This window comes from Pieris rapae, chromosome 19 (assembly GCF_905147795.1).
Source record: "Pieris rapae chromosome 19, ilPieRapa1.1, whole genome shotgun sequence".
Taxonomy (NCBI): domain Eukaryota; kingdom Metazoa; phylum Arthropoda; class Insecta; order Lepidoptera; family Pieridae; genus Pieris; species Pieris rapae.
In genome coordinates, this window is record NC_059527.1 from 8,069,658 (window position 1) to 8,642,610 (window position 572,953).

Here is a 572,953-nt window from a genome sequence, read left to right on the forward strand (position 1 = left end):
CGCCAGGGGGCGTCGTCTGCGCGCATACGCGCTTAGGCGCCGACCCGGCGGCGTCCTCGTCTGAGTCCGGCGGCGGCGGGCGGCGTAGAGCTTGATGCGCTCGTTTCACTTTAACGAGCGCATCGTGTTCGTCGCTCGAGAGCGGCGAAGTTAGGAGGCCCTCGTTTAAAAGGCGCCTGCGCGTCTGCGATAGGTACTCGCACATTGCGCGCGCGAGTCCGTCCGTTGCGAACCGGCCTATGAGTGTCTGCGCAACAAACAGCGCATCCGACTCATAGCCGGCACGGGGCGACACGGGCTGCGCCTGCGCCCGACCATACAGCGCGCCGTGCTTATATAGCCTGAAAACCAGTTTAGTCCAGTATACCCCACTGCTACACGTCACTTGACTTTTTACAGCTTATTCGGCCTCTCCTGACGACGGTGCGTCCTCGCCCGTGTGATGATAGGCAGGTTGGCATGTTGAAACTTGACCTGCTGATGACTCTTGTATCACGTGCGGTGGTTGTGGTGAAGGACTATCGTTATCATCAGCGCCACCTAAAAATTACATGATTTTTGTTATTATAACGTTAAATTAACATAACTTCATCGAAAGTAAGAGCGCATCCATTACTCTCGACACAACATTAGTTCATTTTTTTTTTTTTTACATAGCAAGAGCGTCTCCATTGCTATCAACAGTAAGAGTGACTCCATTACTGTACATCACACTAAGCAAGAGCGACTCCATTGCTTTAACAGTAAGAGCGACTCCATTACTGTACATCACACTAAGCAAGAGCGAATCCATTGCTATTGATAGTAAGAGCGACTCCATTACTATCACACAAGACTCCCGCAGGTCTTTACCAAAATAGGTACTACCTATATGATAAGCAGTCCTAATAAAATTACAGTTCTCACAAACATTTATCAACATACATAAGTTTTGAAAAGGCAAGTAAAAATTACTTACTCTCAAAGAATGCGGCACACACATCAGGGGTCCATTCCCTGCGCCAGGGCAACATGTATTCCGCGGCAGCTTTACCATAAGAACCAGCGACTAATTTTAGTTCATATCTGTCCTGCGACAACGTCGCTAAAACCACATATGGTCCGCGCATACAGGAGTCTAGCTTACCAGCAGCTTGGCACAAATACAAAATCGCCGCCATTGAAATGCACACCCTTGCGAGTCAACCTCGCAATGCACGATGTCTTCATATCTTGACCATTGCTAATGACTCGGCATAGATACTCGATCTCCGTAGTCTGAAAGTTACATTTTTTTTTAAATTAATGGAAAAGCCTGTCTGGGTCCCTTACCCTTACCCCCATCTCTGACACATCATGTAATGTACCTAAACCCTCTTCTATTGTTTTACTAGGTAATAATACGTCATATACACAATTACAACACACAAGGGCTCTGCCTGAATCTATGTAAAATCGTAACGTATTTGATATAATTCGTTGATATACAACCTGTGCATTGCCTAATTCTTATAGCATCTTTATGTACTCATAGTGACCCTCAGGTGTTACGAATCTCGGAGTGGTGTCGATGTTTTTTATTTAATTTTATCTGGTGAAAGCCAGTAGCCATATCAAGGTAAATATAATAGGTAGCTTTACCTAGCCAAACAATATGGTCCTCAATTAACGGAAGCGGGTATTTTAAGTGTCTTTGAGTTTTAAGTTTAAAGTCGACACAAAGCCTATCTGAATCGCTTTTTTTCTTTACAAATCTCTATCTCTAATTATTTATTGATTTAACACATCTTTTATGATATCTCTAACGCGTAATTTTTCATCATACGACATTTTATAAGGGCGGTAAACTATAACTAATTTAGCCTACCGCTCGACTCGGAACGCTGTCGAACAAAACAGTCCTCCGTTTTATGTCCTACCTTCTTACAAAATGTGCAAATAATTTTGATATTAGAAAACTGCCTTTTTTCTAAACTTGAATTGTTTGTAGATTGAGTCTCTGGTGCGGTTTCATACTTAGTTTTTTTAGGACACAAAATTTGTATATGACCAATTTCCCTACATGAATCATGAACAGTTAATATTAGACTGAAAATTATCTCGTTTTCAGAAATTATCTCGCAAATTTGGCCTTTTAACGTGATTTTGTATTATAGAGCGCGGTTCTAGGGGCTTGGTATATAATGAGAGGAATTTAACTAAGCCTTCCGATGATAAATTAGCACAAGTCGCGGCGGCGCGAACTTGTGGGTCCTTAATACCCCAAATAACTACTGCGACAATTAACTCTTCACTCATTCCTCGTACAACACGCAATACGTGAGATAACTATCAGAGTCTGTTGTCATTACGTCGAATAAAATATTTGCTAAGTCTACTCGCTACGGAAAAAGCTATTTAAATTCTCTCAACTATGATCATTACTAAGCCACTCATTTAGCCACACTTTAGCATCCCCTTTCAAACAATATCCAATCAGAGATACACACTCACGGTCATCCCAATAATTAGACAACCGCGCAGTCTTCCTGCTCACACCATATATCGAAATATTTGAAAGACGGATCAAAATTAGAAATATAAATGGAGTTAGATCTTACCAGAATTGTGCTCAACGCACTTACTAGTTTGTCGGTCACCTGATTAAGTACCAGATCAGTGCTTGACTCGCATGCGCTGCTTGAACTTGGCACCGGAGCGTTCTCAGTACCATTGTGCGAACCGTCAGTACCAGGTGGTAACGAGTGTCACTTAAGGAAGAAAGCAGCAAATCCGATGGTGTTGCGCATGTCGGTGCAAAGGGCCGATCCCCTCGCGGTGGTGTTGCTGAGCACTGTTGTGGTGACACCACTGGTGGACATAGCTCAGTCGCTTGCGTCGGTTGACGGTTTAATATCGACTGTAACGTTTCTTCAAGCCCAGAGACGGGTACACCGTCTTTTTTTTACGTGTTCACCGCCTACCCTCCATTATTTTTATTAAACGTATATCACTCGCGTTTCAAACTGACTAAAATAAAACCACGTGGGCGTTAATTTAAACTAATCAGAAATGAGAACGAATCCCACTACTGAAGTAAGAAATTAACAAATAAAATTACTAAAAATAACCAAATTAAATTACACGAAATTAACCACAATTTCAACAACAATAGTAACGTCCTATATCTAGTGCGAGCGTCGAAGAAGTGCGCCCGACCATACAGCGCGCCGTGCTTATATAGCCTGAAAACCAGTTTAGTCCAGTATACCCCACTGCTACACGTCACTTGACTTTTTACAGCTTATTGTATATAAAATTCTCGTGTCATGGTAATTAGCATATCGGCTAATTTTTCTAATCACACAAGAACTAATATTCATACTCCTAAGTGTTAAGGGTGGCCCACGCCCAAAATGTTATATTTAATTTGTTAGACAAATTTTTTCGCTTTTATTTTTCTAAAATACATATAACCCTTAAATTTCACCCCTCTACGATCAAACCCTAGTATTTATTATGGTGTAAAGTTATCAGCTAATATATATTATTTGTACGGGATGTCTGCACTAAGACACCTAGTATAACAGACAGATTTTAGTTAACAGTAGCTAGTAGTCTCACCACGATTATTATTTGTGAAATTTAAGAAATTTGAGAATCCTGAACAATGTCTAAGGCAAAACTGGATCGTGGCCTACTTGGGGCATGAGAAATATACATCAGCATCTGTTATACATCGACGATCAGGTATTTCATCTCTATTTTTCATGTAGTCGACCTAGACTGTAGTCGTCATGAACAAATAAAAACAAGATTTATCTAAATGTGATATGCAGTAACGACTTGTTTGGACTGAAAAATATTCGTTTAACAAAAGGAAATTGCCTATTTTTTTCATGAAAATTGTTCATGATTCTGATTGTGATTTGTATATTTTCTCTCGGATTATGAGGGAAATGGAAAACATCCTCGTTTTATTGCCCTAATCTTGATGTTTACCGTTTCTTGTAAAATACATCTTTCATTCCGGTCGTGTCGGCAAAATTAAATTATAACGGAAAGTGTAGCTTATATCTAAATTAGGGTGAGTTGTTTTTATTTGATAGCCTCTCTGAATTAGTAATTTTAATACGATAACTTTGAAGGCAAACTCGGATATACAAACATAAGCATTAATTAAATGGAAAATATACTTTCGTAATTTAATTGTTTGAATCTTTTAAATTTTCATTTTATATGAGGCGGGAAGAGTAGGAAACATTTACGCATATATTTTAGTTTGAAGTCCAAAATATGACAATAATTTATTATTCGTTAAAACCTAAATAAATCAATGAAGTATACAATAATTACATGGTAATAATAAAAGACAAATCAAACAAATTTATAAAGGTAAATTAATGAAATCTCCATTGATTAAATACAATATTATTACGTAAAAACGAATGTTGTATATGTTGATATATCTTTAAATTGTGTAATATAATTTAACTAGCGACCCGCCCCGGCTTCGCACGGGTGCAATGCTGATACTAAATACACTACAGAAAATCTGTGAACGTTGTATATAAAAATGTGGGTTATCCATAAGAGATAGACATATACCATCACGGACTTTTCTGTAGATCTTTTCAATGTGTACAATACTTAGTACATTATTTTGATAAAACTCGTAGGGTTCAGCCTGCGTTTGCAATGTAAGCGGAAAAAATGAAATTATTTACGACATCACATTAGAAACCTCAAAAATAACAGTACTTCTCCTACTATTAAATCCTACTATTTAATGGATGTTATTATACGTATAAACCTTTCTCTTGAATCATTTTATCTATTAAAAAAAACAGATTTAAGATTTAAGCATACAAAGGGACATAGGGACAGAGAAAGCGATTTTGTTTTATACTATGTAGTGATTAAATATTATCATAATAAATACTTAATATTATGATAATATTTTAAATATAATAGAAACATTGGTCAGTTGAGCGAGGAAAACATCAGCTAAACCTTTAACTAGCACCTCACTTGAACCCGACGGAGAATCTCTTCTCCAAAGGAAACAAATCATTGCTGGAGGAAAGACTTATATTTGAGCTGTTTTTGATTAAGATTTATTTATTTTTTATTAGATGACAAAACATAGCTACCATATGGCAATATTGTCATTTAGAGTATCCATGGGCGGCGGTATCACTTATCATCAGGTGAGCCTCCTGCCCGTTTGCCCCCTGTTCTATAAAAAAAACTTCGATTTAAAACAACGACTAGCACTCAGTCGACGTACTTTTTAAACAAATATTTCCCAACACGTAAAACACTATTCAATAGCCGTCTGGGGTTTTAGGCCACTTGACAACACATCCTTGGCTGCTTACATATCAGTCAGCTTGTACAGGGGGAGCTGAAAAGAGTCTCATTTGCTTGAGAGCCTCTCACAAAGCGGTATTTGAGGTTGCATTTCGCACAATTGTGTGTTTAAATTTTTTTAACTTTTCTTTAAATTAAATTTTCTTTAAGAAAAACGCTAACTTTGAATGCTGTTTAGCGAGAAATGCTGTAAAACAATTGAAATATAACAATTGAATTTTATATAAATGTAAATATGATAATAATTACAGTTTTTAATATAAATTTTTAATAGAACAATTTTTTAACACGATGTCAGTAACTTTAAATATATCAATTATTAATTCAATCTTTTTTATAAATGTAAATATAATTCTAATGTGAGTGTGTATGTCAGTGAACTTGAGTTTTTGAGTTTTTTAAGCGTTTCGATGGTTTTGGATGGTTTACATTCACAAATCCGCCCAACAGATGTCGCTGCACTTGGTTTCAAAGTTATCCTTTGTGTGTGTTCGTTATCAAACTCCTAAACGGCTGGTAATGTTGACATTTTGTGTGTGTTGAAGTGGAGCCCACTATACAAAGTGGGCCAATAAATTAGATAACATTTTAAAAAATCTTATAAAAAAAACCATTTGAAAGCTTTTTAATTGGAATTTATTTTTTAAAGATAATATAATCTAAATGGCCACCGTTTCGACTTTTGCACTCTTCTAACATATTATATCTGTATAATATAGTGATGAAATTAAATAAGAGCACATAAAATTTCAAGACGTTCCGTGTTCCAATTTTCTCCGCACTCAATCATAGAGAAATAAAAACTCGCTGCTGAAACTCAAGGTGCAAATTCTCGAGAAAAAGGAAATTTAACCCGGTGCCGATAAACTAATTCAAACTTAATATAAAAAATTTCCCGTTTAAGTGTAGTTTGAAAATGCATTTAAGAAATTGTTATAGTGATATAATAAATGCATACAAACACTGAATGTTAAGAAATCAGCTAAGATTTCCATTAATAGTTTTGTAATAAACTATATAGTTTAGTTAATATTAGGTACTTACATTTGAAATTGGCGTTTTGTATGGGAGGTACAAAAAGTTGAATATTTTTAAATATAATATATTTAATTAATCAAAGTATGAACCATTATTTTCTATGCACTTTTGCCATCTCATAGGTAGTTCATTGATCCCTTATAATATAAATTACATTAAAACCTAATATTTATAAGCGTAAGTAAAATATTTTACTTGCGCTACGTACGTAAGTTTTTACTATCATTAACTGTAATTGTACATTCTTGTTTCCGATAATGCCTCTCAGTGTCACTTAGATTTTCGAACTCATCTATTGATGTAACTTAAATGACGTTGTGGTTTATGACATTTTCTTTTGAATTATTGTATGTAAAGGGAGGATAAAACTTGCTGAGTTTCTTGCCCGTTCTTCTCAGAACAAGACCTCCTGGTAGTCTTGCGAACGGATGGCGTAGTTTTGCTCTTTCGCGAATTTTGTAAACGTTTTTGACATTCATAAGCGTGCCTTAAGTCGCATCTAAACTGAATAAATAAATTTTGATTGATTGATTGATGTCCAGTTCGTTTTTTATTAATCCAGCGTCGCTGTCCTTAAGAGCGCGGCGTGCGGTGCGGCGCCGCACCGCAATTACTTCGGGTAACGGCGTCGTCCATTCCCCAACGTTGCACGTTGAATGAACAACGTCGTTGCCCGCAATCAACGCAAGCTATGATTTTGTGGCCAAACACGTCGCTCATGTACGCAACTTTCTATTGTTTAATGTTCTGCGTAGGTTTTTTCTACATTCTAACACTATTAAGAATCGTCTCGTTAGAGACCGTCTTCCAGGAAGCATGCGACTATAGCACCACATCAAATTCTTTCTATTATTGCTTTAATTGGATAGCCGTCACAGCAAAACTCTAATGGTCATATGACAACTGTACAAATAAAAAGACATATTCCTCTAAATGTACATAGTTCGTTTAACAATATTTCTTAAGTATTTTTAATAGAGGAAATAGGAAAAGCGAAAAGAATCACGTAAAACAAACTAAATCTAAAGCAATGTCGGCCGACTGTTACCTCTAGGGCTCTTTCGCTCCTCTCGGAGCAAAACTGAGATATAATACGAGAAAAATACGAGCTCGAGTGAGGGACAAGTGGGGCGTGGGAAGAAAAAATATACGCCAACTATGTTTGTTTCCAGTAAGTCTCTGAAAGTATATGAATCTAGCGAAAGATAAGACATTTTAGAATAGAGTTTTACTCAAGATTGTTGTTGACGATGCGTATATTATTTCAATTTAAATTAGAATGTTTCGTTGTGCTGTCAACATTAATTATGTTCTAGTCAAAATGAATTTATACAAATTTTTCTTATCTTCTTATAAATATAAATAATTTATTTTATATATAAATATAATAAAAACAGGCTTTATTCCAGCACATTACATTGCATTAAGTCCAAGTTATTATGTTTTCCACTGGTACAAGACCTCCGAAGTAGAAGACCTCCTCCAAAGTCATCCACTTGTCTCTCTTCTTCGTCATAATTTTCCAATAATATCGTCAAATATCGAAAACTCTATTCTACCTGAAGGAAATGTAGCTCAAATATTGGCGTTTTTTTTTCTGTTTCGTGTGAGGTGCAAACTTCTGTCTCTGGCAGAATGACCAGCACTGTGGAACAATTCCACAGCATAATGCTGTTCCAACTACACACACACATTACTCACTTAACATGTACCTTATTCTTCTTTCCATATTTTTACTTAATTTTCGATTTTGATTACTAGTGTTAGTATTTTGTGATCTTGTTATTGTCTTTTATTAACATAACTTTTACACATTAAAAAAAACACTTTTTTAATGGATTGAAGTTATGTAGTTATGTAAACTTATAATTTCTTAAACGTTTATTTTGGACATATATACTGAATGGAACTAAGATTTTTCATTTGTTTCTTTTCGTATTACATATTTCCTAGTATCGCTATTTAAGTGGCATGGTATAAAAAGCAACTGGCTAGATTGTAATTCGAAATTCAAAAAACGAGTAACTATATTAAATCATCAACATAAATCAGCGTAGAACAGATCGTAACAAAGCTAATATTCCCAGGTCGGGGGAGACAAATAGCCAATATAAACAAGTGTAGACAATATTTCATACGTGTTAGCTGTGTTTGGACTTTGTGTCGGCGACAATTGCCGCTATGATCAATATTATCACCCATGTGTGTATTCAACGTTTTATTTAGTGGCTTTTGATTTTATTTCACGACGTTTGAATTGCTTAATTGATATACGTTTAATGAAGCCCATTATTAATTAGTTATTTTTCTAATGAATCGCCATGGCACGTGTTGTTCAAGCCATAAATTGATACTACTAAACTTGTTTCCAGTTGTTGTCATGTATGTGTAGCCTAGCTATAGTTTTATTTTTAACACAATATTTCTCTTTCACAGTCTTCAGCAATCAATTTTAGTAAAGAGTTGGGGTAATCAAAATGAAAGTCAAAAATCATTTATTCATATACTTAAAAAATAAATATGACATTGAATGCTTCTATTTTTACATTTACTGCAAGTTCTCAAATCAAGGACAAAAAATGGAAGAGAAGAATTGGAAATAAACTTTTTGCCACTCTTTTTAATCGCCATGTTTTTTCTATTACCCAACGTTTGTAGAGAGCTGCAACCATTATACCATGTTCCATATGACATATTAAGTATAAATAATAATAATAATAAGTCTTTATTCATTTAAGTTGGTACATCTTTCTTTTCATAGTGTAAGATTTGGGTACCCTTTTAAGTAAATATACCTGTGTTAGGGTTCCCAGCTCTGCCATAGCAAAGTTAATTACTTAAAATAATTTAACCAATTAATTACCTTCCCTGATTATTAATGAATAATAAAATAAATTAAAAGCAAAGATTTGTCCTCTACCAGTAGAAGGCGTGGTGAAATAGGAGCACGCACTTACATTCTCGGGGGCGGCGGTATCACTTAACATCAGGTGGGACTCCTGCCCTTTTGTAAAAAAAAACACGCAAATACATATAATATAATTTGTAAATACACAGATTTCAGTAAAATAATAATGATATACAGTTTTATAGTAAAGTAAATCATTTATATTCTGTAAAAACAAGCCCGTAAGTCTAAATGGTTATCAATTATATATTCGGAAAATCTAAATAGAAACGAAGCTATCTACGCCAAAAGTTTTTGCTCGTAACGCTGACATTCAAACGAATGACTATAAAAGCCTACTAAATATCTCAACAAAAGTCACAAATAAATCGTTTAATTTTCGTTTTTACTGCTGGTTTTATGTCGTTTCAAGGGACACTGGAGTGCCCAGAGGTCAGAACGGTCGGATGTACCCCGGAAATTTAACCCTCACGTCGCGTTAAATACTTTATGATCCCGGCAAAATGTCACATTACTTAAATTCATCTTTGTATGATGTTTTAACGATCGGGGATTTGGGTGTAATTTAATAATGTCATACAAATGTATTTCAGTATAACGGCGATTTGTTGGACAATGGAGATTAAGGTATAACATAGCATCGTATTGGTGAGTTCATAGGTATTCAAAAGTTAATTAAAACTTTTAATATATTTTGATTTTGAACATTCAAAAAAACAATAGTCAAATAATCTTAGAAGCACCACTTTGTGGAACCAGCTGCCCACTGAAGTATTTCCAAACCAATTCGACTTAGGGTCCTTCAAGAAAAGAGCGTACCAATTCTTAAAAGACCGGCGAGCTCGCGAGCCCTCTGTCATTGAGAGTGTCCATGGGTATCACTTAATATCAGGTGAGCCTCCTGCCCGTTTGCCCCCTGTTCTATAAAAAAGCATTCAGCAAGCAGTAGCAAGCATAACGGTCTGTTAAACTATTATTCATACATTTAGGTCCGTACTGATGCCTCATTACGTCATTACAGGTAGCTTTTAAGAATAAAAGACTTTAAAAATGTTCCCATTTTCCTTTTAAAATCTGTGCGATTTTTATTTGATTGTAAATCCATTCTTGTTTTCATTTAAGTCGAGAACAATATTTCATAAATCGCCTACCAACGTCAGATGATTTCCATTGTATATATTTAAGAGATGGCATATGGGAATAGTAAGATAATTAAATTAACAACAAATTATTTAGGTTGATCAGCCATATATAAAAAATGTGAGGACGATATAAAAAAGGTAGTGGGTCCAATGCGGATTTAGTGATTCCCAAGTTAAAAAAATAATTACAAGAGGCCTTTGTAGTTAGACAAGCCTTTAATAAGAGAGATTGTATTGTATTGTAATTTTTATGTATTGTGTTATTAGTGTTTCTTTTATTAGTATTATAAGTACTGCAACGAAGTGTGAATAAATAAAAATAACCAACATCACTTTCAAGTTACAAAGAAACACCCTCATTGCCCAAATGTGATTTGATTAGGTTGAGAGAGTGTTAACAAATTACTGCAACATAAATTGTGTTTTGTGAAACAACAATCAAATGTCTGTCCATAAAAATGAATATTTCACATAGTCCAGCGATCGGCAGGACGCGTCATGTTCGCGGTCAAAGAAACACCTCGAAATATATTTTAACAAAACAATTCGCGAGCTTTTTTCCGTGCAGCAATACCCGTAAAATGGTTTTACAGGCTTCATCAAAGTTTTGCACCTTTTTTCAAAGCCCTTTTGAAAAAGCTAAATTAGCCAACCTCTACTAGTAGATAGGATTATTCTATGTCCTCCATTTATATTTGCTTATACGGTGAAGAAATCAGCATTAAAAATCCATTTAATATAATATGCACACATGATTCTCTACGAATTCTCCTGTCTATGATATGCTGACAACCAATTATAACATATTTCGGGCATACAATACGTAGAGACGATGAGATCTTGCAGTGAAAGATCGCGTGGCGGTTCACAAATTAGGTACACCAATCAAGAGTAATCGTCCTTGAAACTGCCTTCTGTAACACGAGAGGACAACACAGACGCTTCCTTACTTACAATGACGCTCAGATATGAAGCGTGATCTACCGACCGAAGAGAGAGAAAGAGAGTAGATTCTATAAGATATTGTATACAAAATTTTTGTTGAAAAATAACTGTAAAAGATTAAATAGAACACCAATATGCACCAATGTAAGTCTGCAGATATTTTAATTAAGCATCACTAATTGAACGACTGAACCAAATTAATGAGTGAATGAGGCAAGTGAACGAGATTAGAACTGAACGATAACTATCGACGACTTAACAAGTTCAGTCAAATGCTAGATTTCAATAGCATTGAATGGCTTTCGAAAAATAGAATATGGTTAGACCAGATAATTTTCTATGGAGAACAATGAAAGTTTGAGTTTATTATCATGAGTCTAAAATATAAAAAAGCCTTGTTTTATTTCCATATTCATAATTCACATTTGAAATCAAATATATTTATTTTGGAATTTAAAGATTCAGGTATCACTTATTCCACGTCATTGAATTTGAATCAGTAGACATTCCTACTCATCGACAAACAAGATAGAGAGTGTTGTTATTTTTATTCTTAGTACCTACTACTTATAGCGAAATGTAAGCCAGTCACCTGTGGATATGAACCCCTCCGCTCCTCGCTCTCCGTTCTTTTTTCTGACGTTCAAAGTGTACTCATAAGATTATTTTAACTTTGACCATCGTTTTAGCCTGCCCACTCTTCTTTACCTGGGTGGATCCATTTTGCCGTCTATAACGACCATCGTTGTCCAGTTTTTTATAGAACAAAGGTGAAACGGGCAGGAGGCTTACCTAATTTTGAGTGATACCGCCGCCCATGAACACTCTCGATGCTGGAGGGCTCGCGAGGGCGTTGCCGGCCTTTTAAGAATTTGTACGCTTTTCTTGAAGGACCCTATGGTATTTATTTTAAGGTATTGTATTACACGACCAAACCATTGATATTTTAATTTCAGGGTAAAAAGAAAGGTAAAAAGTACCTTTAATATTGGCAGCATTTTCACACTGTATTGCGATACTTATTCGTTGAGCGAGACAAGCACCACCTTTGTGGTTACCGGTACTATCTACAAGACGCCAACTTTAATATTTAATTAGCGTCTGTGCACTTGAACCTCAACAAAATCGAAGTTAAAGAAAAGTATAGTTACAGTAAAAATTAACATTAGCTCAGAATTTTAAAAGACGTAACCATTCTATATGTATATTCTATCTATAATAAATTAAATAGGTTGCTTAACATCTACCCTCTCACCGCCTACAACCTTAAAACCATAATAAAAGAATGGCTTATGATCACGCCTTATGCAGTGTTAGAGCTGCTTCTGAGACCCACGATGTAAATACACTTTACTCATTCACTCACTCACTCATTCACTCACTCACACATTTACACCTACACACTTACTTATGCACTCACTCGGGTGTGATGATAACGGTTCAAAAAAGAAAAATAAAAAGGAAACGAATTGGTTAAATAATGATATTCCCAAATCTTACACTATGAAAAGAGAGTTAGTACCTACTTAAAATGAAGAAAGACTTTTTATTTATTTATTTATTCTATTGACAGTCTTGAATTACGATTCATAATAATCTCTGTAAACGGATAAGTAACCATCACGAGAGTATCAACGCCAAAACGAAGCAATATTAATTACGAAAGTAATATAAATTCCAAAACAAAGACAGAAATTAATATTAGTTAGAGCAGTTGAATAAAAGCAGATTAAATTTTATTCATAAATAACAATTTCAAAATCACAAAGTGCCCAAGGGAATGGAAACATTGTTAAGTTTTAACAGATGAAAAGGGTTCATTTGTACCTGGGAAACTTATATGAACGAAAGTGCATTATGAGGTTGCTTTTCACATATACAGCGTAAATTCAATACTGAAGGAATGGCGCGTTAAAGACCTGCTATCTTATGAATAGAAACTGTATCGTAAAAAAATTAATCGATCGAATAGTTTCGTCAAATAGGAGTTATACGTTAAATCGAAGTTATCTAAAATATTTTTTTCGTGTTGAATGACGCTAAAATTTATCAACGGCCATCGAGATATACAAAACGTCACCCATATCAACTGTGCATTTTATTGACTACTATGGGATAGTAGTCTGCAATTCGGTCATTCACAATTGGTTTTTTTATGTAATAGACTCATCTGATGTTAAGTGATAGGCCGCTCATGGACACATTGCCAGAAGACTCGCAGGTGCGTTGCTGGCCTTTAAGAATTGGTACACTCTTTTCTTGAAGGACTCTAAGTCTAATTGGTTCGTAGTAACTACAATGGGCAGCTGAAGTATGTTCGCTTGAATCGCCTTGAGAAACTCTCAGTTGTGAAACTACTAACATTGAGGTGAGATGTATAAAGATGGTCTTTTGTTTTTTGTTTAAAGGTTATCGTCGTAGAGAAAACCGCATGTCTTTGTAAGAGACAAATTATATTAACTTCCGCAATAGACCTGCATACAGTTGTTGTGATAATGTATTAGAATTCATCATTAACAGAATTTAACAAATTAAAAAGGCACAAAGTTGTTTAATAAACTTTCAAAACTTAATACCACAACATGAAATTCAACAATCACCGTTTTGGACTCGTTCCAATATTTCTTCTGACAGAACCTACAGTATATTCCTTTCATGTATTTTCAGAAACTTAATGGTTAGAGTTAATTTTTGAATAGTTTAAAATATAGGCATATTCAAAATTGGAATGAAAGAATGTTAGACAAATTTATTTACGGCTTATTTTGATGTGGAATTACCGACTTTTTTGAAGCTATGTTTTATATATGTGATATCATATAACTACTACGCTACATACTACTACTATCTAATTTTTTTTGTTATAGGAGGTAAACGGGATCACCAGACGCTAAATGATGCAGCCGCCAATGTACACTCGCTGTACCATGAGGTTCACAATCGGGCTGCCGGCCTTTTAAGTTTTGGTACGCTCAATTCTTGACTTTTATAACAATATACTTTGAAAACACCAAGTGTTTCCAAAAACTAAACGAAGATTGACGAAATTTTAATAGTTAGGTAGTGATTTTTTTTCAATTTGATAAATATGTATAAAAAATAATAATAATTTCGTTTTAAGAAATTTGAATGATTTGTAGACGAATGTCAAAATCTACTTCAAATTGTCCAGCATGGCATGTAGGTACATTTATTTATTACTAAAGGACACGATCTTTTGAATATCTGATGCCTAAGTATTTTATTACGAATCATACCAAGACAGTAAAACAATTTAGAAAAACAATTACTTGTTGAAGTTAATGATTGGCTCGCAATTAATCATAAACCAAATTTAGCTTAAGTCTACAAACATTTCAACAAATAATTTCCACGTCCTTTTAGCTAATAGACATTAAAGTCGTCATAAAAGTAGATCAAACAGACATTCAAACTCAATATAATTACGTCTTTCAAAGTTTAAGTGTTTTCGTCAAGGAAATCTCTGTGCAGACTATAATATTATGGAATAATTATTACCATTTATTACTCTCATAATTATTTGAATGTTCCCGAATCGAATATCATAAATAAAACATTTAATAGATAACAAAAGTAATTTAAAAAATTACTCTCCTTAAAGCGGGCAGTGTAAGTTTACAAACAATGTAGCGTGTAGGCTCTGAATATGATATTGGCCCATTCGGTGTCGAGACCCTTGGTCCGTGGGGTCCTAGAGCGATAATGCTTTTTAGGGAATTATCAAAATGGCTAGTCGACATCACAGGAGAACGAAGAGCTAGCAGCAACCTCGCACCAAGAATTAGTCTAGCTATTCAAAGGGGGAACGCTGCCGGTATCTTCGGAACCTTACCTAAAGGGACTCCTTTTAATAATATATTTTAATTATTAAATTTTAATGTTAGTTATTAGGTATATTTTTTATGTATTATGTTATTTCTTTTGAATAAATTACCTACTTGTATTCAGAAAAAAAAATTACAGTTTAAAACTTCAATGTGGTGTTCACATTAACAGTTTCATCAGAGTTTATAACGTAAATGTAAGACAGTATGCGTTCTGTCCCGCTCTAACGCGTATCGGCCGTACCCTTATTACGAAATCGTGTGTTAGGTTTTTTTCGTTACGGAATTTCTTGATTAGGTCGCCGTGCTCCAAGCCCGCGGTAAAATCTATGCAATAGCTTAAAAAACTATAGTTTTATTTAAAAAAAACAACTTAGCGATGAAAGAGTCTTAGTTACACGCTTTAGTATTTATGATTAAGATTGAATTAATAGTGAGTAAATTAGTAAATAACTATAAGCAACGGAAATTTGTGTAACTGAGTGTGTTATGTGTTGTGTAAGGGTCGCTATCACTACGTTCAATTAATTATAATTAGTAACATACAAGGCTCGTTGGAATAAGGAATAAAATCATGGCTTCTCTATGGAGTGGTCGGGTATTCCGACTGCGGAAGATTTGCTCTCGTTTAAAAGACTGACAATACAAAACACTAGAAGTTAAGCTTAAATAAGAAGAAGAAGAATACTAAATATGACATATACACACACACAATATGACATTGTCTTATTACAATTATAAACTCAGAAATCAAGTATAATAATAGTATATAAGATGGAAATATAACTTATTTTTAATGTTTTATATATTGGCCAGTTAGATTTGTTATAAACAGATTCTTATACAATGGCGTATATTTTGGGGCAGTTTCAAAGTTTCGAACGGCGACGTGCTTCATAAACTTCTATACACGTTTGGTGCGACACAGCCGTCGATGTTCCACTTTCCAGAAGTTTCGAATACAACATATGACGTCATATATTTTTGAATTTCACAGGAAAAACATTGTATTTTAATCACTACACCCTCTGGCCTACACACTCTGTCTTCTTGGCCGATGAGTAGGGATGCCTACAGGTTCGAATTGATAGACGTGGAATAAGTGATACCTAGATGATCTTATGCTCCAAAATAAACGTATTTTGAGATGAACTCAATAAGGTGTTTTATTATTATTATTATTAGTCACGTTTGGATCACAACAATGGACACTTTGGTGCCACTATATTTCTTGGAATAGAATTGGAAATTCTGGGCTAGTAATATTTACATAAAGGGTTTGGGAATCTTTGTGTAACGCATTGTCCTCAACATACCAACTATACATTTACATTACAACAGTGTTAGTTGTGAATTGTAATTTTACTAACAGAGTTATAAGTATAAATATTAAACATTTATTATTTATTTACTTACAGCCCATGCATGGCCAAACTCAGACTAAAAAAATAATAAATAACATAAAATACAATTAAGCTATCAATAAAATTGTCAGTATGATGCTATCCTCTAATATATGGCCTTATAATTGTGTAAATTAAATGATTTTATATAATTTTTTAGTAATTTTGAACTCTAAATTGCTCGTATGGTAAAAGAAAACGTAAAAAAACTGGTCTGAACCGGACATGATGGTTCTTTTAATTATAAAACATTATTATTTGGTTGCCTTTTATTTATTCCTGAGATACCAGATATTACGCCCTTGATTTGAGAACTGGCAGTAAATGTAAAATTAGAATCATTTAATATTTATTTTTTTGATGTTCATAAGTGTACAATATGTTACCTATATGAAAAAATAAATTTTGACTTTGACTTTGACTTTACCGAGCTACAAGAAAAACAAAAGTAATGATAAAATATAAGCAACATAGTATGTTATAACATAAAAATTAGAATTAGCATAAAAGAAGAACACAGTTCTCAGAAAGAATTCTCGCAAGTTTTGCGGACTTTATAAACTATCAATGAAATTTCTGCATGACTGATCGTTAAACTTTACAGGCATCTTGGCTGTTTAAAAATCTGCTGTTTAAGTTTTTGATTGAGTTTTTTAGATTTTCATTACGATTATTTTAGTTTGAACTATTTACGAATATTTTAGTGCCCTATTTATTACTAGTTTTATAATAAATTTATCATCCATACTTTGTATATATAATTGTAATTTTTGGATTTATTTTGAGAGCTATAACAATGGATCAGGGTTGATTACAACATATAAATGAAAACAAATGTATCGGCTTGTTGGTAATCCAATTGTGATCGATCTAATCCAAGTCTGGGATAAGGAAACAAAATACTATAATTGGCTTTAGAAAAGTGATAGATAGGTATTATGTTACATTAATTCCATTACCAAGGGATGATCTGGAGGAATTATTTATATATAAGTTGAATGCAATTTATGAAAAAAATGTTATAGTTCATCTAGACATATACGATGAAATTGTGATATAAAATATAGTTCAGAAAGATAGTTAATAATCACCGTAGCATAAGGCGGCAATGTAAATTTGTTGTACAATTTTTCGAATGTCGTTTTGATTGTATTTTAAAGATAAAGAGAAAGTTAAGCGCGAAACTTTTCGGTTATGGAAATATTTACATAAATGAAATATCATGTTTTACCCAAATTTTATGTCAATCTTATTCAAATGGAAGATGAAAATTTTGGTCACTTGTCCCTATATATTCTTTATTACTCAAGATGTCATATGGAACATGTTGTAGTGGTTGCAGCTCCTTACAAACATTGTGTAAAAAAAACTTGGCGGTTAAAAAGAGTGGCGGAGAGTTTAATGCCAGTTCTTCTCTTCCGTTCTACGCCCTTGATTTGAGAACTGGCAGTAAATGTAAAATGAGAATCATTTTATATTTCTTTTCTTTTTTTGACGTTCATAAGTATACATTATGTTACCTAAATGAATAAATTATTTTTGACTTGTGACTTTTGACTTGGGTTTTTATGGGCATCGAATTACCAAAATCCGGTAATATCCAGCCAAAACAAGTTTGTTATTTATTTTTAAATACACCAGTTAATATTAACTGAAAATATGCCTGCTTTTTTAGTCATGCACGCTGCAAAGTTTCGTGTTTATTTGAAGTGCGAATTCAACGCACCGTGCACTTTATAAAAATATAGTTACCACAAACTGAACTCGCTCAACTGCTAACTATAACGATGAAGTTTGAAAATAAATATATACGATTTTTTGTTGATTTTAGATTCGATAACCCATCGTATAAAAAATTAATTAATTGTTTTGTTTCTCCACGTATGTAGGTACGACACTTATATAAAATACCGTTTAGATACCGCTTCGGCAATCGAACCAGGTGGAACCATTCAAAGAGAACACTTCTTTGTAGTTCTTTTATTTAAAAACTTAATGATGTGGCAGCCGATTTTAAATTATATATTAAAAATATATAATTTATATATTAATAATAGTTTATATATTTAAATTATATTTTTAAAATTGGTTACATATCAAACAAGTGTTTAAATATAAGTATTTAAATTTAACGAGCTATACAACATACCTTAGAGCTTTAGTTGCTTGTGTAACAAAGACAGGCTCAATTTACACAAGCAATCTGAAAAGAAAAAGTACAATTTAATATATGTATATATTAAAGTGACATAGTGACATTATTTAAGACTTCAATAGTTTTTCCGTATATGGGGACGTGGGTCTACGGTGAAAAAACAAACAAAATTTCTCGATTTACACTATAAACATTATTTATATCATACTACAAAGACCTTCAAAAAGTCTCAAAGAATGAGATATGAAACGTATAATAGATATTTAGGAATGTAATCTTGCGTCATTTGCGAATGTAATTCGTTAAGTATTTTTATGAATAGTTTTAAAGTTAAAACTTTTATTACATCGCCTCAAACTTTTTGGTCTGTATGGCGCATTTCGCGTGACGGTCGACCGCGGAGTAGGGATAAAGTGAAAGGCGCTCGTCATAGCAGCCAAGGCCAATATGGCGGCGCACATAGTTCGCAGCAGCTGGCCGTGTAGTGTATAGACTATTATTATTCATTTGTTCTCCACGTTATTTTAATATGTGTATATAATCTAAATAATTGTTAAGTATTATGTATGTACTCTCTAAGACACAGAATCCAATAAAAATATTAGTTGGAGACTTAGTCTACTTTTATTAGTCCCATTATCATTCCAATTTTCCAAGTATAAAATTGAGATTGATAAAGCAATTTTATACCTTTAATGGAATATTATTTTAAATTTTTTTTAGTTAAATGTCTATAATGTGAAAAAAGTTTCACTTTTACCGTGGTTTCATAAAACACAACACTTTTTCTATTCTTGCAAAATCTTTTTTTTATTAATATGGGATTACGAAAATCCATTATATATTTCGTTATATGTATGAATCATGTTACTGTTATTTTCATACTGAACAAGAAAATAGTAATGTTAACCTAAAGAATACGGAGTGCTGTAGGATAAAATTAACGATTTCTAGACCCTTGTCCGTTCTTTTGTAATTTCTTATCCTTCGAAACTATGCTGAACTTCATCCAGACAAATCTCAAGCAATTTATAATCGACTTCAGAAACTCGTTTGAGAATTTATTCTACATTTATTAATGAGAACTCGAATACTAAGACAAGTCTTTAATTATTTAGCATTTTGTAGATACTAAAAGCTATTTTAGAATATGCATTGAATAGTAATTAGCTTTACCCATAGCTGGTAATTGGTGCTATGATGATAATTTGTATTAAATACAGGGTGATTCAAGACTATAAGTGACTAAGGAAATTGTCATAAATATAGGTAGTATATTTTTCTGAAATAATACTTTATTTTATTTTGAAAAGTCGTTATGCATCCTATGTTTATTTATCTGGGAATCGAACCAAATCAAATATGCAAAAACACCATATTTCCAATCAAAAGAATTGACTAAATATAGTGTCTTAAGTAAGCATTTTAAAGAAAGGAATACTTTTTTAAATACTTTTTAATTATTTATGTAATTTTTCTTATGTTGACAATTGCAAGTAGATCATATAAGATGGTGGCATATTAACGCCATATATTGCCGCGAATGTGGTAATTTCGATTTTCCTTATTTCACAATATTGACATGTGGTATCCCTACTTTTCTAGTATTATTATCTGTGGATCCAATAAATAATATAATAGAGTGTATTTAAATTTGTAGTATATACACTTATAAAGTTGGCACCAAACAACAATTAACTATAAAAATCATTTCGATGCGTCTGACGTATTGAAGTCTATAAATATATTGACAAAGGCGTTTTCACGCTGCCTTTGTGTACTTCAACAAATAATATATAAGCAATATTTATATACAACTATAACAGTTCAAACATAGATTAAATTTTAATATCTTTAAAGCACTGTAGAAACAGTGTAGAAAAATATGAGATTTTACTCTAAGACATCTTAATAAATAAGCAAAGATCAGCACAAAGTGTCAAGAAACTGTTATATCATTTTAATGAGGCAGACTAGAGACATTCCTTGCATAAAACAATACAAGTTGTGACCTAGATAACTGGTCATATTCTAAAACATTCCAGGATTAATTTTGAGCAGTACTTTTTACTGGGTGAGCGGAAATTCGCTTGATCTGCCTGGCTTTAAGTGACACGCTCTTTTCTTGATGTTTTTTTATAGAGCAAGGGGCAAACGGGCAGGAGGCTCACCTGATGTTAAGTGATACCACCGTCCATGGACACTCTCAATGCCAGAGGGCTCGCGAGTGCGTTGCCGACCTTTTAATAATTGAAAAGGGTGTAACACTGAAAAAGAAGTTTAAGGTTTGGTTTGTGAAATGAGGCAGGTGATTTTTACACAAAAGATATTTATTTAGAGTTTGTGTGAAGTACATTTCTTTTAACCTAACATTGTGTACATCTAAAATACAAAATATACCGATTTGAAAATTTATATTTCGGTTTTTTCAATTTTTTGTCTCGTGCCTACAAAAGATTAAAAACCATTATATAGAAATAAGGTCCTTAATTATTTGAAGAATGTTGTGGTTTTTAAATTAATGAACAATAAAATTAATTAAAATAACGAAACTTAACAATGAAAGCCCGATAGACTTGTAATGTTAATTAGTTCATAAATGATCTAATCCATACGAACTAAGGTTTATTACTCCATTTTACGAAGTAACTACCCTCCTTTCAGAAAAATTAAAAAGTAGAAGACAGTTTTTTTCAAATGTCAGCATTTTGAAAGCTTTTTTATTTCTGATTTATCTTTTTTATTTTGATGCCTGTTAACTATTTTTATATGTTAACAGTCTTGTCTTGTGAATCTTAACATCCGTTAGTGACTTATATAAACCGTCAATCTATAAGGGATCAGAATATTCGTAACAGCAACTGTATTTCCTTCATTAATCTAGCGTCTGGCCCGAGGCATCGGTTAATCTGAAACGTCAAACCACAGCTCAGCGCCAGATTGACAGCTGAATCTGCCTGAATTTCAGCTAAAATTCTAACACAATGCAATTCTTTAAAAAAAAATTACTGCTTTCTTTCGCTTTGGTGTTAATTGGGTTTACCATACAAGCTATATAAATTGTTAATTTGTTTGATATAGAAATTATTACATAGTGAAACATATCTTTAGAGATTTTTAGTATGTGTATAAGTTTATGTCAATACGTAATTATTTAAACTTGGACAATACATAGTACTTTAGATTCACAGCAAAAAGATGTTTTACTTGATGCATATTTCAATGAATAATTTTGTATGCGAATTGCAAATTGTAAATTTGTTCAATATAGAAATAATTACATAGTGAAATAAATCTTTAGAGATTTTTTTAGTATATGTTTAGGTTTATGTCAATACATGATTATGTAAACTTAAACAATACATAGTACTTTAGATTCACAGCAAAAATATGGTTTACTTGATGCATATTTCAATTAATAATTTTGTTTGCGAATTCAACTCAAACTCATAAACTTTATTAAATTGGGAACTAAGTACACTTACGAACGTCCATTGAAAATTTGTTTTGTTTAACTTACATAGCAACATATTCAAAGTTTTATCAAACGCAAATTTTTTGCTTGTAATCCCATGAACAAAAAGTTCGCACTAATCACACTATTACGATCAATTTGCAATTATATATATATTATGTAAAATCTAAGGATAGCAAATAGTGAGTTTATTATTGTCCTTTGTTGATAGACTATGTTTAAAAGGTCTTGGGGTCAGCGGTAACGGACGAAGCGGGAGCCAACAAAAGCGAACGTCTCATATTTCCGCGACATGGAATCATTTCGACTTTTACCCTATTATGAATCTTATTACCAAATAATAAAGTCTAAAGTTGCGTACTAAGCAGGTTTTCTTGAATCGACCCTAATTTGACTAAATCTTCAGCTGCTGAATGTAGCTAATAACAAAGTTGAACTGAAATTGAAACGTCTTCGCATTTTCTGCATTTTTAAGAAGGATTATTATTTTGTGTCGTGTAAAATGTAGTTTGAAATCTAGATCTTAAGTAAGTATTTTTCCTTGAACTGTGATCACTTCGTTTTAGCTTTCAAGAAATCGAGTTGTAAGCAAAAAGATTGTAAGATCTAGGATTTAAATAAATCGGTATATAAAAATTATATTATTTTTTATATACCGATTTATTTAAATCCTAGATCTTACAATCTTTTTGCGTTGTCACCATCTTATTCCTTGCAATCACTGTGCAAGGAATAAGGTGTATGTATTGAATGTGTTGAAATTGATTGGTTTCTTTCGATGGTCCTATACACAGAGAACTTTCAAAGAAGTTGGAAAGGCTTTCTTGTAGACTTTGTATCAAGCGTATAAGGCCATACTAACTCCGCAATAGTTAACACAACTCTTTGCGGCTATTACTTTGTACGAAATATTTAAGCATTCAATGTGTTAGTAAGTTCTGAACATTTTAATCATATTATCCAAATGATAATGTCCACTGTAAATCACTTTAAATCGTCCATTAAAAACATCACAATGCACTGTGTTGCAACTAAAAATGTGGCTTCTATACCAATGCACTAAATTGCAAGAGGTAACTGTATACAAATACAAGCAGATACTTCAAGTAGGAGATTCTACTGAAATTAAGCATACCTAGGTTTTGACGTAATCCTTAAAAGTCTATATTCGATAATTGACTAAACGCAACTCCTGCGACGCGGATATAACTATTCTACCAATAAGATGGTTTTCTCGGAAGTTACTGCATACAATTAATGTTTATTCAAATATTGCTTTCTAGATGTTAGCTATCTTTTGATAGCCTTGCCGTCTACAGTTTGTATTGCCCGAATTTCGTAAGCAACATAAAATTGTTTTAAATTTTTTACTAAAAAATAAAGAAGTATGAAGAAAAACTGATGGAGAAAATTACTATGATTAAGGTAGTCAAAGGATCTAAAACAGTCTAAATTCCAACTCCTCGCATCTATACTAATATCCAAACCAAGTGGGTCAATTATGTATACATAGATGTATATTAAATTTAATTAACAACAGCCAAGCATTCAATAAACAAGAAAGTTTGAGATGAAGTCTTTGTTAAAGTCGAGTGCAAGGACAAGCACAAACGCCTAGTTTCCTGTTTCTAGTTCAACTTCTTGCATACATAAATTCAACGTTATTCCAATTTACTAATAAACAAATAAAACAAACAAACAAAAATCATTTATTCATGTAGGTAACATAATGTATACTTATGAACGTCAAAAAAAGAAAATATTATTATTATTACATTAAATGATCTAATTTTACATTTACTGCCAGTTCTAAAATCAAAGGCGTAGAACGGAAGAGAAGAACTGGCAATAAACTCTCCGCCACTCTTTTTAATCGCCATGTTTTTGCTTTTACATAACGTTTGTATAAAATTAAAAAAAATATGTTCCATATGACATCTTGAGTAATTAAAAATAATAAAATAAATTCAAAACAAAGATTTGTCCTCTATCAGCAAGATGAGAAAGAAGAGGCATGGTGAAATAGTAGCACGCACTTACATACTCGTGGGAACAACACGCAAATACGTCGTAGAAAAAACTAATATCACCGCATACACGAATTCAAGTACGACCAGTCACCACAAGTAGCACGCATTCACGAGTATGACGCATGGCGAGCTATCGGCCCCCCGTCATTTTTTAGGGAGACAGACCCGACGCATGGCACACGAAGCGGGGTCATAGTAGCGATGCCGTCCACGTGGATCCGTTCTAGCGTCCCGTTCATTTTTTTAAACTGTTGCCACCCCTAGCTCTGTGATCCGAGTATTGGGCAACCAATGTGCTGTATGCCGACCACTTGGATTTATTTACTTTAAAATTCGCGATAAAAAGTTTTTGGTTTCCGACTAATACTTTGTATCAATTGTTTAAGCATTCCATGTGTTAATAAATTGGCGAAGCGAAATTGAACAGAAGAACGAAGGAACGAAGAGGGAAGAATGTACCCATGGTTTTAGCTTCAGATCTGTTTCGTGATCATGTCGAATTACACATATACATGTCTACTATGTAATTAGCCACATGTGACACACACCAAGGCGTGTCATCGCATCATCATCATTTTATTATTTTTCATACAGAACAGGACAGACGTTTGGCAACAAACTCATCTGATGTTAAATAAGAATCAGACTATTGAAGAGCAGAGGTTTTTACAAGAAACGACGATCCAAAGGAAACTCCAGCGTAAGCAATTAGCACCGAACACCTTCAGGTCTGAAAGAGTGACGCTCAAACAACTATCAAACACTACTCACACTTAAATTCTTTAATAAAACCCCAGAGACTCTTATTTCTGCCATTTAATAAATTAAAGAAATAGGTATATCAAAGAAAAGGTGTAATAAGGCTTATTATAAAGTTAACGATTATCTAGTTGTTAAAAGGGCTTGGGACTGTGCTAGACTACTACTTTTTATTAATTTGCGATATTTGTTTTTAAATGAGCGGTTTTTTGATGATTTGTTTTTTTTAAGAGTACCGAGAGTATTTTACGCCGGCTTTATCTCGCGGCCTACACCCTCTGTCTTCTTTGCCGATGAGTAGGGATATCTACAGATTTAAATTTAATGACGTTGAATAAGTGACACCTGTATCTTATGTTCCATTAAAAACATGTTTATTTATTTATTTACTCCTATCAATACCAACGCTGACAATCAAAACTGCTTACAGGCAGACTTCACAATAGTTTATGCCCAGCATAATTAAACAGAATATAATTATAGAACAACGCTGAAATTACCTCGAATTCCATACAAAGCCTTGTAAACGATAGCGGTGCATTTGATATCGTAATGATCTCAATTATGATACAATGTTCGCAGTGATGGCATATAGATAGTATAAATGTATTAATAATATTCTTTAAAGTAAATATCCTATCCTATAAATTATGGAAGAAACTTAGTTGATTGTTCTCTCTGAGTCCTTGACTCTTAGGCCGTGGGTTCAAGTGCACCGGTAACCTCAGAGCTTGTGCTTTCCTCACTCAACATATAAATAACATATCACAATACAGCGAGGAAATGCTGCCGGCGTTAAAGGTACTCTGACAGAGGACCAATAGTTTTATTTTAATAGTTAAATTATTTTTATTATTACTATGTTGAAGAACTATTGTTTCTGTATTTAACTTTATGTTAACAATAAACCTTGTGTTACCATAGTACATACAAACTTATTGAATACAGCGAGTTGACATGAGGCAAATTGGAGATAGGCCCTAGTTGGTGCGTACTTATGTATGTAGGTAGGTATAAAAGTATAACAAAAACGTTACTATACGCACGTAAATTTAAAACTAAAATTTTCCTTCAATTTCCTTCAAAATTTAACAAATAGAAGTCACTTCTTCATGTTATAGGTATCTATTTTTTAATGTTAGTATTACATTATAATTAAACTCCTGGCCACAATTTCCAAATACAATACTTATGTAAATCATTTGTTAAAAACATCTTTATTCTTTAAATAGCCTAGGACTTCACACCAAGTTTATGCAAATACGACTAAGTCTATCATTAATTCGTATTATGCAAATGCTAGTATCAATACCTAATACCGGGGTTATCGTTAGTTTATTACTTGCTCACCTTGTATTAACAAGGAGATACATTCAAGTATTATAGTCATCCCTCACACGAAAATCTCCTCAAAACTAAGTAATATTCTTACAATTACAAATATTATATTTACATATTTTTCTTTCGAATATTAATTAATATTATTACAATTATAATATAATAGCTAACATAAATAAATATTACCCTAAATATTATTAAAACGATTTCTTTTAGGCAAGGTTCCGTAGATACTGGCAGCGTTTCCCCTTTGAATAGCTAGATCAAATCTTAGTCCGAGGTGTTGCCAGCTCTTCAGTCTCATGTGATGTCGACTAATCTTTTTACTATTTCCTTAAAAAGCCCTATGACCTCACAGACCAAGGGCCTCGACACCGAATGTGACAAAATCATATTCCACTGAATACCCTTGTATTTGCATGCTATAGCTTTTTGAGCCGCTTCACAAGCCACACCCGCTGTGTTGGTGGTTATGTATTTAGTATTAATTATTATTATTAGTTTTATTCCATGTAGATTGAATAGTTTGTCTGAACAGATTGCATCCCATACAAGCACCTTGCCCATTTTCATTATCTATCAAATCTGTTATTGATTAGTATCAGCTAGTAATGTGCTTATATATGATTTTCATAATGTAAGTATGTATTGATATGGACTACGTATTATATTACATTCACAAAGCCGTAATCAAAGCTGTTTACAATATGTAATTAATTCAACTAATTTAATAATATATCGCGTCTATTGTTAATGTATTTCCGAAAAAATAAAAGTTGACACTAGCTTTAAATAGAAGATTTTAAATTTAGAGTAATAAACAATATTTTGCATTCACTCAGACGACATAAAATCAGTGGCGCTACAACCTATTTAGGTCTTGGCCTCAGATTTCTGAATCTGTTTCATGATCATTTTAAATCTAATAGGCAAGTAGGTGATCAGCCTCCAGTGCCTGACACACGTCCTCGACTTTTTGGGTCTTCGTCTCGTCGTCGTTCGAAAAATGTTAAATGCGCACATAGCAAGTACCTAAGTCCATTGGTGCACAGCCGGGATCGAAGCTACGACCTCGGGTATGAGAGTCGCACGCTGAAGCCACTATGCCAACACTGCTCAACTCAGCCGACACATTTATTAAAAATATTTTTAGGATAAAGAGGAAAGGGACGTCAGCCTCAGATAAGGATATATGAACTAAATTATGGATGTTACCTCTAAAAATACAACAAATACGCGGACTTAAATATCAAACGAACATGTTTATTGTACTTACATTGACACGTAAAAGTTAAATACAAAATGGAGTTCTCAGAACTAACAATAATCTAATTCTTAGAAAGCCTCGGAAAATATTCTTTATACAATAAAATCCCTAAGTACGATACGTTTTTCTATTTTTAAATAAAAGTACAATATTCAGTCATAATCATAAATTAAATTCTTATCCCGTATACATAAAACAATTAAGAAATTATCGTTTAATTTATTTTTTTTGGTAATTCAAAATTAATCAATAGAAAAAGAAATAATGTGTTATACTTTTTTGTGCGTTTTGAAGTCGGATTCTTTTTATTTTTTTGGTTGTAGTAATAAACAAGCTACTTTACCAACACGTTATATTATGTTCGATACTACGATCTATGTTCTGAAGAAAACGTTGTATTCGAAAAATAAATAAAAACATTACAATATAATTTTATTTACAATAAAGTATAAATGTATGTATTAACATTTATTAACATGTATTAACAATTTTCTTAGCTTACAAAGTAATAAATTAAATTTGTTTTGATTTCCATTTTAATTATTTCAGTTCGAGTTTAACATTTTTAACCCATTCAAAAAAAAGTGTACAACGCCGCTAAAGAAGTTTTCACTTCAAAAGTGAAAAGTCAAAAGTAAAACTTCTTTGTAAACCAATTAAAATACCCAAGAGATGATCATGTACCAGTATATGATCACTCCATGTTTTTCTATATCTTTATTCACACAGTTTACATACTGTATACGTGCAAATGATAATATACATAAATAAATAAAAAACGCTCCTACACAAGATGTTATGCGACAAAATTGCCAACTAAAATTCTAATATGTAACTTCTACATGAATACAATATTAACCAATAGCGTGTATTTTTTCTCAATCACCCTTTCTCACTCTCTCTCAATGGGTCTCAATCGCTCTCTCTCTTTTCTTCGACAAAAACGCTGCACATATCCGTGACGTTGCATCCGTAGAAAAATGCGCCTAAAGAAGTGTAACTTCAAAAACATTTATAAGATACAATTTTAACATATTATTTCTTGATTGGGCGACCCGAAGCCCGTTATCCGTTACCTTTCTGATTTAATTTCGCATATAGTGTAATATAGGTCCCTAAAGAACCAGAGGTATCCGTTCTATTACAAGACCCTTTCTGAGATCATTTCGCAGCTGAGCCAAATAATTTGTGTCCATGGTTTATCAGTTGTAGATCATTGGTCTATAGACAGAGAAGTTATAAAACTTGTTTAAAATACACGTGGATTTCCAAATACATTATTATTTTATAGAACAGGGGGCAAACGGGCAGGAGGCTCACCTGATGTTAAGTGATACCGCCGCCCATGGACACTGTCGATGCTAGAGGGCTCGCGAGTGTATTGCCGGCCTTTTAAGAATTTTTACGCTCTTTTCTTGAAGGACCCTAAGTCGAATTTAAACATTCAAACAGTTTACTCAGTGCCATAAAAGAAAAACACCGTCACAACGCCAGGCCTCAAAACTAATCTTCGCGTCAATTAACTTTTCGTTTTTTGGCTACAAGATAGTACTCTTTCCACTTGACCGTATATAACTAAAATCGGTTCGAATCGTCGATAGCCAATCTATTTCCGAACGGTTTGATCTGTTGGCGTCGCATAGAGATGTACTCTGTATCTTCTACCATATTTGACATGTTCAGACGAGATGTTCGGATTATAAGGCAGAATACGTTACTCCACCCATATAAACTGAGCGTCATTTAAATATTTTTTCGCCATACATCACTATGTGGAAATAGATTCTGTCTGACGTCAAACCATATTCGACTTGGGATCCTTCAAGAAAAGAGCAATTCTTAAAAGGCCGCACTCGCGAGCCTTCTGTCTTTGAGATTGTCCAGTTCTATATATAAAAAGGTTTAATCACGATGTCTTTTTCATAATTATACTAAGAGCACGTAGAAGTAAAACACGTTTCTTCATTCCGCGATTAACGCCTCCTCTTTTCACTTTTTTATAAACAAATGTTATGACTGCGAAGTCTTCGAATAACGATTTTGTAACTCCCGGGTGGTGGTTGACTTATCAAAGCTTGCAACATGTTTAAACTAGTTGAAATATAACTTTCATTGCAGTTATCCGAAATGTTGAAAGTTATTTCGTAAACAATTTTTGCGAAGTTTATAATGATAACAGTTTCACTGACTTTTACCGTGGAATTTTAGTTGATACATTTGTTAATTGCTTATTTGAATGTATACATATATTTCGTTTTCTTGTTATCTTGTAATCAAAAACTGTAATAATTGTACTAATTATAAAGTTACGCGCCTTCAAATAACAAACAAAAAGGTATGTTCACACAAAAAACTATACATAAGATAAACATTTATCAGCATTACTATGCGGATGCATTTTAGAAATATAGCTCCTCGTTGTACATATATCACTTTGCTTTTACATAAGAGGTCCATTACATATTAGTGTTATCAAAGGCTCTATAGATGTTTGATCAAGCCACTGTTTGCAAGCGTCTACCTTTGAAGTGCCCTCAGTCTTAAGTAATATGCTTTGTATACAGCGCTGGCTTACAAGATTATGCTATGTGTCATAAAATTATGAATAATTTAGTATTTTCATTTACGTACGTAAAGTTAAACAGGTGTAATGAAACAACATACTGCTTTAAAGCTATGTGCAGTGCGGCCTAATGTGTGTGTGGAGAAAGAATTTTCAATAGTTCCTACAATCTATGGAATGGGCTTTTCCCCATGAAACATGGGCGTCTCCTATGAGACTCAGACTACTACTTGGGCGGCCGTGAGTAAAACGGCTCAAGGGCAAGACGGAAGCCCACTAGAGTAAGCAAAGTAGGAAGTAAGGGACCATGTCTTCCCTGGTGAACGTTTTATATCCTAGCCTGAATTTGCTTTGTCGCCCGTGCTTTTTATCGTCTCAATCCGTCAAGACGTTGCGATTAGATGCCCAGGTCTCTTTCTGGTCGATCGGAGCATGAAGGTCGTCATCGACGAAGCATGTTCCGACCTTAAACCCATGAACGCGGGGTCCAACAAGGCTTTGTTCTATCCCCGACCCTGTTTCTTCTGCATATCAATGACATGTTGCAACTTAGCAACATTCGTTGCTATGCGAGTGACAGCACTGGGGATACTCTTTACACTGGCCGGGCAAATTCAAATGTCAAAACGTTGTATACATCCTTCGGTTGGAATGACTTTGATAGCACTTGTTGGGATATAAAGTCATTGACTCTTGACTTCGAACCCAGCTATGGAACAAATGGAATGTTTTATATGCTCGCATTTAAGACTTGTTCGAAGAGTAAAGTAAGCATCGTGAGAAAACTGGCTTGTATTAAGTGAGGTTGAACGCAGTTAAATCCCGGAACATTTACAGATATGAGGACCTTCAGACATGAGTTATGGTGCAAAGTAAAGTTATCGTGTAGACGTAAAAATATAAATATCAAATGGTAATATAATTTGTCAGTCTCCAGCTGACAATATCTTCTGTACTGAACTTGAAAATTCAAGTTTTATACTAGATCCTTAATATAATGTTCACGTTTTGTTGTACTGGCCACTTTGAACTGAAATATCTACTCTTTGGTTAAGATTTCAAAACTAATTTTCTTAAAGTGAATAGCTATACTAGCTTTAGTAGTGCATATGTTTTTCGAAAACCATTATTAATTTCATTTTCTTGTTCTTTTTCTTTGTTTGCGTCACTCAATTTATAAAATGGAAAACTACAAAGAAATAGCAGCGTTATTAACGAGTACCAGTTTCACCGTGGCAAAAATGCTGTAGAAACGGCTCGAAGGATTAATGATATGTATGGCGGCGCAAAAAAAAACACGACCATTTTTGTATACGTTTCGTTCTGGTAATAGTGCAGAAAAAGCATCGTGGACGCCTGGAGACCAAAGTTGATAACACAGAATCGAAGGCTAATATGGAAGCGGATTCATTGCAAAATGCTATTTTGATTCCCGTCCTAATGTTTTTTTTTAGTAAAAGGATGTACCTCCTACATATAAGATTTCAAAAGTGCATAAATAGCAATGGTACATATTTTGATTAATTAAATATGTAATTTCAATGAAAGAAAAAAGTACTTTATGTTTCTCCCATACAAAACGCCAATTTCATAAGGATCTATATATCCTTAAAGATATATAAGAATAAATAATATATTAAGGTCACTATATTAAATATACTCGAGTAAAAAAAAACATTTTTATATAGTTCTTCTTCTAACGATATCTATGTAAAGATGGATAAATGGACAGTAGATGATATAACATTATGCATAATCAATTTACGAACTTCGACGAAACCACTGCGGTTGGATTCGACTCGACTTCTATGATTTACATGGAAATTGACTCTGAATATATGCATAACGCCTCTATTTCAGTGCAATAAAGTTGAATATCGAGTGGTTATGACATTGTCAATTATGGAGATGATATAGGTCTTATGCTAGTGGCATAAAGTTTAGAGTTCTATTTAGATTGTTCTAATACTGACCCAGCAATAAACGCGTGACTCTGTGGTTTAGAGTATTGACAAATTGTATGATATACAAACAAAACATGCTAGTTGGGTTAATTAGAATATTACAATTTGGTAACTGTTACATAGAAGTGAATGATTATAAGAAAAAATATTTATATGGTTTAACTATTCGTAATAGTAATAATAATTAAATAATATAAAAAATCAAAATTCCGCGCGTTTTTTTAGGCAGTTTTTGCCGCGCACCACCACTTTGTGGAACCAGCTGCCGACTGAAGTATTTCCGAACCAATTCAACTTAGGGTCCTTCAATAAAAGAGCGTACCAATTCTTAAAAGACCGGCAACGCACTCGCGAGCCCTCTGGCATTGAGAGTGTCCATGGGCGGCGGTATCACTTAACTATATTACGGTAAAACTAGCCACGTGGCACCTTTTGGTAAAGAATTTTTTTTGCTATTAGGTATTAGGTATTAATATTTTTTTTGGTATTTTTGATCATTCATTTAAAATAAATAAAATAAAAAGCCGATAATTTAATTGTAATATTTTCTAACATAACTTAGACTACTTATCAATATTAATAATAATCTTTATTTTAATTTCTTAGTTCAAATTTTGCTCTTGTTCGGCAAGTATCAGATATGGTAAAGGCATTCAAATCAAATCAAAATATCTTTATTCGTATAGGTACATGTACATTTATGAACGTCAAGAAAAACAAATGAAATTAATTGTAATTAAATTAACTCAAGCTCGAAATAATTGTATTCATATAGGCAACCATGTACACTTATGAACGTCTACAGGAAAAAATGTGGAATTGATTCTAAATTTACATTTAATTTAGTGAAGGGCGTAGAATGGGCAAGAAACTCTTCCACTACTCGTTTTAACCACCAAATTTTGAGCCAGACAATTTGTTTGAACTCGATCAAATCAATCCCAAGGATTTTTTTTGTTATTAATATATATATATTTTTTGTAATAATATTTATTTTTTTACTTTCTTCCCTAACTAGGATTGCCTGGAAGAGATCACTTGTTACAGTTAGGCCATCCGTTGAATTTATAATTTGTATGTACATCAAGTATCTGTCACGTCCATTTGTTTACGAAACTCTTCAAGGACTAAACATTTTGAAACTCTCAAATGAAGTATATCTTGAAATAATACAAAGAGTACTCAAATGGAATATCTCCAAATCACATAAAAAGTAAAGCAGGTCAGTAGATACAGACAGACAAATTACCCCAATCCGTCGTCTGAGATAGCCTGTGACGTCACTGGATATTATTATTTCGCCTCGTTTCGACGACTGATTGACGCAATCTATCAGATCTATCCCGTTGATTTCAAGTTCATTAGGCGGAATATTTTACTTAGAAAAGGGTACAACTGTATGAATATCAAAAAAAATGTGTTTATTCATTTTAAGTATATTTGTATTACAATATCTAAGATTTGGGGACCCTTTTAAGTAATGTGTGTTCCCAGCTTAAAATATATTCATAAGTAATTTAATTACAGCTTATATTATATTTAATTTATTTTTGTTTTTTTAAACTGTTATCAACACGCCTGAGTGCATGAGTGTGTATATGAGTGCAAATGTGTGAGTGAGTGAATAAAGTGTGTAACTAACACTAACACTGCATAGGGTGTGTTCATAAGCCAGTCATTTAGTCGTACATTTCGATTTTAGACAGTGTGCGGGTAAATATTTTACAGCCTATTTAATTAATTTGTTTGAATATGTAACACAATAGTGTTGGCCTAGTGGCTTAAGTGTGTGAACCTCTTCCTTGAAATTATTCCTTCTTTATCAACGTATGGGAGAAATTTTGTAAAAAAACGTCACGTTTTTTGGTTACGCGCCATGTTGCTTTTTTTATCGAAGTTTAGTATAGTGACGTAAAGAATATAATGTAATATAGGATTATAATAACAACAATATATTAGTTTTGAAGCTTATTTTGAAATAAGAATAACAATATATTAATTTGAAAGTGATAAAGGACTTGTTTAAATTTAAGTGAATTTACAAGAAAAGTGAGAGTGATTATACATTTCGTTTTATAAATTCAACACGTATGAGCATGATTTTAATATTTATTTGAGAATAACCTTACTTTTTGATTGTAAGTATCGGTGAATGTATATAAATCTGTTAAAATTAGCAACTATTAATAAATATGACTTAAAAAAATTGTTTTTCTTAAGGCTTAAGCCTCATCTACCCCATTTTCGTGAAGTTGCATATTTGTAGTAGAAAAATGATATGTCGTAAAGAAGTTTCACTTCTTACCTGTGTACTCTGGTACACACACATATTTTTATTTTCTTTCAACGCCAAATCCTACAGTGAAGGCAAACATCGTCAGTAAAACCAAAAATCGGTGACATGAATCACAGAAGACATTACATGACATGACAAAGAAGCCTGATCATTTTCGATGATTAAGCGCAATTTAGGCCACATTCCAATTAGTTTGATAGCCATTGCCTTTTTATTATGAATTAAGATTTCAGAACTACGAGAGATTCGATCATTAAATACATACATGCATTCTAAAACTAATCTGAAACTAAAATCGTACTGGTGAACTTTATGGGATTTTGTTTAGTTTAAGGGTCATATTTTAGCTATGAAGGTAGACTTAAGTGATATGAATTGACATCGCACCAGCAGAAACTCGCAAGCGCGCTGCCGGCATTTCTTGAAGGACCCTAATTGGAATTGGTTCGGAATTACATCAGTGGGAAGCTAGTTCCACATAGTGCTGTTGTGTGGCAGAAATTGCCTTAAGAATCGCTTAGTTAGCTAGTAACCCTTAGTTGTTCAACGATGCACATCATAGTTATACGGATTGTATTTTGTACTCTACTAAATTCGTTTTTATTACATATATAAACAACTATAAACTAAATAACTATTAAAGTGAACCATGGGTAAACTTGACCGATTTATTTATTGATAAACACATTTACATTTTAATTTTTTTTCATTAAATTAAATATTTATTCTATACTTAACAAAGTTATATTTTTAAAACCGATTTATGTGTTTTCAGTATCCTTGGCACACTTGAAATTACAAATCTTTGAAGAAATATAACGAGTACATCTTTAGCTCTATCAATTGCTTGTTGATTCATTTCCTTTCAATAAATAGCACTCGACAAATCCGTGAAAGTACCGCATCTGTCTGTATCTCAAGATCTCTTAGGAGTATCTACAGTATAACAAGATCTCTGAAGAGATAACGTATTTATATCTATTACCCCAATAAGAATAAATTTATGTTAAGTAAGTAACAGCTGTGTTTAGTAAATGTAGATTCGTTACAAAGGTTTTTCATGAGCCTTTCTTTAACTTCGAAGAATGGCGTTTTGTGAACTTTGAGTACGCACGGTACATACACCCAAATTTAAAATAATATCCGTCATAATCGCCATCATTTTTGGAGGTTAGAGAGTACCAGTCCAAGTGAAATACATTTAATAAATGAATAAAAATAAAAAGCCTTTTATTTCTTACAGCAGAGCAAGAAGTTGGATTAATTAAGTTTACTTACATGCTAGTGTTAGTTTTGTTAGTTATTAAATTTGTATCCTAAATTTAGTAGTGTTAAAATACATATATTATAATATATTTTAGGCTAACACTGGAGTTTGTTCAAATGTATTGTTCATCGTTTTCTACCCACAATATGTGCGAAAAAGTTAATTCCCAATCTTCTTGTAAAACAAGAGTAGCTGGCGCGACTTTAACATTTCATTGCAGAGATACGCACTATAATCGAAGAGTTCTTTATATATAACATGACTCCAAATCATTTATATTATGCAAACTGCCTACGCGCACATAATCAGTAGTAAATAAGAAATATATGTAATTTAATTACTAACTTATACATTGTATAAAAATAAATTTATGAGGCTAAAAGTATACTATATCAGATGACAGTAAAAATACTAGACTTGTTTTAGGGTAGATTTTAATCATATTCGATGCGAGAATCGAAAAAAATAAGTTAAATTTGAATATAAAACCAACCGTTGTTCAATAAAGGTATATTGATAAGGCAGTTTTACAAATTCGACCCGCATTTTAAGCGAAATGGCCGTGACATAACTACGTTAAGTCATAAATGTTTGCAGAAAATAATTTTGTAACAAAATTACCTGTAGTGGAATAATTTAAGTTTTAAAGAACGTATTTTTTTTTCGTGGGGAAATGCGTTACTCATAACCTCCCGCGGCACGGTTGCCATAGCCTTGTATGTATCCACGTACGCGATCAGCCGTTAAAACTTAGTTAAAGCTAAACGTAAAATATTCTTAGTCTATGCCAATCCATGAATACAGAAATTTTGTCTGAAACTAATAAGAGAGAATATAATTAAATATTTAATTAAACATTTAGGCAAGGTTCCGTTTAGACCTTACAATCTTGTATTAGGAATAAAATTACTGCCCCACTCTTTGTATTAAAGATTTCAATATTTTCGTTGTCGATTAACGCTTGGTTAAGTAATTAAGGATAAAGCTTTCGCAGGATTTTTGGCTTAACGGAAAAAATGTATAATGAAGTGGGAAAATTAAAACTTAATTACAAATATAATTTTTTTAATTCAATTTATTTTCTTCTTAATTAATTCTAATAAAAGCAGTTTTATTAGGAACACAAATGAAAATTGCGTAGTTTACCAGCTTTTTATATATGCTTGCTGATCCGCCGAACATCGTTTCGTGTAACCGTCTAATAATATCTTGCTAACTTTAGTTAAACTTAACATATTTCATTAAGGGCATTCATACATTTTTGCAAATACTGAAATGATTTATTGCTTGTCATTGCGAAAGTAGAATGGTAGTTTTACACATCAGGCCTCTCAGCGTCAATAATGCGATACTGCATGTTAAAGCATGTTCAGCATCTGATAAACAAAAAATTTTGATGTGGTAACACAAGTCTTCGATCATGATCAAAGCCTGGTTATGCACCTCCTTATTCACCTCAAAATTGGAATTTTTTGAACTTACAGGAATTCAATGTAAAATGATACGTAGTTTTGTCAAAATTTGACACCACATGATGTCATTCCATAACTTATCTGATATTTTATTACTTATTCTGCTATTCGGAGTGGAGAATAATCCACTAAGAAGAGATAACTGACATCGGTCTAGCCGATATTGAGTTATAACTGGTGTAACTAACACGACTTTGTTTTACATTCTTAGATATAAATTTATTTTTATTATACTGTCGACATTTGAGTTTTGTCAACAATTAAAATTGCTAACGCCATTGGCATAGAGTAGAGGGTCTCCTCGTATATAAGTATACTTTTGTACATTAAAGGAAAACTGTACAAAAGTATATTCAATAAGCGTGTATCTATGAATGTCGATGAAGGAAGTAAAAGAGGTAACATTGCAAGTTCCATTGGGAAGCCACAAGATATAACATAATATATAAATTAGATTCAGATGTCACTTATGTACTCATGTACATTGATGTTCTAAATGCAATATTGACATCGCTTCGAGGAATGTATTTGGAATTGTAACGGACAGGTCGTACCAATATATGTTGTGTGTGAAATGTATTGCAATATACAATGTGTATGATAATCATAAAATACACTCTATATAACGACACTCAAGGGACTTTGTAATATTTGACGTTAAAAAGAGTTGTTGCTAAATGGAATGAATAAATCTGAATAAACAACAATTCGTAATTGAACTGTCTTGCGTCTGATATTTTCGCCTGAATTCTATTCCTGCACCATTACTTTCCAATGTTAAGGCATCATGATAAAGCATGTGAAAGCTATCCCATTTGCAATCAAAAGAACGAATTTCTTAGAAATTTGCTTGATTTTTAATTAAATTGGAGTACTAATTCTTTTCTGGCAAAGTGAGTATCCATGTATGAATTAGCATCAGATGAGCCTCTTGTCCGTTTGCCTCTGCTATAATATATTTTAATCAAACATGTAAACTGATAAGAACCAATGTGTGGCCTAGATAAAAGATGCATAATGTTTATACTATAGCCCAAGTAACAACAGAATATCCTTCTTATAATCGGATGGACGGTCCGAAAAAACGGTTCGGGTGGTTCGGGTGCCCTGCAGCAGATTGCACATTCTAACCATTGTGTTTAGTGGAGCGTGAAACCCTAGGTTACTTAGTGGGGCTAAAAAATTAATCCGCTCTTAGCAGCGTTTTAGATCTCTACGTGAAGAAATATACATGATTATTCCATATACGTACGTATACAAAATAATTTCATCCGCTAGCCGTGACAATTCCCAATTGTTTAAATAAGCTCCTTGAAAGCTTTTTATATTTCACACTGACGACTGACTTTTTAATCATAACTTAAACACAAAACATGCGTCCCATTTTCCTAAAAGGTGTTTACGTCCATTGTGACGCGTTTAAAACGAAGCCTGCAATTACTGCAACAGTCACCGATAGCAAACAAAGCCTTGAAGCTTTTGTGAGCTCTAAGTTTTTTTGTTTGTCGTACTTGTATGCTAAGTACCGGTAAACTATTTCCTGACCATTATGTTCTTAAACATATTTATACAATTGCAACATATAACATATTTTCCTTTGAACAGTGATAGAAACATCGTAAGGAAACCCGCTTGCATTAGACACAAAAACTACTACTACTACTACTGACTACATGTATCACAGGTGGTTGATCACCTTCATGCCTATTAGATAAAAAAATGAGAAGAAATCTGAGGCCCAGAATTATTTGTTTACATTTTTTCCTAATGGCAAAAGTTTGATGTTAAGGACACACCATGATAATTTTGTTTTATTCTCTCTCTACTCTCTCTTTTACTGTACTCGTACAAGAAAAATATATTGGCCTAAAGCAAAGCTGTCAGTTCGAGGAGACTCCTACCAGATATGGGTATATATCAATAAAAGATAGTAAGCAAATAAAACCCTGTTTCTAAATTAAACCATATTATAAATAAAATAACATTTTCAAGAGATATTTTCAATCTCGGTCATTATACGTTCCTAATTTACTGCAAGCTCCAGTTTCTAAGAGATTACCGTGTACTAACAATATAACTAGCATATTAAAAGTTGCTACAAGCTGAGATAAAATTTCAAAGCATTGAGCTGCGGTAACTCCTAACTGTATGAGCTTAAAGTTTAAACTTTATTTTCATTAAATACAGGATGTATCGTGTGAAAACGGGCTTAGGAAACTTTAGCGTCACCAAATGCATGTTCTATTTAGATTTTAATTTTAATACGTTATTTAAGCGATTTTAACGAAACATTAACAAACTGTATGAAGTGTAGCTTGTTGTGTAATGTGTTAACCCAAAATTAAAGGTTTACAATTCGATTAATGTAATATAGATATATATTATATATAATCCTACATTTCATTTCCTTAATAATTGAATAAAATACCCTTTGACTTAAAGATTTAAGTTGACGGTAACCTCAGAGCTGGTGGGTTCCTCGCTAATAAATGAGCATCATAACACAGCGAGGATATGCTAACGGATAACTTAAAAAAAAATATTTTTAAATAATTTCTAGTTCTCGGTTAGGTTAGGTTAGATATCTCTGTCGTCTGTTGACGTGCACTGCTGGAAATGAGCCTCTCCCCTAAATATCCAGTTCCCTACGCTTTCCATCCAACGCCATCCCTCCACCCGCACCAGGTCATCTCTCCACCTAGCAGGGAGGCCGTCCAACGCTTTGCCGACTTTCCTAAGCCCTCCATACCAGGCTTTTTATGACCCATCAGCCAGCCACTCTTCGGGCAGTGTGCCTTAAGTTTAAGTATTGTGTTTTCATAAAAATATCCCAATGAGCTTACACTAACTGTTATTCGGAAAACATTTGTTAATAATCTATCTGAAAGGTCAAGTCAAATTGCAGTCCTGTAGTTTTAAAGAATGTCGAAAATTTAATGGTTACAAAAATGTACTTAAACGAATACATCAACCAATAGTGTGTAATTTTACTCGATCTTCCTTTCTCACTCTCTCAAGCGGCCTCAATCACTCTCTCCCTTTTCTTCTACAAAAACGCTGCACATCTTCGTGACGTTTCATCCGTAAAAAATTTACCCTTATGTGCCTAAATAAGTTTCATAAATAAATCTGTCAATAGACAGGTTTGAGTAAACTACTTATTCTCAGAAACGAAACAGTTTTTACTCTCCATGGCATTAATACACTCATATTTCTAAAATTCAGTACACTACAAAATCCGTCACTGAAACTTATAGAAGCGCAAATACAATTGTCACAGTACCGACGGACAAAGGACTGGGATCAATGAACCGTGATGTTATTGGCCGTGCTCGTTTTGTGACGTCATCTGTGACGGATGCATTCAATTGGCAAGGGACCTGAATGCTGTTGATATAACTGTTAGTAATTGATGCAAATTTTTGTAAGTACGATTGTGCAAAGAAATTTTAGTACTTTATAGGCAAGAACAGGGTGCCGTTGGTGCACCAATGGACTTTCTATGTCCATATGCAACACACACTCCTGCTGTGGACGAAAACATAGCTTTTTTACAAGTGTCTTTTAAGGTCTAAGCATACACATGAACTCGGAGAGTTCAGAGATCGTCACTATATCACCTGGAGCCGTTCTGTATTGTTTGTATGAAACTCTCTACTGCAATGGGATTTTGGACTGTGTCCCATAATACTACCTTCAGTCACTATTAAAGGGACAATCTGTTCTAGTATTCTATTTTGCGAAAACTTCGTGAGGAAACTGGAAAAGTTGAAGGTGTGCATCGTGACTCATTTTTAGTTAGTGAGGTGCCGGCCTTTGAGGGAGGACTCTCTAACTTTGAATAGTTGATGGTCATATTATTATGAGAAATATTAGCTCTCGGGGAGGAACCCCACCGGAAGTGAATTCCACGTCTAACCTTACGATATTACAAATAAACATTTCAAACTTACTGACTATATGTATATATAAGTAAAATACGTACGAATAAAATTGATCTAAATCACCAATTATTCGGCCATTATACACATTACCGGCCATCAGATGTGAACTTGCTGAAATGGCAATAAAAGCGACATTTATTATTTCATGGAGATCGTTTGTCTTCGAAAAGGATTTGTGCCATCAATACGCTCCCTATTCTATGTTTATTACAATGCATATAACTTTGTATAAAGATGAAACATTTTGGTAGGTATACTCAAAAACTTGACCGCATAAAAAATTCAAATTTAGAATTTCATCCATCAGTAACAGGCTATATTTATTTATAAATTATTCAAAAATCGAAATGTCAGTTCGCCACAGCTGTCAAGAATCTTATTTAATTCAAAAATCGAATTCACCTATTTTACTTGTAGAATTTTCACTTGTAAATGTCTTACAATTTTGCGAATTACAATACTTTAAAAATCTACTATTGTTCATCGTCATAATACTGTATTCTTTTGTTTAAAAACCTGTTTAGCAAAGTGTACAAAAATATACATATATAGATATATGTAATCACTCTTTAACCCGAATAACGCAACATAAACCTATGTTTTTTTACTATTTTACTGTTTTATAATAATGTATGAATAAATTATTATTTATCTTAAACTTATAATATAATTCGACCCTTTACCATTTAAGTGTATTTCAAATATGATTATTTTTTTGTTACTGAATTATGTACTTTATCAGTAAGTAAGAATCATTCTAGTCTTTCTGATTCTGTTTAAAACATTTGTTACACATAGGGAAAACCAAAAGAGAATGTAAATTTCTATAGTATACATTTTATCTAGGAAGTATGACATAACAATGAACCACTTCCTCATGTAAACATCATCACACACTTTTACTGCCCAACTTGAGCAAGACAAGAGTGCGATAATTCTTATAGCTCTAGGGTTACCAGACTTTACTTTTTAAACTGACTGCAAGCCGACGCGTAATTTTTGCCTTCAAGAAATTAGACTAATATGATCATTTAATACATTAAATATTGTTCAATATATTTAAAGTTGGTTTAATGTTTTAAACATAAATTTGTAAAATTTCAATTAATTAGTGATAAACAAATAAATTAGGTCACATTATCCTTTTGATTAACTTTTGATCAATATTTATACAATATGTTTTGTCAATATTTCAAATTTTATATGAATATTTTCAAAATTGACAACCCTATATATTCGGGACATTGTCTTAACGCGTTAAGAGAGACATAAAACCGTGATACGTTATAATTTATTGCCACAATAAAGCGGCTGAATCGCGATCTTTGTGAGCGAATAATAAAATGTTAAGCGCATTTTGGGCTGAACGAGTTAATTTTATTTGCGTTCGGTTTATTGCTTGTGGGTGCTGCATGGAAAAACAACCTCCAAAGAGGGTTAAGAAATACTTACGCACTTTGATAAATAAAATCAAAGCCTTATTGATTCGACAGTTAAGGACAAATATTGTTTTATGGATATATTTTAAATTTCTATATTAAATCTAGCAAAAATTTAATTCATTTTTTTATTAATGGCCTTGCCATTGTGTACATGTGTGCGTGCATTAGTGTATACACGTAAGAAGTGAAACTTCCTTGTTTTTCGAATAATAACCTTCTATGTGCAACTTTACAGAAATTGGTTAAATAAAGTTAAATTAGAGAATTTCTAAATTAAATTAAAAAATGAAATATACAATCTGAAATATAATAAACATATATTTTGTAAATGAATTAACAAATTTTTACTGAATTAGAATAGGAATTTCCTTAATCGTAATAGAATTATTACTTTCATTGTTATCGTTATTATATATTTTTGTTATTAATGGCTTCGAATCACTTCGAATCAAGCGTGGTAGTGACAAGAGTAACTGAAAAATGTGACGCGTAACCGATAAATGTGACGGTAAATATTTTTCCAACGCCGATAAAGAAGTTTCACTTCAAAAATAACACATTGACACTACAACCTTTTTGGATTTGAGCCTCAAATTTCTGTATGCGTTTCATGATCTTATATAGTAGAAAAGTAGATCATCAGCCTCATACTTACATACAAATCTGTCCTCTTTATAATAAACACCTATTACGTATTAAAAAAAAAAAATGAGCGGCGCTATAACTTCTTTATGTCTTGGCCTCAGATTTATGAATCTGTTTCATGATCATTTTCATCATCAGCCTCCAGTGCCTGGACACATTTTTATCAAAATTATTAATGTTTAAAGAACTTTATTTCTCATTACAAAAACAAAAATATTTTATTTACATGTGAAACTTAATATTAATTAATATGTATAATAAGTCGTCATAAGCCGTCTTAATTTTAGTTAACTGTGTTCATTCTAACATGCATCTTTACTGCCTTTTTGAATTTGTCAATCACTCCAATACTGCGAATTTTAGATGGTAATTGATTAAATAATTGTACACCCTCTTACCGCATAGATTTCTTTAAATAATTTGTGTGCGGCTTCGGTAAGATAAGCAAATTCGCTCGACGAGTATTGCGTGTCGTTGTGTATTTGATTTTGAAATAATTATTAATCGATAAAAACCTAAAAATGAAAATTACATTCGTCTCGTTATTTCCGAACAAAATTTTTTTCTTATACCAAGTGTGAATTGCCCACATGTTGTTTTTGTGAGGACACGGCTAACCAAAATCTCTAATAATAATTTCTCGTGAAACACAAAACACTCACATCAATAACATCAAAGCCACAATTTGCCACAAAGAAAATTTCCTGTTTCTCGGTTACATATTTCGTAAGAGTATTTCTGTGTTACTCTAAATAGGGTTAGTGAATTCTTTTGATCCAATTTATATATATTTTACGTCTTATCACTGTTTTATGTCCCTGTTATGTTACTAACTGAGATAAATACACAATTATTTATTTGGAAATATCAAAAAGTTTAGTTGACATCACAGGAGAACGAAGAGCTGGCAGCTACCTCGCACAAAGAATTAGTCTAGCTATTCAAAGGGAACGCTGACAGTATCTTCGTAACTTTGCCTGAAGGGACTGCTTTTATTAATATATTTTAATAATTTAATTTTAAGTTATTTATAATTAAATTATTAAAATATATTAATAAAAATAATTATTAATTATTAATAGTTTTACTATTAATCTTTTAATGTGTAAGATTTTTGTTCATTAAATAAATATATTCCTTCATTATTTAACTAATGTTTAAAAATCTTGTAAATTCTATTTTAAAAGAGTAAGTGTGGAGTTTCTTTCCCATTTTTCTCCACCCGAAACTATCTTTTGGAAGGGGCAACTAGAATCATCTTTATATTTTAATGCACGTTAAAAAATCCATTTTAGGTGAAATTGGTTCTAATTGGAGTAGCAGCGACTTTCATGTTGGCTTTTTAGTAGCAAATTAAAGTTACGCGATGATGATTCTGAGCTCACATTATGATAAGTGATAACGCCTGTCATGGACGCACATGGCCAAGAGAAATAAGTTCGTGGCGGGCCTTTTAATAAAGGAACTGTTACTAAATATATATATAATTTTTAAAAATGCTGTTTTTCTACTAATTAATTGAATATATGTTGACAACACATATATTCAATTAATTAGTAGAAAAACAAATGACGGTTTTACTGTATTTTTTTACTATTATAAAATATGTAGTAAGAACGAAATTCATGGCTGACCGAAATCAAATACCGCAACTACGTATTCCTCAGTAGGTAATTTCTAAAACCTAAATAGTTTAAGCGTGATACGTGAAAGCCAATTCACAATTGTGTAACGTCGAGAACAGCTGTCCAAGGTATTTCAGCAAGCGATACAGGAAGTGCCGGCGACAATAGCTATTGATGGAAATAGGTTTTAAGCTTTGCATATACGAGAGTCTAAGCGATATTCAAATATTGCGTCCTAGTCCGGTTACCTATAGGGTATTTATAGGCAATCTACTTACTACTGTGATGTGTTGCACGTTATTGTTTTACCAAAGACAAAGTAGCTAAAAAGATAATAATAATATATATTATTTATATTTATAAATTTATATCCAACACCGAAATATATGGTACTAGCGGCCTGACCCGGCTTCGCACGGGTGGATTTTTTTTAAATCTTAGATATATAATAGATAGATACTGATAAATTCTTTAATATTGTGGATAATTTTTGTTCATTGTTGGGTACCTTAATTTATTTTCTTGTAATTAAAATAGCCTATATTATTAGTATATGATAGTAGTGTGTGTAGTATACAAAAGGCGAAAGAATTTTTTAAATCAGTCCCAGTACTTTTTGAGCCAATTGATTACAAACATACAAATCTTTCCTCTTTTTAATATTACTATAGATGTACCATATTCTTTACTTGCATATAACGATAAAAATTGATAAATAAAGAACGAAAACAAATTCAAAAAGTTTGGTAAGTGGCAGTGATTAATGCTCGCAGAATTTTCTCGCTATATTGCGATTCTAATTTTTTATCAAGAATATAACCAGCTCTGGGGTCACCTGTACTACCAGGTGCATGCTTAATTATTAATTTAAGTAGCCCTTGTGTACTTGAACCTCACGGCCCAGATTCTCTACACCAAAGGGATTCTCTACACAAATATCAACGCTACGTACTTCAATGCCACATGGAGTAAAAATGGGCATTACTAAGCGAAGGCAATGCGAAATCATGCTCCCTTTTGCCACCAACCTTGTGCGGTCTTAAATTGACGTGTGACCTAATAAATTTTGTGAACCAGCATTAACAAAGAGACTTCAATAAATTAAATTTTTCATGTAACTCTTAATTTAAAAAAATAGGAAATGTGATTCATAAAAATAAATACGTTTCATAAATAATTTTTACACTAAAAAGCCGTCATTAATATTGCTATGACCTAATTACTAACTCAACCAAGTAGACAAAAAAGTATTATTTATTGCGACATTTAAGCTAATATCCTGAAAACTAACCAACTGATAACAGTTTTTTTTTTTCATTTTACGAGGTCAATTCACCAATGGAGCATGAAGATATGAATTTTAGACATTTATGTGTCAATTAAAACAGTATTCTTTTGCATAATTCTTCCTTAATGCACTCCACATTTCTGAGGTCGTATAAGTGGTGCCGCAGAACTTCCTCCACTCTCCTTTCATCATCAAGCCTCTGTAACTGGATGATGGTAAGACCTGTATGGGCCTATACTTGATCGGTCCAACAAGTAGGGTCCACCTTGATCTGGTGCCTTACACTCTGGCAGTCACGATGAGTTTTTATAAACTTTTATGATATCTGCGTGTGATAGGTATAGCCATAAAAACTCAGGATGGGTAACAAAGTGCCGTAAGACGACTTTCACATGTAACCGTCTTCGTATGGAGACGTTTTTATCCTAAGCATCCGCCTTCAACGTCACATTTCTAGAGAATCTATTTTCTCCTTTCAGATGTCTGTATTGTCCAGGACTCAGAACCATAAAGGAAAATTCAGCAATTTCTTCTTTTGATTGTACACTTATTTTTTTATACAGAATTCATTTATGTATAATAATTTTAATTTATACGTATTTTTGGATATGACAAAAATGGTGTTTTTTCTGAAATTTAAGTAATTTAGAGAAAAATCTTAGCAAATATGTACACAGGTTATGCTTATTTATTTATTTACAGCGTATGTATGGCCAAATTTGAACTAAAATAGTGCTTTCATTATATCGCATAAATAAGCACAAGTATTTTCCTTAGACAATTTATAGATCATTGTATATTCTCATTCCTACTCGCTCTGTCTCTACTTTCAAACATCATACTCATCTCTATGCGTGTAGGGTTACCATGTATTTTATTTTTTTCAGTCTACTCTATTAATAGTATTTAGGAAAGTGTTTCTATCTCTTATAATTTCTAGTATACAGGTTCGTTACTAAAATTATAATAATTAAGGTCTTGGCCTCAGATGTATGTATCAGTTTATACGTAAGTAGGTGATCAGTGTCTTGTGCCTGAAATGCACAGCTGACTTTTTTAGTCTAAGCCAAGCCAGTTTCATCAAGATGTTTTTCTTCACCGTTCGAGCGAATATAAATATAAAAAGAAAATGCGGCTACCTCTGGAGTGAGAGTACAAGACTGCTCTAAACACTAAAAAGATAGTTTTACTTAAAATAAACTAATTTGTGTTGCGCAGCTCGCAAAGGACGCCCCGGCGACATTGGTAATGTAATTGTAATCTTATTAACGGTATTCATTGGTGAAATAGGGCGCAGCTGCCTGCGAGACCCGTTCTTTGCTTTACCATATATTATTTCAATTTATTTTTAGTGAATATAAGTATGTACAATATTTGTGTGCGCACATACTCAATTTTTATGTGTCACATACAAAATAGTTTATGGTTTGTTTTGATATGTAGTGTAGTTTTTTAGACAATTTCACCTTGATATTATTAATAATATAAAGAGATAAATTTAATGCTAAAATAAACGGTGAATGAAAATCTCATGTTCCTAGATACATTAATGGTGCGATTGATCATTTAATATAATGAAAGTAAGAGATTAATATTTAATAGTAACAGATTATGGTCACCCTACATACGTGTTACTTAATTCCGTTTCAAACTACTCTTTGGCGTTTTGTTTCGTTTCAATTGTTCGGTTAACTCGTGCAATAGAATTAACAGTTTCAGTGGTGACCTGGGTTTATAACGTTGTTTCAGATAAAATTTCCGGATATCCGGTCAAAGGTTTTATAATAATATTAAAATCGGTTTTTGTTCATTTTCCTGAGTTGGAACTTGGTATAAGTCATCGGTTTGCGTACGGTTTCCCGAGCTTTACATATAGTTCATTGGACATGCAACTATCATCGTTGGTTATAGGTTCGAAACTTGGCTGAGCACCAAATTACTTTCTGCCTGCGCAATTAACACGTATGGTATTAAGTAAAAGGAAAATATGTGAAGAAAAAAAAGAGTGTGTGTACTTATGTACACGCGTTAGAAGTTATACTTCCTTGGCGTATGGAAAAAAATAAACTAAAATGCAGTAGTGATTAACGATAAATATTAAAATTAATAAAAAAGATTTTATTTAAATAAATAAATTATTAGTAAATACTATCACCGTAGTATATGAAATTGATTTAAAAACACCAATATAATATTTATTTATTCACACTGTTGAATTTTACAGTTACGAAACACGAGTTCTAAATATAAAAATACTAGATATACAACTTGAACATAGTTATCGATTTCCAAGCCACCTAGACCTAATTGTACGATGTCGAATTAAGGTGATCGCGCCGAAAGAAGTATAACTTCAAAAATCTGGTCTGATCATCTACTTGCCTCTTTAAAAAGTAACGATCGCGAATCGTACAGAAATCTGAAGCCCAGGCCTATAAGGTACCGCCACTGGTTCTTATTAGTTTTTGCACGTGTTATAAAACACGTGCAAAAATTAATTCTACCGTAGAAATCTAATGAAGTTTATCAAACGGAATTTGTTAAATTTGATAATCAAATCATGTTAAATCCAAAATTATCTTCAAAAGGACATTGAATTTCCCCGGACGAAAGGTAAATATTGAGACAAATTTCATTAATACTTTTGTTAAAATTGTCGATCCCATACAATATCTATAATAACGATGAGATTTATTACACGGAATTTTCCCTTTAAAATTGTTTGTTAAAAGGATAGCTTATCGCGTTATTCAAACGTTACTAATTCAAATAACATTGAAATTCTAGTTTGATACCATTTAGAGGTTTTCTATTAATTAATTAGTATGAATATTTTCCTGTTTATATTTGAATAGCCTCCATAGAATTGAGATCAAGCTTTTGACATAACCAATTAATAAAATCTACAACGATTTCATTATATGGAAAGAAAAGAAATTGATTATTTTAAGACGAAATAAAATTGGGTTTTAATTGACAAATTTGGCTTGGGTTTGTATGTCTTGGTGAACCCCTAGAGCTCATCTTAAAGATGTGGATGGCTAGGGTTTTTTAGGGGTGGGTAGGAGCCTGCTATCTTTCTGAATAGCAGAGGGCTTTAAGAGCAACCTACGTCAATCTTGATACGGGTCTGCGTAAGCGCATTTTCAACTTAATAAAAAGAGTCTTAAAAAGTGAATTAGCCATATAACCGTGGTGCTTTAGTAACTTACACTAGTTTTTCGATTGAAATGTTAAAGAAGCCGGGAAGTATTTTTAGGCTATGCTCTTTCTAAGGACTTTCTTTCTATTTGCGCATTTAACATTTGCTCGAACGGTGAAGGCAAACATCGTGAGGAAACCGACATGTCTTAGACCCAAAAAGTCGACGACTTGTGTCAGGTCGAAACTGGTTAAATCCTTTAGTTAGCCTCAATAATTAGAAACAATGTAATTATCTTAAATGTTATTATTAAGTTCTATTATATTACTAGAACTAAAAGTCTTTTGTACGTACTTACGGTCCACTTATTTGCTATTTTTAATGTCTGAATCGCGTTCTTACAACTTATTTACTGATATTTATAAAATTATTAATATATTTTACAAAAAAATTCCAACTTCCCGTAACTTTGTTTATCAAGCTCCTGAGGTTTTTGTTGTTTGTTTTTTTTTAAAGTTGAGGTTGCTTCTTGCATTTTTTCCCTTGCTAGATTGCATATGTTATAATATATTTGAAAAATATTGCCTTTTATCGCTTTGATTACTGGTTTTTATATGAATAATATCAATTACTATAAAGTCTTTCATATTTCATATAATACTTTGATTTTAATTAGTTTTGTAAATATCGACTAATCTAGTGATGTGTATAAAATTTGCAATATCATATTTTCTTGTATAATGTTATACATACGCGTTTTTTTAGATCTTATAAATTACTAAACTAATTAAATAAATCTTATATAAATAATTATAATACAGTCCCATATATTAAAATAGATTATGAATAAAAATATCCATACAAATATTTTCCGCATACTACCAAAAAATAGGTCACTCAAATTAATTGCACTTACCCATGTTTTAAATTATCAATGTAAGTATCGGAATTCATTAAAATAATACACTTTCAAACCGCAAATGAACCGCAGTGAACTATTTCTGCTGTTAATAATGCTCTTCCGGGTCAATAAATCCAACTGAATATATCGATTTCATTTTTTAATAATATGCATATGTCATATTGTGTGTGATTTTAAACAAAGCATTGGTAGTTGTTGTCGTACTAGTAATAGATTTGTGTAAACCCTTTTCTATATTACGGATTGATTTTAGTAAGAATAGGATTTGTACCGTGTGGCCGTTGATGCACAAGTTTATGTTAAAACAATAAGTCAGATAGATGTAGATACACCATTGTCAGTGGAATATGGAGAATTATATTAGTTTGAGAACAATTAGAGGGTTTAGATTGATAACCTATCTTACTTGCCTTACAATAATAGGCATTCAAAGCTCAAAACACTACAGAAATATAAAATTCAGGACGTAATTCCAAACAAACATAATTAGCAAAAAATCGAATCCAAAACAATCAGAGTAAAACAAAGTTGTCAGTCAATTGAAATATGTGACGATCGAAAAATACTTTAGAACATTAAAATTTATGAAACTTAAATGTATTTTGAAAAGTATTAATAGATCTTAGCTTATCTTATCTTATCTTAGCCTCTAGAAGTTATTTCAATATTACGAAATAACTTTCTCTAATGGAACGCTTTTTGGAAAGTGTCGGTAGATTTTATTTACTTAGAAAAGCAAAAGGTACAAACTCAGACCATACATATATTGTAACGAATAATATTACCAATGTTGTCGGGGCGTAACACGAATAAGTATGATTGTAATTTGTATATTTTTAGTAAAAAGGTAAGAGGTAAAAATAATACGTGGGCTCAATCGAGAAAAAAACATACATATAAAGTATATAATTGTATTTTCCTAGGCTGCTAACATTTAACAATTTCTCTGACTAATTACCTTGGTAATAGTAATAAAAAAAGATACAATGCAAGATGAGACGGACGGTAAACTGTTTGGCGGAACAAAAATGAAGTAAGCTAATTTTTATTCAAACTCGTAAAATAATCAATATTTAATAAAATCGAGTAGCACCCAGCCAACTAAATGAGCTCTAATTCAATTATTTTTTTGCTCCATGAGTGAATAAAAACCAAATTAGGCAAAAATTAGAGGTGACTTTTATGTATCTATGAATTTATATTGTATTATTTTTTTTATTTTTTTTATTTATTTACACTTCGTTGCTAAAGAAATACAAATAACACAGTATATATAAATTACAAGGGATGCAACGGGCGGCCTTATCGCTAACAAGCGATCTCTTCCAGGCAACCCTAGTAAGAATAGAAATAAATAAAGAAAAATGATGGGTGCAAGAAGTGCAGAAGTTATATAAAAAACAAAATAAATTTATATTAAAATATAGATCCTTAATCTTTAAGTAACTATATATATTATAATAACTAACTAAAACTAATCTTACAAAATCAAGAAAATAGAGAATTTACAAAACGAACAGGAGATTCAAGAATTACACAGGTCACGATTGATCAGGATAGGATAAGGTTAGGAAATATTTGTATAGAAGGGTTTTAAAAGACGATATTATGTTTTTAAATAGAGTCAATTACTAAATTTATCAAGAAAGGATCGATGCCTTTGGTATGTGTTGTTACGGAAAATTCTTAGAATACCGTCTCCTAAGTTGGAGATTACCAATTCGAAACAATTATTATATCGTAACTCAAACTTAAATAACTGACCAGGAGCGTTCACCACTAAGCAATGAGACGATGACTAGAACATTTTAATAGTCCCATAGGTAAGTTTTGCAGTAGCATAATCGTGAGCTTTTAATTCTCAATAGAAACATCATAATGAAAGTTTCCAATACATTAGTATTCCACACAACAGTGTGAAATATTTTCAACAATACAATTCGCGGTAACTGCATTTTATATAAGTTTTATATTGTTCTGTATGCTACACGTACGCTGTATGGCGACTGTTTTGTGGCCGCATTGATCCTTTGTTATAAAATCTATAGAAGATATTAATTTTACAATAAACGAATAAAAAAAACCTCCTACAATTTATCTGCTCATAGTCAGAAGACTGATTGCACGATGCGCTCTTAAAAAAAACTATAAACTAATAAAATACTTGTTTCTTATTAATCTCTAATCTAATTATGATGGTTTATACATTATACTATGCTTGGCAATGTTTGTAGATATATATCTAGTGCACATGGACATTCTCACTAGCGGTACGCTCTTTTCTTGAAGGACCCTTCCATTCGTTTTAGTTCGAAGGGGAAGCTGGTTCCATATAGTAGAGGTATTAGCTAACTCCGTCTACATTTATTTATTTTAAGGAATCTTCATTGAACCGGGCTAGTGATGAGGAGACAGTTGGTCAATCCAGCTACCGCTGGATCGACAGGATCTGCTGCAGATGAAAGAAAATACGCCAGACATGGAGTGCTGGAAGTTAGAATCACGCCAGTGGAGTGATTGATGAGTGATTGAAAGACTAACATGAACAAAAACTAAAATGATCAATATACAATATCCCGGTAAATTGCTTATAATAAAAATTCAATGAAAAAAAGAATTTGAAAGCGAGTAAATTTGCGTACGTAATTAAAAAAAGTGTCTCAGATCTTCGGAGCATCATTTATCATTCAAACGAATTGATTGGAGTGAACGATTATATCGCACGAACGAGAGTGATTCGGTTCTTCGTTCAATTGGAAGTGTCTGATTTATGGATATTTCATACACTTACGATTGTAACTTTTGCTTTTAAAGAAGATTAAAATTATATACTAAAGAAATATTGGTATGTAAAGAGCGAGTTCTAAATCATTTTGTTAAAGAAAAGGTTTTCAATTTTTAAAACATTAAAGACTAAACTTATTTACTTTTATTGGTTTTTTCAAATATGTCGTCGATGTTTAGTTTAGCACATAGCAAATAAAGTTCATAGGTAAAATCTTACCAACAACTAACAATACTGTAAATAAACACATACAAAGAAATACATAAAATAAATAATAATACATATGTAGGCCCAAGTAGTAGTTTTAAAATACATTTTGTTATCTTAAAAATAAATAAAACCTGGATTATCTCCAATTTACATCTCCGCCATTCAGCCGTTCACGTAAAATATTTTTAAAATGTAAGCAAAGAATTTAAAAAGCTTTAGAAAATGTAAAGTTTTGTTTAAGTCGAGTGCAGTCCTACAATCAACCCTTAAGCTTGGACGTGTTCCAAGTTTTCTCGACCTATATGCACAGTCCACGTCATAATGTAATTGATACCATAGAGTACTGTAAAGCACTGGTACTCTGCAACTACCAATAACAATCTCCACTTTATTTTTTTTTTATAGAACAGGGGGCAAACGGGCAGGAGGTTCACCTGATGTTAAGTGATACCGCCGCCCATGGACACTCTAAATGCCAGAGGGCTCGCGAGTGCGTTGCCGGCCTTTTAAGAATTGGTACGCTCTTTTCTTGAAGGACCCTAAGTCGAATTGGTTCGGAAATACTTCAGTCGGCAGCTGGTTCCACAAAGTGGTGGTGCGCGGCAAAAACTTTAATTGAGGTTTTGTACCACGTCGTCGCACGGTTAATTCACAAAGACAGATGAAGCTTCTTGGTAGAAATGTTCGGGATCTCTAAACTCTCTCAAAAAGTTATTCTTATTACACTGCTTCTTTGTCCTTAGTCCAAATAATTACACTACACACATAATACATTGTTTTTAAAATACATGTGTGTACTTATGTACACGCGTTAGAAGTAATACTTCTTTGGTGTAACAAGAAAAAAATCTTTTCAATAATTTCGTCTTTCACCTTATTATATATACGTTTGGAAAAAACACACTACTAATAGAAAAAACTAAATGTTGACTATAGCTACTTCAGCATGATGATTTTAAAACATTACTCTCAAAAATTTCCCTAACGCGCCAAAAGTATAACTTCAAAAACGCTTACCTACCTCCAAAATTTAGTAAAGAGTATTAAATAACAACATTTATTTTGTATATTTACTTTATATTTGTAAGGGAATAAAATGTTTTAAGTGTTAATTTTATTAAAATAAAACCTACACGTAACAATCAAATATACAGTATTTAGAGTTGTCTTAACCTACATAGAAATAATAACTATAACTAACAAAACAAATATAAAACAAATTTAAAAAGTTTGGTCCCTGTTGCGGTGTTTAACGCTGGCAGTTATTTCTTTCTCCACTGTATTGCGATACTTATACGTTGAGCAAGCATCATCTCTGGGGTCATCGGTTCTATCTACCAGGCTAACTTTAATCTGTTATTAGTACCTGTTTTCTTGATAGTCCCAAGAGTATCTACTCCAAAGCGAAAAAAATCAAAGTTAAGTTTTTTTAAAGTCTTAATTGGATATTTTATATAAACGGGTATAATAACCTTTCTTTTTTCTTTATTATTACGAATGATAATTTAAAAATATATTTATTAATGTTAGATTCCCTAAGAGCTTTAAGAAGATTGGAAATTTCTATATTTAGTGTCACAAAATAGTCCATCATTTTCAAGTAGCTTCTCCCGAAGATTCATTTTCCATTAGGATTTCGGAGGCTTATTGACGACTTGAGTACTGTTTGGAGGCTGACATGGCTGTTTAACAAGTTGACAGGCATATAATATAATTTTGAAAATATTATTAAAAAGTGTATCTTTTACAAATATTGGGACTGAAATATTGCAGCTTTCCTTGCGTAAATCAATTATCTCGCTAAAATGTGGGAGTCTTAATTGGATATTCGAGTATCCTGTGCGTTAACTTCATTTTATCTGAAATAAATCTTTATATACATAAATCTTTTGTGCGTGTGTAGTAATTTAGGAGCCATTATGAAATATGTGATTGTTCAAGTGGATTCCAGAATGGTTTAGATTTACAATTCAATGATTTTTTTAGTTTAATTTAATTTTAGATACACTACAGAGCAACGCCTATCAGCTCCGCGAGATTTAAATTCATATACTATATTATATATTATTTGAAAATATATTACATATAATATACTATATTTTACATTATTTGAAATATGTATACGTTTAACAAAGTTGCATTATAAATGGGATTTGTCGTAAAAAAAATCGCTGTAATTTACATATAGCTTTGTTATTAAACACATTTATTTATTTATTTATTTATTTTTATTTATTTGATAAACACACATACATTTAAATATAAATCACTCATAATATATAAAACCACTTCCTGTTGTAAATTCCAACAAAAATATATGAACACACACAAAACAAAATACTTATAATAATTCAAAATCATGAATAACACGCTACCTAAGCTCCACGCTTCAAGCTTAAAACACTTCTTAGTTCCAAAACTTAGTATAAAATATAATTTATGCGTTCTTCTGTATCCGCAACTCGGAGTTTCTTTGACCTATATCTTTAACACTACACGAATTTACATTCACCTCTTTGTCCTGAATCCCAAAACTTAATAAAGATTCCTTCTGTTTGCATTAAACAGTCCCGGTGTGTTTCTGAATTTCCAGTGCTTCTTATGAAATTTTAGTGTAACTTAAGAATTTAATAAGTGTTTTTGTATACATTGTTATCGGATAAAGTTTTTAACTAAATATGAAATTACTTTTTTTTTTATAGAACCGGGGGCAAACGGGCAGGAGGCTCACCTGATGTTAAGTGATACCGCCGCCCATGGACACTCTCAATGCCAGAGGGCTCGCGAGTGCGTTGCCGACCTTTTAAGAATTGGTACGCTCTTTTCTTGAAAGAAATTAATTAATTTTACTTTTGAAATAGCAATAAAAATATGGAATTACAACGATGATAGCTGCTGCTTGAGTATTATTGTATTTTACTTTTAATCAGTATCATTGTTATTCAAATGCTGACAGCAACTGAATAATAACAGAAAATAATTATTTACATTTGATAAGCCTATAAATGTAAAATCCAGGCAGGCGAGTGCGTTGCCGGCCTTTTAAGAATTGATACGCTATTCTTTTGACAGACCCTAAATTCAATTAGAATTAGAGAGAATTCAATAATAAAATCATCAAAAGTAGAGTTGCAAAATGCTTACAGCATAATATTATTGTAATAAAATGTTGGTTTTGTTTAAGGTTACATTGTCATGGGAAAATTACTTTCCAATAGCACAGACAATTTTTTTGTTTGTATTAAAATCTCGCACTTAGCTTAAACGGCAGCTTTACGATGCATTGTCTGAATGTTTTTTACATTCTTCTTTTTTGACGTGATTACGTCTTATAAGCGATTGACTTGCGACGAATTTATCTTGCTAGTTGTTAATCGAACATAGCACATTATTTAAGCGAAAAAATTGGAATTTACTGGAATATACAACTTGAACATAGTTATCGATTTTCATACCACCTACACCTAACTTTACGATGTCGAATTCAGATGTGTGCGCGCGCATCGTAAAAATTCAATATCATCATTTTTCTCCATCGCGCCAAAAGAGGTATAAGTTCAATTCATAAAAGTATACAATTTTTCAAGGGTTACTATTTCCGTTATCACGAAATATTATAGTCCGTTTACCGACTTTACGTGCAAAAAAATTAATGGAAATTACTGGAATTTTCTGTTGGTCTGAAGGGTCTTTACAGTTCCGCAGAGATTTCCGCGACTAGCGCAAGGGTAAATAGTACTGTGTTGTAAATGCAATAAACGCCATCTAGTGGTTGATATGAAAATTAAATAATTCCTTACACAATATAATGTTAAGTAATCCTTTAAAGGACTTTAACTTATTAATTGTATTCTTATTTTATTAACTAAACTGGATTTAAGAGGAATTGATAATTGAAATAGTACAATTGCTTTATTATTATGTACCACAGGAAAAAAAATAACAAAATACGATATACAAAAAAATTCGATTTCGTATTTCAATTTAATATTCCACAAATCCCTTCAAGTATTCCTTAAACATAATCAAAAACATTCCAAACAGTAAAGAATTGGAATATCAAACACATAAAGAATAAGAAATGTATTCATACTTTGAGTTTTAAAGTTATTCCATACATCAAGAAAGATTCTTGGTAGAGTAACTTTGTTTGCGGATTGTACGTATACATATATTTCTTATTTCACTGGTTTTTTATACGAAATCTCTCAAGCGATAAGTATGAAAAAACGTTTAAAAAATAAATTAGCTAGTTCTGTTCTGCGTATTCACCTGCATTCAATTGGTATAATTGATAAACAACATTTTCTTATATAGGCCTCATATTCTGCCTTACCTATTATAAAGAGTAGCGGATGGTTTATTACCAGTTCTTCTCTTCCGTTCTACGCTCTTGATTTGAGAACCCATTTCATATATTTTTGACCTTCGTAAGTGTACATTGAATACTTATATGACTAAATGATTTTGAATTTGGAGTTTTTTATTTGTCCACTATTTTGACATATTAAAGTTCTCTCACAAACTTCAGTCTGATTCTGTTGATAAAAATAATTATTTGAGTGTTTTTTTTACTTTCATACACATAAACCTAATCTTCAGAATAACGGATGTTGCAAACAAAAAAAAAATCCAATTTGGAGTAGTCGTTCGGTATTTCTTGTGTAAAATGTTGGGAAAATGTCGAAGCAATACCGATATTTTAATAGATTCTATTTTTCAAATGACGAATCCAATAAAAACTTCAATATCGGTCAAGCCTTTCACAAGTAATAATTAACTCCACTAGAATTTGTTATACATAGAAAACGAAGTCCTTAATTAAAAATATGTATACAAATTATGAAAACATCGACAGAATTTGCCGAAAAACTTCTCGTAGAACGAATAGTTGAAGGTGTATCCAATTTAATCATTCAGAGCTTATTATGTTAGGTAAAGGGTTGATCAATCTTAACAATTTAAATTTTTGTTTCGTCTTTTTTGTGGGACTGTAATTTATATACATTGTCACGAAGACGGTGAAAATATTTTTAGATTTTCTTTTGAAAAAGTTTTTTTGTTGCTTTATCCTTAATTCTTCACATATTTTAGAACAAGTTAATTAATTTATAGATTTTTAAAAACATTTCAGTTGTAGTTTGCTTATATATAATTATTAACTTCCAGTTTATTTTTATTAACTTTATCGGACATAAAGGCGAACTTTTATATGTTTACATAACTGATCCTGCATATTGAATATGATTTTCATAGCTTCAACAACAAAACAAAATATTTGTATACAATGTTGGTATATAATGTAAATTATGTACGCCTCAGGGCTTATAATCGAAAATACATGAACTACGATTTAAAAAATAATTTTCAGTAAAGTTCATTATTACAATGATAATTTTGTCACTTGGTTTTGGCTGTCTTTAAAATATTCATATATTATATTTATCGGCGACAACTTCAAACCACCTTCTAATTTATCTAGAGAGCAAATATTAGGATTTAGATTGCTATTGAGTTATTGCAATCGAGGTGAAAAATGTTTTTATATTTATAAAATATAAGCAGACTCGGCCAAGCGTTGGTGTGGCAAAGGTTTTTGTTATATTATTACATAGTAGTAAACTATTCAAGGGAAACGGTAGGAGAACTTATGTGAAACGTTGTACTTTTAACACAGCGCCATCTGTTATAATTGTATCAAATAATAAACAGATACTTGCAATAAAATAATATTGCGGGTATAAATTGAGATGTAAGCTATCCTTCTCATCTTTAAAGTTAGATCAAACAGCACACAGTGTGCAAATTTGATTGATATCGGTTTAGTAGTTTTGGAGTCAAAAACGTGACACGTGATTTGTGATGAATATGGATGAAATACATAAATACATAACCAATCAAACAAAAACCCATTCAGAATGTCCTCTAAAAATTCGGAAAGAAAATAGCATAATCGTAACAAAAACAGACAGACAAACAGTTATGATATTGTGAGCGGTTTTAAACCATTTCAGTATAAGTTTGTTGTTTTCGGATTCTCAGTAAAAGCTTAGAACTGGGGCGTGCTTCAACTCCTCTGACATTTTCAAGGAAAACAGTCCAAGACAAGTTTCAGAGCACCCAGTTATAAGTTTTGTCTAAACTCTGTACTATCATAAACACCTATAAATTTAATGGCGTATATCCAACACGTTTTCATTATAAGACACTTCATTAAATACAATCTGTTCAAACGACGTCAAAGGGACTAGTCATATTTGGTCGTAAAAACTGATAGTCATAAATGTCGTACAAAAACTATATATAGATAGATAAAATAAAATACGTTTATTTTGGAACATAAGAACATCAAGGTATCACTTATTCCACGTCATTAAATTCGAACCTGTAGGCATCCCTACTCATCGGCAAAGAAGACAGCGGGTGTAGGCCGAGAGAAAAAGCCGGCGTAAAAAACTCTCGGTACTCCTTTAGAAAGAATTTCAGAAAGGCCGGGAATGCACCCACTAAAAATGGGTGTCTGTTTGCACCCATATTATTAAAAAAAAATCAGCCGATGACGTTGTTATTAAGTGCCTAATACAATAGAATTCAGCCGGGACCTTTGACTTCGGTCAATATAATCGGTATGTTGTTATAAACGATGTCATCGTAAATGGTTTTGACTGTATTACGATAAGTTTTACTTGTTATTTCAGGCATTGCTATGTGAATTTATAGTACGTGTTTCTTTAAGAATATTTTTTTACCTATGTTCTTAGATGTTACTAGTGTCATTACCAGGGTGGTATAACCTTTTTATTTCTAGGTCTCAGAATTCTGAGTTTCTTTCATTAGCCAGCTCTACGGTTTCCTCACGATGCGATCACCGAGCTAATGTTAAATACGAACATACAAAGTTTATTGGTGCACAGTCGGGTTGAGCTTACGACCTCAGCGATAAGAGTGAGAGAGATTTTTTTTAAAATATTAATTCAATCTAGCACTCTGACAGACTCAGGCTATTTAGTATGTTTCACTCTAACGCGTACCGGCTACACCGGCCGCACTTACTCTACGTCACCGATCTCGTCAGAGAGATGTGAATAGAAAGTATGTATTCTGTCCCACTCTAACGCACCTACGTTTCTTCACTGATCATGCTAAACGTCTAACGCAGTCAATATACGTTAGCGTTCGACAGGACTTTCATTACGTCTTCGTGTGTTAGGTTTATTTTCGTTACGGAATTTTTTGATTCAGTCGCCGCACTCAATGCAATAAAGCCTGCAATAAAATCTATGCAAGATCTAAATACCAAAACGTCGAGAATCCGGGTGGGAAGGTGTCGATTTTCGTATCACCCTATCCATATGACATTATTATCGGATTAGGTAAAAAACCCGCACACATTAAAGCATCACACAAGTAAAAAAGCCGCTTATCTGATATAAGGTTTTATCAATACGTCTTTTCACGAAGACTTTAATTTAGACGGCTTTAAAAACTTCCACTTTTTACGTTGCCATTTTCTTTTGTTCTTCCTAAGCGATTTGCATTTAAACTAGTTTTTATCAGTGGGTAGATTCGACATTTTAAATTTTAGGATTTTTAAATGTCTCAACTTAACACTTTTATCGAGTTTTATTTATCATTGGTGGGTTAATTAAACTGTCCAACATATTATGACGATAAAAATTAATTTCAACTTAACACCTTATGAATATATAATATTTATTTATTTATGGAAAGCTATCATAAATATTTACCACATTACTCTGATGAAGTTTGATTTTAAAAACTAAAGTTTAGTATATCGACAATATGATATAGTACATAACGTTTACATGACTGTATAGATCTACTATGACAAAAAATACACTTCCTTGTTACTTCCCTGTATTCCTATTACTAGACTTGTAGTCATTTGTTTCACATTTCTCACAACGACAGACTTGTTCATGCTTAAAAGTAGTGTTAAGAAGAGCCATAGTGCTAAATATACCTGCATTATGAACGCATCCCACATACACACCCTCGCGTACTTACCCTATCTTACACACCATCACACAATACACCCATAAATTGAACTTAAGTTTAAAGACATTTATTTTCATAATAGATAATAGTCACTTACATGAGAACACTTATAGGCTTAAGATACAATTTATCACGTGGTGGTGGTGTTCCTTGGGTGGAATTTCATTATTTCTTTATATAAAACTTAGATATATTAATTTTTTTAACGATTATTTCTTTCCAAAGTTTCTTATAACATTACATCATAATCTTAAGTTAGGCGTACGAAACAAGTGAAATAAATAAATAAAAGCTTTCAAAATGTTTTTCAAATGCTTCTCAGTAATCTTTATATTAAAAATATATTTGTTTATAATGGATTTAGATTTTTCGTTGTTTTTTTCAACATATATTTTTACTAACAACTCAAATGTAAGATATAGAAGACAATATTTAAACCACAGTGGGCCCATTTAAACAACGAGGTGAATAATCTAGCAGAGGGGCAATCAATGAATCAGACTTAAAAATAAAATATATATATTCCATATGTATGACATTTTATAACCAAATTCATAGACAGGTCCCAGTGCAAAGCTGGGTCCAAAATAGAATCCTCTTATCCAAATCTATCGCTTTGCGTCGACAAATCTTGTTTAATTTGTCATAAAACGAGTGATAAATTGCCGTGACCTCACAAGCTCACTGACAACAACATCAAGTGGCCTGCATACGTTTCTAATATTGTACAAGCTTAACGGTCCGTTTTGTTAGTTTTATATTATTTAAATTAAACAGTTTTAAAGCTTAAGCAAATGAATGAATAGAAGAATAATATTTGGATTAATTGTGAATGTTAAATAAAATAAATGTACTAATTTTTTTATAGAACAGAGGGCAAACGGGCAGAAGGTTAATTAATTGTGTGTTAATGAGATAAGGTACATGTTTTATATTAGCGTATTCAAGTGCAGATGAAGTATATGAATGTATTGAAATTCTTGATTTGAAAATTGACATTGAAAATGTATTTTAAATAAGTTATTAAACGAACCAATTCTACTTAGGGTCGCGAGCCCTCTGGCATTCATATCACTTAACATCAGGTGAGCCTCCTGCCCGTCTGTCACCTGTTCTATAAAAAAAAGTTATTCTTTTTTATTTTGTACTGTAAAAGTGGATAATATTTAAAAACGAATTTTGGAATCAAGTGACCAACTGTCTCAAACGACATCCTTTGATCTGTTCCTACTGCCCGTCAGAGCTCAGTTTAATTATCAAAATAAACGTACAATCTGTGAAATTGAACAGCCCGTACCGTCCCAAGGGAAAGAGCTCAAAGGAAGTGGACATAAACCAGTATAAGTGAGGCGCAGGTGACGGAAATTCGTCTTTTATTCAATTTTAAATCATTTTCCAGACTGAAAGAAATAGTAATTTTCTCTGGTTTGTACATTTTTCAGGTTTTCTGGAATGAAGAATGATAATTTACCTGTCTTTACGAAGATTATTAATTATTTAAAGGTTTTAATGTACCTAAAACAAAAGAACACAACATTAATTTTATTTATCATAAAATTTGACAAGATTATGATTTAATTACTCTAGCCTCATGCATATGTTTTTTATTATTACATTTTATAGGTCGTTCGTTGTTGGATATTTTTATTAATTATAGATAATGACGGTATTTTCACAATGTTTTTCATGCTCAATAATATGTAGTTACTACTCGCTTCTGTAATCATAATATATTATGCCTAAACTAGTTTGCAAACACTTTATCAGGTTTATTTATTCATAAAAGAATATGATAAAATATTAAACAGCTATTCAATGCCTAAAGTATATAAATAATGTCTAAATTAAGAACCTTGATATCGTACATTTGCGCAAATTAATAATTTCTGTGAAAAAAAACCCGGCCAACATTTTAAACCCGATATTCTAAAATAATGAAAATAACGGTTAATTTCTATCTTTTTTAAAACCACTGTATTGCTATTAGTAAGTAAATAATGTGTAGGCGACGTGTGATGCTACGAAAATCGTAGCAAGTACCGTAGCAAAGCTTTGACGTAGCAAGCATAAGTATCCTTTTAGCCCTCAGCAACTACTTGTGTATGTGAAGTATTTTCAATGGCATCCTTTCCGAAAATAACAGAGTAACACACGTCACAATATATTATGAACCCAAGGACGTTGCCTCTTCAATACAAAGCAAACAAACTTGTCCATTATGATTGTATTCAAATGGCCTTTAACTTTATCACAAAGAGCCTCGGACCCGTGTAATGGATGAAATGAATTTGATAAAACGGAGTCTTTCTACTACTTTATTTGTAAACTAACATTCTTGTAATGTAGGGTAACCATGTGTTGAAAATCATCACAGTATTGAAGTTATACTTTTGGCGCGTTAGGAAAAAAATATGAGAGTATGTTTTTACGATGCGCTCGCACACCGCCACAAAAAACTGACACCCTGAAGTTAGGTACCAAGGTTTTTTTTTTCTTTATTACGCACACATATTAAATTTTATTAAAGTAAAGAATATCCTCACAATACCTACGACTTCTGAACTCAATTTTTATAGGTTTCTAGTAGTCACAACAGACGATGTCCTGTACCCATATCTTAAAAAATAATAATTAATAATTCTATACCGTTCTTGAATGTACTTTAACACACGCAAAATATTCATAACATACACATAGAAAATTAAAACTATATAAATGTTTATGAATTTCAATAGATTTTTTTATCCACTGTTTCACAGTCAAAGTTCTAAGCACGGGTAAAATAAAATTCCGAATAAATTAAACATAAAATGACATGAACGCTGTTACAAATTCCTAAAACAACGTCTGATGTAAAATAAACAGAAGAATGCCTTCAGGCAAGAAACGTACATCTCTCAAAACCCAGTAATATTTCATTAAAATATTTTAATAAATATTATCATACGCGTACATTTATTTTTGAAGTACTGGTTGGAATGTAACTTGCTCGACTTGCTCAAAGCCTGATGTTGACAAGTTACCCACAATGTCTCGACATTCGTATGGTGAATGTTTTGAGTTATTTTTTATACAGAATTCTTATTGAATAATTATGTAGCAGTAGTCGTATGACACTGTGTTCAACAGTCTAGAAAATCTTACATAAGACATAGTTTTCCGTGTGAATGAACAACCTTTTTGGCGGTGCGTATCTGTTTGATTATCAGTCATATCAGTAATTTCAAAAGAAAGAGGTTAGAAATTGATTGCTTATAAGTCCTAAGCAATCAATTTTTCTATGGCTTGGCCCGCATTTTTATAATTGTGTGGCGCCACTAACACGATCTTAACAAAGAGTATTTTTCTAGAACAGGGCAGGCAAACAGGCAGAAAGTTCACCCGACGTTGACTGATACCTGCTCGCGTGCATTCCCGGCCTTTTAAGTTTAGTTGAACTGGTTCAGAAATACTTCAGTAGACTTCCAAATGGTCGTGTGCGTGGTGTGCGACAAAAACTGCCTTAAAAACGAAACTATATCTCAACTATAGAGTTATATTGAGAAATTATGTAGAATACTTTGTTGATATGGACACCCGATCCAGCCAAGTTTTTCCATCAGCACAGACTCAGTTCCTAGTAAGGTGTTCCACAGTTTTATATTGAACGGAAACTTTTCCGAATAAAACAATTACCGAAGTCGAGCGTAGTTTGTTAACACGAACATTAACAGAAATGTTATATTGGGCTTCCTTTTGTATTAGCGCCAAGTTTGCCTGACTCTTTTGTCCTGCTACTTTTATTCAGGAGTGACAGGACTAACTTTCAACAAGTAAAACGAAATTAAAGTCGATTTAATTAGTGTTCGGTGAGAAGGTATCAAATAGCCACAAACACACTTATAAACTTATCCAATAATAAAAAAAGAGTGTGTGTACTTATGTACACGCGTTAGAAGTTAAGAAAAAAAGTAACTAATATGCAGAAGTGATTAACGATAAGTATTAAAATTACTCAAAAAGATTTTATTTAAATAAATAAATTATCAGTAAATAATATCACCGTCATAAATGAAATCGATTTAAAAACACCAAAAAAGTATATATTTATTCACACTGTTTAATTGTACTGGAAACACGTGTTCTATAATATACTAGAATATTCAACTTGAACATAGTTAAAGATTTCCATGCCTAACTTTACGATGTCGAATAAGGGTGTTGGTGTGCGGGCGCATCGTAAAAATTCACTCTTATCATTTTTCTCCAGTGCGCTAAAAGAAGTATAACTTCAAAAAAAAATCGTTTGGCATGTCAAGTTGTTATTTCTAACGCTGCACTAACTTGAGAAAAAATAAGTTTGGTTTTGGCTGATCAAAACAATAAGGCTCTTCTCGGCTCTCAAATAACGAAACTGTATGTGATTGTGATGGGAAAAAATTTAATCCCCGGCTGTTCACCAATGGACCTTCTTTCTATGTACATTTTACATTCACTCGAATGGTGAAGGAAGACATCGTGAGGAAACCGGCTTGGCTTAGACCCATAAAGTTACCTGCGCGTGTCAGGTTTAGGTGGCTCATCACCTTTCTGTCTGCTAGACTCACAAACGATCGTGAAACAGATACATAAATATGAGATCTCAAAAAGGTTGTTGCAAGACTGAGTTTTTTTTTTTAATTATCTACTAGTTACAATTTGAATATAATTTACGAAGCATATTCAGTCCGTCTGTAACGTCTGTAAGTTCAAGTTTTTGTACATAGCCTGTACTTAACATTTTTTTTAGTTTACTACCAGATTTAGTAACTGATAAATTGATAAGGTTATTTTTATTTAATAAGGCGAAATGTTAATGTTTCTACACATCTATACAATTTAGTCAAAATAGAATTAATTAATTAATATCCGTTAAAAAAGTTGTTTTTTTGGACCAAAATTATAACAGAATCGCAACCATGCGGTGAAAAATTGAAAATATTAAGACAGAGCAAGAGGACGCCAGACAATTAAAAGAGAATAGGAGGCATAACTTGGGCAAGCAGAGCTAACATCAGAAAAGAATGGAAACAGCTGGAAGAGGCCTATACATCACAGGACACGCAAATTACCAAAAACGGGTCATAATATGTTCTATTAGATAAAGTGAGGTAATGTAACTTAAATGAATAAAATAAATAAATTAGTAGCGCTAGAACCTCTTTAGGTCTTGGCCTCAGATTTCTGAATCTGTTTCATGATCATTTTTAAATCTATGAGGCAAGTAGGTGATCAGCCTCCAGTGCCTGACAAACGTCGTCGACTTTTTGGGTCTAAGACATGTCGGTTTCCTCACGATGTTTTCCTTCACCGTTCGAGCAAATGTTAAATGCGCACATAGAAAGAAAGTCCATTGGTGCACAGCTGGGGATCGAACCGACGACCTCAGGTATGAGAGTCACACGTTGAAGCCACTAGGCCAATACTGCTCCTAGTGTAACTTAAATAAGTTTTAATATATTATACTGGGTGTCAGCAATAAAAGTTTTATAAAGGAGTTTTTTCAAAAGAATCAATATTTTATACAAATGTCAAATTATCTAAATGTTGAAAGTAGAAGAAGTAATTGATATAACTAGGCCAGTAAACTTTTCGCTTAAAAGTTGAAGAAAATTACAGCAGGTAGTTTGTTTAACGATAATTGGTTTAATTGTTATTCATTTTTAACTACAGCACTTCGCTTAAGTATGATGTCTCCTTCAGGAACTCTTAAAAGGAATTAGGAAAAGCATTTAATCTACTAACTTCTTTTTAGAAAGTGCAGAATAAATGTAGTATCTTCTAAGCATATAAAATAAATAAATAAATCAGTAGCGCTACAACCTATTTAGGTCCTGGCCTCAGATTTCTGAATCAGTTTCATAATCATTTTTAAATCTAATAGGCAAGTAGGTGATCAACCTCCAGTGCTTGACAGACGTCGTCGACTTTTTGGTTCTAAGACATGACGGTTTCCTCACGATGTTTTCCTTCACCGTTCGAGCAAAAGTTAAATGCGCACATAGAAAGTCAATTGGTGCACAGCCGGATCTACGACCTCAGGTATGAGAGTTGCACGCTGAAGCCACTAGGCCAACACTGCTCTTATATTATAGTAATAGTATGTATAAAATAATATTTCTTATTAAAACTTCTAGGATACTATGATTTAAACCTAGATTCAATAGAAAGAAACTCCTTAAAATTTTATATATTCTCAAAGCTAATTAAAATAAAAAACACATTTTTCCCAGCGCTAAAACATTCATTACTAACGAATAATTTTATAAATGTATAAAATTCCTATACGTATACCAGATTTATTTTCTGCTAATATTAATTGAAATAGACTGTTTCTCTAATAATAATCGACAAGACACGCGATAAGTAATACTACATTGACGTTTAGTATACAACTATAACACTAAACGATAATGTTTTAAGATCAATCTTAAATTTGCTCGAATAAACCAAAACAAAAATACATTAAAAACTATAATAAAAGCTTTACAAAGTAAATTACTGTAATACCCTACAACTTCAGAGCTTCCGTAAATAGAGCAGTTTATACAAAGCTCTATAAAATAAGCTCACTCGGTGCATTAAAGGCTGTTAAATAAAACTGAATATTAAAATAGTTTACATGGACTATATTTTAATTCATTTCACAAACTCAATAAGCGTGTGAATATTTCAGTATATTTTATTATTGGAATTTAATTGTTTTATATTTTGTAGTGGCTTGACTTGATTAAGACCTCGCTTAATAGAAACTTAATGCTCTTTACTGCCATCTAGCGACGGAGCTAAATATAAGTTTTGGTTATTTGGTTGGTTGTTTTGTTTTGTTGTATTTGTATTTTCTGTTATTAATAAGTTATTAGTTAACTTTATTAATAATTAAAAGGCCGGCAACGCACTTGCTAGCCTTCTGGCAATGTGTGTGTGTCACTTATGTGAAGTCAAGATCAGATGAGGCTCCTGCCTGTTTGCCTCCTATTACACCTGTTTTTGTTTCACTATGAAGTTTTAAAAGTTTGTTGTGATTCATTATTTTATTATTCATATCATTTCTATACTAGACGTGTAAATTGGCAAATTTCATTAATTATTATTATATTATTATTTTAATAATTATAATTATTAATGTGTCATATTAATATTTATTATTAAATTATAATAAGATAATGACAAATTAGAGTTTACATTACCGGTGGTCCGGCTGAATTACTTGACATCTACATTTATACTATTACATATTTTTAATTATACTTTATACTTATGTTTTTGTTACAATGTGAAACAGGTTTTATTTTAACGCATTATAAACCACACAATATAAGTATAAATATTTAAAACAGCAAATTTTTGATTCGCCTAAAATAGTATAAGAATTTCAAATTCAACATTGCCAACAAAATTGTGAAAGCTTTAAAACAGTGAAGCACTAAATCCACGTTGACAGACACGCACACAGGAATGCTTTTAAAAATCCTAATCTTGTAAAGTTGCTTAGAATGGCACCGACTCCTGTCAACTTAGGCGTCTGACCCGTTTAGAAAAATATTATATTAAAGGAAAGTTTTAAAGGGAAAACAGAATTTTTAAACTTCAACTTAGATATTACTAAATTTCTGCTGTACTATAGATTTTAAAGATAGTCTAGAATAACTGATCTAAGACCAAGTATTTACGAAACTCGGTTATGTATCGTATACCTACAGATTACAACATAAATTACCAGCAAATCGATATATTATACAATATAACAACATAAATTATTCTAAATTAAAAAACTACTTTTACATGCATTTGTCGCGCTCCAAAACAACTGCTATCGTTACATTAATACAAACCACAGCGGTTTTCTGGTTTCGGTGACTAAAAAATTCTTTAAAAAATCTGGTTTCTTTTACTAATAATGGCTTTGTTTATTCCTTAATATTAAACATATGTTATAATCTATTAATCAATCAATCTTAGAACTTTGCTTTGTAAATCTGTGCTTTATGTTTCTGTTTCAATGTGTATTCCGTTTTGGCTTTTGTGTGTAATCTAATTGTTTGAATATTGTTTAGTGATTAGCTGTAGGAATATATTACATAAAATAAATAACTGGACAACAATATGTTTCTCGCACTTTTATAAGTATATTAAAATGCTTAGAAATTGCAACTCATACGTTCAACTGCAAACTGACAGAAGCAATTAACTATGAAAAATTTGCTTAATTATATGCAATCATTAACATAAAATATATGAGTTTATATAAACTCAATTAATTAAATAAAATTTAATTACTTGGTCGCCTCCCACCCTATAAACAAAATATTTATATATTTCGTTATTATTAAATGATTATTAACGACATAGTAAAGGTAACTAAAAAATGTTGGAAGGTGTTTTTTGAGATATTTATGGATTATTATATATATAGTATTAAGAGCCTTTGAGGGTATCTTTCTTAGATTTCTGCTTTTTCATTAAACATAATTTGAAGCAGGTAGATGGGTGTAAGTTCTGCCTACCTGTATCGTTTAACGCCTTTAATAATGTTAAAATGTAAAACACTTTTATCGATAATTTTTAATATATATTATGTCACCTCCTTTTGTTGAAAATTAGGTATTAAGAAATAATCAGTTTGCATTTTGGTATGTTCGTAAATATATTATAATTTAATTCAGTGGCGCTACTATCGTTTTTTTTCTAGTCCTCAGATTTCTGAATCTGTTTCATCATCATGATCAATTGTTAAACTAACAGGCAAGTAGGTGATAAGCCTCTACCTCGTCGACTTTTTGGTTCTAAGAAAAACAATTTCCTCACGATGTTTTCCAACGTTCCACCCACTGTTAAATACGCATATTAGTAAAAGTTAGCGCACATAGAAAGTCCATTGGTGCACAGCCGGGGATCGAACCTACGACCTCAGGAGTGAGAGTCGGACACTGAAGCCACTACGCCAGCACTGCTGCTAGTAGATGGTTTATACATAAATTTAAAAACGAATGTACATAAATTCCTGATTTAATTTAGTAATTACACTCAACACTTTCCATGGCGACGGAGTCGAAATAACATTTTTAAAACTGGGCATTAAAACGGGCCTATTTCGAGAATTAATTTATTCCGCAAACTGCACGCGAGTATGAATATCTGAAAACATTTTGTTAATGGAACCCGGTCGTGTTCATAGTTATTTTTTAAACCACATTTTGTAGTCAAATCAAATTAAATCCATTTCATCAAATTCAATTTTAGTTATAGAAATAGTTTCCAGTCTGTACAAATAAGGTTTGTATTTACTTTCTGTGAAGATACGGCTTAGAGAAGCGTAGTTTGTCAAATTAATTATTTTATTATATATTATTTATTTTATAATTTTACATATAACTAGCTGCCTCCACGAACTTTGTTTCTACTTTATACCTAGCTTTTTAGTACATACCAACATAGAACATTTTGACTAGTCCAGAGACTGTTCTGTTGGGTGCGTAATGAAAACTTTTTCGATTGTTTTCTGATTATTATTATTAAAAGTTATTTATCACCAAACATTTTAAACTTAATAATTTGACATTAATTACTACGACTGCCGTTTGATGCTTTAGTTGATTCGGTTTCGGTCGCAGAACGAATACAATTGTCACGAAACTTGTTAATCACAAATACGGGTTGATATAAATACAAGCATTGTTTGGTGCGGTGTTGTGTTTCAACATACTAAATTGAAAAGCTGAAATTCATTAAGTTAATATTTTTATTATTAATGTTACTATATTATTATTTATATATTAATATTCATTATTAGAAATTATTCGTAGTTGACCGTTAAAATCAAACCCTAAATATCATAATGTAAGATAAAATATTAAAAACATTATTTTTTATAAATATACGACCAACTCTTGCTATTCTCACTCCATCATCGAACATCATTTTGAATTCCAAACAAAATGCTGCATTTCTACAATTCGTAATCCACGCTCCAATAGCCTTGTATCATGAACCACCACTTACAATAAATTTCCTCCTAAATACACTTTGACCAATATTGTAGCGTTTTAAGACCCGAAAACTATTAGTTCTTAAAGGATTTCCTAGGAAACCTTCCATTCGATATGGCACGTCGATTTCGAAGATCGGATTAAGCCCGTAAGCTACGAATTCTATTCGACTGAAACCTGACATAGCTCGGGTTTTTGAAAGCATTTCTGAGTTCTAAACGGATTCAACTCAGTAAATATTACATTAATCATTTTTTAAACAAATAATTAAGAAATATCAAAAAGGCTAGTCGACATCACAGGTGACCGAAGAGCTGGCAGCTACCTCGTACAAAGAATTATTAGTCTAGCTATTCAAAGGGGGAACGCTGCCAGTATCTTCGGAACCTTGCCTTAATGGACTCCATTAATATATTTTAATTATTAAATTTTAAGGTTAGTTATTATTAGTAAATTAGAATTAATAACATATTTTTAATAGAATACATTGACCTATTTTATAATAATTAAGTAACTTTGATCCTTTTTAAAGAACTTTTGAGGTCGTATGTGGGAGCAAGTACACACTGAAATATTTCCGACTTCAATTCTTGAAAAGCCGGCAACGCACTTGCGAGCTTCTGGAAATGTGAGTGTCCATGAGCAGCGGAATATTTCCGAACCAATTCTTCAATTCTTGAAAGGCCGGCGACGCACTTGAGAGCCTTCTTGAAATGTGAGTGAGCGGCAGTATCACTTAATATCATGTGAGCCTTTTACCCGTTTGCGTCCTAACACAAAAACACTTGTATATTATATCAAAAGTAAAGAATTGTTTGGTTTATTATAGTCAGCAAAAAATTAATTAACTTTAGTGTCGGGCTTTCTACAATAAAAATATAAATAAGGGGAAAGATAAACATTTTGAAAATACTTTTTGTTACTTCTAACGCATGTATGTAAAACAAGCTTTTTAGATATTTCTTTAATCTAATATATATTTTAATCAGAATAAACTTCTTTAAACTTCTTGTATGTCGTGAGAAATCTGTCTAGAGTCAAGTTAAATCACTTGTCAACTTTTATGATTCAGATGTAAATGCGCTTTCAAAAGACGACCTCATATGTTTTACGAGCCAACTTTACAGAGTGGTGTACGTCTTTTCTTTGAAACTTACGAGTGTTAGTTTAAATTTTCGCGGTGCACTTCATAAGTTATTAACGCGGTTAAGACGTCTTTGAAAATTCTTGCAGAATACATACATACTAGAGCTAACGTACGTTACGTCAAATCTATAAACTACTAGACTCGGCCAAGCGTTGCTGTGGCTAAGGTTTTTTTTTATATTACATAGTAGTAAACTATTCTAGGGAAACTGTAGGAGAACTTATGTGAAAGGTACTTTTAATACAGCGCCATCTGTTAGAATTGTATCAAATAATAAACAAATAATTTGCAATAAAATAAAATTGCAACTATAATTAAAGATCTAAGCTATCCTATCTCTTAAGTTAGACCAGACTGCTCACGGTGTGCCAATTCATTTAAAAATCCCTTATGTAGTTTAGGAGTCCATCGCAGACAAACATCGTGACAGGAGATTTATATATATTAAGATTGTAATAGAAAATAAATGCTGGTCATATTTTGTTTCATTGTTTGTATTATAAACAGAATTCTCCTTAATCCGGCAACGCACTTGCGAGCCTTCTGGCATTGAAAGTGTCCATGGGCGACATATCACTTAACATCAATGAGCCTCCTATCCGCTTGCACTCTCTTCTAAATAAATTGTGTTATAAACTATATTTAAAGTATTTCATTATGAACACTTCGTTGCATTCAAGAAAAGTTTTTCTTTTATTTTTTTTTATAGAACAGGGGGCAAACGGGCAGGAGGCTCATCTTATGTTAAGTGATACCGCCGCCCAAGGACACTCTCAATGCCAGAGGGCTCGCACGTGCGTTGCCGGCCTTTTAGGAATTGGTACGCTCTATAAAAAAAAATTTTCTTGAATGCCACGAAGATTATGATTATGATTTTTTAGTAAATAACAAAATACAATAAATTATAAGGGATGCAACGGGCAGACTTATCGCTAAATAGCGATCTCTTCCAGGCAACCCTAGTTAGAGAAATACAAAAAGAAATCATACATTATAACCGTTAACGAAGATGGGACGTTTTGAACAATATAAAATGTAATATATGGGCAGGAAGAGGTTCCAAAGCAAATGTAGCCCGTTTTCAGGATTGGTTATACCCCTTAGAAATATTCTAGAGTGAACTTTAGAACTTTCTGGGCAAGAGACAAGGACGGCATGATACGCGGAAAGAGATGAAAGATCGGAATCTTCTTAAAGTCAGATTGAACATTCTAGAACGCTGAACGACAAGATACGATAGATAAAGGGATCACACGTTTAGAATTGTACGATAATATTACAACAGTTACTCCTGTCTAGAAAGTTCTCGAACATCGTTCAAGATTTTTCCCAACATGCCGGAACGCGACCAGTTAATTCAGTTTCGAGTTCGATTCCGACACATTATCATCGACGAAATAAAGTACAATACTGAAGATAATAATAGTGAAGACAAGTGTGTGTTTATAATATCTAAGCGTAATATGCGTTTTTAAGTGTTATAATTTTTTTTTAATATACGCTTGCAGAGATCTAAGGCATTTTCTATCCGATCTTCTAGCTCAAACAATATGAACTCCAACTCATCTGGAGTACATTTTATATTTTTCATAGGCCCTTTCTTTTAATAAACAATACAGTGATCCTTTATCGCCTAACAATCAATGAATATCGTGTTATGTGCCGTGCCATAAAAATCAGACTCGTCGTTTTCAAATTGTGCAATGTAATGTTACTTACCCATTAATATAATTAATTGATAATTATAGCTGCTTTTCATATTTGTCCGATATGGATTATAAATTCCTACATTATAATACAAGAAAAAAGTAATCAGCAGGATTATTAAACATTTAATAAATCTCCGTTACAAAGCATTCTTATTAAGCGATATTTAAAAATGTCGTATAAATTGAAAACGACATTTTATTAAAAACTGTCTGCCTCAGAGTCTCCTCATTCGGGACACGTTCAATTAATTTTGCGTATCGCAAAATCATTTCATAAAATGGATTTTATTTTTTGTGGGAATTACTTTAATAGGTCTTCTATTAAATAATTGTTAAATGTGACAAGGAGTTACCGAGTATAACTATTCATGTTATTTTATTTAAATATTGCGTTTTATTGTTAGTCATAACAGGATGATTTACGAAATATAACTCCTTGAAATATATGTATACATAAATGTCGGAATGATTCACTCTTTTCCAAATAAAAAATAAAATCAATAATTCAGTGGCACCCTTTTTATGTCTTGGCCTCAGATTTTTGATTCTGTTTCATGATCAACCAATCAAAATCATTAAATCTAACAGGCAAGTAGGTGATCAGCCTCCAGTGTCTGACCACACGTCGTCAACTTTTTGGGTCAAAGACATGTCGGTTTCCTCACGATGTTTTCCTTCACCGTTCGAGCAAATGTTAAATGCGTATATAGAAAGACAGTCCATTGATGCACAGCCGATAATCAAACCTACGACCTCAGGTATGTGAGTTACACGCTGAAGCCACTTCGCCAATATAATAATAACATGTTAAAATATATAACATTTACGTAACAAGGTTATACAAATTCCAATATAATCCAATTATGATCTATCACTGAAACATTCCATACAAATTTATAAAATTTTAAGCGATATTATTTCTATTTGACAAATGATCCCTTGTCGCTGAAGAATGCTCTCAAAGCCTTTTCGTCCTTTCCCTAACAATTTAACTTAGGGATGATGTAATACTTTGATCGCGTGACTGTTATTTTTTATACCCCATTAAACGACGAAGGTGAGATTTGAGAAGACTTACTTTCAAAATAATGTTTTTGGTTCACGCGTGTTTTTTAACTTCAAAGGAAGGTTAATTTTTCACTTGTTTATATAGTTTTCTGTAACAAAGTATATTACATCCTAATGAGTCTATGAAATCTATCACTTAGCATCAAGGGAGCCTCTTGCCCGTTTGCCCCCTGTTCTATAAAAAAAATGAAAAATACTCCTCAGATATTGTTAAAGTCATCTGAAAAAAACTTAGTGAGTAATAAGCAATCAAAAAGAAGACCGTAATAATACTTAAATAAAAATGCAGAAAATATTTCATGGCAATAAAACAGAAAAGGCGCTGTGAAAATACATTTCCACACGTACATTAAAAGAAGATGGAAAGCAACCGATAATTGCGTTTTCCTGGCTTTTCTTTGAAGGAAAATATTGACTCCAATCAAATCGTTCCCCACGCAAATTTATTCATTACCATACCAGTCTTGCACTCGATAAGGCGTGGGTTTGATGTCCCGAATGATCAATTGCGTCGCTCTTTGAAATTATATTTTATTTTGCAAATTGGCGTCGCATTAGGTTCTTTAGCCTTATCGAACTGTTATAAAACATCGATGTTTCATGTATTTTTTTAGATTATTCTTAAATGAATTTTGTTATTATTCTTAAACTTTTATTCCTGACATACAGTATAATATATATTAAAATTTGTTTATACACATAACCTAACTTAATCTATTACATCAAAATTGTGATCATCGTGTTCTGAGACACATAGGCCTCTTCTGCTTCCAATATTCTTGTCCAACTTGTATCTCCTATTCTCTTTATCGTCTGCCCATCACTTGCTCTGACTCCCTCTATTCTTTTTCCATATCGTGTTTATTCTATAATTTTTATCCATTTCTGGCTGCTATCTCTCATGATTTCGGTCCAGCGCCATTTCAATTGCCTTACTTTATTTATACCTTGTTCGTCATTCCTATTTCTGCTCTTGTGCGATGTATCAGTACTTCACCTACAAGTTTTTCCATTCCTCTTTGGCGTGTACTTTAATAGATGTTTCTGAGATAATGCCCAAGTCCAACAGCTGTATGTCACACCTGGTAAGACATATTTATATTTATGGCTTGAAATATCCAGTATCATAGATAATCCTGTTAGTTGATCAAGAGATGCCAATCAATATTTCCGTCACGGCAAGTATTGCTTGACTTGGCTCAATGGTTTGTGCTTATATTGTGACATATGCAGCATGTTGCAACTTCTATTATATAGGTTTAGGTTTAAAGACTTTATTTTTTCGAAAAAGGCAAAAATGATACTTACATGAGAAAAATACTTCAGGTAAACATAATATTGTAGTCGTTCTCAAATAATCACAAATCGTGCTTCTGTGCTCATACTTGTATACAAGTATTATATAAAGTATCTATTTTGAGGAATTACTTGATACGCGCAAATTGCGATTTGCAAATTGTTACGCAAATGGAGAAATTTCGACGAACACATCCAGTAAATAATTTCGTTTAATATGTAACAAATCATTTTTCCATTTACGTATAAAACGTATGAAATAACATTACTCGCTGTGAGACAAGTAATAAACATTTAAATTAATGTCTACGTTTTGTCAAATACTATATTAAATACGAAATATAAATGAAATATGTTCACAAACGGTATACGATATTGTATGATGAAAGATTTAATTTTCGTAATATGAAATTTTGTAATTGCGGTTGGTAATATGTATATTGTTTTAGTTTAATGATTTAGTCGATCCATCTAGTTAGTAAACACATCATTTATTTTTTACATCATATAACCAAATTAATTCACACAAAGAAAATAATTTTGTATTTGTTTCCATATATCATTTTTAACAACAAGTAACCTATGAAGTAAGTTATCAGTCTTTCTTACATTATCAGTCAAGAAGGATTATAATCAGGGTAATAGATAAATTACTGTAATAGATAATACTGTGGAGTAAACACTCTTGCCCTAAGTAGAAGGATATCTCCGCAATTCTCACCAACCTTACTTTTTTTATGAAATTTGACAAGCTTTAAGAACTAGCAGTTAATTTAGTGACAATTGATTTTATTTAACGTTTCTAGGTGCACAATTTAATCTTTTAAGTACGTACTTGAGTATATAATATCTGTTACTTAAGTCATTACTAAAGGTTAGAGAATAAGTTGACCACAGTACAATAATCTAAACGAAAGATAACAATCTTATGATTTTGCCTTCAATCAGTCATTTACTATTAGGGAGTCATTTTTCATCTGAGCTGTATTAATAATAATAATAATGATTTATTTGAAGTTTGTTTCACAGGAATAACTTATATCTAATTGCGCTAGTTATATAAACAAAATTAGTCAGGTTTATCTCACGCTGAACTAGGTGTGAACCTGTATTTCAGCATACAGCGCCTAACCCCTTAAATATATTAGACAAAAACTCTAACATGAAGTACCTGACTCATTGGCGAAACTTATATGTTATATTTTACAAGTAATTATATTGTATTAGTAATTATTTTGATAGCACAGTGGTGTGGCTTGTGGAATCAACTTTCGCAGTCCTAGACCTACACTAGCTTGGTTGTGCGATTTGATAAAACAATCAACACCACTTCAATTAACTAACAACTCTAAGCACAGCTTAAAATCATAAAGAAACATTTAATTATCCTCCCCTCAATTAAAAAGTTGTTTCCTGAAATTAAAAATGATTCTCTGTTGAACGTTTCTTTTAATTTCAGGGTCTTAATTAGCCGTCAATTATATAAAATTTGAAATCGACGGGTCTTAGAGGAAATGAGAGCAAATTAAAAACATACTGCCACAGTGAATGTGTAAGTAATTTTTAATTTCCCGTCTTTAAGATTGTCATTTCCAGTGTAAAATGCCTTTTTGATACCATTAGTTATTAAGAAGGTAATTCAGGCACTAATCCCAATGAAACGACTGAGCAATTATTGAGAAATTTAGTATGTGTCATGAATAAATTATGATGCTGAGTATTAATTAAGGTAAGTTTAGCCTCGAGCCAATCTATGTACCAAAAAACTAGAGATTTAAAAGTATAAATTACTTGAAACGTGTTACTTAAAAGTATTATTAGTAAGATTAGGAGTAATAAAAAATCATTAATAATATTTTCACAGTACCCTTCATATGTTGCATGTATTATCTACTAACTAAATAAGTATGAGGTTTACAAGATAATAATTTTTCGAGAATTACTTGAAATTCCTATCTAAAACCCGTAAAAAGACTTTATTTGATCCATTTTTGGTGTCTTTCCGGCTGTATATCCGGTATATCTTGAAACAAAAATGGACGACAGATGTCAGGAACAGAAGGCTGATAAGCTCTAAAAAATAAAACTGATCAAAGCTGTTGATAATATCTAACCCGAAGATGTTAGGATTGTCGCACCGAGGCTATGATTATTACTATCTTTTTTTTCTAAATATAATAATATATAAATAAAACGATCTTTGGTAAGTGGGTAAAGACAACTGTTATAGTTAATAAACACTAGATTTATTTCTACGTAAAACAAGTTGTAAGCTCATAACACAAAAAGCAATGTAAAAGAAAAATTCAGGCTCATCTTGCGAATGACGTTTCAAACGAGAAAATGCATTATTCTATTTTAATGACGCAGAAGATTCCTTACAAAACAATACTCAGATGCAGACTGTGACCTAGATGATATGAAAAGATTTCATATCTACATGTTACTGTCATAATTGCATAAAAAGGACTTATAGGAAATAAAAGAGAAGCTTATTGTGTTATATTGTCTTACGTTATCCTGATTTGACCTGGTTATATTGAAGTGAAATATTCTTTAGCGGCGTTGTAGACTTTTTTGGAATAGGTAAAAAAATTTAAACTCTCGTCAGGACACGTGACCTGATCGAATTCGTAAGAGACGTATTTAATGTAATATAAATTGTCATGTTTGTATACGATACCGCAATAAATAAATACATTTATATATCAATTAAAGCAATTCGTGCAAAATTATTCCCTAACCATTCTAAAATATCAAAAATGCACAAAGTTAATATTCAAGTTTTCACTTCTGCCGGTACTCCCGGAGTGCAACCCGTCCCGTTTTTTTATTTGCAAGTTCCGTTTAGGTTGTGTCTTTGACGCTCTAAGTCAATTGAACGAGATGAAACTATTATAATATAGTAATCATATCAGTATACAATCCTAGTTGGTTGTGCGACACAAATTTCGAAATGGATTATAATAAGAATTATTAATATTTACTTTTAAGACAGACAATATATAGTATTTACAATAATCGAATATATAACTCTATCTCTCTCATACATAGTATGCATAGAAAGACCGAGGACGTACTTATTAATAATTAAAAATTGATAAATGAAAAATTAAAACAAATTTAAAAAGATATTCCAATTCCAGGCAATGTACCTTTAATGCCGGCTACCTTTTCTTTCTTCTCAATGAATTTATATATAATAATTCATTAATTTGTTACAAAAAGTAATTTGGAAATGATGCAACTATTTGCGTCACAGATCTGATATAATAAAAAAAATTTATTGTATTATTTAGATATATACATACATACCAAGATACATACATACAGTAATGAACGACTCTAAATACATACATACATACATACACACACACAATACTGTTTCATGTGAAAACTGATTAACTTAAAAACCAACAAAGGAATTGAAGTCATTCTTAAAAAATGACTATTATTTAAATTCAAAGTAAAACATTATCTTGAGATAAACATTGGATGAATTCTTATAACAGTTTAAACTCGGCTAACTTGTAGCAACGTCCGGTAGATGTCTGTCAGTCTCATGTTATCTTGAGGCCACAAAAGTCCGAACAACTCGGGGACAACAAAAGCCAACTTTAATTTTTCTCGAGACGGAAACATCTTACATACAATTTTGAACTGTACGCCTGAAGTAATTCGAATGAAATTTGCATGTTCTGAAGAATGGTGAATCGACCCTAATTTGACTAAATCTTGAGCTGTTGAGTGTATAACAGAATTCGAATGAAATTGAAACGGACTTTTAATGGCATTATTGTGATTGAAATGATATAATACTAAGACTTATTCCATTTAGAAGATGTTCTTTGTTTTTTTTTTTTAATAAAGTAATAACGTCGAAATAACAAGTCTTAACCAGTGTTTTGAAATAGGAGTAACCCAATTCAAATTATTTATCCTTTCGAATGATTTTTCTGTTAGAAAATGCTTAACACAACTTGTGACTTACGTGATGTGATATGTTTGAATTTCGATTACATATTTTTTGTCTGGCCTTCGGATTTCTGTATCTACTTCAGGATCTTTTTTTTAAAGGCATGAACGTGATTATGATAATGTCTGAAGCGCACCCAATTACTTATTAATACAAAATTCCACCGTATCACCTCGACGTCCGCCGTACCACAACTGCGCGATTTTCAAGGCAGTTTTTGCCGCGCACCACCACTTCGTGCAATTAGCTGCCCACCGATTTATTTACGAACCAATTCGACTTAGGGTCCTTAAAAAAAAGGGAAACAATTATTATAAAGCCGGCAACGCACTCGCGAGCCCTCCGGCATTGAGAGTATCCATGGGCGGCGGTATCACCTAACATCCTTAGGTGAGCCGCCTGCCCGTTTGCCCCCTGTTCTGTAAAACAAATAAACTATCGACTTTGAGAGTCGGGGCTGCCGGCTTCATCACGATGTTTTCCTTTACCAAACGAGGGGATACTATAAGCTCATAAACAGAAAGCCAATTGAGATAAGAGTCGAGGCAATGCTGCTCGCTATGTATGCATAATATTATATATTTAACACTTATGATTTAGCTTTAAAATCCAGAACTGTTATTATTTCCTGATGTAATATGAAGTTGAAAGATAAAACAGTGCAATAGCTGAGCACTTCTGTAGCTCCCGTGGGAACAATCGCAAAGCCACTGAAAATTGCGCCATCTTTTATAAAATACGATATAAACTTCGTTGTAATCCCAATTCCCAATGAGAGATGGAGTGGAAATACGACGATTATCTAACTTTTGGAACATTTTTATAATAATAAATAAATTTTAAAACATATTATAATAACTATCAGGGATAAAACACTGTCTAGGACATGATGATGTAATTCAATTTTAAAACTGCTTTTTGTATAGAATACGGATTGTAACAAAACTTACATATTGTATTGAGCTTCAATTCATGATATAATTATAAATCAAATTAAATAAATTACTGGCGCTTTTGAAGTGTGGCCCTCAGATTTCAGTATCTTTTTCATCAACATTAGTCTATTAATCTAAAATTAATCAGCGACTGTGACTGCAACACGCCGACGATGTTTTGGGTCTAAGGTTCCCTTACGATGTTTTACTTCACCATTCGAGTTGTTAAATACATATATAGAAAGAAAGTCCATTTGTGAACAGGAATTAAACCTACAACCTCAGGGATAACGGTCGCATGAAGCAAAGCCTTATACCTTTTGCTTTATAGAACAGGGGGCAAACGGGCAGGAGGCTCACCTGATGTTAAGTGATACCGCCGCCCATGGACACTCAATATTATACTATCAACAAAAAGAATTGAAAACTATCGTCTAGAGAGTAAATAAAGATATTACTATAGAAATGCAATACTGTCATATCAAAGTATTGAAAAACTTGTTCCGTTTAATTCCAGTTAAGAGATTTCTTAAAGTTTTCCTATTCGAATTGGAGAAATATTTTCGATATTTTATTAAGAACATTTTATTACGCGCTGCAAACTTCAAAGCGATGTTGCTAGCTGTAAAATCTAGACTGTATAAAACTAAGGTATTAAAAATTTACAGTTGAGTTTGTCATAAAACCATATGTATTGTAAATTTCCGTACATATATAGTTTGCAGTACTAGTACATAACTTCGAAGGTATCACTTTGTCTAGCGCCTATCCTAAACTTAATCCGCTGTTTCCCTGGTATTTTTTTTGTGCTGAACAAAAACGTCTAGTATTTTTATTTATTTTTTGTATGATTTATGTTGACCTTAACTGTCACACATTTTAATAAATACAATACAGGCGCCTTCGTCGGTGAGGCGTTACAGGCTTTTTCATAACGCGTACTGTAAAATAATAATAAATTATTACCCTGTCACAATCTGGCTTCACCTGGTGAAGACGTTTGTAATATATATATTTGGAAAACATTTGGTATAGTATAGAGATGGTAAAGTATTGTCTATTCCCAAACTACAACAGCACTTTTACACTCTCTAACTCTTAACACTCTCTCTCTTCAGTCGGGGTAGTCTGAGCATCGAAGGAAACAGCTGAAGCGGATCTGTTTTCACCGGTTTATGTACAGCACCTCTCTTATGACAGTGCACTCTGTATAGTTTTGAGGACGATGAGTATTTCACTTATCGGTACATCTGGCTGGTGAATGATCAAGGAATTACTGCCTTCTGTGTTGCCATACACGTTTCAAATTTTATGATCTCCAAATTACAACTTTTCCACTGAACAGTAAAAACATCCCACTTCAAGTGTTAGCCCGTTCTTCTCAGAATATGGCCTCCTGGTAGGAGGCGGATCGGAAGATCGGAGAACGGATGGCGTAGTCTTGCTCTTTAGCGAATTTTGTAAATAATCTTGACATTTATAAGCACGCAAGACGCATCTAAACTGAATAAAGGTATTTTGATTTGAATTGATCCATGATTATCAAAACTAGGTATATACAATATTGAAGTTATATTTCTTTTGGCGCGTTAGGGAAAAATTACGAATGTAATTAAAAAAAAACTGCCAGATTTAAGTTAACATAGTCAACATTTTAAAATAAAAAATGTCCATTTCTTTAATTATGTCGAAATATTTTGTATGATATTTAAATAAACTTCATTTAACTAGATAATGCGTTATATAAAACTTTCAATGTATTTAACACATGTTTTTCGTTTTTATTAGTTTGTTTCCCAGAACGTAGAATAAATTTTGAAGAGATTTTTATCTTGTTACGCCAAAGCAGTATAACTTCTAACGCGTGTACTTAAGTACACATACAGGTTTTTTATTGTATGTATTGTGTAGTTCTATCGCATTAGTAGTAACTATTAGGATATTATAATTATGTGAAAATACATAAAGATTTACATAAAAAAAACAATAAATCTTATCTATCTCTCTATCTCATCTCATAGAAATATTGTGGAATAAAATAATTAATTTGAAATACGCTTAATCTCGTCTTATAGGGGTGAAGAATAAGGGCTGGTACAATCCTTCGCATGTCACACTAACTGAGCCAATAAGTGATTTAACAAATCGTAACTCCCCTAATGCGATTCCGACGACTGGAGAACGAGCGTCACAAAAGAATCTAGTTAAGGCGTCGTCAGTGTAATCTGTGATGGTAGGGTTGTCACAGCATAATTGAATAGAAAAATTCATATTAGATTAACAGCCACCCGTCTAATTGATAACTAAAGTTCTTAGTTTGAAACGATGCTAAACATGCAAATGTAAAAATCAAAGTCATTTCAATGGCATATACTGACGAAATCGCACTTTATTGATGTTTATCATAGAAATAAGGATTCTATTTATGAAATATTTTTCTAACCAAATATGAAAAGGCGGCGGTTTGGGTGTGGTTGCCAAGAATTGGGGCTGACGTTGCAAATGCAAGCATTGTGCCTCCCCCAGCATTGTAAAACAGAGCGAAATGGCCGATGTGAATGGACCTTGCTGTGCCGAGGTCAGTTCCACATCATTTGTGGCCGTAGAGGGCCGTGAGTGGCTGATAGCGTAGCGGGATGCAGACAAGGCAACGCTGTTACCTTGTCTTGACTCATACGATTGCTGGTGGTGCCGTGGGGTTTTTAATGGCGTTGAGCGTGAGGGTTAAGGTTGTAAGATCGAATCTCGTATTACCCAAATGGACTTTGTCTATTGTACACTGGGTTGTTCTGTGATAGTAGACAGTATTATATATTTTATCCCAGTATTATTTATTTTATCCCCTGACTGTCTACTAAGTAACCAGCTAACTTCAGCATATTACTTTTGTCTAAAGTATATGTATACATATATATAATCCTCCCTGCACACTTATTATTGAGTCAACCGGCAGCGATACAGCTTTGAAGTGAACTTTTCCAGGCATAACAAAGGACATTTTTTGGGAATACCATTCTTTTCAGCTTTAAATAAATGAAGATGGCATGGGAAACGAAAGGATGGGAAAATATGAAAGCTTTTCCAAATACAATATATACTTAAAATTATCAATCATGTTCTAGTTCTCCACACATTTTTTTTACCTGGAACAATGTATATACTATTATTTTATGTGTATATTATTTTCTTTAAGTTTATTGTGACAACCCTGAGCGTCGCTACCCACCTATTTAATAATGAAGGGGAGGATTCTGTCACTATTGTAACTATCGTTTTCCGTTACACTGTTTCGTACTTAAAAGATTATTGAATTGTCTTCGTTTTTCGACGTAAAATGTGTTTCGATTATTTTATTTCGTTCGGGTTCTTTCTTTTGTGCAGGGGAGACACACGACACTTTATTTATGTATTAGAAACTACTATTCGAATCCGTGAGGTCTGATGCACATGGCAGCCAAACAATATGTGAAGAATGCAGAGATAGTGTTGTGACTAAATAGTGAGTGTTATCGGTATAGGTAACTAGATATCTATTATTTAATGGTATATGCTGTTTAAAATAGTTTTAAATAAAAGTAGTTTTATTACTAATAAAATCAAATAAATAAGACTCAGGTATACGAGTATATGTAAATGTATAGTATATTGAGAGTGTAGCTAAGAGTTTTTATAAGCGTCTGTTTAATTTTTTTGGAACCTCAAAGTCATGACAAAATATGTAGTAAGGCCTCTATAGATTTGTAATCTCATTATATATTTAATATTATTTATAACGTTCACATAAAAATTTTCATTTACAGACGTATAAGCTATCTTGCCTAAATATTTAAGAACATATATTTTTCAAAACTTTATATAGAAATAGATAAATTTAACATTTTCATACATTAAATTTGTTTTTTTGTTAAAGCAAATCTACTTTATAAAACTTTTATTTACTACTAAGACTTTATTTATCCCAAATACCAAGAAATAGCTTTTTTTCAATTTCAATTTCTATTCTAAGAGAATACTTTAGATTATTAATAATAATATATATAAAATACCGTAATGTTTTTGTTAAAATCAACGATATTTCCTTCCCTTTCTCGTTTTTACTATTTAAGAAATAACTACAAAAGCCGAAGAAATGAAGGAATCAGCCACCCTCAATTTCTCAAAAAATAAAAGAGCTAATTTGTCCAATTGAACTAAAGTTTTTGGGGACACGGAAATCATTATTATTGTAAGAGAAAAAAGCGAATTTCTTTCTCTCCCGGGACAGAAGGCTTTTGTAGGCGTTAAATTAAAGAGACATCTATTGTTCGGAAAATTCTTTCAATTCGTCTCCATTAGGATGTTTTCTCGTTTGCTAATTGAATTAGTTATTGATTACTTTAACTTTTAGGAAAGTATATAATACAGGCAAACTTTAAATGTTATCAAAAACCCTTACTCAGAGAGTAATAATAAAAACAAATCGATTATTATTTTCGAAATAATAACTTTATTATTATTTTTACTTTTATTCAGATCAACTTTTTGGGTACACATATAAACATAAATTATATTAAACTAAGAATAAGAAAGTTAATAAAAAAAACTATTCTAGTATTTGTATCTTGCTGGTTTTTACACATCTGTTTGCCAGTCAGCAAAGGCCTCCTCCAACCTTTTCCATTCATACCTTTATGAAAGGTTCAATTTTTGAAATAAAAACAATAAAATAACCTAAGGCACATAAAAAGACGCAAATTAATTTTATTTCGCGTGAGTTTAATAAATCTGACACATCCACGAAATAATATAAACAAAGCTTGATATTTATAATTTACACAAATACTCAACAAACCGGCATGTCAATGTCACATTCGCTTAAATGGTATGATATTGGCATGAAGTACTGCATTCAAAAATAAAATATGAGTAATCTGTCCAAGTAATGTCGTAACATGGATATTATTTTGTTGGTCTCAATAAATGGACTATTCCTGAATATGGCAATTTATAGTTGTAACAGTGGGCGTTCAAAACACATATATTAAGACAAGTAGATGATTAGCTATAGATTAGCCTGGCCCAAGTCGTTGTTAAGAACAATGTCTCTGACATGCCAGTTTCCTCGTGATGTATGCCTTTATTTTAACAGCAGAAATCGCATTAAAAAAAATATTAACGCGAAGCCTTTACTCGCGGACTCAGGATTGATAATTTATTTATTAATAATATAATTTATAGCAAAATGTATAGTAAAAGAAAAGGAGTAGGTTACTTCTATAACTTTCTTTGCACTTTTGTTTTTTCTAAATATTTTTTAAGCATTGTTCACTATCCACATTGTAAAAAAATATGTCGTTTGTGTTTCAATAGTAAATCATTATTTGTTTATGAATAAAGTGCATTTACAACGCAGCTAAATTTGTGTAAATCTGTGACTCGTAACAATTATTTCAAAGTTGCTGATCTTTCACGCAGACTTCACGAAAACAAACTAAAGCAGTCCACACACAGTATATATATGTATATATATGAGTTGTTGAAGGAATTTCATTTAATTAAATCAAATCAAATCAAAAATCATTTATTCATATATTTAACACAATGTACACTTGTGAACGTCAAAAATAAATTTACATTTACTGCCAGCTCTCATATCAATATCGAGTAATAAATCATAATAAAATAAATTATAAACAAGATTTCTCCTCATCAGCAGGAGGCATGGTGAAATAGGAGCACGCACTTACATTCTCACTACATTTATATGCTTCCGATTTTTTATTTTATTTTTTGTGTATCATATATTTAGAATGGAAGAAGAAGATCCAATATTAACTGATACTGCCGCCCGTTTCGTGTTTATTCAGAATGCTTTTAATAATGCCCTTTGGTGTACATTATTATATGAAAAAATATAGCATTCTGGCTGGTGGTGATGACAGACTTCTGGTGGCTACAGATAAGTTTTTTTTTTCCATTCGAGAGATGAAACAGCAACAGAAAGCGACTGGAATGGAATGGCACAAAACCAATTTATGATACAAAAACTTGAGGGTATCTTTAACAACAACCTTAAATATATTATATATAAATAATAGATTTTTGTTATTCAAAATAATTATTAATTTGGAATTGACTGTCGTTGAGATAATAGTTAACAATTATAAAATTGTTTTAGAAGTTATTTAAATACTTAAAAATACATCGTATCCATAATGTATATACAATTGAAAACGTAAATATTTGTTATTTTTCTATGTAAAAATTAAAATAAAACTTTCAAATGTACGTAATGAAAAAATAAATTAAAATTAGAATACAGAGTACGCTTCCATATTTTTTTACTTTTGTCAGTAACAATTCTTTCGAGACATGTAAAAGCAATGAAGGAAAAAGGTTTGAAATATTTCCAAAATTTATGTCCATTTCCAATATAACTTTCTGCTTATTTTTTGTAGTTATAATAATTTAATAGTTATTATTTTATAACGACTCTAAATGACTATTAAGTGAGCTATACTGTGTTAAGCCTAAGCTAATAAATACCATTAATATATTTTGTTTAAAATTATTATTAATACTTATACCATAATATCATAAACAGTATTCACAAATCAGTTATTATATGCCAACTATATTCTTTTCGTAAAACATATATGTATTTCAAACAATTTAAAACATCTTAAATATCAAAGTAATGTTCAAATACCTTAACTAAACAAATTCATTACATTTACCTTATTTCCTCCACACATCCATAATAGTATCCAAAACAGATTTAGTAGCGCACGTAACTTTCGCATTCACAATTAGAATATTAGATCAACGCGACCATCCCAAGCAATGGCTAAAGGCAGACTGAACATTGAAACTAGTGTAAACTGTAAAGAAGTGTTCACACGTGAACACAAAAGCTTTGTAACTGTCGCCTTATGTAGGGGAAGTTGATAAGTGTTCAGCTTGCACTTTCGCAAGCAATTGCACTTTAAGTATTACAAATCACAAGGTTGCATTTGCATTTCACTTTGATAAAACGATGTCATCCTTTTTAAAACACAAAATGTATATAAGGTGATCTATCTTGATTCTTAATATAAAATTCAGTCATTTGATTGGGGAAAATACAATTCTCCGTGTGTTTCATTGGAAATTATATTTTAAAAACAAACAGATTTTTACGATGATGTCTTAGAGAATAAGTTGTCTCAGAGAATTATCTTTAAACATTATAATACACTTTATAAAGTTAACAAGCTATTTCATATACATCTATACATATTTTCTGATACATCCATTAATCCATGGATTTGGACAGCAATTAAATGTAAGACCTTGTACTACGTAGGTCTACGACGTAGGGGCCCCGTAGCTTGTTCTACACGCCTGGTTACTGGTTATGTAACGAGTAGCTACGAACATGATCTTAATTAACTAGTAACAATATAGAAAAATGATATTTCCTTATTGTTATATTAATTAACACTGCATGTGGCAAAGCGAAATTTATTTAAAAAAATAATGTTTGCTTTTATATTCGATAACTTTATAGACGAATGTTTTGTGAGTTTTAATGTTTATTTTCACTTTCATAATGTATTGCTTAACATAGTATGTTTTATTAAAGATGTAATTCTTATACAAACAATATACAAGTTCAATATAATCACGACAAAATAAAATAAACACTTGGTTTATTTTATTTTTGTCGTGATAAGACGTGAGTTATGTACTAGGTATATTTGTACTATTATTTCCCGTGATAACCATTCGTTTCGTTAACGTTTAGTTTGATTAACTTTTTATCTGTTTTTTTATATAGCAGGGGGAAAACGGACAGGAGGCTCACCTGATGTTAAGTTTATTTTTTGTACTTGCTTCGACAGTACATATACTAAAATTGGAACGATACAGAGATGATTAGCATGGCCCCTGCGCAAAATCGTTCCATATTTTGTTTTCCCTTGCTGAGGCCAAGGTCCATTCGTCATCATTCGTGGCCGCAGAGGACCGTGAGTCTTAACGGCTGATCGCGTGGCTGGATGCAGACAAGGCTAAGCGGTTACCGTGTCCTGCTTCGGGCGATTGTTGGTGGCTCCGTGGGGTTTTAGTGGGTATGCACAGTGGCGAGTCCCACTTAACCCTTCACAGGCAACCGTACCGCGGGAGGGTATGCATAACACATTTCCCCACGAAAAAAAAAATGTTAAGTTTTGATGTGAAACATCTATAGCCGCACGTAAAACCGATTTCTGGCGTGGCGACGCATGCCGTGACGACGCATGCCGTGGCGACGCATCGCCACGCTATATGATATACAGTCTAAATGCAGTAGTAAATTTCACATTAAAAATATTTAATGAAAATAATGTTTATTCAACAAATAGTCATCGTTATCTGGAAAAAAATCGTAATATTTTATTTTATCATTATGACATATTTAGTTTCTATCACAATCTGTTCTTTTCTGCATATTATTTTTACAAAATAATGTCGATGTTTCACATCTGCCAGGCGTCCCGTGACAGCTCTAATTTTTTAGTTAAGGTTTTAAAATTAACCCATATTCCGTATTTGACTTTTTCAAATACGAAGTCATCTATACTAATATTATAAAGAGGAAAGGTTTGATTTTTTGTTTGTTTGTATGAATTGAATAGGCTCCGAAACTACTTGGCAGATTTGAAAAATTCTTTCACTGTTGGAAAGCTACATCATTCCTGAGTGACATAGGCTATATTTCATTTTCAAAAAAAATAGGCATCCTTACTAAAATTACGATAACATTAACATTTGTTTATTATTTCATACAATTCTAACAGATGGCGCTGAGTTAAAGGTAGTTTAGTTTAGGTCCGTGTCGTGGTACCAACGTTTCACATAAGTTCTCCTACGGTTTCCCTTGATTAATTTACTACTATGTAATATAACAAAAACCTTAGCCACAGCAACGCTTGGCCGAGTCTGCTATACTATATAATAGAACAATTGTTTCAAGCGAATACAAATCAAAGACTCTCAAGCTTATTTCACAAGACCCTTTTAGGCCTACGAGTGAGCAATGCTTACTTAAATAAATTTAACGCGGGTGCCGAAATGTCTCCGGGCCGTGTGTTGCGTTAATTAATTCCAATCCTGATAAATAAGGGACTATTTGCTGACACAAGTCTGTTCCGTTTGAGCTGTTTGTTTTCTTTTGAAATAGAATTCTCAATGTCAGAAGTGAAAATTATGTTTATTTAGCTGTCACAAACTATGTATAGTATCTTCTATGTATATTTCTGTGTATAGTAAAACAAATGTTTGAATAACGCAACGTAATTAAAATGTCGAAATAGTATGCCGTCAAGAAAATTATGATAATAAAACTTCTAAATTCCGTTATGAATTTAATAAATATATTATTTGAGCCGTATCTAAGTATAAGACTCTGAGACAATAATAATAGAGGTTTAAGATAGGAATTTATAACTTCCAGGTACTTTTATTACAACGTTTCAGCTGCCCACTGAAGTATTTTCGAACCAATTTGAATTCAATCCAGGTCCTTAACGAAAAGAGCATACCAATTCCTAAAAGGCCGCCAACGCAGTCGCGAACCGTTAGACATTGTCCATAGGCGGCGGTATGATTAAACATCAGAAGAGTCCCCTGACCGTTTACTACAAAAAAAATATTAAAAAATATAATTAGAAAATTTAAATCCGATTAACATTCAAGACTGTTAGTGATTGGATGTTGGAAAACCATTTAATTATCATTAATACTTCAATTTATTATTTCATTATATTATTTAACATCGTATTTAATTCACAAAATGTGTCTAGGCAGTCGTAAATTGAAAAAATAATCAAATACTTAGCTCGCAATTCACTTAAGAAAGCCTTTGCAACATATACCTAATACTGTGTACACGTATAGTCAGTGATAATAGAAATATGTGTTAAAATAGGTTTAAGTCCTGCAAAGGATCTTATATTGCTAAGACCATCGGTTGCCCATAAATGGCACTGATCTCAGCCCATTTTAGGATTCAGAAGAGAAGTTTACTCACTTTTTACTGGAATAAATAAATAAATAAAATTTTTAAACAATTGTAGGGACACGAGTCTCCTTAGGAAAACTTCTTACTAATAAACCATTAAACTTTTTTTTATTAAAGTAAAATTGTTAGGACGTTATTAAATTTCGATCTTTACCACTATTCCATAAACAAATATAACTTATTACATACCCAATAAACCTTTTTGTTTTTCACATTTTTAAGATAAAGATGAGTAAAACAGTGTAAGTTGTAAAAAAGTGTAGTACTAAGTAATCATGGCTGTGCAACAGTGGACATCAGAATCTATCTTAGACCAAAAAAAGATAGCAGACAGCCTTTTCAGAAAACTAAATAATCATGAAATAGATACAGAATTCTAAAGCCAAAGTGTACTGGTTTACATACATACAATAAAATTTAAAAAGCAATGATTAAAATATGTCGCTTTTTTTTATATAGAATTCTTTATTCATTGCCATTTTATTAACCCAAAGAAATCCCCACTCATAAAAGGACTCAAAAAAGGCGACCGCTGGATTACTTTTTAAAATTGGAACGAGATGATTTACTGAACAAATCTTACGAAACTCGAACATGTTTTCCCTAATACTGATTTGTTTATTTTTCGCCGAAATAGAAAATGTTCCTCGTTTTATTGCTGTAGGTAATCTTAATCTTTGCCTTTATTTGTTAGATATTAAATCACAGGTATACAGGGATTATGACTGTTACAATACTAGGTATACTACCTAGTATAATACTCATAGTATCTGTATACTAGTCGAATATAATCCGATTAGTTTAGATGTTCATTTTAAGCATAGACATTTTTGTTATTAAAAATACAATATCTAATATCTTTCTTTAATAAATTACATTAAGTATTATTCATATAGGTAACATAATGTACACTTATGAACGTCAAAGCAGAAATATATATGTAGATATTAAAAGTTTATAATTTCACATTTACTGCCAGTTCTCAAAGGAGGAGAAGAAATACTTTATTGTTTTATACAATATCTGTAAGGAGTTCTAATCATTTTACCATGTTCCACATGGCATCTTAAGTTTTCCTGCTGCTATACCTCACTGTTATTTCACAAGTAAATAGCTGTTACTTATGATAAATGAGTATTTTTACTTGCTACTTATGCCATCCCTAACTTCTGTTTATAAAACACGACGTCTTTCTTTATTTCGCCGCGTCATGTCTCATAAAATAAAATAATTATGTTGGGAAAACACAAGGTACATAAAATTATTATCAGGGACATTTTATGAGCGTAAAAAGCTTACACGCGCATAAAACCAAATTAATTAAGAACCTTCATCCTATTAGTATTGTGAAGCGTGATATTGTTTGTAATATAATACTTCTCTGATACTTCCATATTTAGCTCACAAATTGTTCACTTGACTCGACTTTCTTAATTGTTTTTCGAATTTAGAACAATTATCTACTGTCATTTATTTTTCAGTTCAGTGTACTTTAATTAGTTTATTGTCATTTTTCTAAGTAATTTATATTCAAAATAAATGTCAAAGGAAGAAAAATACGAATCAATATATCTAAGAACGACAGTGATACTCAGTAAAACTGATATTGAGATCCAATTAAAGACACAACGCTAAAATTGAAGTTTTCAATACTTATAACATCGTATTACAAAGAAATGTCAATGTGATGTTCTTTCAATCTTCGTAGCGCGTAGTTTTTTTATTTATTTTTTAAACCTATTATACGTATAATCGGAATTGGACATTCACGTTGCAGAGTAAATAAAAAAATAAATAAATCAGTGTCGATACTACCTCTTTAGGCCTTGGCCTCAGATTTCTGAATCTGTTACATGATCATTTTTAAATCTCATAGGCAAGTAGGTGATCAGCCTCCAGTGCCTGACACATGTCGTCGACTTCTTGAGTCTAAAACATGTCTGTTTCCTCACGATGTTTTCCTTCACCGTTCGAGCAATTGTTAAATGCGCACATAGAAGGAAAATCCATTGGTGCACAGCCGGGGATCGAACCTACGACCTCAGGTAAGAGAGTCGCACGCTGTAGCCACTAGGCCAACACTGCTCATGTTGCAGAGTAATCCTGCTTTATTCTCCATTAGCGTTATAATCATTGATTGAAAATAGACAGTGATAGTAGTCTTTCATTCGAATTCATGATATTATTAAGCTAACAAGTCTCCTGTGTACTTTAATCAAATAAGGCTAGTTCAGAATAATTAATAAAGTTATAATAACCACTGGTTATTGAATACACAACCACAAGATTAATTTATGTCTGTCTTTGACTTTATTGACTACTATCGTCTAGACTGTATTTTGTTTGTGTTGAATAAATTATTAAGATTACAAGACTTCTATAATCTAATCTAAGGTTAATGAAAACGCGACTTCAAATTGAATTTAGTTTGCCGCTGGCTAATAAGCCGCTGGAACAATTGCTTTAGAGATTGTATTCTTAATGTAAAAATAGTTTAAAAGTCATGATAATATTCATATGTTTCAAATTGTATTCAATTATACATGTTGTTTAACATCGTATGTTTGTTCACATGGTAACCGGTCAGGTAAATTATTATTATATATAGAACAGGAGACGAACGCCCTGGATCATCTGATGTTTAGTGATCGAGAGTGCGTTGTCGGTGTTTCAAGAATTACTGCGCTCTTTTCCTAAAATAGCCTAAGACGAATTAATTCAAAAATACTGCAGTGGGTAGCTAGTGCTCTGAACGACAGATGTCGAATTGAGACGGGTGAATTTTGATATTCTGCCTTCCAGAATATTTGCTTAAATATTTGAGTCGATAAAAAATTAACGCCTTATTAGGTTACCAGGTGTTAGACAATTTTTTAGATATTTTAATTTTCGCAGCAACAGATTAACGTTATTACTAAGAAATTCTTCACAGAACTGTTGTTAATATATTTCTAATTGAAAATAGTATTTAAACCAATTACCAAAACTGACCAACTTTAATTTGGAAACTTAAATTGGAAGTTGGAAAGTTGACGCCACACGAGAGTTTCAGTCAGTGACCGCTTTATTTGCCAACTAAATACTACTCAAAATAGATCAAATACATTTAGTAGGCTGTTAGCTAAATCAATGAACATGACTTATCAGATTTTAGAAGTTGAATGTTGCTATGGTATAATTTATATTTATATACCAACTGGCTTTGGCATTTGGTATATAAATATAAAGTGAATGAAAAACAGTAGTATGTAGGCTACTGAACTCTGTAGTTTTGCTTGTGCATTAAAGTATAGATAAGTAATAAAACTACTTATAGCGTTATAAAGTATGGTGTTAGCGAGAGATGAGAAAGAAACCATGAGATAACCGATACGTTGTTTGATGCAACTCTCTTATGATTGGGTAAGTCGATATTATTACTTTTTTATTTGTTACATTAACATAGTGTAGGATTGCGTCTGTGAGCAAAACAAGAAGAAGCAACCAGAAGGTAACACGACTGTCAAACTAATAAAAATCAATTTTTGTGTATTATATATTTATTCAGCTTCTACTTATACATATTATAAGACAAAACACTAAGACAATACAGAAATCCAATCCACAGATTACAAAGATTCACAATATATTATATGAAACAAAGAACAAGCTAAATATTTTTATAAAATAAATGCAATGCTTTCAAGTTATTCACTTTGTAAACATTTTTTTATCAGTTCTAGTTGAAATTGGAAAGATCGAAAAGTTGTAATTGTTTACTTAATTTGGTAGAAGTTCATTTATTTTTATATCCAGTGCAAGATTAAAATACCATAAAAAAGTAATAAAAATTACTCAAGTATAAACTAAAAGTCCTCGGGCAACAGTTTGCCCGAGTTAGAATTTGACGGACGCCTGTTAAAAATTCTCCAACTTTCTCCATTCTCAGTCACGTATGCTTTTGGGAAAACTTTTTGTATGGGACTTTTTCTTTAGAAATATGAAATTATTATCGGTTTATTAGAACGAATTCTGTTTGGACGACAAATATTGAAGTTTTTCTTAAAATCATAGTGATCATATTATATTGAGTAAAGCTTTTTATCACCATCTCGGTGAAAAAGAAAGAAGAAGTAAAGTCTGTCATCTAGAGGGAAACAGGCAATAAAAGTGAATCCAATATAAAAAGAAATGTATAGACAATTTTTGAAACCGCACTGGAAGTGGTTACATTCATATATACCCTTGGTCTCCGACACTCGCCACCTTCACCATCTTCATAAAGCAATCGGTTGCCAGATCATTCTCCACAGCTTTCCAGGGATATCTAGACTGGCTAATGCGACTAGTCGGTGGACAGTTGCTCTCAGGCACACTTTTTCACACTCCAATCATCCTCTAATATCTGAAGACGCCAGCCTTCGGAGTCTTTCGGCTATGACGTCAGACTACATCTGACTCCATCAATTATGATTTATCTATCAGGTCTTTGATCTCCTCGTTTTACTAAGTCTCTAGTTTTCATTCTCATTTCTTGTCTGGAATTTGGAATATGACATTGAGTTTCGAAACGAATCACACTTTATAGAAATCTTCCCTTTAATAGAGACTATAAAAACGCCGTTTATGTTACATCCTCCCTCGCGAGAAGTTTAAGCCCGTTCGGGGCATATGCCCCGGGCATCGGGGACTTCGGGTAGTGTTCTTGTTCGCGCCCAGCTGGTAAAATAATATTTAAAATTTATAGTCATATTTTTTTTGTTCTATTTTTGGCAAACATTTTGCTATAGACTTATAAATAATTTAAAAAAAAATAATCGTTTGACTCCTCTAATTGGTCTACTGTACACATGTACATCTTAACTGTACACCAATCTGTCTCAAATAATATCACGATGCTAACAAATTTTACCTATTTTACCCAAAATCCTCTAAAATTCCTTAACATTTGGACATCATACGTCTTAACATTCCAAAGCAAACAAAATTCAAAACGGGTACTCCCCTTTGCCGCAAACCAGTTTCCTCCTTTGACATCTTACTGAATAATAAACAAGCTATCGTCACCATGAATCCTGAGTCTGAGGCAATCTAAATTGCAAATGTCGCAAAGAAAACACGACAATTAACTTGAGTGTTGGCCTTTCATTCGGATGTGAATATATACAATTCGTCTATGTTATAGAACTTGTAAGCTACTAGTTCGTAAACTGTATAGATGTACAGAGATGGTGTGGTTCTAACAAAAGCCTTTACAGAAAATATGTTATTTAGGCTTTGCGTGCCATGCGTCGGGTCTCTCTCTCTCTAAAATATGGCGGAGGCCGATAGCTGGCCATGCGTCATACTCGTGAATGCGTGCTACTTGTGGTCGTACTTGAATTCGTGTATGCGGTCATATTAGTTATTTCTACTATGTATTTGCGTGTTGTTACCACGAGAATGTAAGTGCGTGCTCCTATATATACCATGCCTTCTGCTGATACAGTACAAATCTTTGATTTTAATTTATTAACTACTTATTACTTAATACGTCATGGTGTAACGGTTGCAGCTCTTTATAAATATTGTCTAAAACAAAAAAACTTGCAGATTAAAAAGAGTGACGGAGAGTACAACAATAGGCAATATTGTTTAGTTCCTCTCTTCTGTTCTAAGCTCTTGATTTGAGAACTGGCGGTAAATGTAAAATAAGAAGCATTTCATATTTATTTATTTTTTGATGTTTATAAGTGTACATTTTGTTACCTATATGATTAAATGATATTCATTTTATATATTTATATCAAAGGGGGCCTCGTATTTCTTTTTCTGTTTCATAAGTGTCTTATCACCCATGTATTTCTATACCATACTTCGACAGAGTGTTATGTTAGAAATGTCCATTGGTACACAGCCGTGATTGGAACGCACTACCTTAGGATTGAGTCACACACTAAGACACTAGGCTCAAAGCTGACACGGTACGGATATAGCAAGGTTCCATTGAACATGTTCCGTTGATCATTTATTTATGGTTTATTGGTAATGGGGAATAAACGTTCGAAATCAAAATTAAGTAACCACAGGGTGCCACTGACTGGAGGTAAAAACTTAAACAACTTAAAAAAGTTACTGAGCAAGGTACCGTAATGACAAAATATTATATCCAAAAAATTTCAATGATGTTAATTAGCGGCTTCAAATGATGTTGGTATTTGACAATATCTGGTTGATTTGTTGCCGCATTTAATATTTTAATATCATATTCGCAAATTGTTTAATTCATTTTCGTATAAAGAGCATTTTACATTCTGCTGTTAAATATTGTGTTTGTCGAAATGTGATTTTGTTTATGTGTAATGATTTAAGTTCTCGTTTTATTTCAGAGTCAATTGAAAAAGTCACTTCTATTGCTATATACGTGTATATTTGGTATACGTTCATATATAATATCGCTTACGACGACATTCTTTAGAACAACAGCAAATCCTTTAAAGAAAACGGGCAGGAGGCTCACCTGATGTTAAGTGATATCGCCGCCCATGGAAACTCTCAATGTCAGAGGGCTCGCGAGTGCATTGCCGGCCTTTTAAAAATTGGTACGCTCTTTTCTTAAGGAACCTAAGTCAAATTGGTCCTGAAATACTTCAGTGGGCAGCTGGTTCCACAAAGTGAAATATTAAGTGATAATATTTCAATTGGATAAATTGCTATGTGTAATAACCGGAAAAATACCCCTTAAATAAATAAATATTATATATATTTAATAGTAACATGTAGTCTTCAGTCTGACTCTGATATGTCTAGATAGTCATTCGAACCCACGATCTCAGAGTCGAAAATCGCATACATTCACTGCTCTAATCGTTATGATATACGTGATATACTTATATCAAATTAATATGGCTTAACAATCGAATAGGCCGTACCGTCAAACTAATTAATACACCACGAATGACATGAATGATCAAATAATTTGATCCCAACTAGTTTATGCAAATTGTTCTACATTCCTCCATCATTCCTATCTGCTTATATTAATTAAACGATGTTATATAGATGATTTGGTTGTCGTCAAGTGCCTTTGTATATAGGCAATATTTTAGTGCTTTGTATGAAGAAATGCTAATTGTTTTTAAATATTTATTATTCGAAGAACAAATGTATTGTATGACCCAACTATATAACTTTAGTTGTATGTATGGTTTAGAACAAATTCTTTTAAAATTAAAGATATATGTTGCAGGAATTGCCGCAGGGACAACGCAACCCAACGCCGTGTTAATGAATACGTAACATATATTACATAACATATAATCTGTTCTTCGTTGAAGATGGAAGTACCTACCACATTTAAATATATGCTTTTAAATAATTATAAAGGTTAGAATAACTTTATTTCTCATATGAATTAATATAACATATAAATATAAACAAAACATTTCATGTTATTGGGCTCACAGCAATTAGAGTCTTTTACTTTTATTTACTTATCTGTAATGGATAATCTAAATACATACCATGCTGTCAACTACATAATGGAATATGTTTAGTAAATCTTTAGCCCGGGAATGGAACATTGGAAGATTTACTACAAAGGTTATTTTATTATGCGACTGCTTTAAGATACAGGGATGAATAGTAGTTCATAGCTACTAACCCTATAATACCACCAGCAATCACCCGAATAATGGAAACAGCGCAAGCCTGTGTGTGTCCTGCCATCATGTTCAAGCCAAGGCCTTTCACGACAAATTATGATAATGGATAAATCACGCCACATTGAGGAAGCTAGTAGTGGAGGTGAATGTTCTCAAATATTTATTAAATTGAGCATTGTTGGCCTAGTGGCTTCAGGGTGCGACTCTCATACCTGAGGTCGTACGTTCGATGTCGGCTGTGCACCAATGGACTTTCTTTCTATGTGTGCATTTAACATTTGCTCGAACGGTGAAGGAAAACATGGTGAGGAAACCGACATGTCTTAGACCCAAAAAGTCGACGATGTATGTCAGGCACTGGAGACTGATCACCAACTTGCCTATTAGATTAAAAAAAATTGATCATGAAAGACCTAAAATAGGTTGTAGCGCCACTGATTTTTTTTAATTTACTAAATTACTTAAATACCTAAAACTTTAGATAGTACTATAAATAATCGCATACAATGGAACTCCCAATAAATATATATGTTGGTTAAATTTTAATTGCGCAGAGGTTAAACATCCACAAGTTCTCAATTCTTAAACCATGATGGATCCATCGTATATATATTTTTACATAGCTCTCACAATACAGCTTCACAGTTATCCGGTCTCGAATATTCAGAATAAATTACAATTCGTGACGAAGCAGAAATCAGTTGAAATTTCGTCCAATTTTGAATAAAGATAATATTGGAAATTTGTACAACTTACAAAGGCTTGAATGAATAAATAAACCGTTTTAAAATTATGCTAGAAATGGTAAAATATCAGATTTCAGTTATATATTTAACATTGAAAGTTAAACAATTATTTATGTAAGGCCGGTCGTATGGAAATGTAGCGTAATTTAGGCGTGATGAAGGTATTTTATTAATCATTTTTTTATTTAAAACATACATTGTTTTCATTGCTTCTCGCGGATTATATGAGCCAGAACCGATCACATAAAAATTATTTAAGTTTGATGTATCTTTTTTGTAATGTTTCCTGCAGCTCTATTACTCATCTTGAGATTAAGCACTCCCAATATATTGCGGCCATTGTGGTTTATATCCGGTAAATATAATTTTTATTATATATTAAATGTACAGTGTTTTGCTTAATGTATATAATAATAACAATATCTTTGCAAATCATAAAAAATAAATACTGTATTTTTGTCGAATTTGTATAACTTCTATTCTTCTTAAAATTCAACTCTGATAGCCCTATATCGACTGCCCAGTCGAAAATGCCTTCAAAGATTTTATTGATACCCGTCCAAATGTAATTATTGAAGTACTATTGATATTAAGATGGCAAAAGTGCATATATTACAATGGTAATGGTAAAATTCTTCCATACAAAACGATTATTTATTTGTTTAATATTATGTAGAGATAGTTCATAAATAAACATTTCTTAATAGCGGGGCAAACTAAAAAAAAACAAAGATATGAGGGTAGTGTCCTTTGGCCAGACATTTTATATATTTTTTCCTCAACACTCGTAAAAATCGGTATTTATTTCATAATCTTTAGGGATGTATATAAAATATAATATAATACTAAGCATTGTTTAACAGCAAATCCATATCGCTTAGGCTATAATAGTTTAAAATCGGCTTAAAATATAATGTGCGGCTAATGCTAATGAAGTACCCGTGGTTTTAAATAGAGAGTTAGATAGGGCTTTACTGCGGTTTAGCTTTAAGTAAATTAAATAATTTTGAACAGCTATGGATCAATGCTATTGACTGTTCATGAAATGTATACTCGTGAGCCCTCTATCATCGAGAGTATCCATGGGCGGCGGTATCACTTAACATCAGATCAGCCTCCTGCCCGTTTGCCCCCTATTCTAAAAAAACTTTAAATGCCCATAAACCTAGGTATTATAAGATAACAGATGAAGTGCTCGTTTCTCAGATCCAGGTGGAGCGGTGCCATTGTAGCGGTGCCACCTACTCGGATCCGTGCAAGCATCTCGTTCATTTTTTTAAACCATTGCCATCCTTAGCTCTCGGATCTGAGTATTCGGCACTCAGACATGATAAATTCTCTGAGTTGAATTATTTCAATTGTCATGTGCGCAAGAGATATCATTGTGTTTAAGAAATTTCTCAATCATAGGTATGATAGCATATGACGAATGCTACAGCCACAGCATCCCGTTTAGACAGTCATCTTACAAACTACCACTGATGATTTATCGGTTCCAGCCGAGAAAAACTCGAAACTGTTTGCAGTCAAAAGCCAGCCACTAGACCAATGAAATTAAATATCAGTGTATATGAAATAGTTCCCATTGAAAAACCATACACGATTGAAGGTTAAAAATCCTTTTAATTAAGCAAAAAGTTGGTAATCTCGTATCGGATACTGTTTGAATAGAGGCCATTTCAATAGAGAAAAGATTTATCTAGCCCAAACCACAGATTGATCAATTGAATGGATCGTCCACAATTAGTGATCCCTTTCATTTTATCTCGCATTTGCTTTTCACTTCAATGGGTATATGAAAATATCAGTGTGCCAATGGGGTGGGTACTATACATTTACGTTTACGCACACATAGATAATATTTTCAAAGGTATGAGTTTTGTCTATCCAAGCCAGTTTCTTAGGCCTCTTGTCACGCTGAGATTACTTCGTCATATGCTTTGACCTCTCTCCTTATCATTTTCACCGTATTCCTCAAACCCTTTCTTTGTAGTAAAAAGGGTTTTAATCAATTTATAAAATTTGAATTCCTATGAAATATATATTAATCTGTTAGGGTGTACTTATATGTTATTACAAGCAATATTTAAGATAAGTGATTCGTGGAAACCTACTTTCTCCTAGAAGTCTCCCAAATTAAATTAGAAATACACTGCAAGTGTTTTAAAAGTTGAATCTAACTGAATCTTAGAAGTAAAGTTATTAATAATAATAACTTAAATATATAAAACCTTTATGCATAAAGTAATCATACATTCTGTAGAAATTAATTTTGTGGTGTTTAACAAGTAACTATGTACACTTATGAACGTCAATATTTAATAAATGTGGCGTCAGAAAAAGTTTATGATAAAATATTACTAATATAAATACACAATAAACGAACAAATAAGCTTAATACTAAAATATACTTTAAAAACTAAAACTATTAATAAAAAGAAGTAGCTATGAATATTATTTTGTATGTTTTAATAAAAAACAAAGTTAACTAATTAATTTAATTAAGCTTTTGCTAAATCTGAAAGGCAATTCAACCATTATATTTAAATAACTTCATACAATTAAAATAACTTATTAACCAAAAGAGTTCCCAGTTATAAGTTCTTATAATCTTTAATTTGTAAGAAGAATAAAAATATTTTATCAAAAAAGCTAAGAATTATGCACTGGGTATTGAAGACGAAATCGCTATCAAAAAAAGATCAATAAATATATTAACAAAATTGTGCACGCTGGGCAGTATGGCGGACAACGAGAAAGTTTTAAATTAAAAAAGTTAAACACGAAATAACATTGCAGCAGTTACATTCATTTTGATATCTACAGTTTTGGTATTTAATATTATATTGTGAGGGTCGGTGAGCAGTGTGGGTGTCCATGGGCGACAGGGCACTCCGCTAAAACGTTCAGTGAAATGCTCTAAAACTGCTGGACCGATTTGAATGAATTGAATATATTTGGGTAGCGCCCTGAATGGTTTAGATTTTCAACAAGCTGGCAGATGGCACTGCTGTTGGTATCTAGTATATTTTTCTAAACAGCAAATAAACAGATGACTTATACATACATTTTTTACGGCGGGACAGATTTTGATAAAATTTTTTGTGTTCAAGTGGGATATTATTTGTAAGACAGCAGACAGTACAGGACAGCGTCTGTTGGATCTACTAATATCTATATAAAATTTCAGAAGAGGTTTTGCTGTATAACGTATTCCTTCAAGAAGAGCGTACCGATTCTTAAAAGGCCGGCAGCGCGCTCGCGAGCCTTCTGGCAGCGCGAGTGTCTATGGGCGGCGGTGTCACTTAACATCAGGTGAGCCTCCTGCTCGTCTGCCTCCTGTAACATAAAAATGAAATTTAAAAAAATTGTTCTAATTAAAGCTTCCGTAACACAGGTCCCCGCATGACATAGTGCAGCGGGAACCAACAACTAGCTGCTTGGACTGTGGCGCAAATGATGACACTGCAGAGCATACGTTGGAGGATTGTCCACAGTGGTCTCAGTTGCGTCATAATCTTTGTTCTGTGGTGGGTTATAATCTTGCTTTACCTTGTGTTGTAAATAAAATGCTCGGCAGTGACGAGGTATGGAATGCAGTGGTATCCTTCTGTGAGCATGTAATGCTACAGAAGGAGTCAGCAGAACGAGAAAGGGAGCGCTTTAGGACGAATCCTAGGGGTAGAAGACGGGGAGGAAATAGGAGAAGATATGCCCATCTCTTACCTCCTATGTAGTGTATTGCACCGAAGCTTTTTGAATGTATTATGCCGTTGAGGTCCCGGTAGAATGCGATAGCGACCCCGGAGCCTCTGTAACGCGGCTTTGTAGGTATTTGTCGAGGTGTTTTTAGTGGGTATTGTTCACCCAGTCTCTGAATAGCAGAGATTTTGGTGTGGGTCGAGTCCCACATACCCCTGCAACTTCCTAGGGCAGGGGATGCGCAAATGCATTTCCACCTCGAATAACAAAAAAAAAAAAAAAAAAAAACACAGGTCCCCACTATCTAAGATATCCGAATCTCTATTAAAACTTATGTAATTTTTCTGTCACAAACTTTTAACGACATACCCCAAGCGATGTCGCTTAATAAGCTACTTACTTTTTCATAAAGTAAAATATTTAACGCAGAGTAGTATTTGCCTTGTGGCTTCAGCATGCGACTCTCATCCATGAGGTCGTAGGTTCGATTCCCGACACCAATGGACTTTCTTACTATGTGCGCATTTAACATTTTAACAGTTAGGAAAACGTGAGGAAACCGGCTTGTCTTAGACCCAAAAAGGCGAGGGTGTGCATCATTTACAAAAGGCTGAGTTATTTGCCTATAAGATTAACAAATGTTCATGAGACATATACAGATATCTGAGGCTCAGACCTAAAAAGGTTGTAGCGCCAATGTTTTTTACTGCACATGTTATAAAATTTTATTGGATAAAAATGAAATTATTATTTTTAAAGCTTTTTTACCTACCACGTTTCATTAATTGATCATCTTTTATTTTAGTGTGGGTGGGTGTTTTAAATGTTTTCTTAAAGAGTACTCCAAAACCGAGTTGAGGCCTGTCTACCTAAAGGGTGAAACTTAGCCGCATCGCGTTTACAGCATGAAGCAGCGGTCAAGAACTTTTACTATTTTCTTCCTTCATATGACCCTCACGGGTCCCTAACCCACAGCCATTTCAGGGTCCGCGTGTGACCCAATGCACTGCGCAAATTAGACAGAAGATTGAGAAGGTCTTCAATATTATGCACAAAAGTTGTACGTCCTTATTTCAAGCAATCTCTTCCAGGCAACCACTGTTGGGAAAAATAGAATACGGTTATAAAGGGTAACGGTACAAAAGTAGATAATCAATCATAAAAATACAACAAGAAGCAAGAGGACATTAATTACGAATAATTTTCGAAGTTTACTATACGATTATATAATACTAAATTAAAAACTTTTTCGTATATTTTGTGAAAGATTGATACATTGTCTAACTATGGCCAACGTTAGGGTAAACCAATATTTTATTAAAGAAGTATGACGTCACCACAAAACACGGACCATTAACAAGTATTACGTGCCAGTGCTACGGTTCGGGCGCGGGACGTTGTGACACCTCTGCGTGACACAGCAAACCGGGAAGTATTGTCTATATACCGCACAGAATAAAATATCTATTGGCTTGGATGTTGTGATAAAACGTACGGATTGCGTTCATCATTTTAAGTACAGAGAGCACCAAAACGCCGACAAATTATTTCATTTACAGCTAATTTTCTCCTCAAATAATAGATCAAACATGAATATATGGCTAAAGCCCCTTATCCCAGTAGATAACGCAATTACATGTATACGTATGTTAAAAATATAAAAAAGCGAGCGTTGTCAGTGCCAAAAGTTCCTCACAGCCATACATTTCACACAATACAATTAATTTCATTAAACCGACCCTTGTTAACGCGTCACTGCCTCTCACGACCAATATCCATTTTAATACTATACATACAATTTAGTATGTAGCTAGTATGCGGTGATTTGACTGAGTTATGCGTATTCATATATGAATGAATATTAATAGAAGTACACATTAACGTCGTGACGCAACTTTTAAAGCAACTTTTTGAAATATATGACGACCCTATCTGTCTATTATTTAAAACAAAGACGGATAAACTTTCCAATGATGATAATGTAATAAAAATATTTAAAAAATAAATAGAACAATGTATTAAAAATGTTTTATTTGTTAAAATAACTTAATAGGTAAAGAACTATCCTACCTAAAGTTTTCTTTAATCTTTACATAAAGTTTTCTTTAATTTAATAAATATGATTAAAACATGACAATAAATACCTAAATCGATTGCGATTAACACCAGATCATGTTTCTACACTATTGTGAGTTCTTATGTGGGCATAATTATATACTTCTTTCTTACGAGTGGTCGAATTTAGTACTGGTGTAAATAAATAAGAAGTGCAAGCATAGCTAGAGTCGCCATGTAATCTACCATGAAGTCATGGTTCAGGCTATATCAGACTTATGATGGCGGCTGGAATAACGCTGGTATGAACAGTTACGCCGACGTTATACTAGGTTTAAGTTATTCCGATTTTATTAGTAGAGTTTCTGTTTATTCTTAGGTTATTCTTGGTATAAATAGATCATATACTGATACATGATAATTTACCTTAGTAATAATCAATTTACAAAGAAGGTTCACTTCTGACATGTTTACTTTTTTTAAATTTAGCTCGGTAATCCTTACTCACAATAATAAAAAAACGTGGATTGAAACTTTCCGTCAACTTCTTGAGGACTAGAAAATGCCGCTTTTCTTACGTTTGTTTTTCTTCTTCAAACGAGTAACATTGAATGCGCAAACCATGTAACAAATAGAGAAACGCAGTAGATATAATAATGTATTATTTATCAAGACCGCATTATTCTAAATAATACAATACCCTAAAAAACTTTGACCCCAACGAAATCTTATTCAATAGATATTAAATGGCGACATTAATTTTATGACTAATAAATCAGACTTCCTGTCAACAACTTGTGGTTAGCTGGGACTTAAATTGAGCGTTAACATTATCATTTCAATATAAAATGTTCAACAAATTCATACAGCTTTTTGATGTATCGAACTCAGCGGGGCGTCGATACTATTTATATATTTGAAGTTTCTGTTTAGTGCAAAACAAGCCATTTATATTTTATAAGTAATACCTAGATTTAAAAAAATGTGTGCGTGTACTAGTTTACACACGTAAAAAGTGAAACTTCTGTATGATCTGATTTTTCGAAAAATTATCTACTTTACAGAAATTTGTTAAATTAGATTAAGGCTTTTATTATCCTACAGACGAATACAAATAATACAATCATACTATATATATAATAATAATTCATTTTACCCTATTACTAAAAATCTTAGTAGATTATTACAGATTTTCATTAATTGTAATAGAATTATTACTATTATTGTTATCGTTTTTATAAATTTTTGGTATTAATGACTTCGAATCTCTTCGATTAAAAAAAGATGGCGCGTAACTGAAAAATGCGACGGTAATTTTTTTTCCAATGCCGATAAAAGTTTCACTTCATAAAAACCGTTTTCAGTCTTTCATGATGATAGTATTCAAAAGTACGATGAAGTGAGACGATTGCTGAAGTGCTATTAGAAAGACTGCAGTTTTGAAAAAAATATCTGTAAAACAATTTTTTTTTAATGTAACAGGAGGCAACCGGCCAGCATGCAACCGGGCAGGAGGCTCACCTAATGAGTATTAAGCCCATGGACACTCACATTGCCAGAAGGCTCACAATTGCGTTGCGGGCTTTGAACAATTGGTACGGTGTCATTGAAGGACCATAAGTTAAATTGGTTCGAAACTGCTTCAGTAGGCAACTGTAACATAATTTTAAAATTGTCGCCTTTACACATCTGTGGTGTTCAGAATTGTTTAATATAATTTATAATATTGTCCTCGGAACTCAAGGATCTGAGCTCTAAGACAAGTTTTGCGCCCCAATTACATTAAATTTAATCTCAGTTGTTATAACGTCATTGCCTTATAATAAGTTAGAATTAAATCTAAATATATTTCACATTTCTGAGGCTATCCCCACACTGTATTAATATAGTTCACTGGTCGACAGGTCGCGTGGACACATAACGGTCCATTTCACACATTGTACTAGCGAATGAACACCAATACAATTGTGCGAACAATTACTGTTATACCATTTGGGATTTGAATAGGGTGCGGTGACTTATTTTGTACATAATATCTCCAGTGGGGTGGGGTTTATTCCATAGAAAAGCAGGTCTATTGACTATAAATAATGTATTTGTTTAAATCTTCGCGCCGTCTAGACACAAAGTATAATATAGCTTCCTTCCATTTGTTGTATTCTAGCCTGTCGATTCTGTTAAACCGTGATTTCAACTCGCAACTCATTTCACAAACCGCGCTCCCTTCGTCACTCACTTCATTTTTGGAATCTCAAGGCATTCTGTTAAGCAATTTCATTTTTCGTTTTTATGAGTGAAGGGAGTTGGTAGATCACGTCTTATTAAGTGAGTTGTTGTCTATGAGAATCGTGACAATTAACCCATTTTATTTATATATTATAATTATATTTATAAAACGAGTTAATTGTCAAAATTTTTATATAAACAAAATACATATTTACTATTTTATTCGATAAAAATAAAAAATTTAATACGTTAATCAATCATGTTTTGGGGGACCTAGATTAAATTTAAATTAGATAAATACACTTGTATAATGTAGTGTAAATATATAAAACATCTTGACAATTATAACCCATTACCTTATGAATATTGTATTATGTAGGTATTAAGATAATCTTGATATTGACTTTAGAGCCCATCTGGCAAAGGGGCCGCTTAAAGGTAAGTTATAAGTTTATTTATTAGAACATCTTAAGTTACATGTTTTATTTATAACTTCCAATGAAGAGTTTATATTTAGTATTTACTATAACCCTACAGGCGACAACTGACAAGCCGTGGTGTTTGTGGGGGCAGCCAACTAGAAGCAATCAATATTAAAAAGGTAGTCATTCCTGCTGACTCCAGCTTAGCACTAAACATACCTTTTATGGGCCTGAACCATTTGTTTCATTTATAAATAATTGTTTTAATGAAATAAATATATGGTTCAGGCCAAAGTGCATACTTTTCTTAGATTTTTGGGTTGACTCAAATCCAAATCAAAGTAAATCTAGGGCAAACCTTTATTAAGATATAGGGTTTTTATTCATACTATTGAATCAAATAGTATGTGCAAAATAGTGTAATAAGTGCCTTTGTTACCATAAAACTCTTAATAATATTTGGATTATTTATGAAACTAGTTTTTAAGAAACTTTACTTTGAATTACAATAGTATTCCATACATTCTTTTTAAACTTCACAAGATACGACACTACACTTGAGGTTATACTAATCAAAATAGTTTTAGTTATTGTGTGTTGTTTGTATTAATTACAATTAATAACTTGCATAAAACAATATGATTAAATTGCTATTGCTATGCAATATTATTGTGTATGTACGGTCATATACCACATCTCACTATTTACAATTTTAACTGATAACAATTGAATTACAGCCATCAGCGGTAGTCGTCAAGAACGATCCAGATAATGAACAATGATTGAAGAGAAGATATATTAAATTGAGATCAACAATTGATTTATATGAAAAATTGTATGACTGTGTTTAAGATAATTGTGTACTTCATAATATTTTTTTTATGTTTAATAATATTATATTAATAAAATGATTCATTAAATGCGTCATAAGGTATAGATTTTGGTTAAATTTTGACAAGTCTACAAGTCTAAGTTCTACAAGTCTTTGATTCTAAATTTGAATTTCACAAACAAATTAGATAAATTTTTATGTATGGTCGCTTGGTACGGAAAATTTCTATGATTTAAGCAGCCCCCCATAACTGTTATCTACTAAGAAAGTCACGCTGAAATAAAAGTCAGTAGCTACAACTCTGCAACCTTATCGTTATCGTTACAAGACGATGCACACGAATGCTATCTCACTTTGCAGGACATTCGTTTTAAAGAAAGCCAAGAGCTTTTTGTGATAACGACTTTAAGTAGAGTATTTTATTTATATAAGATGTACCACCAACAAACCAACCACTCGCTTATAATTTGTCTATTGAGAAATAAAGATCAAGAACAGATACAGAAATCCGAATTATCACTTTTGGTGGATTCTTCGTCACTCCAAATAGCCTGGTAAGTAACAAAATATCGGATGAGTTATCTAATAACAATAAATTAAGTAATTCATTTTACGAATGCAAACAGTATGTGGTGCCATCTGTTGAAAAACCTAAGATTGTACATCGAATTTTTGTCAGTTCACTAAAGGCCGATCTTGAGGTGAATTAGGAGAGATAACCAGGCTTTTATTTCTATCGAAACTCCGCAAAAACTGCCATTACTCTGGCAAGCAATAAAACATTTCTGTATTTGCATAAAAGTTGTAATAATGTTAATAATTAATACAACCATTAATATTAGGTAATGATTATGTAATGAAATTCTAAATTAAATTTAACTAAAGTTAACTCTATTTTATTCGACTGTTAGGTGGAAAGAAGTTAGCCGTTTCAGCTAGTATGTGGTAATTGTATGATATGTATTTTGAATTTGGAACATTATATTATTTTTATTACTCATGTTAGACTACCAGCATTATTTTTTTATTAAAGTGTAGTGTCACCATATGTAAACGTTTTCTTCTTGGATATCCAGAACTCCAACCATTAACTAAACATTAGTTTTTCTTATAAATGCTTAATGGTTTTAAAATATTGGAAATAGTGTTTCATACGTTGTCTAGACAGATTTGTATTATGAAATTAAAATTGTCGTCTAGACTGATATCTATTTGTTTATTCAGAGAACGCGCCGCAACTATGCAGTCCAGTTTCGATACAAGGACCTTTTACTAAAAAGAAAATTATCCATGCCATTGAATTTTAATCCAAATATCATTAATAATATATTTCGCATGGAAAATTTAAATTTCTTTGTGAATAATTAAATTCTGTATGTGTATTTTTGTGCATAAACCAAAAATACGAATGTATTAGTATCTAATGAAAAAAGTTCATTTATTACCATTAGTATTATTGCTAATTTACATCTCCCTCGACAAAGGCTTTTGAATGTGAAACTCAAAAACTTTATTCATACAGGTGTTAACGTAAAGATGTTAAATTGATTCTAAATTTACAATTACTTACATTTCGCATGTCAAAGACGTAATAATATACAAATTACAAAAGACGCAATAAGGCAAGAAGAACTGGCAAGAAACTTTCCACAGCTCTTTTAGTAATCTAATCGCTGTGTTATAAGTCGTATAAATTGTTTTTACTGGAGCATAACGATTCATTTACCTTTAACGAGAGCTTTGAATTTATTATTTAGCTTTAAATATTCTAAAATTTTCGAATTCAATTTCCATATAAGGAGTGGTTTATCTTCTGAAGTTGTACCATATCATCGGTCCTTTGCTATCCTAAAACATTCTATCGCGGAAATCTTTCTAATGTTACATAATATATAAAACTGTTTTGGCCATAAATAGTGATACATAAAAACTTTTCTTATTTTCAACTGTCTAATTATTTTTGAATTTGGCTCCCTTTAATTTTTCTTTCGATTTTAAGCTAATTCACATATTTTTTTCGTGTTAATTATAAAAGAATGATATGGTATTACATACCGGGTGCTAAAGAAAATAGGATTGCAGTGATAGCCTTGCACAAAGTGATAATGTCACTTCTAGCTTGGTATCAGTCGTATGTTCGTATTTTGTACATGCATTGTACATTTTACCGTACCGAACGTTAGTGTTATCTTGTTACAAGTATTAGGCAAAGCATGACGTCTATCCGTAGAATAGTATTAACAAAGTAAACTAAGGCCTAAAACTACATGTTGGTAACATAAGTCGCTAATACTGCTTGCTGCTGCTGCGAGCTGATGGTTTTTTCGAACAACATCTGCCGGATTTGTACACCCTTCTGTCCGCAATAGAAATAAAACTTCAAAAAGCGTTTACTATAGCGTAGTTAGATTGTACATCTGAGAACAAAACCTAAAGTGACACAAAAGATGAGCAACTATTGCCTTGATCGAACTGTGGTTGGCATATCTCAAATTGGACAGCAATTGAATATCGCCGCAGCTCTCCCTCATTACGGCGATGAAAGGGACCGCGGATCACTTTTAGCGGCATCTAGTGGCTGATGCAAGTGACGGGAAGGAAATTGCAGGCTTTCACGGTAGAAACAATATTCTACTGAATCGCTATTTCATAGTTAAAACTGTGAAACTGCATAGTAAGCAGACATATCCGTGTTTATGTATTTGTCAAAAAATTAAAAGAAACCGTATTACAATTGGACTTAAGTTTTTTATTTATATAATTTCGATGATAATATGTATTGTGAATATTTATTAATTTTTATAAGAAATAATTTATGTATATAAAATTAATTTCTGTTCACTTATAACTAGATGTAAACGTTGGAAAACATAAAAAAGTTAACAAAAATACTAAAAACCACAATTGAATTTTCCAATAAAAACTAGAAAATACTTATGTTTTTAAAACAAAATTGTCGCTTTGTTGTCATATAAAATATGTCTTCAAAATGTTGGTTTCTTAGCGCCGAGGTCCGATCTCCTAGTTCCGTTAAAAAAATTGTGTTAAGTTTTGTCACAAATATTTGTATGTGACACGAAGTTTACCGGGCCATCTCATCCAGTAATAAATACAATTTAGAACATTTAGGCTATTATTTTCGCAAATACAATCTGTCTCAAGTGTTAAATCTAAAATCTTATCGATTACCTGAGTCTATCTCAGCTCTTAATAAAAAGCTTGAGTATTCTGATTATTACAATGTCTACAATACCACGCGTTGTTATTAAATGTGAGACTCATGTTTAATCATTGTGATTTTTTTAGTATTCCACTATATAATGAAAGTAACTCTACAAACATATATAGACAGAAAGAGCGGGTCTCGCGGGGAATTGCGCCCCGGCTCGCCCATGAATATTGTTAATAAAAAATATTACCGATGTAGTCGGGGCGTAATTCCCGACGCGTTAAATAATATCAGTGAAATATAAAGTCCCTGGACACTATGGCAGGGGAGTAGAGTAAAAAAAAAAAAAAAAAAAAAAAAAAACATATACAGGGTGTCCCACGGCGATGCCACACGGAGGGAAAGTACCTTAAATATTAATGATAGGATATTTTACTGAAAGAAGACATCGTTTAATTTTTCATAATAAGTAGAACTGCATTCACGGATTTTTTTAAAAATCGCCTACCTCAACCGGGAATCGAACCCGCCAAATGTGACAGTAAATTTACATGTATTTTATAATAGCGTTTGAAAGGGCTACTAATAAGCATTATTTTTTCCTTAATAACCTAGCATATTAAATGAAACTAAAAACATAAAATTTTACATTTTATTTAAAAAAAAAAATCAAATGCTCAAAATGTGATCCGTTGTTGTTGTCTGTTGTATACAAATTCTCACTCTTTTAATAATTTCTCTTGAGATTTTAAGAAATGAGATTAATAATCTTCCTGATGCAGATCGACGAAATCTCATATTCCAGCAAGATGGGGCTCCGGCTCATTACAGTAGGAGAACAGCCGCGTTTCTTAATGAACATTTTCCTTCCTGGATCGGCACTTTTGGACAAATTAGATGGCCATCGAGATCCCCAGATCTAACACCACTTGATTTTTTTTATGGGGTTATGTAAAAGATTTAGTTTACAGGAACCGGTACAACAGTGTGCAGGAGTTACAAAATGAACTTAGATGTATTATTTTAAACATCCACCATGCAAAAATAAGTAAATCGACAAGGAGAGAAATTATTAAAAGAGTGAGAATTTGTATACAACAGACAACAACAACGGATCACATTTTGAGCATTTGGTAAATTATTATTTTTTAAATAAAATGTAAAATTTTATGTTTTTAGTTTCATTTAATATGCTAGGTTATTAAGGAAAAAATAATGCTTATGAGTAGCCCTTACAAACGCTATTATAAAATACATGAAATTTTACTGTCACATTTGGCGGGTTCGATTCCCGGTTGAGGTAGGCGATTTTCAAAAAATCCGTGAATGCAGTTCTACTTATTATTAAAAATTAAACGATGTCTTCTTTCAGTAAAATATCCTATCATTAACATTTAAGGTACTTTCCCTCCGTGTGGCATCGCCGTGGGACGCCCTGTATAGATACACGCATTCATAAATACACACACATAATTTTTCAATTTAATTTTAAAGACCTACAGCTTGAGCAAGAATCTCCAGCGAGTTATTTTTTGTGTTTTTAGCTTCTAGGTTAACACGCCTTTTGTGTTGGTAATGTATCTATCGCAGTAAAGTGGTTAAATCAGAGAGTTAATTGAATCGCTAGATAGTTAATTAAATATCGATATTCAATCAAGTCGTTAAAAGTTACTGATCAAAACGTTTAAGGGGTTTTCTAAATATTCCTAGGAACATGGAATTTCCGAGCTCTCAGTTCTTCACGATCACATCGAAATAATCATGCCGGAGTCGACAACATGTTTACAATTTCACTAAAGACCACAATTTTCAACAAAAAACCGCTCACAAAACCAACGTTTGCAAAAAGAATTACTCTATAAGTAATCAGCTGTTGTCGTATCCGCCATTTTGTTTTAAATTAATAATAATCAACATGCTGGCTTTTGGTCAGACAGATAGTTAAACGTTTTCGAAGCTGCTTTATGAAAATCAAAATGCTAGCGACTTGATTGGAATATCTTTACTTAACTGTCTAGAAATTCAATTAACTCTCTGATTTAACATATCTATGGTGAGTTAAAAGGTAGTATGGTTAAAGTGACCGTAATATATATTTTACACAAAATATGTCATTGCATTCAAGTTATTTGTTACAGTCGAATAAAGAGGGGTATAATAAACATGAAAGCTTAATTTCAGTGAAGTGGTCCGCAGGCACGGCTGGCTGTTGTCCAAACAGGTGATACTAACAACTTGACACTATTGTGCTTGTAAATGAGCTCTTGGCTGAGTAAAATGTTGAATTTCCATTCAGAAGTACGTTGTGATAATAAATCTTAGTGATCTTAGTAAGAAATGTGTATTATACTTGCTGTTCCTGGGTTGCTTGATGCTTTACATAACAGAGGATTTTATTTTGAAGCTATATTCACCACTCGCGATAACTAAAGAGGAATAATGAAATGTTAATTGCTATGTAACAAGTGAATGCAATGTAACTCTAGGGACTTAACTCTCATATTTTTGGAAATCGTCGCGCTTTTAAAACTAAGAAATCCCGAGTTAGCATAATGTACTTGGCTCGTACACTTAAAACAATAAGTTAGTAGTGGTTATGGTTAACTTTCATTACAAATAATATTTCTAATTCAAGTACCAGGAACAAAAAGTTTAATAACTAAGTGGAGAGATTAAAAATGTATTCACACAATATACGTTAAATTAAAACACAAATGTTTACAAAAGTCGGGGAACCTCGAATTACCAGGAAATTTTATGATCGTGTCGATTGACCGTTGATTTTTATTATTGGGATAATCATTGAGATTCTATGTATCCCCTTTAAGAACCATAATTTAAAGTGTCATTTTTAATGGGAATAATCTACATTAAATACTGTTAGTGATTTGAGAGCGGAATCCACTGTGAGAAGTAGTCCAACTGTATAGTGTAGAGTGAGATAGAGAATCGCAGGGCTGGATAATTATTTGTGTATTTTGACTTCGCACTTTACCCACATTACTAAGCCCGCTACTAACGATGTCCATATTGATGGAGTTACAATATTTGTCCGACAAATATATTTCCAAGTAATTATTTCTTGCTAAACAATGCTTACCAATTAGTACCCAATTATGCGAAAGTGATGCAATATATCCTCCGTACAATCCCTGGAATTACTAGCCTTATTTGTAACCAAACAGCAATAATTTTTTCTTTGTATTTCATTCATTTGTACGATAAGTTCTAGAATCGACTTTTAAATAAATTTATTCAAACGATAAAAGTTGACAGTAAAATGAAAAATGGCGTCGCCAAGTAAAGATTAGAGTAATAAAACACGACAGACGGTCCTTTCTTTATTCCGAAATCTGGATTAAGGAAAACATGTTGGAAAATTTTGTTTTTCCGAATTCCCACATAAATCATCTTGTCCAATTTAAAAGAAGTAATTTCGCGCTCCCCAAATTCAGCTTACCTTTTCAAAGGACTTTTTTGATGGATTCGTATGGGTTTTAATCGAATTACTGCGACTTTAACACGGCTTTATAAGACACATTTGAGTTAATATTTTTTTAATGATGAAATTTTCGCTTTTCTCTATTTTAACAAGTTAAGTATTCATACTTTTGAAAAACCTTGTATATTGTATTACTTACAGTTACTTGGGAGCCAAATAAAAGAGTAAGGGCCTGTTTCACAATGTCCGGATAAGTTCCAAATAAGCTATTTATTACTAATTGGTAGGATAAACAGTATTTTTGCGTTTCACGACTGTCAGATAGCGCTATTCGTCATGAAACGCGAAGTATCTTATTCGGAACTTTTATCTATCGAATAATTGATGTGTTGCATAGCTATTTGGTACTTTATTCATACATTGTGAAACAGGCCCTTAATGAATTATCAAAGATATGCCATCGACTTAATATCGAGCGATTGATCACTTAACATCAGGTTCCGTTTTAAACTTTTCGTTGGAGGCTTTGCTGGTTGGTGTTACATAAATGTAATTATTGTAGGAATCTCTATGTTATATATTTATTGATTTCGTCTTAATAAGTAAGTATAATGAAAGCTTAGCTCATAAAATAACGTAAAAAACAAGTTTTATATCGGTAATTTTTAAAGGACGTCAAAAAACGAAGGAGATAAATATATATTTGAGGTAATTTTATTAATTTAAACTGTTCTATCCAAGTTGCAAACGAAAATTTCATGTTGTTTTACGTTATAATACAAAACAAAAGAGCAAACGAGGCTTAGTGACGCCCAAAAAAGACGGTCATCGCAATCCATGGACAACAATTATGGAGGATGCTTTGCCGGCCTTTGAGGCAGAAGTGCACTCTACTCTTTTAATTACCTTATACATTTTTGGTTATATGAATGCCATGCATGCGGGGGCTGAATAGGCATCTCCTGGACGGGCGTGCCTACCCATAGGTCGCATTGCATTTAACATAAGGTGGGACTGTTTGGCGCCTGACTATTTATAAAAAAAAAGAAAAATATATATACCTCACATTTTATTTTATTAGAAAATTAATTCTTATGTCATCGGTCATAACTTCACAATAGAACGTTGGTATTTCATTATTCGTGTAATATAGGAAATTGCGGGTCACTGGAATTGGACGCGAGCCAGACTAAACACTGACCAACTGAAGAAATCCTTAGAATTTTAGGCTAAGATTTGATAGTGCTATTTAATTTAGAATTTTCGATCTACCAAAAAGATATTATGTGTGATGCGTTTCTTCACATATTAAGGGCCTGTTTCACAATGTCCGGATAACTTCCACATAGGCTATTTATTACTTATTGGTGTTTGTTGCGTTTCACGACTATCAGATTTCACTATTAGTCGTTACTAAACTATACTATACTATACATTTCAATAGTGCTTACGCTTTCACAAAATGAATGATAGCTTTTTATGACTAAGGGAGTAAGTCTTACCGTTGAAACTTTGTATGGGTTCCGTTAAATATCGTCTCGTTAGACGTAAAGTATAAAGGGGCTATTACAAAAGCTCATTGAGGGCATTAAGGCCAGGAAAATGGTCGTATTGTTATGCGATTAAGGACAGTATATACAAATTATGCTTCGTCAGCAGTTTATGTTCCGAAATTGTTTGCTATTTTTATACTATAAACTAGCAATGTCCTGCGGTTTTACTCGTAGATCGATTTCATGGTAGTGGAAAGAGTTTAATTGACTACTATTTTTTTTCCTTTCCAAATTATTAGATACACAATTATATTTATAATCTAATCAGTACAGATTTTACTTTACAACGAATGTATATTTTAAATTCGTAACATCATTTACGTAAAATGTTCGGGACATTTAACTACATTAGTTAATTTAAAAATACTTTACAGGTATTGAAAAATTTTTTGTATCTTGATTATTGTGAGTTGTTAAAAATAAAAATAAATTCAAAATGCAAAACCTTCTATAATAAAAGAGAACAGATAATAATTTCATGTTTTGGAGTTTTAATATTTAACAACATAACGAATACATCAACCAATAGCGTGCGTGTATTTTTGCTCGATCTCCCTTTCTCGATCTCTAAATCTTTCTCACTATGTATATCTCTTTCCCACCTCTCGATCCATGTTTATTTGTTTCATGCTACGTTTGCCATTTCTTCGACGAAAACGCTGCACATCTTCGTGACGCTATATATTATTACTAAAGAAGTTTCACTTCAAAAAATCCTAAAAATAATTCAATCTAATCATTCAACTTTAATTTCACGAAATACACACCAATAAAGAAATACTAGTACACGATTCGATACTTATTATATTATATAACATCGCAAACGGACAAACAAAAACTAGATGCCTCACAAATGGGTTTTAAAGTACCTTCTTTGTGGCTTTCTCATACACTTAATAGTTTATTTCGCCTTTATACCGGTACTATAAGAGCAGAGCAATATTTTTAGAAGATATTACTTGCAATTGCTTGCTTTGAGACCTTAAATACCTATTCTGAACTGTATTGTTTAAATAACATAAAACTTATGGCTATTAAAGAAAAATTATAGCCGTTAAAAAAAACTCTATTCAACAGTACTTTTTTTTAATTGCGGCAATAGATGGCGTTGATAAGCATTTTATTAGAATCTTAATATAATCAAAGTATCGGTCACTTTGATGTAGCAGTCTGATGACCGTTAAAAACACTGGAATTATCAAATTATGTGAATAATTCACATTTGTATCTGATAATGGAGAATTTACAAAAAAGTAGTTAAAAAAACCGAAAACATAAATTAATACATAATAATATTCCTTTATTCCTCAAATAATACCTATTGAATAAAATTATTTTTGTCTTATTTAATATCACAAGCATTGATAGTAAGTTTAATAGAAAATTAAGAAATCAAACGTTAAATAATTTATTTTTTATTTTTCACCCTGCCATTATTAGTCACAAAAAACACAGAGTTGTCAGTAAATTAAAAAGTTTAGTTACGAGCATCAGATTGTATTTTAGCAATGTCTTCTTTTTGTCCATTATAAACATTCTGTTGAGATCTAAAGTTATATAGCTGATATAACTATGATATCTTGGTAGTGTAAGTAAATAAGTAAACATCTGTTTTGTTCTAGATTATACACCGAGACTATACAATTTAAAATAAAGGTACCTTATTATTATTTTAGCACTCAAATTTTTTATTTATAGCGTAAAATATTAAACGTCTTATTTTCCCAGACATAACAAAGGAACGGGTCGTATATAGAAAATGAAAGCATAAAAACTGCGTCCCATTTTCCTAAAAGGTGTTTAAATCCATTGTGACGTGTTTAAAACGAAGCCTGCAATTACTGCAACAGTCACCGATAGCAAACAAAGACTTTTTGAAGCTTTTGTTTTGCACTTAAGGTTTTTGCTGTCCGTAATGGAAGGTAATTGACAGACTGAAAAGACGGTAAAATATTGAAGATGTAAATTAATACTTTCATAGAAAACTGAAGACTGGTACTTTCGGACAGGATTTCTTCGAATTGTTTTACCCTTACTGCTTTGACCATCTTTTTTGTACGAACACTACGTGGACGGCCAGATATTTTTCTGCCACAAACAGAGGAGGTCTCATTGTACCTATTAATAGCCCGATACATAAATATTTTTCTAATACCAAGCGTATGGAGAGTTTTAAAAATTGCATTTGGCTCCATACCTACTTTGTGTAATGCAATCACAGCGATTCGGTTCTCTTCATGAATCCACTGCATTTTAATATCGCAAAATATTATACAAAGTATTGGCGCCAAAATGAAAAAACTTAATGGACAATCATATAAAAATGACACATTCCAAATTCAAATGTAATATTTTGTTTATTTTTAGTTGTATCAGTATTTATGGCCAGACTAAGTATAATTTTCTAGGTGAATCAAATCCATAAATCCACAAATACATATTTTTCTATATAAATAAAATACAGAAAGTATTTCTCTATTGGTAACTAATATTCTTCAAAAGATTCCAAAGATAAAGCCTAAAACTAAAGTTACCCAGCGCTCTTTAGGTTCAAGTGCCTAAAGAGCTTTTCTCTCAAGAGCTCGATATTGCGATATCGAAACAGTAATATTTTATTTGTATTGGAATACAATGAGATATTATTAGTGTTTATTTTATACCAGGATAATGGTACTTGGGAATAAAATATCTCATTGACATTTTATTTGAATCAATACCATACTAATAATAATCATAAATATTTATAACCAACACACAAATATACAGTATTAAAAATATTCTTAACCATAGTAAAAATAATTATAACCCAGTTTCATCATCGGACGTCGAGGCAGAATACGAAATTCCACCCGTATCACCTCGACGTCCGCCGTTCCACAACTGTGCATTTTTCCAGGCAGTTTTTACCGCGCACCACCACTTTGTTGAACCAGCCTGCCCATTAAACTATTTCCGAACCAATGCGACTTAGGGTCCTTCAAGAAAAGAGCGTACAAATTCTTAAAAAGCCTACAGCGCACTTGCGAGCCCTCTAGCATCGAAAGAGTCCATGGGCGGCAGTACCACTTAAAATCAGGTGAGCCTCCTGCCCATTTGCCCACCGTTCTATAAAAAAAAACAATTGATTAACAGAAATACCGATGAACACAGCTGGTGCTTTCCTCGCTCGAGGAAATGCTACCAGCGTTAAAGGTACTGCCACAGAGACCAAACCTTTAAATTAGTTTGAAATTTATTTTTATTAATTTTCAATTGTTTTTATTATTAAAAAGTTAGGTCCAGGCAATGTACCTTTAACGTTCGCATCATTTATTCCTTCGTAATTCATTGAATATACAAAACATTAAAACTTCTTCTCGATCTCTTTCTTATTATAAATGATAACCCATATAACACATTAATATTATTATAAGCCATAAAAAATTAAGGTAGGTTATTTGGGTCACCTACCTTAGTTTAATTGAAAAGAACGCGTCCATAAAACACGACAAAATGTTTTGTGAAAAATCATTAAACGCGTATTACTTATGTAGAACGAAGTACATAGATGAAAGAAATTTTTGTTGTTTCAAACTTTACCTATACTAAGAGAAAAGTTAAGTTAAAAACGATTGCTGTTTAGCTTTTGTTATTTTAATTGTTTTACAACATAATACAATTGACATTATTTAATGAACAGGGCCCTCCAACTGGCGGCTTGTCGATTTATAGCGATCTCTTGCAGCCTTTATATATTTATAGTATATTTGTTTTGTATAATATTTGTATTATCTCTTCGTGTATGTCATGTTTGCCTATAAGTTCTAGTCACATTAAAATGTACATTGTTATTATTTTACCAATGTATCAGTGTGCTGAGCGTTTGCAGTATTTCATCAATAAAAAAAACTTTAAATTTGTTTAAAAAACAGACAGGAGCCTAACCGAATATTAAGTTATTCTAATATTTACCATTGGAAGCTACATAATTCCTAAGTAACATATGTGAAATGTACATATACTTCTAAAAACATTAATAGACGTAAAAGGCTAATCACGCGTCGCTAGCTAGCTTATATTATGTCGGAATAAATAGCACCTTAAATAATATCGGTCATGTTTTGTACCTAGTTAAGCCGAGGTCTCAATGTATTATATTACAGAACATTCGACCATGTGGCATGTGATTAATGAAGAACATTGATTAAGACATAGGGATGATTAGAATTTAGTCCCATTGACCGACAGTGTATTAGTATTACTAAGCTATATTGTTCATATTAATCTTATCATAAGCAGTTATGCTACTCAACTGATGCGTAAGTATATAATAATAATAATTAACCATCATTATTCTTTAAAACATGTTTCCGTATTTAGAAAAGACACAAACATAATTTTTTTACCGAGACTATAAAGAGAATAGGCCTCCTCTCTATATCTTGAATATTTTGCTCCCAATCACCCACCAACTTTTGTAAGTTTTTAAAACGAAGTTTATTGTGTGTAAGTGTAAATATGTCTTGGCGTACCATAAAATTGACTTCATCAGTGAATAAAATCGAGCATTTTAAAAGGTAACAAGTAATTATATGTATAACATTAGTCGTGATGCGAATGACTGGAGAGGACATAGTTTTGTCGTGTTTTTTGTCGAAAATATTTTAATTACATAGTTAATTGCTAACATTTGCAATATCATCTAATGTACAATATATTCCCTAAGACAATTTGATAAAAATTTTCTGTTTATAAAAATAATCCTAAGACTTATTAAATAAAGGGCAAAAATTCTTGAAACCTGTAATAGTCGATCATTTTTAACGAGTTTCAAAGGTTAAAAATAGTTTAAAGTTAAGGTATATACAATTACGGTAACCTATACTCTTCTACTCAGTAGCCCAGATCTCCTTCTTTCACTTTCACGTTCTCTATGTCACTGGTTTTGTTTATGCAAACTGCTCAGGACTTTTCTGTAACTATTTTAAAGCTTAAATTTACAATTAAGGATCTACATAACTTTGTCAGTTATCAAGATCTAAAGCCGATGATGACACTGAAGCAATCGCGTGTTACCGGTCTTTTGTTTACCGTTAGGTTAGGTAGGTGGACTCATTTTCCACAACTAGATAAATTATAGATAGTTAGCTAGCTAGCCTAGCTCCTTCCAGAAGCACAGAAGTCTTCTGGTCACTTTACAGGCTTCAGGGAATTAAAAGACAAAAACTTTTTTAAAGTACGAATATTCCACAACATTTATGTTTTAAAAAGTACCGTTAATATCGCCACCCACTATCCACCCCCATCGCCACAATCCATGGCAAAATTGGAATGACAGTGACAAGTAATCGACGTCATATTTTAAGATATGCACATACGAGCAAATATGCTTAAACTATGCCAGTTCTGTCGTAAACCAGTATTCATATAATTTAGACAACGTAGAGCTTAGTGCTTTAGCCATTATTAAATGTATGGTAATGCATGGCCCAATAGTTTCGACATACTAACAATATTATGGAAGTTCACTTCACTGGGCTCTGGAGAAATTGATTTGTGGTTGAGTGAGTGTAGGGCTACAACATTTTAAATATATTTTGTTAAGACTTAATATTTGGAGCCGTATTTATAAAATCCAGTCTCATCAAATCATTTATTCCACTTAATGTTAAGTAAAATATAAAGATTATTCTAGAAGAATGGGCAAGAAACTTACAATATTTGTATACATTAGTTAAATTATGTGTGAAGACAATGTACACCTAATATGAAACTACTATACAGGTCTATTATTGTGTTGTTGGTATACATGTTCCTCACTTATATTCGTACGTTAGGTGCCAATCCTCCAGCCACCCTTAATTATAATGTCTTTCATGACTATTATATACTTTTAAGTATTAACGAAAGGTTGACAACCCTTAAACTGTGGTCTCGGTGACGGAGGCATATTGCTCGTAGCTTTCTCATTTTGTAGAAACACTCTTGTAATAAATATAGAGGTTTCTATTTGTTTGTATGTTACTACAAATTATGCTTGTTTATTCAAAGGAATTTTGCGGGTCTAATTTCCACTTACTTGCTACGATTTTATGTACTGTTAATGCTATGAAGCTACGTCGTAGGCATACCACTGATTAGATAATATTGGGTCCAATAATATGGATATTATTCTTGTAAAATTCATAAAATAAAAGATTTTTTATTAAGTTATAGAATTATCATTTTTTGGTTTAATAATCCGAACTGTGAAAGTTATCCACAATAAAAATACACATTTATTGTTCACAATTTTTGTTCAATAATTGAACTCAGGTTATAAGTTCTTTATCATATATATCTACTAGCCTCATTAATATACTGTAATGAGTACTTCATGGATCTAAAGAAATTTTTGATGCCATCTATGACATTTATTAAAATTTACATTGACATAGGAGTTTGTCAGATGCAAATAGATTTTTTATTATAAATACGCTGCATTGCTTTCGTTGAGGTTTAACTTGTAAAAAGGAATTATCTCATAATTTATTATATCATTTTACTTGAACAACATGTCTAAACAAAATCGCACCCATTTATCTAGATAGAACCTCGCGAAGGAAAAAGTAAAGATAGGACATGAAAATGGCGGTTCGTAAATAGAACAAGTGGCGCTTCACGTGAGAGGCGAAACGTGTTTCCATTCTTACCGCATACTTCATAATATTTTTCTTATCTCTACAAAGAAAATGTTAATATAATTAATATATTTATTTACTTTGGACATCAATTTTCCGAACCAATTCGACTTAGGGTCCTACAAGAAATGAGCGTACCAATTCGTAAAAGGCTGGCAACGCACTCGCGAGCCCTCGGGCATTGAGAGTGTCCTCGGGCGGCGGTATCACTTAACATCAGGTGAGCCTCCTGCCAGTTTGCCCCTGTTCAATAAAAAAAAATCACTTTTAAATCAATTTATCTACAGCAGTGTGGGGGATTAAACTTGAGGTTCGTCCGATCGAATCACGGCAACACCAATGTTATTTTGTGTATATACTTGTTCGTTCGGTAAAGAAAAACCAAAGGGGAAGTTTTATATGTTTTCTCTAAAAATCGTCTCAGAGTAAATCTTGTCTTTGAAGTAAATCTTACCTTGTCCCGTCTAGTTAGTCTAGAAAATTTTTGTAAAAATATCAACGTGCTTTCATCAAATATAAGTAATAAATATAACGAGATAACATATACAATAATGATATTGTTTTTTGAAGAAAAAAGTTATTTAGTGGTAATGGTATCACCACACAACATCGCTGTTGTGTCAGTGGAACCCACTGAAGTATTTTCGACTTAGGGTCCTTCAAGAAAAGAGCGTATCAATCCTTAAAAGGCCGGAAGCGCGTTTTCGAGCCTTCGAAGAGTGTCCATGGGCGGCGGTATCACTTAACATCAGGTAAGCCTTCTACCCGTTATATTACATCAAAAAAATTGACTTAAGGTCCTTCAAGAAAAGAACGTACAAATTCTTATAGGCTGGCAACGTACTCGCGAGCCCTCTGGTATACAGATTATCTATGGGCGGCGTATATAATTACTAGGTCAAAATTTTCTATAAAAATAAAAACGAAAACCATAAATTACAAAATATTATGACTTTAGGTTCAAAAAAAATACGTTTATTTTGGAACATAAGATCATCAAGGTATCACTTATTCCACGTCAGTCGTATTGTAAATAAACTATTTAATACCGTTGCAAATTCTCACAAATCCTTTAATAAAAATACTACTATTTAGATTACCTCGAAAATCTGTATACAACTAAAAATATACCACATACTTATTCCTTTGTGAAAAAGCTTATATTTGATGTGGTGACTGTCTGTCGCGGTGATAAATTATATTCTATTGAATTTGACGGGACATTTTTACTTTCGTTCATATTTTTTATTATGTTTATTTTTACACAACACTATTTCTCGTTTTGTAAGTTGCTATAATTGTTTTATATGGAATAAAATAGTTGTATTTTACTTAAGAAATACGCAATGAAATATAAATCATTCGATTTTAATTTTAAAATATTATTTTTCCAGAATTATCATTGCATATTGTTCAGTTAAACGTGAAGTTTTTCAAATATCGCTCTAAAGTTAGCTATTCGATATTATTGCAACCAAACTCCGGTTTTCTCTTTCAAACAAACGTAACGAACCTCCTATGAATATTGAAATACTAAATATTTCAAAATTGAATTTTTAGAGTTCCATTCTCGGGATTTATCTTTGATACTTTACAAGGTTTGTTTTATTGACGATATAGGAAGAAACGTAGTCACAATATTTAGCTACTCATCAAAATTCAGTCTGTGTTGTGTTTGGAAGAGCTATTGTTCTGTTTAAAATTAAGATAATTAGTATTGCCTCTGCCTTCTAGATACTGGTTTGTATTCGAACAATACTCAATCAAATTGAGTCAACACTAATTTGATACGATTAGAAAATCTTAAGTCGTTTTAAAAATAAATAAATTTTACTAAACTAATGATTTCAAAACGAGAGCTTACTTTCCCATTTGTAAGTGATGTGTTTGAATTAAATTATGGCGCTGGGATTAATCGTATTTTATATCAATGAATACGCCCACGCCCACGCAATTTTTTAAATCTGTGTTAGTCTTAAAGAATTGCCAGGGCGCGGGCTAATGCAAACTACATCCCTACTATAAGCTACCCTGAAACTCCGACATGATTGACCCTAAATATTTATATTAAGTACTTTAATACTCCTACAGAACTTCTAAATTTTCCTGTCCTTGTAATCCCAGAGTTGTTAGAAACAAGTTTGTCTTTTTAACATTCACTGCTTCTAACACTTCTGTGAATAGGTGATTCGATTTTATAACTAAATTACTAACTAATGGTGATATTGATACGTCACAGCCAAATGCTTAATTAGCCGTTCAAGTTAGCCTAGCCTTGTAAATAATCAGTGCCTTTTAACTATCGGCCCGAAAGATATTCAGACTGGCTGGCCAATCCTTAGGCCATTCGTGCTATAGAGTTATCATGTGACATAAATAAAAAATATGAAACATCTGACATAAAAAATATTTCTCTAAAAATTTAATTGCTAAAGTCACATTATTATTGTCACTACACTTTTCCGTTGTTCTTGTAGTTTTTCATTAAACTTTGGTAAACCATCTAAGTTGTGTTTTGCCGACGATATATTGACAGTTTGAAGAGCTTCGACGCTAGCCGCTAGGTGGCAGAATGTGGAACTAAATTTTAATTAACAGTTAAGAGGTCATCGATCCAAGTCCTTGATGTTTGATCGACTAACTCAATATCTTTCAGGGCACTAATTTAAGTAATTCGTTGCGACATATATATAACATAACAGTCTTCCAATTTATCAAAATCGTGTTAATTATGCTGAAAGTTGTTTAAGTTTTTATTTAGATTTTGCGTAAGTATCTATGTAATTGATATTGATTATATAATTAATGTGTGTGATGTATGTTTAAAATAAATGTGGTTTTCAAAGTTGTAAATTAAATAAAAAATACTGCGGAACCAGTGAATTAAAAAAACATTGTTTGTCCGAATCGCGCTAGTTGGTGAATAAAATTTTACGTTTTTTAGAAATATTGGTGGACGTTGTAACCGTTTGTTAACTCAATTTAATATTGCTTTGGGGAGTAAAATTGTTATTGCAATAAAACAATCACGATAGAAACGTCTTATAAACGTGTTTTTGTTAGGAAAGTTATGTGTTAAAAGCCTCACTTGTTTTAGGCCTAAGATGTATCATAATCACAGAATGTAATTTAAAACACTTTTTTTCCTTCACTTATAGTGGTTGCCTGGAACAGATTGCTCGAAAACGATAAGGCCGCCACTCGCCAGTTGCCCTCCTTTTCATTTAAGTATGTTCAATTTTTATATTGTAATGTAACGAAGTGTTTATAAATAAAACAAAACACGAGCGACATGTTCCGTATAATTGCGATAGGAGGCTCTGAACCTTACATGCACTTATTTGCCCGTTCTGGCATGGCTTACATTGCGTACAATACAAGATATACATTATATATTATACATATCCAACTCTAACGGACACTCACATTGCCCGGAAAGCTCGCAAGTGAAGTATTGGTACGCTCTATTCTTGAAGGACCCTAAGTCGAATTGCTTCGGAAATACTTCAGTGGGCAGCTGGTTCCAAAAACCGTGGTGCGCGGAAAATCTAACCAAAGAAATGCTCATTTCTGAAACGACGGACGTCGAAGTGATACGGATGGTGTAAGAGAAAATAAATCAGACACCCACGTAGTTCTGGAATACGTGGCTCTGGATTCCCAACGAACAGCTTCGAAGCTGTGAAGAGGCTCTGTGACACCTGGAAAGTTCCCAGGAAACTTCTGGAAGTAGCTAACCTTAAGATACCTAATTGCAAGACATTGGTTTGATCCGTATCATTTAAACTAATACTTATTTAACATATTTTTGGTGCACCTTAAATAGTGACGGTATTTTAAACATTTAATATATTTTATTTAAAATTCACAAAATTCCATACGAAATCACATAAGCGTGCAGAAATTATCATTTCAGAAACAGTATATTTTTCGTATAAAATTCTGAATCTAAAAATCTAAATTGCAGTTTTAATTGTGCATCGATCACACCGATGCATGTCGGCGACATATTGTTTAAATAGAACAAACAAATTGTGTGAAATGTATTATTTCGCAAACAGTTATATATTCCCGCTATTTGTATTCCCTGATGTGTCGCAATATTTACCTGCATAGAATGTTTGCAATTTCATATAACTTCATGTTAATTATTGTCCCACAAAATATATAAGGTATATTGCAAATCGCAATACATGTATATATGATGATGTAGTTTCGCTTCAATTATATTTCTTTACATGTATATCTTTAACTGTGTCTAAGTAATGGCGGTTTTCTTAAAATATTTTATTATACAAGTCTTGATTGTGAACACATTAAAATGTTGGTGCACAGCCGGGGTTCCTCATGATCAAACATTTGTGAACAGTATTTTTGGCGAAGACAGGTCGACTTTTATATAGAAGAGGCAGGCAACAGCTGCCTCATGTTAAGTGATGCCGCTGCCTACTCTCAATGCCAAATGCGAAAATGTAAAATAAATTAAGCTTTGCTGCCCCAGATAGTATTCGGTTTTCTGGAATGAATGTTTCTTTACATTTTTCTATGTTATTTTTCTCTAAATAAACCTCGGTGTTTAAATCATGAGTTTTTAATTCACGGAAATCTATGTAGCCATTTCGGAGGAGTTTAATTACAAACACCGTGACACCAGAATTTTATATATTAGACATGCATACATACTATAACCGCAATATAAAATAGTACGCCCCAAGTTTTTCCGGAAAACGCTCTCGGATTTTTCCATTAGTTCACATTTTATGAGGTCTGAAATCAGGACCCGTGGGTCCGGGTCAATGACCTCGCGTCAAATACGTTGTCGTCAACGAAAATGTTTAATATCGTTTCACATACGTGACATGTTTTTTGAGCTTTCCAAATTAGTTCAGACAGTATATGGTATTTCATTACATTTTTATTGAGTGTAGCTTTGAAGAAATTTGATATAGAACATTAAAAATAATTACAAAGAGCTTGTCTATCTGACTATCTATATATTTTTTATAAAATATATTTTCTTTCGTGTATTCAATTAAAATTACCGACGGTCCACAGTCCGCTTCACAAGACATTATTTTGCGAACTAGCAAACTTTACTTGAACTTTGAACAAAGCTAATGAAACGGGTCCATACAATGACTGCCCCCAAGGTTTGTTTAAACAAAAACACACGACATTATGAACATGTCAAACGCCTAAGGTAATTTAAGGTAATTTTGTAATCTATGTGTATTATCATGGTTTTAAAAAAATATTAATATCAAACCATGGAATTATATTCATCCGATTCAATTCGACGTCTGTCGTTCCACAACTGAACGTTTCTTAAAGCAGCCGCGCACCACCACTATGTGCAACCAGCTGCCCGAAGCGTTTCCAACCCATTTCGACATAGTCCTTCAAAAAAAGAGAGTACCAATTCTTAAAACACACTTGCGAGCCAATTGCGAGGCAATGTGAGTGTCCATTGGCGGCGGAACCGTTTGCCTACAATTACATTAAAAAGAAAAAATCTGTAAAGTCGGCTTACTGACGATAGTTAAACGTGACAACGTCATAAGAAAATACTGATAGAATGGTTGCATTTTTCAAAAGAAAATTTTAATATTATTATTTTGTTTGATAGATAATTTGTATGGATATAGAGAAGGAGGTAAATGGAAATCACAATTGAACTGATCAAGTTACATTTTTTTGTACGCATTATTACAATTATATATATTTTTTGCCGATTGTACCTCTTTGTCACTCGTTCCGCTTGCCTTAAATGGAACGCCTCAGAATGAGGTAACGCCGCATGAGTCATGTTTTATCGTGCGTGCAGCCGGTTCCATATAACGTTTTTACGTCAAAAACATATTCTGTAATAATATTACACAACAAAACATATTTATAATGTTTTGTTTACACTCCAATTTATCATAATCATACGTTTCAACTAAAACAATCAATGTGTATAATAGAAAGCCTTAAAAATTGTGAAGGAATCGAATGCATCTGAGGCGAAAGCCTTTTACAAATATAGTATATAATACGCCAATGGATTATTATCATCTATTATATCAACAAATATCATAAAATTAATGCATTTAATTAATATTTAGGACAATACTAACACAATAATAACCTAATGAACTTGGTTTTATAATTATAAATTCTTCATATCTAATGAATAATAAATAATCTTTATTGGCATACGCTGGCTTTAATATTCACATAAATACAAGAGTTATATTAAAGAAAAGAATCCATATTTGTTACGCGTACGTGTTTCCACTTTATAGTCATGAAATTGGATGTGATTGAACTCTCACCTTGAACTTGACTTTCGACTTGAAGTCATAAACATCTTAAATAAAAGAAATAAACAAGTTTTTTATTTCATTTTACTTTAGTACAAGCATTAGTAGTTAATATATCATATTGATAAACAGATTTTAATTTTTGTGTGTTTGATGCTTATCTCACTTGTATGTGGTCCAAGTGTATAGTCGTGTATAGAAAAGAAAACCGAGAAAGCAAAATTATTGATATTACGTGGAAGGCGGCTACAAATGCTTAAGTTCAAATTGTCGAAATTATGAATCAAACACGTGAAATAATTTTTATGCAGCAAAATTAATTATTAGTACATACTTATGTATATGACATATAGATGGGACATCCGACATGTAGATTGTTGATTTTAATATCAATTCATCACTATATCCCCTTGATAATAAAAACAAAATCGTTTAACTAAGAACACGCTTACATATTTTTTATTTATTTATTTAAAAAATCAGTTGGTATTTAGCGATAACAAAGCATAAACACGATTCTGATCAAGATTGAAATGCATTGGAGTTGAGCCAACTTCACCTGGTATGTCCTAAATACTCCAAGGCCTCCAGATTCAAGTTATCCCAGAATTCCTCTGTATTCCTGTGTCATCTGGTGCGTTTCGTTTACAAAAGGGGAGATAAGTGTACTAACAAATGTTTGATTTGGTATTAATAAACCTTATTTTTTATTGTAATTGTTGACAATTATTACAATCTTAATATATACAAATTACGTGTCACGTTGTTTGTCCGATATGGACTCCTAAACTACCGAACCGATATCAAATTTACACACCGTGTGCAGTTTGATCTAACTTAAAAGATAGGATAGCTTGCATCTCAATTTATACCCGCAATATTATTTTATTGCACATATTTGTTTATTATTTGATACAATTCTAACAGATGGCGCTGTGTTAAAAGTACCAACATTTCATGTAAGCTATCTACCTTTCACATAAGTTCTCCTACCGTTTCCCTTGAATAGTTTACTCTATGTAATATAACAAACCTTAGCAACGCTTGGCCGAGTCTTCTAGTAAACTATAAATATAACATTCAAACTAGTGGCTTGCAAAATGAACGTCATTCGATATGTCAACGCCAAGTATTCCGATGCTGTCTATGGCTATAAAAAGAGTGGTGACGTGTGCCGGCCCTAAAAAAACTACAGGATCTAAAAAGAAAAGTTATTAATAAAAAGTCTAGATTTTATCACACCCAATTTTCACTTTTTGTTAATAAGCGTGCCCAACTTCCAGTTGACACAAGTCTTGAGCTTTGTGAATATTAACATGTTGAGGAAACTTTCCCTCTAAATGCTAGTTTAGTTCGACTACACAAGTGTAATCATATTCTAGTTTAGCACATGTAGATCTTCAGTGTTGCTACGAATTTAGTCAAATTCCATTTTCAAATCTTAACCCAACCTTAATAATTATAAAAAATAAATCAGTGGCAAACTGAATAACTGTAAAAATAAATCAGTCTTAGTTACTTTGTCGTTAGGTCAAGCTCGTTGCAGCTCCTTACAGACGCTGTGTAAAAAAAAAACTGGCAATTAAAAAAGGGGCGGAGAGTTTATTGCCAGTTCTCCTCTTCCGTTCTACGCCCTTGATTTGAGAACTGGCAGTAAATGTAAAATTAGAAGCATTAAATATATATTTCATTTTTTTGACGTTCATAAGTGTAGACTTTGAATTGAATTGAATTGGTCTGAGCCTCAGGTTTCTGTAACTGTTTCATGATTTGCGGATCTAATAGGCAGGTAATCAGCTTCCTGTACCTGACACACGCCATCGCCTTTTCAGGTCTAAGGCAATCAGGTTTTCTCACAAACTTTTGTTTTACCGATAGAGCAAATGTTAAATGGGCATATAGAATAAATTACATTGGTGCACAGCCGTGGATCGAACTAACGACCTCAGGAATGAGTGTCAAACGCTAAAGCCACTAGGCCAACATAATATGCTCATAACTAACGCACTATTTAAACTGTCTTAAGGTGGATAGAAAAAAATATATTATTGTAACTTATTACTAGTTTGCATCGGTTTATTCAAAGTACATGTTGTCTTATTTTTTTCTATAAATATAAAATATATCTATAAAAAAAATCTGGTCATCGATTACGTAAACTTATCAATCAGTTGAGAGTTTATTTTCAATAAATTCTAATTTATAGTTGAACATTAATATTTCTTGGGTAAATGGGACAGTAAATTTTAGTTACGCTGATAATCGAACCCTAGAGAAAGCCAAGTATATACATAATGGGTAAATAATATCGTATGCGTGAGAGAGCAGTGTTAGCCTGGTGCTTTAATCTACTCAGGTTCGATACCCGGCTGTGCAGAAATTGACTTTCTTTTAATTACGTGGAATAATTGAAACCTGTCTATCTTATGTTCTATTCTGTTCTGTTCTGTTCTATTCTGTTCTGTTCTGTTCTGTTATATTCTGTTCTGTTCTATTCTGTTCTGTTATATTCTGTTCCATTCTATTCTGTTCTATTCTATTCTGTTCGGTTCTGTACTATTCTGTTCTGTTCTATTTTGTTCTATTCCGTTCTATTCTATTCTATTCTGTTCTGTTCTATTCCGTTCTGTTCTATTCTGTTCTGTTCTGTTATGTTCTGTTCTTTTCTGTTCTGTTCTATTCTGTTCTACTCTATTCTATTCTGTTCTGATCTGTTCTGTTCTGTTCTGTTCTATTCTGTTCTATTCTATTCTGTTCTGTTCTGTTCTGTTCTGTTCTATTCTGTTCTGTTCTGTTCGGTTCTGTTCTGTTCTATTCTGTTCTGTTCTATTCTGTTCTACTCTATTCTATTCTATTCTGTTCTACTCTATTCTATTCTATTCTGTTCTGATCTGTTCTGTTCTATTCTGTTCTATTCTGTTCTCTTCTGTTCTTTTCTATTCTGTTATGTTCTATTCTGTTCTGTTCTATTCTGTTCTATTCTGTTCTGTTCTGCTCTGCTCTGCTCTGTTCTGTTCTGTTCTATTCTGTTCTATTCTATTCTATTCTATTTTATTTTATCTTATTTTATTTTCTTTTATTTTATAAAGTTAATTAAAGAAACAAATACATCGGAGTCAAAACAGTTATAGTTATTCTAACGAAACAGATTATTAGATTCTTTGAGTTACAGTTATACTACGTCTTTTCATAATCTAACTTACCATAATAAAAGCGTACCTCTCGGAATATTCTATAAGCCAACTAAGATGACAAGTGACATATTACTATTGCTTCGGTGGATTTTACTGAAGAAATATTTCGTTACGACATAACGAATGTTAGTATTTAGTTATACAAATCTGTAAACATGTATTTATATTATTCTGAAAACGCCTAAAGAACTAAATCGTATGAGTTTATATATATTTATATAATATTGATTGGCAGTCAATCAATATGATGATATATATAGATATATGATAGATAGATATATGATCAATCAATGTGATACCGCCGCCTATGGAACTCAATGGCAGAGGCATTGTAAGTGCGATGCCAGCCATTTAAGAAGAAGTACTCTCTTTTATTGAAGGACCTTAATTCGAATTGGTTCGGAAGTACATCAGTGAGCAGGTTGGCAAATAGCTTGGCTAGCTAGCTTGGCTTGGGATGATGATATACTACCACCTCCAAATAACTATTTTCTTTAGTAAATCAATACCTGTTACGGACAACGAACAATGTAATTAAGAAACAATGTAAACGAAGCTGCCAGCCACATGTTGTTCTATGAAACGGTCGGCGACTGCGCAGGTATCAGTAGGGATGGTCGGTCCCTTTTATCAGCGTATAGATTTAAGGCTTAGTTTTAAATTATTATTTGTAAACACTTTATATAGATTTACGCAGCCGTGCCGGACGTGAACTACGCCACTGTAGTATGATTCACAAAATGACGGTAGGACAAAATAAGTTTGCTTAGAATTATTAGTTTTAACAATCGATTATAAAATATTTAACAGATAATAATGATGTCAATTATAGGTACATCTAGCATTTATTTTTAATATTATAATTAGTTATAATAATTACATTTATATATTATGCGCATTTAACATTTGCTCGAACGGTGAAGAAAAACATCGTGAGGAAACCGACGTGTCTTAGACCCAAAAAGTCGACGACGTGTGTCAGGCACTGGAACCTACTTGCCTAGATTTAAAAATGATCATGAAACAGATTCAGGAATCTGAGGTCAAGACCTAAAGAGATTGTAGTTCGGAAATATTCATCTCCAAACCAATTAACATTATCTTGAAAGCATGAAATTTAATATTAAAATCTATGAAGACTCATCACACTAAATTGCATTTCAATTGCAGATCTGTTTGTACATTCATAATAACTTGAGTTCGTCAGGGGGCCAGCTTCGTTAGGCGAAGTGGCCAGTCGGATAAACTTGGCTTAAGATGAAGGCACTTCCTCACTGATTGATCGTCGGTTAAGCCAAAGATAGATTAGCTGTAAGTTACAGGATTTTGATAGGTCTGTTTTTATGAAACCTTTGCCTATCTCTCCTTATGCCTGAGATTGCTTTTACAGGTTGATTAATTCCTCTTGTGTCATTGTGTGGTAAATCCTTTAAAAATATAACATCGGTTCACTGAACAATATTGACCTTAATTACATTTGTAGGAATTTCTGACACGCACTGCTCTCGGGTATTATAAATACTAACGGTTTTACGTAATTATGCGAATTCAATTGAAAATTGGGCTATCATTAATTGAAGCAAGCAAGTTTCTGCGGGCAACAGACGGACATACGGCAACCGAAAGCTTAAGTTTAAGCTTAAGCTTTATTGTTAATAAAACCATATAAATATCAAACTCATTATAATTATCATATGTCAAAGAAACATAAATGTTACCTTGAAAGGTCATCAATCTTAAAACTACGTTAGTAAAAAAGAAAATCCGCTCGCTCTTGAATTTTAAGCTCTTCGTATTCTCAAAGCTCATTTACAATTTTGTCACAGAGTAAACAAGTTGTTAAAGAAATTGAAAGTGAATGAAAAGCGAAAATTATTTCGTCTGCGACTGATTTATAGATTTACAGCGAACTAGCTTTGTGCACGTATTTGCTCACAATTCAATCGGTTTGTCTTTCTATCATGCAAGAACGTAGACCATAGCTTAGCCGGAACTTGGCAGATCTGAGCAGAATGGAGCCATGGTACTGAAGGTCTGTTAAAAATGACCTATAAATCGACAGTTTGTCAGATACAAAAGAATGATCATCTACGGAGTAGGCAAATAGATATTAAGAAATAAATGATCACAAAATGGATAAAGAACTCTGAGGCCAGACTTGGAGGTTGTTGCACCACTGGTTTGTTTTCTTGTATGTTCATATTACGTCTATCTTTGTTTTAAAAAAAAAAATCTTTTTATAAGGTTATAAAAAGGTTTTATTGTTATGTTGAAGGAATTTTCAGTTAGCAAGTATAGACGACTGATCCATTATCTTTATCTTGATAAAATATATATATCATAATCTAGTTTATTGTCAACAATTGGCTGTTATTAATATTTCCAAGTGTACAGAAATACATTTTGTGTAATTTTCTGTACGGGATTTTGATAGGACCTACTAATTCAATTATATTCAATGTACAGACACACATTCTTTGACAGTATGTAAGTAAGTATTTGAAAGCTCAATGTAATAATAATGTCTTATCGTAAAACTTAAAATCACTTTCACGAATGTCACTAATCATTAAATTCGTCTTTAAGCTAAGTACCTTTTTAACTTGGATTTTATCTTAACAAAGTAATAAAGTTTTATCAAGCATTTATAGATAAGCTTTTTAAACTTTTTGAGGTACTATATATTACTTATAGCTTATCTCTAAAATCAGAATACACGGATTTGCCTCTGTCTGTCCTCATATTTTGTAAAACAGAAAAAAATAATTTTAAGCTGCAATAACAATATATTGGTTTTATTTTATGGTATATATAATATATTGTGTGTACGTAAACGACTTCTACATGCATAGACAGACCCACAAAACTGATGTTACAGTATTGTGTAGATTGTGGGATGTAAATGTTTACTTACATTCAAACACATATCTAAGTTTGAAAACTTATAAAAAATCATTTATTCGTATTTTATATAGTTTTTATAATTAAGATTAATTTAAATTAAGCTCACTGTTAAAAACTCTTTGTAATAAAGTTGCTTTAAAATATGCATTCTCTAACAAGGTTTAGTATAAACTGCGTAAAAGTCTCAGCACGTGCTCAGGTCCAGCCCTACAATCATCTCTTTGGATGTGTTCCAACATTTCTCCTTCACCCGACCAACGACCTACATATTGTGGTGACAATAGGGCTGTCAATTTACCCTTATTTATATAACCGAATCTTATTATCGACAATTTTAAGTTAAATATTTGTTATGAGTACGTTATTTATGTTAAGAATACAGAAATTTATTAATAAAGAATACAATTTGTGATACACTCCTTATTTTTTAGTTGTAATTCATCTGTCCGATCTTTGGTAAAGTTTTACATATCATTATTTTTTAAATATACCAACAGTATAAAATTTTCAGTTGCAATTATTTGTTGATGAAAAATTAGTGTATTAACGTATATCTGTAGTAATATTCTGTGTTAGAATTTTTATGGTTTTATATTAAAAATTGATTAAATACAAAAGTTAAAAATACAAACTGACGTGAGACTGATCTTGAATTAGATTTTTGTTATTCATGTGCACTTTTTACTTTTTGTTTTTCATGTATCCAGTATCAGTTTAGTTTATTTTTTGTTCCTGTTTAGTTTCATCTTAATAACTAAATGTAATAATATGTATTATTGCACTTCTTGCCTACCTTATGTAATTTAATAGAATTTTTTTTTTTTATTTAGTTATGCTCAATTTTTATATTTTAATGTAACGAATTGTTAATAAATAAAATAACAAACAAAAGCTACAAAAGTATATGGCAACCCTAATCTAGAAATCCTTCGCCTAGAGAAATGCACTAAATTATGTCAAAAACTACAGTGTCGAAGTGTGAACTTATGAGTAATTGAAGTTTAAAACGAAAATTTATGGTGTCAATGGATGCATATCATACTTTTGCTATCCCTAAACTAGTTTTAATCATTGTAACCTTGTATGTATATGTGAGAGAAGAAATAAAGATAATTATTATTATTATATTATTATCCTTGACTATGGCTTAACTGTAGGAGTCTTACAGGTGCAGATCCCCATAAAATAAAAGGCTAATTACCCATCATTAAACGGTTTTCACCTTTGGATACACAATAGGTAAATATTAATAATATATGCAAATATAAACGGTATTAAATTACATAAAGAACTACAACAACTCATTTCATTCTAATCAAACATAAAACAATTCTTTATATTGATATAAGAAAAAGTACGAAACATTTTCATATTATCAGAAACGCCGGAAGCCAAACTAGCCGTATTGAATATGAAAATGGAGCAAAAGAAAACATTTTATGAAAATATTCAATATGAATGACAAGGGTTCGAGCTATTATTACGTTGAAGATACTTATAACTTATATAAAACTTCTAACAATATTTATTGTTACTAAAGGCAACATATACATACAACATACAAAATTTAAATATGTGAATTTAAGACATTTATCAATAGTTTCTATTCAGCTGCTGCTTTGTTAAAGCAAGCAGTGGTGGCTTACACCCAAAGCCCATAACCTATCTCAATCCATTTTTTACTATCTAAGATATATGCCAATAACCAATCGACGGATTGAGCTTAGATAGGATATCGATCGACTGTCACGGTCTTGAAAACAATCTGAAATTGTGGACTAATTATTGGGTTCGGGCGTTAGCGGTTAAATTGTAACCCTGGTATTCATTTTTAAAGTGCGTATGTATCACTCGCTGGTGTGTGAAGGAAAACATGTCAAAATGTTTATCACAGAACGATTGATCTGTCTATGAAAATTATCAAAGAAACAGACCCCACTGCATGTAATTATTAGAAAAATATTTCCTACGTTTTTTCATCTTATATTGTGGTTATAGTGAAAAAATACGAAACTGAATGTTTATTAACAGATTTATAAGGAAAGGACTTATCAAACAAAACCAACATATATATCCTTAGTTACCAAACACACACAATAGTTATTAAGATACATCTTATTGTTATAGTGCCATCTCCTTGCGAAGGTTAGCGATCATAATGGCTTTTTTAATTTTGGATGCGCTCTGCACTATGACTTGGTGCCTTGACTAAACCATTGTCTCAAGTTTTTCAACCAGGACGTGCATCTACGGCCAGATCTTCTTCTACCTACCACTTTTCCTCGTATGATTAGTTGAAGGAGGTCGTATATGGAGTTACGTAAAGCGCGTTCGAAATACTCAAGTGTTCTTCTCCTAACCCTCATAAGCACTTTTTCCTTCTTCTTCATTATGCCCAGCATTGTTGTATTCCATATGCGTATTATTATGTAGAATAATACGCATATGGAAGACAGATATAAGTATTTTATATAAAAACTTCATGTAAAATTGCAAGAAACAGTAAATAATGAACATGTAGTGTTCTAACCAATTCAAACCCTCTAATTTCAGATACCTTAAGCCGCGCCAGCATTAATAGCAACAACTGGAGCGTTTAGTAAAATTTAAGCTATTAAGCGAAATCCGAGCTAAGTTTCGAGCCATAAACAAGGTGCGGTCGGTTCACCCGCGTGGATTTATCGTTGTCTCACACAATGCTTTCAGAACCAGTATCTGTTGACTTCCCACTTTGCTATTGACACACATTTATTGAAGAATGAAATTCGCACACAATCTGAAAACCTTTAATACAGCATTTCAAAAACTAACGTGTAAAAAACCCTTCTTATACATATTTTCAGAAATATATATTTGTAATGAATATTTCGTTCATTTGAATTTAGCGCGCTTTGCGTTTATAGTTGTCTGTGGAGGTTGGTAGGCGACGCATCGGAGTGACGCGCGATGGAATGGCGGATGACGTGCGATATATTCAGTGCATTTTATTGTTATAAAAAACTAATACAGAGATATAAAGGCTACAATTGAGGAGGTGATATTAGTAAACGTTAAATGGCGTTTCTTTGTATTTTCAGGTGAGATTTAAGAATAATTTTCACAGTTAATCAATAATTATGGTTATGTAAAAGCGTGATAAATAAAATTAAAAATTGTATTTTCAATGAACCAATTTGTGTTTTATTTTGCAAATCCCAATGATATATTTTATATTTTCGCACACTGATAGATTGGTACTAAAAAAATACATATAAACATATCTAAAAAAAAATTAAAGGATATGTAATTTCAATGTGTTATGGAAAATAAAAAGATTTAATAAAATTAAACAATAAAATAATAACTTCGCTTACCTATTCGACGAAACTGACATTTTATTATAACATAGTCACATGTCTATACGGGCCGTCCGTCTTTATAGATTTCTTCTTATTTAGTGATTCGGTTAAGGTACATAGTACATTAATTACATCATATAAATCTAATCAAAAATCATTTATTCATGTGTCATGATACACAGATAGAACATAATGTTAAATTAAATTCATTTAATATTTCTTTTTTTGACGTTCATAAGTGTACATTGTTACCTACATGAATAAATAAATTTTGAATTTGAATTGAATTGAATTTGTACACTTATGAACGTCAAAAAAATAAATGTACATTAAATGCTTCTAATTTCATATTTACTGCCAGTTCTTAAATCAAGGGCATAGAACGGAAGAGAAGAACTGGCAATAAACTCTCCACCACTCTTTTCAATCGCCAAGTTTTTTCTTTTACACACATCTTGATAACCCGGAAGTCCCCACATTATCAAAAGACAATAAAACAAAAACTTGTGAATGAAGCAATCTAAGTCAAATCAATTAATCTACAGTTAACTTGCGAAAGGACATTGAAGTTACAATTAAGTAGTTTAAAACACATAAAAGCTCGATAATTTAGAAAGTGACACTTCAGCCTTCTCTGAAACTTTCAGTTTGCGAGCTTCCCTACGACAACTTATGTTAAATAGGCGCCATAATGCAAACGTATTTGTGTGCGTAAAAGCTCAATTCTTAACTTTTATTTGCTTGGAATTGCAAAAATTTTTTTTTACTGCAAATCGTTTGAGGACTTGTACCTTAATTTTATTGTGAGACCATGACCAAAATACATCATAAACTCTGTATAACTACACTGAAGCGACTGGTATTTAAAGCGTTATAGGGAGTTGTTATATTATATAAAGAAAGGGAATAAAAATTACGAAACGAAAAATCTTCTTTATCCTCTGTAATTCTCACTGAATTTAAAATTTCTTCGTCATACTAATAAGTGGGATGATATCTATATGATAACGTTTAGATCATCCATGACTTATTAGTCATCGTGAACAACAGTCAAAAGAACAATTTTCTAAGAAAGAAAGATGTATGGGTTGCCGATGAGTAGGGATGCCTACAAGCTTGAATTGATTGACGTGGAATAAGTGATACCTAGAAGATCTTATGTTCCAAAATAAACGTATTTTATTTTTTTTATTTTATTTTACTCTTTTTAGAATTTGTAGATAAAAATAAGGGAAGTAGCGAGTCAACCCCAACACAAATGTCTCTGACTACTTACGGGAGTTGTCTCATACTCATTAACGAAAAAAAATTTAGAAACAATAAAAATATATATTTATTCATTATTTACACAAGTCCTTGACGCTACAACTTGTACCACTTTAATTAAAGCAAAGAAGTGAAAAACAATTACGAACATTCAACAAAAGTCAGGGTTAAAATTTCATCTCGCAAATTGGAGCCACAATAAGGGCATTTATTTCATACGAAAATTCATTCAATAATGGCCCGAACGGATCCTTTTTGACCTCTGATTGTTTAATTAAATTTTATTTTACGTCTATTTTAAGAGCAATCTTTATAAATGGGAAGATTAAGGGCTTTAACTTTCTTAGGCCGCGTCTTGTTGGGTTTGAAAGTATTCCTTACAAAAGTTGTATATTATTTTTGGTGATATATATCTTTATAATATACTATAATTTTACATTACTTAATTAGTATTGATATGAAGGATATATTGAAGTGAGTTTTTCTTTAGGTTTTTGATTTAAAATTTTATTGTTGCAATAGTTTTATTAAATAATTCTTAAGAGTTATGAAGATTAATTAAATCGAAGTCATCCGAGTGGCTTAAGCCGCACCCAATGGAATTTTCTTTCTATGTGCAATTAGCATCTGCTCTTACGATGAAGGCAATGACATGTGTCAGACACAGAAGGTATTTCTTTGTCTAAACAATAAAAATGATTGAAAAAAGATAAGAGAGAGATTACTGGACTACTTATTATAATAATAATTATTTATGAAAAATATATACGATACTCAAACATTCAATATATTCTATTTACGGAGTTTCTTAAAACGGGCTATTTATAATTTCTTGGAGTGCAAAAAGTATTGAGAGAAAAGCTTATAACAAATATTAAATGCCGGCAGCTAAGTTTCATCATCAGACGTCAAGGCAGAATGCAAAATACCAGCCGTATTAAATCTAAACAGCTGAGCGTTTTTTAAGATAGTTTTAGTCGCACACCACCACTGTGTGAAACCAGCCCAATAATGTATTTTTGAACCAAAGCGTATTGTTAAAAGGTCGGCAACGCACTAGCGAGGCTTCTGCCAATGTGATTGAGTGTGGTATCACTTAATATCGTGAGCCTAAATTAGAATTGTTTTCGGCATTTTAACGTGGTACCAAGTTTTAATAAATTTTGTTTTTATATGTCTTTGGATTAAAAGGATCTCACTAACTTATGGTTTAATTTAAGTATATAGTTCAATGAAATCGTGACATGCTTAGTTCGACAAATACTGGGAATTTACTAATGCCTATCGGAGTAATGTTTGTACTAGTTTATCAACGTCAGACACACGGACTGTTTGACGTATTCATTGTTCTAACTGTGCCATTTCGTAAAACACAAATTGAAATACGCGGTAAATATGTAACAAATCTACTAGACTCTGAGATTGTATTTCATTGAAATCTTGAATATATTGGTTAATTTATTTATTAATTTTATTTTTATTTTTTACATTAAGGTACAAAAACAGAAAACAGATTAATTATAACATACAGTAATTGTAATAAACAACATTTGAAAATCTGATATCCAATTATCTGTACACAGCATTTTACACTAAATATCAACCAGATAACATACATTCAACATATTAAACGCAACGATTTGTATATCAAAGGATTTGTAGAGTGGATTTCTTCCTTTTTAAGAGCTATAGCTAGTCTGCACTCTGTTTCGCGAGTGTGCGAAAAAGCGAAAGTGTTTATCGTGCAAATTTTCATATTTTGGCGATAAATTATGCTTCTTGCTTCGTATACGCGAAATATTAATTTACGTAGAACCCTCAAAAGTCCTGGAACGTTTTAATTTCCATCTTGGCCGCGTAAACTGTTAAATGGCTATGCCGCTTTATGCGAACGTCATTTATAAATGTCACGACAAAATTCGCTGAATCTTTTTTAATAATGATAAATATTGCTCCTATTTTATTTAAGTAACACAGTATGGCAATCTCCTTTGATGTTTCAATATAGAATGTAACATTATCAAATAAGCTTATATTTAAGATTATTATTTCTGCCTTATAACGCGTCAGCGTATTTACACCAATAGTTATACGACAATAATTATTAAATATTATTAATATGAAATTTGCATACTCATTTTTATATGGTTGAATGCGTGGTGTTTTTTTATAATTAATCTATATAATGTTCTTTACAATTAAACGATTTATTAATTTATAGGTTTGATGATGTATAGGTTTATCACTAAATGAGTAAATATTTTCTTTTGTCCATATGGACGGAAATAGGACTCTGGGTACAAAATCAAACACATCATAATTTATTTATTTTGTAACACAACAACTAACATAACTTATTATAGATATTCTATGGGAACACACAATTATACTAAAGATATAGCTAAAGATGAACATAATATGTACAAAAAGTTTTAAACATTTACAAAAAGAAAAATAAATAAAAATTATTTAATACACTACTATAATTAAAAAATGGGGGAGGCCATTGCCAGTGGGCACACAGAAACAGTTATCATATACAACAAAAAACAATAGCTATAACGTATATATTGATTCTGATATAAGGCTATAAATAAATAAATAAATAATTAATAAAATAATTCGGTTCTGTTGTGTGATGTTTTAAAAGTGTGGGTGCGTGAGGGTGTGATTGTGTTCCATTAAATATCCATAATTCAAAGTCACGGATTCCAAAATAAAGAGAACCTTTTAATAAGTAATTTAAAAAGTTGAAATAGAAAAACGAAGCAAACGGTACGCTTCCGTATTAATTAGCGATTGATTATGGAATTATCATGAAAAACTCATTCAGAACTCCAATGAAATGTACATTACTTCTCTCAACTCTTAATTAACTAATAATTGTGTATCGGGTGAATTTTTCTTTTACTAATTAAGTTCCGTGACTTATACAGTTAGACATTTTACAGTTAAACACAAATCGTAAATCACCACATTGTTTTTGATTGGAATAAAGAACGTTAGTGTTTACTCATAGTATATTGCAAATAATGTGAAGAATATAAAATAATATCAACTGTTTCGGATCGGTAGTATAAGGGTCATAAACACATTGCATTAATTTATAAAAAATACAACGAAATAGTAAATCAAATTATTACCTACCGCTACCATATTTCGGTCCTCATATTTCTGTATATATGTTCACTAGCGACCCGCCCCGGCTTCGCACGGGTGCAATGCTGATACTAAATACACTACAGAAAATCTGTGAACGTTGTATATAAAAATGTGGGTTATCCATAAGAGATAGACATATACCATCACGGACTTTTCTGTAGACCTTTTCAATGTGTACAATACTTAGTACATTATTTTGATAAAACTCGTAGGGTTCAGCCTGCGTTTGCAATGTAAGCGAGAAAAATTTAATTATTTACGACATCACATTAGAAACCTCAAAAATAACAGTACTTCTCCACTATTTAATGGATGTTATTATACATATAAACCTTCCTCTTGAATCACTCTATCTATCAAAAAAACCGCATCAAAATCCGTTGCGTAGTTTCAAAGATTTAAGCATACAAAGGGACATAGGAACAGAGAAAGCGACTTTGTTTTATAATTTGTAGTGATGATCAATAGGCAAGTGGCATCACCTGTACCTCGCACACGCCGTCAATTTTGTGGGACTAAGGATAGCCGATCCTCTCGTTTTTTTTCACAGCTCGAGCGAAAATAAATAAGCACATAGAATGTCCATTCGAGCACAGACGAGTCGCACGCTCAAGCTTAAGGAGTTGTTCGGATTTATACCTGCAGCTGAGTTTCATCATCGGACGTCAAGGCAGAATACGAAATTCCACCCGTATCCATCGTTCCACAACTTAGCATTTTTAAGGCAGTTTTTGCCACTTCCAGGTTCCCACTGAAGTATTTCCAAACAAATTCGACTTCTCCTTCAAGAAAAGAGCGTACCAATTCTTAAAAGGCCGGCAACGCAATCACAAGTCCCCTGGCATTGAGAGTATACATGGACGGCGGTATCACTTAACATCAGGTGAGCCTCTTGCCCTGTTTTATTAAAAAAAGGCCAGCACTTATTTAAAATAAGCAGTAGTCTTAAAATAAATTTTTCATATCGAGATACGATGTAAATTGGAGTTTAGAATTACAAGAATCCTTTTTAAGATCACGCCAACAAGATAGAAGCAAGAAGCTTGTCATAGGACGTTATATTCATTATAAGTTTTATCTTAGAAGCATGCCTCATTTTGTCTTTAAAATTGCGAGCGCTTCTAAATTATGACGGTATGAAACATGCCCTTTGTGCTTATACAGAATACAGAGCGCCTTAAAATTAAATTTAGCAATGCCGTGATGCAAAGTATTGTGGTGTAAAAGGCGAAAAATATTTTAGTTATGCTCCTTCAACGATAACATCGATTTTGTAAGCGGATATTATGGGATCATATTTAAGTTTGTGAGTTTTATCTTTGAAATTGTTTACCCTGAGGTACTTTTAATTCTCGGCCCATTGTTATACTTCAGTCATATACATACATGCCCTGTAACTTGCCGTAACTATATTTAAGACATTTAGGGTCTGTGTCACAATGTCCGGATAAGTTCCAAATAAGCTATTTCTTAGTTTGGTAAATAGTATTTCTGCGTTTCACTACTGTCAGATAGCGCTATTCGTCATGAAACGCGAAGTATCTTATATGGAACTTTTATCTTCCGAATAATTTATGTGTTGCATAGCTATTTGGTATTTATCCATACATTGTGAAACAAGCCCTTAATACGCTTCTGCCAAATATAGGTTAAGCCATAATTGAGATTTGTGAAGGGACACAAATGAATATGATTACTCGTCTTTCCAGTACAAGGTACCTTAAGTCATAAAACACTGTGTAAAGTACTTTCTTGTCTTGTATTACTTTGCATATACGGTATCCCATAAGTATTAGATATACATACGTTATAACTCTTAGGCCTACTAAAAAAGAAAGATGCAGAAGGCTGCAATCTTCAAAACACTGCACAAAATAACCCCTTAAACAGGGGTGAGAACAGTACTCCATGTGGGGTTGAATTTGTGCTTTAAAGGGTTACAAGCGGTGGCCCGGGGTAAAGTACCGTCTCGCCTTGTTAAGTAATGTATAAATGCGAGCAAGAGGCTCGCAAAACTTAACATCATTCGATATGTCAACGACCAGTATCCCGATACTAGCCTCAGCTTTAAGGAGAGTGTCATTGAACTATTCCTCCTCTACTCTGTGATTGAACTATTCCTAACTACTCCTGATGTTATCCACTTCAGCCCTACCAGATAGTTATTAGACTAGTCGAGGAGGTCCTCCTTTAAGGTCTTAAGAAAGCAGCACCATCCGTCCACCAATATCAATCAAACAGGCGTAGGAATCGGAAGCAAAGACCCGTAAATATTTGATATTATTTTTTTAGATTAGATGTACTTTTAGTACAGAATTCAGATCTAGTATAACGTGTATCCAATACATTAATATGATACGGGGATGACACAACTACAATAGAAAAAAAATCTTACTTTTCGAATCGTTGCGAAAAAGATACACAAATAAACTTGTTTAACTTCTCTCAATTCTAGTCGACAGTCAACACTATTATCTACACTACACTTCAGTATAAACGAGAGTCCTATTATTTGATTAAGCGAGTGAAAAATTAGTTCTGAAGCCGAGTGCACTGTTGCGGCTTCCGCACTCCATTCAGCTTATTTACTCTCTTAATTTCGCTATTTTCGCCCAACTTTCAGATTTATTTCCTTAAAATAGGTCAATTAAGGTACTGGTAATAAATCAAAAAGTTTGCGTTAAAAATCGTCTATATAGATCCTCACTGGCTTCTATAATATTCGAGGAATTGAAAAGCTCTTTATTTTTAGTGAAAATACACATTTGAGGGGTAGTTCTTTCAAACTTAACCACTCAACATAACACAAATTCCCTAAAGAACTTTGTCCCAAAGCGGCTTCCGGTAAGTGTAATCAGTGCACCATCATTGAACTCTTTTAAAAATAGATTGGATATTTTCTCCATATCTCAAAATACGTGCGCATCAGCTTATTAAGCTTCTAGTGTGTAAATACATAATAATAATAATATATTTAAAATTAATTGAATAAAATACATGACGAAATCGAATGAATCAGATCAGATAAATTTATCAAAAATGCTGACTTTACGTTTTACATATTATAATTCTGTGTTGGTATTCAGTACCATTAGCATTGTTCGCTTAATGGCTACAGCATGTGACTCTCATCTCTGGTCGTAGGTTCGATCCACGGCTGTGCAGCAATAGACTTTTTGTCGAAGTGCGCATTTAACATTCGCTCGAACGGTGAAGGAAAAAGAAAACCGGCTTCCTTTGGAAAAATCAACGGCGTGTGTCAGGCACAGGAGGCTGATCACCTACTTGCCTATTATATGTACAAATAATCATGAAACATATACAGAAATCTCAGGCCGATACCTAAAAAGGTTGTCACCGCTGATTTTATTAAATACAATTGTATTTATAATAATTATATTAAGGCGATAACTATCTGATAAATGTACTAGTGTTACTTATTAGTTCAAATAAAGTCATATCATGAAATTATTATTGAGTAGACTTTACATAGTAACATATAACCAACATAAGCCATCGGTTAATAAAGATTCAAGAAACTCATTCATGTTTGCTTCATTTGCTTCATTCAACTTCACCAAGCACAATAATTTATTCAAGGATTTTAATTTGATGCTCAATAGAATTCTTTTAGGTCACAATAAATTACATGTGATTTGGAAAACAAGGATAAATCGATATTATATTTACTTTACTTTTTCAGTAGCAGCGATTGAGTCGGAAATGCGCCGCCGTCTGAATAAGAATTAAGAATAGTGGGCGCCGATGAAATAGTAATAGCAATCGTTTAGTAATACAATAATACAGTATTTCTACAAAAATCCTTGTGAACGCATACATTTATTTCATCACTTGTACCCGTTGTGTGAAAATAAAGGTTCTTTTAGTTTAGTAACAGAAGGCAAGAGTATCAAACTCACCTGACGTTAAGTAACATGTCATATGTGATCAAACCTCCAAATGACGCCGAGTCACAGGTCGCACATTTAAGACCAAAAAAGAAAAAAAATACCAAAACTATTAAAATCAATAAACTTATTATTGTTATTGTAAAACTTCGGGTATCCATTGAGAAGTCCTATGTTACTTAAAATTCCGTTAAGAAACCTGCATTAGTTTAGGGTTCCTATGATGTATGATGTTGGCTTTAAGGCCCTTACAACTCGGCTGGTTTGCGAACGTAGCTCAGCCTGAGAGCAGAGTACCTTAAGGCGTGGTCTATTAATTAGTATTTTAGTATACCGATCTTAATACAAGCAAAACACCTATAGTAGAATTATAGTTTAGCTCCATCTAACGGCATGTCAGTTAACTATGACAACATTTTGTGTTGTTGTATGAAGCGTTTAGGTTCGACGCTTAAAAGATGTCGCTGTAACACATTGTCGCTATGTGACGACGAAAAGACTATAACATTAAACATACATATATAAATATAATGCAAATACATTATACAGCTAACAGCATTTCATATGATGTGGTGAAATATAAATAAATAAAAAACAGTTTATAAATTATTTACAGCTTCAAAACAATACTTACTCTTTTTTAACAATTAAGCAAAAACAGATTGCACCACGTTTACGACGAGCTTTTGTATTAACAAAGAAAATGTATTAATAATTTGATTGTTGTGTGGGAATGTGCAATGAACTAAAACTAGTAAGTAACATCATAAAAATTTATTTGTTATGATCATAATTACTCATGTACACAAAAACTGATTAATATACAATAATCGATGTGTAAGAACGATTGTTTTTTAAGTTTTATACATATAAAATACATCACATTATATTATATAAACAGTCTAGCTTCATTAAAAACTTAAATTTAAAGATAGTAGAAAAACTTGCCTACTACCATATATAAATTCAGCAGGTCTACCTCAAATATTAGAAAATCGAGGACAACATTCTGAAGTTATATAATTAATAACTTAAGTATTAATAAAATATTTTATTTATAATTAACAACCCTGAGCTTCTAATTAGCCTCCTATTTAACAGTCTAAAGAGTTTTTGATAGTAGAATAATACTTTAAATCAAATAATGTATTGTAAAATAAGTTCAGCAAGTAAAGCGTCACAAATCTGTAAATTTTTGATAATTGTAATGTTTAAAATTGCTGTAAATTAAACAGTCTCAATAAAAATCTCAAATCATATTATGTAATCTAAAATAAATGCAATTCTAGAAATATAAATCTACTAATCCTAATGAGATGCATCAGATGCCGCCCTCTGTATTGATTCCTCCATACTTCTTAAGTAATTATTTAGAGATTTTGAAGTATTTTGTAGTATACTTAGACCTAATCTGTACTTAAACTCAACCAATCGTTGTAAGAAGCCAAAAAATCCATTACTAGTCGATGCCGGTGGATATGTTAGGATTTCTGGATAGTCTGTTGGCTGTTTAGTTGTTTTAGTTACAGTAGACATGGTTGAAGTACTTTCCAGTTTTATCTCCGTTGTTGTATCTGCTTGTAAATTTTTCTCTGTATTTGTAATATCACTGTTTTTTTTCATATCAGCTTGAGAGCTTGAAGATGGTAAAATTTCATAAATTCTAAATGACTTCGTTGTAATTTCTATATCATTTGACATGTCTGTTGTTTTGTCTTTTGAGTCCTCAATAGGTATAGTTGAAACGCTTTCAACTAATTCCTCCATTTTGGCATTTTCAATTGTTTGTGGAATATGAGGTACATATCCAAGAGCCTCATCTATTTCATTACTTAAAAAAACTTCCTTTTCCTTTTTATTTGCAGCTTCTAAAATTTCTTCAATAGCGACACCTCTTTTCAAACGTAAGCTTCTACGTTTCCTATCTAGTTTTCTGGGTCCATGTTCTGGAACAACTGCAGGTGTATCAGAGTCGCTTAATTCTTTTGGAACATTGCCAACAACGAATTTGTTTTCTGCACTTTCGTTATCACTATTTGAATCTTCATTATATTTATTTTCTTCCGATTGTTCTGATTCATTATTAGAACCAAGGTACATAGATGTCTGAGAATATGTAACAGGACTAGTTGTTGTTTCTCCGTAAAACTGAGGATCATACGGATACACAGGTTTAAAATCTGTGTCCGCTGATGGTTTCACTCCATAAACAACCGAACCCGATGACTCACCGCCATAAGAAGTTGCATCTGACGGTCCAGTTTGAGGAGCGGCAAATATAGGTTCAACAGCTGGATAAGATGTAGTATATGCATGCCTTGTTTCATACTGAGGACGACGATGGTAATTTAAAGGCTCAGAATAAACAGCACCATGAGCAATACCAGTTTTTTGTTGTGGGTAATGCACGCCGTAATTAGGATCGTACTTGGTTACATGCCTATACCTGATATCTTGTTGTTCCTTTTTTGCCGGATAACGGGCGTTATAATTAGTCTGTGCCGCGTAAGGGTTTAATTTCTGTTTGGCATGTGCGGGCATACCTGCCAGCACTGTTCCCAACATTTCTTCTTCAGGTTGACCATTGCCTTCATTTGCATATTCTTCGGCATTATTTTTATAAATGTCGTCTTTTTTGTCAACTTCGAAAGTTCTCCTTACGGGAGTGGCAAAGGGATATAAGAAATAACTCGCAATACCTACTAAGCCAGCTAAACCAATTACGCCTACTCCAACAGAAGGCATGACCTCTCTAGAAAAGTAGTTGTAAATTTGACTTGTGAATGGCCCAGTGGCCTTTGTAGGTTTTTTAGATGTTTTTGTAGTTTTTGTTTTATTTGCCGTTTTTAATTCCGTAGATGAAGATGTTTGAGCTGGTTTTGGTTTTGAAACTTTACGTTTCTTTGTCTTGGTCTTTTTCTTAGTAGATCGCTTGGGCTTCTTTGTAGTACTAGGTGGTGTACTTACTTCTAACTCAATTTCTTGTTCTTTTGCTTCTAATGGTAGCAAAGCTGACTGAGTTGATACGGGAGCTAATGTAGTACTAGGTTTATGCTTTAGTTTATCCTTCTTTTTATTTGCTTTTGAAGGAACCTTTACGACAGGAATAATGGGAACCTGTTCTTTGTTGGTGATTTCTTTAATTTGTGATTCAGTAGTTGATATCGTAGTTGTTGTAGTGGTAGAGGCTACACGAGGTGGCGAATTCTTGTTTTTCTGAACATTCGTTAGAACTGTATCTTTAATTTTATTATAGACATTTTCATTAATTGCAGAACCGCTGGCCACCAAGTCTGATTTATTTGTGCTACCTATAATTGGTCTTTTAGGCACCGATGGTTTATTTTGAGGTCTTTTAGGTTTATTTTTCGTAGGCTTAGATTTCTTGTTTTCATCAATTTTAGTTGGTTCGGTAGCTAATGTGGAATTTTCTTTATTAACTGGGTTATTTAACAAAATCCAAGTTGATATTCCTTCATTGGTTGTGGATGATTCAGCATGAGGAGGGCTAACTCTATTTTCTAATTCCAACTCTTCCATTGATACAGGAACAGCAACTCCAGCGTGTGAATAATCATTAATCTCATCTCCGTCTTCATTTCTTGTACGAATTTTATTTTTTTGTACGACTTGAGTTTTTATTTTAGGGGGTATTCTCGTATCAGGTACGAGTGGCGTATCTAATGAATTATTAACAGCCGGTTCTAGTAATTGATCTGCAACTTTTTTAATAGAATCCTTTATGGCTGGAGACTTATTTTTCACTTCTCTTGGTGTACTTTCTAATGCAGCAATTGGAACTCCAATCGTTGGGGAATATGCATTTTGTACATCTGCTACAACCGGAGTTACCCTGAAATTATAAATTAGATGTATATAATACATATATGTCTCTCAATTGGAAACGGGCTGTCTTAATGTATGCGGTTGCGTTTATATCAAAATAAAACAAAAATAGTTTTTCAGTATTTTAATTAAATTCTGCTTAAATAACACTATAATACATAAAAATATAATATTATAAATATATAAATAATAAAATATATCTTAAATCTAAAACTGAATAAATTAATTACCTATATCTATTTTAATCACACAATATGTGTTGAAGAATTACTAATATCTTACAAATAAGATACATCCTAATAATTATATTTAATGGTTAAATAATATAATTATACCTAAATAAAGTACTTAGACTAACGGTAACAACATTTTACAATTAAACGAGTATTTTACACTACGATTGCCGTCAGTCACTTTTTTAATGCAAATAAAAATATTCTTTAAAGAAAACGAAACCAATATCATGGATTTTTTTAATTACTTATTTATTTTATATAATTGTCCTATTTCTAAATCCTAATTGTAGTAATTACTTTTTGTTGTATGTTATTATATATTTATATTTCTTTTTTTCCTTTTAACGCTTTGTTTTCTATTATTTAGTATTTCTCTAACAGTTGTCATCCATTGTTTGAGTTTATTAAACCAAGCCTGTCTATTACGGCTTACATTGTTTTGTACATTTAAATTTGTGGATCTAGAAAGCACACGCCGTTGCATCCAATTACTATAAGCTAAGTTTGAGTTCCACGTGTCATAATTATCAAGCCATCTCCTTTGAGGGCCATAGAAGCCAATATCTGGAGCTTGTCTAGCATAAGTTAATACCCACGGAGCGAATAATGCAGCAATCCCAGAAGTACTAGCAACTAGAAGTATGATAGGAGTCAGTATAAAGGAAAGAGCAGGAAAACTAAGAGGATTGATTGACGCCAGCCAACTAAAAGCACTTATAGCAGGGCGAAAGAAACTTATTATAGATGACAAACCAAATCCATCGTCTTCGTCATCTTTTGTTGGACGAGATAACGCAGATATAGGAGAACTCTGTTGTGCAAAATTTGTATATTCAGCAGATTCTGCTTGTATAGCGTCATTAGCTGCATTATAATTCGACAACTCTAGACTCTCAATGGCCTCACTTTCATCTTCTTCGTTTTCGTCTGAATAATTATTTGAAGATTCTTCACTTTCAGAGTTACCATCTGGTAATCCAAATATATCAGTTAATGTGCTATCTGTATCTTCTTCTGATTCTACAACAACGTTTTTGTTCACAACATTTGTATTAACAGCGATATTTAAATCAGGACAAGCTTCTTTGCCCTGACCCTGGAAAGTGTTGTTAAGTGTAAGAAAAATTGTTGGACAGTCATCAGAAGTTGCAGCATATTCTTCAGGTCTTATAACTATTCTATCCGTGTAACCTGTAGTTGGAGGAAACGTTGTGACTTCAAAGTTATTAGGATAATTTGGGTAATTATTGTAAGGGGGTTTAGTATACTTTATAGGTTTTACAGTGCTTGGTTTTTGTGTACTGTGAAAGTGATCATGCCAAGATGGAGGATAACCTACATTTGTTATAATAGGAGTAGGTGTGGGTTTACTATATATAAATGATGGTCTAGTTGAGGAAGCATATGGATGCTTATCAATAAATTGAAAGTTATTAGAATAAATATGGGTTTCTTCAGAGTATTGCGAATGAGGATAGTAATTTTGTGAGTATCGTTTATCTGATATGTGTGCATTTATATCGTCATTAATTTCTGTACTTGTATAATAATTGTGGATTAAGCTAGCGGACATATTATCTTCATCTTCTCGAGAAAACTCTAAATTATCATCTTTTACACTATCGGTCCATTTGGTTATAACTTTTTTAATTACTGGTTTTATTGTTTTTGCAGTGGAGGGGTTATTAACAGAATTAGATTTCACCCGATTTTGTTTTGTTTTAAATGTTTTGCGTAATAATCTATTAGTTCTATTGGTTTGAGTACCTCCTGGAAATTGATCTAGAATAAACGGTGCTATGTACTGTAAAAAACTCGTATTGTAAAAATTACCTGATTTATGTACTCTATCTAATACTCTAGAACTATCAACCCTAAATCTATACCTTAACGGTGACTCTGTCGTCTCAGCATAACTAATCGAAGTGGTTAACGATTCTTGAGGTCGCGAAAACACAAACGGACACACAAATACAACTAAAACTAAAGTTCTTTTAAAATCACTTTTTCGTCGCGTCATTGTTGACACTGCGCAATACCTGTAACAAAGAAAAAAATATAAGTTAATGGTTCCACTTACAATACAAAAATACGTTTACTACACGTTTAGTACCCAGTTTCAGGTTTTCAAAACTATTAAATAACATGTTTATGCCTTGTAACGTTTTTTTTTACAGAACAGGGGGCAAACGGGCAGGGGGCTCACCGGATGTTAAGTGATACCCATGGACACTCTGAATGCCAGAGGGCTCGCGAGTGCGTTGCCGGCCTTTTAAGAATTGTTAAAACGTTTTTGTTTTTTTAATGAATATCTAAGCTTCATACCGTTAGTTAAGCCTAGTCTCTTTTATAACAAGAAACATAATATACATTTCACATCCAACAGAGGTGAACTCGAGAATGACCCGTTGAGAAACAAGAAAAAACCGGAATAGGCATCAAAAACCTGCTCTCGTACAAATACCGTTACATGGTAATAAAATAACAAGCTGTGAGATTCCTAATGGAAAATGTAAATATGGGAAAATACAGAGATCCCTCAACATTTATCTATATAAATCATACTCTTCATAAAAATCTTTATTTTGCTCTCATAATTAATCAAAATCTTTTAATTGGTTTTATAGCTAAGACTTGTTAATGTATACATAAATTATAAATACTCTGATAGTTAAATGATACCCAGAAAAGGTTTGAATAAAAAAGCTTAGTTTTAAGAAAAAATTTAATGCATATTTAGTATTTTATAATAATTATAAGAATAGAACAAATGTTTTTAAATCCTACTTTAGCTAGTGTTTATAGAAAACTATTAGTACTATATGAAAAAAAAACAAAAACTAAGCAGGTATTCATTTTATCTCAGTTTTAATGCATACATTCCTGTGGTTATATCATATAGAAATACCCACTGATTCACACACTTTCTTTGTCACGACAACTTATTATTTTATCTGCATATTATTCTACGTGCAACGAATAGCAAATTCCTTTGTACATATTTCAATACATTTTCTTATTTTCCTAAGAAACTATTCAATAAATATTTTGAAGAGGAAATTGTGTTTTTGTACATCATATCTTAAGAACAGCATAACGGATTTTGATGCGGTTTTCATTAGTATGTAGTTATTCCAGAGTAAGGTACAAACTCTGTAATAAGTCTACAGTTATCTTAATCTTTAATATATATAAGTCTACAGTTATCTTAATCTTTAATATATATAAATCTCCTGTCACAATGTTTGTCCGAGATGGACTCCTAAACTACTTAACCGATTTTAACTTAAATTGGCACACCGTTAGCAGTCTGGTCCAACTTAAGAGATAGAATAGCTTATATCTCAATTTATACTCGCAATATTAGTTTATTGCAAGTATTTGTTTATTATTTGATTTTTTTGATTTACAATTCTAACAGATGGCGCTGTGATAAAAATACCAACGTTTCACATAAGTTCTCCTACCGTTTCCCTTGAATAGTTAACTACTATGTAATATAACAAAAACCTTAGGCACAGCAACGCTTGGCCGAGTCTGCTAGTAGACTATATAACTGTTTAATTGAAACTAATTCGCTGTTTTGCTGATGATTTTTTTCTGCTTTAAGTACCAAAAAATCTTGGTAATTTTATTCTTTTTTATTGTGTGTTTGTCTTTTCTTGTATATGTTTAGATAAATTGTCATACAGTTTATAAAGAAGATTTTATAAAATAATCAGTAGATTTCGTAATATGCATGATGTTGTAGACTTAATAAATAAATAAACTGTTTAGCTGAAGGCACTGCACAACACAGTGCGATTGTAAAGATACTGACTCCAAGTGGTTATTTTCTGTTAAAGAAACATATAACTAATATGTGGTTATGTTTGTCCGCTAATAGAAAAGGATGTAATGAGTGATGTGGCTCGAGTTCATTATTTTGGTGATGGAGCGGTAAAACATACCATACTTCCGTTAACCTCTTTTTTATTACTTAACATTAGAAGAGGTTTCTGCCTGTTTGCCTATCATTAAAATATAAAATGAGCGTAGCATACGTACGTACGTAGCGTACGTTTGTAGTAAAAGCGACATAAACGAAAGAAAAAGGGTGTCGGGTTTTTTGAGTTTGTTTTTTTCAAAAGGGTGTCAGTGTTCGCGCGCATCATAAAAAATTACTCTCATCATTTGTCATTGCCGCAAAAGAAGTATAATTTCATGTGTTTAATGATGTTCAGGTTTCATTAATATAGAGACAGACATGCTTATGATTATCTAAAATAATTTCACTTTTATAATATTATATTTGAATGGTTTATTTAAATTGTTTTGTCTAATGTACGTTACTTACATAAGCACTTGTAAAATGTTATGTAAAAAAAGACTAAAAATATATTTCTTCCCGATTCTTTGCAGAAGAAACATAAGATTTTTCTTATTTTCTATAAAGTTAATATCGATTAGAGCAACGTCACCATAGGTGAATGCCCTCTCGGCCATGACACAGAACTTCGTAAACACCGCATTACTGACCTAGATAACAACCCGTTTACTTTTCCGTTACTTTAAATCCTTATGGACCTCAATATTAATTTTTGGAGGTATATTTCATTCAGGATCTTTACTATACATTAAATGAAGGATAATGATATCTCATAGGGTTGAGTATCATTGCTATGCTACACGTATTGTAATTGAATAGTTTGCTATCTTAATAATTAAACCTTTAATTTAGTTTCTTTGTTAATGTTCCAGCCATTTTAGATTCATCGCTAGATGGCAAGCGGCAAGAAAATGGGACGGGCATCGATGTGGGATGCTACTTGTATGGACACGTTAGCCCCATCACACCTACCTCGGACAAGCAAAAAATCGCGGTAGAGCAGTCGGAAATTATAATCGGCTGAAATATAAAACTCTGCCCTTCAACTTCGATTTTCCTCCGATTATAGTTTTGGAGTAGAGACTTCGGCTGGTTGGGGTTTGGTAGATTGTACCGGTAATCCCAAAACTATTACCTCGCTCAACATAAGTTTTATAGTTTTTTTAGTTATAAGTTTCGCCAATGAGTCATGTACTTGATGCTAGAGTTTTTTGTCTAATATATTTAAGGGGTTAGGCGCTGTATGCTGAAATACAGGTTCACACCTAGTTAAGCGTCAGATAAACCTGACTAATTTTTGTTTATATAACTAGCGCAATTAGATGTAAGTTTTTCCTGTAAAACAAATTGAAATAAATTATTATTAGTATTAACTAATAAGTATCGCAATCCAGCCAGGATATGCTACTAGCATTTTCTGGCCAACGACTGCTACGGGGACCAAACTTTGTAAATTGGTTTTACTTTTATATTTATTATTCGGTTAAGAATAGTAAATACTATATAAGTATGTTGGGATTTGATATGATATTAAATAATGTAAAAATAAATAAAGTTCTATAAATTATGTATGATTTAACATGCGGTGGCTAATGGAACGGTGAAACCGTTGTATAGTCTATATTAATATTATTCAAATAAACCGCTAGTAACGAAGAAAACAGAAGCGTACTGAACTTCTCTAAAATCAATGTTTTCTGCATTATCTACTTTGTTCTAAATATGGTATTTAAAAAAAATAATATACGTTTAAGTATCATTTGTTTGGATTTTTTTTCTTAAATTGAAATCAAACAAATTAAATTTTCTTTTGAACTGCAATCATTCCATCAGTATTTTCTTATGACGTTGTCACGATTTTTTTCCAGGAATCAAACTCCCTCTGAACAGCTGAGTATATAGAATACATTTCTGTGACTAGCCCCTATAGTCTCTGATACAATTAACCTTTCGAAAGTTTCTTTGTTAAGGCCAAGAGTTCAAATAAGGATGTCACACAATAAAAGAAGGCTCATTAGCCTACTTTACTTTTCCTCAACGGTAATTTCGTATTCGAAATTTGAATATTCACCGATCATTTAAAAGAGATTTCTTCTAAGTGGTCACATTTAAATTGCTTTCCTTTAAATATATCTTTAATATTTTTTGGTCCAAATTCGCGGCGATAGGTGGCGTTAAACATAATAGTTGAAACTTATCATATTAACAAATTTTTAACGAGATTTAGTCTCTTGTTAATGAATGCGAAAAAGGCTACTGTATTCTTCAAAGAAGTTTGATTACTTATGTGCGTACTTTCTAAATGAGGGAGTCATGTCTTCCTTATAATTATGATATTTATAAAGAGTTATAAAACTCGACAACAACAAATTGGATTCACGTCACAAAGCTAAGTTTATAAGCAAATACCGTAGCTGAAGTAATAAGTATATGTTTTGATATCAGAAGATAATCAGAACAATAAACAAGAAATACAGAAAGTCTAGAATCCCTCCAAAAAGGAATAATACGTTTTGAAAAACATCCAAAGTTAGACGCGATCAACAAAAATCTACTAATGTCAATCAGTCAACCTACGTATATATTTTGAATATTATTTAGGGTGTGTATATAAGCTGATTTTTTTTTAAATCAACGTAGAACGTGTCGTTGAAACTATAAGTTAACCTATCATTCCCGCAGGCCAGAGTATTATGTTAATCACATAACAGAGCTGCGTGTATCGGAATGCGTTCGTGTTTCCACTCCATCACATACAGGTTTTCCAACATCGTATACGGGGTGATGTTTTATGTCAATTTTAATATTGGTTTACACGTGCGAACAAAACGAACGTTGACGCAGCGACTAGGTAGATCAAACAATTTGGTATTTATAAGTATTAATAATTAAATTGAGTAAAACTTTGGTCACATATTGACCGCTACCAACTCCTGGAATTAATTATACTGGGTAAAATCCAGGGTAAAAGGCGTGTAGGTAGATGGAAAAATAATTGCTTTGCCACGTTAGGGATGGGTATTGCGTCTGCAGAAGAGTTAATGTATATGGCATAGGTATGAGACTAACCGCAAACCTCCTGTAATAGAGAGGCACCGAAAGAGAAGATATTAAACTCATTTTCTTTTATAGAACAGGGGGCAAACAGGCAGGACGCTCCCTGATATTAAGTATACCTCCGCCCATGGACACTCAATGCCTGAGGGCTGGCCAGTGCGTTGCCGGCTTTTAAGAATTGGTACGCTTTTTTCTTGAAGGACCCTAAGTCGAATTGGTTCGATAATCCTTCAGTGGGCAGCTGGTTCCACAAAGCGGTGGTGTGTGGAAAAAATTGTCTTGAAAAACGCTCAGGACGGCGGCCTCGATGTACGATGATGAACTTAACTGAAGGTATTAATCCGAACAACTCCTCTAAACACTCCATGGTAATAATAATAATAAATAGAATATTATCTTCAGTTTATAAAATTTAATTTAAAGAACATTCAAACACAATAAAAAAAATAGGCTCTACAAAATTTTCTTTTTGTCGCAACTTCCGCTACGCGCTAGACTTAACAAACCAACATATAATTTTAACGCAACAGTATAGTTAAGTGACAGCTGCATTATTTCCTCCAAGAACTACAATTTACCACAAGTTACCATTAAACGTTGCCATCGCTCGTCTGTGACTGTTATAGTTACATAATTACTGTTATGTTTCAATCATTTTGTCCATATACGGTCCCATCTATATTTGCCGGCCTAATTTGGTCTAGTCCTATTTTTTTGGATTGTTTTTTTTATGTGATTTTAAATGTCATATGAATAACATGAAGTCTTAATGAGAATAACAATAAATCAGAATTGTTGACAAAACTTATGGTCTTAACCGTACTCTCCCACATTATACAGACATAGGCCTTTAATTCTATGTGACTGAACAGAAATTATCTTGATTCATGTGCATTTTACTTTTTTTATCTCCTTTTTTATTATTGTCTCTTTCACTTATGACAAATATTTTGGTTCCATTTTGGTTTGTCTAAGTAACTTATATAGTTTTGCGCTTCCTGCGCTAACCTTATCATACTATACATATTATGATACCTTACATATATCATATATCAGGTTTTTGCCTGGATATAAGGCCGCTAGTTGCCCTCCTTTGTATTTAATTATACCTACTATATTTCCGTATACTTGCGAAGTGTTTATAAATAAATAAAGGCAGCACGCAATTCATCCTCTGCGGTGCTTAAGCTCTTAAAAAACTTTATATAATTAATTTAAATAGTCCGATTTATTTTTGAAGTGATTCTTCTTACGGCGCATAAGGGGAAAATGTTTATGGAACGTCACGTAAATGTGCAGCGTTTTTATCGAAGAAAAGGGAGAGAGCAATAGAGAGAGTAAGAAAGGGAGATCGAGAAAAATACACGCTATTGGTTGATGTATTCGTTTAGTAGTAATTGTCATTAGCACATATACAGTGTATAAACAGTGTGAATATAGATATATTTGTATACTTGCTTACAGATTTTATAAAATTATACTGGTACATAATCACCGAGTCTTTTACCTTAGTAATAATTAATTTACAAAGAAGTTTCACTTGTGTACTGACATGTGTACTTTGTACGCACGCACTTCTTCTAAATTATATTCAAGATATTGGAGGCTTTGATACAGGCCTTTTAAATCTATGACAAATACTTTCTTCAAGCTCTAAATTGAGTGTATACAATTGTTGTTCTATTGTTTTAAAATTAAAGGTCAGGCAATAGTCCCGTTAAGCGTGACGAGCTAACGATAGAGGAATTTAGCACGAGTTCGTATTGAGGTTTATAGAATCTAAATCTTTAGTATTATAATAATAAAATTAAAGAATAAAGCAAACCTAAAGTTGGGAAAATATTAATTTAAAGGAATATTGTTTGTTCTAACATAACAGTCTGAGTTTAAAGAAATAAAATCAACATATAATTTTCTTTCTGTTGCTTTCCGGCACGAAATCTCCTACACAGTCTAATTATATTATTTTAACTAAAATGATCATTTGTCTCTTTCCTTCAGCTTAAAAACAATTTGACAAAGAGAGACGAAAGATTATTTTTCTTAAAACAGATAGTAATTATTATGAATTTTAATACGTATCTATGCTGGGTTTGATATCGAAGAAATGCAAATGTTTCTTTAAACGTCTCCATACACAATGCATAATAAATAAATAAATATCTTTGACAAATCAATGTGTCATAGTCAAGCGATTGACAGATGTCAAAAGCCTGAAGCAAAATACTAAATAAGAGGATCGTGTCTATGGTCAACACAATCAATGTATTAAATAACAATCCAAATAATACGTTTTTATCCTCTTTAGCTAAAGGTAATTCAGTTATGCAATGTTCAATTTACATTATTAAATATAACTGAATCTTATTCATGTTAATATAGGTCATATAATAATATGATCCAAAGTAAAATTGAATATCAGTTACGGAGCGAAAGTGACCTTAATTTCTCGAACTATCGGGAAATACTGCACCGATGGACATTGGAATTAATACTTTCACCTGCGTTTTATTGACATTGTATTGGCTATATATCGGCGTCCTTTAGCTTAAATACCTAATTTAAGCTTAAGGACGCCGATATAGGAAATCCAAAAAATTATGCCTTCTATATTCGAAATTCAAATCAATTTGTTTATGTTTTTTCTACGTACTGTATATTATAAAAATATTTCAGTTTTCATTGTTGAAACGTAGGCTTTTTTAAATCATAGTAATCAATACGAATAAAAGAATATTCATTTGATTTCGTGTAATATAATGTATCAGAAATAATCAAGCAATATTAATTAGTTATAACTGTTAATGATATAGCTCAACTTGCATCTACATATTTTTTTGCATTTTTAGATAATTTCGTCATATGTAGTAATTTTTTTTTATTTCCAGATTTTTGCTCGTTATGCGCGCATATACCTGTAGATTATAGGTTATGTCTTTCTCTAGAAAGTGTTATAGCTATTTTTGAATTAAATTTAAAATCAGTTTTCCACTTTGGAATAAATATATTATATCCGTATATTGATTTAATTACAGAATTTCTGAATGTAACTAAATGGAAGTGTATAAATATATTTAAATGTAATTATTTTCATAATATAGTATAATTATAAATATTCTAGTAGTACTTAGGTGGAGTACATTTTCTATTATTTTATAATTTAATGATTGTTGTAATGATTTCACATAGGAAATTCAAAACTGAATTTGAAACTTAAGAATAGTATTTTTGTTTATGATTTGACAACATTTAACTGACCCAACCTAACAATAAACAATGTAAAGAATTTTATTTTGATTTAATTAATCCTGCAGGCCTTTGTCATTCATTATCAGGATATAAACATTCACAAAATTATGAATTAAATATATTATTTATTACCAATTGTTTGTAAGAAAAATAATCGTTGAATATTCTCAAATTATAACCGCCTACATAAATAGATTTAAATAGAGAAGACTCCCATAGGATAAGATCCCGTTACTTACCGTTAAAATTGTTCACAACACACACGCGTCAACAACTGTGCCTACAGACAAACTGATCGTCGAACGACCATTTACCATTTACCAACGGTATACTGTACTACTTCTTATAACGCATACTTAGCTAAGTTAACTTTGTTTACTATTTATCAAATATTTAATCGTACAGCGTGTAGCAGTGTGCACTTATGAACAAATTTAAAAAAAATACATTTGAAGGATTAAAAAAAAAATGGCAAAGTGATGTCAGTCGTGTATGCAAGAACATATTATTATAGAAAATAGAATAAGTCGATTTATATGCCATTTATTGAGCTACATAAGTAGCCTTTAACTAATCAGACATTAATCTCAGATTCAGAGTGGAGACACCGTAGCTAAGCATATTAATAAGTTGTACCGTTGTCAAGTAATCATCGGTACGAATTAGTATTTATACAACTTAGCAATTATTTTAGCCACTGGAGCCTTCGGTCGTGCCAGTTAGTGTTCAGAAGATACTCCACCAGCCTTTAACGATGGTCTTTTAATCGTGGTCTCTCGCTGGACAATTAAAACGTACTGTATACTGTAATTCATTTCGGTAATCTATTTTGACTGCAACATCAGGACTTACGAATGAAGATATATTTAATTATTTATTTTCAGTTACAATAATTAAGGACTGACTTTTATAAGATATTTTCTGAAAATATATGAAAAAATATGCCTATAAAAATATGCCAGGTGAATTCTTTAAAATACATGAATACAATGTGATATGATGAACGTTAAAATATGCGACAAATAACTATTATATTTTTAGTTTATAACGCCATCTTGTGATAGACAAATAAACACTGACAATGTGCTTAAGTTCAATTTAACATTAGTGTTGATACCGAAATAGAGATGTCTCTGTCTGTCACAAACTTTTGTTAATTTATTTCCTTCTTGGAAATAAAAGCAGTTTGTTGGGTTTTTTAAATATTTTATTTTTTTGTGTTCTTGTTTCATTATGATTACTTAATATATTTTCACGCACGGAAAATGCTAAAATGAACCTTTTACCTAGTGTTGCGCTAGATGGCGCTTTACTATACTTTAAGTTTCTAATATGCTTTTAATTGATTATCGAAATTTTTACAAAATTTTAGTTACTTGTGATAAAGACTAATACTATGCCTGGAAATTTATTTGTTCTCTCACATTTTGATTTTCTTTATATTATAAAAGTTGTATTTAAGTTAATTGCTTTACGAACTCTATTCCAGAAAGGTATAGAAAGAAAATAAAGATATATAAATTTGTAAAGCGAAATTTTGAATACTAAATTTTACAAACAGTGTAACTTATGCCAATTACTTGTTCCATCAAAAAACATATCTACTGAGCTCATTGTTAGATACGGGTAAAAACTAAAAACTGCCTTCACGGGGGAAGGCGGGGATTCCTTTACTCTCGCACTACGCTCACTCCCGTGAGTTTCTGTCCTGCCACAGGCGATTGACGACCTAGCGGCACACACAGGAGACACCCTTCGGTTAGTTGCGGGGAAAGCCCATTAGAGCCGAGGTACGCTCTACAAAACTGTCCGAGCTGTCAAGACCCATCAGGTCAACAGCGAGAATCTATTTTAAAAAATTGCCACTGGGGCCTTTAGGTTGAAGGAACTGTTTATTTATTTATTAACACTTCGTTGAATTACATAAAAGGTAAAAAAAAATATATTAAACATAATTTAATGAAAAGCAACTGGCGGCCTTATCGCTTTAGAGCGATTTCTTCCAGACAACCACCATTGTTTACCATTCCTACTCCACAAACCATTACATCGGTTCCAGATGTATACGCATTAGAAGTTATATTTCTTTGGAGAAACAAGATAAAAATCTTTAAGAAAAATTTATTCGAATTAATATTAAAAAATTAACTTATATGTTGTATAGTTAGAACTTCAGGGTTTCAATGTGACGGTGTGCGTGCGCATCATAAAAATTTAAGCCCTCATTTTTCCCTAACGCGCCAAATGAAGTTAAGTTCAATAATGTCTTGTATTTATTATTATAAGATCTTTAAAAACGACTGGATTCCTAGCAATTTTCTTCTGGTCTATTAAAATAATCAATAATTTATCATCATAATTACAACCGTACAGATTAGATCAGTAGACGTAATCTGTGACTCGATTTGCCTCGCTTTCGTACTAAACGTGAGTCGGTGACAATTTCATGGTCTATTGAGAGAAAATATATTTTATATGCAGCGATTTAAGTCCCGTAAAACCTAAATGGGACTTGGTAGATTATAATGATAAATATGGTAAGTTGATAATAGAAAGCAAGGTAAATAAATACTTTTGTGCCTTTTGGAAAACAAATCACTTAACATCAGATGAGCCACCTGCCCGTTTGCCCCCTGTTCTATAAAAAATATATATTGTATATATTTTCCGGACAGGATATCATACAAGATAGGGCATAGCAAACGAGCCTAACGGATAACCAGATAAGGCAGTTACAGCAGCCTATGGACACCCATGTTAGTGGGTGCGTTGGAGACCATTGAAGGAGTACGCTTTTTGTATTGGTGAACGCCTTTGGAAGATTCACTTGGAGCCGATTCCAGTAAAGTTTGTGCAAGTGTTGAATGGAGGGCCAGCGTCATTTAATAGGAACTAGAACTTGTCTATTTATTTATGAGGGTTCATAAGCAGTCACCACGTTTGATTGCAGATTAGGAGGTCTCAAATTTGGGACCAAAAAATTATAGTGTATGTTGTACTTTCAGCTGTCGGAACTTAATCGTACTTCTGTTTTACTACTACTGTAATATAGATGTCTACGCAGTCTTGTCTCCTGCGACAAAAGCCAGTGTCAAAAGTCATTTAACCTATACCTTAGAAAATGTATAATTATTTACGTATGTTATAAATTTAAAAGAACAAAACTGTATGATATAATAAAAACCAATGACATAATCACTTTCATCACTTTCTTTGTGGCTATTTATATCTTTTGTTTTCTTGTTTATTTAAGGGCTTCATGGTTCAATAATATTGCTGATAAAGCATCACAAATCGGCCAATAGTCTTATATAATATACCACGACTAGCTTCCTCACAACTCGTCTGCGTTTTCGTATATTTTATATCTTTGCTGAAGAGATCGCAACCGAAGGAGGTTTATTTTAGAATTATGTATAAGCATTCAGCAGGTACCGCACTATCTATTGGAGAAAACCTTAAAACTAGTTTTTGAGTTTATTAAATTCAATATCAAATGAAAGTAGACCCAGTTTAGTTCTATGTATAATGATGTAAGAATTACCAACCAAAATAACGAAAGTATACTTTAAGGGCTCTGAAGTACTGAACTGTTCCTTAAATACTTGTTGCTATGAATAATTAAATTATGTTCGTAAACAATTTGTAAAAAGTGATGCTAGGAACGAAAATTCATATAAAATAGATATGGGTCCTGGCAAATCTATCTTCACTCTCTTCGTTGGAATGTCGTCCTATCGAGTTCATATTGAGAGTGAAGGGAGAGAATGTATTAAGACAATTTCATTAACCGATAACAAATAAGTGAGAATATTAAGGTATAATTTACATACTAGCTGGCCCGAAGTGAAGCTCTTACGAGTTCTTATAACTTACTTGCACATATACAATTATTCTTTTGTACACTGATAAGCAATCGACTTATTCGTGATATATTTTAACATACCTACGATACGTTTAGTTCAAAGAAATGTCGCAAGCTTTTATCAAAAGTATTTTGGTTTCAAATGTTCTATAATTTCAAACTAAGCCAGTTTACACGATTTTAAGTTTCGTGCCTAAGGTTATGTCCATATTCAAAAAAATTTTGCAATGATAAATTTTACCTACAACATTTATTTTGTCATCAAAACAATTAATGATTGCCTAAAATTATAAACAAATCATGATTATCACACGGAAATAATTCGTTAAACGTTGACCACCGAAATAGAAAATATAAACAAGAGCGTGAAAAACAATTGAAATACATTTAAAACTATTTGATCAACAAGTATATTAAATCGCAATAAACAGAAAACAAGGTGACATCGCCAAGAGTGGCATGAATGGTGGGAAAAATTTCTAGCCTCAATCATACACAAGCACTATTTTGTGTATTATAACGTCATTTGTCACTGCCATGAAATAAAATATTCAAAATACAGTATTATTAGTTATTTACAGTTTCATTTACACTTTGCACATAATTAATGATCTAATCAATCAATGAAAATCTAATATTCACGTGCGGGCCTATAATTTTGGCACTCAAGGCAATCCTTGTCCTTAACACACACATTTTCTTCATCAAAAGCGTTCCAGCCGTTTTGCAGTTGTATAACGAACACATTCACTGAAGATTTATACATACATATATATACCAGCGGTTTATTTGCTGTTTAGATAAATAACTGATTTGTGTATTTAAACCATCCAGGGCGCCACCCAAACACATAGGTTTAAGAGGAGTTCAGTTATATACACACATATAGAGATATACCCTCTTGTGTATTTTTATATTCCATTTAAATTCAGTAAAAAACAATTTACCGTGTAATATTTCTATGTCTAATAAAAATTTATCGCAAGCATATTTTTAATCAACCAAGTTAATAATCGTGATGGCATTATATTATAACAGTATCTATGTTATTAAACCGTATCAAAGCGTCATTGAACGAAAGATAGTTATTTACGATAAGTATGGAAGCGACAAAGGCGGAACGAATTCAAAGACATAATAACTTAATTGTGAAGTAGCAAGCCGATACTGATTTAACTCTCTGTAATGATTCGGACAAATCATTATTAGTCAGTGTAAAGGCCCATGTTAAGATTTCCCATTGTACTGAAACTAACATATCGACGGAAAATAATGTATTTTCTAATACTAAACCTAAACCTTTTTTAAATACATTCATGAGGAATAAATCATAGATAATCTGTGAGTGTCAAACGCACTACAAACAAAACAAAACTCTAATTTTAATAATATGTACAAAAAGGAAAAATTTAATTAAGTTTTTATAATCCTAGCATGTATAGTTTATGAAAAGCTTTTTGCGTCTGGTGAATAGTTCTTTTTTGTGACAGCTAAATACACTTTCTTATTATATTTATATGTATATTATATTTATATGACGGCGATAGCAGATGTCTATAAAGAAAAATAATCAGCGTAAGACACGCACAAATATTTCAATTTCAAATTCAAAAATAATTTATTCATGTAGGTTACATAATGTAAACTTATGAACGTCAAAAAAGTAAATATACATTGAATGCTTCTAATTTTACATTTACTGCCAGCTCTCAAAACAAGGGCGTAGAACGGAAGAGAAGATGGCAATAAACTCTCTGCCATTCTTTTTAATTGCCAACATTTTTTCTTTAACACAACGTTTATAAGGAGCTGCAACCATTACACCATGTTCCAAATGACATCTTTAGTAATAAATGAATTAAAAACAAAGATTAGTCATCTATATAGGTATATAGTCGAAATAGGACCACGCACTTACATTCTCGTGGGAACAACACGCAAATACATAGTAGAAACTAATAACACAACATACACGAATATAATCAAGTACTATTAGTCACCACGAGTAGCACCCGTTCACGAGTATGACGCATGGCCAGCCATCGGCCCCCTCGCCATATTTTAGGGAGAGAGACAATCCGAGGCATGGCCGCCGCCACATTTTTGCCATGACACGTTACAACTTAAGGTAATTTATTTATTTATTAACACTTCGTTGCATTACGTAAAAGGAAAAAAAAATAAACATAATTTGATGAAAAGCAACTGGCGGCCTTATCGCTTTGGAGCGATTTCTTCCAGGCAACCACTGTGAGTAAAGGAATAAAAAAAAACATGGATTAAATTACATAAGGTAGGCAAGAAGTGCAAAAATAGATATTACAAATACAATAAGAAAAAGGAAAAAACATACTTAACGGTAATGTCCAATTTCAAAAATATTTTATTACTTACCCGCCATCCGCTGGTTTATTGTTCACTGCATTTTCTTCATTTCCTTTCAAAAAGCCTAGATGACCTTTCATATACTCATTCCAATCATCCGCAAATTCTTAACGCTCAATAAATTTTTACTTTCAATTGCATATCTATAAATGGGCATTGTTTTTGCTCGCTAATCTTCATTTGGTGTGAGTGCAAATCGTATTGCGTAACAGTTCGTTGTTCTAAACATCGTTAGTTCATTGTTTAAATTCACATCAAGTTTTCTCTTCTCGATTTAGATTAGATGTTTATCCATTTCTCATATCAATCACAGTAATTTTAAGTTTAAAGGTTTGTTCATATTTCATAATCGGTTGCTTATTAATATTTTTTTGAATTTCCGGTTCTCCCTTTTTTGGAAAAGTAAAAGCGATGACATACAATATTTCTTATGGTGTAGAAACTCCAGCAATTTGTTCAACACGCTGTTCTTAACAACCTCCGGTGTCTGCAATCAAACAATTACATGTAATGTTTTACTTTCAATATATTGTGAATCTGATTGTATAATGCATTCTACGTAGACCAATACATGTGGTATTTTTCTTTAAAACAGTTTAAAGAATGAAAAAAAAAGATTATTTGATGCACTAACAAAAAAGGTAAAAATACAAATTAGTTACACATTAGAACTTTAGGTCGTAATTCTGTCACATAATGTCCTGTACAGTAAACGCAGACTTTTTATTTATTTATATTATCATTCGCATGTATACAGTGTGTAAACAGTTTGAAAATACAAATACATGGAGTGATTATATGGTACATGACCTATTGGTTTACCTTAGTAATAAATAATTAATTTACAATGAAGTTTCACTTCTGACACGTGTACTTTGTAGGCACGCACTTTTTATTATTATTAATGATAACTTAAATGGTATGTGTGATTTAAATAATTTAAAAAGTAATTTACAGGTTTAATGTCTGGAATGCGACGTATTTGGGTAAGGATTAATATTAAGGGCCTGTTTCACAATGTCCGGATAAGTTCCAAATAAGCTATTTGTTACTTATTTGTAGGATAAACAGTATTTTTGCGTTTCACGACTGTCAGATAGCGCTATTTGTCATGAAATGCCAAGTATCTTATTCGGAACTTTTGTCTTTCGAATAATTTATGTGTTGCATAGCTATTTGGCACTTTATCCATACATTGTGAAACAGGCCCTAACTGACATAATAGTATATATTTTAAACTGATAGTTAAGGTGCTAATATGTCAGCTGAGCACGTATATATATGAACTAACAATATAACATTTACTTCTATGTATGTAAAATTTTAGCTATAAAAATGTTGTATATAAAAAAGTTTCCGGTACGTTAAAAAAGTTGTTTATATCGGCTTAATGATCTGGACAACTCACTTTTCACAGAATGATGAATTACTAAGGATATTGTTAATGAAAATATAAATAATTGTTACCGGTACAAGTATTTCATTTTAATTAAACTTTATCAATGCGTATAGTTCACACGCTAACCAAATAATCGAATTCAGAATTGGAATTTATAAACACAAATTCATTTTGAGTATGCAAAGCTCAGTCCTGTACCTCTTCCCATGTTATTCCGGACTATCATCCCATCGGAAACGGTGTTTCATGGGATTCAAAATTCCAGACTTAGGCATTGTACCTATAGTATCTCATATTATGACTTCTACGGCTGAATAAAACCAGCCAAAACGGTGACTTTAAATCAATAATAGTAGGATATCATTTCCTTTTAACAATGATTTTATCAGTTTAGTTCGCGCAGCACGAGATCGATCTAAGGGTCGGGTTTCCATTAATTTTTCGTCAGTCCAGTTATAAACGATTGATTATATTTAACGTGACCAGATGTCCCGTTTTGAACGCGATTGTCCCGTCTTCCAATGGGTGTCCCGGTGTCTCCTATAATATGAACTGCGAGACGAAAAACCCCGTTTTCAGATAATTTGAGCTGAACATATAAAAACGTACCGAGAATTTCATTCTTATTTGAAATCGTCACCAGTTATATTAAAACAAATTTCTTTTTATGATAAATATAACTAAATATTTGGTACCTATATTTTGTGATTCGTAACTAATCAACTAACTTTTCTAAATAAAGAAAATTAAAAAAATGTCATTTCTCTGTCTCTCCTAATTTTTTGACCTAAATTAAAGCAATGTCCCATTTGGAGCGAAATAAAATAGTTATATATACTCTATATCCTACGACGATATGACTCAACAAATTTGAAGTGAGTAAAACCGCAGGGCGCAACTACTTAAATGTTTAATATATTCAGTACACACTTTCATTTGACTTTCTTAATACCAAATCGTTTTACATGGCTCGAGCATCCAGGACGGAAAATGCACGACTTATTTCTGATTGAGGTCAAATCTCAAATATAATCACGAAGCAACAACTCACGACATTTCTTAATATTTAGTCGATTTGTTGGTTACGGTTTGATATGGGTTTGATGAAGTCATTATGAGTTTTTTTATGGATACATATATTAAACAAAGCTTTCGTGGTCAGAGATGAAAGCTATAAAGCACTGGAAAGTCTGCGCCACGTGAATTCGTGTTTAAATCCGTTAAATGTATGTTTAATTTCGGTTTTATAGTTTTTTTTAATAATAGCAAAATTCTTCAAAAATAATAAAAACTAACCTAAGTAATCATTTGTTGATAATTAACAGCAACTTTTTTTATAAAAATGAGGTATATGACTGCGGTAATTACTGTTATATTTTTTTTATATGATTTTTTATATAATTATTGGATCTAAGTAAAACTTTTTTCTCTTCTATCTCTAGGAAGATATTCTACCTAAGTGGTCCAGACTTACGACCGGAAAGAAGATCGCTCATGCAATTACCTATTTCTGGTAGCTTGTGGAGGGGAAGTTCAGTCAGTTACACAAGAAATGGTAAATCTTGCCCTGATCGGGAATCGAACCCGATATCCCAGGCGTTCCATCTACAAGAGAGGCTTGGACCTACCACAATCTGTCTAAACAATACTTCAGCCGCAAGTAATTATAACTTTTAAATATATAAAATTTTATTGATTTCATTTTAAATTATCCAAAAAATAAACTTCAACTTTTTTTTGTGTTTGGCTTTCCAACTTTGTGATTTAAACTTTGATAAATAAATTTTTACGATTACGAACATTACTGCTTAATTGGACAATCTCATTTATTTTCTCCAACACCGTGTTATTAGTTAAGGCAGAAGTATTAATACCAATTATATATACTTTTAATTAAACATTAAGATCAATTTCGTGTAATGAATAAAATGAAAGGTTTTTTTTTATCTCGTCACTGTTAATTAATCTGTCAGCACTCAATAAGAGACTATAAAAACTAAAAACAGGGTGTGGTACAGTAATATAAACATTATTGTTATTAAATAATTAATTACACATTAGACATTTATAAGATACTAGCGGATCCGACAGACGTTGTCCTGTCTAGATACGTCTTTAATTAGAAAATTTCAAACTTTTTTTAATAAGCTAAAACATTCTGGACTATTTTGATGAAAATTATTATTCAAATGTTATGACAATATCTAACGATCCAGCACATGGTCTACAATAACACAATGATAACAAAACTTTTTTTTAATTTGATCGCAGCGCTAACTGTCGGGACAGACTAAAATTAAAATTCGAATATTATTTAAAATTTGACAGTGCGCCGTCTGTCGGATCCAATGTAAAACATTCCAAAATCAACAACTACTAATTAATTAAAAAAAACATTGTCCAGCGGACAAAATTGTGAATCTAAACCATTCTCGAATCTCCACGAACACACACAAAAAATTTCATCAAAATTGGTCCAGTCGTTTAGGAGGAGTTCAGTCACATACACACGCACACAAGAAATATATATATTAAGATAAGGATTGGACCAAGCACAGACCATACTGTTGTAATTTAAATTTATTAAAGAGTTTTTATACTATGACTTTTATGGCTTCAGCGTGCGACTCTCATACCTGAGGTCGTAGGTTCGATCCCGGGCTGTGCACCAATGGAGTTTCTTTCTATGTGCGCATTTAACCTTTGCTCGAACGATGAAGGAAAACATCGTGAGGAAACCGACATGTCTTATACCCAAAAATTAGACGTCGTGAGTCAGGCACTGGAGGCTGATGACCTACTTGCCTATTAGATTTAAAAATAATCATGAAACAGATTCAGAAATCTGAGGCCAGGACCTAAATAGGTTGTAGCGCCACTGATTTATTTATTTATATCTTCCAGGTTGCAGTCATACAAATCTGTAATATGCATTATCTATTAATTATATAGTCCATTGTTATCCCGTGAAAGTGAGTTGTTTCTAGGCCAGGCACTGCACTGCATACGAAGTGATTTATGTTATTCCGTCACTTAGAAATGTAAGCAAATCTTGAATCGAAAGTTATGTGCAGCAGGTATTAGTTTTCTGGTAACTAGGTTTATAAGAAGAAATACTTAAAATAATGAAATTATTAATTTCAATCGTCTTTTGTCTTATTGTCAATAAAATTAAAATTAACAATTGCACATTTACTTGTTTTGTAAAAGATGACTGACTTCTTTTCCATATTTCCATATAAACACCTAATTAATCAAAATGTACCCATAAATAACTCTTAACTTTAAGTAAAACTAAGATAATGGATGTTCTTTTAAGTAATTCAATTATTCCCATTTTATTTAAAAACTAATTAATTAAAAAAAATAACAAAAGCAAGAATACCTAAATAAAAATTTCTTCAAATATCCATAAAATATATTCAAAATGAACTAATAAGCATTGTATAATAAGTTCTCTAATGTGTTCAATAATAAATAATATAATATAAAGTTTTCATTAATTTATATACCAGCATTATGTTCCTATAGGAATTCGTAGCTAAGCCCAATCATAAAGATCAATAAAAAATTAACGTACTTTACAAAGTTGAAGAACTTTCTATGGGATTTTACTCATTAATTACCGCTTTGAGAGTTTTTTAATTGAATCATCAATTTTTAGTATAGTAATGATGTCTATTAGACGGTCGATTAAGAATTTACTATCATTGACATTTTTTAATTTATTTAACTCGACTGGCGTGTTTTCCAGTGATAAGATTTAATATAATTTAAGTTATTAAAACTGGCCCTTCCTTTACATACAGTGAGAAAGTTTTCCATTTCCGTTTTCCTATTCGGTGGTGAAAAGCAAACACGTGCTGCATCGTTGACAAAGCCATATTGACTTATAGTGATACTGTAATATCACAAAATGCGGTAAGTTTTTTTGCCATGCCATTGCTCTAAAGAGCTGTCAAATCTACTAAACCCTCAAGGCATTTGTCTTTGGATTCATTGACATTTAATAACTACATGATATATTTTACTATCTAGTCTGGTCCTCACAAGACAGAAAAGAGAGAGAAGATATAACTGTTTTTGTTTCACTATTGTAAATTTCGTCATGTTAGCGGCTTTTGGCGTACTCGCTACAAAGAACAAATTCCTAGACGACACCAACATCGTCTAATTTATACCTAATATTGTATAAGTGTAATCTGTTGTGGATGCATCCAATGTGTTTGTATTGTGTTTTATTTTTGACTTTGTTTTTATTATAAGGATGTATCTGTCTGGTTTCCCAATAAATAAATAAATAATATGCAACAGGTTTCAACAGGTATGTTTGGGACATATGCACCGAATGGCGGAGAGCTGAACTCCAATTTCCTAACTGAACTTACAATCTGGTAGCAAGAGAAAACTTGATTAGAAAAAACAGTTGTTCGAAGGTGAACGCAAGAAGCACGAAAGAGTGAGTTTTGATTTAAATCAAGTCAATATGATATATTATATGGATTTTCGCTCATTGAATTCATTCATTATTTAAGTATACATTTTACTCCATTTTTAAAACTAAACTACTTAGAACTACTTTCATAATATTTTGCGAATTTCTTTTGTCACGTCTGCAGTTAAAAGTCACAGTTAAATGATAACATAGTTATGTAAGCGCATAACTTGTCGCTGTCTAACAGTGTGAAAATTTTTTTATAAACGGGTTCAATAATGTTTCGACACTATATGTATGTGTGCGATTTTTTTGTATTAATGACAAATAATTCAGATTATCGCAAAAATTAAAACGTATTTATACTTAAAGTATTTATGAATACCTATGTAAAGTAGAAAAATTATTATTTATGCTGGACGGGAAGCAAATGAGCAGGCGGTAAAGGCCGCACAGACAGATTCTGTGCCAGGTTCCAGTGGGTAAAGTTTAAATAAAAAAGGTTCGATTGCACGGAAAACTATTTTTCTTTTAATTTTATTATTAAATAATTTTGTTTTCTCTATTAATATTTTTTATTTGTATGCTTCAGTTCAGTATATTCCAATTTTGTGTTTTTCATATTCCTCATCATATTTAAGTAAAAAGAAATGCTTGGAACATAGTAGTATATTAATAAGGCATAGTATGTAAACCGGGTCGTCTAAGTATGGCACACGACATAATAACTATCATTATATAGATTTAATCAGGCACCTACAAATTAATTTACGATTTCTAAATCATATCCAAAAAAGGATTTTATAATTTTGCACATTTAAAATTTGTTTTATAAGTAACATATAACTCTTAATTAGAGAGTAAACATTTAAAACAATGGATTATATGAAACAATGATAATAAATGTGAGCATAGTAATGTCTAATACTTACAAAAATTTTCTCACATTTCACTTCACATTCACTTTTTATAAACATATAATATATTTAACATAGTAAGCGACCGCACATCACTGTTTACTTTGTCATAATGATTGCTAGTTTGATACCACCATACAAGTGCATTTATTGTTTGCAAGCGATTAATAACTTTATATCAACGACGTAAAGTCCTTTTTCGTTTAGAGTTATATTTAATGATCGTTACACGGGCAATTACATTTGATGGCGATTTTTTGCGGATCAATTTGGGTCTAGTAGCAAACTGCTAGTAGCTGTAATGATAACTATCATTATTATTTCTCTTTTATAATTGTGTGATATGCTTGTGATCATGTTGAACAAGCAAAAAAAGCAAAGTTGATTCTGGTTCCAGTAGTGGATGGCGATACTCTTAGTAAAATTTTGAAGAAGGAATTTTGCAGACGGGTTGAGATATTTTAATACTCAGAGCCTCGGAAAACTTTGTAAACCCGTCCTGTACCTGGTATAACTGACATCCGAATATACATAACTATGAGAAACTCAGAATATAGTATTTTTACTATGCTATTGGTGCCTTAATAGAGATCGCAGCCTGAAGAAAATTCCCAACAATCAAAACCATAATAGAAGTAACTCTTGGGCCATATGCGTCAAGTACACATGCCGTAATTAAATATTTAAATCGGTCCTGGTAGTGACAGCTTTTCTTACTCTATGTAAGTTCGCACTATAAAGTACACAGACCAATTATTTTTATTTAATGTTTTATTTATGTTATTATTATCATCTCAACTTTAGATTATATTAGTATTATTATATATAGCATCTAAAAGTAATAAATTTATAGATAGTAAAGTTTTCTCGTGATGGATTTCTAAAAAAAATGGCTAAACGATTTATTTATTTATTTTTTTCTAAATTATTATCCCAACTAACCTAACCTTAAAATGTAACAACTAAAATATATTATTAAAAGTAGTCCCTTGAGGCAAGGTTCCGAAGATACTGGCAGCGTTCCCCCGTTGAATAGCTAGACTAATTCTTTTTCCGAGATAGTTGTCAGCGTCTGATAACATAACATTTTATATCTTAACCTACACGTTTTAAATCAAGAAAGTAACTAATAATTATTATAATCAGCGCGTGTATATGAGGTATAAGATTAGGACAAATTTATTATTTATTTGTATATACCTAGTGGTAGTGTAGTAGGTACCTACTTAGTGGTAGTAACGGTTTACTGACTTTGAAGAACGTCTTAAATACTGAGGAATATTCGACACGAATGTTTCTATTGATTTCCGCGTTCTCTTTTTAAATCAAAAGATTAAAAATATGGTTAAATTTAAGGGTAATCTCTATATTTTTAAAATAAAAAAACTGATTGGATGTTGCGGTCGATATCTTGTAACAACTGTTAGTGGCAATTTTAAACCTATAATCTAGGTCTAGATTTAAATAAAAAGGGAAAGCTACAATCAAAAGTATGTATAACAATTCAAGTCATGTCTTGAGTACTGTCAAAAAGGTTAAATCAGAGAGAACTTATGTTTTTTGAAAGTTGAGTTTGATTCACGTTCCGATATAAGATTAATAGATTCTACTTTATGATAGACTGGCTGTGTTTGCGATTTTAAATATGGTAATTCGGTATTTTTTTTTTAAATAACAAGCCCTAAGCATATATTTTCACAATAAATATATTATGTTAATTACATTATCGTGGTATGTTTATGATTTCAATTTTACTTAAGTTACTTTAACAAATTTTAACGAGTTAAATGAATTGGAACACTTAAATTTTGTTTCAATCACCCGTTACAGCACTTTAGCTTACCCGCTCTACGCCCTTGACTTGTGAACTGGTTGTATTTTGTAAATGTAAATTTACAATTAATTTCATTTTTTTTTGACGTTCATCAGTGTACATGTTTACCTATATGAATAAAGATATTTTTGAGTTGAGCAATGGATTAATTATTAATTAATATTTCTTGTTTTTTTCGCTATTCACCACACGGCCGACCATATTCATTATTTAGCAAAGTATCGTGCCGGTTAAATAAAATTTTCAACTTGTTGTTTATATTATTCACACCTTTCGAGTTACTACTTCACTTTAAAATGGAATTCACTGCCATCTAGCGAAGCTCTACATAAACAAGGAACAACAATGAATAAGGATAATAGTAGTTAATTTTACTGTAACTAGATGACGCGAATTAAAAAACTTCTAGGAATAACGTAGCGAATACGATATGACGACCCAATGAGATCTTTATAATACTCATTTACATAGCAGTCAAACATACAGTATTTACAAATTTCTTAACCTATATAGTACTAATAAAAATAATTTAATTTTTTTTTACAATAGTGGATTTGCCTTTGGGTAATAAAAGTTATCTAGTACAACAAACTGTCTTTTATTAAGTCCAGAGCAGAGAGAGATGTTACAACACTTCTAGAAAGGCGCGAAATTTACCATAGAATATACAGGATAAATTATAGACAACTTATATTTTAACACTCCTACCAAATTTAAGCCTTTCATCAGTTTTACATAGAAACAAAGGTTTTATATTGTACTATTACAATGAAAACTTAACTGAAGTTTACTTACAATGAAAACAATTTAATGTTCTACAATATAGTAAATAACTATTTAACACAAGTACAAATTAATTAACAAGTTTTGACATTCCAATATTATTTCTCATAAATATAAACTTTTCTTTGGACAAGGCTTTTGTAAACATATCAGCAAACTGACTGTTAGTGTGTACATAGTTTAGACTAATTATATTTTCGTAGTATTTTCCTTTTATAAAATTATACTTGATATCAATGTGTTTACACCCCTTATGAAATTCGCTGTTTTTAATTACATTTATTGCACTCTGATTGTCCATATTTATGCACACTGATTTTTGACTAAATTCACCTATATCACTGAGTAACTGTCTAAGGCATAGCTAAGCATACTTTCTTTGATTGCAACACAAGCAGCAATGAACTCTGCTTCTGCTGTGGAATGTGGATAGAGCCACAATAGGCTGACGTTGAGATGACCAAGTGATAGCTGCTCCACTTTTGAGGTAAACATAACCTGTTATTGAACGTCTCTGTTCCAGGTCATTAGCAAAATCTGAATCGCTGTATCCAGTTAAATCAATACTGTCAGAGTTAGATGTATAACATATTCCATAGCTTTTTGTCTCTTTCAGGTATTTAAATATTTTTTTTCAGATTCCAATGTGAGTCATCATAGAAATGTATGTATCGACTCACCTGATTCACAGCAAGCATTATATCAGGTCTACTCACTGTTGCGGCATGTATCAGTGATCCAACTGCTTCTCGATAAGGATAATTTTTCTTGGTTGCATTATCAGGCTTCTGCAACTTCACATTTGGGTCAGCAGGTACATAGTTGGGGTTGGCATCTTGCATGTTGAATATCCTTAACAACTGATTAATGTATTTAGTTTGATGAATAAGTATAAAGTTATTATTTTTCTCAATTTGCATCCCAACAAAATTTGTTACCTCAGAGAATACTTTTATTTCAAAGTTTATTTGTAATTCATGAATTACTTTCATCATTGCAGATTTATTTTTGCAGAACAGAAGTCCATCGTCGACATAAAGGCACAGGTAACATTTGAGATCATTTATTGTCCCAATATAAACGCATTGATCCGCATTGCTTTTCTCAAAACCAAACTGATTGAGAACTGAGCTAAATTTAGTGCTCCAGCATCTTGGTGTCTGTTTTAAACCATATAATGATTTTACAAGTTTACATACCATATTAGGCTTACATTCTAGTCCCTCAGTAGCTGTCATCAGAATGTTTTCTTTTAACTCTCCATACAGAAAAGCAGTAATTACATCAAATTGAATTATTTCATGTTTCCAATATTCAGACTAGGCACTTAATACTGCATGCCAGTTGTTTCTCCACTTGACACTTGAATTCTTTAAATTTTTCTAGTGCATCAGATTTCTTGTGAAGAAAATAAACAAACACTTTCTTTGAATAGTCATCAATTACACTCATAGCTGGGAAGACGAGATAAAGAAAGCAGCTGGTCTCAACTGGATCCAAGTGGCTCAGTCGAGAGAGGACTGGCTGTCCTTGGAGAAGGCCATTACCCATAGAGGATATATTATTGACTAAGCTTGCCATTGCAACAACCACATTGTTTTTATTGAATATCAAACAACCATTGTTCTTGAATTTTACCTGACCTCCATTTTTTATAATCTGTCTGACTGATAGCAGATTTGCTGCTAGTTCAGGTACATACAAAACATTTTGAAACAGAATTTTGTTGTACTGACCTTTATTATTGCACACATCCAATGTCAACTGAGGGGTAAAATTTACAATTCAGTACCTCGATTTTGAGGTCAGAGGACGTGAGGACAGAGCTACGTGCCAAAGGACAGGCATGAAATGCCTGTTCTTTGGTACAGCGGGTGGGGGCTGCTCTTCCTTCGCGCCGGAGCCGTTCAAAAGCCGACAGACAAGACCGGACCACGTGGATAGTGGGGTGCTCTGATTTTTGAATATAAAATTTAGAAAATAAAGTAAACACTTTATTGTAGTAAAAATTAGCTTTATAAGCTGTAGGAATAAAAAATTAATTCTTTATTATCATCGATTTTTAGTAAGAATTAGCTTTATTGTAGTAGGAATAAAAAAAAACAATTCTTTATTATCATCGATTTTTAGTAAGAATTAGCTTTATTGTAGTAGGAATAAAAAAAACAATTCTTTATTATCATCGATTTTTCATACTAAAAACAATCGATTAATTTTATGCAAAATGTCACATCTCTAGTAAATCTCTAGTAACCAATAGAAAAGTATTAATTGGATAACCAATAGAAAAGTTCGAAAGTTAAAATGGCGGATTGTTTACAAATTTGTACTGTTGCACAAAACATCAAAAAGTGTTTTTAAATATTTAATTAGTGTAAATTACAACTCAGATACCATAAATGACTCCAAATGTCACGGAAGTGTTCAAATCAAGGCCCCCGAGACCCTATCTAGGGGTCTGAATAAGCAAATTCAAGGTAAATAGAAAAGTTTACAATGGCGGATTGTTTACAAATTTCTAATATTGCACAAAATTTCGAAAAAATTTTTAAATATTTAATTTATTTTAAACTACAACTTAAGCAGCAAAAATTACTCCAAATCTCACGGAGGTTTTCGAATCAAGGTCCCCCGAGACTCCTACACACTCAGTTTAATCACAATCAAGGTATTGAATATAAGATCCAACCCCACTCGGCAGCAATATGTCCATATTTATTACATTTATAGCAACGAGGACCTCTTCCAGGATGTTTATTATTAGCCTTATTCTTGAGATTATAGTATGCAGCAAATGCAGATGTATCATTTTCACACACTTTGACATCTTGTAGAATTTTCGACTTAACAGAGTCTGCGCTTATTTTCATACCAGAGCTTTCAATTGCTATAATCATGGGCTTGTATGTTTCAGGTAGACCAGAGAGTAGTAGTGTACCGAGCCACTCTTCATCTACTTTAAAACCGATGTTACGGAGCTTGTGAGCTGTGGTCATAATTTTGCTCACATATTCCTCTACGTTTTGACATCCAGTAAGACTTGTCGTACATAGATCTCGAAGTAAGCCCACGCGGCGTGTTAGCCCCGAATCGTCAAATGACATTGCCAAGCAGTCCCACACTTCTTTTGCAGACTTTGCATCTTGTATGTGAACGTAGTTTACGGAGTCCACCAGCAAGATTATCTTTGATTTTGCTTTAAGGTCACGTTTCAAGGTCACCGGGTGTCAGGTTCACCGGGCTCATGTTCGATACAGTCCCACAAGTCCTCATGTTGGAGATATGTTTTAACTGCGAATCTCCATGTGGAATAGTTTTCCCGACCAGTAAGCTTTTCAATCATTACCAGAGGATTGCTTGACGACATTCTGATACGATATTTGTATAATGTTTAATGATATTTTGATCCGTAAAATCAACCGTAAAGTCACTTTTAGGTCATTTTTACCGGCGTGCTATAATTTTATTGTTCTTTTATTTTACGAATATTCACTATGCCTTTTCAAACTTTCACTCTTTTTATCAGGGCTATACTGGGCCCATAACCTGTTACAGTAGTGGATTTGCCTTTGGGTAATAAAAGTTATCAAGTACAACAAACTGTCTTTTATTATGTCACAGAGCAGAGAGAGCTGAGAGATGCTACAACACTTTAGAAAGGCGCGAAATTTACCATAGAATATACAGGATAAATTATAGACAACTTATATTTTAACAAAATTAATAAGAAGAAAATTTAAGAAAGTTTGGTCCCTGTGGCAGTATACCTTTATCGCCGCATTTATCCGCAACACTTATTCGTTGAGAGAGGAAAGCACCAGCTCTGGGGTCACCGGTACTGTCTACCAGGCGCTAATTCAGATTCTCTACTCCAAAGGGACCAAAATCGAAGTTGGAGGAAAGATTCTATGACAGTCTTTTTTATTCTCCGTCTGCTCAGCGGCCGCTCCCGATTTTGTGCTTGGCCGAGGGAGATGAGACAAGTAGCATCCCATAACAAAGGCCGTCTGACCTGCACTCTTTTGGCAGTGGTATCCTAGGCCACTTACTTCAAACCAATAGGGACACTTATGTGCTGTACATATGTGTGCTCCTAAGCGGAAGCTGATGGCAATTCAAAATGATGCAGGGTCCAAAAGGGTGCCAGGTTTGGTGATGTAGCTTTATAATTAACATTATTTGTCTCATATTGCTGATATTTTATTCTTTATCCATATATTTATTGGTCCATTACGTTTTTATTGCGCCCAGATCAGTGGTCACTCAATTACCCTGGAATCGGTTTACAGGTAGGATGTTTTTGTTGCCTAAACACATTATTATTATTAGACTAACCATAAAACAAATATCTACCCCAGGGCCCAGCTTATTATTACCCAACTTTGAAAGATAGTAGAAGCTCGTAATACCGCAAAAACAGAATCGGCAGCGCTTTTGCAATCTGTCCCATGCGGGGTAACTTCTAAATTCAATATTAATAAAAATATTTTTATATTCATGAAGTATATGTATGCCTTTACCTTTCGTATGTATGAATTGTATCATTCAAATGTGAGAACGTGCTTAATCATTAGATCTGAAGAAACAAAACTTTTATTTATCTCATCATGTTCCTCGTTAAATCACATAGTAATTGTACTTCCAGTGCCACTTGACTATTTCGATGTTTTTATTTTATTACAAACTGCCTCAGAAAAAATATTATGAACTTGCCCCATATATATATTAATTTATTTTGAAACAAAACAGTGTATCTGCATCTTTACAATAAAAATAAAACATAAAATAAACACATTGGATGTATCCACAAAAGGTTTCACTAATATAACTATGTATATGATACAAACAAAACCAAACATGACAACGACACATATACATGTAAGAGTTAGGACATTAACAGTTGTTTTAATTTTTTTTTTAATAAAGCAGTAGAGGAGTGCGAGAGAGGGTTAATGTTTTTGACAGAATCGGTATATTTAAAATTGGATATTCAACTACGATATTTAGGCTTATTTATTAAACTTTGGAGCGTGTCTAAAATTTCGTGAATCTCGAGACAGTTTCTCATTTAAGCTTTAAAATCAATATTCTAAGGGGATGGTAAATATAATTTATACATTAAAATAGGTCAGTCAGTATTAAAGTCGGAATAATTTATATAACATACTTTTATAGATCATCCATATTCATCTAATGTTAAGGCTACCTGACTCAGTCACTGATATAATTTAATCAGTGTGCAAACGTGCTGATTTGTAGCCACAGTGCTTGTGCTGTACAAAAAATATATCAATGGCGCCACGAACTCTCTCAGATTTCTGAATCTGTTTGATGATATTTTTTTTATATCTAATAGGCTAGTAGGTAGTCTCCTGTGCCTGACACACGCCGACTGTTTGCGTCCACGATATGTCAGTTTCCTCACGACGTTTTTCTTCAACGTATGGCCCAGTGTTAAATGGGCACACAGAAAGAATTTCCATTGGTGCACAGCCCGGGATCGAACCTACGACCTCAGGTATGAGAGTCGTACGCTGAAGCCACTAGGCCAACACTGCTCTTTTTAAATTTAATCGTGAATAAAATCATATCGTTGATAAATTCACTATCAAAACCAATTGTAACATCCATAAAACCATGTAATAAATCGATTTCATAACTCATTCCAGTTAATACTGAAATGAAAAATGGAAAAGTGGAGTCAATCCATTTTGAATATTAATTGGCTCTTAGCTGAAATACCTAGTGTTGACATGCAAGAGATTTTATTAATTGACTTCGGTACTATATTAAGGGAATCGAATATTTTTGTAAAAGGATTTTTTAATCCTCTTTGCCTCATTGATGTTTGATATTTTGCAGCTCCTGTGAGTAGGTATTAAACTCGTATCTGACAGTGCGTCTATACTGATGGCGTTAGAAGACAAAGCTAGTGCACTGGAGGCATTCAGACCAAAACACTGTTGCTTAAACGGCGGTGTTTTTTTAAAATATGATTCCAGCGTTTGGAAAGCAGAAAAAAAGTTACTTTTGTATTTTACCAATAAATGTTGGTTTTCATAGTTTACTCTTATATAAACAGTCTTACGTATTTTTTCATAATTATAATCAAATATCTATGTGTTATTATTATTTCAATGTAACATTTATAGAATGTAGACACAGATAATATAATGACAGGGTGTAAAAAGATACTACGTTATCCCAAAATATCTTTCAAATGTGAAATTGTTTTAGTATATTATAATTTGTTAATCCCTTACATTTCTCGTCAAGTTGTATGACATGTATTATGTTTACCGTACCCGTAGGGAAACTCATTGTTTTCATAATAAATTGTCTTTTTGTGAAAACATATAGCCTTTGTTAATCTGGGTTATCCTTTATCTAAATTTAACGGTCGGATAATTTCTATTGTTGTTTTTAATAACACACATTGCTATTAATTTTTAAAAAGCGCTATATACGAGTGTCACTGTCTAAATGTATGTAATATGTGAGTTTTGTCTAAATGGCTATATGTCTAATGTATATTTGCACTTCTTCTTACAGTAGTTGTCTGGAGATCGATCGAAATCGATAAGGCCGCCTATTGCTTTTCTTTTTATTAGGTCAATTGTATTCTATTTCTGTATACAATTACAAATAAATAAAATATAATAAACAGGAATACGAAGAATTTTGACATTGACAGCTTTGACATTTAGGTTATTCCTAACCTAACTTGTGAAACGTAAATGTTTTGGATTTTACACACACACATTTTTGTACACTTGATAGTGACTGGGATATTACAAAAATCTTAATTTTTAAATATCCTAAAACTCCGAAAAAAAAAAACGAAACCAAAACTCAAAAATAGTGCTATTTCTTTTTTAGGATTTATTTATTTGATTCTTGCAGGGAAAAATAAAATTCTTCTTATAACAAGTCACATTTTATGACTTTTTTTTTTTTATATAGAACAGGGGGCAAACGGGCAGAAGGCTCACCTGATGTTAAGTGATACCGCCGCCCATGGACACCCTCAATGCCAGAGGGCTCGCGAGTGCGTTGCCGGCCTTTTAAGAATTGGTACGCTCTTTTCTTTTCTTCTTTTTTTTACTTAGTCCAAAGAAATTAAATTTGCTGCGAATATAAAAATCAGTTATTATACAGTTTTCAGTACGAAGCAAACCTGGCGCAAACAATGGCAGACGACGCAAAGAGAGTCGGTAGGACTTTGAGCGAGGCTCAAGACCGAACGCGATGGAGACGCCCTCTGCCCCACCTAGGGGTTATAGGACATTAACTAACTATATACAGTTTTTATTTCATTCCCGGCATTCTCACTGTATAATCGCACCTACATACTAAAAATCAATCGGTGCACAGGAATCAAACAGACGACCTCTTGCTTAGTCAGAATCAAGCACCTAATACAAGTACTACTTAAATGCATATGATGTGTAAAGCAAAAATGAATAGCAAAATAGCTTAATTTACAACGAAATATCAACATTGCCGACAAAAGTCTATTTGTATTTTTGGAGTCCAATTTGTTCTCAGTACAAATAACGTATGCCAATGAAAGTGACCTCCAAAGGGTTGACATGAAAATATTGACCTGGAACTTGATAAATAGTGACAAATTCCGATCTGATAAGAATTTTATGGGCTCAGGAAAACTCTTTTTCTCACAGTTCTGTTAAGGGAAGATATGCCAAGTGATTTATTTCCGTTGATAGTTTTATAAAGATCTGTTTTTTTCTTTTGTTTTTAAATACAAAATAAATATTATAATAATAATTGAGGTGTCAGCATATAAGCTATGGTATAAAGCATACGTACATGCAACAGTTGAATAATATATTAATTTAGTCCAATAGTATTCTGTTATAAGTAAACCTATAATAAATATATACAAGATCCAAATGAACAAAAAACATCCCTTACTAGAAATCTATATAGTTATAGTAAAAATAATTAAAAATGTAATAACTTTTTTTAAACAAATTTAAAAAGTTTGGTCCATATGCCAGTGTACCATAAACACCAGTGTCAGCATTTACTAGTTGTATTGCGAAACTTCTTCGTTGAGAGAGGAAAGCACTAGATATGGGGTCTACGGTTCTATCAGGCGCCTGTGCACTTGAACCCCAAGGCCCAAGAGTCTCTCGTTTTATTACAGTATTTAATTGTAATAGAATTATTACTATAATTGTTATCATTATATATTTTTGTTATTAATGGCTTCGAGAAGTTTCACATCAAAAATATCCCTTACATCAGAACTACACTCACATAATAATATCATCGTTTACCAAATTGCATTCTGAGAGCCGCTGAAAACTTAATACAACTATTCATTGATTTCATCCGGGGGCCACATTGAAAAACGCACCTTATCACACAATATCACAGTTTAAATTATTATTATGGTACACGGAGCTGAAATGATTTATGCATCGGTCATGTCAAAATGGACTTTAGTGCTTTGACGATAAGATGTACATTTTTGGTGGAGGAAGCGCATTCCCGGGCGAATGAGACTGTATTCCCTCTCGAATAATCGATATTTGACGTCTGGCCCGGCAGGTGCCTGCAAGTAAGGTTGGTTAGTGTACTACGACTATTGAGCTCACGACTAATATATCCAAATCGAATCTTTGTTCATTTTAAGATTTCTTTTATTACAGGCATCAGTGCGTTGTATATTGATACTAAATATGTGTGTAGGTTTTTGACAACATTATTGCAGCGGCGAAGACAAAGAAAAGTAGACTGAGGGGCCAGTGGAATGCGGCGTAAAAAGATGGAAACGCCACACACCGATAGTACGTCTTATCACCTGTAATCGTGGGAGAAGACTACAAATAGAAGCAGTTGTAAGCTCTGCACAGAAGCTAAAGAATGGGCAAGGGAGACAGAGTGGTGTTTAGGGTATGGGTGCGGGAAGGACAGAAAATAAGAACAGACTATGGGTACTTGGATGGTGTGAACCATTCAATTGAATATTTTACAAACAGCCTTCGTATGTTCTACATGTTCTAGTCTTGATGTATATAATATGTATTTTTGTATTAGTAACTGTTATACATTAATCGCAAGTTCTTTTAATGCAAAATGTATGTATTTTTAATTAAAATTGAATATTATTTAATTGTGTTAAAACGATCGTGTGTCTAAATTGATATCTAATAAACAATTAATATATAAATTGTGCATATATTATGAATAAGCTCGTTATTGTAAACAGTATAGAGCTAGTCTCAAATTGGTGTTGCAATGTTTATTTTTACTGATGATATTTATTTATTAATTTACAGAAAATTATCCTTACATATTAAATAGTACTAGGCCAATACAACGTCGAGAAAAGAATATATTATATTGTCAACATGATGCTTAAAATCATACATCAAATAAACTAAGCGGAAAGCAATTTCTATGTTCTTTTTATCAAATAATTTGTATGTTTGGATTTATGCCGTATACAATCTTACAATTGGAATCGTAAAGACCAAGCACTTTACAATGAATTAAATTTAAACCATAGTGACTTTTAAGTCGTTTTAAAATCGCAAGCGTATCGAACGAACATTAGGAAAATGTAACAGGCACTCGCATGAATGAGCTGCGTTGCTCACTGTACCGTGCTGTATCTAATTGTGGAACACTGTACGGGATATCTGGAGCAGTAAAATTATTACCTAGGCTGTCTTCACGGTACGAATAAGATTTTTTAAATTTAGAATTCGTAATATTATCTATTCTTTTATATTTCGTTTTTAATGTACGAACAAAGAGGTTTAATTACGTAAGATGAAGAAGAAAAATCGTCATACATTCATATAATTTAAACAATAATTTGATTGATTGTAATGTTAAGGTTTTAAATGATGTAGTCAATAATTAATCCAATTATAAAAAAAATAATCTAGGTAATAATTTATGACACTTAAGTAATAATTTATCTTTTAACTAGAGACTTAAATTGGTTTGGCCTGAAAATCTTTTTGTTTGCTATCAGTCTCCCGCTAAGAATTAATAATGGCCCTTTTTCTCCCGTGTTAAAAATTGTTGGGCGTTTCCATTAAAACATTCTGAGGAAAAGATATGAGGCAGGTACTAAAAAAGAGTTTTAACTGATTTAATGACACTTTACATTTATTATAAATCACAGAATCAAGTACATACCGTTTTTTGAAAATGTTAACACTTCGGTTAATTAACATAACAAAAATTAAACATAAAATAAAAGGAAGAGCAACTGGCAGCCTGGAAAAAGTATTAAATTAAATAAGGTAAGCAGGAAGTGCAAAAATACGTATATTACATAGTACAGTTTTTAAGACCAACAGAAACAAAAAATGCAAGAAAAGGATACATGAAAGGATACATGAAAAGTGTATATGACTCACGATAATTTTAGATAATTTATGTATATTAAATAAAATCAAACGATTTAAAATTAATTTCGTAAATCTTTGTTGCTTCAAAATGAAAAAAAACCACAACACACATAACAAATATTGATCTCATCATCACCTTATGGCGGGAAATGAATGCGGAATTCAGGAAAAACAGTAAAAACCGGTTATAAAATTGCCGTATTGTAAATAGGCCGTAAAGGAAAATTGGCAAAGATAAAGCAATTGTACTTTGTAGATATGAAGTAGAGGCTCTTTAAATAGCTCTATAGTACAAAAAAATAATATGCAGTCCCCCCTTCATGGGTAAAGGCCTTCTCCAGTTTTTTTTCAAATAACTATCTCAAAGGCTTTATTTCTCCATTTAAAGCAAGTTATTTATTCCTAATTTAAATGGATTCTCTTAACAATGGGTCACATTAATTACATTTTCTTGAACCAGAATAATACTTGCGTCTCTTTCTTTTCTACAAAGTACTTAAACAATACTTCATAACACATAGTACTTGTTATGAAGTATTGTTTGGGTTAATACTTCCTGGCTCCTTTCAACATATCACTTTGATGGCTAAAATAGGTAGTCGCGTCGGCTTATTTCCTCATAAATATAAAAAAATCTTTTTATACACGATTGAATTATTTAAAGTCTCTCTTATGTATTTATTAGTAGTTCTGTTCGGTTTTGCCGATATTACAAAAATAACAATTTCGTACATTTTTCTTTAGGTTTCATTGCATCTGCAAATATGTTAATCTTTGATAGTTTCCCCCAGGCACTAGGCCCTATCCCCAAGCACTACTGAAATAAGAGGGTAGTTTACAACGCATGAGGGAAAACTTTACGTGTTCTTTGTGTTACCCTTTATTTGGGGAAGCAAAGTGCTGAAAAATAGGGTAAATTAATTGAAATTGCAAATATCTGGAAATGAGTATTGAAAATATAGAAAGTGTCTTTGTCTAAATAGACCATCATAACTGTCCTATCCCTTTATTGTGGGTAGGACTTCCATTCTTGATTTGGTAATTATAGGAATGCCTGACATCGTTATAAAATACCAATGTTAGAAATTGGATCAAATTTTAATATTAAATTAAATGTATTAAATGTTTGAAGGGATATATTTCGATAAACACAAATGCTATTAATATAATGTTTGCAATAATTAAATAATCGTCACATCCACAGGAACCAAACCTTTTAAATTTTTAATAATTATTATTATTAGGTATTACTCAGTAGGTTAGTAATACTTTTAAATATAAAAAATGTCTTCAATTAAAGTTTATATAACTTTGTAAGCGGTATAATTAGCAATAAGCTTATGTGATCTTGAGCCCGATATTAGCTGTGGCTGTTGAATAACACTATGTATTATCAAATGTCTTTTAAAAGCTTTATTGAGGTTGTCGATATACGGTATTCAGGTCGATGCCTGATGACAGAGTAATTGTAAATTAATTTAATTATTTAAATATCGAACCGTGAATCATCTTAAGTCTGTAATCAACGTTCAAAGAACCAATTAATCATTTAGAAAGTCACAATTGAATGATTCGTTTCCATTTAAAGCCAGCAATTACTAACATGGGGACAACTAATTAAGCAAAGGGTCCAAAGTTTATTTAAATTTTACTTTGATGCGTCCGGTCAGCTCATTGAATATGTATTTAGAAATAAACGATTTTCCGTTTCGTTATTGCTCTATTTTCTCAACGTGATTACTTTTGTGACGGATTAATTAAATGCATTAAATAATTAAGTACGGCTAGCGAGTTTTTTATTCAATACATCAACAACAACATCAACAGTACATCATCATGGTAGGGGAGCCCACGATGCTAAATGGGGATTTACTCGAGCGTCGTGGAGACCTATTGGGTTGCAAAGCTTAGATGATAAGAAGAAAAAAATGTTATATGATATATACCTTTTCATCGGTGGGGAAAGCGGCTATAGATGTTTAATTATGTAAAAAAAAACTGTTGCATGGACATACTCGAGCGCGTCAGATATTGATAGCATCAATGTCCTACCTATTTTTAATAATGTACGTATGTTAATCTGATGATTTGCATGGTGGGGGTGGTTGTACGTAAGGGTTAAAAATGAAAAAAAAAAAAATTTAATCGAGCGCGTCAGGTTTTCTAAGGGGGTGTTAAGTGCACCAAAACAAAAGCTCTCATTCCATAATCTGACGATTTCGATCTGACGCAAACTCGCAGCCATTATTATAATGTGCAAAAAAAATTCGCCATTTTGAAATACTCGAGCGCGTCAGCTTAAGATATATATGGTTCAGATTTATATTCTAAACGTACTGTCTCATAATCTGACGATTATCTAGAGGGATTTGCCTGATCTGACAAAAAAAATATTAGAAAAACGGTTCACCCTAAAAGCCATCCCTGCAATTCCATTCCTGGGCGCTTAAAATTGTACTTATGAGCTCGCTGAGTTCAAAGAAATAATATTTCTATGCGTTTGAGTTCTCCCAGCTCGAAAGTCTGATAGAAGTTTCATAGAACACTATTTTTGAAATTTTCAAACCCCAATAACTTTTGAATGGATCAAGCAATTTTCCCGCGGTTGACGGCGGTCGACGCATATTTTAAGCTAATTATTTAATTTAATCAAAAACGATAATCCGATATGAAATGTCGAAGTTATGTGATAGAAACACTTTTTTCAGTTTTCTTTCGTTCACGATATCTCTCGAACGAATCAACCGATTTTGACCAGTTTGGTGGCGATCGACGTCGTTTTTCAAGCTTAAAGGTAGATTAGTTTTTTGAAGTTGATGAATAAAGCCGTTTAAAATTTATTGCAAAAAAACACTTTCAAGAAAACAAATTGTTATTTTTATAGATTTTTCAAAATTTCTGAAAATCTATCGGTCCGAATCGGTTCAAATTCACATGAAATCTAATTTTGAGGGAAACGCGGAGAAGGAAATGTAGGCATCTCGCAGCTGCACGCGTTTGTCGCACGAACTTTATCGACGAAATTTTGTTATTTCGGCTTGCGGAAATCGTCAGATTATATATTTTTCAATATTCTTGAATTATTTCATTCAAAATAAAAAAAAAATTAGCTACGCTCGAGAATGTCAAGATGACGTTTTTTTTTACAACTTTGCTGCCCTCCCCTCTCTTTACATCACTCTCAAATTGTCAGATTAGTGGAATATACACTTTTTAGGATGTGATTAACTCACACTACCTTAATCTGACGCGCTCGAGAATGTCTGATGATCAATTTTTTTTTACTAATCTGATCCTGTATCCTTCACGGGCGGCCTTATATATGGGCCTCATATTTGGTGGAGGTACTTAACCGGGTACAAGATATCCCCCTGTATATTAATCTGCCGCGCTTGAGTAAATCCCGAAATCCCCTCTTGGGCTCCCCTACTATCAACAGCTAATTTCAAAAATGGTATTTGAAACTTTACGAGTTGCAATACACACTGTGAGTGATTTTTCTTTAATGAATTTTGATGTACCTATTGTAACTGTTAAAGTAAATATTTCACATTTACAATAGATTATTGATGTTTAACTATTTAAGAGTTAGTATTAAAATATAAAAGAAATCGACAGAAGAATAGCAAAAGTATAGTGGCACATAAAAAAATTGATAAAATTGTTATGGTTTATTATTAAATAAAACAAAATTAGTACATATTATTTGAATATTTATAAAAGAGGCCATAAACAAGCTAGCTAATATGATAAGATAATTTAAATATATTAAAGTAAATGAATATGGGTGCCAGGAGGATTACGATTTATACCATATATGTAGCAAAAAGCTAAGGAATACAGCTTTAATAAAAGCAACTAAGAAATAAGCAGGGCTGCAACAGCTGTATTGCAAGAGATACCAGACCCAGGTTCCTATAAGAAGATTGAAATAGTTTCTTAAGGCAATTTCTGCCGCGTACCATCATTATAGTGTGAAAAAGTATTCGACTTAAAAGGCTACTATTATTTTATATATATATATATATATATATATATATATTCATTTATTATCAGAAAACAAGGTTCCATAATTATTTGTTAGTAACAATTTACTTAATAGATATGTTAGTACAATACATTAAAATCACAATTATGATAATTCAGATTCAATTTCATGTCAATTATTCATTCATTAATAAAGATAAAGTAGTAAATATCATTAATTAAAAATTTATGTTCAACCATATCCCATATTTTAATTATAAATTAAAACTACTTAGCACAGCGGTTCGACGCCATAACATGAGATGAGATCCAATGCTTGAGAACTTGCAGAATGCTGCTCGCACTGCCACTCACACGGCACATCAGAGACGCCACTCGTTTACGAATTATAGATGGAAAATCATCTATTCGCGCTTCCGCAAACATGCCTGATGCGCTACAAAAACGCGGCAGCCCCAGCAGCATCCTGAAAGCATTATTATACTGTATGCGAAGAGCGCTGAATGCCCGTTGAGTATAGTCGGTCCACAAGCTGCATGTGTAAAAGCTCTGGCAATAGGCCCTAAATAGTGTAAGCTTGACATTTTTAGAGCATTTAGCAAACCTACGAATCAACATGTTACTCCTGACAGCCAGCGCCCTTCGCTCCCTTTCAACATCCATATCGTCACTCAGTGAATCAGTGACCCAGTGTCCCAGATACTTAAAACTAGAAACTACTTTGAGTACTCTGCCTCCAAGAGAGACAGGCGGTATTTGTTGTTGCTGTTTAGTTCCCGCCTTAAATATAAGCAACTCACTCTTAGCAGCGTTGTATCTGAGACCATGGGCCTCCGCATAACGCTCACAAATGCTCAAAAGTTTTCTTAGGGCACTGATTGATGGGCTCAACAACACCATATCATCAGCGTAGCTTATATTGTTGATGATCATCCCATCTATAGAGCATCCTACCATGGAGTCATTGAGCTCACCAATCAGCCTGTCCATATACAGATTGAAGAGCTTTGTTGACGTTATCCCCCCCTGTCTTACTCCACACTCCATTCTGTATGTTTGTGATAGTGATCCTGCCCACCGCACAACATTTTCTTGAGACCCATAATAATAATAGCCTTTATTCAGATAATCTACATTACATATTTTATACATTTAAACAAATTTTCATTTTAATCTAATTCAGGTGCATCTGTGTGCCCTTTTTTGGCAAAGGCCTCCTCCAAATCCCGCCATTCCTCTCTACACTGTGCCACTCTCTGCCATGTACCACCTGCCGTTTCTTTAATGTGGTCAATCCACCTTCTCAGTTGTCTCCCTCTTCTTGAGACCCATGCCAAAACTTAAACAATTCTATAAGCTCACAAGGTAAAGTTGTGTCTTCGTACAGCTTCTGCCATAGCTTTCCATAAGACACTAGGTCGAAGGCCTTGGACAGGTCAAGGAAACATGCATAAACAGGTGTTTTCCTGTCTGTATAATACCTGACAGTGTGCTTAAGACAAAGCACAGCTGTTTCAGTGGAAAGTCCTGTCTTAAAGCCAAACTGCGCATCATGGAGACAAAGATGTTTATTAAGGTGTTTGTCCAGCACACTATCCAGCACCCGAGCAACAATGGTGGCCAATGAAATGGGTCTGTAATTATTGATATCGGACATATCACCCGTACAATTTTTTACAATTGGCACCACCAAAGTTCTCATCATACTACTAGGTAAATATGTGTGCCGCAGACAGAAGTTGAAAAGCATGGAAAGCACTCGAGGCAAATGAACACCCGCATGCTGTAGATGTTCAATGCTAAGAGAGTCATGGCCCGGCGACCTGCCACGTGCCATACCTTTCACTGCAGCATCGACCTGACTACTAGTGAAGAGGACTTGACTTAAACTGACTTAAATTAGGTTATCACTGTAATTATAGTAATTCCTATCTTATAAGTGATTTCACCACATCCATCCACCCACCTTCGCCGTGGCCTACCAAGGCTTCTTTAACAAAAGTATAGCCAGTTTCAGCGAATAGTTCGTAGGTTCTACAGCCTCAAGGCTATTTGTTGGAGTGGCGGTTTTTAGGCTTAGTGGCTGAGTTGGTAACTACATATATATAATTTACGGCGAATTCTTTGGAGAACTAAAACGCAAAAAGAATTTAATGTTACTTTATTAATAACTGATTACTGTTATAACTATTATAATAAACTCTTTGTCTTGTAACTTTGTGTAGTACACAATAACTATATTTTAAATCTAGGCAATATTTTAAATGAAAGGTATGTCTGCAAGTACAAGTCACATTCCAGACTGAAATTGTTTTCAGCAATTCTTATTCAAGGGATAACAGATTCCTAAGTATGCCTCTGGAGAATTTCTAAAGGTGAATTTCAATTACAAACCCTCTTCGAAGAACAAACAAGAAATTACACCTTAATTACGATTTAATTGAACAAATAGTTTGATCAAAATATAATTTGTACCTAGACATGGTTTGGTGTATTAAAATTAGTTATAATTTTATTTCTGTAAAATATTAATTTAATTATGATATTACTAAACACTATTTTTCTAATTGGATTCTCAGTAGGAATTATTATAAAAATGGTTGAAGATTAAGACATATTTCTATGAGAGTGCATTTGGTATCTATAATAGGAAACTTGTTTGGGCAAAATAATTTGTTTTTATTCTAAATAGATACTCGTTTTCTTTACTCTGTTCGTTCATAATCAGAATAATAGCATTACCCTAAAACATGAAAAGTTTTGGACTCGAAAAGCCCATTATTTCTTGCAAAAACATAAAGCTTTGGAGTGTCCGAAAATTAAACAGAACTCAAACTCATTTCGCGTTAAGTCTCTGTATCAGAGACACCTGACTGGAACATCGCCGTAAAACGTAATTAATCAAAAAGTTTTTATTTGGGGGGGGGGGGGGGGTCGTTTTCCCCCACAGCGAAATACCACTCCGTTTAGGGGAATCGCTAATTTGAAACGAAACTTTGAACAATATTGCATTGGTTTGTTTGTTCAGACGAATTGTGATGGATAAGAAGCTTTAGATGTTAGAATAAAGTTTGCCACTCTAAACTTTCAGTTAATTAGATAAATATATTTTTTTATTATTTAAAAGATATCTTTAATAAGATATTTGACGTTGATTCTTGAAAATTTTCTTATTTATTAAGTAATCCATAAAATACGCAAAAATGAGTCGTTTTGAAAACTATTCTAGATATTTTTAGAGTGGGGTGCAGCAAAGTTAATACTTCTTTTAACCCATATGTTATAGGCACGATCAGCCTTCATATTCCTGGCACATGTCATTGATTTCTGTGTATAACGCAAGCCCGTTTCCTCGCGATGTTCAGCGTACAAGTGACTGATAATAGCTCACCTAGAAGGAATAATTCAATTCATCAGGCCTGATTAGAACTATCGACCTCGGGAATGATGTACTGTTGCGGCATGGCAACTTGAATTCAATTTACATATTCTGTTTTCATACTTCACATTATTTTTAATTTATCTAATCTATACTTTAAACGAAAGATAAGGAATACAGACAATCACATACCTGCAATTTGCTTGTTGACATAATCTACTATATATATATATAAATACCATTTTTAGTACTCTAAGATGTTTGCTATCCGGGAGAAGGCCTGCTCCAACTTTTTCAACCTATCCTAATTCCTATTTTATTTCTTGCCATCGTCATCCAATTTCTTTGAGCTACCCATTCGATCCCGTCGGCCCATCGCTCATCTGGTCTGCTCTTGCTTATTTTGGACCAGTTAATTTTACTTCCATCCAGGCTACTGTTTCAGACTATCTGTCATCTGTATCTGGTGACGAACCCTGCCCATCTTCATTTAAGTTGTAGGGCATGTTGCCTGCGATTACTACTCCGTTTGTCGCTAAAAATATTACTATAAAAATAATAATATACGTTATTGATTATACTGCAATCTATTATAATAAAAATTCTTATGGTAACTACGACTTATTTACTTACTATCAACTGTAATGTATGCAGTTTGGCTTAAGAAGCAAAGTAAGATTATCACAGAGCACAGCTTAGGTGATATTAATATTCGCAAGAGCGTCCGCAGGTGTATCCAAACTTACTGAATAACTTGACTATTGTCTTTGTATCACTGGCGTTATGCCAAACTGTTTTGATAAATATTATTATATTGTATACTCTGATTTTTCATTCCGAATTCTGACATTTCGTATGTGTTGGTACTGAAAAGCTTCTCCACCGAAAAGGCACAAATTTGACTTATAAGAGGGCAATAAAAATAAAATGCAACGTAAATCTAAATATTTACTTCCTTAAGTGAAGTTATATAAAGATAACAAACATTTTAATATCACTAACAATACATCGAAACAACTTAACTTATTCCTTTTTTTTATTCTTTAGCTGGCATCACTGCCTACTAATTGCAGGTTTCGTAAATATTTTTAATAAAATAACACGTTTTTTTTTACTTGTGCGCCAACACACAAATATACATGATTTACAATTCTTAACCTACGTAGTAATAATAATAGAATTTGATGAATAGAATATTAAAACTAATTTTAAAGGTTTAGTCACTGTGGCAGTGTAACTTTGATACTGGCAGCATTTTCTTGCTGTATTGCGATACTTATAAGCAATCACCGGTACCATACCAGACGCCAACTTAGATCTTTAATTAGTGTCAGTGCACTTGAACCGCTCAATATAGTTAATAAATTAAAAAAAAAAAAACAACAACCATTTGTTTCCGAATTAATACCGTCGGAAACATCTGACGTATAATCGTAGGGTAAAACACCAATTACCGGCCAGTCGGTGATTGACGTTCGCCCCGGAGCGAAAGTGCTTTGTCCGGGAAATATTTTTTTCGCAACCCTTTGTATTGCCGGCTATTAGGAAAAGTCTTGTCTTTGTTTCTTTAAAGATAACAAGAGTATTAGCGCATGTTTACGTGTACTTATTATCTTAATATATACATTTCTTGTGTGCGTGTGTATGTGACTGAACTCCTCCTAAACGACTGGACCGATTTAGACGAAATTTTTTGTGTGTGTTCAAGGGGATCTGGGAATGGTTTAGATTCACAATTTTGTCCGCTGGACAATGTTTTTTTAATTAATTTTTAATTTATTAGTTGTTGTTGATTTTGGAATGTTTTACATTGGATCCGACAGACGGCGCTACCATCGCAGTGTCAAATTTTAAATAATATTCGAATTTTAATTTTAGTCCGTCCCGAAATTTAAAAAAAGGTTTGTTATCATTGTGTTATATCGTGTGTGACCATGTGCTGGATCGTTAGATGTTGTCATAACATTTGAATAATAATTTTCATCAAAATGGCTTATTAAAAATTGAAATTTTGAAATTAAAGACGTGTAGACAGGACAATGTCTGTCGGATTCGCTAGTTTTATTATAAATCTTTAATATACTTTGGCGTTTTGTATGGGAGGAATAAAAAGATTTTTTTTTAATAGAATATATTTAATATATCATTAGTATCTATGCATTTTTTGTGGATTTTGGATATTGATGGATTTACAAATTTTGGAAATAAGAAAATTCTATATTAGATTCTGTTTCTTTAAAATAATCGTTTCACGTTAATATATCTATATATTGAAATATATATCAATTTGTTAAGCATAATGTAGCTATTATAGGTTTTCAATTCCAAAAACGATATAACAGTCGTTTCCAACATGTATGTAATCCGCAACCTACACTAAGGCACTTCCACTCAATAAAACAAAAGAAAACCAAAAGGATTGTTTCAAGTTACACGTCAAAACTCACTTACGTTGTTTTTCCTGTGTCCCAATGGATACCTACGTTACGGTGATTTTAACTGTCAAACTTCAGATGCGACTATCTTTGCCGGGCCCTTGGGAGTACTTCAACTGCTTTTGTAAATTATGGCGTATGGTAGAACGGTTTTATTTGTTTTAGAGACATTAGGGTTGCTGTCATTATAAGATTAAAAAGTTTTAAGCTAATGCATAGATTTTATCGCGGGCTTTAAATGGGGCGATGGAATCAAGAAATTTCGTAACGAAAACTATCCTAACAAACGATGACGTATCGGTCGGGCGTTATCGGGGACGTAGCGCAGGTGCGTTAAAGTGGGACAGAACGCATACTGCGCATTCACATCTCTCTGACACGATTGATGACGTAGCTGGTGCGCGTTAGAGTGAGACAGACTATATAGGCGTATTCTACTGAATCTGGTAGAATGGTAGAATGAATTAACATCAAAGAAAATAAAAAAAATAATGTTTGGGTAATGCATTCGATTTTTATATAGCAACTATTTATTAATTTTGGTAACACAATGTACACAATGAACCTGAAAAAAAGAAATATGAAAAAATATGGATTTACTGCCAGTTCTCAAATCAAGGGAATATAATGGAAGAGAAGAACTGGCAATAAACTCTTCGCCACTCTTCTTAATCGCCAAGTTTTTTTGTTTTACAATTTTTACATTGTGCGGGTATATTTGTGGGGTATGCTCACGGATACAAAACTGGGTTCAACATCTTCACAACGGAAAGTGTTATTCTTGTGCAACACTGGTTTAAACATAAAAATGTGAAATGCATCAATTCTTCGATTGAAACTGAAAGACAAAGTTAAAAACGGTGGAATATGCAGCCGTACAAACATATACATACATCGTTACACAAACAAAAGAGTCACATTGCCCGCATTTGTGATGATAGATGGATCAAAAAGACACTTACTTGGAATGGACCATTAGGACGAAAAAAGAAAAGAGGCCCACGAGAAACTTGAGAAGATAGAATAGAATAAAAGGAATTTTTATTTTTTTGTTTTATGCCAAATGTCAGAAACTAACCACAACACAGGGTTTTTATAACACCATTAATTATGTGTAATAATTTTTATGCCATCATAAGCAGTACATACTAAACAGTTGATTATGTACTGCTTTGTCTTTATGATAATGAAACCATAAAGACATATTTATCTCTACCGTTCGTAAGGATCCCAGTATGTATAACCAAAAATACGTCACAGATGAAACCACAATATCGTAGTCAAAACGTATAAACGGTAGAACGTATATTGGATTAATAGTAGTAGGGATTCACGGGTTCTGCCTCACTCGCTGCCTCAGTCAACCTAACCCCCCGTGCCGGGGACTGCCTCACTCGCTGCCTCAGTCAACCTAACCCCCCGTGTGTTTCTGGCTCAGCGGCAGTCCCCGCCAAAAAAAAAAAAAAAAAAAAAAAAAAAGTTTGGTCTCTTTCCCCACTAAACAGACCGTGCTGAGTCGATAGCACTCACTCCCGAAGCGATATTTCTCTCTGTTTCGAAGTTAGGTTTTGCTATACGTTGCAAATTAATCGATTTACTAATCACCTCATAATAAGAATGTAACGTCTCGTCCAAATCCTCATTTACTAATCACCGAGTCAGTTTCGTATCAATAATTAGCAAATTACCATGCGCATTTACCTGCAAATGCACCAGGACAGATGGGAAAAGGATTTACTGAACATTAAAAATATGATTTCCGTGTTTTATGTGTTTATTTGCATTATGTTACAATACAACTTTACTAGTGTCATGTCATTTCTTGGCGAGTCATACGAAAAATTTCTGAGGTAATCTTCCAAGCTGAAACCCCAGAACTTGTAGTACAAATATACTACACAATACTCCCCACAAAAGCCAGAATAGATGTCCTGAACGCTAGCTGTATTATAGCTCCATACCCGACAATTTCTTCTTAAAAAATCCGCTATTACTCTAATAGGTTTACGTCCAAATGAATCAAAATATTCTCCAACTTTTTCGTGGTTGATATGAATAGCTACCCAATGAGATCCTGGTTGTGAGTCAGGGTCGAGATTGCATATAATAAATGTGGGTAAGTGTACGTGCATTGGTAGGCGATTCGAGGGGTACACGCTATACTGGATGCTGGGATGTATTTTATGGAGACTCATTTGCAGGTTTAATGTATTCATTTTTACTCCAACGCGTTTGACCTTCTACTCTTTGTATTTAACAAAAACGGAAAGGACCCTTGAGAATCACGTTGTGCTTACTTAGCAATTTAATACTGTCTTCGAAAACTATCGGAAGTTTATCAGAGCGAATTCGCAAAAGCGACATTAAATCCATAACTGTTAGGATACTTGTATATTTAGAAATAAATAGATCTGCTTACGTTCAATATTTATTCATGATTTGACAAACTTACAATATTTAAAAAATTACACAAACACGGATAAAATCATTACATTACTTTTTGTACATACGTTATATGACTGTTGTATTATTAACAAGTTTGGTATAAAAAATAAAAACATTTTGATTACAATATACTATGATAAGAAATAACAATTATTTTAGTATTCAGAGAAACTTATTTTATATCAAAACATGACTTAAAATGAGTAGACATACTTTTATGATTGCATTAATTATGACAGATTCACATAATACTTTCTCTTTTCATAAAATACAAAAGTAGAAAAGTTGCAACGGAATGTAACAAAAATGGGATTCTGTAGTTGAAATATTATTATATTATCCCATACATTTTCAGATAATGAATCAGTCATACATAATAAAAACTTACAAAATGTGATGTATCCTAACTTTAGTGACAAAAAATAGCATTTTTTCTTTTAAACATTATGTTTGGCGGTTAAATAGAAGCAACATTTACTAATAAAATGTATTAAAATAGACAGAAATTATAATAACATAGGGTAGGAGAAAGTAAATTAGATATTTAATTATAAACTATAAATTCTTGTTAAACAATAAAAATATTAACAGGATTAATGAAGATCTAAAACAATAACAATACTTGTCTTTTTAGTAATAAAAAATCAAAATTGTTATACAATTATAAGAAGAAACTAAAAAAAAATTAAATACTATTACCTATTTTAACACCAACAATAAGATTTAAAATTTACATGTTGTCATTAATAAATATTTATCCTAACTATAATTTTTTCAGAACTTTACAATTACTTTTTTTACAATTTAAAGCTAGTCATTTGTCAGGTTATAATTTTTATGATACATTGAATTCCTAATTACCCTAAGACCATAACTTTGATTACACTACTTATTTATTAATATTATGATACATTTATATATGATACAATTATAAATCTTAAATAATCCATAATACTAGTATTGGAATCTGTAATTAATTATTAACCATAAATATATTTATGTTGTGTTGTATAGATCTCTCAAAATCCTATAAGTAATTAAAATGTCATAGAACATAGACAAATCGAAAAGTGTATGTAGATAAAACTCATGTGCATATTCTAAAATATTTTATCTGAATTTTTTGGAGTTTAAATTATGTAGGTACTGATTTCGAATAAGCCTCTTAGACCTTTAATGTGAATATTAGAAAAATAATAGCAATAGGTGAACAAACAGTCTACTAGTAATAAATAAGACGCAAATGTTGACGATTTGTTAACACAAAAATAATCACATAATCTGGAGTTCCTCTTAGAGTGGAATAATATAGTTTTATACACTTAATTAGTTCTTATAGTGTTTTAATGCCATCCACCAAATTAAAACTTACACAAACTACAAGGTACATACGCGAATGTAAATACAGATATTAGTTTTATAAACTGTTCTATTAAACTGGCATTATTACATGAGTTACGTTTAATTTTGACAAAACTTTTGCTGGAAGTATGTACGAAATTTGTCTAAGTAATTTACTTTTTGAGGGATTCGTTATTTACTGATAAAATTTCTTCCAAATATTTAGAAGAAATCTTTGTATTGTAGGTAGTAAAAAAACTTAATGTTTTGAAGCATATAAAAATAATACTAATTCTTTTGTGAAATCCTTCAGTGTATATATTTCAAATTATTTTAACTTTATTGAAAGGTGTATGTATTATATGTATAACAATCTAAAAATAATCAAAGAAATACAAACAATTATTTCATTTAGGTTTGAAGTGCCACAAGTATTAATCATCATTTTTTAAATATATTAGCAAACGAGCCTGCGGAACGTTATTTACTAACCTTTATATTTGCTAACTACGTCATATAAATATTGGTTTTTTATGTTATTTATTTCTGAAATAATAAAATTTGTTTTTTGTATTATGAACATACTATCATAATTGTACTTAGTGGGTATAAGAATTTGCGGGTTATCTATGCATATTTTAAGTAAATTTATTTGTAGTTTTCAATACATTAAAATCTGTTACATTTTTATAACATGATAACCGAGTTTATTTAAATCAATTAGTGAATAAAACTCATAGATGGAAAATTCAATAATATGTGATTAAAATGTACTACAGATTTTACTAAATACATGTTTAGTATATTTGTGTATTTACTTGTATATACTATATAGCTAAGGTTAATCCCTAAAATATATTTACTCATATAAAATAATAAACTACTCTCGTGTTTCGTCCTAAAGTTCTAGGAAACAACTATTTTTCTGTCTTGGCATAAAAATATTAGTTTTCCTTAACAGAAAATATATGTACAAAACAGGAGTAGAATTGTTAATCTAATTTTAATGAAGTTGGTCATAATTAAAGGAATGTATTTAATTTATATTTTCAGCCTGGGTAATACCTAGGAAGGCAAGAAAGGTGAAAATATTGATTCTCGAAAAGCTACCTCTAGACAATTACAAGATTTTAAAGTATATTATGCAGTTTTTGTGGAAGGTATTTGTCTTTTTTTAATTTTACTATAACATATAAAAATAAATCGAGTCGTCCCTTACTGGACGTTCCGCAGGCTCGTTTGCTAATATATTTAAAAAATGATGATTAATACTTGTGGCACTTCAAACCTAAATGAAATAATTGTTTGTATTTCTTTGATTATTTTTAGATTGTTATACATATAATACATACACCTTTCAATAAAGTTAAAATAATTTGAAATATATACACTGAAGGATTTCACAAAAGAATTAGTATTATTTTTATATGCTTCAAAACATTAAGTTTTTTTACTACCTACAATACAAAGATTTCTTCTAAATATTTGGAAGAAATTTTATCAGTAAATAACGAATCCCTCAAAAAGTAAATTACTTAGACAAATTTCGTACATACTTCCAGCAAAAGTTTTGTCAAAATTAAACGTAACTCATGTAATAATGCCAGTTTAATAGAACAGTTTATAAAACTAATATCTGTATTTACATTCGCGTATGTACCTTGTAGTTTGTGTAAGTTTTAATTTGGTGGATGGCATTAAAACACTATAAGAACTAATTAAGTGTATAAAACTATATTATTCCACTCTAAGAGGAACTCCAGATTATGTGATTATTTTTGTGTTAACAAATCGTCAACATTTGCGTCTTATTTATTACTAGTAGACTGTTTGTTCACCTATTGCTATTATTTTTCTAATATTCACATTAAAGGTCTAAGAGGCTTATTCGAAATCAGTACCTACATAATTTAAACTCCAAAAAATTCAGATAAAATATTTTAGAATATGCACATGAGTTTTATCTACATACACTTTTCGATTTGTCTATGTTCTATGACATTTTAATTACTTATAGGATTTTGAGAGATCTATACAACACAACATAAATATATTTATGGTTAATAATTAATTACAGATTCCAATACTAGTATTATGGATTATTTAAGATTTATAATTGTATCATATATAAATGTATCATAATATTAATAAATAAGTAGTGTAATCAAAGTTATGGTCTTAGGGTAATTAGGAATTCAATGTATCATAAAAATTATAACCTGACAAATGACTAGCTTTAAATTGTAAAAAAAGTAATTGTAAAGTTCTGAAAAAATTATAGTTAGGATAAATATTTATTAATGACAACATGTAAATTTTAAATCTTATTGTTGGTGTTAAAATAGGTAATAGTATTTAATTTTTTTTTAGTTTCTTCTTATAATTGTATAACAATTTTGATTTTTTATTACTAAAAAGACAAGTATTGTTATTGTTTTAGATCTTCATTAATCCTGTTAATATTTTTATTGTTTAACAAGAATTTATAGTTTATAATTAAATATCTAATTTACTTTCTCCTACCCTATGTTATTATAATTTCTGTCTATTTTAATACATTTTATTAGTAAATGTTGCTTCTATTTAACCGCCAAACATAATGTTTAAAAGAAAAAATGCTATTTTTTGTCACTAAAGTTAGGATACATCACATTTTGTAAGTTTTTATTATGTATGACTGATTCATTATCTGAAAATGTATGGGATAATATAATAATATTTCAACTACAGAATCCCATTTTTGTTACATTCCGTTGCAACTTTTCTACTTTTGTATTTTATGAAAAGAGAAAGTATTATGTGAATCTGTCATAATTAATGCAATCATAAAAGTATGTCTACTCATTTTAAGTCATGTTTTGATATAAAATAAGTTTCTCTGAATACTAAAATAATTGTTATTTCTTATCATAGTATATTGTAATCAAAATGTTTTTATTTTTTATACCAAACTTGTTAATAATACAACAGTCATATAACGTATGTACAAAAAGTAATGTAATGATTTTATCCGTGTTTGTGTAATTTTTTAAATATTGTAAGTTTGTCAAATCATGAATAAATATTGAACGTAAGCAGATCTATTTATTTCTAAATATACAAGTATCCTAACAGTTATGGATTTAATGTCGCTTTTGCGAATTCGCTCTGATAAACTTCCGATAGTTTTCGAAGACAGTATTAAATTGCTAAGTAAGCACAACGTGATTCTCAAGGGTCCTTTCCGTTTTTGTTAAATACAAAGAGTAGAAGGTCAAACGCGTTGGAGTAAAAATGAATACATTAAACCTGCAAATGAGTCTCCATAAAATACATCCCAGCATCCAGTATAGCGTGTACCCCTCGAATCGCCTACCAATGCACGTACACTTACCCACATTTATTATATGCAATCTCGACCCTGACTCACAACCAGGATCTCATTGGGTAGCTATTCATATCAACCACGAAAAAGTTGGAGAATATTTTGATTCATTTGGACGTAAACCTATTAGAGTAATAGCGGATTTTTTAAGAAGAAATTGTCGGGTATGGAGCTATAATACAGCTAGCGTTCAGGACATCTATTCTGGCTTTTGTGGGGAGTATTGTGTAGTATATTTGTACTACAAGTTCTGGGGTTTCAGCTTGGAAGATTACCTCAGAAATTTTTCGTATGACTCGCCAAGAAATGACATGACACTAGTAAAGTTGTATTGTAACATAATGCAAATAAACACATAAAACACGGAAATCATATTTTTAATGTTCAGTAAATCCTTTTCCCATCTGTCCTGGTGCATTTGCAGGTAAATGCGCATGGTAATTTGCTAATTATTGATACGAAACTGACTCGGTGATTAGTAAATGAGGATTTGGACGAGACGTTACATTCTTATTATGAGGTGATTAGTAAATCGATTAATTTGCAACGTATAGCAAAACCTAACTTCGAAACAGAGAGAAATATCGCTTCGGGAGTGAGCTATCGACTCAGCACGGTCTGTTTAGTGGGGAAAGAGACCAAACTTTTTTTTTTTTTTTTTTTAGGCGGGGACTGCCGCTGAGCCAGAAACACACGGGGGGTTAGGTTGACTGAGGCAGCGAGTGAGGCAGTCCCCGGCACGGGGGGTTAGGTTGACTGAGGCAGCGAGTGAGGCAGAACCCGTGAATCCCTACTACTATTAATACCGTTGTAATAACGCACATGTCGTTAATTTGGCATAATCAATAGACACAAAGATCATTTAACCAAAGCCAGATCAAAGGGAACCGTACCCAATAATTATATACTTCCAATACATGGAAGATACAATATGCCGACCGTCCTTGATAATTTGATATTAGCTCGCAAGTACAATATCGAAATCCTATTACGAAAGCTTATGGGGAAGTTCAGCCTATATCAGACGTTACATCCTTATTCTGTATAAGCTATTACTTGATAATTTAGTATGTGAATGAAAGGCAGCCTTGTCGAAAATAATCCAAACAGCCTCTACATTTAACACATTAGGTGCTCTTTTCTCGGATCGGTGCAAGCGTCCCGTTAATTTTTTTAAACCATTGCCATCACTAGCTCTCGGCAATGGCGTAGCAAAAGGGGGGTGGAGGGGGCGGTCCGCACCGGGTATCACCTTTTTGGGGTGACACTCACCCGGTCTATCAACTTAAAGAACAATGTACAAACAAAAAATATCGCTAGCATAATTTTTTTTTCAGAGATTCCTCCTCTAGCTCTATGCAGAATTTGAGGATTCACGCAAAAGATCCTGACGCTGTCGTGGGGGATTCCCGGTCCCATACTCATGATCTTTTAAGAAATGATCCATGTCCTTTATCATATAAAGTTTATTGCTTTTTACTTTCGATGGGGTGACACCAACAACATCCGCACCGGGTGATACCCACGCTAGCTACGCCACTGGCTCGGATCCGAGTATTCGGTACGCAATGTGCTGTATGCCAACCACTCGGATCAATTTTTTTTAATAAGAATAATAATAATTTCACACATATTTTCAAACATTCATATTTTCTTAATCAAAATTAGCCAAAAAAGTTTTGGTTTCCGGCTATTACTTTTAATCCATTGTTTAAGCATTCAATGTGTTAAAAGAAAGGAACAGGAGATGTCAAGTAAAAATTGTCTAGAATCAAATCTATGGTTTGCTGAAAAGATGAAGCAGACTAGTTCGGGACGAGCAGAATGGACAAAATAAGGGATGCCTATGGCAAAATACCTTACCATAATGGTTGGTAAAGAAAAAAACATTTTCACCAATATATAATTAATTATATTTATTATTTGAAAGAAAAAGATACAAAAATCTAGTCAACATTCGTAACATGCACAAAGTATTAACATATTGTATAGACCTAATTAGTTTAGTAAGTTTGTAATAGATTACTTAGCAATAATCTAAAAAAATAAGGATTATTGATCATACTGCTTTTGAGTTGATTTAAAAAAAGTAAAAGGTAAGTTAATTAAAAAAAATAAAAAATGATTTTTGATTCCAAATTCGAATTCATTGCTATTAATCTAAGACATTAACTATTCAATTTAAAATTGAAATAAACAAATCTGGAACAAGCTTATCAATTTTAGGAATCATATGTACTAATTGTACAACCAATAATATAATAAGTAAAAATATTATTCCCCAATAACGAAAGAAGTTTCAGAATAGGACGTTACTACAAAGTAACAGATAGCCCTTGCAAGACGATTTCAGACGTCTGGGTAGAAAACCTCCAAATCCCATATCCAATAGGCTTTGATATAATAGAAAATGTATTATCTGTGTGGGATTCAACACCAAGTTATCGATAGGAGTATCGTTAGTAGTTAGATAGAAAATCATCAGTGTTGTTAACAAGTCACATGCGTTCTTCTCAAGTGTTTTAAATATTCTATTGGTAAAATATGTCTGAAGTAGTTATAATAAAAAAATCATCTTTTTTAAATTACGGTCAAAACTGTTTACGACGACATCCGGTTATATTGACCGAAAACAAAGGTCCCGACTAATTTCGGTCATCGGCTGTTACGACATTGTGATGTGGCGGAAAAAGCTAAAGCCTGCAAATACAGTTCCACATAGAGCGCGGCCGGAAAAACTGCCGATTATTATTTTTATTAAGTTGCATTTATTAGATATATATATATATATATATATATATGTTTTAGCTTTTCTGGTTTCATTTTACTAACAGGCATTGTTATGCCTGTTAATTTATGGAGGTACTAGGTACCAACAAGGATACTTGCCCTTTAGGCAATTGCATCACGGCTTCCGTACAACTACCTATTTCCTTTTCTTTTCAGCTTCTTTTTCTAATCTAGACAACTCTTTCTCTTTCAAATGTTGCTCATAAGCCTCACGCATTTTTTGTGTTTCTTCTCCGTTAGCATTTTTGAATGTTTAGCAAAGGTCACATGCATCTTTTTTCGAAATGTGAAAATAAATATTTAAGTGTGCATTAAAAATGTGGTTAAAAGTTGATGACGAAGTAAATGGTAATTGGTCATTTTCGCGAAGATCTTTATAGTCTCGATAAAGATCTGCAATTGACTTTTCGCTTGGAATGAACTCTCTCGTTGTTTGTGCTCGAAGGTAATGAGATTCTATTCTGGAGATGGACTTGATGAAAGCCACCTCACTTTCTTTTATTTCATTATCTATGGTGGAGTGTTTCTCGTGCTTACCCCTCTGGTCATCTTCTATGAAACCGCCTCCTTGTCGTTTTGAAAGAGCTGTCCTAATGTACTTATTAGTCAGTTATGTTAAGGGTAGCTTCGAAAAAAGTCTTGCAAACTCTAATACGAATATCATAAACTTGAAAGAAAAATGCAGAATTGAGTGACCTTAAATTTTGGGTATTGCTGTATCTGTATTTAGGCTTTATATCTTATGCCTTACAATGAACTCTGTTTGCCTTTGAAGATCTCCTAGACCCCAAAATTTGTCGAACTAGGATTTGGCTAATATATTTACACTTATTTGAGATTTGCAATTCAATTTGTACTTATGCATGGGGGCTGGACTTGCAGGGAACTTACGTAAGTCTTTCCGGTATTTCGACGAGTTTTCTCAACATTTGTTGCCCAACCCGCAGGGTTTCTTGTCCTTTTCCTTCCCTTTTGAAGGCTTTTAGGATCAGAAGACTGGTTTATAATCAGTGGAGAGATGGAAACTTCAGCAAGTGGATTTTCTTTTAAGAGATTGACAGGATTCGGCATGGTAAAGTGGAGGTGTGAAGTCACGTGAGGTGGGTTGAAAAGCGGATCCGCATCCGAATCCTTTCATTCACTAACCTCGCGGTTAATCGGTGAAATATAGTACGATGGTTTCACCTGTGTGCTTGTTGATGGTGATGCTAATGTTGCTGGGTTCTTTTGTAACTCCATGGAGCCATTTTCCGATATTATTTGTTCTAGAAGAAGGTGTTGTTGAGTTCTCTGGGAGCGCCATCTCCGCATTGCTGCTTTAAGGGTCTTTCGTAGTAGCCTCCATCGCCTTTTATAAAAGTAAAAGGCCACGACCCTTTATAATCTTTAGTAAAAACTACAATGTCAATAAAATTCACGAATACTATACTAACTATTATAGATTGAAGTATTTAATTAAAGAATTAATATTTTTTCAAATCTAATTCTAAATACAAACGCAACTCTAAATAATGTCTTTAGCAAAAGAAACATAGCATTTATGGTTTTAGAATAAGAGTCAATTTAAATTTAACCAGCAATAACATACTAACTCAAATAGTTTAAATAATTTCACAAACACTAAACTATTTCTAATAAGTAAAATGAAAATTATTTAGTCAGGGTTAGTGGAAATAATTTGAAGCACGCCCAAGAAACAAAACTGTTCAATCACGAATATCAACTGAACTCAAAATAATTTACGCTTCATTACTTAGTTAACCACAAATAGAAAACTAAGTCGAAATAATTTAGTATTTGGGCATAGCTGACATGTTGTAATTGGTGTTGCGTTACTGTTGTTGGTAAGGGGTTTCTTGGTGCTAGTCAGAAAGACTGACTTACAGCGCCATCAACATTTTATTAATGGAGATTAGTAAACAGGTGTCTTTGAAGTTAGTGTAATTCTCAACGCAGATTCCGATAGGCGCGAAAACTTGATTTTGGATTATTTCGAGTTGTGCGACCCTTTATCTAGGTGTGCGAGATGTCTACAGGTCTTCAAAGTGACATATTACAAAATGAATCTTAAATAATAAAAAATAAGCATTGATTATAATATTCATACAAGTACACGCGGATAAATATTAATCTTCAACCGCGTCCTATTTAATAACATTAATACAAAGCAATCTCTTCCGATACATTTGGGGAAATCTCTATACGAAATAATTCAGATTGAATAAGGAATTTGATGACTCTATCAAAGCTTAACAGATCGCTCGACAAGTCGCCCGACCAGTTGAACACTTCCGAATTTAGTCAACAAATACCTATTTGCTGGAGCTTTGGAAGTTTGTCATTTCGTGTACATGACGGAGGGTTAGTTCCGATTCGTACTGCGCCTTTGTTTATATTAAATTGTTATAATTAAAGCACTTTAGTACAAGTAGTAATTACCCAGTGGTTTCACCCGTTACACGCTCATTACTGGCTGTAAAGTTATTTGTTTTTCTTTAAATGTAACGAAGTGTTAAGAAATAAATGTGTATATTTAAAGGAATTTTTCACTAACGTTGACTTATGAGACTGTATGTTACTAGATATGATGGTAAAATGAATGAAAAAATTTATAAAATTTCGGAACTATTTAGGAAGTATGTAAAATATTCTTTCGAAAACTATTTAATACATAAATGTACTAGGAAATGTGCACAATTCCTAGGTATTGTATGTAATTCAAATATCGTATTAGGAAATGTATGAAAACAACCTTACCTAACCTAAGCTAACAGAGATCTCCTGACCAGTCAAAAACCCGCATACCCATTGATATCTCAAATATTTACATTTCCGATTGCTATTTAGACGATTTCCTAGGGAATGTGCCTAGTATAATTTATTTTACACATTTCCGTGCGACTTTAGGAATTACCTACATTCCGAGGAAATGTATATAATGACGGATTACATACATTTCCGGTACCATATATATAGCGATACTTATGCCAGCTTACATAGTTTTTCTACAGCTTGTGTGCGAATTTTCTGAGGAATCTCTTGCTTTTACGCAGTAACTAATTTTAAAATAAATGACAAGCTAAGATCAAGTCCAAATACATATCTAGAAATCAATTTATGCGTAAGCTCCAACTGGAACAAAATGAAGGGTGTGAGAGGGAGGCTGTAGGAACGCGAACGATATTAATTATATTACACGGCTGCGATGGCGACAACTTTCCGCGGCTTTATTAACTCTCACTACCTTGTAATTGTGAAACGATCTATGTGCCTATATTCAGCACATTATCCTTTAAAAGTTAATTACTTAAGCCTTTTTTTTGTATAATGATTGATGCGGGCTGTTCGGGGTCTTTGTTGTATTTCCCCGATGGGAGTCGGTACGGAATAGATCTAAGGAACTAAATATGAAGCCTTGTTGTGTGTACAAAAAAACTTAAACGATTTTAAAACAAATGGTGACTTTCACCAGTATAATACGCGTAATAGAACTAATTTGAATGTGCGACCAACCAGGCTCCAGAAGATAAACCACTCGTTATATGGAAATTGTATTCGTTTTTACAACAAACTCCCAAGCGAAATTAGAGAACTATCACTAAATAAATTCAAAGCCCTTGTTAAAAGTAAATTAATTAATAAAGCCTTTTATAAATGTGATTAATACTTAAATGATCCTAATCCTTGGGATTGATTTGCTCCAGTTCAAACGATTTGTATTAAAAACTTGGCGATTGAAAAGAGTGGCGGAAAGTTTATTGCCAGTTATTTCGTCCGTTCTACGCGGTTGATTAAAGAACTGGCAGTGCATGTAAAATTAGAAGATTTTAATATGTATTTCTTTATTTAATGAGGTATTGAATTAGAATTTTACCTTCTTAAAGTAGTGATGGAGAATTCGGGTCAGTTGGTTGAACCAAATTAAGACAAACACTGGGACTCAAAAGGCAAGCCATGACAAGCTGAGAATATTTGAACTGAAACTTTTTTAGGCGCATAAGGGTAAACATTTTACGGATGTAACGTCACGAAGATGTGCAGCGATATTGTGGAAAAGGGAGAGAGCGATTTGTTAAAATATAAGTTGTCTATAATTTATCCTGTATATTCTATGGTAAATTTCGCGCCTTTCTAGAAGTGTTGTAACATCTCTCTCTGCTCTGTGACATAATAAAAGACAGTTTGTTGTACTAGATAACTTTTATTACCCAAAGGCAAATCCACTATTGTAACATACCGATTGAGAGAGAGTGGGAAAGGGAGGGTTGATGTATTCTTCTATTAGTTACTTATTAGAAATTTAGGTGGCAATTCTATCACATAACGTCTTGTTTAGTGACTTTTGTGTAACAGGGGGCAAACAGCCAGGAAACTCAACTCATGTTAAACCACCCATATATTGTGAGAGGGCTCGCAAGTGCGTTGCCGGTCCTTTACTTTTAACTTTTCCTTATAATGAGGTAAAATCGTAAATAGCTATTTGAATACAATTTGTTACTTGACGATCTTAACTTCCGTCTCCGCAAACACCAATACGGCTTTAATTAAAAAGTTGGGGCTCTTGTATTAAATAGGCGACTTTGGTTAATTTCACCCTCCCGAATTGCTTTTGAAAACACTTTCAACTTTGTATTACTTAATTATTCAGAACTGGAGACCAGCCCTGGTTTCGCACCTTTAATATATCTTTATGATTATTTGTATAGGCTTGCAATAAGCTATAAAAATAAAATATGAACCACCGACAAATATACATTTTTCAAAATAGATAGCAAGCCGCGATATTTCCTTGACTCAAAATTGTGACAAAAAGGCACAATTTTTTTTGTCGAAGAAAGGTTATTTGTTTGTCATTGTTTCTATATTTATTATTTAATTCTTTTAAGAGCGTACCAATTTTTAAAAGTCCGGCAACTCACTTGCGAGCCCTCTGGCATTGAGAGTGTCCATGGGCGGCGGTATCACTTTTGCCCCCTGTTCTATTAAAAAAAATACCTTTGACTTATATACCTTTAAGTGTTTACAAATAGTTCACCATACACGTTTAACAGCTGCCTTCGCGAACTACGTTTCTCCTAAATCAAATTTTACTTAGCCTACCTTTTAGTTCATACCAATATGGAACATTTTGCTATGCTTCCCCAGACTGTTCGGTTTTCTGGAAGGAAATATTTTTTAGGCGTTTCTGTGAATTTAAAAAACAAAAAATAATGTCAAAAAACAGCCTTAACGAATAGGGGGATAAAAATAGATGTTGTCTGATTCGCAGACCTACAGCCATGCACACAAAATTTCACGAAAATCAGTCGATCTATTTCCGAGGAGTTACAAATTACAAACACCATGACACGAGAACTTTATATATTAGATATTTGTGCGTTTAGGTACTCTCCGGGTACCGTACAACCCTTCCAAAGGCCCATGGAGGGGTTGAATTTCTATTGTATGCAGAGGGCATCGAACTATAGAAAGGAGTCTGTGTAGGTTTAGAATGTATCAATACGTTCTAGCCCAAGGATGGTAATTACAAAATATAGTAAGTCAATATTTTTTTCCACTTCTGATATAAAAAAACGTCATAGTAGTATTGGCCTAGTAGCTACAGCGCGCGACTCTCATCCTACAGGTTGTAGGTTCGATCTCTGGCTGTGTACCAATGGACTTTCTATGTATGCACACATTTACCATTCGCACGGTGCACGTTATGCCTATGACCTGGACTGGAAAATAGGACTGATCACCTACTTGCATATCAGAAAAAATAAATTATTACGAAACAGGTACAGAAATGCTTAGACGTAAGAGTAAAACCTCTTAGGGACAAAAGGTTTTTTTGGGTATTTCAATTTTTTTTATAATTTTCCAATTTTTCTTAAAATATTATGTCCCAGGAAAGTCTACGATTTCCAATAACTAAGACTACTCTCAATGCTACGTGCCTTACAAAAGGACAGCTATAGTACTTGACATACAACAGACTAAGTGATTTCCATTCTACCTTTAAGGTCGTGGAAATATAGAATACTAGATCGTCTTGTATTAGAAGTCAAAGTTGGTTATATCGTTCTATCGTCGGATAAGAAACTATAGAATTTAATCGTTTATTAAAAAAAAATAGTCTAGTAAATTATCTAGTTGATGAAAGGGTCTGAGACTATTGCTAGACAGGCTACTTCTAATTAATTTTTGTCTTAAAATAAGTGTTGTTAATGATATGCTTTTTTAAAATAGCACCGAGAGTTTTCTAGGCCGGCTTTTTTGTCTTTTACTTCGTTCACAGATTCAAATTTAATGACGTGGATTAAGTGATACTTGTATATTATTTTCCAAAAAGAACATATTTTATTTTATTTTTACAGTGAGTTTGAATCTAGGCTGTGAAAAGAATTAATGTTCCTATTAAACATTTGCATGGGTATGTTTGTAAAGGCTGTTGACTTGAATTGCAAGTCTTATAACCCCAGGTGGAGATTGCATTTAGTAATCCAGCCATATCGATCCTGGGTTGGTCACTAAATTTCACTCATTTCTTCGGTTCTGCAAAGATGCATAGTTGCAAGATATTTGGGGCGGCCACGTTTCATTTCACCTTGAGAAATTCAGCCGAGGGCTTTCGGTGTTTTATAGACCTGTCAATTGGGACATCGTTGCTCATGTTTAGAGATTCACTCGAATGAAAAATGGTTATAAAAACAATTACTCAATCCTGCTAATCTTTATAAACGGTCTAATGTTTTTAGTTTCTAAATTAGGAAAACGTCGTTGCTTCCATTTCTCTAATTCCCTATACCTTTGTCTCAATTCCTGTTCAATCGGGGGTTATACGCGATAACGCGCCCCCTCTGACGCAGCGAATCCCATTCCTTTCTATTGCCTGTTGCCTTCTATTTGTACCGGGCCTTTAACTTACCTTTTTCGTTCATATATCACTGCCTCATTTGATGCATAGTCATCAAGCTTTTATAGTGTTTACGCTGTACGGAAATATAGAACTTCATGCATGCACTTTAAATCTAAATACCTGCCTTTACCGTTTTTTATTGATTTATTTTCGTTTCATTGCGTAATATTCTAATTTTTACATAGATTATTATCTTTAAAAACACAAAAATGGATTATTTACAATATTCTACATAGTCATAATTAAAAAATGGATGAACAGAAAACTAGAATAAATATAATTTTATGTCCGTTTGTCATAGGGCAATTTATTTATGTGAGCGCTGAAAGCACCAGTTCTGATGCCACCAGCACCAGCGATGCTCACTTAAATCTTTAACGCCCTTGTACTTGATTCCCATGCCCCAAGAATTTCTACTCCAATCACATCAATAACAATGTTGTAGTAAAGACTCTATATTTCTCTCTTTAATTATTTTATTATTATTTATTATCCTACATTAAAATCTATATAAAAAGGGAACATTACAGATAAGAAGGGAAAATTCCTTTTATCTCAAATAGATAATATCCTGTCCTTAAATCGTGCCGAATCAAATTCATTCAAATCAAAAAACCCTTTGCAAATTACGGAAACGGAAATATTCGGGAGGCTCAGTAAAAATAATTCGTTTATGTGGACCGGTTAAATTAAGTGAATGCGTTTTAATTTACCCACATTAGGACACTGGGATGAGATAAAAAGCCTGTCTGCTCTTATCAGAGGCAAGGGTTTTTATCTTTGACTATATATTATTAATTATATGTATTATATAGTAATACTAGCTGACCTGGCAAACGTCGTTTTGCCATGTATATAATTTATAATAAAAAATAAGGGTTGAAAATTTAGGGTTGTATGCTGGTGATACAAAAAGTTGATAAAAAAATAAAAATTTATCTAAAAATTAAAAAAATATATTTAGGGGTCTACCCTTAACATTAAGGGGGATGATGAGATGTTGTCCGATTCTCAAACATACCCAATATGCACACAAAATTTCATGAGAATCGGTCAAGCCGTTTCGGAGGAGTTTAACCACAAACACCGCGACACAAGAATTTTATATAAAAGATGTGCTTTGTTACTTTCTCATGGTTCAGTGGATACTGTGTATATCTATATCTCTGCGAATATTTTTGTAATGATTAGCAAAAACAAAAAAGTATTTGATGATCATTACATAAATAAATCATAAGACTCTTGAGTAAGATTTGTCGATGTGAAACTGACTTCGTGAACCTATTGTTATTTAGATACTTATATAATACATGTCTTCTCCAGGAATGCACAGTTGTGCTGTTGTTGTGACTGTACAGATGAATCTTCGACTGTTCCATCAGTGGAATATTATAATGCCTTAAATACATCCATAAAACTTATAGCTTCCGTGGGTTTTGTGAAGATATAACCATACATATTATTACGAAATTAATTACACGCGTCTAAATAAATCACCACTTTTTTGCCGATAAGGTGGATAGAAAAAATAGAAGCGGTAATAGGAAGCGAATGGAGAAAGAAAGCAATGGACAGAGTCAGTTGGAAAAGGCTGGAGAAGGTGTTTAACCGTGAAGAGGCCGAACGTCGGTACTGAATTTAGCTATATCCTATTGTATAAACAGAATAAATAAAATAATGTTGCTTTTTTGTCATGATTGGAAATTAAACGGTCTTTATTATTATTATTAAAATCACCAGTGAACTGAAGTTGCTAATTCAAAAAGCTACTTACATAAAGCACAAACACAAATCACGTGAAACAGTAAAACGTTAAAGCCTTTCGTAGCATTTCCTACGAAAAAAACAAAACAGGTTATGATACGCCCAAAACATTCCCTCAGGAAAGCTCTCCATTTACCTGATCTTTCGCTATACCTCCGGGAACGTACATTTCAACCAAAAAACCTCCGACGGGACTCATAAAAAGCCTACATCCAATTTAGACAAGGGGTGAATATAGAAATGGTTATATTAGGTAGGCTTTAAGGGAATCGTTAGGCTAATTTGCCGGGACTGATTGCAAATATAATATGCTTTTAGAATTATAATTGGTCCACGCTCTTTGGATGAATTCATTGGATTAAATTTAAATTTTAATTACAGGTTTAACGTCGCGATTAAGAGTTTTTCTTTCGAGGTTTTTTATATTATTTTATTAATTTATGTTGTCAATCAGTGCTTCATTTATTTTATGCAAAAAGATTTTATCAATAAAAGTACTTCAAGTTTTCAGGGTTAGGCTGTCTGTAGTCTGTCTAGTAGGCTACCCAGCCTACTAGGGTTTTCTATTCTAAACTTCAAAATATATTAATTGTGCAAGCGATGGTTTTCTTTAACGGATCGGATGCATGGACTTTTCGAGCTCAAGACAGGAAAAGTATTGTTTCAATGAAGATGTGATGTTGAAGAAGCATGCTCCGCATACCATAGACCGCTAAAATAACCTATCAATCTTGGATCAACTCAGAGTTCCTACAAGACTCAATATGCAGACAACAACAGAAGAGTTTCTTACTTTGCTAAGCTAGTTGCGTTTGCAAAATAAAAGGCAAAGGCCGCGGGGCCGAACACTAAACTGCTGGTATGACCAAGTCATGACTCTCCACATAACAGCTACGCTGAGAGAAGCTACAGAATACAGTGGAGTGTAGACTAGCAGGGAACCTTACAGTTATACGACCTTTAGCACTGAAGACGACGAGGAGATATACAAAGTAAAATATATCATTAAGATTAACGTTCTTTTGTTTTAAAATAATTATGAGTTTGTTATAATTTCTCAATGATAACATTTAGACGTAGTATCACGTTCTATATAACTTTGTAACGGTGAATTTTTCTTGAAATCTCTACGGACTCTCTTTATATAAAAGCTTCATCAAAAGTTTCCTTACTTAGAGTAAGTACACAGGACTGAGTACATTTTATAATATTCTGGGGCCCCCAAATTATATTTATATTTAAAGACAAACTCAAATAAAATAGTAATAAGTACAAATATATTAGTATTGTGATTTAGATGGAACATTTTATTTGATTAGGATTATTCTAGTCATTTTATTTCAATGGTAGCATTAATGATATTTCAAATTTAGATATGTGGACCGTATACTTTTTTTAAAAATCTAATTACTAATTAATTTTTATAAATTTTTAAACGGAAAACAGAACAAGACGTATGCAAACGTTTCTTTCCTCATTGGACCATTGTAATACCTAATAACTGCAAATCTGTGATTAAGTCTTCTTTTATGTTCTAGTTAACTTATAATCGATGATATATAAGAAATAATCTCATCTTTATTCCCTGTCGCATACCGATTAGCACTAAAAGGAAGACTTTTTTTTAAATTTATTAGCTTTGTCCTCTCTCACTGGTTCTATAAAGTATTCGAAATGTCCATATCTAATCAATTCGTACAAGAATAATTATTATTTACTTGATTTAATACAATCAACATTCAATTCGCCCTACCGTCAAACTTGCACAAGATTTCTTGGGGCCTTAAGAATCGTAAATGAGTCTCTGCACATTCAGTTATTACAAGTATAATAGAGCCATTGAATCTCACTACTGGATATTGGAATTCAAATAAAGGCTAATGCAAATGAGACGACGAGGTGATAATGGTTGAGAGGGCAGATAAGGGGCAGGTTAAAACATTTAAATGATATTCCATTCTTTTGCCTTATAAAGGTTGGGTACATAGCTAGGTGATCGAATTTTGGCGGCTTTGTTTACGTGCCGTAATACCGTAAACCTAACAATATTTTTGCTTTAACTTATAGAAGTAGGTCATATTGCGTTTCGGATGTGATAAATTGGTTTTAATACTATAGTTACGTGTTTAGATTATTTCTAAACATGTTAAAAATATATACTAGTATAGTGAATGCTATTTGATTTTTTTTTTAAAAACGGGGGGCAAACGGGCAGGAGGCTCTCCTGATGTTAAGTGATACCGTCGCCCTTGGACACTCTCAATGCTAGAGGGCTCGCGGGCGCGTTGCCGGTCCTTTAAGACTTGGTACGCTCTTTTATAGAAGGACCCTAAGTCGAATTGGTTCGGAAATACTTCAGTGGGCAGCTGGTTCCACAGTGGTGGTGCGCGGCAAAAATTGGCTAGAAAAAACGTTCAGTTGTGGATGGGCGGACGTCGAGGTGATACGGGTGGAATTTCGTATTCTGCCTCGACGTAAAAGATTACATACTAGGTTAATAAATGAATATTAACTATAGTATATAAGATAATAATTCAGGCTATGTATAAAACTAGTTTCTCTTTAGACTACTTTGGTACAATTCCCATCTTGTAACTGAATTAATATTTTAAAATAAGTATTTGTAACGCGTCCTTTTTTTAATTTTATTCCTATAATTTTTATACCGAGTCTATAAATTTAAAGCCTAGGACAGTTTAGTGGCAACATTCCCAAGCCCAACCATTGTTTATTAGTTCTAAATAGGGTGTCAAGAGACGGAACAAGATTTAAGGGAAAACGAGGCGTTGCATTGTCACTGAATTAGCATAGAAATTATTTGAGTTGGGGTGATCATAATTAAATATTCAATCCAAGGGTTGTGGTTAATTTTTCCATTTAGATTTTGTGACAATTTACTGATATGTTGAAGGCAAATGTGAATAACGTCGTAGGATGATTCTCTTTTTATATCGAACTAATGATATTTCAGTGATGCAGATATAATATAAGTAGCCAATCATAGCAATGAGGGACTCATTGCAGCTTTGCAATGGACTTAAATGTGTGTGTATTCGTTAAGCACTCGCTCGCATGGTGAAGAAAAACATCTAGAGAAAAAGGCATACAAAGTCAACGACGGGTTAGGCACAGAATAATCTTGCTATTGGAATAAAACTGAAATAAGTTAATTTTTATTTTATTCGAAATAAATCATCAGGAAAAAGATAGAAATCTAAAGCCAAGTCCAAGGATTATTGTACCGCTGGTGGTTTACTATCTATTAGCAAAAAAAATGTATCTATCTATCTAAGCTATCTATGAGTGAGAATCCCAGATTCTATTTACATGCAATACAACGCAACACATATGTGTATTTTTTTTTGGTTTTGATTATATTTTTGTATGAGTAAATTGTAAATAAAAAATATTTGGATAAATTCCATGTTGGTTACGTAAAACACTACACAAAATTGGACCTGTAGTACTCTTCAATCATCAATTTGAACAACCAAACCGCGAACGTGAACTCGCCTCACTGCGATTGGGCGACTACGCATCATCGACCGACCGCTGCGTAAGTCTACGTGTGAATTTACGAGAGATTTATAGGGTTGTATGAATAAAGTTTGTAACTCAAATCCTATATAATATTTTCGATGGGCACTTTTTTAAAGTATGGGGGGGGGAGAACTAGCCTACGAAATGCCCAAAAGGGCAGCCCATGGACCCGTTTTAGAGGATATGCTCTTTTTTTAATTGAAGATCGTATCTCCCAGGGAAGAAGCTTAAAAGAGTCGATTCCACAGTGTGCTAGCAGACAAAAGAAAATCTGTCAAGTTTCTTTTGTGACCTGAGTAGAGACAGTAGTCGCTTTGTCTTCCTATCAATCATTAGAAATACATCGTTATATAACATTAGAAACACCCTTTAACATGATTTAATGTCGCATTCATTTGTTTCCATAAAAACTACTCTTATAATTAATACTGTCTGGATAGAGTTTATATATCCAAATAACGTATAGAAGTATGAAATAATACCCCTGCTAATATTGGAAAAGTAGGGCAAATTCAATATAAAACTCGCTGATTACACGTATTCATTATTGGAAAGTTATCTTAAAAGAATCTCATTAAGCCTCGGCAAGTTTGATGAAAGTTGTGCAACTATCGCGTACTGGCCTTTGATACGACCCACTATTTTGTGGATGAGTTTTACTTGTGTTATGGTACATGTTAAGAGCTTATCGTAAAATAGCTTGGTGGAAATATATTAAATAATCATGGTAATTATACGTCACTAAAGTATTTCCCAACCAATTCGACTTATGTCCAAGAAAAGAGCGTACCAATTCTTAAAAGGCCGATAACGCACTTGTGAGCACAGCATTTTAATGTCAAAATTTCTGTATCTGTTTCATCAATAGGCAAGTAGGTGATCAGCCTCTTGTGTCACGCTGTCGACTATTTGGGCCTAAGACAAGCCGGTTTCCTCAAGATGTTTTCCTTCATCGTTCGAGTCAATGTTTAGCACATATAAATAAAGTCCATTGGTCCACAGCCGGGATATGAACCTAAGGTATCATCTAAAACCTTACTGCCGATGTAAATTTATTAGAGCTAGTAAGTTCTACTTAGCAGACACCACCATAATTTATTAAGGAAATTTCATGTATAACGCTATTAAATCTCTTACATTTTAAGCCAAACATTAAACAAGATCAAAGCTCCACCCGGGACATCATTAAATGATCACACGAGAAACTACATGAGTATTTTTTCAAAGACATAAGGACTATTTTGGCGTTCTATCTTCACGTACATTACAAAAAGATATACACCATAATTAAATTTTAAGACATAGCAATCATATCAGTCAGTCATCATATCTTGAAATTTGTGTAATTTTTTTAGCGTTTAATATTTTAAGTTTATTTAGCGTTTAATTTTTTAATATTTTAAGCGTTTAAATTGACTAGCAAAGCTTTACCATTTTAGCAAAGAAAGGGAGAGAGTGCGCTATGATTATTTTAGATATCTTTATCAAACATATAGAATAGTGGGGGTAAACCTATGGGTCATCGCAGCTCTTGACACCCATTTTGTGGGTGCGATGCCGGCCTTTGAGAGAGAAGTATACTCTTTTTATTAGTCGGAGGTTGTCCCTAACGGGAGTAGATCATACTGTTCGCTGTTTCCCAAAAGAAAATTTCTTGTGAAGCGGAATCTGGAAGGCTCAGTCAAGGCGATGCGAATTAAATGTAAGATAATAGAAGGTAAAATTAAACTTAGTATTAAGTAACATCACAATTTTCAAGTTAAATTACAATGTGGAAGCAATAAAACATTCCCCATTAGAACAGTCGTTAGAACTCTTCATAACTCACAACTTTCGGGATCAACTGCTAATGACGTGAAACAAGCGTTAACAAGTTTCCATTCGCGTCACGTCGTGTCACGTAACCATCACGTATCCGTCACGTCAGCGTGACAAGTAAACACGTTGTTGCGATAAACTTATCCAGCTTATCCCATTGGATATATGAGATTAATCACAATTTTGTTATTCGTCTCTGCTAACTAGAATCCCTCTCCAAGCAATGCGTATATCAACAATATTTAATAAGATAATTCATATTTCACTTAGGCCTAGTATACGCCTACACCAATTATCCATACGTACTATGTATAAGTTTTTATGAAAACAGTTGGCCTCTCATGCAACTGTCATTCTGAGGTCATAGGTACGATTCTCGGGTGTCACTTATGCTCTTCTCTGTCGAACATATCCATAGACTAGATATGTCTACAGTCTTTGGATATGTTCGAGTCCTCACCAACGTTTTATATTTTTCTACCCGTGAATTCAAAGATTATATTCACAATAATCATCCACTAGTTAGTACTCAAATAGAAGTAGTAATTTGGACAAAAAATTTAGTGTATTTTACGCTAATTTAGTTTAACAACTGGGTACAGTAAATATACCGTTGCACTACATCGCAAAAATCAATTTTCCTCAAGCATGTAATGCCGTCTTAGGTACGCTTTTCCTCAGACGATTTCAGAAGCTAGTGTACTTCATATCTAATTTAAAATTTAATAAAAGCAGCTTAAACTAAACCGGTGCACTTATAAGATCAAAGACATAATATTGTATGTCTAGACACGCCACTTAAAATCAAGTATTTCAGGATAACAAGTAAACATTTAAAATTATTTTAATAAGAATTGCTATCGCTTTGAGGTGGATAGATAATTTAATTTCTTGTATAAACGAAATATAAAGACGTAGCTAAGGTAACTTTTGACGCAGACGGTTCGATTACTGACTAAAAACATTTGAATACGAAATTCCACCTGTATCACCTCGACGTCCGCCGTTCCTCAACTGCGCGTTTTACAAGCCAGTTTTTGCCGCGCACCACCACCTTGTGGAACCAGCTGCCCACTGAAGTATTTCCGAACCAATACGACTTAGGGTCCTTCAAGAAAAGAGCGTACAAATTCTCAACAGCAACGCACTCGCGAGCCTAGTTCTTTTATAGTTAATCTATCTAACTGTACCACTATCTTAGCAAAAAAACGATTTCATTTCATAAAAAATATATAAAAAAAATCCGAACGTGCAACCGCTGCTAGTATGTGTTATTATTACTGAAAAGTTCTAACTCCCTTCGGTTATACAAGAAAAGAGCGCTTACTTTAACTTCACTAGAAATGCGAGTAAAATTTCTATTTAGAATCAGCTGTCAGGTGTTCAACTTTGTACTTCTTTGTTGCGGACTGTGGCCAATAGCTGGAGTAGATACGGCGAAGGCATGTTTGAAAGATTTAGTAACTCGTTACATTGGAATAGATTTTGTGTAAACACCTTTTATGTGAGTATTGCGTACAATAATATTGCATTTTCGACTCATCTATTGTATTGTACACTGATTTACAATGGTCGCATTTTTCCTCATTATCGGCTTTTTTCTTATTTTGTTTGACGGTTATATGTTATGTACTAAGTTACTGTCGGAATAGAAAAAAAGTTAATACATAAGTAAATATTATTTTTTCCCAACACACAAACTTATATTATTTACAACATTTTTAACATACATAGTAATTAATTAATAATTATAAATTGATAAGTAGAAAATTAAAATAAATTTAAAAGTCAAGATAAATATATTTGTATGTGGTAAATACGATACGTTTCTGAAAGCTGGAATTAATAGTTTTTTTCATTAACGTTATCCTTGTTATATAGAGAAAAACTTTTGCGTGTAAAATTAAACTCAAAAACAAAATATTAAATAATCTTTCACCAATATAATGTACACAAAATATTCTAAACAACAAATGTCCACACTTGCGACACCTTATAGAAATACGAAATATAATCATTAACCAAACATTTCTAGGGCGGAAAGTTTTGGTTGTAATCATTATAATTGTCTTAACCTAAATAGTTATAATAAAAAGAAAATTAGGATACATTTAAAATGCCTGGTCCCTGTCAGTATTTCCTCGCTGTATTGCTATGTAAATATGTATATATTCGTTGACCAAGTGAAGCCGGTTCATCAGTCTATATACCAGAGAAGTTATTGTACTGCAAATACGGTATATTTTATTGATATGTTAAGAGTTTGACTTAATGGTAACATAGAAGGCAAAAGATCACAAGGCCGTTTACCAACCAGATGGACCGATCAAGTGAGAGACTCATCGTCTTCAAAGATGTACACTGTCATAAGGGAAGCGTTTGACTGAAACCGATGGAGGTCTGCTCTTGATGCTTCCCTGCTGACCACGACGCTCAGACATGAGCTGCCTATTAAAGAAAAAGAAGGTTTTAATAAACGAATCCTTTATGAACAGATTGTTTTAAAAATTTATAATTACGTTCAGCTAGTACAATAAACGCAGCATGTAGCTGCAACAAAGTGATTGTTTCAGTTAGTCGGCTGGCGGAGCTTTAATTCCTTCCCCAACGTATAACTTGTAAACTATTTCTATTTCACTGTCTACAAACTAATAAGCCGTTGTGTTTAAAAGTAAACTTATATCAACCTATAAATTATCACTCATATATAATTAAAATAATAAAGAGACGTATATATTTTTGATTGTTTAAATAATTTTATTTGTCTTAAAAAAAATGCATTTTATTTACAACTTAATATGCAAGTATATACGAGCAAGATCGTCATTAGCCGTCCTAAATTTAGTCTACTATGTTCACTCTAACTTTCATCTTTAATGCCTTTTTGAATTTGTTAAACGCGCTATTATTCATGGATGATCATGGTGATAATTAGCTTCATTATTTTTTATGTATTTTAACGAAAATTAATGTCTTAAACCATAAAAGTACTCAACTATGCTCTAATATTAGTTTACTGGTGATCGGTCTCGTTAAAACTCAAAACTTACCCTTCTGAAATTTCAAATTAAGTTTATCCCTTTAAACTATTTCCGTTTCCCGTTTAGACCATAGACTATATGTATAATAGATAAAATAGGCTGTTCAATAACTACCCGTCACTGTCCACAATCTAAAAATAGGACTAAAGGACGTATTGGAGACGCTCTTGAGACCTAATATGTTGCACATTTCATACTTACTCACATTCACCTACACACTTATTCATTCACTCACATGAAAAATTAAAAATAATATTGAAAAATAAGTAATGAAATAATATATACTTTATGGAATTTGCTGGGAATCTTTAGCGGTATTTTTTACTTAAAAGGTTCTTTCCAAGTCTTACACATTTTAATGAATTGTTGTCAAATGAATTAAACAATATTTATTTTTTCATATCGGTGTTATTACTTTATTTACTAATTCAGATGGCTTTGTTCTCTTATAATTTAATTTTCCTACCTTGCATACATAAGAAAAAATAGAAATGATAAAAAGGAATAAAAAAATAAACTGAACTGTAACAAGTGCACATGAATCACAATATCTAATTCAAGATCAGTCTCACGTCAGTAGTTACTGCGAAAGTTAGAGATACGATGTGGACAGGTAATGTGAAGAAATTTAAAGAAAGATAGAGAAGGAGCTATGCGAATAGGACCAGGAAGTGAATCCCATAGCCTAACTGCAGAGACCTTAAAGGATTCGCCAAGAATAGAGAAGTTCTAAGATTGGATTTCAAGGGTATAGTTTTCGGAAGAGCGTAAGCTATAGTTATGGGCTGCCAAAAATTTGAAATCATTTTTGAGATAGCAATGAGTTTTAGTTTTTTACTAGGTACCAAAGCACTGAGCAACATTTATAATAAATGAGCAATATATTTGTGACATCCAATCAAAGTTTCAAAATCACAATTATTCGAAACAGCAAATTTACCATTGATTAGATCCTAAATAAATACGGCACGGTCTGTTTGTTTTGAGGCTCTCTCGTTAATTACACGACTATAGTTCTGTTTGGTGATTGATCTATTGTCACAATGGACTGAAATAATGGGGGAAGTTCTGACCCCACATCTGATAGCTCTCACCAGAGTAGCATGGTATCATGGGTGATCCAGATATTACGTCAAACATTAGCAATGCAAATGCATTATTAATAAATTGTGATTTTTAATAGAAACAGCTAGCAAAATTTTAAGCTTAAAACGTTTGAAAAATCTTTTAAAATTCTAGTTAATAACCATCTCTATCACATTAGCTTTCTAAAACATGTGTGTGCACTTATGTACAGGTGTTAGAAGTTATACTTCTTTGGCGTGTCAAGATAAATATCTTTTCAAAAATGTTATTCTACATTTGTAGAAAAAAACTACATTAACGATAGAAAAATCTAATTTAATACATTGTGAGTATTTTAACGCATTATCTAGTTAAATCAAGTTCATTTAAATAACACAAAAAACTAAAATGTTGACTATGCTAACTTCAAGGTGTTGATTTTTATGACGGTGTGCGCGCATCGTAAAAATTTACTCTCATCATTTTTCCCTAACGCGCCAAAAGGAGTATAACCGTATTATCTATCCATTTATGTTTATGAAGTATAAGTAATATTCATGTACAAATTAAGAAACTTGTGCAGGAAGGATTCTGAATAGTTGCTCTAGCCTATAGGGAAGATTCTGGACCTGTTTAAATACTGACTGGGCCGAAGAAGTTGTGTATATCCTTAGCAGTCGAAATTACGTCGTTAGCGCATTTGGAAGTATGCCCTCAACATACTGAATGTAGCCGTAGAATTTTGGTATCGCTTCAAAATAATTTCAGAGGTCATTGTAAAAAATCGTGTGTACGGCAACGCACTCGCGAGGCCTCTAGCATTGAGAGTGTCCATGGGCGGCGGTGTCACTTAACATCAGGTGAGCCTCCTGCGCGTTCTATAAAAAAAAAAACATTTAGGTCTGGGTCTCAGATGTATTAATTTGATACATTGCAAACTGATCAGCCACCTGTACCTGACACTTCAATTTTTCGATTTACGGCCATGTTTCTTTTCCTTCACCATACGAGCGAAAGTAAAATGCGCACTTAGAAATGAAGCTATTGGATAGTGATTCGCTTTATCGTTCTATTCTCTATCTATGTTAGGTTATTAAACGCTATTTTATGTATTTCAAATATAACAATATATTAGACATCAAAGTCAATAATGTACTAAAGCATAAGCGGAAAGCACTTCAACCTTACGAAGCACCCTATTACGTTGTAATAAAAGCGAATTTTGCTTGAATAACAGATTTGTATTCGTTCAACGGAACCAATAAAGTGCCGACTAGAATACAAAGGACTTCACATAAAATTCAATGTAACATATAATGGTTCTTCTTGAAGTGGTCAATAGATTGTCTTCATATTGAATTCATTCTGACACCATTTTATTCTATAGAATTGAGTACAATCTTATCTAATCAAAAAGTCTTGGTCATCACAACGTAATCACAATTTGTATAGAAAATTTGAGTATTCTGATAAACGAGCTAAGTCTAGATATAGATTGGTTCCCTCACAATTAGAAATCAGTTTTTCTTTCCTTTTTATCTCTTCGTGTTTGATTATTTTTCCTATAACTGCTTGTCGCATTATATCTTGTAGTTTATTTTTCCTATACCAATATATGCTGAGCGTTGGAAACCTGGTCAAATCAAATTCACTGCGCGTTTTTCAAGGCAGTTTTTGTCGCGCATCACCACTTTGTGGAACCAGCTGCCCACTGCAGTATTTCCGAACCAATTCGACTTAGGGTCCTTCAAGAAAAGACCGTACCAATTCTTAAAAGGGCGGCAACGCACTTGCGAGCCCTCTGGCATTGAGTGTCCATGTCACTTAACAGCAGGTAAGCCTACTAATTGTTGATTAAACATTTTGATCAATTGTTTTTGATTCTCTGCTTTAAAATGTCAATAGATCTTAGAATTTTTATAATAAAAGGTCGACTGGAAGGACTGATAGCCATCTTAATTAAATAAGTATTTTAAGACGTAAAAATTGTATGTGTTGCATGGCCAAGCATTAACGAAAAACGAAGTTAATCTGTACATTATTTACATCTGCCATAGTTGTGGTATAAGACAGAGGAATACTACATCTAATCTTAATATATATATTTCTTGTGTGCGTGTGTATGTGACTGAACTCCTCCTAAACGACTGGACCGATTTAGACGAAATTTTTTGTGTGTGTTCAAGGGGATCTGGGAATGGTTTAGATTCACAATTTTGTCCGCTGGACAATGTTTTTTTAATTAATTTTCAATTTATTAGTTGTTGTTGATTTTGGAATGTTTTACATTGGATCCGACAGACGGCGCTACCATCGCAGTGTCAAATTTTAAATAATATTCGAATTTTAATTTTAGTCTGTCCCGAAATTTAAAAAAAGTTTTGTTATCATTGTGTTATATCGTGTGTGACCATGTGCTGGATCGTTAGATATTGTCATAACATTTGAATAATAATTTTCATCAAAATGGCTTATTAAAAATTGAAATTTTGAAATTAAAGACGTGTAGACAGGACAACGTCTGTCGGATCCGCTAGTTAAAATATAAATTCTCATGATCGGTTCAGTTCTTTTCTTTTCTTTCCAACCCGAAACAATTATTATTCAGTAGCTTTTACCTTTTTTAAATAGAATATATCAATAATAAATTACAACTGAATTTATTTTACCTTAAATACTATGGCCACAGAGAGAGAGAGAGAGAAAGTATTAGGGAATCTTTTAACATAATAAAACACTTATCAAGTGACACAATGTGCTTTATTCATAGACAAGGAGCATTATTCGCAAATTATGTACAAAGCCTTTCCGGGGCCTTCGAAACACTTAACAAAAATACATTTCCTCTAGAAACATCGATGGCCCCAGCAAAAGCACATTTAAACACAAATATTTGAAAGTGTAATACCGACATCATGGCAGTAAACATCTGTAAAGTGAAAATTTAGCACTTAAAATATATCTCACTCATTTATACCACTATCCCTGATTTTTCCACATTACATGACAATCATGAAAAACGAAAAACACTTTCCGATTATATAGCTTTAAATTTCCCAACATTTGAGAATTGATGGCCACTTTTTTGCAATATAATATAGCACAATTTGCGACCATAAAGTTTGTAAATATTAGGACAACTTACACTCTCCAATCCTCCAATCTCCTATTTGTAAATAAGCATGAAAAAACAGTATTCATTCAAAAGTTAATCGTAAAAGACATCATTATGCATGCTTTAGATGTCTTAAATTAAGATGCAAATAAGGGCTCTATCATACGCACAATAATCGCTGGAAAAGGGACAATAAGCTACTAAAAAGTTGTTCCTATGTTAAACAAACTTAACTTCAAACATAACATCTTATTCTAAAAAAACCCGTTAAAATAATGAAACCCCAAATGACGAAATGAAAATAAAAAAAACCCAATTAATTAATTAAATAGCTTTAGTTAACCGACTCGTTTTTAACTTTTACTAACCATGGTTTAAATTTCCAACGTTTAAAACAAACGGCTTACGTCGGTTCGAGCTGTTACCAACTAACATAATGAGAAATAAATCATTAAACTAATAATAAAATTATCGTTTGTTGTTGCCCAATTGAAAGTTCACATAAATTTGAAGGCACTTAGATAAAAAGGAACTTGAATGTCAATTTATAATATAATTGTTAAAGACTCAGATGGTTGCATGGGTTAAAAATATTTATCAAACTTATTTCATGACTTTCTCTGTTTAAAAGTTTGACAGTGTAGGGTTGTACGGCTAGGAACAGTATAAACTTCGATTGATATAAGTTTGCCTTAGTTTATCTTTAAATAAAGCTTTTTGACGGATTATTATGATCGATAACTCTATAGCGATTGTGTATATACAATATGTATTATACATACATAACACATGTGAAAAATTTAAATGAAACCCTTTTTAAGTAATAAACCTACATTTCTCTACATCAGCCCATGTCACAAATAATTCTTATTAATTTCCAGTTTTTAATTAACTGTAAGGTAAGTAAACCAACCAAAACGCACATTTTTCTATAGAAATAATGATTGATCATTATCAACAATAGAAACGAATTGTATGTTGGTTAATTTGGATATTGGTCCTTCGGTATGAAAGGGACATATTAAATGTACGTCTATATGGTTGTTTGCAGGTATTTCCAATACCAAAGAGTCCTCTAGAGGAAATTCAATCTGCAACAACGTCAAAGATACGCAAACACTGCAGTGTATGCTTTAGAAGCAAAAGGCTTTTACATTAATTAAAATCGGATGGCAATTCACTGAAATTATTAAGGCTACACCATACATTTACCGTTTAACGTAATGTTTGCACTTAAATTATAATGACATGTTGACAGATTTCTGAGCATTAGACAAGAATTTCGACCTCGCATTATTTAATGTGCAAAATCTTGATATGAACTTAAAAAAGTTTTTCTATTTTTTTAATAAGCTATATACCAATTAAGCCTAGGCACTTACGGCAAATGTGTTTTGGCATAAGTTACAAAAATCACCAATTATAATTTATAATAAACTGTACACGATATGAAAAAGGAACAATATTGTCCTATCTAGTTGTTATGGTTTTAACTTAACCTATATTAGTGACTTAAAAAGATACATTCGTACCGCAGTGATATTATATATGTATTGCAGTGCACGGGTTAATTTAAGGGTAATTCTGTATTCATAGTATTTCTTATACCGCCCTTGCATACAGTTATTGGTGCTTTATTAAATTAAACAAACAAAATTCCGTATCTTCAAAAATCCTATTAAAATAAACGATGAAAAGAAAATACAACCATAGCGAAATTTAAACAAAACTTATTCATACAATTACTAGGTACCACCCTATTATTTAAAAAAGAGCGCGAAATATATACTCCTCATAATAGTTCATTCATTTTGACAAAATAAAAATCTACGTTTTCATTTTCCTAACCAGGGGCCTCTTATGCTTTCGTTTCTCTATGAAAATGCTATTTATTATAAGTGTAAATTGATAATATCATTCCACAGTAAATGTGGTAAAATCAAATAGAGTGAAACGTGATCTTGGCGTGCTTTCAGTAAACTGCTGACGCAATACGAGAAGTATTGCTTTAGTTTGCTTAACTCCAGCGAATTTATTTTACAAAAGTTTCTACGAACGTGTATACTACAAATATAAGAAGCATTGGAAGTACGCCTTTAGAAAGAGGCTGATGATATTATTAGTATTACTTACATTAAAATCCAAGAATCATCGCAACAATTTACTATTTACGTCTTTCAGTATGACATTTAACAGTTGATATGTATTTGTGGGGTGAATGACCCCAAATTTATTTCTTAAACTTAAAATTCCTTTTTTGAATTTTTTATAACAACTCAGCCAAAACCCTTTCCCAATATTACTCATATACAAAAGCGACGTAAGTAGATAAATAAGAGAGTGGTACGCACTAAACTAAATAAAGAAACTTACAACTAAAACAACAATAAAAAAAGCAAATTAAATCTAGAAGGCCTAACATACTGACTTATTTGTCACAGCACGATTTGAATACAGTATCGTAGCTCTCAATAAACAACGAACAAACTGCTAAAATTATAAGATCGGCCTCTATCAACGCGTGAACGCAATGCTTAGCGATTTTTTAAAATCTAATTTGAGGTCCGATGTCAAAAGTGACTTCATGTTGAAAAAATAAAAGAAAATCTCACGGTACTAAGAGTCAGCCCTAATTGGCTTTTTATTTTTAGACCTTAATGTTACATTTGTCATAGGTAACACGAAACTTAGTCAAAATAAACGAACTTGCACCTCAATGTACTTATTGAAACTCTTAAAAGGAACAAGTCATAATATATTTAAAGTATATTTAAAGCTGCCTTTAAAACAACTCTGCTTGCAACTTAAATCATTCGTTCATTAGTACATAAATTCGTCATACACACGTTCGACAAATTTGTTCTATAAGTTACAATTATTTTACTATTACATTTATAGCATCTGCTATTTTTCTGGATTCAAAAAAATAACAGTGAAATATAACAGTGCTGCGCTTTTTATTCATAATTGAAATGTCAAAAAGGCCTTTTTAGAAATGAATTCATTCTGCTATAACAAAACAGTTATAGTCATGACTACTAAATTACAGGTAAAACTGTTCGCCAGATTGACTAAGTTAAATTTAGTTTTATAATCTATTTTGTGGAACTCATTTGTTTCGCTAGCCAGTGACTGTTACATTCCTCAATTTACGCCATATTTATCTTATAAGACAGTGAAATTAAGTTCATTTATGGCGATACAACATTTATTTCCCTAAACTATTTCTATTTGGTTCATGGTTCAATTCTGTTGTACAAAAACTAAATTTGACTAAGTCTGAAATTTAAGTCAGTGTACAACAGACTTTTATACATTAGCATTATCTGGCGTGCGTCTTTAAATATATGAAAATTGTGTTTACGTGTGTAAATATAATTATCGACTGCTACGAAAATTTTCATTACAAAGTCGTATCTCGAAAGATCAGTTTTATTAGATTATACATTACATTTGGTAAGAATATTTCAATACCAAAAATAATTAACAAAACCGAGTTGACGGGCAAAATTTATAAAAGCGTGTGTTTGTTAATAAGCTTGAATATTTGTATAAATTGAAAAACTAATCTAATTTCAATATTTAAAGACGCAGGGTTACAAAAATCGTATAAAATTTACCAAATACAGCTCAGTAGCAAACACAGCACCTTATATTGCATAAAGGTGGATGCCATAAAGAATAAATGCAATATGAGATATCGTACGTTGTCTTGTCTCACTGTTCGTGACACTGATGGCACGTTCCCTTTAGACGGGAACTGCCCAGTGCGGTAGAATTCTTCTAACATTTTGTCTTTTTCTATGAATCGATCGTAGAGCCAGTTCGTCATGGCTTCAGGGTCTGAGGGTACCTGTTGATTAAAATATTGTTAAATTATCAGATATTTCATATAGCAATCACGACCACCGCTTGTATTCTATGCGTAAAGGTAAGTAATTTTAGAATCGTACAAACACGATAAATAGCATAAAAATATCCATATTAGATAATATGTGTTATGGGCCATTACATATACTACTAATATGTAAATCATGTGTTTGATTTGTTGTCACACAGACACGGCTCACGCATATAACAACTATCAGCTATACTCTCAAATACTTAGGCACACACACCCCCACCCATACCTCGTATGTGATTACACCATGATTTAAGTGTTTAAACTTACCTCAGTACTAGGATACAATCTATAATGTATATGAGTGGAGCAGGCTTCACGGAAACCACACACCACGTCAATCAGATGCAGAGGAATACGATCTGGGTACGCGATCGTCACATCTAGGATCCACTCAATGCTGTCTCCAGATTTGGTATCCAGGATCTTAGTATTGTTGTGGTTAATGTTATTTTCTGAAATCGTATTTAAAAGTGTCTATTTATTTCGGGCATATCATATTGCATAGTTTGTGTAACTTGTGTCACGAGGTCGCACTACTCTGAATCGAATCGACTTCGAGAGGAAAAAAAACAATTTTTATTTCTGGGTGATCTACTAATTTTCATATAAATTATGCTCTGTAAAAGGCGAACATCCGTTCAGACGACACTTTTGGCTTTTAGGTAAGAAATTCATTTTTCCATGTTTCATGACAAATGTCTACTTTCTACAAATATAAAACAAGCGTGAGTTTTCATTTGTTTTAAACAGTTTCAAACACTGTATTCAATTAATCTAGAATGATTTAAAGTGTAAACAAAGATGTCGTAGTTTTAAACCACAGACAAGGTGAGGAAGCGATGTGAAATTATAAATCGAAGAGTGAATGAAATGGTGACTGTGAAGGTTTTATGTAGTATAGTAGTTATGGTATAGTTAATGCGATAAAAAAAATACTAAAGTATCCACACGAAATAGTAAACAAAATCTCGATTAAATTGTTAACCCCGAAAAGTATAGTTGATGTCCGAATCTAAACATTATTAGAAAAAGGTTTAAATTATATTTGATGAAGTTTCACAAATCACAAATCATTCTCCACTCTCTAATTAATCCCAACGATGTTCCAACGGTAATAGAAAATTGAAATGTCAAACTGGCATTTAATTTGAGTCTGTATTTTTGCATTACCGTTCTATAAAGGTTTTGTGGATCTTTATTATTTTAAATGTTAAAATTCGTGTTATTTTAAGTTAAATCTATTAGAATGACATATTACCTAAGTTAAAATAAAAAAAAACACTATATGACTGAAAACAAACACAATTAACCTTATACAAATATACCTCTATAATCTCTGACGTTTACACTAGGCCTAGCCTGTATCTTAAACGCTAGTTTCTTCCAGTAACATTAAGAAGTTGGTTAAAATGCTTGTCATTAGATGTTTATTTATTTTTGTTATTTATTGAACTAATGAATAATACATAGAACAAGAAAGTCGTTTTGAGTCGTGATAAAATTGTTTTTTATAGATTTCTTTGCACTAAGGGTTACTTAACTTAAAAAAAATAACTGTTTATGATAATAACTATACAAATTGATGTTACCTTTCTTATTATCACTCTTAGATGTACCAGCTTGTTCCCTGTGGGGTCCAACTTCTTCCATAATCACTTTCAAGGCTCCAGCACGAGGCAGAGATACATATTCTAGCTTAGGCAAATTGTTCTTCTCAGCGAACCTATAACAAATTCAAGTAAAATATTAGGATAATATAAATCCATTTTCACTGCTTAAGAATAAATTGAGCGTGACCGTTTTCTATTTCAGGCGAAATAACAAGTTCAAAGCCTTTTCTTTTCATTGTGGTCGGCAGTAATTCTTTGAAATATCTTGGTATTGTATTTCGACGCCAATTTCTTTGATTTTTCTATGTATAGTTCTTGTGTAATAATCTAAATATATAAAACCACTTATAACTCAAGACTGGATCGATGTTACTTCTCTTTTTTGGTGGATTCTTATCCGCTCGAATAGCAGAATAAGTAATAAAATATCGGATAAGTTATCGAATGTGTGCCATCTGTTGAATGAAATTGAAAACTACGCATAATTTTACATCAAATTCCTGTCAGGTCAAGAAATTCCGATCTTGTAAATGAATAAATGATAAATGAGTTACATCAAACATTTTGTATATAAAAAGTGCATTAACATGCGTTTTTGTCCAAGAAAAGGGAGAGAGCGATTGAGACAGATCATGAGAGAGAGAGAGAGAGAAAAGGAGATCGAGAAAAAATACACGCTATTGGTTGATGTATTTGTTTAGTTGTTACATATTAGAATTTAAGGTGGAAATTCTGTCGCTTAACACCATCATACAGTGTGGAAGCAGTGTGAATATGGATATACAAATACTTAGGCGAACATATACCTACATTGAATATGGATATACAAATACTTAGGCGAACATATACCTACATGATCATCTATTGGGAGTTTTATCTTTTGTACTTTATACGCACGCACTTTTTTTTAAAAAGTTATTATTTATATACAGTAGACGTAATTAAAAGAAACATTTCAATTTGTTGTCACAATGGTTTTAATTGGCTAGATGTGTCTTTCAAAGGAAACATAACAATACTTGTTTTGTTTTAAAGAAAGCTTTGTGAAATTTCTATTTCAAATGCTCAAAGCTATTTTCAGAGACATACTGATACATACTTCTCCTCATCACTTTTGTTTCAAAATGGAACAAAGCAACTGGTTCGCAATTAAAGAAATTACTAAAAAATTATGAATGCTGAACTGTTCATATTCTTTTTCTAGAACAGGGGATAAACGGACAGGAACTCATGTGTGATACGGCCTCTACGCCGAGCCTGACACTAAATGCCAGAGGGCTCGAGAGTGCGGTGCCAGCCTTTTAAGAATAGGACTACTCACTCACGCTATGAGTATAAATACTTTTAGACTTTAAGTTTTGCCAATGATTATAAATAATTTATTATTATGGCAATAAACATGACGGTTGCATGCCTATTTTTATGTTTTTTTATAATTATTAAATCTGAATCCTTTTCTTTGCAAAGAAAAGATTTATTATTATTAAAAATACTTTTACAAGGCTTAACATTATATTACACGTGTAGCTAATCACCTACTTGCCCTGAACAATGATTACAGATACAGCATCATGTCAATATAAAACATTTTATGGGTCAAGATAAATAGCACGCAATACCTTTGGCTAATCTCTCTCCTCTTGTGCAAGAAGCCACCCTCGGGAAACAGCACCATGAATTGTCGCCCCAAAGGTATGTAGTATTGGTGAATATGATTCCTCAGCTCCTCGAGAGACACCTCCCGTTTCGCCTTTCCCTGGAAATAATATGAAAAATAAGTAATTACAAAAATAAGTAAAAAAGGGAAAATGACTTCTGAATATATTATATATATGTAATTGAATAACTTTATTTTTAATTTTGGTTGGATTCCCGGCATTTTTTCGATTAAACGGATCGTTCCCCTTTTACGTTTACAGTATTTGCAAATAATCAAAGAACGTATCAATAAATTAACACTGATTAGCAGATTTCAGAAAAATCTAAATGATTTTAGTTATATAACTGGGCGTGCATCCTTAATATCATTATTTTGATTGCAAATTTATCATATCATAACAGGATGTTTTGATTGAATAGCAGCCATAAAAGTAAATCGCAACGTCTAGTTTTATAATTAACTAGCGGACCAGCCTAGCCAATCGACATCGTTTTTTCCAAAAGTTTTGGAATGTGACAGTTTTTTGTTGCAACTTATTTTATAGCCAGCGCAAAAAATCTCCTGAACAGAACTGTCACACTGATGATAGGGCGGTGTGTGAGGTTCAGCTCGGGTGACCAAAGTATCTCCACTTCTACGAACTTTGGCCACCCTTCTGTGACCCACAGAAAAGCCCCGACTGGGATGTCTGCTAGAGGGCTTCAATAATCTAAAGGGAAACCTAAACGTGACAAATCTTTAAAAAAGTACCTCAATGACATAACATAGAGATAGACGGGTCTCTTTGACGTTAGGAATTGACTTGTAATATAATATGAACTTAATTGAATATAGTTCAAATTGACTCTACATTTAAGATAGAAAACATTTGTATGGGAAAAAGAAAAGGGCTTTTAGAGTTATCCCGGAAGTTATTCTAATTTTTCTATATAAAAACCATCCTTGGAGTCCAACAAAAATTGAAAAAAAAAAAAAACAATTGGTAAAATTGGAGTTATGCGCTTACCAACACATTTTGTCGACGATTTATTTTTATATTGTAGATGTGCGCTAATATTATTTGTGATTAAATAAAAAGAATAGATATGAAGATTAAAATTTCTATGAATCATATCCTGACTAAGGGCCTGTTTCACAATGCATGGATAAAGTACCAAATAGCTATGCAACACATTAATTATTCGAAAGATAAAAGTTCCGAATAAGATACTTCGCGTTATCTGACAGTCGTGAAACGCAAAAATACTGTTTATCCTACCAATAAGTAATAAATAGCATATTTGCAACTTATCCGGGCATTGTGAAACAGGCCCTTAATAAAATGTTAAGACAGAATCGATCTCATATAACACCCTTATATTCCCACCCTAAAAGTAGCCGCAATATGGCAACTATTAATGTGTACGTCACGGGCCATGAACTCCGGTAATGGTTATTAGCACTCGATGAGAATGCACTTCGCGACCCTTTGTACCTACGTACTCAACATCAAAAGAATTCAAGTACAGTGTTATCACAGAAATCGCCAATCGTTCTAAGAATAGAGGCTTATAAATTGTACACTAATATTAATGTTAAACTAAAAAATATGTTTTGGCTTCTTTAAATTCTTTATGATGAGAAAGATTATTTATTTATTAACACTATGAGAACTGGCAACCACTGTGATGAAAAAATGTATTAAATTAGACAAAGTAAGCAAGAAGGGTAAAAATACATAATACATATAGTTTTTAAATAATCTAAAGAGGCACAAAAAACAATTTAAGATTATTATAGATAATACAGTAAGCCGTACTTCGTCGTCGTCGTCGTACGTGGCTTCAACGTACAACTCTCAACCATGATTTTCTTTCTGTACGCATTTGAACAGTAAAGGAAAACAACGCGAGGAACCCGGCTTGCCGTAGATCCAAAAAGTCGACTATATAATGATTTTGAGGCAATTATGGTATGCAAATTCGATTTGCATTTGTTTTTCCCCCGTAAGTCAGCCGAAACACGCAGTTTCCAAGAGTGTTGCTAAAGGTTCCTTTGGTATTGATAATTTGATACTTTAATGCTCAATGGTATATGACTCGTAGTTGTACAAACATTTAAATATCCAAAAAATTAACACAAAAAACAAATGAATAACGGGGCGTAATATACAAAACATTCCATATATTATTGTTTATTTGAATTTAGCTGCCCCAAAATAATTTACGAGTATAGTGGCTACAATTTTTTTTGCCGTTTTATATTCAAGGGTTCGTAATAAAGGTATTAAATCTCACAACGTTTCATGACAAAGATAATATTTTTATATACATCTCTTAAAATCCCGACTCCGCATTTTGCAGCGTGGGAAGTCAGTGTGGGCAGGATCACCTATAGATCATAGTATCCCCTTTCATCGAAACTATCTATACCTGTAATTGATATACGAGTATTAAACAACATATAGATGTAATCACATGTTACAGATAACACGTTAAAGATATTTCATTTTGTTTCAATTCATCAAACATTTCAAGGCCCCATTATCGTTGATATATATCAATATAATACTAGAGAATACAGGTGAACACAATCAAGCTTGGGCGCTGCGCAAACTTGCACCTAACCCAATTTGGCTATACTAATTGCAGAGGCAAACTTCATGCAGCGAGAAATCATATTACCGCATACCGTCATATTGTCTGACTAGCTGTACTCGCGTTAATTCAGTCGTAGCGCGATGTTATGCCGTAATAAACTAACCAACTGGTTTGATTACCCAGATGTTGATAGGCTACTGTGGATGCTTGACGTGTCTTGTAGCAGCCGAAGATATGGTATTACATATGCTGACCATGCTCGACCTGAATGGGCGTTTTTCGAACCTCGACTTGGGCCGTTGTGGGCTGGTCAATCGCTTGAAGGGCAGGACGGAAGTTCACTGGAGTGAGCGAAGTACGAATTAAAGGTTCACGTCATGCCCGATGGCGGCGTTCTTGCTTTTTTTATTTATATTTAATTAAGGACAATGAAATGTAAATTAGTGATATAAAAATGTTTTTTTTTCTGCCTGGATTTCATCTGTTTAGCACAATTTGATTTTATTGCGTTTCTACCGACCGCGACCTGCATTTTATAACATATTAAACAGAGTGAAAAATTAAATAGTGTACCGACTGCAGCGCCATCTACCGGGCTGATTTGTGGATCTAAATTCTCCTCCTTTATATCGTTCCAGCTGTTTAAGAGGAGTTCAGTGACACACGTACAGTAGAATAAAATATATGTAACCTATCCTATTTTTAAGTTAGATCCAACTGCACACGGTGGGCAAATTTGATTTAAAACGGTTAACTAGTTTAAGAGTACTAATTGTAATTGTGTGATGTGCGTAATTTATACATATTAAGATAAGTATATAGTACGACACAACGGTCTCGGTCAATCATTCGGTTTAAAAGCTGATTGTAGGGTACATCTCCAAATAAGAGGTCATTAAACCCGTGGGAACAATGGCAGGAAGATCGATTGCTTTCACAAGTTTTTCAAACTTTCACCGCGTTTCAAGGTAAGTGGTAAGTAATAAAGGTTGTCTCGCTCTCGGAACCTTCTGGGTAAAGAAATAGGCTAAAACTAGAATGGGAACTATTGAAGCATTTAAGTACATCATTGTGAATTAATTCTCTTTCCACTGGGCCATTCCAATTAAGGATCCTTTTGATTCCAAACGCGAGCAATGTGACCGGCACATTTGATGGTTAATATTTTGTATATTATTTAACTTTCTATATATTAAATTGCTTACAAGATTTACTAAAAGGGAGTCGTCATCCGCCGTCTTAATTCTGTAAGTACCCAACAAGTAGTTGCCCAACTATCTGATTCATAACTATACGTAAAATAATTTGCATTTATATATTTGTGTAACAAATAAGCTATACTCCGATATGGTAAATATTAAAACAACACAACATTAAACAGAATTAGGTTAAAATATTAATATAAAGACTAAATATTACCAAGAGTATAGAAACTGACATAAGGTTTACGACAGTTCACTCGACATATATACGTATTTTTCACTGAAAGAGTACGCATTTTCAATATCACAAGTCTAGTTTAATAAGGAAGAGTTGTTAGGTATAGCATTGTATTGGTTCTTGAGAGATTTCTTCGACGACAGACGTCAGATTAGTGAAGGGGCTGATGGCGTCGTACTCTTTGTGATCGAATTTATATACATACACTTATTATTAAACTTATATATATATATTATTATACTATATGATTGCGTGAATTTACTAGCTATACTTAAAGTGCGTGAGGCCACTGCTGGCAATGCTGTTTCACAAATACCACCCGATGACCCGTCGATACACAATTTTAAATTAAAACATACCTTATTTCGATATATCCTTAATAGCAAGAAAGGCACTCAAATGTCAGTAGTTAGGATATAAACAAATTATATTAGTTTAGGAACAAAAAAAGAGAACTGATAACGTACTGATACCTTGCCTTACAAAACCCACAAAACACACGAAAGATGTTTAAAATTGAGGACATAATATAACAAATAAAATTGGCAAAAAATGTTATAAAGAATAACGCGTCCAAAACAATCCAAGTTACAAAGCAGTATGGAAATCAATAATGTGACGATCGGCTGAGTGAAAATATTTTAGTTCACCCTCATCAAAATTTATGAAACTAAAATTATGTATTTTTAACAACGATATATGTCTACAGTTTGCACTGAAAACTGATAGACTTATTTAAAGTAAAAAATATAAAATCTGACCTATATTGATAAATTGATAGAAATAACTAACTTAATAAGCATTCAAATCATGCACATTGAATAAACAAAATAAAAAATAAATCATTGGCGCTACAACCTCTTTAGGTCTTGGCCTCAGATTTCTGAATCTGTTTCATGATTATTTTTCCATCTAATAGGCAAGTAGGTAATCAGCCTCCAGTGCCTGACACACGTCATCGACTTTTTGGGTGTAAGACATGTCGGGTTCCTCACGATGATTTTATTCACCGTTCGAGTAAATGTCAAATGCGCATATAGAAAGTCCATAGGTGCACAGCCGGGGATCGAACCTACGACCTCAGGTATGAGAGTCGCACGCTGAAGCCACTAGGCCAACACTGCTCTCAATCAAGATACAACGAAAACCACTGGATATTTATTTATAGGTTTAGAAAGCCTAGAAATGTATTTTATTGTGCCGCAAGTCAACAAGGGCCAATGAAACAAGATTACTTGATTACGGGGTCAAGCCTATTTGCCAACTTGATTGTATGATTTCTTTTACCTGCTTTTGGAAATATGAAGCCCCGATACAGAAGATCATTGTACTACCAAGTTAAATTATCGTTCTGGCCCTTTTTAGTTCTGAATCGCTTTGTGTCGTAACAAAATGAACACGAAAAAGATAAATCTGAGACTAAGAGTTGTAACACCACGGGTTAAACACATAGAAGCGGAAATATTCAGTTGAAAAAAGTATAATACAAAATATATGTATGTATAATATAACAATTACTTTTGTAATAAAATATTTTGTCAAGCAAGCAAAATGCAGGGTTTCTGTTAACGAAAGTTTTTTTTAATAAGGGTATTTCTTATGTTTAAATATACTTCGTTTAGTAACGAAATTTGTTACAAACTATTTTATCGCTGCACCCTGGAAATTAAAAATGTATCCAGTACATGATTTTCTGTCTTCAGTACAGGAAGCCCAATCAGAGTCTGAGTATCCAGTGATTTCTTCATCAACATTACTTTTGTATACAAGCTGTAGATACTTTGTACCTTGTAAGTATCGAAATAACCTCTTAACAGCATTCCAATGCTCTTCTGTATGAGAACTATTATATCGACATAATGTATGCACTGCATAGCATATATCTGGCCTTGTTCCTTGTGAGATGTATAATAAGCAGCCAGTGGCTTCCTGGTAAGGTATACTTTCAAATTTTTCAGAACTTGAAAACTTTATATTCGGTTCCATTGGAGTTCCTACTGAGTTACATTGTTCCATACCAAAACGTCTTAATGTATTTTCTATGTACCTAGTTTGATCAATGGCTATTCCTTCTGAACTGTATGAAATACAAAGTCCAATATAACAATAAGCAATTCCAAGCTCATTCATTTTGAAATTATTCTTCATTTTTACTTTTATATTGTTTGCTGACTCCTGACAGTTGTGAAACAACAAAATGTCATCAACATATATAGTTATAAACATAACATGTTCATTTTCATATTTATAGTAGACACAAGGATCTACATTCGATTTTGAAAATCCAATACTACTCAAAAAATTATCAAGCTTTTTGTTCCAAGTTCTACTGGCTTGCTTCAAACCATATATTGATTTATTCAATTTGCAAACTTCTTTTGTCCCATTATCATATCTGGATGGTTGTGACATGTATAGCTCCACATCTATGTCACCCTGTAAAAATGCTGTGACAGCATCCAGCTGTTCTATCTTGAGCTGATATTTAGCTGTTTTAATTTTAGCATTTAATTGATTCTCTACTAGTAGCTTAAAATCTTTAAACTTAATATTTTGTTGTCTGCAACTTTAATGTTTGTTACTTAAGCAGGTCCGTAGTCATAAAGCCAATCTCTCTTGTTTGTCATGTGCATTGCAGCTCCTGAATCAATGTACCAACATCCACTCTCTAGGCCTGGTGAGGCTGGAAACGCTGCAACATAGCTAGAAGAAGTATTAATAGTTTCAGACTTATTCTTTTGATTTGAGCTGTTTGAGGCACAAAATTTGGCTAAATGACCATGCCTATTGCACCTAAAGCACCTGGGACCTTTACTATTTGCTTTAGAACCTGAACATTTACTATTCTTTGCCTTGCCTTTGTAGAAATTTGAAAAAAAAACAGATGAGTTGTCCGGAGACTTTACATCCTGTAAAATCTTTGTTTTAACTAAATCAGCAGTGATGGACACACCTGAGCTTTCCATAGCCATAATCATAGGACTATATGACTCTGGTAACCCGGCTAATAATAATGTGCCGAGCCACTCATCATCTACAATGAATTTTATATTACGAAGCTTGTGTGCACATGTGATGATTTTGTTGACATAGTTCTCAACACTACCACAACTTTCCAGATCTGTTGTAATTAGTTCTCGCAGAAGACCTACCTTCCTCAACAAGCCGGAGTCATCAAAAGCCTTTCTCAGGTTATCCCATACCTCCTTAGCCGTGGTGGCATCCTGGATATGAACATAGTTCATAGGGTCAACTAGAAGGACTATTTTTGACCTTGCCTTCGTATCTTCGGTCTTCGTAAAAGCCATGCCCGATGTCTCGACACATTTCCACAAATCTTCATGCTCTAAAAAGGTTTTCACCGCGAAACTCCATGTAGGATAATTATCACGGCCCGCCAAACGATCAATTTGAGCAAAACGGGGGTCCGCCATTGTAAGCTGAAAAGTTAATGACGTCGCGACGTATCACGAAATCAATTTGCATCAACGTGATGCCTATCACTTTATAAATCCTACTTCCCTATTTCTATCCGGGCGTCTGGGCCCATAACCTGTTACAAACTATTTTAGAGTAGGAATTTAGTAAAGAGAAATAAATAAAACAGCTGAGTTAGACAATGGTGCGAACCGCTCAATATCTTGGAACAGACAGGGGCGATATATTTATTATAACAGACTACATTGACAGATACAGATTACATTGACTGATACAGACTACATAATATTAAGTGGATGCGTTCAGTTTAACAAAATTTAACTCATGTTAAATCGTTTAAAAACATAATGTTAATTAAATTAACGAACCAAAAATAAACAAACAAGCGACGTGTAACACGTCCGGTCTGCACAAGTGCCGATATGCAAATGAGAAGCATCGGATGCGCACGCACTTCATTCATGTTTTATTGGACAATACTTTTTATATAGAATATTCTCTTAGTATTTATGTTATGTCTCTTTATGTATTTATGAAATTGTCTCTTGCCAATTGTGTACCAACTGTCTACATATCTTCATATTCTAGCGGACAAACAAGCAACAAACCTAATATTACATCTTGTCTATGAACTCATGCAGTGACATTAATAAAATCGAAATATGTTGTAGGAAATTTATTTATTTATGTATGGAAACTTGTCAATGCTCGGTACCCTAATACATTGGTACAAGGAGAATAAAATACAATATTTAATGTTGTCACATGGTTGTCACCAGTAACAGGCAAACATAACAAAGACGAATATGAAAAAAAGGTCAATCGACTTCTTAGTCTTAAAAAATCCAATATAAAAAATTCCAACAGTTAAAATTATTAAATATCTTGTTCGCGTCTAAAGCCCCAAAGTGCGAAACGAGTGTGAAGAAGCGCACCTGCGCCGGAAGCGCGGTCGAGCGATGCGCACGCGTCGTTCCGGTTTATGAATCGTCAAATGCCACGTGGCAAAAACATTGTTGTATTTAAATATTTGTACATTGTATTATAATTTTTAATCCTGCCTATCACAGTGGCCGCAGGTGGCGAACTTATAAGTGCCTATATGTTACTGTAAAATACGTTTTTTATAAGAGATGCACTATCTAAGTAGTTTATTTAATCGAGCACATTACGTAACCGATTTTTTTTAGTCTGACAAATATTAGTTGGGCTAATAACTTCGTAGCCTAATATAAAAAAAAATATTTGCTATTATTTTTATAATACGATATGTGTTTAGCCTCTTTTATAGGCTTCAGTTTCGACGATTACCTCTTCATTAGCGAGAATTTAATATTTTCTGTGTGTCTGATCGCCAACATGCCTGGAAAAATAACAATAAAATAGCACAAATGTGTATTTTGACGTGCTTTATATTATCTTTATGTTAATAGTAATTATTATAATAGATATAATTAATAATAATATTCTTTAGAAATCTTCATAATATCCAAACAAATTCCGGGTAGAGTTAGCGAGAAAATAACCTCCAATAACCTAGCCTCCCTGATCGCAAAATTCCGGGATCAGACGCAGGAAATGAAGAGAAGTTTCTCTCCAATTGCCCTGGACCAACTTTGGCCCTGGGAAATTAACTCGCGCACTTTCGGGATAATCTTTATTTATCTTCGTGTCGTGTAATTAAGTTTTTTGAAGCGATCCCCTCTCGATGCTGTATTATTGGATCAAAGTTTTCTCCACTCGGCAATTTGGAGATGCCCGTCGTTATTTCTTATTCTTTGAAACGGAGTTATAGTTTTGTTAACTAAACAGTTGTGATAAAGCTACTATAACAGGTTGGTTACGACCCAGTTATTTTCTGAAAATATTTCACTAAAGCCGTTTTAATTAATAATTGAATAAAGTGATAACAATTATATAAGATAACATAACAAAATATACATAAAAAGGCTTTTGTATTAGTTATAATGTGTGCTGAACGGAAGGTTGCTTGAGTGTGTTAAACAATAGTTTTCACTCCAACGATTATCAATAGCTTTTGCGTTAACAGATGTTTAAAGTGCGAATATATAGAATATATTAATAATATAATGGATAAAATAGATGATAACTTCGATGACGATAAGATTACACAGTAATATGTAGATTAAAGTTGTTTCACGAAAAACGTAACTCATTGCATCTAAACACATCGTTTTGAACGCTTCAGAAGTCGTTGTCAGCATACAGTCTTGCTAAAACTTTTTAGAGCCTAACCGTTTAAGAGTATTTCAAATACACACACAGACAGAAAGTCCATTGATATACAGCCGTAATCGGAGCTACGTATAACATATATTATAGATTATTGAAATTTTGTTACATCAACGGCAATTTATTTATCGACTAAACATTTATTTTTGTCGTCTCAAAGGTTTTCCGGTTCATGGTATGGCCGCTTATAAATAAATGTTTATTATATTATGAAACCTTTTCTATTTTACCAACTTATAAATATCAAATATTTAATAGGGAGACTTCTCAAAACGTTACTAATAAAATTACTCTTTTAACTCATGTTACAAAGTCTACCTTCTATATATTACATAATATGTATATATATATATACTATATTTAAAGAACCTAGATTAGTTTTTAGAGTATTTCAGTAATGCAACATTACTTTTTACTTAAAATGTGGCATCTTTCACATTAAAAAATAATCTTAGCTTCAATTATGATTATCATGAGGTTATATTTTATACCAGGAACAGTATGTTTCCTTACTATGTTTACAAGTTTTATACAAGCTTTAATTAATTTTTGAGAGAAAAGTATTTTTAAATATACCAAACTTATAAATATAGCCCCAAACGTACACTTCAATCTTAGAATATAATTTTAACACTACCTTTTGAATGAATATTGCTAAACCTCTCTTGGGAAATAACACAATACTAGACACCTCCGCGGACTAATAACAGAAAAGACGACTGTATTTTAACTTGCCCTGACTTTACCTACAGTATTGATCCTTATACTTATTTTCGAATGGTTAGAAATTAGAATGTTCAACCTGGGATATATAAAGGTAAAAATACTAAATTAAATCATAAAATATACTATATTGTTTCATTACAAGCTAAAGTAGAGAACAATTTTTTTATTACTTTTTACTTAATTTCAGTATAATTATTAATTAATTATTTTTGGGAACTCGCAAGGCTCGCGCACTGCCGGCCTTTTAAGAATTAGTACGCCCTTTTTTTGACGGACCCTAAATCAAATTGGTTCCAAAATACTACATTCGGCAGCTGATTCCACATAGAGGTGATGCGTGGCAGAAAGGAAGAAACGCTCAGTTGTGGAACGACAGACGTCAAGGTCAATGGAATTTTCTAGACGATGATGAATCCCAGCTATAGGAATTAAATTTATTTATATCTAAATTCAGTATAAATACAGTAATAATTAAAATTACATTTAAATAAAAACATATCATACTGATTTCAATCTTACATTGGACATGTATTTATTTTCATTTAAAAGTATTCCCAAATTTGACACATTGCACACTTATATTGAATAAAAAATGATAACAACACACAACAACTATTAGTTAGCAACTTTCCCTGCAACCACATTGCTAATATATGATTGTAAATTAAGTATTTAAATATAAACTCCACCTCTTTGTGACATATGTCCCGTTGGTAAATTAATTGGCAATTACTATTTATCGATATCGTCCAACATTGAGAGCCAAGTAATTATCAATGAAGTAGGCTTTACAGGCCTCAATTATAATAATTGACAACTTTGTATTAATCAAGCGATTGGAGAACCGCAATGGGGAGGGTCAAACAGACCGACAGGACATATATGTCTACACGTTTATAGTTTTTGATACAGATACCAAATCAATCGTTTAATATAATAACATTTTATACGAGAGTGCAACAAAATACTCGCATTTGTATTCTCTGTGTTCTGCTTCTACTCTTTTGATCATATACACAATCTTACACACACATTATGACAGAAATAGAAGTAAATGTTACTGTTATGTTCACACTTTTAACGTATGATACACTAAAGATATTGTGAGTTATTTCATCTCTTGTGGAGTAAAGTGTAAAATATAATGACAGTCCTTAAAGCAGTAGATTTTTTTTTACATATAACAGGTGGCATTGCATGCATTGGCATGGTTTACGGGCAGAAGGCTGGTGTCGTCTGCCCATAAACACTCATATTGCCAGAAGGCTCTCAAGTGCGTTGCCGGCCTTTGAATACGCTCTTTTGAAGAACCCTAAGCGTAATTACTTCGGAAATACTTCAGCGCCATTAAGCCATTTTACCTCTGTAGAACTGGCAGTAAATGTATGTTACCTAAAATACTAATATATTATATTCATGTTTGACTCATCAAGGTGCATGAATTTTTTTTGGTTATTAAACCAAGAACTTCACAATCTTCCAAATCTCATACATTAAAACCTGCGATTAATTGAATAAAGTATTCGCCTGTCACATCTAGTATTAATAAGCTCCGCGCGGTTTCCGGCCCAATAATTGTGAGCGATAATTTAACTTCGAATAGATGATTGCCAAGTTTTCGAACAAACCACGCTCCGAGGCCCCCGAAGCGTAAAGTACTGAAAGTTCACGTTTAATCGAATTAGAATGTCATAATTTGCTCTTTGAGTTTGTATCCAAACTTATTTAATAACTATCTTGTGGTCGCGGCTTCCTCATAAAGGGGTTTGTAATTATCCAAGGTAACCTCTGTTTATTTGTTATATCTGATACGACCTTCAACTGTTTGATGCGGCGGAGAGTTTATTGCCAGTTCTTCTCTTCCGTTCTACGCTTTTTAAGAAATTGCAGTATATGTAAAATTAGAAGCATTTAATGTCTATTTCTTTTTTTGACGTTCATAAGTGTACATTATGTTACCTATATGAATAAATGATTTTTGACTTTGACTTTGAAAGAAAGAGTGTGCTCCTGAAAGGTACCCCCCCTAAAATACATATCCATGGCCTGCGACGATGCTCGCTTGTCCAAATAAAAACTGCTGTTATTAAACAATCTTTTTCAAAGGATTTTTAAAACAGAGAAGTTTTGGAATTATTAGCGATAGCTGTCAGTTATAAATCATGAAAGACTAGAATAAAAAATAGTTAATCATCGTTCTGAACGAACCTTCTACAGATGAAACAACTATATTTATGTTAAACAACTAATAATTCAATGAAACACATAACCTCTACACACCCTAAATGTTGATAGTATTATAAAGAAATCGGAAGCCGGATAGAGTAACCGGATACGGAAGTCCTATAAGTGACATAATTGTGTCAAACTACACGCACGATACGTTGTCAACTCTAAGCGAAATTATATATGCCGCCTTTATAAGACTAGTTTTAAGTACATATTTCGTCGTTGTATTTTTCTGTATTCATTTATGTAGTTTTTTTATAGATCAGGGGCAAACGGGCAGGAGGCTCACCTGGTGTTAAGTGTTACCGCCGCCCATGGACCCTCAATGTCAAAGGGCTCGTTCATTGCCGGAATTTTGAGAATTGGTACGCTCTTTTCTAACCTGAGTCGAATTGAGTTGGATTTTTTTAATAACCCAATTTTCCATGTCCATGAGCAACGGTATTACTTTACATCAGATGAGCCTCCGTTTGACACCTACAATAATTCTAAGGCAGGTTTGCTCACGATGTGCTTCAAATCAGACAGAAAATACATTGGTGAAAAATATAAAGCTCAAAACCACTTCATCTCTGATTGATAAGCACCATTCAAACGATTAAACAAAATATAAAATTTAATAAGTTTTGTCGTGTTTATTTGTCTGATAAGTTTTATGCAAAGGAGAAAGCGGAAAATTATTTTCTCCTGTTAAAAAACTTTACAATCTGAGTGAGCTTCACAAGAGGCCGTTGATAAAATTATCGAAGCAAAACAGATTATACTGCTGTCGGTACAAACATCGATTGGTAGGGATAGCAACATGATTATTGATTTTTTTACTTACAAAAATACATACAGTACTAAGGCAATACGATAATTTCAATCAAGGGCGTAGAACGGATGAGAAAAACTGGCAATAAACTCTCCACCACTCTTTTTAGTCTTTATTATTTTAATTTAATTTTATATTTAATCTATATTAATAGTTATTCCCAACTGGTGCAAGATTTCTGCAGTTTTGACCACTTGTGACTGACAATTTTCGTCAATTACATAAATCAGAGAGCACAGTTGTATTGCGGTACGATTTCAGGATCGCAAGCTTAACTGGACAACTTTGACCGATCAATCTGTCGGTATACGAGTTACTGTATTCTAGAAATAGCTGACTGTACACAAAACCGCGAGTTACGTGCCGATATCATGTCCGTAACCGGCGACCGCGGCTCGAAATTACGCGAATAATCCGCCGCATACATCAAACGGCTATTCCACATCGGCAGTACGGCATTATTTGCTAACCGATGTAATAATTATACTTCTAATTTGCGATTCAAATCAATCGTAAATTGTAAATGCGTTGATATATGTCTTACTAGCTGACCCGGCGAACTTTGTTCCGCCTTAATGGCAATAAATAAGCAGTTTGGGTTTTTTTATTGGAAAAAATACAAAAAAATTAAATACCTACATTAATCATTCATTATTATTTCTGTATTTTAGTACATAGGTTGCTCTTCACTTAAGTACCTTGTGATACACATTTTTTCATTTTTTGTTTTATTATCAGGCGCAAAAACAAACAACGCTGATGGTCTTCCGACCCGTGAACATGCCACGTATAATTGACCATGGGAAAAACATGAATGTTCTAGATTTAAACCACAAACTTTTAAGGATTGGCCTTGTGATTTGTTGATGGTCATGGCAAATGCAAGACGTATCGGAAATTGAAGTCTTTTAAATTCAAACGGCATATCGGTTGGGATCATCGGGATCCTCGGAATAAGAACTTCCTCACCTTTGAATTTTCCTATCATTATCGTAGCGTAAATTACATTGTTCTTCAATTTTCTAACCACCAAACGCATACCATTATGTAGTTCAGGTCATCTACATCTTTATTCTTTTTCTTCTTTTTTATCAGTAAGCAATGTAACTCTCATGTTTGTTGTCAGCTGCAGTTTCGTCACATAGCGCCATAGATTTGACGATTTGAGGCAAGCGTTTATTTCGTCGACAGCCGTAGATCTTGGAATTACTGGCAGTATTTGGCGGAAATCGCCAGACAGTAAAATCATTGCTCCTCCAAAACATCTCGATTCATTGCGTAAATCTTTTAATGTTCGGTTAAGTGCTTCCAATGCACGTATATGCGCCATTGTGCATTCGTCCCAGATGATGATTTTCGATGCCGCTAAAACTTTGGCCATTGCTGAGTGTTTTGCAATATTACACGTTGGTTCTCCAATAGTTTGAAGATTTAACGGTAATTTTAATTCTGAATGAGCCGTACGGCATCCTTCTAACAATGTGGCTGCTATTTCAGAAGAAGCAACTGCAACCGCTATGTTGGATCTCGCCCGAACAGTTGCTAAAACTAATGACATGAGGAATGTCTTGCCAGTTCCACCAAGGGCATCTAGGAAATATAAACCACCATTTTCATCATCGTTTGCCTTCATTAAAGTATCATAAACTTCCTTTTGTTGGTATTTCAACAGGGGTACATTCGTTTGAACTACTAAATCTAATTCCTGGTGATCATATTCACGTTCCCGTTCCAATACTCGATTAAATGCGTCATTCGACAACAACAACAAATAGAAACATTCATCATTCTTTGGATGAACTGTATACATACGACAATACCGAGTTTTATAGTTCTCTTCACTGTTTATACGAATGGGCAATAGCACTATCATTATAATTAAATTGTAAATTGTAAAAATAATTAAACGTATTTATTTAATAGAAATATTTTGAATATTGATTTCTTACAAATATCAAATTGTCATATATACGTCATTACACAGCTGTCATTATACGTCAATTACATAGCTATCATTTGCGTTTTATTATTCCAAGTCTGATTCTTATTTGTTATACCACTTTTTATAGTGACTGACGTTTCATGTCAAGTCCCACGGGAACGCTGTCGAACGGGATAAAAAGTATCCTATGTCCGTCTCCTGGCTCTAAGCTACCTCCATACCAATTTTCACTCAAATCTGTTCTTTCGTTCTTGAGTTATAAGTGGTGTAACTAACACGACTTTCTTTTATATATATAGATAAATGTTTTGACAGATTTTTTTCTAACTCAAACCTTTATTGCATTCCTTGGTAATATTTTACACATGATACGTTATAATTTATTACAATAAGGACCTTGGTTATCACAGCAATGTTGTGGAAGGACATGCTTCATCATTTCTATTCTTACAAGATACATTATTTATTTGCTTTGGCTTAACAACTTACATTATTAACATTATAATAAACTTAACTTTTATAAATGAAATTAAAGTCTATCGGTCAGATACTCTGAAACAGTGTAATAACACTTCCTATATAATAATTTCTTTGAAGATTTGGTAAACCTCCAGTCATTTGCTTCGCTCTATATATTTGTATTGAGGAGATCAACGGACATAGGTGGAACCAGTCGGCCTTTACGAGAAGGCCTCAGGGAGTAAAGGGCCTTTGTATCTTCCCCTATTTTAAATTTATCAGGATACTTACGAATTAATTTACATGCTTCAAGAAAAATGGGCGTACCAGTTCTTAAAAGGCCGGCAACGCACTCGCGAGTCCTCTGGCATTGCGAGTGTCCATGGGCGGCGGCTTAACATCAGGTGAGCCTACTGCCCGTTTGCCCCCTTATATATATATATATATATATATATATATATAGATGCTAGGTATAAATATATGCTAGGTAGGGTAGGAACTTTGTCTAAGATATTAGTCATATTATCTTTATGGTTATGATTCTACTGAACGGGTGTATGTCACTGAACTCCTCTTCAACGACTGGACCGATTTGAATGATGTTTGGGTGGCGCCTTGGATGGATTAGATTCACAAATCAGCATAGATGGCGCTGCCGTCGGTATCTAGATTATTTATCTTTACAGCTAATAAACAGCTGGTATATTTGTAAATCTTTTGTGCATGTGTTCGTAAAAAAAACTCCTAAACGGCTGGACAGATTTTGATTATTTTGTGTGTCGAGAATGTTTTACATTATTTGATAATTTTTTTATGTAAGACAACGTCTTTCGGATTTCGGCTAGAAAAGATTATATAATTTTAATAATCAGATTTATATTTTTATCTATTTCATTCTTTCATTTTTCTTTCCATATAAAAATACTAGTTTCTTTAATATCTTATATAAATATAATAATAAAAAAATCTAAATACATAATAAGTTCCAATTCAAAATCGATTAATGAATCCTACATAATTCGTAAGAAAACATTATAGTCTTTGCGAAGTTCCTAAAAACCGGTGAGACATTTCTCAAAGGACACACAAAAGAAACTCATCGACTCAACAATAACAAGAACCAAACCGAATACATGTCATTGTCTCTTCAATTACAACAGCCTTTGAGCCTATAAAAACCTTCGTTACACATCAAACAATTCAATAACCAACAAACCGAGACGCCAAATGGAAAATTCAACCAATGAAAGAAATTCCGCACGATGCACAACGACCGGTATAATTTGACCCGCGTGTTATATCCTCCCCGTCCACATTGTTCCTTATTTACACCACCGAACGGGTCAACATAACTGGTCGAATTTACCATATAGCAATTTATCAAACGAGGCGTATTGTTGCGTCCCCTCGCGTTACCTTTCCCCATTGCATTCTTTATTTCAGGCGATTGTGACCTCAGAATTAATGTGTATAGGGGTGATATTTCTTTGATTATTTCAAAATGAATTTTCTTATTAAAAATCTATAAATATCTTGAGCGCAGGTGATGTTTTCATTAAATATTTTCAGCATGTTTGTATCTTTGCATAAAAGTATTATGGCTTTTTCGTTTGATATTTTTTGGGGAAAACGCTTACAGTAAAATTTATTACCATTGCTGATAATTTGATATATTATATAATTTACATTTCGTAAAATTAATGAAAGGGTATAAATGTTATTTTAAAAAGGCCAACACACTCGCGAGGGCTCTGGCATTGTTAGTGTCCATGGGCGGAGGGTATTACTTAAAGGAGTCTGTGCCTGTTTGCTCCTGATTAAAAAAAATTATATTTAATATGCGCGTTACACGGGTGCGTTAGAGTGGGACAGGACGCATACTGCGTTTTCACATCTCTCTGACGAGATCAGTGACGTAGCGTAAGCGCGGCCGGTGCAGCGTTAGAGTGAGACAGACTATATATGAGTGTTAGTCTGAGTCTGGTATAGTGGAAGATAAAATAAAAAAAAATGAATAAATAAAAAATAATAATAATTGCATAAGTTGTTAAAAAATTCTATGCAACAGCTTTACTCTGGCAGGCCCCAAATACCACACGTTTTTTTATAATTATATTTCTTTTACCGTGGGATAAGATAAGAGATTTGAGATTTGATTTTATTATTAAATATATAGACAGACTTCTAGTATATTTTTTTAAACATAAACTAATCTACAATAAAACTTTAAAAATTTCACAAATTACCGCCGCGAAAAAAGAAATAAGAGAATAAAGAAAATTTCCCAATAACACCGGAACAAATAAGCCGAAGACAATATTACAAAAGGAGGGAATAAAGGCGAGGTTTCAATAATAAATTATCAAAGGACCTTTCAGTCAGTGACGGAGGTGTGAACCGTCTTCCTTGTAAGTTTGGTACAAGTTATAGGCGGAAATATTCAGCGTCATTCGGATAAATATGAGTTCAAATTTCGTCGGCTCCACAGTTTTTCAGAACCAGACATATATAGAGCAACCTTATTTTATGTAATAGGAGGCAAACGGGCAGGCTCACCTGATGTTATACATGGACACTCACATTGCCAGAAGACTCGCAAGTGCGTTACCGGCCTTCCTAGAATTGGTATTGGTGGTTTATTTTCTTGAAAGGCCCTAAGTTAAATTGGTTCGGAAATACTTCAGTGGGCAGCTGGTTCCACATAGCAGTGGTGCCCGGCAAAATATGCTTAGAAAACGCTCAGTATTATAACGACTATATCCTTTTGCAGTTCAAATAGGGCAAAATTAGACGAAAATATTCATCGTGTAGAATAAAATGAAAAATAATTTTCATTTCTTTTAAAAAACAAATATAATAACACGCACACAAAATACTCACAAAGAAAGAAACTTAAAATCGCCGTATAAACATTATCAAAGAAAGCTTAGTGCTACGTTTGTGAATATGAATGAACATCTTATATTCACAATTCTGGCTACACTAACTTAAGCTATACTTGAGAATGACACGTGCGAGATTCTAATTTCAATTTATAAACGTCAAAATCAGAAAAATATCTCGAATTTCCCTTTTTCACTTCATTCACTTCATTCACCAAGTACTTTTCACGGAAATACTAAATAGTGATATTTCCGCATACGTTTTATAGACTTCATTCCCTTGTTACCTTTCTAGACCTCATTTGTCTTTGACTTACCGAAGGATTTTTTTATAGAACAGAGGGCAAACGGGCAGGAGGCTCACCTGCTGTTAAGTGATACCGCCGCCCATGGACACTCTCGTTGCCGGCCTTTTAAGAATCGGTACGCTCTTTTCTTGAAGGACCATAGGTCGAATTGGTTCGGAAATACTTCAGTGGGCAGCTGGTTCCACAAAGTGGTGGTGTGCGGCCTTGAAAAACGCGCAGTTGTGGAACGGCGGAAATCAAGGTGATACGGGTGGAAATTGTTTTCTGCCTGGTATTTTCCATGGTAAATGCGGTAGAAGATGCAGAGTGACCCCACATCTCTACGCAACGCCAAAGGATCAAGCCGTTCGGAGAGAGATTGGTGTATATTTTTATAAAGAGATCCAACATAATATGCCAGTATCCACAAGTTGTTTAGTTTACGTTACAAATTGAACGTTTGCCAAACACAATCTACAACAGTTTCGTAGTGCGCTAACTTTGTTTCATATTTTCTTTTTATTACGAACGCGGTGCATGCTGCATTTAATGGAGAAAACTATTGCATCTTTATTGTATTAAGATTTAAAAATATTTTTAATAGATAAAACATCGTGTATGCGATGATTAAGGATTATAGGTGAACAGTAGTACATAAAGTTATTAATATGTAAGTGAGTAACTAATTTGCATTAATTTAAGCACTGCATAGATAACTTGTATGATACTGAATAGATAGATAGAAATAAATAGCCAAACAATATTTCAAAGATAAACATACTTATACGCGTTTCCCGTTCTAAGTTTTGTACCTATGTACCATTAGTTAAATAGTATTATATACTTATGTAGATAATTTATACTTATACAACTCAAAGGTTGTATAAGTATAAATTATCTGTATTAAAATTATCTGTGTAAGTTTTGAACTTTACAGTGTTCTTTAATAGGGTAAGATATAGAATATAAGGAATTGAAGGAAGGTAGTTCAATCGCATCTCAAAAGCCTTTCTAAATTATATATATATTAATATTTAACAACTTAATATAATGGATAGAACTTAAATACTCATAGAACTTAAATGATAGGTTTAAAATGTAATGTAAAGGTATTACTTATAATTTAAAAAAAAGCCTGCCATAAAAATTGTCCACCTGTGGGCCGTGAATATTGGGAATATTTACGCTTATTCAAAAATATATCAATTAATCTTCAGCTATTAAATTTTGTAACAACCACATTGCAAGCAATGTTAAAGTCAAATCTGAACTAATGTGCTCTATGTATGTTGAACCTAAATAAAAAATAAAATGAAATGAACCGAGATCAAAAAATCACATACAAAAGTGCACGCTCAATGTGAACCTAATTTCTCTCGGAAGAAAATTACTCCTGAAAACTTCGCAATATTTCTCATACTTTTATAGCTTTTTTCGTTTTCACAAACGTTTACTTAAACTCTTTAATAAGACACACGTACGACATTCAACCTTGTTACATCGGCATACGATTTAGAATCAATCACCGTGAAATTGCTTCCATAATATTACAGAAAACCGGCAATGGCGCGTTTGAAAGAAAATCATTCTTATTAAATATTTTCTTCTCAATAAAATCGCTCGTCCGCGCGCGTTAAATACCTGACATTCCTCACGATCATAACCGTGGAAAATTGGAAATAAATGAAAAATACTAAGAAATATTGAGATTTTCTCCCTAGCTGCCAACAATTCAGATAGCACAGTATTATTGCGTCAGTACAACGCTAAACTTATTTAAATTACAAACGTTTCAAATAAATATATTTACAAGCTCGGCGTCATTACATACAAATTATTTAAAAAGTCTGTGATTTTACGTGAGTGTATCTTCTTTCAATAACAAAAATAGTTTTTACATGAAAAAGAAGCTAATACAACTATTTGGTCGAATTCTTACCATTTGTGAACCTTCTTCATGTCAGATATCATGCAATTTATGCGATATTTGAAAAACTGCTAAACTCTTTCACTTCTTAATGATTTCAAGTTTATCTTTACACACGTAATACTTTAACTTTATATCAGAGATTTTCCAATTAAGAAAAACGAGAATGACCATATAAGTTTTATGCTATACAAAGCGGCTGTTTAATTACAGTTTACTGTGTTTAATTATTCTGTGGTTTAGTAATAAAATCGTTCAATTGCATAGAACCATTAAACCGGATACGCTAACTAGGATCTAATAAACTTATAATTGTTATTAACCGTGAGATCCGACAATGATCAATGGGACTATCAATTTATTTTCTCGTTATTTTTTATTAAAGCTTTCGTTTGATAATATATTTTATACTTGACTATATATACATGGTAAATAATGGTAACAAAATTATTTATTTGGCACAAAAACTTACAAAATTTTAGTTTAAAGTGCGTTTAAATCAAATCAAAATATGATTAATTCATATAGGTTTACTTTAAAAAACTTAATATAGACTCATGATATTCATTAAACAATTTAATTAATGATTCAAAATTTAAATTCATTTAGGGGAAGAAACAATAAATTCTTCGAGCAAGAAAGAGCAAGGAATAAATTCTTCGTGAATCGTTAAGATTTTTACAAAATATTTGTTAGCTCCTGTTTCTATATCATGCTCATCAAAACCTATTAACAGAGTAAGGTAATTAAAACAAAACTAAACGTTTAACCTCTATTAAGGCACGAAGAAACATGCAAAAAAAGACTGTATGTACTTATGTACACACGTTAGAAGTAGTAATACTTCTTTGGCGTATGGAAAAAAATAATTAAAATGCAGTAGTGATTAACGATAAATATTAAAATTAATCAAAAATATTTCATTTAAATAAATAAATTATTAGTAAATACTCAATCACCGTCGTATATGAAATTGATTTAAAAACACTAAAATAATATTTATTTCTTCACACTGTTTAATTGTACTGTTACGAAACACGCGTTCTAAATATAAAAAATACTAGAACAACTTGAACATAGTTATCGATTTTCATGCCACCTAGACCTAACTTTACGATGTCGAATTTAGGTGTTGGTGTGCGCGCGTTTCGTAAAAATGACTCTCATCATTTTTCCCCATCGCGCCAAAAGAAATATAACTTCAAAAGTTTTTTTTTATGTTTCTCACATGTTTGACACATTCTATATTTGGGCTTAAAAAAAATAAGATATATAATAAATGAATATGCCGCGCCTGGCCCGCGATAGACGCGAGTGGAACCGGAAGGAGGAGGCCTATGTCCAACAGTGGACAATCCAAAACTTAACTGAATGACGTTTTATCATCCCTAAATTTTAAAGTTTTTTGGAAATAAAGGCTATTATTATTATTATATTTGGGCTGGCTAAATATAACATCCAGATACAGTAGAAAAAATTGTCTAATGATAATTTTATTTGTATTATATATAGTACAATAGTATATACTTCTCAATATATGGTAAATAAATTACATAAGGATTAGGCATAGTACTTATTACCATGCAATAAGAACCATTTTAAGTCTAATTAAACGTTTTATACATATGTTTACACCCCAGCCCGTAATCCTATTAGCGAGCGACGATAAAATCTCAGGCAGCTTAATTGAATAGAGCCTTTGGAGGCTGTATTATATGACTAAATTTAATTAGATAAAATCTTTATCCTTGTCTATTAATTAGCGAAATAGAGGAGAAAAACGACATTGTTTGATGTGTTTTACGAGTAACAAATAAACCTTAATAAAAAAAATATTATTTATAATATGTTCAGAAGTTTTATTGAAAATGAAGAAAAACACGTTTAGTTTCTGTATTAAAAAAACTGTTTTATATAATTGAAATATTATATAATTATAAACCGTCAAATGAAACTTATCGTATCATATGTTACTATTCTAAAATATTGGAAGGGGTAAAAGTTTAACATAATATGTATTTTAATAACGACTCAACCTTTAAAAATGAAAAAAACATGACAATATTCATACGAAATTTCTAAATATCTAAAAAAATCGGTTGTCTGTAAAGCCGTGACAACGTCATAAGAAAATACTGATGGAATGGTTCTACTAAGAGCGAGGTAACGCCGCATACTTCAAGAGTTAGGTAATGCCGTATGCGTCATCTTTATTCGTGCATGCAGCCGGCTCCATCAAATTATAAGACGTTATCACATCAAAAGTAAAAAATCAACATCGTATGCTATAAATTTGTTATTATTTCGACACAAGGGAACTTTGCAACCGGGACGTAAGGTCGTAAAGATTCTTCTTAACCTTCCGAACTACCATGGCAAAGACTGGCGTAGCTGTTTTTCACCATCGTCTAGTGTAAATTAATTTGCAACGGTGTTAAATTTAGAGAACAATTTTGTTTTATGACAAATAGGGTTTTCAGTTACCTTTTCCTTGTAATGTTACGATAATATGCGTGTTGCACACCTATGCCCTTGGTCTATAAAAAAAGTATATAACATTTTTATCTACGTTAATCTTTATCGCGCAAGAAAACTCAACGGCTAGTATTGAATAAATTAGATAAAATTTCTCAATATTAGGGATAACTCCAGCATCAAACGTTTGGAATACTTAAATATTTCCAACTCCGTACAAATAGAATTGACCCCAGGAACTTCGTGAAACTCGATTATGTCGTTCATGGGATTTTCGCCTTTAAGTTAATAGTCTAAAGGCGAAGATCCGCCGAGTGGTGTGTAAATAATTCGGATGCCCGAATAAATAAAGCGAAAGTTGAAATGAAGATCTAAAAATATCGAACAAACTCGGTTAAAATTAACTTTACAATTAGGTTAATAGGTATATAACACTGAAGAGTAATTTCGTTGGGTAAAATTTTAAATGTTAATATTATACAAACTTTCAAAAGTTATGAAATCAAATCGTTGCCTGTTAGAGGACATCCTGCTGCACTGATTGAGATCTGATCAGTCCAACGCCAAGGTTTCCTCATTCCCCTGGACGACAAGGCGTTCTATGGACCACCATGACGATATACGTGCCCAAAGTGAGAATGCAAGATTGTACTGTTGAAAACAGGCGCTGCTTAATACCGTTTTCTTGAAGTATCGAAACGTTTGTATGAAACTCGTCCACAAAATCCCAAGCATTCTCCTCCACCACATTTCCAAAGCGTTTATTTATGAGAATTAATTTCGGGTATTTTATTCGGTTACTCTAAACATTCAATTAAATTCCGTCAAATTAAACATAATACTTTATAGACTGCAATAAACCAGAATTCTTATCACGACTGACATCGCATATTTTTAAGGCCCACTTAAAAGGGTCGTGAAATGGCAAGCAAAGCTACCGTATAAAATTATGGCTACTATTAACTTGGTAGTCACGTGCGTCTCATTTGACTCGTCCACCCCAAAACCCCAATATTAGGACGAAAAGGCCCCTTTTACGAAACTTATTACCAGTGCTATTACATCTGGGATGAGAAAAAATAATTTAAAATTAGAATTCGCTGTTTCACTATTTACCTACATACAAAATCATATAAAACAAGGAAGGCTGTGTAAAAATAAATTCACAGCTATTTATTTATTGCTATACCTTGATATCTAATGGTTATTTTTCTTATCTTCTTATCTTTCTAATCATGCCCATTAAAACGGCACTTATGAAAGTCAAAATTACAAAGTTAAAGTTTTTTTAAAATACTGCAAATAAGACTGCGGGACACCCAAAAAGGGCAGTCATAGACACCTGTTTTAAGTGGGTGCGTTGCCGGCCTTTGCGGGAGGAGTACACTCGAATTTTGAAATTAAAAGTTAACAATATTAAAAAAAAATCTCTAGCTTCCTTCCAAAAGGAATAAATAAAATTTCATATGAAGAAGTGGCAAGAAACTCCATATTTACTCTTTTAAAATGGTTTTTGCAATATTTTATATACATAGATTTCATAATTGTATGTAACGACTAGGTACTCAGAATGAAAAACTACCAAACTAAAATTTAATAGGCGAATTATATTATAAAATCAATGCAGTAGATAAATAAATCTAGATGCATTCTGCTCACTTTTACATTTCATTAATTGTATAGACAATGACTATAAATGTGTCTCTTAATTAAGGAGTTCAAGGAAAGATGAAAGTCCTAATTTATTTTACATATTATAATTTTCCAAGAAGTCCGAACATTTCTTAGAAGCAATTTCACTAGAAATCTTCGTATAAAATCTGCACAATATCTTTTAGAACAGTACGGCTAATTAGTTGAAAAATTCGCTCAGAAAAATTATAATTAGCTCTGTGCTTGAGGCGACTCGTTGACACGCTGTATCAAAATATGATATAGCAAACATTTTATTCTCCATTCGGAATTAAAAACAGGCATATTAAAAAAATGTTTATAGTTATTAAAATTATTCATACAATATCATTGACACCCCAGTCATAGAAATCCCGTCAGTTTTTTACTCACGTTGTCATTTAAAAAATTTGAAATATTTTCAACTCATTATACATTAAAAAAATATATATTGCTAAGTATTTTTATATGTATTTATTTATATCGCCTCTATTAACAATCAAATATACGGTATTGAAAGTTTTCTTAACCTACATAATGAAAATAAAAATAATTAAATCTAAATAAAATTAGTACAATGAATTTCCGAGTATTGTGTACACATGTATTGTACACATGTATTGTATACATATTCTTTAAGCCAGAAAACCAACTCTGGGGTCAACGGTACTATCTACCCTTTACTAGTACTAGCACTTTTACCCACGTCCCAACAGCCTCTACTTTAAAGGAAACAAAATGAAAGTTGTAGGAAAGACTCTCATAATTTATTTTACGGTTAATACTAAAATATATAAGCAGATTCAAGATACATCTACTTTCCAGCGATGGCTTCTGGCAGTTATACTTCCATTTCCACAATTTAAATCTAAATACATCAAATGATCAAATTAAACGTCAACTGTCTTAAAAGGCCGAGTATATGTATGAAAAGCTACCCTGACACTCCAGTACTTCGCTATGAAACACATGACACAATATCGCGGTGTATACTAAGTCATTATTACTAAACAACTTAATCTCGAGGGATCATGTTACCGGGCCGGAAATTAATGTTACCCAAAGATGTGCATACATAATACCTGTGCCAATCAATCTGCAACCCTCTCGTTACCAACCCCTTTAAGGTTATTTGAGTAATCCTGTCTTGGTGTAGTTAAACTATCTATTAAATACGGCTTCAATCGCACCTTTGACTTATCAAAAACCATTTGATACGGTTCTTCATACGATGAAGTACCACAATGTTGCTAATGTAAAATTGGTTACGTTATACAAAAACATACCTTAGTATGGACCAATATGAAAGAAACACCCGCAGAGGGTAAAGTACTAGAAGAGCGTACATAATCAACAAAAGCGAACATAAAATAACATGTAATACCATATAACTAAAATGAAGTACAATCTAATAATAATTATATAAACAAAAATACCTATAATAGATCTGGTTAATAAGTTACAATTATTATATATAAGTAAATTATGAGGCTGATGAGATTTTAAAGGAAATTTAAAGACTGAGATAATAATTAATATAAAGAGGTTAGGAGTTCTAAAGATACTTGCCCAATAAAGGAGGAGTGATAGAATTCAGTATTATGATTAGGTGTTTCAATATTTAGATTGACACGGGAACGCAATCAAACTTATTGCCAGAGAGGAATATAGAATTTTGAATTGAGTAAGTAATCATTTATTTTCTTAAGACAAATTCAATCATCTTAAAATATAATTCGACTTACACTATGGACTTCGATAAAAACATTTGGCACTTGGGGACTGCCGTGGTAAAGCATTGCAAGCATTTTTTATCAACTTATGCAATTATAATTATTTATTTACGCAGTATATATATTTTCTTTGATATTATTTTAATCTACCACTCCAGCACTCTACCAGACTTATACTACCATGCTTATTTAGTGTGTACTCTAACACCGGCTGCATCCGCCACGCTTACGCAACATCGGCAATCTCGTCAGAGAGAGATATGAATATGCAGTATGCGTTCTGTCCCACTCTAACGCGTATTAGCCACACCTATATTACGTCATCGTGTGTTAGGTTTATTTTCGTTACGGAATTTCTTGTTTCGGTCGTCACGCTCAAAGCCTGCGATGAAAGCTATGCAATAGCTCAATATTTAAGTTATTATTTTAACACCTTAACTGAAGCGCTTTCAAAATATAAACGATGAGTCTAACAGATCAAGTTAGTTTATTCAGCGTTGAACACGTTGTTATAACAGTTTCTAACATAAATATCATTTTCTCTCCGACATTAATAACATTTCAAACCATCTCAAAACAATTAATGTAGAAGGACCCTAAATATTTTCTTTGTTTATAAATAGGTTCTAAGATATTTTAAGATGTTTATTTAATCTTGTCAACAATAAATTTGTAAAAACATGTTAACAATTAAAATGCGTTAACAAGTATATTAGCAGGTCAAAGTTATTGTTTTTAATTTGTATATTTGTTAAAAAAAAGTCTAAACAAAATGAATATAAACAAAATGAATATAAACAAAAGAAAATACTCAAAAGGGCGTTCTCATTATGTATTGATATAAGGTTTCTTGACTTTCGCAAGGACGAAATATATAAGCAAAAATATTAAAGGCAATTCATCAAAGCGATCTGGCGATGCAAACAAATAATAAGCCTATACGACGAACAAGAATCATTTCACGGCTGAGACAATATAACATGAATAATCACTCTCGACCTTTGTTTCAAGAACTTAATATAACAATATATATAGGTAACGGCGGTGGTAAAGCTTATTTTATGCTTTGAACTTTTCCTAACTGAAAGCAATGCTAGACAATAAAATTAGAAGTTCTTTAAAAAATGGATGTATTAGGTTATACTTCGATTACCGATAGACAGATAATAATTTTAATATACAAACCACATTTTTCTAGCTAACACAAAAGTTTAATAAATATCTACTACCCTTAAAAATTAAAATAAATATTCACGAAGATTACAAGACATCAAAAACAAAACGTAAAAAATGATAATAATAATATTGAAAATAATATTTTTACACGTAATAAAGCGAAATTTTTCCAAAAACTTGCAATGCTTCACTACAATCTTTTACTGTGTTACATTAGTAATATTAAGAAAACTTACGGTGATTCATGAAGGTTCGTCGTACAAATTTATTAGTCTAATAACGTGATGATTATATATAGATCAAATACTATTTAAGTATTAATATTTTTAAACAAAATAATATTTTTTATTTTTTAATCTTACATTAAATACATTAACAATGGAGTGTAGTCCAACGTATACTAAAATTTAGCATAAATGGCAAATTTCTTCCTTTGATATCCCTTATAATTTTGTAAATTAAAATTTACACCTCAGTACCAATATTATATAACTTTGCAGTTAATATAGGAAAAATCGGGGTTCAAGCCTTTACCTAATTAATAACCACAAAATTCCACCCGCTGTAAACCTATTATAATAAATATGATAAAGGCATTTTGTCTTTAGGTGTAGCATTTATTAGGTATGCGAGGGCTGCCGGTTCCCAATAAAAACATTTCATAGGTCGCATTAAAACAGTGGCGAAAGTAAACGCAGAATAATCAATACGGTGCCCCGCGCAGGTATAGCGCGCCGCCCGCCCCGCCGCCCGCCTACCACACACCCGCTTACACTTGCCATAGATTAAGAAACAGACTTGCTGAATCTACTACACCTGTAGGTTTTCCTTTGTTACAATAAGTACTAAGTTACTACTTTATTTATGTTTTGTAATAAATAAATACAATAAAATCTGCATAAATACTTTATGACGATAAAGAATTTATTCCGAAATTAAAATATGTATATTCAGGATGTTATTTCTAAGAAACCACAAATATACTTAAAATAGCCCAGTGTTGTCTAAAACACAGCCCTAAACACAATTATTATAAGATTTAAGATTATTTTTTATCAGCAAGAGGCAAAACCGAAACAGATAACCGGTACAGGACAGCAAAAATTAACAGCTATACGCCACATACCATCCATTTCTTTTCTTTGTATTAAATCTATAAAAACGTCTTCATATAAACCTATCCTAACTTGTACACAAGGTTCCACGTAAAGGGCAATAGTCTTTGACCAGCCTCCAGTCAGCGTGTTGTCCAAACCGATTGATGCCGAGTCGCAATGCTGAAATGAATTTCTGTTTCATCTAGGATACAGTTTATTTCTCATAACGACAACATTAACAACATTAACAACATTATTTTCTTTCCTATGTTATCGACAAACAAAACATAAAAATACACAAAAATCAGTCAACAGACAAATTGAAAAGAAATCCAATAAAATTAGGCAATTATAATTACGCAATGATTACATAAAAATTAAAAAATAAATTTAAGTCAAAAGACAGATTAGGAAGACACATTGAATTAGGCAATCATTGATTATATAATGATTAACAGGTATTTTACTGGTAATACTTGCTTTTGCTAGATAAATACATCATAAAAAACACATTAAGTTATTTAATAAAGAAAACTCCTAAACTAAACTGATAATAACTAAAATGAAATTATTATTAGTATTCGACACACACAGTCTATTGTTTAATTACGTAAATATATGTAACAAGTTATACTGGATTGTTTAAATCAATTACGTATATAGTTTTTAATTTTATATGAAATAAAAATTTACATTATAATAGATGAAATACTGGAACGTAGGATGGCATAGTTTTGCTCTTTCGCGAATTTTGTAAACGTTTTTGACATTCATAAGCATGCCTTAAGTCGCATCTAAACTGAATAAATAAATTTTGATTGATTGATTGATTGGAACATCGTACAAAACCGAATTAGCCATTGCTTTCATTGTTATGTCTTGTTGTATTAATAACTAGTAAAATACAGTAATCATACTAAAAATATATAAAGTTTATACTTATAAATTGCGATATCTGTTAATAGCACACGACCTTGGCTTAATTACGGCCTGTCAAAGGTGATAGATGAGATAATAACTCATCCGTGCGAAAGTATTAACATTTGGTGTTGGCACGACGTGACATACATTCGCGTGTTAATATATACACACATATAGATATATGTTATATTCCTTAACAATTATAAATCAGGTGAGCCTCCTGCCCGTTTGATCCGTGTTCTATAAAAAAAAAAAATTTTTGGAATAGCAAATTGGGGATTAAAATTTCCTACTCCTACTAAAACACTCCACTTCTAATACTCGTCGTATTTAGACTAAGTTTGATAACAGTTAGAATTTTTTTTATAGAACAGGGGGCAAACATTAGCAATTGTACATTTTAATATACAATTGCTAATTACTAAAAAACTTTAAATATATTGGTATACATAACCTAAACACCTTTTTTATAGAACAGGTTTATACTTTATTTTATTTAACATAAAATAAAGTATAAACCGTTAATAAGAAAAAATAGTAACAAAATACTTTACTAGTTGTGTTAAATCCATACCATTTATATTTCTAAGCGAAGTTTTAATAAACTTTACGACTGAATAATTCATCTATAAGCCTTCTCCATCTTTTAACTACGGTCATTTAACGTAGCGTAGAGTTACGTAACTGAACGTAAATATCCAAACATTAAGCTCTTCATAAAATATACATTAGGTAAGAGTTCGCTTCCACTATCGACTACACCTACACATAAACATTCAGATACACATAGACCAGGAGATGAACATATATAGTACATACGTTTGTGCACATTAATTTAAGAGTTTATTTATTTCGTAATCCTACAGCTTATATATATATATAGCTATAAACAATTTTACTACAGACAAATTATAATACATACAAAAAGTTTAAAACATTTTTGATTTTTTCCGGAATTAAGGAATACATAATTCGGTATCGTTATGTGATGCTTTTTATATGGAGTATGGTCACGATGCAGGCGATATATGGATTCTAAATACACTTTGAAACCTATTTCGCAGCGACGAAGCAATTCAATTAAGGTTTCTTCAAGATAAGATCAATTATTAAAAGGCCGGTAACGTACTCGAGCCATCTCGCATTAAAAGTGAACATTGGCGGCGGTATAGCTTAACATCAGGTAAAGCTGCCTGTTTAAAAAAAAATTAAGCAAAATGGCAAATGTGCTATTCTTATTCCTAATAAGGATTCCTTTCCAGTCATACTAAAGTACGTAATATTAGTTTCATCTTAGTAAACAAAGATTAAAATAAAAGCAACAGTTTATTATTTGTAAATTATTAACTGGTTAAAAATATAAAAAGGCCAGCGCTTACGCTATCTCGACCCCGGTTCATAGATGGTGAAATATGAGTGGAGTTGAGTCGGTAGCTTATTGAATTATCTACTTATCTCTCCATTGTTTCGAGGTTTAATGAATGGACCTCTACGTAATTCTACGTGGGGCTACGCGCTACGAAATTCGTTGCTTTATGATGACTATATGGAGTGTGACAAGTCCTAGTTACTTCCGTAGTAAGGGCTGTAATGTAGAAATATCAAAATACTATTCTTTACTCTACTAACAACATTATAAAACAAAAACACGAATGTTTAGTACTAACAAGAACTTTAAATATTAACCTCGTTTTTTAAAAGGCTATACCACGTTTCGCACCAAAAGATAAAAAAAAATCACAGGGATTTTTAATTCATCTACACTACATCTTAAATTGTTAAAGATATTGTATTATTTAGTTAATTCCTTATTATATGAGCCTGTACATATTGACAATAACATTTATAATATAAAATAAAAAAATATTCCACAGACACAATAACAGAAGAACACATTTCAACAAACACAAAGTCTACTTCAAACACTTTACCACAATATAACATTTCTAATTTACCATTTCCATTAACGTTTTTAATTCTCATCTCTCTTTGCGTGTGAAGCGAGGCCGCAAATGGATGAGTTACACCGAAGCCTCATCGAAGGCGTCATTATGAGACACAGCTGCACAATTTTCCACCTCAGCAAGTGATTAATTAAGCTTTACGACTGTACAGTTTCCTAAGATTGAAAGATGAAATAAATTGGACTTTAAGCTTGTGGTTTGAGTTGAGGAAACAATTTGACATCATTATCTATCGTCTGGCTTCGAGGCTGTTTTGGGTTCATTAACATAAATGTCAGTTTATTGGGTTTAGATTTTTATAAATCATCTTTAATAAGCTATTTATTATATTTACAGACAGTGAAATTTATAATATATTAGACATATATTGTTAAAAAATTAATTATGAAAACTAAAATACAACAGTGTTTTTATCTGATATCATTGGTAAATTTTTGATAATTTGCTTATAAGATAAGATAATATATCTTCTTTTTTTTCTTCACTCACAGTGGTTGCTCGAAAGCGATAAGGCCGCCAGTTGCTCTCATTTTCGTTAAATTATGTTCAATTTTTAATGTAATGAAGTGTTAATAAATTTATAAATAAAACAAATCTTTATATATAATGAGACATACATAAATGTATAATAATTTTAAAAAACATTTTGCTGTTTATAAAAAGAGTTTAGGGTAACGATTTTTTCTTTCATTAATATACAACTAATTTACTTGAAAACGCACAAATCTTAAAATATATATTTCTTGTGTGCGTGTGTATGTGACTGAACTCCTCCTAAACGACTGGACCGATTTAGACGAAATTTTTTGTGTGTGTTCAAGGGGATCTGGGAATGGTTTAGATTCACAATTTTGTCCGCTGGACAATGTTTTTTTAATTAATTTTCAATTTATTAGTTGTTGTTGATTTTGGAATGTTTTACATTGGATCCGACAGACGGCGCTACCATCGCAGTGTCAAATTTTAAATAATATTCGAATTTTAATTTTAGTCTGTCCCGAAATTTAAAAAAAGTTTTGTTATCATTGTGTTATATCGTGTGTGACCATGTGCTGGATCGTTAGATTTGTCATAACATTTAAAAAATAATTTTCATCAAAATGGCTTATTAAAAATTGAAATTTTGAAATTAAAGACGTATAGACAGGACAAGGTCTGTCGGATCCGCTAGTATAACTATATTTTGCCAACCGGCGAAAGCTTGTCGTAAAATCTCCAAATTGTGAATAAAACAATTTTTCCCCGCGAGCTCCAAATATAATCCCTCGAACCCCCTCCCCTGGGGACATCCTGAGCCCCATCTAAAATATCCCCTGTTCAAAACTATTCTGGATTAATCCCCCAATTGAACAGAGGTATTTCCTGAGACAATAATCGATTCTTATTTACCGTATTGGGGATCGGTTACAATTTCTTTTCATGTCATTCGAGCGAAAACAACAAGGCTTTTTTAGGATAAAGATGTTCAAAGGGAATTGTCAACGTATCGATATATTTAAAGTATGTAAAACGTCTTTGAATTTTAATGATGATTTTTCTGTATAACCTGTTCGCAACATCGTTTACGGAGACGGGAATGCCTTTTAAAGAGCTTAACGTAAAAATAGACATTGTTGACTTTAGTTTACATTATTTTCTCAATTGTTCCCTACCTATTTAAGAACGTACTATATCAATCTCGTGTAATCATAGTATTGAAGAGACGCGAAAAATATAATTTTACGCAAAATTAATTTTATAAATTTTTCATGTCTCATCCATCCCTTATGTAAGTATTACAATAAATTACAAAGATTTTTGTATAATACCAACTTGTTAAAATTACACTTAGGCATGGTTATAGAAGGTAAATTGTCGTACCTTCAACCAAAAATATACAATTCTCACAAATCGTATATATGTAAATAAAGTATTATTTAGCATGTGACATAACAATAAAGCTGCTCAAATATCAGCTAACTGATATTTAGCTCACGTATGCATCCTCAGGTAGGTGCTCGCCATATTTTTGCGTCAACACCGCATTTATATGATAATGCGGCATTCGAAACTGATCCGAAACTTGCCGGGATGAGTCCCCGAAAAATTCCCAACTCGTAAATCTAATTTCGACGATATTTGCTCGCAATTTCTCGTTTTGTTTGAGTATTGCTTTCGTTATATATTTTATAAAATCGCACCAAGCCTTTTACGTGAAAATACATACAACGACATAATGAGAACGTTTTTGTTTGATTTTGATTGGTCAGACAGGGCTAATAATATGCTACAATGGACAAATCTTCACAGAACAAAACACTAATGAATCGCTGCATTATACGTTTTAACAAAGTTAGCTTTAACTTTACTTACTAATTCTCTTCTGATGACTTACCTGAAAAAGAAACATAGCTTGTTATTTTGATTTTTATAAAACTTAAATTATAAACTGTCGTACAAATAATACTTCTTCTACATAGTTTATTTCGAATACAATGCTTTGTAGCTTAAAGAAACAAATTTTCGCTTTGGTTAAGTGGCAGACTTCATCAAGAATGCAGTGTATTTATAATACTATATATATTTGGTATACTATATATTGTATAAAACAATATATTTTTCACTCAAAACAAACGTTTTGAGTGAAATAAAGTATTTTTTTTTAGATTTCTTTTTTTATAGAACAGGGGGCAAACGTGATACCGCCCGCCGCCCATTGACAGTCTGGGCTTTTATCTGTTAAAAATATAAAAATATAATTATTTTGTATTCAACACAATAATTATTAAATTCTTGAGTAGTATATTGTATAGGTGTACAAGTATACATGCGCTGATCAAAGATTTAAATTGGCGACCGGTAGACAGTACCGATGACCCCAGAGGGTTCCCCGCTCTGACAATTTAGGATACTCAGGGACCACATACTTATTAAATTTACTTTGGTATTTATTATATTTTTTTATATTTACCGCTCAGGTAGGATTTAATATATAAAACATTATAAAAATGATTGTTTTAATATTAAACATAAATATAATTTTGACATTTATACGCTGATAAATCTACGGAAAATTAGTTAATGTGCCCATAAATTTGTTATAAATAAAAATGAATATGTAACAGCTTAAACATTGCAATGTTTTCGGAGAACAACATTGACGCCTCGCCCCTTCGCGCCTTGAAGACACGACCGCATCGCTTCCCCGAAAAGGGGTACGGTTAATTTTAAAACCTACCTTCGAGGGCCACCGGATCCGCGATAAATTACATTAAACGGAAAATTAATTAAATCCGAAAGCGGACACGCCAAAACCTTTTCGAGGGAATTTAATAAAAATTCATAACTTTTTAAGAGTAGGCTCGATTGCGAACCTCCTTGAATTTAGGACGTAATTACAGTTACAATTTATTTTTATTTGCTTTCAGTTTGGAGCTTTATTGTGTACGGATTCTGTGTTAGTAATTCGTATCTAATATAAAATGTCAAGTTAGAAATCTTATAAAAAATATTTTATTGCTTTCCAGATTTTTATCATTATTTGACTTAGATAGAACATTAAATACTCACTTAAAAAAATATAATGTAATGTATAAATTATATAATTCGACGTGAAATTAAAACTTTCAAGTTTGAGATGATTTATTATTATTATGTTGATATTATGAATGAATGATTTTTGATTATGTTGATATATAAATAAACACGCCATTAAATTTGGTTATAACTCCACAATTAATTGTTTTTATAACGTATTTGCGATAAGCTTTTAAAAATTGTCAGTGAAACAGAAAAAAATACCGAGTATGCAAATATGATTTGTGAATAGTAGCCTCATCTGCTACGCAACTGCTACACAAATGCTACGCGGTAGACTTGCTACGCTCACGGAAACGATGATTTCAAAAGTCACAAACCAGTTTCAATTTGTTTAAGTGCCGAACTCGACATCAATAAAGTTCAATCTAAAAGCGATGTTTTTGACTCAAATAAAATATTCAAGGTAAAAACTGTCGAGTAATAAACGCTATGAATTTCTGACTATTGCTGTTATGAAATCAAAAATGGATTTCTATTTTGGATTGCGATGTCAAATAACAAGTTATCATATTTTTAAATGTCAAAACTTTTATACGACAATATATTTATATTCTCTCGCTAAAAAGAACAAAAATGGACCTGGGCGGGTCATATCATGCACGCATGGACAAGGACAAATGGACACTAAGGGTAACAACCTGGCAAGGACCAACAAATAAAAGATTAAGTGGTAGGCCAAAAGAAAAATGGACTGATGAAATAAAAAGAAAAGTTGGTGAAGACTTCACCAAAGCAAAAGACCGTGGAGCCAAATGGAGGAGGCCTTTCTCCGTAGGGGTCTATAATAATTAATGATTTTAATTAATTTATCATTTAAAATTCATAGACATTGAAATTACTAATTATGACTGGAATTGCAATTTGAGGTTTAATAAAATAGTTTTTTTTCTTAATGCATACACATATTATTATGTAATAATTATTCATATGATATACTTGTAAAAAATATATTATTAGTTATGTTGTACAGTGCAAGTTAATAGAAATTTAAAAAATTTGAGGGGATATTTTTTTATATAAGTTCTTAACTCCCTAGTCAAATTTTTAGAAGTTAGTGAAAAAATGTACGGCTATTATATATAAATTATGGCTACTACAATTTTGAATCATAATATAATCTAATTTGATGGCTGTTTAAAAGCTAAAACATTGTCCAACGAATAGATAGATATTTTACTATTTTGACTTGACGCCGACTTCGAATAATCAGCTTACTACATTTAACTATATATGTATATAACTCCTATAAATACCACTTAATTAAAAAAAATGTTTTTCAATATTTTGAAATGAATCAAAACTTAGTTTATTAATTTAGTTAGTAAAAGATATATCTATCTACAAAGTACTAGGAATAACCATACTTTCTGATATAAGTAATAAAAAACTCAAACTCACACATGTTAAACCCAAAAATACACTTACATTTAACGACTGCTTATAAATCTACGGGGATTCCCCATTCATCAATAATACGAAATCAGTACATTCTAAGTCCCAACGATTTGCCCATAAAATTAGCCAAACGAGACATTTATTGCCATCGACAAATCTTTATTCTATTGTTTATTGTAAAATTATCTGATAGCCGTTAATATAATGATATTTTTTTTTTGTTTACTGGTATAACGGAATCAAATAATTTTAAAATGATTTTATTGACAAGAATTGCAATATCTTTGTATGTGTGATAATAAGTGTTATTTGAAATATGATATAACTTTTGACAGTAGTAAAAGGATGTAACTAATAGATACTCATATACCCTTTACATAGTCTACATTTTTTATTTCTTCCTGTTAAAGTAATTGAAATTTATTAGTAGTATTGAACTGTTTGTGCCTACCAAATATTTTTTAATGAATCGCTAGAAGCGATAAATTACCAGTGATAAGCCTGTCTCTTCTAAATACTCTGGTATTGCAATGCCACGAAGTTACTCAATAAGTTTCTATTATATCTATATATATAAAAGAAAGTCGTGTTAGTTACACCACTTATAACTCAAGAACGAAAGAACAGATTTGAGTGAAAATTGGTATGGAGGTAGCTTAGAGCCAGGAGACGGACATAGGATACTTTTTATCCCGTTCGACAGCGTTCCCGTGGGACTTGACATGAAACGTCAGTCACTATAAAAAGTGGTATAACAAATAAGAATCAGACTTGGAATAATAAAACGCAAATGATAGCTATGTAATTGACGTATAATGACAGCTGTGTAATGACGTATATATGACAATTTGATATTTGTAAGAAATCAATATTCAAAATATTTCTATTAAATAAATACGTTTAATTATTTTTACAATTTACAATTTAATTATAATGATAGTGCTATTGCCCATTCGTATAAACAGTGAAGAGAACTATAAAACTCGGTATTGTCGTATGTATACAGTTCATCCAAAGAATGATGAATGTTTCTATTTGTTGTTGTTGTCGAATGACGCATTTAATCGAGTATTGGAACGGGAACGTGAATATGATCACCAGGAATTAGATTTAGTAGTTCAAACGAATGTACCCCTGTTGAAATACCAACAAAAGGAAGTTTATGATACTTTAATGAAGGCAAACGATGATGAAAATGGTGGTTTATATTTCCTAGATGCCCTTGGTGGAACTGGCAAGACATTCCTCATATCATTAGTTTTAGCAACTGTTCGGGCGAGATCCAACATAGCGGTTGCAGTTGCTTCTTCTGAAATAGCAGCCACATTGTTAGAAGGATGCCGTACGGCTCATTCAGAATTAAAATTACCGTTAAATCTTCAAACTATTGGAGAACCAACGTGTAATATTGCAAAACACTCAGCAATGGCCAAAGTTTTAGCGGCATCGAAAATCATCATCTGGGACGAATGCACAATGGCGCATAAACGTGCATTGGAAGCACTTAACCGAACATTAAAAGATTTACGCAATGAATCGAGATGTTTTGGAGGAGCAATGATTTTACTGTCTGGCGATTTCCGCCAAATACTGCCAGTAATTCCAAGATCTACGGCTGTCGACGAAATAAACGCTTGCCTCAAATCGTCAAATCTATGGCGCTATGTGACGAAACTGCAGCTGACAACAAACATGAGAGTTACATTGCTTACTGATAAAAAAGAAGAAAAAGAATAAAGATGTAGATGACCTGAACTACATAATGGTATGCGTTTGGTGGTTAGAAAATTGAAGAACAATGTAATTTACGCTACGATAATGATAGGAAAATTCAAAGGTGAGGAAGTTCTTATTCCGAGGATCCCGATGATCCCAACCGATATGCCGTTTGAATTTAAAAGACTTCAATTTCCGATACGTCTTGCATTTGCCATGACCATCAACAAATCACAAGGCCAATCCTTAAAAGTTTGTGGTTTAAATCTAGAACATTCATGTTTTTCCCATGGTCAATTATACGTGGCATGTTCACGGGTCGGAAGACCATCAGCGTTGTTTGTTTTTGCGCCTGATAATAAAACAAAAAATGAAAAAATGTGTATCACAAGGTACTTAAGTGAAGAGCAACCTATGTACTAAAATACAGAAATAATAATGAATGATTAATGTAGGTATTTAATTTTTTTGTATTTTTTCCAATAAAAAAACCCAAACTGCTTATTTATTGCCATTAAGGCGGAACAAAGTTCGCCGGGTCAGCTAGTTTGCAAATAAATAGTAGCGGTCATAATATTAATCGTTTTTTCTTACTTAAAATACGAATCAATGTTCACTACTCTGCTATGTACCTTCCTACCTACTATGTATCTCCTTGGGCTTGCGTATTAGGTAAATATCCTGGACTTTGCTTCTTACCAAAAATACCTACTGATGAAAGTATTCTTATAAAAACATACCAAACTCGGTAATTAATGAAACACAATGGGATATTTCCCCATCGGTTGTTAACCTTAATATATAAACTTTGGTTTCTAAACAAATACAAAGTTCAAACTACACTTAATGACATAAAATGGGTTTGAAAAACTGGAAGTAGTAAGAACACAATAACATAAATCGTCACTAACCTGCTATCACTGTCATTACATACCATATTTGTTTTCGTATAATTATCATCCCACTATAATTTGAGGTCGGGCCGCACTGCTACTGCTACTGCTACATACATAATATAATCTCGATTTACTCTTCATAGCTTTCCTAAATTCTTGTTTAATCTCGGAACCTTATAGGGTGTGGAAGACACGTCTTTTTTATTTATGTTTTTGATAAGAATGATCAACTATAGTGTACATAGAAAAAATAATAATTTTTGTACAGATGAACCAACACTACTCTTACGTAAATACTAATTACTTCTACGTATGTATGGATTTAAAGGGTGTCACTTTGATTTTCTTTTATAGAATCGGGTGCAAATGGGCAGGAGGCTCATTTAATGTTTAGTAACCGCGGGCCATGGATACTCAACCTCAGAGGACTCGCCGACCTATTAAGAATTGGTAAACTCCTTTCTTAGACTCTTTTCTAGAAGAAGAAAAAAATCGGTTGTCCGTAAAGTCGAATTTTGTCGCTCGTTCTGCGCTCTCACTGTCACGTCAAGCCTTAAATGGAAAGCCTCAAAACGAGGTAACGCCGCATGCGTCGAGAGCTAAGTAACACCGCATGCGTCATGTTTTTTCCTGCGTGCAGCCGGCTCCATCGGATTATAAGACGTTGTCATGTCAAAACGCGACGCTTGTTCTGCAGTGCGAGCCAAACAACACATTAAAAGCAATTCCATTAAGCGACAATGCTTCATTTGTGCTTAACGATGAATATGGACAGCCCCACTAATTAATGGAAATTCATGACGAAATGAGAAATGACAGAAATAATTATTTATGTAAACTTGCGGGCTTAAATATTTATTAACAGATGCATGCAGTATATACTCTGATAATATGATGGTTACGAATTATTTGCATAAAATTTAATAATATTTTTGTTTAATGATTATACAATTACGTAAAGAGGATATAGACGCGTTTGCATTACTTCATATGTTTTACCTTTATCTTAGTTATTCTTCTTTGTATTCGCAATTGTCACAAATGAATACTTCGAAAGATTTCAGATGCATCAATTGTAATTATAAAATCATTCTTTTGTATCTTACATCCAGGTATCTCAGTTTTAGACATAGACATAGACATATCATTTATTACAAATATATGTCTATGTCTATCTCAATTTTAAAGTTAAAATAACTTTATTTCTCATATGAATTATGTACAAAAATTCGCTTACTGAGAAAACATTATAAACTAAGATTAATAATCATTATTAGAACGCACAGATGTAAGTACTTATATAAAATTAATTGGTACTCAAATTAACATTTAGTTAAACATCTACTTATGGTTCAACTTTATGATCACAATAATAGTTATTATTCAAAATTCTTGATCATATTGTGAAACCTCTCAATATGATCAAGACTATGCAAAACATTGTGTAAAAAAAACTTAAATAAAAAGATATAAGCGATAAAAAAGAGTGCCGGAGAGTTGAATGCCAGTTCTTCTTTTCCGTTCTACGCCTTTGAAAACTGGCAGTTAATGTAAAATTAGAAGCATTTAATTAAATATATATTACTTTTTTGTCGTCGTTGACTATGATGTTGTTCCAGACTGTATAAGAGCTGGAGACTTGCCCTCATCTAGCCCAGACTATCCTTTAGACTTCAATTTATGGTCAGGTTTAGGGGAGTTTGAGAAAATTTTGGAGCAAGCAGTGGCGAAATTTCTTTTGGAACTGCCTCAGTGCTTGAATCCGTAAATTCGTGGCCAAACAGGTTAAAGGCCCATACGTAAAGGTGACCATAATACTTATTTATTTTTTGTCGAGACTTTTATAAATACGTAGGTATAAATTACAATAATATTTAGTTAAAAATTATTCCATTAAAACAAGCATTATCATTTGTTACATAACTTATGGCTGGACAAGGTATGTAAAATAATATGTTGCAGTCATGTAAATATGAAATTATTCTTTCTTTTAAGTAAAAAACAAATCAATAAATTGAAAAATACCACAGAAAAATGTCGTTGGAACTCAACAAAAATGCCTGTAATCTCACCTCATTTCTCGCACCTGTGAGTAAAAAATTGTAATGACACGTGGGGCGCCAGCCGGGTGTTCGGAATCTCTACTTTTCGTTTATTGTTTCGGAAATAAAAGTTTATTCGCAATTGTTGCTTTTACAATTTGTACAATTTGTTTATGGGTATAAATTTCTTGTATACTACTAGACATTGAACATCAGAACTGTCCATTGTCAACTACGATTGCCAACTGTCTAAGTATCTATTAGTATACAAATAACTTTTTCCTGGTATTTTACCAAAGATAAAATAAAATAAAAAGCTAAATTTTGCAAATACTAATTTGCATGTGTACCTCTTAAACATCTGAGGTATAGAGCTATTTGTGGATTTATTTAAAATACCTACAGCTGGCATAATCATTATACTATAAAAAAAAACTATTATATTTAACACATAGCCAAAAATGGAATGCATAGTATATAAAAGGTTCATATAATTCGGCTGTGCTGTGAGATGGTGTGAAAGTGAGGGTATGTACGTATATGGGTGCTCATGATACAGGTAAGAGGTATGGATATTTTTATTTATAGTATATATTCAAAAAGTTGGATAAAAATAATGATTTAGTTAGGGAAATGAACTCAATTTCGATTTTAAAATAATACGGTCCATTAGTGAATGTACAGGCGTCATCTGTTCGAAGGCACTTTAGCTTAACAGCTTACAGCCTCATTTGCATCGAGCACAGTTGGCCAACTCTAACATGGCTTCAACTTGAAGCTAAACTAAATATTCAATACTACTCTGTAATCCTTTTCTAATGGTAATTACTTATGTAGCTAAAGTTTCGTCTTCGCCCTAATTCATATACTTAAAGTTATATTATTATTAATTGCCATAATATGCCAAATGGAGCATGGTGTAAAGATTGCATCTCCTTAAACCAGTTCTATAAAATATTTTTTTTAAGTACCTAATAATGTTTGTAATAATTAATTCATTTTTACACACTTATTTATAGTTACATTAATTTCGACACAGATACATAAAAATTATGAGAGATGCAACGGGCGGCTTTGTCGCTAGAAAGCGATCTCTTTCAGGCAAATTCACGAAAATATGATGAGTAAATTGCGAGAAATGCATAACCAAATCTTTAAAAAAATATAAAACCTTAATATAAAATAATAAAAAACATATTAATAAAACAAACTAAAAAGCTAATCTCACTTCTTCGTGAATGGCGATGCAATACAAAAGATAAGTCAAGATTGAGCAAAATACCAGACCATAACCATATCGGTTAAGAAATGTTTATGCAGTTTTAAAAGATGTTAGTGAGCTAGCCAAGGTAGGTTATATGTAAAGATTATTGGCGTAAAAAGTTGTTTATATTAAGTACATAATTCAGTTTTTAATTATACTATAAATTACAAAATAACGCAAACCAAAAATTTGCATAAAATGATGTGGAATGATTGTCCTTATTTGAAAGCTAAAATGTATAATTTTGTAATTATTTAATTGAAATTCATTAGCGCTATATTTGTACTTGATGTAATGTTAATATGTGAGTGTTTAGTGTGTTCTTAAATACCTTATAACAAGCAATTATTTGATACTTGTGATTATCATTATTACCCCACATTTACACCACGAATATAGGGTATATTTCAAACCATCAAAGCACACCCGAATTAGGTACTATTTAGTTAAATGTATTTAATTTTTCTTATTGATCTTTTCATTTGGTAAATGTTTGAACCTTTTTGTATATTCCATGTATTCCATCGTTGGTTCATTATCTCCAGAATAGCTTTTTTATCTATAATTTATGTTCGCTGTTAACGAAATAAATAAATTAATTCAATAATATAACCAAGGGAGTAACCCATTTTGCATATACAAGTCTAAAACATTTATACTGTCGGAAGCAATACAACATAACCAATCATTTAAAATACTCTCATGCTTACGTCAGTACAATCAAAATAAAATATAACATTCGCACCAGTAGCCTATAATTACTATAAATTAGTTTTGAAAAGTTCTTTGTTCAGTCCCCCAAATAAGACACCGTGTTAACTTCCCGAAATATCTTAAATGCTTTAACGCCCTTTTACAAAGTAATCGTATTTACTCAATTTCGATTACATGAAGTGTGTCACTTCAAAAGACCTTGTTAACATGATGGCAATTACCTAAATTGAATGCCTATATGTATATTGAATTTTTTAATTGAAGTCTTTTGTGAAGGTTGTTTGGTCTGTTGTTACCAACGTAAAGAATATTGTGCTTTTCCAGAGAATAAATCGATCTTTGATCATTCGAACCACTGAGCTAGCTCAGAACTCCCAGTGTTTGATGTCGTGATGCTGCATATATCGTCTAAAACAAATTGATACTGCTATTCAGAGTTTGATGTCATCGTACTAATTGTAGCGAGATTGTGAATACTGTTGCTTTATATTTGACACTGGAAGAAACTAGCGTTTAAGGTACAGGCTAGGCCTAGTTTAAACGCTAGTGCTCATAGATGTATATTATATATAAGGTTGACCACAATGAATGTTTTAATATATGTAATGTAGTATTTGTTTTTGGGTCAAATAAAGAAACTTTTATTTTTTATTTTTTTAATATTATGTATTGTAAAATAAACATACATTTTAATTCAATTCATTCGTTCATTAATAAAAGAATATAATGCTGAATTGAGCATACGTAAATGTTCATTAATAAAATGTTTTTAATTAATACAAGTTAAAATATTTTGAGATGAGTTTATCTTCAATCACACATTTAAAAGTTCGACTAGGGATACCCAGGTGGTTCGATATTCGAATCCCGGTTGTGCACCAATTGATTTTTTACGTGCTTGTCAGCAAGTATTATGCTGCCATACAGACCATAAAAATATGATTATAAAAAAAAATATAGAAAATAATTATAACATTGTGAGAAGGCATCTCTTAGGTGAAAATATTGTAAAATGGGTAAAATACAGAAGACTGATTATCATTGACTGATTGAGACTATATTAACTATGAAAATGATCATAAAACATTTATACAAATAAGGGTTATATACTTTTTCAAATCTGGTTCTTGTAATATAACATTTCATACTAATTAAAACAACCTACGTAGCGCTACGCTCATTCTACGAATGTGCTACACAAGTTGCTACGTAAAACATACTTATACAATTAAGTGAGGAACTAATTAAAACTGTTATTATCTAGAGACAATAACTATGCGTTTAATACGCGGACAATATTAAAATCATGCATTTTACTTTGGTTTTCCCCTTCAGAGTCGTTGGTTAGACGTTCACTTTAAAATTTAAGCACTATAACTATCGGGCCTTGATGCGACAGAATTTCAAACTAAAGTTCTAAATTGTAACTCCTACACTATTTTTTCTCGGTCTTCTGTCTCACTCTCTCTCAATCGAGCTCAACAGCTCTCTCCCATTTCTTCGACAAAAACGCTGCACATATTCGTGACGTTCCGTAAAATTTTAGCCTCATGCGCCTAAAGATGTTTCACTTTAAAAAACTTAATTCCTAATAAAATAATGAGTATTATGATTAATTCAAAAATACCTAATACAAAAGACAATTTTTTTTATTAATTTTTCAAATATTTTACCTGACATTACAAACATTTTCCGTTTATTGATATATCATTTGTCTTTACAAACACTGATATTACCTATCACGGAATTCCCTTTTAAATCGGTATAAACTCAAAGTAATACGGGTCAAATTCGCGCCAAAAGTTTTATAGTGGACAACACAATATATTTTATTGCTATACAATTAAGGTCGATAGTCGCGTAAAAATGTCCAACTGTCACAGCCCGAGGCACCGCCGTTATTGGGAGTTTTCGTTTCGTCCTTTGTATGAAATCTATTTCAGTTCGATAAAGTTCGATGGATTTTAGATGAAAAAAGTGTAAACAGGAAAGTTCATCCGAATCTGTGATTCAAATCAGCAGCGATACGGGTAAAATGTAAAATTTGGAACCTTTTACGATAGAATTCGGGTTTCCCGAAACTTAATTATAGACTTCGTAAATATTTTTCTATTTTAATAGCTTTTGATGCTCTTTTTTGTATTTTTCAGAAAGGTTTGAAACAGTTGAAGGATTGTTAAAAAAGTACTGTTGTATTCATTCGGTATTCAATTTAATTGGCTCAGTTATTTTGTTTTAATTAAATACTGAAAAAAATTCATTAAAGCATAATTGCTGTACATCATTATTATATAATAAATTCTCGTACTCTCTCCATTGGCAGAGATATATTATTACAATATTATGTGTAATTAAACTAATCATTAACACATAAACATTATTTGCCTTGAAATACTAAGTCACTCTTCTTCTTCTCAGATCTCACTCACTCTTATCTTCAGTTGTGACTCTATCAAATGCAATTCAAAAAAAGAGTGGCGGAGACTGTATTGTCAGTTCTTCTCTTCCCTTCCATGCCTTTGATTTGAGAAGTGGCAGTAAATGTAAAATCAGAAGCATTCAATGTAATTTTTTTTGACGTTCATAAGTGTACATTATGTTACCTACATGAATATATGATTTTTGAATTTGACAGGCCACACATTGGGGTCTAACTCTGAATCTCATCTTAATTATAAATTACGGAACAACTAACTATTTATTATAACAATGTAAATTTAGATGAGCAAAGCAAAAACTGCATATAACAAAAACCATTAAAATAGTGCAAGCTAGCATACATTAATTAAGTAGATTAACACACATTGTTCGAGTAATTGTAAAATTGGAAGCGCATCAAACTCCTGCAAAATCCGCTTAAACCTAAAAAACTCTACCGTGCATCGTTCCAGTATCTCTTTTTAAACCTGAAAACGTTTGCGAATTTTTACTCTCTAAAAGGAAGTAAGAAAAATTACTTAAAATACAATTCGTAATTATTAATTCGAAACTCTTAGTACGGGCTACAGTCATCGCTACCATAATTTAGGTCTACAATAATTAGGCATCAGATTTATAAATCTGTTTCGTGATTATTTGTATTTTCTAATGGGCAAGTAGGTGACCCGCCTTCTATGCCTGGTACATAGGCGATGCCTTTTACGTGTTGTTTTCCTTCACCATAAAAGTCGATTATCACAACCGGGAATCGAATGATCATTCTCGCACAGGACAATACGATAGTTTACTTGCGTTTTTTTTAAGTCAACTATATAATTACATATCTTTGTAGTACCTATACAAATTAACTTTGTAGTCTTGTACAATCGTAAATATTGTCAATACTGATATAACCATAAAATTAGAGAATTAGAAAATTATAAAATAGCGAAAACGAGTTATAATACATTCAAAGCGTAGTACTAAGTAGCTTTAATATAATGTATCTTATATATACATATTTAACACTAAGCTTATATAACGTTGGATACTAATGATTAATTACAATACTCATTAAAATTTGCAAATCCTATTTCAACTAAGTCACTGACATCACCTAGAAGAAAAATGAAAATCGGAAAGTCTAATAAAAAAACCTGAGCCCTTTGAGTTATAAGCCTTTGAGTGAGTTAACGCCTATAAAGCCTTTGTTCCTGAAATTTTATTTTTTCCTTTGTAAAGTTTCTGCGAAGTTATCGAACCTCAAATAAAAAGCGGCGAAAAATGAAAACGGTCTCGTGCGCTCATCTGTAAATATTCTTATCATCCCCCTAGTGATGAGAATTGCAAAACATTTCAAATAATACTATCATATCTGAAATCCAGTTTCTGTCATTAGTGCTATGTAAGTCTTATTGACACGGCGCGGCGTGTAAGCAGTGGTTTAGTAGGACTTGTATTCCTGAGATCGTAAGTTCGATCCCCGGCGGTGCACCAATGGACTTTCTGTCTGTGTGCGCATCTAACACTCGCTCATACAGTAAAGAAAATATTTTGAGGACAGAAGCATTTCAAATCCATAAATCGACATGTGTGAGACTTACGTCTACATCTACGTGTCTATGAAATAATTTTTTTGTAGGCACATACTCTAACCTATTTGTACAACAGTGATTAATGTATGATATACATAGATTACAGGTTACATAACTTCAAATAATAAGGTGGGTGAAAATAACCTTTCAACGTAGTCTTACTAATAACTGAATGCTTCATCGAAGCAGTGTTTCTGTTTTATGTAAAGAGATTTTTTCAGGAAGAAATTTAAATTATTAACGGAAAACATCTGCGTAGGATAAAAAAATATGCAAACTTATTTTCCGATGATTTGTGCACGTTAAGAATGAACGAACAAACATTGAAGTTTATCTATTATATAAGTATTGTCCTCATATGTTGCCATTGAATTATTATATTCCAAAGTTAAAAAAAAATGACACAATCTAAACGATCTCATAAAAAATTTCTTGTATTTCATTACGAGTAAATTATGTATTAAAAAATTTGATGCATCTCATATATTTATATAAAAGCTCCTAATAATACGAAAAGCTTTAGAAATCATCGTCTATTAAACTTAAACCACGAAGCTCGAATGTTGAATTCCAAATAGATTCATCAAACTGCCGAGGTAAAGCTGCATTTTTTCCATCAATTTTGCGCGACCATTATATCGCTTAATGGACGAGCCGGTTATCAGGTTGGCGCAGCTTCGGCTCTTCGGCCTAGACCCAGGCACGTATTTTAGCACCAAGGGCCCAATAATGAAATGTGGATTGGTGAGACAAAAGTCAAAAGACAAAATTTATTTATTCATATAGGTAACATAAAGTTCATAAGAACGTCAAAAAAATAAATATTAAATGAATTTAATGAATTTACATTTACTGTCAGTTCTCAAATCAAGGGCGTAGAACGGAAGAGAAGAACTGGCAATAAACTACTAGATAGACTGCTTTCATTAGGCGTTGTCTAAATCATAATACCACTATTTATTATATTTGCATTCCGTATTTAATTCAAATTCAAAAATCATTAATTCATGTAGGTAACATAAAGTACACTTATGAACGTCAATAAAAATATATTGAATGCTTCTAATATTATATTTACCGCCCAATTTTAAATTTAATTTAGTTCTATTCTAACTATAATGATTAAAAGAGAGAGCTTAAAAAAATAACTTTCGCGAATGCATAATTCGCGAAAGTTATTTTTTTAAGCTATATATTTATAGTATATCGATATTAATATATACTTAGTACAAAAATATAGAAACCACGTAGTTTATATCTTTACAGAATTATTGAAAAAATAAAGATCTCTAGAAAATCTTGAATTAGGACCGCTGCGACACGAAGCATTGTTAGAATTAAAATGGCGATTTAAAACAGCAAATCGTTCCGGTTCTCTCACGTATGTTACTTCACTGAACAAAATATGTTAATTACTCACAGAAAAAAATCACAGCCATGATTTGAACTCAGGCCTTGGAGGCACTGCATGGTCACTGCTCAAAACTTTAAACTCAGAGGCCCCAAACATAACAATATAACTATGACTACCAGTTAGCTAATTGCTTTTCACGCGGGCTCAATAATCAATATTCTATTCACCGACAGGACGATAGCTCCCTTGTATTTAAATCAAAATTGAATTTAAATAAAAGGGCCCCAAATTGATGTTCATTTCAAGTACCTACATTCAGTGTTTTAGGAGTAAATTTAATTGAATTTTAGATTGCATTCCATTCAAGAGCCATACAGCGGCTTGTATTTCATTTTTAAAGTTATATTTATTCAAATTAAATTTATGTATAAAAAGTATTATGTCACAGATCAGTCACCAAAAAGGTGGAAACGAGCCTTTAAAAATATATACTCTAAAGTCCAAATGAAACAGTTGATGCCAGCAACTAAATTTTCACCGAAGATGTGCGTTCAAGGTGATTTCTCGTAATTGTGCCTAGTTCTCCTTCCCGTAAAAGTTACATACAGTAGTACTCAGTAGTTACTACAGTAGTCTCGTTTAAGATAGAGTAAGATATATATTATATATATCTCTCTCACGGCTAGCATGAACAATAGCAGCTGGAAACAGTAAAAAAAGGTGGAATAATGTGTGGGCGAATGGGAGAAAACTGCTCAAAAGAGAGATGGTTTCAGGTCTTTCCCAGCCTAAACTGTACAAGACCTTCTCTTAAAAATACTCTATATAAAGCCTATCTATCTTTTGTAAAAGCAAATAAGACTTAATTAATAATATATCTACTTTGAGTGCGTTCATAGCCAGCGAAAGACTAAAGCTATATATTATCCTTTATACAAACAAGTAATGGCCGTATACAATCGTGTGCTATAAAAAATAAGCAATTCTACTAATGTAATGGTATATGAGTGGTAATACTCGCTCGGTGCTTAGATAACATCTATAATTACTCCTGGTAAATACTGGCCGGCGCCAATGTTTAGTATCGACTATAATTTGAATTGTAATTAATATCAGCTACTTTTTTATGCTTGTTTATTTAAAGCAGACATTATTCACACAACAACACGCTTGGGTGATAATTTATTATATATTTATATACAGAAATAGATGTATATATTGTGAACCAATTTAACATCTTCACATATAGTTTTTTAAATTAGTAAGAAAAAAAAATTGTATGTAATATACCGTATATAAACAATGTATGACTTTATACTTTGTATATATATAGTATATACCTTTTTTTTTTTTTTTTTTTTATTGAGGGGAATGCATTTTCGCACAGAGTGTGGGACTCGCTCTTAAAGCCCTACCCACTAAACCCCTCCCACCAATCACGTCACTGTTGGGGTAACTTGGGCTCGCGTTAGCATTCTACCAAGAGACCCCGTGACTGGCTGCTGCAGCAACCATTTTCCATTACATTGACATCGCCTGAGAAGTCTTTACAGTAGGGTTGCAATTTCTTGAACCTAACACGTGATTCGCCGCCATGTTCTCGCTTGCACATATAACACAATGTGGTGCTTCGTCACATCTGACAGATTTGTGTCCCGCTTTTCCGCACCTATAGCACACATTGCTACGGTCCTCCGTGGATGTGCATGACGCCCGTGTGTGTCCTAATTCCAAACATTTATAACAGCGCAATGGGGGTAATTTTAGAAGAACTACCTCCACCAAACTCCATCCTATTATGCACTCTCCTTCCAGAATTATTTTTGCTATTGCAACTGGGCAATGAACAAGCACACTTCTTATTCTGTATCGCCTTTCAATGTCTTTACACCTTATTAAATCTGCTGCGCAGTTTGCTTTTTTCGACAGGGCAAAAAAGAATGTTGAATTACTAGACCACTTGTAATTACCACTCTCGGCCTAGAACGTATTGCTACGTTCTAAACCTACACAGTATCCTTTCTATAGTTCCATGCCCTCTGCATACTATAGAAATTCAACCGTGCCCACCATGTACGGTTTAAGCACTCGCCCGGTACCGTACAACCCTACCAAAGGCCGAGGATAAATTGAAAACTTATCCTCGAACCGGGAATCGAACCCAGTACCCCTCACCACAGCGGCCACATACAAAGACCGCTAGGCTATGAGGCCCCTTATATATAGTATATACCTATTATTTAGGTTGTAGAACGAAAAATAAAAAATATAGTTGACATTGAAAGGTTATGAATATACATACTTCATTTATTATTATTTAATTTTATGTCAAAGCTCTCCTTGCTGTCAACACACTCGTGGCGACCATATCAATGTCAATAGTTAACTCATTATATATTTTTAAATATTAAAGATAAATGTATTAAAAGCCTACTCTTTTAACATAGTCGTGCCTATCCCCACTATAATAAAATAAATTATAAAAACCTGACTATTAATTTTATTAATTATAATTATCAGTCGTGTAACACTTTACCGATGCCTAACAAAATATATTACTTTAAACGCCTTCTCGCTACCCCAGAAATTGTATTGTGATTCTTGAGTTATCAAAAACTACTCAATTAAAACGCAAGGTTTTATATAAAATATAATAAAATCCAAATAAAATATTCAACGTTGTAACAATAAGTCGGAACGCAGCCAGTTAGTGAATCTAGGTTGTTAGTAGGAGCAGGCTCTCGTGTAGATTACGTAACAAGCGTTTGCAGAAAACATTATGTATGTCAGCATGTTTAACTGTTTATTTAAGCTGCATACTCGATTTATTTTGCGTAGGTTTTAAAAGTAGTTGTGGCCTATTGGGTTGAGCGTACATTACGTATCACGTGAGATTTTACTAAGCCCATTTATCGAGTTCAAATATGACAAGAGGAGGGGGAGGGGCTTAATTATATTAAGGCCCTATTTCACAATGTATGGATAAAGTACTAAATAGCTATGCAACACATCGCCATCTGTTAGAATTGTATCAAATAATAAACAAATAATTTGCAAAAAAATTGCTACTATAATTAAAGATCTAAGCTATCCTATCTCTTAAGTTGGACCAGACTGCTCACGGTGTGCCAATTTAATTTAAAATCGGTTAAGTAGTTTAAGAGTCCATCGCGGACAAACATCGTGACAGGAGATTTATGTATATTAAGATGTTCACTGTGGTTAGAATTTCAAAATGAGATTCCCACTTCCGGTTAATAACGATGAAAGCCGAAAGCACAATGTAACATCAGTCCATTTATTATAATGTTCTGTAATACCAGATGCCTCAAGGACACTACACATGCCGTCTGAGAGATTTGTTATTGAATAACAAAACCGCTGAGGGCTGTCCCCCGACACCAAGAACTACCCTCGGTTTATGCAAATGTTATGAAAATCTGCCCTTGTATGAGTGCTTCACAGTTGGGCTGCTCTCCTGGTACTGATACGTCTATTATCCTAATCCTAAATCTAACTCTAAACGTGATTTTTGATTATCAAAGGTATATAAAAATTATACAGAAGAAAACCTACTCTTAACTTTTAACGAAAATTCTTAAAAGGTCTTCTTACCTGTAAGAATCATTAGTATTAATTTTTATATAATCATTTGTATCAAAACAACTAAACCATATATTGAATTACATTTTTCCTTTGTATGTTCAATACAATAATTAACTTAAAAAAACGTAACTTAAATTTATCATTAATTAATATCAATGTGTCTCTGTACTATTGTCTAAGTATGTTCTGTGTTCATATAAAACTAATAATGTTGAACGCTTTTCTGTTAAACTTCAGGTACCGACCCTGCGTAAAAAACAAATTCTTTCCCAAAAGCCCCTTATCCAAGGGATCTAAGTTAGTAATTAAAAACGTCATTCAAATCTTCTAAAAAACATCGAGTAAAGCTCCACGTTAAATTCCAGTGTGACGTCCAACGAATATTCAAAAGAATTTCCAATTACTTCCATAAGACCCGTGGGAAAATCTGCTTAAACAAATGAAAAAAAGAATAGGCTTTAAGACGACGCTTCGTAGAAGTATGTATATCAGAAATAGGTCATTCAACTTCATTTCTTAATTTTAAAACCATGTTTCACTACACTCTGTGAGAACGGTAGAATTCCTGTAAATTGCAGAAAACTAACGTCCTAAAATGTATTTCAAAGTTCTACATACCAACATATGGATTTTAATATGCTTGCCCACAAATACTGTTCACTTTTCCAGAATAAAAAAGTACTAATTTGTTTTGTTTTTTTAATTTTTCTCCCTATATTAACCTTCCTCAAAACAAAGAATTCATCTTCAATGTTCGCACTTAGCAACAACTTATTTTTATTTATAACAACAACAAATAGAACAAGCACATCAATGCAAATCTTGACATGAAAGACATAATAATAATTGCAATAAATGCAGCTCCTCCTTATGTTTCAATGATTATGGTAATGCAAAATTGTATCCCCCTGTGTTTACATATACAAAAGAAACAAAAGCTAATCCATAAATAATGAGAAGGGCCTGAACCGTCATTATTTCAAAATTACCCCTACACGTTCTAATTGATTTGATATAATTTTTGTTTTACAAATGTGTCGGTCCCAGAAACAAGATATTTAAAGAAATTTTATATTTGATGGAACATTGTTCATTTTAATTTTGTCATATGTTTTGCCATATAACCAACATTTTTAGTTTTAGCAATATGGAAATTAGATTTAATTAAAATATTTAGGAACACTTTTCTTACGAAGAAAGACTTATTGAAATCGGCAGAATCGATTTTATTTGTTATAAACATACAAATAAAATCGATTAACAGATCCTTTTATAAAATTAGTATGATAATTAGGTGTGGTCTGGAAACTTTTCTACAGCAATGTTGTAGTCACGTCAATCACACAATGATTATATCAACAAATTTAGGTACACATTTGATAAAAGTATGTATGTATATCATATTCAGACACTCAGCCTATCTCTGTTAAAATATAGTTCACATCTTTAAACAAGACATATACTCTTTCTGTACAACTTTCAGACGTTTTTACCAGCTAAATGCAAACGGTTTTTCATTTAAATTAATCGCAGAAATTTATTGAAGTGTTTAGGTTTTAGTTTGTAATTATTTAAAGCCATACAAAATTCATATTTAAGGTAATTTGTAAATAAGTTCCAATTGATAATTTAATTATTAAATTTTAAGGTTAGGTATTAGGTTTATTAGAATTACTTTATGTACAATTTGTTTAAATTAATAAAGTTGTAAAAATCTTACTTTAACATAAAAAAATATACTTAATTTATAATATTCCAGTTTAACAAATTAATATACAAGAGGACCAATTCAGAAAATCAATGCCGCAATTATCCTCAACATTTCTCTTACCTCGTTAAAGTCGAATCTAAAGAGATATATCATACTCTACGGAGTTATTTGGACTGAAATCGCTTTATAAGTAATATTTATTACGCAAACTGCTCCGTAATTATTTAAGAAGCTCACAACCACTCCCTCCCGCTTCGAACGTGGCGAAGAATTATTTTAAACAGTAAGTCATATAACAACAAAAATAACGAATATTATAGCGATGAATGATAAGGATACAAAAATCTGAGGCCATTATTTTCAGTAGTACTGGTTATTTTTCATTGTCATGTCACTCTTTTTACACAAAATGAACCTTACGTGAAAATATACATTATAGTAGGTGCTATGCTAGGCTTTGAGGGAGTACTCCCAAGGCAGATTCAGTCCATTCCAAAGTTCGCAAAAAAAGCAAAAGAAAGTGTCTTGTGAAGCGGACTGTGGAAGACTTGCAGCCATGCTGCATGGTGCTAAATGAAATTTTGAGTTAATACAAACGGTGTTGTATCGAGATTGAAGGGATAAACTCAACTGTTCAGAACACTCTCCATAGTACACATAGTACACTAAAATACGCATTGAGTCTCGATGGCATAGAGAGAGAATCAAGCCGATACATTAGATGATTAGAGATTGGCAATGTACTGTGACCGAACCGACTGATTTTACTGTTCCTATCAGACTGTGCTAAGGGTCTATTAGAATACGTGGATGAGTAAACTTGGTGCTCATATATTATGGTATGCAGGTAATTTAATATAATTAGTGTGCGTTACTTATGAATACTCGAAATTTTCTTACGCGAGCTGAGTTATTTTAATATATTTAGCGGTATGGAATGTTTGAAGAAAGTCTTAGACATGTGTACATGTATTACCGTAGTCAATCATGAATATAGTCATAATCATAATATCTTTATTCATTTAAGTAAACATGTACACTTATGAACGTCAAGAAAAACAAATTAAATTAATCGTAAATTTACATTTACCACCAGTTCAACTTGTCAAGGAGGAATGGAATACACTAAATTTAAAGCATAAGTTCAGAAGTACAGAAGAAACCAAACAAAAGCTATTGATGCACTATCCCATTGCAAAAAAAACTTGATGACGCTCATTAAAAGAGGAAATTTAGGTACTTTGGTAGCTTGTTGATAGAAAATAATTTGAAATACTATTCAAAAATATTGTATCGCTGTAAATGTTGCCAATTTATAGGCTCTTAATTAAAGGGTTGCCATAATAAATAAAAATACGCCCTTACAAATAACGAGACGCAAAGAAAATGAATTTGTCTGAAAGTTTGTTTTACAGCGGAGGCGGCGCTTGAAAAGTTTTAATATGAAAACATGAAAGGCAAAATACTTTTACGTTTTATAATCGACTTTTTTTCATTCAAATCAGAACGCAAAATATATTTCTGGCTCTTCACTATTTAAACGCTTGGTTTACTTATTTTGGTAGATTATTTATATAGTTTTTAAAGAGGAAATAGACCTACATAAAAATTCTTTGAGTAACAACTAACAACATGATTAAACATAAAGTTTATTTTGATAAATAAATACTAAATGTAAAATTATACTGTCTTTGAGACAGTTTCATCATTAATTAATTATAATTTAAAGCCACTCAGACAGCGACAGTACCCCACGCTTCCTCGCAAGCGAGGAAGTGAACGATCATCGATGGCTGATGATTTACATCATCGCCAGCCTCACGCTCAGAGCACCGCGCCACGTCTCTTCATCATGGCTGAAAGTTTCCCACGTATTGTGAGAAGTTGCGTGAAGAGCTTACTATAGAAATGATCCTATGAAGTAAGGTCATGTAAAATTAAAATTATTCGAACAATATATGTAAATCAAGAAGCAAATCGCTAGCGCGTTTTATTCGATAGCAGGCACCATCTATCGGCGATATATAGCATTATTATGTTAACGACAAATCTGGTGTTTACCGCCACCTAGTTGTATAGATCTGTACTAACAGCTTGCGTAATGACGACAACATTAAAGAATATTAATATTTTCTGTATTAAAATACGCACATACAAATTGCTGTTAAGATTCAACAACGTGAAAAATGTTATAAAACGAAGACTATTAAAATTAATTGTTCAATCTTTTTAGAGCTTACTCAGCAAAGTACACGCGGCAGCAATCCTTTTACAGAGATGAATTAACGTCATACATTATAGTAAAGCACCATTCGACACTTGCCCACAGCTCGTCATCCGCCCTTAATCAAGAGAATCTCGGCGTTCATTTGTCTAACGCGAGCTGTCACAGTGTAAAATTACATACATTTGTATGGAGACGCGATGCAAATAATTCGTGAAAATTAACCCATCGATTCGGAACCCTTTCTGCGTATTGTTAATTAGACACAACATTAGGGGAAACCATTTTAGAATTTAACATATATATATAAGTTTTATATTTGTATAGTATTCATTTCTACTTACATTTAAGAGTTATCTAAAAAGCTTTACAATATTGATGGATGGATGGAATGGATTTGATGTTAACATCTAATTATTTTTTTCTAATAACGAAACTGGAGTCCAATACAATTGAAAATTATAACATTACGATGTTCATAACTTTACCGCACAAATTATTTACACCCGGATATACTAGTTTAGGCACAGCCTGGATTCCTTTCATAAGAAATAGGCGTTTTGTCGTATTAGCCATTTTGACCACATATCTCCTCTGTGGTTAGGAATTCCAAATTCAATTTTTACAGCTATTTACTCATGCATTTGTTTTTCGAAAATCATGACTCATTTCCTTTTCCCGTTTTATTTTTTGCCAATTGTGAGCCAATTAAAAATCTTCACATCTAGTTATTCTTAAATAAGAAGGGAAACGTGCCAAATATTTTGGCTGTAGAACATAAAAAAAAACAGAATTTAATGTCAATAAAATTAAATGACTACTCGAGACGAACATATCAATGTCAATAGTTAATTCATTAAATTTGTTCGCTGTTCTAACCATAAAGTTCTCATAGTGTATTTACTTTCGGTACATGTAATAGGTTCATGTTTGTTACAGTTTTCTTATATAGACTTCGGTTTATTTTGCTTAACAACTCGGTCACTCTATTTAAAAAAAGGAAAATATTAATTATCGAGTCATTTACAAGTACGACGTTCAACCATGGTCTGGTGCCATACATCAAGCACGTAATGTAAAAAGGCTTACTATAAAGTTAGCGATTATCTAGTTCAGTGATTCTCAACCTTTTTTTTGTTACGGCACGGATTTAAAATTTGGCGGCACACATTTAACTTACGTTTTATAATTTATTAATCTAAATGTACTACTTCCTTTGCAAAACCACGAGTTATTATTAATATTTTGTCTATATTACGTTCGCGTGACTAAAAGATTTTTGAGTTTGAGTTTGAATGTTATATCAGTTTTAAAGAATTAATAACTTAACGCAAAAGCTATTACGTGTCCAAATTTTCAATCACACCGCTTATCTTCAAAGGGTTGAGGAAGGGGTGGTTTTGACAATATCAAATGATGCACCGCATGTGCGGATGGCAGGCAATACGAACTTTAATTACTACATGCATAATGTTATTACGAACAGACGAATCCTTCAAAGAGAGTTGCGCTGTATACGACAAAATATGGTGATTGTCAAGTGATACTTTTTTAAACCATTGCCATCTGTAGCTATCGGATCCGAGTATTCGGAACCCGATGTGCTATGTGCCGACCACTTATATCCGAAAAATGTTATTTTTTTTAATAAAAATAAAAATATGTAAATTCAAACATATTTTCTAAAATTCATATTTACTTAATCATAACTCGCCATAAAATATTTTGAAATTATGAAAAGTCGCTACCCACCGATAGAAAAAAGCTAATAAGCGGGAAGGCTGAATAGGCCATAGGTTGTTGCAATGGACTGCATGTTATCATTTTAATTTCAATATTAAATACATTTCAAAGCTATATAATATTTAGGACAGTATCGTAACTAACACAATTATAATCATATGTACTTGATGATGATGTCTGTTTGATTAAATAAATTATTATTATTAATAAAAATAAACTTTTACATACCGAACGGACAACAAAGCTTTCAGAGTTCATTTAACTGCAAACTTACCTGAAATAAAAACATAAATTTAAATAATATATTTTATAGAAATAAACAAAACAAATACATAATGTATAACAATATACAATTCAATCTAACCAATAGATCAATACGTACATTTGACGAATCTATGTTACAGTTCGTAAAACAAACATGAAACTCATATAACACGACAAAGCAAATAAAGCCTAGTATTAATCTTAAAATTAAAACAAGCCCGTCTGTAACGAGTAAACACAGCCACAAGCGACCATTGCAGGACTTAATTAAAATACATTCACCACAGACAACATAGACTATGGAACAGATACTTCAATTTTGTATTTCGTATTTTGCATGCAATCGTCTGAATATATATTATGTATTTATATTTGTACACTTGTTTTGATGCGCTTTATAACAGAAACCAGAGGCCTAAATTTTTTTAAGGTTTGCACCTAAGATTTTGAGTCTTTAGTGTGCATGTGTATATAACTAGCTTATTAGCTGTTCAATTAACAACCTAGTTTGTTAATTAAATGACGCGGTTTCACTAACGGCCTGAAAGATGTTCAGCCAGTTGATCAAACAGCTAGGCAAATTACTTGGATCCATGACATTTCTTTATTTGCCTAGTCTGTTGACTGTATTTAATAAAGTAGCATATGTAAGTAATTAAGCTAGTAGGCTGCGACATATACACGCAATACACGCCGTCGATTTTTTGCTTCTGGCCAAAGACAAGCCAGTTTCCTTCCATATTCTTCTTTCTACATATTCTAATAACTAAATTCTTCAGTGCACAGCACATCGAAAGACGACCTCGGAGATGAGAGTCGCAAACTCAAGCCACTAGGCCACTACTAACAGCTTGTAATTCAAAGTTCCACTATCAGCTAAACTGTGTGAATTGGCATAATGGTATGGCTAAATTCCGATACGTAAAAATATATCATTCATTTATATTTACGATATGACAATCAATTTAAAAAAAGAGTATACTACTCTACTGTACAGAGCAAAGTGAAACTAAAAAAACGTAAATTGGAATGAAAACATTATAAACTCGAAAGTAACCTACGTAATATGCAATGTTCTGAAGTTCTTTAGATTAATATTTCGGTCATTCGATAAGATAATTTTTAGCGCAATTTGGAAACTCACCTGTTGTATAATGTAAAACAATTCATCATCCCTGATGAATTATTGTAAAAGCCCGCGGCCTACGTGAATGATCGATCAAAACTTTTCTTTTTTCCCGGAAATAAAAACATAATTACCGTCACGTTTATAGCTTTTGGAAATTAGTTTTTCTCACCGGAAGTGTTTATATTTGCTATGTTTATACAGCTTATAAAGTTAACAATTACATTATTTGAAAGGAAAATTGTATTTAAAAAATTTACCTGGTTATTTTTTTTATTATTTTAATATGTTTTTTTGACGTTCATAAGTGTACGTATGTTTACCTATATGAATAAAGATATTTTGAGTTTGAGTTTGAGTTATTACGATGTCCAAAATGTTTCATTGTGTTAATATTTTTATCTGTTGGTTTTTATTATTACAATAAAAACAAAATTAAAAATAAACAATTAAGTATGTGTTATCTGCTGTAGAGAATGTATTCAATTTTTGTATAATTGTTTTTTGTGTTTTTATATTTATTTTTGCCGTAGCAGTGCTGGCCTATCAGCCCCGACGTCTAACCTTTGAGGTCGTTGGTTCGGTCCCTGACTGAGCACCAATCGACATTGTGTATTTGTGCGCATTTACCATTTTAAAGAAATTATAAAGAAAGTGGCTTGCCTTACATCCAACATATCGACGCCGTGTGTCAATCACAAGAGACTGATCACCTACTTGCCTATTAGATTGGCAAATGATCATGAAACAGACAAAAATCTGAGGCCTAGACCTAAAAAGGTTGTACCGCTACTGGTTATTATGTAAGTGCCAGCGACGCCTACCACAATAATTTTAAATAATTAAGTAATTTTACCATCAGTTTTTTTTTTATGTGACAAATAATGCTCCATTGTAAGAATCTACACAAACTCTGACAAAAAAGACGCCATCTTCGCAACACATGACAGCTGTGCACAAAGGGGCTTTTACAAAAGACGGTGACGTCATACGTTGATTGAAAGTCATCACTGCCCTACATGTCATTCTCTCTACCCGCGAAATAATTTTCATATTTCCACAAATTTTTGTATAGTTTTTCTAGCCCGGAAAATATCAATTTTATGGCGATTAGTTACCGTCCCCTACTCATAACATCTCGTCTATGTGGTTAGTTGAAATCAACTCAGCATTATAACAACGTTATATATAAAAACAGAGAAATAGAACCAATTGCAGGAGGCCTATACTCAATAACAGGTCCTTGAAAAAAATGTATAGATATACTATGTATGTATATTTTGTAAGTTGTGTTTTGTAAAATTTTCAATGAATAAATGAGGCTTAAATATAAAGTTTATTTAAATATCACAAATAATCTAAAATGTTGACTATAACTAACATCAGGCTGTCGGTTTTTTGTAACGGTGTGCGCGCGCATCGTAAAAAAATTCTCTCATATTTCTTTTTCTCTCCCAACAAAAACTGAAACCTTTAACCTGAAACTTGGTCAATGAACCCCTGTTATGTATATTAGCAAATAATAATAATAAAAAAAACAAAAATAAAATTTTTATATTCATAAATTACTTTTTATCTGCATCTAACCGGCTTTAATCTATAGAAGATCAAAATAAATATCACCAATGTCTGCAGTCCTATCCTCAAATTGGGCTTACATATTCCAAGAGATGCAAGAATTCAAAAGCACAACGACGTAATTACTAAAAGGCTGTATTAAAATCCAATCAAACCGGTTAATACACCTGTCTCCGACATAAAATATACAAAAGAAAAGGATAGCTAACTCATACGAGTCTTGACAGTCTACTTAGTTTATACACGCCGCGGGCGGTCAAGGCATGAGCTTGCAATGACATCTAATTTGCTCTGAAACAGCATAACTAACTAACGGTAAGCATACAAAGTTTTAACTCGCATTTTATCTATTATATCGGAGCTACTTCCAGGCTTGTAATTAACATTTAATACAATATAAATCGGTATAGAGAAAGAATTATTTAGACAATAAATCATTTTATGTTTTTCTTTTCAAACGGGCACAAGGCTCACTTGAAGTAATGTGATACTTACACTGCCAGACGTGCGTTGCCGGCTTTTTAGGTATTGATGTGCTCCTATATTGAAGGCTTTAGGGAAAATTAATGGCTGAATATGTTAAAATAATATTACTTTTTTGTATTTTTACATTAACATACTGCTGTCAAACAAGATTGGGTGATAAATCAAATGGCACCTCCATTTGATGATATAATTATAGTCATATTTAATTTATTTGTATTTGAAATACTTAAACTTAGCGAATAAATGGAGACAATCCGGGTCAAGGTTTTTGATTCTTCCTCTCGTCTGTTCTTGATTTTCAAATTGGTTAATGTAAGCCCTTTAATTATTTATTAAACTAAAAATGAAGAAAAATGTTTCGTTATCCCTAATATAAGAATCTACCTATATCTTTACTGTTTATTTTTACAGGTTACATTTTTTATTATTTATATTATAAATTATTTATATTTTATATTTAAAATTAAAATCATAAATGTTACTAACGTTAATTATGCTTTATGCTCCCCAAATCAAACAAGTCCAGCCAGGTTGAAGTTCTCTCGTTCTCCCCTAGAAAAAGTGAAAAGGAACGTCCACAAAGCCCTAGGGAAGAACCCCACGTGACATAGGAATGCATTCATTAAAGCGCATTGTGCAACTCCAGAATGCGAGCAATATTATACGCGTTGTCTATGAGTTATATCAAAAAGGTCGGCCAAGCGCAGAAAATGTTTTTATACAGTAAAAAGTCTAGGACCAGAGAAAGCGCTAAGCTATATCGCCCAATCTACATTTGGAAATGCTTCATTTTGTTTACGTAAATTTATTTTCTAAGATCGTAACAAGCTGGATCGGATAGAATTCGTCAATCTCTTAAGCGGTTATCTTTAAATTAATCCAATGGATTTTATTGTCATTCGAGTAGCTCGTAATAGAGCCTCTCCTAAAATCGTCACATACTTGTAGAACAATCGAGGACCATTTTCCCATCTTCGTAACAATATCTAGTATTTCTATTACCAACTATAGGCAAAGAGGCAATTCAATTGTCTGTTTTATTGATAAGAACAACCTCACCTATCAAACCAAAACAAAAGTGAAACTTCTTGCTTTTTATACTGCACAAGACATTATGCGATAGAATCTCCATCTAAAGTTCTAATAATAATAACCAATAGCGTGTATTTTATTTTGCGTGTAGGTCGCTTTCTCTTTTTTGTTAGACAAAAACGCTGCACATATTCGTGACGTTTTATCCGTAAAAAATATACTCTACAAAGAAAATATGTTAAACCAAACTTTGAAAATCTTGACAGCGTTTTGCAAAAATATTATCTTATATTTATACAGCATACTATCATTGGAACACATACCTATTAAACATACATATTAATTTCTAAATATACTAGAATAAACATAGCGTGTTTCTTTTACTAGCGGAACAGTAATTTTACTACTCTCGTATCCATATATTTGTCAGTAATACCAACGTTTTCAGATGATATCTTTGAAAAAGTCCTTTTCAGCCCTTTTATTAGAAGTGTAATCCCTTTTTGTATGTTTAACGTTGAACCTTCTACAAAACGCACAAAGAATTATTGAACAACAAAATATTCGACATTCAGTTTGTTTCTATACTAATGAAGATCTATTTATATATTATATATATATAAAGGTATATTTTTTTTAATTTCTCTATGGAACATATTCGCTGAAAATCTAAATCATTTGACACCTCGATAATTCAAATCATTCCACAGACGGCGGTGCCATCTAGAACATTACACCTATTACATCTCCACTTTGGTCTTTTAGTAGTCGTTCAGTACTTACAACTACTGGTTGTAATTCAAAGAACTTAGTACTGAACTAACTAATTCGAAACTGTTGATTTTATTGATTTTGTTGATGTTGTCCTCAATCAAATTGAATTACAAGGATCCTGAACTGCGGTAAAACTTTCCATCGATCCCTGGTTCAAAATAAACATATTCTTTAATATATATTTATAATCAATTAAGCAAGATAAACTGGGGTTTAATTTTAATTGTGGGTTCCTTATCGACTCACAAATCCAATCCAATCGGAGTTTAATAAAAAAACTACACTACAATGAAGTAAACAATTATATCTTTTTACATCTAAATACATAACTATTATACATATACTACTTAGTCTTAATAAAAATAATTGAAACTAACATAACGACCTGCAATTATAACATCCTCAGATGATAAAATTACTATTAAAATGCGACATTTTCTCTTCTCCATTGAATTTGTCTCAGAGTGCGTTTTTCACAAACTGTATAAGAACAGTATCCTTATTACTACAGATGACTGTACGTCGCTGAGTCGCAAATTATGAGCGACAAGTGTACGCAAAGGCATTTATTTACCTATTAATATTGTAAGCATCTGTTTTTAATTGTTTTTTTTTGTGAGGAACATGTATACTAACAATACAATAATAGACATGTATAGTAGTTTTATTCTAAGCGTACATTGTCTTCACATATATTTTTTTAACTTATGTATACAAATATTATAAATTCTATTTTAAAAGTGTGTAGAGTTTCTTGCCCATTCTTCTCCACACGAAACTACCTTTTCGAAGAGGTTTTTGGTCGAATTGGAATAAATGATTTGACTTTGACGTTGACTAAAATTTGTTTTGATCCTTACTAGAATATATATTTCCTATCAAAAGTAATTCCATATTGATTTTCACTTAAGTATAACTCACGCGCGCGGGGTTATACTATGGATAACAAAACGTTAGTTCAAAGAAAGGAAAGTAGGAGGATATTAGTCTACTGAACCTAACCTTTGATTCATCTGAACTATTCAGTTTGAATAAAATGTGTTTAAAAAGTAGGAGACGGGCAGGAGTCTCACCGGATGTTATGTGACATGCCGGCTTTTTACATTTCGGCATGATTTACTTAACTACGATTAATATAATATATTTTCGTAAGATAAACAATATATATAGTTTTTTTTGACATTTCCTTAGACCTCCAGTTTTATGTCATTAAAACCCAAAAGTAATGCCTTTCGTAAGTATTTTTTTTACTTGACTAACAATCATACTTATATAGCTGAAATTGTCAATAGCACAATATATATACAACTATTTGCTTAAATGTTTACAACATCTGTTAAATCGTCATCATATTTTGACAAATTGCACTTAAACTTGTCACTGAACCTAAGCATTGATTTAAGTATTCTCGTCACGAGACTCAAACTTTATTCCCACAACCGTCAAAAGGGTGTCAACTATTGACAGTGTATAGAGGTAACAGTTGTGCGAAATAAAAGCTCTTAAGAGATATTCTAGATGAGGGGATGTGGTATAATGGGCCATTGTTATTTGGTGTTTATCCCATAAAATGGGGATACGATCCAACCGTGGGTAACAGCTTAGTTTTTTACTTTATAAAGTGCCTATTAACTAATGTAAATTCATTTTTGATAATTCAGGAACTTTAATTTTAATAATGAATTGAATGAAATATCTCTTCCGTATTATAATAATGTAATTTTTTCCAATCAAATTCAAATTTAGAATTTTTTGAGTCGATTAATGAAATTCTTATAATATAGAATGTTACTCAAACAAGTATGCATGCATTTTATTTGATATACTTATTATTTGATATACTTTTATAGACAAATACATGTTTTGATTTGAATTAATTTAAACATTTGTTATTCAAAATACTATAGAATATAAAAATAATTAAAACATTCATCATCGTCTTAGGGTCCTTCAAGAAAAGTGCGTACTAATTCTTAAAAGGCTGGCACCGCACTTGCGAGCCCTCTAGCATCGAGAGTGTAAATGGGCGGCGGTATCACTTAACATCAGGTGAGCCTCCTGCCCGTTAGTTCTATAAAAAAAATGTGATTAAAAAACAAAATTACGTCAAACGACGAGTTTTCCATATGTCGCTGGAAAAATTGTGTGAAAACTCACGAAATTGGATTCGAGCTTAAATAAAACCGTATATATATTTCCATTCACCGACGCATCACGATTCACGGCTGAATCTACACGGGGCCATACAAAAAGATAAACTCGACTATCCACTCGCTAAACTTTTTAAAACAAACCGCTATACCAATCAAAACCCCATCTATTCCGAGAAAAACAAACATAGAGACGCACAAGAATTTGCTAGTCTAAATTCCTTTATTAGGTTTATACAGAAATAGGTTCTATTCAGCTGTGTGTAAATTCAAAATTGCTTGTATACATTAGTGCAATAAGAGGCTAGGGGGAAGACTACCGTCGGTATCCTAGGATACGGTCTGGGCCCGAACTAGACCCCAGCATGAAACGTATAGCACAAGACAATATAAACCTTATCTCGTATTGATAGGTCGCATATTCCTCTGCAATGAATAATGTTTAGGATAAGTACAGTTTTAGATGAAGCACTAGATATGAATTAGCTGCAGCGTTTTCAATTCCTTGTTTGGTAATTACGTGCTCAAAAGATGAATGAGCGATTAAATTTAGAGTTTTGAGATTTTTTTGGCTCTTTTGTAGAATTTTTAATACAAAAAGCGTATTATGCACATTAAATTAACTTAACATTATACAGCTCTGCTTTGTTAATTATTATGAGCAAGTCGACGTTTTTTTTAAACGGTTTTAAACGCAATTGTATTCGTTATGAGTACTTTACAGCTATATAATAAGTCTTTATTCATTTAAGTTGGTACATTCTTCTTTTTATAGTGTAAGATTTGGGAACCCTTTTAAGTAAATATACCTGTGTTAGGGTTCCCAGCTCTTCCATAACAAAGTTAATTACATAAAATAATTTAGCCAGTTCATTTCCTTCAGCTATTGTAAAATGTAAATAAAAATGCTATTTAGAACTTTTAATAAAAATCACAATTTTTTTTTCAAAATCAGGGTTTGAATGTATTTTTAAAAATTTCCTTAATTCTATGAACAATTTCCTTAAGCATTCGTTAACATTATTTCAAAATACGAAAGTGCCTTTGTGCGCAATAGAACGCGAAAAATATCAAAACTGTCAAGCTAAAAATATTCTCATCATATTTTCTGAAATAAAATTATTTCTGTGCTGACAGCTTTGAAGAGCCGTCTAAATATTTACGAAAAATTACACGAATTTTCGCTAGGGAAAATTAAATTACCCAACTCACAATCAGGAGGTATTTTGAGCTAGGTATTCGGTCAACAAGCCTCTACAGCTAGGGCTACAGAATTATGCCTCTACGGGTTACGCGTTCGTAGGTAATGCTACACAATCAATGTTATACAATGTTTACGCCCTTCGCGTATAATTAACACTTGTATACTTGTATAACGTACGTTTTAGACTCAAAATACAGGTCATGTGTTTTTTCTTAAGAGTCTGTAGCATAAAATGTAAAATAATAAAGATATATGTACATTTATAAATCAGTTAGTAGTTAGTAAATACATTTTCTATTTATTTACGAACTCGATTTGTAATTATATAGTAAGTTGTTTGTATAGGCAAGTAGATATTTTGAATTAGTAATTTTTTCTGTCTAAGACCTACTGAGATCCTATACACATAGTAAAAAAATCGATGTGTGCACAGCTGAGATTCTAAGTTCAACATACAACAGCACGCCTTGAAAAAGCACCTAATAGAAAAATCTTTACTGAAATACACTGTAATGGAAATAATATATGAGGTCCGTCCACATTATTGTATGTGCTAGTGCATCTAAATTTTTACATCTCTGAATTATTTTATATGCAAATTTTTATAAATGTTAATTCATATTTACGAAATATATGGGTTTCCTGTTTTATTTATTGTCGTTCACCACATCCTATATAATGATAAATGTACAGCATATGTTTCACGCTATTTAAAGCAAAACTAATAAAAATATTACACTTCAAATTTTCGATTTTACTAGTGTCGTCAGACTAACACGGAAATTTCATGTTCTTAGTTCTTCACAACCACACCGAAATAACAATAACAAATGAAATAATCATGGCGGAGTCGACAACATGTTTACAATTTCACCAAAGACCACAATTTGAAACAAAAAACTACTTTGCCAAAAGAAAGACTCTAAAAGTAATCAGCTGTTGTCGTGACCGAGGTCTTGTTTTACATTATTAATCAAAACACTGGCTTTGGTCAGACAGAAAGTTAAACTTTTTCGACACAGCTTTGTTTTAATCAAAATGCTAGCAACTTGATTGAATATCGATCTTTAATTACCTGTCTAGAGATTCAATTAACTCTGTAATATAACTTAAGTGCGATATAATATATAGATAATGATAGTTTACTTATAGATAATAATTTTATGTAAATTGATTGAATATTTATATATATTATAGCGATATTGGTTGAAGATTGGGTAAAATACACAAAATCCCACGCAGACGAAAGCTAGTATTATATAAGTAATTCGGATGCAGGAAGTATCGTCATCAGGGAATTACAACCGCAATTACGAGTTTAATATTACTTGTTGCTAAACGCAAAAATTCAGAACCGCGTTAATGTTTTACGAGTAACAAAATGGCGACCACAAGTTTGCACTTCACACGTGTCAGTCGACTTTGAACTCTGTGGTTATACACACACAGTTGAAATGTGTTATTTTAATTTTATGAGATTCCAGGCATATAGCCTTTAATAGTCCGTCTGGGAGTTTTCTCGTAACTTTGTCTCGTAAAATGAAAGCCTCAAGGTTTCACATATACTTGGGGTCCAAATATATGTTTATAAAGGAAAATACAGTAGATGAGGGATTTGGAAGATTAACGACTCGTATATTCTTTTTCATTATTTCGGGTAAGATAAAATTCATATATCCGTATAATATAATTAATAAATAATTATAATAGTAATTAAACCTTTGACTAAGAATAATAATAATAATAGAATGTTATAAAAATGCGTGTATATATATACACGCTTTAGGAGAAATACTACTTTGGCGTAAGAAGATGAATTTGAATAATAAAAAAAAATATTCTACGTTTGTAGAAAAAACGAGACTAACAGTATAAAAAATTTATTATTAACTTGTTAAATAAATTTTATTTCAAAAAAACTAAAATGTTGACTATAACTTTCTTCAGGTTTTTTGTGACGGTGTGCGCTTGCATCGTAAAAATTATTGATTTCCCTAACACACCAAAAGAAGTACAACTTCAAAACAGTTAGGGAAACTAAATATTTTTTTTTAGAAATAGAATTTCGGTGTTGGCGTAAATATCTTAACTCGGCCTGTTTTCGTGATCGTAGCTCGGTGGGTGTAGGCATTATCTCAGATGAGATTATAGCGCAAGGGCAAATTCCACCCGTATCACCTCAACATCAGCCGTTCCACAACTGCGCGTTTTTCCAGGCAGTTTTTGCCACGCACCACCACTTTGTGGAACCAGCTGCCCACTGAAGTATTACCGAACCAATACGACTTAGGGTCCTTCAAGAAAAGAGCGTACCTATTCTTAAAAGGCCGGCAAAGCACTCGCGAGCGCTCTGGCATTGAGAGTGTCCATGGGCGGCGGTATCACTTAACATCAGGTGAGCCTCCTGCCCATTTGCCCCCTGTTCTATAAAAAAAGAGACGCCCTTGCGCTAGTCCTACAAGAATCGGACTTCGGATAGGGCCACCGAGGGGTGGAAAATCAAATACTTTACCGATCTGTAAAAATAATAAAGGCGCGTTTAATATACACTTAAAACTTTTTCAAACGCGCACAGGATTTAAAATCTAATCGAATAATTATTCAACGTTAATCACAAAGTTTGGATCGTGCTTTCATTATCATTTATCTGACCCTTCTATCCCATGTAAATTACAAAATAATTCAACGTTATCTATACATTTCATTCAAGAAAGAAAAATATTTGGTCATTCAGATGTTTCGAGCTTCGCCCGGCGAGGGCACGGTAACCAATTACGGTCATTTATCAAAATGCCCGAGTTCAGTAGCTCAGCTGACTGTGGATTTATTTCTTTGTAGAGTATTCCTTAAACATTTAATGTTTATTTATAGAGGATTTAAACTTGCTTAAATATTGATTATATTAAGAACTACCAAACGAATTTAATTAAAATTGAACACTTTGAATTTAATTTGAAACTTCTCGTTGAAGTCTCAAATGATTCAGATTTTAAATAAGGGTGCGAACATCAAAGATTGTGCGTTTAAACCTTGGCTGCAACCACCATACCTTTCAATCATAAGTTTATTTATTTATTTATTTTATATTTTGGTACAGAAATATAAAACAGGTTGATTAAATACTTCCTAGTACACAGCACTTTAGTGGCATCTTCAGTGCTAGTTCACTAAATATCAACCACACAACATACACTTATTAAACTTAATGAAAAATAAAAAAAAATAAAATAAGTAATTTCGGATGCAAGTCTTCACAGTGTATAATCTTTGTAAATTCACAAATACTATTGTGAAAAATATCAACATCAGAACACACAGAATTATAAAATTTGCAGATTCTAGCCAGCGGACCATTCTGGGTTGCTAGTAGAGTGAAGAAAAACATGACATGGATTTAAAGTGCCTAGCTGCCAGAATTCAGGGTTGAAGCATTGAATTGAATATCCATTTTTAAGTCGGATCGTAGCCTTTACCATTCCTACAAAAATGATTAAAAAATAGGCGTAACTAACGGAAATACTCGTTCAACCCTGTCCCCTTCGCTTTGAGCTAATTTTTCAGATCATGATAAGGGGACCTTGAGGCGACGAGGGTCACTCGCTCGGACACACGAGGGGAGAAATTCATTTTGTTTTGTGCTTAATCTTTTATATATTATAGGTAAGTGTACTTTATAACTTTCCTCGTTTCATATACTATCTTTATATTTTTATCTATTACCCTATTCTGTCTGATTTTTAGAAGTGTTTCTTACGTTGAACACTTTTGTGTGTATATAAACACTATATACTTCCCAATCCCACTGATCCCTGTGGTGAAAGCGAACAGAACAAACATTAAGAATAAAAGGCGCTACAAGTCACAACAATTAAAATTATGCACCTGCAACGTAAGATACCTATCATCCAAAACAAGACCATTAGATCTGATTCAGAAAAATCAGAGAAAAAAAGATAAATCGAAAAATATGGAAAAGGCTTCTATCCTAAAAGTGTCAATATAGTAATAATACCACAACATTTTTTTTTAACTTAATTCTAACACAACTACTATACAACATAACAGTGCATATAGAAATCGGTTAATTATGTCTTGTTTTAGGTAATATGTCTAAATTAAAAAAGATTATTTCAATTTAAAACAAGCTGTAATTGCTATAATTCAATTAGTTGTTTAAACACGGCTACACAAACATTCTTATCGAAAATATAAATATTTCAACCCTAAACATTCGGTGCAAACAACTTTTCCACGTATCGAGGGGACTTTAATACACTACTACATACTTGTGATTTCTTAAATTTAAACTATATGATTGTACTGTAGGATAAAATAGTAAATAATAATTTTATAGGACAAAGAACAAACCTTCTAATTCTGTGTCTCAGTTTTCTGTATAAATGTTTAAACTTTATTTCTCATTAAAAAAAAAATACATGAGAAACTTAATATTAATATGTACGAGCGAGATACACGTCGCCATTAGCCGTCTCAATTTTAGTCAACTGTGTTCACACTAACATGCTTCAATGCCTATTTAAATTTGAATTTGTATCACAAAACGATCCCTCATTTTTTATTAATCGACAGGGAACAGGCGTCTGTGCCTAACCATGCCGGTTTATTCACGATATTTTACTTCATAGTACGAGTGAGTGTTGAATACCCACATGAACTGAAATAGCATTGGTTCAAAGCTGGTTATCGAACCTACGACCTGAGAAATGAGAGTCTATAAAATTAAATTATATAAACTGAGATGATGATCCGTATAACTTTAACTAAACTGGGTGAAAAGAAATCATTACCTATCTTTACATATCCCTCCAGAATTGCATATATATATCTTAAGAACGAACTATACTAACACTCAAACTGTTTCAAGTTGATTTAAATAAAAAAAACATAATCTCGATATGGCTCAGTTTTTTTTTTGAACCGGGGGCAAACGGGCAGGAGGCTCACCTGATGTTAAGTGATACCGCCGCCCATGGACACTCTCGATGCTAGAGGGCTCGCGAGTGCGTTGCCGGCCTGTTAAGAATTTGTGCGCTCTTTTCCGAGGAGTTTGGGAAACAAGGTAGTATTATTTTTAAGTTTAAGTTTATTGTGAGTTTTTCCTCACTACTTTATTGTTTTAATTGAACTTTTTCTAGAGACATAAAAATCAAATAACTCATTTACTGAAATCATCACAAACTTCATCATACACATAATCTTAGGGTTTTATAAAATAAACAAGAGTTGTCACGCTAATCAAACGTCACGCACGAGGGGCCCAAAGCAAACAGCACCTTTTTCGGGATTAAGGAAAATAACAAGTGGTTTGAGGGTTATTATTTGACGTGCTAAAAATCATAGGAATAACAATAAGTTTCAATACTATTATAAAATTTCCTACTTAAAAAGACTTGAAGCATTTCTGTTAACTGCTCACTAGAACCTTTTATGGTAAAGATAATGTATAAGTATGAATTGATAGAATATCATGTCACCTTGTCTTTCTTCTTTTGTTTTATATTTATGACCACCAGAAACAATCATTATAGAAAGTATATATTATAATTGGAGTTAAGTTTAGTTAGGGTTTAGGGTTGGCTAAGACGTTTAAAAAAGGTGATTGATTGAAATGGAAAAAAGTATATCTTAAACTAGATACTTATCGAACTAAATTGTGGAAGATTTTAACGACCTCAAAAGCCAACAACGCCAGTAAAATGGGGTTGTCCATTGGCTGCAACGACTGCCCCTTATGGGTGTCTTTTAGGTTCGTTTATGACCCTACTGCTTAAAAAATAACTATAATTATTTTTAAAAATACTGCATAAATGCCAAACAATAATTAAATGATATAGACTAACCTACATACATTAAACAATATAAAGGAAATATCAGAAAATATCTCTTTCTGCTTACCACATACAAAGAAACACACTTATAAATAACAATTAAATTCAAATTCAATCAATCAATAAATATATTAGATATAAAATAAATTCATTTCACGTTGCATTCTGCAATGGACAAGTTAAAAATTTCAGTAAAAATATATTCTCATGTTATAAAAATACATCAAAAGTTAAAATCGTGCGTCATGGACACGTTCAGTTACAGCTTAATTAAAATAATTGAACTGAGTTCGATATCGTATTTAATATTTTAAAGTTTTTTATCACGATTTATATATTGTGATAGCAGACGGTGATACGATTCTCAACTCTAAGGGTTTATTTTTTGATGGCGAAATAAAATACTAAATTTTTGATTTCCTTAGGTAACAGAATATACAGTGTTTTGTTAATAAATAAAAAAACATTATTTTACCTAAATGACTCAATTGTATTAAAATACCGGAATTATCAGATATTATATAGTTTTCTACGAGGACATTTTCATAATCAATGAACGACCATTCAATCATGGCCGTCGACGTATTTTTTTGCATTAAATAGCTCTTTTGCCGCAGAACCTTCCATATTTTAGCTACGACAGACAAGATTTCGAATGAGCTTTTGACAACACAGGACACAAGAGGCTCTTCAAGCCAACTGACCAAGTAAAAGACTGAAGAAGATGGTCAAAACCGGTAGAGATAGTCCACTCAGATGCTACCCTGCTGACATATACAACCCACAAGATATAGAGTGACAAAGTACTCAAAGAAAACGCCTTTGAAACAAAATAATGCTTGAGATTAAGATAGAAATTACAAACGCCTAAGACACGAGTTGAACAAGATAGTACGAGCCGCGGGCAAATAGAATTCACAGTATATTTAAATCAGTAAAATTGTTTTAAAAGTATGAATTAAATAAGGCTAGAAAGTTATGGGAAAATCATAATGTTATAATTGGTTATTGATGTGAATAATTACCACGTGAATATTAAATACGATTGCACATGAGTCGCAAAATCGCTAAACATAATATATAGGTAACTTTTGTATACCAACCAACGCCAAAAGAATATATAGAATGACGAAGAATCTAAATAAGTAGATAAATCTATGTAAATATATAATGATAAGGATCATTATCTATATACTGCACTTACACTGAAGTTCTGACTGGACTTTCTTTCGATTTGCGCATTTAAAATTAGCTCCAACGGTGAAGGAAAAAATCGTGAGAAAACCGGCTTTCTATGGACCCCAAAAATTGAGGGCATATGTCAGACAGAGGAGGCTGATACTTGTCTATCAAATTGCCATATGATCACGAAGAATATACAGAAATCAAGAGGCCCAGACCTAAAAAAGGCTTCACCGCCACGGATTTGTTTTCTTTATTCAACTGTTAGAATTATTCTGTGTCCGCGATGAGATGAGATCCTTCGTAATCTAGTGTTTAAAACAATTTAGCGTTCATTTAGCGCCATTCTTTTGTTTTCAAAGACCCCTGTTTGCCTTTAAAAGTAATTCCGTGTTCATTTGCGGTGCCTCCTCCAAGATTTAATTAAACTGTGTTGTTATCAAGAAAAGTCAAGATTTATCAGCTATTATGTGTTGAGATTGTATTAATACATCTTTAAGTTAAATGTTAATACAAAAAACCTTTCTGAAAAAATAAGTCAGTTTTCTATCGCGCAGCCCGCAACTACGACTTTGAGCCTGATTTTTTTTTAACTATCACGGAATATCCTTAACATTATGAGCTTACAGCACATACTCCCTCACACAAATAGCTTCACTTCCACACCCTAGCCGAAATGGGTTATACACTATATCAACAATTTTTACTTAACATTAAATTAAAAAATTTTTTTTTTTTTATTCAATAACAAGTTATATTGGTTTAGTAGATATTGGAGCCCCTGAAGTAAGTCTAGGGATACCGGTACATCAAGGTACTCCGCTCTTCCAATGGTTTAACGAAACTGTAACTTAATAATCGATACCAGACAAAAGGTACTATATACGTTTGTAGTGTGAATAAGTGTGATAATGTTAGGGAAGGGATGAATACGATGGCAGGTGGAGTGTTTTCAGAATGTGGCTTGTATATGTATGTGCGTGCTCCTTTTTTCCAAGCCTCCTGCTAGTAGAGGATCTTTGACAAATCTTTGTTTTTAATTTATTTTATTATTATTTATTACTCAAGATGTCATGTGGACCATGGTGTAATGGTTGCAGCTCATTTCAAACATTGTGTAAAACAAGAAAAAAAACTAGGCGATTAAAAAGAGTTTATTGCCAGTTCTTCTGTAGTTGTACGCCCTTGATTTGAGAACTGTCAGTAAAATGTAAGCATTCAATGTATATTAATTTTTTGACGTTCATAAGTGTACATTGTGTTACCTATAATAAATGATTTTTGCCTATAATCTAGAATTTTACTTACATAAAACAAAATATTACAATATTTCAAAGGATAGGACACAATCAGAAGGCTATTTATCATTCAAAGTCGTGTCCTAACTCATCTAAAGAATTATTATTCGTGTCTTGTACGAATCCATTCGCTTTAAAAATTCCCCTCACACTCTTCTTACCGGTAATTTTAAATTCCGCGCGATTTGATTATTGAAAATACTATAAGTTAAAGTTCATAGAGATTTGAATATCGTCATGAATATGAAGTAGGCTTGGATGGCTTGTTTGACCTTGTTTTCTATAATATAAGATCACAAGGTTCAAAAGAAAACTCTTAACAAGTATATACTGGTGATTATCTCAACCCGTGAAATCATAAGATTTTTATGTTTCTTACTTACATTATATTTTTTAAGGTCCTTAGATGTAAACTATATAAAGCAGAAATGTTTGAGAGACTGGGGCTGCGTGCGTCAAATAACCACACTCGATGTGTGCCTCAGGCGCATACGAAGTTACTCAGAGAAGTACCATTTACGCGTGTCGTGCCTAAATATTATTTCTTGTGAGACAGATGTACTTAGTTGCACATTGGCTGAATTCACAAGAATTACATTATTTACAAATTAGTTAAAAAATAGTTTTGGTTCTAAGTTTTACTTGTTATGTTCATATTATGTTTTTAGATTCGTTTTCTATTGTATTAGTATTAAGTTACTGTAAACATAGGATATAAGTAAAATAAATAAATAAATGTTTCCATACATCATGTTGCTATTAATTTATTAGCAGACCCCTGATCATGCGTAAAAATCACGGTAAAGTCAAATACTGGTAATGTTTAGACTCAAAAATCGAGGATATCAGACAAATTGATTGACACAGAACTGGCCAGGTTGGATTGCAGCTGCATTACCGTTAATAAGTTTACAATAGGTAATCATTATAAATAACCTATATTTTAACTTGGATTTATCATTTATGAATAAAAATGATTACTAAATATTTTTCTAAGAGCAAATCTCGAAAACTACTTTTCGAGTATTTTATTTATTTGTTCCTTGAAGTCTGAGGTAGGGTTTATGAAATAAAAATTGGAAAAACTTAATTTAATTAACTACTCCTTAGCTTTTTACTCCGGAAAAGTTTCTATGGGGATTCATAGCAAAATATTCCATTTGTTCTATTATTATTTTGAATCTATAGACGAATTTATGCTCACAACAAAAGTGCAAACTACCGATGAGTAAATAAATCTTATACAAAAATAGTCAAATGAAAAAAAAAAACAGCAACAGGGGAATTATCCAATAGTTGTTTACCGTTTGGCGACCAGAATAATTTCCATATTCCGCAGAATAATACCATCTCTTTGATATTGTATTTCGTGAAGGAATCTTAACATAGGACATTTATTTTCCTGTGTCGGAGATTATTTGATGATCTACAAACATGAGTATAATTTGATTTGACTGTTTTATCTTTTTTCCTCATTCGTGATTATTTTATTTAGTAAGTCCTCGTTTCTTTACACGAGATAAAGAAGGAAATCGGCATGGCAAAAGATGCCGTGCACGTTTAGGTTACATCTAGAAGAAAACAGGAATTGGTATCAAGACCGATACTGACTCTAATAGGTATTCCCTATCTTCTTGTATGGAGTGGAAAAGTGGTATATCTTGGCTAGAGAAAGGTGATGGTGAATGCTCAGAATACCGTGGACGGCGAAGTATACCAATACATCGATCCTTTTTTTTTTTTTTTTTTTTTTTATGAGGTGGAAATGCACTTCTGCAGGCCCGCATCAAGAATCGAACTTAACGCGGGGACTGTGGGGCTGGATCTACACTCAAAACCCTCTGCTATTCAGAGGGGTAGCGAGACCCTACCCACTAAAACCACCTCAGCCCATCACACGCCCTTAAGATGGGCCCTCGGGGTTCGCTAGGCATTCTACCCAAGGGACCCGGGCTTATATCCGACATAGAGAGCTAATCATGACCTGCGGTTCCGGGCTACTCGAGGTCGAGCCCCCAACCTTGAACTACCGGTCCTTCTACAATCATCCCCAGACCTCTCCCTCAGTCGCTCAGCTGCCTCCTTCTGCAGCATTACATGCTCACAGAAGGAGACCATTGCACTCCAGGCCTCCTCGCTCCCTAGCATGGCTATTATAATTCCCGGTAAAGTGAGGTCCGCCCCTATAACCGATACCAGGTCATGACGCTCCCTTGTCCAGGTGACACACTCAGCCACAGTATGCTCCGCCGTGTCATTTGGAGCGCCGCAGTGGTGGCACAACGGATGCATCTCCCTTCTAGGCACCTTATATAGATACCGACCAAAGCATCCATGCCCAGACAATATCTGCGATAGCCGAAACGTCACAGCACCCCAATGTCTATTCACCCAGTCTTTTAGGACTGGGCGGATTGCCCCTACCGTCAATGCACCAGCGCGGGGCGTAGCAAGATCGTCAGACCACCTTTTAAAAAGAATGTCTCTGGCATGACGCCTCACATGCCCCGCTATTTCCCCCCATGTGACGTTCCCGCTATCCATTACCTCGGCCTTCGCGCGGTATGAGGCAGCAATCACTTCTACCTCCCGCTCCCAAGGAGGAGTACCAGCTAACACACAGGCCGCCTCAAACGATACAAAAAGAATGTTGAATTACTAGACCACTTGTAATTACCACTCTCGGCCTAGAACGTATTGCTACGTTCTAAACCTACACAGTATCCTTTCTATAGTTCCATGCCCTCTGCATACTATAGAAATTCAACCGTGCCCACCATGTACGGTTTAAGCACTCGCCCGGTACCGTACAACCCTACCAAAGGCCGAGGATAAATTGAAAAATTATCCTCGAACCGGGAATCGAACCCAGTACCCCTCACCACAGCGGCCACATACAAAGACCGCTAGGCTATGAGGCCCTTTGATACATCGATCCTGAACCTACTCCGCATAAGGACTCCCATATGCCTAAAGCAAATCGTATATTTCACACAATGCACAGAGGTGATGAGAACTTGGAGAAACTGTGAAAGTCTCATCATTTTCAAAACTGTAGACTGTCACAAAAGAGGCGATGGATAGAAACTGGTGAAAACATATAGTTCACTCCAGATGCTTCCTTGCTGAATACAACTTTCAGACATGGGCTGCAGGTCAAATAGAGAGTACTGTGAATAATCTTTTTTTTAAATATATAATAGGAGGGCAGTACCTGCGGGACGCCCAAAAAGGCAGTCAGTGAGATGTTTTTATTCATGAGAGTTTTCGTGAGTAAAATCATTTAATATCCCTTTATTACCAATTATCGTTTATGTTATAATAAACATTAATTTCAAAGTAAATTTAATGAGACCATTAACAGATTATGCAAAGGAGTGTTGACTTCAGTGTGCAACTCTCAATCCTAAGTTAGAAGGTTCGAACCCCGGCTGTGCACCAATAGTATTTATGTCTATTAGCGCACTTTAACACTCAAGAGAAGGAAAACTTTGTGAAGAATCGGCAGGTCTTAGACTCAAAAACGGAGTATATCAGGCAGAAAACCAGACAGAAAACCTACTTATAAAACAAATGATCAAAACTGTTTCTTATAGGGTAATGAAATTCATTTTATATATTTCAATCGATAAAATATTGATTTACATTATTAAGCCCCACTTGAATTCGCAACAAACTTTTTAATACACGTATCTCACAAAATGGAATCTCTTTAAGTACGCAACTTTTGATCGATCACAAATCTTGTTCCCCTCCTGTCAGTGAAATTATGTTACCCCTGGGATGATCCCAGGGGAATATGAGTCTTATGTCGAGGGGATCATGATTAAATTCGATTAAAACTAAAAATGTATTTTGTAGCCAGGTGTTATAAAAGAAACACTTCGACTCAAAGAATGGTTTGTTGCTTGATGGATTTGGTTATGATTACATTCCACTTTATTATTTTTACATGACGCAAATATAAACACAGGGCTTCCTAGTGTTAGTGACGGCGGTATCATATAACATATGCTTAGCTTGCTATATTAAAATCGTAAATGCATTACTTTAGAAAGTTTTTCGTTCCACCACTAAGGCTAGGTTAGTCTTGTTGCCTAAGAATGTTTAGGAAACTCGTCAAACGTTTTATTCAGTGACAGAACTTTAGCGACTTGATTAAACATCGATATTTAATTAACTGTCTAGAGATTTAATTAACACTCTGATTTAATACATTAAATACTAAATTTAATAATTAATTAATCTAATTACCTACTACATTTCTGAACTAATTCAACTTTGGTACAACTCTGGTTCAAGAATTTAACCAATTCTTTAAACCAGTAAGGAACTTGCGAATTTTCTAGAAGTATGTCTCAACGGGCGGCGGTATCACTTAACATCAAAAGTCCCCCTTTGCCCCTGTTCTATATAAAAAAATATAGCGTTTTTTAACATATGTATGTATCTACTGCATGCAATATTATTTTTTTATAAAAAACTAATACAAATATATTAAGAAAGTTTATATGTTTAATGAGAATCATGTATCGATAACTAAGTTAATCTCAGTGGTGGATGATGGTGTCAAAAGCTGTTATTATGATAACCAGTATTATATACATATATGCAATTAATATTACTTATACGATATTTTTATAATTTTACACAATTGTGTCAGTGGTTGTCAGGAAGAGATCAATCGATAGGGATGCGGCAATTTTTCTTCTTTTTATTCAATTATGTCTCTATTTGTGAAGATCTCTCTTTTTGTGAGGATATAGCACAGTTTATACCAAATAGCGGAGTAAAAACAATTTTAAGTGCATCCTTTATATTTCTCACAAAGGCTTAACCCATACAGTCAAGTCCACAGGAATAACGCATTGCCCTTGACCGCACGCCTAGGGCCATAGCTCTTTTATAGGCTTTTATAAGCCTTGGATACAAACAGCCTCTTTTATATTCAGAACTATTTGACAAATACATAAATTATTAATAATACGGAATACTCGACATATCATTATAGTTCAAAGCTCTATAGATATTATATGTATTCAAAGTCAAATATTTAGTTCATTCACACACTTTGGTTAGGCACAGCAATGTTGTGAGAGAGCATACTTTATTATCGATAATTATATACTAATACATTTTTAATCTTATGAGTAGATACCTAAACACAAAGGAGAATGTAAGTACTTAACATTATTAATAATCTTAAGTTTTATAAAGAAATTTTGTTACAGATACATATATATTCTGTTACCGTTGAATATATAATTAATATATTCTCATGCAAGTTTATAATAAACTTTCTAAACAGTTGAATTTAGTGTTTTATTTACAATAGATAAGGTTTCCCACTACTAACCCTTTAGAATGTCTGTTAAATCAGTCATATAAATATCTATAACTGGTTGGTATTACAACAAAATTCTATTTAGCGTTCCGGCTTGTCTTAGATTATAAAAGTCGACGTCTTGAATCACTTATTACCTACTTGCCTATTAGATTGAGAAATAACAATGGAGCAGATACAGAAATCTGAGGCCCAGACCTGTAGGCTGTAGCGCTTTTTTAATCTATATATAAAATTCTTGCAACAAAATCGTAAAAGGAATTCAAATATAAGATTTTGTATTACACAGCTATAAAAAGATGTATAAGAAACGTTAAGTCTTTTTGTAAAGGTACATTTAATCACCCCCGTACCTCTGAACAATGGGGGACATTAATTGATTGATGCTACAAAGGGGAGAATTATTGGAAAAAGGCATTTACAATTCCACCTTCGGCCCCCACAGAATCACCCATTGTTGATTTATACATTTCACCCAAGATTACGACGGCTAATTTACAATCTTAAAAGTCTTCCGTAAATGTTATATAATTGGAATCTATAGGTATTATAACACTCACTCACTAACAAAAAAAAAAACACTCAATCTCACAACAAATCCTTTTAAACCTTGTTCTATTATCCCTAAAACTACTTATAAGAGTAATCATCTGTCTCTTCTCAACAAAGCGTAAACACAATGTGATAGAAAAGGAGAATGCGTTTAAAGAGTGCAATTAGACTTATTTATTAAAGTATGTTTCTCCTTTCTTATGAAACGAATCGCTAGATTGTGATTAATCAAAAGCATCTCCAGTCCAGACATTTTTTTTTATAGAACAGGGGGCAAACGGGCAGGAGGCTCACCTGATTTTAAGTGATACCGCCGCCCATGGACACTCTCGATGCCAGAGGGCTCGCGAGTGTGTTGCCGGCCTTTTAAGAATTGGTTTTTTTTTTTTTTTTTTTTTTATAGAACAGGGGGCAAACGGGCAGGAGGCTCACCTGATGTTAAGTGATACCGCCGCCCATGGACACCCTCAATGCCAGAGGGCTCGCGAGTGCGTTGCCGGCCTTTTAAGAATTGGTACGCTCTTTTCTTGAAGGACCCTAAGTCGAATTGGTTCGGAAATACTTCAGTTGGCAGCTGGTTCCACAGAGTGGTGGTGCGCGGCAAAAACTGCCTGGAAAAACGCGCAGTTGTGGAACGGCGGACGTCGAGGTGATACGGGTGGAATTTCGTATTCTGCCTCGACGTCCGATGATGAAACTCAGCTGCAGGTATTAATCCGAACAACTCCTCTGAACACTCTCCATAGTAAATGCGGTAGAAGATGCAGAGAGACCCCACATCTCTACGCAACGCCAAAGGATCAAGCCGCTTGGAGAGATTTTGGTCGTCAACGATTCGAACCGCTCTTCGTTGAATACGGTCAAGTGGAAGAAGCTGGTACTGGGGAGCACCCGCCCAAAGGTGGGAACAGTACTCCATGTGGGGCCGAATTTGAGCTTTATATAGTTGCAAGCGGTGGCCCGGAGTGAAGTACCGTCTCGCCCTGCTGAGCACACCAAGCTTTTTGGAGGCTAATTTTGCCTTTCCCTCCAAGTGACCGCGAAACTGAACGTCGTTCGATATGTCAACGCCAAGTATTCCAATGCTGGCTGTGGCTTTAAGGAGAGTGTTTTCGAAAAGAGGAGTAGCGACAAAGGGTGTTTTTTTAGCGGAAAACGCGCAAACTTGTGTCTTTTTGGGGTTAAATTGGACTAGGTTTAGTCTGCCCCAGTCAGAGACTCCACATAGTAGGGTTTCTACTTCAGACACAAGTTTGTTCCGGTACTCATCGACATCTGCCCGAGAAATACTTGCCCGGCCAGTGTAAAGAGTGTCCCCAGTGCTGTCATCCGCATAGCAGTGAATGTTGCTAAGTTGCAACATATCATTGATATGCAGAAGAAACAGGGTCGGGGATAAAACACAGCCTTGTGGGACCCCAGCGTTCACGGGTTTAAGGTCGGAACATGCTCCGTCGATGACGACCTTGATGCTCCGATCGGCCAGAAAGCTGGAGATCCAATCGCATAATTTCTCGGGAAGCCCGTAGGCTGGAAGCTTCGAGAGCAGTGCTCTGTGCCACACCCGATCGAAGGCTTTCGCTATGTCCAAACTAACCGCTAGAGCCTCCCCCTTGGACTCAATTGCCTCCGCCCATCTATGCGTAAGGTATACAAGAAGGTCACCAGCCGAACGACCACGACGAAAGCCGTACTGAGAGTCACTTATCAGCTGGTGGCCCTCCAGATACTCCAGGAGCTGGCAATTAATAATGGATTCCATTATTTTGGAGAACAAGGAGGTTATCGCTATTGGGCGATAGTTGGACGGATCGGAGCGATCGCCTTTTTTAGGGATCGGATGTATCGATGCGATCTTCCAGCACTCCGGGACAGTGCCAAGCGAGTACAGGTACCGGAAAAGGCGCGTTAAGACCGGAGCCAACTCAGGAGCACAAGTACGCAGCACAATTGGAGGAATACCATCCGGCCCGCTCGACTTATGTATGTCCAAGGAAGATAATGCTTTACGGACAGCACGTTGCCGGAATGTAACTTCCGGCATCGAAGAATCACACCGTGAAATGCTCGGTGGTGATCTCCCTTGGTCATCCAAAGTCGAGTTGGACGCGAAGAGACAGCCTAAAAGGTCGGCCTTCTCCTTCGCAGTGTGGGCCAGCGAGTCATCCTCCCTGTGCAATGGTGGAATGGAAGGCTGACAAAAATTCCCTTGGACAGCTTTGGCTAGAGACCAGAAGGCTCGAGTCCCCGAAGGGAGTTGGGCCAATCTCTCGCCAAATCTGGCAATGTGCTCTGACTTTGCTTTAGTGATTTCCCGTTTGAAGGACCTGGAGGCTGAGTTATATGCTTTTTTGAGTTCGCTGGTATTAGCATCACGAGATTTCGCCGCTTCTGCCCATGCCTTAAAGCATTCTCGCTTTCGACGCGAGGCTGTCTTGCAAGAACGCTTAAACCAGGGCTGAGACTTGCCACCGATCGGCACCGCAGAAAAAGGAATAAAGAGTTCCATTCCCTGCAGAACCACTTCGGCGACAGAGGCAGCGACGGAATCTGGAGCTTCAGACGAAAAGCAAATAGGCCCCCAAGGGTAGGACGCAAAGAAAGACCGCATCCCGTCCCAATCTGCTGACTTGTAGTGCCAAATACGGCGAAAACCCAAAAAGCGCGACCGCGAAGGGCGCGTAGATGGCACAGTACTCCGGACCACACAATGATCCGATGAACCCAATGGCGGGTCAACGGAGACTTGATAGTTCTCCGGATGCGAAGTCAGCAGAAGGTCCAACAAAGAGGGTTTATGACCGTCCACATCTGGTATTCGCGTAATCGCAGGGACCATTTGTGTCAGGTCGTAGGCTAAAGCAAAGTCGTGAAAGGATCTTCCCGCGTGATCGGTGGTTTCAGAGCCGAGCCAATCGGCATGGTGGGCGTTAAAATCGCCAAGTATCACGATTTCGGCGGTAGGAACCCTTTCAAGCAGGGAATCTGTAGCCATTTGGATGTGCTCGATGAGTCGGTCAGTTTCGTCATTTCCGCTATGGGACCTATACAGGCACGCATAGAATCGCGGATGGTCATCGCAGTCTATGCGGAGCCAGAGGTTAGATAGGTCCCTTCCTTCAAGCGTCCCAAGGCGACGAGAACAGATATCCTCTCTGACGTACACGCAAACTCCCGCCCGCGGCACAAATGAATGTTCCAATTTGTACCCCGGGTAGGAGAGGTAAGAAGTATCAGCCGGGGAGGATATCTGAGTCTCAGTGAGGAAGAATAAGGCCGGCTTCGCAGATTCAAGGTGAAAGTGAACCGCGTTTAGGTTTGAGTTGAGCCCCCTAACATTGGTGAAGTCCACTGTGAGCGTGGAAGGGGTTGCCTTCGGCGAATTCTTCCGTTTGCCCCGAGATCGAAACCTAAAACTAGAACTGGATGTTTTGTTTAGAGCGCAGTTTTTGCCCACCCCAGAATACGAAGGGCAGCCTGTGCATCCACCACCGGATACTGATTGTTCCGATGATGGACGCCCAGAGGGGGATTCTCCACGTGTGGTACCCCCCTGGGGTAATCTTTCTTTAAACTGCACCGTCATACTCTGGGGAAGGGGGGGGGATGGGCTCCGGGAGTCTCACTCACCGAACGAAACGCGAGTACAATAAGATAAACCTATTGCATCACTTCACGCCGGTTTTCTGTGAGACAGTGGTACTGCCCCGGTCGTGCCTGCCCATTTGGCTGAAGCCCGAAAGCAACAGCATGGCACTCCCACTAGGAAGGGGGTTGACTGATTGCACTGGTGAAATAACCTCTTTCACAGGTTATTTCACCAGTGGGCGATGGGGTCGTCAGGTCCCTACGCCTAAAAAATTATTGGTATTGTTTGTCTTAATTTTGTAGTCCATTTCTCTCTATTACAATCTACACACGCAATGTATGGTATACCTTCTACCACCCCGAAGAGAAGAACTTTTCAGCACTTATTCGCCAATGTTTGCAAAGAAAAATCCAATCTCCCCAAATCTTCCCAATTTCTGAACACGTTTGTCACGTTAGGAAAACCGACACCTGCACATCGTCACAAAAACCGACACTCAGAAGTCAGCAAAGTTAACATTTTAAAATAATAAATATCAATTTCTTTAATTATGTAGAAATATATTTTTTGTGATATTCAAATACACTTTATTTAACAACATACTGCGAGAAAGGTTTCTATCTTGTTTCGCCAAAGAAGTACCTACTCCTTTAACTTCTCCCGCGTGTACATAAGTACATATTTTTTGTTATTGAAATTGCTTTATGTATTTTATTAATCGATTTCAAAGTTTACTTAACAATTCACAACTACACAAATTGAAAGAATAAGAAAGATCGCAATTCTCCACAGGCTCTGATGGATTGTTCCCTCTCCTTTAAATTTTTCAAGTTAAAAGTTTCCCTGAACTCTGTGAGACGTATGTTTACTTTCTAAGAACTTTGAACGTTTTCACTGAATAATAACTAGAAATCCGTGTGGATTTACTATTCGTCTTTATTCTTTGGTGTCACAAATAGTTCGATAAGAAAAACAAGGGACAATTCATACATAATGAAGCTGTCAAATACAACGTCAAATACAACCACACACAATTTTTACTCCGAAAATTTCACAAAGCTCAAGCTAGAAGAGAAACCAGTCCTATATAGAACACGTGTAATCAGTACACTCCAATAAGAATTGTGATGATTTATTATTCCTATACCAGTACCAACCCCAAAGGCTGGAAGTGCCTGGAAGTACCTGAGGATCCAGATGGCCCAAATTACAAAACCAACTTATGCTTATCGTAGATTGAAATACATATCTAAGTAATAATACTGCAGACAAAGTAATCAAATATAATAGGCTCATTTACCAATCATTACCTAAATACAATTTTCAGATTAATCGTTCCTTAAGACTATCTGACCAAAGAAACCTAGAAAACCTTTCCGGCTTCAAATAATTTAATCCGCTTTAAAATTCCAGCTTTGTATCCAGAAAGAATCCATTATTCCAGCCACTGACTTTCAACCGCCAACTTCTTACAAATTAAATATCTGCCTTTGTTTTGACTCAAAGGTCTGGAATTTCGAAGGTTTATACAAGAAACCCTTGCAAAGGTTCTTCGAGTAACCATAATTGAGATACATTTAAAAAAAAAGTAAATTGTTTCTATATTATTGTATAATTGTGGGCAAGACGTGCAGGATGTTTACTTGATGTTAAATGATACCGTATTGGCTATTGACATTGCGAAATGGCTCACATGTCCGTTGCCGGTCTGTATATTGTCATTTGTACAACCTTAGTACTTTAAACCCATCGAATTATGATTACAGTTCAATATGTATCAATTATTCAAAGATTTTCAATAATGCTATTTTCGTATACACATTTAATAATTTATATTTCTATAAATGATTTCCTATCAAATCTCTGATCTGAACCTGTTCAAAATATCACAACACACACATAAAGCTCCATAAAAGTAAATTTAATATAACTAAATAAAAAACTCATAAAACAAAACTTTATAAAACTGCTTATTACAAATACATATTTCCACATAAGGAACCAGCTGCCGACTGAAGTATTTCCAAACCAATTCGACTTAGGGTCCTTCAAGAAAAGAGCGTACCAATTCTTAAAAGGTCGGCAACGCACTCGCGAGCCCTCTGGTATTGAGAGTGTCCATGGGCGGCGGTATCACTTAACATCAGGTGAGCCTCCTGCCCGTTTGGCCCCGGTTCTATTTAAAAAAAAAAAGATCATGCCGCGTCTGTACGCGCCTTGGAAAAGAGATTCTTGTCCAATCACAACACAACGAAACGCGCCATCGTTTCGTCTTTCATTTGACATTCACCACAGTCACCTCAGTCTAGTCTTACATAGCTGCTCTTTCAACATTGAATACAAACAAACCCAAGAGCGGCGTTGTGTACTTAATGAGACTTAAATCGAGTCTCGCGTCGTAGGAACAAGTGCATCTTTCAAAGCAAACTTATGTAATGACGTTGTACCTCGCGTTAACAGGTTTTGTAAAAACGCAATATGAAGGCGTAATTAGGAACAGTATACGAAGCGAATTTCCTAATGAATATTAATTTTTATTTCACTTTCATTTTAAAAATTCCTTTTACAATGAAAGTGAACTAAAAATTAGTTTAGTTTCGTCTCTCGAAATACAAGACAATCGTATAAATATGCTTTCTAACTTTAATGTATATCAATCACTATTGGCTTGCAAGAAAAGGCAAACTTTCACTAGAAATTTTATTTTATAGGAGCCGTAAAGAAATTATTTTTCTATAATGAAAAATAAAAACCTATATCTTTCGTGATAATTTTATTTACATTTAAGTGGATGCCTGGAAGATATCACTCGAAAGCGATAAGGCCGCCAGTTGCCTAATTCTCATTTAAATATGTTCTATTTTTATTATGTTAATTAAACGAAGTGTAAATTAATACATAAATAAATATATTTAATGTACTATAAAAGAAATTGTGCTTATATACAATATATAACATTCAAATGTAACTCAAGTATAAAATAGACCGTATCTGGTTTTTCAGGCAAAGGACACATAAAATCACATTAATTACGCGGAAAATAAAACCTTTACAAGGAAAACATACGCTCGGTTTTTTGAATTTAAAATATTGTTCACATTTACAAGGGACGTGGACGGAGAGAGCAAATAAATGTTTGCTTTACTCGCTCCAAGAACATTTTTACATTGGTCTCAGTAGTACAAGTTAGTGTAGATTGTACGCAACGACTTCGTTCGTCGATAGATAACGCGGGAATTTAATGTTGTACTGTATAACTAAAACTAAACTTAGTTTTATTATAAAATACTAATAATTAGCTGGTTTTATTATAAAATACATTATATCAAATGCCCTTATATATGTGTACGGAAAAATATTTCTAAAATGTTATTGTGGTAGTTTTGATAGTAATATATTTACGCAATTTAAATGTGATTTTAATCACGTACAACCATGTGAACCATCATTAACCTACCCATGAATCATTGAACAATTAAACTTATCACCGAATAGCGTAAAGTTGGTTTAAACAGTGTGTTCACTGCATAAAGAACCAAAAAATCCATTCATCAGATCACCACAACAACTGGCACTTAGAAACGAGTACTTAGGCGCTTTATCTATATTGCTAGATGAGAACCAAATATTCTTGGAAAACTGGTAATGGCATTGATGAGTAATGGTAGGAGAAGACAAGGTCAACCGTTTTACTGCAATAAAAAAGCATGGAGCTCAATATGCTGTGTCCCAAGGGAGGGACAGAGGCAATGAAGATCGTATGAAGAAGAGTAAGAAGTAACTATAGCGATATGGTTTAACATCTGCTTCCTTTATACATAAACATTTGTTCATACAATTTGAATAAATTTATAATAACAATCTCGTTTAACGCTCGTTTCGTTTCGATACAAACTCGTACTAAGCGTCCTGAACACGCCTCTGTCGTCTTTATTAACGTAGTCTACATATTTTCTTCTCTTGAATTAAACTCAAAGGAATCTCGATGAAAAGTTTAACTGAGCTGATGTTCTTTGAAAGTGTATAAGTCCTCTTCCATTCATTTTTCTGTAAATACCATATTTTGAATAGGTATGACGAATTGTGTGGAAATTTTTTGTACGTCTGGGACTTTATACAAAAGGATTTACTTATATTAAAACTTCGAGTGTTAACTAAAAAAAATAATAAAAATAATTACAAAACATTAAATCTTTTGTATGGATCAAGTCGTCTTATATGCAAACAAAATAGAATTTTGTCACGCTGATATTAAAATTTAAGTTTAATTCCAATTTTGTTCACTATGTATAAAATTGGTATTTATAAAAACACTAACACATGTTATAATTCATACGCTGAATAAAGAGCGAACAAATTCTCAAAAGGTCGGCAACGCACTCGCGAGCCCTTTAGCATCGAGAGTGTCCATGGGCGGCGGTATCACTTAACATCAGGTGAGCCTCCTGCCCGTTCGCCCCCTTTTCTATAAAAAACATCTGTAAGTAATATCTACATTTGACGTATTGAATGTTGTCAAACAAAAAATCACTTTGCATCGCAATTCCAATTTCAAATTATCAAGTCAAAGGGTCCAATAAATTCTATTCGCATAAAACAGCTTACAATTTTGGAAAACACTTTAACTCGAAGCCAATCCACATCAAACGCTTCTCTAATGGCGAAGGGCGTGGCAGATCGTACAAAGAGCTGTGAGGAAAACCTCAAGAATATGTCCGATACACGTTGAGTAAGCTTTATTAGTTTAATGTCTACAATACTACTCAAGGAAATTAAGTTTCCATCAAATTCGTTTTTTTTTCTGATTCCATATACAGTATTAAATTAAGTGTTAGTTTGGGTGTAAAATTTGATATTTCTTTAAACCCTTTGTTTGATAAATATTGTATATATACAAAAGATGGACAAATATCCAATATACAAATCTAATGTATAAAATTCTCGTCTCATGTTGTTTGTAATTAAACTCCTCCGAAGCGGCTTGACCGATTTTTGTAAAATTTTGTGTGAATATCGGTTAGGTCTGCGAATCGAACAATATATAGTTTTCATCCCCCTAAAATTTAAAGGTACACCCCTAAATTTCATTGTTTATTTTTTTTATCAGAAATAAACTTACTTTTTAGTAGAAATAATATAGCAAAACAACGTGTGAGGGGTCAGTTATATGTATAAAATTTAATGTCATCGTATTTACCTAGGTATACATACAAATGATAGTCCAATCATCATGGCTTTGAACTAAGGCATCTTATTTATTTTAAGGAAAAAAATCCAACACAATTCCGGCCAAAGTGAAAGGAAGGTTGAAGTTTGCACCTTAAAACACTAAGGGTCTGTTTCACAATGTCCGGATAAGTTCCAAATAAGCTATTTATTACTTATTGGTAGGATAAACTTGTGTTTGTTGCGTTTCACGACTGTCAGATAGCGCTATTCTTCATGAAAAGCGAAGTATCTTATTCGGAACTTTTATCCAAATAATTTATGTGTTGCATAGCTATTTGGCACTTTATCCATACATTGTGAAACAGGCCCTAACTATACTAAAACACCCGTTACTTTAATACAAAACCTTAAAACAGAATCAAATAATAAAATAAATTACGCAATGTACAAGCACATTGACTTCCATTTACGATCGCGATATATAAAAGTTTCAAAGCCTTACGAAAGGCCTTTTCAAAGGTTCAGACAATCAAATTACGAGTTTGACCACTTCACACAAAACGTCTATCCTAAAGAGATTTTCCTCGCCGTATGTGCGCCCTAAGATTTGCTATTACGAGGGTCTATGATAATGGAATTTCAATCAGCCGGGGCCGGGGTATTGACACTGTTAAGACCACGCTTTGTGGATCGGCCTCCTGCGGCTTGGAACTCCGTACCTGACGCCAAATGGATTTAGTTTGGACGTGTCACCTGCGGGTACAAAGGGCCGTAATATGGACGAGTGGTGACACTTTATTAAAAACGTGAGGTTCAAGCTGAAATATGTTATTTAATATATATATAGTATGTATAGCTGATGGATGACTATGGACAACATTTTTAATATATAGGTACATGATTTAAAGTCATTTATTCATTTTGTACACGATCAACTGTGTCCACATATTATGCGGACGCAATTGATCATTTTAATGTTATTTATAAGATACTAGCGGATCCGACAGACGTTGTCCTGTCTACACGTCTTTAATTTCAATTTTTAATAAGCGATTTTGATGAAAATTATTATTCAAATGTTATGACAATATCTAACCATCCAGCACATGGTCACACACGATATAACACAATGATAACAAAACTTTTTTTAAATTTCGGGACAGACTAAAATCAAAATTCGAATATTATTTAAAATTTGACACTGCGATGGTAGCGCCGTCGGTCGGATCCAATGTAAAACATTCCAAAATCAACAACAACTAATAAATTGAAAATTAATTAAAAAAACATTGTCCAGCGGACAAAATTGTGAATCTAAACCATTCCCAGATCCCCTTGACCACACACAAAAAATTTCGTCTAAATCGGTCCAGTCGTTTAGGAGGAGTTCAGTCACATACACACGCACACAAGAAATATATATATTAAGATGTTTGTTTTAATTATGTGTTCAAATTTTAAGCCTCGAGTTATGTATCCCTTACATTAGTTAATTTATTACATATAAATATATATAATGACTTATTAAAGAGTTTGTAAATCTAAGTACCACTTAGGTTTACAAACCCACACACCACGCCACATTTCAACAGTATTTTATTTAATTATTTCTACATAACACACATTTATAATTAAACTATTTTCTATATAAGCACAGGACAGGTTAACATAGATATTGATTGAGCTTTTTAGTAAATGTATGGAATGTGATTTTTGAAATTTTAGTGATAATTTTGTTTCTAAGGAAGTAGTTGAAGATGAAGGGGTCTCGGAAGGAGAAAAATCGTTGGGCAAAGAAAGTTCGTCCTTTGGTTTGCTTATGATACTGCTCGAACTGCATTGAAATTTGAAACGAAGCAGGAGGGATCAACCGAAACAATTCTTCACAACACTCATCTTAAATACAGAAATATAACATCTGAAATTAGAACTAGTGTTATCTTTAGAGATTTGCATTTGATAGCCATCTCAATCAAACGTATCGGAACCTACAAAATTGTGTATTATGTTGCTGCTGTAACACTACGTGAAGGACATTTTCGCCCGGATCCCTGATGAATATGGTATAAGCACTTACTGATTGGCATCACGAACTTCATTTCGGCTGTAATAGGAGAGCCGGGAAATGCCGAATTCGGAATATTCCATCAGATTCACAAAGAGTAATCTCGGGTGGAAATTAGGTGAGTTTCGTGATTAAGTGTGCTATGGAAAATTGTAGCTAAGCCGGATTCCGTTTTTGCGGTGTTAGCAGTCGGACGATGATTTACACGATATCGTACAGACCAACAAAAAATGTAAAACCAAAAATTATTTTTACTTTCATTTTTATAATATTCTCCTCCTTTTCCAATGGGTTTCATCCTACTATTATTTTTTTGGTTTCAAAAATTATCCTGGTCTAGTTGGCTCAGACTTTGCCATGTAATTTAATAATCTTTCTATTTAAGCAAGCATGTATATGAGTGATTCATGTCTAAGTAAATTTTCTTAGTATTATAACAGTATTTAAATGAGCATAGCAAACTTCATGTAAATCAAATAATATAACAATATATTCACTGTTATTATCTTTTTTTCCACGAAATCGCCGCCTATGAAGACTCAAATTGCCAGAAGAATTGGTAGCCACAGTTTTAAATAAGCAGAAATATCGTACGACTAAATCATAAACCTGCTGAAATTTGTGTTGAATTTGTTTTGAGAACTTTTTGAAGTCTGATTAGTGGCTTTTGTGGGTCTGTTGATTTTCATAATGCAAACCGGAAACCCGAATAAGTATGTTTATTCTTGTGTGAGAATAATTACTGTTTGTGGTAAAATATAATGTAAATTTAGGATCACAATAAATTATAACGTTATTCTCTTTTGTAAACAATACGTTTGATGTCGTGATTACGTTAAAATGTGTTCTATAATTGAAATGTCTAATTAATTGACGGAATATTATGCCTTTTAGTTCAAAGTCCATACTTTGTTAGACATAGACTTAAAACGATGATCAAATTGTGACTTTGGACGGAGTGTTCATAGAATACATTTTCCGAAAATATGCTCAAGTTTAGAGGCAAAGACTGGGAAATCAAACTTATTTAAATTTAAACTAAATCACTTCTGACTCTTTGCCTATACCTATCATCATACATATACTAAAATAATAATCCAGTGGTGCTATACATTTTAATAGAACGGTCAAACGCGTAGACTAAGAGTGCGTCGCTGGCCTTCGATGAATTGGTACGCTCTAAGTCTTCGGTCTAAGGTCCCAAGCTAAAGCCACTAGGCCAACACTACTGTCATACATATATTATACATATTTATAAATAATATATAAAACATTTCACTATCCAATACAATGCCAATCAACAGAAATTAGAAATACTGTTATTCAATACTTGTGTATTTTGAAAGCTTCTATTACCACGTAAGCACAGCCTACAAACTATAAACACGACCTAATATGGCAGAGTAAATTGGTTACAAGATGCTGACCTGAAGGCCATCATTTGACCATAATATACATAACAGATGCTTTTATCGCTTTTCTCTAGTTAGCTTTTAGCTTAATATATTCCCTCCCTTCATTTATATTCCCCATAATGAATGAATGGTACACTATGAAATATGAAATCTCAATACGAGTCGACATTTATTTTATGAGGCAAGTAATATACAAATGTGTCATTAAATAGTAAAAACTATCTCAGTGACAAGATTGGTATTCCAATTGACGTCAGAAGATATATGTTGATAAAAATGTGGGCGGGGCACATGACAAGCACAGAAAAGTGGAGCAAAAATGTGCTAACTGCCCAAAATACAGCAAACGAAAAAAGAGGGAGACGGAGACACATTGAACGAACAGCCTAAAAAAAGACTAAACAGCGAGGAATGGCGGGATTTGCTATTGATTTGAAATATAAATGTATTTAAATGCAAAAGTATCTGAATTAAAGGTCATTATTATTATTACGTACATGATAAACTAATTGTGATACTATTTGAAAAAAATAAAAAAAAACATTGTACAGTAGGTCCAAACCTGTCGCAAATGTCGTATACAAAGAACCCACAATCCAATGTGTTTTGCCCAAAGATCTTTTCACATGACCCCAAACCTTGCGGTTTGCTAATGGACTCTCATTCAAGTTGTCCTAGTGAAAATTTAATTTAGAATCCTAATTGAAATCCATTATCTTCCGATAAGGGAATTCTTCGAAAGGAAAATTAAAATTATATTAAACTTTTGTTTTACTCCTTTAATCCTTTATAATTTATTTACATTATTTCTAAAGGTACACAGCATTGAGTTATACAATATTGAGTTAACAATAATTCTTGTACTATTTTATATAATTATTGAAGGAAAATGGATAAGATTTTGCAGACACTGTTGATCCGTCACCAATAATAACAATTACACAGTAGAAATACCTTAAATCAAATCAATCATTTATTCATATAGGTAACATAATGTACACTTATGAACGTCAAAAAAATAAAATATACATTAAATGATTCTAATTTTACATTTACTGCCAGTTCTCAAATCAAGGACGTAGAACGGAAGAAAAGAACTGGCAATAAACTCTCCGTCACTCTTATTAATAAATAGATTGCGCATTATCCCTACATCATAATAGTTTAGTCTTTAATTTAAATAAATAAGTTATTTTCTTTTATCATTGTAATGTTTATCTTTAAATGTCGTGCACACTTGTCATTGAAAGTTGATACATTTATTTATTTATTGTACATTGCACATACATGTATTGTGTTTTTGTATGTCGTGTGTTCTCTGTGAGTGTCTCTAGGTTTTTATTTATTTTAAAAAACACTGCTGCGCTAATGGGTGAGCCAAAACTGACAAGAGTGAACAATAAGTGAATAAAATTTACAGACGAAAAAAACGCTGGCTTGAAGAAAAACATCGTGATAACGGACAAGTCTGAGACACAAGAAGTCGACGGCAGTTGTCAGGTACAGATGGCTGATCACCTACTTACTTAATAGAAGAGAAATACTAAACAGATACATAAATCGTAAGCTAAGACCAAGGATTGTAGTATAACTCAATTATAAGCCTTAGTTTTATTGAAATATCAATCAATTTAATACAATTTTATCTACAACATAAATTCATCATCAACACAGCCATATTAGGTACCACTTAGTATTGAATATTTTTTTTTGTTAGTTCTCTTTTGTAAATCTTTGAACCTTTTTGTATTAAAATGATGTATTCTTCGGCTACATTTTCAATGTATTTATATATAAGGTAAAAGGTAAAATAAAACTTAACATTAATTTTGAATTAATATTGCATCCGCTTTAAATTGTTTGCAGCTATGTGAAAAATATGGAGAAACAAATACTGTATAAATCCGAATGAGATTCCATAATCTACTAATAATTTTTCATTACTAATACACTCGCAATAAATACTTGGCGCAACGCCAGCATTGCAACTTGCGAATATTCCAAATAGCCCAATTCGCGTAAGAAGCTCCGATACTATCGAAGATAATTTTCATAATTGCAGTATTAAATGTTTTATTAGTTAATTATATATAAGAAAGGAATATAATTGTTTGAACAAACCAAAATCTTGAAAAGATAAGAGTTTAATAGAGATTCATAGTTAAGCTTTACAAATTATATTGAGAAAAAATTTGTATTTTTGTATGATTGTAAAGAAGGCAGATACATAATATCTCGGAGACGTTTTGAGTCATCATCGATACTTGTTGCAGCTCAAAATTACACCAAGAGAAGAAGAAAGAACACACACAAAAACGACTCGGCTTATTATATTATTAATATGCTACATTCTACCTGAGTGGCCTAATTAAAATATTCTGAATGGCCTCTAATTATAACGAAAATATTTTGAAATAAGTTCAGTTCAAGTTTGAACAAGCTTCAAGACTTTTTATTGGTACTATCATTATATATATTTAAATCTAGGTGAAAATTGGCTTGATCAGTATGAATTTGCTTATTCACTTTATGTACTGAATATGATGCGAATAACTCCACATTTCCAAGCGAGTACTCACTGCTTGTAAAAGTTTTTCAGTTTCCTTTGAATTCACTGCGGACTCGTTTCTACGTCTAGATGTTCGTTAATAATACATATTTGCTCTTACTTGCTGGAAATAGGTCAACATGCCTTTTTAATATCATTCGAGGCATTAATTTGATAGAAATACGATCAAAAGAAATTCATATTTAAATTTTATTTGAGTATAATTGCAAAATATTACAGAGCTGTACCGAGTCTTTTGAAATTGTACACAATTTAAATCAAAATCTTTGAATCAAAACAAAATCGCCATACAGTGTCTTCTGTCTGTACGAATGTGTAATTCCGAGAAAGGTTCATCTTTCACTATGATATGTAAATTGACTGAAACTAAACGATTAGTGCCACATTACAGTCATTCACTCTCACTCGTTCACTCAGGCGTATTGACTCATGTTCAGTAAAATACAATGTAATTAAAAAATATAATAATATTTTTCATGGAATTTACCACTATAAAGTTTGTTATGTAAGAGCTGGGAACCGTGACACAGGTATAATGTTACTTAGAAGGTTCCACACATCTTACACATTATAATGAATTGTTTATAAGTAATAAATATTTTTTTTATATATTTCTATAGTTAATGTTGGGGGGGGTTTTTTCGTATGTAATTCATACTGGTAGAATTAATATACTACGTTATCAATTGTCCAGATTAGAAGAGAGTAGCGATCAATTAACGTAACTAAGTCAATCAATTAACGTAAATAAGTTTTTCAAAGATCGTATCGGAAGGTTAAGATCTATACACCACCATACTTTCTACAAAGAGATGCCTAATCCGGAATTAAATATCTTATCTGAGTTGCACCAATCATTAGAAATTTAATTTAATTAGTAAATCTGACAATGATTGATTTATAATTACTTAAGTAATGTTTCTCGTTTATTTAAATAAATAATTAAATAAATAAATAAATTTTATTGCAAAGTGTGAAAGGAAATAGAATACTTTTAAGTGGAAAATTGCAGGAAAATAAATATATGTATATATAATAAACACTATTTAAGGATTTATATAATAAAAAGTAATCTTAATACCAAGCTTATGTAAGGGAAATATTTGTATGTATTTTAGGCAAATATTAAAGTGAACATATAATGATAATAATCTTTATTCATAATAATACGCTGTCCTAAATACAAAAGACTAGATAAAGGTAAAATAAATTTGAGATTGTCTAGTTTCCGCATTCACTGCTTTCAGTGCATTACAAGCACTTAATGTTACCACAGTTTACATACTTTAGTAGTAACCAAATAACTCTGATCCTCTAATTATGGCCTATAACTTACGAGTATGTTATAAAAAAAGACTTGAAAGTAGGACATTACATTTCAAATACTCACACACGCCAATTCACATACTCACCCATATATAAGGTAGTTCATAATAACTTGCTTAATAATATTTAACATTGAGAGTTTTTCCTAAAGATAATAATTATTATATCACTTGTATTTACCTTTCCTTTCTATATGACCCTTACCACTGACCACATTACTTTAAAGTTTAACAAAGTATAATATTATTGACATATCCTTGCTTTCTTAATTATGTCAGGAATTTCAATAATTTAACTTAAACAACAAATACAATTATGTCGCATATCATATTGAAGGATGCATATGCCTTTTGGCATATGCATCCTTCAATTTATACTGCCTTCAGCGACTCATACCCGTACAGCATGGCGGTTGTATGACGTCTCGTAAGTTTTCCAAATAGGCGTCACTCATAAATGCAGATTATTACCATTATTTTTTATAATACAATCTCGCTGTTGGCCTGAAGGGTCTTGGCAGCTCAGCTCAGAGCGTTGTGGCTGTTTAGTCTTTTCCCGCGACTAGCCCAAGGTCGTCTTCTGCCTCCTCGGATTGGGCCGGCGTGGGGAGGTCAATCGAAGTAAAGGACGGAAGCTCACTGGAGTGATCCTTCCCCGGTAAAGTTTTTTTTACCCTTTAGATTCCCCACTGTATTTTCTATGCACTATATAGGTAAGGTTTAGCGCTGCCGTAACTGGCGCCTCGCCAAGCGTTTCAAGCTCAACCATTGTTCCACTTTAAGCGTCAAAATTTCGTGTTAGGTCATGGCTGGTAGCTTGATATCTATCCAAATTACATTATAATACTGTGTACTAAGCTTAATTGCCTCCGTGGCTTAGTGGTGAACACTTCGATGCTGACGACTGGCTCAGCTATTCTGTATAAGGCCGTGACATGGGGGGATGGGGTCAATGGGATTTTTGCTCCTAGGACATTGTGTGGATTCGACTGAATGTTTCAGCCTTGTATGGCGTAGTATGAACAGGTTTTTTAAGCAACGTAGAATTCCTAGAACAACCTCTGGGTACAACTTAGTGCAGGCTAGCTAACAAAAATACATTGAATTTAAAAATATACTCTCCAGACATTTCGACTGCTTGATACAGATTGACCTAATAACAAAAACCACGTGAAATTTTACAAATTAACGAACGAACGAATGAAAAATCTGCGGATGAAATTCATGACTAAAAACATACGTATATATATACTATGTCAGTTCGTTACGAACGATAACAGTTAGTAAGTAAAAGTAAATTATCAATTAGTCACTGTGTTTACTATAATAAAAGTGTGTGTGTATGAATATATGGAAATTATTACGCACAGTACTGTGGGAACTTGATTTTAGTTTTAAGATGTATCATGTATTAATTAATATTAAAACATACTGAATTTTATTATATTTTCTGTATCACAGTTTATTGTAAGTCCCGTATGCCGTTATTGGTAAGCTAATTTTCAATTAAATAAAATCTCATTTATAAGGAAAATAGAATCATAAAGTACGGTCGGGCAAAAATTGAAAATGAAGTTACACTCATTAGCCCTGGCTCGACACTTGGCGCCAGATGTCGCGCATTTTAATGAAATAGGACACGGTTTATAATTTTTAGCCAAACCATAATACGAAGGGTTTTATACTTTACATATATAATTCACTCAACTCAAAATTTTCATTTCGGTAACTCTTGCATGATTTTTTTATAAAGAAATGGCAAATTCTCCGGCACGCCTCTAAACTATTTTAATTTTCTCATAAAATGATACGCAACCTTCCCTTTTGCCTCCTGTTCTATAAAATTAAAAAAAAACCTAAAAATCAAAAGAAATAGGTACTAGAGCAATATTCACCATAAAATGGAAAAATATGAGAAAGTTTTTTTTTATTATTTGCCGTTTTACATTTTTGTTTCATAATTGAAACGATTATAATAATATTTTGTATTGAACTAATAAATACTTCATGAATTAAGGTAAATAAAAGCTTGATATCGAAATTGGGTTTAAAATTTAGTTCCGCAGTGCAACGTTGTATTTCTTCGGGAGTAAGCGATTGAAGTTTATTAGTTTTGTCCATAAAAGGGGCAGAAGCAGTAAACCTGCATCGGACTCTACCGGAACATACAATGTTTTTAATACTCAGACTGTGGTATTTGTCACAGAAACTGCGCGTTTATTAACGTATTAATATGGTAACAGCAAAGTTATAATACGAGGGTAAAGTAGAACTAAAATGTTGAAAACCCATACAGCGGTATCAAGGGGGATGGACTAAAGACTTATTCGGGTCTAGATTCTAGAACTAAAATGGGACAAAAATTTTCCGGACTAGTAACAAAGATATATATGTATAGCGGACTAAACAAAGTATTTAAAAAATCCATGACGTGTTTTATTGACGTTCATAAGTGTACAATGTGTTACAGAAGTTGTTGTTTTTACAGAAGAATTATATAATAAGGATATGTATAATGCTGTTTGTTTGTCTTACCAAAACTCGAGAATGGCTGGATCGATTTGGTTAATTATAATATATAAATAAGAGAAAAATTCTAGAAACAAAAACTTAATTTTCCAATATAAAACCGTTAGGAAAATATTTGGTGTGTTTTTTCGGAATAAAAAATTGTCGCTTGGTTATCATATATTTATATGTGCCGTCAGAAATTTGTATTTCATAGCTATAGTAAGGTCTCATCTTTTTGGTTTGATTTAAAAACACTTTGTTAAGTTTTGAGACAAATATAATATGTAGGTCATCAAATAACACATAGTATTGATCCTTGTTAGTAAGTTTCTTGTGAAATTATTGGCTTTAAATGACCTTAATTTATATAACATGTTGCGTCTCTATTAATCATAACTTCAGTGCCTTGTACCACAATAAACCGAACATCCAGTTAAAACCAGTAATTACATCTAAAACTACACTCTCACGCGTTGGAATAAAACTTAAAATCCATTGAACATTTAAGAAGAACGCATTACTTCCGCTAGTTTGTTTTGTTAATAAATCATCAATTTTTCTTATCGTGACGCCACATCCGGTGAGAGGTGAATGACTTATTGGTAATGCTTAATGAACTAACACATATTAACCAGACACGGTATTGTTTTCAATAAACACGAACTTTAATAGAAGCTCAGGTATTCTCGACTCTCGAGATTCTCTCCCAGCATCCTCCTAGTAGTAAAACCGAATTAAAAAGTACTTCATAAGTTATGATTGGAATGAATTATTATAATTATTTTAATTAAATTAGGTACTTTGAGATTATAAGTAATTTTGTATTTTGCTTCTGTCTTCTGTCCACTTTACATCACCATTAATCAATGAATAAGAGCGTACCAATTATTAAAAGGCCGACAAGGCACTCGCGAGCCCTCTGGTATTGAGTGTCCATGGGCGGCGGTATCACTTAACAGGCGAGCCACCTGCCCGTTTGCCCCCTGTTCTATTAAAAAAAATCAGTACTGTATTTAGATTATTTAATTAAACTGTTATATTAAAATAAAAAAATAACATAAATTATCAGGGGTGCGAGAGCCTTATCGCTAACAAGCATCTTCCAGGTGTTATAAGGAAAAAAACTAAAAAAAAGAAATGCTCAAGGTAAAGTTCAAGAAGCGCATAACAAAATCAAGAAAAACAAAATTATTATGCCTTAGCCCGTGGGAGTTATACACCGTAGCCGTACATAAAATTATATAAATCCTATATTATAAGTATTTTCTTACTTTTATCCGTCTCATTTCGTTACAATTCTTAATTTAACGATGGAAGAAAGTCATTCTAAATTCAAAATTGAACCTGCCTTGAAAATTCTCGTAAATATTCGAACCGGGCATTTGTCACGAGCGAAGTAATCTCGGTAAAAGATTAGCGAGGGGCAACGCAACGGTTTAAAATCTTTAATAATTAAGTGACAAAATGTAAATCTTAATACTGTTGGAGCCTGTTTCGCAATCTCTTTGTACCAAATGGAAATACCGAAAAACCCCAACGTGATCCGATGTTTTCCGGATGAGGGGTTTTCACAAAAAATACTAAAACCACATGGATAACTAAATACATTCAAAGGAATTAGAGAACCACCCTTTTTAATTTACCGTTTAAAAAACCCGAATTATATTTCATATATGTAAAGAAATAATTGTATTTTGGCATTCGATTGTTTAGATAGTTAATTAAAATAAGAAAAACAAAAAAAACACAATATATAAAAATTGTACAGAATGCAACGGGCGGCCTTATCGCTAATAGGCGATCTCTTCCATTTTTTTTAGTTTTTCCAGTAAGGGAATAACTAAATAAAACTCAAAAATCTTTAAAAAAAATCTGTTGTGTTAAAACTAAAGTTTTATTTATTTTATAATACTTATTAAAAGTTTTTAGTCTGTGAAAAAAGGCAAGAGTTTTGGTTTGTTATTTAAATTTTTGAAAGAATGTTTATCAAATAACTAATTCTAACTAAATGTTGTTTCTATGATTATTTTAACTAATTATTAATTTCATAACTTGTCTATGCAGATATTTTGTTTAAAAATAGAATAAACCTTAAATTATTTCAGTATTTTTTTATGTAAAAGGAAGTGGGCGGTAGGGTCATCTGATGATTAAATAATACCACCGCCTTGGAGACTCCCATTGCCAGAAGTGCAAGTGCGTTGCCGGCCTTTCAACATACATTGGAATTTCATTATAAGTATAACTGGTCAAAACTTTAAAATAAACACTGACTGGCTTCCGGTTCTTTCGCGTTATAACGCAAGTAGCATAATTAAAAACCTTCCTCATAAATGAAAAATCCTTAAATAAATAAATCCAATCAAGAATAATTTTTAATGTAATATATCAACATAAAACAATAAACTCATTGGTGATTCATGGCACGGAATAGGCTAATTAGCACGAGAATACTCGGGGATACAAATAACATCCGACTGTGTATAGTAATATGTTTTGAGCACTATACAAAAGCGTTGCCCTATCTCTTTTCACCACAACTAAATCATAATTAGACAGAAAGAGACGAAGTGCTTTAGTTCACGCCACCACAACAATCTGTTGTTAATATAAATGCGATGCCAATATGGGCTTTACAGTCAATAAGATTAAAATTATATTCGATATTTCATTCAATTACAAATCTGTTTTCATTCTACTTCTTCGCAATTTTCTTTGATAGATATGCTTTTTTAATATATATACCAAATACATAATAACAGGCTTCTTTGTGGAAGACTTTCATCATCGGACGCCGAGGCAGAATACGAAATCAAGGCATTTTTTGCCGCGCATCGTCTCTATGCTATACCTGCTGCATGCACCAATTAAACGGCCGGCAACGCATTTGCGACCCTGTAGGCACTCGTATTGCCAAAGGGATCGCAAGTGTGTTGCCGGGGCACTACGCGTTTATTACATAAAAAGATTATTCTACCATTCCAAAAAGTACATCTATGTACTCACCGCTTGTATGAAGAAGTCCTTGTGTAGCATGCTGACGATGCCGAAGTTGGTGAATTTGAAGACGCGGTCCATTATCCACATGAGATTTGAGAGAACTCCAGGTCGAGGGTTCCATGTAGACATGAGCATTGGCACGTCTGCTGTACTCTGATGGTTGGCCAGGACCAGTGTTCGCCGATTCGTGCATACAGTTGGCTCATCCCCACTCTCAACAACTGTAGACAAATAATAAGAATTACTCAAAGGTGAAATAAAATATCTTTCAAAAATTTCATGTATAGAAACGCTTTCTAATAATAGCAAGAATCATAAAAAACTGCAATCACTTTATATATATAGATATATATATATATCCTAATCCTATTCCATCCATAATTAAATGAAAAGGAGGGCAACTGGGAACTGAGTGCAAGAATACAGAAGACATTTAGACAAAACTAAGAAAAGACCTTAGACTTTGTTACATGATTGTCATATTATAGCTTTATCATATATATGTTACAGCATAATTTCAAGACAAATAATAGCGTCCATCCATTTGGTGACCTTTGCGGGTAATCCGAACAAATTTCTTGGTTTCATTCGAAACTAAGTTCTTAAACGAGTGGAGTGTTGCCACTAAAACGATTAGACTGCCTCAGTCTAGGGAGTTAGCCGTACTAATGTTATAAATACTGAAGAGAATTAGTTTTTCACCCTTGGGTTTTAATATTAATTAAGATCTTGCCGAAACTGCGTACAAATACCTCGTATCTGAAGAAGTCTATCAGGTATGAGGGTGTGCAATTATTTAATCAATTTCCATATAAAATTCACAATATTGATGTGTTTGACAAATTCAAAAAGGCAGTAAAGCTGCATGTTAGAGTGAACACAGTTGATTAAAATTGAGACGGCTAATGACGACGTGTATCTTGCTCGTATATACATATTAATATTAAGTTTCTCATGTAAATAAAATATTTTTTTTTGTAATGAGAAATAAAGTTCTTTCAACATGAAAAAGAAAAAATCAGGAACTCTGGTAAACAGCGCAGAGCCTTTATCATAACTTACATCTAAAACTATCGATTTTTTTGATACGTATTTCTTCTGTATTGTTCGCGTTATATATCTAATAATCTCTCTCTAATAATCGGTTAAGACACACATTAAAGAAACATTAAATTACCTCAGACCTTCTTATATGAAGTCATAACTGTTAATTTTACGTCTTATATATCTTTAATTTCTAAAACTACAGATAATATATCGAATTCACATTCAACCGAAGTAAGATATTGAAAATACAACAAAAGGTTCGGAGTTTCTTCCAAGTATGAAATATTTATTTGCCAAGACCGCTTATACAGGGTGTTTGGCGAACGTGACGCGTTACATCCAGATGGATTTTGATAAGGGTTCCTTAGTCACAGAGATATATTGGAAACCTTGGTTAATATTTACCCAAACGTAAGGGAATAAAACATGTCTGTACGTTGTAAGTGATAAATGAATGCTTCCTTTCCTTTGTAACAGTCTTTGTTTTGTTTTATATACAATATAAACGCATATTAAATTTCCACACTAGGTATTTTTTTCTTGCCTTTACTAATATTATAAAGATGAAAGATTTGTATGTTCGTAACAAATTAGCTCAAAAAGTACTTGACCGATTCTCTAACTATTGAATGCTACATGATCACTGATTAATATAGGATCCCTATTAAAACAACAATAATTTTAGCCAAGGCGTAATAAATATGCCTATAAAAAATATTTATTTTTTAAACTAGTGTTAGCCTGTGTGCTTAGTGCTTAGGTCATAGGTTAGATACCCGGCCGTGCAGCAATAGAGTTTATTTCTATGTGCGTAAAAAGGCTAAAAAATTCTAAATTAAGAAGAAAAAATTGACAATATTTAATGAGCAAAATACGTACATATATACTTAATATAACAGTCTTCATTAGTAAACATAGCCTTTCGAACATAATAACTAAAATTTAAATATTTTATAAAATCAATGACCAGACGACTGTAACCGCGTTCGAGATTTCTAAATTAAATTCTACTCTCATAAAACTTCAAAGCAGATGGCTTATAAATCTTGAGAATTTCATATAAAATCTTAAGAAAATTTAATGAAAAATTCGATTTAATCAAGTTCATTCATGCAAATATTTTTAATACTCAATGTGCAAGTCAGTTATTTTATAACTGTAGTTTCAACTTTTCATTATGATTCTTTTTATAACAAAAAAAGTGTCACATGTTAGAAGTGAAATTTCTTTGTTGCACAAGACGTTATGCGATAGAATTGCCATCTAAAGTTCTAATATGTAACAACTATAAAACTATAACTAACAAATTAATCAACCAATAGCGTGTATTTTTTCTTAATCTCCCTTACTCTCTCTCTCTCTCACAATCGGTTTCAATCGTTCTTTCACTTTTATTCGACATAAACGCTGCACATATTCGTGACGTGAATTTTACCCTTATGCGCCTAAAGAAGTTTCACTTCAAAAAGCTCCTGGTTTTGTCTGTTTGGAGGGAATATTTACGCATATACTGGTACATGATCATCTATTGGGCCTTATACCTTAGTAATTGATTTACAAAGAAGTTTCACTTCTGACACGTGTATTTCGTACGCAAATATTTTTAATGTTAGGTGACCCCGCCGCCCATGGACACTCTCAATAAAGGGCTCGCGACAGCGATGCCAGCTTTTTAAGTATTAGCACTCTCTTTTCTTGATTCGAAATCGAATTGGTTGGGAAATACTTCAGCGATATATAATTACCATGATTATTAAATAAATTTCAACAACATAAGAATTGAGACGCTCTTGTCTTGAAGGACCCTAAGCTTCTACAACAACATCAGACATAACCAATAAAAGTAATGGTTCATTAAAATTCAAAAGCTAAGCGGATTTCAACCCCATTCCTAAGTCACAATCTAAAATTCAATTCAAGTGAAAAAAATCACATCATTAGCATAACAAAAAATCTCATGCATTTTTCTCTACTTAAAATAAATAATGGCAATTTAAGATTCAAATTACAAATGCCTGAAGCGGCGGTCCCGAATTTCCTAAATAAATAATCTTGCTATCTGAAACGCTATAAAAATTATTAACATTTTCATAGTCGTTTATTCGAAGCGCGATTTTATTTCAAATAATTTTTCTCTAGTAAAAGAAATGGAGCGATTCATTTTCGCTTCGTTACAGTTTTATACAAATCGACGAACTCCGCGGTTGGTCGTTGTAGAAAATTCTTTTGGGATTTTTTATTAACAACTGGGCACATCATTTTCACAACAAAACCAATTCATGTCGCACATAAATCATCTTTAAAATACTACAAAATCCTCGAAGTTTTATTCCTAGTGTAAGTTTCTTTATATATACCTGAATATTATGAAGTGGAAACAATTCTGTTTTTGTAAGTATGTTTGTAATGATTTCACACACACATCAAGTTAAGAAAAGTAAATAAAACTGTAATGTTTAAAAAAATATTTATTTATTTACATGAGAAACTTAATATTAATATGTATAACTGTACAAATAATATTAAAATATACATGTTTATGTTTAAAACATATCAAATAGTTTTTTTTAAAACGATGTGAGTAAAAATCCTAAGATAGGATATTGGCATAGTTAAACTGACATTTCAATATAAAGGTCTATCCACATATACCGATCAGACCATGGATCGCTTGTATCGACAGATGGCTATTACATTCCGTCGATTGTTATTCGCACACTTTTATCAATATTTGAATAAAGATGTCTATCTCACATGGTTAAAAATGGATTGTGATAGGTTATTGGGTTTGGGTGTAAGTTCCAACGATGAGTTCATCTAAGAGATCGAAATCTGCGACTCGTAGCATTTACCAGCAGTATTTTTAATATAGAAACGAGGTATTAGGCTAGAAAATCAACGAATTCTCAGAAACTGAATGACACACGAAACTATTAAAAATATATAAATTCACGCTGAGGTCGCCGACTTGAGATCCGCCGAGAAAGGGTTTAAAATTAAAAACTCTTATCAATAGCTGAAACGTCTTTAAAACAAAGGACGCAATCCGAGACATCTCAAAAGATGTCGTCGCTTTAATAAAAACAAAATGAGCGAAGAAAATCCGAGACTAAATGCAACGTTTAATTAATAAAGCAATCTCTTTGAAACATTTAATTACAGGTATCGTATCTCATTTAAATTTAACTTAGGAGATATTGTATTAACGAAACTGATACCTTTGCCAATTATTTTGAAGGCTTTGTTTTACGAGTATTGTCAATGGGCGGTTTTTAGTTACGTTTTACAAACATGTATTTGATTACGCGCTTTATCGGTAGCTTTTTTTAAATTAACTGGATGGAAACGTGATTGCCAAATAACATCAAAGACAATTATGCGTCAAAATACCAGTTAATCTAAAAAATAAACTCTGACCTTTTTTGGTATTTTAAGGGCATCAATTTACATATGTAATGAGTGTAACATATCGTGATTTTATTTTATTAATCCGTAAAAAATAATATATTTGCAACGCAATTGATGTAGCTATGATATTGATTGTAGCATGTTATGCATAACCCCAGATAAATGGACAATCAGAATATTACGACTAAGCAAGTGAAAACAAATATTTTCAGTTTTATATGCTTTTTGAAGAGGAAATGCATCCCATACAAGCATACATACATTTACAAATTAGACATTGTTTATTTTCAGTGGACAGACATACTTATATTTTTTATTTATTTTAGTCTAGGTAGCATCTGATAGTAATAAAAAAAAGTGTGATTTTTGAACGCATCATCCAAATAAACAAAGAACATCTTCGAACAGTTTAAAAAGTTATGTCTTTTGAGTGAAAGCTGCTTGGATGCTTTAAAACTCATTTGACCTAAAATACAGGCCATGTATTCACTTAACAAATTTTTTTTATTAAATTTTAAGTTTTAAGATATCGGCACATTACTTTTGAAGTTGCCTAGGCCTATTGCTTCTATTTTCCCTTACTAAGGTTCCCTGGGTGACAAAACGCAAAATTGTTAAATTATAAGCATAAAAATGATCCTAATAACTTACATTGGAAACATTCGAATTCATAACAGATTATATATATTAATTTTTTTTACAGTAAACAACTAACTATTAGCTATATTTAAATTGCATTCAAAACCTTTTCTGATGGGAAAAGTACCAAACGAGCACGGCCAAATTTTAACTTAATTAACAAACCGAGGTTTCCAAGTGCGTCGGCGGCTTTTATTTATTTGCTTAAAGCGAGTGAATAAAATAAATAGCTTCTTCTTAATAAGTATTTTTATTCTATTCACTTCTTGCCTACCTTATGTAATTTGATAATTTTTTTTCTTGACTCACAGTGGTTGCCTGGAAAAGAGCGCTCGAAAGTGATAAGGCCGCCCGTTGCACTCCTTTTCATTTAACTATGTTCAATTTTAATATTGTAATGTAACGGTTAATAAATAAATACGAATTATATTTTCTACTTAAATAAAGAGATTATGCGCTAAGGAAAATCGTTTGGAAAACTATAAAGCTTACAGTAGCGCAAGGTTACGGCTTACAGTTACCGTGTTTGAAGGTACGGTGGCACTTAGGGTGACCATTATGTCAGGCTGTATACATAAGTGATACCGCCGCCCATGGGCACTCTCGACGCTAGAGGGCTCGGGTGCGTTGCCGGCCTTTTAAGAATTTGTACGATCTCTTCTACCTAAGTTGGTTCCAAAAAAACTATAGTGGGCAGCTGGTTTAATTAAAGAATGAAAATAAAAAACTAAACGGTATAATAAAGTATATTTGTCGCAGCGAACTAGCTTAATCAGCCGTTTAATTAACAGCCTAGCGTTTTAACTAAACGGCGCCGTTTAACTAGCGGCCTTAAGGATATTCAACCGTAGCTTTTGTTACAACATTGTTGTCAAGGTTCCCAGCACTTCAATAATAAAATTAATTATAGATTCCATATAATATATTTATTTATATAATTTAATTACATATTTTATATAATTTTACTATGACTGTTTTTGAACTGTTTATTTATATAATTTTTCAACTGTTATAAACACGCTTGAGTGCATAAGTGTGTGGGTGCAAATGTGTCATTGAGTGAGCCATTTTATTAATTCACTCACTCGCATACTAGGTCTCAGAAGCAGCCCTAAGCATAGGGTGTGTTCATAAGCCAGTCTTTAAGTCGTATTTTTAGATTGTCGACGGTGAGCGGGTAGTCTGCCTGCATATTGCGTCTGGCGAATACTTGTATACGAAAAAAAAAATACGAATACTGACCGACGACAACATCCCTATTTATTTTTAAGAAATGAATGTTTTCAGACTCAAGTCCTTAAAACTAAAAACGTCTAATAGTCGTTAATGAGTCTCTTTTAATTAAATATTGTTTCCCTTATGACAAGTTACGTGTGTACATTTTAAAAAGTTTATCCGTAATTTAAAAAAACCATGGAGTCAGTAGCGATGCATGTCACGTCTTCGTATTGTAACATAAGCCAACCTTGTATGAAACTAGCGTTCTAGACTACATGTACTGAATATTATTTATTCCTATCATAATTGCTTCTTATTTGTATCATCTCGATGTCCGTCGTTCCACAACTGTGCATTTTAAGGCAGTTTATACACACAACCACTATTTGAAATCTTTCCACTGAAGTATTTCCGAACCAATTCGACTTATGGTCCTTCAAGAAAAGAGCGTGGCAAATCTTACTCTTATTAATTATTAGATACTAGAGGAATTGTTTTAAAAAATTGAACCATCTTCAAAAATAATGATTAGTCTTGTCCAGTAAGTGTTTTTTTTTAATTTAATAGACAAAAATAATCTATATACGAGTTTGATGATCATATAACATACGTATTTTTTTACTAGCTGTCCCGCGACTATCGTTTTGCCATAATATTTACCTACCTTTTTAGTAGCTATAAAACATATGAAACATTTATTATATGCTCATAGCTGTTCCAGCCCAGAGTTCAAAGAATAATTTAAAAAAAATAGTAAAAAAGTAACAATTTACCTTCTTCTCTTCAAAAAACGTCTATAATAATGTGGTCAACTCTATAAAAACACGAATTATTTCTTTTGCAACGATTGCACAATACTTGTCGAATTGATAACATCTCCCTACGAATATTTCCCTAACCTATTTTTTCCTGAAAACAATGATAACGCCAAGAATTGAAACCTATACAATCTCAACGCTTCAACGTTATAATTACTTCTAAAGTCACTTTACTGTATACAAGATAATTAGCTGAGTTTTTCCCCGAAAGGGTGGGAAGGATCGGAAGCGCCCCCAGGCGATGCGCACCGCTCCAAAGATTTACTAAAAGAAAGTACACTCAAAGAGTTTTCCGCACGCTGTCGAGTCGTTCTCTTAGAATATTAGAAATGAGTTTAAAATATATTTTTATCAGAAAATATTTCAATTAATTAAGAGACATCAAAAGAAACATTTCAACTTGTTTTTAAGCAGTGTCCACAGATATTATTTGGCATAAAATATGTAAAATCAAAAAACTATACAAATTTTTGGGTAGATGGAGGAAGAACAGGTCCAAATGGAAAGTTCTGGGGAAGCCGTATGTACCCAAATTGCCATACTGCTGAACATGAAGTAATCAATATTACAATAATTGTAGACAGTTTAATTACAAAACTAACATCCATCTGATTTGTAATTTTTAAACTATGGAATTAGGCTTAATCATTTTTACTATGTCAAATTCGGCTACGTGCTTCAAGAGCAAAAGTAAAGAGAGAGAAAGAAAGTATTTAAAGATAAGGTTTAGTTCAAACTAACCACATAGTACTAAATAGTTGAGCATAAAGTTTGACACAAATTTTATGTAAATTTTAGTTAATAATTATTTAGAGTATAATTGTGCAATATTTTTACGTCAATTATTCAGAACACACACATACACAGACACACATATACAAACACACACATACACAAACACACACGCATACACCATGTGGTTTCCTTATAATTAATATAATTGTCTATTCTTTACATATAATCATTTTGTCGATCCGAAGTGGTTGAGGCCTGATGACCTGTAACACAGGTGCACAACCTTTAACAGGCATCAGTCTCACTTAAGCAATAGCAGTGCTCCAAAGAAGAATGACAATTATTGTATATGTTTTTGTGAGATATTATTATTATTATTATTATAGTTTTAGACCATCCATCCTTTTCTCCCAGTAACAGAATTTCTCGTGGGTGGACGTTCTATCTACACTACTTTCAGGAACAAGGAATACACAAATTCACTTACCCTTAAATATAAGTAAAAAAAAATTCAAGCGATTGCGTCAATAGTAACGCAAATATACAGTGTATGAATTGTTAAATCAGTCTCCCTCCATCTTAATCTACCCCATGAAGGGTGACAATCGACATTACAGAATAAATAATTCAAAAATTATGACTAAGCCTTGCGTGTGTCTACAATCGACAAACCAAAGACAAGTTATTCATGAATATCTAGAACATCGTTTTGCTTGTTTTAGGCTTTCACACTACTACTGTAATTTATATTTATTTAACAAAAGTATTATTTATTTATTTATTTATTTATTTATTGGGAAACCAGACAGATACATCCTTATAATAAAAACAAAGTCAAAAATAAAACACAATACAAACACATTGGATGCATCCACAACAGGTTACACTTATACAACCATAAAAATAACACATGACAACAACACACATAATAATAGTAGAGAGTTAAGACATTATGAGCTGCTTTATTTTATTCTTAAACAAAGCAGTAGTGGAGTGCGAAAAAGGGTCAATGTTTTTGATTGAATCTAGAGAAGAACACATCCTGTGAAGAGGCTCGCGGAACCCAATGTTGGTTCTGGGAGTCTGAAAATTAAAAGTTCTATGTAAGCGTAGAGACCTGGCAGGAACATTTATTTATTAAATAATATTATGTTGATTTGGCCGTATATGGCACTTATTTACTTATATAAATAAGTGTTTCATACAATGTAAGGTCTCCTAATTTTTGGATTTGGAAGTGTTGGCCAAGTAGATTCAGCATGCGACTCTCATCCCTGAGACAGCAAGTATGTACCAAAGAACTTTATGTCTACGTGCGCATTTAACATTCGCTCGAACGATGAAGGAAGACGGGAGAAAACTTTCCCTTACACCCAGTAAAAGTCGATACCGTGTGTCAGGCACAAACGGTACCCGCTTGCCTATTAGATTTACAAATGATCATGAAACAGATACAGATATCCTAAAAAGATCCGAGAAATGAAAAGAATGTACGACTGTTACTTATATTTATTTATACTTTGTAAAATTAAAAAACAATAAACATAAAAATATAAGTGATGCAACGGGGGACCTTGTCCCAAGCAAGCAATCTGTTTCAGAAAGAAAAATCATCTAGAAAGGAGCGTTACATATAATTAACCTGAGAATTTAAATTCAATTTAAGATAAGAAGGAGGAAGGAATTTGAAAAGAATGTAGAATTGTGTAGTTGTTTAGATCGTAGATTTTCTTTTTAATTTTTGTATTAAGGTCCCAAAAATCAACAATCGTTGATATTTAAAGAGAAAAACACGCTGTAAAGCACGCGAAACGTCGTTTAAATTTAAAATTATGTTTAAATAATTATAAGATTACATTAATACATAACTTCAATCTGTTCAAAAAGTGTTTTTCTTTAAATGTGTAAAAGTTATGTTACTAAAAGACAATACTATCGTTGATATTATTGCTTTTATTTCGATAATAAATAGGCTGATTGCTAATGTAGGTGGTATAAATTATTCGTATCTTTCGTATGAACTAATCAATACCTAAAAACTCCACTGTCTCATTTTCTAATAAACATATAAAAGTAGGCTTTTATTTTATGTAACTTACAATGCCCTTAGGAGGCCCCGACATGTCTAACGGATCCAGATGATCCAATTACCGTAGCTAACGACAAATTAATATAGCCAAAATCTGATTAGGGATTCCATAAAAAAATTACGTACAGTTTCCAACACTGAGGCAACAAAGATTTGACACATGTATCCACGTTCAAGTGAAGATAGATAAATGGAATTATAGTCATCTAGTATTCGCAATTCGAATGCAATAAGATCGTAATTCCCTAAAACCTATTTAGCAGTAAGTTTACCTTTTCCTCATTTCCATGAATATAAAGAAGGTGGGGACACTGTGTACACAAGATATATTAAGGTATCCTGAAATTCGGTTTATTCAGGCCTCAATCGATTTTGAAGTATTCACCTTAATTACATCTTTGTTCGGTTCATATAACATACATAATATGTAGTTCCTGATGGGGGTTTTGGGGTACAATTCATTAGAGTTTGGTAGGCTATGGTAAGGTTTAGTCTAAACGTTATTAAAAATGAAACGGAAAGCGCATACTTGATGGGAGAAATCATCAGACTGTACGTTCCGGAGATTTTAGCATATACTGTGTTTTATGTTATTTTTTAATAATATTGTATACTTATATATTGTAGTCTATTTTAAGTATGAGGATAGCCATGTATGGTCTGTAATTGAATAAATAAATAAATATGTAGGGTTCTTCAAAAAGATAATTTATTGTTTTTTTATTATTACCAAATCACTAATTATATCTTAATATAAAATATTACTTCCTATTTACTATTGCATCTGATGTTTGGTAATTATAAAACTAAGTATATATTTAGGTCTTTATTTAGTTATAAGTTTCCAATATTTTTTAAATAAATAAAATATCTAACTAGGAAATTGTGTTGCCGTTGCTCTTGTAATATTAAAAAAAAAACAGTGCGGTTGTGTTTTGTTCTCACTATAATATTTTAGTGCTCCGATTTTGACATGTCTACTGCTGATAGAGGCTAAACAACTCGTATATTTTTCATATACCATTTATTCGTTTCATGTTAGGAGGTTAGTATGGCTGCTTAAAGTAACTTGTAAAAAACGTGTGTGTCCTTATGCACACGCGTTAGAAATTATACTTTTTATGGAATAACATAAAAATCTTTAAAAAAAATGTATTCTACGTTTGTTGAAAAAACGACACTAACAATATAAACACGGTAATTCAGATATTGATAGTTTTTTTTTCATAATCTAGTTAAATGAAGTTTATTATAATATCCCAAATAAAATAGGATGTTGACTATACCTAACTTCAGGGTGACAGCTTTTTTGTAACGGTGTGCGGGCGCCTAGTAAAAATTTACTCTTATCATTTTTCCCTAAGTCGCCAAAAGAAAAATAACTTGAATAAACAAGGAGATAGATAGAGGCGGGGAGCATTGTGCTAGTCCCATTCGTAAGTTCTATGTTGGGTGTTGCAGTTACAATTACTAATTCGTCAGGAGCCCATTCGCATTGAGTGTCAATGTAGGATTTAACATCAGGTGATCCGTTTGCTCTATAAAAAACCTGGAAGTAAATTAAGATATACATATTTGTACATAAGTTAGTATAAGTTACAAGTGTTCAAGAAAACAAAAGCTAGTAATATACATTACAGACTGAGGTAATGGAGTAGACAGTGAATGTTTATTTACACGAATATTCACGCTACATTTATTATAAGTGCATCAAGTGGAAAACTGCAGAGTGAAAATGCATGTTTCGACGTAACGTAATAAACTCGGCATTGAGAGAATGATAATATACATGAAATTTTTCAATCATCTGAAAATACTGTTACCGCTTTTGAGTATATTATTTTTGAAATTATACACTTCACATCAAGTTCTATTTAAATCTAAAGTCCTACTCCGAAAAACGGGCACATTGATATTTCATTTCGACTACTACGATAAAAGATTACTAGTAAAATCAAAGACGGAAAATGTAATATTTTTATTTTTATTAACATTAATGTATTTAAGAATAGATAGCTTGTAACATATACAGTATATATTATAGTACCTGGAAGACCGAGCATTGCTCGGTATTTTTATTTTTTTATAAATTGTGTTTTGGAAATTACATTAAAGTACGAATTACATACTAATAAAATGATGAAATATGAATATAATTATCGAATAAAGATAATTATATTTAAGTATTTATTTTACTGACATCTTTAAACAAGCAATTCTATGTATAAGTTAATAAAACACGAATAAAATGTCATTTTCTAGAAATGATTCCCAGCTAGATCGATTTATCGCCCCCTAAACCCCCGTATACTAAATTTCATGAAAATCGTTGGAGCCGATTCCGAGATTCCAACTATATGCTCGTTTAAAGATATAATGATGACGATATAATAAATTAATAACCAATAGTCGTAACACCCGTAACTTTTCCAACCACATTCCAAAGCGATTTTCTTTAGTAAAATAATTACATATACGTAACTGGTTCTTCAAGGTTTATATACATTGCTTTAATCACCAACCCACGGTACATTTCAAAGACACAATATACTTGTATGTAATAGTTTCATCAAAGGGTAAATTTAGGCGTAAGCAGTTTAGGTATCCCAGGCAACAAAGCCGGCAAGATGTAGTAAACCATCAATTATGTCAGTCGGATGCCGAGCACACCGCAGGATTCTGAGGATTATTAGCAACATTGTGATCATCATTGGATGCATAATTACCGATACACAGTATTAAATTATAGTGATGAGTAGATTATATTGTTTATACTTAAGCATTTAGTGGTACGCGATATTAGTTCATATTTTTATATGGCAATTTTTGCCGCGCACAAACCCACCAGCCTCCAGTGCCTTACACACGTCGTCGACTTCTTGGGTCTAAGATAAGTTGGTTTCCTCACGATGTTTTCCTTCACAGTTTCAAGCAAATGTTTAAGGCGCACATAGAAATAAAGTCCATTGGTGCACAGCCCGGGATCAAACCTACAACCTCAGGTATGAGAGTCGCACGGTGAAGCCAACACTGCTCATTTATATATATATTTATATATATATATATATATGTGTGTGTGTGTGTGTGTAAAGAGCGAAGAGATTGCAATCTATTCGAATTTTTCTCTTAACCCAACAATTGCACAAATTTGTGGCGCCTCTCTCTTTTATTGCATTCGACCTACTACTAAACTCTAGTGCGAAACTCGAATAATTATTTCCACTAGTCCTAGACGTTGCACCCCGTAGATACTATACGTTCACCCTAAGAATAAGCTTATCTGGTAATGAGTTTGTTGCATGCGCAGCGCTATGAAAATGGATTTTAATAATTTATTGGCGAAGTAGAGTAAAAAGGTCATAATTTATATGAAAGTACGTTGTAATTTACCGCGGATTTCTCGTAGATTAATAAACAATTTAATAGGTTCAATGTTCTATTAATTGAACTATTAAATTGATTTAACGAAAGAGGATGGGAACTGCTCTAATATTTGTAAATTTTGTATGATTGAATTACTTTTTAGTACGAATTTCAAAGTTCGTTTCGTGATTCGTTTGCCTTTTTTAATACTGCAGCTTTCAATTTGACTAGTTTTATTAATAAATGTATGTAAGAGTATTATTAGATGATAGATGGAACGGTGTACCACAGAGAAGAAAAGAATACATAATTAAGAAGAATAGCTAAGATAGCAGATGTCGCAATAAAAATAAATAAATTTAAGTTGAAATGGGCGGGGCACATGGCAAGAAGATAAGAAGTGGAGAAAGAAAGTATTAAACTGGTGCCGAAGGTACAATAAACAAAAGAGGAAGACAATTCAAAAATTGGATAGACCGGATTGAGGAAGCCAGGTTGGACATGGCAGAGAGTGGCAGAGTGCAGACAGGAATGGTGGGATTTGGAGGCCTTCGCCAAGAAAGGTTACACAGGTATCTTAAAAGAATGATATGATAAAAAATATAAATGTTTTTAAGTGTAAAAGTATCTGAAATAAAAGGCTTTTATTATATTATAAACTATAATATCAGACATAGTGGTACTTAGATTTAAACATCGATAAATTTCTATGTTCAGTTAAAAGAGCGCGGAAAGCGGCATGCCATGAAACAAATTACGTCATACTTATTAACCAATCACATACCCTAGTACCTAATACCCTACATTGAACATCTACTTCTTACAAGGGCCTTTTTAAAGGCTGTTATGGCCATATGTTTAAAAATAAAAGTGTAGCGATACAATCTGTTTAGTTCTGGGCCTCAGATTTCTGTATTTGTTTCTTGATCCTTTGTCAATCTAATAGGCGAGAAGGTGATCAGCCTCCTGTGCCTGGCACACGCCTTCGACTTTTTGGGTCTAAGGCATTGGCTTGGGTCTCGTTTTCCTCACGATACCTTCACTGTACGAGCCGGAGATCGAACCTACGACTTCGGGGATGAGAGTTGCGTACTGAAGACACTAGGCCAACACTACATGTATGAAAACACATATATCTTGCAGTCAAACTTTTAAATCCAATAAGCGGGATAATATTTCCTGTCTCACTATAAACAAAGGCAAAGCCTACATTATTTATTACTCTCTACTCAGAATCTAATATTCAAAAGCATAAATTGTCTCGACATAGCGAGGGCAATAAAATAGAAAAGTTGCGAAAGTTTTCTTTTAATTTCAAAAAGATACGTTTATCATAAAGATACAGATTATTATAAATTATACAAAAATATATAATCATGACACTTGACACCTAAATTTTGGCCATAGTATTATTTTGTGTTCATCAGTCTTGGCTTCAACGTGCGAGTTTCATTCCTGAGGTCGTAGGTTCGATCCCCAGCTGTGCACCAATGGACCTAAAATATATGTGAACGGTGAAGAAAAAAGCGTGAGGTGGTAATCAGCATGCCTTAGACCTAAAAAGTCGACGGCGTGTGTCATGCACAGGAGGCTGGTCACCCACTTGCGTGTTCACACACAGATTGACAAATTATTATTGTATGTCAATAATTTTTAGAATTATATATTTATTAAATGTTACAAAACAATGATTGTATTATAACATTTAATGGGGATGCGATGACTTAATCAGTGATTTTTGTTTTAGCAATAATTATTAACAAATATTTTTAAGAAGTATTCAAATACCAGCAATAGAAAGCTTTTTCTAGTCACATTTGATTAACTGTGACGAATCTAGGCCGTATAAAATCGATATCTCCTTATTTCCAAAATCGTATTCGTGCAAGAAATAAGAATAATAAGTAAACAGTAAACGTTTTGAAATAACAAAGAAGCCTAGTAAGAAAATTGAGTGAAGAAGTAACATATAATTAACACTAACATTTTCTGGGGTTGACATTTCGACAAATTAAAATCTAAAAGCTACATGACAAAAAGTGTTCAAAAAAACACTCAGTTGTAGAACGAAAAGATGAAATTTACTATATCACACAATTACTTTTTCTCTGAATACTTAAAAAGCAACGAAACGCGTGATTTATTACTTTACAGGAAAGTGACCTTTCAGGATTGGTAATAGACATTTTGAGAAGGGTCATCATATATTATTTACGTCGAGAATTACATGTAAATAACGTTGTTTTTTGTGTTGAACATCGACTGTAATAAACAGTAAATATTTACATAAATTGAATGTAAAAAAGACTTTTTACATTCGTTTCAATCCAACCTACTTTAGGCGTGTGTAACTATGCACTGTACATTGGAATTACTTTTAAGAACTTTAACAGCCAGTAGAGACTTATTCCCTGTATAAAGACTATAATCTAGTAAAGGTATTTGATTTAGCAAACGCTTGAGTTTTCTGTGGCTGAAACGTAAGTTCAAGTATAACGTTAGCACTATAGGTGGTATTTTCTTATACGGTGATGACGTCATATTTATTTACTTCTTTACACATATAAATCCACATATTGTCTATGCTTTAAACCGCATACATTTTCGAGATCTACAACAAAATAATACGTAAACGTATTATTTTAGATAGTTTTGCTGACAGGAGAAAAGGGGGGAGAGATAAATTACGAATACTTGAACGACCTCAAATTATTTATTTTTATTCAATATAATTACGAAATCTTCAACAAATACTTAGTTTTGATTATCTCGATACAAAATTTATCTCTATTACTAACCATACACAGGTCAAATGACTATTTTAAAGTAGGTTAATAAGGCATTTATTTTCCTTCTATAGTAAAAATGTAGTAAATGCCCTAGAATCGAAAACTAGAAACGTGGCCTCATTTCTGATAAGCAATAATTTCTAAATTAACCCATTTGTGAAACAACAGTTTTATGGGGTCAGATTAATTCAGTTTCACGGAATCAGCACAGTTTCACCGTAAAATACTATTTCTAGTAACTTTTGTGTTTAAAATCTTTATTATATATTTCTCTTCTCTTCTATAGATTACATTGCGGAGTGCTTAATTGTATAACCTGATCCCATTAAGCCCTTAAACGACGATCTAGAAGCACTCTGTACTCAACGAATCTGGATCGTCGTTTGTATTAAAAACAGCAAAGGTGTGTAACTCTCTGTCTCCTTCATCTTCAGTAGACAGTTTAATATGGGTTGATTTAAGTGGCGATAACATAGGCATATTTTTGACAGACGTGCCCTCCATTAGGCTGCATCTCACTTAAAATTGGGTTGTAGCCAAACGTCTGGTCAGTTCTGTATAAAAACATATATTTTTATGTTAATTTACTGAATAGGGCAATTGTTAAAATGGATGCAAAATTATCTCTAAAATCCTAACAAGGACGTGAAGCTGCGAAGTTAATATTAAATACAGACAGAACAATAATAGCCGAGTAAAATCTTATTTCGGTCTCTGACCAACCACAATAAACATTCCAATTAATCAATTGCACACAATCCATAGATAATCACAGACAATGGAGCGTTGTAACCACCTACACACTGTATATAGGCCGCAGCCCACACGTGATCATCAATCGCGGCCCATAGTGGGGACAATGTTCTTGCATTTGTCTGCAATTTCACCTTAATATATCATTTATAACATCCATACGTTTAGCTAAGGAAATGCTTTAAAGGAATATAACTGCGGGCGTAATCGACCTGTGACTACGATTACAATATTAGTGCGTGCTCCTATAACGCAATTACTACAATAAAGTCTTGTAAAATACAGTTGGCTATTTAAAAAAAGTGACGGCAGTTTATTAATTGACAAATATACATGAACTAAAAAAAAAAAAATATTTTCAATGTATTGAATTATTGCTATTCCAGCCTTGGAGGCTCAACTGATGTTAAGTGCCCGTGGACACATTCAATGCCCTGGCATCGCGAGTCCGCTGTCGGCTTTTTCAGAATTGTTACACCCTGTTCTTGAAGAACGATCGAACGATTCGTACTGCACTTAATGGTCGGATATATAGCCCCTATTTGCTATCGTTAATTTCTTTTAAAATCCCTCCTCCTTGTCCGACAAAATACACAAAATTGTTCTGTGTGCCTCATTGTGGACTCGAATTACCTGCAGAATTTGCCATGTTTTTAGGGTTTTATCGAACTATGACACTAATTATAAGGATATTGATACTTTCCACCTCACAAAAAAGATGTGAGGAAGTACTTGAAGAAGCGGCAATATTGAATTTGTTTACGTAGTAGTTTGAAATATTAACTATTATTTGTTGTTTCAAATGTTAAATTTCAGCTTTCTTTACTTTTTTTTAATGTAACTTTGTCATTAATGTACTCACTTCTTTTCTGTTCCATATATATTGTTTAACTATGTAATCTGTTTTGGCTTGTGGTCTTAGTGTTAATAAATAAACTACTTCAAACTACGATTTCTACAATAATCACCCGTTGAAAACCTTACAACATTCAATCAGTTTACTTTCTGTGGCACAGTACCGAAGCTAATCGGATTAGGTCCTCACAATACACCACTACGGCTATTCAGCTCAAAGCCATACGAGTGGTTAATTGTATGGTAAGATTTGAGAGCATTGATATATTTTATTTTTGCTCTCAAACATCACAAACTACAAGAATTAGATACTTATAAAAATACGTTATTGAAAGGTATTTCCTTTATAACTAACAGGCCTTTGTAAATAACATGAAAACTGAAGAAGGCGCCAAAAACAGACATATGCTTTTTCAGCGCAGAGGAATCAGTCACCCACGTATTCCTGGCTTAAAAACAGAAATCCCCGGAGCAGTGAGGTCGCTCCGAGAAGCCTGTTATGTTCCCAGGAGATTCTGTCCTTCTGGAAGGAGCTAGGCTGGCGAAATCAGCCAGGACTTTACGCACAACGCCCTCATTATGAATCTAAAAATATTTATGATATCTGTTCTATAAAAAAACATCCGCGAATAAATAACAATAAAGTATGATATGCTAAGTAACCAATATTACACAAGGCTCTGTTATTTGGACCTCCGAATATTTGTTGCATAGTTTTGCAAAGCATAGTTGTGTTGTACATACGATCTCCGTAAAATTACTTTTCATTATTCACATTTTATCTTACGAAATTTATAAACATGTAAAATTCACATCTACAAACGTGTAATATTTGGTATAGGGGATAGTTAGCGCTGAGACTGAATTTTACGCTAACTACTAAAAGCACTCTTCAAACTTATCGTTCACCATTCATGCCTCGTCATACCCGTTCCCGGCTAATTTAATCACGATGCATAAACCATAGAGGATTTCATCCATAGATTTATATATTTTAACAAAAGTAAAAACTATCTAAGTAGCTTTTAACATTTATACCTAAAGACATCCTTCCTTATTTTTATGAACTGTGAAATGTACAGTAATAATAAACCATTAAAAAAACCTTATGAAGTCTGGGACTCAGATGACTGCATATGTTTCAAGATCATTAGTACATCTAATAGGCTAAGTAAGTGATCATCGTATCATCGTATATGCCTGACACATGCAGTCGACTTTTGGGTGTAAGGAAAGCCGGTTTTCTCAGGATGTTTTCTTCAACGTTCGAGAAAATTTTTATAATCCACACTGAAAGTAAGTCAATTGTTGCACAGCCGGGATCGAATCCACGGCCTCAGCAATAATGCCGCACTGCTTAGGCAAAAGCACCACTTCACAGATTAACTGGAACTAAAAATCTCTCTCGAAATGCATTTAAAATACTGCACTAAAATTAATGATAACAAACAAACAAAATTACACTTATTTTCGTGAAAACCGTTGATTTCACTTGAAATATTCATACGGATTTATTAGTTTTGGCTAACTTTTGTCCTCGCATTGTAAATTAACTCATAATGTTAACCGAATTTCGGCGAATAAATAATGTTATGGTTCTCTGCATAATTGGGGCCATAGTTTAATTATAATAGATATTTTGAATAGTTTTACTCAAGTTTTATTTCAAAGGGTATATGCTTTGTAACTCGTATATCTTCAACACTGGGTGTTCGTGTTGAGCAGTGTCAGCCCCATGCCTGAAGCCGTAGGTTCGAATCCCAGCTGTGCACCAATGTCTATGGGCGCATACACAATAGGCATGTATGGTAAAGAAAGGAGATAACCGACATTCAGAGACACCCTCACTTTCAACACAAAGGTATATAGTGTTTTGTTGATGTTTTCCTGTCGTAAACTGAATATCGTTGTATATTATGTATTGCATCATAAGCTATTTGTGTACAATAGTTTTTTATTGTTAGCTGTAGGAAGACGAATTTATAATTGTAATAATAAATACTCATAGAAAACTAGATTCGTGAATACATTAAAAGCAGTGAAAAGATATGAAATAACAGATGTAGGTCAACGGACCGACGCAATTAATCAATTGGTTACCAGGATGCTCTCGTTATGGACTGTCAGAGACCACCTACATGTACAGACATCCAGATTGAATTCACCAATTACCACCCACAGGCCCTTACAACGTTTTTAATATAGTATATGGACAGTAGAGCAGTCATACCCTAGTGGCTACAGCGTGCGACTCTCATACCTGTGGTCCTAGGTTCGATCCCGGGCTGTGCACCAATGGACTATCTTTCTATGTGCGCATTTAACGTTTGCTCGATCGGTGAAGGAAAATATCGTGAGGAAACCGACATGTCAAGAGTTGCTTGCTATATTGTTAGTTATAAGATTTAGGAATTTAAGTTTAATTTTTTAATGTTTGTATGTATGTTAGTTGGTGTGGGTAATATAATGGAATTCTATCGCATTAGTTGTAACTGTTAAGATAGGAAAATTTACTGGAAATAAATAAATAAATGTCTTAGACCCAAAAAGTCGACGACGTGTGTGAGGCACGGGAGGCTGATCACCTAGGTTAGGAAAAGGTGTTATGATATACAGTACATACGTATATAATATGATGATCGAGAAAGTTCAAAGAACTTTATTACCAACCATAATTTTCGAATAATATACTAGACGAATGGGTAACTCTACAGTATGTCAATAAAGACATAAATATTCTTCATCTTCAACTGCTGTATTCACCAAATGCCTTATAAAAAATTTCCTTCCATATCACACGGAAACTTGTTCAATAAAAATAATTCAATAATAATATCAAAGCGATAACTTCGAGACGTCGATCCTGTAAGGTATACTAATAAATGTTGACGCAGAATATGAAATTCCACCCGTATCCTCTCGACGTCGTCCTCGTCGTTTATACTAACCATATAATAATAGACCTGTTTACTAGTTTTATTCTAGAAGTATATTATCTTAACAAAAAATTATTTAACTAATGTACACCAATACTCTAAATTCTATTTTAAAAGAGTAAGTGTGGAGATGCTTGCCCATTCTTCTCAAACGAAACTACTTTTTGGAAGAGCCAACTAGAATCAACTTTATATTTTGCAGCTGCTCACTGAAGTATTTCCGAACCAATTCGACTTTCTTAAAAGGCTGACAACGCACACACGTGTCATTTGGTATTAGTGTCCATGAACGCTATGGTATCAGGTATGCTTAAAAATACTTCAAAATCTATTTTACAATTTGACCAAATTTCAAACTTCTATTCTACACTAATCCTATTCATCCATTGTTGGGTAATGAATGGGTCATTATGATCCATATCTCCTAAACAATTTCCAGAGCATTACATCGCCATAATGCTTATCCTGTATGTACAACTTATGATATATGAGGTAATTAAAACTTATAAGGTGGACAAGATTACGTATATAATAGATTAAATAGTAACCCCGTTACTTAAAAACAAATGCCACCGCAAGCTTTAGTTTTGGCGTCAGATTTCTGTATTTCTTTCATGAACATTTCTGTGAAGGAAGGATAGTTTGCTGCTACTCCAATCTAATGGGAGAATAGTCTAACCACAGACTAGTCAGCCAGCGAAGGCCGTAGGTGCAAAGAGAAGTTCTACAAGTATATATATTAGATTGTAGATGTGGCTACATTTCTTTTAAGAAAAATAGTAGTATAATCTTTTCAATGATCACTAAGAAGTAAAGAGAATCGAAAAGAAAAGAGGCCCAAACCAAAAAGGTTGTTCTGTTGTTAGCAGTTCTTTATAATTTGCGAGTACTATTAGAAATTTTAAAATCGCACCAAATTTCCGCGTAGAATCGATAATATTAATAATTGTAATTCAGCTCTGTGTCCCTAGCGAGTACCGTGAATAAATCAGGGCTGGCACCTCTGATCCCTTAAATAAGTATGCCTTCGTGAGTGAAATATCGAGTGCGTCACCTTACGATGGCGTCTTAGGTAGGTACTCTTACACCTGACATTTTGTGGAATTAGTTCAATAGAACATAGTTCTATCTTAATTTCAATTGAAACTGTTCTAAACTGAAAAATTACCTCTGAATTGAATTTTACACGAAATTACATAGTTTTTATAATACCAACTTATATGTTTATTATCTAATAATTTCATAACACAATGTACACAACTAACCTACCCTAAATTTTCTCATTAAGTGAATGTAATTTTTATGGCTTTTGAGGTAACACAAGTGATAGCGTGCGAACACTATTGAAGTCTTAAAACAACATGTATTCTTAAAAATTACAAGAATATATAACGTACGTATTTTGGCATAATATGTAATAAACATATAGTTTTAGGGGCTTTTAATAGATTTTGTCTTTTCTGGTGCACTTCACGGTAGGTAGTGTTGCGTGTTAGGGTTTTTCATCAGCGTACCAATTCTTAAATAGCTAATGCTCTGGCAATGTGTGTTCATGAGGTTATATTACTTATCATCAGACGAGCCTTCCGTTTGGTGTATTTTTTTAAATTTCAGAGAACGGGGCAAAAAAATTATATATTAAAATCCAACTATCCAAGTTAACACATCTTTTTACATAAAAATAAGCATATAGGAAGAAGCTTACATTCGCATTTCGCTTAGTGGACGTAAAAGTGTACAACATCGTTCTCCTAATTCCTACTTTAGGAAATTTAAATGAAATCCCTCAATGATACTATTATTTGTGTTCAAAGTTTCAGGCATACACCAATGTATTTCTGAAATATATTTACAATTTAATATTTATACAGAAAATTATAATTCACCGCCATTAAGCTCCATAAAAGCAATTGAATTCAAGATTGCTCATATGAAGGCAATTGACATACGACAAAATTGCTCATAAGGGCTAAGTTGGTAGTCTGTTTAGATGAGCGATGAGAGACATATTTTACGTGCCAAACGTGTCTCGAATAGGAATTTGGGGTGCTTTTACTCTACTAATAATCCAAAGCAAATGATATTCATACACAATATACAATTTGTATATAAAATATGCAGTGTCTTTGGTTCGAAGTCTGATCATATTCCAATTGGTGTTATATATAGAGTGTAATTAATAAAAGCATAGAATTGTCAAGAAAAGGACGTGTGTTAAAACTAAAAATTAATTAAACAAGAATGAAATAGACGCAAAAATGTCTACCCGACAACGAGTAGGGCAGACATATATCTGTATCAAAAGTTATAGGTACGTAAAATAATAATTAACGACATCTCGCACTCCGAGTCTTCGGTCAACCGCTGTTTTCTGGGCATCTACTGGTCGAAAAGATCTCTAACGACCAAATTTGGGAGCGCTGAAAGAAACCCCGATTAGCCAGCAGATCTCGTTAGATTGCGTCGTTACGCAAGTGGCAACCTGGCGTTCTACAGTTGCAGAAGAGGCAAAGAGGGAAGGAGTTGAAATACGAAACTCGTTATGGGACATGAGGTTAGTAAACAATTAATTATTAAATTACCTTTTTAACGTACTGGACGCACGTGGTTTTGTTATTCGATACTAAGTAATAAACAATATAATCGTAAATATATGAGCGAATATAAATCAATATAAGCTGACATATTATGACTCTATTAATGATACATTAAATCAGTTCAATAAACCTTTAAAACGTACGTGATAATAATAGTTAAGATTATGAGTAATCCTTTTAATTGAACTGGTCATTGACCCTCACATATACCGAATAATATATTAAAATAAACATCTATTATTACATGTATATACTAAATTCATATGCAAAAAGTTGCAATAACAATCAAACGAAACGCAAAATTTTTTTAGCTTACTATTGAGCGAGAGTGGTGCAGAGTTTTAGTTGGTATTTGGTATGCACAAATCTTTAATCCCAGATAACCCTCCGCCCGAAGCAGTTGCGCTGCGGGGAGCTTGCATTTATTTACTTAAAAAAGTTTAAGTTGATCAATTATAGTCAAATATCTTCTAAGCTAAGAAGAACTGTGTCTTTCCAATGACTTAACAGGCACAGTTTAATTCGCAACATATCTGTTTTCCTTCTTCGTACGAATTTTTTTGTACATAAGCACTGTTAACGCTCCTTACAATTCATACTCAGTTGTTAGCAACTACAAAAATTAACTGGATTGTCTTCTTCACAGATTTAAACAAAATACCATCTGTAAGGGCAATGAAGCAAACAAATTCAACAATTTAAAAAAAATCTTAATGTTAAAGTTTGCTGAAAATATCAAACTAGTCAATATATACTCATACGTCGTTTAATCCCCAAAATATAGCCACAAAAATAGCGACATAAAATATGTAAACATAAAAAACAAAGTATTGTGACATAACTAGCTATCTCTTGACTAAAGTATTACTTAGATGCTGAGATGATATAAGCATTCTAATATCGAACATATGATCGTGAATTCATCAACGCAAATAAAAATATAGTTTTAATTTTTATGATTCATATAAGTGATTGTCGATGACGGTACAGTCATTATTAAATTTAGTACATCTCCCGCAGTGCTGTTGTTTTGTATTTAGCAGTGTAAAGTCAAAAAACAGTAATAATTTGAACAAGTTTAATTATTATATAAAATTATCTTTTATCAGCACGTCTGCATTCTGAATAACTATCAATTCAGAATGTGTAATTTTCTATTTGATACATTTACCTATAGTTTAATCGTCCTTGAGGTAACTAGCTCCGAATTCCATAATTACTATAAACGAGGTCTCTTGCAACTAAAATCGATACTTATACACAGAAATAATGTATTACACACACAATCTGTCGTATGATTTCTACTTTAACAAATAAAACAAGCTCAAATTATCACACTGACATACAAACGGAACCACAGAGCATAGACCGACAATCACCGAGCTATTTCCGCGCACAGATGGCTTTGTGATGAGCGGCTAATCTCCGCCGACGACTATAATGCGCCGTTAAACTGTGTAATAGCGACATAACATATTCTTTTACAGTTCACACAACAGTTAATCTACAGGTGGAGTCATTGTAAAGGTGTTCGCAATGGAACAAAAGTTCTCAGATATTTGGAACCTTGAGATTGTACTATAAACGAAAGTGTTTTAGTGTGTAGCACTTGAAGGCTAACATAAGTTGTATTTGAGACAAATTTGAATAAAGTTTTATGTGTGTTTGCCAGTTTTGTTAATCTAACTCCGGTGACAAAGCAGCTTGGTATTTTTAGAGGATCGACAAGGAAACGAGCCTGCGGGACGCCTATATAGAGCACATTTTGCTGGGTGCGTTGTCGGCCTTTAGAGGAGGAGTTTGTTCTCTTTTTAAACAATTGTCGTTGGCATCTTCCCAGGGAAGATAACAACGACTGTTTAGAGACAATTTTAGAACGTTTCTCTAACTTATAAACATTGAAGATTTTCACACATAACCTCCTAGTTTCTTCAATAAAATAAATAATTTAAACGAATCCCGTGATACCGTGTTCATAAAAACTTGAACACAGAACTAACCAAGTCACGATTAGATAGTAAAAAGTTGACTTTATTTCGTATTATTTACTCGGAGCCGAAATCCCGATGGCGATCGTAAAACTACGACTGAATAATCAGTCTCCGACAACTTCCACTGGGCGATATCAACTTTATGCACTAGGAACAAAAAGTTTTGATATTTGAACTGCCTATTGTTACATAGGTGAATTAAAAATCAAAGTACCTAAACTTAGAATTCTGACATTTCATGAGTGTAGCAACTTAAAAAGTTCTCCGCCGAAAAATTGACAAACTTGACCCAGTGCAATAAATAAAAAGCTACGTATTTTTTTATGTTTTACCTGCAAAAAAGTAAATCTTTATATTTACTCCAAACATCTAAAAGTAATAGGTGTATAAAGCAAGAAGCAGAGAATATAAGAAATAAAGTTAATTATTTTGTGAAAAATTAATTAACTGTCAAATTGTTCACTAAACCTCGTTTTACATGCGAGTTAAATTGTAGATAATTCATTCAACCTTATCAAAAATTAAACGCTTCCGTGGAACTATAAAAAACCAAATTACAATAACAATAACTAAGATGTAGATAAGTAAATCGGTTATAAAATAGTTTTGACGTCATAATGTCAAATAAATTATTTATTTCGAAATATGTATACAGACAGTTCTTGCTTATTTTTCCGTTTATCAGCCTTCTCTGCCTAACAAACGTTGTTTTTTTTTTCTTCATCGTAAGAACAATAGTAAAATGCGCTTATAAAAGCATCCTTTACATAAAATTGTTTTTATGTATATAATTACATTTGTAATAGTACTATTATTAAATTTGTATTCAAGTATCAAAGGCGTTCGTTCGCAGTTTCGTTGAATATGCAGAAGTTAGGACACACGAGACTTCCTCAGCAGATAACTAACTCGGGGATCGACAACGTGGAGTTTTTATCACAATTCCTGGAATCTTACCAAGACACCCTTGAGAACGCTACACTTACAACGTGCTTATGGCGGTATTGCCACATGGAAAGACTAGATAGAGACAATATTATAATAATAAAATAATATACATTGCAACCTTTTAAGATTGTTATATATAACGTAGAATATGGATTAATAAAATCAATTTTATATAGAATGCAAGGCTTCCTTTGTTTTAACGATTAAAATGTGAGTTAAAAAATAGAAAAGCTATAATAATATATAGGGTAGTTCTTACGTAGTTCAGACAGAACTGGAGACAACTAAATTAAGCTGTAAACAGCAAACTCGTAAATGCACCATTATAAAAATTATGTGTCTCCTTTCTTCACAGGGTAAACCCAATTTGTCAGAAAGAGACAAAAATGCTCTTTATTTAAAAAATTACACCAATTGTGAGTATGTGTTAACGGTTAGTGTGTAAGTTTTGCTGATGTACAAATACAAATTTACAAAATTCATGTTAAGGAAATATTTAACAGTAGTACCTCTTACCTCCATCGGACAGGCAGTAATTTAGTAATAAACGGCTCAAACATAAGAGTCTTTTCGACAACTTTGATTATGTTCCTTTTGAGTTGAGACTCGTAGTCCGTTGGGTTCAAATGCACAGGGACTCATTAAAAATTTAAGTAGGCGCCTGGTAGATAGTACCAGTGACATGGAAATGCTAGCGACTTGATTGAATATCGATCTTTAATTGTCTAGAGATTCAATTAACTATCTGATTTTACTACTTTACTCCGACATACATAGAAGCATTGCATAATATTGTCGAAACGGTTTGCATCCAATCTTCCAAACAACTTCACGTGGTTACGTAATTTTTTTCCATCTCACAATGTTTCCTTGCAGCGAAAAGGATAGCATGATTTCACTGAAATCATGTCAGGACCTGTTGGATCAAGAAAGACGTGTCCGTTGCGGCACAAGTGATACGTCAAAGGAGTACCATAAATACACACGAACAAAGGATCACATAGAAGTATTGAGAGGATAGTGATGTTATCTAAGTATCGATAAAATCATACCATATTTCGATAGGTTACTTAAACAGCCCCTTTTAACAAAAACTGTATTGATGCTCATTTTTTAAGTTGCGCCACTGCGAAGTACTATTGAAACCTCAAGTCTATAATCTAAAATCTCTTTAGCACGCATCCGCATATCAAAAAATCGTCAAACTATAGATTATTATTTTATGGTCTGATAAAATTGAAACGGTGTTTTTATCTAGAACGTATTTATTTAAAGTGAAGTTCAATTTTTTTATATTTATATTAACTAGAAAGTCATTGTATCAAAACAACACCAATAAATTAAATTTATAACTCAGTTCAACCCGCTCATTCATTAAAATTAATAATAAATGATTATGCTTCCGCTTGAAGAAGTAATCAATAAAAATTTCAACGGTTTTTATGCTATTAACAATTATCTTTATATAATATATATGTCTACTGACATAAAGACCGACTAAAGAAGAAGATTCAAAGAGTTTAGTAAATATTTTACACCCAATATATTCTTATCATCTGCTGGTCATTGCTCGCTTATTAAAGTAAACCGTAAGTCGTTTAGAGATATTTTATAAAATAAATTAAAATGAATTACTCATCAGATGAAAAACAAGACAAAATACAGTAAAATAAGCCAAAGTACCTATAAAACAAGCCAGTACATAATCTATTTTGAGGATATTAAATTGTGAACGAGCGACAAAACGATTTACACATGATAAACATAACCGTATCGTTTCGCACGTTATAAAATTATCGATATCGCACGAACCTCCCTACGACCGTTAAATATCCGGGGGTACAAAGGAGCTATTGTGTGGAGAGCAAAAAATAAGGGTTTTATAAAAACTTACCGAGAAAAAGGACTAGTTGATCCCTATCAATGATAATTATGGTCAGTCTAATTTTGAACTTACAAATTGTTTCATTTGTGAATTTCAAATGAAATTAAATCTGTCAACTTTTATAGGTTATCAAACAAAATTAACGCCCTTAATAATAAGTAAAGTATTCTACCGTTTTTTTCCGTGAAATTTTGTTTACGATCTGCTAAGAGATATTACACTACAGAGCACTCTAGTTAAAATGTGCAATAATGATTTAAGCTTTGATTTAGTAGGTTATTACACTGATGCTCTGAAGAGGAAGACAATTTAGAAGGTGGATAGATTAAGGTAACACCAGTAGACAGACAACGCACTCGCGAGCTCTCTGACATTAAGAGTGTCCATGGGCAGCGATTCATCATCAAGTGAGCCACCTGCCCGTTTGCCCCGTTCTATATAAAAAAGACTAAACGGGATTTAAAGAAGGCTAAAAGAAAAACGGGTCCACATATTCCATTATACATTATTAGTCCATTAATCATTATACATACCGAAAATGAAAAGTATTATTATGTAAAGTCATTTTATATTTATTTTGCAAAGGGTGCAATTCAAATACAGATTATAATATATGCTTCTGTTCAACTATTTGTATCCAATAAATAAGACAAATTCCACAGATAAATTTTTTGAGTTATTGCTATGACATATTTCTATACCGGTCAATTAAACATCATTTGTCACCTTGCTAAGAGCAAAACCAGTGGTGCTAGAAACTATAGGCTTTGGGTTGAGGTTTATGTTTCATGAGCTTTCGCAATAAGTAGGTGGATGATAATGTAAGGTAAAGCATGCCGGTTTCCTCACTTGTTTTTCCACATACTACACAGCCATCTCAGATCGAAGTATTACCAAACACACGAGATCGTGATAAAAATAAGACGATACAAGAAAATGCCACTAAAATTATTTCTCAACAATGTTCGTTTAAAAATAGCGAGAATTTATTAAAATAATTACATTCAATTATATATTTAAGATGTTTCAGTATGCACTTGTTTGACAAGTACAGGAATGCAGTCCACGAATTTTGACCATTTGCAGTCTTCATACATTCCATATCGAAGTGACAGTTACTTGGCTTTATTAACAAGTACTTTCCTTTGAACAGTGTTGGCCTAGTGGCTTCAGCGTGCGACTCTCATAACAGAGGTCGTAGGTTGGATCCCCGGCTGTGCAATGGACTTTCTTTCTATGTGCGCATTTAATAATATTTGATTTAAAAATGATCATAAAACAGATTCAGAAATCTGAGGCCAAGACCGAAAGAGGTTGTAGAGCCACTGATTCATTTTATTTTATTTTTACTTTCCTTTGAACACTAATATTAAAAATACATACATACCGCCACATGCAATTTGTTTGTTTATTTATCAAAAAAACCTTGTACATTTTATGTGTTTAATATATCTGTGTAATCTGTCAATATCTCTATAATCTGTGCTCAGTGCACAGGACATTATATTATGACAATTTATCTTGACATGACAGTCGGCAGTCTTGAAATACATATTTGAAATTTATTAGTCGATTCTAGATAGATCTCTTATCTCTTTTCTACTTAACCTTTTGATTGGCTTTTAAATTTATGTTTATACACATTTTTATTTATTATTATTGCTATTTTTCTTTAGATTTAACTTTATTTTAGTTAACGTGTTATTTTGGTTTTTTTTAATACTTATTTTGCATTGATTGTACTCTACCCTCTGTAGGTATTCATTTTACGTTGTTCCAAATTAGGGTTGCCTGGAAGAAATCGCTTGTTAGCGATAAGGCCGCCCGTTGCCTTATAAATTTTGTAACCTGTTTTTTTTGTTATGTGTATGTATCCGAATAAGGTAATAAAGTATGTATAAATAAATAAATAATTTTAAATTTGTTCCGACGTTTCGAATGCTTTACAGCGTGCGTGGTCAAAAGAGTGTTTTTCGTTAAATGTGTAAAAGTTATGTTAATAAAAGACAATACTAAGTGCAATTTTATTTAAACTATATCAAAGAATATGCAGGTAAAGTACCGTTTGCAAATTACTTAATATCGGCACCCGACATCGTTCGTCTTAATAACGACATGCCGTTCTATAGGTCTCTTGTGGTACAAGCCTTAAGAATTCAATACTATTTATCGGGTCAGTACCTTCAAAAAAAAATCCTAGCGGTCGGTAGATATACAATGACGAATTCTTTACATTTATATGATTCGACGAGAGCTTATCGCAAACCACAAATCGTTAAACTTTGTATTAATTAAAAATTGTTAAGAAATTAAATGGATATTTTTCAATTCATTTTGCCAATTGTTTTGTTTACAGTAATAACGCAAACACAATAGAAAAACTTTGCAAAATATAATTATTTTTTTTACTAAACGAGTCTAATGCCCAGGACATGGGCACTCTTAATGCCAGACTCGCAGGTACGTTGCTGGTCTTTAAAGAAAACGCTCTAAAGGCCCTACGTTGAGTTCAAAAATACTTCAGTGGATACCATATACATTAACTGTTTATAACTAGTACTGTTATTATAATTTAAACCAACACAAGAAAAAAACTAAAAAAAACTATTTAATCGCCGTAGATCAATTCCTTACACCACAAAACGAACAATGGAACCAGTCTCCGATGCCGATACGAGATGAACCGTTATTTCCCACGGCAGTCGATCGATAGGTTTTGGATATTACCTTATCATTATCAATCATTATCCGTATCGTTTTCATTGAGAAAGTTACTTTTTCTTATTAATACCACTTGCTACTTTATAAGAAATGTGTCAAGTCTCCAGTCGTTAGATTATAGAATCTACAATAATTTTTGATATTTTAATAGGTTGCAAATGTATATACCATATAAATACTGAAAACTAATAACCTTCTTTTTGATGTAATTGAAAAAAATAAATACCTAACTATTAAATATTTCACACTTTGAAATCAATTTTTCTTTAGTTTTATTATTTAATTGTTATTATCTCTCTAATATTTGTCACATTAAATATTGTATTAATTTTCTTGTACCAATGTATCAGTTTACCGAGCATTGGAAAATAAATATTTAACATAATAATTGTCAATAACCTGTCTATACGAATACCCATTTATTCCGTAAAATTTCCTGTGTGAATGAACACGCCAAATAAAACAGAAATAAACATTTCTGCCCCTATTATGATTAAAAGGGCAGACAAGTGTATACAGGCTTCATTAGACTAAATGTTTTCTTTAGGCCCATTTTTCTTTTATTATTCTTGCTTATTCTAGTAAACATTGTTGACGCTTTTTTGCTGGCTGGATAACAAAACAAACGACAGTGGCGATACAACCTTTCCAGGTCTGGGCCTCAGATTCTGTATCTGTTTTATGATCATTTGTCAATCTAATACCCTTCTGTATGTCAGATACATCGACACGCCGTGGACTTTTTGTGTTTAGGACATGCATGTTTTCTCACGATATTTTTCTGCACCATTCGAGCGAATGTTAAATGCGTACATAGACAGAAAACCATTGATGCACAGACGGGATCAAACGATCTAAAACCAAAGTAACGCGCTGACGCCACATGCCTTGGAAAGTAAGGATGCGTCAGTATTTCTTTCAGGATTGCAACCCGACCTCTAGAAATCCCAGCTCTAACCAGGACGAATCTGCCGATGTGAGCATGGCTCTTGCTGGGCCAAAGTCCATTCCGCATCATACATTAGGGGCCATTGCCGTGTTCTGCCTGCTGTGAGTCCCACATTACCCTTTACCATTGGAAGTCGCGCCGCGGGAACCCCACAAAAATAACCGAACGACTTCCAATTCAGCAGAGAGGCCTTAACTTACCTATTAGAAAATACAAGTGATCAATAAACAGATGCTGAAATCTACTTTGTTTCAGTTAACTGTGTATTTAACGCTAACATTACAATCGGTTTTACGAAGGAAAACAGCACATAATAGAAGCTTACGGAATCAGTTTCGAGAAATCCACACGAGATTTCTCTCAGCCACGATATACATTACGTGCGCATAAGCGCATTGGATGCTATAAAACTCCGCATATAAATCAATGTAAAGCGAAATTGGTCGATATGTTGCACTCGTGGGATTGCACAATTCGATTTCCTTACAAATAGGGTTATCACGTATAATGGAAATATCTCGTAAGTAAAATTCAAAGTAAAAATATATGAGTGTCGAAAAATCATACACATATAAAAAGCTAGGCACTAACATAATTTTTCAATGTTAACCGTGACAGAATTGATTTGAAATTCAGCTAAAAATGAACTTGATAAAAATAAACATAAATTCATTTTTTCTACTGAATTTTCATTCCTTATTATCTCATATATCATTAAACTATATTATGTATAAATCACGAATTGCGATGTCCAACTCATTTGACATAGTATGTTATTGTTGTAATAAACAAAATGCCTTGATGGAGTCCATGTCATGTTTAACATTTAACACTCTTCCTTCGACGGTGTGAAGGCCTCCTTCAAATCTTGCACTTGTCTCTCATCCTCGCCAAATTACCAACCTTCCCCGCTATCCCTTTTATTCCTTATTTTTTTATATTTAATATGATTAATCTATAATGGCAACCCTACTCCACGCCATACATCCGGCCAGGAGGACCATTTGTTACGCAAACTGAATTTGCATGTGTTGTGTAAATCTGAATTTCTATTGTGATCGCGATTCTCGAATTCGAAGGAAGTTACGAGGTTATTTCAAGTATAAGTATAGCAAAATTAAAGTACCGTCAGCAAGAACACTACCCATTAAATTTAAAAGATATTTTAAAATCTGTATATATGTACATATATGTTCGTAGAGTGAGTTCGCAGATTAGAGTCATATCAATTTGGCTACTGTACGATAGTACCTACTGTTAGGATAGATGTATTTTGTGTGTACATATACCAGCTGCCGACTGAAGTATTTCCGAACCAATTCGACTTAGGGTCCTTCAATAAAAGAGCGTACCAATTCTTAAAAGGCCGGCAACGCACTCGCGAGCTTTCTGGCATTGAGAGTGTCCATGGGCGGGTGTATCACTTAACATCAGGTGAGCCTCCTGCCCGTTTTCCCGTTTTTGTTAGAACAAAAAGAAAATAAAAACATTTCTTAAAGCCATCTTAGGCAGCTTAATTTTTAAAATCGGTACAGTTTTTTATATTTGTTACAAAAAAAAAATTACCTTTAATATAATAATTACCATCATGTTAAAATAATAAAGTAGATTTTAAGATTATAGAATATCGATAAATAAATGGGTATGAATATAATGATACAATTGACACCCCTGCAAGTTACGGCCTATGAGTGTGCTGTCCAAATCAAAAAGCGCCTTCTTGTAGGGCGTGGCAGAAAGCAATACTTTAAAATTAATACATCCAGACCATGAAATTAGGAACAAACCGTTAAACCAAACAGGTGTCAGAACCAGTTTCGAAGATAGAAATTCACTTACCTGAAACAAATAAAAAAAATACATTAGCCGACACCTTCTTCCTCATTTATAAGCAAACAAACAACAATAAACATTTCAATTGTCATAATTTTATAGTTTTACGAATTAATGTATAAAACATTTAAATAATATTTATTATTTTTAATTATAACTACACCACCATCGATACATCTGTTAAAATTACATATAATTCAGAGCTTATAACATCAATAACGGAATTTAAAATGACTGTTGATATATAAAAATAAAAAAAAATAAATATAAGTAAAACTTTGCTTAAAACTTATACTAACTTAACTAATATTAAGGAATGTAAACTAAACAATTATTGTATGGATTAATAAAGCTTTAATAATAATAATGTTTGTGACAGACCCCCAGTGGACCAGATCTTCGCACAGAGTATCAATCATAATTTAATTAAAAAAAACCTTAAAATCTCAAATATCGAGATGAAATTTCACTTTAAATAGAAAACTTCGTACATAATAATAATGTAATCTGTCATGTCGTGTTTACAAAGCTTATTTTAGAGACTTAATTCTATTAACGGTAAAAATAGAATCGTTTATATCCGAGAAACTACGAATAATAAAGAATAAAAGTCCCGAGAAAACCGGAACCCATTTATAATTTTATCCTCTTAAAGCTCTAAGGAAATAGGAATATGAAGGACAATAAATATAAATCTCCCTGTGACCCAATGAGCCGGCACAGGAACAATTTTACAGCCTTTTTATAGATCCGTAAAAGGATGCGAAGACTGAAAATGCCGCTAGGAAACCGGCGATACAACAGAGATTTTATTTACACACGTATTGAATGCAATTAAAGTGTCACAATTAAAAGTCTACTTAGAAAATATCTTATACTTTTAATATCATCATCATCAAGCTCTTTATTTGTTCCATATCTGGACGTAGGCCTCCTCAATTTTCCTCCTGTACGCCCTGCACTGGCCTCTCTGTATGGAAGAGAACTTTCTTGACGATGTCGCCAGTCCATCTAGTTGGTTGGACTGACTCCTTTGGTCCATCTTGTCCGTTTATTTTTAATATGTTTACTATTAATTTAACAGTGTATTGATAATACACAGCTATTTAACTTTATTTAAACATATTAAAAAAAATTACTTAAGTAATTTTTTGTAAGTATGGATGGATGTTTGTTACTCTTTTACGTAAAAACTACTGAATGGATAGTATTACAATAATATAGCTTAAACATCAGAATAACATACCGCTACGATTTATAAAGATATTGAAAAAAACAAAATATCTAGTAAGTAGGAAAAATCTGCCGTCTACGAACTATTCTGGCGTGTTCTGCCAAAACCGCTAAAGTCACGCATATGTAATGTGTGATGCAAATGTTTATCTTCGAAATATAAATATTGCGCAGACCAAGCCGAGGGCACCAGCAAGTATATACTATATTTACAATGCTTAGTATTTTAAATTAATTACTAAAATGTCCTTTCCTTTTCCACTGTGTCCAGAAAGTATTAATCAATTATAATATCGATTAGAAAGTTCGACGTTAAAATAACTTAACCTAAGCGGAGTTTATCATCTGTATTTGGTTTTATAGCTCCACGAACAGTCCACCTCATAAATCCAACAAAGCCGAGTCTGCCATACATTGGACGTGTACAACTTCAGCCTTATATGTCTCGCAACCTGAGAAATTTATACGAAAAGCCACATACATGGCTGACCAGACCTAAGAACTGCTTTTAATAATAATATAACAACTGTAAAAATCTAAATATAGTAGGTACATGCTTTGTTTGCTTCGATCATTTTCTACAAAGAAATACAATAATTTTTGCAGATAAAAGAGAGAGAGATAAATGTAAATGTAAAAATTAGTTTTTAAGTTGCATTTTGTTATCGTAATTAATATTTCAGACTAAACTTACGAATCATATTGTGATTACGATACTAAATTGTATGCATACATAATATGAATCACATTCAACCAGTGACACATACAAAATAATTATTTAAAACAAGCTTCATTTAATTAACAGCATTTTTTTTTTTTTTTTTAATGGAGCTGCGAACCCACCCCTGACTTTTGCTTATCAGGGTCCTTTTTTGCTGTATTTATTTTGTTCATTCAATTTTTTATTTTTATTTTAATATTGTTATGTTATATTATATTGTGTTTCTTACAGCAGCTTTATGCATTCACATTTACTTAACATTTTACATTTCCTTCCTTCCATAATTAACAGCATTAGAATCCAAATGAACATTAAATAAATGTCATGTTTCACATTTCAAATACTAAGATAACAAGAGTGGAGTGTCAGGAACTGGGAGATTTGAATTTGGTTACTTGTTCGCAAGTACATGTATATAGTTTTTATATTGTCGTAGTGTAAGTCGTAGGAAATGTCTTATTGTAAGAGATGTACCACGGAAACTATTCAAAGGAGTATGGAATACCTGTAGCTAAATTTCATCATCTAACATGATCGTTCCACAACAAGGCAGTTCTGCCGCACACTTCTATATATTTTTTTTTTATAGTAAAGGGGGCAAACGGGCAGGAGGCTCATCTGATGTTAAGTGATACCGCCGCCCATGGACACTCTCAATGCCAGAAGATTCGCGTTGCCGGCCTTTTAAGAATTGGTACGCTCTTTTCTTAAAGGACCCTAAGTCCTTTATTTAATTAATTAATTAAGATCTATGCGGAACTGAAGTATTTTTTAAACCAATTTGACATAGGGTTCTTCAAGAAAAGAGCATCTTAAAAGACCAGTAACGCACCTGCGAGCCTTCTGACATTGATAGTATCCATGGACGGTGGTATTACTAATGTGAGCCTCCTGCCATTTTGTAGAAATAAAGTGTTAATGTCGTACCACAATTTCAAATTATATTTATTAATTCACCTTTCTGATTCTTTGCCTTCCTTAAGCGAGGGTTGTCTGGATAACCCATACCTGAAAGTCTTATAGGCTAAAATATAGTTTGGTAATATATATATGTTACGGTTATAGCTATTAAATCTGTTAATTTTACTTTATACACAAGCCACCCGAAGAAATAAGAACGTTCCGTAACATTGTCTCTCTCTAAATAAGTCACAATACGAATAGCGCCCAATAGAAGAACCCATATGTGACGAAATCAAGGTTTAATTAAAGCAAATAAATTAACATCGGGCGATATAGGTCCATTAACTTAATGAGAACAGTGAGTGTGGGAGTAAATAGCTCATAGATAACGTTATCAGTTGAGGTCAAACCTTCGACAGGATACGATAGCCATTGTTATGACCGCAAACAAAATACTAGGATAATATTAATAATATTCTAGAATTTTTCTAGAATATAAAAACTATGCCTTTATTTAAGAAATTATTTAGTTTTATTATAGATTTCAAGATCTGGATTTCTTGTTATTTTGTTTTTTTATAAAGTATTTTTTTATAGAACAGGGGGTAAACGGGCAGGAGGCTCACCTGATGTTAAGTGATACCGCCGCCCATGGACACTCTCAATGCCAGAGGGCTCGCGAGTGCGTTGCCGGCTTTTTAAGAATTGGTACGCTTTTTTCTTGAAGGACCCTAAGTAGAATTGGTTCGGAAATACTTCAGTATTTCTAGTTCCTTCTATTGTGTTTTTACTAATAAAATCAAAAATATATGTGAATACATATGCATGAAAGATTATTAAGGTCAGGCTATTTTTGATTAATATTTTATTAGTATGTCTCCGTATCTACCGCAGCTAGGCTTGCATAGCTGCTATATAAGCTGGCCGTAAAGCATAATTACTATATGTATTTATAAAATTCGTAGTTTCTGATTATTTTAATTGAAAAGGAGTTTTTGTAATACAAGGGGATAAATAAAACAAAAAACCTAATTAATTGTATGCAAATCAACCTGGTTGAGTGAATCGACGTTTAAAATTTGCATAAATTCCGTTTAATTTACATGAGTAATGACAGCACATTATTTAGATCAGAGTGTAACCAAACAATTATTATACATGCTTAATGATGAACAGAGATGATTAATTAATGATTAAACTAATGTATTTCAAGTGATTTTATGTAGATGTCATTCATGATTAAATTCTACCAGAAGTAGAGTTTGTCAGCCGGTAAATATTACACATCGGTAAACATAACATATAATTTCCATTAATTATTGGATTTGTGGTTCATCAGAATTTCAATTCAGAACTAAATAATTAATTGATCCACGCTGGAGTTCTATAAAGCTGTTTTTAAAATAACATTTAAGGATTCCCAACAGGAATAGTATATGACACAGATGACGCTCGCATATTCAATTTCCAAAGGTCAAAGTACAATATTTCGTCAGGCATAAGTATACATAATTTATTCAACTAAACAAATTCAGCAGTAGTCTCCCAATGGTTGAGGATTCAAATCCCAGTTGTACCACGGGATTGTAATGTTAATAAGTTTATCAGACGGTTAATGTCGCGAAGGAACCGGGATGTCTTACCAAAAACTTGTATACATGAGTTAAGATGAGGAATTTGAAAATTATCTAACTATTGTACATTAAGAAATGTAATATTACATTACTAAATGAGTCGTGTACAACTGCCAGTAAAATATCAAAAATAAATCAGCTAAATCAATGTTCCCAATTTCAATTAGATGTGTTAAAAAATGGTGAGGATTACAATTACATTTTGAGGATAACAATAAGTACTTATCTTATCTTTACATCTATTTATTACTTGATTTGTGTTATTTTGCTGTTTTAAATAAAACTCAGTAACATTAATTAATGATTAAACAAATCTTAAAAGGAAGAAAAGATGCATGGTAGTATCAATTCACCCTTAATTTTTTTAAATTTTTGATTAAAAAAAGGTCATTTCATAATTGGCGGAGAAAGAGTAGGGGAGAGTTTGCCAGTTCTTCTCTTTCGTTCTACGCTCTTGATTTGAGATTTTGTAAAATTAAAGGCATTCAATGTGTATTTCTTTTTTGACGTTCATAAGTATAATATATATGCATAAAAGATTTAGATTATTTTATTTATTAAAGACGTCTAGACTCATAAGAGATTTGTCATCTGTAGTGGCATATTTAAACCTTTCCTAAGATTTATTAACAGTACTCATACTACCCAACACTTCATAATACCAAGGTGAACAATAGTCGAGCATTATTCGCCAGGGTTCGTGTCAATGTCAGTAAATCAAAATGGCCGCATTTGAGCTATCACAGCCGTTGCCCTGTGGTTGGCGGACATAATACGACACCCGCCTGCAAATGCTCCTACGAATACGATTTGTCATCTTGAACAGGGCTGCTAGCTTAAGAAACCCGGAGTTGGAAGCAAATTTGGATAACTTGTCTGAAATCTATGGAAGACTGGAATTAATTTTCACTTATTAACGAAGTGTCAGTAGTAAATATGGGCCATCGCGTTTTTATAACTGCAGTTTTCGGCTTTCCAATTTATATTCATTTATAGTTTTCGTTATATGGATTGATTTATTTATTTGATTTAGAATTTTCAGACCTTTTCAAATAAAAACCAATGTTATTGCCTATTGTGTACGTGTATTTTTAATACAAAATGTCTGTTCAATTACAATACAATACATTATATGACTTCTCAATTGGATATTAACTAAATTCAAACTCAAAATAACTTTATTCATATAGGTAACCAAGTACACTTATGAACGTCAACGAAGAGATGTTAAATTGATTCTAAATTTACATTTACTACCAGTTCGCAAGTCAAGGGCGTAGAGCGGGCAAGAAACTCCGCCACTCTTATTAGCCGGCAAGTTGGGAGTTATACAAAGGCAGAGCAGCCATAACTATTGTTGTTGATGGTACGCTTAGATTTGCTATTCTAACCAAACACTAAATAGAGTATAATACAAAAAAATATTTAGCGTTTTGAAGTCATATCATTTGTAACTCGACTCATTAATAACCTACATTATTTTATTGACAAAGCATAATTAAGACGTCTATAACCTCGATTCCGCCATTATTATCACGTTTATTATTTAAATTTCTTTAGATGACGCCGTAAATCTTAAAATTATGTTTAGAGATCAATTTCCACTATCGGATATTAAGTAGACTTGCCACGCCCTTTGTTTAGTGATGTTCGGCGACTCATAAGATAGTGAATTAAATTTTTAATAAAGACATTATTTGATAACCCTACATAGTCGTTACAGCAGCCGACTGTTTAAACATACTCTATTTACTCTAACTTCGTCGCGATTGTGTTCGCTTTTACAGAATTTTCGCTGTTCACGTTCTGAATCGATTACTGAGGAGGGATTTAACAACAAAAATCTGCAGTAATATTTTTTTTTTATATAACAGGGGGCAAACGGAAAAGTGGCTCACCAGATGTAAAAGGATACATATGAACACCCAATGCCAAAGGGCTCGCGAGTGCGTTGCCGGCCCTTTAGGAATTGGTGCGCACTTTTCTTGAAGGACCCTAAGTCGAATTGAAAAAGTGGAAAATATAGATCACAAAAGTGTGTCCTCTCCTCTTAATACTAAATATGTAGTAATATTTAAAAATTAAATAAAAACCCGAGGAACTTGTCTGCTCTACATTGCTCAGCCAGGGCCATTTCCAACCACAACACACACATTACACACTTAAAATATTATTCCTTAAAAACTAATGTATTTCGATTATTTCAATTATTACTATTTTGTTTTTCTCTGTGTGTGTTTCGTTAGTAAAAGTAGAAGTAGTCTAAAGCTGCATAAAATAAAAAATACGTTTTTTTAGAACATAAGATCATCAAGATATCACTTATTCAATATATTACTGAACTTCACACCATTAACTTAATCACCTAATATCTCGCATAATATTTCGTTGATATTTCTTCCATAAGCTACAGGGGCAAAAGCTAGTTTATGAATAATGTTATGATTAAATCATCCGAGTCGGTTAATGACCCAAGGGAAAACCACATAATTCTTAAGCATTGTTTGTATTTACTAATAAATATTCAACACCCGACCCATTTGCACTTCATCGAATATTTTCCTCAAGCAGTAGTGGCGAAAAGTACATAATGAGGTGTATATGTTAATTTCTAGTAAAGTAAGTCAAGTCTTCAATACTTTTTTTAGTTTACTCTGCGTCTTCTACCGCATTTTCCATGCAGAGTGTTCAGAGGTGTTTCATCATCGGACGTCGAGGCAAACTCCACCCGTTTCATTTCGACGACCGTCGTTCCACAACTTAGCATTTCTTGAGGCAATTTGCGTCGTGCACCACTATGTTGAACCATCGGCTCATTGAAGTATTTCCGTACCAATTCGACTAGGATCTTTAAAAAATAACTATTAAGACAGTCACCAACTGTAAAGTTCGCCATACAATTTGTTTAGTGGCCTACGATTGCTATTTGAAAAAACTATCCTTGCTATATTGCTATAATTAAACTATGCTTACCGAGGCTTCTATATGTTTTTCGACCTACGGAGAATTTAACCAATATCAATGACTACTTAGAACTAACGAACTAACTAACAATTCTTAAAAGGCCGGCAACGCACTACGCAACATCAGGTGAGCCTTCTGCCCGTTTCGAACCCGTTTTATAAAAAAAACTACACATTTGAAACTCTGTCATATGTAATTTCTGTAAATATCACTGATTAACTCATCCATCACTCTCAGGAGTTATCGACACACGTTGAATTACCTTAAAACCAGTGAGCGATTCGGAGATAATATAGTTTATCCATTATTTCAACAGTAAAAGCCTATACAAGCTTTGTTTTAAATGCAAGATTACTGCCTTCAAAGACTAAATAAGTAACAGATTATACATTAATAGTTTAATATATTTCCTTGATATATTCTTAAAGAAACCAAAATAAATTTAACGTAAAGTAATTTACTAGATGATGGTCCTTTGCGCAAGTCATTAAACTGAGTATAAACAATTCTTGGAGGTGCCATAAAAGTCAATGACCTAATCTAAATTGATTCATTAGAAATGAACAATTGAGAGCATGAGAATAAGGGGAAGCTTCTGCGACTTCCACTTCCTACAAACCCTGGGGATGGAAGGAAATTATGAATACATATACATGTTAAGTACATACACCTTTTAAGATATATACATATATAACCACAATTTCTACAGAATTAATTTTTTTGATATTTAATTACTACCTAAACCGATGTTATTTATATACCAAAGATCATATCAACTATCTGTATTCTAGGTATTTATTTCAATAGTGGCACGGCGTAAACATAAAATAAATTAAATATTTAATTATAAAAAAGTGATATATACTATATATATGTATTTATTTATGACTAAATAAAGTCAAATATGTTCGGTTTCATTCAGATATGTTGAATCTACAGGCAATTAATTAGTTACTAATAGATCGATTCAAATAAAAATTCAATAAAAAAACGACATACGAAACGAAACACGTTACACTCCGATAGTACCGGCAGAAGTGAAAACTTGAATATTAACGTTATGCATTTTTATATTTAGGAATGGTTAGAGAATAATTTTGCACGAATTACTTTAATTATCAGTATACTATCATTTATGTGGTAGAATACAATATTTTCATTCCGCTATCGTACACGAACATGACAATTTATATTACAGGACCTGGGTGACCGTACTTAGCTCGGTATTTTTTTTATATAAATCGTGTTTTTTGGAAATTTTATTTAAGTACGAATTACATACTAATAAAATGATGAAATATGAACAATATAGAATATATATGCTGGAATAGCTTTAGTCTTGTTGTGTCGTTAAAACAATTTAAAAAAATTGTATTATTATTCGCCGACAGATGTCAGGAAGATTCATTTTTCAGTTTAAATTGGGACTACTCAAACACCACCTTTTAGTTATTTTCTATCATTTATTCCTAGAGCTAGATCGATTTATCGCCCCCGAAACCCCCCGTATACTAAATTTCATGAAAATCGTTGGAGCCGATCCCGAGATACCAATTATATATATATATATATTACATATACATTGATATTTTCTACCCCAAGAAGAGAGATGAGAAGAAGTACCTGGAGAAGCGAGAAGACTCCGATTTTTTTAAGTAGCAGTTTTTTTTTAAGTAGTAGATATTAATAAATTCTTAGTATAATTTGTTGCTTTTTTTTAATTTTGCAGTTTTTAATTTTATTCTTTTGTTTTTCTTTTAAATGACACTTTGTCTTTTAATGCTTGTTTTCTGTTTTTTATTTAATCTGTGTAATCTGTTTTGGCTTCGTGTATTGCATTTGTGTTTTGTATAATAATATGTGTTAAGTAACTGTTGATTACTTATAATTAAATAAATAAAATAAATAAATATATATACAAGAATTGCTCGTTTAAAGATATAAGATTAAATATGCCGCGCCACCAGCTGTATACTCTCCAAACGTCTTACGAATTTTCGATCAGGTCACGGGTCCTTACGCAAGTTCAACATTTTTTACTAATTCCAAAAAAAAGTGTACAACGCCGCTAAAGAAGTTTTCACTTCAATAGTACTATTCTTAACATTTAGTGCATTATAAAGTCGAAATATTATTTTAACAAAAGAATTAAATTATGAATTCAGCACACATTTGCGATTCCGGCAACATGTTGAGCGACACAATTGCATTTTCAAAATACTGCATTTCTTCCTAAATAAATTCTCAAGCTACCCATTATATTTAGCACATTTATTAATAAGTTAAATGTACTTTATCCATAAGTACTATAAATATGTATTAATAAGTAAAAATAAGTATATTAGGATGTCAAGTTTTTTTTATATAACTGAATTAAGTAATACCGCCCGTATTTCAGTTATTTAAATTATTATTAGATATAATTGACACTTAGTTACTAGAAAGCTCGCAAATACGTCGTTGACTATTAAAAATTGGGACGATCTTTTTTTGAAAGAACGTAAGTCGAAATAATTTGCATAGCAATTAGATTCTTATTTTTTATATTTGCTTTAATAAACATATTTTGATTGTTCATGTGTGAAATCAGCGCCATCTCTTGTCAAAAGCAAAATCACTTAATAGACAAAAATCTAGTTTAATACAAATTTTGACTATTTATAGATGGCAATAATCGTATCATAATTGCCACTTCCCGACTTGGGGTCAACATAAGATCATTCGCCTCGTTGCAACTATGACCTTGTTCAACGATATTTCTATAATATTGATTGTGAATAGAGAAAGTCCCGACATTAAAGCTGTAATTTTAAAATGACCTAAGCAGGGTGTCCTGAGGTCACAGGTAGTGAAGAAAATAAAGGAAGAAAAAAGAAAACAAAGAATTTGTATTAATTATTTTTATTATATTATTAATTTGTACGCACAAAGTACTTCTTTGTTAAATAATTATTAGTAAGGTAAAAGCCCTAATAGATGATTATGTATGTATACGGTCACTACATGTATTTGTATGTCTGGGTTTACTGCACAATACGTTATGCGACAGATTTGCCATCTTAAGTTCTAAAATGTACTACTAAACGAATATATCAACCAATATCATGAATTTTTGGTCGATCTCTCTCTTTTCGTCTTTCTCACTCTCTCTCAATCAGTATCAATCGCTCTCTCCCTTTGCTTCGACAAAAACGCTGCACAACTTCGTGACGTTTATCTGTAAAAATATTACCATCATACGCCTGAAGAAGTAGAAGTATATTTTTTATATTTAAAAAAAAATACGATGATGCGTGAAATATATGAGATATTTTCTTGAACAGCGATAATAAATTTGAACTTTATTTCCAAACAATATACTACATTTTGCAATAAAACAGATCACGGTTGTAGATTTTAGTTTATTTATGTTTTCGTGACTGTACGACTCAAACGTTGAAAGGAGATAGGAACTTGAACAATTTGTGTCATTGTATTTTGATCTTTATTATATTCGCATAAGAATGTGTTTTGCCCGCTAATAATACAGCCTGGGGTGATGGTATTGGTGTATTGTGCAAGGCATAGGGCGGGTTTCATCTGTATCTAGGTGCATTATTACTTTGTATGCATTGATAACGTTGCAACGATTGTGATACAGGTTTTGTAAGACCTAGGTCGTAGGGAAAGGTTACTTAGATCTAAATAGCATTGCTAGGACGTACTTAGTCATTTACGTTACATTTCTGCTTAACTTACATTTAAACGATTTATTATGTTATTTTGATATATAAAGTAGTATGTTGTGCTTATACGTTATCTGATAATGAAGCCATCGAAGCCACCTTATGATGTATCTGATAAAACGCAAATTAATTCTCTAAACTTCTCGACTGCAGAATTCATTTCCAACGGCTACGCTCGTCAAAACAGCCCGAACTGAGATGTTAAGATCCTTCAGGATACCAGGAAGATGAAAAGTCACTGGGCTCAGTGTTAACCATCCTTGACACATTTGTGGAGATATTTCATATAACACTTCAAATTTTTAATTTAAATAAAACACTTTTTTAACGGATTGAAGCTATGTATTACTTATTATAAAGTTATAATTATTTTACAATTACAATTTGAAAGGGTGTTGAATTTAAAACTATGTAAAACATTATATAAAATAAGTTTATAATAATACAGAGCTTCAATCCGTTAAAAAAGTGTTCTTTAAATGTGCAAAACTTATGTTAGTAAAAGACAATATTAAGTAGTTAATTCAAGTATATTGGCACAGTTATCCTATCTTAAGATTTTTACTTGCACCAGTTTTGTAAAATAATTAAAAAGCTATGTGATATGTTTTAAACATAGACATTTATATTTTAATATTATTTGTATGCATTGTTTTCCCGTACTATTCGGCGGGAACCAAACGAGAGCAAAGATCTTGTAAGTCAACTTGAATGACGCTTACGCACGAATAGCGTGACGTGCGAGCGAGACCACACTATTACGTCTCATTCGCACATACCAAAGCAAAAAAACTTACCTTTTCTTTAGAAGATAAATGACCGTTTAGCTGGTATAATAGTAAGTTAGATGTGTAAAATAACTTTCAACTTTTCTAATTCGATCTATCAAAGCCAGTCGTGAACCGTTCTATAGATCTTAAAAACACGACTCAATTATTAATGTCCGCATCATAATACTATGGTTTTATTTTTAATTATTATTAAGCCTTAATCTCATAGTTTTGTATTAAAACAAATCAAAGACTATTGATAAAATCAAAAAATATCATACTACAAAATTCTAAAGTATTTGTAACTCTTTACTTTGTTATGTTAGTTTTGTTTTTGTGTCAGACATAAGATCGAGTCGGAGGAGAGGATTCCTAAGCTACATTTAAAACATCACTTTGACAAAGCTAAGACTATCGTCAGTTACTACGCCTTCACGACAAAAAAGATTCCAACCTAGGGTGGCTTTATAATTGGCAGTAAAGCAAATTCAAATTAGAGTAAAAAACCCAATACCAGGAAGTACTTTGTACGTTCACTCCAGTAAACTTCCGTCCTACCCTCCTGATACTCCACGACCACCCAGGAGACGCTGGAGACGCCTTGGTGCTGGTCGTGGGAAACGGCAAATTTACGGAAGACTACTACTACTAGGCTACGGTCGCCAGCACAGTCTGAGCTGAGCTGAACTTGAAGACCAGTCAGCAGCGAAATTATATTAAAAAAACGCTTCTCGCTCTTCGTCTAAAGCGATAGTTCCTGTATGTAAAATCAATTAAGTAGTCCGTATATGAAATGAATTAAAGTGAATAAAATTTCTATCCTTGATCCTTTATTGTTAAATACACACACGCATAACTAATTTAAGTATAGCAAATTCTGGTTAAAAAAATTAAATTTTATTAGTAATCGCAAGGTATTTAACTCCAATGACAAACCACCTGGCTTACGGGAAACCAAGAGTCAAACAATTCAAACTTAAGCAGGAATCTGTCTATTCTAACCCTTTGTTCGTTTCATAGTTGTCGTTTAAATCAAATCAAATCAAAATATCTTTATTCATTTAGGTAAACTTTTACACTTATGAACGTCAAGAAAAATAAATTAAATTAATCGTAAATTTACATTTACAACCAGTTCGTTTAAGGATGATATTAACGTGGACTTGAAAAGGAGAGGCATACGGAACAGCCAATATACACCTCATACGGAAGTCAATAGAATTCTAAACTAAAACGGTCGCTATAGGTCCAATGGGTGACAATAATTCACTTCCATTTCCCTTGCACCGTCACATCGCGAACACGTGAGATGGAGAGGAAATTGCGTACTGTATAAATCATGAATATGCGAACGGGAAGGTATGGGTGCGAAACGAATGTTCGGTATCCGGCGGTAGAAAGCCGAAGCTTTTCATATATTTTCATGAGTGACAGGAGATTTTTAATATTTTTGAAGTGAAACTTCTTTAGAATCGTTGTGATTTCAAACCGGATGCAACGAAAAAGCGACAGTAAAAAGAGACAGAAACATTAATTCATATGATTTAACGTGGGAGAAAATGAGATAGATAAACTTCTTTCGAATCGTCGTGATTTCAAACCGGATGCAGCGGTAAAGAGAGACAGAAACATCAATTCATCATATGATTTAACGTGGGAGAAAATGAGATAGCAGGCATTATACAGCCTCTCTTTACTGCCGCTTTTTCATTTGATCGAATTTCAAACTTTCGATGTTTTAGTTTTTCCCAAATTAAAAATTTATATTAAACTTATAAATTAAAATTTATCATTAAAATATACTGTTTTAAAAGAACACACACATTTAGATAATGGAAAATGATTAATTTATATATGATTAATAATAAAAAAAATGTTTTTGAAGGTTTCACTTCTACCATGTGTGAATTGCACATATGTGTTTTATTTAATTTAATTATAATTATTACAATTTGCAATATCGATCAAAGTTTATTGTGAATTTTGTTACTGAAATTTCAGAACAAAATTATCGATGCTGCAGTAATAGATAAAATAACCACTATTAACACACAAAAATTATTTAAATTGTATATTTCTACATTTTAAACATATAATAGGTTAATAACTACTTTGTTATCGTCATATTTTTAATAACAAAGTTAACGTTGCTACAAAACTGTCGAATTGATGAATCTATTTTAATTCAAAATACCTGTTAAGAACAATACAATAATAAATAATAATATATAAGTTTGTTTATTTATTATATATAACAAAAATCTGTTATATTAAAGATATAGCCAAAGATGGAATACGAAATATCTTAATATATATATTTCTTGTGTGCGTGTGTATGTGACTGAACTCCTCCTAAACGACTGGACCGATTTAGACGAAATTTTTTGTGTGTGTTCAAGGGGATCTGGGAATGGTTTAGATTCACAATTTTGTCCGCTGGACAATGTTTTTTTAATTAATTTTCAATTTATTAGTTGTTGTTGATTTTGGAATGTTTTACATTGGATCCGACAGACGGCGCTACCATCGCAGTGTCAAATTTTAAATAATATTCGAATTTTAATTTTAGTCTGTCCCGAAATTTAAAAAAAGTTTTGTTATCATTGTGTTATATCGTGTGTGACCATGTGCTGGATCGTTAGATATTGTCATAACATTTGAATAATAATTTTCATCAAAATGGCTTATTAAAAATTTAAATTTTGAAATTAAAGACGTGTAGACAGGACAACGTCTGTCGGATCCGCTAGTATATATATATATACAAAAGTTTTAAGCATTTATGAAAGACATTATTATACCTTACAGAAATAATTGTTGAAATATTATTCCTGATTCGGCTGTGTGTGTGATGGTGTGTAAGCGAGGGTTTTGACGTGAGGGTGTGTATGTGGGGTGACCTCATGATGCAGGTGATGTAAGTCCCTTCGCGCCTATTATATGTTAAAAATTTGAAATGTACTATTTTAATAATTTTTGTGTGTTTTCAAGAGTGACTATCTATTACTGCGGAACACACAATACTCAGGTGTTAATAAAAAATATCTCGAAACCATTAGGACACAAACAAACAATTTATCATAATTGGTTTTGGACTTATTTTTTTTTATTGATAAAGTTTACCAACGCTTGGCACACTGATACATTGGTAAAAACAAACACAAAATACAATTTTTAATGTGACAAGCACTTAGAGGCAAACATGACATTCATTTAGAGCACATTCAAATATCAATGGAAACAACATTACAAAAAAGAAACAATTACAAAAAACTAAAACTATAAATTAAACTATTTAATACTTAAACTATTATATTAGTTTAACGGTATCTTCGCAACTCAAAACTTACCCTTATCAAATTTCAAATGAAGTTTAAATCCTTTAGACTATTTCCTTTAACCGTTGACTTGTATACTTTGAGTGAGAACGCTACTGATAACTTTATTTTGACTGAATCAAAGGGTCCGCAACGATTAAGCGTATTTTAGATTTTATTTTCTATTTATTTATATTTATGTAAATTAAATAATATATAATTACATAATATATTTATAGTGAATTAAGCTATTAATAGAGTGTTTAATTTTCTATCCCTGATCCTTTATTGTTAAATACACACACGCATAACTAATCTAAATAAAGCAAATTCTGATTTAAAAAAATACATTTTATTAGTAATCGCAAAGTATCCAATCAGCTAGAGAAATAACAAACAGCTTACAAAACAGAACACACAAACAAACCATCTGGCTTACGGGAAACCACGAGTCAAAAAATTTAAACTTTAGCAGGAATCTGTCCATTCTAAGTTCTAACCCTTTGTTCATTTCATAGTTGTCGTTTAAGTGATCATTTTAACGTGGGCTTGGAAAAGAGAGGCATACGGAACAGCCAATATATACCTCATATGGAAGTCAATAGAATTCTAAACTGAAACGGTATATATAATTATAGATATAAATATATATATTACATATTTAGCATGGGAGAATATTTAAAACTGCATGTGGCTTGACCTTGAACAAAAACTCATTAATGATTAGAAGAAATCGCGCAACGTGTGAAGGGACCCGAAGCAACGACACGTCAAAACCTCTCCCATTTGACGAAGGGGACTTAAGCGATCGGTTGAGTATTGATTTAGAATTACCTGAGTGTCTGGGGAAACTTGTGCGACCTTCTATTTCTTGCACGTTATACCAAACAAGTATAATAAATGCGTTTACTAAAAAAAAACTGTTTTACCATTTTCTACTTCTATCCAGGTCTTACAGTACCGACTCATTATGTTCCTATAGCGTGATCTCTTATGAATATCACACTTGTTAGAAAATATATGAGAACATGTAGAAAATATATTAAGACCAATTTATTATCTTCTTTAACTTAACTCTTTACGCAATTTCAAAACTTAGCCCTAATACAAAACTTAGAGTAATATCCCAACTAAACGATCTCACTGTCAGCATAGGTATGTCAATAACCCATACAAATACAGCCACATGCTATGCCATACTAGGTTATATATACTCTGTTCTATTAGTGACTTCAATATCACCTTTAAACAACGGAAAGTTGCGTTCCTGGGCAACGTATTGCGCCATGACTGCCACATCCTTCAATTAATTATAATGCCTAAAATTCCGGGTAAATAGTGTGTTGGTAGAAGGAAAAAATCATGGCTTCGCAACGTTAGAGAGACTGTCGGTCAACCTCCAGTATTGGAGAGGCACAGGATATATATATATCTTCTCGACCGAGAAGGTTGAGGAAAGAACTGCACTTTCACAAAATAACTCAATCTATTTGCACCTTTACCTAAATTAAAGTATATGTTTTCATTGCTGTAAGCATAATTTTACAGAAAACTACAAAAGCGTAGTTTTAATTTAATAAGCAACTATACAATTATGTATAGGGATAGAGAAGACTAGAAAGAGGCTTTTAACTCGAGGGAAATAAGTGTTGATGAGTCATTCGCTGGGAGGCTGTAGTCTTTAGAACTTATAATTACAGCTAGGTTTATTTTTGTAACTACTTATATATCCGTGAAAGCCTTTTAACAATAACTTTTACCCATAATTTGTTGTATGTAGATTACATTACAGATAATGTAATTTATGACTCTAAGTACTTTCTAAAGCTTTTTTAGCTTCTTGTTTGTGTTAGGTATGAATTATGTATTAACATTAAATAAACAATTATTTAGAAAACTTTACTCAAATAAATGTTTCACGTTCATTTACTAAAATACGTTAATAATAGCCAATAGTTTGATAAAAAACCAGACTCATATCATGCCAAGTTAAAAAAATAAAATCAGTTGTGCCTTTTTAGGCCTGGGCCTAATTAATGATAATTTGTCAATATAATAGGTAAGTAGGTGATCAGCCTCCTATGCGTCACTCACCGACAACTTTTTCCTTACGATGCCTACGGCAAGCCATTTTCCTTACGATGTGTTTCTTCACAGTTCGAGGAATAGTTAAATGCGCACATAGAAAGGAAGTCCAATAGAGTACAGCCGTGGATCAAACCTACGACGTCAAGGATAAGAGTCGCATGCTTAAGCCACTAGGTCAACAGTGTGATATTGTAAAGAAGTAGAAACTTTTCTTCATAGAACCAAGACATCAAACAAAACCCAAAAGATGCATGTACTGATTAATTACCAAGAAATAATCACGCAACAAATACATAAGAGTACTTTGACCTGTACAAAGCATTTTCAATGAAATCAAATACATTTCTTGAAAATATTTCAGTTCACATGCAAGGCTAAAGTTCTCAAAGTAAACATTACACGCTCGGTTATGCGTCAAATATTCGTTTGAGTTCGTAGAAAAGTAATAGTTAATTACAAAGAATAAATACATTTTCTTAGTTACCAAGAACTGAATTGTCGTTCCTTTTACAACAATCAGTTTCATAAAACAAAGACGAAAATATACTAGCGGTTTTATGATAATAATTATAATTAGAAACTGTTTTTTAAAAGTATTATTTATTTTTTTATAGTACTAAGGCAAATGGGCGGCAAAGACATCCGATGATGAAACTCAGCTGCAGGTATTTATCTGAACAACTCCTCTGAACACTCTCCATGTTAATTTGTATAATGTGTAATTACAGGTGTGCTAGCCTGGTTTTGTATGCTGGCACCTCTTAGTTCGATGATGATCCGATATATTGTATGGGATCGCAAATATTGAACCAAACACAGTTTGATATAAGTACATTGCAGTGTTGAATTCTCTCGAATATCGTATGTCTAGGAATAATTAATTTACGTTCTATTTGGAGTAAGCAAACGAAGGTTAACAAAGGCAGCCAATCAAACACGGCTAAACTTAGCAAACGTATTTGGACGAGCTTAGACTCCCAGACAATCTGCTGAGACGCAACGTTCCTCATTTACACCGTACCGTAATCGTTAATATATATTATATAGATGATATTTTTACTTCCTTAATTTAAATTATAAATTCATACAAAATATGATTAGTTAAGTTTCTTTTATGAGTAGTAGTTGTGTTCATAAGTTGTAAAAAAATTTTTTGAAGTTAAACTTCTTTTGGCGCATGAGGGTAATTCTTTATGTCGATTGAGAGAGAGTGAGAAAGGGAGATGGAGAAAAAAATACACGCTATTGATTGTTGTATTCGTTTACTAGTTACATATTAGATGATCTGATTTAGATTGCAATTCTGTGGCAAAAATATGTCGAAAAGTTCATTTGCGCCTTAGATTAATTCATTGGGATAATAATTATTACAAAATTCTAAAATAGTAATTCAAGAATGAAAAAAATAGAATTGTAATTTAACACTATTTTAAAATGTTCAATATAATATAATTTAACATTCAACTATTACTAACTTACTGTCCTTAAACGCTTGCATAGATAATAATTTAATTCGGTGTGTTTACTTTAATGAGTAATATCATAAATAAAGCATATAATCATTTTTGGTATTAAAACAGCGACATATATAGCGGCTTAGCTACTGCGATTAATATACACGGACTTTTCATTTCAATATCGTACATTTATGCGCCACTCTGGCAACACTAAATTTAGCAATTACACAATGGTGTAAGTAGCAACCGCAAACAGCCGATGATCGCTGGCAGACCGGGAGGGGATTTGATATGACCGAACACGTACCAGCAGGCTTGGCCACAGTCTCCTTGGCCCTTATCAATTAGTAGCATTTATATAAGCAAACCTTATTTCAACAACACTTCGAAACAGTATTTGGGTATGGGTAACGATGTTTATTTATTAACAAAAGCTTGTCCACACTCGTACATTGGTACATAAGAAAAATAAAATACAAGATTTATAGCACTTATAAGCAAATATAACTGCTGATAGAGGAGAAATCTTTGTTTTAAATTTATTGTCTTTCTTTATTACTTAAGATGTCATATGGAACATGGCGGAATGGTTGCAGCTTCTTATAAACGTTGTGTGAAATAAAAAAAATGGCGAATAAAAAGAGTGGCGCAGAGTTTATTGCCAGTTCTTCTCTTCCGTTCTACGACCTTGATTTGAGAAATGGCAATAAATGCAATTCGATGCATATTTGTATTTTGACGTTCATAAGTGTACATTATGTTATGTGAATAAATGATTTTTGAATTTGAATTTAACAAAAAATATAATAGGTGGTCACAGGTTCTACCCCCGGCTGTGCACCAATGGACTTTCTTTCTATGTGCGCATTTATCATTCGCTCGATTGGTGAAGAAAAACATCGTGAAGGAACCGGCTTGCCTAGGTGTAACGGATGGTATTTTGTATTCTGCCTTGACATCCGATGATAAAACTCAGCTGCAAGCCCGAACAATTCCTCACATTTGACTGCTTATATTAATAATTACTACGGCATTAAATAGCGCCTTTGTACACTTACTAATTGACCATTAGAGATTTGGAATAGTTAATTCAACTACAAGGTACGTAACAAAGTCTCCTCACATAAAGCATACGACTCTTCCAATCCAGCCAAAGCTCTTTATCCTGCCAAGAATTATCGAACGAGAACAGAAATGCATGAAAGTTTGCAAGCATTGTCAAAGTTTTAATTGGCTCGCTATGGCTTTGTCGGGGCTGGTATGGTTTAGTCAACAACTTCTCTATCGACATTTCCATTGTGAAAATGTGAATTGCTCTAGTGTTCAAGCCAATAGTAGAATCAATCCCATTTTGAATTGATTATATTTTTATAATATTCACCATAACAGAAATGTCTCATGTCGACGCCACGCCCTATAGCAATAAATCCTACTTTCTCAAAAGGTTATTATTTAACAAAGTTCGTCGATAATTTCTCAAAGTATAGACAATTTTTGTTAGTAAATCACTAGCGACGCGTGGGGCCGTCATATGGACACCCCTCGTAACGCCAGAGTAATTTGAGCCCCGACATCTTGGGTAACATTTGTTAGATTAAAAATTGTTATTTGTTTATGGGATAATAAGTTTAAAGTGAATTATAGTATTTACTTACTTTTAGAAGAATATGAAATTACATAATTCTAATTATGTAAAGTATCTAAGTAATTTGATTCCGATATTTTTCAATTTTTGTGTTTGTAATGCATATTTAAATTTTATAACTAATAGGACTACTAATCTAAAGTAAAAAAGAGTACTTATATATTATACAAACAACATTGGAATTGCATTATAAAATGATTTGTAAATAATTTTCAGCTTTGAGATTTCATATAACACACAGACAACAATGCTTTTGAAAATATAATAGAAATGTTATATTTGTTTTGATTACACATCTAACACAATAAAAAAATCTGTAGTTTAATAATTATTTAATTTTACACACTAAATACCTAGGAACCTAAACTGCGGCCGTTTTAATATTCATGAGCCGAATATATCAAGCAATAAATGAGTACAGTGCTATATTCGTATAGAATTCGAGTGAGAGATGTCTAAACTCCCTTACTTGGGACAGAATTTGGAAGATTCTGTTGATGTCGTCGAACCTTGGGAATAGTATTTTGTAAGACTATTATTCAATAAACCATTTATCAATTTCTATAACAATATAACGTATATCAGATACAATAGTAAAAGTTTATAATGTACGAGGCTAAACCAAGACCTGACCACTAAGGTCAAGGATTATAAACTACAACGTCTCAAATTACACTGGTCACTTGTAACAGCTGTCGTGTACAAGACTGCCGTACAAGTTACTTCTTCATTTGTGTTGTTTGGTCTGGGCTGCTTGCGTTTTTATGGGTACAATTAAGCTCTCGTCAACACTTTCTAGAACAACAACAACAAGACTTTCTAGAAATATTGAATTAAAGCAGAATTTAATTGGTGTTATGATCAAAATAGCAAAACAGTTAAAAATTGTTTAAAATCGCTTCTAATCGTAGTGCTTGAACACTTCAGTGGATTGTAATCACCTATTGACATATATTAAAGTCCAGATAATATAAAAGTAAGAAAAGAGGGGTTAGACTCAAAATCCACACTTAGCCCGGATAGACAAAATCCAATACACTTTGATTATAAATCTCGATATATATCAGTTATTGGTATATGGACTTTCTTTCTATGGTAGCATTTTACATTCGCATAGACCAAGCCAACACCTAAAGAGGTTGTAGCACCACTGATTTTTTTTAAAAGAAAAATATGAAAAAAGGACGGTTTCGTTCCTTTAAGTAACATGCCCAAAAAGCCGACAGCATATGACAGGTACAGAAGGCTAATCAGCTAGCTGATAGAAGAATCAGCTAGATAGAAATCTGTTATTACTACACTTTTCAGTCGGACATTTCATCATGCCTTGATCCTAAAGAATCACTTAATACACCTTTATAATCTCTTTTACCATTCACGTTCGCGAAATACAAATCTCAGTATTAAGTCCCATACATTAATTCCCAGGACTTCTCAAAAACCAATCCGAGGTATGTTTTGTCGTCGCTCATTCAGAAAAACATCCCATTAAATATTTTTTCTGCCGAATCTAATGTCGAGGGTTGCATCCCATATGGGACTGTGGTACCGTAAAACTTGGTCCCAATTCACAATAATAACCCTTACAGTTCGTACTTTAATGATAAAAATCGCCTGATAATATAATAAGTTTAAGATGGACCAGCTGCCAAAAATGCAATGCGATTTCAGCCCTCCGAAAATGCAATATTTAGTAATAATAAAAATCGTATCATGGGGATTTCGAAGGGTTTGAATCAAAAACATAAAACTGTATAACCTGATAACCCATAAATTGTAAGAAATGTAATACATCAAAAGTGAAACTAAATTAAAAAAATAACTAGCGTTTCTGAACAAATCGTTTCGCAAAAACAAAAACAATGAAACAGAAAGAGTTCGTCTACTTAGATAAAACATGACGTCAACTGCTTTTATATAAAATACTTCTAAGGAGAAAGATAAATGTATATATGTACGTATATAAAGCAATTAGATTCATATTTGAAAATACACAACAAAAAAATTTTAACAGCTTTTTTAACCCTTGCCTATATCTAATCGTAATGTTTTTAGTTCAGTGGGCTGAGGTAATCCCGATGTAATATGTTCTGAATTTGCGAGCTTGACTGGCTCTTATTTAGTTTTAATTTATACTTTGTGTTTCATTCTTGCGTAAAATCCCTATTGTAATGCTAACGACGCAACATGCGAATCTGTTTTTAAATAACCAGACTTTACCCGAAAATATTTCTGCACAAGATAAAATGAGAACTGTTTTACTAGAATTTAAATGTCCAAATATTACCTGTCCACGTCATATCCCTAACTTTCGTATTAACTGACGTGACAGATTTTGAATTAAATTATCATGATTCATGTGCACTTTTTACTTTTTGTTTTTTTTATGTATCCTATATCAGTTTAGTTCATTTTTTTATTTGTTTCTGTTTAGTATGTTTTTTTCCTTTTTATTGTATTTGTAATATGTTTTTTTGCACTTCTTGCCTACCTTATGTAAAATACATGTTTTTTTTCCTTTACTCACAGTGGTTGCCTGGAAGAAATCGCTCGAAAGCCATAAAGCCGCCAGTTTGTTTTCATTAAATTATTTTATTTTTTTATGTAATGCAAGGAAGTGTTAATAAATAAATAAGTATAGAAATTGTTCTAGGGTTATATAACCAAAATACCTCGTTCCCGCTTTGTACAGTTATTTAAATACCTGCTGTTTCTACATGTTTAAAATTCATGTCACACAAATAATAACTCTTGAAAACGTTTCTTCGAAAGTATTTCTTTTACACGTGACAAGAAACATATTACTTGAATTTTATAACAAGGCAAAACCCAACTAATTATAAATTCAAATAAGCGTTTACAAAAATAGTTCAACAACAAGCGAAAAAACTCGATTGTCGCCACATATTTGCATTAGGAAAAAATCCTTCCCGAACTTACAAGTAAAATGTGTACAGAAGCACTTTCACAAAAAGATTCCCACAGAGAGCTAAAATATCTAACATACCCGCAAAGACTACTCGATTCAGCGACCATTCAGCATTTACTGTCTAGTATACGAGACCCCACCCCCCCTCCTCCCTGAAGGAGCATCTAACACAAATGGGAGACAAATTCAACTTTCCGCGGCTCTTGTTAAACTGGTCGCGTAACAATAGAGGTGTGAAAGGGGTTTTAAGCAAACACTCTTTTGTCGGGCTCATGGCTGGTAGGACGCGTTGTGCAAATAGATTATGATGTGAGAATCGTAGTCTGCCGTCAACGTTTTAATGCCGGCCTTGAGGAGGTAATGCTACGTGCGTTGACACGGTTCTAAATGGTGCTTATGCGCGGCTTGTGAGAACTTGGGAATACGGGAAACTGTATAATTACAGAAATTTTCGTACGCGGAATGGAGTAAGGAAAGATTTCTATGGGATAAAAATGTATTTACCATACGAGACTTTAAAAATAATGTTTAAAGTTTATTTCTCATTAGAAAAAAAATATTTTATTTACATGGGAAACTTAATATTAATATGTATATATACGAATGAGATACACGTCGCCATAAGCCGTCTTAATTTTAGTCAACTGTGTTCATTCTAACATGCATCTTTACTGCCTTTTTGAATCTGTCAAACACTCCAATATTACGAATTTAAGATGGTAATTGATTTAATAATTGCACACCCTCATACCTAATAGACTTCTTCAAATAATTTGTACGCAGCTTCGGCAAGATCAGCAAAATAAATGACTTAATATTAAACAATTGAATATAGAGACAAATAAATCCCTTTCATGTACCAAATCTCAAAGCACAAAATTCAGTTAACATTACGCATTACCGGACATACAATTAACAAATTTAAGACTTGACTTGTTTACGCTATCCCGGAATATGTTTAAAATATCCCATAATCACCTGCATCAAGAAAATACTTTTACTTTTACATCATACGATATAATAACTAACACATTCATTAATAAGCGGAAAGTTGACCGTTAAATTCTGCAATTAAATTTTCCCAAACTTTAAAAAGCGCCAAGCTGTGCAAACAAATGTAAAAGTTCGATAAACGAGTATAAGAATGCAGTTTTTCATACATTTTACTTTTCACAAAGTTTGATACTTCGAACAATCCAAGCTTCGAAATTCACTCATTCACCTAACATGGGAATGTTCCCTCTAAAAGTTTTAATTCGCTCACGTACTGCACATAAGCGCTCAGACACGGCATTAGCAACAATAGGGTGCAGGGGGCGACCCCATCCACTGAATATGGTGTATGTCAGTTACCTACAATTATAAGGCCTTGTGCAGATGTAGGGAGAAACGACGCGTTTTTAACCTACAATTTGACATGGTAAGCTAAAATGTCTGCAAAAAAATCATTACAAAAAAGGGGGCATAGTAGCTGACAAAATAAATCGAAAGAATAGTTTTATAATTTGAGTTTATTTATTTTGTTTTAGTAATAATAATAAAAGTATATTCATGACAGAAATATGCTTCAGATAAAATTTAACTCTATTGCGGGTAACTAGAGTACAATTACTATGTTGTATCTTTTAAAGATTTTTTTCCAACAGATCAATAAAACATAAGTCATATACTACCTTAAGTATGCGTAAATGTATGGGTATGTAAATGGGCATGTGTGCGTTTAAAACACTTTGTATTTCAGAATGTGTCTGAGAGTAGTTATAAACTGCTGCTACTGTGTGCTGTCTGTGTTAGTTTTTGCAACAAGTCATGCCTTTTTTATTTTAATAATTGATTTGTATATTAGGCATGTATTAATATTAAACACAAACAATATTAAACATGAATTATTAAAATATATAAAACATCTCTCATAAAAAAGGCAGGCTTTGGCAACATATTTCTAAATCTCTAAGAAATAGATTATAGTTTAAGCTTTAATACAATTTTAACATGTATTTGCAATTACAAATGTATGTTCAAAGCCTAGCAGACACACGCGAGTATCGGTTTTATAGAAGTTTTAATTGCTGTTGGAGTTATCATGAAAACTTTATTGTCCCTCACTGCAGGTATCGTTGACAACGTTTTTATGACAAATTTGATTTATGACGACGCATTTGTTAAAACAATAGGCTTATATTTAGCATTTTTTTACTAAATATATTTGCAATCATACGGAAGTTATTATGTAGTTTTACTGCTAAAAAATCAATGCATTTGTTAAGCTATACGGTTACTTTCCTGATAAAAATATGGATATAATATGGATGGCTAAAAGAGCAGTGGTGGCCTAGTGGCTTCAGCGTGGGACTGTCATACCTGAGGTCGTAGGTTCGATCCCGGGCTGTGCACCAAAGGACTCTCTTTCTATGTGCGCATTTATTATTTGCACTTGCGCATTTAAAAATGCTCATGAAACAGATTCAGAAATCTGAGGCCAAGACCTAAAGGGGTTGTAGCGCCACTGATTTATTTTTATTTTCAAACTTCTTTGTAAATTAATTATGACTAAGGTAAAAGCCCCAATAGATGATGTGAGTATATGATCTCTTCATGTATTTGTATACATATATATATATATATATATATATATATATATATATATATATATATATTCACACTATACGTTGATTATATAAATAAATAAAAATCTGCGTTTACTGTACAAGACGTTATGTGATAGAATTTCCATCTAAAGTTCTAATATGTAACTACTAAACGAATACATTATCAAACATTTTTTTATAGATCTCCCTTTCTCACTCTCTCTCAATCGGTCTCAAATGATCTCTCTCTTTTCTTCAACAAAAACGCTGCACATCTTCGTGACGTTCCGTAAAAAAAATACCCTCATGCGCCTAAAGAAGTTTCACTTCAAAAAATGTTCCTAACAAGTTCACCTTTTTAGGATATTTCTTAATAAATTATACGGCATGTAAATTTAAGGCAATCTAAAGCAAAATCGCTGAGACAACGTAAGAGCAAGCTAAGTTTATGAGCGAAGGCTTCGTTTGCAAGCTATTAACTGTTCAAATAGTCACTCCGTCTGCGAAGAGCTGACATAATATTTAGTGTAAACGTCGCGTGCCGGTCCCAAATTGTTCTGTCATTTTTACTGTACAAGGGAGCACTTAAAGTTATTGTTTTCGTGCATAGCCTTAAATATCGCTAAAAGTTTTCAGTCAATTGTAATTGATATAGTCAAATACAGGATGGCCAAGTTCTGTTTGAGGCTGGTAAGATTATATTAAACCTACGCCTCATAGGCGATTAGTGAAGGTTTTTCTTTTTAAGGGGCTAACGGTTATAGAACAGGGGGCAGAAAGCTTGCCTGATGTGAATTGATACCGCCGCCTTTGGCTTTTATGAATTAGTACGCTCTTTTCTCGATGGCAGCTGATTTCACATAGCAAACAAAGCAGCATTCAAAATTAAGACAATTCATTAAAAAAGAGGGCAACTGGCGTGCATATCACTTAAGAGGGAATGCTACAAGCCAATCACTGGACCGTGGGAAAAATAGATTAGGCGAGCGCAAGAACATTGGTTTATGCGTTGTATTGACTTATATGCGTATAGTTGATGCGGTCGCAAAAACTTAAAAAATACAGAAATTCATACGGACGAAGTTAATATATTTGTTTGGTTTACAGAACGTAGTTACACATTTTGTTTATCTATTTATTTATGTTTTCGATATAATTACAATTTGAATGATGTAAGAAAGATTTCTGAGCATGTGAGGAACCTGTCATCGTATCTGTTTATTTTATCCCTCCGGTTTAAGATAACGTGGAGACTTTTAACATTGTTAAATATAAAAAGAGGGTTGAAATGGTTTCAAGAAACATTTAACGGCTAGTAAGGATTAATTAAATTTAGGTAAAATTTTCTTAATTATTTAAGATAGTAATTTTCGTAGTTTAAAATAAAACGTGGTTTAAAGTAGTAATTACGCTCTATTGCCAACCGTACGTCAGAATTAGCAGGTTCAAGAACGCACCCTTGTTTAAGAACAAGCCAAGAAACTCAGCAATACATGGAAGGTTTATAAATTTAAATTACGAAATACATTTCTAAAAATATAAGCAGTGTCGTCATGCAGAAGCTTTAAATTTCTGAACAGATCACATACACAAAACAGTCAGAACATTCATCTACAGTCAAGTAGAATTACACTTCACTGGTTTCAACGCAATCGCGTCACACACACACCCACGTACGTAAAGAATAGGATTCCGAGATGAGACTTCGATCTTCAGAATTCAAAACGTGTCTGACCAACGAACATCATACTTTACTTGTATGTGCAGGACAATCCAAATAGCTTGAAAATCTCAGCGTAAAATCTAGAACATAACAAGCACACGTGCTACCAAACTGATGGTAAACAGAATCGCAAATTCACTTCACATAGACTCAAAACGATAACAAAAGACTTCCACACAGACTTGATAATCCCGCGGTGAATGCCTGTTTATTAATATCCTTCATACAAAGAACTGGAGAGCCTGCATTGTATAGTTTTTTGTTTCGTCTTTTCGAAAATTGCATCTATATTGAAGGGAATAATGAGGCTAATTTAAAGATTCTTCAATTGAAAGACAGGTTTTACGGTTTCCGTTATAAACATACGTTTTATTCAGTATTGTACAGAGTTCATGTCTGTTTAGCGATGGAGGGGGTAGGGAACTGGCGAGAAATAAAAAAAAAATATCTGCTCGTATATAAGTATATAAAAATGAGTACCGAGAGTTTTTTACGCAGGCTTTTTCTCTCGGCCATCATACTGTGTCTTCTTTGCCGATGAGTAGGGATGCCAACGGGCTCGAATTTAATGACTTGGAATAAGTGATACCATGATGATCTTATGTTCCAAATAAACGTATTTCTTTTCTTTTCTTGTCTATATGATTTGCTGATATGGCAGACTTTTAATAGATATAATTGATTGATCATGATGACAGATTAATAACGAATATTAATCTGTCATCATGATAGTGGCAGTCAATTGACAAATTGACAGTCAATGCTAACGTTAAGAAACCTTGTCAAATTGGAAAAAAATGGAGACATCTGAGTTTTCCAGTTATGAATTTTTAAGTGTTTTTTATAGTTAAAGAAAATATATATGAACTGCATGCTTTGCAGTCCTGCAGTGTTCGCGTAAAAAACATGTAGACGACCGCCGATTCAAAAAAATTATCTGCCGCATTTATATATTTTTTTAAGCAATATTAATAACAATTAAGGTTTCGAGAAAATGATTAAGTATCGATTTTTTTACACGCTTAAAACGTACAAATACATTTGTCCAAACTTTAATTCCTATTAATACGAAATACGAGCAAATCATTCTTTTTGTTTTTTTATTGAACAGGGCAAACGGGCAGGAGCATCATCTGATGTTAAGTGATACCGCCGCCCATGGACAATCTCAATGCCAGAGGGCTCGCGAGTGCATTGCCGGCTTTATATACTTAAATTCTCGTCAAATCCCTAGTTAGAGTAGGTTTCAGAAAAAAATTAACATCGTTAGTTAAATGTATGCAAATTTCTGCGTCCGCCTTATTAATTAATGTTCTTTATATAAAAGGTCTCAACTGCAGTAGTTAAAATACATTTTTGAGTCTCTGCTGCCGTACAAGAATTGCATTGAAAAGATTTAAGCATAAAATTATTACTTTATTCAGCAGTCGATTAAGGCATATCAGTAAAATAATTTTTATATAAGTAAATTTAAAAGTACGAAGGAATTTCGATGTGTACCAAGAAATTATGAATGTATGAAGACTTTGCCGGCTCACAATATCCCGGAATAAAAAGTAGGGTATTGCGCTCGAGGATAATGTTGCTTCCCATTGGTGGAAGAATTCAGAATCGGATCAATAGTTTCACAGATTATCTCTGATTATTGCAGCTATACCACTGGGCGACACTTAACCCTCCAATCGTACGTTCAAACCCCGGCTGTGATTTTCTCAAATCGAATAAAGATTTCAAAAGTATAAAGAAACCATAGAACTAATGGTAATGTGTCAGGCAAAGAACATAAGAAACAAATGTAATCTGAAGTTTTCCCATAGGGTCACTGATTTATAAATTCAAACTCAAATTCAAATTCATTTATTAATTTAGGTAACACAACGTATACTTATGAACGTCAATAAATAAATAGACAATAAATTCTTCTAATTTTACATTTAATACCACTTCTCAAATCAAGGGCGTAGGACTGACGAGAAGAACTGACATTAAACACTTTTTTTTCTAGTAATCGCCAAGTGTTTTAAACTTATATAGACTGTATTTTAGTAACGCTGTCTTGCACCTCAGATTATTAGATAATTAACAGAATATAAACTGATTTAAAATGAATTAATATACTGTCTTTGAAAATCAACACATGTGTTGTATTATAAACGGTGTCAATGGAAGATTACAGGTAGGTATTTATGACATGGTTTCCCCAGTTTAAATACACTCTATACTCAAACACGTGATATATTGGATTAAGATTCTACAGAGGCATGCTACATATTGTGGCATAGTTCTAACATAGACACAGCGCTCGCTCATAACAATTCTTCACACTCTCAAATACAGAATTTACAGACACACCTATTCACATACTTACTAACGCATACTTCATGCGTTATTCGAATAATGTTTGATTAACACTAGTTTTAGTTCTTTTTCTTAATTAATGCTATACATACATGCACTATGTGAGTTTTAAATAAACCACTGTCAGGCTTTTCGGTTTGAGTTTCAGTTCTGTATCTGTTGCGTTATTAGTGTTAGTAGGTCAGTCAGCCTTCTGTGCCTGACACAGGACGTATAGGGTCTAAGGCATGCCGGTGTCACTACCTCACATAGACAGAGTACATTGATGCAGCACCAACGTGGAGACTTGAGACTGAAGCCAAATTAGAAATATAAAATCTCTGTGCAGCGCATCAAGCGAAATGTTCTCATAATATTTGTATAGAAAAAATATTTAAATGATTTGGAATATGAATTCCAGTATAAATTCTCTTTGTACTTACCAAAACCTACCAAATTTAAATTATTTATGTTATTTTAATACATAAATTGGTACGTTTCATAGTGGGTTCCAGGCTTAGATGGTCCAAATATCAGATCATGAGTAATATCAGATCTAAGAGTCAGTAACATTCTATAGTAGCTAGTCTTATTAATTCATAATTACAAATGTAATTATATTAATCAATGGCTACATAATAAGTGTTTGATAACAATCTGAATATCAAACCTAACACTTGAATGAATATATTGTTTTGATACGACGAGCCAAAAGCTGACAAGAGAAAGAGACAAACAACCAATACGAAAGAGAGAACAGATGTCAACAATGAGCCATAGTTCGTGCAGTAACTTAATCAATGGATATGCATGTACAAACATAAGAATTGTTATTAATACAAGTGGAACAGGATTTTGAACTTTAGCACAATAATAATAAAGTTCATATAAAATCAACTGCGTTTTAATGCAGGTGTCTAGTGTCATTGACTCGGCTATCGTGAAATATTTGTTAAGTTCAGGAGGTTGAGTAAGGTTGTATTGATAAGGTTAATTAATTATCCAAAGTGTAATGCTCCAACAAATTACGTCATATACAATCTAATATTTTTATCAATCTGATAGGCAAGTAGATCAGCCGCCTGTGCCTGACACACGCCATTTTGGGTCTAAAGCACTTTCCTTGCGATGTTTTCCTTCACCGTTTAAGCGAATGTTAAATGTGCACATAGAAAGTCCATTGGTGCACAGTCGAGAATCGAACCTACCACCTCAGAGTTGAAGTATACACCATCGTAGGTAGGTATAAAAATAAATAGTTTCTTAAGTACATTACTTTATAACATGCAAGTAATGTATGTACATAGACAAGCTACTATAGTAAACCAAGCCACAAAAACGTATAATATATCGTATAATAAATATAATAGGAATAAATACGCCGATACATTATGTGCGGCTTCATCTACCACACGATATCGCTTCGATTTACAGCAACTTCGCAAACGATTTGCCATCAAGCACCAAAAACAATTAAAGTTAAAACCTTTATTCATGGTTCTAACCATGTAGTAATATTTAAAGTGGAATAACATCTTCATAATACAAATTCTTTTAAGGCCGTCAACGCACTTGTGAGGCCTCAGGCAATGTTAGTGTCTATGGGCGGGTTCACTTAACATCAGATCACCTGCCCATTTGTCCCTATTATACAAAAAGCCATCAAAGTTAAAATGTCACTTACGTTAATCTTGATCTACATCGGATAGTAATTAAGCTTCGATCGAGGTCACAGCCATTATTCATAGGCCAATACCGATCATATACTTTATCTATTTTCATCATTCATTTCTGGCTAACATAACTTATACATAAATTAAACACCTCAATAGCTATGTATATAGCTAGCTTAACTTATACACTAAATGAATACACGAGTACTATGCAGTGGCAGTTAATACGTAATTTGTTGTTATTATAAGTATTAAAAATAGTTTTAATTAATTTTAATTTCTTAAATTGGAGCAGCGTGCGACTTTCATACCTGAGGTCGTAGGTTCGATGCCGCGCTGTGCACCAAAGAACTTTCTTTCTATGTGCGCATTTAACATTTGTTTGAACGGTGAAGGAAAACATCGTGAGGAAACCGACATGTCTTCGACCCAAAAAAGACGACGTCGTGTGGCAGGCAGCGAGGGTTCTCTTGATGTCTGAGAAACAGCCGCTGGGGGACAAGTCTGGCGAAAACGTTGGATGCAGAAAGATCGGTTCGGTTTACACGATTGTTTATAAATATATTTTATCGTCGCCTAAGAATTGATCTATCTTCTTCTTCGGTAGGTACATATTTGTACAAATGTCATTTCTAACAAACAACAATCGTGACCAAACAATGAACGAATTACTCAATTAATAAAGCATGATTGAATAAGTTTATATTATAACTAGTTTAAACAATTTGCCAATCTCGCCTTCTCGGATTACGTATTAGATACCCAATTACCCTAAAAGGAACAATCACTAATAATACTCTCTATTACTTGGTTTTATTCTCGAGTCACACGATCCTACAATTTAAACCCTTTTACAAAATCAATACAATCGCCAAAACAACATCCATTGATTCCCTACTTAGTAAGATTAACTAAAGCTTTTCTAAAAAAATCAATGTACGAAGAAATATAACGAAAATAAAATATAAACGTAGTTGAATTCAGCGATGGGAAACGAATTTGCCTTACAAGTTGTCTATTAGCAAAGCATTGCATTACACAAGAATGTCTATTGTGTTATAGATAAAATATGTAAAAGATAAGCCGATACTTATTTAGATAGGTTCCCACGATGCTTAGAGATCTGTTACTTATATGTTAGGCCTAAAGTCTGCTTGCTTTCATCATCCGGCCTAGAGAATTACATATTTCATACGCATTTTAAAGCATTGTACAGAACCCCTGACTTTTGAAGTGACCTTTACCATTTATAAGTGTTGTAAACAGTATCACTAAACAATGGGTTTAAATTAACAGTTAATATCGTTGGATTCCCCAATACTTATTTATTTATTTTATTAAAGGATTCCTACAGCTAATCATTAAACAATATTCAAATAATTATATTATAAATAAATGCCAAAACGGAATACAAATTGAAACAGAAACATAAAGCACAGTTTTACAAAGCACAAATTCATACTAAATTCTAAATGATAAGTTCTAAGATTGATTGATTGATTGATAGATTATAATATAAATTTAATATGAAGGAACAAACAAAGCCATCATTAGTAAAAGATATCAGAGTTTTTTTTTAAAAATAAGAATTTTTGAGCACGCCACTAATTTGTCTTCGTACGAAAGTGTCAAATTTTATAGTTTTTCTATTAATGTTTATATGTAACATTCACTTATAGACGAGTCTTTGAATATTTCCTTCGTTGAAACGAAGGTATTTTATTGGTATCCATCAACTGTTACATATTGAAATATGAAACAGTTGATGGATACCAATCAAATGTTTCGTTGGTGAAGCCAATTTAATGAGTATGGGTTCTGATTAGCTTATTACAAATATACACTGCCTATTTGCACCCAATTTCATGCCAAGTCCATCAATCAACCTAAATACCAATCCTACTAAACCCTTCAATCATTCACTTCAGGGTATTAAACTGCATGAGGTCCCATAACTGTATCAGGACATTTATGATTCTGATTTTTTTATACAACCCTTATTCCATGCAAACTAAATAGATGAGAGTGTCCATGGGCAAGCGGTATCACTTATCATCAGATGAGTCTGTTGTTTTTTCCTGTTCCTGTTATTTAAAAACATATGTTTACTGTTTTATTTATATCAAGGGTGTATATCGAACCAGACTGCAATATACTTTAATATACCAAAAAGGATCTTACACTTAAAGTAGACGAACATATCATCAAACTAATCTCACCTATTAATCTTTGAAAGCCTTTACAAACTTCGGTATACAAATTTCAATACAATACAACAAAAAGTATCACGACTTGACCCACTGCCTCAAATACATTACGATTTACGATCAACTAATGTATCTGTTAATAATGGTGATTTATTGAGCGATTGTTAATAAAAAGAAGTACCACCACGCCTTAATGACCCAGATAGAATTACGATTTAATGTATTATAAACCCAGGCAATGTTTCAGAGCATCCATCAGGGCTTCAATGGTAAGCGAAAATCAAAAATTCATCAATGCGATTTTTTCACTATATTAAACATTTTAAAATATTTGCATACATCATTGATAAAGCGGTGTTGGCGTAGTGGCTTGAGCGTGCGTCTTTAATCCCTGAGGTCGTAGGTTCGATCCCCGGCTGTGCACAAAGGACTTTCTTTCGTAGCGTGTTTTAATTACTTGAACCAAAGAATAGTGGCTTGCTTTAGATCCAAACGTTATGTGCCGGCACAGGAGACTTTCCCCTACTTGCCAATTAGTTTGACAAATTGTAATCGTGAAACAACAAAGGCCTTTATTTTATTTATACATCAAAGATAATATAACAATATTTTCATTAATATTATCCATGTTCATATATTATTTCTTTTAATAAAATATTCAAAATTATTTTCAGTTTTAGCTTCACATACTATCTATGTAAATATTTTTCAAAATTTGTAGATTTAATTTAAGGTGAAATCATTTAAATTAAAATGTTTATTGTGTGTACCTTAGTGCACCTTTTCTCTTATTTTCATAAGTAGGTACTTTCTCTCAATCAACTCTAAATATAGATATCGCACAATTATTAACTGTAATGATGGGATTTTTTATTTTTGTGCATCTTTAAGACAACAAACGATTTTCGTTTGTAATCGTGTCATCAGTACCATTGTTCACATAAAGCAACAAAACATTAATCAGTAGGTGCTGATATTTTGCTTTTAATACGACCTTTGTTAAAGAATTGAATAAAGTATGTCACAGGTAAAACAAGTAAATATTCACATTATGTAAATTAACAAATAAAATAAGACCAAACCACTCAACTCGCGTCGTCTTAAACTCGATATTAGATTACTGAGGAATCCCAAAACGTCTTGAGAACCTTCTCCAAATATAGAAAGATCAAATGCCAAAAGAGACTTATCATCACTACATACTATAAAACAAAGTCGCTTTCTCTGTCCCTATGTCCCTTTGTATGCTTAAATCTTTGAAACTACGCAACGGATTTTCATGCGGTTTTTACCAGATAGAGTGATTCAAGAGGAAGGTTTATATGTATAATAACATCCATTAAATAGTAGAGAAGTACTGTTGTTTTTGAGGTTTCTAATGTGATGTCGTAAATAATTACATTTTTGCCGCTTACATTGCAAACGCAGGCTGAACCCTACGAGTTTTATCAAAATAATGTACTAAGTGTTGTCCAAACGAAGTGTGTGAAGTCAATGTTGTACACATTGAAAAGGTCTACAGAAAAGTCCGTGATGGTATATGTCTATATGGTATATGTCGCGTATATTATCGGAGCTTTCCAGCGACGGAAATAACAAAACATAATAAAAACCTGCTTTTCATCAGCATTGCACCCGTGCTTGGAAACATGCTGGTCCATATGACAATTATAGAGCTTTGACAAAATCAATATTTTTGAAGTGAAACTTTTGAAGTGAAACTTCTTTAGAATCGTTGTGATTTCAAACCGGATGCAACGAAAAAGCGACAGTAAAAAGAGACAGAAACATTAATTCATATGATTTAACGTGGGAGAAAATGAGATAGATAAACTTCTTTCGAATCGTCGTGATTTCAAACCGGATGCAGCGGTAAAGAGAGACAGAAACATCAATTCATCATATGATTTAACGTGGGAGAAAATGAGATAGCAGGCATTATACAGCCTCTCTTTACTGCCGCTTTTTCATTTGATCGAATTTCAAACTTTCGATGTTTTAGTTTTTCCCAAATTAAAAATTTATATTAAACTTATAAATTAAAATTTATCATTAAAATATACTGTTTTAAAAGAACACACACATTTAGATAATGGAAAATGATTAATTTATATATGATTAATAATAAAAAAAATGTTTTTGAAGGTTTCACTTCTACCATGTGTGAATTGCACATATGTTTTTTGTTTTTTTTTTTAATACTTCAAACTATACATTTTTTTTATCTCACACACCAGGAGGCAAACAAACATAGGGTCAATTTGACTTAAGACATAAATGCTGCCCATGTACACCAGTAACTCCCGGGGCTAGCGTATTGCAGACCTTTCCGGGATTGGTCCACTCTTTTCTTCTAGCTTTTCTATGGCCATAGGAGTAACGTATATGTATATATCATTAGACAATATAAATAGTATTATTAATTAACCTAATTACATTTCTGCATTACTTTACAAAAGTTGAACAGGAACATGTGTTGATGTGTGACCAGTCCTTCAAGGTAAAAAAAAGAGTGTATGTACTACACGCATTAGAAGTTATACTTCTTTGGCGTATGTAAAAAAATAACTAAAATGCAGTAGTGATTAACGATAAATACTAAAATTAATCATAAAGATTTTATTTAAATAAATAAATTATTAGTAAATATTTCTCTTTTCTTTTCTTACTAGGGTTGCCTGGAAGAGATCGCTTGTAAGCGATAAGGCCTTCTAATTTATATATATTGTGTTATTTGTGTTTCTTTCTAGCAACGAAGTGTGAATAAATAAATAAAATAAATACTAACATAGTCGTATATGAAATTGATTTCAAAACACCAAAATAATATTTATTTATTCAGTGTTTAATTGTACTGTTACGAAACACGTGTTCTAAATATAAAAATACTAGAATTTACAACTTGAACTTAGTTATAGATTTTCATGCCACCTAGACCTAACTTTACGATGTCGAATTTAGGTGTTGGTGTGCGCGCGCATCGTAAAAATTTACTCTTATCATTTTTAACTTCAAAAATTCTTAAAACATTAAATGAATAGTAATTGAGTGTTAAATATTGACACTTTTTATATATAATTTAATAAGCGTTAACGACCCTTTCACAGAAAATGTAGGTCTGAAATTTTTGTTCATAATTGCGATTGGCAAGTCAGCAATAAGCGAGTTCTCAGTACCTACATAAACTCGGCCCGACTAAAACGCTCTCATTTCACATTCCACGCAGATACAGTTACGGAATATTGGAAATACGATTATAGCTCGCTTCAACCGACTTCAAATAATGTGGATCATGTCATTTTTACCAAATACACTTCCTCTTCGGTCTGATAAGAGATTGGTTTCATTTGAAGTATACAATACTAATACAAGATTTTGTTACCCATTTTCTATTATAAATACTATTACAATATATGTAGAAAACTTACAAATTCAAAAACTAAACTGATGAATAATCTTTGCAAATTCCGTGTGCAGTGAAATAGTGAGAACATATTGAGATAGAGAAGATGTCGTAAAATTTACTTAATAAGGAATTAATGAGAAAGTTTGATTTAAGTGTCATAATAATTTATTTTATAGAACAGGGGTCAAACGGTCTGTCACCTGATGTGAAGTGACCGCTGCCCATGGACATACCCAGTAATTCTTCAACTGCTGGTTCCACAAAAAGATGGTACAGATAGGTTTTTGCAGAATTCTGGTGAAATAGATTTCTAACAAAATAGTACAATTAGTTATACAACCTAATAGGCAATATTTCGCAATAATCGAAATACATTTGGAGCAGAAATTAATTTTTATTGAAATGGAGCCCGCGGTTGAACGAAATGAAACAGTTATTTTTCGATGTAAAGGCAGGGTCATACTAAAGTAAAATGCGCCATCTTTCCCTTATTTGTTTTATTTTTGGCCGTTTCCCACTAAAATATGGAGGTCGAATTTCCTAGCGAACCCGAATGAAAGTGCATGGGTCTACAGCCGGGTATCGAACCTTCGACCTCAGGGATGAGAGTCGCACGTTGATGATACTGCTCAGCGCTGCTTCAATATTAACTGCACTGTTTTAATATATCTTTGATAAAAAAAACTATTAATATGATAATTCAAATCAAATGTTTTGCATTTCTTAGTGCGTTCTAGGCGAAACGTTATTGTTAGTGCACCGTAAAAACTAAAAAATCATAAAATTATAAAATACCGTCACATTTCTGATTAAAATCTATTATTTTTAAATTTTAAGTGTTTTTCTATCTGATAAGTGTTTTTAGAAAGAAAACACAATTATTTTTTTTGAATGCGCAAGGTGCGCCCTTGAAGTTGTTAGTATTTTAGCTTTTCGTGATATTTAAACAAACTTTATTTAACTAGATACTGAATTTTACTAAAACTTTCAATGTATTACGTACCTTTTTTCAATTTTAAGTGTCGTTTTTTCTATCGAAAAATAAAACTTTTGAATATTTGTTTTTTCTTTTGTATATAAATTTCATTCAATCTTTGTATATAAATTATAATTTTTTATTTGTTATATATAACTCATGTTAGCTATAGGATTCCTTAATAAGAATTATAATAAATTGATTTGACCAGATGACAGTGAGAACACAGCTTATTGAAACGGTTCAATGATTTGAGTGGAAAACAATTACAGCTCGTATCGCATTATAACCTGACATGTATCGACATGGTATTGACACGCTTATCATTTGTTACTGATAATGACAACAGTACGGTTTATAGGTCTCTGAACCGTCACGAAAATGGAACCCCCTGGGGTATAAACAGCGTGTTTGTTTAGTAACGTAAGCAGCACACTTCATATTGGCGCATTTTGCTGGGCTGCAACCCGCAGCTGATTTCCATAATCAGACATCGGAGTCGACACATCGACGTCTACCATTTCACAACTGAGCATATTTAAATCAGTTTCTACAGGCCAGTACTCTGTGGAACCAGCTGCTAAATGAAGTATTCTTCAAGCGCCTACCAATTGTTAAAAGTACGGCAAAAGCTCGCGAGCCCTCTGGCAATTAAAGTTCTTAAGTTCTCTTGTCATTTTCACCTGTAGGATCACCAGATACCTATAAAAATATATTATAGAATATATATTATAATATATTTTTATAAGTATCTGTATGTCCTCAGAAGTAAAATAAAACATTTAAACTTTACTGGAAACTACGATGAATGTATAAAGCGCAAGACTCTTGGAAATAGTACAAAAGGTTCGATACACTGTGTTCAGAATGCAACCAATACCTGTCGGCAAAAACACGCGTTAACCTGCGCGAGCGCATGGCGTGCACACATACGCAGCATGCACACGTACGCACCGCACACACACAAGGCTGTTTTGCGGTTAGACAAGGCAGCTAAATAAAACCTTGTATACATGACAATAGATATTTGTATGAATACTTGAATTGTTTTAAACAGTTTGCCCACGTACATTAATAAATATGTCGCTACATACTTATTAGATCTCGGCCTCAGACTTCTGTATGTGTTTCATGATCATTTGTCAATTTAATAAGCAAGTAGGTGATCAGCCTCCTGTGCCTAACACATCGACTTATTGGACACTTCACTGTTCGAGCGAATTTTAAATGCGCATATAGAAAGAAAGTCCATTGGTGCACAGCCCGGGATCGAACCTATGACCTCAGGTATGAGAGTCGCACGTTAAAGCCTCTAGGCCAACACTGCTCATAAATTAAACATACGTACATAATTTTTTATTTTTTCAATATGGATTTTTAACCCTCTAGGATTAAAAATCCATATTATTATATCGTATGTAAGTGTTATATTTTTTATATACTTAAAACGCTGTTAACGAAAGCTATATGAAGCTTTAGTCTTTGGACGACGCGGTGAGGTATATTCCATAAAACTCTAAACATTTTCTTATTAGAGTGTATATCTATGTTATAATAATATAAACACAAAACATATATGAAAAACAAGCAGTTTGTAATTATACAAACATTTCTAATAAATGAAAACCTACTGTTTTGAATATTTAGAACAAAACCTCGATTTTCTGTTTAATTCTCATAAACAATACCAACGTTCTAGATAAAAAAATGTGGAAATAAATGGCATATATACCTAATATTTAGAGCTGCGATCAGTCTTCGCAATGAATATTAATGATGAAATAAACCATTTAGTGATAAATCTCTGTATAATTAAAATTTATTTATTTTCGTACGAATACTGTAAAGTTTTCGAATCGAATAGATAAGTAAAAGAGCAGGTTGTCCCGGTTGGCTGAGTGTGTGACACTCATCCAATCTCCTTCCTATATGCGCATCAAACATTCGCTCATACGGTGTGACGTAAAAATGCGTATGTCAGGCACAGAAGGCGGATCGCTTACTGGCTCATAATAACCGATCACTAAACAGGTACAGACATCTGAAGGCAAGAACAAGACCAATAGTTGTAGCGTCAAGCGATAAATAATACAATTTACATATCCTTAAGAATTTATTTAAATTCATAGTAATTTGTAACTATAAGGGCCTGTTTCACAATGTATGAATAAAGTGCCAAATAGCTATGCAACACATAAATTATTCGAAAGATAAAAGTTCCAAATAAGATACTTCGAATTTCATGACGTATAACGCTATCTGACATATACTATTTATCATACCAATAAGTAACAAATAGCTTATTTGGAACTTATCCGGACATTGTGAAACAGGCCCTTAATGTAATAAAATGTTTCATTTAAAATATTTAACAAACCATGTGTCACCAGCCGAGCTGTGCGGCCTTGTACCTGACAGACGGCCGTGCATACTAAGCTTTTTTCGACGAGGCCACATTACGTGTCAATATTCAATAGCGTTTTTATTTTATTATTTGCATACAAAAGGTGTATAGTAGTTATTTCGCAACACATCTCGAGTTTGTGATAGTCATGACCAACTGGACACCCCGGCAAAAAGAGGTAGACCCAAGAGATGGAAGATATCCTTCCTTGGATGTGAACCAAGAACGATCGATGTCATCACCGGTTAGAACGAGCTTTCCAAAAATAGTGGGCAGCCAAATTCGCGTTATCAAAACAAATGGCATCTTTACGCCCTTTTCGATGTATTTTACAATACACTCCACCTAAACGATACACAGATTTTACACACACACAAGTTATGATAAAGCCACTTTAAGATATGCAGACGTACAGAAATTTCACTGTAAAATCAGATTAAGGTTCAAATATGGATCATCTACTTTGAAATCTAGAACATTAGATAAAATCATACTTGAGACACCCTTAGCTTCGTACATTATTTGTGTCAAGTCCTGATCCAATAAAATATTATGTAAGTACCTGACATCGCACTGTCTGCTCAGAGACAATGTAAGAATCATATTTTAGTAGAATTATCTCGATTATTAAGACCAGCTTCCACCCACTAGATTGCTTACCATGGGCTACGGTGACTAACATATAAAAAATATCAATCAACAACACATTCTTAGATTGTCTTACTCGTCATTGACTCTTAGACTATACGAGTTTATATTAATTGCATTTATGCCTTGAACGTTTAGGCCTACATTCACAATTTTACAAGTTTCCGAAACAGAAAATGCTTTAAGGAAAATAAGGTATATTTAATATTAAGGTGGGAGTATTTCAAGATATTTGATAATGCTACCGCAGTTTTGTGGTCCCCAGTCTTATGAATATTAAATGTCCGCGAAACGTCATGAGTTTTATTTAAGTGGTCTCGCGCTTTTTGGCATTTCTGAATGGAAAATAGAAAATTAAAAAGTTTGTTTTAAGGAGCCTAAAATTCGAAAAACAATATGAATCAATCAAACAGAAATTACAGAATTTTATATTAGAATATTTGCCTATAGCTAATATCGGTTTGTAAATTTGGAAGAAAAAATACGAAATTTATACAATACTCAAAATATATGTGGGTAACAAATCAATTCATTTAAAATAGTAAAAATAAAAATTATAAAGATTTACCGTTAAAGTAAAATGCATTTTATACGATAGTTGTTTTATCTTTACATTTGTTTATATTTTCCGCCAACGTCCACTGTAGGCCCCAACAATAACTGAGCTTTCATTTTGGTACAACAGGCATAAATAACATTTGAGAAGAATTGGTAAAGAAGACTTTTGTTTTTATTATGATTAAATAAATATTATTTATGTGTATCAGTCACGTCTGACTGTTAGCCCCAAAAAAAAACCATTTAACCTTCAAATCCCCTAAAAAAATGGCACTACAACCTTTGAGGCGTAGGCCTCAAATGTCTATATGATCAGCCTTCTGTGCCTGACACACACTAGAGTGCGTCTAAGGCATGTCGGTTTACAAACAAAAAGGCCAGTGATTCACAGCCGAGGCTCGAACCTACGACATGATGAATTAGGATCGCACGATAAAGCCACTAGACCAACACTGCAAAAACACATTCTAAATTGTAAATCAAATACTTCTAGATATCATCGTAAAAAATCATAAAATTGTTCTTTTAAGCATTGACTGCCTCAAAATGCGAAATCATGTCAACGACCTGTTTTATAGGTCAGGTAGGAGTCATTAGGGCATCTACTACACCTGGGAACGCTGACAACACGTATGCTTAACACCATTTCATAGGTCTATAAACGATCGAAACTTTTACTTAACTAATGAGAGCTTGTCTATTTTATTTGTGTATTACAAAATAGTTTTTTTTTTACAGAAATGAGGGTAAACCGGAGATTTTCTTTATACAATCCCAGAGGACTTCCGAGATGGTTGGAGTTTATTGTATTATCATATAATAAAGCATATTTTATATATATAGACAGATGAATCTTCAAATCAAATCCAATAAAAATCATTTATGTAGCATAATGTACACTTGTGAAAAAAGAAATATATATTAAAAGCTTCAAATTTTACATTTACTGCCAGTTCTCAAATCTTATTTTAGTTATGACTATATTTTTATTCTTAATATATTTAAATTTTATGGTTTCATTGTTTCTTCTAGTAATTTTATTCGCAGTAATAATTTGTGAAGGTCACTATTTTTAAACCCATTAAAAACATTGCATATATGATAGGATTAAGGGTTTTGATAAGAAAAATATAATTGCGTTAGTTAAATAGTATATTTATATAATATATAACTAAATATAAATTTAATTTGTAATGAAACAAGACAGCTCCTAAAATACCTGCGCTCATTTTTATTGTATTCAACATATTATTCGAATTATAAAAGAACGTTTTGCGGTTAAATCAATACATTGCATATCGCTGTCTCAATAATAGAATTATTAATAGTAATATTTGAATTGAAACGAGTGTTATGAGTTTTAACAACCACAACTTAGAGTTTAAGGCATTTTTTGACACTATAGTTTTTGAACCAGCTGCCCACTGAAATATTTCCGAACTAATTTGACTTAGAGTCTTTCAAGACAAGAGCGTACCAATTCTTAAAAGACTGTGGAACCCACTTGCAAGCATTCTGGCAATGTGAGTGTTCATGGGCTGCGGTATCACTTCATCAGTTGAGCCTTCTATTATCCTATTACGTAAAAATATTTATTCGCGCCTTTTCTCCTCTTGTCGGTCCAGACCTCACTTCATCCACTTTCATGATAGTCATCATGCATGGGAACGTTTAAGTTATCCTTTCTCTAGTACTATAACAATTATAATATCAAATGTGTGATCTTGTATCTACAAAATAATTTACTTATCTGCTGTATAGTTTAATAAAACCAGGCTATTTTATTTAAGTATAGTAGTTATTTTGTTTAAGGTACATGATCTTTACATATAACTATCAAATCAATGTAAATATTGTATAAACTATTTTAAAAGAGCACGTGTGAAATTTCGTGCCATTTCTTCTCTATATGAAACTACATATTAGAGGCAAGTAGTCATTTTGTTAATATTTTTAACTGGAAGTTTGACTTAGTTTAGTTTGAAGAATTTTGACTTTGAAAAGTTCTTTTTTAACTTTAAATAAAAGCCTTTATTCACTAACAAAATACATACATTTACACAATTTTAACCTAAGCGATAACATATATTTTAACTATTTTTATAGCACACAAGTTAACAGCAGCCAGTTGGTCAGTCTACCCACATGAGTTCTTTCTTTTATTTCTATTCGTCATACAACATATATTAACACATATTTACTGTAATGAATGATGAAAACAAGTGTATATTCTTTATCATCACAGAGCATGTGCTACTTTGGCGCACATACATTACACAGCATCCCGTATATTGAGATTTTTATACCGCGAGCACTTTCCATGGTATTTTAATAAATAATGAGTCGTAGAGCACGCGCGTACTTCAATGGCCGAGATACTGTCAGCAAAAGAACCGGTTTCTCACAAGTTCGCCTTCATTAATTTACCGAATCGAAGTTAATTTTTAAACTTAATTTCCTGAAGGATTTCATATTTACCCGAAACACCATAAATATTTGGGTCTTATTTTGAGCATTCTTCTAGATAACAAGTACTGATTTTTATATTAAATTGTTTTTTTTAACCCAACCTGTCTGTAAGGTTCAGTAAGATATGTATATATATATATATAACTTAATTATTAATTAATGTGATTTTCACAGATTTTTCAAAAGTATCTGTTAGTTCATTAGTCCTTAGTTATTAACAAGTATGGTTCTACAACGAGATATTCCTCATCATTGGATCTTTCTTAAATTGTTTTATGTATATGGCCAGTGGCGTACGACGTGCTTTGACAAAACAAGTGAGTACGAGTTCGTCTTAGCCGATTTTGCTGATTGTACATAACAGGTTTTAATCGCACGACTTTTAAAACCGTATCCGGCTCAACTTGTATGAACTGAATAGGCTATTTAAAATCTTGTCGGTAAAGATTTATCAGGGGTTTAATGTATTAAACTCATTATAAATCGTATAACAAGTGTGCAAAATGTAATTAAAATTTATTCCATGCAGTCTACGTTACTAAATATTTTGAAATAAGAACTATGTTTAATACTTTGTTAGTTGTATATTAGTTGTTGGTTGTGTATTTTTAATACAATTCACTACCAAACTTCTATCAAACAAATTTATTTATCAAACATTTATTTTAGTAACATAACCTAACTTAATCTGTGACTGTGTCCTCGTGAAACAGACCTCTTCCGTCTGTTTCTACACTTTTCTATTGTTATCTCTTTTCCCTTTTATTCTCTCCAAGATGTGCCTCATATTCAGTTCTTTATAATCGACCCTCTTGCTCTGTCTTCATATTTTCTTTATTCCATCTCAAAGCACACAATTCTTTAATGTTCATTAAGTTTTTTTATGGCTTTATAATCAACCGTAAAACGATATAAATAGTCCAATAAAACCTACTTTAATTATGAATGCATATTTATATTTTTGTATCTTTATAAAATTCTACACAATCATATTTCCAAAATATATCCGATGACAGACCGTTACTTATGTATCGATTTTTCTGATGAACTATAGCAGATTATGGACTGTACACTTTTACCGGTTATTAAATAGAGTACCCAGTATTCCGGAAACCTGCTTCCTATAAAAGGAGATAATAGTTTTAATATTATAATTAACAGTTCATTAATCAATTGTTCCCTCGTACGTGATTCGATTTTTTGAGCTGAAAAATGTTTTATAGACAATGTGTGGATAATAAATTCGTTTAATTAGGTTCATCTGTGTCACATAGCGCAATGTTGTCGTAGTGGCTTCAACGTGCAACTCTCATTTCTAAGGTTCGATCCCCAGGTGCACCAATGGACTTTCTGTCCATTTGCGCATTTAACGTTCGCTCGAACGGTGAAGTAAATCATTGTAAGGAAACCAACCGGATTTTAGACCCAAAAAGTCGAAGGCGTGTGTCTGACAGGGGTCCGATCACCTACTGGCCTATTTTTTACAAATGATCATGAAACTGATACAGAAATCTTTATGTACCTAAGGACAACATACATAAAGTATAATTATTTATAAAAGTTCGGCACACTCATACATTGGTTTTAGAAAAATGAAATATAAAATTGAATTTGGTAAGCACTTTTATCATAACAAACACGAAGAGATAAAAAAAATAAACAAAGAAACTGAACCAAAATTTGTTGAAAAGTGGGAGGGGAACAACTATGAATATGTGTGTAAGTGCTTCATCTGTGTATCGTCTTAACCAAAACTACTTCTACTGAACTACTACTCTACTAAGTTCTACTGAAATATGGGACAAATGTTAGGGTATTAAGACGGTTCACGAAATTCAAATTTAGTTAAAAGATTGGGGCAATCAACCTGAAAGTATATATTTTTGATAGTAATTAAAACATATTGATATTAAATTAAAAAGTTATTTTAATTACAAAGTTCCAAAACTGAATATTGAAATCGGAATTTCTTTACGCATTTTACCGATTTACCCGTGATCATTACGTGTGTTTTAATATAATTATTTTAACTGCTATTTCATGCAAAATATAACAATGTATGATATAAGAAAGCGTTTTACATAATATATCATTAAAGTTGCAAATTCTCACGCACACAATGCAAATTTAAATATCTTACATAATTGAAACAATACACCAACTGAACTTTTCTTTTTAACTTTGCCTATTTTATTATTAATTCTATATTTTGTTTAATTTTTCCAAAGCTATCTTGCTTCTGTTCTGAAATAATTGATGTATGTAAAATTTGTGATGACATATTTTCTTGTACAATTCTATGCATACACATTGTTGTAGAACTTATTAAAACAAAATCTTAGTATCCAATTCGATACTCAATTCATAGAAAATAATAAAAATGAAATTAATTTAAACGTTCCATTGTCAACCCCGACGACTAGCTCTTATAGCGACTCTCGTGTGAATAATTATTATGATAAATAATTGGTTTCTTTCATATTGCATTTCATTTAATAAAGCTATATAACCTATGAGATGAAATAAAGTAGTGTATGCAACTACATATAATTAGGTAATAAAACACTCGTATAATCTTATTTTGAAACTACACTCGTGTGATAATACCCTCTTTAATGACAGTTGCATAAACTACTATTAATATGTATATTTAATATGTAACAAACTGTTCTTTGGAAATGATGACCGACACATGAGTGTTTGAACATGACAGTATGAAAAGTATCGGCTTTAGGTGACAGAAAGTGGATCTAAATTGAAATGAATTAAATAAAAATATTTTAATTTAATTCATACAATACAAAACATGTATCAGAACTGCTAATTCTCAGTTATATTTGCAAAACCAGCGGTTTGTTTTAATTTCGCCGAGTCAGCGTCGAGTTGGCTGTTATGCTCACTGACCCACTTTAGATATAACTTTAAATATTGCTCTGGTACGGATGTTCATTGCTGACATAGTATGCATTGTTTAATATATACATACGCGTCGGTACACGTCAGTTTTCTGTTGATTTTTTTTTATAGAACAGGAGGCAAACGGCAGGATGATACAGTGATGCTAAGTGATACCGCCGCCCATGGACACTCTCAAGTCTCAATACCAGAAGGCTCGCGAGCCTTTTAAGAATTAGATTTTTATTAATTTTTTCAATCAACAATTATAGAGATGAGAACATATATGAGCTTTCTTTTTAACATCACCAATTAATCTATGGAATTCAAATGTTAAGAGACTTATTTTACGATTGTAGATAGTTAATCTACCTATCCATTGCTGAGGTCATCATCGGACGTCGAGGCAAAACTGAGTGTTTCTTAAGGCTGCCTACTGAAGAGAATACCAATTCTTCAAAGGCCGGCAACGTACTTGTAAACTCCCATTGCATTGAGAGTGTCCACAGCAGCGGTATTTCTTAACGTCCGACGAGCCTCTTGTCTATTAGCCTCCTGTTACATTAAAAAAATCCCTTATTAATATCGGTAGTAATTGTCCAATAATATAACATTCAGTGTCTTTTGAGGGGAAGAACTTCTTTTCTTATGTTCCGCCGACCATAGACAATCACATTGCTAGAAAAGTCGCTCACTTACCACTGTTTAACGTGCACCAACACTCATTCGCTAATTCAATTCATTTTGTACTTTTACACATATCAGAATAAAAATATTATTTAAAAACGAAATTAAAACATAGAAGAAACTTTTCCGCGCTTATAAAAATATTTGCCATTCTGTGTTTTTTTATATTCAAAACCGGGTGTGGTCTTTAGTCTAATTTTGTACATCCTAAAGTAATTTTCGATGTTGGTAATCGTTTTTAATGCAGGCCATTGTAATCACTGTTTTGAGTCACATGTTTGTGTACAGCGACCTTGCGCGTGAGTTAAACTGACTAGTTTAAAGATTGGGTTAACTGGTTATCTATTAAAACAATTCGTATTAAAAACTTGGCGATTGAAAAGAGTGGCGGAAAGTTTCTTGCCAGTTCTTCTTGCCCGCTCTACGCCCTTGACTTGCGAACTAGTAAAAAATGTAAATTTACAATTAATTAATTTATTTTGACGCTCATAAGTGTACTTGTTTATCTAGATGAATAAAGATATTTTATTGTTGTTGTTGTAACGACGATGGTGATTTACTCAAGTCCTAAAATATGAAATTTCTAAATTTCACAAATAAAATACATAATGTAAATATTCATCAAATATATATTGTATTCCAGCTAAAGTCACAACTAGAGATATAACGGATATTCGATAACTATTCGGTAACCGTCCTATCAGGGTCAAATTTTAAATCCGGCCGAATCCCAGATAAGAAACTTGTATCCTGCCGAATACCACATCTCAAATAAATACCACATAATTTCGCTTGTCTTTGTAACATATAATATATACAAGGCCAGCTTCCGAAAGTCTCTCGCTCTGCCTCATCAAACCTTCAGATGTAGAACGACAGACGTCGAAGTGAGAGGGGTAGGAGTTCGAATCCTGCCTTGACACGCATGAAACTCAGCTGCAGGTCCGAACAACTCCTGTAAACACTCCATGCTAAATGCGGTAGAAGATACACAGATAGACACCACATCTCTCAGCAACGCCAAGATTACCTACTTTAATATTTTATTAATTTTATTTTAGCTTTATAAATTCTAGGTTAGTATTGCTTAACTGTATAACTTTCACGATTAAATCTATTGGCCTTGGAGAAGGACAGGTTAGCTTATGGCGTAATAAAAATATGTAATTCGCTCGATTCTTCTCCGTAGTATTGCAACACATTACTGTATGAGAGAGAAGAAGCAAAAATAGAGGTGAATCGTTAAGGAGTATACACAAAGTATACGATAGGCAGGCAGTATGATGGATGATATAAAAAAGGTTGCGTGTCCAAAGTGGACAGTCCACAGAGATGAGAGTCGCACGCTGAAGTATTTCCAGCTGCCGACTGAAGTATTTCCGAACCAATTCGACTTAGGGTCCTTCAAGAAAAGAGCGTACCAATTCTTAAAAGGCCGGCAATGCACTCGCGAGCCCTCTGGCATTGAGAGTGTCCATAGGCGGCGGTATCACTTAACAGCAGGTGAGCCTCCTGCCCGTTTGCCCCCTATTCTATGAAAAAAAAAACGCTCAGTTCGCAATACATTAATAATACTTTTCTATTTTTGCGGAATATTTCAAAATAATTGTCGACTCAGTTTAAACACAGCAAGTAGAGCGAGAGACATTTACATAATATGATACTTCATAGCGTTGTTAAATTTTATTGCACTTCGGTTTGTGACGAGTGCATGCGCAATTATTATCCCATTATGGCTTTTATTGGGGACGCTATTTTAATTTATTATTTTTTTTCAATTGCCACTGGGTATAGCATGAAAAACTAACTCGCAAATAAAACTCAAAATAACTTTATTCATATAGGTAACCAAGTACTTATGAATGTCAACAGAAAAGATTTTAAATTGATTCTTAATTTCTTACTGTAACCTTATATAATCCCTATATTTTCTTACAGTGCTTACCTGGAAGTGATCGAAAGTTAAAGGTTAATTCTATTTATCTTAATTGTAAATGATATATATTGTCACTGATGACCTCTTACCATAAGCAGTTTTAAGACGTTTCTTTCCAATAGACTCTAAACAATACAGAACAAAAACAATATACATTCCGTAGCTCATCATTCCCGTTACTAAATGTATGGCGGACGTCAATGTCCATATTGGTTCTTACAAATATGGACATTGCTTTATCCCGTTTTATAACGTGAATGCTTTAACGAGATCCGACAGAGTAGAAGTCTACTTCAACAGTCAAATCAATGATCAAATTTTAATGTTGAGTTGAGAAAATTACGACTTTAAAAAATCAATCGATTACAGGATGCATTAAAAAGTATTGTTTTGTTTACGCGTTAAATGATTGTAAAAAAATTAAATCGGTTTAAAAATGGACTAAAAACTGTTTTGTTTTTCGCTATTTTGTTATGACAGAAGAGGCAAACGTGTTTATTTAGAGTAAAGCCACCGCCCACCACACACTTTTCACCTGGAAACTAGAAGGTTTGCAAGTGCCTGGCATGTAGGTACAAAACGTATTTTAATGTTTTATTATTGATTTAAAAAAAGAGTGGCGGAGAGTTTATTGCCAGTTCTTCTTTTCCGTTCTACGCCCTTGATGAGAACTTACAGTAAATGTAAAATTAGATGCATTTAAATACATTAAATGTCTTTTTTTGACGTTCATAAGTCTACATTATGTTACCAACATGAATTGATGCTTTTGTTTTTTTTTTAAATAGTCATAGTCATAATATCTTTATTCATTTAGGTAAACATGTACACTGATGAACGTCAAGAAAAACAAATTAAATTAATCGTAAATTTACCGTATACACAATAAACACTAGAATATAAACTTGGAATATAAAAAAAACTTCTTGCACTCATCATTTTTATTTTATTTTTTTCTTTTCTTACTTGCCTGGATCGCTTGTAAGTGATAAGGCCGCCCGTTGCATCCTTGTAATATTTATGTATTGTGTCATTTGTGTTTCTTTACAACGAAGTGTGAATAAATAAATAAAATACAAAACCTCACAACTACCGAACACTAATCTTAATTATGTATTCAGTATAATATACACTAATTGCTTCACTAATTATTAGACTTTCTCGATATAAAATTACAGCCCTCCACGACGAATTGTATCTGCGTTATAAATAAAAGAATTCGATGAAAAAGCTAGTGCACCATAATAGGACCGCGCCCGTTATACCCAAGCCCCAAGTCTTCATACCAAAAACACGTTTTGACCCGCCGTCTTTGAACGCGATAAATTCATTCACGAGTGGATCAATGGACGCGTCGATTAAAAAGGTACCTACGTTGTTTCAGGTTATACAATTGATGATTGCAATGTTTGCTTTTATAACAAAATTATAATCGCCAATCCGTAGACAAATGATTGTGAGTATATGTTAATGTAGGAAAGAACTGAAGGCTACAAATAGTACTTAACATACTGGATGAATTTTTATCAAAAAGATCACCTCGATATTAACTTTCTGAGATTTCGGCGTTACTTAATGTGCCCACAGCTATAAATGTATAACAATATATTATACGCTGTATTATTCAGTCAAAGAATTACACAGTTAACGAACATTTTTTTCTGGTCCATTGAGTGAAATGACAAAAGTTCTTCTACTTGTTAGTGCTTATAATAATTGGTTAAGTGGTTGTATTTAGTAAATAAATAAAAGTTATTGTGTGTGTGTAACTCAAACTCATGATAAGAATACATACGATAGACTCAAAACCCGGTCGCTAAGAGACAGATTTTTTTTTATAAAACAAAAACGTTGTCATTAGGATAGAAATGTACTATTGACTCATTCCAAGTTGCCCAAAAAGCCAGTAAACAAATGAAAATCAATATAGAATTATTGATTTTTGTGTCTACTTCATGACTAAGGTCATAATACCAGGTATTATTAACGATCGTATTATATATTCCATAACAAGCACTAACATTGGATGTGCCACGACAGTTTAGCCAGAAGTGAGTCTAGACACGGTTTGTATTATTATTCAGCGACCACATCGTGCAAATGACTGACACTACTGCATGGAATTGCGATGTAATGTTACAAGTATGCTTTCATAGGTTAATATTTGTTTACTAATATTACAATTACCGCCATACATCTTAAAAGATGTGTAAAAAAATTCTGTCCAGACAGCGAAACTAATGTCAGATAATTTTACACCATCATTATCTAATACTTCCTTAACTCATGTAAACGCGAATCGAATTTCGAGTCTTTTCCAATCGTGGTCAGCGACAAACTATCAAATTGACAGAAAGCAATATGTTATTATGATAAGTCTGCTGAATCATATTAACGCCATCTACTATATAGGTAACTATATATAGAGAACTTGGTATATATGTAAATTTTTTATTATCCTTCTCTTTATCAATTCCCAATTATTCGGAAAGAGCGCAATATGAATTTTTTGATACTTCTCTCACATCCTCATCATTTCATGTTCATCATTTGAAGGCATCTGCTTCAAGTTTATATTATTCGTAACGTGATCCCTCTATATAGGGATCGCCATATAGTATGTTTACCCTCTTGGGTCATTTACGTCCCGTATTTATATTATATAAAGTAGATTGAAACTACATTTAAAACTTGATATATTCCCATCTGGACCCAGTACCTACTCAATAATCAGGTTACACTTGGACCCCAGACTTGATAACACGATAACCTGCCACCTGCCAGATATCTCCGTCACCTTGAAGAGTGTCTTGTTATTGTGGCACGATTTTAATTGTAACAATTACATAACGTGTCTCTAATACGAAACAACCAAACACATTATCAAAACGCTAATTACATTGTTTACATAACTCTATGCTTTAAGATAAACGTGGTTAAAAATTTTCTTTGAAACGGGTCATGGATAGGTCATGATAGGCCGGATTTGGGCTATGAGCCCAAATCCGGATTCTTAAAGAAGCGGCAGCAGAAGAAATGACATCTTGGTCACCCAGCGCTGAGATAGACCAAGCCGGTGGATTTAAGACGTGGAATGCATATCGAATTGGGGGAGAATGGAAGTGGCTTACATCCCGAAACTCTATTGATGTTGTGAAGCGCATAAACATCCTTCAAGAAAGGAGCGTACCAATTCTTAAAAGGCCGGCTACCTACGAGGCCTTCGCCTCCTCGTACATAAAAAAATATTTAAAATAAAAGGTTCTTAATGGTTTATAAATATGGCCGAAATCCATGAAAATTTAACTAAAGTATAATTTTAAAGTCCAGTAAAATAATACAGTAGTACAAACTGTGACCATTTTTATCTACTTATCACGTTTGATAACAAAGAAGGGACACAAAGTATAGTTTGATTTTATTATGTAACTACAGACCATAATATGCAGTAACTAGGTCTAGGTGAAATTAACAAAGTGGTGGCAATAAGAAACTAAAATCTCACTAAGTTTTGTCTAGTCTTCAAAATCTTAATAATAATTAATGATTTGCTCTTTAAATAAGAGCATCAAACGAGAGAAAGAACTTCATGTATTCCACTTCTCTTTCGAAGGTTTGTAATCATGAAGGCTACTTTAGATTGCCTTCTGACACTTGGTTGATTCTATTTCATCAATAAACAAAGAAAAATTGAACGGTTAGTTCACGAATTCTCGCAAGACAGGGGCGTTTACCAAATACAAAGCTAAACAACAAGATCTGCATTCATCTGTAACCTGGAAGTCCAACAAAGCGTAGCGTATTCTAGAATGTCTCGTGTTCACAGCTGCCAGGTGCAACTGCAGCAGTTGCCATCTGTATCATATAATAATATCCGTGACATAGTGGATCTTTTGTAAACATAAAAATATTATATAACACGTTCACAAGATCTATAATGACGCACTAGCCGTAACAGACTAGACGAATAATTTTAGTTTTGTAATTAAGTGCTGTAAGCCACCGTGTTATACGGAGAAAGCGTATTAAATTGCCGCAATAAAAAGCGTTAAACAATAGAAGTTAAGGTCCATAATGGATTATACAATTTCGGAGCTGGTCAAGCGTGAATCACCGCGTGGATGATTACATCATTTTAAGGTCAGTGATAAGCAACGAAATTAACTGTGACATATGGTCGCCGAATTGAACTTCAAATGATAAGTTGTATTTTTGTTAAAAGTAGACCTATTATAACACAAATCACTCTCATATGAATAAAATAATATTACTATTATGTCAGCATCTCTAATATTGTTGTAACGCTCAAAATTTTCATGCTTAAACATAGTAAAAATTCGGACTTTAAAATTATGTAGATTTTTTTATACATATGTCTTTTTTTAACTACGCAGAAGGTTCGCTGACCATGGACACTCTCAATTCGTTAAGACCTTCGTCCAAACATTGTCCACCTAATGACAGAGACGTAAAACTATCTCTCTCTAACATAGTATGCCAATTACGCGTTTGTCAGCTACAGTTTTATGTAGTGTTTACGCACTTGAAAACAAAAGAGTGCTAATGAACATAGCTACCAGCATTGACTTGTTGGGACCCGAGGGGCCAATTATTCGTTGAATATCACTACGGTGTCCTATTTTAATTGTTTTTAAAGGTTTATAGGTTACAGGTATGCTTTTTTATCGCATTCATTGATACTTGTTTGAACCTAAAATCGTATCATACTAATAATAATAAAGACCGTTTAATTTCCAATCGCGACAAAAAATATACAGCTTAGATTTTTTACATTTTATAGATTATTTTATTTAGCTCAATATATATGCTATATCTTAGCTAAATTCAGTAAAGGCCTCCTCCAACTTTTCCCAACAGACTCTATCCATGGCTTTCTTTCTCCATTCGCTTCCTGTTACCGCTTTTATTTCCTCTGTCCATCTTTTTTTGGGGCGCCATCTTCTTCTCCTTGGTCCTTTCCTAACAGTTGTCTTTAAAGTCCACGTATTATCTGTGTATCTTGCTATATGCCCCGCCCTTCTGTTTAAAGGCATCTATCACTTTTGTTTTTCGTCTTATTTTTCATATATTAGAACCGAAAAATAGAAACTTAAAACAGTTGGCGAAAATAAAACGATTAATTTCCTTTTAATCACAAGATTGAAACTCGTATGAAATATGAATGAATACCATTCAGATGCTTTTTGAATTATATTATTATTATTACTTTTCACATATTTTGATATGCCTACGAAAGATTCACCTTTCAATTTAAGACTAAAAAAGTAAAATAATATTAAAACTTACAACGAAACATATTTTCTCTTCAGGTCAGAGATACATAATTTCAGAATATACAATTATGATATGAATAAAAGAGTGGCGGAGAGTTTTTTGCCAGTTCTACTTTTAAATGTAACATACATATTTATTTTTTGTTAAGTGTACATTGTGTTACTATATGAATAAAAAATAATAGTTAAAGCTTTTTTTGTACATAACTGCAAACGGACAGGAGGCAATAACTGATAAGTGACACCGCCGCCTATGGACACTCAATGTCTGGAATGTGCTATTTTAGAATAGGTCATTACAGAAATACTTCGGTGGACAACTGGTTCCATATAGTGGTGGTCCCAAACTGCCTTAAAAACGCTTAATTATGCCACTAATCTAATATTTTCACGACTTGATAACTTTATAACACACGACAGTTATCATTTGAGTCCATCGTAGTTTTGATAAGATTTCGTCGAATGAAATCCTATCTTGCAGCGTAATCTTTAGACATCCCTGGATTAATCTTTTGAAATTTTAATTTCTCTTCATGCAACTGTATACAATAATGATCATTGAACCTAATAATAATACTAATAAATAGTTTTTTTTTGCAAAATGATACATTCAGATAGATTAATTATACAAAACCGCACAAAAGATAAAAGTAGGCATTCAAATTTCATATTAATTACCTTGTCATAATAAGAAGAACAGTTAATTATAATTGTTGTCAAAACTTGTGATCTAAATATTCTCCCACGCAATAAAAGCAGTTTGACTTTATTAGTTTCACGATCTTCCCCTTGAAAGCATTACACGGTAGTGATCTATAACTTCTATATGGTAGAATGTCTTGTATATCAGCGTCTAACAGTGTTATTAATATATACATGAGTTCTAAAGACAAAAGTCGGACATTCAACGTTTATAACTAAATTCTATAATGTCACACACTTACATAGTCACACACGTGCACACGCATTAGAATATTGCTTTAGCGCATAAATATTTTCAAAAATTTTATCTGTGTAAGTGAAACAGTGTCACAAAGAAAATGGTAAGTGAATCAAATGTGACAATGGGCCGAGATAAAATGTTATCGGTTACCCTCATCAAAATATATAAAAAAATATATGTATTTCGAACAATCTATATCTCATAATATTCAAAATACAACCGAAAGATTAAAACATTAACTATACCTGCGTCTTAACAGATATTTGTTCGCCTTTATTGTGACAAGCGCGGGCGCAAACAAGTTCTCATACGATTCCCCTCACACGTCACTGGAATTCAGACTGCCTTGCATTCTTCAATGGGGCCTTGTCAACACAAACCAGAATTGTTTTCTGGAATGTTCTTTACTTTACTTCATACGTAAAGACGAGCTTTGGTAAAAAGAAGATTATCATTAAATAGAAGATTATTAGACCAGTTGGTTTAAAACTGATTTGAAAATATTTATAATATGATTGTTGTTTGATGAATCTTATGCTGATGATACCATCTTTTTTAAATATTCAAGCGGTCTGTCTCAAAGCCAGACATTTAATACTTTGTTCTAATGCCTGTGTATGCATATGGCATTTAGCTTCAGCAAACTTATAATATAATGTTATAATGGGTAAAATCCAGAGCAAACGGAAGGTTTATAGAAGGAAGAAATCATGGCATCACAACGTTGGGGATTGGATAGGTACTGCAACTGCGGAAGAGTTGCTGCAGCTGGCACATGACAAGACACGCTTGTAGATACTGACGGCCAACCTCCAGTAATAGAGGCACTAAGAGAAGGAGATTTTAATAGGCAAGATTGCAATTCATGTACAATTGCACTTTATTGTAAAAAAAATGTTGTTACTCAAAGATAACGAAGCATTCTAATAGCTATAAGCATACAAAAATGCAAACCTTATCTATATATAAATTATACTATTGAAACATTATATTAAATTCATCTTGTTAAGAAATTCATAAAAATTCATGATTACAAGATCTAACCAGACAATACAATAGGTTTAGGCTTAGTTAAATAAATTAAATCACAATTAGTTAAACGTATTAAATACTTTTTGTTTGTTTGTTCCCTTTTATAAATGTTTTTGTTGTAAAATGTTCATGTATTCCATCTTTGGCTATATTTTCAGGGTATTTGTTTGTAATTATATATAATTTATGTTAGCTGTAGGATTACTAATTAAATAAATAAACACAAAATGTTTAAATTCACCGTGATTTTATATAATTTTATACCTACACAAATTTTATATAAAATGGCCCAAAAAATATCATGTATCATTGTTATTATGAAAAAATACTGTAATTAGTCGTTGAATACGTGTGATTGCGAAGGCTGTTTCTCATTACAAGTTAACACGTGGATGCTCTTGCGAAATTTTTAATTTTGACTTGAATAGCAGAAGCGTTCTTGCGTGTTCAGTATTGATTGAAAATGTTGCTAATTGCGACTTCTATATAAGTATTAACTTTTCACAGCTCTCTTTTAAGACAGCAAGACAGCTTATCCATAAAGCTTTCAGTTATATCCGTCGCTATAATAGTGACTTGGTCATGGCCGGAGTACGTCCGGAGACAGAGTAGAATAGAGCCTTTTGAAACATGTAAATCCTGAACAGTCTGAGGAAATTTCATTTCATCATCATCACCAGATCATTTCACTAGGCACTCTCGTTCCACGAAGTCCAACTATTCAAAGTTAAAGTGTTGGTACTCCTTGCTCAAAGGCGGGCAGGCTGCAATGACTGTCCTTTTTGGGCGTCCTGTAGGTTCGCATGCTCCTCTATTTAGGCAGGTTTGCCTTTCTTTTCTCTAACGTTCAGCCTCGTGACAAATAAAGACTATTTAATCATGTAAGACGTACGTTATTTGATCTACAATGAGGCATGGGGCTGACCAATTACGGCGTTGTTATCTAAAAGAACCGCAGTCTTCCAAGCTTATTTACTTCAAGGTAACAAATCGACTAAGGTTAATCCATGGAGTAATTAATAACGAATTCAGAAATCGCGCATCGTCAAGGTGATATTTTACGACAAGCATCCTACATTCCGTTGACAGGATGTCTGTCCGGTCGCTGGTCTGCATTTAAATGGTATATTAGAGGAACTAAACATCTTTTCTTTTAGAAATTTGAATTATGTACATCTCTATATTATCTAGATAAAAATATTCCGTGTGGGCCACGCCATCACTGACAACGATTTTATTGATAACAAGTCGAGGAAGTTGATAAAAAAATGGATTAAACGTTCATATCCTTATCGATAAATAAATAGTTGAGCACCTCTCAACTGTTACGCTCTTAGTCTGAAATTTTCTTCTGAATTAAAAGTTCAAATGTGCAATGGATGTTAGATACCCGATGTAAGGTGATACCGACGCCCATGGACACTTTACCAAAAGGCTCCCAAGTGCATTGCCATCCCTAAAGACATTTTTTTTATTTAATTCTAGGTCTATTTATTACCTTAACAGTAAAAGTTACACAGCTAAACACACAGGTAAAAATATAGTTCAGTCCCGTTTAAAAAGAGGCATCGATCAGTAATATTTAAAACCATTCAAGATATCATCAACCAAGTATCAATGTACTTAAACAATTTAAATCATACAAGAGTATAATAACATATAATATGCAATACTTGTTAAACATTCTGTAGACCATATTAAGATTAAAAGTTAATTTTAGCAGCACCGTCCCAAATCTTTTTGATACTAAGGTTTATATAAAATCGTTTCTTGTAATAAGATTCATGAGTAATGAGTGACAACATCCGATGACTACTTCCTTTAAGTTCGATTCACTCACATACTTATAAACGTCAAATAAACATATTATCTAAAGAAAGAAGAAAATACTTAATTATACCTACATAATGAAAAACAGTTTATAGAAAAGTTAAAAAGCACTAGGCTTGATACCTTGTCGTTACGTAGAGATCTGGGATCTCTCAGCATCTTCTATCGCATTTACCATGGAGAGTGGTCAGAGTAGTTATTCAGACTTATACCTGCAGCTGAGTTCTGCAGCATCATCGGACGTAAAGGCCGAATACAAAACACCGTCCCTATCACCTTGACGTCCGCCGTTAAGACAATTTCTGCAATGATTTAGTTTTATATGAGGGTAATGTAAATCGGAGTCTACCGTGTCAAAAGAGAGATCTCAGTACAAAAAGGAACGTTAAGGGTCTTCAAAGATTTAAAGATATACATATATTGAATTAGGCACGCTTGAGGACAATATCTGTTCTCTACTTGTTCAAATACCCGCATGATCTGCCCTATCATCTCTTAATAGAATTTTATTAGGCCCTTCAAAATTTAGTTCCACTTGTAGGTATTACGACCGCATGTTACCTTACTGGGCGGACCCATTAGACCCATTAACTTAACAATTATTATTTGGACAAACATCGAATACAGTACCTCCAACTTATATGCCATATGTATTCGGCCATACAATGTACAGAGGCGATGAGAACTCGGAAAAACTGATTCATGCGCCACTCAAACGCATAAAAACAATTCATTAAAATCGGTCCAGCTGTTTAAGAGAAGTTCAGTGGCATACACGCAGTAGCATATATATAATGATAACAAGACTCGAACACAGGTAAAGAAAACGTTTTCTTTAAATCACGTTAAAGTTTTATTGAACAGCAGCAAGGCAAAATACAATTTGTCGAAAAACCTTTCCTTACATTCCCTTAATTTGAAGTATAAGGTCTGATTAACATAATCCACGTCCGTTCCAATCCTACCTAATCAGGCTCTAGTTATCCCTGCATGTATATCCTTATTTGTGCGGGTCACTTTATAAGGAAACGTATAAATTGAGCGTCCGATCTCGGATGTTTTTTGCGGTTTCTTTTGAATTCATTACAGACTTGCTTATGTAATGTAATGACCGCTTAGAAGCATTTGATACGTGCTGTTATTATAGCATATATACTGGATCCAGAAAGTCTCTAACGGGAAAGTTCTTAATCGAGATGGGATATCGAAAAAACTTATGCAGAACATTAAACAACGGAAAGTTACGTAATTGGGCGACGTGCGCTGCTACCAATTAATTATAATGGGTAAAATCCAAGTATCAATGTTGATAAAAATAAAAAATCATTTAAGCGTTGCTGCAACTGGCCCAGGATAAGACATGCTTCAAAAATGACGGCCAACCTCAAGTTATTGAGAGCCATCAATGGAAGATGAAGATCAGTGCCTCACATTTCTGTTTCTGTTTCGTGATAATTTTTAATAGGCAAGCAGGTCAATCTTCAATGCCTGTGCCATTTTAAATACCAAAACAACTATCACACATCACGTGTGTGTTCATATGTGACCTGTAAGTTATCTTACAAATCGGGCTTTGTAAACACAATTAAATATAACTGTTACATAAGTAATTAAATAAGGTTCAAAATACATCATCGAAACAAAATATGACCGAGACTAATTATCCGTGTATCAGTCATTAACTAAATAAATTAATTATAATACAAACTCTAATTACTTACTGACTTAAACAAATTTCATTTCATCACAAAAACTTTCTTTGATAAAACATTTTTATCTAACAAATAAGGTCAGGACTAAAAGTATGTTTTTTCAGCTGCAGCGTATATTAACCCACTTATAACTGACGCCAAATCTTCATTACCAATCGTCCACGAGTCTTAAATGACTAATGAAAAGTAACTACATAGTACGTCCGCAATGGGTCCTTCACCCTCTGTGTGAGATCTGTCATCACCCACAGCATCGCTGCATCTAACTGCTGACATACATAAACAAACATTGCTCTATGAATGGCCTAAGAGGTTTATTTACAATAAGTTTCTATACCTACCTTAATTTTTAAGAACTTTTTCATAGATAATGATTTACTCGACGCTTCAGAAATAGGAATTTTTGAATTTAGAATAATTATTATTGTTTTTATTTTGATAGTCTATGGTAGTTTTGTGTGTAAGAGGAAGATGTCATGTGGTGATTACTAAGAAATTTATAAAGAATATTTAACGGTTACGTACAACAATTCAAATCAAAATTTCAATTCACTTATAATATAAGAGGAAAGACTTGAATATTTGATATTTTTCCAATTTGAAATTCCTTCATCCGAAGTTATCCCTTAATATTATATAATATTCCTAAATCGCGTACGCTTCTGAAACTATTGACACAGAGCAAGTAATGTAATGGTTTTATAGACGTCATCAATGTCTATTAGAACATTAACAAAAAAATATTTTAGTATTTAAGTCTATTTACCAAGGTAAGTTTAAGATTAAAACTAGTTTTATCATAAATACGATGGTATTTTAGAATATAAGTATTAATGCATACAACGTCTAGCAACGTTCTATATAACAATTGGCTAAAAATAGTCCTCGCGTGTTTTCCCCATGACGTCATCATTCATTAGGGCCGTTCTCATTTCGTGTACACCACCAAGCGTCGCCCTTGAAAATCTATAAATAGAGCCCTTCTGCTCCTTTATCTTAGCTGCATCTCTTTTTGTACATGTGTTTCATTTTATTTACTACCGCATAAACAACGGCATTCATAAGAAAACATTAGTAAAATAGTTTAAGTTGTTAATATCTGTATTAAAGAAGGACAGAGTATGTTCTGTGCTTTTTAATACAATTATTTCATTGGACTTCTAGAAGCTCGAAGAAGCACGTTTGTTATCACCTATGAAATCAACAAAGGCGCGAAAATCTTTCCTCCATCTAACACAGACAATATGACATAATATATATATAATATGCCACATTTCACTTACCGTTAGGCGCGGTTGTGGCTAAACGAATGCCCAGTTTTTTCACGTTATGGCCCAACACGAATGTGTTTGATAAGTATTTTATGTAACACAAACTGTACTCTTAAAATATATAAATGTTTGGTAACAATCAAACATAATACAATTTCTAACTCTTTCTCAGGGTGTTTCAAATAGCAGTAATCCCCTCACTTATTATTTTTGTATTTTATTACAACTACTAAAGACGTTTTTTAAGATTTGTTTTAGAGAATCCCCTTATACATTATTATTACAATATAGTACAGTATTAGATGTTTGTCTCTTTCTAGCTAATTGTATTTACGCTTCTATGAAAAGAGATAGATAAGGACTCATTATTCTAATGAAGGTTTGGCGTCATTTATAAGTGGGTCATTTATAGGATGCTGATGCATTCCTGTCTGCACTGTGCCATTCTCTGCCATATGCCACGCTGTTACCTTAATCTGGTAACCTTCTAAATTGTCTGTTTATGGCACCTTGGCCACTAGTTTAATACTTTCTTGCTCCACTTTTCTGTTCCTCCATTGCCAAACTCACTTCAGTTTACTTATATTGAAGCAGTTCTTCTATATGATGTATTCTTAATTTTTTCTTCTTCTTCCCTATATATCTACAAGTCAGTGATGTATATTGTAATTATTTTGTGATTTTTTTTGATAAAAATAAATAACCTATGAAATATTTTGGAAATAAATAATGTAGTTAAACCTACGATATTTTTTAATCGGTCCTGTGTTTAGGATTTCCTTACTATTACACAACAGAATTCGCGTCATAAGCTTACATAATTTATGCACGAGGAAGGACGAAGAAAGGTTAATTAACCTCATCTCTCTAACTGGTGCACAAACATCCCGCGGAGGTGACGTGGGAAACAAAACCGGTTTGGGAAGGAATTTGGTTAGTGTTTCGTGATTCTAGCTATCGATAGCCGATGTTTCATGTCTCGACCGCGACAATCGTCTTGAATGCTTAATATACTGAATGATTATACATTATACAGTCAAACGTGAAAACAAATCAAAACGTATTTACACGTGTTCCACCAATAGATCGTGTGATCTCCGAGGTTTTAAGTATTATGTAACTGAATATGAAGGACTCAAGTCAAATTTGTCCTAAATGTAGGTCGCATGTCAAAACAGGAAATTTACAAGCGTAGTCCAAAAATAAAGAGAAAACAAAAACAATTTAGAATCGAATTCTTTTGCGATAATTAGAAAATCCGTTTTCTAGGCTCGTAGTAAAACAACAAAGTTAATCTATCTCTTTTATTTCCTAGATAATGAAAGGGATAGCTATATATTATACGTCTGCTGTGTCCATAACTAAGACTCAACATGTTTGAACAAGTTCGTCATATAGTTTTGCCAACATTCTGATTGTCATAAGAGCACAGCCATGTTAGTATGGAGAAGTGTTCTATAATGAAGAACTAAGATACTTGCATTGTTTTAAATAAAAGTTATAACCTCAAAATATTAACGGCCATATTAACACACGCGGCATGTTTTGCCGCGTTTATACATTTCCAAAAGGACACGAGTGAGGACAAAACGTTCCTTAAATGCAGTCATCTGAATGCTGTTCTATAGCTATTTCAGGGTTATTATTACCGAAGGACAAAGGTGGGTCTAAAGGTTGTGCCGCCATTTTTTATATTAACACTGACAAATGACATATGAAACACAGAGCACTAAGTATTGTGTAATAAAGTAATAATAACTGATAGATCAACAGGCAAATAGTAACTTTTTTGTGAGATTTCTTCGGTGATCGATAACCTAACCGTTATCATATTGGGTTGCCACGCTGCGCCCGAGTCGAATACCACTGACGTTTTTACAACGGCCCGCGTAGGGTTGGCAAAAACATAAACACATACATTTTGTTAATAAAAATCATAAGGTATTAACGCATGTGCATATATAATAAATTGCATGATGTAATAGTGATTGCGTCAGCAGCCTTTTCTCTATTTAATAGTATATGCAGGAAATAATTTGGTGCAGAAGACGACCCGACTTGGGCCAGCTGGCCGGCGGCACGTGGACCCGGCAAGTCCAAGCAAGGGAAGTTTGGAAGAAGTCGGAGGAGTCCTATATTATGTAAAAAATAGAGTTAAGAATTAGTATTAATTAATTGAAACGTTTTTTAAATAAAACCTTTATTATTATTATACGCATATGATATTATAACGCACTATTGTGATTCACCCCTTGTGGATACATTAAAAAAACCACTGACATGTTTATAAAATGGCAGACTGGCCATTTTATAATGATTTATTACAAAACTCTTAACGAAAAGTTTTTCATAGACTAATGCGCGTATATACTAGTATAAAAATACTACTTCCATATTCTTTTTACCCGTACAAAAATACAAGTTTTAAATAGGAACCAGCCCTAACGTCAAAACTATTTTATTGATTCGGTGTCTAATGTCTATATGACTCACCGCCGATATGAATATCTCATAATTTATTCACTGAATCGACATTGTGATATTCTTTTGTATTGTCCATTATTTGTTTTAAATTTCCATATCTTTTAGAGGAAACCTTTTTTTAAGTCGTCATGTGTTTAAAAAAATAATTGTGTTTAAAGAAAAAATTTTTAAAATGTATATTAATATATGACTTTTATACGACTGTTTTAAGAGCTAAAACCGTGGTTTAAATCTTCTTCAGCGGCCGATTAATTAATAATAATTAAGAACACAGTTCAATCATATTTAAAAATGTACATATTAAGTAGGTATGTCAGAAGTTATAGATCACTGTGTAATTCTTTTTATATTGTCTAAGTGTTTTTTGTGTGGCTGTAAGATAACTTAAATAAATAAATCAAATATAAGTGACATATCATATAAAACTTCTATGGAATTTTCCTATGGTTGTAATCCTCTTCTATAACTACCTACCGCTCGCTTTGCTACTTTTTATGGCTATCTCGCTCTTATAACTTAATTACTGACAGTAATGAAAATATTAATTTTTTAAAGTTAAAAGATTTTCACAACAATCTTTTAACTTTCCGTAACTTTCTTTATCGTGCACTTAATGAGTTTTAAGTTACCATTTAGTTTTGGGTATTTAATTTTCCCCTTTCTCGCTTATTCTACTATACTTGATGTGTATGTGTGTAAAATTTGTACACGTATTATAAATCATATTTAAATAAAGTCCATCAAAAAGGCCACAAAAGATTCATTAGGCCGTATAAAACCAAAGCACATGTCACGGACATTAATGTATATTTAGATAGTTGCACTCGACCCACACACAGAAATAACGCTATAAAAATAGTTAACTCCGCTCCGAGTAGCGTTACTAAGTTTATATACATATCAAGGGCGCTGCAACCTTATAGGTATGTGCCTCAGATTTCTGTATCTGTTTCAAGATCATTTGTCAATCTAATAGGCAAGTAGGTGGTCAATCTTTGCCACAGACCGTCGACTTTCCTAGGCATGTCTTACAATATAATTCTTTCACCGTAAAAAAAATCAAATCATTTATTCCTATTATACTACCTAAAATGGCACTTTTAAACGTTAATTAAAATATAAAGATGATTCTAGTTGAGCCTTTCAAAGAGTGGTTTAATGTGGAGATTAGGCAAGCAAGACTCTTTGAAAAAAAAAATAGAATATGTGTACATATACATTAGTTAAATAATTATATGTGAACGTACAAGCCAGTGTTAAATGCGCAGTGCAGAAAGTCCAAGACAGAAACGACTATATTATTTGATTGGTACTTAGATTTTCAATTTTTTTTATTGGTACTAAGGCCTTGACGGATTCAAAAAATAGATATATGGGGTAAGGGGTTAAAATTAAATGTAAAAACAGCATTTCACATACATTTATATTTATAACGTTCATAAGTGTACATTGTACAAAAGAACAAAACTGTGCCTTTACTGTTTCTGGGTCAACTTTATTTAAGTACAGGGGCAAACGGGCTAGGTGATCTCATGATGCATGATGCCCATGGACACTCTCAACTCCAGGGTGCTCGCTCGTTGCCAGCTCACAATACTTCGCCGGGCAGCAGGTTCCACATATTGGGACGCAGCGAAAGCTGCCTTAAAAAGCTGTCAGTTGTCAAACGATGTGTAGGTGATAGGTAGACTGTCATATACGGACTCAATGATGTATATTGAACTACGCTTGGTGTCTGTAAAATTTGTAGGTATCTCGTAAATAAATAACTTTGTGAAACCAGCTGCCCATCGAAGTATTTCCGAACCAATTCGACTTAGGGTCCTTCAAGAAAAGAGCGTACAAATTCTCAAAAGGCCGGCAACTCACTCGCGAGCCCTCTAGCATCGTGCAGATGCATCTAGCAGGTTAGCCTCCTGCCCGTTTGCCCCCTTTTCTATAAAAATAAGAGAAGTTTCACTTTAAAAAATATTACAGACAAGCCGATTGGTCTAGGGACAAACAATGTTGTGGTTTTACCACAGCCATGAGTCGTACAGCGAAACAGGTTATGGGATCTCATTACCAGACGTCGGTGGTTTGGAATTTCATTAAATGACCGCCCTTAGTTCATGTCGCCATAGCCCACTGAATTCGAGTTTTAATTAGATCTGACTGTTACGTATTGACTAACGCTGGCATATCATATGTAACATATATTTAAAAACTACGTTTAATTAACGTTTTCGGGCGCACACTTGCTTGTGGTGAAGGATAGACAAAAAAAGTATGTAAACTGATGATGGCAACTCCTACAGAATGTATCTTCTAGAATCATCTTTAAATATGTACTTATAAATATTGATTAAAAATTCTTTAAAAATTGTTGTACTTAAGTACTCTTAGTTTGAGAGGTAATTTTAAAAATACATCAGAAATACCTTCAAGTATGTAGTATAAAATTAGGATAATAGGTTTTTAATTTAGCTTATAAATTATATCTAAGCGTATGTGGTTTCAGAATAAAAATGTTGAATAAACCCCCTAATATACCTATAATCCTCCCACATCTTGACCTTGATGCCCCCTAAACTTGGGGGGAAAACCTCACGTACTTGACTATAAAGATAAGTAAAACGATCAACATTCAGACAATCTATAACTGTTCAAATTATGTCTCATTCTTCGCCACTGAAACGTTACAAAGGGACCAATTCGTACACATGAAACAAAATTGTTAGCAAACAAAAATCATTAATTCAAATAGGTAACACAATGTACAGTTATGAACGTCAAAAAAAAGAAATATTCATTAAATTATTCTAATTTTACATTGACTGCCAGTTCCATTGATAGCATAAACATATGCTAAGTTCTTAATAGACAACAAAGCATTGTCAACAAAAGAAAATATCTCAATCGGTAGCTTGGAACAATTGCATATTGATATAAAAACCTTTAACAAAGCGCAAAACCTTAATGCTTATATTAGTTATGATTTTTAATATGTAGGATATTTGACGAAAGCATATTTGAGTTATATAAACGTATCACTAAAGATTAAAATCTGGTTTGTTTCTTCACGACCAGCCTTTGTATACCTAAACTATTCTTACTAAAAATTTCGTGTTTGTCACGATTACCTATTATAATTTTTCCGAAGATAATAAAAGCGCAAAAATACATATTTGTATATATTGTGTGCATATAGTCATTAACGCTACGTATCGTGTCTCAGATTTATGCCCTGTACCAAAGCACAGTAAACAAGTCAGGTCATGTTTATAACAAAGAACTGGTTCACTCATTTGACCATCTTTGACAAAGAACTAATTTTAGAGCTGGTGCGTCATCAAATACCAGATTGTTACTTATACCCTCGTGTTAAAGCTCAAATTTGCTTAATCTATCTATTACTGACCGTGACAACGCAATGGTAAAAATCGTGATGCAGGTAAAAATTTTTAGGTTGATCTTTTGTATTTCGTTCGTGTAACGGTCAACTACAAAGGGTACGCGTAAATAATTATAAATTTGAAAGAGCAATGTTTATTAGGCATTTTTTGTAAGATTTTTCTTGCCAGAAAGACAGAAACAGAGTAACAGTTAAGAAAAATTTAATTTTCAAACGTTAGAAAAAGTTCTTCTAGGTTTGTTTAAGTTTATTCATCGTTTAAATAACAAGATTAATAAGAACTTAATATACTTTTAAGTTCATATACGGACCAATATTTTCACCTCAAGTACATCTCGTTAAAAGTTAGAGTGTTCAATAAATCTGCATTTAAAAGATTCCATCGAATAGATTAAAATCTTAAAGCCATAAAACGGTCCAATAAAGCTTCATCCGCTATCGTAAATTATATCAAAACGATTTCTTATTCCAACTGTGAAATCCAAGGGGGCAATTATAACATCTTATTAAAAGCAACACTTAGCTACGGCTATAAAACAAGACATGATAATTCAACGCTATGGGCACCTACAAACACATTCGTACTAAAAACCCAAATTGAAATATTCACTGTTAAAAAACCTTTGAATATAAATATATAGTTCCCCCCAAACTTAGAAATCGATTTGTTTTTACATTTTTTTATTGGCTCTTCTACCAAAATACTTTAAAAAACATCTTGCGTGTACATTGCCATGTCTTTCTTACAGTAGTCAATCATGGATATATGACTAGAACACTAACGGAAAAATAACAGCTTGTCAGCGAGGAATGATGTGTACTCAATTTAAAAATAAAGGACAAGATCAGAAGCACTCTCACAATGCAATAACTTTAGTGGAAATGGACGACCAAAACGTTTGCATGAAATGGCAGATGAAAATAGAGAGTACGAGAGTGGATAGAACCAGCAGGAAAAAGAAAGAGAGGTCGCTCTATCGCACGGTGGGCTAAAGAGCTGAAGAAAGTTGGTGGATAAGATTGGGATAAAAAATGCTCAAGACAGAGAGAGATGGTGCCAATTGGAGGAGGCGTATACACTTTGACAGGTCCTTAAATGAGGCTTAATAATTATTATGTAACGTTATTAAGTCTTGTCCAATTCATTTTATTTTTCATGTACCAATGTATCAGTATGACGAGCGTTGGCAAGCTTTTATTCATAAATAAACTTTAGGGAATAGGAATGTATCCTGTATGTACACTTATGAATATTATTCTTTTCAGAGTTCATCCTACCAATGTAGGCACTGAATCGTCTATTTTAGCTTAATATAATAATAAATCAAATAAAAAAGGCTTTTAATTTTTACAGCAGAACAAGGAGTTGCATTAATAAGTTAGTTTACTATCATAACAAAACTAACACTATTATGTGTTAGTTTTTCCAACTTTTAGACTGTTATTCTTCTGAAAAAAATTTAGTTTAATATACAAACGATAAATAATTGCAATTGGCACCACAATATCATACTTGCGCGATCCAATATTGATAAACAATTCTAATATATTCTTACAATATTGGCGGGAAATTGAGTCAGAACATAATTTATACAGCAAAGCAACAAAGGCAATCAATGGAGCATTTCATGAAACGAAACGGAAGGATGCGTGAATCATTGCCAACGTCGCAAGTGTTGGAAAAAGGCTCAAGATTTATTTATAAGTATGAATATATTAATGTCGGCGGAATATATTAATGTAATATGTATCTCATTTCTTCAAACACGAACGCAGATTACTGTAATAAATAATATCAATTAAGATTTTAGCCCAAGCCGAGACTAGAGTTGAATTCATGTTATGGTCTGAATTTTTTTTTTTATGTTACAGCAAGCATATCGGCAGGAGGCCTCACACTACCAGTAGGCTCACAAGAATTGATATGCTTTTTTCTTGAAGGACCCTAAGCCGCATTGGTTCGAAAATACTTCTCTGAAGTATTTCCGAATCAATCTCCAGCTGGTTTCACATATTGGTGGTGCGCGGCAAAAATTACCTTAATGAACGCTCAATTGTGAAACGACGGACGTCGAGGTGATACGGATGGTATTTTGTGTTCTACCTCAACGTCCGATTATGTAACTCTGGGATATCGATTATAACTAGCAAGGTTTATAATTACACGTTTCCCAAATAATAGCAACAGGCTATATTAATTTCCTGATCATAAGTAGTATACATCTTTCCAAATGTTTATCGTGATTCTCCTATATTTATTAATATTCCTAAAAAGACTACGAGAAATACTAGATTCTGCTTGCCAGAAATACGCTTATTATGTACGTGAGCGGGACATAATAGTTCCTGTCTTCATTTTCAACACGTTATATGTGTACAAGAAGCCCCCTATATATGAAATAAATAATTAGTATTGGTACTTATATTAGTATGTATATGAAAAAACCTTAACCACAAGATGACTTCACCTCTGAATCAGCTGTACCTATTTTAACAAAACTCTTAATAATATATTAAATTAATTGTTTTATATAAATAATTGAACATTATTTCTGTAAGTCCAAACCCACCAGATTAAACTTTCCTAACATCAGGCTCTTAATGCTTGATCGACAGTAAGTAATAAAAAGAATCATAAAAACGACCAAGTACTCGATAGCGAGATCTGTTTCAAGCGATTTCTATATTGAATCTATGTATCTTTACATATATAGGATATACTTCTAGTGAAAGATTGATAGATAAAGGCCCTGTTTCACAATGTATGGATAAAGTAGCAAATAGCTATGCAACACATAAAATATTCGAAATATAAAAGTTCCGACTAAGATACTTCGCGTTTCATGACGAATAGCGCTATCTGACAGTCGTGAAACGCAAACTGTTAATCCTACCAATAAGTAATAAATAGCTTATTTGGAACATATCTGGACATTGTGAAACAGACCCTTAGCCTTTAAAAAGCCATCTTATTTTAAATCGTAAGACTATGTTCGCTCGAATAAATAATTATATGAATAGTGAATCGATTATGTTTCGCATTTGTAGGTACCCACTTTTACGCCGCATTAGTAGAACTAGACTTAGTTTAAAATTTAAATACTTTAGTTGACCAGATGGTAACATTCGCCACATGAACATTCTTTTACAACCGAATCGAAAAAACAAAGGAGCAAGAATAATTTCCTAGCTTATTAGTCAGTCCTTTGACCCCAGTAATGTGATTCAACATTCACTGATTAAATTCAAATTCTTATAAAACCCCTAGCGGAAGGATCAATTGAACCACAATCGAAGGATGTCCCTACGGAATTTATGGTCGTGATTTCAATGTATAATCACCTCTAGGGCACACACTTTGAATATAATTTGTTTTATGTCTATCCTAAATTATCAAACCACTTCGTTAAGGCTTTATGTATGTAAATTAGTACCAAGATCAAAATGGGTATGTTTTATGGTAATCATTAAGGAATCAGAGGCGCCACGGTGCCTTATTGTATTATTAATACTACAATTAAAATCTTAAGTACCTTCTAAGTTGTATTAATGCCTATTGTTTTTAGCCTTTCTTGAGTTGTTAGGTGTATTTTTATTATCTGTCCGCTATAAGGAATCGCATCGAAACAATCGCTTTGAGTTACAAAATACTAAAATGTAAAGAGGCTTTTTCGACTACACCAGAACATTTAAAAAGCACTTGGCTTGTACCAAATAATTTTATAATACGCATTAACTGTATCATCAAGCAAAGCATATTCTAACTGTAAAACAACAATTCACAGATCAGTAATTGAAAACTATCAATCAAGTTCACGAACGCATGAACCTTTGCAAATAAAAACTGGCTTTCACATAGCATGAAATATGAATTGATTGGCTTCAAACCCTGTTCTATTCGATTAGCCGCGACCATGCAATTTCGGTGTTAAATTTGATTTTGTTATGGCTTTTGCGTTTTCTTGAAACTAAGGCGTGTAGCACTTTTTAGATAACTACAAAAAATAAATCATTCTATCACGTATGATAGTTATCACGCCTATAAATATAAAAAATAATGATATTCATAAATACTTTTACCTCTGGTCTATGAGACATTTCCTTGTACAGTACCCACTCGTATTATAGCATAATTGTGAAACAGAGCAGTATGGACCTAGTGGCTTCAGCTTGCGTCTCTTATCTCTGAGGTCACAAGTTGGACCCCCGGCTGTGCATCAATGAACTTTCTATGTGCGCATGTAGCAGTTGCTCGAACAGTTAAGGATGTCTAGCGCCTGTGATTTTTTAATTTTATTAATAGGATATAGGATATCGGCTGTTGCTCAACTCAAACAAATTGCAACAATTGCAAATTTAAACAATATATTGATAAAATTTCAATCACACAATGAAGTAATATATAATTTAAACAGTTTTTATCGATATAACTAATCGTGTTCTTAACTGCACTTAACATGAGACACAGATAAACATTTTACATCGTTATATTTGTCACATGACAGTTGACATGTACGCCACAGAGTACCTCACCAAAACCGTTATAGAAATTGTGTCGAGAAAGGCATACAGTGCATAACTCAGCGAAACAAGTTCACTAAAGGTCACACAAGTGCAATTTCCATCCCAGATGGCATACGCTAATTAAAATCAAGTCATAATGAATCACAGTACCATAAGCAATGTTACAAGTTAGCCATTCGCCCGCAGTGCGATATATGTAGGTGTTTACAGTTTGTCGAATGAGTCACCGAGAAAGTGGATTGAAATGGAATTTGCACTTGGCGTCGTTTTATGCGTAAGAAAAAGGTTCTAGACTAAACCAGGTTTTCAAATATAATTTAAAATTATGTATTACCTTTTTTTAAATATTTTATAACATAGATACTAAACTACGCTTAGGTTTCTAAGTTAATCTGTGCTTTGTATAAAATAAATACAATATACCGGTAAATCTGTTCTATAAAATAACACGTTCCGATTTCAACGCAAACACTTAGAAAAAAATACGAACAAAAACGTGTGTGTACTTAAATACAAAAGTGATAAAAACCTTTAAAAAAATGTTAGTCTATGTTACAAACATTGAAATTGAAAAATGTATTTAATACATTAAAGTTAAATAAAGAATATCACAGAAAATGTTGAATATAGCTTCAGGGTGTCTGTTTTTTGTGACGGTGTGCGGGTGTCGTTTTTTTGTGACGATGTGCGCGCGCTGCGTAAAGATTTACTCTCATCATTTCTCCTAACACGCCAAAAGTATACTTAAAAAAACAAGGTACTCATTTCCAGATCCTATCATATTTATGATCACCATTGTTTATAAGACGCTCCGTTGAGATAAATTAAGACCGCCGCACGATTTGTCCGAGCGATATCATCAAAACTGCGGCATTTCAACAAAATAGAATCCCAAATACTTAGAATTGAGGTTTGAAAGTCAAAATCCGGCGACATGCAAATTCGCCACTCGAAATGCATGCTTTGAAGAGTGGGGTAACATTCCTAGCTGGTAGGGAGAGGTCATTGACCGTCCTCTGGCGCAGCTCGCGATATACGTATAGCATAAGGTCAATACAGCGCAACCGGTTCTGTCGAAATACCATTGTTCCATTGACGGCTTTATACAGATCTGAAAATCAATTACCGAACTACGAGCGAAATGTAATTTGCGGCTTAGCTTAAACACAAATTGTAACAATCGAAAGGCCTACATCGTACCTACATATGGATTATGTGGTAATACTGCTAAATTACATATGCGATTTGGTTTTCTTTCCGCTTAGAGTTGCGTTATATACGTAATTTTAATGGGCTAATTGGAATTTTACTAATGAGTTTTACATTTCTTAATTTGCAATTTCATTCATATTTCAGCGAAGCCTTCACCAACGGGCTAAATGTTACATAAGCCAGCACTGCGGTATGCGATAAATTCCAGTGATAAACTAGAATACAATCACCGGTCAACTGTCTAAAGGCTGTTTACCTTTTGCCGACTTGAAAGAAGCCTTAAATTACACAATGCCCCCATAATTTATTTAAGCCTTTAACAATGTCTCTTTCGCACTAATAGTGTTAACACTGCGATGAAAAGAGACTACTTTTATTAATGTATATCAAAGTCATAGCCAAAATTTTATTAATAGGTTAAATATATTATCATAATTTAAAAACTAAATAAATCTACTTACATAATTACCGAAGAACATTTTTTATATGTATATTATACATATTAGCAGATCCGAGAGACGTTGTCTTAAATCTAAAAATAATTAAAATAAAAGAAATTGTCGACTCCGCGTGAACACAATTTTTGTTTGCTGTAAGTAGATAAATAGTATAGATACAGACTGCAAGTCCATGTGATTTGTGAACCTAAACCATCTAGGACGCCATCCAAACACATACAAAAAAAATTCAAATTAGTCCAGCCGTTTAAGAGGTTTAAGTCCTGAATACCAGAGATTTTGGTGTGGGTCGAGTCCCACATACCTCTGCAATTTTTTAGGGCAGGTGACGCACATGGATAATGCATATGAAAAAAAGCCGTTAAAAAGTAGTTCAGTGACATACACACGTACAGTACAATCATATACATATATAAAGAACATGGTATTGTTATAAATTATTGCTATGGTAACGTATATGTTAAACGAAAAGCCAGACATACGAGCCAAATAAATTAGTCACTTTCAGCCAAGCATTATTCACATTGCAATTCTAAGATCACACGTGACTCAGTTGGCACACAATCCTATGTTATCGTCAACTTATAAACGTTAAAATAAAACCCGATTCCATATCACTCTTATCAGTCAGATTATTTTACACATATTATATACTCTTTCCTTCAAAATTAGGTTATTAAATATTCGCCATTGTTTGAGACTTCTAAGAATCGTTTCAATTACTATTTAAATATAATTCCATTGTTTGTCAGATATAATGAAATCTACATACGTACAATCATTTAAAACAGAAAACAGCAACAGTACAAGGTAGAAAGATTTGAATACCGGCGAAATTAATTACCTACTTCCCACAAAAATCACACTAACACCAATATATTCCCAATAATTTTGTGAAACTTCCCAAAAATACCTTTAAGGTATATATACTATTGTTTTATTATATGTAACACGAAGACTACTTTTATTTTAAATTATTTAAAACGTGCACCACGGAATACATAATTGTAATTCAGTCACCAACACCAACAACATAAGAGCTAGTGTGAGGACTATTGTTAGATTTTTTCACAACCATATTTCTATCATGAATAGTTTTATTTTATGAATCAATTTAAAATGACATCACTTAAAATATGCAAATACATATTTGTATAATATATATAGTCCACTTACCTTGAATTCCGTTTGCGAAGTTCAATCGATGCCACGAAGAATTCAAACTTTGGCCGAACCATGTTCACATATTATTCATTCATGTTTTAATAAGTATGTGGCGATTGATTGCTTAATTATATAGATTTCGAGGAAATTAAAATGTACTTCGATATTTTCCTAGTCAAGAAACAATGACACTGCAATAAATGCTAGTATACAAAAACTGATTTTTTTAAATTTACAAGTTATTTGGTTTGGTATATATTCCATCCTATATGAAAGTGATAAATGTCTTAAATACGGGTTTCATAAATAATTAAACTGGTTTTTCGAATGCTTATTATTACTTTATACTATCATTAATAGATTTCCTTCGATTAAAATGCCTTCCTAACAAAATTCATATTAGGAATAGAAACTTCATCATAATGAAATAATTCATATACTTACTTTCATATCCGGCCGTCCAAGTCCACAAGGACACCATTGCCAGCAGCCAGTGATACATAAGGCCTTCGATCCTCCAATAGAGAGGGGCGTACAAGGGTCTCGTAAGACGCAGCGCCATCATCCACACGACGTAAGCGGGGATGCAGTATAGGTTGTTCACGATCGCGAATGCCAAGCGGGCGGCGACTCTCACGTACCGGCTGAAACAGCAGGGCAACGTCGGTTCATCCTTGCCGCCTCGCAACGCCCCGGGTGGGACTACGTACAAACGAGCGACGGACGGGGGCCCATGGGGTAACACAAAACACGGGGCCTAGCGGCGAGGCGGCAACGCAACCGCGTTCTCCCTGCGTACAGCTGCCGAAGCGCGGGGGCTTTCGTCGGACGCGGACAATGGCGCTGCGCGACAAATCAAACACAACAATACATTCGACGATATTTATTAATGGAATCGTTCACCGGTTCACTGTCGGTTATTTCATTAAGTAGACTGCGAGTATAAATTTAAAAATGAACCCGCCAGCGAGCACACCGCTCGCCGGCGAGCTTACATGATTGCAACACACATTTTACACCGAACGACGTAACATTAACTCGTACGCGAGCACACATAGACATACATACACAATTTAATAGTTTACGATGCATACTGTGGCACGACCGCGGCCGGTCGGATTCGTCGTGTAAAATTAATACAAAGTTCATTATATAAAATTAAAAAAACGACATCGGACCGCTGAAATTATACAAAAAATTACAATATTAAAGACTGTACACTATCTAATATATACAATATTTGCCAGCAATAGATATGTGCGAGGGCAGTTATATACAGGGCGGTGGGCAGGGCCTATCGCTCAGACGTTATAGTCGTGCGCCATGAGGCCGTGCACCTGCTCGAGACGGTAAGCGAGCCGCTGTTTCTGCGAAAACTCGTCTTCCTCGAGGGTTACCATTAGCTGCTCGTTGTATTTAACCGCATACGCGTACAGCTCGTTCAGTGCACAGTTCGTGTTAAACTCCTTCGTGTGCAGCCGCGACTCCTCCGCCAGCATTGCGTTCATATCCTGGTCGGAGATCGCAGGCATCAGCTTTATATCGGCATAATACCGCTCTACCCATTCCTTGTACACCGGAATGTCTTTTGCGTAAAGAAGCTTAGATGAAGGGGAATCTTTACCTAAAATATGATCGGAAGTGGAACATGAGTCCATAAAAGTCTGCCCTATCACGGATAAGCAAGAGTCGACAGTATTCGACTTGTGCACATCGAAAACGAAATTGGGATTTTTAATTAGATTAACCCAGAAACGAAGTGGTAACGAATTGCTCTTCCAAGTGTGAACCACTTCAGGATCGGATATCGCATGCTGAAGTGCCTGATCGTCGAGAAAATCGAACATATACTTTATAGCGAGAGGTAATGCAGAGCCCCGATGCGCAGTACTAAATATAGTTTCGAATAAATCATCGACAAACTTTTGCAACGTACCCTTGGTGGCCAGCAGACGCGTAAGATATATTTCCGATACCATTTTATTACCCCGCTCTCCCTCTTTATGCGCGTCTCCGTCGTGATGTCTCACGAGATGCCAGTATTTAAAGCCGTGCTCCAATTTAAGCGGACTGGCTGGGGGACTAGCCGAACCGTATTTACCCCTGTTGAGCGTTTCGTATGTATGCGATTTGTCGTTCTTTTCCATATTGGACAAGTTATAAACAGAGCTCTGTTTAGCGACAAGACTGAGACAAGCGCCGTCCAATACGCGGTAATGGTTGAGGGTATTCAGCTTGCGCCATTCACCTTCACATTTAGTGGTGCTGTCTTCGTCGTACAAAATTAAGCGGCCGCTAGCGCCCGTGCGCCACTCCAAATCTAACTCGTCACGATTTGGCCTTTGCGAATGAGGTGTAGCGCGGTAAATAGCATCTAAACACTTCTCCTTTACTTGGCTAATCGTATCACAGTCGAGAACTTTAACTTGCACGTTTTCCGTGGGAGCCTCTAAACCGCTAACGAACAGCGTCTGTTGTGAAATGGACACGCTAACGGTCATAGGTTTGAAATCGATCGACTGCCTAATTAGTTTCTCTTCGCTTAGTGAGTATCGTGCCTCAGAGGTTATAACATCTACGGGCCCTTTGTCTACTTGACCTTTCATAGATCTGAACAAAAGATAAAGTGGTTCGCCGGCGCATTCGCGAAGGAATTTGTATAAAAGAAAAGTGAACCATGCGCTAAGCATTTTCTCGGCGACGCTCTCGGTTCTTCTCAATAATAACTTGGGATGACTTTTGCTCTCCATGCACTTTTCGATAAGCTCGGCCAACAGGGTCTTTAAAACGTCCGTACAATACTCCATTTTACTTTGCAAAGTAACCATTATAAGTGAGGCTACATTGACACGATCGCGCATTGAAAAATATCTATTACTCTCTAAAGTACGAATAAATAATAAAAGGAATGTTTTATGTAAAATAAGTTGCCCAAACATTCGGAGGCCTTTCTCTTTCCTCATAAGCTCTGGGCGCTCCCATTGGAGAACAGCGTGATCGTCTATATTAGGGAACAATATTTTCATGGCGTACGTACGATAATCGAGGAAAGGTATACCGCCAGTTATATCTCCCGTCAAATCAGTCATTTCAGTCTGTAACTCCGCGAAAGCCTCCTTGCACTCCGCAGCTACCCTTAACTCTAATATATCCATTTGCTCTTGCATATTTTTTAAAACTCTAATATTTTCAGTTGATTTACGCCTATACATAACTAGAAACACGACAAATACAAAAGTGAGTACTACAATAATAGCTACAACACCGAATAATACTGGTTTACCTATAGCTGCCGGAAGACCAGCTTGAGAAGAATACGATAATTTACCAATTTTATAGGTTAGAGCCCGACCGACTTTTACGATCACCTCGGGCGTTTCCACTCCATCAGGCAGCTCGTCGCGGGACGGTGGCCTACACGTCAGTTGATGTCTCGCAAGAGACGTCACATTACACACACTTTCCCCAACGTGTACCTCAACATCGCTCTCGGTACACGCCCTATCTAAGTTTTGACCGTTTATAGTGAGATATTCAGATTTATAATACTTTACATCTTCATCAAATTTTTCGTATATCGGGTCCGGATAAAGGAGAAAGGCATCTCCCGTTTTAGTTGTTAGATTCAAAACGCTCTGAACATCGTCCATATTAAACCCGTACTCTAACTGTAACGGCCTATCGGGATCTAAATTAAGTCCTGCGCTTTCAATACCGGGCGATTCACATATGAGATGCGTTTGAAAGTCGACTCTATGGCAAGGAGCCGTATAGGGACGGTTGTCGTGATAGACGTATATTTGTGGAATCTGAATAGAATGGAAATTTCGACCCATAACTTTAATATTTATGCCTCCGGATGGAATGCCTTTAGGCTGCTTACGTTGCGATGCTAATAATGGTCCAGATTCGACAGAAACCACAACAGGATCCTCTATGTACTCAAATTTTTCCCGCTCCAAAGTACGCATACCATTATCAAAGCGCATCCGCAACGTACCCATTTTTAGCTGATATGAATGACTCGTTCTACAGTAAGCTTCCTCATGCGACACTGATAAAATAACGCATGGCAGCTCGTCAATAAACGCTTGAATATTACTTCCCGCGTTTAGGTACTCGCCCGTAATGCGCAATTTCGTGCCACCCGATTGTGGACCATATTTCGGTTGAATAGAGTTAATTTTAGGATTTACAAAAGCGTAGTGATGTTTCGATTCACCGCGATAGTCTGCCACGCGAACAACTACCGGTCCATCTCTAGGAACCTCTTCGCCAGGACCGTCAACCGTGCACACGATCCGCCTAGTTTTTACGTATAACTCAATAATCGGCTGACATTTAATACCAGCTATCGTAACGCCATTGTATATATCGGATATATTACGACCTAAATTAATTCCTTCAATAGTAATGTTAGTTCCGCCATCCCAAGGGCCGAGCTGTGGTTTAAATTCTATAATTTCGGGATTTGGACATGTTTGTGTACGATTGAGCCATACGCTCGGAGCTCCGCATTGTTCTTGAACTTCACACTTATCGGATCCCTGACACCATCCACAACCAAACTTTTCTGGTAAAGCTAAGCATATGCCGCAGTTATCAGCCATATCATTACACCTATAGATGAGTATATGCGTATTATCTGGATTGTCTAAAGGTTTAGAACCACCCCATATGACCGCAAACGACGCAGTTATGTTAGGAGCACGAGAAGTATATGTAAATTCAACGGCCTCGCAATAAATAGTATCAGCTAAGAGTTGAGCATTAACATGAGTTACCCGACCCTCTATATTAAACTGGCAAACAAACCTCGTTTGGACAATAAATTGACCTATAATATGAACTTTTACTTTAATGGCTTTCTTAACACCAGAAGGAACTAAAATTTCATTTGTACCATCAGAGGTGGAATTAATCGTCGGACAGAAGCCAGGTCCAGAACGGTAACTAGGACCGATCCGGCTCACGCCTGTGACAAGGATATCATTTCTACAATTTTCAGCGGTATCGTGTGTACATCGATGGCCGTCCACACACCAATCACAAGGAAATGAGGAGCTGACGCACTGGGTGCACGAGCTGTACGTGTTACAATCAAAAAACGTAAAATTAGAAGCTACAAAATCAGGTCCCTGTGTCGTACGTACGGATAATTTTGCTGTAAAGTGGTGTTGCCCAGCGGGTATTGGCGGTAAGGTATCAGTTCGTGGCGTTGTACAATTAACACTATGGGGGTTCCGGGTTGCATTTGTTATTAATGTTCGATCTAAAGCTGTAAACGCACACAAAAATTGCCCATTAAGCGTCGGTAAGTTTTCGATAACTAAATCTAGAGTTCTTGCAGTTGTTCGTTGTAATTGGTTTGGTGTTACTTGTGTAATAGTAGTACAACGTCCGCTGCGGTAAGAAATCCAATACAAAGGATCTTCAGCGGCTTCCTGACAATCGGAGCGTAGACTGCACTTGTTTTCGAGGGAACACCAACCGCAATAAGGATCTTTTGCTCCAAGGCATGTCAGACACGATTTGTACACGCTACATTCTTGAACCTTTACTTTTGATACTTTTCGTTCCGTCATCACATATAGGTGCATTAATTGAGTATCGAAAAATAGATCCTTATTCACTGGCGAGCTCTCGTCGACAACTATGTCACCATATTCAAAAGCTGATGTGGCACTCTCAACGACGATTTTCTTAAGGTGGCCTTCAGCTGTTCCAGCGAAGACAACTGTGTAATCGCCTGTTGCTGTCGCTGCCACAGCCGTTAATCGCTTCTTGAACACCGCTACTGGTACTGCTTCTACCGGTTGTTCGCCGCCTAGCGGTGTATTTACATCCAGTCCGCAGAAATCTTCACTAATAGATTGCAATTTAGTTCCAACACATGAGTGTGAAGGTGAAATGAAGTCTAGGCCTCTAGAACCGTTTCCATTAAAACATGTTTTTATGTTTTGCATAAACTTACGTCGAATAGCTTTTAAGGAATACACACATAAAGCTGATAGATTCGAGGGAACGTTTGTGTTAATTGATTCACTTTGACTGAATGCAGCAAACAAAACATCATGCTGCGCGGTTATTCCCAATTCACCAGCCAATACAGATCCTGCTTTTCCAACGAATGCAGCTTGAACAAGATTATATCCGAAATTACCGCCTCCTTCGCCCATACAGGACATGGGAATTTCAGTATACGAATAATAATTCTCATCATCGTGACAAACACGCACCAGTTTACTGTAGTATGTATCAGAGCCAACACCCCTCAGCTGAGTACTTAGAAAGTAACTGAATCCTTCGGAACTAAATCCATACACATAGTTTATAGGATAACGTTCACGCGATAGAGAATTGACAAACATTCGTGTTCCAGTAGTTACAGCTGTACGAGCAATCATAAAAAGTCTATCATCTTCTAAAGAACGGCTACTAACGGTGGGCACTTCCGATCGATATGGTGAATTACCAGTAAACGTAACTCCAACGTACATGACCTGCGTCATCGGTGGGTTCGGAGGCCCAGGCGCAATAAATGCTACGGTGGAAGCACTCGCATTGTTCGCTACGACCGGTTCACGCACTTCCCTTACATCATGCGAAATATTGTTTAAATTACGAACAGAACAAAGACCTTGCAGCACCGAACCGCAAGTTATCAAGCGACTCGTCGCATAATCTATCACGAGAGCTTTATTCACATTGTCCGTCGGCTTCTTCACGAAATTAGGTGGGCAATCGAAAGTACACTGGGAGGAATCGTTGACCGGTCCGGTGTCGATTCTCTGGGCGACTTCAAGATCGGGGGATAACTGGAATAGTCGATTCACGGCGCCTACGTAGACTCTGCCCGTGTTGTGGTCAACGACGAGGTGGTTGAACTGCGTCGAAGGATCGTTTTTGTCGGTGAAGATGCGCACCACGTCCTGCAAGGCGCGCGCGGAGATGCACGCCGCCGCGAGGGCGAGCAGCACGCGCCACATCGCGCGATCGCATGTGGTCTACCGCCGTCTCCCGCGTAGGCACCCACCCGCCCATCTGGAACGCGATACACCGCTCAGCCACTGGCCGCCGTCGCCGCTGCGACCCCATCGCACCGCACCGCTCCGTCCAGTACCCTGATTCTACCGACTACAACTTCGACAATCCTAACTCTATGATCCCAAGTTAAAATAAGTGAAACCCGCTATTTGAATATATCGGCTCGGAGAGGTCCAGTGCGATAAGATTACGCGCGCTGAAACCGAGGTGTTCAAGTACCCGTTTTTACCATGATACCAACCTATTTTACTGCCACACCAAAGAAACCTAAGCAAAAACCATCTGAGATAACCATTTATTTAAAAAATTGAATTAATGGACAGATAATGTACACAATGCGTAACCTGCTCGACGAATGTTTTTCAATTGCCGCAAACAAAAATAGGTTAGTACTAGGAATAAACGGGCACTGTGAGCCCCGACACGGTCAGTCCAATGATCATCAACGCCGACGAAAGCCTCAGCATCATAAAGGGGAGTAATAAAAAATCATATAAGTTGGCATGCTGTTCATACGAGGGAGCGAACGTGGTAGCGTAATGATAAACAAAAGTAAAATTAAACTTTTAACTAACTAAAAACATTGACAACATCGATTTAATACTTACAGAATTGCCATGATTGAAAAGGAACGAACGAGCTTCAAATTGATATCGTTATAAGTCAAATTCATGTACAGTGCTCTGTCATAATGTGGACTCCGTGTTAAGTCCACTAAACCTGTAACAAATAAGACAGGTTAAGGCCCTTTGAGGCTCATGGAAACAAATGTAATTTACTTTATATTAACTAAACAATCCAACCTAAATTTTTGATATTAATAAAATTTATCTTTATTTAATTATATAATAAATAATATTCCTAAACTACAATAAAGTAATAAAATTCCTAAAGAATATACTAAATCAAGTAAATTGAAGAATTATTCGATAACTTGAACGCACCACTACAATACGGCACGGTTATGATGTTTATTACATTCCCTGCCATGAACTACCACCCACTCGACCCTAATGAAATTCACCAACCTACGCACCGAAAGTAACGTAAAAACTATAGATTACGATACTTTTTACGAAAGATCTTTTTGTGGTATCGAGTAACTTGTTCATTTTTCGCAGAGCTATAAGAATTGAGGAAAGAAAGTCAGCCATTACGGCGCACGCGAGTCGATAAACGGAAGCCATTCCAATAAACGCCACGCATTCCCTAGTTATTTGATAAATGTTGTAACCCTAAACCTACCTTTGGTTAAGTTTACAGACGGCCGAATGCAATCCTTATAAAATCCTGAGATATGTTGATGAATATCTTTGCACTATTGTACCACTTCACTTATTTCTACAATTATTCACTTGTTCTATTATATACCACGAAACCACTTATACCGTACATTTACAGTTAAAATCACAACATTTCATTTCTATAAAATAACTTTTATCGAGGTACAAATCCGGTTTGTTGAGTAAAACTGGCCATTACACGAAAAATCCACGACGAGAGCATCAGTCTTGGCACATCGCAATGGAATGACTTCGGTTTCGTTTTTCGAACGAGTCTAGGCGTGACTAAACACGACATTACCCGACTATACCCGATTCTGATTTTAGTTCAAGAAAACGCCGCTAGGAGAAATCAACCTATGATGCGTTCAACTTTTCATTATTTTATCAGAAAAACATTTGTATGTGAAAATTAATATTTCTGTTTATATTTTCAATAAAGTACATAGGACATTAAGTATTGAATTGTACTTTTATTAAAAGATACTCAAATGTGTTACTATATCATTCACAGACTATATTAACTCAGGATTTCCTCCAGATTAGCGGTAAACAGAATAGCAGTCAAATGTCTGCGCTCTATCCTGATTTGTGATATTGATGGCTAATAGCAGTCTGTCACAGTGCCAAACGTCAGCATTCAGCAACAACGTATAAAAAAAATTACATTAATTGTAGAACGGCTTTTTGAATTATTGAATGGCCTATGCGGCCGCTTCTTAGTACTCAAATTGTTATTAACTAATTGATATAATGGCTTCATCTTTATTTAAACTATCGGCTGTTGTCGCAAACTCTTCTAAAAATTTACGATGCGTCGTTCGTTTGATGGAAAAAAGAGTTTTTTCAACTACCAATGTTACAGCGGTAAGTTGCATAACAGACATTTTATTTATTTCTTCTTTCAATATCCCTATGCAAGTTCTCAAAACTTATACGGTATATCTCGTACGTGACCAGACGTCCCGTTCTGAACGAGACTGTTACTTATTCCAATTAAGTCCTGGTGTCACCGAAGAGAACTGAGGGATGCAAAATGGTCCCATTTTGAGAAACCGCGCGACAATTTCAGTAGCAGAATATAAAAAAATCGTGTCAAGAGTTTCATTCCTATTTCAAATCGTCACCAGCTATATTAAAACAAATTTGTTCTTCTGATAAATATAACTCAACATTTTAGGTACCTATATTTTGTGATTCTTAACTCATAAGCCTTTAAAATTAATTATTTTACAATTGTTATTTTTTAACTGTCTACTTATAGTTTGACCTAAATTAAACCAAATGCCCCATTTTGAGTCAAAGAATAAATGGTCAATTTTGGTATAACTTATATGGAAATAGCCTTTACTGCCTCTTAAGAGTGAAGTAACTAATGATAATTCAACGTCAAAAGGCATTACCTTTGTTACAATTTAGCTTATGAATGTCATAGAGGCTTTTTAGTGATAATAGTCAGTTTAATTTAAACTATAATATACCATGTAAATGTTCTTATTTAATAAATGAGAAATAACTTGGTTAAGTGTAGACTCTTAATCTTATAGAAGTGTTCATTCAGATATCTTGTCATGTGTAAGAAAGTTGATTACCTAGTTTACTATAAAAATAATGATGATCAAAGAAATGGATGCAATCTGAGATTAGCAATTAATTGTTATTGATTTGATTTTCGAATAAGTAATATAAATAATATTATTCTAAATTTACTTAAGACATTTAAAAACTAGTAAAGATTTAATTAACTCAAGTGTCTAGAGAGACATACTGATGTCTTATAAGGCAAATGACTTAAAAGTTTTACTTACATAAATTGAATTTCAAATACATATTTAAATATATATGTAACAATAAAGATTTGATAACAGTTAAAAAAAAACATCTTATGAATATAGGTGTGAATCTACATAAACATTTCTAGGTTTAATAAATGAATTTTTCTATTTATTTGTTCTGTCCAGAAAATGTAATTTTCTTTAATGCGGGAATGACGTGATAAAATAATAATAATAATAAATATTTTTTTTTATTGTTTCTCAAATTTTTTACATCATTAAATGAGTATGAGACAACCCCCGTAAGTAGTCAAGAGACACTTGTGTTGGGGTTGGCTCGCTACTTCCCTTAACTAAACAAACTTTAACTAAATCTATGAATGCGTGTATGTGTGTGTATGGGTGTATGTGTGCATGTGTGTGCTGTGTGTGAGCGAGTGTGCACGCTGTCAAGAGATGGGTTGTCTATTATTTATTTTCTGTGATCTTAAAATATGCTTGTTATTAAAGCACGGCAACTATATGTTCAACAACATGAACTACGAATAAACTAATAAATATTATTTTCTGTCATCAAATCAAATCATTAATGTTATTAATCTGTTAATTAAATTCAACATTTCCTTCACATGTGACGATGTGAAATTTTTTTGAAGTGAAACTTCTTTAGAATCATTGTGATTTCAAACCGGATGCAACGAAAAAGCGACAGTAAAAAGAGACAGAAACATTAATTCATATGATTTAACGTGGGAGAAAATGAGATAGATAAACTTCTTTCGAATCGTCGTGATTTCAAACCGGATGCAGCGGTAAAGAGAGACAGAAACATCAATTCATCATATGATTTAACGTGGGAGAAAATGAGATAGGAGGCATTATACAGCCTCTATTTACTGCCGCTTTTTTTTTGATCGAATTTCAAACTTTCGTTGTTTTAGTTTTTGTCAAATTAAAGATTTATATTAAACTTATAAATTAAAATGTATAATTAAAATATACTGTTTTTAAAGAACACACACATTTAGATAGTGGAAAATGATTAATTTATATTTGTTTTTGAAGGTTTCACTTCTACCATGTGTGAATTGCACAAATGTTTTTTTTTTTAAATTTAAATAGAAAATTGAGTTTTTTTTTTTTTACAATAAATCGAAGAAATTTTTACTCTTTCAATTTAATATTATAACATCAAAAACAACAAACTTAAGTTGGTAACAATTATAATGTACCGCTTAATTACATTGCGGCGAGTGGCGACCCTAACCTAACAAAAAGATAAGAGTGTTCACACGCCGGAGGTACAGAAAATCCGATTCAGTCGATTGCGACCCGTCGCCCGACGCACGCGCAGTTTGATATCATTTAATCTACAGGCAATATATGCTGTTACAGTCCGCTATTTCGCCACAAACCTGTTTGACGAGGGTACTAATCGCTAAGCTAGTTTTGCGAGTCGCGACGAACATTCATTTCGCGTTCCAAGTTTGAACTCTATGTCTGAGAATTTGTCTGGCTGAAAAGTGTCAGCTGTCAATTGAAACTTTATATTTTGGTTTTTGTAATATTAATAAAAATGGCTTGTTCGCAATGTATGAACGCCGGAAACAAAGCTGTGAGAATGGTAAGAATAATGTGCATTAATCAGAACTATGTTGGCGCTCGATCGAAGTTTTATGGTGTTTGACTATCGCACAAATTGTTTAGTTATAAGCATCTTATTCAAACTGTTTTTATTAACGTATTATTTTGTTATTCTAGTCATTTTGATACCTTAAATTCGTGTCACAAGTGAATTGAATTACGCACTGACTTTCTATTATTACGATCAAAGTAGAAATCGAAACTGGCTTATTTGTTACCATAATGATAGGACTTCCACGTAGAAAATATTGTTTGAAACTTCTATATATTATATACGCCTATACGCCAGTCGCTATGTAATTACTGGGTTTGTTTTATGTACATCTCGCGTTACATAAATATGCTTATACCTTGCTGTATCAAATCAACGGAATTCTTAGTACCTATATTTATTTCATTATTTACATTTTCTCTTACGAAAGCCCCCCATTGTTTTGGTACATAAAAATGTTGTCAATAATAACAATATATTATCATTAAACAGGTGAACGTATTGTGTGGATAGTATTAATGTTTAATAATATTTTGCTTAACAGAGAACTATACTTTAAAACTCATTCGCCTTTAGAATCCCTGGGATCGTACCCCGGCTGTGCACTAATGAACTTTTCTTATGTACGCATTACACACTCGCTCATAGGAAAGAAAAACATCGCAAGGAAACAGGCAGCAGACCCAAGCCATGGCACATATGGCTGATCAACCTTCTTGCCTATTTTAAATGGCCCGTTTGTTGTTTAATAAGTATTTAGTTGTTACATTGTGTCAACAGAGGAAAGAAAAGGACACGATGGGGGAATTGGACGTTCCTGACGACAAGTTGTACGGCGCCCAGACTGTGCGATCTATTATGAACTTCCCCATTGGCGGCATTGAAGAGCGGATGCCTGTATGTATTTACACATTATGTATTCAAATCAAAAATGAATTTATTTCGCTACCATAGAGAATGCTCATAGTTGTTCGTCGTGGGACGAGGCAGAAATCGAAAGCCATAGCACCTCCAATCATTTTAATCAATTTTTATTGCACACCACAGAAAACAAGATATTTTCCAACCAATTCAAATCAAATCATTTATTCCAATTAGACCACCTAAAATGGCACTTTTGATCGTTAAATTAAATATAAGGTCGTTTCGTTTGCAGTAGAATGTGCAGGAAACTCCACACTTACTCTTTTAAAATAGAATTTACCATATTTGTATACATTAGGTAAATAATTATGTGTGAAGACTATTGTATTGTTAGAATACACGTTCCTCACATATTTAAAAATATCTAAACCGTAGAATAGTATACATTAAAGAATAATAAAAAAACTATAAAACAGTGTGTGAGATGAAAATAAAATAATTACAGTTTCTAGTTATAAAACAATAATTCAAGTTAGGGTTCTTCAAGAAAAGAGCGTACTACCTCTTAAAAGGCTGGCAACGCACTCACCAGCTCTATGGTTTTGAGTCTATGAGGGGCGGTATTACTCAACATCACACGAGCCCCCTGCCCGTCTGTCTCCTGTTATACAAAAAACCTCGTACATTTATGAACGTGAAGATTTACTACCAGTTCTCAAAGAATCCATCCAAAAATACCAATCAAAGACACAGAGTTTTCGAAAAGAACTGGCAATACACTCTTCGTCATTCTTTTTAATCGCCAAGTCCATTGCAAGTAAATTGAGAATCTGCATCGATTACGACATGCTCCACATGATATATTAAAAATGTCATATATATGTATATAGAATTTTAAAGAGACCTAGTAATTGGAATTATATGTTAGAAATGATTATAGGATAATCAGAGAATCTCCACTGTCATTTTTTAATATAATTTTTATTAAATTAAATCTGATTAATATAATTATTTCACAATAGGCTAGTTATCTATTAAATTATTAGTCAAGACGCAGAAATCTGATACTTTTGTTTGGAGGAAGAATTTTCTATACGATTCTTATTTCTCCTAAATTTTTTACAGTATCCAGTGATTGTCGCGATGGGAATTTTGAAAAAGGCGGCCGCTAAAGTCAATGTTGAATATGGATTGGATAAAAAGCTTGGTAAGAATAGAGAAAAACTGTTTATTAAATTATTATTACAATTTCAAGATATATTTTAAATATATATCCATATTTGTATGTGGCAAAGATTTCTATCACAAGCGACGTCATCAGAAATTATAAACAAATGAATGATGAAACAATGAAATCAAGAGAACATATTATATTTTATTTAATTAATTAATTTTTTATCTGACCTTAATCGACTTTGAACTTATCAATGTTGACAATTTTGCGGTTGGTTATGTCCAGAACGATATAATTCCCTATCAGTAAAGTTGATATAATTTCCTATTTAAGGAACCTTGTATTTTCTGTTTCTCTATTGGGCAAGTCTAAATTTTGTTAATTCATCTACATAGCAGCGAATGAAATCAGCATTTTACAGGCAATTTTTAGATTATACTATGTGTATGATTCTTATCACGTAAACTTAACAGAGTATGAATCCTGTTTCTAAATCTTACTCTCAACTTTATTAAATGCTAGGAACCTATAATAGCTATGCACCTTATATACTTAAATAAACATACATTTTACCTAAATATTAATAACTATATATACAATTAATAATTAAAAAATACGTTTCCTAACTTAGACTAAACGATCACACTTTTTGCTCTGGCATTGAGAGTGTCCATGGGCGGCGGTATCACTTAACATAGGGTGAGCCTCCTGCCCGGTTGCCCCCTGTTCTATAAAAAAAAAACAAATATTAAAAATAAAGCGCCGCCCTTGGTTGGTGGATTCACTTAGACGGTCATTAGGTCTGTTCTGCGTAAAAAATCTCCTATACACTGCCGTAATTAAGCCAATCCTAACTTATTTATATATTACAGAAATACATACTATGCCAATACGATAATGTCGAGAAATATTAAATAAAATATATTACAGTACATGTATACGTGTGTATAAACAATATACACAATATCGCTACTGTGAATTCACTCTGCGAACATACAAATATGTCGATAGGCACTACGTTCTGGATAACCTGGGATCTGTGCAACAGACTGGTTCTTGCCCTTGGTATTGCAAATAACCTAGGCCTTCGCCCTTAACTTATGGAGCCCTGGTTTGGTAGCTTGGACGCTTCCTTCCTCCCCAACGCCTTGTCCATCCGTTTGCATGAAAACAAAGCCAACTGCAGCGAATTTTTTTTTTGTTTCCTTTTTTTAATTTTTAGGGGATACCCTGCAAATTGTACCCCTCGACTTCTATACAGCAGGAGGTAGCAAATTTTGAGGTCGCCAAAAGTGAATTTATTTTCTGTGTTCCAGCTGATGCAATAATACAGGCGTGTGATGACGTAATCTCTGGCAAGTTATACCGTGAAGGACACTTTCCGCTTGTTATCTGGCAAACTGGCTCTGGGACTCAGAGTAACATGAACACCAATGAGGTTGGTACCGTATAGTCCTATACTGACTTTGACATTTTAATTATTTCATGATTAAAAGAACGCATATACTATAGAATACTGACAGCACTTGCTAGTTCTCAGATATTACAAAATTCAAAACAAATCTTTTCCATACTATATTTATGGTCAACATGGAAATCATCTATTTTTATTTATACATTTTTGTTTATTTAGTAAGATCCCAAAATGTGCCTATGGCATATAGTTTATGTTAAATGTGTAATAAATACAATAATCTGTATTACAAGGACACCTAGGTACCCACAAATTCACCTAAAGATGTAGTAGTGTAATTTATTTATTTAAATAGATTAAATAAATTACACTAGTGTGTGTGTGATGTAAATGATCAGATTTAAAAACCCATTATTTATTTGTAATTAATACATAAATTGTTATTACCAGACAGAGACGAAGAACTACTTAAAATATTGCTCTTTATTTAAACATAATTAAAATACAAAACGTGACAGTAGAACACAAATTGGCCACAATTTCTCATTTCACCCATACCACCTTCATTTCATTCATCCTCAATGCGTCTAATTCCTTCCAATTATATTTCCAGGTTATCGCCAACCGTGCTATACAAATCCTGGGAGGAAAACTGGGAAGCAAGGATCCGGTTCATCCAAATGACCACGTGAACAAATCGCAGAGCTCAAACGACACTTATCCGACCGCAATGCATATCGCAGTGGCTATGGAGTTGAGAGACAGATTGATGCCTGGACTAGTGGCCTTGCGAGACACCCTCGATGGCAAAGCCAAGGAATTCAATAAGATCATCAAGATTGGCAGGTAAATGGATTTTTCTTGGCCTATGGATATATTATAGGAAAACCGCATGGATACTCTCAATGCCAGAACGCGAGTGCGTGGCCGGCTTATGAAGAATTGATTCTACTTAAAGTGTTATTTCCCACTAAATTGTTTTGTATTCTATTCTTACTAGGGTGGAACACATTTCTTGAAGCCCTTTTGTATGTACTTGGGTAACATTGAAAATATTTAAAACTGGCCTGTTAGAAACACTGTTATAATGAAATCCTTGTATTGAATTTGCATTATTGCATTCATTTGTCATTTGTTTTTGTGAAATGGCGGCAAATCTAAAATCTCTTGTTACACGTGAAAATGAATCTAACGCTAGAAAATTTTTGGTCATTGATTTAGTATGACTTCCGTTGTGGGCTTACTCAACAACAAAACTGTGATAGGCTGCGATTAGCATTTCTTAATGAAGCCCCATCCAGTGTTAATGTTTACAATTGTTTTAACGAGTTTAACCGTGGACGTACCAATGTCAATTATGATCTGCGTGAGGGACGTCATTTAACAGCGATTTAAAAAAAAAATACGTTTATTCTGGAACATGAGATCATCAAGGTTTCACTTATTCCACATAATTAAATTGGAACCTGTTGGCATCCCTACTCATCGGCAAAGAAGACAGAGGGTGTTGGCCGAGACAAAAAGCCGCCATAAAAATGGCTGGACTGAAGATAACATCACTGCTGACCATAAAAAGTAGCAAAGCGAGCCGTAGGTAGTTATAGAAGAGGATTACAAACATAGGAAAATTCCATAGAAGTTTCATATAATAAGTCACTTATATTTGATTTATTTATTTAAGTAATCTTACAGCCACACATATACATATTAAATAAAATAAAATGAAAACACTTAGACAATATAGAAAGAATTACACAGTGATCTATAACTTCTGACATACTTAATACATTTTTAAATATGATTGAACTGTGTTCTTAATTATTATTAATTAATCGGCCGCTCAAGAAGATTTAAACCACGGTTTTAGCTCTTGAAACAGGCGTATATAAATATATGACTATATGCGATATATTAACCACTTGGGCCACATCAATGTAAGTGCTGTATATTGTCCGCCAAAGCATAAACTGAAACAACACATGTTTGACCGCTACTTTCAGAGCTTGGGAAACAGATATATATGTGGTGGGGACTGGAACTGTAAACACACTCATTGGGGCTCAAGATTGACGAATAGCAAAGGACGTGAGTTGAAAAAATGTGTCGATAAACACAAACTTATAACACTAGGAACAGGAAAACCAACTTATTGGCCAACAGATGCCAACAGAATACCTGACCTACTGGACTTTTTTATGGTGAAGGGACTGTCTGATGTGTATTTTGACGTGGCTCCTTCGTCTGATGGTGGGTCTGACCACACGCCTGTCATAGCAACATTTAGCGTTACGGCTATACACAGAGAACAGAGACTGGCACTATATAATCATAAAACAGACTGGGACGCATTCGCTGAATACCTGGAAGATGAGGTGGATTTAAAGGTTAAGCTCGAGACAGAAGAAGATATAGATGAGGCAACATTCTACATCACGAATCTCATCCAAGTTGCTGCGTGGCGTGCCACCCCGACACTGAGCTCTCCCAATCAAGTAGATAACATACCAATGGAAATACGCAACAAGCTGGAAGAAAAACGGAGACAAAGAAGGCGATTACACACCAGCAGATCAAATGTAGACAGGTCAGAATTCAATAGAATATCTAGAGAACTAAAAGAGTTAATCAAAGAAAATCAGAACACAACCTTCCAAGAAAAACTCTGTACACTCTCGGCGCACAAGAAAGATAATTACTCACTCTGGAAAATAACTAAAAACTTTAAAAGACCACAAAACCATATACCGCCTATAAGGACATCTACAAATGACCCATGGGCTAGGAGCGGCAGTGAAAATGCTGAACTCTTCGCAAGACACCTTAGTGAAGTCTTCAAACCAAACCAATCATCGATGACTGAGTTTGAAGAGGAAGTGGACAGAATTATCAATAGTGACCAGCAGTTATCACTACCGCTAAAACTTGTCACCCCACCGGAACTAATGCGAACAATAAGCTACCTGGAAAACAAAAAGGCTCCTGGTTTCGACCTAATAACAGGTGAAATCCTTAAAAAAATGCCTAGAAAACCAATAGTATTCCTAACAATGTTATTTAATGCCATTTATAGAATACAGTACTACCCAAAGCTATGGAAGATATCACAAATAATTATGATTGCAAAACCAGGGAAACCACCAACAGAACCTAGCTCATACAGGCCTATAAGTCTTCTTCCTACAATGTCAAAGGTTTTTGAAAAAACTTTCCTGCGGAGACTAAAACCAGTTCTGGATGAAAATAGGATTATACCCGATCACCAATTTGGTTTCCGGGAAAAACATGCTACTGTAGAACAAGTACACCGAGTGGTTCACAAAATAAGGCAATCGCTAGAGAAAAAAGAGTATTGTCCAGCAGTATTCATAGACATTCAACAGGCTTTCGATAGAGTTTGGCACAAAGGATTGCTGTACAAGCTGAAAACGCTCCTACCAAACTCATTTTATATGATCCTAAAATCTTACCTTGATCAAAGAAGATTTCAAGTGAAGTATGAGGAAGAGCTTTCAAGGCTTTATTGCATCACTGCCTCAGTTCCACAAGGATCAGTGCTTGGCCCGGTCCTTTACTCGCTGTATACGGCAGACTTGCCTGAAACGGAGAATGTTGTGACAGCAACATACGCGGATGACACTGCATGCCTTGCAAGCGATGTGAATCCGTATAGCGCTTCAATGAAACTACAGGAACAACTTGATAAGGTGAACGAGTGGCTACAGAGGTGGAGAATCAAGCCTAGCATTGGTAAATCAGTCCAAGTAACATTTACACTGCGAAGGGGCGATTGTCCTGTGTATATGGAAGACAAACCGTTACTAAGCAAAAACAGCGTGAAATATCTCGGACTACATCTGGACAGAAGGCTGACCTGGGCTAATCATATAAAACCCAAGAAAAGAGAAGCCACCTTGAAATTTAAAGAGTTATCTTGGCTTCTAGGCCAGCAATCTAAACTGAACCTCAGCAACAAATTGCTTGTTTACAAGGCCATAATACAACCGATCTGGACATACGGAATAGAACTCTGGGGCTGTGCATACAATTCCAACATCGAAATTCTCCAAAGATTTCAAAACATTGCACTGCGAACTATTTCAAATGCTCACTGGTTTGTAAGAAACATCGAAATTCACGATTACCTGGAGATGCCAACCGTAAAAGAAGTGATCCGCAAAAACAGTTGTAGATACCGAGAAAGATTAAGGAAGCACACAAATGAACTGGCCAAGAATCTGTTAAGTCCAGGAGATGACGTGACTCGCCTAAAAAGATGGCAAATACTAGACCTAGACCAGAGAAACTAATCTAAAATCTAGTTTCTACAACACATACGCTGCCCTTCAAAGGAATCGCACCCTACCATAACTACCCTCGGAGAATATCTGATTATAGCTGATAGCCGATTGCAGATGAAAAAAAAAAAAAAAAATACGAGGCAAATATATGACTATATACCAACACCAATTCACTGATTTTGTCTTTTTCAATCTTCATACTAGGCCCAGTGTCAAGAAGTTGGTGGGGCCTTTGTTCGTAGGATCCAGAATATAATAGTTTAAACCAAATTTTTCAGAACTCACTTGATGGATGCAGTGCCTTTGACACTTGGACAAGAATTCAGTGGGTACGTGACCCAATTAACGTTCGGTATCGAACGTGTTTGCTCGACATTACCGCGTTTGCACTACTTGGCGTTGGGCGGCACCGCAGTGGGTACAGGACTCAATACTAGGATTGGATTCGCTGAAAAGTGCGCTAAGGAGATCGCGAATCTTACAGGTTGGTTATTATTTTGGATGTTAAAAACATTTTTTTTTTCTTTTCAAATTAAAATTAACTGACTGGCAACAAATGTTTAAATTATTTTTTTTTAATTAAACTGAATTTAATGGCTTGAAATATGACTTGGCTTATTAAGGGTTCATAAATCTAAATTTCTGTGAAGTTTTTGAAGTGAAACATGACCTAAGATTGATGTATCTGTTTCGTGATTATTGTATGAACAGGCAAGACATATTTCTTTTTTGGTCTATGGCTTGTTTCTTCCTACACTGTACGAGCATGCTACCGTGCCTAGAAAGTACATTGGTACACAGCCAGGGTTCGAATCTACGTCCAGGGAAGAGTCACATGCTAGAAAATAGTGTGTGGAGACCCTCCACACGGAAGTGAAACTTCTTAATGTGAAAATAAAATAGGAAGCATTTGTTCTCGCTTTGTCTCTTTCTATTCGCCTCCCCAGAAGCGTTAAACGTTTAACGCAACGCAACAAAAAGTAATTTCACGACGCTCACAGCTTCGCTAGCCAGAATATCACTCTTTCTTTCTCCTATTTTCTACCTTTGTGTATCTTTCTTTCTTCCTCTTGCGTTGGAATATTAGACTCGTTACTAACTTTCAAATTGTAATAGGTATGTTACGCGCATTCGTTCTCGCTCTGTCTCTTTCTATTTCTTCTACCCAGTAGCATTTAACGTAAACTTTTTAAAAGTCGGTCAAATTCATACATTTCATTTATAATAATTTTCAGGTATTCCGTTCGAGTCCGCCCCAAACAAATTTGAGGCGTTGGCTTCACACGATGCAATGGTCGAAGTTCACGGAGCGTTGAATACTATTGCAGTATCATTGATGAAGGTATCTAAAACTCCCTAAAACATGGAAATCATTGGGCTTTGGTTTTTCTTGTCTTCCATACACTCTACATAAAATTCAAAAATCATTAATTCATGTAGGTGACATAATACACTTATGAACGTCAAAAAAAATACATTGCATGCTTCGATAACATTTACTGCCAGCTCTCAAATCAAGAGTGTAGAAAGGAAATACTTACGTATTAGATTTATCACGAATATGCTTTGAGATCGCAAGATAAAAGAATACAACATAATTTCTGGTACATAAAAATTGTGTTTTATGTATGTAATTACTAAAACTAGACAGATTTTTCTCCTTTCCATTTAAAGACATCTTTATGTGACGTAAAAATTTTCACAATCTCTTGTATAGAGGCTACACTATGTTAAAAAAAACAGCTTTATTATACATAATAAAAAAAGATATTTAGGTAAGAAAGAACTGCACTAGTTTCTTGCCAGTTCTTACCCGCCCTTGACTTGCGAACTGATGGTGTAAATTAAAATTATAAGAATAATATTGATGAATAGTTTTCATACTAATACTAAACTTTAAGTAATCATTATTTCAGATTGTAAATGACATCCGTCTGCTAGCTTCGGGACCAAGGTGTGGTCTCGCTGAACTGCTTTTGCCAGAAAATGAACCTGGGTCTTCCATTATGCCAGGTACTGACACATTGAGTTGTTTTTTGTCTATTGCAATTAAATAAAACTTTTTATATGCGATTTTAATATTTAAATATCTTAATATATAAAAATCTCCTGTCGCGATGTTTGTCCGCGATGGACTCCTAAACTACTTAACCAAATTTAAATTACATTGGCACACCGTGAGCAGACTTGTCCAACTTAAGAGATAGCTTAGATCTTTAATTATAGTCACAATTTTATATTATTTGTTTATTATTTGATACAATTCTAACAGATGGCGCTGTGTAAAGTCTGCTAGTTATTTAATAATATTACCTTTTAGTACTACTGCAATATTCTGGACTCCAATTGTAGAAAAAGAGTCCACCAACCCACTTAATACCTAAAACGCCCTCAATATTTTAGGCAAAGTCAACCCAACCCAGTGTGAGGCGTTGACGATGATCGCTGCTCAAGTGATGGGCAACCACGTGGCCTGTACCATCGGCGGAAGCAATGGCCACTTCGAGCTGAACGTCTTCAAGCCTATGATGGTCGCCAACGTCTTAAGGTCTATAAGACTCATTGGTGAGTGGATGATGGCCATTCTGGAAGGTCAATTTTAATAATCGGCTAGCTTCGGCTTCTTCCGCTGACAGAGACGGCGCTAGCCGAGTATCTTTTTCTAAAGCACGATGTGATTTAAAAATGGCCGGGTACTGAATATATACTGAAAAAACCTTGGCCTTGTCATCGTCTTACAGACAAAGCATAGGTACAAAGAACTCAAGTACTAGGAGAACAATATAATGATACAAACCTAGGTTTCTGAGTCTAGATTTTGGATACAATTATATTTTTATTTATCTCTGATCTTCCAGGTGATGGATGCCAGGCCTTCAACAAGAACTGTGCAGTGGGCATCAAGGCCAACACTGGCCAAATTGACAAGATCATGAAGGAGTCGCTGATGCTGGTCACCGCACTCAACCCACACATTGGTTATGATAAGGTAATAAAACAGTTGCTTTCAACCTCGTATGTACGTATGTGTGATTCAAATTACGTCAAAACCTTTTATAATAATTAAACACATTCTAAAAAACTATATATTACCTAAGAAATAAAACCCAGTGGCGCTACAACCCAACACTAAAAAAGTGTTTTCTTTCAATGTGTAAATAAAAGACAATACTATAGAAAACTTATCTATCGTAATAAAAAAGGATGTCTTATTAGCGACTAAGCTAATAGATATATCTGATATCTTTAAAGGAGTAATATAATTGGAATCTCGGAATCGGCTCCAACGATTTTCATGAAATTTTGTATAGGAGGGGTTTCGGGGCAATAAATCAATCTATCTAGGAATAGATGATAGAAAATAACAAAAAGGTGGCGTTTGAGTAGTCCTAATTTAAACTGAAAAATGACTCTTTCGGCGAATAATAATACTATTTTTTTTTATTGTTTTAACGACACAACAACACTACAGCTATTGCAGCATATATTATATTCTATATTATTCATATTTCATCATTTTATTAGTATGTAATTCGTACTTAAATATAATTTCCAAAAAACACAATTTATAAAAAATAAAAAAATACCGAGCAAAGCTTGGTCATCCAGGTACAATAAATTAAGAAGCAATTGAAACTTACTTGTAAGGTAATAAAAAATAGTACAAGAAACCCACCTTTAACCGAAAAATCTATGCTTTAGACACAAGCTGGTTTTAAAAATATCATTTTGCCTACTTAAGTAATGAAATTAATAATTTAAAAATATTTTTCAGGCGGCCCTTATAGCCAAGACGGCGCACAAAGAAGGTGGAACTCTCAAAGACACTGCCATTAAACTAGGAATCTTGACTGCGGAGCAGTTCGACCAGTGGGTCAGACCCGAAGACATGCTGGGACCAAAATAGATCCCATGACCCTGTGTTGAAATTTTTGTGTGAATGTGAACTTGGCATTTCATGCATAGACAGATAATAGACTTAAATATGACTGTCATATCTAATATGCTTATTAAACTGGATTAAAACCTGTCTAATTGTCATTGTTGTTGCTTAATTTATTACTGTTTTTACTGAAAGTTAATTATTCTGAGGATGGGTTTTATTCCAGTGAAAGCCTATTGATTTTAAAATACTATACAATACAACAAACAGAACTTTTGTTTTAATTTTTTGTAGTTCTCGAACAATGACATTTTAGTAGAAATAATGACACCGTTATTTCATTGAATATCAGTCTATTATTTGTAGGTGTTTATATTGCTTCAAAATATAGCTTTAGTATAAGTTGAAATTATTATTGAAAACCTTATTGAATTTCATACTGTGAGACCATTAAATCAGTCGGAACAGTTCTAAAAACTATGTTTTTGGTAAAATACATGTCAAAATGTACTAAGGCTATATTTGAATACTTTTAATGAAGAAAATCTATCTTTTTAACTAATTTTGTCTCTGAATATTAAAGTTTTAAATTCTGGTTATGAAAAATTTATACAAACAATGTTTAAAATATGATCAAATGAGAATTAACATGAACAGCAGTATTATATAAAAAGGCAAACTTAATGATAGCTAGTTGAAGTTTTATGAACTTTCAAATTTCATCTCAAAGCACTGGAGTAAAGAACTTGGACTTGACTTGGAAGTTTTTAGTTACATCCATTTAAATTTTTTTGTGTATCTTAAAATATATATAGAATATGCCAAACAATTTCTGCAATCTGTTATTTATTTTTAATGTTTACATTTAATAAAAAGTTATGTAATTCTCTTGAAGTTTAATTTATTAATTATTTCTTCCAGGATTATTTCTTTTTTCTCCTTTCCTATGGAAAGGTAAAATTAAGTATAAAAAAATTACATTTGAATGTTTTTTGTCTTGATATATTTAATAATATCCCTCATATTATTTTCACTGGGGAAAAAATGCATGAATATCACCTATTTTACCATAACCAAAAATTATACTAGTAATATTTAGGTACTTATTTGCACTCCTATGGAATGGAACTGAAGAGAAGAGCAAATGGACATATTTATTTGTGCATGCACAACCAGTATATAAGTAATATTAAAAATAAAATACTTGATGATGCTTTACAACTATATATTCAGCAATATAACTAATAATATTAGTACATAAATCTTTGGCTGGAATGTAAGTGTTTTGGTTGACTATTAGAGAAATAACTTAACATAGAAATAATAGTTTTTTAGGCTAACTCATTAAAGCTAAAGCAATCTAATTGCAATCTTTTTCTAACACCCTATCTTCTCTTTTTGTCTACACTCTGATGAAAAGAGTAGATAATATATGAGTACTTTATAAAAAATAGTGCTACTGATGAAGTTTTTATGAATAAGGAATACAAATTCAAGAGCAAGTATAACAAAACAACACAACTTCTCATATTAAATACCATTAAACACAATTGTATCCATCAACATTATACAGTACTTTAAAATAAGCATTATTTAAACCATAAATATTCTTAATTTTCGCTATAACAATGCATCACAAGAGATATATATATTTAATTTTGTGGTAAATACTAAACCTATGAAAAAGCTTTGATATATCTTAATGATAATAGGCCAATTAAATTAACAATTATCCATTGTACTTTCAAAAAACGACTAGAATTCATACATTTTTAAGCATAAACTAATTGGAAGGCAAGAGGCTTACAGCTAATTACATAAACACATCTTTTATATTTTGAAACTGTTTCACTGCAAGATCAACGGGGAGGTCAAAGTCATATGGAGTTAACTGATCGAGGCTTTGTAAGGCATCTTGGAATCCAGTATTTACAATATAGCTAGTAGAAGAGTAGTAATAATCAATAAGTGATCTACATTTTAAAATTATGTTTAACCATAATACAAGTTTATGTGTGTTAAGAGCTGCACACACAAATGCTTTAAAATGAGCATCATAACTTCTTTTGTATGGTGTGTGTGATGCCAGTATACCTCCGATAGCACTTAATAAGCTCTGTTTATTTGTGATAGCTGGTCCCCCAACTATATCCAAATTGAAGCTTTGACTTAGTTTTCTAGCTGGGGTTGAATTGAATCTATCTCCATCGTTTAAATCGTAATATCTCAGTATAACTTCCCATATATGTATATTTTGGGATGTTGATGATCTACGAACTGGAAAACAGCCAATCAAAGGTACAAGAGATGTAGTTTCATGACCAACTAAACCATGTTGGAGAAGATCACGCAAATTTATAGCTAAATGACGACGCACTGCTGTAGTTAGTGGGGCATCATTTATAACTACACCACCTTCCTCAGATTCACTATCATAACTATCTATTAGAGTATGAGGCCTCTCTCTTGATACAATGTGTAGAACAGCATCAATGGACATTTCTAATTTGGCTCTTAAATTACCCCAATGTGTAACAGTAGACTTTCTCTCATACCTTTTATTTGTATTTGGTGAACAACCAAATTGTGAAACAGTAAATATTTGTATTAAAGTTGATGCCTTCCTCATCAAATTGATTGTTTCAGCTTTAAGCTCATCATTTACTTTATTCTTACTAAAGTTTTTATCAAATGTATTAGGCTTACCAACTTTTTTTGGCTCTGTATTGCTTGTTTGAGGCTTACTTAGATTATCAGTTTTCATAAGTTTTATAAATTTTTGCATATCATCAATATGGCTCTGAAGTTTGCTAATAATTTCATCTTTAGAGAGCTGTTTGTCAGCATATTGGCGGACAGCACAATCAATTTGATGCTTTAGTTCTTCTGTAGTCAGGGGCTGGTGGCATCCTTCTACAAGACTTCTATCTATTTCAGTTCTAAGGTGCTCTATGAGAGACCTATGTTTTATATCATCATGTTTTGAAGAATCTGCCGTGAACAGTTCAAGTTCTTTGAGTTGTAGTTTAAGTCTTTCAATAAACCTAGATTGCTTAGCCCTTTGACTGTGAATTTTTCTCTCTAACTCAGCACATTCCAGACATGCTCCTTCACTTGCACTGCCTTGAGGCGCAGTCCTTGAATCAACCGCTCGTGACGTAAACTCTTCAAGTGCTTGAAGCATAGCATCTTTTTCTTCTGGAGGAGCTTTCAATATTTGTCGTAACCGGAACTCCACTTGAGCGAGGTGAGATGATAATGAGAAAACAGATGAAGATAAAATTTCTTGTTCCTCTTCTAAAGCATGGATCCTGTCGCCGGAGGTCTGTTCAGCTAATGTTTCTTCACATAGATTTTCTTTAGCTGCCCCTAGAGGTTCACATCGGGGTTCCTGCCATATAGGAATTCCTTCGTCTTCGTAATAGTCCATTGCGGCCATGTCTTAAATTCAATTCAGGGATTGAAACAGAATAATTTGATTTTCACATATTTTTCTTTATGATAAGTATTTTGCAGTCTATCAAAAACACAGAATACGCGATACGTTTCTCATTTATTATTTTAAACAATAACAAATAAATGGTATGGTTTGAAATATTTGTTTATTTTTTAGAGCACTAATAAACAGTAACGCAATCGCCTTGACGTCATACTCATTAGTGATTAGAAGAAGGTTAATCCAAATCGATTTATACAGACGTCATCATTCATCTGTCTGACATAGTTCTGTCACTTCAGCTATATCAACAAGAGGACTAATATTGGCAAAAAGTAATTTACCGAAAAAAATAAGTAACTGTTAAACAATGAAAATGTTAATATATGGTATAATATAACTATTTTGTGATTTGATTAATCGTATATTATAAATTATTAGTATTAAACAACAGAAAAAACTCTGTGAGGACTACAAAGCTGTAACAATTCGTATTGTGGAAGTTTCACACTAGATGTCACTTTTACAGAAAAACTAATGAACTAAGATAATTCTATCATTCTCATACAAGAGTGCTTATAAAAAAAGGATAATTCTCTAACGCGTTGACTATGCGATATGAAAACAAAATATGATGTTGTTATACTGAATTTGATGTTACTTGCGTGAAAACCTGTAAAAATACAAGTAATAATATTCCTTAGCTTATTTTTATCACCAAGCACTGTAATTATAATACATCTTGCATGTAAATGTATAAAACCACGTATTTTTCACAGTTATCTGTACCTACGCTACTTTTTAAAATAAATCTTTATAATAAGGTTATTTTTAAATATTTCTTTATTAGTGAGATATAATATTCCCTTTAATTATTAGAAACACAATGATATACTCTCTTAACCAATTAAGTAGACGGCCTCGAAAACAAATCACCCATTACCTCGAAACGGAGCCTTTGTCCGGGAAAACTACTTATGTGAAATTACAGACACCGACGGGTAACAGAGCTGGGATTATCTTTAACGAGGTAAGGCTCGTCTATATATCATTTTACGAGCAACCTAGGGATTTCAAAATTATACTTTTGACACAACATCATATTGAATAATTCTATACTCTTGTATACGTACTACAATAATCAGCTTTCTCAGCAAGGAAAATACATCTAAATATGTAGCAACTTCCAAGTACTAGTGTAACAAGTGTCATTAAACGCTTTGTAGTGGAACAAGGTAGTGAAGGTGGAGTGGTCACGAAATGATAATATAATAAAATAATTTTTAATATATAATCAAATAGAATAAGATAATTTTTTCGAGTTGTCGTTAAATAACTAATCACATTTTAATATTTTCAGATATAACGAGTGTTATTAGTTCGTAGGTAACTATAGTTATATAATATTGGAATACGTTTTAGTGTCCACAAGCCGTGGTTTAAGTTACTCAGATGAGCCTCTTGGCTTGGTAGTTTGGCTCGTGTTCTATAAAAAAATATATTTTATAAATTCATTTTTAACCTTTGATTTATCTTTAATGTAGGATATAAACGTTAAAGGTTCATCTGGCCTTCAGATTCTAAAAATATTTCAAGGAGTATCGAAACCCCGGCCTCCGCAAATGTCAAGTGTTTCCTTCATCAGAATTATTTTTATATAAGAGGAAAGAAATTTTGTATTTGTACATTTAAATTATTTAAAACCTGTGGTTTTTATTATCTGTGTACAATATTTGGCGTAAAGATAACAGACAATCCTTTCAAAGAAATTTAAAAAAAGCTTTTTAAAAAGGACAAAATTTTAAATTTTAAATAACGTTAAAATAATAATTGTCATAATATAACTATCCTGAAGCAACTTTTATGAAATTAAATATTTGATAATAATAATACGTCTTAAATAAAATATTATTACGATACGCAGAAAACGATTTTTACCCTATATTTATTGAACCCAGAGTCTTCATATTTAAATTATTAATCTTAATTAATATAGTTTTTTATAAGAGTCTATATAAGGGCAACTCTTACCTAACTTTCCTTTCATAAAAATCATTTTTATTAGGTAGTATAAAGATAATCGAACTTCAAATATCCCCCAAAATAAAAATTACCTGTGACTACATTCTTAAAACGAGAACGTGAACGGTTAAAAAGATTTTTATGAAATAGGTGTGTTGATTTATGATTTCAATATAACTTTCAGTTTCTGTGGTGGTTCAGGAATTGGTGGAAAAACAAATTACATATCTCGTGCTCGGAAGCCATATTCTATTTCTAAGAATATTACATATAAACAGATAAAACTAATCACATGAGTATGAAGTCTATTATTAAAGTATTTACAGTGTACACTCCTCAATTTAACAGGAAACCCTCTAAAGCTTCGAAACCTCTCGACATTGAATGGTTTCGCTTGTCTTCCATACACTGCACCTAGCAGTACTTCCACTCCCAATAACGACTATTAAATAATAAAATGTCCAGTTTTAGTTGGGGAGCTTAGTTAAAACTGAGGAGCTGTGTATGATCTTTGGTCGCTTTATAGTCCTGGCCCGTAATTAAAAAATAATAATAATATACTCCAATGTCGGTTCTGTTTTTTTTTTATAGATCAGGGGGCAAACGGGCAGGAGACTCACCTGTATTGCTTTATAACGAAGATACCGCCATATCGCAACATATGAATAAAATAAGTAAAAGAAGAGAGAAAGGTGCGGTAAAGGACGTCAGACAAAAATAAAAGAATATCTATGGAGCATCAATTAATTAAATAAATATGTTCGACGTCCTGGAGGATATAAAAAACTGTGGCCAGTTTGTGTTTCCACCACACCATAAAAAAATTCATCACAGCGTTCATATAAGGCGTTCGATCGTTTAACGACGATCTTTGTAACTTCAAAATATGCACAATTCCTTGAGTGTCCTTTGTATAGAATATAACATAATATAAACAAAACAACAAACGGAAAACCTTTATAAATTTTTACAATAGTAACACTTTTTCAAAGATTTTCTGCTTATTATATATAAAATATTCCATTCAAAGAATTTAAAGAAAGCTTTTTGAACGACAATTTTATACAATTTAATTGTAAATGCTAATATTATGTTATCAAAGTTTACTAGAAATATAATTTTGTCGAAAATTTGTGTATATTTTATATTCACTAATTTATCTTTAAACCAATTTCACTGAAATATGATTGTACATTTTTATTTAAACTGAAATCATTCATCATTCATTTGTTATAAATCATTCATCAATCATTTATAGATTCAGAAACAAATAGTGATCACCTTCTGTAAAAACCAGAAACAAATATTTTCTGACGGATGTGTATGCAGATACAGAATAATATAATATTTACAATACAAACATTTCAATGTCGCTTACGACCGAATCTCAGCTCCCTTTAGCTCATTAGCGCCGGATATCTCTAGGGTAAGAAATGGGAGCGATTTGTCACTTAGGTATTTTATGGATAAGAAAAACACTACACTGAGAAAAATGGCGTGATTAACAGCTCCCGTCTTGCATTTTTAATTTCTCCTCCAACTCAATTTATTTAGTGTTTGTTTATTTAGCAGTAATTGCCTTATGTGGGAAGACAATCGTAGTCAATAATAATCGGAATATGTTTCTGTAAGTTATGGCATACATATCATTTTAATTACGTTTTCAATATATAATTCCTTTTTGATGTTCATAAGTGTAAATGTTACCTACATCAGAAAATGATTTTTGATTTGATTGGATTTAATATTTCCGTTTAAATGTTGTATACACTTGTCAATGTTTTTGTATATCGTATGTTCTGTGTAAATCTATGTAAATGTTTCGTTAGTGTCCGTTTTTAAAATATATAAATTAATATATTATATTTCAGCTTATAATATAATAAAACCCATCTGAACTAAAACACGTATACGAATATTATTTCAAACTCCATTTATGAATCTGGTTGAATTCAAATGATGTCGAAAAACACAAAATCCGACTGGAAATGCTCCCATTCCTTTAGTACACTAATAACAACGTTAAACTCAATAAACAATCTAGATTATTATCTTTACAATTTACGAGTAGCGATAAACAAAGTCGAAATTTTTCATTTGCTTTCGACTATCGAGACTATAAAACACTTGTACGCCAATTATTCGCTGGATTTACGGTATATGCTGTTTTTTACCAGCTCAATATCAGCCGCTATTAATCTTACCTTGATTTTAGTGATAGTAGATTCGATTCGTGTTCAATATTAACTGGCAGTTTTGTAGCGTATCTTTAAACAAACTCTAGAAATTAAATATATGATGTCCCCAAGGCATCAGTCGCTGGTTTATGAGTTCTCTAGAAACCTTGTCCCCGTAAATACAAACACAAAGATATGCAATTTTATAAAATAGAAGTCAGTAAAACTTTTATTTTGTAAAATAGAAGTCAGTAAAACTCTCCAATATCATTTGTAATTCCAATTAATTGGCGTACCAATGCATTTTGCCGATTTCACGAAAGTTATGAAGTCGATGGGTGGTTCTACGTGCAGTTACTTATGACAATTCGGTTTCTTTATTAATCGTATTGAGTGGAATGATTTGTAATAAGATATAAAATCAAAGACAACTGGACTGGATTTTGTACGGATCAGGAGAACACTTATATGCTAACGTTACAATTTGAAAAAAAAAACTTGGTAGAACTTGAATGTTTCATTTCCGTAGATTGGGATCACTCGATAGATGGTCTTTTGATCTTAATTTACATATTGCTAGGCTGCACTTTTTTATTTTATGTTTCCGTTATACATCCCAGTTATTTGAGTCTGAGTATTGCCGGTTTCATAATTTTTACATTACACTTAGCGGTATTAATAGCAAAATAAATAATGTCTGAATAAATATACATATAAGTCATGAATTGAATGGAAAGTTAGAAAGCTGGGAGTTAGTTAATAGTAAGTTTATCTGTTAGATGTTTGCCAATCTAATGAATTGTTGCATGCTAATTAAGTTTATGTTCTCTGCTTCCAACTACTACGAACAGTCTTATTATTACAATTTTACATGTATGCCTATCAAATGCATTATTATTATTATTATGTATACATCAAACAGCATAATTAGCTGATGCGCGTGTATTTGGAGATTTGGAGAAACCATTGAACTAATTTTTTAAAGAGATTACACTAATTACACTTTCTAGAAGCCTATTCCACTTGGCCACTACTTGGTTTGGAAGAAGGTTTCTTAGGGAATTTGTGTTATATCTATTAAGTGTTCTTTAGTTTTAAAGAAGGGGTAGCCCTCAAATGTGCTACATGAACATACCAATTGTAAAAGGCCGACTACGTACTCGCATCTCTCTGGCATTGATAGTCCAATGGCGGCTATAGCACCTAACACCAGATGAGCCTCCTGTTGTTCTTTTAAAATAGCTTATGTTAAGTATTCAACTAAACACGTGCGTGAGTATATCTTTTGAATCAATGAATCATAATTTTCACTCCATACACGAACAACCGATTTATTAATACTATATGTGTTTATTAATGCAATTAAATGCTTACAATACTCTCGGGGCATAACTCCTTTAGCTAATTGCCTCATGTAGTAAGGCAAATAAAACATAACTAACTACGTACTGGATCCAATCTAGTGAGTTACAGTCAAGCTAATACTGACAGAAGCACTCACTTTTGCTATTGTAATCCGCCGTTAAGTTTACAAGTTTAATTGAAGGCTAATCAATCATTGATCTTTGAGTATCTCGGTGTTGAAGGACACAGGAATTAGGTCAACTGTAAGCGATCTATCCAATATAAAGCTTGCGTCGTAAAAGTTCTTACGAAATTGCTTTAAAATATATAAAAAACTTTTTCTTAATTTTTTCATAGTTCATATTTTTAAACTACCTACGTGATAACTTCAAATGACTGAATTTTCTAATTGACTAATTCAATAATATAGTTAATATTATGTAGTTATTTCGTTTTCTTACAGCTAACTGCAATTATAAATAACAATACTATATAATAAAGATATAGCCAAAGATTTGTATATAATATATACAATACGGTTCAAACATTTACGAAACATAAAAAGTAAAAATTCTATAATAATTATGAAATACATTTAACAAAGTAACACCAAACTCTGTGAAGGTATGTTTGCTCATGATGCAGATGATATTCTGCGATAGCTTAAAAAACAAGGCTATAATAGTGGTCGTTGTATGTGCGGGCAACACAATATAAAACTGGGATTTTTGCGTAGTTGGTGTTGATGTTGTTGTTGATGTTGTTGTTGATGTTGTTTTTAATGTTGTTGGCGAACCGTGCTTTGTTTAGCGTGTCTCACAAGTGTAACAAAGCACGGTTACGAGATAGGCAGGAACATAGAAAGGTTATTAATGTCGTGAGCTATTATTTATTTTATCTAAGATGATCAGATGTAGAAGCAATAAATTATATTGTTTTTGTTGAGTCTAAAGTGTCAATAAAAATGTTCACATATTGAGTCTTTATGCTTTAGTGTTTGTGGTACACAAATGAAAACCGAGATAGGCATTCGTAGTCTTTATTGTAAGCAATTCGACGTAAAGTGCGTACCAATTCTTAAAAGGCTGGCAACGCACTCTTCAGCCCTCTGGCATTGAGAGTGTCCATGGGCGGCGGTATCACTTAACATCAGGTGAGCCTCCTGCCCGTTTGCCCCCTGTTCTATAAAAAAAATGGCGGTTTAAGGGCGACTGCTCACGTGCCAAATAGAATTACCAAATACGTAGACATAATTACAAATGGAATAACGAAATTTTAATATAGACATAATTACTCCACAGTAACAGTAGCGGACGAGGCAAAGAGAGCTGGTAAAACTTGGAGCGAGGTGAAACACGAGGCCCAAGACTGAACGCGATGGAGATTCGCTGTGGACGCCCTCTGCCCCACCTAGGGGTTATAGGACATGAAAGAGATAATTACTCTCTTATACGTATAAAGTTATTATAAATTTTATGAAAAAGTTAGGTACACAAATAAAATCTCCATATAGGCATAACCTGTAGTATTTAAAGTATAAAATAGAAGTCAGTAAAACTCTCCAATATCATTTGTAATTCCAATTAATTGGCGTACCAATGCATTTTGCCGATTAACAGATTTCACGAAAGCCTCTACAATCAGACGCAAATTGAATTGGCTCAGGCGAACGATAAACAATTGATGAATTAATCTACGTTCTCAAAGGTTCCTTTTTGTATTAATTTAACCCGTTAACTCCCATCAAACGGGTTAAGTAGACATTTTAGAACAGCCTTCATTTATTTCATTGTTACGTGTAAAACCCAGTTAGGTATATTTTTTATAGAACAAATTTATTAATTTTTAATTTTATTTGGATGGAAGATCACCTTGTGTTAGGTAATACCATAGCCAAAGGACACTCGCGATTGTGCTGCCACCCTTTTAATTATTGGTTTTAAGCTCAGTTCTGGAACGACGGATTTCAAGGTGATACGAGTGGAATTTTGAATTCTGCCTCCTCATCCATTGATGAAACTTAGCTGAAAATGCACTGTCGGTTTCAGCGTGCGACTCTCATCCCTGAGGTCGTAGGTTCAATCCTAGCTGTGCCTCAATGGACGGAGTGTGTCAGGCACAGAAGGCTGATGACCTACTTGCTCTTTAAGATTGACAAATGATCATGATACAGATACGCCATTGATTTTTCTTATTTTTCAAATTTAAATTTCATTTTTTCTAATAATCAAAAAAGTGAGACTTTTGTTAATAGAACAGGAGGCAAACGGTAGCCTTACCGGATGTTAAGTGATACCACCGATGGACTCTCTATGCCAGAGGTCTCGCGATTGCGTTGTCGGCCTTTTAAAGTAAGTTCACAGGTAAACTAGACTGCTTGCTTGCTTGACTGAAACTTGCTCATGTGTTTATAATTTTGTGAATATGCAATAAAAACTACTTCTCTAACCTACCTGTTACTGAAAACAGTAAGCTTCGTTCGGATAAACAAATATATAATAATAATATAAAATATAGTAGTTTAATGAATGAATTCACACAGTACGGTTTTTGTATCCCAACCAAACACAATATCGTAACTGTTTCCCGATTTTACGATTAACATAAAACATGAATTTGAATACACGATATTTTTTTTATGCGATGAAATATAAGATCAAGATATGAATTGCAAAAAGTGTTTTAACCTCAAAATTCTACGACGGTTTGGCCAATGTTTATCAACCGAATATATTTTGATAAATAGGAATAAAAAGCATATCATCTTTAAGTATGATTTGTTATGATTACTAACCGTGTGGTAAGGGTAAGCTTGACACTCTCTGCGGTCGTAGATTCGAACGCCGGCTGTTTTAATACACTTTTATTTTATCTACGTATATAACAGTCGCTCGGAGATAAAAGCAAACATTGTGAACCCAGCATGCCGTAGACCCAAAGAGCGACAAAGGTCAGGCACAGAAAAATATGACGAATAATACGATGAAAACCAAGGGTTTTAGCGCCACGATTTTTTTAAGATACTTCAAAACACGCTCTGAATTTTTAATTTACTACGTATTGTTGTGAAGCCGATTGTCTAGTACTAGTTAACAAACTTTAAAAAAGACAGTTATGTCTCAATGTAGATTTTCACTTTTCTGTGATTTGTCGACCTTAAACGTAGCAACAGAATTTTGTTATGTCTTAATGTATCCACTATAGACCTTATATATTATTAAAAAGTATAGGATTCTACTATCTAATACTTCATTGTAAGGTATTTAAGGCTTAAAAATATGTATTAGAGTAATATGTGGGCAATTTTCTTGATAGTTGCTTACCTTCTGTTTAAGAAGCTCTGAATTTTTAGCCCTGTATGTATATTTTCGAAATGTATTTATTTGTTCACAAAAACGTAAAAATATTTAAGTCAAGGGGAATAGACATCTGTCAAAGTGGATGGGGAGAAATTGGCTGTGCCAAAAATTCATGGAATTGTGTCGGAAAAACACCGTTTATAATAATTTTCCAAAAACATTAAAAAATCTTTGCACTAAAGTTTTTAAAATCGGCTTAATGTACTTGAAAAATGTATTACTCTATTAATGATTATTTGTGTGAAACGTTAAATGAATATTACTTTAATACCGTAAAAATATTTTTTTTACAATGTCATATTTTATCACTACAAAAAAAACTATAATGTGTGCACTGTGTAACTTCTATGTAAGATTCGTTTTAAGACTTTGCACGCCAATATGTGTGGCAGAATACGCAAACTTTAACAACTGTTAAAACAGTTTATTTGGTAATTCCAATCATAAAAATACAGCAGGTACCAGCGAGGGAATAGGATGAACAACACTCGAGTCTTCGCCGGGGAGCGAAGTGAAGCGAATGCTGCTAACGCGAATAAAATACCTAGAAAATATTAACTTATAAATATCTTTATATTTTCTCTATATCGTTTTATTATCATCTATAATGTGCAAAAATATTTTTAAACGGTATAATGCAGAATATTTTTATATTAAATTTGGCCTTTGTGTGCTGTAAATAAATAGCCTGTATTCGACTACTAACCAGGATTACATAAAGTCCATGTCATTATGTTTAACAGTACACGACCTGTGACGGAGCGAAGGCTTTCTTAAATTCATCTCTCATCCTCGTAACCATTTTCCATTCCTACCCCGCTATAAATTTTATTCCATCCCAGGTTTGTGGTGAGCGTCATCCAACTGCGCTATTCCAAGTTAATAAATAATTCTAGATAAAGATTCATCTCCGCTAAAACGACCTCTGCAACTCATCTTGAGTAATGGATTTAAAAACATAATTATGCTACGATAGTGAACCACTCTTGTTCCAACTTAAGCATTATTTTATTTATACTCCTTAATATCCCACATATGATAACAGACGTAAGAAAAACCACGTGAAACTTATATTACAAGTACCTACAAACTACCACTCGTGCATATATATTTAACAAAGTTAACTAATTAGTTGGAAACATGCTTTAACTTGTGGTTGCTAAGACCATTCTACAAACTATTCTCAGTATTGCTTCCTACGGGATCCGGGTGAGTTTACAAACCAGATACACTACGGTTTCATTTCAATAGAATTGGAGATAGGAGGCTCCCATTTTAATATGAATACTTACTTTAATAGAATAATATAAAAAAGCCTACGGCATGCCCAAAATGTATAGTCATCACCCATAGACACCCCTTTTTAGTGGGTGCGTTGCCAGCCTTTGAAGGAGGAGTATACTCTTTAAAAAATTGCAGGTTGTATCGCTCAGAGAAGACCGGGAGTCGATCCCAAAGTTAGTTAGCTCGCAAGTACGTCGCCAGCATTTTAAGAATCGGCACGCTCTTTTCTTGAAGGACTTGATTCGATTTGATAAATCTCATTATTGATTCATTGGAGCGCTGTAAATAAGTGTTATAAATAAAACGTTTAGTTTTCGAAAGACAAGAAAGACGAAAGGCTGAATGATGAAGTATGAAATAGTCATTTCATAGAATCTATTCAGGTTTCAACGCATTTAATTTCAACCTTCTACGAGTAAAGCATATAATGAAGTGATCGCCTCTATTTGTTTGAAAAAACACGAAAAGGTGACAAGTGTTTTTTCGATGTAGGTTAATTATTATTACTTTTTTTGAATCAAACACATACCTTGAATGCTTCACGTCGTCAAATTACGATATTTTAACACATTGAATGCTTTAACAATGGATACAAAGTAGTAGCCGGAACCAAAACCTTTTATGGAGAATTTTGATTAAGTAAATAAGTTTTAAAATATGTATGAATGTATATTAGATTTTAAAAAAAGAACATATTTCGGACCTCAGTGGTCGGCGGTTTAAAAAAAACAACGGGACGCACGGATCCGAGGGGGCGGCACCGCTACTATGACCCCGCTCTCCTCGGAACCGAGAAAGGAGCACTTAATGTGGTACCTAACTTTTAAATCGATATATAAACATCTTGGTATTGTCTTATAAAAATAAAAAAATCGCTCGATTTACAAACACTACTAATCACTATGCCACTGCAAATTGTTGGGTGCGTCGCGATCTTAATAATTGCGGCTAAGAGAGATTCCTGTATAATTCAATATATTTAGTGTTATGAACTAGAGAATTGAGGCCAAGAGAGAATATAATAGATTACAAATTAAATTTCTTTCAGAAATAAAATTACTACATTAAATTACTTAGACCCTTGAAAGTACGGCGATCCGTTATCAGAAAAACCCAACTGTCGCCGTCATATATAGGTCAGGTTTCAATAGCGTGGGACAAGATTAATGGCGAAATAATGGTTATTATATAAAGATCCGCTATATAGGGAACATATTGCGGTAGAAGTAGATATGGGGAGAAATTGGCTTTGCAAAAGTTAATATGGAACTGTATAGGAAAAACACCATTTGCAATTAAGATTTACAATAATTTACCAAAAACCATTAAAAGATCTTACGACTACAGTTTTTAAAAATAGAATTGAGTACTTTCGGAAAAATGTTTTATTAAATAAATGATTATTTGCGTGAAACATTATAATGAATATTAATTCGATAACGTATAATAATAAATATGTATAGTAATAATATGCGAATCTTCGATTGTACCATATTCTTGCAATAAATAAATATAAGATATAGATAAGCGTGATAATGTAACCTCCCTTTTGCAATTTGTGCTTGTCGTTCGGTGAAAGTAAACATCTCACCGGTACGTCTCGGAGTAAGATTTATAGTCAGAACTTATAAGGGTTATAGTAATAGTTTTATACTCCAATACTCTTTTTCATAAACCTTTGTGGTAAGATTCGTCTGCTCGTGAATCTTCAGTAGCTTTTCTTGACCGTTGCCCGGCGTCGTTAAGTATTAGCTAGGTGAACATAAGGATTGCGATGCCCCGCGTCCTTCTTACGGTTCAATGTTAGGTTACTCAAATTATATGTACCTACTGTAATGTAATCAATGTTGTATCAAGAACGACAATAAATTACTTTCTTAAGAACAATTGAGTTTAATTCTCAACACGCCCTTACACATTTCCTTTAAAACACGATGAATATTTAAGCTCTCAATGGGGGCGTATAAAAGTATATAACAAGTATGAAGGTATAAATAAAATCGCTAAAAGCCCCTTTTTATTTTATTAAATGAACAGAACCGGTCAAAGCCATTACCTGGAATGGGGGCCTTGGGACAATAATTTCTCCCGGGATTAACCTTGTTTAAGTTGTTCCTGTTTATTCATCATTATCTTTTATAATTATCAGACCGCTTAAATGAAAAATGGTATAAGTAGTATGTTTGCTAGCCAAAATATAGTATGTAATCAGGATATTTAGGGCGTCTGATTTGACCCCATTTACGATGAAACAGTTCTGGTTATTAGGCACATTATGATGATACTTGCCTTGAAGGGTATATTTTTTTTTAATTTTATGACCTGGTAACCTAGACCTTTGAGTCTGAAGGATATCAAACTGTACTTTGCTCACAGGTAAAATGTATTTAGACAGTGTCCCAAAAGCACTCTTTATGAAATACTTAAAATTATCAGTGAAAAATGTTATTCATTATGAACTATGCTTATTCAAATACTTATTATTTATACTACCCCACTATGAACGATAAAAAAGCGGATGATAAAACATTTGATTGTGTATTTGTGTTATAAAAATTGGCCAAATATTGAATTTCGAATCGAAAAATGCCACTCATGCTTCTGGGAACTCCATCAAGTTGTGGAAACCTGTCAAATCGTTTGCATGTTTAGGCTTCAGGCATTTTTCGTACGAATTGAACTTCATTGTGCTTGAAGCCTGTCTGTATGTCAATAATTTTACATTTAATTTATATAAAACCTAAAAAATGCCAACGGCTTTTGTATATACTCTATTTGATAATCTTCTTCTGGATTATTGTCATGCTTAGGTTCGGTTCATGGTTCACCTAGATAAGGCGAATTCAATTCTCAGTCAAAACAATTCAAACTCAAAATAACTTTATTAATTTAGATAACCATGTATACTTACAAACGTCAAGGGAAAAGATGATAAATTGATTGTAAATTTACATTTACTACAAGTTTACAAGTCACGTAGAGTGGGCAAGAAGAATTGGCAAGAAACTTTCCGCCTTTTTAATCTCCAAGTTTTGTTGATACAAATTTGTAAGCCCTAGACATAAGTATTTGAACTGGAACCTAATCCCAAGGATTAGGATCATTTAGATATTTGTAAAATTTATAAAAAAGTTAAACTATTGATTAATCTTTAATGAGAGTTTTGAATTGTGTGTGGGTGCAAATGTGTGAGTGAGTGAATGAGTGAGTCAATACACAATAACAAAACAAATAAATCATGAGACCCATACCTTGAATGGGTTGTTGCGACACTTATTTATTTTATGATTATTATTTTGTGAAAGAACCAAACGAGTTATCACAATAAATTCAGTACATTGTGCGGGTCAACCATACACTTACTTGGAATTGGGCATTCGTGTACCTTTATCAAATTTATCCGCAAACCTTTTTGACACGAATTATTATTTTCCCACTTCAGATTCTTACCAAACTCACATATATGTTTTATATGTATATTTATTATTACTTATATGTATAGTTTAAAACTGGCTAAAAGACACAAAATTTTAATACAACAATAATAATTAATTGAGGCTCATTTATTCTTAGAAATTTTCTTACACACTATAAATTTAAAATTTAAAATATAAAAATAATATTTTTTTCCAAAGGCTTAATGTATATAAACTCCAGATATCATTCGTTATATTTGTGGCCTTCACATTTCGTCCTACTAATTTTAATTGGTTTGTTTTTGGGCAGAAACCAGACTGATTCGGTTTTCCAATTAAACTACTTCAACAAGGCACGCACTTGTCTCTCGACATTAGTATCCATAAAAAAATGCAGCCTCGAATGCGACGGCTTTTATACAAAATAACTTTCAAAAGAATTCCTTTCAGTTATCTCGTTATCACTTACAGATATATCTCAAAGATAACGAGCCCAATTTCCCAAAGAAAATATCAAGTTTATATTCCGTCCGTGTCTCGAGCGACTTAATCTTAAAAAACAATATTTTTGAAGCCACGGCGTCTCGACGATACATTTAACTTAATCTTGTTATAAACTTGAACGACTTAGAACTAAAATTATGAGATACCTTTAGATAGACTTTATTGTTATAATACAATTAGAGTAGCCAGTCGCTTTAATGTGAAAGAATATCATACATTCTACATTAGCAATCTATGCGAGTTGGATGTTAATAATTAGTTATATTATAATTATAATCTGATGTAAAAGATTTTATGAAAGAAATAATACTTCAGTTTAAATAAAATTCTAATGTTATTAAATCAACTATTAACATTATAAACATTAATAACAATGTAATTAATATACAATTTAATTAATTTTAAGGTTAGTTATTAGATATATTTTTATGTATTTAATTATGTTATTTGTTTTGAATTAATAAACAATATTTTAATTTCGAACTATTGTAGTCGAATGTCCTTATAGTTACACAGTTTTCTATATCATTGTTATTATGAATTATATTATATTAACCAATCTTACAATGTATTAACTAAGATTTATATTATTAAAGCAGTCCCTTTATGCAAGCTTCCGAAGATACTGGCAGCGTTTCCCCTTTGAATATCTAGACTAATTCTTTGTGCGAGGTAGCTGCCAGCTCTTCGTTCTCCAGTGATGTCGACTAACCTTTTTGATATTTCCCTAAAATGTTGATTCAATCGGGATGCATTATTTATGAAACTCATTTAAACACAATAATAATTTGAAATTAAAACATAATTTATGTTGTTTTACGGCCCATTTGAAAGGTGCTGAGATTACGAGATTATGTTTATGAATTCATTAAAGATTTTAATACGCAGCTATTTGGATTAGGTGGGGACGTAGATTGCTCTTTCCTTTAATCTTTTAGTAGATCAATATTTTTCTTATTTACCAAACAGAACGTTAACTCAAGAAAATCTATGAATTATTTTACTTCGTTTTTTGTTTAAAATTATTTTATAATCCGTCTTTAGTTTGGCGATATCTCTCTATTATTTTGTTATACAAATGAGTATTTGCTTAAATTTAAACTAAGATCAAGCAATATTTTCATGATACTTTAAATATAACAATATATTTAGCTTTCCTTTAACCAGTGTATTTATTTTGCGGTATTGGGATAGATAGATATATAGGTGCTTTTCTTGAATAAATGAAATGGTGTAAATTATTATTATTATTATTTTTTTTTTTTTATTGATAAAGATTGCCAACGCTCGGCACACTGATACATTTGGTAAAAACAAACACAAAATACAATTTTGAATGTGATGAGCAATTAGAGGCAAACATGACATTCATTTAGAGCACATACAAAAATCAATCGTAACAATTTTTAAACAAAACAAACATTACAAAAAAGAAACAATTACAAAAAACTAAACCAAAATCGATTTTAAAGTGTGAGGGGAGCAACTCTGGATATCCAGACCTAACTTGTTTATCAGAATGCTTAATCTGGACACCGGAGAGCTTTGACCAAAACGCGTCCTACGGAAAGGAGGGACAAATGAAATAACGGGGTGCCTAGGGGATCGAGAGGGTACATGAATCTTAAATTTAGAAAGAAGGTTCGGACAATCAATCTTATTATTGAATATCTTTGCTGCAAACGATATATCAATAATTTTTCTGCGATTCTCCAATGACATCATATTAAAGTGGGCCAGCCTGGTTTCGTACGTTGGCAACTTTTTTTTCGAGATGCCACTGGAGAAAAGCAGATGCCACAGTAACCTCTTTTGTAATCTCTCGAGTCGTAGCATGTGCGTCGCATAATGCGGCCTCCAAACAACTGAACCATATTCTAGAATGCTCCGCACGAGGCTATTGTATAATAGTATTTTTGATTTGACGCTACGAAATCCTTTCGTATTTCTTATGACAAAACCAAGCATTCTAGAAGCTTTCTTAACTATAAAGTCATTGGTGTTCTGAGAACGTTAGCTTATTGTCATAAATTACCCCCAAGTCACGAATCACTCTTTCCTCTCGAAGTACTACGCTACCTATATGATAGTTGTGAATTAAAATATCCCTTTTTCTTGCAAAACGAATAAATTATACAGCAGTGTTCGCGTAGTTGTTTTAACGAGCGACTCTCCCTAGTCGCAGGTACGATTCCCGCCTGTGCAACAATCTACTTTCCATCAAGGTGCGCATTTGGCACTCGCTCGTACGGTGCGTACTAGTCCATATCGTGCTAGCCCAAAAAGTCGATGGTGTGAGGCACAGAAGGTTGATCATCTACTTGCCTATTAGAAATAATCAAGAAACAGAAATCTAGCGGCGCGGTTGTAAAGCCGTACATTATTGTACATTTTGTATGAAACATATTTTCACATAAAGAAAACGTTAAAAGATATATAAAAATAGTACTAAAAGTGTTTTTAACATTATACACTGGTGACCTGACTCAACAATATAAAAATAAGTCGATTTAATGTCCCGTGATTGCTTTGTATGGGGAAAGGAACTATTTATAGTCACAATCGATTTCACTCACCACTTTTTATTACAAGTTTATTAGCTTTATTCAACAGAATCTAGTTCAGTGTTCAATTTCATTTCAACGTAACACTTAAATACATTTATTGCAATTTTATTAAAGATCGACGTTGCAAAATTTTGTTCAAACATTTTGGAAATATTATATTTCCAATATACAACAGAATTTAAATGGAGAAATACAAATCTTGGAAATCGGTTCTGTAGTTTTTAAGTTTGGGAAGGCTACGCGTTGCTATCCTTATCGGCCCCAATACGAATAAAATAAAACAGTTTTAAAAAATCTGGTATACTTGTATTTTAGAAACGTTGATCATCTACTGAAGAAGAAGCTGCATCACAATTGTCAAGGTGATAAAGAAAATCTTTTAATGATATACTATATTTATTCCATTTAGCTTGAAAATAAACTATTGCATTGCATACAAGTAGTAATATCGATACTGAAACATTATTATACATACATATAAATATATATTTATTGCCTGTTTCACAATGTATGGATAAAGTGCCAAATAGCTATGCAACACAAATTATTCGAAAGATAAAAGTTCAAAATAAGATATTTCGAATTTCATGACGTATAGCGCTATCTGACAGTTGTGAAACGCAAAAATACTGTTTATCCTACAAATAAGCTTATTTGGAACTTATCCGGACATTGTGAAACAGGCCCTTAGAGTAAAATATAAAGCTATATATAATCTTTGATAATATAAAAAAAATAATATATATATTGTGTGCTTTGTTAAATCAAAAGCATCAAGGCATACACGAAACATTAAAGTGTTAATGTCAATAAAATTGAAATTACTGTTACAAAACTTTAATAGAGAAATAAATCCATTAAATTTCTTACAATATACTGTTTTACAAAAATATCCCGACTTCTTTGTGAGTTATCTCAATTTATAGCGCTGAAATCGCAATCTTGGGTTGACGTCATGATCTAAGTAGAGATCGGAATCTTTTAGGAAACAGCAAATTCCTGTGCTGGCTTCAGATATAAGGCATTTTGGTGATTTTTTGTTGTTTGAGTAACTTTATACCGGAAATAAAACCTTTTGAAATACATATTAACAAATCTATAGAGAATCAAACGCAAACTTGACATTTGACATTTGCCCCGTCAAGTGTCAACCACAATAAGATATAGACAATATTAATTGTAACAAATTTATACAAAACAAATAAAGGTTTATGTTTATTAAATTATGTTGATGGTAGTTATTGCATTATTTTTATAATAAAGTAGGTTTTTAATGTGTAAAAAATAAGTTTTAACGGACTACATTGGTTTGGATCTCATTCTCATTCCCGCCATCTTCGTAACCCTTGACCAAGTTCTCTAAAATGAACCTGATAGTCAGTTTATAGATATTTTCAATGTTGGGCGTGTATCTGTCTCCAAGTGTCGTCTTCGCTGCTTCGAGGAAAGGCTGCTCGATTTTCTGCAAAATATTTATCGTTTGATTTACCACAGACTTCAAGGGTCAGTTCCGGTATATGATATTGTTGGAATTAGGTAAAATTTTTGATCTGTGAAATCCTGTTAAAATTTATTATCTACACGGCTTGTACTTTAGGAATAAGATAGACAAAAACATGAACTTATGCATTTATGGATCAATTAAATGTAATAATAAAAAATATTTATTTATAAAGCTGCAGTGCAGAAAAAAGTTAGCAATATAGCCTACATTCCTGCAACTTTTCAAGTCAAAGGGAAAGCGAGCATCGTTACAGTTAATTAAAATAGTTCTACGCGGTCCTTTATATCCAATACTTCAAAAATAAATTATAGTAACAGTTTATGATGAATTTTGTATTACATTGTGTTTAATTACGATGTATGTAAAAATCTCGACAACTGTACACAAATTTCTATTACAATAATAAGCGCTGAGTGGATAGAAATTTAGTATGGAATCAATAAGAGGTTAGACAGCTAATAACAAATACTTTGCCTTCAAATAGTACAAATATGCAGCTACTAAGAAATTATATAATTGGGGGCATAACTAATAAATATAAATATAAAAATATTCTGAAATTCAACATGCGTCAAACATTAGAAAAGCGAAACAAAAACAAAAGGCTTTTTATTATCATAGACATAAATACAAATAAAATAATTATTTTATTTTACCTTATTACTCCTATGATTTTTACGTAACCGAGAAATGTGACGCGTAACCGAAAAATGTGACGTAAGTTTTCCAATTTCTATTTTTTAAAAATCCTCACCAAAAAGTTCTCAGCCTTGAACCCTGGAACCTGTCGATGTGTACCACCCACATGGCGCACATAAGCGAAGAACGAGTCCATATCAGCCAGACCTTTGATTCCTTCATCCAAGGTATGCATCACCTGGGTAGCATGTTCAGCTAGCTCCGCTGAACTCACGATGGCTTCCTTAGTTCGAAGCTCACGGAATTTCTCAAAGAGATGAAGCAGCTCTTCGTTTTCTTCAAATAACCTGAAATAAAGTATATAAAATATGATTGAACTGAAGAAGAATATTAACTGGCAACTTGGTGTATCTCAGTATCTCTCTGACTGTGGCAAGATTTAATATTTTTCTATATGAAAACTGTTATTGAATCTTTTTTTACGACATTTTTACATGCTAGTCTTTCATCATTTCATTGGAATTTAACCTAGAACGTGTTTAATACATTTTTCAGATAAAATTTACTCGATATTAAAAACGAAAATCTTTAGATGTGCAATAATGCGGAATACGTTGAAAATATTGCTATGCGTATTTAAATTGTGCAGTTTTGCTTTTTGTTTTATTTTTTATTTTTTTTATAGTTATATAAGTAAAACCTATTGTGGATACATCTAATGTTTTTATTTTATGTTTTATTTTTAACTTTATTTTTATTGTAAAGATGTATCTGTTTTGTTTCCAAATAAATAAATAAACATGGTACAATTTTCTTTGCTACCCCAGAAACAGTTCGGTTTTCCAGAATGAAAAGTTTAAGGTTGGTCTGTGATTATTTCTCTAAATAAACCTCAAGTCATAAGTTTTTAATTAACCAATAAAAAAGAGGGGTTGATCGTTGAAAGGTGCACATTAAGGTTGTATCTACGTTTGTATGCTGTATCATAAAAAAATAAAAACAAAAATCTTTGCCTAAAAAATAAAAACAGAAATTAAGGGGTGGACTTACTGAATATGCATAATAAAATTCATACGAATTGGACGAGCTGTTTCGGAGGAGTATGTGATCGAGCTTTGTGACACGAGAATTGTATATATTAGAAGAAGATTAGATTAAATACATAACGAAAAACATAGCTTGTTCTAAAACTATCACAAGTTACAAAAAGTGTAGAACCAGATAAACCGTATACAAAACCATTTTTATGTAGAAGTACAATCGAATTTCAACTATTATTTTTAAGGTGCATATTAAAAATTAACTTAATTATTATTTTCACCGATCGATCTCCTTCGTCCTTCCATATGTACACGACACTGGCAAAGTAGAGTCACCTAACACGCTAAGCCTTTATACCTCCTTCAGATATTTTCATTTTCGTCGCCAATTATAGTGTCTAACACTTTTAATTGAAGTTTATTACGATATTGTAATAAAATGGTTCGGCGGCCGTCGATACACAATTTTATACTAAAATAAAAAGACCTGAGTTCATACCTTGTTTTCTTACCTTAACTAGAATGAATAAAAAATTGTTAGTCGTAAGGATATGCAGAAATTATATGAGTTTGGGAAAAAATATGGAGGTTAGACTGATAACCTGCCTAGGCTTACAATAGTCACAAAACGCACAAAACACTTACTAAAAAATTATATTTTATTTTTATTTAGGTCCTCAACCCAACTAACAAATATAATTGCCAAAAAGTTAATAAAAAATTGCGTCCAACACAAGCAAACATATGACAATTGGCCGTGTTCAAATATTTTTGATTACCCTCATCAAAATTTATGAAACTAAAATTATGTATTTCGAACACGGGAAACCCACAACCAGAATCACCCTTTTAGCAAGCTAATACGGCTTTATTTTAATAATTATATGTCGGAGTAACAGAATTACTGTCAGCATACATTATTTAACTACAAAGTTACACAGACTACAAACGTCAAGACAGATAAACACAAAAAAGCAAACCAGTGGAACTACAATATTTTTAGGATTTTTTTCATGATCATTTCTCAAGCTAATAAAGGAAGTAGTTAATCAGCCCTCTGTGCCTGACACTGTCGATTTTTTGGGTCCAAGGCAAGATGGTTTCCTCACGATGTTTTTCTTCACCGTTCAAGCGATGTTAAATGGGCAAATATATATAAATTCCATTAGTACACAGGCGGGGATCGAAGCTATGACCTGGAGGATCAGATTCGCACGCTGAAGCCACACTGCTCAAAATGGTTTAGTTGTTTATTTTGTTATATTAAAAGCAATTAGTACTTTAAATGTTCCAAACATATAGACAATATTATACTACTAAAGAGAGTATATTTTTAAAAGAGATTTTTTTAAAGCTTTACTAGAGGAAGACTTTTTTTCTTTTACTTCATTAAGTAGTATTAACGATTTCTTTGATCTATTAAGTTGTCAAAGTAGTAATCAGACAGAAATATGTACAATTACTCCCAAATGTTGATCACAATTCTAAAAGTTCGGTTTCTATTCAAAATACAATTATAATTCCAATACAAAATCTCGCTCATTGTACTGTACCAGTTGTGCAATCAACAATTCAGTATCAATATAATTGAACAATAATCGAAAACGAATAACAGTCTGAGAGCATTTCTAAAACAGTATAATTTAAATAATGCTTATACGACGACAATTCTGTTACGCGATTATCACACATATAACGATTATCTTCCAAAGTTGAAAATTTCTATGATTTTATAATGAAACACGTTTCCTTTGTAAAGGGCATAAATGACAAGATGAAGGTGATGGTCATTGATCTATCAATCTGTAGCTATGATGTTACAAGTGCGGCAATTATTTGGGAACTTAAAGTTACAAACGAGTGGCTCTGATTAGGAAATTAGGTCGAAATAAAGAAAGTTGTTGGAAGTTAGAATGTCGAAAAAACTTATTTGGAACGTTTAACAACGAAAAGTTGCGTACTGGCCAAGTGTTGCGCCATGACCATGATGAATAAATTATAATATCGTAAAGTCTCTGTTCGCTGTTACAGAGTACTGAAGATGTTTTCATTCGTTGAAATATTTTGTTCTTTACTGTATTTTAACTAACCAATATCTAAATGTGTTCTTATTTCATTTTTATACTATATTGTACTGAAGATGTTTTCATTCGTTGAAATATTTTGTTCTTTACTGTATTTTAACTAACCAATATCTAAATGTGTTCTTATTTCATTTTTATACTATATTGTACTGAGTAGTGTATTTCTAAGCTCAAACTATGCAAACCTACTAGTTTGAACACAAAGCGACATTGTTAACATGATAGTTAAACCGGGTCTTGTGATTTGCAAATCTATCTTGGCCAGCGGCCTAATCTCTTAATGGTCGGCCGAATAAAATGTAAGCTTTTCTACTATCTAGACAGGGAACATTTTAATAAACGATATTTTCCTCTAATATCTTCATGCACCAAGGTTAAATAAACCACTTAGTTTTTTTGGTGTTTGTGTTCTCGTAGTTCATTTGTATAAAAATACCGTGAATTGCGAAGCGCTAATACATCGATGGCCTGTCTACCATATGCCAATATTTTGTAATATTTAAAAATATAAAAAAATGTAAATTTTGTATCGTTTGTGTAAATTATATACATTATTTGGTTTCTCTGCCATCACGTTATCATGAAAGTTTTCTCCATTTGTCATTTCTATTCAATAAAAATACTGGATTGTACGATAAACTAACAACTAAGCAGTCATATCAATCTATGCATAACACAATGATGAATTGTAAAAGCTGTCTGCTCCTCTATGTCTATAATAACAAGTCTCAATCGAGCTATTTCGCCTGACAAGACTGGGATGCACTGAACGTGCGATTAGCTGCAGTTACATTCGCGAACAAAATTGTTCTTTTTTAATTTTTACTATTTCTTTTTGTTTACATCGTTATACAAATAACATCAATTATATATGACAAAACAATTATATTAAAGATATAGGCAAAGAAGGAATACATAATATATACCAAAAGGTTTAAACATTTACAAAAGAAAAATAAATATATAAAAATGATTACTAAATACATCTGAGTAACTAATACTTATCATACACACACTGCTGTGTTTATATGGACGATTAAAAATTATTAACAGAGTCTTCGTATAAGACTTACGTTTTATTCTAAAAAGTTAGACGCTCGTCCATCCTAATCACAAACGAGTAAACACAACACATTATGAAAGCAAGCGAGGTCTTGTAAAAGGACTATAAATAGTTTATATTGAAATTAAAATAGTTTCTTACTCGACAAGTAGATAAAGTAAAACATACGAACGAATTGTTAAATAAAATACATGGGTACAGTCTGTGTTCAAACGCATAATATTGACATATTGTGAAGTAACCAAGAAACTTTATTATTATATAACAACAGAAATATTAAATATTTTTTAACATATATAGAACTTCAATAGCAAGCTTATAATTCTGCAACATCAGTTCATAATTCATACATTATCTGCATGATTTTACATACTTCGGAAGCCCTTTAAAACCCTTAAGATCAAAGGATTTTCTTTGCGACTGTACATTCACAAGCGTAATTGTATTCCCCCTGTAACCGGTGGGAGTGGGGCGCGAACACTTAAAAACCTACCTCAGCTCTTTGTTCGTGCTTTGTTTACGTTTAAATTTGTTTAATTTAAATGAATTTATAATGTATGAACACAAAGAGAGAACATCATTAGACGTAGACTCATCTGTATATTGAGCTGAGTGAACAACATATGAACAGGTTTTCATATTTGAGTATATTTTAGCGGTACAATCTGTTGATTGGACAGGTCGGTAATTTACTCACGAAGTTTTGCCAAACAGTACTAGCGGGTATTGAATGCATCATGCAAATAAAAGTCCTCTGGTGTGACGTGTTTAGATAGCAGAACCTCACGGCTGAGAGGATCATATTTAAGCCTCTACGCCAAGATTGCTCTAATATGTTTTTACATAAGTCTAAAAATTGCATTTTGAATCTATAGAGGCCTTACTACGTATTTTAGTTTAACTTTGAGGTTCCAAAAACAAACACAGATATAGCGCACGATTATAACAACACTCAAATACATGCGCACACACCCATTTCATACATTCACGGAAACATAATGTCTTATGACTTTATGAGACTTAAAAAAATCTGTTTTAAGCATGCACCACGTACTAATTGCTATCTAGTTACCCACAACACAGGGACTTCTAGTGTGGGGACTAGCGATTGATGTAGTGTCAATACCCTTTTGTCATCAATATGTTTTTTATTAATTTAATGACTACATTAAAAAATCTCTTTCTCTTTAGTCGGCAGCTCATGTCTGAGAGTCGGCAGCAACGAAGCATCTAGAGCGGACTACGCTTCCACCGGTTTCCGTCCAGCTCTTCTCTTATGACCCTGATAATGATGATGTATAGCTTTGAAGACGATGAGTCTTTCAATTGATCGGTCCATCTGGTTGGTGAACGGCCACGTGATATTTTGCCTTCTGTGTTACCAATCACGATCAGTTTCTCCAAGTTCTCACATTAAAAAGTAATTAAGTAATAATAGTAATCTTAATTTAAACATATGTTGTGGTTAAACGATTGTTCAATTAGGTAATCAATAAAAAAACTGTTTTTAAACGTAACGTAAAATACATTCGATTCCTAGTTCAATAATAGGAAATATATAACGGCTTGTGAATTTCCGTGCGTAAGTAATTGGTTGATAGATTATCAAATGTTTGGAGGTAATAAATGATTGTTGTTGAGAAATGGTTCTTTTAGTTATAATAGACAACCTTAATTTCGTATTTTAAATACTTCCTTTCATTAAATGGCGGCTGATAAATGCTTCTTTTCTCTTTTTGATTGAATTGAAATGATAGTTATTGTACCTTGACACGGGTCAATTTACCTCTATACTAATTACAGTCTGAAGATGTAAGTCATTAGTTTCAAGTTTCAATTTTATTAAACCTGACTACATCAATATAAACATGCCAGAAAACAATGCAATCTAAGTATTAATTATTACTGTAATAGCAATAGTTAGCGTTTCTAATATAACCTAATAATATTTTTGTCACCACGCATATTAATTCACAACTTTTGTCTATCTAAGCATAGATAGACGTCCGGAGATTTAGTTTTCAATTATACAAGTGGACACGGGAGACGATGTCCTGTACACATATGTTAATAATAAAATTTCAAACATCAAAAAACAAACAAAAAACATCTAATTATAAATATTCTGAACTATTCGTGAATATAATTAAAAACGATTCGGTCGTCTTGTTCGTGGCATTGTATAATATCGACACGATAAGCTAACAGATAATCGAAGCATCAACTCATCAACTTCAAAACTAATTGACACATTTTCAAACATACTTAACCATAACATCACGTTTAGCTGGCAGTTGCGTATTGTTATACAATTTTTGACGTATGAAAGGCTAATAAACCAGGGCCTATAAAAATAATAAAAAGTGGAAAAATAGTAGTAGGGTGAAAACCGTTGGAAAAGGACGAGAATATTATAAAAAAAAGGAAAACTAATTTACGGGCGATCTGAGGTCGGGAAGGGGAAGGGGGTGAGTTTTAAGGGTAAAAACGGTTTATCTCGATTTCCGGCAAAATTTAAAGTTGTAGATAATAAAAAGATCGAAAAATTTTGTACACTTTTTTCACATAACCTCAAAATTGAACAGTATAATCATATATACTTCTCCCGTTTCTTACCTATCTCCCCACCAATTTTCAGCCAAATCGGTTGAGCCGTTCTTGAGTTATGAAAAGTGTAACGAATACGACTTTCTTTTATATTTATATATAGATTTAAATTATGTAACTACTTTTTGTACTAGGTAAGTTAAGCCCCTTTTTAGGGGGATAAAGGCTCCTTTTCCAGGGGCGAGGGGGTCTGAAGGGGTCATTGACTGGTAGTCACTCAGATGCAAATGAATTTTATAAAACAATGAGCATGAGCAATACTAAATTGTTCAATGAATTGTTACTTTGTCACGCAATGTTGTTTTTAATTATATTTTACAAATATTTTTAGGAACATTCCGTATCACTGCAACAATAGCTATAACATTTAACAATAGTGTAATACATTTTTTATACAGGATCAGGCTCACCTCCTATTAAGTAATCCGCCACCCATTGATGCTTACAATGCCAGAAGTCGCAAGTGCGTTGCCAGCCTTTGTGCCAGTTACCTCACGATGTTTTTTTTCATGATACGGGCGTTAAAAGCTACGTAGTCAGGATTCAGGAATGAGAGACGCTCAAACAGTTGTTTGTGTCAAATACTCGTAGGAAAAAGACAAAATTTTAACGCAATCCAAGTATTTTGGGAATATGTAACTAAAAACCTATGTTTAGATATTATTATGTGAGTTTTCAATGTAAATTAAAACCAATGACGAAAATGAGTTTTTGACTTGAAAATTGTTGAACGAAAAGGATAATTTGGCAAACATATGAAGTTTAGAGAGAAGTCTCAATGGTAAGCATTTTATGTGTGTGTTACAACACAAGTTGTAATATTATTAACCGACTTCAAAAAAAGGAGGTAATGCGTTTGATCTGTATGTATGTGAAATATCGGAATTTGTGAATGTTGATATGTTGGCTTCCAAGCACAGGTACATAATATCGTAACTAGTTTGTTCAGATGATTTTAAGTAGTATATAACTTACGAAATAGTACAAGTACTGATTTCGATGCAATATATTAAGATATTGGTGTTCCAAGTCTATTCTTTTTAAGGTGATTTTTCCTGCGCACCACCACTATGTAGAACCGGTGTGGTGCTTCATAAAAAGAGATCATGAGAGAAAGAGAGATCCATTTCTTAAAAGGCCGGCAAAGCACTTGCGAGCCTCCTGGCAATGCGAGTGTCCATGGGCGGCGGTATCAATTAACATCAAGTGGGCTAAAATAATTGCTTATCAAGTCCAATTTTCCTAAACAAATTTTATTATATTAAAAACCAAATAAATTTTATATATTTCCCTAAAAACATTAGAAAATACTGTATAAGGTGCCAAATGTAATAGTGTACATCAATCATACTTACAGCTGTGATCCCGTATGATCGATTGTAGCATTATGTCAATTAATTGAAATTTACATATTATTATTTTTCTTTTAACTACACCTAATATCAACGCATACAAATACATATTTATTTATTTATTTATTAAGACTAGTACAGTTGCCTTTATTTTCATTTAATTATGTTCAATTTTTATATTGAAATTTATACGTGTTTTATATGTTTAATTTAGACCCCATAAGTAAGATAGTCATCTTTTCCTTTCTCGCAAATGTGTTACTAATTACTTCCCATGCGAATCCGAATTGCTTTTTCACCCGTAGAATCTCGTTAAAACTAACTTTAGATGTATGTAAATAATGGACGAGTTCTGAACTACCGCTAGTGTACAGAGTGATTTGGAAGTTTCAGTCAAATAAAACTTGCTTTCGAACAAGTTTCAAAGCGTTACTAACGTATATTTTACGAACGAATTGATGCGTACTTCTTATTTGTACCTAACTTTGCATTTAGAATTAAATATATCTCACTCTTTTCTTTGATATTCCGAGCAATTTATGCGCTTTTCAAATAAAAATGAGTCCTTACCAATAGAATGATAACTCTTTTATAGACACTTTGTGGCATTTTTTTAAAGATTTTTTGGAATAATGCAACAAGAGCGGCGATTAGGGCCCAAAGGAGGTCTTACCTGGCGAAGCTTGACCGCAGACCGCGAGTCTGCACCTTCAGATATGACACCGGGACGAAGTCAATCGTCGCTGCTCGGTCCGAACCATAGCAAATCAAGACATCTACTATTCAAGCCCTCTGTCTCCTCGCGCAATATCTCCCCTCAAGGGCTAAATGCCCGCCCCCGTATTACCCTGTATTAGTAGGGTGCGAACCAGCACACTATCCGAAGGGGGCATGCGCCCCGAACGGGTCGAAACACCCCCCTCGCGAGGGAGGATGCAAAAATGACATCAAAGTTCGCTGAGGTGGATTTTTTATACGCCACCATGCGCAAGAGATGTGCATTCTTGGTCGCAGGGTTCGAGCTAGTGTTAACAGCTTCTTCCGCATGATCGCGGACCGAGTCGATTGCCCATACCTCAATCACTGTTCCGCCATTTCATGCGGAATGAGTCGGGTATGCATGTATTAAAACCTACTAACACTTAGATTTAAGTTATTAAGTTGTAATTATTAACATAGTTATGGAAGCTTGTTTTCCGAAATATAAACAATTAAATAAAAATATATTTGATTTGTAAATGATTTTTTAATGCTTGTAGGTAATCGTAGGTATATTAAACTTGTTGCTATTAGTATCTTGATTTCTGTATTTAAAAAATAATTATAATTAATCACTATTTAAAAGAAAATTCAAACAAATTTAAAAAGTTTGGTTCCTATGGAAATGTACATTTAACGCAGCATTTCCTCATTGCATTGGATATTTATTCGTTAAGCGAGTAAAACAACAGCTCTGGGTTTAAATATTTGATTAACGCCTAATCCAAGAGGAATAAAATAGATATAATCTTTATATATACTCCTAGTTTATAATAGTTTATTGTGGTATTTATGTTAATTAATAATCCTTCAATTATTAATGTATGGTGTTTGTTTGTAAATGTTGTAAAATTACTTTTTACTTACGTTATAGTATTAAATTTGAATTACACGTATAACACTTTTCGAACTCCGCCTATTGTATTTCTATGTAAATAATATAAAAATGTATATGCGTAATAAAAAAATATTTGTAAAACAGATTCATTTGCGGCCTTTCCCATTCACATATGTTCAATATTACTTACTTGACAAATAAAATAATTCCAGTCTTCTCAATCTGTCTAAAAATCCCTTTCCATGATGCGAGCATACAATACTGCTGTTTTGTGGTCAGTGGTGATCTCGGATCTGATGGTGGTGGTGGACGATGGAAAGGATCTGAATGGAACTCTGAAGATGCCAATTGAGAAAGTTTACAACCCATTTTCAAACGCCGCTGGTTTCAAACAAATTAATTAGTGTCGTTTTCGCTATCGAACAAGGTAAAACACTTGATCCAATTATTTTCACTCTATTGACAAATGATACAAATGTCGTTAAGTAATGAAAACATCGTCACTCTTAGAGTATTATGCGCGGTATTTTATTCGCAAAATCTGTTTTGAAATATAACTAGTAATCCTACAAGATATAACGAGGATTGTTCAAATTTTCCAAAAACTAACGAAGAATTGTTTTAACACAATTTACCGTTGGTATAGTTGGTTTAATTGCGACAAGAACCGTTATTAATTTGATTTACGTGACTAGTGACGCGACCTGTGTATTTTTTATAACTGATTTTTAGTTCTAGAGCTAAGACATTAGCTAGTGATGGTACAATACTAACGATACTATGTCAACTACATATTATGTAATTAAAAAATCAAACTTATATTTAATGTATTTTTTTAGTTTCGGGTTTGGCTTTTTTAATATTTGCCTTTTATATTTTATGAATTCAAAAATATTAAAAAAATACAACTATTATTATTTAAAATACTACTGCATACTATATTTTTCGCTTACGTTCATGCACACTTAAATATATCTTATATAAAAAAAATAGTAAATGAAGTCTGATCCAAATATAACTAAATCTTTACGCAAAAAAAACATTTTTAATACTAAATGAATTTGGTATAACAAATCTTATATTGATAGGTCATAATATCGATATAATCACGGCACTATAATATTTCTCGGGCCACAATTTTTATGACGCATCGCAATTGTATGATAATGTAACTGTCCTTTTTTGAAATTATGGGTGCAATACGTCATAGTGGGCATTCTCTCTCCTAATTAGTCATGAGCCTTATGCCTTGGTGATACGGGTGATCTTACAAACCTAATTCAAAGATTAATTCATATCATACCGGCACTTCAATTGTTTTTTAAAGGCTGCGAAAGTATGAAGAAACGGAATTAAAAATAATTTAGATCTCATTTTAACTTGTATACAGTGTTGTTATACAGTATACAAGAGGAAGGTTTCAATAAACGGTAAATAATTGTTTAAAATATTTTAAAAATATGGTTTGATATAACTAATAGTATTAGTTATATCAAACCATATAGGTATTTATATCCTTTCCACTGATAAAAATACGTAAATAATTTTCCAAGTTATGCGTTGATTGACTCTCATCAATAAAGAGAACTGTTCGCATTTATAATTAATTCCAAACGCACAAATCAATCTTCTTGCGAACTTTCTGAGGTACAGAAAATTGTCTTCACTACATATTATATAACAAAGTCGCTTTCTCCGTCCCTATGTCCCTTTGTATGCTTAAATCTTTGAAACTACGCAACGGATTTTTTAATAGATAGAGTGATTCAAGAGAAAGGTTTATATGTATAATAACATCCATTAAATAGTGTAGAAGTACTGTTATTTTTGAGGTTTCTAATGTGATGTCGTAAATAATGACATTTTTTCCGCTTACATTGCACACACAGGCTGAACCCTACGAGTTTTATCAAAATAATGTACTAAGTATTGTACACATTAAAAAGGTCTACAGAAAAGTCCCCGATGGTATATGTCTATCTCTTATGGATAAACCACAATAACTCCTTTTTGTCATTTACTTTTAATCAAACAAAAAATAAATAAAAAATTGACCTTACATAGAGGGATGTTGAAAGCCAAATTAATCTAGGACCTCTAGCAACATCAAAACCGCTAAACATTGAACGTTGTCCCAGTTGTTTCGAATTACTCGCAATACTGCATGTCTTTTACCTGTCTGTTTAATATAAAATATACATAGATACATTTTCATATAAAGTAAAAAAGAGGTAGCATTTTAAAATAATTTATTTCAAATTAAATAACATTTGATACATCCATCTTAATAATACAAACATTCATCTCTTATAGACTATTAACTACTTGACAAGTGACCCGTATTAGTGAAATGCTTATAAATGCAACGCAATTAAAAATAATATTTATGTATTAAATATTATTTATACACCAGAAATCTTATTAACATATCAAAAGTTTATAGGAAAAAAAGTCGTCTTGTTCGAAATAACTAGGTCTTATTTTTACCTAAACTCTGTATAATCGTTGACAAAATTTGGATAGCAACCTTTCATTATACGAGGGAATTTAAAAAATAATGAATTGTACATTAGCTATAATTATAGTGATTCATGATGAATTTGGTTACTTGACTGACGACCCAGATCTTTTAATTCCTATGGTAGCATTCGGTTTCCATGTTACGAAAAGCGTGGTTGAGGAAGACCTAAGCGATGGGAAGACAGATTCACACACATGATGGGCAATGGCGGTTGGAGAAGAATGGTAGGCCACTTGGCTGGTAGCACATGATTAGAAAATGTATTGCATTTAAATGTATTGTATCGCAGTTGATGAATCCAAGAGATTTGCTTTTTAGTTTATTATTTTTGTTTTGTTTTAGTTAAAGGTTGGTATTATTTATGTATTTTACCGATCATGTTTTTTTAGTTATTTCCTTATTAGGGTTGTCTGGAAGATATCGCTTGTTAGCGATAAGTCCGCCCGTTGTCTCTGTTATAATTTTTACGTATTATTTGTTTATCTATAAATATAACGAAGTGTAATAAATTAATGAAAATATGAGCTAATATTGTAATTACTCCATTATCCGAATAAAATTATTTATTATTAAATTATAAGCTTTTCACTGTTACGTGTCACTTGGGTTTGTGACGATGACTTTGGGCATTCCAAATGTACTTAAAAACATAGCTGGCCTAATACGCATGTACAATGAAGACAATCTACAATTTGAAGATTGGAAGTTAAAAAACAATTCCATTTATCATTTGCCTTTAAAAATTCTTAGGTTCATTCTTTAAATTGGCTTATAGATTTATCTACGATTTAACAACCTTTGTAGATTCTATAGATCACATATGACCTACTAACTATGGTATGGCCAAATGACTAGGCCTGATGTAATTGTATTTTTTTACCAAAACCCTCACTGATTGTAATCATTATTTCTTTCATCAAATGTAAGCCCTTCCACCTGATGGTTTAATGGAAGTAAAAATTCAATTTTCCTGTTTAAACTGAAATAAATACATTTTCTTTGTGATCCTGTAGCTCCCTCGGGAATGCAGATAAGTAATTCAATATACGTTCAACGCCTTGCTATCTGAAAATTTTATTTCAATGCAAAGGAACTCAGATACCTTTAAATATAACTCGTATTTTCGGCTTAAATTATAACATTATACATTCCTTACGAGATTTAATGAACCATTTGTTAAGTACGACAACATTTAATTTAAACATAATAACAATAAAAACACATTAGGAATCATAGTATATCTCTATTTACATAAATACACATTAAGCGTAGAATTATCTTATATAAATTTCACATACATTTAGGAAATAAAGCCACGAATTTTCTTAAAAACCACAACATTATGCACTGTAATAAATATATGTTAATACACTGATTGACGCTCATACTTTTATATATTGATAATCTTATATCTTTCTAACATACTTACAGGCGACCAATAAATTATATCTAATGGTATATTATTAATATACGAAACAATGTCAGAATAACGATTGATTAAGAAAGTAAAGGCAGAGAAAATTATTTTTAGTTAGATTGGGATGTTATGATAAGTCTATACAAAAAAATCTGGCTTTGAATATGACGGTTATTAAGAAGCATAAATAAAAAATGCGTTGGCGCGGAGGCAAATTTAATACCTACATGTTAAACGGAATCTTGTGACTGATAAAATTATGTACACTGTAGCAAGTTTAAAATGTGTCTTAAAATGATTTTTATCATACTAGCCGACACAATTTGAAACACTATAGAGTAAAAAGTAAACATTCATATGTAGAACAGAAATTACAAAAAAAGTAGGAAAACACAATTTTTACTCTGTTGAAGGCGACATTAAATTATAATTAATTAACATTTACACACAACTATAGTTTACAGTGTAAGCTTGCTAAAACATATTATTTGGCAACGATTTAATACATAATTGCACCATTTTATGTGTTTATAATAAAAAAATCAATAGGAAGAATCACTGAATACATAACGGATTACACGCCGTTAAACGAGTTCGTTAATCGTAATTGAAGCTTTAAGACACACGCCACGCCTGTGACGTCACGGGACGTTGCCTCTGCAATCAATATTCACATCCTAAGCCAACAACTCTTGTTGACACTACCCTTTCTGGGTATTTCACCTTTTCTTTACAGAATAAATAAAAAATAGATTCGTTTGTAAAATGGCGTGATAAAATATCATGAAAGGTATAGTCACATATTATTTACGTTGATATTTCATGCTTCACTGGTCTTGGCTGTAAATGATTGTTAGATATATTGGTTAAAGTTTTATTTGTAGAATGTATGTAGTAAAAGACATAGTCAATAAATGATTTTTACGACAATTATTCTAAACCTAAAAACACTTTACAACTAAGCAATATATTACAATTATAAAATTAAGATTAAGTTTACATGTGAAGAACTCTCCATATTAGAATTCGTGAGAAGATTGTATACATTTATATAAATACACAGTAGGTTTCTAAATTGACTTTTGTACAGGTATCTCCAAAAATATGAGATCCGAAATATGATAACATTCAATGTGACCTGAGCTCAAATTATTCCAACAATAAGAATAACAAACGTCAATTAACAAGTACCTGTAAAAACAACCTTTACTAATTGCAGTAACGTGATACTAATAAATAAAATTATTGCTGTAAAAAAGTTGTATTCAGTTTTTGGACCAAAAAGTAATTTATCTTCTGTCTGTAAGTACAATCTGAGCTCAGGAAATGTCAAATCCCAGAGGGTTCACGTTGAGTTGGAGGCTTTCGCGGCTTTCTCGTAGCCATCTACGAGCGTCTGCAGGATAAACTTTATCGTTATTTTATATATGTTCTCTACGTTTGGCGTATAGCGATCACCCAGAGTTGACTCTACTGCGGCTAGAAATGGCGCCTCTATTTTCTGCAAATAATTAATAAGTACTATTTATATATTTTATTATATTATAGTATAAATAAGCGGGTTAGTGAATTCGTCAGTTAAATTAAACTATTTTTCATTTGATGTAAGTTATATATTACTAATTATAAATAATTAATATTACTTAGTTGCGGATATAATATAATTGCTAGTATGACACTAGTCATACTAGCAATTATATTATATCTTCTAAATAGACAAAAGCAATTCAAAGAAAAACTACTATTCTGAAACAATTTGGTCAAGGGAATGATTACATCACTTTCACAATTCTCTTAAGGATACAAATAAATGATGACTTGTACGTGAGAGTTTTATAGAAGTATCTCAATCTACACTTAACTAGAACGGAGATGACGTTATTTATTTATATATTTGCCTTCTTAACTTTATTTATTCTAGCTTAGTACAACTTAAGTTGCAAGGAACAATTTTAATCATAATCTACGGTTTTTTTATTTGGTTGAAATAGGAAACATCGTTTGGGGATTCGGCGAATAGTTTAGCCTTTTCGTTTTTCAACAGTACAATTTCGTAATTTAGGTATTGTATTGTACTGTTATGTCGTGTAATTTAAATGATAAATTGTGGTTTTCAAGCTAACGTACTCAATAGAAAATTGCTATGTAGCGGTTAAATGGGCCAATTGTCACAAAATAAATAATCTTAAAAAATAGTCCTCACAATCTCATGCGATTGTTGTTTAGCTATGACTTGTGACATTCAGTTTATTATTGACTCAGGGAATGGAGAGGTATTTTCTCGATTTTATTAAGGGCTTCAGCTCGGATCAACGAGCAATAAGTTACGGTATTCTTTTGTCAATAGTGTTGGTCTACGTGAGAGCACGTTTCATAATATCACAAGGTTAATATTTTCGGATGGAATGTGTTCTTTTCTCTCCTAATATATCTTTATTTTTATGTATCTATAGAACTATTAAATGTGGTAAAAGCGAGGAAATATATACGAATTTGAAAATTCTAATGCTGTATTTCAAAGGATTTTAGAGCGATTATGTATTTTATAACTCCTAAAAATATACATAAAATTTAGTAACTATTGATAATTCGATTTGAGCGATAATATTTTCTATAGCATAGATAGTAGTATCAATATTGGTTAAGAGGTTTTTTTTAATAAAATTGGAAGCTCACCTAATGTTGAGTGCCCATGGGCACTCTCAATGCAAGATTTGCGAGTGCTTTACCACATCTTTTACGAATTCTTATGCTCAAGGAAGGACCCCAAGTCTAATGGGTTAGGAAATACTCTACACAGTGGTGGCAGATACTGTCTTATATAATGCTCAGTTGTGGAACGATTGACGTATTTATTTAATCAAACAACAACTATTGTTGTACCGAGTCTATTTCACAATTCACATAGCAATGTGTTAAGCAACAGTTGCGATACCACTTACCCAAAAATATTCTACTTTGAACCCAGGTATCCGTCTATGGCTGGCGCCAATCTGGTGGATAAATTGAAAGAAATTGTCCAAATCGTCCAATCCCTTAATGCCCTCATCCAACGTGTTCATAACATTATTAGCATGCTCTGCTAACTCCATTGAGTTTATTTGCTCGTCTTTTGTCTTGCATTGTCGAAATTTCTCGAACATGTCAAGAAGATCTTGGTTCTCCTCGAACAGTCTGGAAAATTTAAATACAATTTAGATAGCGTTATGGAGACATATTGAAGAAAATATTGTATTTGTTAATATACTGTACAAAACGTATGATAAAACCAATTTACTTTTGACAGTTGTACACAAGTAAAATATTCGTATTATGTTGTATTTTCGTCTTTTTTGTATATTTTTATAAATACATACTACTTAGCTACAAGTCGTAATTCGTAGTTATTTATTTATGACAATGATATAACAATTACAGCAAATATTTAATTGTTTCAATGTGTAATTTAAATATATGTCAATAAATCTTATAAATGACAACTGTCAAAAGAAAAAAAAATGTGTTAATTAAATTTCAAGGGTTCAATTAATTCAAAATGTAAAGTTAGTTAAAGTTAGCTAAGTTTAACAAAGTTTCAGATTTATCTTATGTTATTTATATTGCCATCCTCCATAGTTAGAGAAAGATGACTTAGTTAAACGTTGAAGTGGCGATAATTTAAGATAATTTAGTTTATGTTTGGAGACTTTAGGTATGTTTGAGTCGATGAACGTTTTGAAGTAGTTACAAAGTTTGTCTTTGACACTTTGCAGTAAATTAACTTAGTACAACACGAGTTGGTATTATGTGTTTATCACATAGTATACGTAAAATTTATTTAATTTAATCAAAATTATTTATTATTTTAATTCTAGTGAATTGATTGATTTAATGCTGGTTACATTTAACCAAACGATGTAAGTAGATTATCCTGAGTTCGATTTCCAGTGTGTTAAAACAAGAAAAGTATGATAGGAAACTGGACCACTGAAACAACATTCCATGGCTCAATATAAGTTAAATCACCGAGCCGTCAATTTACAGACCAAAATAATTCGGTTTTACACTTAATATGAAATTTATAATTTAATTTAAAAAGGAAACCTTTAATGATAACTTCAAAACAATTGATTAGTAAAATTTTATGTATATTACTTGATATAAGGTTTAAATAATATACATTTAAAACAAATGATTACTAAACTTTATAAAATTAGTCACAAATGAATACGAAAACATTATATGTTATAAATTGTGTAAAAGGATTAATTTATTATTTTATAAATCACCAGACGGAAAAAATAGAAGCGAAGTTATCTTTTACTACAAAGGAAACATTAGCTAACAGAATTACATTAAAATTTGATCGTGCCATAGTTAACTTCGCGTGAGCAAGAGTTAATTGTATTTTAATTAAATTTAATTAATTAATATCTCATACTTAAACGTGGTTAATTAAATTACTTACCTTTTAGCATAACTTATTTATTAATTAATATTTATTGAATAAAGTCTTTACATATGAGCAAACCCCGTTTATCTTCGCTCAGTTTGGGGGCAAAGTGATGGGGCAATTTCGATAATTGGAATCGATAAAAAACTACTCACCCACTAACATATCAAAAGATCTTATACATAAATAACAGAGCCCTGCAGCTATAGTATTTTTTGTTTTTGAAATAGATTTTTTTTACCTCTCTGCAAAATTGACGTTATTGATCAAAATCCCATAAAAGATGCTTGCTTTAAAAGGGACGTACGACACAGACCACAGCTTAGAATTGTCTGACTGTACTTATTATATAAGTAAAATGAATGATTAACAAAATAAATGATTAAGAAAATCGGTAGTCAAAAAAACCGATTTTATAACAAATTAGATGACTTGAAAAAAGTTTTATCGACTAATTTATCTGAAGCATCATCACTAACTTGCCCCCAAATTGAGTGTTAGATAACGGGGTCTACATATGAGTAATTTAATAACCTTGAACATCAGCAAATTTATGATGGATTCTCCTGTGGCTTAAGAGATTTCCGAATAGAGAGCAAAAAGTATTCGATTTATATAAGAACTACAAATTATTTTAAAATAAACATTTATATTTAATTACATACATGTCCAAATAGCAAACGCTATTGTTAACACAAAATTATACTGGTCTCTTTCATAAATTTGCATATAATTTAGGATGTTTAATTAAGACTATAGGAGATTGATTTATACAGTGTCGAGTTTATTTGCATTGCGGTTTTCATAATAGCATTTAATAGTTAATTTTAATGAGTGCTTTGAACGTGTGCGTAATGTGAAGTATTCTCATTCATAAATTCAGACATAATTAATTAGGTTTTATTGATACAATGGCTAGTGATAAGGCTTTAAGAAATATATTTACTTATTTATTCATTAGTAGTAGCGACAAGAAGAATGTGTGATCTCGATAATAGGTGCTGGAGGACGTATACAAACAAAATGCTTACAATTAATAAGTTTACAAAGTAAATATTACTAAAGAATAAGAAAATATATAATTATATATCTTAAAAAGAAAGTGATAACAGAATGCCCTTCCTGTAATCGGATGGGCAGTACCAGAACATATTAAGATTGCACAGTCAAGCCATTCTGTATTTAGTAGTCAATAAATTAAATTTAAATAGATACGAATTTATAATACAATTGTATTAAATACCTCCATCTCTCTCTGAGACGATTTTATACATTTATATTTCATGTTTGATCTAAGTAGATCAAATTTAGGTATTAAGAAATATTTTTAATTTAATTTATGTATTTGTTGGTTTTAGATTTATCTGATGTACTCAGAGTCGTCCATTAAATTAAACGGTTAAGTCAGCTTAATATCTAAATAATAGCTTTAAGTTAATCATCATTTAACTCATGGAACTACAATTACAAATACATGGATGATTCTGAGTAAAAGTTCAACATATTATCTTTTTTTTAAAGTTTGAGTGATCCCTGTTTTTAAGGGTTTTCATAAGAAGTTTTTGAAAAGTTTTTAGTAAAGAAGAGTTTTTTGGTTATGAATAGCCAATCGGAATAAAAACTTACTCTCATTTCGTGATATCTTGAAAGATATTTCTTACTTCTCGAGAAACTGTTGATTGGTCTTGGAAAACGCACTTAATTAAAAATAACTCGGCACTATATCCAATAAATCATACATTTTTCATAAAATTTTTTACCCGTAAGTTTTTCAAACTCAAACTGAAAATAATTTTATTAATAGGTAATCAAGTACACACTTATGAAAGTCCACAGGTTATATATGTCACAAGATATATGTTTAATCGATTCTAAATTTTCATTTACAAGCTACAGTCGCCTATGAACTTTGATTTTCTTATATGCCTTTAAAAACAAATATTATAGCTATAACAATAATTAATTCTCACAATATTAATTCACCGATTTTGTTTTATATTTTCCATAAGGCCATCCTGCCTCTTCATATATTATACGGCTATTTAGGATTGGAGTCTGTCACAACCGTTTCATTTAAAAATTTAAAAGCAACACACATAAATACACATTCGATGAATAGAAAAAAAGATGTTATAAAGAAAATAAAGAGTTGGAGGGAAGTGACATGGGAGACTCAATACTGACACGACGAAGCCTCGCTGTGGACGCCCTACTTTCCGTCTAGGGATCATGGAACTTAGCATAGCATATAGCACAGGCGCCGCCTATGGATACTCAAAAGGACTTTTGCCGTTTACGGCCTTTTAAGAATTCGTACGCTCTTTTCTTTAGGACAGCTGGTTCCAGCATAGTGATCATCGAAGGTATACAGAAGTAATTTCGTATTCTGCCTCAACGTCCGTTGATGGAACCCATATATCCAAACAAACCACTCAAGTCAAGTACACATATTTTGACTTTATATTGTACTATCGCGATCAATTTAATACTTAAAAAAATACTACAGAACATCTGTAGAAAGAATATATGTATTCATAAATGACATATAGCATCTGTTATAAACATACACATCTCTAACCTGAAAAGTAAAGAAACTCACCCGAGTTCTTAAATAAATAAATTCAATTTATATGCCCAAGGTTCGCAATGACCCAAATTCGATTTTCCCTTCTTTGAGTCTTCATTACATAAGGAAGTACATATAAAAACATCATTAAAATTAAGCTCTCGAGCGAAGCAATAATTATCAGCTAAATACATTACGATCTACTTTCAGATTCTGGGTCAAATCTCCGTTTCGGATGTGTTTAGATAACGTGGCAGGTAACCGATTACAGATGACAGATTTGTGGCTATAGACTAAGAAATATCTCACACTGAAATCGTTATTTACAAAATTCTATATATAACTGTCAGTGATAGTTTTTCGTTTGAGGATTTCCTTAATCTATTTTTATAGGTTTTTATTACCAGTACTTTTAAGCGGAGTTTGATTAGTATATTGAACGTAATTGTACTATGAACCAATATTTTTTTAATTTTAATATGATCACCTTGATTAAATCAGTTAGTTAATTGTATTGAATATTTTGTTTGTTTGTTCCTTTTTGTAAATCTTTTTAGTTATAACATATCATGTATTCCATCTGTGGCTATGTTCTCGGTGTATTTGTTTGATATTATATGTATTTTGTGTTAGCTGTAGGAGTACACAAAAAAAAAATAAAAAAATAAAATAAAAAATAAGCAACCAATATTGAACATACTTAAACGCATAAGCGTCTTTAGTGTGAGTGGTGCCTGCCGCTGGTAACTGACTTTTCTTGAATCCGCAGTTAACACTGGTGCTTTGGAATTTGTCAGCCAAAGAGACGACGGGCTTAGACACAAAAGGGTACTAATTACCTTCTTGCCTATTAAGAAATAAATAACAAATTAGATATTACAAATATGGCATGTTATAAAAATAAAAAAGTCAATGTGTTAAGGCCTGTATTTATTTTGATTACTGCAAGTGCAACTGATTAGTAAATGACATTGATTAGGGCAGGTGTGTAGTGCAAGTGTCCAATTATTGTTCAGTGGCTATGTTAAGTAAATTCAGTTGTCATAATATAGTGCGGCAGGCACGCTGCGAGTGAGGGGGAAGGGAGGGCGCACGTGACGTCACTATTTGCAGTTTACTCGGAAAAAATAGAACTCCATTCTAATCACTTTACTACGCAGCCAACTAATCACCTGCAATAATCACTAATCCAAGTGAATACAGGCCTTTAATGTTCCGTCTTAATAATTAATAGAATCTGTTGTCACATGTCGAAGGTCGGGCAAAAAATATTATTTTATAAGTTTGAAATATAAAATAAATTAAGTTTTTATCTTGTACTGAAAACGCGTGAAGAGACTAGATTTATCTTAATAATACTTTAAACTCAAAACGGGATTTAGCTCAAATCTCTTTTCAGAGTATAACGACGGTAGCATTTAACTTTGAAAATGAGGCATTAACTTTTCCGTTTTACGCCTATCTTTTATCTCCAGATGTAAATGTTACGAATAAGTTTTTTTTATTACGCAACTGTTTCTCTATATCATATACAGGTCTGTAGTGCCCCAGTTAAACTATTTTTTATATCATCAATTACAGTATTAACAAATATTAAGTAATTTGTTTCGACAATGTCTTTGTCTGTTGTTCCCACGGGATTGTAAGTACCTGCTCCCATTTCACCATGCCTCCATGATAGAGGACAAAATTTGTTTAATTTATTTTATTATTATTTATTACTTGAGATGTCATGTGGAACATGGTGTAATGGTTGATCCATACAAACGTTGTGAAAAAGAAAAAACTTCAAAAGAAGTTCAGAATTCAGGAGTTATATATCTTTTAAGTTCAAACTGCACACGGTGTGCAAATTTGATTTAAATCGGTTAAGTAGTTTAGGAGTCCGCGGGTAAAGAACGTGACGCTTAATTTATATATATTATAATAATAAACTAAGTAATCAGTTTTGTTTACTCAATTTGATTGAATGTGTATTTTATATACAAATATGCCGATAGCAATTTTCCTCCAATCTCTCAGCGAAGAGAATTATCTTTGTAAATTATCTAAAATATTCAGTGTATTGGGGAAAAGGACTATTAAGGGCTTCATAAGACGAGTAATTCCTTTCAAGGTATTTGTGAACATTTTTATATTAATATTAGTGAAACATGACAAGAATATTTTTGTATCTTGCAAATATGTTTTAATTTTTACAAGTAATAAATATAAATAATTTAGTATACTGGGGAAAGAACTTGTGAAATCAGTCCAGTAGTTTTGAGTTTACATGTTAATATTAGAAGAGATAAAAAATGTGAACAGTTACAACCAACACACCGAATAAGGGGAAAATAAATGGCCTATTAATTACGTAATTATAAGTCCGTGACAAATGGGGTATGGGGCAAACAAAAACCACTTTTCATAATATCTTATAAGCGTAATTATGACATGCTGGTTTCTTGAATTTCTTTCTAAGTACCGTAACAAAAATCAAACAGAAAGAAGGATTATACGCATGAAATGGTTAATTTTTCTATTACTAACTTAAAATGATATGGAAAGTTAAAACGCGAAACTTCAAACTTGCTCATTCTTAAATCACTATGATCTAGCAGTTAACGACTACCATATTTTTATAGTCTTGGTTGTGTGAATTTTGAATCTAGTTTTAAATTTCTGATGATTGATGATGACGTTTAATATTTAGCATATGCTGTGAGCTTTAAACAGACGAGCTGTTTTCTTTTGCAGTAAAGTGCAGTGTTGGTGTAGAGGTAACAGGTTCAATCCTCGGCTGCGCATCAGTGACCTTTCTTTCTATGTGCGCATTTAACATTCGCTTGAACGGGGAAGGAAAAAATCGCAAGGAAACCGGCTTGCCTAAAACGTAGTTGTAGCGCCACTGATCTATTTATTTATTTTTATCTTTATAACCTTTGATATTACTTAACTAATGTGAGCCTTAATCAAATTAGCATAGTAATAAACTATATTTCACTTCAATTCGAGGCACAAGTTTTGACCCAGTTTATGGCAATGTGAAACAAGATTTATGTAAAAGGGACATGCGGTGTTACCGGCTATTAACGTTATTATTGAACGATATTACTAATAAAATAATCTTAATATGATTGACTGTGATTTTTTTATAACAACCAAACGAGCGGGATCACTTGATGTAGTTATACCGCCAACCCATGGATACTAACATTGCCAGAAGGCTCGCAAATGCGTTGCCAGCCTAACAAGAATTGGTACGCTCTTTTCTTGAAGGAAATAAAAAGGAACGGCGGGATTTTGTATTCTATGACAGATATTGAGTTAGAATTATTCGGCCAAACTTATAAGTTAGAGAATTTATGTGCATACTACAAAGGTGCTATCAATCATTCAACTGCCCAAGAGTAAATAGCGTTTCAGATGTGGCGTAGAAAGGTAACAGCTGTATGATGGCAAGACATGAAAATTTATTATTATTATTATTATTACTTATTTATTGATTAAATAACTAAACCTTATAGACTCCAATACGCTAGTGATAGACAATTTTTTTTTATAGAACAGGGGGCAAACGAGTAAATAAATAAATAAATAAACAATAATATAATTAATTGACAGGAAAAAGAAAAAGACATTAATTATAATATATTCTCTCTTTAATCAGCATCTCATGTCTAAGTGTTATGGCAGCAAGGAACCTTCTAGAGCGGTCTATCTGTTTCCTCTGGTTTCTGTCCAGCCACTCTTATGAAAGGGTATACTTTTGAGGAACTTTTACTTGGTCCGATCAGCTGGTTGGTTAACGGCCACGGGATCTTTTACCTTCTGTGCTATCAACCAGTTCCCCAAGTTCTCATTGCCACAACACATTGTATGACATTGGTACATTTTATTTTGAAATAAAAGTATCTAAGTACCTAATCTTAGTTAAAGTTAGCCTCAGATTTTTCGTATTTTTTGAAGTGAAACATCTTTATCGGCGTCACATTTTTCGGTTCCGCGCCGTCTTTTTACTGTCCCTACCACGTTTGATTCAAAAAGATTGGAAGCCATTAATAACAAAAATATATAAAAACGATAACAATGATAGTATCAATTCTATTACAATGAATGAAAATATTTAATAATCTCAGTAATAAGGTAAAATTGTTTTACTTGTAGTCATTTCTATGATAATAAAAGGCTTTTGTTACACTTAATCTAACATTATTTAACCAATATCTGTAAAGTTGCATATAGTAGATTATTTTTCGAAAAATTAGTTCATAAAGAAGTGTGTGTGTACAATCGTACACGCACACTTTTTTTATGTTGACGTACCGATTGAGTCTTTGGTATTCTTATAATATTTTCTCCATAAATAGAAAAATGCCGCGAACACTGCTTACAAATATATGATCGTATTATTTATTATTAATAAAATGTATTTGGTAAAAATGTTTGAAATTTATTACTTAACAATTATTTGATTGTTATTTCAGTTTCCGCTGTACATAATCGGGCCTGTTCAATGTGGGTGCCCGGGGAAGGGTCAGTAATTGTATTTTCAAAACGTGACCCTTTTGTTTCATTACGTTGACATCGCATAATATCGTTATTCTAGCTATACATCGCATAATATTGTTAGTAACAACAAAAAAATGAGGTTATCAGTTTGATGTTGTAATATGTTCGTAATATTGTTGCAGTTGTATCATATTTGAGTGTATATAGTTTGGCTTCCATGTGTGTTTTAGTGTGAAGCAGGTAAATTCCAACTTAGGGAACAATCTAAAATTCATTAATTTCAGATATTTTCCAAATTAGTTTTTTATTACGAGTGGTCTATTTAAGATTTCCACAGATAGTTTCTGCTTTTATTGAAAAATTAAATATAGTTAATTGAGACACAGAGAATAATGAAGCATTAATATTAATATTATTACAGCCTCGTACTGTTTAATAGTTTATTTAATAATTTCTCCTTACCGTTTACCATTGAAAACCTATATTTCTCTTTTACTGGTGTATAAATAAGGTACAGTAATTTCATTTTCTCCTCACCCCATCCATTAAATTTCCTTCTATTAAATAGAAATGGAACTTGAAGGATCACTTCAAAAAATATTGCAGCGACGCTTAAAAGCAATTTCTCAGAAATCTAACCTCAATTTGATTAGGTAAATACGATAAGGCTTTAGTGGTTTTTACAACAGAAAATAAGATTTTTAGGACTATGAAAGCTTTCTAGAAAAAGCTTTTTATCTCTCCTTAACGAGAGTCTATTGACTCGTAATAAAAAAATATTTAATCTAGCCTCCTTGAGATGTCAGGCTGAACTTTTTATATGGAACTTAATATAACGCTTATTAAAAGTTTAATATTGAAAATGGGTTTCGCATGAAAATACACATATTGTAGGAGTTTGCCACCACGGTGAATTAGTAGATAAAGTACCAGGTATTTAACGTGTGATCATCGATATTTTTTCATAGGTCATCTGTACGAACACAAGTCACTACTATGCTATAAACTCAATAGTAAATTTCGTTGCACACATCAAAAAATATCGATAAAAAAGATGCTTCACTGTTTCAAGTACCAATGAGCCAAAACGAGGCTGAGGGTTTGAACAAAGTTATTAATGCATAACTCATTAATAACTTGAAATTGAACGTTAACAAACGTGATTATAAATATTACAACATATTTTATATAACAGCTCTTATAGTCAAATATGTATGCTCAAGGTTGGTCAAGAGTAATAAAATAATAAAATGCAGAATTTCATTTAAGCATCCAGCGGTAAACTGCATAAGTTATTCAAGTGTAACAGTGCTTGTTACAATCGTGTCGCTGTAGACCGAGCTTAATCTCTCGTAGCAGTACTGTAGATATCGGGCGTAGCACACCAGCTACACACACATAGGCTTTTATATGTTCCTTACTCCCAACATTAAATTGTATGACTCATTTACTGTTGTTGTACCAGTTTTTTTTAACAAAGAACTTATTGGCACAAATATATATTGATTTTATATATTATGTTGCAATATCGTATTTAACTTGTACACTATTTATATATAGCCTTACAAAAGCTTTAATATTGAGAATTTTACGGAAACCCTTTCTTAAATACCCTTAACAAAAGTTAGGAAAGAGTCTTGTTATAGTTGAAAGACTTATATTTAGTGTTTCGTTCCAAAGTATAAAATAATGACTATAACTACGAAACCCCTTTTATATTTTACGTCGTAAGATATATTACAATACCTGAACTAAGGGAGGGATTACCCAAAGTTCAGAGGTAACATGGCCCTTTTAACCACAGTTCTGCGGTGAACCGATTTTGATATTCTGTTTGAACACAATTGGCTTTGTAACACAGAGGTTGAAAATATTCCTTTTCTACCAATGATGTCAAAGATAAAAAAAATATTATGGAAACCATAAACTAATGAAAACTATTAACATGCCTGTATAAAGCACAAAATCATATAATACGTAAAAAGCTTATGTTTATACTTTTCCTCTACCCATTTAAAGTCGGTATAGGGCCTCATATGAGTAAGTTCTCTAAACAGCGGAACACTCATTATCATCAAAATAAAAATTCAAAACAAAAGAATTATAAAAAGTCAAATATTTAGTCAACAGTAGATAATGTTACAATCTATTGATTTACTGAATTGTACCCACTCAGTACCGTGGTTTGCATGTATGTGGTGACAGTATCTTCAAAACACGTGGGAGTAAAATTTCTGCAAAAAATTCAATAATTGAATTTTATTTTTGATGTATCCTTTTGCAGGAGTTAACCCTTCCAGGTCTTAAAAAAACAATTTGGCTCTCGGGAATTGCCGCAGTAAAGCATTTTTTAATAACTTATGTAATTATTTATTAATTTTTATGTATGCAGTACTTTTTTTCTTTGATATTAACTCAATTTATCACTCTACCAGACTAAGACTAACACGACAATACAGTCTCACTCTAAATTATCGGCTGCACCGGCCGCGCTTACGCTACCTCACCGATCTCGTCAGAGAGTGTGTTTATTTTCGTTACGGAAGTTCTGAATTCGATTGCCGCGCTCAAAGGCCGCGTAATCTATGTCCTTTTATATCCTTAAAAATAGCTCGCAAGTTTTTCACAGTGTTTAGCTTCTTTTAGTCAAATATATTTTGCATTTAATTAAAGAACTTGTACGGCTTAAAATAGAAAAAAGGGTTGCATATAGCTAATATGCTAACACTAAACTTTTAAGTTACAACTATGAAGTAATCGTTAATCCTAAAAAACTGAGTCTGTCAATAAAAATACTGATGTTCATTTTAAAAATGACACTACAACGGTAAACGCCATTGTCTACACATTTCTGTTAAAAATATTTCACGAACATCCAATCCAATTTAAAAAACGCATTTGGGAAGTCACATTCACTTTATCATCCCACTGCACTGTTCACTTTTTATTTTCCAACTCATGTTGTTACCAATGCTATAGGATTTGTCAAGTTGCAAAATGTAAAAAAGTTTTTTGATATTTACATTGTACATACATGTTTTTTGTTAAAATCGGATTTGATAATATGATTGAGCTAAAATAGCTTGTTAGTGAAAGTATATAAATAATAATAATAATTTATGTAGCATTTTGTGCCGGTTTTCTAGCGATGTTTTCCTTCATCATCTTGACTTGACTTAATGTCCTCGATGGGACAAAGGACTTCCACGATGAGTAGTTAGATTTTTATGTAAGAACTAGTCATAATAATTAAATCCACCTATAATATGGAGATTTGACTAGACAGGACACTAGAAAATACAGGATTAAATTGTTATTTCCTCACCGTATGTTACAGTAAGCCTTTAATTAGTTTCCAGCGATCACTCGTGATTGGTATAGAATCCTTGTGTACCTTGCTCGATTGAGGTTCTATATAAAATGTTTAAGATAAAGTGCCATACAATTTTCATGATGTTGCAACAAAACTTATCTTTGTGGGGCAGTCAAAACAAAGTTTTTTAGTCAATGAAATACCTATAAGACAGCAATGGTACTTTGATTAATTAAATATATTCTATATTTAAAAAATCTACTTTTGTTCCTTCCATACAAAGCGAAAATTTCATATGTAAGGATCTAATATTTAATTGAATCCTTTTCGAACATTTGTTTTTATATTCTTTCCTTTGAAATACTTTTTAATTAATTTTTTATTCTGTACAACCTTTTTTACTGTTATTAATAATATAGTCATGAGGCTTTTAATAAAAGAAAACAATTTGTTTTAATACTTTGTTTCTTAGCACTTAATACTTTTTAACATAATATTCTTAATTTAATTATTTAGTTATATCACACAAAAGTATAAATACTTCTATCTGTTATATCCAATTTCTTTTCTCTTAACCATAAGTTTTAAGTTTAATCCTTTACAATAAGCTATGTTACTAAATAGTTAAAACATAGCTTTTTCTGTTTAAGCACGTTACGTTGTCAGCTAGGAAGATATTTTAAAACTATAAAGGAAATATCTTATGAGTTTAAACACTCTTTATCTAAACAGGAAATTTAATGAGTCCATTTAAGGATGTCATAAACACTCCATTAATGCCTCACTTAGCTTTCCTAATAAAATTCTCATAAATCGCATTTTTACATAAACCTTTAACACGCTTTAATGGCATATGACGTCACAAGTGAAGCCTTTCAGAAAAAATGGGATGTTGGCGCCGCTATCATTATTTTACGACAGAATGCGAACTGCCTTTAAGACAATAATTGTTTTTGTTTTTTGTATCTTAAGTGTATTGCTTCTTGATATTGAAATTATCTGTAAAATTTGTGTATTTTAATATCTAGACAGCAGTGTTGGTATAGTGGCTTTAGCGTGGGACTATCTGCTCTGAGTTCGTAGGTTCAAACCTTTTTTCTATATGCGTTCCCATTCGCTTAATCAGAGAAGAAATAAAATCGTGGGGAAACCGGATTGCCAAATAAAAAAAAACAAATTATATCTACATTTCTAATACTTTCTTCTTCACTATACGATATTATTGTGATATAAACAATATTGTTTCATGAATACCTATCAACCATGGATGGATATATGTATTAATGTATAGAAATCATAAAAAGGGGCGTGACTGGAACGTTGACCAGTGTATTTATTGTATCTAAATCGTATTCTCCATATTTGTCACCCTATCAGACAAAAAAGTACCAAGTACACACATAAATCCCTCAGTGTACCATGCGTTTTAAAAAAAGGCCAACTCTGCACCCGTGAACAGGATATATTTATTATATTATAGACAACAGAACTGGGTGTAATGTTTTAGCTCATAAACATGAACAGTCGAGAGAATCTTCGTTCATTAGCCACTCGCCGTGCCGTAACTAGGTCACCAGATACTAGGACGCCCTTATTGCATTATAACTATAACTATGCCTACTGTTATTTAATATTTAATTGCACAAATATTGTTATTAATTTTGTTTTGATAATACAAATAAACGTAACTCATTCTTATACAAATTATTTCTTTATTTCCGATACAATATTCTCAACCTACATAGTAAATTTTAAAGAAAATGGATAAATAGACAATTAAAACGAATTTAAAAAAATTTAGTCCCTGTGTACTTTTAAGTGCTGGAAGAATTTTCTAACTATATTGATACTTATTCGTTAACAATACCACCGTACCAGACTCAAACTTAAATTAATTGAAATATAAATGTCTGGGTTTAGTACTTCTGGTACTGGTTAATGTTTGTTTGGATTAAATTGGTCTAGGTTCGCATCGCCGTAATCCAAAAACTTTAAGTAACACATTATCTTGCATTTACCAATGTAAATTCTTATGTGACACATATGATAATTTAAAGTTATTAATCAATGCTGTGTATTTAATAAAAAATCTGTTTTTATTATACCAACTAGCTGGCCCGGCTATTATTAAAAATAGGGGTTGATTTTATAAGCAAGAGAATTAAGAGTTGTATGTATTTTTGTACAAATATCGTGACATGAAAATTTTATATATATATAATAATAAAACGCAGTTTACGATAAACAATTCTACGCTGGAATTCACAAAGCAGCTGAATATATCTCATATAACATAAACAATTGTACAAACTCAAGCACTGTATTTTATCTCAAACTTCTAATATTATTGATTTTATTAATATCAACTTCGGGATACGAAAAATTGTAACACTTATTTTTGAAATTACTTTAATAATAAGAAATAGAGAAGAGAATATATTTTTAAACTTGTTGGTAACGCAACTGTCATAAGGTTGAAACATTACGTAATTGTCTGTAGCATGGTTACATTACTTATGTTTTTATGTTTGATTGAAATAAGTTAGCCTAACATAAATTGATTCGATCAAATTTCCTTTAGATTATTGAAATATCTAGTAATAATAATTATTGAAGTTGGGTGAGACAGAAGATAAGATAATCATAATAATTGCTTTAACTTGCGGAGACACACATATTAAAACGATTTTGCCAAAACCCAAACACGAGAAACGTTTGACGGAATTTGGGTTATTTATTTATTTATTTAGAAATCCTACAGCTAACATAAATTATATATAATTACAAACAAATACACTGAAAACATAGCCAAAGATGGAATACATGATACATTTTACTACAAAAAGGTTTAGAAAAGGGATAAACAAAAAAAGTATTTAACTATGTAATTGTGATTTTTATTAATATTATATATATAATTTAACAAAGCCTTTGATTTAAAAATTTGTCTTACTGATGTTTGTTTATATTCAGAAGTGGTACTTTGAAGTCAAAGCGAGTCGCCAGTATATGATAAATTGAAAAATATAATACGTACAAAGTAGAAATTTTCCATTGAAATTCCTGTGACGGATAAAACATCCAATCAGCTCTGCTCATTCTCCGGGAAACTCACGTTTTGCTATATTCCTTTAGTTGAATATTTTAGTTGTGAAAATGAAAAGCTTTTTCTGTGTAAGATTTCTCTTTTAGATAAAAGAAAACACTTGGAAAATAGGTTTATATTTTGTAAGTTTTATTTTTAAGGTTCACTGAAGGTTAAGATTATAATTTTCTATCTCAAGTAATTTAATAATTTAAATATAAAAGTTTAATTCAATTAAATCTTTCATACCTTGTAATTTGTATTTTTAAGTTGCTCTTGAACAATACACTATATGATGTAATTTGGGTACTGGAAATTAGATTTAAAAATTTGGATTACATTAATTTTATTTAAAATTTTGGATTCAATCTTTTAAGATATTGTAATTAATATTACAAAATAAAGAACATTTAGGGCCTGTTTCACAATGTCCGGATAAGTAGTGTTTGTTGCGTTTCACGACTGTCAGATAGCGCTATTCGTCATGAAACGAGAAGTTTTTTATTCGGAACTTTTATCTTCCAAATAATTTATGTGTTGCATAGCTATTTCGTACTTTATCCATACATTGTGAAACAGGCTCTAAGAGTCCATGTTGCCTATCTGACCGTTTTGAAGCGACAGATTTATTTCTGGGAAGCTAACATATTAGTAAGAAGTAGTAGTATATTGGGAAGCTAATATAAAAGTCAAATATATACCACAATCAATATATCTATGTTTTATTTACCACAAAATCGGTGTCACACTTTAAAAACAATAATCAGTAAGATTTAAACGCATACAACGTCCCCAATATGTCCGTGGTGTCACATTATATGTATATATGTATATTTCACTGTGTAAAAAGGCTCTCAATTGTAGGGTCAGCAGGGAGAGAAAAATTAACAGAGGAACAAAAGGTTTTACCGGCATTGTGTAATATATTTTTTCGTAAGCAATATAATAATATAAAATAACAATATAATAATATAAAAATCAAAACTCACGAGAACAATATTAAACGGGAGGATTGCATTAAAGATGGCAGTTACATTAAAATAACATATTTCAAATATTTCCTCCACTTAGAAGTAAGTTAAGGCGATAACATTATTACAATAGAAAACTTTAAGAAAACAGAAAACCTTTCCACAGTCCCAAGGTAGTTGATCCCAACTGCAAAGTTTTTAACTTTGTAAAAGTGATTAAACTAACGCAAGCTTTTTCTACTTTGGTAAACGACTTCGAACGAAGATATAATACGAGTTTTTTTTCTTTATTTTACAAAATAATATAATATGTTACATTAGAAAACCGCTGTGGTTTGTATTAATGTCACCATAGCAGTTGTTTAGGAGCGAGACCAATACATATAAAAGTAGTTTTTTTAATTTAGAGTTTATGTTGGTTAGTGACAATAGATAGCCTACTATCTCTTATTTGCTTGGGTATACTATTTATAAGCCGCGGTAGCAAATACCGCAACGCTCTCTCGCCATATACGCTGTATGCTCTCGATGTACAGAGCCGAACTTGCCTACTACCGCTTGAGTATTATAGGTATTATTAAGTATGTATTTCGTAAAGAAACATTAAGTTTAATGCATAATGGCTGAAATTAAGTAAAAAACGTAGAAAAAATAATAACGTGTATAAGATAACCCTTAATGACAATAACAGATTAGATGAAATTTGTATTAATGGCCTCGGAAAAAATAAAGTTTTTATATAATTCAATGGTTAATCACATGTATTAAAAGTAGGTACAATTAAAAGAGCTGTGTTGGCCTACAGCCTGCGAATCCTATTTCTAGGGTCGTAGGTTCGACGGCCGGCCAAGTTTAGACGAAACGGCTGATCTGACTAGCCCATTTAGAATAAAAATGATCATCAGATACAGAAATCTAAAGCCCAGGCCTAAAAAGGTTAAAACGCTATGATGTAATTATTTTTTTTAAAAGGGTAAATAAAATAATAAAATTGAAATATTATTTTGTTTGACAAAATTAATATTATAACTGTTTCATGAATTTCAATATCAGATTTTAATTGAGAGATAAAAATGCTTGTTTGTATTTCGTTTGGAGAATTTATTTGCTTTCCTAGTGTCCATTATTCTGATATATCAAAGATAAAATGTTGAAACGTTTTTATCTGCTATAGAACCACATTTTTCAACATTCTTGTAGTGTATACTTCCACATAAATATGATTTATGTGGAATACACAACATAACTAATATAAGTATACACGCATCGGTTCCATAAGTAAATATTTTGACGCTAGACTAATTATTAATTTTGAAAAAGGGTTCAATAACATTTTAAAGAAAAAACTTAACTTAAAACAGCGAATAGTCAGTGAGGTTATATTATTTTACACTTTGTGCACAATTTGATAGTAAACAGTTTTTTATTTTCTGTCTCACAATAAAAATGTCTGGAGTGTTTATAACGTCTATATTATACATGCAACTAAGTGGGGTTATAGCTCTAGAGTTTTAGTTTTTACACTCAGAAACTGTTTTTGAAGCTATTTTTAAACCAAATTCATGTGGAGTTAAGAACATAGTGAACGACTCTTGGTAAACTCAAATTACTTTCTTAAGTAGTTATTTTCTTTTCGCTGCACAATATTTTTCTCGTTAGCAACTATTCGAGCAAAGTTGTAGTCTACCTTGAAGTAATGATGAAGTGAAAATTCTTGGTTATCTGTATCTGTTATATATACATAACCTTTAATAGAAAAGATGGTGGAGCAACACAAACTGGACAAAGTTTTTCTATCCACCAGGACACCTGACAGATTTAAAAATTAATGTATAAAGTAAGGCCGAGCCTAATAATTAATCCACAGATTGAAAACAATCTGAAATCAGACCATGACAGTCAATCGATCTCCTATGAGCATCCATTTTTGGCGCCGGATAGAATGCAATATCTTCACCCTTTACACTCATATTTGATAATCAATATAAACCAAATAAAGTAATGAAAACCGTAGAAATAATATTTAAATATACATGGCTATGCCAAAAACATATGAAAAAGCTTTTTTAAATTATAAAAACGATTAAAGATTTTAACTTACACCCGTTTTTATAATTTATGGATAGAATATTGGCACCGGGGAACATGTGAACAATGTCATTTTCGTACAAACGTCTATCCAGATACACCGATCCGACCTACCATGGATAGCTTGTATCGACAGATGGCTATTAGAATCCGTCGATTGGTTATTGGAATATTTTTATCAATTTTTGGATTAAGATGCCTATCTCAGATGTTCAAAAATGGATTGAGATAGGTTATTGGGTTTTGGAGTAAAACATTATAACCCATTAAAATTATAGATAGATCATTCGAATACAGGACGTTTTCCTATATAAGAATTAAGTGAAGATGAGTGAGATGTCTGATTAGCATAATTTTTGTTATGCATATTGTATAATTGTTTATGTATATTTGTTAAAAAGGAAATAAATCAGTAGTGCTATATCCCTTTTAGGTTCAGACCTTATATTTCTGTATCTGTTTCATGATGACGCCGACGAGTCTAGAGACAAAAATAATTTCGTGAAAGTTTAATGAAACTAATAAAGGAAAATTATTCGTTTTTCTCATGTCCCTTGTAAGCAATATTACACGGTATATATACACGGTAGAAAAAATCTTAAACAAGAATTACATTAATATTTTTTTGTTAGCAAAGAACTTTGTATAATACCTACTGAACTTTTTCTCTGTAGAGTTACCCAGTTTTGAGAGCTTTCAGTTGTATTGTTTGAAGAAGAATTCAGCCAAATTTGTGCTATATTTCAAAGAAAAAGTTTTACAAATAACTCTAATGAACATTTGCATATAAACAATGCGTATCCTTAAAAATACGAATAGCGAAACTTTACGGCTGTCAATTTTGTCCACTTTTTCACAGCATCTTCAAATATGATATAAAACAGTTTTACAGCCATCGCCAGTGTCGCACAGGTGGTTCGATGATTGTATGTAAAGAAACTAGTATGTATATTGACTTTGTACAACAAGTAGGTAAAAATGTGGCCATATAAGATCTAATTCTATTCTATACTACGATGGCGCTAGCAGCCAACCCAATGTTTGGAGTTTTATTATTATGTGATTGTAAAAAGCCTAAAAAGAAAGTAATCATTTAAGTATCGTTTCTTTGATATCAGAGCAACGCAATTTATTTATTTGAACTTACTTACAAATAAGATAAATTATACGTATATATCTATATCTATAATAAAGTCCCTTCTGTATTAGGGATGTGTAAGTGAAATAATAATAAACACATAAACCTTACATAAAAACGAAAACTTTAACCACTAATGCTTATTTATCCACACACACACACAGATTCAGGAACTGACATCTGGAATTCGTATAAATATTACAAAATGTTTGCTTGCCTGAAGCGCACGCTTGGATATCTAATTACCTTGGACTATAGTAGCCTATTTATCCTTAATCCAACTAGATAGCGTCATGATTATAATAAACCCATAAATCTCTATTGTATGAGCATTTGACGTCAGCTTTAAATAATGGCGCAGTTTATCTTGTAATACTCGCCTGCTTACTGTTATTATGACATTTTGGCAAATTGTAATCGCTCACATCTTATCACTACTGGAGTAGAACGTGACGCGGGGACTATGGGGCTACACCCAAATCCCTGTGCTATTCAGAAGGGTAAGGGTACACTTATGAACGTCAAAAAATAAATATATATGAAATGCTTATATTTTTATTTACACAATGTTTGTAAGGTGCTATTGTATATGTCCACGAGTATGACGCATGGCCAGCCATCGGTTCTCTTACCATATTTTAGGGAGACAGACAATCCGATGCACGTACGCCGCCACAAGCAATGTCATTAAAGCGACCATGACGATCCTTGAAATGTGAACTAGACTATTTAAGAATATAAAAATAAACAACCCCAAACCTCATGCATGCTCACAGAGACCATTGCAATTCAGGCTTCACCTTCTAGCATAGCCAATCACTACTGGACCCACAATAGCTATACATCGCTTTGATAGTAAACGCATACTTTTTAGTCCTGCGTAGATGAAGTCGCGGGCACTATTTATCGATAAAACAAATGCAATCTTTAGACATAGCAGTCATTTTTAACGCTATGACTAAATCTAAAACCTCTGATAGGGAGCGCTAGGGTTATTATTTATGGGTATATTAAGATATACAATATAACAGTGTCGTAAATCTGTGATGTACAGTGAAGCAATATTCTCACTAGTTGATACATAATAACCTTCCCTGTCAGACGGGTTGCGTTTGACGTATGTAAAGTTTATCGTATTAATTATTTAGAAGGGACAATCACGAGATTGTTTTACAAATTACTCTAATTGCTTTTGCTCTTTAGTTAATTGTTTTTTGGAACAACATGGGGCATGTCTTGTATAGGAATGGTAATAGACAACTGTGTCCACCAAAATGGTCGTTTAATGTTGATGTTTATGTTACATAGACAAACATTTTAAAAACTTATTTATAAATATATTTAAAAAATCAGATATTGCAGGTAATGTTTATAAACTAAGCTAAACGAAAACGTAGATTGTCCATGGGCGGCGGTATCACTTAACATCAGGTGAGCTTCCTGCCCATTTGCCCCCTGTTCTATAAAAAAAAAACAAAAACGTAACGTAACGCGTCCAAAGAGGACAAATTACGTGACGCGTTTGACCCACCAAAATATGCCGTGGTCTGTTGATTTAATCACTCCTTGATAAATTTGATCAGTTCATCACAAATTAAAATCAGCCTAAAACTACAAGTATATGGAAACTGAAAGCTCTGTGAATATGTTGATTATACTGACTGTATGTAAATCTGGTGAATGTACGCAAATTGCTCGTTGGCTGTTACGTAAAATAGGTATTTTAAGAAATTATACTTGATGTTCACGTTTGCGGGTGGAATTTGAGTCGGTTTATTTCATATATATAGTTGTAATCATATATGTTTAATTATGTATGTCAACATATTACTGTACTAGCGGCCTGTCCTGGTTTCGCACGGCAGGACATTTATTGTAGATACTGATATATTCTTTAATAGCGTGTCATTTTTTTTGTTCTATCATCAATAGTTTTCGCAGCATTATTATTGTAGTTGTATTACCTAGGATCCTTATTTTTCATTTCAATTAAAATAGCCTATCAATCACTGATAATGTTGCATTCAAATGGTGAAATAAATTTTAAAATCGGTCCAGTACTTTTAGCCAATTCGTTTCAAACATACTTACATATAAATTTTTCCGCTTTATAATATTAGTGTATCAGCCAAAGAGAGGCCCTCTCTTCAGTATTTGATTGAATAATTAATATACAGTATAAATAATATCCTCTATTGTTGATTTGATTTGAACGAAGATAGAGTTTACTTTTCATTTGAATTACGGCTAAGCAAATTCGAGTGCTCAAAGTAAAAATAGAAGTATTTCCGGGTTATACATTAACCAAACCCTGGCAAATTATATATGTATCATTCACATAACTGAATATTGACTTACTTAATAAACATGCATATCCCAGTTTTCTCCATGGCTCGCGAAATTCCCTTCCATGATGCTACCATGGAGTACTTCTGCTTCGCAGTAAGAGGCAGGCGCGGATCCGTTTTCGGCGGAGGCCCCTCACTCAAGACCGCATCACCAGACCTTCTCTCCGACGAAGCCAGCTTTCCCAACTGACAACCCATGGTTTTCAATATAGCATCACACACAAATCACTATTTCACTGCACTTAGTTTGTCATAATTATATAAAACTCATCTCTCTCACAACTACACAAACTTGTATAGTTTCTTTAACTGCTGAACGTGCGCATCTTTATCTTATCTTATCTTACTACCTGCAAAAGAAAATCTTGGTTAAAATAGATAATGTGTGTTAGACAAGGATTGGCATTTAAATTCTGTTACATACTATTAGGGACATCTTCATACACATACTTCTCCTCAAATGCACAGAAAGAGGTAATAAAATGAAGAGAGTAGAGGTCTGTCATCAAATATAGTTATAGTTTTAATATATAGCCTATATATTTTGTCCAACCCAACAATTGGAAAAAATATAAAAACCAATCATTAATAATTTCGAATTTAAATAGCTAATTATTAAATTTAAACTATTATATATATATATTCATAGGGGAACAAATCAAATCAAATCAAAAATCATTTATTCATATAGGTAACATAATGTACACTTATGAACGTCATAAAAAGAAATATACATTAAATGATTCTAATTTTACAATTACTGCCAGTTCTTAAATCAAGGGCGTAGAACGGAAGTGAAGAACTGGCAATAAACTGTTTTTGGCCACGCTGCCAAAAAGCGTGCGGAGAACGCTGAACGCTGCCAGTATCTGGAGTGGTTGCCTGAAAGAAATCGCTCGAAAGCGATAAGGCCGCCAGTTGCCCTTTTTTATTTTATTTTTGTAATCTAACGAAGTGTTAATAAATAAATAAATAAAATATCTTCGATACCTCAAGGGAAAAAGGAGCTTTTTATAATATATTGTTTTTTATATTTTAAGGTTAGTTATTGTTTATTGTTATATTAATTTATGTTATTAAGCCTCATAGAATGTAATGTGGAAAATATTTATTTCATTAATTTAATATTATTCATTAAATAAAATTGCCTAGTGTTAATGTAATATTCTTGTACAAGAATAGATAATAAGCATATGCCATTGTACAAACCACAGAACTCTAACATGAATTCATAGTTCTCGTATCAAATTCAAACTAATATAACAACTTCGAGAGGATCTCTATCAGTTTGTTTGTCGTCCTATATATTTGGTTTCTCTGTTCGTTATGTAAATAAAGCTTTTAATAGAAGCAGACAGAGCAGTATTGACGTACTGACTTAAGCGTGATTTTCTCTTCCCTGAGGTTTGTTTTGCTGTGTACCAATAAAATGCGTGAGGTTTTCTTGTATATGTGATTTATTTAATTAGCAATTTACATTCAATTAGTCCTTGCTCCTACTGTGAAGCCAACCAGCAAAAAACCAGCATGTATCAGAATTAGAACTCTGATCCCGTGCTTGTTTATAAAATTCAAAATTATCGACGAAACTGCTGCTATCTGAGGCCAAGACCCGTATGCTGTCGTGGCGCCACTGGATAATTATTTTTCTATAATATAGTAGTCTTGTAAAGATTATATTATTAATATAGGCGTCCATGCGTCGGGTTGTCTCTCTCCCTAAAATATGGCGAGGGGGCCGATGGCTGGCCATGCGTCATACTCGTGAACGGGTGCTACTTGTGGTGACTGGTCGAACTTGAATTGGTGTATGTATAAACTAATATGTGATATTAGTTGTTTTTTGATTTGAATTTATATAATTATATAAAAAACTGTTTGGAATGTATAAGTTATGGGGTACTAAACTATTATACCGATTTGCAAGACTTAACTAATATTTAAAAGAGCGCAATAAATATTTAACCCGGCTAAGTTAATTGAAAGAAGTTGGCAGCTTGCCAACTTACGAAGGCAATATTAAAAGTTTAACTTAAATCACTTAAAGCCATCGGCTACACGTGAAGACATTTCTTGATTAAAGTGCCTTATAAAATTGGTATAAAACGAAAATAGTTTTAGTAATCTGGAGGGTGAGAATATATCGGCATTGCTCATACATATTTCGTATCAGGCGCTTATAATTATCCCTGTAATAGCTACATATTTTATACACCTTTACTTACAACTGTGCTTCGGCAACAAAAAGTCATATTATTAAGAAGGGAAGTGCTTATTTTATTATTTATATTCCGAACCGTATTTGAAATGTAATTGAGCAAACAAAGTATTTTATATCAATTTTTTAATTGTTTAAAAAATTAAAACAATTTTTTTTATTGATTTATTTTATAAGCCAGTGAGAAAGATTAAAGTTATTATTAAAAGATAATGCAAATAACTAAATTTCAAATAGCATTTTTGAGAAGTTAAAATTGATCAATATTAAGTTCATAGAATTAAAGTTACAACTAGCTAAGTTTGAAGTTTTGCCAAAGTTGTTCTACTACTATTACTTCACGAAGGCTTTCCCGAGAGCTATAGTGCTCACCCCTGCAGTCACAACAAGGAGAGAATATTTGTATCCAAGTTTCGTTTAACGATATGAAACATAGTAGCTAATGAAAACAAAAACGTAAAGAACCAAAAGCAAAAACGTTCAATCCTATATATTTTTAAAAATAATTTAACTATCAGAAATTCAAGGTAAATATGTCAAAAACAAAGCAATTTTTCATTATTATAAAATACTCAGAACACTACTATAATACACAACTTAAAAAAATATATTTCATTGATACAAAAGAACCAAAAGAAAGCCACTCTGGCAAGATTATGCGAACGTGTATGTGATTAAACCTCCAGAGACTAGCTTTGGCTACCTTTTGTGTGTATGCAAGACAGAAGTTTGCAGAGAGTAGTCCTGGCAATGTTTTTTATATAGGATGACACACGCAACCAGCGTGTTGCTAATGTAAAAATAGTAAATAATTTATGGAAACTTCCCATACAGACAATATGTATAAATAAACCTAATAATATAGCTAGTAGTATAGTTTTTAAATATCCAAAAACTTTAAGAGAAATTTAATAGAAAATTTAAAATAAATGCCAAAAATAATTACATAATTACGCTAAAAATCCCGAGCCTTTAGCAAAAGGACATAAATGATGTGTAATCTAGTAATGCCCTGTTTGGGGGACAAATGCAATTAACGCTGATGGAGCAAACGAGTAAAACACATGAGTCCCACATAAGTAGAAGGGTTAAAGTTTATATAGCTATATAATAAAATTACTTTCTTTCAATAATAATTAAAATCGTGTTAAGTATCGTGAAACCGAATTTGTTTTAGATGTCTATTTTAACGAAAAACCAGTGGCGCGTATTAGGTCTAGGCCTCAGATTTGTGAATTTGTTTCATAATTACTATACACAATACAATATATACACAATACAATACAATACAATAGGCAAGTGAATTGTTTTCTGTGCCTGACACACGGTATCAATATTTTGGTTCTATGTGATGCTGGTTCCCTCACTATTAATATACGAGCAAGTGTGCTGATATAAAAAGTCCATTAGTGTATAGCAGAGAGGTTTACCTGCCACCTAAGGGATAAGGAGTCGCATAATAAAGCCCACGAGATCCACAATGATCTGAACTCAGATATAAAATGTCATCACGGTATTAGAATTTGGCAAAAGGAGAGATAGTATGTAGTATGTTTCATCATTTATGAGGGTCAAAGTTGAATGATATTATGTCCCTACCCTCTTGAATCGTGATATGGAGCGATCATGGTGATCTTATTGGCATAAATATAAAGAAGATTATTGTGCTTTGCACCAAAAAAACCGTTGGTAGTACAAAACTTCTAGAATATCGTAACGTACTTAAGAAGTCTGATGCGTTTATGATTGAACCAAAATCTAGTCTAGTGGGACACCAGTCTAGATTTGGCATAATTTTTGTATAGCTTCGTTTTTTCCAACTATAACTCTTTTTACTCCATCTATTTAAAAATCAGCATAGTGAGTTCACACGGAGTATTTTAGTTGTTATGCATGAAATATAAAATTTATACATAAAAATGCCTTTGTGTATAACACTAACAATTTAGTTTGTTGTCTGTGTCTCATGGGATTCGCGCGGAAAGTTTTTTAATCTGTGGAGCAAACTTCCACATATTGCCAGCTCTGCCTTTTGTTTGGGTTCAACTCTTTGTTTGCTTATTAGTTGTTGATTTACATTTGAAATTATTATACAAAACAATGTAGTTTCGTTATTTTCACAAAACAAAGATATGATATTATATGTCTTTAAAATGCCCAATTCAATAACATCATCATGACATCCAATAAAATAAAAAACCTAGCGGACGTCGATAGCTGTCATAAATTTTCGCGCCTGAATGCGTGCTCTCAACTTCCCTGAAAATGACAAACTAAATTATTTTCATTTATTTGATTACGTGAAATTGAACAGAAACGCCTTTGTAATAAAGACTACTTTTGAAAAATATAAAAATATGATAATTGTGTAAAAATATACCGTGAATAATACTTTGTCGTGACAAAATTAATGTTGTTTACAGTTTGATCTCTTCTATTTCTACTTTCACTATATGTACTAATATTATAAAGAGGAAAAGGATTTTATTGTTTGTTTGTTTGTTTGCAATGAATAGATACTAAAACTACTAGTTTGTCAAATTATTTTTATTTTTTCAGGTTACAACCGATAAACATGGTATAGAAATTACGATAGTTTAAACCAAGGTGTGAAAAGACTATATCTCCAAATGTCAGCAGTACATTATGTCTAACTAAGACATATTATTTTTACATTTATTTATATTTATTACATATTATATTTACATACATTTAAAAGTATATGTACCAAGAAAATGTTTAGGCTATTGAATTATAATATTGAATATCGATTAGTAATTCGGGTAGAACCGCAGGGCAAGCTATATCCATTGAACTATATAATTGGATATAGTTTATAAATTGAAACTTTAATAGCATGTATGTAACTTTAATAATATGTAGCAACAAAAACATGTATTTTTATAAAATATTATCTTGTTACGTCATACTCTATATATCATGATAAATTAATTTGCACTTAAATATTCCTGTTTAAGTGTTAAATAGACCTCGATATTTAATTACTTTATTAAATAAAATAATGGCGACATGAATATAACATTCAGGATATAGATTAAAAATAATGAAGCCTCATTTACTCCTAAAAACATTCATCCATCTTAACAATAGATACACATAAAATTTAATACACCTCTTATAGAGTATAGACCTTCTCTAAGTGCCTCCATCTCTCTTCTTCTTCTTGAGTATTCTCTAGTATCTTGAGTATTTTTCTAGAATATAGTATACAACAGTACATACTATTTAATATAGTATACTATTAGAATATACATTTTTGAAGTGAAACTTCTTTGTCGACGTATGGGAAAAAATTTGTAAAAAAATCGTCACGTTTTTCGGTTACGCGCCATGTTGCTTTTTTTATCGAAGTTTAGTATAGTGACGTAAAGAATATGATAACATCTATTACTTTTGAAGTTTGGTTTGAAATAAGAATAACTATATATTAATTTGAAAGTGATAAAATAAAAAGACTTGTTCAAATTTAAGTGAATTTACAAGAAAAGTGAGAGTGATTATACATTTCGTTTTATAAATTCAACACGTATGAGCATGATTTTAATATTTATTTGAGCTGAACCTCACTTTTTGATTGTAAGTATCAGTGAATGTATATAAATCTGTTAAAATTATAAAGTATTAAAAAATATGACTGAAAAAATTGTTTTTCTTAAGGCTTAAGCCTTATCTACCCCATTTTCGTGAAGTTGCAAATAGTAGAAAAATGATATGTCGTAAAGAAGTTTCACTTCTTACCTATATAATCTGGTACAAACACAAAAATTTTTTAAGTTCATGTGCATTTGATAAAGAATTTCAGTAAAAAATCTTATCTTAACTTATCAATATCACGGAACATAATTCATACTTGTACTATGTGACATAATCTTACTAAAATATATTATTATGAAACAGTAATGAATATGAAACATTTTTTGAATAAAAAACTTCCCTTTGGCAGTTTCAGAAATGGAACATTGCCTTGGCCTTTGAAGCGTCACAAATAATTAAAATTCAGTAAATTTTTAGGATTTTTCTCGATATAAGTATATTTAACATTAAACATAATAGTAACATTATAGTAAATAAAACATACATTTGGTTTATTAATAAAAGGAAATGTGATGAGAAAGGAATCGTGCCTTTTACAAAGATTAACACAGAGTTCTTCATTAGTGGAGTTAACATTAAGTAACTATTTAAATTGGCTAACCCCAGCTACAATCGGGACCTAAACAATTTCACAGCCTAAACTCTAAAGCTTTCTTTAAAATTTACTATTCGTGTCTCAAATTATTTAATAAAAACAACAGTCTTTTTTAATACGAAACTGCGTACTACGGCTATAACCACATTAATTTGATTATATCTTGTTAGATCAATCACTTAATATTCCGTCACATTCAATTTCGTCACATTCAGTTTTACCGTTTTTTATTTATATCGATTTCAGTTTATTTAAAAAAAAACAACAATCAATAATGAGCATTCAAAAAAGATATTCTTTTTATTTATAATTATACCATCAGAGATAATAGACGACTCTGAGTGTTACTGTTACTATAGTGTTACATTATTAAATTAATAATTGTGCAGGCTTGGTCTTTGAAAAGCAAAATAAATTGTAATTTAAGTCCCAATTAACGCTTAATTATGCCCGAAATCCGTTGAAATTAGAGGCTTAAGTGGAATAGAGGGATTAACACGCCAATATTTTAGGTCTACAGTTAAGTATGATTTATTAAAAAGACCTTAGTAACCAAAAGGGTCAAGAACTAAAATACATTTGTCGGAATAATTCACATTTAAGAAACAGTAAGATTTAAAATCGTACATACGTCATACATTTAAAAACGAGGAAATGAATTATTAATCGAATTAATAATAATCCTAAACTACCGATAGATCCCTGGTACGGATGATTTTATTATTATTTTTTTTTATTAAGGGCAATATAATCTTTTCTATTTATAAATACAAATTGTCAGCCGATAGCAACAGCTGATGACATTGTTATTAATAACCTAATGCGATAGAATTCAGAAACCTTTGATTTTGGTTATTATAACCGGTATATTGTTCTAAACGATGTCGTCGTAAGCTGTCTTGACTGTATTTAAAAGCGAAGAAATATTTCAAATGTATGAAATGGCAAGATGACAGTTTATTTTTACTTTAAAGGCTAACTTTATTCATTATCTTACGAAATGAAATGGAAACAAATAGAAGATTAAATAAATTCAAAAAGTCAGGTTCTGTGGCAGTTTAATTTTGGCAGCATTTCCCTGTTCTATTTCAAATCATTCCTAAAATAATATATGATCCGTTATAAAACTTGCCATTAATGTTACAATTACACCAAGGAAATTATCGAAAGAGCCACTGTTGTAATATAATCTTAATATAGTATTAATGTTGTATGAATTAATAATATATATTATTATAATTACTTCAATATTTACTATGCAACTCCTTATAAACTTAAAATAATTAAATATTCAAAATACTGGCGGGCTTTATTGCCAGTTCTTCTCATCCGTACTACGATCCTGATTTGAGACAGTAATAAATGAAAATTCATTATTTTTTATTAGCTCTCATGATTGTTAATTATATTCTTATTTTATATTGATTTGATTATTGTACAAAAATATATTTAATAATAATTTTATGGAGGCCTAAGTACGATAAATGCTTATACTAATTCGATTAAATTGCGGCATGGTCGTTTCGAAGCTATGTCTCTTTAAGAAGCTGGTGCAACCTCAACCTAATTGAAGGCTCCTTTGAGAAGATTACTTTCTGACTTAAATCTATTTAGTCAGTCGCCAGCAATGCATAAACGAAGAGGACAAATGACTGCCAAAATATTATATGTATTTCTGTGTACATGACATTCTAATAAAAACTTTAACCTCGAAACGGGATTCTATATATCTATACTAATATTATAAAGAGGAAAGGTTTGATTTTTTGTTTGTTTGTTTGTATGAATTGAATAGGCTCCGAAACTACTTGGCAGATTTGAAAAATTCTTTCACTGTTGGAAAGCTACATCATTCCTGAGTGACATAGGCTATATTTCATTTTCAAAAAAATAGGCATCCTTACTAAAATTACGATAACATTAACATTTGTTTATTATTTGATACATTTCTAACAGATGGCGCTGAGTTAAAGGTAGTAGTTTGGCAAGACGACGTTTGCCAGGTCAGCTAGTATATATATATATAGTAAAAGTTTTTATAAGAAAGTCATGTACACAGAATGCGGCTATATCTTTTATATAACTACATAGTATGGAATAAAAAATAAATAAATCAGTGGCGCTACAACCTTTTTAGGTCCTGGCCTCAGATTTCTGAATCTGTTTCATGATCATTTTTAAATCTTATTCATAGTTCGCAATATATTAATTATATATTGCACAATGTTTTAATTGACTATGAACCCGAAAGAAGAGAAGGAAGAAGAAGATTATAGAAGAAGAATTAATATCTCGGTCTAAGAATGAATTGCGGTTTGACGTGGATTGAACAAATTGAGCACATCAGATATGTTTCACCATCTACAAATCGTTGGTCAAGCCACATTTACTTTATTTAATTGAAGTATGGGCAGCGCCGTTTCAAACCAAATTAAAGAACATCTAAGTATTGCAAAATAAAATAATCACAATAGTGTAACTATTATCTTGGACCTACCAAAAATATTATATATCGAGCCACAAACTGTATGTATTCTTCTCAGAAATATTATAAAAAGTTCTCCCTATACTAATCTAACATTCTCCAAGCCGCAACGTGTGACTCATAAAAGTATGCGTCGAGCAAGTTATCTTGCATTATCGAAAATACTAACGAACTAAAAAATGTTTACCTACGAAGGCGCACAGCTGTATAATAAATTACCCCCAAATATAAATTACTTTTTTCAATTCATTCAATTGAAGCTAAGTAAAAGTGTTAATAAAAAGTAATTAAACACTATTAACGGTTTTAGCTAATTTGACTATGATTTAATTAAATTTTGAAGTGCAATGGCACATAACAGTGACGCCATTGTTCCCACGTAACAAATTACTTTGTTGTCTGTCTGTTGTTGTGTGTTGATGTCTATGAACTTACTATTACTCTAGTCTATCAAATACTCGCTAAATTATATATCTAGTTTTGGAAAATTGAATAAACCACAGGTATAAACTGATTAGACTGTAAATTTGTGAGCTCTGTGATATAATGACATTGACAGCTGACTGAGACAATTCTTTCATTTACGGCGATAAAGGTTAAAAAATTCTTCTAATGAATAACTCTGCAATATAACATGTAAAAAAAAAATTTAAGAACATTTATTTCATAGAACAGGGGGGCAAACTGGCAGGAGGCTCACCTGATGTTAAGTGATACCGCCGCCCATGCCAGAGGGCTCGCGAGTGCGTTGCCGGCCTTTTAAGAATTTTTACGCTCTTTTCTTGAAGGACCCTAAGTCGAATTGGTTCAGAAATACTTCATTCTTCGACATTCTCAACAATCGATATATCACTTATGCATATCGCAAACAAAGCCGTCGGTGCCATTGTACTGTGGTATTAAGAACACGAAGATGCCGAAATTCCCTAAATCTGGGCTTAAAGGATGAGAAACTCGTGTGTCACGTGAAATTCAATATCAGGCAAATACCTTCAAGAAGTTTTATTCTCCGAGATTGGATAAAATTTAATTTTAAATGATGTCTTCGTCATATGAATTATAAATATCTACAAATTAAATGTTTAATACAAAACTTATAAATCAATTTTAAAAATATACTTTAGCGATGAACCTATGCTTGGCTTAATTTAGCCTTATTCCCAGATATTTATGTTTATTTTTATAGCGTCGTAAAAAAGGTACATACTTATTTTACTAATTCAATTAAATTTTTGAAGTTTATCATACAAAAAGGAGAGAGCGGTGTTGGCCTAGTGGCTTCAGCGTGCGACGTGGACTTTCTTTCTATGTGCGCATTTAACATTTGCTCGAACAGAAAACATCGTGAGGAAATAATCACAAGGGAATCGTTTATTAAAAGGTAGTGCAAATATTGAAACCTTACGTAAATCTTATATAGACCACTCAAATAAACCGATAATATAAAATAAACAAAGCAGGCGGCGTGTGTTTGTGTTACGTTATTTTTAACAGATTGCTCAAGAAATATCGATTCGTACAAACGAAAGTACCCACAATTGTTTACTTCTAAAACTACATAACACATTTTAATTTTTTCAGCAACATATAAATAATAAAGCCTTTTATTTCCGAATTGCATCTTTGTGGCATCCAAGTGCAGAGATCTCTGGTTCAGTATGAAGTCAGGCGGATATCATCTTGCCATCGTGTTTTTCAGCGCCATGTCTTCTGCTTTCTGTCTGTATTCCCAACAGAGTTACCCGTTTGCTCCATTATTATTAAGTTTACACATAAGAAAGTCCATTAGTGCACAGCCATAGTCAGAAACAGAGTGGATAAATTATATTTAAAATCTTTTTATCGTATCTAAATTTACAGTTAAATAAATTATCTATTTCCTATATTAGTGGATAAACCGTCGGTGATTTATTTGAACCACTACTAAGTGTATATTCTGTATCAGGCGTTGATAGTTACAAAAAGCATTCCTCTGAAATATTTCCACGTTGCCACGTTCACAACACCTGCGTTCTGCTCATGCGTCATCAGAATCTTGAGATTGATACGACCCACTGAATTGTGCGAACACAATACACCTTTTAGCATAAACCTCACATTTGAGTGTATATATGGAAATGAGATTCTAAGAGCTTTCGATATGTTGGACTAAGAAAAATCTAGATTTGAGTTTTATTGAGATTGTATAGAAGTCTTTTAACGGAATTATTTTGTTTATTCTCGCGAAAATAGGGATGTGATGACTTATTTATTTTATTTATTTATTTATTTATTAAGTCTACAACAACCATATTACGAAATCTACTGATAATCTTATAAAATCTTCTATGTAATATGTACGATAATGACTTCTAATTAATTTGCTATATTTGTTTTAAACATTGTAGAATTGTTTGATGATTTGTTTTTTTTTAACTCTTGAAAGAGATGTTCCAAAATAAACGTATTTTATTTTAACGCGTATGTTTGTTTGTTTATCGTAGCAATTAATTTAATGACTAATACGGTTCTAAGAAAGCTGACGTGAAATTTTACTAAAATTTATAAGGTTTCGAGCCCGTTTATTTTATTCAAAAACTCAAAAGTAATCGACAAGTCTTAATTTATATTTAAGTAGTGATCTAATTGAATGTTTAGCGAGTAATTCATTAAGTAGGTTTTCTGTGGTGAGGATATTAATTTTTATAATGAATTTTTCTTGAAAAATGTTAGTCATAATTTTTTTTAAAGAACAGGGGGCAAAACGGATGCTTACCTGATTTTAAGTGATATCGCCGCACATGGATACTATTAAATTATGTGATAACTGTTTTAAATGTTAAAACAATCGTAATTAATTTCTCGCTAAGCCATCAACTAGTTCAGTACTTAAATAATGATTAAGTGCAGGTCATTTCTGTGCTAGAAATAAATGTGTGAATTCTATCACGTATTAAACTCCACAATTTCCTATCTGAACGGTTACATAAGTTCCAATAGGAATCTCTCGTAACTCTTGAACAGAAAATACAACAAAATGTTCTTATTGCCGCTGGGAAGTTTTCTGCTCCCAGCACTTATTCGCAAACGCTTTCATAATCTTCGAGTTGAAGCACTTTCATTGCAAAATAAACAATATTTATTATATAATCACATTCGGCGATCGAATCAAGAAATTTCGTAACAAAAATAAAAACCTAACACACGATGACGTAATAGGTGTATGGGACGTATAGGTGCGGCCAATATGCGTTTGAGAAGAACAGAACCCATACTACGTCTTACATCGGTCTGGCGTATTAAGTGACGTAGCGCAGATGCGTATATTTTACAACTATCTTCCTACTTACCGTAATTTTGTCAATCTTGTAAGGAAGTTACTGTTTAGTTTTTATTTCGAGTTTGATGTTGATATTCTAGTATAATTTATGTATATAAAATTTGTGATGCCATATTATCTTACATATTTTAAGCATAGGTATTGTCTTAGGACTTATAAATAAATAATGATACTCAATTTTCCTGCTTCTATATATTTTTATGATTTATGAGTCTGTGTAATAATTATATCTAAGTTGCAGTTTAGCTAAGCTAGATAATCTCTGGAATGTTCGAAGTATAAATTAATATATCGTATCAAGTACGTAGGAATGATAATGGTATCTATAGATAAGTTGTATCATTATTGCGTTCAATACAGATAATCATCATATAATGAAAATACTTGCATAATGATAATACAATATTATTCTAATTATGTAAATTGTAATAAATCAATCTTATATATAATTTAAACAAAAACATATTTTTTATTTTTAAGAGCCAGTGTCGCTCAAACGAATTAATATCGCAATAAAGTAATGAAAATAAAATAAAATTTTAAATTATTATTACTAAGTAAATTAAGAATATTGCTAATTTTTTAACTTAACCCACGGTACTCATAAAACTAAATCAGTCGATTTGCACTGTTTTAATAAAGTAATCATTTGTTGCTTTCTGTGTAATAGCGTTTACGGTGTGATGAAAAGAGATAGATGTACTTGAGTTAAAACGGTGCAATGTGTATATTAATACGGGAGTTGTGTAGTTTCTGCCATTTGACATAATTACATTTACACTGTCAATCATGGCATTGAATAAATTAAGACAATAATTAAATAAAAGCATGATTGAAGTCGGTACTCGTTACATGAAGCAGCAATTATACCAATGCAGTTGCTTACTAACACACTAACATATAGAAACGAACACATATCTGCCACGCATTTAAGTTTTAGAAGAGCTGCACCCAGGCACAAGTAATTTATATGTTCGTAAAAAGTCCAAATTTTTTAAGTTACTATATTATCGTTTAAACAATTTTTTATAACAAATATTATTTTATACCAAAAATTCGACGCAGTATGTCAAGCACAGACAGCACAGAATAGAAAAAAAGTGATCACGTGACAGATATCGATATGTGAGGCAAATGACAAGTATTTTTACTTAATTTATACTTTACGGTTAGCTTTTTAAGTAGGATTACATAAAAAATAAGGACTCTTGAAAATATTCATACTGTGCTTAAATGATAGATGTACATTTCAGAAACAAATTCTCTTACTATTGTAATAAATAAAATAGTAAAATTTTATTTTATGGGTTATGAAAATCTATTAAAGCAAGAGCACACGTCTACTAGACTCAAGGTCATAGCTAGGTCAAGTACATCGCATCTGTTTACTGCTAGCCTCGCCGAGATGACGATTTGCATACAACTCAAACATAAAGCATATTAGAAAGAATATTACTTAAGAGATTTTGTTTGGCTGGGGTGCGGACAAGTTTATATAAATATATGTATATCTCAAACCTTTCTTTTCATATATGTATATTATTTTACAATTTATGGATGAATAAAACTCTTAGCATTTTAAGTGCCCCTTTTTTGTAGGTTTTCATTTAAGGATCGGAAAAAACGAACCAATTCGACTTAGGATCCTTCAAGAAAAGATTTATAAAGCCAATTCTTAAAAGGCCGGCAACGCACTCGCGAGCCCTCAGGAATTGAGAGTATCCATGGGCGGCGGTATCACTTAAAATCAGGCGAGCCTCCTGCCCGTTTGCCCCCTGTTCTATAAAAAAAATTAAGCCACCAAAGTAGGCTGTATTTACCTGAAATGAACCTTCTGTTGAAAAGAAACCCTTACTAAATGTTTGCTAACTAATCTAATATAGTACATTTATTTATTAGTAAAAATAATGTTATTTGATGAAAAGCATGTTGGGGTGATCAGGGGTTTGATTCTAAACAATTTTCTTTGTATGTCGGTGAACAAGAATTTGTTGATATATTCAAAACTTAGCGTTAAGTATCCTCACTGCTAAAGCAATGAAACAAAAAATAATACAGATAATATCTCATACCAAGAGTACTACATCCCTATATGAGATATGGTATGAGATATCTGTGGTAGCATGGTATAATATAATTAATCCAGAATATTAAAATATGTAAGAATATATTAATAATTATGTCCGAATTCAAAATCAAACCACTGATTTTGAATCTTTGAATATTTAAATTACAGTTAAAATTAATGAATTTTCTATACAGCTATAGATGTCCTTTGTTCATTTCACAAAAGAAAGACTTTTTATGTAACGAAAAATTAATTTTACGAAGCAAGTAATTAAAAGATAAAAAAGGCCAAATGGAAATGGAAAATTCGCAATTTCTCACCATAGTTTAATATTGTTTGAGCTGAGGAAAGTATACACACAAATATTTAGTTTTTTTATTCGGAAGACACACAACTGTGGCTTTTGAATTTTGTATAATTTAGATATTATTTAAATTAATTGCTCAATTTCTTGAGACTTGACTGAGATGAGGCTTCAGCAACACGTCAACCCCCTAGCTTAAGGCCTCTTGGAAATGATAGACAATGTGTATCTAGTTGCCATTACTTTAAATTAAAATCTGATTAAAAGCTGGCTGGCAAGAGGCTGTTTGCAGATGGAAGAAGAAAAAAATATTGATAAATTTATTTATTTTATTTTTACTGTTACAAATTGGAAACAGAAAACAAATTAATCAAATACATATTATAGTTATTGCACACTCAACAACATTTGAAAACCCGAAATCCAGTTATATCTGTACACAGCATTTTAGTGGCATCTTCAGTGCTGGTTTACAAAACATTAACCACTACATATAGTAGTTATACAATATACATATAATAAACTTAGGGCCTGTTTCACAATGTATGGATAAAGTACCAAATAGCTATGCAACACATAAATTATTCGGAAGATAAAACTTTCGAAGAAATTTCATGCTATCTGACAGTCGTGAAACGCAAAAATACAGTTTATCCTACCAATAAGTAATAAATAGGTTATTTGGAACTTATCCGTACATTGTGAAACTGGCCCTAAATGACAAAAAAAATGAAAATAAAGTAAGTGCCCTTATAAATGTACGAAGAGCAAAACACTCGACATTTACCTATTTATATTCTGTACATTGTTTTACTTTTATATTTAGCAAGAAGAATTTAACAAAGCTCTTTAAAGTACGGTAATAATATAAAGAGCACAATTTTCTGTTCGTATTTAACGGTAAAAGCATGTCAGATGTTATTTTGTCTTGCATTCAGACCATTTACCGAGTCATATAACATCAGAATACTACTACATTATTATTACCATGTGATGGTTAGCGTGTTTGACTGCGAGGAGTGTTGATTGTGCGACTTCTGTCGATCTTGAGATTGTATGTTCGAATCCCGGCTGTGCACCTGTCTATAGGCGCATTTACCACTCGCACGGTAAAGAGGCAGCTAAGCAGACAAATAGTCAAGCTATATCGCAATTTCAATGCGATTATTACAAACACATGATGGGAAAATAGTATAGAAGATGGGAGAAGCGAATGTAATTAAAGGAGCCTTCTGCTTCCTTCGGAAGTCGCGTATTGGTATCAAATATTAATCTGGAATAAAGCCCATTTTTTTAGTTTATGGGAACCCTGAGTTTCCTGTTAACTGTAACAAGTAGATCTCAAATATAATCATAGTAGATAGAATTTAGCAAAAATAAAGACAGTGAATAAATTGGAAATTTCGATACACTTCGAATGTCTACATTATTTACGAGACGTCGCTTTGTCTTTGAAACACGAATAAATTGTTATTGGATTCGGTTTTAGTCTACGCGAAATATTTTTATTCTTTGACAAATTTATGGTGTCCGAATATTGTTTTTCTCTCGACATTATTGAAGTTCATATTGAATTCACGTTTTTGATATTTGATTAAATTTACACTAAGGATTTATTTTTTATGTATATTATTTTTATCATAGTAAAGCTTAGTGGTGTTCTCTCATCAAGGTCTCCGCTGTGAAGAATATTTATAGTAATGCAACAATGGAGAAAATATTATAACTTAATTTGTTCAAGATTTATGTTGCCTCCTGGTAGGTAGTACCGGTGACACCTGAGCTGGTGATAACCTCGCTCTAAGAATAAGTATCAGCGAGAAAACGCTGTAAGAATTAAAGGTACCCTGCAACGGCGACCAAACCTTTTATTTTTATAATTACTATGTTGGTTGAGAAAATTGTAAATACAGTAGTTAATAGTTACGATTCCCTATAAAAAAATATAAATAAAATATTTTTATTTTGGGATTTAAGATACAGGTATCACTTATTCCACGTCATTAAGTATGAATCGGTAAACATACACATCGGCAAAGAAGACAGAGAATGTAGGCCAAGAGGAAAAGCCGGCGTGAAAATCTCTCGGTACCCTATAAAATAGCTTCAACTTATACCCATAAATATTAGGCAAACATAGACCAGTTAATTGAGGACTATATTTCAAAGGGATCCTTGTAACTTGGGTAATATAGAATTCTATTTTGTAAGCAACATGGTAATACATGTTCTACAAACATGTCGCAGCCAATAAAGTTATTATTACATTTGGGAAATAGACGCTTAGGCCCTTATTAAATATGAAACTATTAAATTAATTTCCAATAGTTTTAGAATGATGGAAATGTTTTCAAAACACCTATATATACATATTCTTCTTTTCGAAGACACTCTTCTTATAGCTACAGCCAGCATCGGAATACTTCGCGGTCATTTGGAGAGAAAGGCTAAATTGGCCTCAAAAAGCTTGGTGAGCTCACCAATGCAAGACAGTACTTAACTCTGGGTCACCGCTTGCAACTGTATAAAGCCTAAATTCGGCTTCTCATGAAGGAGTGTTCTCACCTCTGGGTGGGAGCTCCCCAGTACCAGCTCCTCTTCTCCAACAGGGGGCAAACGGTTGAACTGATGTTAATAGTTACGCCCATGAAAACTCTTAATGCCAGAGGGCTCGCGAGTACGTAGACGAACTTTGAAGATTTAATACGCTTTTTTGAGTTTTTTGAGTTTTTGCCGCACACCACCACTTTGTTGAACTAGCTGCCGACTGAAGTATTTCCATACCAATTCGACTTAGGGTCTTTCAAGAAAAGAGCGTACGAATTCTTAAAAGGCTGTCTCACCTGTTGTTAAGACCAAACTTCAGGTGAGCCTCCTGCCCGTTAGCCCCCTGTTCTATAAAAAAAAGAACCATAAGTCAAATTGGTTTAGAAGTTCAATGGGCAGGTTGTTCCACATAGTGGTGAAAGCTGAGCTGAGGAATTTCGTATTATGCCTCGAATGAAACTAAATTGTAGGTCATCCGAACCACTCCTTCGAATCTTTGAGTTAAAGCTTTCTTGAAGACTTAAAAGTCTTCATATTATTCGGTGCTTCAATAATTACACGTAAAAATACGATAGAAAAGTGTTCTGTGTGAGTCGATGTCATAATAAATTTTAAAGAAATTATTTTTGTTTTCAATCGACGCCTAACCACCCAAGAATAAATTGTGAGTGTTTATAAAACTGAAAGCCCATAAATTTTTATGGTAAAGTGTAACGAGCGCTCTAACAAAACAAGGTTATTTGGAATGTTCAAAACAAAAACTATACATTATAATGTGCGTAGTAACAATTCTTTCATCTTCACATTTTTACGAATTATGATCATAATTTTCAAAGATTTACATAGCTATATTCTACTCAGTTTATACAATGAAAACACGAATATTCTAAGACAAGGCAAAACCATCGCCCTCTAACAATAACTGTCCATGGGCGACAGTAACACTTCAAATCAAATCAAATCAAAAATCATTTATTCATATAGGTAACATAATGATGATTCTAATTTTACATTTACTGCCAGTTCTCAAATCAAGGGCGTAGAACGGAAGAAAAGAACTGGCAATAAACTCTCCGCCACTCTTTTTAATCGCCCAGTTTTTTTACACAATGTTTGTAAGGAGCTGCAAAAATTACACCATGTTCCATATGACATCTTGAGTAATAAAGAATAATAAAATAAATTAAAAACAAAGATTTTTCCTCTATCAGCAGAAGGCATGGTGAAATAGGAGCACGCACTTACATACTCGTGAGACAACACGCAAATACGAAGTATAAACCACTAATATCACCGCATACACGATTTCATACCAGGTTGTTCTATATAAAAAAAATATGAATGAAAAATTTAGATTTTGAGTTTTCGTAACAAAATACGTAAAATGCACTTATGTGTGTTCGCAATTTGGCACACTAAACAGATTTAAATAAAAACATTAACATATCAATTATTTCAACGGCTCTCGGCTTGATTTAACCTCTGCGTCTAGAAACTAGCTATAAATAAACTATGTGAAAATTCGGCAAACAACTTCGTAGCGATAGTTCTAAATATGCCTCTTAATTAAACTCTGACAAAACACCGTTTAGAACTATTTGCTAAAAGCATAATTCACATTGATATGAATTCGTTAAAAAGATAGATAGAGGACTTATATAAACAGTAACTAATAATAATAATAATAATTAACGCACTCCCCTCTGGCATTGAGAGTGTCCATGAACGGTGGTATCACTTAACATCAGGTGAGCCTCCTGCTCTTTTGCCCCCTGTTCTATAAAAAAAAACAGTGGCGCTAAAACGTTCTTAGGTCTGTGCATCAGATTTCTGTATCTTTTTCATGATCATTTGTCGATCTACTAGGCAAGTGATTAGTCTCTTTCCTGACACACGCGTTGACTTTTAGAGTCTTAGGCAAGCCGGTTTCCTTAATGTTTTCTTTTAGAGTGATGATACGCAAAAAAAATTAGAACTGACTTCAAAACGCCCTGAAATGTATTAAACGATAATAGATACAACGTATGGGGAATCTATTAATGTAACCCCGGATTAAAAGTATTTTTAGATAGTAAAGTCTTCGTAGTATATAAAAAAGTAATTACATCAGCTAGATTTATTGTTAATGTTGGCGACTCGGAGTCTTATAATATCCTTGTAAAACAATGCTTCATTAAGTTAACGACAAAACAGCGATTAAATGAAGGTCGGAGCGAAAATTAAAAACTAATTACAGGTATAAAAAAGAAATCTAACACACTTTGAGCTTGTCACTGTATACTAGATAACTATTTATTTTAATGTAACTAAATCGATTTACACTCACAAATATACATTATTTTAACAATATTATTAATTTAACTACATAGTAATAATAATAATAATATCTAATTAAGTATAAATAATAAGACCTTAATAAAAAAATAATTATTACGAGCTCCGACACATTATAGGATATTGATGTATAGAGGTAATAGGTATATGCTAAACGTTTTTTTCTATAACAATACACAAAATACTAATAATGCAATTTAATAGAAAAACAAACATGGTGGAACTGACTCACACAAACCAAACGAATAATAAAAAACAATTCGCCAAAGTTTCGGGTTTTATCTGACACTAATTATAAATATATTCGTATGTTCCTCACCTTAAAGAGGATGAGAGAAAATATTTGAAGAGGCGGGAAGATTTTGATTTTGTTTCAGCAGTAGCACTGGTTTTTTTAATATTAAATAGTGTTTGTTGTCAAATGTTCGATTTTAGTTTTATTTTTATCTATATAATCTGTTTTGGCTTTCTATATTGTCTTAGTGTTTTATTTTATAATATATCTGTTGTTGTAAGATTACAAATTATTATATTAAAAACTGTGCGACACATATTTTTATTACTAATTTAATCAATATACCGGTGTTACCTTTTGTAGACACGAAACCAACATATCCTGAAAATAATTCAGTGGCGCTGTACACCTAAATGTTTAATAAATGTATTCTTTCTTCCATATTCCACTTCACCAACAATTTATTGCGCATAAAAGGCAATACATTGTTGGTAAAGGTGAGAGTTGAGGGTGTGAGCAAAGAAGCGTAAAGACGTTTTAGCAGTATAACAATTCTGTTTCATCATAAAAATATTCAGGTGTCGTTTGTTTAATGTTTAATTTCAGTTTTCTTTAACTATTAAAGTACTTAGTATATGTCTTCTATTTGGTAAATTTTGCTTAAAAATAAAAATAAATCAGTGTTGCAACCTCTTTAGGTCTGGGTATCAGATTTCTGAATCTGTTTCATGATCATATTTAAACTTAAGGCGTAGGTAGGTAAGTAGGTGATCAGCATCCAGTGCCACTTGCCAGGCACACACCCTGTCTATCACCTTTCTAGCTTATGTTTGATGCGGACACAGAAAGAAAGTCCGTTGATGTACAGCCGGGGTTCGAACCTACGACTTTAGGGATGTGAGTAGCACACTGAAGCCACTAGGCCAACTCTATATATTGTTTATCATTGTAATCTTCTTTGGCTTTGTTTACTGTCTTTCCTAAGTTCTTTTTCTTTTAAAATAAGGATATGTGTAGCTATATGATTATTGTTTATTAATATTATGCAGATCTGGGATATGACCATACGAACGATATAAGTCACACATTAAAGTAATAAGCCAACTACAATAATATACAAAGTCATACTAATAGCAGTAATAGTTCCTACAAATAACAAATGTGGTTTATTTTCTCGCTGTGTCACAGAAACTAATTGTTTCGCCCCAGATGACATTGTGGTTAGGGGAAAAAGTTATTCCTTCGTATAAATATTACATTAGATGGTGATATTTTGTTTGCAATGAAAAACCCCTATACTGAACTGACTCAAACTCAAAATAAAACTTTATTCATATAAGTAAACAAGTACACATACACATCACATCAAAAACAAGAAACTTTCCGTTTAAACTGGAGCAAATCAATCCTAAGGATTAGAATCATTTAAGTATTCGTCAAATTTACAAAAAGCATTATTGATTAATTTAAAACCTGACGGTTTAGTCAGTCAGGAAGTATAACTTTCTGACTGACTAAACCGACTTGAACTAATTTTTTGCTACTACTTTATCTTAGTTACAGGATTAGGAAACAAATTAATAAATAATTATTTATTATCAAATTATTAAAACTAATATGATTGACAAATAGGTATGAAGATAAAAAATAGCGATGGAAGTATATATGTTTATATGCGCTCTTTGAAATATCACAATACAGCAATTGTTAGCTACGTTCCCTGGAAAATAATCATTTCTTTCGCGGACAATAGAGAATAATAATATAATTGTACTAACGACTTACCCAGACCAGACTCTAGAAAATTTATGAAGGAATTTTGATGTAACTTTTAAAACAATAACGAAAAATTTTTAAATTGTCTATTTCTTGTAGAAACGAATCATAAATCCAAATTCCTACGTTAAACGCCCATCATTTCATCATTTGTACTTTTATGTGCTGGTTAAGTAACTCCAACAGTGAATGAAGTATTAAGATTGCCATTGATCAATAAAACAGAATCTATTAGCCCTGTCCGATTTGTTGGCGGTTGGAACTTCTAGAACATCGAAACTTTAACTTTATAACGGGTGTGTCGACGAAAAGTAGTTTTGTAAAATTTTTACGTTTGCCATCTCGCTCGGTCAAGAATACTATTCGAACGTATGCACGCCTATGAAGTGTTGAAATTAATTACAGGGCAGAATGTATAATTATTTTTTTGTAAGATAGGTTCATACTAATTTGTTTGTTCCAAATCTAACAGCAGATACTTTAGTATCAATGTTTTTTTTACTAGCTGTGGCCTGGCATGCTATGATAGGCTGAATAAATATTCAATACAAATTCATATATCGATCTCGAAAAAGCGCGTCAATCAAAACAAAACTGAAAAAAGCTCTCGAAACTAAATTATTTGGCTTTATAGTGATGAAAGAATTATAAATTTATTTCGTACTTCTACAGCTAACAAATAATTACACTAAAATATAGCCAGAGATGGAATACGTAATATTTACCTACAGAAAGAAAATAAAACAAACATTAAAAAAATATTCAATACATTTAACTAAGTAATTAATTGGCTGTGTTGTGTGATGGTGTAAAATTGAGGGTATGTGAAGGTGTGTATGTGGGGTATGCTCATGATGCGAGGTAATTTTGCGCTATGGATATTTTTAACAATCCTTTTAACTAAATCCACGATACAAAACTGAGTTTTTTTTTATAGAACAGGAGGCAAACGGGCAGGAGGCTCACCTGATGTTAAGCGATCGCCGCCCATGGACACTCTCAATGACAGAAGACTCGCGAGTGCGTTGCTGGCCTCTTAAGAATTGGAACGCTCTTTTCTTGAAGGACCCAGTGGAATTGGTTCGGAAATACTTCAGTCGGCAGCTGGTTCCACAAAGTGGTGGTGCGCGGCAAGTTATTTGCTCTTTTTAACCATAGTCCAGGCTGGGCGATAGAAAACTGTTTTTTTGCATGTTAGTGATGATTGGAGGCATATGTTACATAGCAACAATCGTCGGCAATTCAGTCGGCTAAAACCTCAGGGCAGTAACTCAAGGGAGTATATGCTACCAAAGAGAAGCCACTCCACATGACAAGAGCACAGATTTGCCCATAGCCTTAGTACTGATTGCAAATACGAACAGAAAAAAATATTTTGCTTTTACGTGAACGAGCAGAAAATTTACCGTAAATGCCTAAATACTTTATAAACGACTTCGCGTGAATAGTGAATATTTAATTTTTACATCCTAAATACAGAACACAAAACCAGGAAATTATTTACTTGAGGCTAGCAAGAGGTCACTTAAATATTTAACATGAACTATGTTAAATGATAAATCTGCTTTCTAAACTATATAAATTAAGGAATTTTAGTGCAATTTTAAACAGCAAGATTTCATGGCTTCGTATTGAGGTCAAAACTTGTTATATTATTGGTATACTACTAGAAAGCGATGGTCTGCCATGTTGCAATACATAAAACAAATAAAAAAATACCCATACGTTGGTTAGTTAATTTAAAAACATGGTATAACTCCGATGTATAATCGAATTAAATCGATAAAGTAACAAGCAACAAGTATCTTAAAGATAAGATTGTATTTTTCAAATTTAATTAATACACCATACCGTATTTTACTAGATTCAAAACTAAATATACAATTCAGTACAAAATCATCTAAGCGTGTCAATTTATTTTTTATTTTAATACAGTTTTATATGTTAATAATGGATGGAAATTGCAACGGTATTTTGTCGCGGTAATTAAATACTAACAATAGAAAACTTAGCTTAAAAATGTAATGCGTTAAATAGATTAAATTGAGTTCGGTGATAATTTGGTGTATGAAAAATAAGTTTTTAGGTATTATTCCTCTACAGTATTAGGTCATACGAAATTAAGGTTCTCAACTTACCCCTACTACGACAATCCATACATTCGCACAACACAACACAGTCTCAGTTTCGTGTTCGGATTTCAGTACACAAGGGTGAACGGAGAGAGATCGGCCCTGACTGGCCTGAAAGCAAAGTGGGAGCATAGATTATGAAAATGAAGCTGAAATATAGATGTGACATTTTCCAACTAGTAAAGATAACATCGTCAACTTTTTGTAAATACTGTGAAAATGTTACTTTTAAAATAGTGCATTTAGCCAAGGATTTGTATTAGACACGTCAAATACTAAAATAGCAATGTCGCTCGTCTTTGTATTGAAATACTAAATTTACATATTTTAAGAATACCATATTGTTACAAAATTAGATACATAACAGTGTTTTCAAACTGAAAACTATTTGTATCGGAGGTTGTTAATATTATGTTAACTACTATATTTTTATGGATGATTGACGACGTGTGAAGTTTTGTCAATTTTGACAAAAATAATATATCAGATTTTACTTTTACTGTAAAACTGTTGTTTGTATTGTAAAATTGTGTGTTTTTATTTAGAGAACTATAATAATTTATTTATTAGTTTGTGATAAAGCGTATACAATGAACAAAAGTATTATTATTATTAAATTAGTCAGATCAAAATGTTACAGAGTATTTAGGCAAATATAATTATAATATTCAATGGATTTGGACAAATATCACAATGTAACAATTGAAAGAAGCTTATATTGTGTCTGGAAATTGGGTTTACTTTACAAAGTACTCAGCAAAGTGAACTATTAAACATATTCTTAGTTTTTTAAGGTAACAAATAAATTAATTCTACACTTCGAAGGTTATGCGCCAGTGGTATTTGTGTATTGTCATAATAAATCCAAGGTGACGTTTTTATTTGTTCTATCAATAATTTGTATTCACGATATTTGGCACCATACTAGACTTAGAAGTTTCTAACGAGAATTTTAATATCCTAAAATTCGTGAGTGATTTTTTCGTTTATTAATATTATTTTAAGTAAAAAACAAAACTAATAAATACACTTTTAAGAAAAAGCCGTATAAGTTGACAAAAGAAAAGATGATTGATGACGTAATAGAACTAGTGGGGAAAACCTGGATGAATGTTGCTTAGGGCAAAGAGAAATGGGAAAACACGGAGGAGGATTCTACTCTAAAAGGGTCTTACAAATATTGTAACAGTAATAAAACTAATCTTAATTTTTGGGCTTTTACTAAAGAATGTAAGCTAAACAATTATTTTATGGATTAATTAATAAACTTTTAATAATAATGATATACAAGCTAGTGGTTGTTGTCTATTTATCACGAAATACTTAAGTCATGTTAAAATCGATTTATTATAGTATATATGCCAGAATTATTTAGTAATTAAATTTTCATTTATTTAGTCAGTTGCACCTTATCCATCTCCAAATTTTATCACATGAGATGAAATTGTACCATAAACTTCCTTAAAATCGTATCTCCATAACCGACTAGCAAAATATTGTAATCTTTGCCGGGATATCCGTCCCGTTCCCTCCGGACATTTTCCGCATCTATCCTTTTCATGCCACTTTAATGACGAGAACGGAAAGCTTAAAATGAAAGTTCTTGAATCATTTTTATGAAGTGTTTAATATTTGGTGATCGTAATTCATATATAAAATTCATAAATGATTAAAATTATGTGTGATTTAACTGTAATAAAAAGTTAAAACACCCATTTAATTTCCTATAGTGGCTTAGTGGATAAGACAAAGGATGTTAAACTCGTGATTGAAGGTTTCTCTGTCCCGGCGAAGCAATAATCGATTACGGTTTGGCTTTTTAATTTTATAAGTGCAGGTACAATGAAATTGACCTTCTTATTTGTAAAAAAAACAATAGGAATAGAAATACAATATAAAATTCAAAACGTTTCTTTAACATGTTGCCATTTGCCAGGTTTGATACCTTGGAGACACCAGGGATAGTTTTAAAACAAATCAAAATGAACAAACGTACAAAATATTCAGATGAAATGAAAATTTTAAAGATTAAATTACAATTAGAGAACTTTACTCGATTTCTCAATTAACGAAGGAATATCATTTATTGATATCGATTGCTCTGAGCACCAAATGGAATTCCTAAATCATCCTTCACCGAGATTCAACCTGACCTTAATATCGTTCAATTTGAGGTCTCTGGAGTGTGCTCAGGAGTTTAGGCGGTCACCCACGAAGACCTTAGAAAATATCAGATTTCTCACTCAAAATGCCGAGTTCAGTAAATAATGTAATTAAGTTTTACACTTTAAGGAAATTGTATTAAAAAGAATTTCAAACACGTTTTTATGTTTTTTTTTTGGAATGGAATCTCGCTTTTGGCATTAAGAGCCTTAACAGCTCAGCGAGCTTAGCTGAGAGAGAGTCTTGGGCTGTCACACTGGAGTGACCGAAATATGAAATGAAAGTCCATGCCTTCCCTAGTATTGTTATATATAATAAAATGTAATATATTTCTGGACATGCAGTTTTATTAGAAGAACAACGTGAAAGAGTTTTTTACAAAAAGTAAAGAGAAAAATAGCCATCTTGAAAAATCGTGCTATCAACTTAATTTATATTACATTGTCTATTACAGACTATATCCATCACCCAGTGAAGGCAGTTTTCCGTAATCAGATTTTCAGGTTTATAATAAAATAATAATAATGAAACGTATGTTCATGACAAATCGGATTTATCAAAATTCACTTATCGCTAGTTCCCACACTAGGGGGAGTCCCTGTGCTGTATATATATATACATATATGAACATTTGTGATCGACACTTTCATACTGTTCATATTCAAAGAATTCTTGACTTTGTAAATAAGCTTAAAAACATCATTGATTCAAGGAGAAATAAAATCTTTATTGGGTGTATCTATATTTCTGTCTATTTTTCTTTCGTTCTAAGGTCCACCTTAGAACAAGTGCAATTGATGATAAAGGAGTTTTATGAGGTAGTCTCTCTATTTTACTAAGATATTTTGATAACGATAATATTTGATAATTTAAACGCTTCTTTTGGTTGACAGAATGACTTCCTATGAACCTTAACAAAGTAAAATAGCATGTTAATACAACATCATATGCCCCTAGCCTAAATATCTGCTGTTAACATAGTTATACACAAAAATTAATAAGCCGCTAAAACGCTGTTGAAACATGCGAGTTTTTTTATTTGAATTGGGTACTTATGATAAAAGTTCCTTATTATAAAGTAATATTAACATATTCACGTTATCATGCGCATAAATTGAAATAGAAAAATTAAAACGTCATATAAACAGAGGCAATCTGTTTTGACTGTGATGACAGACAAACAGGCGTAGAGTAAATATCTATGCTAACATACACGTACCAACGTTTTATTTTTAACCCCTCGGAAATACCAATGAACTGTAATAATAATATTTACTAAAATGACCACAAGCCTGGTCCTAAGAGTCATTATTTTTCAAACGCCTTCCGTGACTGACACACATCGTCATTATGGTTCCACAAAATTCGGAATCGTGACTTAATTTGTCATCTGGAAACCATACTCAAATGTTGACTTTACGACCAACATACAATCCAGAATCAAAAAATAAAGAAATTGAATTGTTTTTATAATAGGAGACAAACGGGCAGAAGGGTCACTTCATGACAAGTGATACCGCCGCCCATGGACACTCATGCCAAATGCGTTGCCTTTTAAGATTGGTACGATCTTTTCTTGTAGGACCCTAAGTCGAATTGGTTCGGAAATAGTTAATTGGGCAGCTGATTCCACATAGTGGTGGTGCGACGCCAACACTGCTTAAGAAATGCTCAGTTGTGGAACGATGGACGTCGAGATGATATGAAAAGATTATATTGCCTTATGAATAATAATATTCCTGTGTCCTCAGATACAGTTTTTCTAATTCATAGACAAGTAGGTAATCAACCTTTTGTCTGACATGTGTTAGATTTTTGGATTTGAGTCACGAAGTTTCATGCCTCGTAATAGCGAGTGTCAGATTCCACATAGTCAAAAATTCTATAGATGCACAGCCGGGGTTCAAACCTACGACCTTAGTCGCAAGCCATTTAGTTATCATAAATTAAATATTAGCATTACAACGAAAGTGATTTTGTTACAGTAATTTAATTCAATTTTGAATATTTATTACAAAAAGATTTTCGCCCTTAAATGAGTTGTAATTTTTTATTCTCGGCTTAGAACATATTTTTTGTCAAAATAATCGTAATATAAAAATATGGAGATCAATGGAGGGATAATAAAGCTATAAGCATAATTAACAAAGGAGACCTCGGGTTATAGCCTGCGGTTCCTCGGCTTTTGAATCTCTTGGGAAAGCCTTAATTAATAATTAAAATGAAAATACATTTTCCAAATATGTATTTGAAAAATGTATTTTCATGAACTAGTACCTAGTACCCTTTTTAATGAAGCGTAACATTTGATAAGGTACTAGGATATATTTTTTTAAACTATGTGGTAAGTCCTACTGGGGCAATACTGTTTCTTAAAAGTTGAGTTTTGTTTTTCCTGCCGCTTTTCTTCCGCATTCACAAGCATCGTAGGTAATTTTTTTATAGGCTACTAGCTGCCCCCGCAAATGCCTAGCCTACTTTTTTAGTACATACCAACATGTAACATTCTGCTATGCTGCTACCCTATTTGGGGTTATGGGTTTTCTGTGATTTTTCTCTACCTTAGAGTTCAAATTATAAGTTCTTAAGTAAGTTACTTGTAGAAGGTAAATGAAAATTGAGGGTTGTATGAATGTTGGTATGCTTAACATACAAAAACAAAATCAAAAAATTTTGTCTGAAAAATATTTTATTTTTGGTGTGGACACCCTTTATCACTTAGGGGTTTGAAAGATAGTAGCCAACTTTCAGAATTACTGCATAACAAAATTATAAGAATCGGTCGAGCCGTTTCAGGTATGGGAACCAACACACGATATTATTTCAACTTCTTTTTGCAAGACCTTTTCCAAACAATTTTCATTTGTCTCAGGGTCTGAAACGAGTAACATAAGAATAAAATAACGATTAATTCCTTCCAAAAACCATTTAATATCAAGGGCGTCCATTCCTTTCACTTAATTTATAAGGCCCGCAAGCCGCTTGATTTATTTCTAACATAAAGATAACGTTTAAAAGTGTGACCTTTTTCGTAAGACACTTTGCGAATGAAATTGCGTGTTGTCTAAGAGTTAATAAGATTATTTATGATAGGATATAACAATTTTCTTCTCAAATACAACTATATAACTCTTAGCCACACCCTCCAAGACAGTACATACTCAATCATTCACACATACTTAAGGCCTTGTACGGCCATTTTTTATTTACTAGTGCGGATACTAGCGGTAAATAAATTTAGTCACAACCATCAGTCATGAATAAAGCTTCATTAATACCTTTTGGGTGGATCTAATTTACCTTAAATAATCATTATTACTAAAAATTTAATGATTCATGTCGTAATTATTCAATATACTTAATTAATTTGGCCATAGATTGTTTTATTTTAAAGCTACAAACATTTTGTAAGTGCACAACAAGCGTTCGTTTAGCACTAGATTACCATAGAGATTGTTAATAGAAAACTATTTCTATTACTTTTCTTATTTAAAATGTTCTTTAATGTGAATCGGAATCACGGATCAACTATATTATCCAAACTAAAATAAATAGATAACAAACAGATGCTCTGAGAACTGCGTTTCTATAAATATGCACTTCGTAAGGTAAACAATTTGCAAGGTAAAGCTTGAAACATATTGAATATTAAAATAAGTAAATAATCTTTACTAATATTAAAACGGTAATAATACATTTTATTAATGAAAACTACTAAATAATTTCAACAGTATCGCTGCAACACCTCCACAGCCTCAACAGACCTCAGAGGTCTAGGCCTCACATTTTTATGTTTCATGGTCCTGCTTTTCTTATTAACAAGTACTTGATACAGCCCATCTGCTTGGGTGCCATGACATGCCAGATTCCTCACGAATTATTCCTCCACCATTTAAGCGAGTGTTAAATACCCACAGAGATAGTCCATTGATGCCCAGTCCAGTACTTTCACTATTATAAAACTACAATATCAGCAAGAAAAATATGCTATAAACATTTCGCTATATTCAATGGAAGCGGAATCTATGAAATGTGTTGCAAAGGGAAAAATGATTTCATTTTCAATACTTCAGTTTGGTTGAACGCGAGGTCGATTTCAGGAACTAGAGGTTTTAAGTAAAACAATATTTTTAGGATGTATAGTCGTTTTTCATTAGGGAAGGCTAGGCTACACTTTGGTATTATATTGCTTCATTACAGCGGGTAAAATGTATTAGAGCAATTTGTGGAGCAAACTATATTCATACTAGTGTATCTTTGTTTAACATTTTAAGCTTCTTTAAAATGTTCTAAACTAAACTCTACATTTGTACCGATTGGAAATAAACTTATTCTATTATTATTATCTGATATACAACAGACATACAACCACTACAGATTACATTAATCAATTGTTTTTGTAAATTTAATTTAATTGTATAATTAAATAAATAAAAAATATTTTCTTTGCGGTTGTCAGCGAAAGACTCAATTACGTACAAAAGAAGTATTATTTCAATCCGTTGGAACCAAAGACTATAAATCTATCTAATGTAGATCTATACTGTATAAGTCTCTCAAGCGTGTCTTCTATATAAGCTACCACATAATTACCGACTCTATTTAGGTACATCATAAAAGGCATAAAAGCTATTACCACGTCCTGCTTCGTTACGAAAGTGAAAATTTTGTCTAACTTTAGTTATAAAAGTAACTTCGTAACCGCGCGGATTTAAGCGCCGGCTCGTGAATAGCAATTAACGTAGTAAAAACTTTACGAGGTCCAAAATAGAAACCTTTGTAATACTAAGTACTTTTATTACAGCTGGGTCATGCTCTAGAAAGCTTCCGAGGGCTGTTCTGAACCTTCGGAATTATGCTTCTCCTATTATAATTTAATTGCTCAGTTTTAAACACATTCAAAGATCAATAACATTAGTAGTGATCAATGGGTTATAATTGTCTTTCGAGTTACATAGTTTGTCAGTCCCTTTCACTGTTTACATATGTTTTAATTGCTTTGCGTTACTCCATTAGCTTTATCTTAGTAACTATATATCTTATGTTATTCATATTATTTTCTCACAGTTACCTGAAAGAGATCGCTCGATAGCTATAAGGCATGCATGAAGTGTTAATAAATGAGTAAAGTTGTCGTTTTGATGTTAGTTTCAAGAGGAATTGATTGGTTTGGTATTAAAAATATTTTTATTTATTAATTGTTAACAACGAGTAGGGCCGGCATCAAGTCGCAGGTTCGATCCTTGGCTGTTCACCAATGGACGTTGTTTCTATGTGGATTCAACATTCGTGTGAATAACACGGTCAGGAAAACTCCTTTCCTTAGACCCAAAACGTCGACCGCGTGGCAGCCACAGGAAGCTGATCACCTACTTGCATATATCACTGATTTATTTTATTTATTTATTCTTTGCTGACGAAGATCTATGCTTTCTGTCTGTGAGGCTAGTTAATTTCTATGTATTGTAAAATAGAAAAACGATATCTTAGCGCTTGTTAAAATAAAAAGGAAACAACTACAAAGGATATCCTTTATATTAAAGACAAATAACAGTTGCAATCTAGGCGTCGTAATAAGAAATTATTGGGAATTTCGAAAGTGTATAGTTAGTTATTAAAATCGTTATTTGTGAGAATCTAGAAATAGTTTTTTAGATATTTAATAAAATGACAAGTTTTATCTATATTTACGGTCAAATGTAGATATAACATGTCATTTTACTACAATAATTGTAAATTAAGGTAAAATGGAGGACACTGTGAGCAATTTCTGCAGAAACCCTTCATATTTTAGTCGATACCAACACCGGGGAAATAAATATAGATAATACAACTTTTTCTACAGCTGTGATACTTTTGACATTCAAAACGAAACGTCGGATAAATTTAAACTTATGTTAAATAATTATAAGTTCACAGCTTCAATCCGGTAAAAAGTGTTTTTTTTTAATATGTAAAAGCTATGTTAATAAATAACAATACTATATATTTACGGTCTTCAAAATATCGTAACAGCATTCTCCATTGTCCAAGTGAAATTAAGCTTTATATCAGCGATAAAACTTTGCCACGCGGCCGTTGAAAAGATAATTTTTCTGAGCGCTTTGAATACATTATCGCCATTTTATGGACTATCGTTACGTTTTTATTACTATCCATTGTTATATGTCTCTAATGATCTTAAATTATGTAACTTTGTGAGAATAATATTTTAGATAAAATGGTTCTGTGTTTTTAATTATAAATTATTTTAAGAGGTTTTAATAGTAAAGACATTTTACTGTGAAATTTAACACAAAGTTGAAATTGTAGAGACTTTATTTCTAAGCTGATAATCCTGAGAGTGCGCAAATCTTTTATAATTTATATATATTTTTTTATACTAATAAGTTGGCACTTGGCAGGTGGCGTTGTCCTGTCTGTACGCGAATGCTGTTGCGTTGTTGAATAGCTGTTGAATACGCAATGAAGCTAACATATTTAAGAAAAACAACTCCCTTACGTCAAAAACGTGTTTAATTTGACATAAGATACGTAGACCCTAATCTCAAAAATTTGCTTTCAACCAATATGTCTCTCTCTTTCTCTCTGCATCATTCTTTAACCTTTCAAATTTACTTATTTCAGGCAACAGGCACAAATTTATGTGAAATATGTACGTTTATTTTGTCACGTGGGGCTCTTCATATATCTCGTCGCGTAGTTTTACGTAAGTGGGTATAATATTGCCATAACACGCTCATAAATAACGCATAATATTACCAACTATAAAATATAGAAATAGATTAGTTAGCTGTAAACGAAACAATATTTTTCGGTCGTTTAGTTTTGAGCACTTTACTATGAGCCTTCAAGGGTGATTTTGTAACGTCGTGTTGCAACAATTTTCTAGTTTGGTGAAATCTATTTAGACTTTATATACGAATTTTTATTTATATTTGATGTAACTAACGGTACGGTGAACAAATATGCATGAGTATAAATGTAATTAATTACCTAATCTTGAATTAATTGTAATTCCAACACCAAAACCAGTAAAATCAAATTTATTAAATTTCTTGTGTTTTCTATAAAATGATTATTGTATTCCATACGTATTTTTCATTTAACTGCAAACAAGTCTCTTTCATCAAAGCGTAAAGATTATTTGTCTGAAAGATACAATCATCATCATAAAAACCTGTGCAACAAACAAATATTTATATGTATTTACAGATATAAAAGTAAAAATACAGTTTTCAGCGTAAAGAATCTTCTACGGCGTAAGTAAATGTTACATGTTGTCAAACTGAATTTTTAAGCAAAGTGGGGAAGCCGTATGAACATTACAGAGTCTTTCTTTGAATATTTCCGGGTTGATTTGTAAATCTCTGTTTAAATGTATTATTCTATGTACATAATAGAATTAAGACTATGTCTTTGCAAAAACGTGTATGTAACAATGCACATATAAAAGTGGTGTGTATCTTTGTTCAACTTACGCCCAAACCCAATAACCTATCTCAATCCTTTTTTGACCATCTGAGGTAGACATCGTATCCAAATAAAAGTGTGCCAATTCAACTGACGGGTTGTAATAGACACCTGTCGATACAAGCTATATATGGTAGGTCGGATTGGTGTATATGGAGAGACCTTTGTATGAAAATGACAGTTCAACTGTGCCAATATCCTTAAGATTTTAACACCAGTTTATAAAATAATTAAAAAGATATTTGATATGAAACCTAGACATGTCTATTGTAATATTATTTGTACGGTTTCTGAGATTGTGGATTACTTATTGGGTTTGGGCTTTAATCGATATGCAATAATAAAACATTATTAAATAAAAAGCTGATTTTGATTTATGTTTTATACTGATAGTTTTAATGTTTGTCAATAAAGTTAAAATGAATTAACTTTAAGACATACAAACATATAATACTTACAATTTTCTTAACCTACATAGTAATGATAATAATAATAATTAACACAAATTTAAAAAGTCCCTGTAGCAGTGTAAGGTAGCATTTCCTCGCTGTATTGCGATACTTATTCGTTGAGCGAAAATAAACCTAACATACGGTGACGTAATATAGATGCGGCCAGTACACGTTAGAGCGGGACAAAACACATACTGCTTCTCACATCGGTCTAGCGTGATCGGTGACGTAGCACAGATGCGTTAGAGTGGGACAGACCGCATACTGCGTATTCATATCTCTCTGACGAGATCGGTCCCGTACTGTTAGTCTGGTAGAGTGTGAATAAAAAATGATATACAATAGTTTTACCGCGGCAGTCCCCGGGTGCCACATTGTTGTTTTCGTTGTTGAGTGAGGAAACCACCAGCAATGGTGGAAGCACCTTCAATTTAAAATTAATATTTTCATTGGCACATTATCAGCCTTCAGTCAGAACGTCAATTTTCTTTGGGGCATGCTGGTTTCACACAATTGCTTCACCGAAGGTTCATTGCGCACATTAGATAAATCTAATGAGCACAGCTCTGATTCAAACGCGCATTGTATGGTTGACAATGGCAAGCTTAACTGCTTCACTTTTCTTTCAACAGCAAAAGGCATTATTCTTGGCTGACAATGACAGTGATAAATTTATACTAATCGTTTTCAAACGAACAAAGTCGGTTGAATTTTTTGCCAACTTGTTTTGTCTTAAGCGTGTTTTGCTTCTTCCCTCATGTGTTCGAATCACGGCTTCTTTACTTGTACGTTGAAGATAAATCGTGAGGCACGAGAAATCAGAAAGCAATATCAGAAATCAGAGATGCTGAGCGCCACTACATTTATTGCAGCAGTAGCTAAATAAATACTTTTATTTGATAGAAAATGTATGTCATATAAAATTACATTTAACCAAAACTTATTATCTAAGGCAATTTTGAATTTATCAAAGCCAATCTAGTTGAAGTTCCGTTTGTTCAACTCTTAAACAATTTTCTTCTTTCTTACCTAATGAAAATTGTGTTCCCGAGACACTCGAAAAACTATTTAATCAAAGCATTTCATTTAAGGCAAAGGACCGAACTTTGTCAATCCAATCACTTAAACATGTTTTGTGATTCTGGTCCATATAATTAAGATTAATTGCGTGACGCCTACGAAGATCACAGGCGTTGCCATGATAGTGTTGCTATTAGAGATTCTTCGCGATACATTGGGTGGAATTAAACAGTGTTGCAAACAACAATTTGGTTAATTAATAGAGTTAAAACAAAAAACCAAAGAAATTATTGTAATAAAAATATAATGTAAATTTATAATTAGCATTTATATCTACAGTTATATAGAATATTTACCGTATTCTCATAATACATAGTTACTCGTAGGAATTAAAACTACATTAATAAAAACTTAAACTAATTTAAAATGTTAGATTCCTATAGACATGTTGACAATAAGACAATTAGATTCTTAATTCTTATTTGAAAGTTTATTAACTTTATTTTGAATTTAAACGAATTTGTAAGTTTCTAACGTCAAAAATTTATTTTTTTTGTTATTAAAAATTATATGATTTTTGTAAGATAGGCTTGACATAAAAAAGTTTCGTAAAACCATACTTACATTCATACACTATAACTGAAATCAACGTTAAACATGGCCACTAGCTGAATGTCAAATGCATGCTTACTGTCCAGGCATAAAGGTATGAGAGAAACGGTGTAATAGTTTCATAATTCTAAATTCAAATATAAGTAAATAATATTATATAATGGTAGTGTCTGTATTAGTGCAAAAAACTTACTTTTTATTATTTCACTACAAACAGGGTAAGCACAAGAATAAAGGCACCACAACACGTGCGGCAGTCGCTTCCACACTTCACTAACTGAAAGTGTACCTTTCAGACAGACTAAAGATTGTGACACACTAGATTAAATTTTCCTTAACTGTATATAAAGTTTTCGTTCGAAGAGAAAATTAATACACAAATAGGTTGATTATGATAATAATAATAATCCGTACCTCAATTCATTCAAACGGTAAACGATACAGGCGGTAAACGATCTATCAGAATTATGATTATCCACTCAAATATAAATCTACACTAATATTATAAAGAGGAAAACTTTGTTTGATTGTTTGTTTGTAATGAATAGGCTCATAAACTACTGGATCGATTTTAAAAATTCTTTCACCATTCGAAAGCTACATTATCCGAGTAATATAGGCTATATTTAATTTTGAACTCCCAAAAACTTAGACACCGGCGTTGTGTTGCCGGCCTTTAAGAGAGGTATAGTCTTTCTTTAAACAATTAGATGTCCATTCTACATGAAATGTATGGAACGCATCACGTATGAGTATTGTTTTAGTGTTAGCATAACGTTCTCTGGATGTATCCACAACTTAAGTCGTTATAATCACATGCGGTGGTGTGAGGTGAAACCGAAAGCTCATTGAATAATAACTTATTACGCCACAATGAGCTAAGTAATGTACAAATGAGGTTTTGTTGGAAAATATTCGTTATAAATATTTTTTTCATTATAGTATAAATTGTTTTAAATTCCTATTTCGTCATATTTTTCAATAGGAATGGAAATAAGATACCCACTCGAGAATCATGTTTTATTTGTTAAGCTTTTACAATGGTATGTATTTATTAATATGGTTGTCTCTAACCCGAGGCGAGGGGGCCGTTGGCTGGCCATCTTACTCGTGAACGGGTGCTACTTGTGGTGACTGGTCGTACTTGAATTCGTGTATGGGGTGATGTTAGTTATTTCGACTATGTATTTGCGTGTTATTCCCACGAGATTGTAATTGTTTTTAGTTCATTTTATTAATATTAATTACTTAAGATGACATGTGGAACATCGTGCAATGGTTGCAGCTCCTTGAAACTTTGTGTAACGACTGGCATCTAAAAAGAGTGGCAATAAATAATTTTGAATTGAACCAATACTTGGTAATTATAATAAAAGTTCAATAAATACTGGATAATAATAATAAAATTTCCAATAATTACAAAAAAATAATATGTACGGCTTGGATTTGATGTAAACTAAATACAATAATTTTTTCTTTTTATCCTTTGTATCCTATATCTTAGCCAACTTCCGTATCGTCGAATGGAACCCCTTGAAGGCCTCCTTCAGCTTTTTCCATCATTTTGTCTCTCCATGGCTTCCTTTCGCCATTCGCTTCCTGCCACCACTTCTATTTCTTCTATCCACCTTTTTTATCCACAGAACTTTGATACGATCATCACAGATAACAATATATATTTAGATAATGATCATTACAATTTTTATACTTTGACATAATTTCTAAGATATCTAAGGCTTTAACGTAGACAAATTACCGTTAATTAGAGAAATTCGGTCAAGTCCCAGCTTACGTAAAATTTCTAAATGTTTAAAAAAGCGAAGAATTCACGACATTGCTATTTAGAAAGTTAATTAATAAATAAAATAAAATAAAATAAAATAGCCTTTATTGCTGAACTTATTTTTACAGTAATTTTTCTTACAAATACGTTTATAACTTTTAACAGTTTCTTTTCTTTTCATAAATCAGGTATCGGTAAACGGTCGTTTCTACATTTCAGCTTGTCTTTCGACATAGGCCTCCTCTAAAGATTTCCACTCTGTTCTATTTTTCGCTATGCGCGTCCATATTGGGCAGTTGCTATGTGGATGTCATTTACTTTGTTTTTCATGTTAGTGTTATTTTTTTCCTTTAGAGGGTCGTGGTCATTTTTCCCCACGATGACCAGTCGGCTTGGGGAAGTATTTTGTTTTGTTATTTTATGTTGGTTCATGTTGAGCTGTTTATTTTTCCGTTTACCGACAGTTAATTGTTATTCTTTGTTAGTTGTTGTCTTAGCGGGAAGAGACGAAAGAGAATTAGCTCTAATCCTCATTACGTCGAAAGCATTTGGTCTATTGTTAATCGGCGGTATTAGAGTTTGTTGTTTCCTTGGTTGAGCATTGTTTTGTGGGGATGATGATGTTTCTCTTTTGCGCTTTTCCTTATTTATGTTAGTATTTTTTCCTTTTACTACTAGTTTGTCAAATTTCAGGTACGCGATATTTCCCTTTTCTCTCTCCTCTTTTAGCTGCGCCTGCAACGTTTTCCTTTTCTCTATTACTTCCTTTGTGTAGTCTTCTGTAACATATACATTTTTGAAGTTTTTCTTCTTTCCCATAACTTCATTCTTCTTCCATTCGCTCGTAAAGGAAATCAGAATTGGTCTTGGTTTTCCAGAAGACTTTCCCTTTCCTAGACGATATATTTTGTTTATCTCATGTTCTTGTAATTGTATGTCAAGGTCAGTTTTGAAAATATGTATTGTATTTTGTATTAATTCTTGTGTAGACCTTTCGCCTTCATTTACTCCAAACATTATCAAATTGTTTTGCTTCTTTCCTCTTTTTAAACTTTCTACTTCCTTTTCGAGATTTTCTACTTTTATTTTTAAGTTTCTATTTTCTGTTATAATAGGTTGAAGTTTTTCGTCTAATCTCTCCATTATATTATTTGTTATCGAATCTTTCAATTCTATTGTTTGGTTCAAGATTTCATTCTTCATTTTTTTTTTTTTTTTTTTTTTTTTTTTTTTTTTTTTAAGTTTTTTTTGAAAGTTAATTAATTCAGGTTAAAAAACATTTATTTACAAAAATATCGATTATAAATTTGACAAATTATTATCCAAAGTTCACATGAACACAAATTTATATATGTAATTGCATGAGAAACTCTAGGATTGAATCATAAAGAATCTCTCAGTTGTATTAATTAAAAACTTGCAAATTTCCTTTCAATTCTAAAGTCGTGATTAAATAAGAACTGTTAATGTATTCAGCAATCTATATATATACGGACAGTATTTACTTATTTTGTGTATTATTTAGTGTAATTGTGTTCATTAAAAATAAAAATATGTTAAGCACTCCCTTTCGTCTTTAGTTTCGTTTCTAAGTAATTAAGTTAATATTTAAGATCGAGACAAAGATCGTATAATGTTATCTTAGGACCCGCGTTAATTACTCTGTCTAATCAAAGCCTTCGCTAAGCCTGGGAGAGGTCGTGTGAATGAAAGATCATCTTTTTCGAATTGTTATATGCAAGAATGTTTTAGAAATTTGTTTGTAAACATTAAATGCATAATTACACTTATATAAGTAGGGAGCGGTGTTGGCCTATTGGGTAGTCGTGCGCCTCTCATTCCTGAGGTCGTAGGTTCGATTCCGCGCGGTATTCTAATGGATATTCTTTCTATGTGCCCATTTAACATTCGAACGGTGAAGGAAAGCATTTCGAATAAGTCCGTGGCCGCCTTATTCAATACGGATTTTATTATCACCAATGATGATATATGATATGATGAGGTGTATGATAGCTTAATCTAAATTAACTGAAAGATTCTTATCATATTTATATTTATTTGAGAGGTAAACAGGACAATCGATGTGGCATTTGATAATTTTATAATGTCTGCCATACCCAATCTTGCCCTGATTGGGCAAAATTTGAAGCGTTTAATATTTTTTTTATAAGACCCGTGAAATCGAAGAGGTCGCAAAAAACTTTCTAATAGAAAGAATTTAGTTGGAAACAGCTATATCTATATGCTCTGTTTAAATATGCAGTCTAGGAAACTGCGACTAATCCTCACTAACACTTATTACATACCCGGTACTGATTACATATAGAAAAAAGTGCGTGCGTACAAAGTACACGTCATGCCCATAGTGAAACTTCTTTGTAACTTAATTATTAATAAGGCCCCAATAGATGATTATGTACCCAGTATAATCACAAAGTAAAATACAAAATCTGTGTTTAATAATGTAATTAACAAGACGTTATGCGACAGAATCGTCATCTAAATTTCTAATATCTAACTAAACGAATACATCCTCCTATAGCGTGTATTTTTGTCGAACTCTCTCTCAATCGGTCTCAATCGCTTCACGTCAATCTGTCTGCAATCTTCGTCACGTTTCATCCGTAAAAAAAAACCCTCAAGCGCCTAAAAAAGTTTTACTTCAAAAATGTGTGCTCTATAGCTGTATAGGTGACATACAATTTCTTCAACAGTTGTAGGATCTATATCTTTTTTCTCTCTTTCATATAATGCTATTTTAATAATAGTTACAGCTGGGGATCGAATGCAAGACCTCAGTTTTAAGAATCGCGTGCAAACACTGCTAATAACATTACTTCTAAGTAAATTATTACTTAAATTGGTTTGTCATTGACCTTGAAGGTCAGGTAAAGAGAAAATCGATGCAATTTTGTTGCACACACTTGACCTTTCATACTTTAAATTGTGTTTACTAAGAGTATCATCAGATGGTCGATTTGCCATTAAACATTTTATTAATGTGATGTTTTTTAAATTTTTAACATCATGATCTACCCAAATTTAAGGCTAATATGTGACTTAATTTGTGTTTCTTCACTAGGCCTGTCAACTTCTAGCCTCGATATTTCCGTGGTGGATTTTTCGTGGTCCAGCAATTATAAAAAGAGAAGACACCAAAGAGATGTTTTAATTCTATATTTTTCCCATTCTATATAGAAAATATCTTTTTCCACGAACAACTTTTGTTACCGATAGAAACAATTATTTATCCAGAAATAGAATCCAGATTCGCAAGGTGCTGTATCCACAAAACCACGGTGCACCTGTTGACTATTTTCTCTTTATATATAAAGTCTAAGAAACATTCCTTTAACTTAAACTTCCAATTTTACCAAACTTTATGACTTTAACATCTCAAAGAACCTTCCTATGATACTGGTTTTATACAATCAATTCAGTACAATTTGTTCTTAGCGATCGCATGACGGATTTCAATCCTATTAGCTAATGGACCATCGCGTTTATCGAACGTTTTAATATAAATGCGACATTCAATTTTAATTTAGTCGATAGAAGAGAAAGTATTGGTTTGACAAGTAATGTATTACATCTTTAGTTACTAGCACAATAAGACATGACCATCTATTTATGCTTAAAGCTAATTTCTTTAACTTGTCTATGCTTTAGAGGCCTCAGCAGAATTCAGGGTTCTCTGATAAGTAATGAATTAAGTATCGCATCTTCTATCATTTATACATTTACCACAGACAGTGTGCACAAGAGTTATTCGGATTGGTACTTGCAGCTGAGTTTCGTTTTTGGACGTCGAAGCAAAATACGAAATTCCACCATTATAACCTCAACGTCTGTCCACAACTGAACAAAAACAACGACTTAAAAAAATAAGGCAGATTTTTTCCGCGCACCATTACTATGTAGAACTAGTTGCCCACTGAAGTATTTCAAAACGAACTCAACTAAGGGTTCTTCTAAAAAAAAGCGTACCAGTTCTTAAAAGACTGGCACTTGCGAGGCTTTTGGTGATGTCCATGGCGCTATGATGAGCCTCCTGACCATCAAGACTATTTTGCAGATAATGTAGTCTAATTACAAATGTTCAACGCTAAAAACCTCTATATTTCCGAAAAAGTGATTCGTTTTTCAACATGAACTCAAAACTTCATTTTAGTTGCCCATAATTAGTTTAAAGTTGTTGTCACGCGATCAGGCCATTAAGCTGTAAGTTAAATTAA

At 32.7% G+C, this 572,953-nt stretch overlaps 6 protein-coding genes, 1 long non-coding RNA gene and 2 other non-coding genes across 13 annotated transcripts; 3 read left to right on the forward strand and 6 right to left on the reverse strand.

The window, feature by feature from the left end:
• Window positions 1-89,204: 89,204 nt before the first annotated feature.
• Window positions 89,205-89,291, forward strand: LOC123690033. The gene has a single exon (XR_006750869.1). It is a non-coding gene; the product is annotated as a U6 spliceosomal RNA (small nuclear RNA).
• Window positions 89,292-148,640: 59,349 nt separating this feature from the next.
• LOC111003953 lies at window positions 148,641-175,245 on the reverse strand. Of its 2 annotated transcripts, XM_022274752.2 has the most exons (4): window positions 175,154-175,245; window positions 168,397-168,874; window positions 153,850-154,002; window positions 148,641-151,734 (listed from the first exon to the last, which is right to left on the reverse strand). In XM_022274752.2, exons 2-4 carry the CDS (start codon window positions 168,465-168,467, stop codon window positions 149,190-149,192), a joined length of 2,769 nt encoding a protein of 922 aa, XP_022130444.2. In that variant the 5' UTR covers window positions 168,468-168,874; window positions 175,154-175,245; the 3' UTR covers window positions 148,641-149,189. The 2 variants fall into 2 exon arrangements, with proteins under 2 accessions (XP_022130444.2, XP_022130438.2); XM_022274746.2 differs by lacking the exons at window positions 168,397-168,874; window positions 175,154-175,245 and adding an exon at window positions 162,377-162,453.
• Window positions 175,246-179,868: 4,623 nt separating this feature from the next.
• LOC123690022 lies at window positions 179,869-180,446 on the forward strand. The gene is made up of 2 exons (XR_006750865.1): window positions 179,869-180,232; window positions 180,342-180,446. It is a non-coding gene; the product is annotated as an uncharacterized LOC123690022 (long non-coding RNA).
• A 48,316-nt stretch (window positions 180,447-228,762) lies between these two features.
• LOC111003991 (acyl-CoA:lysophosphatidylglycerol acyltransferase 1) lies at window positions 228,763-456,483 on the reverse strand. Of its 3 annotated transcripts, XM_045632313.1 has the most exons (8): window positions 456,138-456,483; window positions 455,501-455,612; window positions 448,290-448,489; window positions 339,067-339,281; window positions 236,268-236,404; window positions 234,628-234,761; window positions 233,306-233,490; window positions 228,763-232,987 (listed from the first exon to the last, which is right to left on the reverse strand). In XM_045632313.1, exons 2-8 carry the CDS (start codon window positions 455,563-455,565, stop codon window positions 232,751-232,753), a joined length of 1,173 nt encoding a protein of 390 aa, XP_045488269.1. In that variant the 5' UTR covers window positions 455,566-455,612; window positions 456,138-456,483; the 3' UTR covers window positions 228,763-232,750. The 3 variants fall into 3 exon arrangements, 2 of the variants coding, with proteins under 2 accessions (XP_045488269.1, XP_022121429.1); XR_006750834.1 differs by lacking the exons at window positions 228,763-232,987; window positions 233,306-233,490; window positions 234,628-234,761; window positions 236,268-236,404; window positions 339,067-339,281 and adding an exon at window positions 444,749-444,764; XM_022265737.2 differs by lacking the exons at window positions 228,763-232,987; window positions 233,306-233,490; window positions 234,628-234,761; ... (1 more) ...; window positions 339,067-339,281; window positions 448,290-448,489 and adding an exon at window positions 448,714-454,889.
• Window positions 292,340-292,542, reverse strand: LOC123690032. Its single transcript, XR_006750868.1, has one exon. It is a non-coding gene; the product is annotated as a small nucleolar RNA U3 (small nucleolar RNA).
• A 349-nt stretch (window positions 456,484-456,832) lies between the features above and the next one.
• On the forward strand, window positions 456,833-472,106 carry LOC110997539 (fumarate hydratase, mitochondrial). Of its 2 annotated transcripts, none has more exons than XM_022265738.2 (11): window positions 456,833-457,042; window positions 460,367-460,483; window positions 461,576-461,657; window positions 462,941-463,062; window positions 463,652-463,884; window positions 467,615-467,820; window positions 468,572-468,678; window positions 469,253-469,349; window positions 469,740-469,901; window positions 470,195-470,325; window positions 471,112-472,106. In XM_022265738.2, the coding sequence occupies exons 1-11, from the start codon at window positions 456,929-456,931 to the stop codon at window positions 471,241-471,243; spliced, it is 1,503 nt and encodes a 500-aa protein (XP_022121430.1). In that variant the 5' UTR covers window positions 456,833-456,928; the 3' UTR covers window positions 471,244-472,106. The 2 variants fall into 2 exon arrangements, with proteins under 2 accessions (XP_022121430.1, XP_022121431.1); XM_022265739.2 differs by lacking the exon at window positions 456,833-457,042 and adding an exon at window positions 459,281-459,574.
• A 321-nt stretch (window positions 472,107-472,427) lies between these two features.
• On the reverse strand, window positions 472,428-474,893 carry LOC110997540 (RUN domain-containing protein 1). Its single transcript, XM_022265740.2, has one exon. It carries the CDS (start codon window positions 474,656-474,658, stop codon window positions 473,033-473,035), a length of 1,626 nt encoding a protein of 541 aa, XP_022121432.2. The 5' UTR covers window positions 474,659-474,893; the 3' UTR covers window positions 472,428-473,032.
• A 17,131-nt stretch (window positions 474,894-492,024) lies between these two features.
• On the reverse strand, window positions 492,025-503,921 carry LOC110991912 (neuroglobin-like). Its single transcript, XM_022257499.2, has 3 exons — window positions 503,405-503,921; window positions 493,587-493,818; window positions 492,025-492,790 (listed from the first exon to the last, which is right to left on the reverse strand). The coding sequence occupies exons 1-3, from the start codon at window positions 503,581-503,583 to the stop codon at window positions 492,620-492,622; spliced, it is 582 nt and encodes a 193-aa protein (XP_022113191.1). The 5' UTR covers window positions 503,584-503,921; the 3' UTR covers window positions 492,025-492,619.
• Window positions 503,922-508,012: 4,091 nt separating this feature from the next.
• On the reverse strand, window positions 508,013-567,202 carry LOC110991913 (neuroglobin). Its single transcript, XM_022257501.2, has 5 exons — window positions 567,129-567,202; window positions 555,222-555,326; window positions 531,598-531,937; window positions 510,095-510,326; window positions 508,013-508,653 (listed from the first exon to the last, which is right to left on the reverse strand). Exons 3-5 carry the CDS (start codon window positions 531,783-531,785, stop codon window positions 508,498-508,500), a joined length of 576 nt encoding a protein of 191 aa, XP_022113193.1. The 5' UTR covers window positions 531,786-531,937; window positions 555,222-555,326; window positions 567,129-567,202; the 3' UTR covers window positions 508,013-508,497.
• Window positions 567,203-572,953: the final 5,751 nt, after the last annotated feature.

Excerpts from the sequence above, each read along its gene's own strand:
- LOC111003991 (XM_022265737.2), bottom strand. The coding sequence starts at position 454,834 with ATGTGGCGCGTGCTGCTCGCCCTCGCGGCGGCGTGCATCTCCGCGCGC.
- LOC110997539 (XM_022265738.2), top strand. The coding sequence starts at position 456,929 with ATGGCTTCATCTTTATTTAAACTATCGGCTGTTGTCGCAAACTCTTCT. Across the intron at positions 468,679-469,252 it reads TTGCAGTATCATTGATGAAG|ATTGTAAATGACATCCGTCT; the intron begins GTATCTAAAACT and ends TCATTATTTCAG. Across the intron at positions 469,902-470,194 it reads AAGGTCTATAAGACTCATTG|GTGATGGATGCCAGGCCTTC; the intron begins GTGAGTGGATGA and ends CTGATCTTCCAG.
- LOC110991913 (XM_022257501.2), bottom strand. The coding sequence starts at position 531,785 with ATGGGTTGTCAGTTGGGAAAGCTGGCTTCGTCGGAGAGAAGGTCTGGT. Across the intron at positions 510,327-531,597 it reads GGGATATGCATGTTTATTAA|ACTGTTCGAGGAGAACCAAG; the intron begins GTAAGTCAATAT and ends TAAATTTTCCAG. Across the intron at positions 508,654-510,094 it reads TCAAAGTAGAATATTTTTGG|AAAATAGAGGCGCCATTTCT; the intron begins GTAAGTGGTATC and ends AATTATTTGCAG.
- LOC110991912 (XM_022257499.2), bottom strand. The coding sequence starts at position 503,583 with ATGGGTTGTAAACTTTCTCAATTGGCATCTTCAGAGTTCCATTCAGAT. Across the intron at positions 493,819-503,404 it reads GGAATTATTTTATTTGTCAA|GTTATTTGAAGAAAACGAAG; the intron begins GTAAGTAATATT and ends ACTTTATTTCAG. Across the intron at positions 492,791-493,586 it reads TCAAGGCTGAGAACTTTTTG|AAAATCGAGCAGCCTTTCCT; the intron begins GTGAGGATTTTT and ends AATATTTTGCAG.
- LOC110997540 (XM_022265740.2), bottom strand. The coding sequence starts at position 474,658 with ATGGCCGCAATGGACTATTACGAAGACGAAGGAATTCCTATATGGCAG.
- LOC111003953 (XM_022274752.2), bottom strand. The coding sequence starts at position 168,467 with ATGAAAGGTCATCTAGGCTTTTTGAAAGGAAATGAAGAAAATGCAGTG. Across the intron at positions 154,003-168,396 it reads AATAAACCAGCGGATGGCGG|GTATTGCGCAGTGTCAACAA; the intron begins GTAAGTAATAAA and ends TCTTTGTTACAG. Across the intron at positions 151,735-153,849 it reads ACGACAGAGTCACCGTTAAG|GGTAACTCCGGTTGTAGCAG; the intron begins GTATAGATTTAG and ends TTATAATTTCAG.